The sequence below is a fragment of the Carcharhinus amblyrhynchos genome, chromosome 2 (genome assembly GCF_965287045.1).
Source record: "Carcharhinus amblyrhynchos chromosome 2, sCarAmb.v2.hapA, whole genome shotgun sequence".
Lineage (NCBI taxonomy): Eukaryota > Metazoa > Chordata > Chondrichthyes > Carcharhiniformes > Carcharhinidae > Carcharhinus > Carcharhinus amblyrhynchos.
Window position 1 is genome coordinate 109,620,951 of NC_137325.1, and position 500,229 is coordinate 110,121,179.

The window sequence follows — 500,229 nt, forward strand, 5'->3', positions numbered from 1 at the left end:
ATGTCACTGTATTTAGCCAGAATTCCAAACTGGATATGTTCCCATCATTACAATTGTTGGCTTAGGGAACAAACTACTGTGGTATCTCAGTTGTTCACATTGACAGCCTTGTTGGTAAAATGTATTAGCATAAAATTTAGTTTTTGTACAGCTGCACAGCGCCATGGCGTTTTAAGTTCCTAGTATAATTCTCCTCTTGATTTCTTTTAATAATCCAGGAACGTCAGCTGGTGCAGCAAATAGTCAGAAGAATGTCCAGTAACAGTTTAATAACCCGCCTGGTTTTTCATTGGAAATGATTGATTTTGTGCCACTGGATATATCATTTTTACAAATGGTATCATCCCAGCTATTAAAGATTTTGCTGACTGTAGTTTTGAGGTAGATACATGTGCCTGGGAAGACAGCTATAATGGCTAACTAATGGAAGAGTAGTTATAATGCAACTTTCAACTGCATCACCAATCTTCCACTGACGTGAATGGTAAAAATGTCCTATATAGATCAATATCACATGCAGCAATTATTATATTTGTTGAAGTTGTTTGGTGCTATACTGCTTTGTGTGAAAGATAAGTTCAATATCTACAGAATGAATTTCATCAGGGGCTAGAAGGAACATTAAGGATCACATATCTGGATACTAATGGCATCAAGGGATATGAGGATAGTGGGAAAAAATAGCATAGATGACCAGCCATGATCTTATGGATTGGTGGAACAAGCTTGGATGGCCTCCTCCTGTTCCTATTTCTTATGTTCATTTGTCATATTTGGTTTTGCTTTCCCAATAATTTGCAGATGTCGCAAGTTTCTGTTATTAGAAGATCTTGGTGTTCTGATTTGGAATTTATCCATCAATGATAGGCCAGAGCTAAGAACAGATCTCTCTAAATTTCTTGGCCACAAAGTTACGATGAAGTTGTGGGAGGACTTCTACTCCTTCAGGCATTACAGAAAGGATTTTCTTTGCTCAGGGGTGAAGTGCCTTTGGATGTTTTACTTTTTTTAAATGCAAGTGTTGTTGTTGGGAAGTTGTTATTAAATTCTTACTTTAGTAAGAATTTGGCCAAGATCAAGCAATCAGATCAAGCCCAGGATGGGGTGCAATGCCTTTTCTTGTCAATTTGGATCTTGTTTGTCTCCCTTGTGGGGATCATAGAATCATTGGGCAGCATGATGGGTGGCACGGTGGCACAATGGTTAGCACTGCTGCCTCACAGCGCCAGGGACCTGGGATTGATTCCTGTCTTGGGTCAGTGTCTATGTGGAGTCTGCACAGTCTCCCCGTGTCTGCGTGGGTTTCCTCCGGGTGCTCCGGTTTCCTCCCACAGTCCAAAGATGTGTGGATTAGATGGGTTGGCCATGCTAAATTGTCCATAGTGTCAGGGGAGGTTAGCAGGGTAAATATATGGGGTTAGGGGGTTTGGGCCTGCATGGAATTGTGGTCAGTGTGGACTTGATGGGCCAAATGGCCTCATTCTGCACTGTAGGGATTCTATGAGTTCTATTACAATGCAGAAGGAGGCCTTTCAGCCCATCGGGTCTGTAGGGACCACAATCCCACCAAGGCCCTATTCCCATAACCCCACACATTTACTCTGCTAATCCCACTGACACTAGGGTCAATTTAGCATGGCCAGCACATCTTTAGACCATGAATTGGGTTCAATTGGATTATGAATTTGGTTTTTGGATCAAGCAAGGAATGGATTTGGGTTTGCCCGGTCCACTCAGCATTGGCTTTGCAACTTTAAGGGTGAAGTAAAAAATAAAGAGAAAAGGTCAGGTTTGGTGATTGCCCTCTTCATCACTGCCCATCTCTGTCAGTTCATCTAAGCAGACATTGGGCCCCTCATCTATATAATGCATGGGATCCAACACTGTTTTATGTGGCCACCATAGAGGAACAAAAAGTGGCCCAACTCATTTTTACAGGATTTCCATTCCAATTCTGATGCCTCTGTATTTCTGGCTCTGGGTTGCTGCTGCCCATTCCAAATAAGGGAGGTTAAAATGTTAACTGATGTACACTAAGCACCAAAGTACATCATTAGAACTCACTGATAGCATTCTTTGGTCGCAGTTGAAAAGCAGGTTGCCTCCATCTAAACTAGCGACAGCATTGAAAATGGATCATGCCCACAGGAGATTGAGGAGTTGGCCTCATTTGTATGTTACCGGTTAGCTGCAGGCACCACTGACTATCCCAGATGCAGTTGACTTTGCATCAGATTTAACCTGGTATTGGGTAAAGAGTAGACCACACTGCAGAAATTGTTATATTTTTGTGGACAGCTATTCTTTAAGATGACAGCACAAGAAATAGAAGCAGCAGTTGGCCACCAGGCCCTTCAAGCCTGCCCCACCATTCAATTTAACCATGGCTGACCTAACATGCCGGTCTCAACTCCTTTCCTGTGCCATTTCCCCATAGTCCTCGATTCCTCAATCTATCAAATATTTCTCTACTTCCATTCTGAATACTTCTAATGATCCAGCCTCTGTTATCTTCTGGGAATGAGAATTCCAGAGATTCACCAGCCTCTTCAAGAAGAAATTTCTACACCCCCATTTTTAAATGATCAGTCCTTTACTTTGTAGTGATGTCCCCTTGTTCAAGACACCTCCTCTAGTGAAAACATCTCACCATCCACTCTGTCAAGCCTCTTATATGTTTGAATAAGGTCACAACTCACTCTTCTAAACTCCAAGGAAGACAGACGCAGACTATATGGGCTATGATTCTCCCGCTCTGTTGTGCCAATATTTTAGTGCAGTGGGTTGGGAGATTGTCGCATCGATCGATTTGCAGAGTTTGCGTGAGTGCTTGTGCCCCGCTAGCATTGCCCAGCGCTGGATTTCCGACAGCATCTGCTCTGCGCCAGAAATCGGCAGGGAGGCACTAAGACAGTTAACCTCGTCATTTTAATCTGATTTAAATGAAATTAGCTGGCCCAGGACTCCAGGCCTGCCAGCATCTCCCCCTCCCTCCAGATTGGTTCACTTCAGCGAGGATTACTACAGCTTCCCACTTTCATGGAAATGGCAGCCTGACCCCGCGTGAGTTAAAGGGGGGCAATCTGGGCCCCCCAGAGGGTGAGGTGGTGGGAGACTGCCCCCTGGGCATTGGCAACCTGGCAGTGCCAGCCTGTGTCCCCTGGCACTGCCGAAGGGGCAAAGTGCCAATGCCCAGGGACATCTTAGCTCTGCCCATGAGACTTGGGACAGTGTCAAGGGGGTTGGGCATATGTGGATGGGGCCACGAATGGGGCCTGATGGGATGGGGCCCAGGGGCTGATTGTGGCAGTGGGGTTCACTGCCATTCTGCATAAGGATCGGTGGGGGGAGGAGGGAGGCCAGCAATTGGGGCAAGTTGGGGAGGGATCAGCTGGGGGGCGGTCAGCCTGCTGTGGGGTCGGCAATGGTGGGGGGGTAACTGTTGGGAGGTTGGAATCAGTGGGGGGTGGGCTGGGAGTGGATTTGGGGCTGGGCGCGGGAATGGGCAGAGAACCAGCATGGGACTGGCCAGCAATCAGAAGGCCATTAGTGTAAGGCATTAGTGCCAGTCTCGACACTAACAGGTCAGCACATGCGCAGTAGCCCACTCAGCACACTGATTTCAGCCTCTCCAGTGGGAATAGACCCCACCCCCTGAAATTTAATGATATTCACATTGTTGGCTTCTGCAGTATACAGAGTGTGGAAGAGTCTGAACTCTCACTGAGAAAAACCAACATGAGTTTCTCCAATTCTTTCATGAATTGAACACTTAGAATTATTTTGGGAAAATTCTGCTTATAGTCTTTCTTGGTAGGATAAATCTCTCATCCCAGGACTTAGCCTGGTGAATCTTTGAATTGCCCCAAATGTAACTATATCCTTTTTAAAGTAAGGGGACCAAAACTATATGCAGTGTTTCAGGTGTGGCCTCCCCAACACACTGTACAATTGTGACAAAACCTTCTTATTTTTAAACTTCAACCCCTCTACAATAAAGGCCAAAGTGCCATTTGCCTTCTTAAACACTTGTGGGACATGCTTGCTAGATTTTTGTGATCATGCACTGGAACACCTAGATCCCTCTGTTTTTCACTCACCTGCAGTGACTTTCCATCACCTGACAAAGGCGCAAAGCCCCAAAAACTAGTGGCATTTGCTACCAGATAAACCTGTTGGACTTTAACCTGGTGTTGTGAGACTTCTTACTGCGCTTCCACCTTTCATCATAGCATCGGCAAATTTGGAAATCTCACATTTTGTTCCTTCCTCCATGTCATGGATGTAAATAGTGAAAAATTGCAAGCAAAGAATTGATTCCTGTGGTACTCAACTGGTTACGTCTTTCCACTCATTTATTCCAACTCTGTTTTCAATCCATGCTAACAAACTTACACCAATTCCACAGACTTTCACTTTATGCCCCAGCCTCTTATGCAGCACCTTGTCAAATGCCTTTTGGCAATCTAAATGCATTGTATTTACAGGTTCCCCTCTATCTGTTACATTCTCAAAGAATTTGAGCAAATTTGTCAAACATGATTTACCTTTCCTAAAACCATGTTGACTAGGTTATAGGCTCTAGCATCTTGCCAATAATAGATGTAAAGCTAACTGGCTTATAGTTACCTGCCTTCTGCCTCTCTCCCTTTTTGAACATTGGCTATTTTCCAATCTCCAGGTACCCTCCCAAAATTTAGCAAGTTACAAAACATTTCAACCAATGGGTCACTATCGCAGCAGCCACTTCCATTAATACTCTAGTGTGCAATTCTTCAGGCCCTGGCGACATGTTCACCTTTAGCCTTTTGAGTTTCTCCAATATACTACTCCTTGTGATTGGGATTATTGTAAGTTCTACCATGTTTTTTGAACTCAGCCCATCTGATAAATTAGAGATATTTGCAATGCCTTCCATGGTGATGCAAAATATTTATTTAGCATACCCGCCATTTCTTTGTTTGCTGTTATCAATTCACCCACCTCATTCAGTAACAGTCCCACATTTAGTTTTTAAAAGTTTATTTATTAGAATCACAATTAGGCTTACATTAACATTGCAATGAAGTTACTGTGAAAATCCTCTCAGCGCCACATTCTGGTGCCTATTCGTGTACACTGAGGCTGAATTTAGAATGGCCGTTGCATCTAACCAGCACATATTTTGGACAAGGGAGAAAACTGGAGCACCCAGAAGAAACCCACACAGCCACGGGGAGAAGGTGCAGACTCTGCACCGACAGTGATCCAAGTTGGGAATCGATGCTGGGTCCCCGGTGCTGCAAGACAGCAGTGCGAACCACTGTGCCGCCTCAGCTGCCTGCTTCCTATTTGTATATTCATAGAAACCTTTACTGTTTGTTTTTAATGCTGCATGCAAGTTTTCTCTCAAAATTAATTTCTGCAGCAACCATCCTTGATTCTCAGCTGACCACAAAGTCATGGACCATTAGTTGAATTATATGAAATATGACTATGCTAATATAAAACTATATTCCCTTTGTGAATGCTCTAATATTTCAAAAACACATTAAAATACCATCCAATAGTGCCTTGCAACTGTTGTCCTTAAAATGCATAGAAGGGCAGTTTTGCACTTTACGTGTGTTATTAAATGTTATGAGAAAATGCCAAGATTCAAAGCTTAAAGATGCTTTGTACTCAGGAGAGATAAAATGACTGTATTTTTAAGATAATAAATCTTCCAGACTGCAATCCAGTTCAATAAGCATGTACTTTAGCAGTGAATTAAAGTTTAATAATGCTTGGGTGGGATTGGTGTCACACTTTCCCTTTCATGTGTGGAAACTAGACTTCATTCCCCAAGACTAATGAGATAAAACTATCTTTTCGCTGGTGCAGGTCCCAGCATAAAGTGATTTACATTTCAAAGTAATTGGCACCATGCAAGCACTCTCTTGTGGGGGGAAAATTTGAAGATTGCTGGTCAGGGAATTGCAAATGTCACAATAGTACAACAATAATGGGGGCCTGGCTGGTGGAGGCAAGCTTTTGAATCTAGCTCTGGCATCAGTGGTTAGTAAAAAGTCTGACAACACCAGGTTTTAGTCCAACCGATTTATTTGATAATAGACTCACAAGCTTTCGGGGTTAGTCCCTTCGTCAGGTGAATGGAGAGTTCTGGCCTCAGACAGAGCATATAAAGCACAGACAGTCTAGAGATTACTGATTAGAATGCGAATCCTTACACCTAACCTGCTGTTCAAGACCTGAAGTGGCTGACAATGTGAGTGGAAGGAGCACTGATCACAGGTTAAAGAGATGTGTATTGTCCCCAGACAGTACAGTAAGTGAGGTTTTGCAAACCCAGGCAAGTCACGGGGGTTACAGATAGTGCGACATGAACCCAAGATCCCTGTTGAGACCGTCCTCATGTGTGCGGAACTTGGCTATCAGTCTCTGTTCAGCGACTCTGCGCTGTCGCACACATGAGGACGGTCTCAACAGGGATCTTGGGTTCATGTCGCACTATCTGTAACCCCCGTGACTTGCCTGGGTTTGCAAAACCTCACTTACTGTACTGTCTGGAGACAATACACATCTCTTTAACCTGTGATCAGTGCTCCTTCCACTCACACTGTCAGCCACTTCAGGTCTCGAACAGCAGGTTAGGTGTAAGGATTCGCATTTTAATCAGTAATCTCTAAACTGCCTGTGCTTTATATGCTCTGTCTGAGGCCAGAACTCTCCATTCACCTGACGAAGGGACTAAGCCCGAAAGCTTGTGAGTCTATTATCAAATAAATCGGCTGGACTAAAACCTGGTGTTGTCAGACTTTTTACTGTGTTTACGCCAGTCCAACGCCGGCATACCCACATCATGATCAGTGGTTAGTGCAGAGAAAGATTTAACCTGTGCTTAGTGCTGCCAGAGCTAAGCTAAGGATGATCAACTGAGCTATTGGGTGCAAAAGGTGGGTGAACATGATGTTTCACGAGAATTTTAACAATGCGTTGAAGATGTTTCTATGCTATGTACAGGTAGGTTGCTCAATAGGTGATGAAACAGGTAATGGGAACAAATATAGCAATACTCATTATACTGTACTAGCATGGTGTAAACAAGTAAAGACACTCTGATGAAGTGTTATTGTCATAAGCACAAAGTGAAAAAGGTTTCTTTTATTTGTTTTTAGTAATTTATGGAATGTGAGCATTATTTGCAAGGCCAACATCTGTTGTACATCTGTTATTGCCCTTGGAAGGGTGGTGGTGAGCCATCTACTGGAATTGCTCCAGTCCATGTGGCTGTTAGAAAGCAATTTTCAGTTTTTTACCCAATGACAGTAAAGGAGTAGCAATACAGTTCCTAGTCAGGATGTTTTGATGCAAGCTTGAGGGTGATGGTGTTCCCATGTGTATGCTGCTGTTCTCCTTCTAGACGGAGAAGCGATCGTGAGAGATAGGAACAGAAGTAGGAAATTCGGCTCATCAAGTCTGCTCCACCATTCAGTTAGAACATGACTGATCTGATATGATAATCCTCAAATCCACTTTCCCACCTTATCCTCATAACACTTGATTCCTTTGCTGATTAAAATTCTGTCTAGCGCAGTCTTGAGCATACTCAGTGTCTGAGTCTCTATAGCTCTCTGTGGTTACGTATATGATTTGGAGTTGTGGACCAAGTGTAGTGTGTCAAAATTCGCAGATGACACTAAGATGGGTGGAAGAGCAAAGTGTGAAGAGGACGCTGAAAGTCTGCAAAGGGATATAGATAGTCTAAGTGAGTGGGTGAGGATCTGGCAGATGGAGCACAATGTTGGTAAATGTGAGGTCACCCATTTTGGTAGGAATAACAGCGAAATGGACTATTATTTAAATGGTAAAAAATTGCAACATGCTGCTGTGCAGAGGGACCTGGGTGTCCTTGTGCAGGAATCTCAAGAAGTTGGTTTGCAGTTGCAGCAGGTAATTAAGAAGGCAAATAGAATTTTGTCCTTCATTATTAGAGGGATGGAGTTTAAAAACAGCAAGATTATGTTGCAACTGTATAAGGTGCTGATGAGGCTACACCTGGAGTACTGTGTACATTTTTGGTCTCCTTCCTTGGGAAAGGATATACTGGCACTGAAGGCAATTCACTAGGCTGATTCCAGAGTTGAGAATGTTGACTTATGAGGACAGACTGAGTAGACTGGGGCTATACTCATTGGAATTTAGAAGAATGAGGGGGGATCTTATAGAAACATATAAGATTATGAAGGGAATAGATAAGGTAGAAGCAGGGAAGTTGTTTCCACTGGCGGGTGAAACTAGAATTAGGGAGCATAGCCTCAAAATAAGAGAAAGCAGGTTTAGGACTGAGTTGAGGAGGAACTTCTTCACACAAAGGGTTGTGAATCTGTGAGATTCCCTGCCCAGTGAAGCAGTTGAGGCTACCTCATTGAATGTTTTTAAGGCAAGGATAGATAAATTTTTGAACAGTAAAGGAATTAGGGGTTATGGTGAGCAGGCAGGTAAGTGGAGCTGAGTCCACAAAAAGATCAGCCGTGATCTTATTGAATGGCGGAGCAGGCTCGAAGGGCCAAATGGCCTACTGCTGCTCCTAGCTCTTATGTTCTTACGTTCTTAAAGAATTCCACAGATTCACTACCCTATGAGAGAGGAAGTTCCTCCTCATTTCTTTCTTAAATGGATAACATTTTACTCTGAGATTATACCCTCTAGATCTCCCACAAGGGGAAACAACCTCTCAGCCTCCACCCTGTTAAGCCCCCTGAGAATCTTATTTGCTCAATAAGGTCACCTCTCATTCTTCTAAACTCCAATGGCCAGAGTTTTACTGTTACATCCGCCCTTGTTCAGGGGCAGGCAAGGCTCAGAGAACGGCATCCTCCGTTGGCCTTGGGCTGGAATGTATGAACCTCGGGTGGACGTGCCAGTACAATCCCTCCCAATGTGTACACGCCCAACCTATTCAACCTCTCCTCATGGGAAAAGAATTCTTCCATACCCGGAATCAATCTTCTACACTTGCTCTGAACAGCGTCCAATGCCAGTATATCTTTCCATAGAAAAGGGGACCAAGGCTGTTCACAGTATTCCAAATGTGGTCTGACTCATGCCACATGGAGCTTCAGCAAGACATGTCTAGTTTTATACTCCATTCATTTTGAAATAAAGACCAACATTCCATTTGTCTTCCCCATCAGCTGCTGAACTTGCATGCTAGCTTTTTGTGATTTATGCATGAAAATTCCCATATTCCTCTGTTCAGCAGCATTCTGCAGTCTTTCTCCATTTAAATAAAATCCTGCACCTTTACTCTTCCTACCAAAGTGCATAGTTCACAATTTCCTATATGATGGGGGAAATATTGCCAAAAAATGGCAATGTTGTTTTTGGTGAGGAAACCGGTTTTCTCTCCAGGTCTTATACCATCTTTAAATGGTGCGTTGATCAGAACAGCAGGAAACCTCCTCCCTGCTCCCCACCCATCACAGAACTCTCAGGGGCTCTCTTCCCCCCAATCATTGGCCCTTTCTTCCCCACAGCCACAACCATCACCCCCATCCCCCACGATCATTGGCACCTTTCCCTGCCTCTACCAATCACGGCCCTCCCCCCCTCACATTCGGAGCTGACACAAAAGGGGCATGGTGCCAACTTGGCAGTGCCAACCTGTGCCAAGCAGCAGTGGCAGAGGGTATTTCCAGGCCACTGTCTGGCTGTGTCCCTCTTCCTCAGGTGCTATACTTACCTTTACACAACTGGGCAGACCTTCATGACTGGTTCATGTTTAGATGAACTTGTTATAAATGGTGCCAATGTGGCATCATACCACGCCTGCTGACTATCTGTGAAGGGGAGGATGTTCTGGAGCGAGTGCTCACTAATGATAAGCTAATGTATTAAAATGACCTTCCTATGGTCCCAAAGTGTTTTTCATGCCACTCGGCCTATGAGGGGCCTGGAAGATCAGAATGTGGAAACTCGCTAGTGCAAATCACACTTTTCGGATTTCCATGTTGTCATTGCTGCAGGTGGAGAGTGTGGGCTAAAAGTTACCCCCTTTATGTCATCCACACCACTTGCCTTCCCACCTATTTTTGAGTCATCCGCAAACTTGGCAAAAGTATATTCACCTCCCTTGTCTAAGTCATTAATAATATATTGTAAATTATTTTAATAATAATATATTATAAATTATTGTGGCCCATCCTTGTGGCATTCCACAGATTACCATCCTGAAAATAATTCTCTTTTCCCGACTCTCTGTTTGATTATATTATGTATTTTTACATGTTCTTCTATTATATTCTTTAAAATAGACTCTAACATTTGCCTAATGATAGATGTTAAGCTAACTGGCCAATAGTTGCTTGGTTATTGTCTCTCTCCCTTTTTTGAATAAGGGATTGCATTGACAATTTTTCAATCCTCTGGGAATTTTCCAAAATTTAAGGATTCTTGGAAGATTACTTCCATTGCATCCACTATCACTGTAGATACTTCCATGGATGCAGCCCATCAGATCTTGGGACCTTCTCAGCCTTTCACCCCATTAGTTTCCCTCTTTGTCTCGAGTGATAGTAATTATATTTATTTCCTCCCTGCTTTTGCCCCTTGATTATTTAATAGTTTTGGAATGTTATTGGTATCTTCCAACATGAAGACTGGTGCAAAGTATTTGTTTAACTCCTCTGCCATTTCCTCATTTCCTATTTTTATTTCCCTAATTCATTTTCAGAGTGGCTGATGTTCATTTTGGCCTCCCTCTTCCTTTTTACATATGTACAGAAGCTCTTTCTGACTCTTTTTATATTGTGCATGAGTCGCAAAAACCCAGCTTGCAGGTGCAGCAGGTGGTCAGGAAGGCGAATGGGATGCTGGCCTTCATAGCGAGGGGGATTGAATATAAAAGTAGGGAGGTCTTGCTGCAGCTGTATAGGGCATTGGTGAGGCCGCAGCTGGAGTACTGTGTGCAGTTTTGGGCGCCGCACCTGCGCAAGGATATTTTGGCCCTGGAGGGAGTGCAGAGGAGGTTTACTAGGCTGATACCGGAGTTGAGGGGATTGAGCTATGAGGAGAGGCTGAATAAACTAGGCTTGTACTCGTTAGAGTTTAGAAGAATGAGGGGAGATCTCATTGAGACGTATAAGATGATGAATGGGATGGATAGGATAGAGGTGGAGAGACTCTTCCCGCTCAAAAAAGACAGTAGGACTAGGGGGCACAGCCTCAAGATAAAGGGGAGGCGGTTTAGAACGGAGTTGAGGAGGAACTTCTTCACTCAAAGGGTGGTGAATCTCTGGAATTCTCTGCCCGTTGAAGTGGTGGAGGCTGCCTCGCTAAATATTTTTAAGAAGCGGGTTGATGGGTTCTTGATAAGAGAGGGGATTAAGGGTTATGGGGAGAGGGCGGGAAAGTGGAACTGAGCCACAACAGATCAGCCATGATCTTATTGAATGGCGGGGCAGGCTCGAAGGGCTAGATGGCCTACTCCTGCTCCTATTTCTTATGTTCTTATGTTCTTATGTTCTTTACCCTCATATCTTACCTTTCTCCCTTTTTATTTATTTTTGGTCACCTTTTGTTAGTTTTTAAAACTTTCCCAATCCTTTGGTTTACCACTAATCTTTACCACACTGCATGTTTGTTGTTTCAGTGGATTTACCTCCTTCCTAGAATTGTTCTTCTTCACTGGGGTATATACTTGATGCGAATCATGAACACTTTTCATAAACATCTATCATTGCTGATTGGTTGTCTTTTCTGCTAAACTTCTTTCCCATTACACTCCAGACAACTCTGCCTTCAATCCTTTGTAATTACGCTTATTGAGGTTCAGTCTATGACCCAAGTTTCTCACTCTCAAACTGAATGTTAAATTCTACCATGTTATTTCCACCGTTCCTTAAGGAATCTTGCATGTGGCTCAGGTATTAATCCAATATTATAACCATAGAGCTTCTGTTATTTAATTTCGTGCCAGGTGGCAGGTTTGGAAGCTGCTGTTGAAAGAACCATGATGAGTTTCTGCAGTGCGTCTCATAAATGGTACATGTGGCTGCCACAGTGCGTGAGAGAGTGTAAGTTTAACATAATGAATGAGTTTCTAGTCAATCAATTGATTTGCCTCGAATTGTGTTGAGCTGCTTGTGTGTTATTGGAGCTGCACTCAAGCAGGCAAGTGGGAAGTATTCCATCACACACCTGGATTTTGCCTTGTAGATGATGGATAGGATCATAGAATCCCTACGGTGCAGAAGGAGGCCATTTGGCTCATCGAGTCAACACCAACCACAATTCCACCCAGGCCCTATTCCCGTAACCCCACATATTTACTTTGCTAATTCCCCTGACACTAGGGTCAATTTAGCAAGGCCAATCAACCTAACCTACACATCTTTGGACTGTGGGAGAAAGACAAAGCAGCCGGAGGAAACCCACACAGACACGGGGAGAATGTGTAAACTCCACGCAGACAGTGACCTGAGGTCGGAATTGAACCCAGGTCTCTGGTGCCGTGAGACAGCATGCTAACAACTGTGTCACCATGCTGCATATTTGGGTGTCAGGAAGTGAGTTATGCAGTGCAGAATGTCCAGTCTCTGGCCTCCTCTTGTAGCCATAGTAGTCATATGGCTGGCCTAGTTCAGTTTCTGGTCAATGATGGCTACCAGTAAGAAGATAGTGAGGGATTCAGTGACGGTAATGTTGTGGAATGTAAAGAAAAGTTAGTTAGATTCTCATTGTTGGAGATGCTGTTTGCTTGGAACTTGTTTGGCAAGAGTGTCATTTCCAGTTATTGGTGCAAGCCTGATTTTTTTTTTCTAGTTTTGCTGCATGTGGACACAGGCTGTTTTGTTATTTAAGGAGATGCGAATGGAACTGAATATTGTGCAAGCATCAGTGAACATTCTACACTTCTCACCTTCTGATGAATGCAAGGCTACTGACGAAATAACTGAAGGTGGTTGGAAACCGGGCACTAGGTTAAGGAACTCCTGCACTGATATCCAAGGGCTAAGATAATTAGACTCTAACAGAAGCAACTACCTTCTTTTGTGCTGGGTTTGACTTCACACAGTGGAGACTTCTCCATCTGATTGCCATCAAATACAATATTGCTATGTCAAATGCTCCCTTGATGTCAAGGGAAGTCACTCTCACCTCACCTCAGGAATCCTCTATTAACAATCTTTGGACCAAGGCTTCAATGAGATCTGGAACCATGTGGCCCTGGTGGAAATCAAGCTGAGCATTGGTAAGTGGGTTATTAGTGAGGGAGTGTCATTTGATTCCATTGTTTACAAAACCTCCCATCGTATTTCTGGTAATGCTCACATCCCATGAGTGAATGGAAAGAAATTACCCTGAGGAACTCCTGCAGTCATGGTCTGGTGTTGCAAGGATTTGCTTCCAATGACTATAATTATCTTCCTTTGCACTTGGTCTGATTCAAGCCAGTGGAGCTATTTCCCCCAATTCTCATTGATTTCAATTGTTCTTGGGCTCCTTGCACTCTGTCAAATGCTGCCTTGATGCCAAGGGCAATAGCTCTCAGCTCACCTTGAGAATTCGGCTCTTCCAACATGTTTGAACTGAGGCTACGATGAAGTTTGAAGCTTTGAGTGACTTTGGCGGAATCGAAGTTAGGCATCTGTCAACAAGTTATTGCTGCACCATCAATGACCCCTTCTATCACTTTGCTGATGATTGAGAGTAGGCTGGTTGGATGGTAATGGGCCAGAGTGGATTTGTCCTGCTTTTAGTGCACAGAACTCAACCTGGGCAATTTTCCTCATTGTCAGTTAGATGTCAATCTTGTAGCAGATAAGAATCGGCCACAATACTGTGGGTCTGGAGTCACATATATGCCTGACCAGATAAGGGCAACAGGTTTTCTTCACTAAAGGAGGCAGGTCAGATGCTCTCTAGTGGGGGGGAGGGACGTGGGCCAGATGGCTCTCTAGTTGGGGGGGAGGGAGGTGGGTCACATGGCTCTCTGTGTGGGGGGATGGAGGCATTTCAGATGGCTCTCTGGTGGGAGGGAGAAAGGAGGAGGGTCAGATAACTCTCTGGTTGGGGGGGAAGGAGGTGGGTCAGATGACTCTCTGGTTCCGGGGGGAAGGAGGTGGGTCAGATGGCTGTCTGGTTGGGAGGTGCGGGGGTGTCCACTGCCACTCTGTGTGCGATCAATGGGGGAAAAGGGGGGCAGTGATTGGTCTGGGTAGTGAGGATGTGGGGGATATGGGGGACAGTTATGTTGTGGGGGTATGTCTGTGGGGATTGGGGTGGTGGGGTAGCATTATCTGGCCTAGGAGCGATGTGACAGTGGAGCGTTTTTCAATTTTTTTCTGCACAAATGCAGTTGAAAGTTCCAATCAGACCTGCAGTGTTTCAGATGTGTTAAGCCCCACACACAGGCTTCTGCAGCATGATTCAGAATCGCTTCTTCTTTTTCAGGCAGAATGCATATGGGGGCGCTTGAGCACAGGTCTAAAAGTCAGATCTGAAGCACTCCCTGATTCAGCACTTAGAATCAAAATGGCAAAAGTTAAATTTAAATGCTCTCATACCATGGTGAGATTTGAACTCACAACTCTTGGTCACTTGTCTAGGTCTCTGGATTATTAATTAAGCAAATTAACCACTACGCTTCAATATCCTATTTATGAGATAAAGAACAAAGAACAAAAAAGAATACAGCACAGAGACAGGCCTTCAGCCCTCCAAGCCTGCACCAACCATGCTGCCCTACATGTATTCATTTGCTTTCCAGATTCCTGCAACATCTGATACTTTTATAATCTGATATTTGTATTTACATGCTGCCTTTGATGTAAAAACATTCCAAGCTGGATCACAACATGAATTACTTTCTTCTGAAGTACAGTGATTAACAATAGAATTGGATTGCGACGATCCCTAGTTTGAAAAATATCTGAAGTTAGTGACGGATCCTGTTTATGTGTCTCTATTTGCATTTCTATTCCAGCTAATTTCGGTTTCTGTTTTCCGGACCAGTCTTTAATGTCAACCATTATATATTTGAGAGTGTTCACATTATTCCTGAGACGCAGGTAGAACTCAATCAGCATACTAATTAAAATTAATTCGCATTATCCACCTTCGTTCCTCCTAGGAAGGTGGCAGACTAACACTGCACTCTACTTTGTTTTGGCCTTTAACTGCCTAACTTATTTACTGAACAGTGACAGGCTGAATGCAAAGTAGCATTAACGTGAATATTCTTACATTAGCTTGTAAAACTTAGCTAGCTCCTCATTGTAGGGATGTATTTTGCAAATCCTATACCTATTAATACTGTAATTTTTGTCTGTTGCAGTTCTTTTTCCATTCTTCTTTATGGAAGTTTGTTATGCTAACTTCTTCAAAGGTTCTTCACAGATGGTGTGAGATTTACCTCAAAGCTGCACCCTCAACAGGGCTTCATGCACAGTGGGCAGTTTATCGAAGCACTATGGTATACTGCGTGCGATTTTCTAATCATGCGGTCATGAACAATCATAGAATTATGGAATGAGTGCAGCACAGAACGAGGCCTCTTGGCCCATCATATCTGTGCCAGCTGAGAAACGAGCCACCCAGCCTGATCCCACTTTCCAGGATTTGGCCTGTAGCCACGGACTTGAGGTCCATATCCACCCACCTTTTCAAGAAGTTGAGAGTTTCTGACTCTACTACCCTTTCAGGCAATGAATTCCAGACCCCTAGTACCCACTGGGTGAAAAGATATTTCCTCATCACACGCAGCCACTTTAAATTTATGCCCCCCCATTGCCGACTTCAAGTGACACTCTCTCACTAATAACCTGCTCACTTAATGCTCAGCTTGATTTCCAGTAGGGCCACATGGTTCCAGATCTCATTGAAGCCTTGGTCCAAAGATTGTTAATAAGGGATTCCTAAGGTGAGGTGAGATTGACAGCCCTTGGCATCAAGGCAGCATTTGACATAGCAATATTGCATTCAATAGCAACCAGGTGGAAAGGTTGCCACTGGCTGAAGTCATATCTAACACAAAGGAAGACAGTTGTTTCTGTTAGAGGCTAATCATCTCAGCCCTTGGACATCAGTGCAAGAATTCCTCTCTGTCTTCCCCTTATAAGGCCAATGATCCTGAGATCTGGAAACTGGTATTCCCTACACCAAGATTTCCCTGACTTATTCTGTATTTCTGGCAGTTATAAGGGGGTAGATGAGGGCAATATCCCCCTGCAGCAAACTCTGACAATCCTCTTGTCAAAGTGGGATGCAGGATGAAACTTGGTTGACACTAACAGGGCCCAGGATGATCTACTGGTATGTTCCTGCGGGGGCAAACGGGAATTGCATTCCAAGCTGCTGAAACTCAATTTACCCAGAAACAGGTAACCCAACAGAGTAAAATCCAGCTCCCAGACCTTGTGGGATTTGTTACTGGCATCACTTGTTCAGTTATTTGGTATGATAATCAAATCCATTATAATAATTATTTAATTATTTTGTTTATATCATAGAATCATTGAATCTTACAGTGCAGAAAGAAGCCATTTGGCATATCTAGTCTGCACTGACCACAACCTACCTAACCTGCACATCTTTGGACTGTGGGAGGAAACTAGAGCACCTGGAGGAAACCCACACACGCACGGGGAGATTGTGCAAACTCCACATACACCTAAGCCTTGCTGATGAAGTAAGTAATGTAGAAGTGAATCACTTTATCTGGTACAAAACAGAGACTACTGTTGGTATCCATGCACAGAGACCATGCTGGAATCTCACCATACCCTATATTGGTTAATGAATTCCCAAGTCGCCTACAGTGCCCACTTGAAGCAGATATTTAGGCAATTCAGGGAACTGTTTGTGTAATTGATTCACAACTGGCCGCAACAGTCCTGGTGAGGTCAGTTCTACTGAGCGGACAACAGCCAAATGAATGATCTTTAAGGGCAGTGCTGAAGGCTGTCATTTGAAGCAGGGTCCAGCCAGTTTCCAATGGCAGTCACTCAAGCCTGATCAGAAATGGAAAACTGTGGGATATCAGGCGGAAAAGGAATCAGTGAGTAGCGAGCAGAGTTTGTGACACGTAATCATAGAATTCCTACATTGCAGAAGGAGGCCATTTGGCCCACTGAGCCTGCACTGACAACAATCCTATCCTGACCCTATCCCTGTAACCCCTTGTATTTACTCTACTAATCCCCCTGGCACTAAGGGGCAATTTAACATGGCCAATCAACCTAACCCACACATCACAGAACCATAGAATACTTACGGTGCAGAAAGAGGCCATTCAGCCTATCGAGCCTGCACCAACAACAATTCCTCTCAAGCCCCATACCCATTGCGCCACACATTTACTCTGCTAATCCCTTGTCACCAGGGTCAATCTAGCATGGCCTAACAACCTAACCTACACACCTCTGGACTGTGGGAGGAAACCAGAGCACCCGAAAGAAACCCATGCAGAAATGGGAAGAACATGAAAACTCCACACAGACAGTGAGCAAAGCCGGGAATCAAACCCAGGTCCCTGACGTTGTGAGGGAGCGTTACTAACCAGTGGGCCACCGTGCCACCCAATCTTGGGACTGTGGGAAGAAACCAGAGGAAACCCACACAGACATGGGGATAATGTGCAACCTCCACACAGACAGTCACCCGAGGCAGAAATTGAACCCAGATCAATGCTAACCACTTACCGTAAATGTACAGGAACTATATACCAGAGGGATTATGTACCAGAGGGCTACGAGAGATCAAAGAAGTATAGCTAAACCTGATTTATTGACTTTAGGAAATGAGTGGAAAAATAAATCTGCATTAAGAAATACAACTTTTACTTTGGACCTCTGAAAAAAAATCCCACTAATACATAGATCAAGATGGCCCCTTATTATTTGTGCTGAGAGAAGAAGTTCATGGACGATATCATACATTCTTCATTTGAGAATAAGTACAGTTTTGAATGAAAGCCAAGGACATTATAAATATTCCCTGAATGTTTAGTGTAATATATAATACGATTGATTTTAGCTTGCTGTGAAATATAAATGTGTTTGATGAAGGGGAGAATGGATGTTCTTACATTCCCACAGATATGTTTACATGGCAATGGCAGCAACAATGCACCAACAGCCACACCACCTACGCCACTCCCATCTGTTGCTCCACACAACTGCCAAGTTTTTTAAAAAAAATTCAAAATTGGAAACAAAATGCATTGTGCACACATTTACAGGAGCATTTTCAGAAGTACTTATCTGAGCTTTATTGAAGACTGGAGAGGCAGCCAACCTTGTGAAGCCTCATCTCCCTGTCCACAGTGGAAGAGGGTACAGCTTTTTCATGCCTGGTTAATTCAATGTGAAAAAGAGATAAGATGAGCGGAACCTTTGAACAATTCACTTGGTTTAGACGTTCGGTTTGTGAAACGTGGTTCATTTAATTTCAATGCAAAGCTACTCAGAATCATCCTCTGCTATTCAAAATGTGCATGGCTATGAGGAAATTTAATTTCAGATTTGATATTGCATATTCTTCTCAGCCTAATGTTGTTTTGTCAAGTGAACCAGCACGTAGCTTGGGGCGGATGAGGGGTGGAGCTTGAGAAGTGTAATATACATATTGCTTGGACTACAGATAAAATATTAAAAACCTATTGATACTGGAAAGGCTCTGATGGCATCTGCTATTTGAATGACTATTCATTCACACAGGGCACTTCATGACGGTTTAATGGAATTAGATACCTATGCTGGCTGGAAGCGGCTCAGTGATATACTAAGATGTTCCACTGATTTGTACAGATGTGTTAACAGAGAGACGGATTGGGAGCTCCAGTGATGAGATTGCAAAGTTGTTATTATCTGTTGGTTCAAATATGGATTGCCTACACTGGCTGATGGCAAAACTAAATAAGAATTACTAATATGTTTTAGCAGTGTTCAAAAGTAGTTCTTACTTACAGCTTCATTACTTTCCACTTTCTCGGCTAATTGTTTCATCTGAAAAGCTTACCAGTTCTTGTTCCTTGCTGAATGTCCACTTGGAGATCAGGGAAAGGCTGTACACTGAAGAGCAAATATATATCATTGGGTATTCTAGATATTTGAGTGATGGAAGGCAGTCAAATGTGGGCAAAATTACAAATTCCTACTTCAAATTTCTACATTTTCTTAAAATCAGAAAATACCTACACGCTTAACGAAGGATAAATTGACAAAAGGGAAAATTATGAGTTTAGAAAAGTGATACAACAAGCAAATGAAGCAGGAAAATGGGAAAAATGAATTGAAAATATCAAAGGCTATTAAAAAAAATGAACTATTTTATAGGCACTTGGGGTAAATTTTCCAGTCCCACCCACCACTGAAATCGTGGCAGGCGGGAAGGAAAATCTGGATTTAAAGCTCTGGTAATCTCGGTGGGAATTTCTGCTCTTGGGGTGGATGTGACGAGAAAATCCCACCCATAAGTAATGAAAGGATTGACTTCATTGCAGCATAGCATTTCACAATGTGTAAAACAAGCATTCCTCTCAAACATATCCATCCTTGCCAGGCAGGTTCAGTCAAAATCAGGGGTTTCGGCTTGAAGGATAGTACTTGTATCATTCAATTTTCATTTTAAATTTTAATTGCAGGTGCTTCTAAGCATTGAAGCATGAGACATAATATGTCCTGTTTGTTTGACCTGTATCATAAAAATTCTCACTTTGACACAACAGAATCTTCAGTGTGAATACATGTTATCAATCCAGTATTACTAGGCAGAGTTAATACAGTTCACTGATCAGCTGAGGTTTTCCTTTTCAGGATTGAGGAGGAAAGGGAATACATTTTGGTCAATTGCGGGTTAATGGGGCAATGAGCCCTTTAACCAGCCATAGTCCATGATGAACCATAAACAGCTCTCCCATTTGGAGAGGGATAAGTAGGGCAGCACAGTGACACAGGGGTCAGCACAGCTGCCTCACAGTGCCAGGGAGCTGGATTCGATTCCCAGCTTGGAACACTGCCTGCGTGGTCTTTACTCGTTCTCCTTGTGTCTGTGTGGGTTTCCTCCGGGTGCTCCGGTTTCCTCCCACATTCTCAAAGGCATGTTAGTTAGGTGCATTGACCCAAACAGGTGCTGGAGCGTGGCAACTAGGGGAATTTCACAGTAACTTCATTGCAGTGTTAATGTAAGCCTTATTTGTGATTAATAAATAAATAAACTAAAAACCAAACTGGTTATATGTTCATCAACACCACTCCACATTAAGCATGGCTTGGAATCTCTCCCATTCTTACAGCCTGTCATGGGCATGTTGGAAGGACTAGCAGTCTGGTTATCAATCTGTTTATCTCTGCCGTGAATGCACATTCTGTGACCAACAAGTTCTTGGCCTGAGTTTTTAGATTAAACTTTAATCAGACTGGCTGTCAGCTCTCCAGTCCCTTGAGGCACTGCAGGGAGCCCAGCACCTGGAGAACAAGTAAATGACAGAGATCCCAACGCAGGATGGGTAGGGAACATCCGGGAAGAAACAAGGGGGTGATTGGAAACTTGGGGGATAAACCAAGAGGGAGGGAGATCCAGAGGTCACTGAGCCTTCTGATGGAGTGTTTAAATATTCACTTGAGCTGCCATAACCTCCAGGGCCATGGGCCAACATTATGGGATTAATGTTAAACCTAAGAGATTACCAAAGCCATAGTGATATTCATTCTGACCTGCATTTCATTGCCATACCTCTGAGACCGGTGGCCCAGAGCCAGGGTAAGAGGGGCATGAGGAGTTTGGAGTCACATCCACCTCTTAGTCCCTCTTAGGGAAGCAGGAAGGGCCAAATGGCAGTAGGTGAGCAGCCTCTGGCTCCATCACAGGAACCTCTCCGGATGCTTCTGACAGGGACAGCCTCTCTGCTCCTTCATCCTCTGCCAGTGATAGAGATATCTCTGAGTCAACGTGTATGTTATGCCACCTTTTACACTTATACAAGACAGTCCAATTATGGAACTAACACACACTCTTTCGTGTATGTTAATCACCGGAATGGTGGCACATTCATCCATGTAGATACAAGAACATAACATAAGAACTTAAGAAATAGGAGCATGAGTAGGCCATCTAGCCCTTTGAGCCTGCCCCGCCATTCAATAAGATCATGGCTGATCTGAAGTGGATCAGTTCCACTTTCCCGCTTTCTCCTCATAACCCTTAATTCCCTTGTCTGTCAAAAACCTATCTACCCGTGACTTAAATATATTTAGCGAGGCAGCCTCCACCACTTCAATGGGCAGAGAATTCCAGAGATTCACCACCCTTTGAGTGAAGAAGTTCCTCCTCAACTCCGATCTAAACTGTCCCCCCCACTTATCTTGAGGCTGTGCCCTCGAGTCCTGCTGTCCTTTCTAAGCGGGAAGAATCTCTCTACCTCTACCCTATCCATCCCTTTCATTATCTTATACGTCTCTATAAGATCCCCCCTCATCCTTCTAAACTCCAACGAGTGCAGACCCAGTTTATTTAGTCTCTCTTCATAGTCCAACCCCCTCATCTCTGGTATCAACCTAGTGAACCTCCTCTGCACTCCAAGGCCAAAATATCCTTGCGCAAGTGCGGCGACCAAAACTGCACACAGTATTTCAGCTGCATGTCAGAAGGTCATTGAGGCGTTTGCGGCACTGAATCCATGTTTGCTGGATAATTCCTGAGACGGCTCACTTCCAGTTCAATCTTTGTCCATCGGCTTTGGTCACTTTGGGAGGTCTCTTCTTCCTATCAGCAGGGATTAGGACCATCATTCACCATCTGGAAGAGGGCTTGCAAGGTGCCATTGTCAAACATTAGGGGACAGCATCATGGCACAGTGATTAGCAATGCGGCTTCTCAGCGCCAGGAATCCAGGCTCAATTTTGGTTGTGGATGACTGTGTGGATGACTGTACGTTCTGCAAAGATATTTTCCGGTTGTTCCGGTTTTCTCCTGCACTCCAAAGATCTGCACGTTAGGTGGATTGGCCATGCTAAATTACCCCTTAGCATCCCAAAATTCCTGAGTAGGGGGGATTAGCGAGGTAAATATGTGGGGTTATGGGGACAGCGTCTGGGTAAAATAGCTTGTCTGAGAGTGAGTGCAGACTCAATGGACTGAATGGCCTCCTTTCTCACTGTAGGATTTCTATAACTTCGGGACCATCCCTGATCTTTTACCCTCCCTATACCTTGGTTCCCTCCTCTTGGACATCTGTAAAGAGCCACAGAGAGTTAACGATCTGATGTTCGATATCTCTTGAAACACTTGATATTTCCCAGGGTTATACAAATGTATAACAATGTATACCAATGCTACTTTTTCCCTGGCGAATGTCCCCATTGCTTCCCAGCTATAAAAGCAGCCAAGCACTTTAATAAATGATCACTTATCTTCTCAAACGGTTTAATTAAATTCAAATTCACCAACACAATTTCTGATTCACAAAAAATTTAAGTTGCTTCTGATACAAACCCGTGCCAGAGGTCCCTTTAAGTAAGTGGCAGTGATCTCATTCCAGGTCACAGTGTGCCCTCTATGTGCCTGGACATCTCGCCTTCATTTGTTGATTGGGCACTCAGCTCACCATTGGGGGCCTGATGCCCCTCTTAAAATTCAATCATTTTGATTCGAGAGGATTTCCAGTAGTTCATAATGATTCTGTATTGTGCGCTGTCTGTTCGTGACAGAAACAGATTGTCGTACTCAGAACAATAATGAGAACTCAATTGAAAAGATCACTTTGTGACATTTCATAATCCTGGAGGCTGTGGAAACAAAGTACTCAGGTAAATGGCAAGCACAATGTAAAATATTTAATAGTTTATGCTGAAGCTTCCAGAAATCTCAAAGAAAAGTACTGGATTGCCGGATTGGGATCCAAATGTGCCACCTCCGCACACCCATGCAGGATTGATTTAGACTTGCCAAAATCGCTGTTAATGAGATATTATTGATTTCACAATGGGAAAAATGACTACCCTATTAATGACAATATATAAGATGTGCCAGTTAGGTTGGTTGGCCATGATAAATTGCCCCTTACTGTCAGGGGGGCTAAGAGGGTAAATATATGGAGTTACGGGGATAGGATCTGGGTGGAATTGTTGTCGGTGCAGGCTCGATGGGCCAAATGGCCTCCTTCCGAAATGTAGATTCTATGATTGGCTTCTTAAAGGGTAAATAATTACTCTATTAATGTCAATGGTCAGCCTGTTGCCAGTCTCACAAGGGCCCAAAGTAGATGGCCATGCCATTTGCTTACTTCTTTTGCTTTGTAAATCAGGGTCCCATGCCAAAATATCGATCTGATTACCATTTTAGGATGAAACAGGTTGGAGTGCGGGCCAGGGTCAACTTGTGGACATTAGAGAAGAACAGGCCCTGGGAACAGTAGATTTTCTTGTGGATCCATCAGGAGCTGGGGCATAAAACTAACATAATAAAAACACTCTGCATCATTGTCCTGACCTCCTCAGCAATCATCACCCAGACAATCGTGCCAGCTCCCCACTCTCACCTTGCCTCAATTGGGCTGGTCAGAGTCTGACAGGCTGGATTGGGAAGCTCATTGATTGCACTGAAATGATTTTGAGTCCTCAAAGCTGCTTTGGAATGGATTCTGCTGCTTGACCAGCCCAAGGACATACAATCAACCCCGTAAACCCAGAATTTACACTGCCAAGTGTGAAGGATGAAGGCTGAATGCTTTTTAAAAAATGCTTCTCTCATTTTTAACAAACTCGTTAATTTACTTCAGAGCTCCAAGGGCAGGAACATAAATTTAGGCAGGAATAGACCACTGGTTTATAAGGTGGTCTACTGTATGTCAGCAATTGCTCAACCCTTTTATTATGGCTCAGTCGTTATTATTCCATTCCTAATTTTAAGGTCTACATTTTGGAATGCCATTCTTGAAAGAACTATTCCATTGTTCATAATGCAATGACTTGAGATGATAATTATATTATGTTAAATATTTAACAAAATACAATTTATGTATTTAATATTATTATATTTATAATTTAAATATTTAACATACCATAAGGGATGGCACAGTGATTAGCACTGCTGCTTCACATCTCCAGGGACCTGGGTTCAATTCTGGCCTTGGGCCACTGCCTATGTGAAGTTTGCACTTTCTCCTCTTGTCTGCATGCCACCTCTGGGTGGTCTGGTTTTCTCCCAGAGTCCAAAGATGTGTAGGTTAGATGCACTGGCCATGCTAAATTGCTCCTTAGTCACCTGGGATGTGTAAGTTAGAGGGATTAGCAGGGTAATTATGTGGGGTTATGAGGATAGGGTCAAAGTGGCATTGTTGTCAGTGCAGATTTGATGGGCTGAATGGCCTCCTGCACTGTAGGGTTTCTGTGATTTCATTTACTAGATTGGATTTGATGTGGCATAAGTGATAAAGTGGGTAGCCCTTACTTCATCCATGAGGAACACAGGGTGCACTTCCAGCAGCCTCAGTTTTGAGCTCTGGAATTCCTCCAATAAACGTCTCTTCTCTCTCCTCCTAACAAAGCTGTTGGACACAGTTCATAAAAGCTCATTATATGGCTTGATGTCAAATTTAAAAAGGAAATTAGCAAGAAACTTAAGCAAGGAGTAAGGAGGGCTAAAAGGGGTCATGGAAAGTCATTGGCCAACAGGATTAAGGAAAATCCCAAGGCTTTTTATACATATATGAAGAGCAAGAGGGGAGCCAGGGAGAGGGTTGGCTCACTCAAGGCCAGGGGAGAGATCTATGTGAAAATCTATGGGAGAGGTATTAAATGAATATTTTGTGTCTGTATTAACCAAAGAGATGGACTTGTTGGATGATGAGTCTGGGAAAGGGTGTGTAGATATTTTGAGTCATGTTGAGATCAAAAAGGAGGAGGTATTGGGGTTCTTGAGAAACATTAATGTAGACAAGTCCCAGGGCCTGGTGGGATATACCCCAGAATACTGAGAGAAGCAAGAGAGGAAATTGCTGGGGCCTTGAGAGAAATCTTTGTATCCTCACTGGCTACAGGGGAGGTCATGATGTGGAGATGCTGGTGTTGGACTGGGGTAAACACAGTAAGAAGAATCACAACACCAGGTTAAAGTCCAACAGGTTTATTTGGTAGCAAACGCCACTAGCTTCTGGGGCTCTGCCCCTTCGTCAGGTGAATGGGGAGTTCTGATCAGGGATTGGGTGGAGAAATGGCAGATGGAGTTTAATTCAGACAAATGTGAGGTAATGCATTTGGGAGGGTCTAATACAGACAGGAAATATACAGTAAATAGCAGAACCCTTAAGAGTATTGATAGACAGAGGGATCTGTGTGCACAGGTACACAGGTCACTGAAAGTGGCAACGCCGATGGAGAAGATAGTCAAGAAGCATATGGCATGCTTGCCTTCATCGGCCGGGGTATTGAGTTTAAAAATTGACAAGTCACGTTGCAGCTTTATAGAACCTTACTTAGGCTGCACTTGGAATATAGTGTTCAATTCTGGTCGCCACGCTACCAGAAGGATGTGGAAGCTTTGGAGAGGTTGCAGAAAATATTTACCAGGATGTTGCCTGGTATGGAGGGCACTAGCTATGAGGAGAGATTGGAGAAACTTGGTTTGTTCTCACTGGAACGACAGAGGTTGAGGAGTGTGACCTAATAGAAGTCTACAAGATTATGAAGGGCATGGACAGAGTGGATAGTCAGAAGCTTTTTCTCAGGGTAGAAGAGCCACTTACTAGATGGCATAGGTTTAAGGTGCGAGGGGCAATGTTTAAAGGAGATGTACAAGGCAAGTTTTTTACACAGAGAGTGGTGGGTGCCTGGAACCCGCTGCCAGGGGACGTAGTGGAAGCAGATACAGTAGTGACTTTTAAGGGGTGTCTTGACAAATACATGAATAGGATGGGAATAGAGGGATATGGTCCCCAGAAGGGTAGGGGGATTTAGTTCAGGCAGGCAGCATAGTCGGTGCAGGCTTGGAGGGCCAAAGGGCTTGTTCCTGTGCTGTAATTTTCTTTGTTCTTTGTTCTTTATGTCTGAAAGATCAAAAGGTTGAAAAATATTTGACTGTTACATGCTCTAAATACAAACTATCACTGTCTTTGATGTTCCTATGTTGAAGGGGTAGGGTGGGGATGGTTGGGAGAGGGTGCAGTTGCTCATAGGCCTGCTGAGAAATGACCGCCAATAATGAAAAGAAGGCGAGTGTACGATGCAGCCATGAATCCACAGACCGGTGGCAGAACAGCACGGCATTTCACTCTCTGTCCAAGTGATGTTGAAGTTCAATTACTGCTGGATGAAGCAGCAGCAAGAGATACCCTCTTTATCACTCATGCTACCATACCTAGAGCACGACTCAGACTCAGCCGAGTTACTGCTGACAGTCACTATGTAGATCATTTCAGATTAATATAAATGAATGGGGAATTGAACTGACTTCATTATAAATGAATAACCAAATCTATTGGAGTTTCCTCTATTTGCTGAACTTAGGTGACATGAAGGTGGAAGTAGGCCTGTTTGGAGGGTTGGGCTGCCCATTGAGCAGGAAGGACTCCAGAACATGCTGTAAGACCAAGTAGGTTTGATTCCCCCATCCTAGCATCCTGAACAGAATCTAATCCCTGACCTGGAAACGTTTCTGATCTTGAATGGACAGGAGTAATGGTATGGGTTGGGGATCTGGGGGAACTTGGAAGCATTCCTGCTCCACAATGAGTGCGGTGAAGATACCTGCCTTCTCTGGAGCTGTCCTCATCTAGCTGTCGCTGCAGGCTTTGCTGAATGCTGCCAACTGTAGTGAGAAAATATGAGCCCACGTGACAAGGTTACTCAGTTGCACTGCCATCAGCTTCATGTGTACCAGGTGCTCAGAGCAACAGAAAAGAAGACACAGGAGTAGGCCATTCGGCCCTTCGAGGCTGTTCCGCCATTTATTTTGATCATGGCTGATGATCAAATTCAATATCCTGACCCTGCCTTTCCCCCCCATATCCCTTGGTTGAAGTCAGTCAGGAGCTGAAGCGCTGTCATTATCTCCATATGCAACTGGGCTCAAAGAATCTTGTGGGGAGTTTGAACCATAAAACTATGGAAAAGTTACAGCACAGAAGGAGGACATTCAGCCTATTTTGCCCATGCCAGCCCGAGGACACCCAAGTGCCCTTTGTAATCCTACCTTCCTGTACTTTGCCCACAGCCCTGTAGCTTACAGCACTTAAGATGTAGATCCAGCTATTTTTTAAAAGAGTTTAGGGTCTCCGCCTCCACCATCAACTCAGGCAGCGAATTCCACACAACCACCATCCTTTGCATAAAAACGTTCTTCCTTATGCCCTGTCTACACCTACTGCCACTGGTGGAACAGAGAAGTCCTGAGAGCCATTGGTAGCTCAGTGCGGCTAAGAGTTGGGGCTGGGAAAGCCCAAGAGCAGTGGTAGTCTACTCAGAGCAGTTCGAGAGTTGGGATCACGCTGATGATTAAATTTACAAGGCTGGGTTGCAGCCTTGTGAATCCAGTGGGAATCAGTTTTGGGAGAAGAGATTGAGCAACAGGGAGGTGGGCGGCGGTTGGAGCAGTCTGAGTTGGAGTGGCTACTAAATGAAATAAGGAGATAAATCCTTAAAGGAAGGGAAATCCCTCATGAGGAGGACAGAGTTTTAAAAAATATTATGACTCATATTGGTTACTGATATCTGGATGGTTTGCTGAGAAACTTGTGGAACCTGTCTTTGTTACACCTACTATTTTAACATGCAGTTTGTTGTACGCTTGATCGTTATTACTAACTTATGGTTACCTCCTGTTAGTTCTGTATCTTAGAGTATAAGGTTGATGGTGTTGAATTTGCTTTGTTGATTCTTGTATAGAAAAAATATGCTATTTGTTTTAAACTGTGGAATATTGTGGCTTCATTTTCTTACTAAGTACCTGGGATTTCAAGCTTTGTCTATTTGAACAAAAGCTTATTCTTCATTAACCAAATTGTAAAAAAAATGTGGGTCTGGTGCATTGTAACCCTGTGTGAGAATGATTCATGAAGAATTATATATGCCTGTTTTCCTACATTATAACAATGACTATATTTCAGGAGTACTTCAGTGGATGGATATTGCTTTGAGCAGTCAGATAGTCATGAAAGGTGCCATATAAATACAGGTCTTTTCATCAAACAGTGTGCTAGCAGATAAATAGATGAAGTCTGAATTAATAATATGTAATTATCGTTCCTCCATCAATCTCTCAATAGTCAATATTTGTTGTTAATAAATGAGACAGCCTCATAACTGGAGTACACAATATTGCAGCATTCAAATGAAGATCCATGTCTGTAAATTTGGAATGATACCAACACACTATTCCCATATGTGATTGCCGTGCTGTACAATGAACAGTTTATTAAATCAACATACTGGAGGCTAAAACAATGGCACTTCAATACAACAAATATGCAAATAGATGCTGCTTCTGTGCATCACTGCTACTAATAATGAGGGATTACTATCTGATACCTTGAATATAGTACAGCACATTTACAAAACCCATCTTCAGCTTTACAACCATAATTGTATGTGGTAAAACTGAAATACCTTAGAAAACAAAGAACACTAAGCAGGTATTCTGACTGCAGATAGGAAAGTGTGATTTTGCAACTAATTTAATCCTGGGAATCATTGACAAGTTTGAATTTTATTTTTGCTTATATAGATTAAGCTGTTATCTAAAATTCCCATTTCAATTACGCTTTAAAAGATTGACACCTCCAGTTATTCTGTATTTATACATAAGAACATAAGAACATAAGAAATAGGAGCAGGAGTAGGCCGTCTAGCCCTTCGAGCCTGCCCCGCCATTCAATAAGATCATGGCTGATCTGTCGTGGCTCAGTTCCACATTCCCACCCTCTCCCCATAACCCTTAATCATGTTTTATGTCAACTTAAACTATTTCTCCGTATTGTACATTTGTTATATTTCAACATTGTAAACATTCTTGTCAATTATTATTCATAATAATTGTTATTATTTTTACTCATCGTTACAAAACTATAGTTATAAAATTATAAGGATCTAGAAGGTGAAATAATCCATATGAATTTTTTTGAAGGTTATATTTTGTGCTTTGCCAAGTCTTAAGACAGAAATCTTCCCTTCTCCAACAGAAGAAAGTGCTGGGAATGACATTTCCTTGCAACATTGTGTGTGCATTTTTTTAAAAAATCATTCACGGGATGTGGGCATTAAACAAGAATGGGCTTTGATTGATTGTTAAAATTTTACAATTATATTTATGTTTCCTTTAAGGCTTTTGTCAGTTTCTCTTCCTGTCTTTATTAATACATTATTTGTTATGGATAATTTGAACTGTAGCTGTAAAGTGGTTGTCTACAATCCCCACTGAAGCATAGAATCATAGAAAGCCCACAGTGCAGAAAGAGGCCATTTGTCCTATCGAGTCTGCACTTACCACAATCCCACCCAGGCTCTACCCCCATATCCCCACATATTTATCCATTGAAAACAACACCTCACAATCATCAGCCAACATTTCTCCAAAACCAGCCCCAACAAAATGAAAAGGAAAATGATGGAGCGAGCACAAACTCATACTCCTCTGCAGCTGTCACTCATTTATTTGTGACAGATGATAGTATAGTATTAGCAATGAGCTGAGCAACACTTCCCCCTGCCATACTAAATGAGGCAAGATATCGAAACCTCAAACTGCTGGCTCAAAGTAGGGAGGATCTCCAAGAAGATTGCGCATATTCACAGTACCTTCATTGCAATGTGAATGTAAGCCTACTTGTGAGTAATAAATAACCTTTTACTTTATGTAGACACAGACATCAAGTTTCTACAAAGAATCTTGCAATTGTGTCTTCGCCTATATATGCCGCATTTGTGACCCTACGCCTCCACTCATCTGATGAAGGGGCATTGCTCCAAAGCTCGTGCTATCAAATAAACCTGTTGGACTTTAAACTGGTGTTGTGAGACTTCTTACTAAGCCCACCCCAGTCCAATGCTTGCATCTCCACATTACAGTGAATGAGGGATGGTAAGTGGGACAGGATCATTTATATAGACAATTAAATCAGAGATTTAAAAAATAGGGATTAAAATCTTTGAAGAAGCTGCATCATTTTTCAATATTCTCCTAAGAAGGCAAGTCAGGGCAGTCAAAGCTAAAGTTCCCTGGATGGACAAAGAAAATAAAAGTTAAAATATTATAAGATAATGTTTATGGCAAATGTCAGGTACAGGATGTAATAGAACATCAGCACAATACAGAGAGTGCAAGGGGAAATTGAAAAAGAAGAGCAAAAAGCCAATATATCCAGGTGTGAATGGAGCAGTTCTTGAAGGACATCAAATCGCAAAGATTCCAGGATAATAACCTGCCTGCCCAGGAGACGCCTAGCTTATTCCTATAAGGGCAGAATAGTCTCACATGTTCATGGGCATGTTGGATTTAATCAGGCCATACATCGATGATGGTGTTCCATAGTTTCTGTAGTGTGGAATCCTTAGCCATTTCTTCTTGTAGCTGCTGGAATTTGTATTCTACAGAGTGTACAGATCACTTGACAGACTTGCATTCTCCTGAAAGCAGAACATTGCAGCTCCCTTGAAACTGCCAATTTCGTCAAAACATTCTGAGTTTTGTGATGTGAGGTTGTGAACTCAGGGGATAGGAGTGATTTCTGAGGTTAATTTGCCTTATGATGTCTCAGTAATCCCATTTTGAATTTGAATAGTAATTCAGTTACATCCCAAAATGGAAAATTTTGTGGACCTTCTGGACTTTCCTTTTCCTAATGTACTTGGCATGAATGTTGCTATAGCTGCTTTTGCATGCTTTTCCAAAGCTCTTCCTGTTACAATCGCAACCTTCACTGCTTTTTTCTGATGATATTTTTGTTTGACTCTCCCTTGTTTGCTATTGATCTGGCCCAGAGTCTGGTCACTCACCTTTCTGACTGAGTGAACCCCAGTGCTGACCCTTTCAACACCTTGAACTGATAGGCTGCATGCTGCAATCTCACCACAAGGGATCTGCTTACCAGCTCCTTACTTGAACATATCTCTGTACTGAGTATTCACAGTTTTTCTGTGCAGACACTACACAGTAATTTCAACATTCTTCATTGCTGCAATTCTCTTGCAGTCTGACTGAGCATTGAGGGTCATGTCATGCCAAGTGGCACAATGAAATGTTGGTCACCATGTTATACCTGTACTTAATCTTGCTACCAGGCTGTTTCGCATCTGCTGAGTACCATGTCATGGCGTTGTGATGATATAAGAATCAAATGCTTATAAGGGATTGTGTAAACTCATAGTGGGTTCATTAATTTAGATTAGTTTATACATCAGTATTTATACATCAGTAGAAAGCTTGAAGATAACAGCAGCCAAGTTGTGTGTGTCTGCGCTGCTCAGAAGTAAAAGTGAAACTAAGACTAGATCACATGATATACTTCCTTCCTTTTGGTTTCCTCTCGGTGTTCTGTTTTCTCCCACAGTTTGAAAGAAGTGCTGGTTAGGTGCATTGCCATGCTAAATCCCCCCTCAGTGTGCCCAAACAGGTGCCAGAGTGTGGCAACTAAGGGATTTTCACAGTAAGTTCATTGCAGTGTTAATGCAAGCCTACTTGTGACACTAATAAATAAACTTTTAGACTTTTAGTGATATGCTGTTGTCCCTTAAAGGCATATTACTGGAATGCTGGATACTAGAATTATATTAGGAATGAGGGAATTCTGTGATATGGAAATTCTGGAGGATCAGTGTTTCTTTCACTCACAGTTAAACAAAGGAGATTCGGTGGAAGCATTCAAAGTTTTAAGGATTTTCATGGAGGAAGTAGGGAGAAAAAGCTTGGAAAAAAGTGGACCAGTGACTGGATTTAAAATATTTGTGGAAGAATTAGTGGGGAAATGAAGAAAACCATTTTACAAAGATGGCCATTAAGATCAGCCAATGCATCACTTGAAAGGGTGTTCTGTAAGAACTTTCAAAATGGACATGTACCTGAAGAGGAAGCATTTGCAAAGTGATGGGGAAATTTGGGTTGTGGAACCTAATTGAAGCAACAACTGGTGCTTTATCTGTACAGTGACACCAGCAAATTACAGACATGTTTGGGATGTGCTTCCCAAATATTTTCTAATACGACCCCATTTTAACATTTGAAAATTAATGTGAGCCCAGACACCAATAAAAACAAAGCAACAAAAAAGGAATGTATAATTTAGTATAAAATTAATAAAGTTTTTGTATTGCAGATTAATATATAATACGTCCAATAGGTGTGAAAATCTGTGTTTATAAAGTACTATGTCAAAAATGTTATTATTTTGAATACATCACTTGCCCAATATTTCAGCTGAAGCTTTCCAGCTCATGGCCAGGAAGCAGTGAAAATGCAGATTAAAGGGTTTTGAGGTGGCTGATGTTGGAGCCCAGATCATTCCACACTGCTTTTGGATTGGATTCTGACAAACGTGGTGGAGGACATGTCTACATCAACAATGATGGAGTGTATATGGTTGAGAACTTCAAATTTCCAGGTGTTTAGGTCACCAACAACCTGTCCTGGTCCCTCCAAGCTGATGCTATAGTTAAGAAAGCCCATCAATACCTTCACTTTCTCAGAAGGCTAAGGAAATTCAGCATGTCCACTATGATTCTCGCCAATTTTTATGGGGAACAGGACATTATGTTGAATAGATAAGAAGCTTTGGTGGTGACTCACTGGACCCCAGACAAATCATTGCAACAGGTTATTACATGCATAAAGAAACTTCCAGCTTTATTCCAGTGCCTGAAACAGAACTCCACATTACCCTACTGGTATGAGTCCTACATTCATCCTTGTTAGTTTTTTTCTGACTATTTCAATGTTGGCAAAAACTGTTGATCACTTCTTGACCAATATATTGGGAGCCATTCCACTGCCAACCTTATCTTAACATCATGTTGCTTTTGCTACATGTTTCCTTGATCTCTGTATTTATACATCCCCCACTGCACCACTACTCTCAAGAAGTCTGTAGTTAATTCACAGAAACACCGAATCTTCAAAGCGCAGAAGGATGCCATTTGGCCCATTGAGTCTGTGTTGGGTCTCTGAAAGAGCATTCTACCCAGTCCCACACGGCTGCTCTATCTTTGTAGCTGTGGGCATTCTCTCTTTTCAGATGATAATTGAATTCCCTTTTGATAACCATAATTGCACCTGTCTCCATCACCCTTTCAGGAAGTTTGTTCCGGACTCCAACCAGTCTTTGGGTCAAAAAAATTCCTCATATTACTTTTGCTTCTTTTGCCAATTGTTTTGAATCGGTACCCTCTAGATCTTAATGTTGTCTTGATTGGAACCAATTTACACTCTCCGTACACCTGAAGATCTTGAATACTTCCATCACGACCCCTCTCAGCCTTCTTTTCTCTGAGGAAAACAAACACAATCTCTCCAATCGATTCTCATAGCTACCAGTCTTTATTCCTGGAATCATTCTTGAGATCCTGATCTTAATTATTCATCCGAATCCTGAACCATTTGCTGTTTCTTAACTCCATCAATAGTGTTTCTGCTGCCTGAGAACCTTGATTGACAACCTTGCTTTCTGCTGCTGTAATAATGGGAACGATTTAATGCCATTTCCCACGAGTCTCCAGTCCTAGGGAAGGCTCTCTGCAATACAGTTAAGAGCCTGATTGTTATTAATGTGGCAGACCTTCCCGAAAGGAGGAGATGCTGGGCCCTTGACGTCTTTCTAGCCTGTAGACGAGATCCCTGTCGCCTACATTAAATTCCATCTGATGTCCGTCATCACTATTACTATTTAGTCTTCGTTCCCCATTTTCCTTTGACTTTCCCTGTCATCTTAAATGCTTAGCCCCATTTGTCAGGGTCTGAATTGTATCATTGCACCCTGATTTACATACCATTCTTACCTGGAGTGAAAAATGTATTAAACTAGAGAGTCACTGGGTGGAATTCTCACATGCCACACATTTCACTGGGACTGGATAGAATGCTCTTTCAAAGACCCAACACAGACTCAATGGGCTGAATGGCACCCTTCTGCGCTTTGAAGATTCGGTGAGTTAACTACAGACTTCTTGAGAGTAGTGGTGCAGTGGGGGCCTGCCACTGGCTAGTGGCGAGATGGCCTGGTCCCACCATTGTTAATGGAAGTTACCGGTGAAAGTACCCCTTTACCCCAGGAAACTCTCGATGTGCACGCACCAACGGTGAGACTTGAAGATCCTGCTGCCAAGACCTGGCCAGAAAACGGTAGTCGTTATTAAGGTGGTTAGTGAGCAGCAACAGCAAATGCATCCAGTTGATACATCTTCCTGACAGGCCTCTTTTCAACTGGCATTGTTTAAACTCTCTCTATTGTGTTTCTCTCTTTCTGTTTGTCTCTGTCTCTTTTGTTCAAGTAGCGTCAATGTTGTTCTCCAATTACAAGGTTAAGACAACAGTTATATTTTGCTCAAGCCAGCAGTCCTCTGTATATGTTGATGCATTAGTCTGCTTAATGTTATTTCAATTTAAAGCTATTTATTCTTTCGGCCTGTTTTTCCAATTTGTGTCGCCAATTTCATCTTTAGGTCATTTTACATGTGCCATCAGAATCAGAGTTGAGTATCAACATTGGCCATTGTGTGTTAGAGTTACAGATTAGCATTGGCATTCTGTGTTAGAATTACAGACCTGCACTGGCATTGCATCTTAGAGTTTAATCAACATTGGCCATTGCATGTTAGAGTTGCACTTCAGGTGGAGGCGAGAGTTGGGCAGATATTTGATGGCAGCCATAGCTGCTGCTGGGTGCAATCATCTTGATCACATGGGACTTTTTCTGAGTTAAAATGAGAAAAGCGAAGGCTCTCCAGCTATCACCCTTTGTTCCTTCACCCTCTAAATACTCCCCATGCTCCATCCAAGCCCTCTTTATCACCCACCCATGCCATGGCTCTTCCTGCCCCCAAGTCAAGCTCTGCTCTTCCATGTACACCCTATAGCCCCCCATGTCCTTGATGCTCAGCTATGGCACTTCACTGAGCCACAAAACACTGGCTAGAATCGATGCACCCTCTAGGATATAGGGTGCGTGTGCAAAAGTAATTCATTCTTAATTTTCTCTTATGTTAAAAAAAGCCATTTTGCTACAAGCTAATAAAAGTGTCAACCATCTCAATCCTTTAAGGTATCAATAAAAAAACACAAGCTCTTGAAACCACTTGACTTGTGTAAATATGTATTGTGGAATTAACAGCAGACGTCAGAAAGCCTGAGCTGTCAGTCAAAAAATGGTTTCTCTCGAGCACAGGTGTTCTAGTTCTAATGGTTATCTGGGCTCTCAGCCAAGCTTACATAATATTCAAGTATCAAAATGATGATTGTTTATTTTGACAGGTTTATGAGCTTTTGATGACTCAAAATTTTATTGGCGGGCTTGCGAAGCTCAAAGGAGGCTGAGTAACTGGGTTTGAGTGTTTGAGAAGGTGAGGGCTTAAAGAAGGCTGAGCAGATGTAAAGGGAGCAGGGGTAATAAAGGGATGAAGGTGAAGATATGAAGAACTGGGCTGATTTCTTTGAGACTGGAGGTAAGCCTTTTAATATGGTTGCCTTGGCATTTGCTTACCTCTGTCACCTGATGGCAAAGTGGCAGCAGTTACCTGTCCGCCAACAGCGGGTAGCCAATTCATAGAATCATAGAATCCCTACAGTGCAGAAGAAGGCTATTCAGCCCATAAAGTCTGCACCGACAACAATCCTACCTGGGCCCTATGCCCATAACCCCACAAATTTATCCAGCTAATCCCTCTAACTTGCGCATCCTGGAACATTAATAGGCAACTTAGCATGGCCAATGCACCTAACCTGCACATCTTTGGAGTGTGGGAGGAAACCGGAGCATCCAGAGGAAACCCAAACAGACAGAGGGAGAACATGCAAACTCCACACAGATAGTGACCCAAGGCCAGAATTGAACCTGGGTCCCTGGGGCTGTGAGGTAGCATTGCTAACCACTGCGCCACTGCGCCACCCCAAGGCTCCATATTTCCACAAATATCTATCACTTTCCTGAGTGTAGGTTTCTCCTCTTTCAGTAGAGTTTCTGCTGCTATGGAGTGTAACTAAGACTATTCAGTATTTAATCTGTATGTTGGGAGTTTTGTGGTACGTAATGTCCCTTTAAGGGTGCAAGTCACAGGATCCCTGATGGGGAGCTAGCTCTTCGCAGGGTTAAGCACTCGAGGTCTGACTCTGGGACAGAGCACAATTGTAATAAAATGTTCCTCAGTGTTCAAGTTAAGAACCCATTTTGTTGCTCTTCTGCACCATACCTCAATAAGTACATCCATAATACATTAATTTAATCTATCCAATAATAATTATCTTCTAAATAGGAAAATACTTAGGAAATCAGAAACACAAAGGGATTTAGGAGTCATTGTTTAAGATTCTCTTAAAGTTAACTTGCAGGTTCAGTCGGCAGTTAGTAAGACAGATGCAATGTTAGCATTCATGTCGAGAGGGCTAGAATACAAGAGGAGCAATGTACTTCTGAGGCTGTATAAGACTCTGGTCAGACCCCATTTGGAGTATTGTGAGCAGTTTTGGGCCCCATATCTAAGGAAGGATGTGCTGGCTTTGGAAAAGGTCCAGAGAAGGTTCACAAGAATGATCCCCAGGATGAAGAGTTTGTCATATGAGGAATGGTTGAGGACTCTGGGTCTGTACTCACTAGAAGGAAGAGGGGGGAACTTATTAAAACTTATAGGAATACTGCGATAGGCCTGGATAGCGCGGATGTGGAGAGATATTCCCACTAGTAGGAAAAATTAGAACCAGAGGGCACAACCTCAAGCTAAAGGGACGATCCTTTAAACTGAGATAAGGAGGAATTTCTTCAGCCAGAGAGTAGTGAATTTGTGGGACACTTTGACACAGAAGGTTATGGAAGCCAGATCATTGAGCCTTTAAGACAGAGTTGGATAGGTTCCTGATTAATAAGGGGATCAGGAGTTATGGGGAAAAGGCAGGAAAATGGGGATGAGAAAACTATCAGTCATGATTGAATGGCGAAGCAGACCCGATGGGCCGAGTCCTAATTGTCCTCCTATATCTTATGGTCTTATGGTCTTATGGTAATTATGGGTATTGATCCTTTCTTAATGTCACAAAATGCTTCAAGGATGTTTAAACTGTTGGAACATCCGATTGTAAGCGTTTTGAAGCACATTTTCTGTTGTAACGTATGTTGCATGTAGCAAATGAATTGAGAGAAAAAACCTTCACACAGTGAATTGTTCGGGTCTGGAATGCACTACCTGTAAGTGTGATGGTCGCAGGTTCAATCAAGGCATTTAAGACGGCATTAGATGATTGAATGGAAACAATATGCAGAGGTACAGGGAAAAGGCAGGGGAATGTCACTAAGCCATGATGCTCATTTGGAGAGTCAGTGCAGACACGATGGGCCCAGTGGTCTCCTTCTGCACCGTAACAATTCTGTGATCAGTGGTGTGCTTAAAGAGTGTTATTTGCTATTTTCAAATGATCTGATAGTGCTATTTGAAGCTGTTCCAAAATTGCACTCTTACTCATTGCATTCCTGAGTGGACTGCCAGAGGTCATTTGAAACCATCAAGTGTTTCTTTCATAAAAGATCAAGTGAAGGTACATGAGTCACAGTGTCATTATGTGTGTAAATAGCTTCTCAGTTGAAGTTTGCAGACTGACATCTGCTGCTAGTTCTTTTTCCTTCATTCCCTGTGTCAACCCAACACTTGATGACTGATCTTGAAGCTGACTTACCCACCTGCCATCAGGATAAAGAGGATAGTTAGAAAAGATATTATGGATCATCAGGGTCACTTCCTGCAGAGCTATACCAGATCCTGAGATAGACAAGTTTGGATGGAGAGAGATGGTAGGATAACTTTTCCCATTTTCTTTCTCCCCACTTGGCTAACAACAACAGGATGTGTTTTTTGAGGAATATTTTAATTCCTTTTCATGTTGTGAGATTACAGGACATGCACAGGCTATCTTGTAAGTTTAAAAATCAAAAGAAAGGATAAGTATTTATTGTTGTAATTCCCAAAATATACAGAATCAATCACCTAGTCTGCAAAGGTGTTTACACATATACTCATTCGATTAAATGAGTTCTAAAGGTCTAACACGCATTTAAGTTACTACCAGAGATTACTAACTCTGTCACCTCCCTGTCTGTGAATCATTTTGATGTGGAGATGCTGGTGTTGGACTGGGATAAACACAGTAAGAAGTTTCACAACACCATATTAAAGTCCATTAGCTTTCAGAGCGCTGCTCCTTACCTGACGAAGGAGCAGTGCTTTGAAAGCTAGTGGCTTTTGTTACCAAATAAAGCTGTTGGACTTTAACCTGGTATTGTGAGACTTCTTACTGTCTGAATGATTTTGCCAGAGGTGAGTGCAAAGGGGCAGCAGTTACCTGCCCACCAGCTGCGAATAGCCAATTAGGTGCTATTAAATGGTACTTAAGTAGCAGGAAGAGAAAGTCATGAGATTTTATAAAAATTGCAGGAGGCCCAACTTCTGTCAACACCTTGCCATCTCTTCCAAACAGGTTGCAAAGCAGTAAAATATTTCACAATAAGAGTTAAACATAAGCACCATTAGAAAGAGTGGAAGCTAATAGGGATGATCCTTTGCATTGGACCTGCCTTGGAGGAGTGGACATTCTGGTGCTGCAGCTTAAATATGTAAAGGAAGATACAATAGGTTGTTTTAGACTAACCTAATCTGTTAGGCCATCAGGGCAGAACAAACCACAACAATGAAGAACACTAGTGGTCATTGGGTCCACCTAATCCATCTGGAAGAGGAGCAGTATTGAAAGTAGCAAAGGCAACTAGAGGTAGCAGAATGCCATGGACAGTTGGATGAGGTTTCAGATAAAAGAAGGGCCTTTAACATATGGTTATAGACAAAGGCTCAGATTCATTGAGCTTTTGGTGCCGCAGTGTTGTAGAAAGCTATATCTTTCATACAGGCGTTCACGGACATGCTTCTGATGGAGACCTCAGGCCAATTCATACACTACTTTCAGACCAGATCCAAGCTTTTTGCCCTCAAACTGAATGTGAAATTCTATCATGTTATTAATATTTGTCCCTTGAGGATCTTTTACAATTAGATCATTAATTAACCCTGTCTCATTCCACATTACCATGTCTAAAATAACTTGTTTCCTGGTTAGTTCCAGAACTTATCACTTTAAGAAACATTTTCAAATACACTTGATGAGAACAACTTCAAGGCTATCTTTGCCAATTTGATTTGTCCAATCTATATGAAGATTAAAATAGCCCAAAATTACTGCAATAGTTTTCTTACAAGCCCCCATTATTTCTTGATTCATATTGTTTATTTATAGTGTAGATACTTTTCGGCGGCCTACAAGCTACTCCTACCAATGACTTATTTCCTTTTTTAATTCTTATCTCCATTCAGATTCATTCTACATTTTGATCTTCTGAGCCAAGGTAATTTCTTAGTACTGTACTGATTTGATCTTTATTAACAGAACTACCCTACCTTCTTTTCCTTTCTTACTACCCCTTCAAAAGTTTGTATATCTTTGAATATTTCACTCTCAGCCTTGGTCACTATGCAACCACACCTCTATATTGCTTACCATATCATACCCATTTCTTTCTGTGGTATTAACTACAGACATCGGACTAGATTTTTGTCTCCATTGCTGAGTGATAATTTGACAGAGTATGTTGCCTTTACAAATGTTCCCAATCAGCATTCCTTTGAAACTGCTGGAAGAAAAACTGATGCATTCTGTTAGAGGGGGATTCTCCCTTGGGGTGAAAAGCTCTGGATCAAAGTTCTGATTTGCCTTTGTTGCTAGATAGGGAGTTTGGTCAAGTGACAATGAAGGTATGGCAACATCAGGACAGTGTGTGAATTGGAATTGAATATGTAAGGGTGTTTTGGGAGAGACTCACCCTCCAAGTAACGCTAAAAAAAAGCAAAACTGTTATATAGACTCTTCTTCTTCAGTCAGGGCTGGTGTTTTATACAGCTGTCTATTCATCATTGCAGTTTAGTAGTACTTAATAAACACTGTAGATCTGACAAAAACCTGCCCTGACATTCCCTGCTGCTTCACTCTGATGATTTGCCATTGTAAATGATGCATGTTACATGTTAGAACAATGAATAGCATATATCCCATATTTTTTATGACTCCTTCAGATACATGATGGCTTCAAACATGACAGGTGGGACAAATGGGGATTTTGTTTTATATCAAAGAATTGAGTGGGATTGAGTGGCATAGTGAGTTCAAAAATTATTTGTCTTTCTACCTGTACCACCTATGTTTGAAGAGTGGCCAGATTGTTGAAATAAAAACATGGATTTTTCAGTCAGCTTTACATAATGCTGATGTGAACACATCTATTTTCAACAGGTTAGCACGAGGATTAGAGTAAGAATGATTGGAAAAACCAAGTCAGTTTCCGACAATGTGTATGAGTGTAATAGGGCTAGATGGCCTACTCCTGCTCCTATTTCTTATGTAATACATGGTTACAATTTATACCCAGTTACCTCAACATCCCTGCTGGTAATTGGGGCGAATTATCACCTCTAATACAATGTGAATCAGATAGGTTCTGTAGAAGGTTAGTCTTTCAAGTTTATTCATGAGTTGTGAAGATGAAATCCGCTCTGTTATTTGTAACTTTAATGTCCAACACATCCATAGTTCAGCTAGTAGGGAGATTGACGTCCATAATCTGCTTTCCTGTGCCCGCTCTGTTAAAATGAGTTCCCTGCTCCTATTGGCAGAATCAAAGACAGAATCCATGTTATAGGTCCTGTAACTTTATTTGAACAAGAGCAAAGGTTTTTTTCTCTCTCTTCCCAGCCTGATATTCCTCCTGCAACCACACCATTGAAAATAAACATCTTTTTGCAGGTTGTAAAATAGCTGTCATGTTTCCCTATGCCAAGAGGCTTTGTACTTCAACATAATGTGGGCAGTATGGTGGCACAGTGCTTAGCACTGCTGCCTCACAGTGCCAGGGATCTGGGTTCAATTCCCTAGGTCACTGTCTGTGCAGAGTTTGCACATTCAACCCATGTCTGCGTGGGTTTCCTCTGGGTGTTCCAGTTTCCTCCCACAGTCCAAAGATATGCGGGTTAGGTTGATTTTTTTTAACCAAAGTGATGTTGTATGCTGCATTTATATTACAATACCACAGATGGAGAAGCCCCAACCCTGGGAGAAACAATGTAATATAAATGGGAGCCATGTCAGTACCTCTGGCAGAAATTTCAATATAAGGGCAACGTACAATATTAAATTGTTAAATTATATGAAGGTTACCCTTTATATAACCTAGAACGGTAAATATGTGGGGCTTTGGGGTTAGGGCCTGGGTAGGCTTGTGGTCGGTGCAGACTCGATGGGCTGAACTGCCTCCTTCTGCACTGTAGGGATTCTATGATAATTCTATGATGGTAATCACTTATGTACTTTTGATTGTTTCTGAGACATAGGAGAAGGTGATTTGTGAATCCAAACTTCTTTAGCAGAATTAAAAATCAAAGTGTCCCAAGTAAGGATACTGCATTGTACGTTGCCCTTATATTGAAATTTTTACCAGAGGTACTAACGTGGCCCTCATTTATATTACATTGTTTCTCCCAGCGCTGGGGCTTCTCCATCTGTGGGATTGTAATATAAATGCAGCATACAACATCACTTTGGTTAAAAAATCAATTTCCAGTTTTCAATGACTCGTGACTGGTATCATTTTTGTTATTCAGATGCACTGCACAATCTAGTGAGTCTCTCTCTCCAGAGAGGATCCCACAGTATTACAGTAAAAAGGGATGACAATTATAATATTCATGTTTCAAAAATCTTGCCTTCAGTTTTTATTGAAAGGTCGTTTGTGTTTCTAATTCCAATTCTGGTATTTAGAACTGACATTGGCTGTCTCAACATTTACCTGATAAATTGCAACTCACTTGAAAAATCAATTTGGGACACAGCTGGAAACCATGGCAATGAATGACATATGGCTCTTGTGAACATGACTAGCCCCAGGTAAAATAACCGTGTGTATTCCAGGGAGGCAATGGCAGCTATAGAAAATTCACTTCTAACAAAGTGCTGTTATTTCTCACAGATAGCATTAGAAGGAGTTGTCAGTTCTCACATGGTGCACTAGGTCGCTTTTAATGATATCAGCTTGCAGGAAAGTTCTTGTTCGTCAGCTTTGACAAAGGATCGTCTGGATTTGAAACGTCAGCTCTTTTCTTGCCTCACAGATGCTGCCAGACCTGCTGAGATTTCCCAGCCTTTTCTCTTTTAGTCTCTTGTTCGCCTGTTGGGTGTTGTGATTTTCACGTTGATACCTGTAGTTGAAAGAAATGAAGAGAGCTTGGGCAAATTTGAGGGGGCATGTATCCCCAGCACCCTCTGGACCTGGAGTAGATGTGATGTGGAGATGCTGGCGTTGAACTCGGATAAGCACAGTAAGAAGTCTCACAACAGCAAGTTAAAGTCCAATACGTTTGTTTGGCAGCACAAGCTTTCAGAGTCTTAGGCTCCTTTTTCAGGTGAGTGAGGAGTTGTCTGGACACAACTTCTCATTCACCTGAAGAAGGAGCCTGAGAGGCAGAAAGATTGTGCTGCCAAATAAACCTGTTGGGCTTTAACCTGGAGTAGATCACAGTCTAGGAACAACTTGTGGGAAGTTTTGTATTAAGAGCTTTTAAAATATTGCTTAATTTCTGGAAGGTTACAGAGTATTTTTCATGGATGACCATTTCTTCCATGATCCAGAACTGCACTTTGTACCAGACCAACCCTTGGAGAGATCATACACCCTGTTTTGTGTTTGAAGATGCCAGAGCTTCATTAGCATCCTCTCAGTGAGAAGTTTGATTTTATGATGGCAGTTTACAATGATTGTCTCAGGGCTGAGGTCACCTCACTTTGGAAAGTTAGATAGGACATGTAAAAATGATTGCATTTCAAACCCAAATTTTGTAGCAAACAAACGTACAAACATCTGGTTTTCCCTAGCAATCAAAAAGCAAATTTCCATGCACAATCACGTGTAACTTGAGTTACCCAAGCTCCCCACTGTACACCCACTGTTCTCATGTATTGACAACTGTTTGTTCTACAAGTCAGTCTTTGCACCTGCATTACATATGTAGGGGGAAATTCACTGACATCACCAGATGCTGGTGAGAATCATGATGCCCTGATGAATAGGGCATCGGCCACAAATCGGGATTCCTGGTGGGCGAAATAGCTGTCAGGATTCACCCGACTCACCCCACTGGCCCTGATCGGGTGCCCACCCATAGCAGGCAGCAATCCGATAATTATGCAAACCTATTAATTATAATACGGTTAGCGGGTTTGACAGCCCTAAGCGGGAAGTGAACTGGGCAGGCTTTGGTAATGGTCATCAGAGGTGTGGACCCCAAGCACCAGGGGAATATCACCAACCCTTCAGAAAAGAGGAGTGCCCTTTGCCCCACCACTCAAATCACAGGTCACCGACAATGTCCCCACACCGTAATACAGGCACGTGTGTGATCTGATGCCCCCTTAGTTCTCCATGCCCTCAGATACCCCATTCAGACCCCCTATCCACTCTGGTCCTCTTTGGGCCACTTGCCAACAGTGCACTGCTCCCAGCACCTTGATCTAGTACTTTGGCCCTGATGGAGGAAGGAGAGGTCAAAGAGATAGGCCCAGTGATCATTTTCCCTTCTGCTGCTGCCAGGCTGCAAAGAAAGGGTCCCTCATGGATCCAGGTGGAGGGTGTTGAGTGTATTTGGTTTGGGGGCGTATGTTGGCCTCTCTTTCCTGGGACGGGGTCTTATGGCCTATCTGCCCCTTATAACATAGTAGACATGAATATCACCATATCACCGCAATCTTGCTATTGAGGGATTCGTTTCTGGATCATCTTGTTGAGCCATTTTGCACAGTTCTGTGAAAGTCATGATGGTGCATGAAGCAGCCATGTTTATCTGTCACTTCTTGTTCACTGATACTCTTCTTCTGCAGTCACCATTGTAACAATCACACACCATTTATTTCTGAACGGCTTGATGGAACCAACCTGTTGGATCATGTATCATCAGACTGTTCTGCTCATATCTCACCAGCGACTAGCTATCTTGCTTTTATTTTTCTCACCTACCACTTGAGTGTGAAATGATTCAGTTATTTGTAATTAAAATGCTGCTTTCCACATGCAAGGCGATCTTTCTTTTCCTTTGTATGAGAAGTATTTGCATTCTGCCCTTTGTCTGTGATTGCTTTGCTCTTTCTGCATAGAATGTCTCTCAATGTTATGTATTTCTTAGTCTGTTCTGTCTGTTCTGTCTAAATGATGTTTCAACAGGCTCCAAAATTCTACAAATGTCAATCACTTTCCTGGGTGTAGATTTCTCCTCTTTCAGCAGAGTTTCTCACACTGTGGTGTATGCCTAGGACTATTCAACGTTTAATCAGATCATCATTTAGCTGTCCAAATTCTCATGATTCTGAAAGCTGTGTTACAGCAGTCACACACTGTTCGATAGTCTTGTTTTCATATTGAGCTCTAATGTTGATTACATAGCATTCATAAATAATGTTCACTCAGTATTTAAAACTCATTCAAGGCTTACAAATCTCTACCATCTATTTCCCTTTTTTGTCAGTTGGATTTAGAGTAGTTTACACTTTGGCTGAAAATTTCTTGTCTTGCCCCCAGCGGGAGATATAGAAAATGTCTCAAACAATTGAAAGATTCACTGTGCTCAGGTGGGAAATTTTGGTCTTTGGGTGCACATGGCAGGAAAATCCCGCCCTCTGTAATATCTACCCAGCATTGTTAGAAGTGTGGCTATATTTGTCGGTTTCATGTTATTACATAACTCTGTTGCTAGTTTGTAGTTTTGCCATTGTAAGTGGAAAAACTGCCAATTCTGCCACATATTTCCCTTCTTTTCCACTGAAGCTGGTATTGTAAGGTTTACAAAATTTGCTGTGATTTTACTGGCAAATGTTGCTAATATTTACTTACAGCTTTTGTTTTGTGTTTGCATTTCCCAGTCCTTTTTCAGCAATTGTTTTTCAGATTTAAACACTTCTGTGTGCCTTTCTGAGCTGGGTCTTCTCTGCAACCTTTCCAGCTTCACAGGTCAGTTTTATCTCTACCTCATGACACTATGCTTCATCTTTAAGAGTGCAGAATTTCATTGGTGTCTTCTCAGTGAGGGGTATTTAATGAACTGATTCTAAGAAGTGTACATGACACAGGTCACTTGATGACGGAAAGCCAGATCGGGCACATGTAGAACTAATTGGATTTAAAAGCCAGGCATTGCTCAGCACTAGAAATTAACAATGACAATTTGTGTCTTTAAGCAACCCACTTAACTTTATATAGATGCATGCAGTTTGTTCAGGCAGCTTAGGAGACAGATTCACATTGTAGAGATTAAATTTTTATTGGTTTAAGTCAGCATGAGTCTTTGGCTTAGTGATAGTATTCTCTTCTCTGAGTCTGAGATGGAACAAGGTAGAGGGGTGGCATGGGGTGAGGAAATCATAAAGACAAAAGCAAATTGGTTCAGTGGAAGAAGCACAAACTGAAATAGTTGATTTAGCAAAGTAATCCTAGTTTCCACCACAGGGTAGAACAAAGTAAATTACTGCACCGGAAGAGGTCGTTTAGCTCTCCAAACCCGTGCTGATCATGATGCCCTAACTAAACTGAAAAAAAAATCTTCTGCCCTTACTCAGACCATATACCTCTACTCCATTCTCATTCATGTACCCATCCTTTTGCCCCTTATATGTTGCCTATGTGCCTACTACCACTACCTCCTCTGGCAGTGTGTTCCAGGCATCCACCACTCTCTGCATGAAAAACTTCCCCCGCACCTCTTCCTTGAACCTTCCCCCTTTCATCTTGAACCTGTGCCTCCTTGCAATTGACACTTCCACCCTGGGAAAAAGCCTCTGACTATCCAGCCTAACTATGCTTCTCATAATTTTGTAGATCTCTATCTGGCCTCCCCTCAACCTCTGTCTTTCCAAGAAAATCTACGGGATTGCAGAACAAATTAGAAACAGGGAAGGCAGAATTTTTGGAAGAGAAAGGATGGCCAAAGTCTGGGAAATAATGATATGTAATTTGTAGTGGATTCATGGTCTGGAGGAGGTAGGAATCATGAGAGAGATCTTGCGGCTTCAACAGATTTTTCTACTGTACAATAACATTCCCGTTATCAGCAGTTTCGACACTGGGGTTAGAACTGAAGGATTGGAATGCTACAAGTTCAGATGGAGACAGATTAGCGTGAGCAATTGGAGTGGAAAAACTGAGGCAGCAATCACTGCAACCATTCTCTTGAATGATTGAGAGGCAAGAGTTCAGAGAAGCGGATTCTGGAAAGTAATGACGGTTGGCGTTTGGAGAATTCATGTGTATTGTTTGAAAACTTACGGCATCCAAGCACACACACAACACAAAAGCACTGAGATATGCCAGAGAAAAAAATAATTTCATGAGGTTTTTCATTTGTTATCTTACTGTGTAATGGCTTTTTTTTTGAATGTTAGGTCTTATCTACTTATGCAGTTCATATTATAAATATAAAGAAGGCTGGATAAGCTGGGAAGTAAATTTACAGAATACCACTGATATCTTTAAATAGATTATCTTTATTCACTTTGGAGGAAGTAGTATCATAGAACTATATGTTGCGTAGGTTTTTTAAAATTTTGTCTCTTGCAGACATTGAATTTCATGCTGCTATAGTTATTTCCCAGGTAACCTGACCTCAATCATCAATCTTGGATAGCACAATTGCCTATTGCCTGACCTTTCTGCAACCAACCATGGGGAAGTTACCGTTTTCTCATTATTTTTAATTTTTGGAAAACTGCTAACAAAACTTTCACCTAATTTACACAAACGTGTAAACAGAATTGAAGAAAGGGTTACTGGTATTGGACTTAAGTGGTGCAAGTGACACAGTGGTTAGCACTCTTGCCTCACAGTGCCAGGATCCCAGGTTCAATTCCAGCTGTGTGGAGTTTGCGTGTTCTCCCCGTGTCTGCGTGGGTTTCCTCCACATTCCAAAGATGTGTTGATTAGGTGAATTGGCCATGCTAAATATTACCTCTTGGTATTACTAGGAATATATACATGGGGTTACTGGGATAGGGCCTGGGTGGGATTGTTGCTGGTGGAGGCTCAATGAGCCAAATGGCCTCCTTCGATACTGTAGGATTTCAATGACTCTTTTCACTGCCGAGAATTGCCAGTAGGGGTAAAAGTTCTCACATCACCTGTGCACTGACCTTTTTACTCTTGTTCACAACTGGAGGAAACTGGATTTAAAGGCAACTCAGACCATTGTTCTTTTTGCAAGTTTAAATTCACCACATGAATTTAGAGAGTTACCAGTTGCTATGGGTCCATGGCACAGAAGTGTTCACCATCTTGAAACAAACTGACAGCCTCACCCATAAAGATCATAAGAGCAGAAAAATAAAGAGAAATTATACCTGTGCAACACTAGGTCAAAATTGAGTAAACTGCTTGAGCAGAGTAGAATGAGCTTTACAGTGCAACTCGTTTTGTTATACCAAATCTGGGCATACTGGATATTGGTACCAAAAGCAAGACAAGGAAAAATATTTAAATCACCAGCAATTCTATACTTAAAAGCAAAATAGGGGATAATTACTGATTCAGAGGAAATTAGAGCGCCAGGAGGAAACCCACACAGACACAGGGTAAATATGCAAATTCCACACAATCATCTGAGGACAGAATCGAACCTGGGTTTCTGGTGCAGTGAGGCAGAGGTGCTAACCAATGTGCCATCTTGCATCATTTGATCCACCGAATCCAACAAATCCACCTTTGTTGCTGATAAAATATGAGCATAGAACCATCGAATCCCTACAGTGCAGTAGGAAGCCATTCGGCCCATTGAATCTGCACTGACTCTCTGAAAGAACATCCCGTGCAGGCCCGCCCTACCCTATCCTCATAACCCTGTGCATTCGCCATGGCTAATCCATCTAAACTGCACACCTTTGGAGTGTGGGAGGAAATCGGAGCCCCCGGAGAAAACCCACACACTTGCAGGGAGGATGTGCAAACTCCACATGGATAGTTACCCAAGGTGTGTATCAAACCGGGTCCCTGGCACTGTGAGGCAGGAGTGCTAACCACTGTGCCACCATGCTGCCCAATCATGCCAACATGCCATCTGACTTTTATAGCTCCTCAGGAATCAAACATTATCTTTTAAACACATTTACACCACTGTGGTTTCATATGTCATCTTTAGGATCTCAGAACTCATGAAATAGGACTCATTCAGCCCTTTGTTTAGTAAAATTATGGCTGATTTTCTATTTCACCTCCACCTTCCCATATTAAGATGGCGGTGCGGGCTCGTTGGGCCGAAGGGCCTATTTCCTGTGCTGGGTTGTTCTTTGTTCTTTATTATCTCCATATCCCGAATTCTTTTAAGATGAAAAAATATGTTGATCTCTGACTTGGATATATTCAACAACTGAATTATTTGTGGTGGAGATTACAAAGACTCATAACATTTTGAGTGAAGAGATTTCTCCTCAATCAGAGAAACATAGAAGATAGGAGCAGGAGGAGGCCATTTGGCCTTTCGACCCTACTCTGCTACTCATTAAGATTCTGGCTGATCATCCAACTCAATAGCCTAATCTTGCTTTTTCCCCATAACCTTTGATCCCATTTGCCCTGAGTGCTATATTTAGCTGTCTCTTGAATGCATTCAATGTTTTGGCATGAACTCCTTCCTGTGGTAATGAATTCCAGAGACTCACCACTTTTTGGGTGAAGAAATGCCTCCTCACTTCTGTCATAAATGACCTATCCTGAATTCTCAGACTGTGATCCCCGATTCTGGACTCCCCCACCAACGGGAATATCCTCCCTGCATCTATCCTGTCTAGACCTGTTGGAATTTTTTAAGTCTATGAGATCTGCCCTCATTCATCTGAACTCAAGAGAAAACAATCTCAACTTAGTCAATCTCTCCTCATACATCAGTCCTGCCATCCGTGGAATTAGTCCAGTAAACCTTCGCTGCACTCCTTCAAGAGCAAGAACATCCTTCCTCAGAAAAGGAAACCAAAACTGCACACACTATTCTAGGTGTGGCCTCACCAAGGCCCTGTATAATTGCAACAGCACATCCCTGCTCCTATATTCTAAACCTCTTGCAACAAAGGCCAATCTGCCATTTTCCTTCTTTACCTGCATTCCTTCTGTATTTGCACGCTTACCTTCAGTGACTGGTGCACAAGGACACCTGGGTCCCACTGCACACTCCCCTCTTGCAATTTACAGCCACTCAGGCATAATCTGCCTTCTTGTTTTGGCTTCCAAAGTGAATAACCTCACACTTATCCAAATTATGCTGCACCTGTCATTGATTAACCCACTCACTCAACCTGTCCAGATCATGCTAAAGGACCTCTGTATCCTCGTCACAGTTCACCCACCCACCCAACTTGGGATCATCTGCAAACTTTGAGATGTTACATTTTGTTCCCTCATCCAAATCATTAATATATATTGTGAATAGCTGGGGTCCCAGCCCCGATCCCTGTGGCACTCCATCAGTTACTGTTTGCCAATTTGAAAAGCACCCATTAATTCCTACTCTTTGTTTCCTCTCTGCCAATCAATTTTCTATCCATCTTAATACATTTCCCCCAATCCCATGCCCTTCAACCTTGCATGATAATCTCTTATGTGCGACTTTGTCAAGTGCTTTCTGAAAGTTCAAATATACCTCATCTATTGGTTCCTCCTTGTCAATTCTACTAGTTACATCTTCAAAGAATTCCAACAGATTTGTCAAGCATGATTTCCCTTTCATAAAGGCATGTTGATTCTGTCTGATCCTCTATCCAATCCTAATAGATGACCCCTTATTCTGAGACTGTAACCCCAAGTCTTGGATTCCCAGCCAGGAGATACATCCCACAAGCATCTAACTATCAAGCCCCTTCAGAATGGCTTATGTTTCAATGAGATTATTCTAAACTCTAGAAAATATAGGTCCAGTTTGCTCTATTGCTCCTCATAGATCAATCTTCTTGTTCCAGGACCAAAATTGTGAATGTTGGACACCCTCTAATGCAAGTATATCCTTCCTTTCATCATGTCATCTCACCATAGTCCCAAAGGACCAGAGTCATCTCCTTCTATTTGAGAGAGAGAATTTTCAACAACTCATAGAGTAAGGGGCACCACTCGGTAAGCATGGCATAATTCAAAGAGACAAGGCCACCATGAATTACCACAGCTGGTAGAGGGACTATACCCTGCTATTGGTGTCATTCTGTATAATACTTCAACCAACTAGCCAACTGAGCTAACCAACCCTCATCCTTCCTTAGGTAAAGGGGACCAAAACCATACACACTCTAGATGTGATCTCACTATGCCATGTACAATTTTATTAAGACTACAATTGTACTAAGACTATGCTCCAATGCATCTGCTGCTGTTTGTTCTAAAGTTTATTTATTATTGTCACATTAACACTGCAATGAAGTTACTGTGAAAATCCCCTAGTTGTCGCATTCTGGTGCCTGTTCGGGTATACTGAGGGAGAATTTAGCATGGCTAATGCACCTAACCAGCACATCTTTCAGACTGTGGGAGGAAACTGGAGCACCAGAGGAAACCCATGCAGATATGGGGAGAATATGCAAACTCTACACAGACAGTGACATAAGCTGGGAATTGAACTCAGGTCCCTGGTGCAGTAAATACGTTTTCCTGTATTTTGAGGAAAAGTGATTGAACTGAAACATGAACTGTTTCCCTCTATACAGATGCTGTCTGTCCTGCTAAGAATTTCAAGCATTTTCAATTTTTGTCCCTTTCACATTGTTGCCGTGGGACTTGCAGTTATGATCTCAGAAGTTGCATGAAAATCCCTTCTTTCAGGTAGTTGCTTGTAGCTCATTACCATATTGATGTTGAAAAGCTCCAACATTGTAGAACAACTTTGTATTATGTCCTGTCAATTTTAGCTTGTATTTTTTTAGCCTTCATTGTCCACTGTTGATCTCTGCTCACTCTCTGTGTTATCACTAGACTATATGACAGGTATCTGTCCACATGGCCTTACTCTCAGCATGTTTAGTCAGCTCTTGTGAATCGTACTTAGGGCATTTATCCAGCTTGGTGGAAGGAGCCTCACAGGTGGGGTAGTGTCAGGGGAGGGGAAGGGGTTCAACAGCAAGGGGAGTGGTAGATTTCTTAATGTGTGCACCATTTCCCCCTTTCCAACATTGGGTCACTCAATTGGACACTGATTGCCGATGAATGAAATCAATCCCCGCCATCATAAGGAACTTGCAAGCACACTATATTGGTTTGCTTGTTGCCCTTCCCAGCTGTAGTGAGATAAGGTCTTAAATGAGTACTGACTACCTTCCCATCATCGACTTACTCAGGATGGAGGCAGGAAGTCAGTGGGTTCCCAACAACCCTAGTTAAACGCCCCTCTTCCACCAAACTCTCCACAGGGAAGTATTAAAGTCTGCCCTATCTGTAATAACAACAGCTTGCTTTTGTATAGAGTCTTTACTAAAAACATCCCGAGGTGCTTCACAGGAACATTATCAAGCATAATTTGCCACTCAGCCACATACAGAGATATTAGGGGAAATGACCAAAAGTTTGGTCAAAGGGATAACTTTGAAGCAGAAGAGAGAGGAAGAGAAACAGAGAGGATTGCAGAGAGAATTCCAGGGCAGCTGAAGGTACAGCCCCCAATACTGCAGTAATTAAAATTCTCAAAAGGGCAGAATTAGAGGTATGCAGCTATCTTTGAGAGTTGTGGGGCCAGAAGAGACTGCAGAGAAAGAGGGGGAGGTGAAAACAAGGATAAGAATTCTAAAATCTAAAGTGATTAGTTTTCTTTTCTAAACTCCTCGCAATATTTGGAATTTAGATTCAAGTAGAATGATTTTTCCTAGTAACACTGAGATGAAGTGCTGATTGAACATTATTCTATAATTAGAAACTGCCAAAATAAATCATGAATTTAAATCAAAGATTATTTAGTAACCCAGAAATTCACTGCTTGGAAGATTGCTTATGTTTGTTTCTTTCTGAACCTAGTATAATTTAGTGTTATAGTTATTTGTTTCTTGAAGTACCAACAAGTGAATCATTGTACTCCAACAAGATTGAATAGTTCAGATCTGCAATCATTTGTACTTTATTCTCATTCAGTCCAATTTAGGAAAACTAAGTGTGACAGCACTTCGTATAAAAATCTTTGATTATAATACTGTGCAGTATGTCAAAGCTGAAAGGGACACTGGTCAGCCTAAATAATACACTCCAGGCAATCAGAATGGTAATGATTAGATTGATAAAAAACATAGCTGGCTCTCTGGCCATCTGTTGTGGTGAACATGTACTTGAAGCACAAGTCAGACTAAAAGCCAAGTCCCTAAGGTGGCTGCACAGATATTGGATGCATTGGATGTGACCTTCCAAAATTCCCTAGGTGCTGAAAGAGTTCCAGTGGATTGAAAAATTGCAAATGCTACACCACTTTCAAGAAAAACAGGGAACTGCAGGCCAGTTAAGCTGACATCAAGTTCAGATAATGCTGGAAACCATAATGATGGAAACCATGAAAGGGATGGATAGGCTAGAGGTAAAGAGATTCTTCCCGCTTAGAAAGGATAGCAGGACTAGAAGGCACAGCCTCAAGATAAGGGGGGGGTGCAGTTTAGAATGGAGTTGAGGAGGAACTTCTTCACTCAAAGGGTGGTGAATCTCTGGAATTCCCTGCCCGTTGAAGTGGTGGAGGCTGCCTCGCTAAATATATTTAAGTCACTGGTAGATAGGTTTTTGACAGACAAGGGAATTAAGGGTTATGGGGAGAAAGAAGGAAAGTGGAACTGATCCACTTCAGATCAGCCATGATCTTATTGAATGGTGGGGCAGGCTCAAAGGGCTAGATGGCCTACTCCTGCTCCTATTTCTTACGTTCTTATGATCTCAGAAATGAGATGTTCGCCAGCTCTGACAAAGGGTCATCCAGAAACAAAACATTGGCTCTTTTCTCTCGCCATGGATGCTGTCAAACTTGCTGAGATTTTCCAGCATTTTGTGCTCTTGTTTCAGATTCCAGCAGTATTTTACTCTTATCTGCAAAGGTTACCACTTGCTGAATGTGCAGTTACAGAGCGACCATGCTCAGTACATCATGCTGGTAAATGCCTGTTATTCTGGCAGCAGTGATAATACTTTCATTCTGTGGCACTCTTTCAGTCATCAGGGCAAATCAGAGGTTGATTTCTGGACAACAAGTATTATCCATTTTACAGCTGGCCCATGACTCCAATTCGCATTTTTTTAGCATCATACAATGAGAGCTATGCCACATTGCTGGAGCCTGTGCCCCGATTGTAGTGTCTGCTGCATCCTCTCGCTTGTTAGAAATGAAAAAAACAAATAATAACAATTTTGCCTGGTATTTAAACAGGAAAGGAATAAGTAAAATGAGCATTGGTTCTCCAGAGGATGATAGTGGGGAGTTAATGATAGTTAATAAAGAAACGACAGGTGAAATGAACAAATATTTTGCTTTTGTCTTCCTTATAGAGGATACAAAATACATTCCATAGCTGTAAATCAAGAGGTGGAGGGAGAGAAGAACCTGGTGAAGTTATAATCACTAGGGAATCCTCTCTGATCAAAGTGGATCTGCGGGCTAAAGAGTCTCTGGGTCTTGGTGGACTTCATCCCAAAGATCTTAAAGCAGGTGGCTAATGAAATAGTCAATGCATTGGTGTTAATTTTCCAAAATTGCTAGGTTCTAGAAATGTTCCATCAGACTGGAAAGTAGCAAATATGGCCCCTCTATTCAAGGGCACTTTCACCCTCTAACCACACTCCACCTCTTCCTCCACCAATGAAGAAAAGTTGGCATGGAGCTGAATTGACCCACTCCAAACCATCCCACCACACAGCCATAATGTGCAGTGAGTGTGCTACTTGGTGCAGAGTGGGACTTGTACCGCTCGCTGGGGAAGAAGTCCTGCCTTAGGGAGAATCCAACCAATCGAATTGGCCAGCAGCAATGCTGGCAGTGGAAGAGTGCATTAGTGGGTGCTGCTGGGACTGGAGCAAGCTCAAGAGACCCTTGAATCCTGGTAAGTCCTGGATATTGGGCAGTGGGCGGTTTAGGCCATTTAAGGATGGTGGGGGAGAAAGTGGTAAATTTCAGAGAGCCAGCAGGTAGGAATTAAAAGGGGATCCCTCGAATATAATACTCACCTTCCTTCCCACGCTTTCAAAAAGCATTAAAAAAATGCCCTGCCCAATGCCAACTGATTGCCCACGCCAACCCAATTATGGAATGGGCAGTGTATGATTCAGATCAACTGGCTTGCTAACAAGCTTAATTATCTGAATGTGGTGGTCAGGTAGTTGATCTCAGCACCTACTTATCCACCTATCCTCTTTATTATGAGGGTGAGCTGAATGGTGGGAGTGAAGGTGGTGGGGTGGATATCCTCCTTAATTTACATAGCCTCCCTGCTGAAAACATGCCTGGGAGATGCACATGAAATGTAACCCTGAGCTGCAGCGATCGTGGACGCACTGGGTTATCATTTTCCAAAATGCCAAGATCCTAGAATTCTCGGCAGATTGGAAATTAGCAAATTAAATGCCATCAAAACAGGAAACTCGTGGCACATTTTAAATGACATCACTAGTCAGGAAAATGCTGGAATCTATGATTTAAAAGGTCTTAACGTAATGCACTTCGAAAAACATGGTCTCACCAAAACAAAGTCAACACGGTTTTGCAAAAGGAAAATTCTGTTCACAAATTTATTAGTTTTTTTGAGGATGTAGCTGATGGGATAGATAAAGGCGAACCAGTGGATGTACTATGCTGGGATTTCCAAAAGGTGTTCAATAAGGTGCCACGTAGAAGGTTAATAGACAAATAAGAGCTAAAGCAGTTAGAGCAATATGTTAGCATGTTAGTGGGTTAGTTATTAGACCGGATGCAAATGATGGGGATAAATGAGGCATTTTCAATATGGCTGCTGTAACAAGTGAGTGCCACAAGGATCAGTGCTGGGGTCTCAGCTATTACAATTGGTTATGAATGACTTAGACAACAAGGCCTAGATTAATCTATCTAAGTTTGTTGATGACATAAAGCTATGTGGACAGGAAAGAGATGTAGACAGGTTCAGTGAGTGGACAACAAGTTAATGGATGATGTATAATGGAGAGGGATCCTCCTACTTCACCTGAAGCTTGGGTTCTTTGGTCCTGCTGCAGTGAACAGGGATTTGCCTGGATTCCAAATTCTCCATTCTTGCTGGCAAAGGTGACACGACATGAATGGCTAGAGAATTCCATCCAATATGCAGAAGTAGTAAATTCACTTTGTTTTTTTTTAAAGCACTACTTCCCATTAACTGCATCCCTATGCCATCGGGAAACTTGTGGTGGGGATATGCCGTCATGATCCCGCCAGAGTGAACGGCCATGTGAGAAATTTGATGAGATTATGAGAAGTGAGATGAGAAATTTCTTTGCTAAATGATGGATCTTTGAAAACCTGTTTCCCGGAATGTTGTGGATGCTCTGTTGTTGAGTATAGTTAAGGTTGGGGTTGACAGATTTTTGATCTTTTGGTGTCTGAAAGAACATGAGAAGTGTGAAAGAAAGTAGAGTTAACCATGATGGTATTGAATGGTGGAACATGCCCCAGGGATCGTACGGACTGTTCCTTCTCGTGTTTCCTATATCCTTATGTTATGAATAGAAGAAAACAATTCTGAAATGCTTGCAATATTTTGAAGTGGTTTTCTGATGATCATGGTGATTGAGCCTGTGAAGTTTATGCCAATCTTTCTTGCAGTAATAAATTCAAGACTGCAGCATAGCTATCAACAGATATTATTGTTGTTCAGTTCACCTCCTTCAACTATGAGTTTTTCTCCTGCACTTTTCAGATCTTGAATATGTCTTTCTCTATTGAGGAGACAAATCACGAGGCTGAAATTGTTGTTAATGATATGCTTAATGTCTCATATGATATTCCTCTCTTCACTATTTTAATCGAGGTGCTGAACTGTCTCAAATAAATATTTTAAAAAGCAGGTACATTTATTGCATGTGAACGTGTTAAGTACTCACCCAATATCAGATGTGGGCCTCAGCAATTCTCTTCCTGCATCAGAAAATTGTGGAAAACGTTCCCAATCTACATGTGAGGAAATAACCTCGACTGTCTCTCTCTGCAGTACTGAGAGAGTGCTGTATTGTCAGGGGTGCTGCCTTTTTGACTGGACTTCCTATCAAGTGGATGTAATAAATGGAAGAAGAGCAGGGAAATTTCCTTGATATTCTGGGCAACATTTATCCCTCATCCAGCAATTAAACCAACATCAGTTTAACTGGACATTTATCTCAATGATGTTTATAAGATCTTTATCTATGTTTCTTCACAACAATTCAAGATTACTTAAGTGGCTGCGAAACCATTTGGAAATTAATAGGTGAAGAGAGGAACTTTTACAATTCCAGCTCTCTTTTTTATTACTATTACCAACAGTAGTTGCTGGCTTAAGTTTTATTAAGTTACAATGGGCAGTGGTAGTTGGAAGCTTGTTTAAGAAATTAGAATATATTTTGACCTCATCTTTCACCTTCGGTGTTTTAGAATGAAAATCATCTCACTGAGAGAAGCATCAAACCTTTTCCTGTAATAACTGCTGAAGATGATAAATTTTGCTCGAAAGTAAAGTTTATTTATTAGTCACAAATAGGTTTTACATTAACACTGCAATGTAGCTACTGTGAAAATCCCTTTGTTGTCACACTCTGGTGCCTGTTTGAGTACACTGAGGGACTTTCGGACTATGGGAGGAAACTGGAGCACCTAGAGGAAACCCATGCAGACACGGGGAGAACGTGCAAATTCCGCACAGACAGTGACTCAAGCTGGAAATCAAACCCAGGTCCCTGGCACTTTGAGGCAGCAATGCTAACCACTGTGCCAGTGTACCGCCCCTTGCTCTGACTGTAAATGAAATAATGAAAATCAGAAGATCCAAAGTGGATGGTGTGAACAGGATAGGAACAGGATCTTATCAATGCCACTGACCTATCTAAGAATGGATAAAATGAGGAAGTGTGTTAATATTAAGAGAACAGGGATTTATTTTGAGAGACAGATATCTACCATCTGTGTCTCAGTGTTTTATTTTGTGAACTGCATGTAGTTCATAAGGCAGTGATGCAGGAAACTTGACAATCAAGATGCCCTGGAGACGTAGGATCGATCACGTTTCTATGTGACAGTCAATTGTATAACAGCCCAACAATCAATCTTTGGAGCAAGTCTCACTGTGAGAAAGATCAGTGGGGCGAAATGGCAAATCATTCTTCAGAATAAGAGAGTAGCTTGGCCAAGTTTTCAGTTCCTATTTATTTAGTGAAATTCATGGTGCTGAAGCATAAACCTTATTTTTGTTATGCCTACACAACAATATTGCCATAGATGGTGGTGGTTACCAGGGGAACACCAGTCCTGATATTTACTGGGGTGAGATTTCCAAGAGGTAGTTTGGAAGGGGATGAGGGTACTTAGATTTTCTGATTAGAAAATTATGATTTCCTCAACCACCATAGAATTTTAATTCCATGGTGTGAGGGTCAGAGAGGGAGATGTGGGCATTCGAAATTTTAATTTTGACAGGGGCTATGTACACACCCTTTGAATTATAGAATCCCTACAGTACAGTAGAGGCCTTTCAGCCCATCAAGCCTGCAGTGACAATAGACCCTATCCCTTTAACCCCACATATTTACCCTACTAATCACCCAAGTATTAAGGGGCAATTTAACATGACCAGTCCACTAACCTGCACATCGTTAGACTGTGCGAGGAAACTGGAGCACCCAGAGGAAACCCATGCAGACTGTTGGGAGAATATGCAAACTCCATATGATCTCCTGAGGCTGGAATTGAACTTAGTTTCCTGGCACTGTGAGGCCGCAGTGCTAAGCACTGTGCCACCATGCCACCCTGCCTGATATTGCTTAGGTGTAGGGTTTTGTGTCATATTAGTGACCCACCCTTGAGGGATACTTCATTATTATTTAAATTAGGAAACAACAGTAGGAGAGAGGGAACTGCTGGTTTGGAGAGGGAAGTGCCTTTTTACAGCATTACTTGGAGGCCTAGAGGAGTGGAACTACACTCCCAGTCATTCTGTGAATTCTGTGGCCTTTCCTCTGCCAGTTGTAGCCTTTCTCCCCACTTTGTTGTGATTGGCACCACCCGTCCCTCATCAAACCTCATTTGCCAACTCCTAATTGATAGAGGCCTCTGCCGTGCCCCCCCACTGCTCCCCCCCAGCACTACCCTCCCCATGTTGCTCCCCCCCCCCCCCCACTTACTTTCCAGTTCCACCAGTCTGACCAGCTCCTGGGGGGAAAATGGAAAACAATATCACCAAGAGGTCCTGCTTTTTACCTCGAGCTGGGCTGCCTGCCTCCCTTGCCTTGCTGTGTTTTCATATGCAAGTGCTCTCCCTTGTGGCCTTTTCTCATCCCCATCACTCTAACTTGACATTCTCTTTGGTTTTAATGTCAAGGAGCAAGTGTGAACTGACAGAGTAAATACGCAAGGATAATCTACAAATTGCAACTGAAGGATGAAAATAATGCTGGATGTCACCAACATTCTGATGATGTCTCGAAGATGAAGCCGGGGCAGAAGAAGAAATGATTTTCCTGAGAGAATAGAACCTCACAACATAAAATTAACCATAAAAGATTGAATGAGTATCTTTGGCGACAACGTTTACTATAAAGGTTGAAGAGCATTCACGCATTCAGATCACTGGAAAACCCATAGGATTTGCAGTCTATTCATCGTACAAGTTTTGGGAAAAAAACAATAGATTGTGGGCAATTAATTCAGGCATAACCAAGGCATGGAAATAGAAATGACTTATGACTGCAGAGTTATAAAGTTTGGGATTACTATAGAAGCAGTTCAAACATAAAATGATCAATTTTAAAGATGATAAGGGAATTCTGTGTACTTTCATTTCTGTGTAAAGCCCTAGACAGCATTTAGTGACAACTCATTTTAAAAAGTTCATCTCTACTCAATTTTTCCTGAAGAATTTTAAAGAATGGCATAGTTGATGCCATAATCTACCTTTTTTTTGTTTGATGGCTGGTAGACATTTCCAAAGTTCTCACTGCATTTAAGATAATTTACTCCCAAGATTTCAAGAAAGGAAATGGAGGTAGCCCAGGAAATTATCGACCGGTCAGTCTAACCTCAGTGGTTGGTAAGTTGATGGAAAAGATCCTGAGAGACAGGATTTGTGAACGTTTAGAGAAATATAGTATAATCAAAAGTAGTCAGCATGGCTTTGTTAAAGGCAAATCGTGTCTTGCGAGCCTGGTTGAGTTTATTGAAAATGTGACTAAACACATTGACCCAGGAAGACTGGTGGATGAGGCTTATATGGACTTCAGTAAGGCATTTGATAAGGTCCCCCATGCAAGGCTTATTGAGAAAGTGAGGAAGCATGGGATCCAAGGGGACATTGCTTTGTGGATCCAGAACTGGCTTGCCCGCAGAAGGCAGAGAGTGGTTGTACATGGGTCTTTTTCTGCATGGAGGTCAGTCACCAGTGGAGTGCCCCAGGGGTCTGTTCTGGGACCCTTGCTGTTTCTGATTTTTATAAATGACCTGGATGAGGAAGTGGAGGGATGGGTTGGTAAGATGATACGAAGGTCAGAGGCATTGTGGATAGTTTGGAGGGATGTCAGAAGTTGCAGCGAGACATAGATAGGATGCAAGACTGGGCGGAGAAGTGGCAGATGGACTTCAACCCGGATAAATGTGTAGTGGTACATTTTGGCAGGTCAAATGGGATGAAGGAATATAATATTCAGGGTAAGACTCTTAGCAGTGTAGAAGATCAGAAGGATCTCGGGGTCCGGGTTCATAGGGCTCTCAAATCGGCTTCACAGGTAGAGGATGTGGTTAAGAAGGCATATGGTGTACTGGCCTTCATCAATCAAGGAATTGAGTTTAGGAGTCAGGAGATAATGCTGCAGCTGTATAAGACCCTGATCAGGCCCCACTTGGAGTACTGTGCTCAGTTCTGGTCGCCTCATTACAGAAAGGATATGGAAGCCATCGAAAGGGTGCAGAGGAGATTTACAAGGATGTTACCTGGATTGGGTGACATGCCTTATGAGGATAGGTTGAGAGAGCTCGACCTTTTCTCCTCAGAGAGATGAAGGATGAGAGGGGACCCGATAGAGGTGTATAAGATGATGAGAGGTATTGATCAGATGGACTCTCAGAGGCTTTTCCCCAGGGCTGAAATGGCTGCCACAAGAGGACACAGGTTTAAGGTGCTGGGGAGTAGGTACAGAGGAGATGTCAGGGGTAAGTTTTTCACTCAGAGGGTGGTGGGTGAGTGGAATCGGCTGCTGTCGGTGGTGGTGGAGGCAAATTCGATAGGATCTTTTAAGAGACTTCTGGATGAGTACATGGGGCTTAATAAGATTGAGGGGTATCGGTAAGCTAGTAGGTAGAGATGAGATCGGCGCAACTTGTGGGCTGAAGGGCCTGTTTGTGCTGTAGTTTTTCTATCATTCTATGATTCTCTAAGATTTCCACAAAACTGGAATAAAAAAGACATTGGAATTTGAAACTACAGTCTGTGAAAAGCCTTGTATCTAATACAGTGTGAGTTAGGTGTCAGAACATTCTTAACTTGAAACCGGCTCAAGTTAATAGGATGTGATGTTTCTTCATTTCAAAGTTGTCAATATTAACAAATTAAGAGCAGTCATAATCTATTTCTCCAATTTGTCACTGGATATGTGCCAAATACATTTGGAGCTAATAACGTGCAAACAGCAAAGTTGGTTTGAGTGTGCCCATTTAATTGTATATTAATTGAATATTGTATATTCAAGGTAAAAGCAGGACCTCTAGTAATATTGTTTTCCAGTGGCCCTCCCCACCCACCCACCTTCAGGAGCTGGTCAAACTGGTGGAACTGGAAAGTAGATGGTGGTGGTGGGGGAGGGCTGGGGGGGAGGGGGGGGTGGATTTGGTTGGGGGGGAGGTGGGGGGGGGAGGGAATGGCATGGCATGGGGAGAGGTGGCAGTGGGAGAGGGCACAGGCAGAGGCCCCTATCAATGAGGAGTTGGGAAATTAGGTTTGATGAGGGGGTGGGTGGTGCAATCACAACAAAGTGGGGAGAAGGGCTACAACTGGCAGAGGAAAGGCCACAGACTTCACAGAATGACTGGGAGTGTAGTTCCACTCCTCTAGGCCTCCAAGTAATGCTATAAAAAGGCACTTCCCTCTCCCAACCAGCAGTTCCCTCCTCCCCTACTGTTGTTTCCCAATTTAAATGATAATGAGGTATCCCTCAAGGGTGGGTCACAAAACATGACACAAAACCCTACACCTAAGCAATATCAGTCAGAAATATAGGAGAGAATTAATTTGAGACCGATACGTTACATTATGATTTGATGTAACTCTACCATCTTTGATTTTGTTATGACAGATTTTTAATTGCTAGGCAAGTCTTAATTTCATTCACATATCTGAAATCATTAAATGTCTTTTATGGATTGTGATACAAGAGGTAACAGCTTTTTTAATTGACTGCACAACAGTAATTTCTAGAATTTGGATTAAAATTTTTGGAAACAATTTTTGTTTTAGTCAGTATGGCAAATAAATGCAGTTGTTTCAATGAAGTACCCAAAGCTATTGCTTAGAGAAGGAGGTATTGTGTCAAATAAATTGCAATGCTTTGTAGTGTTTTAACATAAGCTAGGTTCCACTATTTGGTGATTAATTGTCATTAAATCAATTATTTTGTTGTGGCACCGGGGAAGGTAAGTGTTTGTCTCTAAATTGTAATAGATCAACTTAATTGTTTTGCAGGCTGTTAAAAAAATTAATTACAGGCAGCTACAGGTGGAACACTGTGTTAAAATGGATTAGAACACTGTCCTTTCACCTCTGGGACTTCAGCAGAGACAGGTGAGATGAAACAGCTCCTTTGCCATAGCTACTAATGTTCTTTATTACCCAACTGCAGCCAGGCAGACAGGATTGAAGGCTGTTAGTTATGTGTGCTGATATACTGAGCTCCCCCATCATTGAGGATGGGGCTATCTCTTGAGCATTCTCCTCTGAATAGCTGTTTCATTGTCCACTATCATTCACAACTGAATGTGACAGCGCTGTAGATCTTAGACCTGACCTATTGATTGTGGAGTCTCTTAACTTGGTCTATCGCTACTTCCAATGTTTGGCATGCAAGTATCCCTACGTTATTGATAAATAAGGTGACTCAATAGACCAACTGGTCTCTTTCAGTCCAGCTTTTCATTTTGTTTTATGTATACGTGTGCTGCCCATCAGAAATAGGTAACTAGCTACTTTTGTAGCTTTTGGGTGTTTTAACTATGAATTTGACACGCCAGCAGATTGGAATCCAGAAAGGTTGCATTCCCCAGAAAACACATTCCGATTGTGACAGGTAGATGGGAATAAAGGAGGCACAAGCTGGGTTTCCTCCGGGTGCTCCGGTTTCCTCCCACATCCCCCAAAGATGTGCTTTTAGGCTGATTGATTGGGTACTAAAATTGTCCCTAAATTGGACCTCCCTGATCCTCACACGTTAGGCGTAGACTAAAATCATGAATAGGTCACTGAGATAGTAGGACGGCGGCGCGGGCTCGTTGGGCCGAAGGGCCTGTTTCCCGTGCTGTGTTGTTCTTTGTTCTTTGTTCTTTGTATATCTTAGGCTAGTGGCAATTCACAAAACATTTGTGGTCAAATTAGCATCCTTCTAGCAACAATATTTCATTAAAATGTCTGTCACGAAGAGTGAGTCGGAAGCACCTCTACTGGTCAAACTGGCTGTGTCCTAAAGATGATGTGGAGATGCCGGCGTTGGACTGGAGTAAACACAGTAAGAAGTCTCACAGCACCAGGTTAAAGTCCAACAGGTTTATTTGTAATAAACGCCACTAGCTTTCGGAACTGGCTGTTCCTTCATCAGGTGGGTGACAAAGGAACAGCCAGTTCTGAAAGCTACTGGTGTTTGCTACAAATAAACCTGTTGGACTTTAACCTGGTGTTGTGAGAGTTCTTACTGTGTCCTAACTGACATAACTGCTAACTTGGGTCTACAGTAAGTGGCGGCAAAACCAATAAGAGTGAAAAACTGATTTGACCTTATCTTCACAGATCTATTACAGTTGTACCTGTCCATGACAGTCTTGTTACGAGTGGCCACTGCATGGTCATCGTGGAGACAAATTTCTGCCCTCACATTGAGGACACCCTCCACCTTGTTGTATAGCACTACCACCATGCTAAATGCGATAGATCTCAAATAGTTCTTGCAACTCAAAACTGGGAATCTATGAGGTACTGTGAGCCATTTACAGCAACAGAACTGCATTCAATCACAATCTGTAACCTCATGGCCTGGCATGTCCTTACCATTATCACTGAGCTGGGGTTCAATGCTGGTTCAATGAAGAGTTTAGGAGGGCATGCCAGTAGCAGCACCAGGCATAACTAAAAGTGAGGTGTCAAGTTAGTGAAGTTACAACACAAGGCTACTTGCAAGCCAAACATTGGAGATATCATGCGATAGACCAAGTTAAACAAGGCCACAAACAATTGATCAGATCTAAGCTCTGCAATCCTGCCACATTCAGTTGTGAATGATGGTGGACAATGAAACAACCATTCAAAGGAAGAGGCTGTGGATTCGGAGTCACATATAAGCCAGATCAGGTAAGGAAGGCAGATTTCCCTCTCTAAAAGACATTTGAACAAGAGAGGCTTTTCCGACAATTGACAGCAGTCATCAGTAGATTTTTAATTCTAGATATTTTTTACTGAATTCATCTTCCACCATTTGCCGTGGTGGGATTTGAACCCAGGTCCCCTGAACATTAGCTGAGTTTCTGGATTAATAGTCGAGTGATAAATCTACTAGCCATCGCCTCCCCTGAATGTGGCGTTGATTCAGGTATCCTCTCACATGCTTGCAGAAGATCCAAAGGCAGCATTTAATGAGGATTGTGTGTAGCCTTGCTAATATTTATCCCTTCATCAAAATTACCAGAACTAATGACCTGGCCATTGCCTCATTGCTGTCTGTGGGAGCTTAGTGTCATAGAGGTTTACAGCATGGAAACTGGTCCTTTGGCCCAACTTGTCCATGCTGCCCTTTTTTCAAAAATCCCAAAACTAATCCCGATTGTACCCATGTAACTACCTAAATGCTTTTTAAAAGATAAAATTATGCCCGTCTCTACTACTACCTCTGGCAGCTTGTTCCAGACACTCACCACCCTCTGTGTGAAAAAATTGCCCCTCTGGACACTTTTGTATGTCTCCCCTCGCACCTTAAACCCAGGCCCTCAAGTTTTAGACTCCCCTACCTTTGGGAAAAGGTATTGACCATCTACCTTGTCTATGCTCCTCATTATTTTATAGACCTCTATAATAAGAACATAAGAACATAAGAAATAGGAGCAGGAGTAGGCCATCTAGCCCCTCGAGCCTGCCCCACCATTCAATAAGATCATGGCTGATCTGTCGTGGCTCAGTTCCACTTTCCCGCCCTCTCCCCATAACCCTTAATCTCCTTGCCTATGAAAAACCTATCAACCTGCATCTTAAATATATTTAGCGAGGCAGCCTCCACCACTTCAACAGGCAGAGAATTCCAGAGATTCACCATCCTTTGAGTGAAGAAGTTCCTCCTCAACTCTGTTCTAAACTGCCCCCCTTTATCTTGAGGCTGTGCCCTCTAGTCCTACTGTCCTTTCTGAGCGGGAAGAGCCTCTCCACCTCAGGTCACCCCTCAGCCTCCTATGGTCCAGAGAAAAAAGTCCCAGTCTATCCAGCCTCTTCTTATAACTTAATCTATCAAGTCCCGGTGGTATCCTAGTAAATCTTATCTGCGCTCTTTCTAGTTTAATAATATCCTTTCTATAATAGGGTGACCAGAATTGCACACCGTATTCCAAGTGTGGCTTTACTAATGTCTTGTACAACTTTAATAAGACATAAGAACATAAGAACTTAAGAAATAGGAGCAGGAGTAGGCCATCTAGCCCTTCGAGCCTGCCCCGCCATTCAATAAGATCATGGCTGATCTGTTGTGGCTCAGTTCCACTTTCCCACCCTCTCCCCATAACCCTTAATCCCCTCTCTTATCAAGAACCCATCAACCCGCTTCTTAAAAATATTTAGCGAGGCAGCCTCCACCACTTCAACGGGCAGAGAATTCCAGGGATTCACCACCCTTTGAGTGAAGAAGTTCCTCCTCAACTCCGTTCTAAACCACCTCCCCTTTATCTTGAGGCTGTGCCCCCTAGTCCTACTGTCTTTTTTGAGCGGGAAGAGTCTCTCCACCTCTATCCTATCCATCCCATTCATCATCTTATACGTCTCAATGAGATCTCCCCTCATTCTTCTAAACTCTAACATGCCAACTCCTGTATTCAATGTTTTGACCGATGAAACCAAGCATGTCAAATGACTTCTTCACCATTCTATCCACCTGTGACTAGCATGTGTGTCACTAAATGAACCATCCACAGATGTGCCCCTTGAACTGACCAATCAAAACTGTTTATTATTACAAATTCTACAAGATAAAGGCATCTTCATTCATGCAGTGTCCCTCATGTAGTATCATCTGCAAGATCTGGCTACTGATGGATACTACCTCCTTTTTCTCTTTCATGGTGGACAGGACACAATTATCCTGAAAAATGGACAACCACTGCTGGTCAGAAATCGTGACATCTCTGGGCCACTTCAACAGAACCAGTCTGGTCAATGCCTTTCCCTCAGTCTCTTTGATGCAGTATTACATTTTAAAATGTCTGTGCTGTAAACTTACAGCCACCTGAAACCAACTTTAGTCCTCTGATGTGAAAAGCAGAGGTTTTTTTTACTCTGTCTTTTAGCATTGACATTCATCACCTGGATGGACAAAGGACTTTAGTCCTTCAGAAATATATTTGCGCTGACATCAAAGTTAATCTAGGTAGTTTAGACAAGGCCATAAAAGCATACAACTGCTTTTCATCTTTCATTAAGGAGTCCAAAGTACATTTCTGAATTTATATATTGGTTCTTCAGCGTCTGAAAGGGCTATTACTTTTGCACTTATTTCTGAATGACATTTCAAATCATAGGATAGTAAAACAGCAAGACCGAGATAAAGGCAAAATACTGCGGATGCTGGAATCTGAAACAAAAACAGAAAGTGGTGGAAAATCTCAGCTAGTCTGTGGAAAGGGAATTAGAGCCAATGTTTCGAGTCACGATGACCCTTTGTCAGAGCTCAAGGTTAGAATTTAACCCAGGTCTCTGGCGCTGTGAGGCAGCAATGCTACAACAGTAAAATCAAGTTCTGTGAAAGTTGATATTCCTCTTTACTCTAATGTTCCCCATCCATATACACCTCAATGTTAAAATTTCCCTGAATGGCCAGCCTGATCCTTTTCCAGCCAATCGGTGAATGAAATAAAAGGCTTCTTTTAAAATGGAGTTTTAAATGGCATTGCTTGGTATGGAGGGCATTAGGTATGAGGAGAAGTTGGAGAAACTTGGTTTGTTCTTACTAGAATGGCGCAGGTTGAGGGGCAATCTGATTGTAGTCAACAAGATTATGAGGGCATGGACAGAGTGGACAGTCAGAAGCTTTTTCTCGGGTGGAAGAGTCAATTGCTAGGGGGCATAGGTTTAAGGTGTGAGGTGTGAAGGAGATCATAGAATTCCTGCAGTACAGAAAGAGGCCATTTGGCCCACTGAGTCTGCACTGACCACAATCCCACTCAGGCCCTATCCCCATATCTCTGCATATTTTACCTACTAATCCCTCTAACCTATGCATCTCAGGACACTAAGAGGCAATTTTAGCCTGGCCAATCAACCTAACCTGCACATCTTTGGACTGTGGGAGGAAACCGGATCACCCGGAGAAAACCCACGCAGACACGAGGAGAATGTGCAAACTCCACACAGACCGTGACCCAAGCCAGGAATCGAACCAAGGTTCCTGGAGCTATGAAGCAGCAGTGCTAACCACTACCATGCCACCCCAAATGTATGATGTACGAGGCAAGTATTTTACACAGAGGGTCGTGGGTGCCTGGAACTCACTGCCAGGGGAGTTAGTGGAAGCAGATATGATAGTGATTTTTAAGGGGCATCTGGACAAATATATGAATAGGATGGGAACAGAGGGATATGGTCCCTGGAAGGATATAGTTGGTGCAGGCTTGGAGGGCCAAAGGACCTGTTCCTGTGCAGTAATTTTTGCTCTTATAACCTTTTTATTTCAATATATGGTGGTCATGATTATATTCATTTCTGCAACTGCCGGATATAAAACATTAGTGGAGTTTCCCTGTGCATTGCCAAGTAGAATGGATATGTGAAGAATAACCCAGGCTCACAATTGACATGCAACTGTCAAGCTGATAAAATCTATTTGTGGTGTACTCAGAATTGCTGTGTAAATATTTATGTTGCGTATGCAGATGTTTCAAGAACATAAGTGCAAGGAAACTGTTTCAATGAAGATTATAGGGTTGCAATGATGCTGTGTAGGCTGAGCAAAAGCTACATTAATCGTTCTAATATTTACAGGGTTTTGTAGAGGACAGCAGATTGGGGTCAGACACATCGGAAAACCTGTAAATACAGAAATCCTGTCGAATTTAATGAAAATACGTCATTTTCTCAGTTTGCAATCTGAGAGATTGAACAATTGTCTGCAGGAAAGCCTGCACTGATTGCTTGTAGTCGAAGAACAGAGAGGTAGGAGTGTTGGTGATGACCAAAGAAGGAAGACTGGGTGGGGGGAGATCACGTTTGGATGGCAGATTTGTGGCCCCAACTATTTTCCACCCATTAGAAAAAAGCTTGGGTGTGAAGCTAATTGATCAAATAACCTGATAACATTGTCTCTAATTTCATGCTAGAAGATTCTGGAGCTAAGAAATGCTCAGTATGTCTGGAATGAAATGGTGGCACTGTGATTAGCAGTGCTGCCTCACAGCGCCAGGGACCTGGGTTCAATTCCAGTCTTGGGTGGAGTCTGCACATTCTCTCCACGTCTACGTGGGATTCCTCTGGGTGCTCTGGATTCCTTCTACAGTCGAAATATGTGCAGATTAGATGGATTGGCCATGCTAAATTGCCTCTTAGTGCCCAAAGGTGCGTAGCTTGGGGGGGATTAGCAGGGTCAATGTGTGGGGTTACTGGGATAGAGTGTGCAAGATGCTCTTTCAGACAGTCAGTGTAGACTCGATGGGCTGAATGGCCTCCTTCTGCACTGTGGGGATTGTATGATTCTAAAATGGTAGCACGTTGGAGAGAGGAAAAGCCACATCTTAAAAATGTTAGACTTTTTTGTGACAACATTGATGGTTTCTTGAATTGATCACATACTGTAGTTATATAAAGATTCTGAATCTATTTTGTGAACGCATTGAAAATAGCCTTCAAAAATTACTTTCTTATGTTTCAAAGGACATGCTGCTTATTTGTTTCAGGGCAAATGTAATATCACATCCATTTGTATTTGTTGGAAACAATTTTTCCAACTTAATTTTTCTTTCCGAATGGTCAATGGACCGACCGTTGCCTTGGTTACTAATGCACCCTGCTGTCTGATTTTATACAAATGTACAAACGTTTTTCCAGACCATTTACAAATCTCTCACTATGACAAATTTTAATAATGTTATGTGTGTATGACTGCAATCTTTCAAGGAAACCTGAGCACATGTCGCTGGATGGATGCTTTTATTGTATTCATTCCTGGGACATAGGAGCACTGCTGGCAAACTCATCATTTATTATCTGTAATTAATTGTCTTTGGGAAAGTGAGCTGCCACCTTGAACCACTGCAGACCACATTGTGCAGGTGCCCCCACAATATTCATACGGAGGCTGCTCCAGGATATTGACCCAGTGACAATGAAGGAGTGGCAACCTTGTTCCATATCTGGATTGTGAGTGGCTTGGAGGGGGAGTTTGCAGATAATGGTGGTCCCATGAGTCTGTGGCCTTTAAGTCATAAGTCTGGAATGTGAGATCAAAGAAGCTTTGGCAAGTTGCTGCGGTATATCAATATGATTGTGCACATTGCTTTCACTGTGGAGGGAATGGATGTTTAAATTGGTGCAAGGCTTGTCAATTAAGCGGGCTGCTTTGCCTGGAATGTATTGCATTTCTTGAATGTTGTTGGAGCTGAACTCATCCAGCAATGTGGAGAGCATTCCAAAGCACTTGTGCCTTGTAGATGTTGGATGGGCAGCGGGGAGTCAGGAGGAGGGTTACTCACCATATTTCCAGCTTCTGTACCAACTATATTTATGAGGCTATGCTAGTTTGTTTTCTAGTCAGTAGAAACTTCAGGCTGTTTGATGGTGGTGGATTTAGCAATGCTATTGAATTCAAGAGAGAAATGGTTCAGTTCCCTCCTATTGGAGAATGGGCATTTGCCTGATGTGAATGTTCTTTGCCACTTATCAACCGAGTCTGAAAGCTGAGCAAATCTCACTGCATGCAAGCAAGCATTGCTTCAGTAGCTAAGGGATCACAAATGTTACCAGATGCTGTGTAATCATCAGTGAACCATCCCCTCTTCTGGGCTTATGAGGGAGGGAAGATCATTGATGAAGCAGCCGTAGATGATTGGGCCGAGGACACTACCTTGAGGAACTCCTGCAGTGACTTCCTGGGACTGAGATGATTGACTTACCACAACCACAACCATCTTCCTTTGTGCTGGATATAACATCCAATCAATGGAGACAATGATTCCCATTGACTCCAGCTTTGCTGGGGCTCCTTGATGCCACACATGATGGAATGCTGCCTTGACGACATGCCCAGTTACTCTCACCTCACCTCCTGAATTCAGCTTCTGTCCACAATCAAGATTGTAACGACAGAAGTTTCATGATTGAATGTCAATCAGTGAGGTGGTATTTGGTCAGATTGGATTTATCCTGCTTTTCTGGATGAAACTTACCTGGGCAACTGGGGCGATTGATCCTTTAAGGACAAGACAGGAGAGTGAGGGTCCCCTGGCTTGCGGGATCAATGGGGACTTAGAGTAACTATGGAAATCATAGAAACCATAGAAGATGACAGCTAAGAAACAGGCCTTTTGGCCCTTCTTGTCTGTGTTGAACCATTTTTTGCCTAGTCCCACTGACCTGCACTTGGACCATATCCCTCCATACCCTTCTCATCCATGAACCCGTCCAAGCTTTTCTTAAATGTTAAAAGTGACCCTGCATTTACCAGTTTATCTGGCAGCCTATTCCACACTCCCACCACTCTCTGCGTGAAGAATGCCTCCCTAATATTCCCTTTAAAATTTTCTCCTTTGACCCTTAACCAATGCCTTCTGGTTTTTTTCTCCTCTAGCCTCAGTGGATAAAGCCTGCTTGCATTCATTCTATCTATATCGATCAAAATCTTATACACCTCTATCAAGTCTCCCCTAATTCTTCTACGCTCCAGAGAATAAAGTCCTAACCTATTCAATCTCTCTGTGTAACTCAGTTTCTCAAGTCCCGACAACAGCCTTGTGAGCCTTCTCTGCACTCTTTCAACCTTATTTACATCCTTCCTGTAACTAGGTGGCCAAAACTGCACACAATACTCTAAATTCGGCCTCACATTGCCTTATACAACCTTACCACAACACTCCAACTTTTATACTTGATACCCCGAGTAGGGAATCACCTCAGGAAATGGAGTTCTCTTAGGCTGGAGACATGTAGGAAACTAGATGTAGCCGTAAGGCTGCTGCCTTCTTATTGATAAATCCTTCTTGTATTCACAGATGAAATGTGTGAAAGTACATCATTATAGCAACATTCTGCTTCTGAAGTAAATGCCAGTACGCAAACAGAAATGCAGCTAGTTCCAGAGAATGCGTTCAGCGCTGGAATCGAGAGTTGATGGCAGCCCTAGATGTTGGTATACCCAGTGCATTCACCTGTTTCTTGATATCACATAGAGTGACTCAGTTTGCTGAAGACTGATATCTGTGACAGTGGGGGCCCCAGGAAGAGGTCAAGATGGGTTATCCTCTTAGTACTTCTGGCTGAAGATACTATATGTAGTATGAGTGGAAGAGAGGCCAAGTAACAGCAGTTGATGTTAACAAAGGACCAACTTTGACGATCTGTCTCTGGCAGGTATCTATTCTCAAACACTTTTTGCAGCACAGCAATCTGAAGTGTTCAGAGGGAAGTTGAAAACATTTTTTGTACATGTAAGCAATTGCTCAGGGCACAGAAAAATACTAATCTCAAGTGGCATAATTATGACCTAGATCTTTTCTGACCCAATGATACTTCTTATTTACAGCCCTTTCTTCTGAAGCAGGAATGGATCAACAACGTGAATGTTCCTTGCTATTTACCAGTCAAACCTAAATGCTGAGCAAATCTCACTGCACCGTCTTGATGTCAAGTTCAGCCACTGTCATAAATCATAGAATCCCTATAGTGTAGAAGGAAGCCAATCGACCTTGTACCCAGCACAATCCCAGCCACGGCCTATCCTGGTATCCCCATGTGTTAGTCCCCCTAACACTAAGAGGCAGTTTACCATGGCCAATCAACCTAACCCTCACATCTTCAGAGAGTAACTATCAATGAAAGGACCGTACGTGTCGGAGAGTTAGGGGGAAGAAGAGAACAGGCCCTCTTTTCATGACCATATGTGCTACATTCAAGTAAATCTTTCAAGCCTTCTAATGAACGAGTGTGGGTCAGTGAATGGTTGAGTGAATTAGTCAATGGGTGAATGAAAAGATGAATGGGTGAAAGGGTGAGTGAATGGCTGAAATGGGCAGATGGGGAGTGGGTGGGTAATCCGCTGAAGGGATAGTCAGGCCTAGTCAGGGGTTTTAGTCAGGTTTGGTTGGGGCTTGTTGTGTGGACAAGAGGATAGTCATGTCTGATAGAGAGTGTCGTTAGGTGTTAGTTGGGTCTAGCTGGCGTGGTGATCAGGGGAGGTAGTTGGGTTCAAGAGGAGTAGTTGAATGTAGTTAGAAGGGTAGTAAGGTAGTTGATGAAGTCAATGGGTGGTCAGGGGTTGGTCGGGGTTAGTCAGGGGGTTGGCAGGGGGAGCTAACCAGGTGGTCGGGGATGCGGTGAGCAGATGTGGGGTAATGTATGATTGGGTGGGTCAGGTGTGGTGCTCAATTCAATAAGACTGGCTAATGATTGGAGTTAGACCAGGTATTAAACTGTAACATATCCAGGTTAAGTGTGCTGGTAAGTCCAGCACATCTGGTGCAAGCCTCTGCCCCGAATTCAGGGTCAAAGATATTCACAGAGACAACATGGTTTTGTGAAGGGAAGGTTGTGTCTCACAAACCTGCTTGAGTTCTTTGAGGAAGAGACAAGAAAAATTGACTAGTGGATGTTGTATACATGGATTTTACTAAAGCCTTCAATATCGTTCCTTATGGCAGGCTTATACAGAAGATAAAGTCATATGGGATCTGAGGTGAATGGGTAAGATGAATACAAACCTGGCATGGGCATAGAAAGCAGAGCGTAACAGCAGAAGGATAGTTTTCTAACTGGGGATCTGTGACAAGTATTCCACAAGGATCAGTGGTGGGGCCTCTGTTGTTTGTAATATATATAAATGATTTGGAGGAAAATGTAGGTGGACTGATTGGTAAATTTACAGATGAAACAAAAATTGGGGGAGTAGCGAGTAGTGAAGAGGATTGTCAGAGGCTACAACAGGATATAAAGCGGCTGGCGACCTGGGCCGAAAGATAGGAGATCAAAGTTAACCCGGGCAAATGTGAGGTTACGCGATTTGGAAGTCCACTGCAGAAGAAAAGTATACAGTAAATGGTAGAGCCCTTAGAAATATGAGCATACAGAGGGGTCTAGGCATGCAGATCCACAGTTCCCTGAAGGTGGCAACTCAGGTGGACACATGGTGGTCAAGAAGGGATATGGCATGCTGGCCTTCATTGGTCAGGGTGTTGAGTATAGCAATTGGAAAGTCATGTTGCAGCTACATAAGACTTTGGATAGGCCACATTTGGAGTATTGTGTACAATTCAGGTCACCACACTACCAGAAGGATGTTGATTCATTGGAAAGGGTACAGAAGAGATTTACCAGGATGTTGCCTGGTTGGCAGGATATGGACTATGATGAAAGGTTGAACAAACTTGGATTGTTTTCATTGGAGCATCGGAGTATGGGGGGGGGGAATCCGATAGAGGTTTACAAGATTATGACAGGCTTGCTTAGAACGGGTAGTCAGATTGTTTTCCAGGGTCGATGGGTCAATTACTTGGGGGCATAGTTTAAAGTGAGAGGGGGAAAGTTTAAAAGAGATGTAAGGGGCAAGTTTTTCACACAGAGCATGGTGAATGCCTGGATTGCACTGCTGGAGGAGGTGGTGGAAGCAGATTCTATAATAGCGTTCAAGAGGCGTTTGGATAGGTACATGAATAGGCAGGGAACAGAGGGATATGGACCACATGGAGGCACAAAATTAGATTCAATTAGATTATTAGATTAGAGAGGCATTTGTATTGGCACAGACTTGGTGGGCCGAAGGGCCTTTTCCTGTACTTTTCTTTGATCGTAAAATCACGTTGATTTATTCATCACTGTGTTATCTTCCATCTGTATTAAACTTCTGAAGAAGGTCCTCAATATGAAACGTTAACTCTGTTTCTCTCTCCATGGTGCTGCCAGCCGTGTTGAGTATTTTCGGTTTTTAGTTCCGATTTGCTTTATCCACAGGGGCATGCTGTGGCGTAATGGTATTGTTACTGGATGACTAATCCAGACCCAGGGTAATTCTTCGGGGATCTAATTTTGAATCCCACGTGGCAAATGGTGAAATCTGAAGTCGTAAAATCCCAGCCTTGGTCTGGCCTGTGTGTGTCTCCAGTAGTATAGGTGATACTTAGTAAATTGCCTCATAGATAAGGAATAAATGTTGGCCCAGCCAGCAATGCCCACATCCCATGAACAAATGGAAAGAAAAATACTTTGCTTTTGGTTCGGTCTAACTTTTGCTACTTGTTGACTTTACTCAGATCCAGACATTTGGCTGGTTCCATCGATAAATCAGTTGCTGTGCTGGTGTGATGTTGCTGAGATTGATATTACGGTAGAGTGGGGAAGATTGCCTCGATTTGCAATTTGAAACCGTGTTGTTATGCTGCACGCAGAGGAAATGTTCTCACTTTGTTTCACAGCAATACAAAAGCATCCAACTCAAAATGCACTTGCCATTGAATTTTTTGTGACTGATATTGAGCTTGAACTAGACAAGTGTGTCATTTCCACAGTTCCCTACCTCTTCACATTCCTAATCTCAACAAGCACAAAGCTGGCCCTGAACCTGTTTAATTGGCTTTGATTTTATGGCCAGTGGTGAAGAAGCAGTGCCACCATTCATCACGCTGATAGCTGCTCACAGACATTTGAGCAGCAACTTGTGGGGGGTCGAATTGAACTGCGGCAAAAAATGTGAAATGGGCCCGTAGCAAATCAGCAGCCCATTATTCACTGTGTCTGTTTTCCATTGACTTGGAAAATAATGCTGCGATTATGCATTTCAAACCAAGTTAAAGCAACAGTGAAACTAGAAAGTAAGTCACCAAGAAACAGTTTGAAATCTTGTTCTGCGAACTTGAATGCACAATGGATGGGGCATGGTCAGTCGCTGAGTTACCAGGGGTGGTATTTTGAGCCTGTGTTAGCTGTCAGTGTAAATGGTGACACAGGCCTAAAGGCCCACGAGAGTTGGAAAACAACATTTTCATAAGTGAGATCCTGTTCCCCAATTTGCCACGCTTCTCGCCCATGATATAACAAGATCCCCACCCGGGAAGGTGGGAACCTTCATTTAAAAAATGTATAATATCATTAGTGATCTGCCCTGTCGGCATTTTGACTTTCACTAAATATTTAGCCAGTGACAGTGTTTGCGACAACTCTATAAAATAATGAACCTGGCCTCATCGCCTCTGAAGAGGATGTCAGAAGTGAACTTGCAGCTCATCTCAACCCAAATGGGAATCCAATGGCGAGGGGACACCAGAGAGGACGTGGTGGATAACAGCTAAGCCATTCTCTGGGCTGGTGTGAGGGTGCTCCTGGTAGCTAAACCAGGTCAACTGGCACCATGATCGCCACACTCCACTAACTAAAAGAGAGGAATTGTGAGTATCGAGGAGTGCTGACAATGCCCTGATCCATTGTCCTGTAAAGACAGGGCGACACAGCCAGTCTACCCTGGCTGCCCGAAGATGATCATTCACCTGAGGATCATAGAATCTCTACAGGGCAGAAGGAGACAATTTGGCCCATCGAGCCTGCACTGACGATAATCCCATCCAGGTTCTATCCCTGTAACCCCACACATGCTAATCCCCCTGACACTAAGAAAAAATTTATCATGGCCAAAGAACTTAGCACACACATCTTTGGAGTGTGGGAGGAAACTGGAGCACCCAGAGGAAACCCACGCAGACATGGGGAAAATATGCAAACTCCACACAGACAGTGACCTGAGGCCGGAATTGAACCCAGGTCCCTGGTGTTGTGAGGCACGAGTGCTAACTACTGTGCGACCATGCTGCCCACCTTCTTCCTACACTTGATCCCCACCTTCTTATACAGCGAGATGACACTCGCTAGCTCTGTCACTACGTCCTGTGCTGGGTTGGTAATGTTGCTGGTAGGTCATCTACCCATGGGAGATTCGAGGATGTGACACCTCTGCTCCATCCCCTCAGCATCTTGCTCAGGGCTCCCTCAGAGAAACGTGGGACTACCTTCCTGGCCGCCATCCCCCACTGATTGGACTTGGAACAAGTGCTGGGAAGGTGTTTAAATTGTTGGATACAGTAATACCAGACAAGCAAATCAGAGGCAGGGCACAATGAAACTCGCAAAAAAAAATTTAAGCGGCTGAAGATACGATGATTTATCTCACTGATGGCACCGACGGGATTCTCTTTCGTTTTCTCACTGAAACCAATATTTTGTGCTGCTGGTGTAGATCAACTTCACCTCTATGGCATTTTAGGTCACTACCATCTCTGTACTGAAAATCCAAGCTTGGAAAATGTGAGGAGAACAATAAACAGTGTGTCTCTTCAATCAATCATTTTGAGAAATCCTCACGGAGACACGGAGCTGCTACCTTTAACCCAACTCGGTGGCACAGTGCTGTCTCTGCACTGATTCTCCAAAAGAGCACATTATCCATGCCCCCTTCCCTGCACCCCCCACCCCCTCCCCTTCCACTCTATCCCCATAAACTCCTGCATTTACCATGGCTAATCCACCTAACCTATACATCTTGGGATATTAAGGCACAAAATCAATCCACCTAACCTGCACATCTTTGGACCGTGGGAAGAAACCAAAGCACCCGGAGGAAACCCACTCAGACATGGGGAAAACATGCAAACACCACACAGACTGTCGCCCAAGGCTGGAGTGGAATCCTTGTATGTGTGTGTAGGTTTCCCCCAGGTGTTCCCGTTTCCTCTCACAGCTCTTGGGAGGCTGTATGTTTGTCCAAATCTTTAAAGGAAGCTGCATGTCTTTACCTTAGCAGAGTTTTTTATCTTTGACCTATTTTGGATGGGTTTTCCTGAAACCTTTCTGACATGTTTGAGATATCCTCCTCCAGCAAGATTTTTCTCCCCTGACTAGGTGAAAGGCAAAGTCACCATAGTCCCAGATGACCATAGGCTTCTCTCCTCTTGGAGGGGACAATTTAACCTGAGGATCAGCAACAGCTCAGGCAAAGGGCAAGATTGAGAAGTCAGGGCCTTCATGAATAATCTTAGGCGACATGCGAATTGAACCAGAGCTGTTGGTATTGCTCTGCATCACAGACCAGCCATCCAGCCAACTGAGCTAACCAACTCCCCTGACCAGCACCTTACTCAACTCAACCAACATCTCCTTCCCTGTGTGCTGTCTCAGTCCCAACAGTCAATTTTGCAGGCCCTAATGAGAACTTCATTCTCCTGCCCATGATCTTCCCCACTATGTTGGTAGAGTGTTATTATCATGGACTCTGATAATGGCAGAGGTCCAGGCTAATGCTCTAAAGACATGAATTCAAATCCATCGTGGCAGCTTCATTTCAATTCAGTTAAGAAATCTGGAATGCAAAGCAAAGTAAGTAATAGTGGTGACAATGACAGCTATCATAGATTGTCATTAGTGAACCAGATGAGTATTTCTTTAATGTCCTTTAGGGTTAGAAAATTGCCATTCTCACCTGCTCTAGACAGTTAGCACGGCTGCCCCACAGTGCCAGTGACCCAGGCTCCACTCCAGCATTGGGCGACAGTCTGTGTGGTGTTTGCATGTTTTCCCCATGACTGAGTGGGTTTCCTCCGGGTGCTTTGGTTTCTTCCCACAGTCCAAAGATGTGCAGGTTAGGTGGATTGATCATATGCCTTAGTATCCCAAGATGTATAGGTTAGGTGGATTAGCCATGGTAAATGCAGGAGTTTATGGGGATAGAGTGGAAGGGGACAGGGTGGGGGGAAGAGGGCATGGATAAGGTGCTCTTTTGAAGAATCAATGCAGACTCAATGAGCCAAAAAGCCTCCTTTGGCACTATTGGGATTCCATGGTTCTATGTGACTTCAGATCCACACCATTGTGGTTGAACTGTCCTCTACATGGTGCAACAGACATTCAGTTCAAACGCAATTTGGAAGGGACAACAAATGCAGGCCAAGCCAGCAATGCCCAAATCCCACGGAAGGATAAAGAGAAAAAATACAGTAAGAAAATGTATTGCTCTCCTCTGGGAATTATCTTACTCAATGCTATCAAAATTCCTCAAAGAAGTTATTACAAGTTCTCAACCGCTTTCTTTTCAGCTGAGGTCTTGCAAAATTGTAAAGGCCGGAAATTTCCTAGGAAAACTTGGCATTGTGTTTCCTGATGTTTAGGGAGCAGTTAGAAGATTTCCTCATTGTCCCACAACTAGAATTCCAGAAGAACTGATATCGAGCCTGTAGAATGTTGTGGGTCCCTCAAATCACTGATGCCAAGGACTTCCAGCCAAGGTAGTTTATTGTAAAAATTAACAGCTACATTCAGAACTCGTAACCTGCCTGAGGTCCCGGGGATAACTGATTCCCATGCTCCCACTACGTGACTTTCCCTGTAGCCACATCATCCCATTCTCACTTGGCCACTCAGTCCACATCTTCCCCATTTAATTGGGATACCTAGTGGCATGAAATGTAACAGTTGCACCTTGGAAAACTATGCTCAGACCATTGTGTGATACATAATGGAGCAAACTGACAATGTATAACTATTGCAGCACAGTGGCTCAGTGGTAAGCAATACTGCCTCACAGCTCTGGAGACCCGGATGTAATTCCAGCCTCGGGTCACTGTCTATGTGGAGCCTGCACATTCTCCCCGTGTCTATGTGGGTTTCCTTCGGGTGCTCCAGTTTCCTCCCACAGTCCAAAGATGTGCAGGTTAGGTGGATTGGCCATGATAAATTAACCCTTGTCTTTGGGGAATTAGCAGGGTAAATTTGTGGCGTTATGGGGATAGGGCCTGGGGTGGGATTGTGTTCGGTGCAGGCTCGATGGGTTGAGTAGCCTCCTCCTGCACTGTAGGGATTCTATCTACAGATATATTTATATATATAAATATATAATGAAACTGAGAATAGGCTGTGTTGACTGGTGCCTGGCATCTCCTTCTCCCACTACCTCCGCATTACCTCCCTCGCAACCCAACACCCCCACCCCCTTTGCTGTTGCAAAGGAAATTAAACTTCAAGAGTCAGTTAAAAGCTAAGTGGTAAGAAAGTCGTGAAACCTTGCGTTGGGTTTGCTCAGGCACCCTGAGTGTGAGATTACACCAGTAAGTGGTGGTGTGACCTTTTAGTGACCTGTGTCTCCACTGGTAACAAAATGGGACATTTGGTCCATGTGGTTGTCAGGTGTAGCAGTAGTTGCGCTGGAAAGGAGGCACTGTACTGATGGTGGAAAACTTGGGATGCGTACATTAGAGGGATTAGCAGAGCAAATATTTGGGATTGTTGGGATAGGGGTAGGGATTGTGGTCGGAGCAGACTCGATGGCCTCCTTATGCGCTGTAGGGTTTCTATGATTTCTATGGTGCTTGCCAAATACGACAAGTAAAACAGTAATCACCAAACTTGAGAAACATTGCGCCACACACAGCATTCCACGGAAGCTCAGGAGAGATAATGTTTTCCAACTTGCTTCTGCTGAATTTTGTAATTTTGAATGCACACAGGATTTCAAACACAGAATGAGCAGTCCCCCACATCCAGAGTCAAACAGCTTGCTGGGGCAGGCGGTACATTCAGCCAAGCACTTACTTGAGAAATGTGCACGGGACCACGTGGATACTGTGCTGTGCTCCTCAGCTTGCGAAACCTACCACAACAGGGTAGAATCGTAGAATCCCTACAGCGCAAGAAGAGGCCATCTGGCCCATCGAGTCTGCACCGACCACAATCCCACCCAGACCCTTCCCCCCCATAGCCCTATATATTTATCTACTAATCCCTCTAACCTATGCATCTGAGGACGCTAAGGGGCAATTTTTAACATGGCCAATCAATCTAACCCATACATCTTTGGATTGTGGGAGGAAACTGGAGCACCCGGAGGAAATGCACACAGATACAAGGAGAATGTGTAAGCTCCACACAGACAGTGACCCAAGCCAGGAATCGAACTGAGGTCTCTGGAACAGTGAGGCAGCAGTGCTAACCACTGTACGACCGTGCTGCCCCAGTGGAGTTACTAGATGCGACTTGAGTGTATTGCATGGTGCGCATCTGGAGACTTTCTTGTCCATGTCTACATACATGGAGGGTCAGGATACCTTACCCCTGTATCAGGCTGCTTCCAACTCAGGAGTGCCCTTGTTGCAGTTGTGTGTAGTACCTTTGGGTAGGTGTAAGGATAATGAATGACTTGCCATGCAGTATTAGTCCATCTAGTGCGGTCAGTTCATCTCTGATAGCGAAAGATGTGTGGATCTTATGGGAACGCTTCCTTGAGGAATCTAGCCAGTCCTTCATGATGACATCATGCAAGTTCCTGCATGTGATATCTTCCTGTAAGGCCTGCTTGAATTCCTGAATTTGTTGAGAGAGCAAGACCTCTCTTGTCATAATATCTATGTCTTCTTCCATAATCTGCCTGGTCAGTGGTGAGTAAGAAGGTTCTGGAGAGGGCATCAACCAAGTACAGCTCCTTACCATGTTTGTCGATGATGTTGAGATTGTAGTGTTGCAATGTTAGCATCACTTGCTGCAGTTGTGCAGTATGGAGAGGCTCCTAACTAGAAGATAGTTATGAATGGCTGGTGATCTGTTTCAACCATTGCATGATGACTGATAAATTTCTGACTGATAAAAATTAGAGCAAGAAATTCCTTTTCAACCTCAGATGGCCACGTGGTCTATGCAGCACATTTTCTGTTAACTCCAGTCCATTAGGCATAAGTGGAACCTACATCCTCTCTAGTTCCAGGTCTTTCAGGCCCATTTTCTTTTCTAACTCGAGAGATAATTGTGCATCAGGTAAACTGACACATACTGAGAAGGTGATGGGTAGGTGGCTTTGTCGGGTCTTATGATCTTTTCATGTTCCTAACACTCTTGGGTTCTCTTAGATACTCGGAAACTCCATCAAACAAGACTTTTTTTTCAATTCTGTTTTCTTTTCTTTTGTGAAATAGGATTTGCTTTTTCACATATGTAATGAAAGATAATAACCTGATATTTAATATTTGCACAATATTGTCCTGGTAACAGTACATTACGACTTTGGAATTTACCTTTCTGGGTAGTAATATATAAGCCACGAGGAACATAACGGATGTATGGTTACGTTAGTTATTTTTCAAATCTCCTACAATACAGCAGGGTTGTTGAAGGATAAAACAATTGTCTATAATAATAATAATTTTAAACCATCTTTCACACATGTCCAGAGATGATAGAATCAAAACTCCATTACCTTTCTCTGAATAATGAATGAATTAAGGTATTTGGAAAAATCAGTTATCTGCAAAATCCACTTTATTGTTCTTCATGGTATATAGATGTTCATAATTTTCTGCTCAACAATCCCAAAACCCAAGCTCTATGTCATCATTTTTATTGTTTGTGTAATAACAGAAAATCTGTGATAGGTTGTGCCATAAGTGTTTCTAAAATATTTCTATTTGGAGGTGCTATGTTCTGGAAATGAAGTGGTATTTGGGAGGGTATACATTTGATTTATTTTATATTGGACTCGTGTGAACCTTGTTTTCAGTTGGAACTTGGTGGCTGGTCCAATCACTCTGATAATGTATTGAATTGGACCTGGAGATGGAGGTGGTGCTAAGTGATGGAGGGAAAGGGGCACGGTATAGAGAAGGAGGTGCTGGCTCACAGCCTTATACATGGCAGGGGACACACGCCTGGATTTCAGCAGGTGTTATGATGAAGTCTTCAATAGTAACATCCACAAACAGGCTGCAAATGTTGAAAGCAGTTTGCTGATTCTGGTTGCCTTAACTCTGGGTGGATCGATGTGACAGTGCAGAAGCCTCATAAGAAGTATGTTAGAGAATGTCTCTGTTACATTTCGGGTTTTATTCTCTACCACATCCAGTTTCAGGTGTCACTCTGCTTTATGTACAATTTCCTGCTCAAAGGACAGCCATTGAACTTTGTCAAAGACCTTTACTAATGACATTCCAATTGCCTGCTCAATAGTCTGCCAGCCTTAACTCTTATACCAGTATGGAATTGTCTCATTTCTGCTTCAATCACCTTCTCCTTCAGCATGGCACAGTAGCATAGTGGTTAGCATTGCTGCCTCACAGCGCCAGGGACCTGAGTTTGGTTCCTGGCTTGGGTCACTGTCTGTGTGGCATTTGCATGCTTTCCCTGTATCTGTGTGGCTTTCCTCTGGGTGCTCCAGTTTCCTCCCACAATCTGAAAGACAGACTGGTTAGGTGGATTGGCCATGCCAAATTGCTCCTGAGTGCCCAAGATGTGTAGGTTAGGGGGATTTGTGGGGTTATTATGTGGGGTTACAGGAAAGGGCCTGGGTGAGATGTTCTGCCGGAGAGTCGGTGCAGACACGATGGGCTGAATGGCCTCCTTTTGCATTATTGTGATCAAATGATTCCAGACACAATGCAGGCAACTGGAGAATCCATACCTTTCTCCACTGTTACAGATGATGGTTAAACCTCCTCTAGCTGCCGGTATACTACAGGAAAATCCCCCAAAGTCTCAGAAGATAAATAAACAGCAAAATGGCATTGAGGTACAGGCAACAAGAAGGGTAACCCCTAGTCTCTGCTGAGTGAGCAACCCTGAACTGCGGCAGCAGCATTGCATTTAATGTTAGTGAAATTGACCGTAATTGCTTTCACTGTAACCCCAGGTTATACTGTATTTTAATCTCAATTGAGGGTGGAGTTGGCTTCTATGCCATTTACGTTTCTGAAGGGTAATTCTTCCCCTTCCCCATTCTCTGTTTATCCCACCTCCTTCCAATGCCACCAATGCTGGACAATGACAGATGGGCACCTGAAATGCTTTAATGCTACCAATGGTTTAGGAACAGCTCAACATTAAAGTCAGTGCCTTCCGAAACAAAGAGAATTGTTAAGGCGCAAGGCATCACCACAAGGAACCCTTGAATCACAGCAGTGATTTATTGAAGGGAACATAAACTCAATTTTAAGTTTATTTATTAGTGTCACAAGTATACTAACACTGCAATGGAGTTATGTGAAAATCCGCTCGTCACCACATTCCGGCGCCTGTTTGGGTACACTGAGGGATAATTTAGCACGGTCGATGCACTTAACCAGCACAGCTTTTGGACTGTGAGAGGAAACTGGAGCTTGTTTTACTACAAGAATAAAACAAGGCCGGAGGAAACCCAAGCAGACATGGAGAGAAAGTGCAGACTCATCACAGACAGTGACCCAAGCCAGAATCGAACCCGTGTCCCTGGCGCTGTGAGGTAGCAGTGATAACCATTGTGCCACCATGACACCCTGACTATATACAAACAATCTCAATGAAGATACAAGTCTAGTTCCACCGACTCCTGATCTCATACTAAAGGTTCCCTCCAACCAGGTCCCGCGTCCTAACACCTGATAGATGCTAATAAAAGCAAATTACTGTGGATGCTGGGATCTGAAACCAAAAGAGAAAATGCTGGAAAATCTCAGCAGATGTGGCAGCATCTGTAAGGAGAGAAAAGAACTCACGTTTTGGGTCCAGATGACCCTTTTGTCAAAGCTTTGACGAAGGGTCATCTGGACTCGAAACATCAGCTCTTTTCTCTCCTTACAGATGCTGCCAGATCCGCTGAGATTTTCCAGCATTTTCTCACCTGATAGATGCTGGTTCGCACACTTCCTCCTAATAGGCCCCAGGAGATTCTTGTGACCCACTAATCCTGCTTTTCACCAGTAGGAGAGTCTTGGACAAGTGGACAGAGCCACAAGATAAAGGGCCAGGCATTCAAAATTGAGGCTTAGAAATTTCTTCTCACAATGGATAATGAATATCTGGGATTTTCTGCCCCAGAAGCTGTTGGAGGCAGGATTATCAGAAATATTCAAAGTGGAAATAGATAAATATTTGGTAGCTGGAAGAACATAGGGCTATGGGGGAGTGGCGCAGGAAAGGAGTTGGGCCTGGCACAGATCATATTGAATGGCAGGCAGGCTTGAAGGGCCTGGAGGTGTATTCCTGCTTCAATTACTTGTGTTCTTGTGATTACAAGAGCCTAATAAGGGCCACAACACTACAGAATAAATTTGGAAAACAGGGAATTCTCAGCCTAGCATTGTAATTTTTGAATTTTGGCAGTAATGGAATTTCATTCCACTGTTGTAAAATTGAAAATGCTGATTACTATATTGCAGCAATAAAGTTAAATGTGTGCAGAATAATTGGCCTGTTGCAGTGAATAAATGAGGAAGTAATGGTATTTACCACAGACGCACTGTTTGTTTTCACTTTGACTCAAAACTAAGTAATCTAAACCTCAATCATTTCCCGTGATAGATGGTACCACCCCATTATATGTAATTTATCTTTCTCCGTGGTAATAAATCCTGTGTAGACTGAACATGGTTCCCTGCATCTAATCAAAAAAACTCAGATCAGTGACTCAAGTCAAAGTTGTAGAGATGTTTGCCAGAATTCTACCGCCCCGCCTGCCACAGGAATCAAATTGGGCAAGGGGCGGACAACACAAAGCTCCATTGACCTTGTGCGGGATTTTACTGACTCATAGAGTCGTGAAATCCCTACAGTGCAGAAAGAGGCCAATCGGCTCATCGAGCCTGCACTGACAGCAATTTCACCTTTCCCTATCCCTGCGTCCCCACGTATTTATCCTGATACTAAGGGGCAATTGAGCATTGACCAATCAACCTAACCCACACACCTTTGGACTGTGGGCAGAAACTGGAGCACCTGAGGGAAAACCAAACGGACAAGGAGAGAACATGCAAACTCCACACAAACAGTGACCCGAGGCCAGAATCAAACCGGGTCCCTGGCACTGTGAGGCAACAGTGCTAACCACTGTGCCACCATGCCACCTTCTCAGGTCGAGCGAGGCCATAAAATCCCACCTGTTGTTTTTAATCATACAAATTCTGATTCAGTATTCAACATTATTTCCTTTGTATTTAGCTATTAATTTAATGCTGCTCAAATTTCTGTGTTCTTTGCAAATCAATAAATCAATGTGAACCATAATGTAAACTTTGTTCATCTTCTTGTGGCTCCAGCAAGCAGCAAACTGTTTAGATTATGATTAATAACTCTTATCAAAGGAAAATTACACAATGAATAACCAGATTTCCAAGTTAAATTTAAAGCAAGTTATGCTGATGAAGCCTGGGTGCATTTTCTGAAATACTGAAGAAAAGAGCATTGTCTTTCAGGACAGTTTCTGTCTTTATTGATGTCCATTAACAATAGCACAAGGGGCAGGGAGCTCAGCGAGGTGGTTTCTTACTGAACCATGCTCTAAATTGTTTGACCATTATTTGTCAGGGATATTTGGAGCTTATATCACAGCTCCACATCACAAACCTCAGAAATGGAAATAAAAGCAAAATACTGCAAATGCTGGCAATCTGAAATAAAAACAGATAGTGGCGGCATGGTGGCACAGTGGTTATAAGGTTTATAAGTTTATTTATGAGTATCACGGGTAGGTTTACATTAAAATGCAATGAAGTTACTGTGAAAATCCCCTCGTCGCCGACTCCGGCACCTGTTTGGGTACACTGAGGGAGAATTTAGCATGACCAATGCAGCTAACCAACACACCTTTCAGACTGTGGGAGGAAACTGGAGCACCCGGAGAAAACTCACGCAGACATGGGGAAAATGTGCACACTCTGCACAGGGAGTGACCCAAGACCGGGAATCGAACCGCACTGCAAGGCAGCAGTGCTAACCATTGTTCCATCATTCTGCCTCACAAAGCCAGGGACCAGGGTTTGATTCGGGCCTTGAATGACTGTGTGGAGTTTTCATGTGCACCCTGTGCTTGCATGAGTTTCCTCTGGGTATTCTGGTTTCCTCCCAAAGCCCAAAACTATGTAGGCTAGGTGGATTGGCCATGGTAAATGCACAGTGTTATGGGGATAAGGCACATGGGAGGGCCTGGGTGGGATTCTTTTTCAGAAAGTTGGTGCAGACTTGATAAGCTGGATGGCCTCTTTCTTCACTGTAAACATTCAATGGGATTCTGAGTGCTGGAAAATTTCAGCAGGTCTGACAGTATCCATGGAAAGAGAAACAGAGCTAACATTAATTGAGGTGTTAATGTTAATTGAGGTATTCTGAAGAAAAATTATATTGGATTCAAAACAAAATGTTTCTTCCTCTGCAGTTGATGTCATATCTGCTGCCTTTTTCAAGCATTTTCTGTTTTTATTTCAAACCTCTGAAATTCCTCTGGAAGACAATAAAAACCAGGGACCTGAGTTCGATTCCTGGTTCAGGTCACTGTCTGTGTGGAGTTTGCACATTCTCCTTGTGTCTGCGTGGGTTTCCTCCGGGTGCTCTGGTTTCCTCCCACAGTCCAAAGATGTGCAGGTTAGGTTGATTTGGCCATGCTAAAATTTCCCCTTAGTGTCCTGAGATGCGTAGGTTAGAGGGATTAGCGGGTAAAATATGTAAGGATATGGGGGTAGGGCCTGGGTGGGATTGTGGTCAATGCAGACTCGATGGGTCAAAGGCCCTCTTTCTGCACCGTAGGGTTCTATGAAAATATAAAAATATGCAAATCTTCCTATTTAGTAAAAATTTTGAGACTTTCCATCTGTGTCACATTTACTTAACAGTCGGTGTGCTGCATCTTTTCTTCATGCCTGGCTGTCACAGATCATATTTCATTTTCAATCCTCCAGAGGTTAGATGGGTAATGAGGCATAATGACACCAGCCCTCCCATCATTAACTTTCTCCTTGATTCCTGTATCAGTCTGGTCATGCTTAGTTAGTAGCACTCTGATTTTGTTTCAGAAGATTGTGGGTTCAGTTTATTTAGCAGTGTCACAAGTAGACTCACATCAACACTGCAATGAAGTTACTGTGAACATCCCCAAGTCGCCACGCTCCCGTCGCCTGTTCGGATACACTGAGGGAGAATTTAGCATGGCCAATGCACCTAACCAGCACGTCTTTCGGACTGTGGGAGGAAACCGGAGTATCCAGAGGAAACCCACACAGACACAGGGAGAATGTACAGGCTCTGCACAGACAGTGATCCGAGTCAGGAATTGAACCTGTATCCACGGCACTGTGCGACAGCTTGCAAACAACTGAGCCACCGTGCCGTCCGGTTCACACCCACTCTGGAACATGAAGTGAAGGTTAACTTTCCAGTGCGCTGCCGGGAGAACACTGCGCTGCATGAGATACCATCTTTTGTTTGAGAAGTTAAACTGAGGTGCAGTCTGCTGGGAGTCTTTTATAGACCTCCAAAAAGTTCTAGAGAGGTTGAGGAAAGGATTGCGGAGACGATCCTGGTTAGGAGTGAAAGTAATAGGGTAATTGTTATGGGGGACTTTAACTTTACTAATATTGATTGGAATTGCTATAGCTCTAGCTCGTTAGAGGGGTCAGTTTTTGTTCAAAGTGTGCAGGAAGGTTTTTTGACTCAGTATGTAGATAGGCCAACTAGAGGTGAGGCTATATTGGATTTGGTGCTGGGTAATGAGCCAGACCAGGTGCTAGACTTGGAAGTTGGTGTGCATTTTGGTGATAGTGACCACAATTCGGTTACGTTCACCTTAGTGATGGAAAGGGATAGGCATGAACCTCAGGTCAGTAGTTTTAGCTGGGGGAAGGGTAATTATGAGGCTATTAGGAGAGAATTAGGAAGCATAGGTTGGACTAGGAGATTACAGGGACTGGGAATGTCCGAAATGTGGAATTTTTTCAAGGAACAGCTACTGCGGGTCTGCAATAGGTATGTCCCTGTCAGGTAAGGAGGATTTGGTAGGGCTAGGGAACCGTGGTGTACTAAAAAAGTTGATTCGTTGGTTAGGAAGAAAAAGGAGGCTTATGATCGGATGAGGCTTGAGGGCTCAGGTAGTGCATTAGAAAGCTTTAGATTGGCTAGGAGGGAGTTGAAGAGGGAGTTAAGAAGGGCTAAAAGAGGACATGAGATGACTTTGGCTGATAGGATTAAGGAGAATCCTAAGGTGTTCTATAGGTATGTCAAGAACAGAAGGTTGGTTAGGGCAAGATTAGGGCCAGTTATAGACAGTAGAGGGAAGTTGTGTGTGGAACCGAAAGAGATTGGAGAGGCATTGAACCAATATTTCTCTTCGGTGTTCACACAGGGGGACATGAATGTAGCTGTGGAGGACACTGGGGTGCAGGGGTGTAAAATAGAAAGTATTGCAGTTGAAACCAGGGATGTGCTGGATATTCTGGAGGGCTTGAAAATAGATAAGTCCCCTGGTCCGGATGGGATTTACCCTAGGATTCTCTGGGAGGCTAGAGAGGTGATTGCAGAGCCTCTGGCTCTGATCTTCAGGTCATCGTTGGTCTCTGGTATAGTACCGGAAGATTGGAGGACAGCGAATGTTGTCCCATTGTTTAAGAAGGGGAACAGAGACTTCCCCGGGAATTATAGACCGGTGAGTCTTACTTCTGTTGTGGGCAAGGTTTTAGAAAGAATTATTAGGGATAGGATTTATAGTTATTTGGAGAGTAATGAATTGATTAGAGACAGTCAGCATGGTTTTGTAGCAGGTAGGTCGTGCCTTACTAACCTTATTGAGTTCTTTGAGAAAGTGACCAAAGAGGTGGATTGGGGTAAGGCAGTTGACGTGGTATATATGGATTTTAGTAAGGCGTTTGATAAGGTTCACCATGGTGGGCTTCTGCAGAAAATGCAGATGTATGGGATTGGGGGTAACCTAGGTACTTGGATCAGGAATTGGCTGGCAGATAGGAGACAGAGGGTGGTGGTTGATGGTGAATATTCGTTATGGAGTTCGGTTACGAGCGGTGTGCCTCAGGGATCTGTTTTGGGGCCACTGCTGTTTGTAATTTTTATTAATGATCTGGATGAGGGTATAGTTGGGTGGATTAGTAAGTTTGCTGATGACACCAAAGTCGGTGGTGTGGTAGATTGTGAGGAAGGGTGTCATAGTTTGCAGGGTGACTTAGACAGGTTGCAGAGCTGGGCCGCGAGGTGGCGGATGGAGTTTAATGCGGAGAAGTGTGAGGTAATTCATTTCGGTAGGAGTAACAGATGTGTTCAGTATAGGGCTAACGGGAGGACTTTGAATAGCGTGGAGGAGCAGAGGGATCTAGGAGTATGTGTACATAGATCCCTGAAAGTGGGGAATCAGGTAGATAAGATAGTTAAGAAGGCATACGGTGTCTTGGCGTTTATTGGTAGGGGGATTGAATTTAGGAGTCGCAGCGTCATGTTGCAACTGTACACAACTCTGGTGCAGCCGCACTTGGAGTACTGTGTGCAGTTCTGGTCCCCACATTACAGGAAGGACGTGGAGGCTTTGGAGAGGGTGCAGAGGAGGTTTACCAGGATGTTGCCTGGTATGGAGGGGAGGTCATATGAGGAGAGACTGAGGGATTTGGGGTTGTTTTCGCTGGAAAGAAGGAGGCTAACAGGGGATCTTATTGAAACATATAAGATGATTAGAGGTTTAGATAGGGTGGATAGTGATAGCCTTTTTCCTCGGATGGAGAATGCTAGCATGAGGGGGCATGGCTTTAAATTAAGGGGTGGTAGTTATAGGACGGATGTCAGGGGGAGGTTCTTTACCCAGAGGGTGGTGAGGGATTGGAATGCCCTGCCTGCTGCGGTTGTAAATGCGCCTAGTTTGGGGGCGTTTAAGAGAGTTGTGGATAGGTTTATGGATGAAAAGGGATTGGTTTAGATTAGTGGGTCAGTGTTTTTTTTTAAAAAAACTGGTCGGCGCAACATCGTGGGCCGAAGGGCCTGTTCTGCGCTGTAATGTTCTATGTTCTATGTTCTATGTTCTCAAGTGGATGCGAAAGATCCAAAGGCACTGTTCCATACAAGCATTCTCTCTGGCGTCCTGACCAATATTTATCCCTCCATCTATAAACTGAAACAGATTATCTGATTATTATCTATCACGCTGCAGCTTGTGGGATACTTGGTTGAAGAACACTTTGGGACATCATGAGGTTGCCATTTACTAAATAACCGCAAGTCTTTTTCTCCTTGCATTTCTGGTAATTGTGACAAAGTTGAAATGTTGGTCCTAAAATTTTAAAAGGAACTGTTACAGATCGTAAAACCATGGCCACTCATATATCAGAGCAGAAGATTACGTTGAGCAACCACTTTATCCTCCTATAAAACATATATCATACATTCATATTTAATGGATTAGCATCTTTAGTTCTGTAATATACTGAGAATGCAATATTATGAGTGATTCAAGATGCCAGCAAATTGAAATGTTTGGAATGAGATCAGAACCTTAGTATCCAACAAGCCCTGGTTTCAAATTTGTTTTTGAAAGGAAATTCAGATGACTCTGGGAATTATCTCTCAGATTTCATAAAATGAATCAAAAATAGTAATGTCAGTCCTTCAGCTCAATGCAACATATATTTATGCATAATTATAAGAGATAAGTAATGTGCCACTATTTGGTAGCAGAAACAATTAAAATGGTCTCAAAGCATGGCATGATATTCAGGGACTTGTTTTATCCATTGCTAATGCAGACCCTAACTACAAATATAAATCAGGCTCACAGAGATTAAGAGGAATGTGCAGGTCATAAAATCTCCTGCTGAGAATTTAGCCTTTTCACTTCATATTTATGTTATTGCTCTTGCTTCCATTGCCCTTGTACTGACATGTAATGGTTTATAGATACTTGCCTCTAGCGCAACATTTTTAGAAATAAAAAGCAGTATTTGTTTTCTATTGCCTAAACTGCTTCCCTGACTTCCAGTACTGGAAGGCCAGAAACTTTCTCGAGTTAAAATGTTGAGAAAACTAGAGCCACATGTCTGTGCAGAGTCTGTACATTCTCCCTGTGCCTGCATGGGTCTACTCCAGGTGCTCCGGTTTCCTCCCACAGTCTGAAAGATGTGCTGGTTGGGTGCATTGGCCATGCTAAAGTCTCCCTCAGGGATTTTCACAGTAACTTGATTGCAGTGTTAATGTAAGCCTTTCTTGTGACTAATAAATAAACCTTAAATCTTTTAAATTTTATACCTGGTCCCCTCTACAAATGCCGGCCTTTAGTCAATGGCTCCATTCCTCTGCCTGCAAGCTTGATACGCTGTTCACAACTTCAGTGTTACATTTGATCCTGAGATGAATGTCAATGGACCTGCACCATCACTAACATTGTTTTTCTCCACCTTTGCAACCTTACCTGTCTTCACCTATCATCTCCTGCTGAAACTGTCAACATGTCTTTGTTACTTTTGGACTTGACTATTCCAATACAGTCTTGTCTGGTATTCCCCATTCTCCCCTCTCTAAACCTGATATCATCCTAAATTCTGCTGTGCAAACTTGTATCAAGACTCAATGTATGTACTGCTTTTCACACATGTCATGAGCCACAGTAGATGTTAACTGTGAGGGCATCTCAACCTGGGTTTGCTGTGGTGTATAGTTTTGTTTTGGAATGACGAAAGGATTCGCATAAACACCCCCCAGTGAGAATAACCAGCCCAGTCATCGTGTAACAATTCATAGAATCATAGAATCCCTGAAGTGCAGAAGGAGGCCACTCAGCCCATTGAGTTTGCACTGACTCTCTGACAGGGTATCTTATCCAGGACTTATTCCTATAACCCCATATATTTTCCCTGCTAATACCCCTAACTATACATTTTGGGACATTTAGGTGCAATTTAACATGGCCAATCCACCTAACCTGCACAACTTTTGACCTAAATTACTAAAGACTATTTATTAAGCTAAAGAAAAGATAAACACATACGACTATAATACTCTAAGATAATTAAATATATGAACTATTAAACATACAGAGTTTATATAGAAATTATTCCTTGTTCCAAATATATTGATACCTGTGATCTCTGAACGCTTTAAGATTTTCCTGTTTCTAAACAATATCCAAACAAAATCCATGTATGAATCAATTCCAGCATATAGTTACCGCGAACGATCAAGACTGAGAAACTTCTTTTCTTTGTCCAGTGAAGATATTTAAACAACCTTTGTGAACATTCCTGCACTAGCCTGGCTCTAAGATATCTTAGATATTAGAATGACCTCTCAGACTCTGAGCTGTATTACTGGCCTTTCCAGCTCTTTTACAATATCCTCTTGGATGTTAGATGTTAAACTAACCTCTTGCCTGTGAGATGCTCAGCTGGCCTGCCTGCTTCTGCTGGTCCTGGCAATTATATCCTGGTCCTCTGTGATTTTCCTCTCTGTTATGTTTAGTCTCCACCTTTCACATTCAATGACTCTGGAAATTAACATCTGTGTACCCACACTGATATCTAAGTCGTCTAGGTAAGCTGTTTCCTGATGTTAGCTATTTACACCTGATTCACTCTGCCAACCTAAATACTGGGAAAGGTTGCATCTCAACTCATTTGAATAATAGCTATTTGTGTTGCTATGCAGGTCTTTGCCTGTTGTTGGGCAGATCCATAACACACAATCAAATATCCCAGTACTAAGACTGTAATCAGACAAAACTATGTTCACACATTGTAGCCAAAGGTGCTGTTGGGACCATTTAACTCATGAAATTCCATAGGATTCAAAGCCAGTCAGGGGTCCTACTGGATACCAGTGGGTTAGTTTAGCAGCCATTAAGTAGGAAGACTTAGAGGAACAAACTTGCAGAGAATTTGCAGGGAGGTGCAAAAACTATAGCAGTGATAATGGGAATTTTAATTATCCCAATATAAACAGGGATAGTAGTGGTGTAAAGGAAAGAGGGACAAGAATTCAAAAATGTTTTCCGATCAATGTGTTCCCAGCCCAATGAGGAAAGACAATTTGCTATATCTAATTCTGGGGAATGAGACTGACTAAGTGAACGTCTAACAACAGTGATGGAAATATCCTGATGGTTCAGTTTAGTTTTGCAAAAGGGTAAGGAGAGGTCTAGAGAGAAAAAAAAATTGTAGAAGGGCCCCTTTTCATAGGAAAGATCTGGCCCAACTCAATTTAAATCAAAGATTCCTTGACAAAATTGTAATGGAATGATGGATTGTCTTTAAAGAGGTAATGGTTTGAGTACAGTCAAGGTACTTTCCTCGTAAAGGGAAAGACAGGGCAAACAAAGCCAGAATGCCCTGGAAGATGAAAGGGGTAGAAAATAAAATGAAGCAGAAAAGGTTGTGTGTGACGGATGTAAGGTTGATAATACAAGTGAGAATTAGGTTGGAAATAGAAAGTTCAGAAGAGAAGTTCAAAACGTTGTAAGGCAGGCAGAGAGAGAATGAGAATGTACTGGTAATGAGCATAAAAGGAAACCCAGAAGTCTTCTATAGGAATATAGATATTAAAAGGGTGCTGAAATGTAGGATGGGGCTGATTAGGGATCAAAAAAGTATCCAAGCATGGAGACAAAGAGCCTATCTGAGGTACTAAATAAATATTTTGCATCTGTCTTTACCATGAGAAGAGATGCTGCCAAAGATACAGTGAAAGGGAGGTAGTTGAGATACTGGATGGCCTGTTCATTGATAAAGATGAAGTATTAGAGAGGCTGGCCATACTTAAAGTTTATAAGTCACCAGAACCAGATGAGGTTCTTCCAAGGATACTGAGGTTAGAAACTATGGCGGTATTGAGCATAATCTTCCAAACACCTTTAGATGCAAGAGTGATGCCAGAGGACTGGAGAATTGCAAATGGGATAAGCCCAACAACTAGACTTCAAAAAGTACTTCACTGCCTCTGAAATACTTTTGGAGATCCTGAGATTGTAAAAGACACTGTAGAAATGCAAGTTCTTTCTTTTATGGACATCTTAAAGGAACATCTGAGGAAATCATGGTGGCCAAGCTGGATCTGCCAATGAATGGCAAGAATTGGTTTTGTGCCAGTTACACTCAAGTTGACAACTCTCTGACTTAGTGATGGAAAGGGATAGGTATATACCGAAGGGCAGAAGTTATAGCTGGGGGAAAAGTAATTATGAGGCGATTAGGCGAGATTTCGAATACATAGGCTGGAGTAGGAAACTGCAGGGGCTGGGAACAACTGAAATGTGGAGCTTGTTCAAGGAGCAGCTACTGCAAGTCCTTGATAAATATGTACCTGTCAGGCAGGGAGGAAGTGGTCGAGCGAGGGAACTGTGGTGTACTAAGGAAGTTGAATCTCTGGTGAAGAGGAAGAAGGAGGCTTATGTAAAGCTGAGACGTGAAGGCTCAGTTAGGGCACTGGAGAGTTATAAATTAGCCAGGAAGGAACTAAAGAGAGGGTTAAGAAGAGCTAGAAGAGGACATGAGAAGACTTTGGCAGGTAGGATCAAGGAGAATCCTAAAGCTTTCTGTAGGTATGTCAGGAATAAAAGATTAATTAGGGCAAGATTAGGGCCAGTCAGGGACAGTAGTGGGAAGTTGTGCGTGGAACCTGAAGAGATAGGAGAGGCACTAAATGTGTATTTTTCATCAGTATTCACGCAGGAAAAAGTCAATATAGTTGAGGAGAATACTGAGATACAGGCTTTTAGACTAAACGGGAATGAGGTACATAAGGCGGAGGTGTTAGCAATTCTTGAGAGTATGAAAATAGATAAGTCCCCTGGGCCGGATGGGATTTACCCTAGGATTCTCTGGGAGGCTAGGGAGGAGATTGCAGAGCTTTTGGCTTTGATCTTCATGTCGTCATTGGCTTCAGGTATAGTGCCAGAAGACTGGAGGATAGCAAATGTTGTCCCCTTGTTCAAGAAGGGGAGTAGAGAGCATCCCGGGAATTATAGACCGGTGAGCCTTACTTCTGTTGTGGGCAAAGTTTTGGAAAGAATTATAAGAGATAGGATTTATAATCATCTAGAGAGAAATAATTTGATTAGGGATGGTCAACACGGTTTTGTGACAGGTAGGCCATGCCTCACAAACCTTATCGAGTTCTTTGAGAAGGTGACCAAAGAGGTGGATAAGGTTGACGTGGTGAATATGGATTTTAGCAAAGTATTTGATAAGGTTCCCCATGGTAGGCTACTGCAGAAAATACGGGTGCTTGGGATTGAGGGTGATTTAGCAGTTTGGATCAGGAATTGGCTAGCTGATAGAAGACAGAGGCTGGTGGTTGATGGGAAATATTCAACCTGGAGTTCAGTAACAAGTGGTGTACTGCAGGGACCTGTTTTGGGGCCACTGCTGTTTGTCATTTTTATAAATGACCTAGATGAGGGTGTAGAAGGATGGGTTAGTAAATTTGCGGATGACACTAAAGTCGGAGGAGTTGTAGACAGTGAGGACGGAGGTTACAGTTTGCAGAGGGACATAGATAAGCTGCAGAGCTGGGTTGAGAGGTGGCAAATGGAGTTTAATGTGGAAATGTGTAAGATGATTCACTTTGGAAAGAGAAACAGGATTATAGAATATAGGGCTAATGGAAGGACTCTTGGTAGTGTCGACGAGCAAAGAGATCTTGGTGTACATGTGCACAGATCCCTGAAAGTTGGCACCCAGGTTGATAAGGTTGTTAAGAAGGCATACGGTGTGTTGCTTTTATTGGTAGCGGGATTGAATTTTGGAGCTGTGAGATCATGTTGCAACTGTACAAAACTCTGGTGCGGCCGCACTTGGAGTATTGCGTACAGTTCTGGTCACTTCATTATAAGAAAGATGTGAAGGTATTGGAAAGGGTGCAGAGGAGGTTTACCAGGATGTTGCCTGGTATGGTGGGAACGTCTTATGAAGAAAGGCTGAGGGACTTGAGGTTGTTTTCGTTAGAGAGAAGAAGGTTAAGAGGTGACCTAATGGAGGCATACAAGATGATCAGAGGGTTAGATAGGATAGACAGTGAGAGCCTTTTTCCTCGGATGGTGATGGCTAACACGAGGGGACATAGCTTTAAATTGAGGGGTGATAACTATAGGACGGATGTCAGAGGTGTTTTCTTTACTCAGAGGGTAGTAAGGGCATGGAATGCCCTGCCTGCAGCAGTTGTGGACTTGCCAACTTTAAGGGCATTCAAATGGTCAGTGGATAGGCATATGGATAACATTGGAATAGTTTAGGTTAGAGGGTCATTTGATTGGTTCCATTGGTCGGCGCGACATCGAGGGCAGAAGGGCCTGTACTGCGCTGTAATGTTCTATGTTCTATAGTCTTGCCACAAAATTGAGGCACATGGAATAAAAGGGGCAGCGAGAGAAGCATGGATACAGGGTTAACTGAGTGACTGTAAACAGATACTGGTGGTGAACATTGGTGGAAGCGATGGGAACTAGAGATCACTGACTTAGGGCAAAGAGAACGTAACCAAGGGTGACATGAAGGAAAAACATTTTGGAGAGAATTGTTAGGGTATGGAAAGCACTGGCTGAAAGTATGGCGGAGGCAGATTCAACAATGGCTTTCAAAAGGGAATTTTGCAAGCTTATAGGGAAATCACTGAGGGGTGGGGGGTGGGAAAGGGATGCTAGGACTTGTCGAGTGGCTCTTGTAGAGAGTTGACATGGGCACAATGGGCTGAATAGTTTCCTTCTGTGTTGTAACCATTCTATGAATCTTTGGCGTCTTTGGGTAAAACACATTCAGCCACAGCTCTGTACCAGTCACTGGCTGATTTCTGGTTTATAAAAGTGATGTCTTTTAACCGCCTCTCAGAATTTGCAAATAAAGAGGCCCTCCCCCCTCCCTCATTGGTTCCTGGATTCATGGCCGAATAAAGAGGCCTCTCAGAACTTGCAAATTTCAATTAAAAAATGCCTCATTGGAGGGGAAGAGTCCTTTTTTTCCAAAGAAACATGTGTTTTGATCCAGCAGAGGTGGCAGAGGAGGATTCTGGGGGAAGTCGACTCTGTCATCTTGACTGTACTGTGGTAGTCGAAGAACTAGTGTCAAGGAGCTGTTAAGCCTAATGCACTACATTGATGTTTTCCTATCTTCTAACCCACAAAATGGATATTGTGAGGAGAATAAGCAAAGTAAAAGCAAGGTAAGATTCTTGCTCTTATGTCATTCTTAAGAGTATAAAGTGAGAGATGGCAGTTAGGGCAGTGATATGCTCAGTGATCAAGGAGCTTTCTAGCTTCCCTGATGACAATGTCTGCAGGAAGTATGGCCAACTGCAGCTCCTCACAGACCATGTGGTTTGGTTGGAGCAGTGGCTGGACATGCTGGGGCACACAGGGGACAGAAAGTTTGATAGACACTAGCTTCAGGGAGGTGGTCATACCACAAGTGCAGAGAAGTAGATAGGTGATCACCAGGAAAGGCAGGCAGGTAAGGCAAGAGTCTCCTGTGGCTATTCCCCTCTCAAACAGATATATTATCTTGGATACTGCCTCTCAGAGGAAAATTTCAGCAGTATCCAGGCCTGTGGCACCACAACTGGTTCCCCTGTAGAGCAGAGTTGTGTTAAGTCCAAGTGAGTGATATTAGTAGGATAGTCAAGGACACAGACAGGTGTTTCTGTGGCTGTGAACAAGTCTCTAGGATAGTGTGTTTCCTTCCTAGTGCCAGAGTCCTGGATGTCTCTGAGTGGGTACAGGGCATCCTGAAACAGGAGAGCAAACAAACTGATGTCATTGTCCACATTGGCACTAATGACAAAAGAAGGAAGAGGTCTTGCGAAGACAATTCAGGGAGATAAGTAGGGAGCTAAACAGCAGGACTTCTGAGTAGTAATCTCAGGATTACTCCCTGTGCCATGTGCTAGTGAAGCTTGGAGCAAGGTGATAATGCAGTTCTACATGTTGCTAAAGAGCTGGTGTAGGATGGAAGGCTTCAGATATATGGATCATTAGGATGTCTTCTGTGGAAGGTGGGTCCTGTACAAGATTGTTGCACCTGAACTGAAGAGGCATCAATATCCTGGGCTGGAGGTTTGCTAGTGCTGCTCCGAAGGGTTTAACTTAGTGTGGCAGGACAATGGGAACCGGAATAGCAGGCCAGTAAGTGTAGGGTCTGGGGAAAAAGTGAGACTAAGATAAACATAGCGCAGAGTAAGAACAGACAGAGGGAAGCTGCAGATCTTGGTGGGGCTGGAGGCCTGGAGTGCATTTGCTTCAGTGCAACAAGTATAACCAGTAAAACAGATGAACTGAGTGCCTGGATTATTGCATGGAATTATGGAGATATGATTAAAGGAGGGACAAGACTGACAACATAACATTCGGGGTTATTGCTGTTTTAGATGGGACAGAAGGGGAAACAAAAGGGCTTAGGAGAGTTACATTGCTGATTAGGGAGCACATCACAGCTGTATTGAGGGAGGACATGTTGGAGGAACCTTGTAGTGAGGCATTAGGGGTGGAGCCCAGGAATAGGGAAGATGAAATCATGATATTAAAAGTTAAAATTAAAGTTTATTTAGTCACAAGTAGGCTTCCATTAACATTGCAATGTAGCTACTGTGAAAATCCCCTTGTCGTTACACTCCTGTGCCTGTTTGGGTGCACTGAGAGAGAAGTTAGTATGGCTAATGCACCTAACCAGCACGACTTTCAATTGTGGGAGGATACTGGAGCAACCCGAGGAAACTCATGCAGATACAAAAAGAACATACAAATGCCACACAAACAGTGACCCAGCCAGGAATCGAACCCAGGTCCTTGACACTGTGAGGCAGCAGGGCTAATCACTGTTCCACCGTGCTGCCTCTCGATAGTATACTCTCACTCCATTGGGAATGTACTATCGACATCCCAACAGCCCACAGGAGACAAAGGAGCTGTTGTGTAGTCAGATGTTGAAAAGGTTTGAAAAAAGCAGGTTAGTTCTGATGGGTGACTTTATCTTCCCCCATGTTTAGTGGGACTCCTTAGAGCCAGGGACTCAGATGGAGAGCAATTTGTTTGATATGTCCAGGAGGGCTTTTTGATTCGTTATGTTGATAATCCAACAAGGGAGTGGTTGGGGGGCACATTAGACCTGGTGTTGGGGAGTGAGCCAGGCCAGGTGATCAATGTTTCAGTGGGGGAGCATGTTCCATTAGATTTTGGGTCGTCATGGATAAGGGCAGGTTAGGCTCTTGGGTGAGGGTACTTAATTTGGTGGGGGCCAAATACATCTGCACTAGACAGGAACTGAGGAATGTGGATTAGGAATGGCTATTTGAGGGGAAAATCCATATCTGACATGTGGGAGATTTTTAAAAGCCAGTTAATTGAAGTGAAGGACAGGCATGTTCCCCAAAAATGAAGGATAGAAATGGCAGGATTTGGGAACCATGGATGACAAGGGAAATTGTAAGCTCATTCAAAAGGAAAATGGAAGCATGCGATAGGTCTAGGCATCTAAAATCTGATGAAACCTGTGAGAAATATAGTGAAAGTAGGAAGGAACTTAAGTGTGGACTTAGGAGGGGTAAAAGGGCATGAAATGTTTTTAGCAAACAGGATGAAGGAGAATCCCAAAACTTTTTATGCATACGTTAGGAGCAAGAGGGTAACAAGAGAAGGAGTCGGCCCACTCAAGGTCAATGGAGGGAAGTTAAGCGTGGAACCACAGGAAGCAGGTGAGATCCTTAATGAGTACTTTGCATCAGTAATGATGAAAGAGAAGGACATGACGGATATTGAGGTCAGGGATAGGTATATGAACACTCTAGAGAATGTCAAGAACCTAGAAAATTACAGCACAGAAACAGGATCTTCGGTCCTCCAAGTCTGCACTGACCATGCTGTCCAACTTAACTAAAATCCCCTGCCCTTCTGGAGACCATATCCCCCTCTTCCCATCCTTTTCATGTACTTGTCCAGATCCCCTTAAAGTCACTACTGTATCCGCTTCCACTAACTCACCTGCCAACGTGTTCCAGACACCCACCACATAAAATCTGCTTCGCACAACTCATTTAGACCTTGCCCTTCACACCTAAACCTATGCCCCCCAACTAATTGACTCTTCCACCCTGGGAAATAGCTTCTGACAATCCAATCTGTCCACGTGCCTCAATCTTGCAGACTTCTATCAGGTCGCCCCTCAACCTCTGTCGTTCCAAAGCAAACAACGCAAGTTTCTCCAGCCTCTCCTTATAGCTAATACCCTCCAATACCAGGCAGCATCCTGGTAAATCTTTTCAGTACCCTCTCTAAAGCCTCCATATCCTCCTGGTAATGTGGCAACCAGAATTGAACACTATATTCCAAGTGCAGCCAATGCAAAATTACAAGAGGCATAGATAGCATGGATAGTTACAAGCTTTTGGAAGTGTCAATTGCAAACAGGCACAAGTTTAAGGTGTGAGGGGGAAAGCTTAAGGGAGATCCACGGGGGAAGTTTTTCATGCAGAGTGGTGGGTGCCTGGAATGTGCTGCCAGAGGAGGTGGTGGAAGCAGGCACATTAGCAACATTTGGTAGACGGGCGCCGCAACAGCTCGGTGACTAGCACTGCTAGCTGTGCAGATACGTGGATTTGGACCTGTGTCTGTGGGAGTTTGCACATTCTCCCTGTGGATGCGTGGGTTTCCTCCGGGCGCTCCGGTTTCCTCCCACACCCCAAAGATGTGCTCTTAGGCTGATTGGTTTTACCAAATTGACACTATTCTCCCCTGAATCTGGCTAAGTCAGGGGTTCTATTTGTAGATACGCAGGGTAGAATAGGTGGAGGGTGATGCGGCGGCGCGGGCTTGTTGGGCCGAAGGGCCTGTTTCCCGTGCTGGGTTGTTCTTTGTTCTTTGTTGTTCTATTTAAGAGGCATCTGGATGGGTACATGAATAGGGAGGGGATAGGGGGACTGAGTAAGGGCAGAAGGTTTTTTTTAATTTAGTTAAGGCATTATAATCAGCATGGGCTTGGAGGGCTGAAGGGCCTGTTCTTGTGCTGAATTTTTCTTTGTTCCTTGACAAGATAGTGTTTTATAACTCAGCCGTGGGAGGTTACAAATAGACTTTAGCTGCAGTGAGGTCTCTCCTAGAAAATGATTTTAAGTGGGAAAATGGTCTGCCCAGCACTGTGATGGAATAACTCAATGCACTGATGGATTCAATGAATTCGCATCTGATAAATACATATTGGTTGTAACAACTTTTTGATTAGCTAAAAAAGGCTCCATGTGTTAGAATTCTTTGACAAGGAAACGTTGTTCCCATCAGAATCCAGCAGTATTGCTGTTGGTTTGATAAGATGTATCAAATTCAGGAACTCTGAGGATTACAAGGCTTTGGACAAAATGCTGTCCTGAAACTGATGATATTCTTTATCAAAAGAGTTGAATCCCATACCTACTTCTCATTCTGAATTTGAGCAGATGCCAGTCGCAGGAATAATTCAGATTTAGCCTCTGCTTTTAACAAGTATTACTGAAATTTACTCAAATTTAGACTGAATCAAATGCGTCATTACCTTAGCTGCTGGATTTAATCAATGATCGTCCAAAGAGAAGATTAATGATTGGATTTCCATTACCAAATAATCAGCAATTTTTCTACAACAAGAGTGAAAGTCATTCATCCCTGCTGTTAGCCCTACTACAATCATAACTTTTGCTCTCTTAAGTCAGAGTTATAAGCTTAAGTGTAACTGGCGCAAAACCAATTCTTGTCATTTGCTGGTAGATCCAGCTTGATGACATCAAGCTTACCTGGCCTTGTTTTCTCCAAATAAAGCTGTTTTCTATTCCAGGATCCAGAAGGGCATTTCCATTGCTGGAATTTTCTACTTCGGGGACCAGGTTCCCTGGCGGGCAGGTTCCATGATGTGTCTCCCATTGGTCAGAATGGCCATAATTTGCACCCAATTTCACATACAGAATCCAATTAATTCTGCATAGGAGACTATCTCTTTGAATCACATGGTGGGTTGGGAACTGATTTGTCTGCTGTACCTTTACCCAATGGGATTTGAAGATGTAGGGTCCATACATATATGCCACCTGAGCACGCATATTCACTCTCTCCAGCCCAGCTATCTTCAGGAGATGCCTTAAAATGGCTGCACACAGGACATAGGCTACACTGAGAATTAGCCATGACACCCTTGAGGCTTTGGTAAGAGGAGTACACTTAGATATCGTCTATCCCAGGTATGTTCCAGCAAGTCCACCAACCTCACCTCACCAACCAAGGTGGCACTTGCAAGGGAGGTCAGCTTGTTGTCCACCCATCCAAGAAATTTCATCCAATGCAGAAAGATGATGAATGATCCTATTCACTCTGCAGGACTTCTTGTACTCTTTGTCAGAGCAGGGGCCATACCAAGCTGTGATACTCCTGGAAAGGATGCTTTCTAGGGCACACCTGCAAACATTGATGAGCATCTTAGCCCACATGCTAAATTTACTTGGCCACCTGAGAAAGTAGAGGTGTTGGTGGGCTTTCCTAACTATAGTGTCAACGTGCAGGGACAAGGACAGGTTGTTGGTGATCTGGATACCTAGAACGTTGAAGATCTTGACCATTGCCTCTTCATCACCGTTGATGCAGAGAGAATAAGTGATATGAGGTAGTTTTTTCCAGAGTGAGTGATTGGGGCTTGGAATACACTGCTAAGTTTGGCAGAGGCAGATTCAACGAACCATTCAAAAGGAAATTAAACTATTATATGAAAAGGAGCAATACAAAGACAAGGTGGATGAATGGCAATGGGTGAGTTGCCCATTCGGAGAGCCAATGCAGACACAATGGGTCAATTGGTGTCCTCTGTGTTGTGACAATTCTGTGACCCTTTGTTAAATTAATATTTTGCTTCTATGAATGAAGATTCTGCCAAGGTGAAGTATTTCACACGTTTGAAAGGTTTAAAATTTGATAAAGAGCAAGGAGGCCATCTTACCATTTGCCTCATTGGTTGATGGGCAGAGCGAGCCAGGAAGATCATGAGAGAGCTGAAAAACTGGGTTCACACCCGATTTCTCGCCTCTCGCAATCTTACTAGTGCCAGATATCAGGCGAGATCAGTGATGCACCTGAAAATTATTTTTTTTTAAGATGGTGCCGGAGCGAGGTGACGTGTAAGCTGTGTCCAGCATACTTTCTAATTCTGTTGCTCTCGTTCTATGCTTCTAAAACTTCATTCTAACTCTTTTAAACTCTCTAACATTGATCTAGTTCAATCTCTTACTGATTTGGCAATCCTAAGGACCCTGGAGACACCCGACCTGAAATTGATTTGGGGGAGCTGACCACATGGGACTGGCAGACAGTGCTGCAGTCCCATGGCTGGAGATTTCCCTATACTGGCTCCCATGCACAGGAAAATGCCCCAGAAGCCAAGGCCTTCTCTCTGCAGACCTGCATAGACCAGGAAAATGCCACCAAAGCCAGGACCTCCACTCTGTTTGGTATGGCTCCTGCTCTGCTCAAGACCGTGAGAAACTACAAAAAGTGGTGAATGCAGCTCAGTCAGTCATGCAAACCAGCCTCCCGTCCATTGACTCTGTCTGCACTTTGTGCTGCCTTGGAAAAGCAGCCAGAAAAACTAAACACACCCCAGACGTTGTCTCCTCCACCTTCTTCCTCCGGGAAAAAGATACAAAAGTCTGAGGTCATGTAATAACTGACTCAAGAACAGCTTCTTCCCTGCTGTCGTCAGACTTTTGAACAGACATACCTTGCATTAAGCTGATCTTTCTCTGCACCCTAGCTATGACTGTGACATTACATTCTGGACTCTCTTGCTTCCTTCTCTATGAATGGTATGCTTTGTCTGTATCATGCACAAGAAACAATACTTTTCATTGTATGTTAATACATGTGATGATGATGAATCAAATCAAACTAAATTACTAAAAATATTGAGTGAATTCAGGATGGAATTGTCCAGACTCACTTGCCTTTGCTGCCTTGTTGGTGAAGGCCCTCACTGACAAGGATCACGTGTGTTCCCATCAATGGGGACCCTGCACAATCTGCAACCGACAATTGGCTGGTCTATGCAGGGGAGGAGCAGTGGGCCATCAGTCCATGCGGGGAGGGAACATCAGCTGCGGATGGCAGCAATAGCAGAGGACAGGAAGCCAGCAGTAACTGGGGGCAGGTAAATGACAGATCTGCATATGTGCAATTGCATCCTCTGCTGCAAAGTGCTGGTTTTCGGTAAGCTTAGGCCTCACCCCCCTCCCCCTGTTGATGGAAAATCCAAACTTCCTTCAGCACAACCAGTGTACCAAGACCAAGTGTTGATAAACGGGATTAAGTGACATGTCAGGTATTTCTCGTATGCTTGTGCACACACGATAGACCAAAGGGCCTCTTATGCACCATATAATTCTGTGATTATTCTATGATACTTGGCTTCAATGTCTAAGAGTTGGGAAAGAAGGTGTGCTGAAGGAAGTAAATCTACATTCTATCCACATATCATTATCCAATGCCTTTTTATAAGGAAGCTGCTGTAAAGAGTGCATGGGTTTTGGAATAAATTAACTATGACACCCTTTGCAAATGGCTTGCCAGCCCTCACTGTCCAGGTTCAGTCATTGACAAATGATCAACTCCATGGGATAGTTGGAGGGTTGTAACCTTAGAACACAAGAATTTTGAAGGAGGTTGGTGAGGAAAGCCCTCAATAATACTTGACACATGTTGACCAGTATTTGCATTACATCATCCCATTCATTAATCTGATGTCAAACTTAAACTAAAATGTTCTCTTATGATTGGTTGAACCAGTTGGGTACTTTTTAATTTTACATTGGCTAGGTTGATTTTATAATAGATCTTAAGCTGGAGTTACCTGTTATTTGAGTGGGGGAGGGTGGCTCTCTTTGGTGAAGGGTTGGTGGTGCTCCCTGGTTAATGGCGGGGGCAGCTCCATTTTAGTTTGTAGGCGAGGGGTGCTTGTCTCCAAGCCCAGAGATCAGGAACACCCCGATCTCTGAACAGGCCGGTGAGTTCCGGGATTGATTTCATTTGCATCTTTCAACTAGGTGAATTCCACCTGACGGACACTCAGCATGAAAGACTCTTGCTTTCCCTTTCAGCATAGGCTCTTAACCTCCAAACGGGAGAATTCAGCCCCTTGTGTTTTTCCATTTTGTAAAGATACGTTTCTAAAAAATGCCTTTTTAAGTATGATGAGAGGAAAAAGTTAATATTAGTAGGCTTGTGTGGAGCATAAATGCTGACTGCTTGGGCCAAATGGTGTGTTTTTTTTTAATCATCCCAGATTTTTTTTTCCTGGTGTGATCCCATTTTAGTCCCTCAGACTCTCAGGGTGAAAATCTGGGGCAGTGGGCAGTAAGGAGGGGTGGTATGAGAGCTGCTGAGCAGGGTGAGGGGATGATGGTGAAGGGGAAGATGGTGACATGATGGTAATGTCACTGGACTATTCATCCTGAGGCCTAGGCTAATGCTCTTGGGATATGGGTTCCAAGTCCAACTGAGGCAATTGGTTGAATTTGAATTCACTTAATAAATATGGAATTGAAAGCTGGTGGCCATGACAACTATCATCTATTGCCAAAAAAACCCATCTGGTTCACTAATATCTTTTTGGGAAGGCAAATCTGCCATCACTAACTGGTCTGGCCGACATTGATCAACTCAGCCAAAGGCTTTGACATTTAATCAATGCAGGGATTTATTCTATCAAGCATGCTCAGAACCCATACGGTTAGCACTTAACACCGGACCAATCTTTGACAGGAGCGGGTTTAAAACAGCCGTGGGGTGGCCATGTTGGTGATCAACTGACAGAAATTAGTGGCTGTGTATCAGTAAGGACAATGTGTTGTGTTTGGCTGTAAGCTGCACAAAGGAGAATGGATTAAGGTGAGGAAACACACTGCTGATTGAAACACATTTTACCCTTTGCTTTTATCATGGACATGGGTGAGAGTTGATAGATCCCCTTTTTAAATGGAATGGAAGCAAAGCAATGCTGATACATAGTCCACATTGTCAGATGCTGGGACTGCTACACAGCATAACATCACTGGAGATGATGGATGGGGCTTTCCAGCTGCGCTTGCTCCAATACTGGAAAATCCAGCCCAAGATCAATAGACATTTGCATGGTCTGTGCCCCACCTGCTACGATTCCTGTGGCAGGAGGGACAGGAAAATACCGCTCCTCCCCCCAATAACTTGCTCAATGCAGAAGCTGAGGGAGGAAAGCAGTGAAGGTATCTTACTGAAAAAATGTTCATTAAATTTGGTAGGGAAGTACAAAGAAGAACAATACAGCACAGGAACAGGCTCTTTGGCTCACCAAGTCTGTGTTGATACACATTCTAACCCCCTGTTTGCCTCCCATTTATGTGTCTATCAAGATACACCTTGAATTTAGGGAATGATGATTTTGAATTGGCTCAAATATATATAATTGGTTCCCCTATAGGGGAGGTAATGGCCTAGTGGTATTGTTGCTAGACTATTAATGTAGAAACTCAGCTAATGTCTGGGGACCTGGGTTCGAATCCTGCAATGGCAGAGGGTGCAATTTGAATTCGATTTAAAAAAAAATTAAAAATCCATGACCATGAAACCATTGCCGATTGTTGGAAAAACCCATCTGGTTCACTAATGTCCTCTAGGGAAAGAAATCTGTCGTCCTTACCTTGTCTGGCCTACACGTGACTCCAGAGCCACAGCAATGTGGTTGACTCTCAACTGCCCTCCAAGGGCAACTTGGGATGGGAAGTAAATGCTGGCTAGCCAGCATGTCCCACGAATGAATATATTAAAAAAAAACAGTTGCCTTGTTGTTGGTGAGGGCTGTGTGCACTACTATTACTGTCCATTAGCTGAATGGGAGATTAATTTGTATTCTGATAAACATAAGAAATAGGAGCAGGAGTAGGCCATCTAGCCCTTTGAGTCTGCCCCGCCATTCAATAAGATCATGGCTGGTCTGAAGTGGCTCAGTTCCACTTTCCCGCTTTCTCCCCATAACCCTTAATTCCCTTGCCTACCAAAAACCTATCTACCCGCATCTTAAACATATTTAGCGAGGTAGCCTCCACCACTTCAACGGGCAAAGAATTCCAGAGATCTGATAACAAAAGTATCCTACCTCTGCTCTGCCATCTGGCCTTTGTGCCAATATCTGGAACAAGGTTCTGATGAGGATTGGGTGGCGCTGCTGGGTTCTGCACATTGCTAAGCAGGTTTTGATGAGTGGATGTTGCGGTAAAGGTTTGTTTCACTGCTACTTGTAGTTGGGAGTGTGATGTTTCAGTGATAATTGGCTGGGATTAAATTTGTCATGTTGTTTGCTGATCTGAAAATGTACACATTGCTGGGTAGATGTCAGTGTCAGATGTGCTAGAATAGCTTGGCTGGAATAATAACTTTCTGATACCCAGGTTGTCTGTGCTATAGTCAGATATTGTCAGGCCTTAGCCTTTGCTCTGTCCTTTGTGCTCAGCCTTTTCTTAGTGTCATGTGAAACAAATCGAGCAGACTGGGATTTGCCATCGCAGACGATTGGATCATCGGCTTGGCACTTTTTCCCTGAAGACAAAAATTAGCAAATGCATTTCCTGGCCTTGTCTGACCTGAGATAAGGCACACACAGGCTAGTGATGGCAGAATCTGTGATGTTGTCTGAGAGGTGTGCATTGCGAACATCAGTGTTGTTTCAATACTTGTCCCAAACTGGACACAGAATGATCATATTCCTTTGACAGGGAATGACTGAGTATTCTCCTGATTCAATGTCCAATCCTTCAATGGCCTCACCCTCCCAGACTCTCTACCCTCCCCCAGCCCAAGATACTGTACTGCTCCAATTCTGGTATTTAGCACAAGCCCTCCTTTATGCCACTGTTCGCTGTACCTTCAAATCCCAGGGTCTTAAGCTCTGGAAATATGTCCCTAAATTATTTGCCTCTCACCTGTTCTGTAAAATGCATAGGGTTTGCATGTCTTCCCTGTGTCTGCGTGGGCTTCCTGTGAGGTCTCCAGTTTCCTCCCATTGTCTAAAGATGTGTAGGTTAGGTTGATTGGCCATATTAAATTAATCATAGTGTCAGGGGGATTAGAGAGGTAAAAATGTGGAGTTACAGGGGTAAGGCCTGGGTAGGATTGTTGTCATGCAGGCTTGATGGGCCAAATGGCTTCCTTCTGCACTGTAGGGATTTTATGACTCTATTCTATGGTGTTATTGCTGTTATTAAGCCAGAGATGACTTGTTGGGACACTCTGATACAATCCATTCTTTTCCCTACCTGGTACTTTTCCAAACTAAAGTTTTAAATTCCAGGATGTCCGTTCCTCAAGAGCAATTGGAAATCTACTTTCCTTGATATGGGCCACACAAAAATATTCACTCAACGTCTCAGGAAATTGTAAGTCCAATCAGGAGCAAGAGAGGCATTTTTTTCTTTCTGCTGGACTCTAACCATTTGTCTAATCTAAACAAGAATCAGCACAGACATTTTCCTGATGGAATTACTCAATGGCCTGTATTTATTTGTTTGAAAGTTGCATCTTCAATTGAGCTTTAGATCTCAGTATCTGGAAAATTCATTACGGTAGATGTGGAATGTCAGAAGAAAAATACACGGTGAAAGCAGTAATGGAGAAAACAAATAAGGTGATTTTCTAAATTTATAACAAGGGCTCATACTGTTGGGCCCAATTCTCATTTCCCAGTTCGGATACCACCAGACATTATTTAGGAAGATAAAAAGCAGACTGGACACAGCAACAGCAGAATAAGGATTTGATGGAATAAATCAGTTGAAATCAAGCAGTTCTAAAGCCTTATACAAAATCAGTTTCCCAGTTAATAGAATCAAACATCTACTCTTCTCAATCAGTCCATTTTCCAAACCAACCAGTCTTAGAATTCGCTACACAGTTTAAAAAGTTAAAGTTTATTTATTTGTCCCAAGTAAGTTTACACTCGCACTGCAATGAAGTCACTGTGAAAATCCTCTAGTCACCACACTCCAGCACCTGATCAGGTACACCAAGGGAGAATTTAACATGGCCGAAACACTTAAGCAGCAAATCTTTGGAGTGTGGGAGGAAACCAGAGCAGCCAAAGGAAACCCACGTAGACATGAGGAGAATGAGCAAACTCCACACAGCGACCCAAGTCGGGAATCAAGCCCACGTCCCTGGCACTGAGATAGCAGTGCTAACCACACTAAGTACAAGTAAACACAGTTGCCTGTGCTGATATTAGCCATTTTCTGCTGGGAAGGAGACCAGAACAGAATTGCTCAAAATCAGAGCACAGAAAGGAGAGAATATTCCAAATCTCCATTTCTACAGCCTGTCGATCAAGATTTACGGGGACATTTCATAAGACGTCCTCCCTCCACAACATTCAGGACTTGATAGCAGACCAACAGCTCAGTAACCATTCCATTATATTTCAGGCTTGTCAAAACCTTTTCAAAAGTTAGTTTTATTAGTCACAAGTAAGGTTTAAATCAACACTGCAAAGAAGTTACTGTGAAATTCTCCTTGTCACTATACTCCGGTGCCTGTTTGGGTCAATGCACCTAACCAGCATGTCTTTCAGACTGTGGGAGGAAACTGGAGCATCTAGAGGAAACCCATGCAGACATGAGGAGAATGTGCAAACTCCACACAGATGGTGACCCAAGCTAGGAATTGAACCCTGGTGCTATGAGGCAGCAGTACTAACTACTGTGCCACCGTTCATCCCAATTTGTCTGAATGTAGAATTAACCTGACATCAACTTCCTTTCTCATGATTTTAATGGGGCTGTTAATATTCATGTTAAAATAAGTGACAGTGGAACTCCACTTGTTAAGTATTCAAATACTAATATTCCCTCAGCCCACTGTTAAGGCATTTGTTTATTACAAATTGAACATTTGATGTGCATCTGAGGATTTAGAGGGCAATTGGAGAGGAAATAAGAGTTTCTGACAATCTCTCAAGCAAGGATGGCATGGTGGCACAGTGTTTAGCACTCCTGCCCTACATCGCTAGGGACCCAGGTTCAATTCTGACCTTGGGTGACTGTGGAATTTGCACGTTCTCCCTGTATCTATGTGGGTTTCCTCCAACAGTCCAGAGATGTGCAGATTAGGTTGATTGGCCATGCTAAATTGTCCCTTAGCTTTCCAAATGTATGGATTAGCCATGGGAAATGTATGGGGATAGGGTGGAGAAAGGGCCGAGGGAAGGTCAGAGTTGGTGCAGACTTTGTACTATATGGATTTTATGAACCAGAGATATGCAAATTGTGCTACAGTAGTGGGTGGTTGCCAGTGTAACCTCTCTGCTCAAAAAGGGATAAACCAGCGAGTATTTATTTCCTTTATTCTTTGGATACCCCAAAGCATTTCGCAACTGAGATTATCTGTAAAATCGTCTGACTCTGTCTGGCCTCTGCTCATTTGCTGCCAAAACCCTCTAGACTTGAAGATTCCAATGCACTCCTGGCCAATCTCCCATATTCTCCCCTCATGTTAGTACAATTGAGGTTTATAAGGAAATTCTCTCAAATTCCCACACCACCAGCCCACTGGTGATCGACTTGGGTTCCTCCATCCTCTCCTGTATTGTGACAAGTGTGCATGTCATATCTATTAGTACTGGGCTAAATTGCTGATGCACATCTAGCATTCTCCTCCTCAAGAGTAGCCCTCAAAGCTCCACGTCAGTCTCCAGCTGAATAGAGTGTGGAGAGGACTGCAACCGTTGACATGGACTGTCAACCACTCTCCCTACCACTAATATCTTCTTGTGCTCACTTTGTGAAAGAACACGTGTAATGTTGAAGTGCGAGTTGGTGCACGGCTGTATATCTTGTGATGGTGTAGCCTCAGAAAAATAAGGTCCTCTAACGAACTGTCCTCATGTAGGTCTGTCGACAATTGCTGTATGTGTGAAGGCTCTGGAAGACAAAAGAGTGGGACAAGAATTAGTCATATATATGTATGAGAGGGAGTGTGCCACAGACACCTACAGTCACTCTTTGGTGTAATCAGTGCAGTATTCGGGATCAAGATATTCCTTTTGTTATTGTTCTGTCCAAGTTTTGGATGGTGGCTATTTCATTAATGGCCAAGATCTGCTTGTCTTCAGACAATCGGAGCTAGAAGTACAACCTAAGATGTCCACCAGGACCCCAACTAAGTCCTGACATGCTGATCTCTGTGGAAACGGCCCAGGAAGTTTGAACATCCAACAGGCAATTCCCCATTCCCTGGGACCCACTGCAAAGTCTCCAACTCTGAGAGCTGAAGTTCACTATTGTTCGCTGCTTTGCGGAAGATCTGAGTCAATGCTTCACACCTCCTCCATGTTAGGCATGGGATATTAATTATTCAGTCCTGATCCAGTTACAAAGTTTGCCCAGTGTCTATTTTTCCTGCAACTATTAGCTTCAGCGAGTAAAGTGAGACTAAAACAAAATCATGGGCTTGCTGGAAATCTGAAATAAAAACAAATAAAAAGCAGGAAATACTCAGCAGGTCAGGCAACATCTGGAGAGAAACAAAGGAAATGTTTTAAGTCAATGACCTTTTATCAGACCTGAAAGAAAGGTAGAAATCACAGAATTTTTATGATGTAGAAAGAGACCAATGAGCTCATCATGTCTGCACCAGCTAAATATTTATACATTGGGGGGTGGGTGGGGTTACAGGAAGAACAAAAGTTCTGTGATAGTGCGGAGGGCAGGGAAAATTAAATACCAAAAAAATTCATGATGCAACAGTCAAGGAGGGTTGTAATGGGTATAGTAAAGAAACAAAAAGTTATGTCTCGCTGAGGCACAAATGGCTACATAACAAAAAGAGAGAGAAAAACACGTAGAGAACAATGAAGGCAGAGGGGCAGCATGGTGGCACAGTAGTTAACACTGCTGCCTCAGTGCCAGGGACCTGGGTTTGATTCCCAGCTTGGGTCACTGTCTTTGTGGAGTTTGCATGTTCTCCCCGTGTCTGCGTGGGTTTCTTCTGGGTGCTCTGGTTTTCTCCCTCATTCTGAAAGATGTGCTGGTTAGGTGGATTGACCCGAACAGGCGCCAGACTGTAGCAACCAGGGGAATTTCACAAAACTTCATTGCAATGTTAATGTAAGCCTCACTTGTGACTAATAAATAAACTAACTTTTTTAACTTTAAGGTTATGATCTAAAGCTGTTGAGTTCAACGTTGAGGTCAGAAAGTTGTAAAGTGCTGAGTTGAAAAGTAGGTTTGCTGTTCTTTGAGATTGCTTTTAGCCTTGCTGGAACACAGTAGCAGACCATGGATAGGAAGGTCTGCATGGGAACAAGGTGGAGAATTAGAATGACAAGCAACTTGAAGCTCAGGGTCACCTTTGCAGACTGAAGAGAGGTGTTCTCCCAGCCTACATTTGGTCTGCCCAATGTAGAGGAGACCACAGGCTGAACTTTGAATACAGTGTATTAAACTGAAAGATCTACAAGTAAATTGCTGGTTCAGTTGGAAGGGTTGTTTGAGGCCTTGGACAGTGAGAATGGGGAAGATGAAAGGATAAGCATTATATCTCCTGCACTTACTGCAGAAAAGTGAAGGGATATTACAGCTGTTACTACCCAAAAGTCAAGAACATGAGCGCTAAATAATACCATCTTAAATCATCAGTTATGTTAAAAATAATAGAGGTAAAATGAGCTCAGTTACTGAAAGTCCAATTCAAACTCTTTAAATCTCATTTTCTTTGACCACGATTAGACTTAAATCCCAAATAAAACTCATCAGATAATTATCAAACGTTGGAAGATCAATTACTTGTTCCGAGTAGTGCTTCAAAGATTTGTGTAAGGGCAGAGGTTTCGTGGACTCCCTTTTACACCTACCAAGATTTTCCCTTCAAATCTCTACCAACTGTTGTAAGCTTCCCATTCAATACAGGAATCACTAACCTCAAGTCAGAACTCTTTTTGGTTCCAATATTCTTTAACTCTGGGTTTTAAATCTTTAACTTCCTCTCTCATAACACATCTCTTGGCTGAAACAAATTTTCAGAATCCTTCAGTTAACAAGAGATTTCACTTATTTCTTTCAAACATGCATAATTTCAATTTGGTTCTGCAAAACAGAGATATTTATTTCACCAGTAGCCATCTTGTTCTCAAACCTAAAACTTAAACTGCTTGAACGTAGAACAACATTTATTAACTGAAGTTGACATTTTCCCCTCTATTCTTCATCTCCCAGGCAAACTGGTCACATGATCACTTATTGGAAGCCAGGTGTTTACCCAGAAATCATATCCTGGAGATACCTTAATCCCAATACAAAACACAGGCTTTTCCTCCTGAAAACATAAGGAACTTGTGCTTCCCAAATAGGTTTTGAACTGTAGTGATTTATGGGAAAACAACGGTCAGTTTATACACAGCGAGAACTCAAATACAGCAATGAAACCAGATGAGCTGCTGCTAGGATTGATGTTGACTAGGACATTGGGGGAACTCTCCTATTTTTCTTCAAGTTGTGCTGGGAAAGTGATGCAAGTTCTACACAGAAAACAGAACCATTAACTTCCACAAACAATTAGACAGATTAATGTTAACAATAAACCAGATGCTGGTCTTAAACTTTATTGAAATGAAACTGTGTATTCCATTTTCATTACAGTGGATTTCATTGGTCTTGAAGCATGAGAATATGGTGGAAATGATTTATTGTTGCAAAGTAGCATACTCTGCATTAAGATTAATGATGGTGGTTATAAAATATTTTGCTATGGATCATAAAATATGTATAACTAAAATATATATGATGGAACTCTCCCAATGAAAGAAGTAATGCTCACACGCATCTAAAGTACAATACAGTTTTAACTGGATCCAGAAAGTGCTCGTGAGTGAGCATTTTCAGAAGATGATAAGACCAGAGAACAGTCCTGCAAGAATGTATCTGTCAGCTGATGATACTGAGCTATAAGGGAACAGAAGATATTACCTGTATCAAAGCAACAAAACAGTAGGAATTCCTTAATAAAGACTTCTAAAAATTGATTTTCACATGATTCCATTATTACTATCTCTTAGTAAGAAGTCTCTCAATGCCAAGTTAAAGTCCAACGGGTTTATTTAGAATCACAAGTTTTAGGAGCACTGCTCCTTCATCAGGTGAGTGGAAAGGTAAGTTCACAAACATGGAATATATAGACAAAGACAAAATTGCAAGATAATTGCAGATCAGGATGTGAAGAATGAGTCTTTTCAGGTACACTCAGTGCAAGTGGAGAGAAGGGTAATCACAGGTTAGAGGTGTGAATTGTCTCAAGCAGGACAGTTAGTAGGGTTTTGCAAGCTCAGACCAAATGATGAGGGTTAGATGTAGTGTGATTATGAACCCAAGATCCTGGTTGAGGCCATCCTCATACATATGGAACTTGGATATCAAGGATAGCCTGAGACAATTCATACCTCTTTAACCTGTGATTATCCCTCTCTCTATTTATATTATCTGTATTTGTAAAGACTTGATTACCTGTAAAGACTCGCTTTCCAACCATTCTTCACATCCCGATCCGCAATTGCCTTTGCCTATATATGCCGTGTTTGTGAATCTACTTCTACACTCACCTGATGAAGGAGCAATGCTCTGAAAGCTTGTGATTCCAAATAAACCTGTTGGACTTTAATCTGGTGCTGCGACACTTCTTATTGTGTTCACCTCAATCCAACATTTCCATATCATTACCTCTTAGGCATTCATTATTTTTAAGAATGTGTTGAACATCCTAAAACTCAGTGTTGCTATTCAAACCATGATCAATTCATTGCTGTAAAGCTTTTTTGAGTGTTTTGTAAGGTAGGCTAAGATGTTATTATAAATGAGTTCTTTCTTTACGAAGGCTGCTTGTTCCATGAAAGAAAGAGACATGTAAGCATTTCTTCTGGAAAGAAGAAAGAATGCTCCTGCATTTATTTAGCACTTTCATGTCCACAGCATGTCCCAAAATGTTCCAGAGTCAATGATGGTCGTTTGAAGTGCAGTCACTATCCATGTAAGCGTTTGCAGCAGCCAATATTCACACTGCCAAGTTCCTGAAGTTGCACAATAAATGGCCAATTAATGTGTTTTAATGATGTTGGTTGAGGCTTGAATATTGACCTGGACATCAAGGGAATGCTTTTGTTCTTCTTTAAATGGTACCGCAGGATTTCTACCTCTGCTTCAGCAGATAGGTACTGACTGGTAAATCAAACATCTAGCAAATTTCATTTGAAATTTCACTCTGCTTGCTTCCTTTTTTTTTGCTGATTCCTCAATACTCCAGTCAATTCCTCTGTCTGATGTTAAACAAAATTGAACCTGTGTTTAGCTTAGAATTATTCCATTGATTCCCCCACCATGGATCAGATGTGTTCAGTGTGTGGAAGCAATATCTGACACTGGTCCTCCACTCTGAAATGGTTTGATGGATCAGTTGACATGTCTGAACAGTGTGGGGATGATTTTGGCGCAGCATGGTGGGAGAATCTTGCATCCAGGCATGCGTTCCTGCCGTGTGCGCATCTCCTAGCACTGGATTTCCGACACCATCTATCCATGCTAGAATCCGGTGGGAATAACCAGTTTAGTAATTCACATCTATTTTTAATGTAATTTTAACATGATTAGTGGGCCCAGTACTGAATTCTCTGGGCCCGTTAACCTCTCCCCTCCCACCGGAGTGTTCACAGTAGATCCCCACTTTCTGGGAACTATTGGGATGACCCTGTTGGAGTGAAGGGAAGGCAATCAGGGAGTTCCCCAGGAGATTGGGAGGCTGTCAGTTCAGGGCCACCACACATGTGCAGTGGCCCACTTGTCTCAGTCTCTCCAGCATTAATAGGCCCTACTCCCTCAAATTTAATATTCACACTGATGGCCTCTGCATTTCTCAGTGTAGAAGATTTCTAGTGTGAAATCCCACTGGGGAAAAAAGTGTGAAGTACTCCAGTTTTCCTGCAAATTTGACACTTTGAATTTTTCTGGAAGAATCACCCCTCCTCCTCCTCCCAACATCCCATGCTTAGTATCCAAATTGCCTTTCATTTATATCTCCAAAGTTATACCAGTACAATGGAATAAACGGCTGTGATCTCCAGAGGAAAGACTGCAGACTGGCGCACCATCTGTTGAAATGTCTAGTAATTAAAAAGTGTGGGATTTTTTTTCTTTAGTGATCAGGTTATGATCCCCCCCCATAGAGACCAATAGGTTTTAAAGAGATATTTTATTTCCATGATGGACTGAAAAGCTCAGGCAAGATTTTATGTTTTAAGACTTTTATTAATAAACAAACTAAAAGCAACATTCTCTAAGCACCATTCAGTCAGTAACTTCTATTCTAAGTTATAGAACTGACCGCCCCCCCCCCCATTTAACTTTTCAAATCCCCCCTCCGCTGTTATATTTTATGTTCTTTCCCACTTCATTCTCCAGGAAATTGACCAAAGCTCTTCCCAGCTCCTGACAGCTTACTTCCTTCTCCATTTTCAAGCCAGATAACATCTAATTCATGAAGTGACTTTAACAGTGAGGGTTATCCCAGTGTATGACCCCTCCTGCCAAAGTTAGGCAAATCATTTCCAGCCTTGTTTAAATCCTTGCAAATGTGATCTCTTCAATCTAAATGTGAGCTCCCACCTGCATTCTGCATGGTAAACAATAGAGACTGAATGCCTCTGTCTCTTTGATCTTTCTTCCCTCAGAATCTTGCACTCTAGGATAGAGGTGGAGAGACTCTTCCTGCTCAAAAAAGACAGTAGGACTAGGGGGCACAGCCTCAAGATAAAGGGGGGGGCGGTTTAGAACGGAGTTGAGGAGGAACTTCTTCACTCAAAGGGTGGTGAATCTCTGGAATTCTCTGCCCATTGAAGTGGTGAAGGCTGCCTCACTAAATATTTTTAAGACGCGGGTTGATGGGTTTTTGATAAGAGAGGGGATTAAGGGTTATGGGGAGAGGGCGGGAAAGTGGAACAGATCAGCCATGATCTTATTGAATGGCGGGGCAGGCTTGAAGGGCTAGATGGCCTACTCCTGCTCCTAGTTCTTGCGTTCTTGGATATCTTGAGAAACCTATAAGCCAATGTTACAATGGTTTGCTCTGAAACCTTACCCTTTCAAAGTCCAACTCCTTGGCAATGTGAATCAAATGAAAGAACATAAGAACATAAGAAATAGGAGCAGGAGTAGGCCATCTAGCCCTTCGAGCCTGCCCCGCCATTCAATAAGATCATGGCTGATCTGTTGTGGCTCAGTTCCACTTTCCCGCCCTCTCCCCATAACCCTTAATCCCCTCTCTTATCAAGAACCCATCAACCCGCTTCTTAAAAATATTTAGCGAGGCAGCCTCCACCACTTCAACGGGCAGAGAATTCCAGAGATTCACCACCCTTTGAGTGAAGAAGTTCCTCCTCAACTCCGTTCTAAACCGCCTCCCCTTTATCTTGAGGCTGTGCCCCCTAGTCCTACTGTCTTTTTTGAGCGGGAAGAGTCTCTCCACCTCTATCCTATCCATCCCATTCATCATCTTATATGTCTCAATGAGATCTCCCCTCATTCTTCTAAACTCTAACGAGTACAAGCCTAGTTTATTCAGCCTCTCCTCATAGCTCAATCCCCTCAACTCCGGTATCAGCCTAGTAAACCTCCTCTGCACTCCCTCCAGGGCCAAAATATCCTTGCGCAGGTGCGGCGCCCAAAACTGCACACAGTACTCCAGCTGCGGCCTCACCAATGCCCTATACAGCTGCAGCAAGACCTCCCTACTTTTATATTCAATCCCCCTCGCTAGGAAGGCCAGCATCCCATTCGCCTTCCTGACCACCTGCTGCACCTGCAAGCTGGGTTTTTGCGACTCATGCACAAGGACCCCGAGGTCCCTCTGCACCGTCGCCTGCTGCAGTTTTTCGCCACGTAAGTAATAGTCCTTCCTACCATTCTTCCTACCAAAGTGGACCACCTCACACTTGCCAACATTAAATTCCATTTGCCATTTCCTGGCCCATTCGCCCAGCCTATCTAGATCCTTCTGCAGACTTTCCACACCCTCCGCACAATTTGCCTTTCCCTCAATCTTGGTGTCATCAGCAAATTTCGACACCCTGCACTCGGTTCCCTCCTCCAGATCATCTATATAAATGGTAAATAGCTGAGGCCCCAGCACCGACCCCTGGGGCACCCCACTAGTCACCAACCGCCAATCCGAATAGCACCCATTGACCCCCACTCTCTGCCTCCTATTTGACAACCAATCCTCTATCCACGCTAACACCCTACCCCCAACTCCATGTCCCCTGACCTTCTGCAAGTTAAAGTTTGTTTATTTATTTATTTATTTATTAGTCAGAAGTAGGCTTACATTCATACTACAATGAAGTTACTGTGAAAATCCCCTCGTTGCCATACTCTGGCCCTGTTCAGGCACGCTGAGGGAGCATTTAGCATGGCCAGTGCGCCTAACCAGCATATCTTTGGACTGTGGAAGAAAACTGGAGCATTCAGACACGGTGAAAATGTGTAAGTTCCACACAGACAGTGACTCAAGCCAGGAATTGAACCCAGCCCCTGGCACAGAGAGGCAGCAGTGCTAACCACTGTGCCATCATATGTGCCTTCTATTCAGGCAGGAATGCTAATTAGCTATCTTCTAGATCCTCAGCTTTATTATTGGAATCTTGGAATTAAATAAATGGTTTAACATGTAACTGCTTACAAATTGTGATATGCCTAATGGGACTTGGAGACTAACGGCGTATCCACCATCAGTAGATGTTCTGGTTTGAACATATTAGACCTTCTTCACAGTCAGACAGCCTGAAGCCCCCATAAAGTTTAATGACCAATCTACCCAAATTTATTGAGGCAAAATTCCGAACATGTCACATGATCCCATTCATTCCACAACTTTATTTTAAATTAAACATTCAATCCCAAGGCATAATCAATTTAGAAACTTTGTATTTGGAACAATCAAGAAATCAATATTGGAATTTTTTTCCAAATGTAGAGCTAGAACACAAGAACATAAGATAGAGGAACATAAATAGACCATACAATTTGTCGACCCTGCACTATCATTCAACATGACCGTCGTTTGGTTTCAACTCTGCTTATCTGTCCCCTGCTCCCCATATCCCCCAATTCCTCGTTGGACCAAAGGTCAATTTCAGCCTGAATTATATTCAATGATGGAGCATCCACAAGCCTGTGGTGTAGGGAACTCCAAAGATTCAAAATGTTTTGAATGCAGACATTTTTCCTCATCTCACTCCGAAATGATCAGTCCCTTCCCCTAAGATTGTAGCCCATCATTCTAGATTCCCCAGCTGGGGAAACAGCCTCTCGGAGTCTGCCCTGTCAAGCCCTATCAGTATCTTGTATGTTTCCGTAAGATTACCTCTCCTCATTTTTTTTGAAACTTGAGAGAATATCGGCCTAATATACCCAACTTCTCATCACAAGACAACCCTGTCATCCTATAGGGACCAACTTAGTAAACATTTGCTGTACTGCCTCTAATGTAACCATATCCTCCCTTGATATGAAAAGCAAATTACACATAATATCCTGGCTATGGTCTCGCCAAAGCCCTGTGAGCAATACTTGCATTTTAATCCCTTCGCAAAAAAGGCCAACATACTATTTGCCTTTCTAATTGCTGGCTGTACCTGCATGCTAACTTTCTATTTTCCTTATGAGTACACCCAAGTCCCTCAAAACATCATTATTTACAAATTTCAAGCTATTGAAAATATTCTATTTTCTGTTCTGATAACCAAAGTAAATAACCCTACACTTTCCCAAATTATAAGCCATCCATCACCTTGTTGCTACTCACTTAACCTGTCCAAATCTCTTTGCAGCCACTTTGTCTTCTGCACAGCTTGCGTTCCCACCTAACTTTTTATAATCTGAGAACTTAGATGCATTATTCTCTATATATTTGGTTTATATGTAGTAAGTCCTCATTTTATGTCAGTTGGCTTTGACATCAGCTCATTTAATAGAGCTAGTTCTGGGAAAAATGGTTGGGCAATAGTTCCCCCTGCGTGAGGTAGACTTGCATCAGAAATGAACCTGCACAAACTGCAGGTTCACAACAGGCCCATGCAAATTTAAGACAGTCCCATTAATCCTGTAAACCCTGTGGGATCAGTGCTGCAAATTGTCAGCTGGTACGATCCTGACATAACAATCAGAATAGCATCTAGCTTTTTCAAGACTAGTCATTCTAAGGCTGATCAGTCACCAGTTGCAGAAACTGCCAGATTTCCCATTGACTTCAATGGGTATAAATGTCAGGTGGGTTCAGTAATGGCCAATTCCACAACTGCGGAGTAATCTTGAGTTAGTGCCTATTTTGCACCATGACCCTATTTTGTGTCCAACGAGGGGCATACACGCGATGGGTCATACTTGGGCTGCTCTTGGTTGTTTGAGATTGGCCTAGTGCTTCAGGTCGTTAGTGTGTGGCTAAACTGGACCAGATGCTGGGCAACACGACAGCTCAGTGACTATCACTGTTTGCTGTGCAGACACGTGGATTTGGGCCAGTGTCTGTGGGAGTTTGCACATTCTCCCTGTGCTTGCGTGGGTTTCCTCCCACACCCCAGAGATGTGCTGTTAGGCTGATTGGCAGTAATAAATTGTCCCTAAATTAGTTTCCCTCAACGTGGATGGCCATGAAACATTAGACAAGGGTCATGGGTGGAGGAGGGGACCGGTGGTGTTAAGATGGTGGCGCAGGCTCGTTGGGCCGAAGGGCCTGTTTCCCAGGCTGATTTTGGTTTTTTTTGTTATCAACTGGGGTGGCACGGTGGCACAGTGGTTAGCACTACCGCTTCACAGTGCCAGGGGCCCAGGTTCGATTCCCAGCTTGGGTCACAGTCTGTGTGGAGTTTCTTCATTCTCCCTGTGTCTGCGCAGGTTTCCTCTGGGTGCTCTGGTTTCCTCCCACAGATGTGCGGGTTAGGTGGATTGGTCATGCTAAATTGCCCCTTAGTGTCAGGAGGACCAGCTAGGTTAAATGCATGAGGGTATAGGGATGGGGCCTGGGTGGGATTGTGGTCGGTACGGACCCAATGAGCCGAATGGCCTCTTTCTGCACTGTAGGATTCTGAGTCTAACTCAGTTACTCAATACACATTTCTAGTAATTCCATCAGTAACCAGATATGAAACTCAAGTGAGATAGATAACTTCTGGCTGAATTGCTTTTGCCCATTTTACACCATCAATCAAAATAAAAAATATCCTATTACTACCACTATGTTTAAGATTGGTTGCTTGTTAGGTGTTCCAAGAAAATCCTAGGCATGGATGGCCCTGTGTACCTTACCTGAGATCACCAAACCTTCACTACAAGCCTTCCGTCTGAACATTTCATATGTTATCTCCCTGTGTTTTTTGGGAAATACGTCTGTCTCTATCAGACAGAGCAGCTTAATAAACTTCTGATTGTAATTAAGTAAAAGGTCTGTCAGAAAGATTTGTCTGTCAGAAAGCAGGTTAGCTGTAAAGATTTGCATTCTAATCAGTATTCTGTAAACTGTGTGTGACTGTATATGCCCTTCTCTGATCAGAACCTTTCATACAGCTGACAAAGGAACACCATTTCCGAAAGCTTGTGGGATTACTATCAAATAAACTGGTTGGACTCTAACCTGGTGTTGTGAGACTTCTTACTGTGTTCACCCCAGTCCAATGACAGCATCTCTATATCACAGAAAGATTTGAAGCCATGGCAAGTGCAAAATTGAGACATAACGAGTAATTATTTGAGATAACATTTCTTGTTAAAGTGCAGGGTTTTTAGAGTTTTTGTGCAGCATATTGTACAACAAAGCAAGGATAATACATGAGAACGGCCATCTAGCCCTTCGAGCCTGTCCCGCTATTCAATAAGATCATGGCTGATCTGTCGTGGCTCAGTTCCACATTCCCGCCCTCTCCCCATAACCCTTAATCCCCTTGCTTATCAAAAACCCATCAACCTGCGTCTTAAAAATATTTAGCAAGGTAGCCTCCACCACTTCAACGGGTGGAGAATTCCAGAGGTTCACCACCCTTTGAGTGAAGAAGTTCCTCCTCAACTCCATTCTAAACCACCTCCCCTTTATCTTGAGGCTGTGCCCCCTAGTCCTACTATCCTTTCTGAGCGGGAAGAGCCTCTCCACCTCTATCCTATCCATCCCATTCATCTTATACGTCTCAATGAGATCTCCCCTCATTCTTCTAAACTCTAACGAGTACAAGCCTAGTTTATTCAGCCTCTCCTCATAGCTCAACCTCCTCAACTCCGGCATCAGCCTAGTAAACCTCCTCTGCACTCCCTCCAAGGCCAAAATATCCTTGTGTAAGTGCAGCGACCAAAACTGCACACAGTACTCCAGCTGCGGCCTCACCAATGCCCTATACAGCTGCAGCAAGACCTTCCTACTTTTATATTCAATCCCCCTCGCTATGAAGGCCAGCATCCCATTAGCCTTCCTGACCACCTGCTGCACCTGCAAGCTGGGTTTTTGCGACTCATGCACAAGGACCCCGAGGTCCCTCTGCACCGTCGCCTGCTGCAGTTTTTCGCCACGTAAGTAATAGTCCTTCCTACCATTATCCCTACCAAAGTGGACCACCTTGCACTTGCCAACATTAAATTCCATTTGCCATTTCCTGGCCCATTCGCCCAGCCTATCTAGATCCTTCTGCAGACTCTCCACACCCTCCACGCAATTTGCCGTTCCACCAATCTTGGTGTCATCAGCAAATTTCGACACCATACACTCGGTTCCCTCCTCCAGATCATCTATATAAATGGTAAATAGCTGAGGCCCCAGCACCGACCCCTGGGGCACTCCACTAGTCACCAACCGCCAATCCGAATAGTACCCATTAACCCCCACTCTCTGCCTCCTATTTGACAACCAATCCTCTATCCATGCTAACATCCTACCCCCAACTCCATGTCCCTCGACCTTCTGCAATAACCTCTTGTGAGGTACCTTGTCAAATTTATGTGGCTGATGAGATAATGTATAGTCTTTGTTCCCAGCAGAAGCTTGTAACAGACACACTTTGCTAAACTCAAGTTGTAGATTTCATATCTGTTGGGGTCCCGGTGTTAGGCCCCCAGACAGGAAGCCCAAGGTATCACCTAACTAGACCTCAACGTTTCTACTTTGGCAAAAATGTGAGGACAGGATATTTCTTTTCAGGAATGATTCCACTGACAAAAGAGGGATCTTTTATATTGAATCAAACTTTATTTAATAAATACAACTCTAACAAACGAATCAGCTTAACCACTAACAGTTCAACAATATTTATAAATGAAAGGGAACAACTTTATTTTCCAGCTTATGACTGTTCTATTTTCAACTAAGCTCCATTCATGGATAAATCAAATCCACTTTTCAATAAATTCAGCGAGCAAATACAAGCATACTTGCTTTGAGAGAGAGATAGAGGACCAGGAGCTGACAACATCTGACCAACTTCAGCTGCAACTCATTACTTTCTGCAAAAGCATTTTCTTTCTGCGACAGACCCAACTTTGCATATTCACTCATATCACATTCTTCCATCGCAACCTGCAACATTTTGGCGGGTTGGGCAGGGAGATGTGCTTGTCGGCCATTTCGCGGGTTCCCCATCAGCTTTGGTGCAGGCAGATTGATGGGTGATCAGTAGAAGGGGCAGGCAGTTAGCACAGGAATCCCCTGTGGTGGTTGTCCCCCTCTCTAACAAGTATACCGTTTTGAATACTGCTGGGGGGCTGGCCTATCAGGGAATAACAGCAGCAGCAGCCAAAGCAGTGGCACCATGGCTGGCTGTTGTTAAGCAGGGAGGGACAAAAAGCACCAAAGCAATAGTTATAGGGGACTGTATAGTCAGGGTGCAGATAGACACTTCCGTCGACGTGAATGAGACTCCAGGATGGTATGTTGCCTCCGTGGTGCCAGGATCCAGGATGTCTCTGAACAAGCAGAAAGCATTCTGAAGGGAAAGGGTGAACAGCCAGAGGTCGTGGTACATGTTGGTACTAACAACGTAGATAGGAAGAGTGATGAGATCCTGCAGCAGCAGTTTAGGGAGTTAGGAAGAAAGTTAAAAAGCAGGACCTCCAGGGTTGTAATCTCAGGATTACTCCCTGTGCCACGTGCCAGTGAGGCTAGAAATAGGAAGATAGTGCAGCTCAACGTGTAGCTAAACAGCTGGTGTGGGAGGGAGGGTTTCAGATATCTGGACCATTGGGATCTCTTCCAGGGCGGGTGGGACCCGTACAAGAAGGACAAGTTACATCTAAACTGGAAAGGCATAAATATTCTGGCGGGGAGGTTTTCTCATGTCACACAAGAGGATTTAAACTAGTTTGGCAGGGAGGTGGGAACCAAAGCAAAGGTGAATTATGCGAAGAGGAACCAGAGAATAGGACCAATAAGACTCAAAGAATAGGCAGGGTGTGGTTGCTAATCAAAGAGGATCTGGTGGACTGAAGTGCATTTGTCTCAATGTGAGAAGTGTAACAGGGAAGGCAGATTAACTTAGAGCTTGGAATTATGATGTTGCTATTACAGAGACTTGGTTAAGGGGAGGGCAGGATCAGCAGATTGACGTTCCAGGTTACAGACGTTTCAGGTGGGATAGAGGTAGATAGATGTAAAAGGGATAGGGGAGTTGTGCTACTTGTTAAGGAGAATATCGCCACTGTACTGCAGGAGGATACCTCAGAGCTCATACAGTGAACAATATGGATAGAGCTTAGGAATAAGAAGAGTGTAGTCACAATTTTGAGGATTTACTATAGGCTGCCCAACAGCCAGAGGGAGATAGAAGAACAGATATGTAGGCAGATTCTGAAAAGGTGTAAAAATAACAGGATTTTTAACTTCCCCTATTGATTGGAACTCAGTGCTCGGGGCATGGATGGGACAGAGTTTGTAAGAAGCATCCAGTAGGGCTTGTTGAAACAGCATGTAGATAGTCCAATTAGGGAAGGGGACATATTGCACCTGATATTGGGGAATGAGCCCGGCCAGGTGGTCAATGTTTCAGTAGGGGAGCAGTTCGGGAGCAGTGATCATAATTCAATTTAAGGTACTGATGGAGGAAGACAAGTGTAGTCCTCAAGTTAAAGTGCTAAATTGGGGGGAAGGCTAATTACAACAACATTAGACAGGAACTGAATATCTGGACCATTGGGATCTCTTCCAGGGCGGGTGGGACCTGTACAAGAAGGACAAGTTGCATCTAAACTGGAAAGGCATAAATATTCTGTCTGGGAGGTTTTCTAATGTCACATAAGAGGATTTAAAGTAGTTTGGCAGGGAGGTGGGAATGAAAGCAAAGGTGAATTATCTGAAGAGGAACCAGAGAGTAGGGCCAACAAGACTCCGCAGTACTGGGCAGCTACCTTCTCTCAATAATACAATAGGAGCAGTTTATTTTTGTACACTTCAGGCAATGGATAGTCCAGACATTAGCCATTTAACACATCGTTATAGTTGAGTAGGATCAATAGTTTAACACATCGTTACAGCCAGACATATACAGACATTGGCATTTAACGTTGTATTGTTCCATAGAATGGATACATTTCCTCTATCAGTGACTATCAATGACTTAGTTTTGGTCTATGCATACAGTAATTGGTTTTCCTGCATTTATGTATTCCCGTTCCCATTTTATGGCTAATCTCTTTATTGACCGAGGTCTGTCCTTATCTTAAAAGTGCCTCAAGCTTTCTACTGACTTCCTGCAGTATCTGATTCCTGCATGTTTAAGTTTAAATAACTGTCTGTCCTGCATGTTTTTAGTTTCAATTAGCTGTCTGCGCTAAAAGTCAGTGCTTGCTTAATGTCTCTCTCCCGGGTAACTTTTTTATGTGCAAGGTAGCCATCTTTGTGATTTATTTTTTTCCCACTACAGTCCAGATTTTTGGTCCAGATTATTATTATTTTTAATAATCCCTAGACCAACAGCTGTATCTTCACATGTAGAGATCAATTTTCTTCTTTCCTTCTTCATTTTCCTGATATCTTCAGGGATCTTCATCATGGGTTCTTCCTCAATGGATACACTGGCTCCTGGCACAATTCTCATTATCATAACCTTGTAGCAGACAATTAGGCAACAGATAATTACAATTGAAATGAGTATGACCAATCCATGTAATAAATAAAATTCCAAGGACCCCTTCACTAACCATTCTAACCAGTCATTTCCTTTTTTGAGGTTCCTGTCTGAAGCTATCAAGTTGTTCTCTGATGTTATTGATGACTTGTATCATGTTATAAGACTCATCTGTGACAAGGGTTATGCATTTATTGCCTATAATTGTACACACTCCCCCTTATTGTGCTAACTGGCCCACTGCCTATCAAACAAAGAACAACCCAGCACGGGAAACAGGCCCTTCGGCCCAACGAGCCCGCGCCGCCGCATCCTCCTACACCTACCCTGCCCTGCGTGTATGCGAGTGGAACCCCCAACTTAGCCAGATTCAGGGGAGAATAGTGTCAATTTGGTAAAACCAATCAGCCTAAGAGCACACCTTTGGGGTGTGGGAGGAAACCGGAGCGCCCAGAGGAAACGCACGCAACCACAGGGAGAATGCGCAAACTCCCACAGACACAGGCCCAAATCCATGTATCTGCACAGCTAGCAGTGCTAGTCACCGAGCTGTTGTGGCGCCCGTCTATCGGTCCAGGATCAAGCACACACACCGACACGAAGTACTAGGCCACTCCCGGAACCTCCAAGAGCAGCCCACGCACGACCCACCGTGTGCATGCCCCTTGTTTGACAATGAGGTGGACCTCCACCTGCGGAATAAAAAGACAAAAACGTTAACATATAAGTCTGCATTTCCAGTGTCTCCCGAGGCTCTGACCCTATTTAATACCCCCTACTATAACCCTCCACCCTTGTTTCACTCATGTGTCTATCTAAGTAAACCTTAAACAAGTCCAACGTGCCTGCCTCCACCACCCTACTCGGTAGTGCATTCCATACCCTCATGACTCTCTGCGTGAAGAACCTTCCTCTCGCATCCAAATTATACTTCTCCCCCCTCACCCTTAGACCATGACCTCTCGTAATTGTACCCAGTCTAGGGAGCAGCCTCTCACTATTGACTCTATCTATTCCCTTCAGTATCTTATATACCTCTATCATGTCTCCCCTCAATCTCCGTCTTTCCAAGGAGAAAAGCCCCAGTTTCTCCAACCTTTCATCGTAACTCAGTCCTTCCATGCCAGGCAACATCCTGGTAAACCTCCTCTGCACCCTCTCCAGGGTCTCCACGTCCTTCCGGTAGTAAGGTGACCAGAACTGGACGCAGTACTCCAAATGCGGTCTAACCAACGTTCTGTACAACTGAAGCATTAGACGGCAGCTCCTGTACTCTATACCCCTTCCTATAAAGGCTAGCATTCCATAAGCTTTCCTCACAACCTTCTCCACTTGTGCCGCAACCTTCATAGACTTGTGAACCTGCACTCCCAGGTCCCTCTGTATTTCTATACTCCTAATCGGTCTACCTTTTATCTTGTAGCTCCTCTCTACATTGTTCCTTCCAAAATGCATCACCTCGCATTTGTCAGGATTAAATTCCATCTGCCACCTTTCTGCCCAATGTACCAACCTATCTATATCCTGCTGTATCACCTGACATTCCACCTCAGTATCCGCCAATCCTGCCATCTTGGTGTCATCCGCAAACTTGCTGATCACACCACGTACGCTCTCTTCCAAGTCGTTTATGTATACTACAAAGAGGAGAGGTCCCAGTACTGAGCCCTGCGGCACACCACTGGTCACTGGCCTCCAGCCAGTGTTGTGCATATAATCTCAGTTCAGCCATTTCTTGGTTAACAGCCTCCAGTGCTTTTGAAGTGTTGTTTCCCAGGACTGTTAATCCACAAACAATATGATTCCTATTCTTTGCACGAATCAGTCCTGCTGCCCCTCCCAGAGAACTAAGGAACGCGTATCCCAGTGAGGATCCCATTGTGCCCGGGGCTTCCCAGTCAGCGCAGGATTCTTTGCCGATAGTCTGAGTTACTATTCTTCTCCATATATGCCCCTTCTGAGGGCATGGAATTGTCAATGGTCCTATTGTTCCTACTGCAAAATGACTTGGGAGGTTTGATGTTTCTGTCGTGTAAGTACCATTGAAGAGGAACACACATCCCTTCTTAGCCCGGCAACATTTAGTGTCTTGATTATGAGTTTGTTCATGTTGCCAATTGTTCGGTTTACTTGACTTTCTGTTTGACCCCTCCACCTGGTAAATATCAAATGGGTGTGCCCATTTGGCTGAGCTTACGTGAATTCCATTGCGCTGTCCACAAATGAGCTGTCTTCTCACGGTTATATTCAGACATTTCTGTTCATCACAAGTGCAAGTAATCTGTCCCTTATTAACCCAACAATGTTGATGGACACACTGTGTCTGCGCTCAGGAATCATTTTTGGGGACCAAGGCATAGATACATCCCCATCCCTGCCTTGTAAAACAAAGTGGATAGCTTGCAGTATCCGAATAAGCTTTTCCTCACACCTGTTAGAACCCGCTGCACATAAGGTCTATGGGATTTGCAAGTTCCACACATCTCTCCTGTATACTTCCTTCATATTTGCCAATTTATTCCTTACCAGGTGTATCTGATGTATCTACAGAATATAAGTCATGAGGGGTCCACTCAGCGGTGGCTACAAATAGGACTTCTATTGATTGTGCTAACGGGTAACATATACTTCAGTTCCCATGTAAATGTACGTGAGCCTTGTAAAATAGATTATCCTCCAATCCTGTCAAATTTACAGTCGCAACAATGCAAAGTAGTCCAGTTACATACGCGATTACATACATAGTCACAATGATCAAATATCAAACCTAACACTATAATTTATATAATCTCCAAAAGTTATATTATTTATTGACCCGCATGCACCAGTTGTTCTTGCAGTTTTTGCCTGTGTTGAGGAAAGTAGTTCTGTTAGTTCACTTGTTCACTCATTCATTCATTCATTCATGCATTTCTTTGTGTAATTTCAGCTGGGTCCAATGTTTCTATACACCTTTCCCTCTTCTGTCTAGACAGGCACAGATGTCCCCACTAATTATAACTTCATATGGTCCATTCCATTTTGGGGCAAATCCTGGTTTTTCAGGTAATGTTTTTAGGGCGTGACTTCCTGCCGTTAGGACGTCAGAGAGCATTTCAAGCTCTCTCTGTGTGTCTCTTTGTTCCTGATTGTCTTTTATCAATTTGTGCATCCCTTTTTAGTTGGGTGCTTAGTTCCAAAACATATCTCCTGATTTTATCTTTTAGTGGACCTACATCAGTCCCAACTGTTATGATGCTTTCTGGTAATTGCATCGCCCGTCCTGTCATTAGTTCATAAGGGGTTAATCAGGTTGTCTGGTTTGTGGTAGCTCTTAATCTCATAGTGGGCAATACCTCTGTCCACATTTTTCCCAATGTTTGTATGACTTTAGCTAATACATTCTTAAGTGTTCTATTCATGCACTCCACCATTCCAGAACTCTGTGGGTGGTAAGGGATGTGACATTTTTGTTTTATCTCCATTAATTGGCATACTGTTTTTCCCACTTTTCCAGTGAAGTGCCTCCCTTGGTCTGAATTGATTTTTCGGAGTACTCCCCATCTTGGGATTATCTCTTCTGCCAATATCCTAGCCATCGTGGTAGCAGTACAATTTGTAGTAGGGAATGCTTCTACCCACCTGGTGAACTTGTCTGTAATAACCAGACAATAAGTTTTGTCATGGGATTGTGGTAGTGGCCCTGTGAAATCTATTTGCAGATATTCCCATGGTCCCTTTGGTCTTGGCTGGTGTCCCATTTTAATTTTTATGGGTCTATCAGGGTTGTGTTGTGTGCACATCACACGTTGGTGACAGTGTTGGGCTATATCTCTTCCCATTCCTTTCCACCACCATTCCTTTCCTATATTAGCTATCATGGCCTCTCTACCCACATGTGAAAGCCCATGGTGTAGTTCCAATAGGGTGTTTTGTATGCACTCTGGCCCTATTACCTTATCTTCCCTTCTCCAAGTGTTATTAGTCCCTTTGATTCCTCCCTGTGCTTCCCATCTCTCCTTTCCTCTTTTGAGATATTCTCATGTAAATCCTGAATATCTATTTCGTCTCCTGTCTGTTCTATCGCTGCTACTGGCATGTCACCAATTGTCTCCTGTCCTAAGACTAACTGTGCCACCCTATCTGTGGCTTGGTTCCCTTTGAAATTTAACCTGTCCGGGTTATCCCTTCCTGGTTCTTTCTGGTGCGCTTTAATTTTGATTACTGCAGCTTCTCTAGGTTTCTTGCTAGCACTCAACAATGCCTCAATTCTTTGCTGGTGCGTAATAGAGGTTCCTCCCGTGGTTATGAACCCTCTTCTTCCTCATGCTGTCATGTAGTCACGTATGACTCCGAATGCATAGCAACTATCTGTATAGATGTTCACCGTTTTACCTTCAGATAACTCTCGTGCCTGTGTGAGTGCCACTAGTTCTGCCATTTGCGCAGATAGATCTCCATCAATCCTTCCTGATCTTACTGTCTCTAATTTGTCATTCAGTACTGCCCACCCTGTCGGGGGTGGTCCTTCCACATTTCTGCGTGACCCATCTACAAAAAAGGTCTCCTCAGCTGTTATTAAGAGTATATCCTTTATCCTACACTCTCCTCTATATCCTCACAATTGTGTGGCTCTCCTATGTCTAAAATCCTTTCTGCTGGGTTATTCCCTGTATCCCTGATTATTATCATGGACTTGCTTGGAGGTAGGAGAACAGCTTCCCATTTAGACCTTCTCATGTTTGAGACTGACCTTAGTTTTCCCGTTTTCAACATTTCCATCAAGGTGTGTTTGGTGTGAAGGATTATCTTCCCTATCATGATTACTAGCTCGTAAACCTTTACAGCCCAGGCAATCCAAGGCAGCTATGCACTTTGGCAGTCCAGCGACTACCAGCCCTTCTGCAGTAGAATAATATTCTATGGATGTCTTTCTGTCACCATGGTCTTGTGTTACCACTGCAGAACAGAATCTTCCCTCATTGCTACAATTGATATGGAAGTTCTTATTAGAATCTGGTAATCCTAGTTCAGGGGCTGATATCAGTTCTGTTTTTAGTTTGTTATAAGCCTCTTCCTGCTCACGTCTCCATTCTACGGGATCTAAAGCTGGCTTTCCCCCTTTGACTAGTCTTTGTATGGGTTCTGCTAGTTTTGCGAACTCTGGGATGACATTCTGGCTATAGTTGAATAATCCTGGCGCCTTTCTGACCCCTTTTACAATGACGGTGTGCGGCATTTGTTGCATTGCCTTCTTTCAGCCAGTTGGCATTTCTTTGTGTCCTTGGGATATAAGGTGTCCAGGGTACAGGACCTGTGTTTTCCTGATTTGTGCCTTTTTGGGGCTCACCTTTAACCCTGCAGTTTTTAATGCATTTAGTACTAAATATAAAGGTTCTTGATGTCTTGACTTGGACTCCAAAGCTATTAGGATGTTGCCTACATATTGTAGGACCGTACTATCCTCTGGCAGTTCTACCCCATTCAAGATGTCACTCATTACGTGATGGAATATAGCGGGGCTATTGTGGAATCCCTGTGGTAAACGAGTCCAAGTGTACTGTTTGTCTCCCACTGCAAACGCAAATTTGTCTTGAGATTCGGGATCTAATGGTAAGGACCAGAATCTGTTGGCTATGTCCAATACTGTGAATATTTTGTGTCCCAATGACAGTCCATTCAGGATTATCAAAGGGCTTGCTACAAGGGGGTGCAACTTGGACGGTGTAATCTGGTGCGAGAACTCCCACCTACCTGATGAAGGAACAGCCAGTTCCGAAAGCTAATGGTGTTTGCTTCAAATAAACCTGTTGGACTTTAACCTGGTGTTGTGAGACTTCTTACTGTGTGGGGTTGCCAGCTCCCACAAGCGGGGATGCTGGCCCAAGTGAGGGATTGGAGTGGTGCTGAGTCTATGCAGCCAATGGGAATAATCCATCATTCTATGCTCTTTCCAAACCCCACTGTGCAGATAGATCTCGGTTTGCTCGATCTGGAGCTGGCCATGTTGGTGGCAGCAGCGGCGGAGGGGGAGGTGGTGATGTCTCAGGAGATGGCAGACGTGGAGAGACCACTGCAGGAGCAGCCACCAGCAGAACCTCAAAGAACCAGGAGGTGGGTGAGCAGGCTCCCCAGAGGGTGTTCAGAAGGCGGAGGGTGCTGAGGCCAAGGAGGCACAGGCCCCTCAATTCCTTCGAGGCCCTCTCGGAGGGGATGTGCTATCACTGGCTGCACCTATCCAAGACCACGGTGCAACATGTTTGTGAGGTGCTTTCACATCTGGCACCTCAGAAGAGGAATGGCCGCCCGCTTCCCGTGAACATGAAGGTGATGGCAGCCTTTAATTTCTATGCCTCCAGCTGAGTTGTTAATCAGTTGAGGAAGGCATCAACTGCTATGCAATACAAGTACAAAGAAACACTTTTGACATGTGAGTAATTAATGGACCTGTGGCAGCATTTACGTATCAATCCTTATACGGAAGCAAATTATCTTTCATCAATAAACAGACAGTTTATCGGGAATTTATGAAGAGATTTGCTCACCAGTTTGCATGCTGCGCCTCTTTCATAATGGTTTATACGAGCAGGAAAATATGGGCCGAGAATTCAGCCAACCAAATCAATCTAGTTTTATATCTCCATCAACAAATGTTTCTGGAGAATTTAATAGCTTCGTTGCCATTGCAGGTTGAGCTTTCTAGAAGTGCTTGCACTCAATCAAGCAACTTGCTAGCTTGTATTTAATTTACCTTCAGGGCAAACTTGTCGTGTTCTTAATAACTTGGTGGATGCCATGAGAAGTGATGGAGTTATTCTTTTGCTGATGACACCACAGTCCATACCTGCTGAATACTCCATTGAATCAGCAACTTGCACCGAATTGCTGAAAACAAATATACCGAGAATCATCGAGAGTGGGCAGGTTAATTTTCATTTAACAGTCGTTTTAATAAGGCAGTGTGACTGCCCTATTGCTCTGTTCTCATCTCTTTCATTAAAGTTTCAAGGGCACTTCAATCACAGTCTGCTAGATTTTTCCTTTATTGAAATGATGTTAAGCAAAGCTGACAATGAACGTAACTGGAGAAGCCAATAAGAGAGTGTGAGTCCATGGGAAATTATGCCCTATATTCTATAGATGACATTATTACCCTGTTATAAATGGTTACAATGGGCACTATAGCTGTTTAAATTGGAAGTGAGGCATTAGTGACAGATCCTGCAGATTTCTTAGCTCATTGCCTGGATGTTATATAATAGCAGGTTTGATATTACCCTTCCTCTTGGATTTTCCTTAATCATTTGGGTCCTGCAATAGTGCTGTATTACTCACACTTTTATTTTCCTTGATACCAAAAAAAATCCCTGGTGTGTCCTGAATGCAGTACAGTAAGAAAATTGGTAATCGCTTTAAATGGTTTGCAGAATTTGTAATTCTTGAAAGGATTGTTTAGAAAAGGAATTTTAAAAGTTTGCATCAATCATAAAAAAAAATACTCTGTGATCTGTTGACCATTTACTTGGAAACAGTACTAGCAGGAAGGAAGTTAAGAAGGAAACCCGTGTATCTGGCAGACACAAAGAAGAGTTGTAGACATAAAGGAGAGCTACAAACAGAAGAGCTGGAGGGTGAATAGATGTAGGCGCAACAAGAAAACGGAGACAGGAGAGGAACACTCTGAACTCTTGTGAGGAAGATCTTCTCAGGAAGAAGTCAGTTTTTCTAGTTGTCAGAAAAAGGGACAAGATCCTAAGGGAACTCTGCAAGTTAACTAAAAAGGTTGAAAATCTGGACAGCCATACGAACAGCTGAGTAGTTCTAAAGAGCTGGGTATTTTCTCAGACTGACCCAAACTGTGAAATGGGATGTTACTGATTGGTCAATTGAAAAGGAATTGTGGAAAGCAACACCAGGATGATCATGATTTGGGGAAGAGAGGATTGGTAGAAGTTTGCCCTGTGGATGATAATCATACCTTTGAAACTCAGAAGTGAAAGCTGTTGTCAGACAGGATCCTGACCTATGCTGCTTGAATAAAGAACAGCATGCTGTGGAACTGTGTAGCTACGTAATGTCATACATACTGAAGGGAAATGTTCATCATTGCATTGCACTTGTCTCTGTTGCATCGACAATTTAAAGTGTAACTTACTTGTATGTTTGAAGTGCCTGTTAATTCATGTTTAATTTGTGCTGGTTCCAATTCACGTTAAAGTAAAAGTTACATGAAGTGAAATGTTCATTTGAGGTTTGGTTATTTTAGTTTACAGTTCCCCCATAGGGATTGTAACATTGGTAATTGAAGTCCCCAACAGCATTTATTTGATCTCACGCTTACTTGAATGTGAAAGCTGGCGTCTGATGTCTCTTCCTCATCTGGTGGCCTGTAATGAAACCTAATGTTTTTATTTCATCTGCCTGCAAGTTAAAAGGGTCAGGGGGTGGGAAATGATCCTGGCGGAAGGACAGTGATCAGGGTTTTTTTGTTATGGGGAGATCAAAAATAATTCTGAGATTAGCTTACCTGTCTTTAAATAGAACATAGAACATAGAACATTACAGCGCAGAACAGGCCCTTTGGCCCACGATGTTGCGCCGACCAGTTACAAAAACAATGACCCACTAGCCTATACCAATCCCTTTTCGTCCATAAACCTATCCAGAGATCTCTTAAACGCCCCCAAACTAGACGCATTTACAACTGCAGCAGGCAGGGCATTCCAATCCCTCACCACCCTCTGGGTAAAGAACCTACCCCTGACATCCGTCCTGTAGCTACCCCCCCTTAATTTAAAGCCATGCCCCCTCGTGCTAGCTTTCTCCATCCGAGGAAAAAGGCTATCACTATCCACCCTATCTAAACCTCTAATCATCTTATATGTTTCAATAAGATCCCCTCTTAGCCGCCTTCTTTCCAACGAAAACAACCCTAAATCCCTCAGTCTCTCCTCCTAGGACCTCCCCACCATACCAGGCAACATCCTAGTAAACCTCCTCTGCACCCTCTCCAACGCCTCCACATCCTTCTTGTAATGCGGGGACCAGAACTGCACACAGTACTCCAAGTGCGGCCGCACTAGAGTAGTGTACAGTTGCAACATGACGCTGCGACTCCTAAATTCAATCCCCCTACCAATAAACGCCAAGACACCGTACGCCTTCTTAACAGCCTTATCTACTTGATTCCCAACTTTCAGGGATCTATGTACACATACACCTAGATCCCTCTGTTCATCCACACTATTCAAAGTCCTCCCGTTAGCCCTATACTCGACACATCTGTTGCTCCTATCAAAGTGAATTACCTCACACTTCTCCGCATTAAATTCCATCCGCCACCTCTCGGCCCAGCTCTGCAACCTGTCTAAGTCTCCCTGCAGACTATGACACCCTTCCTCACAATCTACCACACCTCCAACTTTGGTGTCATCAGCAAATTTACTAATCCACCCAACTATACCCTCATCCAGATCATTAATAAAAATTACAAACAACAGTGGCCCCAAAACAGATCCCTGAGGCACACCACTCGTAACTGAACTCCATGATGAATATTTACCATCAACCACCACCCTCTGTCTCCTATCTGATAGCCAATTCCTGATCCAACTTCCTAGATTACCCACAATCCCATACATCTGCATTTTCTGCAGAAGCCTACCATGGTGAACCTTATCGAACGCCTTACTAAAATCCATATATACCACGTCAACTGCCTTGCCCCCATCCACCTCTTTGGTCACCTTCTCAAAAAACTCAATAAGGTTAGTAAGGCACGACCTACCCGCTACAAAACCATGCTGACTATTTCTAATCAATTCATTACACTCCAAATAACTATAAATCCTATCCCTAATAATTTTTTCTAAAACCTTGCCCACAACAGAAGTAAGACTCACCGGTCTATAATTCCCGGCAAAGTCTCTGTTCCCCTTCTTAAACAATGGGACAACATTCGCTATCCTCCAATCCTCCGGGACTACACCAGAGACAAATGACGACCTGAAGATCAGAGCCAGAGGCTCTGCAATCACCTCTCTAGCCTCCCAGAGAATCCTAGGGTAGATCCCATCCGGACCAGGGGACTTATCTATTTTCAGCCCCTCAAGAATTTCCAGCACATCCCCCTTATCAACCGTAATACTGTCTATTTTACACCCCTGCAACCCAATGTCCTCCTCAGCTATATTCATGTCCCCCTGCGTGAACACCGAAGAGAAATATTGGTTCAATACTTCTCCAATCTCCTCCGGTTCCACACACAACTTCCCCCTGCTGTCTGTAACTGGCCCTAATCTTGCCCTGACCAACCTTCTGTTCTTGACATACCTATAGAACGCCTTAGGATTCTCCTTAATCCTATCAGCCAAAGTCTTCTCATGTCCTCTTTTAGCCCTCCTCAACTCACTCTTCAACTCCCTCCTAGCCAATCTAAAGCATTCTAGTGCACTATCTGAGCCCTCCAATCTCATCCGAACATAAGCCTCCTTTTTCTTTTTAACCATCGACTCAACTCTTTTAGTGCACCACGGTTCCCTAGATCTACCAAATCCTCCATGCCTGACAGGGACATACCTATCAAGGACTCGCAGTAGCTGCTCCTTGAAAAAACTCCACATTTCGGACGTTCCCAGTCCCTGTAATCTCCTAGTCCAATCTATGCTTCCTAATTCACTCCTAATAGCCTCATAATTGCCCTTACCCCAGCTAAAACTACTGACCCGAGGTTCATGCCTATCCCTTCCCATCACTAAGGTGAACGTAACCGAATTGTGGTCACTATCACCAAAATGCACACCAACTTCCAAGTCTAGCACCTGGTCTGTCTCATTTCCCAGCACCAAATCCAATATAGCCTCACCTCTAGTTGGCCTATCTACATACTGAGTCAAAAAACCTTCCTGCACGCTTTGTACAAACACTGACCCCTCTAGCGAGCTAGAACTATAGCAATTCCAATCAATATTCGTAAAGTTAAATGGTCTGCATATGTTGCTTTAAGCATCATTGCTTGTGAGTGAGCCAATGCCCACAACGTGTAAGCCAAAGATGAGCAAGTAGAAATGATAGCACTGTACTCATTAGTACCTGAAAATTGCAGCACAATCCTACTTATGGAACAGGAAACTGATTTGTATGCTCTAATGATGCACCTCCCGTTACAACCTGCCCTTGTTTCCCCCCCCCCCCCCCCCCATGCCAACACTACAGTTAAGAAAACCTACCAATGCCTCTTCTTTCTCAGACAACTAAGAAAATTTGGCATGTCAGCTACGGTTCTCACCAACTTTTACAGATGCACTATAGAAAGCGTTCTTTCTGGTTGTATCACAGCTTGGTAAGGCTCCTGCTCTGCCCGAGACCACAAGGAACTACAAAAGGTCATGAATGTAACCCAATCCATCACGCAAATCAGCCTCCCATCCATTGGCTCTGTCTACACTTCCACTGTCTTGGCAAAGTCCATCTTGATGAGAAGTTCTTGAAATGGTGGCTCAATCATCCATTCAATTTAATTTGATTTGATTTATTGTTGTCACATGTGTTAGCATACAGTGAAAAGTATTGTTTCTTGCATGCTATACAGACAAAGCATACCATTCATGTACCCTGGACATTCTCTCTTCCATGACCTTCCATCGGGAAAAAGATACAAAAGTCTGGGGTCATACACCAACCGACTCAACAAGCAGCTTCTTCCCTGCTGTCATCAGACTTTTGAATGGACTTATCTTGTATTAAGTTGATCTTTCGCTACACCCTATTTTTGACTGTAACACTACATTCTGCACTCTCTCATTTCCTTCTCTGTGAATGGTATGCTGTATCTGTATAATGCGCAAGAAACAATACTTTTCACTGTATGCTAACGCATGTGACAATAAATCAAATCAAATTGAGTAGATGCTTGGGCCACCATTTCAAGAACTTTATCAAGATGGTCATAGTCTGGACATTAGAGGGAATGAGGGCGTCAATTCTGTTTTCCACACTTCCTTGCAGTACATCCCATTCCCATTGAAATGAAGAATGAGATCGGCAGGTTGTGACTAGTGCAGTACTGCAGCGATTGGTGCTTTGGCCCCAACTATTCACAATCTATCTCAACAATTTAGATGTATGGACCTAATGTAATACTTAAACGTTTGCTGATGATGTGAAAATCGGTGGGAATGAAAGTTATGAAGAGGATGCTCAGAGGCTTCAGGAAGATTTAGATAGATTAAGTGAATGGGCAAACACATAGTGGGCAAACACATAGCAGATGAATATGTTGTGGAAAAATGTGAAATTATCCACTTTGCTAGGATAAACAGAAATGCAGAATATTTCTTAAACAGAGAGCGGGAAGTGTTGATGTCCAAATAAACCTGGGTGTTCTTTTCACAAGCCACTGAAAGCTAACTTGCAACAAGCAATTAGGAATGCAAATTATATGTTAGCCGTTATTGCAAGAGGCCTTGAGTGCAGAGGTAAGGATATCTTGCTGCAGTTCTATAGAAGTTTGGTAAGACCACATCTGAAGTATTGTATATAGTTTTGTTCTTGCCTAAGGAAGGGTATACTGGTCATAGAGGGAGTGCAGCAAAGGTTCACCAGACTAATCCCTAGAATGGTAAGGTTTTCCAGTGAGGAAGATTGAAACTGGGAGTGTATTCTTTCAAGTTTCTTGATATCAAGACAAACACAGAAAGCTGGCCTTAATGCAGAAGGTTAGTCATGATGTAGTTAATTGGTAAAGCAGGCTTGATTGGCCAAATGGCATATCCCTGCTTCTATGTTCCTACCTTCATGGTCTTCACAGCCTTCACTTTTATTCTCAACACTCGTGGCGTTTTCATATATTTTGGCAACTTCTTGATATGTTCTTGAATGCTACCATTTCTTTGTACAGCCATAGCAAAGCAGAATAGGCCCTCTTGTTAGTTATTATCTCGGCTCAGATGATCAATCATTACCACATATAAACACATGTAGCTCTTGTCTACCAGCGTAACATTGAATGAGTTTAGGAAGATGCATCTGATTTCATGGTTTAGAGGCGGAGACACAGACATCCAAACCTGCCGTGCTCAAAAATCTGTTGGGAACTAAGTCTACGAGTGTACTGTTCATTGTTGAAACGACCTGGAGTGTAGTGACAGTGGACTGGTGCTGGTCTAGAGCTTGATACAGATGAAAATGAATTCTTGCTCATCTAAATTACTGACCCTAATTTATTTGTACTTGACTGCCTGTGCATCTGATACATCTGTCACAGGAATTTGAGTCTTACATTGAGACTGAGCCAAAGTTGCATTGTGTATTTGAGGAAGGAATCAGGAGCACCATACTGCAGGTTTGAATGGTCATAATGCAGTGAACAACACATCAGCTCTTCAAGACAAGACTCATTACTGGCTCACATCAGGCTCAGTTATATTAGGTTTTTCAAAGAGCACTATAAAATGACTCTTCAGAAACTGATCAAACCAACATCAGTTGCTGCCAAAAGAAAAAAACTTTCCAGTTGTTGACCTGAAGTATTTGTCAAAAACTTTCACAGCCGGTGCGGTGGAGACCAGACGATGTGCAAAGACAATGTTTTCCAGGTTTGATGATCAGATGTGAGCAAATGTCTAAAGTTGATTGAATAAATCCCCAGTGGCCCCCCAAGATTCATCGACAGGGGCACAAAATGATAGGCAGGAGGGCCAGAATGACTTAGAGGGACAGAAGGGGGCTGGCAAGGTGATAGTGGTAGGGGATGGGAGGGTCCAAGGCATTGATAGGAGGTTCTGTGGGCAGAGGCGTGACTCCAGGATGGTGGTCTGCCTCCCTGGAGCAGGGGTAAAGGACGTAACAGACAGGGTAGAGGGAATTTTGAAAGGGGAGGGGACCCAGGCAGAGGTCATAGTACACGTAGGGGAGGGGGACATAGGAAGGAGGAGTAGGGTAGAGGTCCGTAGGCAATTTAGGGAGTTGGGGTCCAAACTAAAGAGCAGGACCTCCAGGGTGGCATTCTCTGGGTTGCTGCCCAGTACCAGCAGGGCAAAGAATAACGAGATCATGCAGCTGAATGCATGGTTGAGGGATTGGTGTAGGGTTGAGGGCTTTACCTTTGTGGACCACTGGGAGGTATTTGAGAGAAGGGCAACTGTACAGGAGGGGTGGGGAAAATGTGAATGGGAGGGGGACTAGTGTCTTAGCAGGGAGGTTAGCTGGGGTGTTTATGAAGGGTTTAAACTAATAGGGAGGGGGGGTGGGGATGTGGTTGGGAGAGAGTCGGGTGAAAGGAAAATTATCAGGGAGAAGGAGGTTCCGAGGGACACTCGTGGGTTGAACTGTGTATGTTTCAATGCTAGGAGTGTGGCAGGGAAAACGGATGAGCTTAGGGCCTTGATGTTTGTGAGGCAGTTAGATGTGGTGGCTGTAACAGAGACATGGTTACGGGAAGGGCAGGACTGGCAGCTGAATGTTCCTGGGTACAAGTGTTTTAGGTGTGACAGAGGAGGGTTGAAGAGAGGTGGAGGGGTGGCACTGTTAGTAAAGGAAAGCATCACAGTAGTGCAGAGGGAGGACGACATGGAAGAGACAGGGATTGAGTCACTGTGGGTGGAGTTGAGGAATAAAAAGGGAGAGATTACATTGCTAGGGGTGTACTATAGGCCACCCAACAGCCCGAGGTCAGTGGAGGAAGGCATTTGCAGGGGTATTTTGGACGGGTGCAGGAAGAATAGAGTGGTTGTAGTGGGTGACTTTAATCTTCCTGGAGTGGATTGGAGGGGGCCTAGAGCTGGGGGTATGGAGGGAGAGGAGTTTGTGAAATGTGTTTTGGAAGGGTCTCTAGAGCAGTATGTAACTAGTCCGACTAGGGGAGGGGCTATACTCGATTTAGTGTTGGGTAATGAGCCGGGGCAGGTGGTCGGGGTAGAGGTAGGCGAACATGTGGTCACTATTAGCCACAAGTCCGTCTACTTTAGGATAAAAATGGAAAGAGATGAGTGCCGGCCGAACGGGAGTGTGCTGAACTGGGGAAAGGCGAGCTATAGCCGGATTAGGAGGGAGCTGCAGGACACTGATTGGGAGGGACTGTTAGCTGGAAAGTCCACAGTTGGCAAGTGGGAGGCTTTTAAGGGCAAAATGAAAATGTTGCAGGGGAGGTATGTTCCGGTTAAGCGGAAGGATGGGAAAGGTAGGATTAGAGAGCCGTGGATTACAGGGGGTATCGAAGACTTGGTGCGGAAGAAGAGGGAGGCGTATGTTAGGTCGAAACGACTGGGTACTGAGAGTGCGCTGGAGGAATATAGAGACAGTAGGAGGGAGCTAAAAAGGGGAGTTAGAAGGGCGAAGAGAGGGCATGAAATGGCTTTGGCTGGTAGGATTAAGGAAAATCCAAAGGCATTTTATTCCTATATTAGGAGCAAGAGAGTAATTAGAGGGAAAATTGGTCCTCTTAGGGACAAAAGTGGGGAGTCATTTATTGAGTCAGAGGGAATGGGGGAGCTCCTGAATGAATACTTTGCGTCGGTATTCACGAAGGAGAGGGGTTCGGAATCGTGCGGTCTCTTGGAGGGAGCTGAGGATCAGTGGCAGGAAATATCTATTACGAGGGAGGAAGTGCTAAGGCTTTTAGGTAGCGTAAGGACAGATAAAGCTCCGGGGCCTGATGGTATTTATCCCAGGCTGCTTAGGGAGGTGAAAGATGAAATTGCTGGGCCTCTGGCGCAAATCTTTGTCTCTTCTTTGGACACAGGTGAGGTCCCAGAAGACTGGAGGGTAGCTAGGTGGATTGAGAACTGGCTGGGCAATAGGAGACAGAGGGTAGTTGTTGAGGGGACCTTTTCGGGCTGGAGGCCAGTGACCAGTGGTGTGCCGCAAGGCTCAGTACTGGGACCTTTCCTCTTTGTAGTATACATAAATGACTTGGAAGAGAGCGTACGTGGTGTGATCAGCAAGTTTGCGGATGACACCAAGATAGCAGGATTGGCGGATACTGAGGTGGAATGTCAGGTGATACAACAGGATATAGATAGGTTGGTACATTGGGCAGATAGGTGGCAGATGGAATTTAATCCCAAATGCGACAAATGTGAGGTGATGCATTTTGGAAGGAATAATGCAGAGAGGAGCTACGTGATAAAAGGTAGACTGATTAGGAGTACAGAAATACAGAGGGACCTGGGAGTGCAGGTTCACAAGTCTATGAAGGTTGCGTCACAAGTGGAGAAGGTTGTGAGGAAAGCTTATGGAATGTTAGCCTTTATAGGAAGGGGTATAGAGTATAGGAGCTGCCGTCTAATGCTTCAGTTGTACAGAACGTTGGTTAGATCACATTTGGAGTACTACGTCCAGTTCTAGTCACCTTACTACCGGAAGGACGTGGAGACCCTGGAGAGGGTGCAGAGGAGGTTTACCAGGATGTTGCCTGGCATGGAGGGGCTGGGGTACGAGGAAAGGTTGGAGAAACTGGGACTTTTCTCCTTGGAAAGATGGAGATTGAGGGGGGACATGATAGAGGTATATAAGATACTGAAGGGAATAGATAGAGTCAATAGTGAGAGACTGCTCCCTAGATTGGGTACAATTACGAGAGGTCATGATCTAAGGGTGAGGGGGGAGAAGTATAATTTGGATGTGAGAGGAAGGTTCTTCACGCAGAGAGTTGTGGGGGTATGGAACACGCTACCGAGTAGGGTGGTGGAGGCAGGAACGTTGGACTCGTTTAAGGTTCACTTAGACAGACACATGAGCGTAACGAGGATGGAGGGTTATAGTAGGGGCTATTAAATAAGGTCAGAGCCTCGGGAGACACCGGAAATGCAGACTTGTGTGTTAACGTTTTTGTCTTTTATTCCGCAGGTGGAGGTCCACCTTGTTGTCAAACAAGGGGCATGCACACGGTGGGTCGTGCGTGGGCTGCTCTTGGAGGTTCCGGGAGTGGCCTAGTACTTTTTGTCGGTGTGTGTGCTTGATCCTGGACCGGTAGACGGGCGCCGCAACAGCTCAGTGACTAGCACTGCTAGCTGTGCAGATACATGGATTTGGGCCTGTGTCTGTGGGAGTTTGCGCATTCTCCCTGTGGTTGCGTGGGTTTCCTCCGGGTGCTCCGGTTTCCTCCCACACCCCAAAGATGTGCTCTTAGGCTGATTGGTTTACCAAATTGACACTATTCTCCCCTGAATCTGGCTAAGTTAGGGGTTCCATTCGTAGACACGCAGGGCAGGGTAGGTGTAGGAGGATGCGGCGGCGCGGGCTCATTGGGCCGAAGGGCCTGTTTCCCGTGCTGGGTTGTTCTTTGTTCTTTGTTCTTTGAATTAGATGATTGAAGTAGGGTTTTTTTTTAAAGGAATAATCAAAGGACAGAATCATAGAATTCAGAAGAGGCCTTTGGCCCATCAAGTCTGCAGCGACACACAAGAAATGCTTGAACTCCCACCTAACCCCATCTGCTAGCACATGGCCCATAATGTTGAATGTTATGATGTGTCACATGCTCATCCAGAAACCTTTTTAAAGGATGTGAGGCAGCCCACCTCTACCAATCTCCCAGCCATTGCATTCCAGATCATCACCACCCTCTGATACAACTCACAACTCACATCACACACCGCCCCCCCCCCCCCCTCCCCCGCCAAACCTCCTGCCACTCACCTTGAACCTATGCCCCTTCATAACTGGCCCTTCAACTAAGGGGAACAGCTGCTCCTTACCCACTCTGTCTATGTCCCTCGTAACCTTAAACACCTTAATCAGGTCGCCTCCATGTCTTCTCTGCTCCAAAATAAAAGATAATTTGGCTCAAACAAGTTGTCAGATAAAATTACTTTGTTACAAAACAAAAATCTATCTTTGTGTTGAGCACAGAGGTCAGGAGCTCCCATCAAACCCTGGACTTCCTGTGCATGTACAGGTTGGGATGGGCTATAAATGTGTAATTCAGCGGATCTGCATTTGTAGATTCCTAGGGTTCGAGACAGGTCCAGTGTGCTTGCGCATAAAGGGAGGAGAAAAGGAAAATGGTGTAAAAATGCAGGTCAGGTGACTGGAAAAGGAGAGCCATGAAAGGCTAGTCTCCCAGGGTGGGGATAGAGTGAGGTCCTTAAAGGTAGGGGATTGAGACAGGGGACAGAAACAGGTCACAGTTAAGTTAAGGAAAAAGAAAGGAGCAGAGAAATCGGCTTTAAACTGGAAGAAGACTGCAGTAAGTAGGTAAAGAAGGCATCTGAGGTTTGGTGTCTCTGTGCTGCAGGCTGTTTAGGCAAACGTAATCCTTAGGAGCAGTAGCCTTGTGCTCAGCATAGCCAAAGGCCTGAAATTATGCCTGTAATTTGCTGCTTGAGCCCATACTTGGGAACCCAGGCAAACAGAAGCTCAGGAGCCGAGATTGAAATACTGCAAGATCTGCCATCCTTGAGGCTGTCCAATCTGAGATGACATTTGGAGAGAATCCCAAGGTGAGACCTTTGAAACTAATGACTGAATCCTTTGTGAGAACGTCGGTGTTTCAGTGAGATTGGTTGACTTAGTGATTCTGATGTTTAGGTGAGTAGTTGAGAAATCCATGGAATCTGCTTTGGTCACATTCGGCATTTATTGTGCTGTGTGGTATGAACGACCACAGTTCACCTGATAATTCAGATGTACCTCATATTAATTCTAAACTTAACGTATCAGGCACTGTAAGTTGCTTTATCATTTTAACCTTGTTTAATGAAGTTCATTTTTCAAAACGCATGGAATTGTATGGCTTTTTTCTGTCTTGAATCTCAAACTTTGTCTACTTTAAATAAAAATATTTTTGGTCTCTAACCAGATCTTGTTATATAGTCACCTTTTGATCTTTGTTCCTCAAGAACCACGAGGTAAGCTTGGTAGTAAGATCACTGGGAGCTCTTTATTGTAGGTGTGCACTGTTCCGCAATCAGATCTAAGACTACACAACCGGATCTCCCACACGGAGGAGCTAGCGACCAGAAGGTAGGGGGATTGGAGGGACAGCAATGTAGGGTCATGGTTCCGGCCAGCATTCAGGAAGCCAGCAGTGCAAGACTATTTTGCAAGTGTTTATCTCAGTGCTGACAGATCAGTGCATGCACAGTGGCCTGCTTAGCGCTATGCTGCTGGCTTCTCCTACGAGAATAAGCCCCATCCCTGATTTCTAACATGATTCGCGCTAGGGCACTCTGTGATGCACAGAGATTCATTTTGAGAATTCCGCTGAAAAAACAGCAGGATTTACTCTAGTTTTAATGCAAATTTGGCACTTAGAATTTTTGGGGGGAGTTTTTTTTGAAAGAAATCTGTCTAATTTACCTCACTGACACTTTTTTCTCTCTGATCTGCCTTATAGTCAGAAAACTATGGCCTCTCCTACTGTCTAGAGTAGGCTGGGATTGTGGAGAGCTGGATTTCTGAAGGGGGACATGGGGCAGAGACCATGACCCCAGGCCCAACAACCATTAAATTTCATCATGGCTTCCCAGACTGCTGGTGGAAGCAGGCTGTATTTTCCGCCCATGGAGAAGGCTACCATCTGACATAAAACCCAGCCCTCTATTTTTCTTCCTGTATTTAATTCGACATTGAATTCACTCAATTTAATTCCCCCTGCTTCTTATGTCTTTCTGTGTTTATTTCCTAATCCTCAAACATCTAACTAACAGTATATAACATTTGTGGGGAGGTGATGACTTCATGGTGTTATCCACAGACTTTAATCCAGAATAAAAATATCAGGACTAAGAATGACCATGAAACCATTGCCAATTGTCAGAAAAATTTAACTGGTTCACTAATGTCCTTTAGGGAAGACAATCTGCTGTCCTTATCTGGTCTGGCCTACATGAGACTCCAGAGCCACAACATTGTGGTTGACTCTCAACTGCCCTCCAAGAACAACTAGGGATTGCACACTAAACAGACAAAGCATACCGTTCATAGAGAAGGAAACAAGACAGTTTATATCATAGCTAGGGTGTAGAGAAAAATCAACTTAAGGTCTCACTGCAGTAGAGAAGAAGCTGATCTTGAGTTGGTTGGTACATGACCTCGGACTTTTGTACCTTTTTCCCAACGAAAGAAAATGGAACAGAAAATGTCCGGGGTGCGTGGGGTCCTTAATTATGCTGGCCAGCCAACGACAACCATGTCCAAAGAGTTAATTTTTTAAAACATTAACGTTCTGGCGCAAATTCTGACCCATTATTTCTGCAAATTGGTTTGGATTTATTGCTCTTTATGTGAAAGCTGCACTGTCCTCTGCTTCTGACATTCTGGACAAGAGGAAGCAATTTGGCATGGTCCATATTATATCGTCCTTTTAGAATCATAAAAACACCAATCATATCTTCACTCCACCTCTTTTCCAGTGTGAACTTACCCAATTTACATAATTACTCATCATATTCCAAGCCCCTCTTTAATCATTCTGCTTGCTCTTTCCTGTAGCCATTCAATAGCAGTAATATCCTATTGGTGATTAGAACTGTACACAGCATTCCAAGTGTGGTCCAATTTGGAATGACTACAATGATTTATGAGGTGTTATAAGGAATTATATCATAATTCATCCCTCAAAATTGACCTACTAATAATCTCAACAGTTGACATTTTTCTGGCAGCAAGGCAGACATTGATTCAAAAGATTGTAAGAGTGTAAATTTGTTCTAATCATAGCAATTACATCAACTTAAAGTGGCACCAGGAAATTCAATGTTGCCATGTTTATTTTTAAGACATCAGAAAGATGCCAATGTTTCCAATGTGGCAGAATGTACACATTCATTATGAGCCTGAATTATGTTTCTTGCCATGTTGGCATTGGCAAAGGAATAGGCATCTAGGTCACAGGCTTAAAAGACAGTCATGGGCTCTTTGTGCAATTAACGGGTACCTTTAGTGTGAGGACAAGTGTACAAAATAAGATTGGCCTGAATGCAAAAGGGGCTGGGTCACATGTTTACCCAGTTCAAATCCGTGCAGGACAAACTTGGACTCAATGGAAGGGAGATGAGCAGTACTAAAGAAGGCCCTATAAACATTCCCCAATAGAAGACACAGCTTTTGACAAGATAGGAAAGATTTGATTTTTGATTTGATCTGATATGATTTATTATTGTTACATGTATTAACATACAGTGAAAAGTATTTGTTTCTTGAGCACTATACAGACAAAGCATACCATTCGTAGAGAAGGAAATGAGACAGTTACAGTCATAGCTAGAGCATAGAGAAAAATCAAATTAATGCAATGTAGGTCCATTCAAAGATCTGACAGCAATAGGGAAGAAGCTGTTCTTGAATTGGTTGGTACGTGACCTCAGACTTTTGTACCTTTTTCCCAACAGAAGAAGACAGAAGAGAGAATGTCTGGGGTGCGAAAGTGGGGTCCTTAATTATGCTGACTGTTTTGCCGAGGCAGCGGGAAATATAGACAAAATCAATGGATGGGAGGCTGGATTGCATGATGGATTGGGCTACATTCATGACTTTTTGTAGTTCCTTGCGGTCTTGGGCAGAGCAGGAGCCATAACAATCAGAAAGAATGTTTTCTATGGTGCATCTGTAAAAGTTGGTGAGAGTTGTAGCTGACATGCCAAATTTCCTTAGTGTTTTGAGAAAGTAGAGGTGTTCTTAATACACTGTCAACATGGGGAGAACAGGACAGATTGTCAGTGAGCTAGATGCCTAAAAACTTGAAGCTTTCGACCCTTTCTACTTCATCCTTGTTGACGTAGACAGGGGCGTGTTCTCCTTTGTGCTTCCTGAGTCAATGACTTTCATTTTGTTGACATTGAGGGAGAGATTATTGTTCACCAGATTCTCTATCTCATTCCTGTACTCTGTCTCATCATTGTTTGAGATCTGACCCATTACAATGGTGTCAGCAAACTTGAAAATCAAACTGGAGGGGAATTTGGCCGCATAATCATTGGTGTGGAAGGAGTATAGTATGGGGCTGAGGACATAGCCTTGTAGGGCACCGGTGTTGAGGATGATTGTGGAGGAGGTGTTATTGCCATCCTTACTGATTGTGGCCTGTGAGTTAGGAAGTTCAGGATCCAATTGCAGGCCACAGAGTTTGGAGATGAGGTTTGTGCGAATAATGGTGTTGAAGGCTGAGCTATAGTCAATAAACAGGAATCTTACATTGGTGTCCTTGTTATCTAGGTGTTCCAGAGTTGAGTGCAGGGCCAGGGAGATGGCATCTGCCGTGGGCCTGTTGTGGTAGTAGGCAAACTGTAATGGATCCAGGTAATCCAGGAGGCTGGAATTGATTCATATCATGACGGCATGGTAGCACAGTGGTTGACACTTCTGCTTCACAGCTCCAGGGACTTGGGTTTGATTCCCAGTTTGGTCAGTCTGCGTGGAATTTGCACATTCTCCTCGTGATTGCGTGGGTTTCTTCTGGGTACTTCGGTTTCCTCCCACAGTCCAAAGATGTGAGGGTTAGGTTGATTGGCCATGCTAAATTGTCCCTTAGTGTCCTGAGATGCGTAGATTAGAGGGATTAGTGGGTAAATGTGTAGGGATATGGGGGTAGGACCTGGGTGGGATTGTGGTCGGTGCAGACTTGATGGGCCAGATGGCCTCTTTCTTCACTGTAGAGTTTTAAGATGACTAGCCTTTTGAAGCACTTCATACTGATGGATATCAGAGTCACCAGATGATAGTCATTAAGGCACACTTTGGTACTGGAATGATGGTTGTCTTCTTGAAGCAGACTGGGGCCTCAGATTGTTGTAAAGAGAGGGAGAAGCTGTCTGCAAATATGCACAATGTAGGTCCATTCAAAGATCTGACAGCAGTAGGGAAGAAGTTGTTCTTGAATTAGTTGGTACGCGACTTCAGACATTTGTACCTTTTCCCAACAGAAGAAGACGGAAGAGAGAATGTCCGGGGTGCGTGGGGTCCTTAATTATCCTGATTGTTTTGCCGAGGCAGCGGGAAATATAGACAGAGTCAATGGATGGGAGGCTGGATTGCATGATGGATTGGGCTACGTTTTATGACTTTATGTAGTTCCTTGCGGTCTTGGGCAGAGCAGGAGCCATAACAAGTTGTGATACAACCAGAAAGAATGTTTTCTGTGGTGCATCTGTAAAAGTTGGTGAGAGTTGTAGTTGACATGCCAAATTTCCTTAGCCTTTTGAGAAAGTAGAGATGTTGGTGGGCTTTCTTAACTATAGTGTCGACATGGGGAGACCAGGACAGATTGTCAGTGATCTGGGCACCAATATGCCAGTTGATCCACACAGGATCTGAGTGCTCAAACAGGTACCCCATCTGGGCCAATGGCTTTCTGTGGGTTGACCTTCGAGAAAGTGCTTTGACATCTGCAATGGTGATCCCAGATATAGGTTCATCCAGGGCTCTCGCTGGCCTTTTGCTCAAAATGGGCGGACAATGCATTGAGCTCATTAGGGAGGGATGTGTTGGAGCTGGAGATTTTACATGCCCTCATCTTGCAGCCTGTTATGTCTTGCAGATCTTACCATAGTTGGCAGAGGTCGGTGTGGTTAGCCTGGGATTCCAGCTTGGTCTTTTGGCATCTTTGATGGATCTCCTCAGGTCATATCTGGCTTCCTTGTATATGTCAGTGTCGCCTGACTTGAACGTCTCAGACCTGGACTTCAGCAAGCAGTGCATGTCTGTGTTCATCCGTGGTTTCTAGTTGGGGAACACACGGATTCACTTCTTTGGCACACAGTCTTCTAAACACTTACTAATGAAGTCAGTTACTGTAGTGGTGTACTCATTCAGGCTGGTCGCAGAGTTTTTAAATACTGACCAGCCCGCTGATTCCAAGCAGCCCCATAGGAGATCATCTGATTCCTCAGACCAACATTGCACGACTTTCTTTAATGGGTTGTCCCATTCCTGCTTGTGAGCAGGACCACAGCCTTGTGGTCTGATTTGCCAAAGTGTGGGCGGGCGATACAGCAGTTAGACATTTTTGATATTTGTGTAGCAGTGGTCTAAGATACTTGGGCCTCCGGTGGAACAGGAGACATGTTGCTGGTAACTTGGTAGAACGCTTTTGAGCTTGGCCTGATTGAAGCTCCAGGCCACGATGAACAAGGCCTCAGGGTCTTTTGTCTCAAGGCTATTCATAGTGGCATATATTTCATCCAGCATGATCTTCACGCCCACTTGGAGTGGGATGTAAACTGCCATCAGGATAACGGAGGCGAACTCCCGCGGAAGGTAGTCGGGCAGCATTTTAGCATTAGATATTCTAGGTCCGGGGAGCAGAAAGTTGCCAGTGTTGCTACGACTAGGTATCACGAGGTGTTGATTAGGAAGCATACCCTACTCCTAACCTTGCCGGAGGCCACTTTAAGGTCCATTCAGTGACTTAAGAAGTCCTCTGGTTGTAGGGCACTGACCAGTGAAGCAGGAGTGAGCCACATCTCCGTGAAACAGAGCATACTGCTGTCCCTCAGTTTGTATTGGAAAGTGAGCCTGGCTCTAAGTTCATCAAACTTGTTTTCCAGAGACATTTGCAAGGAGTAAGCTGGGGAGTCAGGCCTTGGACCGCGTTGTTTCACTCTCACCTGCAGGCCTGCACATTTTTCCACGCTTCCTGGAGTGTCTGCTTCTTTTTGAGCCTGGGAGACAGTGAGAGTGGTTTGTGGTGTTAAGGGCATGGTTGTGTCCAATGAGGTTCATCACTCTGGTTGGTGTTTGGATGAAGGATTTGTTGCCTTGCTTGCAGTTCCTGCGTCCTATTGCCATACCTAGACCCGAAAGACCACCCACCCCCCCATGCCATACCCAGTCACCAACTTACAGGAAGAGGCTGACCTTCCTACCACAAACTTGCTCTAGCATTGTCTCCATGTTTGAATTTAACTCTCTCACTGACCTTTTGGAACTCCTTTTCCCCTCAGACATCTTCTGGGAGCTCAACAACTTGTCTTTGTTAAGTCCTAAAAAAACATTAACACAAGAAACTCTTTACTTTACATGTCTCTTTTCCTAACTATCAGCATGTTCCCCATTTGAGGTGAAGTTTAAAAGTAGTTGCTTTGTAATGGTGGACAGAAGTAAATCATTGTTGACAGGGTTATCTGGATGGAGTTTGTTAAGCAATTTACAAAATAACCTAAAATTAGAAGGAAACTTGTTTTCTTAATAGTATGGAATCATTTATGCTCTCACTCTGTTCCTCCCTCTGTTCAACTTTTTCTGTCTTGTCCACTGTGTGTCTCTCTCCTCCATCCTGTGGCATTGCTCCAGCATTGTTCCTTCATTCAAAATAAAGTGGAATCAAACATACTCTGGAAAGATAGATTACAATAAACTTATATTACTATCTCACAACTTCTCCCTTAACATACTAACTTAATTAATATTGAGCTACACCTGATTTTTAACTTTTAAAATAAATATGGTACTGTTGCACCACACATCTATCCCCAGGTGCTCTGGTTCATACAGTCTGTGATTTCATCTAATGCCTTTTGTGAGCAGACAACTCTAACTGGAGAAAGAAAAAGGACAAAAACTAACACGATGCAAACTTTGAATGCAAACGTTGCACTTCAGAAGAATCACCTAGAGGATAAAGATAACACTGTCGGACCACTTTCAACAGATACGCTGTTCGTACTCTTGATCCTTTACACAGCAGGTTAGTACATCCTGTTGATATTTTAAACAGTTGTGATCTGTTCCTCTAAAAGTATTTTTCTAATGATTTTACATTCATGTCTTACTTTCTGTGGCATGAGTTGGCTGCTTAGGTAGGCAACAAAGAACTTGCTATTTGAAAAAAAAAATTACAACATTTCAATTTCCGACCAATGAATTATTTATGAAGTGCAGTCAATATTCTAATGTAGGAACATGCCACAGCTAATTCCTGCACAGAAAGATGGCAATAATAACAACGAGATGAATGACCAATTGAATGGATTTGTCATGTTGGTTGAGAGGTAACTGTTGGCCTAGACACTAGGAGAATTCCAGAGTAGATGGAAGAGGTGGAAAATGGAGATAGAGAATGAAAAATGGCAGAAGTGATGTAAGTATGAAGCAATAGGAGACATAATGAGAGAAATAAAAGCAATACAAAGATATAACGCGAGTACAAACAGCTAAATGGATGTGAATTGACAGATTAAGGTACATATGAAAAACATGCACAGCTGAGCAATGTCCAATGGCTGAGGAGCTTAGATAAGTGTTAAACCAGTCAGCACAAGACTTCTGGGAGAATAGATTTTAGGCTTTGCGGTATAAAAATACAATATTTAATTTAGAGGTTGAAACACTCAAGTGTAGTTCAATATCAATAAATAATGGATTGTGCACACAGTGTCACCAAAGTGTGGGTAAACCAAATGATTAACAAACATGACTTTTGATCTTGCCTTTTCTATTTGGTCTTTGCAAAGGGAAAAAAGAAAGACTTGTTTTGATACAGCACTTTCCATGTCTGCACTTTTCAGCTAATTAAATATTTTTAGTGCACTCAATTTTGTAATAAAGGAAATATGGCAGTCAATTTATGCAAGAGACCTTGCAAACAACAGTGACATAAATGACCAATTAAGCTGTTCTGCTAGTCCTCAAATATTGCTACGAGTTGTTTTATGTTCAACAGAGAAGGCAAAATAGTTGTTTAACTATCCAATCATCCAGAGAGGTGGCAGGGATTGGCCGACAGCTCTCCAGCCCACTCAGTAAGAGCACTGTTAGGTAGTGCATTGCATGACTGAGGTTTAGTGAGGGGGCTGTGTCAAGGTAACTAGTGGGAGTGGGAGCAGGAGCGGTCTCTGATTGCAAATGGGGGCATTTTTGGTATTGGGAGATAGGTCAGGTCAGTAGGGATGGGGAGAGTTCCAGAGGTCTCTGATCTGTGAGGGAAAGGTGCGCCAGTCAGAAAACTACTTCCAATGGAGGTCCCACCTTTCCCACCAAGCTCGAGGATAAGAACTCTCTCTGTTTCTCACCCTCAGTCATTGAGTACCCACCAGACTGAAAGGCTTAAGGCAGGCTTCCCATCTGAGGTGCTTCCTGCAACCCATCCCAGCTCAAAATTTGCTGGGGAAATCATAAAAATCAGGCTCATGTCTGACAGTGCTACACTCCCTCAGTACCTAGATCTCTCCTAGAAACATGGAAACTAGAAGCAGGAATAGGCCATTCAGCCCTTTGAGCCTTCTCAGTCATTCATTTTGATCATAGCTAATCATTGTATTCGATATCCTGATCCCCCCCCCCCCCCCACACACACACAAAATATCCCTTCATCCCTTTGGACCTTAGAGTTATACCTAATTTCTTCTTGAAATCAGACTACATTCTGTGGTAGTGAATTCCATACATTCACCACTTTTATTAATGCCATCCTCACACTGGCCCCTAGCACTTCACCTTAGGCATGACAATGCAGTACCTCTTCCAGCCATTGTAGTACTGTTTCTGGATAGGCTTGAGAGTTGTCAGGTCCAGGATTGTGGCTTAACCCATGACCTTCTGAATTAGTGGTGACAACGTTACCAATGACTGGATGTTGACAACTAATCTAAAACAACTGTTGATTCCTAGGGCAAATAATGGCTGTGGATGCAGATAATAAGTGCAAAGAAAGGTGTAGCATCCTTGGTATATCAAACAAATTCTTTCTGAAAAATGAACAAGAAAGAGTAATGAATATACGCAGAAAACTGAATTTCCAACTGTGATCTGCTTAACATGGAATGTATTTGTCTTGTATGATAGATCACTCATTTTTTTTGTTACATATTCAAATATTAAGAGCTAAACATTTTCCGGCATTTCTCTGAATAACTTCAGTATCAACAGCCTGGCACAGGGAAAAAAAACCCTCAAGAGGGATCTCTTCATTGACATCTATGTCAATTTATTGGACATCAACATCTGTCATCTTGTGGTACAAAGTGCATTTTACTAAAATACTTTAATTAGAAGATAGCAATAATACAAGGCAAGCTTTCAGAAAATAAATTATATATTTGCTTGAAGCTCTTAAGTGTTCATGATTAGACTAATTAAACACACCTGACCATGATTTGCACAATGTTAAAAATTCTTCATTATTTTTTCTTAATTATGGAGTATGGAATTTATAAGTAATTAAGGTGAAAGATGTAATTAATCACCTGATAATTGGAATTAACACACGTTGTAAATGCCCTTGATGTGCAGTGCAAGGACATTGTAGAATATTTACACTTGGTAAGAATCAATAAATTATAAATAGGGAACAATTAGTTACTTCAGTTGTAGAATTTTGCAAACTCAACCAATGAATTACAAGTTAAAAACAACGTTTTATTAATGTCATGATCATAGGGTGATTATGGTAGTGAACTCCAGTATAAGAATCAAAGCGGTATGGTCTGTACTTCAGGGGTTAGATTGTATGTCAGATTGCACATATAAGACAGGATTGTAACAAGGCTGATGCCTTGAAGTTGTGTGTTCATGTTCTCAAAATGTGTTAGTTTGTGTAAAGAAAGGGGATGCATAAATTTTGCTTTCAATCATTTTAGTTTTCTTCTCGAACTGAATGTAACATTTATCCAATCTATCCATCCATACTGTTCCTTCAGTACAATCTATTTAGAGAATACAGGGCAACAATTTCCATTAAATCCATAGAATCCCTACTGTATAGAAGGAGGCCATTCAGCCCATCGAGTCTGTACCGACTCTTCAAAACAGCATCTTACCCAGGCCCACTCCCCCCCACCCCCCAGCCCTATTACTGTAATTGTTCTTCCTATCCCCATAATCCCATATATTTACCATGGCTTATCCTAACCTAACACATCTTGGGAATGTAAGGGATAATTTAGCATGGCCAATCCAGCTAACCTGCACATGTTTGGACTGTGGGAGGAAACTTGGAACATGTGGAGGAAACCCATGCAGACAAGGAGAATTTGCAAACTCCACACAGTCACTCAAGACTGAATTGAACCCGATCCCTGGCACTGAGGCAGCAGTGACACCGTGTTGCTTACTGAAATTCCTTCAACAGTACCTCCTGACAACTCTGCACTAAAAAGGGACAATGTTATTGTACAGCATTAGTTCTGGATTCTCCTCCAAAATGCACAATATCTTGACTTTGAGATGTATTGCTATCTCTTCATCATGAGTAGAACAATATTCTGAGATTCTCTGTCTGGTACCAGGTTGATACCAACACATCCTGGAAAAAGTCTTCTCAATTCAAATGTAACTCAACAAATTCCAGCTCTGAATAGAAATGCTAATTCATGCCTTGAGAAAGACTGTGGCACTCGAGTAAAACCTTTAATAAAGCATTAAAAGGCAGAAAAGACATTTCAATTGATAATTTTAACTATGCTATTGAGACAAATTGAATGTGTTGAGTTTTTAAAAATATGCAGAAAAGCCAATTTTGGACATTATGATATTTCCGTTGGTAAGGAGACAACTCAAAGGATTTTGAACGGTAGGTTGGTATCTGGCCTCTTCTACCTATTGTTCAATTCTAACATTGCTTATTCCACAGGTTTTCCAGGTTGCTGTGTTTCTGTATTTTTTCTCTTTAATCCCTTTTCCCTTTTGAAGGAAGGTGACATAATGTGCTGTGACGAAAAAGCAACCACCAAGCTGAATTTAGAATGGGTTAGTGTGGAAAATGTTGTCTTCTGTCAGTTACTTTCTATCCTCTCATTCAATCACTTCTGGGTCATTTCAATCATAGCCTCTGTCATTTCAATCAACTGTTTTATCTTTCCCTTATCTTGTCCCTCACTTCACCCATAACTCATTGAATCTACAGTGCAGAAGGAGGCCAGATGACCCATTGAGTCTGCACTGACCACAATTCCACCCAGTCCCTAGCCCCATACATTTACTTTGCTAGCCCCCCTAACTAAGGGGCAATTTATCATGGCCAATCTACCTAACACACACACCTTTGGATAATGGGAAGAAACCAAAACTCCCAGAGGAAATCCACCCAACAATGTGCAAACTCCACACAGACAGTTGTGTAAAGAAAGAGGATGCAAGGAATCAAACCCAGGTCCCTGGCACTGTGAGGCAGCAGTGTTAACCACTTGCCACTAGGCCACCCCATGCTCTCCACGCATACACCCCTCCCACATGCTGACCCAAGATTTGGTCTTGTTGGTGAGAAGTTCCTTCACTAACAACTGTTTATCACATCCCCTGTTTATCAGTTCCTCTCATTAGTTCTGTTTACTTTCAAAACCCGACTTGAAGCAAAATTGGATTAGTATCAGAGAAAACAACTTATCTGTCTTACTACCTATTTTTGTCTTGCTCTCTATCCCTCGGGTCCTAGAATTCAGAATCTCTCTCTCGTGTGTATAAACAGTTATTGATCCTTTTGCAAAGACAACTGATTTGGAGATAATTAGTTGCCTTCAGGGTCCAATTTCTTTTGAACATTGAAGTAATATTGTAAGATTAACAACTTTGTGTATTTTTACAAACCCTCCATTATTGTAGCGACCCATCTCAAAGCGTTTCCAGAAATGCAATGAGAAATAGAAACTGGGTTAAAGACAGAAATGTTAGAAGAGAGACAAATAGTTTTTTCAGAAGGTGTTTGATAAGGTGCCGCACAAAAGGTTGTTACAGAAGGTTAGGGGGCATGGAGTTGGGGGTAGGGTGTTAGTGTGGATAGGGGATTGGCTGTCGAATAGGAGGCAGAGAGTGGGGGTCAATGGGTGCTATTCGGATTGGCGGTGGTGACTAGTGGAGTGCCCCAGGGATCGGTGCTGGGGCCTCAGCTATTTACCATTTATATAGATGATCTGGAGGAGGGAACCGAGTGTATGGTGTCGAAATTTGCTGATGACACCAAGATTGGTGGAACGGCAAGTTGTGCGGAGGGTGTGGAAAGTCTGCAGAAGGATCTAGATAGGCTGGGCGAATGGGCGAGGAACTGGCAAATGGAATTTAATGTTGGCAAGTCTGAGGTTATCCACTTTGGTAGGAATAATGGTAGGAAGGACTACTACTTACAGGGTGAAAAGCTGCAGCATGCTATGGTGCAGAGGGACCTGGGGGTCCTTGTGCATGAGTCGCAAAAACCCAGTCTGCAGGTGCAGCAGGTGGTCAGGAAGGCAAATGGGATGCTGGCCTTCATAGCGAGGGGGATTGAATGTAAAAGTAGGGAGGTCTTGCTGCAACTGTACAGGGCACTGGTGAGGCTGCAGCTGGAGTACTGTGTGCAGTTTTGGTCGCCGCACTTACGCAAGGATATTTTGGCCTTGGAGGGAGCGCAGAGGAGGTTTACTAGGCTGATACCGGAGTTGAAGGGGTTGAGCTATGAGGAGAGGCTGAATAGACTGGGCTTGTACTCGTTAGAGTTTAGAAGGATGAGGGAAGATCTCATTGAGACATATAAGATGATGAAAGGGATGGATAGGGTAGAGGTGGAGAGGTTCTTCCCGCTCAAAGGACAGCAGGACTAGAGGGCACAGCCTCAAGATAAGGGGGGGGGGGTGCAGTTTAGAACGGAGTTGAGGAGGAGCTTCTTCACTCAAAGGGTGGTGAATCTCTGGAATTCTCTGCCCGTTGAAGTGGTGGAGGCTGCCTCGCTAAATATATTTAAGACGCGGGTAGATAGGTTTTTGGTAGGCAAGGGGATTAAGGGTTATGGGGAGAGGGCGGGAAAGTGGAACTGAGCCACTTCAGATCAGCCATGATCTTATTGAATGGCGGGGCAGGCTCGAAGGGGTAGATGGCCTACTCCTGCTCCTATTTCTTATGTTCTTATGTTTAATTCAGCTGGTGGGTTTTAATGAAGGAAGGGTGGCGGAGAAGCAAAGGGGTTTAGGAAGGGAATTACATGGTGTGTTTTGCAGGATTGCAAATCATTGGGAAAAGGGGGATTTGGGGAATTGAATGAGTCCAGAATCAGAGGAGCAAAAATTCTGAGAAATGATGGGGATGGATTTTGGGGGAAAGGTTAACAGGATTGGTTGTAAAGCCATAAGAGATAACAGAGATAAAAAAAGGTGAGGCCATGAAATCATTTAAATGCCAGAGTGCAAATGTTAAGTTTGAAGTACCGGGGAATCAGGAGCCCATGTTGAACAGCAAGGGTAAGTGTGATAATGACTGGGTCTTGGCACAAGATAAAGGATAAGCAACAATATTTAGGATGAGCTAAAGTGTATGAAGTATGGAAGATGGAGGGCTGGATAACATTGAACAGATAGTGAGCATTGGAACAGTTGAACTTGGGCTTAGAAAAACATGGAAGAGGTTTTCAGCAGTAAATTGATAGGTGGAGAAGGGTGGGGGGAAGAACAAATCAATAAATAATGCATCCTCTTGCAAGCTGTAACTCCAGTTTTGCTCATCCTCTCCACTGTTTTGAACTATAATTTCTCTTTATCCTTCACTCAGTTCAATACAGGGGCATAAAACACAAACAGAAACCTGTTATGTCAGAACACCTTCTCTTTTAAATGCAAACACATGTACAAGCCCAGAGTCACTTGGCTTAAAAAAAATAAGTACTACCTTAATGATATAATGCCTCGAACATAGCACAAACATCCAAAAATCAACAGGAGACAGGAGAAAAAGATAACTAGATCAAAGAGGTAAACTTTAAAAGAAAAGAAAGATAGGGGGTGGAGAGGTTTAACAATGTTATTGCTAGGCTTAAGGGCTTTGGAAGCTGATGGCAGGACCACCAGCACTGGAGAATATATGATCAGCGATGTGCAAGATGCCAGAGTTGGAGGAACGCAGACATCTCAAAAGCTTCCAGGGTTCCAGTGGTGGCTGAGATTGGGGGGAATGAGGCTGTGGAGGGATCCGTAAATGCATCTTTTATCTCACTTTTAGGGTGATGGATGAAAAGGATTTGGCATGAGTTGTGTGGAGATAAAAATGATCACAAGCTCATGTAGGGTGGAAGATGGGAGACCCGCTGAGAGAACATTGAAAGAGTCACAGTAGATGGTGAAATTTGAATTCAATAAAAAAATCTGGAATTAAAAGTCTCACAATGAACATGGAACCATTGTCGATGATCATAAAAATCCAACTTGTTCACTCATGTCCTTTCAGGAAGGAAATCTGCCATCCTTACCTGTTCCAGCCTACATGGGACTCCAGATCTTAAATGTCCTCTGAATTGGCTTGGCAAGCCACTTAGTTCTATACAAAGACAACAAACACCAAACAGACCACCCAGCATTGACTTAGGCACTGAAAATAGCAATGGCAGCTCTGCCTACCCTGCAAAGCCCTTCTTACTAACATCTGGAGGGTTGTGGGAGAGCTGTCTCAGACGACTCAAGCAACAGCCTGACATAGTTATGCTCACAGAACCATACTTACAGATAATGTCCCAGCCTCCACCATCACCATCCCTGTGTTTGTCCTGTCTCACCTGCAGGATAGACCCAGTAGAAGTGGCAGTACAGTGGTATACAGTCGAGAGAGAGAGAGTGCCCCTGCTAGTCCTCAACATTGACTCAGGACCCCATGAAGTTTCATGACCTCAGGTCAAACTTGGGCAAGGAAGCCTCCTGCTGAGTACCATATACAATTCCCCCTCAACTGATGAATCAATATTCCTCAATATGTGGTGCTACTGCCATGCTAAATGGGGTAGACTTTGAACAGATCTAACAACTCAAGACTGGGCATCCATGAGGTGCTGTGAGCCAGTAGCAGCAGCAAATTGTAACTTCGTGGCCCGGCATATCTCCCAGTCGGCTATTACCACCAAACCAGGGGATCAACCTTAGTTCAATGTAAAGCGCAGGAAAGCATGCGAGGAGAAACACCAGGCATACCTAAAAATTAGGTGTCAACTTGATGAAGCTACAACACGGGACTACTTGTATCCCAAACAACATAAGCAGCATGTGATAGATGGAGCTAAGCAATTTCAAAACAAATAGATCAGGTACAAGTTCTGCAGTCCTGTCACATCCAGTCATGAATGGTGGAGATAAATAAATAACTCACTGGAAGAGGGGACTCCACAAATATCCCCATCCTCAATGATGGAGGAGCGCAGCACATCAGTGCAACAGATCAGGCATTTGCAACAATCTTCAGTCAAAAGTGCCAATTTGGATAATCCATCTTGGCCTCTTCAAGAGGTCCACAGCATCCCAGATATCAGTCAATTTGTTTCACTCCACAGCATATCAATATTCACCTGAAGGACTGGATGCTGCAAAAGCTATGGACTCTCACAATATTCCAGCAATAATACTGAAAACTTGTGCTCCAGAACTTGCTATTCCCCTAGCCAAGCTCTTCCAGTACAGCTCCAACACTGGCATCTCTCTGGCAATGGGGAAAACTGCACGGGTATGTCCTAAACACAAGAAACAAAACAAATCTAACCTGGCCAATTACCGCCCCATCAAGCTACTCTGGATCATTAATAAATTAATGTCAGGGGGTCATCAACAGTGCAATCAAACTCACAGATACTCAGTTTGGATTCTGCCAGCATCATTCAGCTCCTGTCCTAATTACAGCCTTGGTTCAAACATGGACAAGTGAGCTGAATGCCAGAGGTGAGTTGAGACTGACTGCCTTTGACATCAAGGCAGCTTTTGACTGAATATGGCATCAAGGAGTCCTAGCAAAACTGGAGTCAATGGGAATCGTGCGGAAAACTCTCCATTGGTTTGAATCATACCTGGTACAAAGGAAGATGGTTGTAGTGGTTGGAATTTAATTGCCTTCATTCCACAAAATCACTGTAGGAATTCCTCGGGGTAGTGTTGTGGGCCCAATCAGCTTAACCTCCTTCATCAATAATCTTACTGCCATCAGAAGGTCAGAAGTAGGAAGTTTGCTGATGTTTGCACAATGTTCAGCATCATTCATGACCTCCCAGATCCAGAAGCAGTCCATTTCTAAATGCAAGAAGATCTGGCCAGTATCCAACTTGGGCTGACATGTGACAAGTAATATTTGCCCCACACACGTGTCAGGCAATGACCTTCTCCCATATGTGAGGATTTTACCATTGGCCCTTGGCATTCAATTGCATTACTATCATTGAATCCCCTGCTATCAACATCCTGGTGGGGTTACCACTGATCAGAAACTGAACTGACCTAGCCACGTAAATACTGTGGCTATAAGAGCAGGTCAGAGGCTCGGCATTCTGCAGTGAATAACTCATCTCGCAACTTCCCAAAACCTGTCGACCATCTGGAAGGCACAAATTAGGAGTGTGTTGGAATATTCTCCATTTGCCTGGAGGAGCGCAGCTCCAACAACACTCATGAAGATTGACACTACCCTGGACAATGCAGACCACTTTATTGGCGCCTCATCCTCATCCAGAGGCAGGATGTCTGCCCTGAAGAAAGAGACGTGAAGCCCCGCCTCAGAAAGCTGCTGGCCAATCAGATGGTTGGCAGCTCTGACGATGGGCAACCTTCAAAAGAGGTTAATGCTGAAGCTGGGTACCAAGGTAAGTGAGGGGTGGGGGGGGCGGGCTAATTTCACTAGTGTCAGGCTGACCCAGTCATGTCCCAGTGAGGATAAGGGGGGTGGAGTGCAGGGTACTTGCTTTGCAAGTGATATTCCAAACCTCAACCATGTCTGTATCAGTTGCTATCCCTTTGGACGATGCAAAATACTTGCTTGGTAAGTCATCCCACTCCTTCCTTTAACCAAATATTTCCATTTCAATGTATCCTCTTATTTCCTTTACTGTGGGCTTTGGCACCTCATTTGGTTTTTTGTTGGCTAACTGCTTTCATCCAGTTTCATTCTTCTGTCTCCAGACAGGTAGATTAGAAGATCTTGCTGTCTTCAATGTTTCATTGGAGGAACTAGTTCTGTCAGCATTATTATTCTGAACAACACAAGTGTTTTAATTATCATCCAGACATAGTTCACTAAATTCAACCTCAGAGCTGATACTAGGATTGAAATCCGTGTTGAAGCAGATTTGATTCTGATGTTGGGCAGTGGGGCCATCGAGATGGCCAGTGTTTCAAACTGTGAAATGTGAGTGGCCTTTTCCAGTAGTGCACCAGGAGCAGTTACTGTTAATGAATAAATGGGACACACAGTTGAACTTTTTAAGGGTGGCAACACCTGAACAATTGTATTTGTAGACATGATGAGCTCCTGAAATGTGAATGATTATGAAATCCAGTGCCATGGCAATGCTATAATTGGAGTGACTCATTTAACAATAACTGAATAGATAACGCTTCCTAGTTAAATATTTCTTGAGTCAGATATTGTGAAGTCAGTTGAAGTTTATAATCCGTCCAGGAACAGTGGGATACTGCGCAGTGAGCGTTCTACGTGGTGCCCGTATATTATGCTTATACCAGGCTCTTTGTTTTTATTGTTAGAAGTTGTAGCTGTTTAATGGGAAAAGCGTTTCTAGAAATAAGCAGAGAGGATTACTAACGTTTCATTGAATGACCAATGAACAGAGCCTGGAAAACAATATTGACACTACCTCCTGTGATTTTCTGTGTGGTGGGATTATGTACTGGAACTAAATCACAATGGCCTAGAGGATCTTGTGTGCCGCCTGACAATTGTAACTTTACACACCAATCCAGACACAATAATGATGAAGAATGTAAGTACAGAGTACTGCATTTTCAGTTTGAAATATGTGGATGCAAATCTTTTAATTTCTCTTAAATTCTACTCTTATAAGGATATTGAACGCGTCTTTTCTATCCTTGAAAGGTATTTTAAAAAACAAACTCAGAAGTTGTTTCATTGAAAAGTTGATTATGTCACTAGGAGAAGACATTTCCCGAACTGTTACATTTGTGCTAATACGCCAGTTTGTCAGTCGGATGTTTACAGAGTTCTGTGGGCTTCAAGATTTTATTGTTGCATTTGTTCGCGCAGTGGGTGCTGGTGGCAAGGCCAGCAATTTTATTTCTGATTAATAATTGACAGTGTTAGTGTGCCTACTTCTTCAACCACTGAAGTGCATATGGTGTAGGCACACTCGCAGTGCAGATAGGGAGGGAGTTCCAGGCTTTTGATTCAGAGACAGCGAAGAAACAGCAATACAGTCAGGGCCATGTGTAACTTGGAGGAGAACTTGCAGGTGCTGTTGTTTCAATGTATCTGCTGCTTTTGTCCTTCCAGGTGTTAGAGATTGTGGGCTTGCAAAGTGCCATTAAAGAAGTATTGCTGAGTTGCTGCAATGCATCTTAAAGATGGTACACACTAGAGTCACAGTGTGCTGATTGGGGAGGGAGTGAATGTAAAACATAGTAGATGGGGGTATTGAGCTTCTGGAGCGTTGTTGGATCTGCACATGTTCAGGTTAGCAGAGAGTATTCTATCACACTCCTTACGTTCATTGTAGATGCTGGAAAGGCTTTGAATGTCAGGAGGTGAGTCACACGCTGCAGAATTCCCAGCTTCCAGCCTACTCTTGAAGTCTCAGCATTGATATGGCTGGTCCAATTATACTATGTGTAGGTTCTGTATTGCTGGAGATGGCCATTGCCTGGCAATTGTATGGTGTGAATTTTACTCGTCACTTATCACCAGCCTGAATATTTTCCAATTCATGCTTCATGCAGCTATGGACTATTTTAGTATCTAAGCAATTGTGAATGGTACCAATCATAAATGAACGTCCCCACTTCTGACATTATGATGAAAGGAAGGTAATTGATAAAAAGTTGTAGATACTTACGGGACAGCACTACTCTGAAGAATTTCTGCAGTAATATCTTGAGACTGAGATAATGACTTCCAAGAACCATAGCCATCTTCTTTTGCTTTGATTTGACTTATTATTGTCACATGTATTACTATACAGTGAAAAGTATTGCTTCTTGCATGTTATACAGACAAAGCATACTGTTCATAGAGAAGGAAATGAGACAGTGCAGAATATAGTGTTAGTCATAGCTGGGGGGTAAAGAAAGATCAACGTAATGCAAGGTAGGTCCATTCAAAAGTCTGATGACAGCAGGGAAGAAGATGTTCTTGAGTCGGTTGGTACGTGACCTCAGTCTTTTGTATTTTTTTCCCATCGGAAGAATGAGAAGAGAGAATGTCTGCATTGTGTGGAGTCCTTAATTATGCTGGCTGCTTTACCGAGGCAATGGGAAGTGTAGACAGTGTCAATGGATAGGAGACTGATTTGCGTGATGTATTGGATCTTACCCTGTGGTTGACTCTTAACTCCTCTCTGAAATGGTCTAGTAAGCCATTCAGCTCAAGGTCAATTGGAGATGGGAACTTCCCAAGAAAGAATAAAGGAAAGAAAATAGTTCAAGCAATGGGTATACCACAAAAAAGTACATTTTGTTCATTGCTGATAAAAACCTGAAAAGGTTTCTGTTCAACTGGGAAATTGCCACTCATCCCTTGGAGAACTATTGTTACATCGAAAGGTTCTGCTGTAATGCAAATAAATTTGAGTGATATGACTCAAAGCTCATAAAAGTAAGGCACTCAGACCGATTAAGTACACAACTGGTGGCACTGAACACAATAAGGTATCTAATGAAGGTATAAATGAATTCATAACAATCACTCAGTTTGCTGTGGATCAGGCATTAACGAGACAACAGATGCTTTATTTTGTTGCACATGTAACCACACAGACTTATGCACTCAAGCTTCAACAGAAGAATCAGAAGTTTTAGTTACGTGATTGCTTCTGTACAGCTACATGCACAATACCATTGTGTTTTTTTTTAAGCATTTCCTCTCACTCACTTTTTTTTATCCTGTGGGGAATAATGGGAGGAAGTAGAGGAAGGATTCCTGAGCTAATTTTCAGACCACTGATCCGTTATGAATGCCCCTTTCATGGGTAACAAATCTTGGCATTGGACTTGAATCTGGAGTTTTTGAGCCAGAGGTAGGAGCACTACCACTGCACCACAAGGCCTCCTGTATGCCATAGCATGACTCAATGGAAAAGGATGTTTCTCTATACATGTCAAAATAACATTCAATTAAAAATCTGTGCATGCTACTCATGATGCCTTTACTCTCAAGTCTCACGCGAGCTGCAATTCCTGCAGGAGGGAAAGAGATTAGAAATTTCTGGAAAGATATTTGTTACAGGGTTTTCATGACTGATTATACTTCTGTGTAATTCACATAGATCAGGAAACCCAATCGCAAAGAACATAGAACATTACAGTGCAGAACAGGCCCTTCAGCCCACGATGTTGCGCCGACCAGTTACAAAACAATGACCCACTAACCTAAACCAATCCCTTTTCGTCCATCTCACCCCCAACGTCATTATCTATCACATCTTACAGCTTCTCTGCTCTTTGGCCATTCACACCCTTTATTCTCTCTGTGGACAGCTTTAGCAGTCTTTTCCCCTGGTTTCTATGGCTATGAATCATCTTTCATTCCATCACCCTGCAGTATAAATATCTCTCACTTTTTATGCCTTTTAGCTTTGACAAAGGGTCATCCAGACTTGAAACGTCAGCTCTTTTCTCTCCCTTACAGTTGCTGCCAGACCTGCTGAGATCTTCCAGCATTTTCTCTTTCGGTTTCAGATTCCAGCATCTGTAATAATTTGCTTTTTTTAGTCCATGTCTTTATAAGTTTCAGTTTATCCAATCTCTCAAGATTGATTCTAACAATTTACCTAGCACTAAAGTAAGACTAACTGGCCTACAATTGTTTAACATTTCCTCCATATACTTGTTAAACAACAGAGCCACATTTACTTTCCTCCAGTCCTCCGACACCTCACCTACAACTAGTGAAGTTTGGAAAATAATCCCCAGAGCATTTGTTCTTTCCTCTCTGACCTCCTTAAACCGCTTAGGAAACAATTGTAGTATAACTGTAATATACAATGCACCAAAAACAGAAATTATCCTGTAAAATATCACTGTGAACAAAGGCTTCATTTTGTTCGGGGAGAGGTGGTGGTACAGTGGTATTGTCACTGGATTGATAATCCAGACACCAGGGTAACACTCTGGGATCCCCAGTTCAAATCCCACTGTGGTGAAATTTGAATTCAATAAAAATCTGGAATTAAAAGTCGAAGGATAGCCAAGACCCATCAGGTTCACTAATCCTTTAGGAAAGGAAATCTGCCATGTTTACATGGTCTGGCCTACCAGACATGTGATTCCAAACTCACAGCAATATTGACTCTTAACTCCCTCTGAAATGGCACAAGCCACTCAGTTCAAGGGCAATTAGGGAAAGGCAATAAATGCTGGTCCAGCCAGAAATGCCCTTATCCTGTGAACAAAAAAAATTATGACAAAGGGACCTGATGAAGTGTATCCCAGAACGTTGTGGGAGGATCTGGAGGAAATTGCAGGCGCCCTAGCAGAGATATTTGAATCATTGACAGCCAAAGGTGAGGTGCCTAAAGATTGGAGGGTGGCAAAAGTTGTGCCTTTGTTTAAAAAGGGCTGCAGGGAAAAGCCTGGTGAGCCTCATCTATAGTAGGTAAGTTGTTAGAAGGTATTTTGAGGGACAGGAACTACAGGCATTTAGAGACACAAGGACTGATTAAGGACAGTCAGCATGGCTTTGTGAGTGGAAAATCATGTCTCATAAATTTGATTAAGTTTTTTGAAGGGATAACCAAGAAGGTAGATGAGTGTAGTACAGTCGACATGGATCACATGGGCTTTAGCAGGGTCTTTGACAAGGTACTGAATTGTAGATTGCTACATAAGGTTAAATCTCATGGGATACAGGGTGAAGTAGCCAATTGAATCCAAATATGGCTTGATGACAGAAGATGGTTGTAAAGAGTTGTTTTTTAAACTGGAGGCCTGCGACCAGCGGTGTGCCTTGATGATTGGTGCTGGGTCCACTGTTATTTGTCATTCATACTAATTATTTGGATAAGAATTTAGGAGGCATGTTTAGTAATTATTTGTCATTTATATTAATTATTTGGATAAGAATTTAGGAGGCATGGTTAGTAATTTTGACGCCAAGATTAGTGGCATAGTGGACAGTGAAAAAGGTTTTCTAGCATTGCAATAGCATTTTGATCAATTGGGCCAGTGGGCTGCCAAATTGCAGATGGAGTTTAATTTAGACAAATGCGAGGTGATGCATTTTGGTAGATCGAACCAGAACAGGGCTTACTCAGTTAATGGTAAGGCATGGGGAGAGTTATAGAATTAAGAGATCTAGGGGTACATGTTCATAGCTCCTTGAAAGTGGAGTCACAGGTGGACAGAGTGGTGAAGAAAACATTTGGCATTCTTGGTTCCATTGGTCAGAACGTTGAATACAGAAGTTGGGCCGTCTTGTTGAAGTTGTACAAGATATTGGTAAGGTCACGCTTGGAATACTGCGTACAGTTCTGGTCATGCTATTATAGAAAGGATATTATTCAACTAGAAAGAGTGCAAAAAAGATCTTCTAGGATGCGACTGGGACTTGATGGTTTGAGTTATAAGAAGAGGCTGGATAGACTGGGACTTTTTTCCCTGGAACATAGAAGGCTTAAGGGTGATCTTATAGAGGACTATAAAGTAAGGAGGGGCACAGATAAGTTAAATAGTCAGCATCTTTTGTGAAAGGTAGAGGAGTGTAAAACTAGAAGGCATGTGGTGAGAGGGGAGAGATACAAAAGGGTCCAGAGAGGCAATTTTTTCACAGAGGGCGGTGAGTGTCTGGAATAAGCTGCCAGAGCTGGCATTGAGGCAGGTATTTTTTGTCTTTTAAAAAGCATTTAGACAGTTACATGGGTAAGATTGGTATAGAGGGATATGGGCCAAATGCAGGCAATTGGGAATGGCTTTGTGGTATACATTGGGTGGCATGGACAATTTGAGCCAAAGGACTTGTGCCCATGCTGTAAACCTCTATGACTCTTGAAAAAGCAACACAAGTACAGGAAGACAAGAGTTACACAACACAGCAGCCAGGACATGAGCCCTGAAGATTTCCATTACAGAAGTTACCTTCATAGGTTGAGTATGTTTGGTGTTGTACACACACTTTGCTCTGACATTTCTGTGTGCATGTTACCATTTCTAATGCTTTTCTAGTTGGGTACCTTTTTGACAAGTCCATTAGGAGGAACAATTTAATCTTATATTGGATGTGCATTGTAAAATTTGTGCAATAATAATTTTGCAACAGGGCAATCAGGAAGGAGGCCTGCCACCTCCTCATGGCAATCTGAGATGAGAACTAAATATTAGCTTGTCAGTGTTGCTGAGATCCCAAATAAATTGCATACTCCTAAGTGATTTTTTTAATGAAGTGATTAGGTATGGTGTAAAAACAGAAAATGCTACAAATACTCAGTAGGATCTGGTAGCAACTGTGGAGAAAGAAACAGAGCCAATATTTTAAGACAATGACCTTTGATCAGCTCTCTGTGGATTAAGGTCTCTCATCGCCTAAATCAACATAGATTTTAAAAGCACTTGGTGGTTGACCCCCCCCACAATATCCAGGGTACTTTTCAGCATGTTATTCATGAAGACTATGTTCATGGTTGTGAAAATATAGAATCACAGAATGGTTTGAGCACAGAAGGAGACCATTCAGCCTGTCATGTCTGGGTTGGCTCTCTGAAGAAGCAGAAGAATGCCACTCTTCAGTCCTCTCTTTGTAGCCCCACACAACATTCCTTTTCAAAGATTGGCCATGCTAAATTCTCCTTCAGTGTACTCGAACAGGCGCCAGAGTGTGGCGACTAAGGGATTTTCACAATAACTTCATTGCAGTGTTAATGTAAGCCTACTTGTCATAGAAATCATAGAAACCCTACAACGCAGAAAGAGGCCATTTGGCCTATCGAGTCTGCACCAACCACAGTCCTACCCAGGCCCTACCCCCCATACATTTACCCGCTAATCCCTCTAACCTACGCATCTCAGGATACTAAGGGTAATTTTAGAATGGCCAATCCACCTAACCCACACATCTTTGGACTGGACCTTTGTGACACTGACAAAAAACCTTAAACTTAAAAATTAATATAAATCAGGAAGAGCAAAATTCTCAACACTGACCCCTGAGGAATTCCATTACAAACCTTTCTCTAGTCTGAAAACCATCCATTTACCATTACTCTTTCATTCAGCCAGTTTTGTACCTAGGTCATGACTCACCTTTTATTCCATGAATTAATTTTTTGTTCATAAGTCCGTGCTGCAGCTTTTATCAAATGCCTACCGTCTTTCATTTGAAATTTATAGCATCCCAAGGTCTGAATCAAGAATCATGTGGCAGGGCCAGCATCTCCATGCTGGCTGACACTCTGGTGATGAGCATTCTGGCAGTGTATAAAAGAAGAAAATTGAACTTTGTGAACAAATGGATACTCTTATCCATCTGCTGAAGCATGTTAATTGTTGTCAGCAAATTAAATGTGCTTAATGTTGATACGGTATGGGAACTTCACAGTAAAAACCAGATCCTTGGCTGCATCCTCCAATTTTAATTCCTTCCATCTCCTCCAAGATTGCCTTGCTAACAATCGCCTATTACAGACTCATTGAAAGGGTTAAAGCTGTGCCCTGTGGGACACCACCATCAGACTGCTGCTGCTTGAATCTTCAGACAACCATCTGCTCCCACAAGAACTGTGTAAATTGATTTGTGTTCACTGGCAATGTAAGCCTGCAGCAATAATTTCACTGACATTGTGGACGCCTTGCTAGCAACACATGTTTAATGTTACTGCCTACATTTGTGTTGCCGTTTCTGGATATACGCGTAGCTATTTAGACATATATCAGTAGCAATTTCCTATCACGTCCATATGTGCCATCGGAACCTCAGGGCGGAATTGGGCAATACAGCTCCTCAAATCTATTCTGCTATCCAGTTATATCATTGCTGATTTGTACCTCAACTCCACTTATCTGCTTTCATTGCAGATCTCATTTTAATCCCTTACCTAACAGTAACCCATTACTCAGAGTCTTCAGCCAACTTCCAGTGGAGAGAGTTTCACATTTTCATTAACCTTATCTGAAAAAGTGCTCTCTAACTTCACCCTAATTTTAATATTTTGCCTTTTTTCCTGAATACACCCACCAGAGGAAATAGATCCTCTGTATCGACTCAATGGAATCCCTTACTCAATGGGGAAAAAGAAGCCAAGCTTATGCAACTTGTCTTTATAATTTAATCTTTTAATAACCATTCCAAGGCCAATATGTCTTTCCTGAGGTTTGATGCCCAAGCCCCACCTCAGTATCCAGATGAGGCCTGGCTGAGACATTGCATGGCAAAGCCAACACTTTCTTGTTCTGGTACCTCACATTAGTCATCTTTTGAAAATTCAACATTTCATTTTACATGGAAAATCCTTAAAGTGCCTTTGAAAAACTACTCAACAAGTATAATTTTACCTGCTGCTTCCTGCCATCCACATATAACCTATTCAAATACATTTGAAAACCTCATAATGCTGCTGATACGTTGGCCTTTATCACGCGGGTACAGGATTATGAAATTGATGCTTCCTCTTTCAGTTTCCTCTGGCTGGACTACAAATAAGTCACATTGTTCTTCATTTCTGCTAATGCCTCACGTATTACATATGAACATGTGAATTAGGAACATGAGTATGCCCTTTCAGCACACTCAATCCTGCTCTGCCCTTTAATGGAATCATGGCTGATCAGATTGTGCCCTCTACTTCCCTACCTAACCCTTATGATCTTGATTCTCTTGTCAGGCAAGAACTTATCTAATTCAGCTTTGAAAATATTCAATGAGCTTGCCTCCACTGTTCTCGGGAAAGAAAATTCTACAGACTAACTGTCTTAGAGAAGACAAAATCCTCATCTCAGCCTTAAATGGGAAGCTACTAAACTGTGTCCCCTAGTTCTAGTCTCCCGCAAGTAAAAACACCCTTTCAACATCCATTCTGTGAAGTCTCCAGGATCTGTGTTTCAATAAGATCACCTCTCATTCTTCTAAACTCCAATGGATACAGGCCCAGCCTGTCCATTGATACTTATCCAAGATAACTCCTAAGATCCTTCATCCCAATTGAGTGAACCTTCCCTGAACTGTTTCTGACGCAATAATGTCGTTCCTTAGATAAGGAGACTAGAAATAAGAAGATAGTACAGCTCAACATGTGGCTAAACAGCTGGTGTAGGAAGGAGGGTTTCAGATACCTCGACCATTGGGATCTCTTCTGGACCAGGTGAGACCCGTACAAGAAGGACGGGTTGCATCTAAGCTGGAAGGGCATAAATATTCTGGCTGGGAGGTTTGCTCATGTCGGGAGGATTTAAACTAGTTTGGCAGGGGGGTGGGGATCAAAGCAAGGATGAATTAACTGAAGGGGAACCAGAGAATAGGGCCAGTAAGACTCAGAGAAAAAGTAGGCAGGATGTGGTTGCTGGTCAAAGAGGGCCTGGTGGACTGAAGTACATTTGTTTCAATGCAAGAAGTGAAACAGCTTAGAGCTTGGATTAGTACCTGGAACTATGATGTTGTTACTATTATGTAGAGTTGCTGGCATTGGACTAAGATAGGCACAGTAAGTAGTCTCACAACACCAGGTTTTATTTGGTGGCATGAGCCTTCGGAGCATTGTCCATTCATCAGGTGAGTGATTCATGAAGAGGGCAATGCTCTGAAAGCTCGTGCCACCAAATAAACCTGTCAGACTTTAACCTGGTGTTGTGAGGTCACTTGTTGCTATTACAGAGACTTGGAAGGAGAGGACTGGTAGCTTTATCATCCAGGATACAAATGTTTCAGGTGGGATGGAGGGGTGGGGGAGTTGAACTACTGGTTAGGGAAAATATCACAGCTGTTCTGCAGAAGGACACCTTGGAGGGCTATTACAGAGAGGCAATATGGATAGGGCTCAGAAATAGGAAGGATGTAGTCATAACGTTGGGGGTGTGCTACAGGTTGCCCAACAGCCAAAGGGAGATAGAGGTACAGGTATGTAGGCAGATTTCGGCAAGGTGTAACAGGGATTGTTGTGGTGGGCGATTTTAACTTCCCCTATATTGACTGGGACTCATTTAGTGCTAGGGGCATCCAAGAGGGCTCTACCATCACCAACAATCTGTCACTTGATGCCGAAAGCAACACACCATTGCAAAAGCTGAAGCTGTTACGTCCAAGCTGAATAAGAGAATATGTAATGACAGCAACCTGACTGAGAACAGCAAATTGCAGTGAGGTGAGACTGAACAACATACGCTAGGCAAGAGAAAAGTTGAACATTTTCCACTTTCACTGTCTCAGATGTATCCCCAGCATCTCTTGGCAGAACAAGACCACCAACTCAGAGGTGTTGGATTGTGATAATTCCATTTGTATATATTCATTGCTGGGCCATCATTAAATGGACAACAGCCACATATCCAAAGACCTTCAGTCATTGGTTCATAACCTGCTCAGCATCCACACCTTTGCAAAAGGACAATGTAAATGAGATATGAAGTTACGGATATTGACAGTCGCTGACAGTCATGAGGTTGACTCTTTGGAAGGGCATTGGAAACAACTAACAGAAGCAAAAAGCTCAGCTGCCTATCCTATCCTTGCTATGGCTGAAAAGAGGCCTCAAAGAAAACAAAGGCCAGGAAATCATGCACTTCCTTATCTGTTGTCTTCCTCTGCAGCACATGCAGCTGAGACTACCACGCTGGAATGGGATTACTGAGCTATACCAGATGATGCTTGACAAAGAGTTGACTAACACTGCGCAAACCATCGAGATGGAAGGCTGCCACCAGTGTATTTCTCATATATTTCGAATTCAGAAACAACTTGCGGTGCATTTCTGTGCATCAATAATAAACACTTTATACCTCTCAGTAAATGATGGCACAGGAATCCAAACAATGGGTTTAAGTGCCATCAAATTCACTCAAAGAAGTATGTGTGCGTGCTGAATTATCTTATTATGTCTTAAATTTACTCAGATTGGTCTGGTATTATTTATAATCCACATCTATTTTCTTTTTTGAAAATGCTGCGCCAATTGATGTCTTCTGATTATTTAATTTTGCAGTTTCTGTTCTTGTTCACTGTTACAGGACTTAAGACCTTAGTAAATAGAAGAGTTTGGATGGAAAAATTTGAAGTTAAATTTTATGATGATTTTCACACAATCGGCTTACTATTACTGCGCAGGTTATCTTGGGTGGCACAGGGGTGCTTCCTCACAGCGCCAGGGACCTGAGCTCAATTCCTGGCTTGGGTCTGTGTGGCGTTTGCACATTCTTCCTATGTCTGCACGGGTTTCCTCCAGGTGGTTCGGTTTCCTCCCATAGTCCAAAGATGTGCAGATTAAGTGGATTGGCCATGCTAAATTGCCCCTTATTGTCAGGGGGACTCATTAAGGTAAATATATGGGGTTATGGGGATAGGGCTTGGGTGGAATTGTGATCAGTGCAGACTCGATGGGCCGAATGGCTTCCTTCTGCACTGTAGGAGTCTATGATTCTATCTTTTGTGGTAAATTGTAGAATAACTAATTATTGAATTTCTATAATGCATAACACGTGTTACAAATCAATAGACCAAAGAGATGTCATAAAAATGCAGCCACAAAACTCAAGTGATTAAAAGTTTGAGATATATAACACGGGGAGTTCAGGAGTTGCCATTTTCCCAGTCTTTGGAGGAATCTGGTGTGGGAACTTTAGCTGGGACCTCGTAAACTCTGGAGAGATCATTGACAGAAGATCTGGCTATCCAGCCACTGTCCACAAGCCAGGATTTGCACAAAATGAATTTTCAAGGTTGATGAGTGTAAAATGTGCGCAACTGATGTATATTTCAGGAGAATGTTTTCATGTGAATGACTCTCGCATCTTGTTTGATCTTATCAGGTCATGAATATTTTGGGAATTTGTTCTGCTCTCTGTGTGGATGGGAAAGGGGTTGATGTCATCAACTCTCTCCAGTTCCTTTAAGTTATTGCAAGCCACAATATTCCAATTTTGTCAGCATTATGGCTGTGAGGAACATTCGAGATCACAATTTCAATGTGATCTTCAGCAATTAAATGATTTCTAAACATCAGTGGAATAGGTATACCAACATTTACACTTTCCTCTCTTGTGCAGCAAGTAGTATGGAACAGAACATTGTGTTTGTATTGATGTGGGTAATATATAGAATCAAGAATCATAGAATCCCTACAGTGCTGAAGGAGGACAATCAGCCCATCAAGTCTGCACTGACCCTTACCCGGGCCCTATCCCCATAACCCCACATATTTATCCCATTAACCTGTACATGTTTAGAACTAAGGGGCAATTTAGCATGGACCAACCAACCTAATCAGCACGTCTTTGGACTGTGGGAGGAAATTGGAGTACCCAAAGGAAAACTATGCATACATGGGGAGAATGTACAAATTCCACAAGGTCACCCAAGGCCGGAATTAGTTCCTGGCACTGTGAGACAGCAGCACTAGCCATTGTGCCACCGTGCCAGCGATTTCCTTGGGAGAACTGATTGTCTGCCATAACTTTGTGGGATTTACACATATTGTTTACACATATTGTTTGCTATAGTGAGCAGAGTGAAGGTTGCACAGAGTAAAGGTAAGCGATTACCTTTGTAAAGATTTTCAAGGGCTTTGTAACGGTTTTTCTGCTTTAAAAATTAGACAGGAAGTGGGCCGCGGGGCTTTGTGGGAAGGGATTTTTTTTACCACGCAAAGTTTAAAAGGAGAATTGCTGTAGATAGCGGGCAGCGGAGTGAGAGAGAAGCAGAGTGAGCAGTAAGGGCTTTGGATAACAGGGTTTGAGAGAAAAGGGCGAGGTAGGTTTAAATTCTTAACTGTGTTTAGAAATCACTAAGAGACTGTGATGGAGGGGCATGTGATGTGCTGTTTCTGTATGATGTGGGAGCTGGTGGACCCCAAGGTCCTTCCCAGTGACCATGCCTGCAGTAGGTGCTGGATGCTTGAAGAGCTCCAGCTCAAAGTAGATGAGCTGAACTCTAAGCTTCGGACACAGAGGCTCATCAGGGAGAGGGAGTGTAACCTGGATAATGGGTTATAAGAGAGATTCACATCCCCTAGTCTGGCTAACTCTGAGGGTCAGGAACAAGAGGGTGCTGCTGAGGGGAGGAAGGAGGGGGGAGGAAGGGTGAGAGGAAGGAGTGGGGAGGAAGGGGGGGTTGGGGAGGAAGGAGGGGGGGGACCCAAAGGCCTCAGCCTCTCAATCTGCACAACAGGTTTGAGGTTCTTGCTCCCAGTGTGGACAAGAGTGAGGGCTGTAAGGTTGACAAACAAACTGCCCATGGTACAGTGGTGCAGACACAGGACAAAGAGGAAGAAATAAAGAGGAATGTAGTGGTAATTGGGGATAAGTGTAGTTAGAGGTATAGACACTGTCTTTTGTCACAATGATAAAGAATACAGAAGGGTGTGTTGTTGCCTGGTGCTCGGGTCAAGGATGTCTCATCTGGGCTGCAGAGGAACCTGGAGTGGGAGGGTGAGAATCTGGCTGTTGTGGTACATGTGGGTGCCAATGACATAGGCAAAATGGGAACTAAGGATTTGCAGAGAGAGAGAGTTTGAAAAGCTGGGAACGGAATTAAAAAGCAGAACCGACAAGGTGGTTATCTCTGGATTACTACCTGAACCGCATGCTGATGGGCGTAGGGTAGATAGGATTAAAGAGATGAATGGGTGGCTCAGGGATTGGTGTGGGAGGAATGGGTTTGAATTTATGGGGCATTGGCACCAGTATTGGGGCAGGTGGGACCTGTTCAGATGGGATGGTGTTGGTCTGAACCGTGCTGGGACCAGAGCCCTGGCGAATCGTATAACTAGGACTGTAGATAGGGCTTTAAACTAATTGGGGGGGGGGGCGGTGCAGGGGTAGGAGGGTACGGGCACAGGAAAATGTTGAGGATGTCCCAATAATAAAGGGAGTAGGGGGCATGAGAAAGGTTGGTAGCGTTCCTTCAAATGGGGTACAGATTAAAGGCTGGGATAAAGACACTTCATCTGAATGCACGAAGCATTCGGAACAAAGTGAATGAGCTGGTGGCGCAGATCAGCACAAATGGATATGGTCTAGTAGCCATTACGGAAACGTGGTTGCAGGGTGACAGGGACTGGGAGCTGAATGTCCAGGGGTATCAAGTGTTTAGGAAGGACAGACGGGAGGAAAAAGGGGAGGGCGTAGCTCTGCTGATTAAGGATAATATCAGGGCGGTAGTCAGGGAAGATATAGGGTCCAAAGAGCAGAAGGTGGAATTGTTGTGGGTGGAGATAAGGAACAGTAAGGGGAGGAAGACATTGGTGGGTGTGGTCTATAGGCCCCCAAATAATGACCTGGAGGTGGGGTGGGCTATAAACACGCAAATAAATGATGCGTGCAGAAATGGATCGGCGATAATTATGTGGGATTTCAATCTGCATATTGATTGGTTGACCCAAGTCGGACGCAGTGGGCTTGAGGAAGAGTTCTTGGAATGCTGCCGGGATAGTTTCCTTGAACAGTGTGTGACGGAACCGACGAGGGAGTGAGCTATCTTAGATCTGGTGTTATGTGACGAGGCAGGTAGAATTAGGGATCTTGTTGTTAGGGATCCTCATGGGACGAGCGATCATTGTATGGTTGAGTTTTTGATGCAGATGGAGGATGAGAAAGTAGGATCCCGGATCTGTGTCCTTTGAACAGAGGGGAGTACGCTAGGATGAAAGAGGAATTGGCAATTGTAGATTGGGGGGGGCAGATTGGTCGGTAGGATGGCTGAGGAACAGTGGAGAATCTTTGTGGAGGATTTTTAAGGAGATCTTTTTCGGTGCTCAGCAGAAATATATTCCAATGGTAAAGAAGGAATGTAGGAGAAGGGATAATCAGCCATGGTTATCAAAGGAAATAAAGGAGAGTATTAAATTAAAAGCTGATGCTTTTAGAGTGGCTAAAAGTAGTGGGTGATTAGAAGATTGGGAGAGGTTTAAAAATCAACAAAGAATGACTAAGAAGTTGATAAAGAAAGGAAGGGTAGACTATGAAGCTAAACTAGCACTAAATATAAAAAAAGGACAGTAAGAGTTTTTACAAATATATAAAGAAGAGGAGGCTGGCTAGAGTGAATGTTGGACCCTTAGAGGATGAGAGGGGGGATTTAGTGGTGGGAGATGAGGAAATGGCTGAGGCCGTAAATAAGTTTTTTGCCTTGGTGTTCACCAAGGACACGCGAATAGTTTGCTGGATATTAAAGATAGAAGGATGGTAGGAGTTGAGGGCCTGAATGCGATTACTGTCACTAGAGAGGTAGTGCTCGATAGACTAGCGGGACTGATGGTGGACAAGTCCCCAGGACCGGATGGAATGCATCCCAGGGTTCTGAAGGAAATGGCAGAGGTGATAGTAGATGCCTTAGTGATTATTTACCAAACTTCGCTGGATTCCGGGGAAGTGCCAGAAGATTGGAAAACGGCTAATGTTACACCGCTGTTTAAAAAAGGTAGCAGGCAAAAGGCAGGGAATTATAGGCCAGTTAATTTAACGTCTGTAGTTGGAAAAATGCTTGAATCCATCATTAAAGAAGAAATAGCGAGGCACCTAGGAAAGAATGGTTTGATAGAGCAGAAACAGCACGGATTCGTTAAGGGGAAGTCGTGTTTGACAAATTTATTGGATTTCTACGAGGAAGTGACTAGTGCGGTAGACAGAGGAGAACCAGTGGATGTGGTGTTTCTTGATTTTCAAAAGGCGTTTGATAAGGTGCCACAAAAAAGGTTGCTTCAGAAGGTTAGGGTGCACGGAGTTGGGGGTAAGGTGTTAGCATGGATAGAAGATTGGTTGTCTAATAGGAAGCAGAGAGTTGGTATCAATGGGTGCTATTCTGATTGGCGGTTGGTGACTAGTGGAGTGCCGCAGGGATCGGTGTTGGGGCCTCAGCTATTTACCATTTATATAGATGATCTGGAGGAGGGAGCTGAGTGTAGGGTGATGAAATTTGCTGATGACACAATGATGAGTGGAAAAGCAAATTGTGTGGAGGGTGCGGAAAGTCTGCAGAGGGATCTGGATAGGCTGAGCGAGTGGACGAGGACCTAGCAGATGGAGTACAATGTTAGCAAGTGTGAGGTTATCCACTTTGGCAGGAATAATAGTAGGAGGGATTACTATTTAAAGGGCGAAAAGCTGCAGCAGGCTACGGTGCAGAGGGACTTGAGGGTCTTTGTGCATGAGTCGCAAAAACCCAGTCTGCAGGTGCAGCAAGTGATCAAGAAGGCGAATGGGATGCTGGCCTTCATAGTGAGGGGGGTAGAATATAAAAGCAGGGAGGTCTTGCTGCAACTGTACAGGGCACTGGTGAGGGTGCAGCTGGAGTACTGTGTGCAGTTTTGGTCGCCGCACTTGCGCAAGGATATTTTGGCCTTGGAGGGAGTGCAGAGGAGGTTCACTAGGCTGACACCGGAGATGAGAGGGTTAGACTATGAAGAGAGATTAAATAGATTGGGTCTGTACTCATTGGAGTTTAGAGGGATGAGGGGGGATCTTACAGAAATGTATAAGATAATGAAAGGGATGGATAGGGTAGAGTTAGAGAGATTCTTCCCGCTCAGAAAGGATAGCAGGACTAGAGGGCACAGCCTCAAGATGAGGGGGGAGGCTGCAGTTTAGATCAGAGTTGAGGAGGAACTTCTTCACTCAAAGGGTGGTGAATCTCTGGAATTGTCTGCCCGTTGAAGTGGTGGAGGCTGCCTCGCTAAATATATTTAAGTCACGGGTAGATAGGTTTTTGACAGACAAGGGAATTAAGGGTAATGGGGAGAAAGTTGGAAAATGGAACTGAGCCACTTCAGATCAGCCATGATCTTATTGAATGGCGGGGCAGGCTCGAAGGGCTGGATGGCCTACTCCTGCTCCTATTTCTTATGTTCTTATGTTCTTGCACCAACCTGCCACCTAAGTTACAGCTACAAAGAGCTAAACTGTAGACATTACCAGTATTCAGACTCTGAAGATATGTGTCATCAATATCAATTATAGTCACTGCTGGTATGTCATCAATATCAGGCATAATTACTATGCATTATCAATGTCAGTAAGAGGCACTGAAGGTAGCTTATTAATATAGATGCTGAAGATAGATTAACAATGCCAGTTATAGGCTTTACATGTAGGTTATCAATTCTAGTTATAAACGTTGCGATGAATGACCAAATTCAATCCCAATTATAATCATGGTGTCATCAGAATCAGTTATAGTCACTGAAGGTGTTTATCAATAATATCATTTATTAGCATGATACATGGAAATATACAGTGTGTTTCTTCATAGCAGCATTACTAAGTTACAGGAAAAATAAGTGATTGAAAATCTGTTAATAATGAACGAATATGATTTGTAATTTAAATAAATGTGTTGCTGCATAATCATCAACATTTTGCATTTTTTGAAAAGGCTCATCATGTGAAAGATGTGATTTTGAGGCTGGCTTCTGTAACTGGTCTAATGATCAGGAGTCACGGACTAGATGGACCAGGATGAATAGTGCCAGCGACATTGGGCCAACGAGTGACCACATGGGAAATCGATCAGGTATGGAATTCTGAAAATTTGCTACTAACTTGATTTCAACTTGTGCTTAAATCTAGTTGAGGTGGAAAAATAATTCCGTGGATAGATTAACAAAGTTGATAAGAATATGCCTGTTATTCGTGTTGAGTGTCTGCAGGATCACAGTAAAAAGGCTTGTATTCTTTTTCTAACTATTGTACATTTATAAGTTCTGCTTGTGAGGACTTTATGCCTCAAATTTATGCCTGTTTACTTCACCATTCTCAGCATATGGTTTTTGTTGAAGTTTAAATTGAAATGTTTGGTTTGCAGTTTATTTTAGAAACTAGTTGTAGGAATAGTGCCATGTAAATCACTGAAACATACTTTTGAGGTTTGTGGGGTATTTGACTGAAAAGTAACAACAGAAAATGGAGTTTATCTGTTGAACTGAATTCTGGGAAGAAAGATCGCTTAAAAGTTATGGCTAATTGAAATTATCACTTAAGCTTTAGGCCATAGATTTTCCCAGCTACTGTGGCCATTAATTTCCCTAAACTAAAGGATTTTGCACTGATTGGAGCCATAAAACGTTTAGGTTAATTGAATTAGAACGACCTATGTTTCAGCAATAGATATCTCTCTCTATTAAAAGAAGCCATTATTTCAAACTCAAGCCTCTAAGGTATAGCCTAATGAAACATAAAGATGTTGGCCTAAAAATGTGATGGGGCAGCACGGTAGCACAGTGGTTAGCACTGCTGCTTCACAGTTCCAGGGACCTGGGTTCGATTCCCAGCTTGGGTCACTGTCTGTGTGGAGTTTGCACATTCTCCTCGTGTCTGCGTGGGTTTCCTCCGGGTGCTCCAGTTTCCTCCCACAGTCCAAAGATGTGATGGTTAGGTTGATTGGCCATGCTAAAATTGCCCCTTAGTGTCCTGAGATGCGTAGGTTAGAGGGATTAGTGGGTAAATGTGTAGGGATATGAGGGTAGGACCTGGGTGGGATTGTGGTCAGTGCAGACACGATGGGCTAGGTGGCCTCTTTCTGCACTGTAGGGTTTCTGTGTATCACATCTTTTTCCCAGGCATGGGATGGGCAGCTAAGCATCAAATATGTCCATCTACATTTCCTGGTATATGCCCATCAAAGCCCTTGATGGCCACATTTGAACCATGTACAGCAAAGCTCCCAGAAGGAAAAATGGTCAAAACTGGGAATTTAAGAATACTGGCCCAAACTCTCCTGGAAGTTGCCATCATCCTCTCCTCCTGTCCTAGTTCCTGAACGCTGGCTCCAGGTGATTGATGGGTGATGACCCTTCCTCTAGTCTGGCCTCTAAATTGCGCATGGTGTTGATTTAAAGCTTGTGCTCCTGGGAATGGAGATTAAGTTAAGGTTTATCATCAGGAAGGCTGGTTTCTTCCTCCTGCAGGGGCAGAGATACCTCCGCATCTTCAGTACCTGAAATAAAAGAGAGGACATGAATTAGAGTTAGTGCATAGGAAGCAAAGGCAAAGATGAGTGACTGGTAGAGAAAATTGTCATACAGTTCTGGGTGAGATAGAAGTATGAAGGAGAAAAGAGGACAAGGTGAAATGTTATCAGTTGCCATGGCCACAACTTTCTTCCTTCCTTCCAGGTTGGTGAGTGTAAGCAAGTCAGCTCAGTTTCTTCTGATGGCAGCCTCCTTTCTGTGTGTGAACATCTCCTGCAAAAGAGAAGGGAGTGTACTAATAACATAATTGTGAGGTTTTTAGCCATGTGTGAGATGTGAAGTGTAGAGAAGTGAGGGTTGCAGTAGGTAGGAGTGTGTGAATCTGAGATGAAAGACAGGGGGTGAAAAATGGTGCAGTGATCCTGAGAGAATAAAGGAGAAGGAGTGAAGTACAGTGCAGTGATCCTGAGAGAGTGAAAGAAAGCAGTGGAGGAAAGTGTTAATTGGTGATGCCGTAGGTGATGGGGCTGTGAGGAGAGAGCAAGGGAACAGTATTCTTGACGACAAAATAAAATTGTGACCATGAATCTTACTTAGTGCATAACCTGTCATTTGGCTTCCTCCTTGATAATTCAACAAAGAAGAATTATTTCATTCACTCAGCAGATTGTAACTGAAGGTGAGTAAATAAAATTCATCTTGATCCAAACTGGATAAAATTTATGACACATTGGCATTTATAACGAGTTGGCATCATTCATCCCCAGACCTATGCTGGGAGTTAAAGTTTAAAGTTTATTTATTAGTGTCACAAGTAGCCTTACATTAATACTGCAATGAAGTTACTGTGAAAATCCTCTAGTCAGCTCACTTGACAGATCTTTGGTGCTGAGGTAAACGATGGAATTAGGAATATATCTGCTCCCTCAGCCTCTATTTGTCAGAATACTGAAATCCAACTTCCTTGCAACATCGAGGTGTGAACTTTCATTTCAAAGAATAAAAATAGAAAGTAAATTGGATCCAGATAGGAATCTGGGCATTCTTTACCCTGCAGGCATTTTGTTTAGAAACCAGTAGAAGTTGATGTTAGTGAAAGGGATAAAACTGCAGTTCATTCAACACTCAAAATCAGATTTATAAGAAGGATTAGACTGACTTGTGTGGATATTACTGAGAAAAATGCATGAAAAGAGTACAGGGCACCGAAGGAAAATCAAAGTCCACGGTTATGATTGATAGTGCACTTTGTTTGCCGAGCTTGCCAATAACAGATTTCTTCATTGCTGATACTTACACTCAGGGGACATTGCCTAACTGCTGAACTTACCTAATAATTCATATAAAGCATGCGCATGTTGGAAGCAGTGCAGCAATTGCTCAATTTCTGGGAAAGCCAAAGGGATTTTTGTGACAGAGTGGCCAGTACTGCAGTTTAGGGAGGTGATGGCCTAGTGATCTTATCTCTAGACTATTAATCCAGAGACTCAGCTAATGTTCTGAGGGTTTGAATCCTGCCATGGCAGATGGTGGAATTTAAACTTAGTTCCAAAAAAAAATCTGGAATTAAGAATCTACTGATGATCATAAGATGTAGGAGTAGAATTAGGCCATTTAGCCCATCGAGTCTACTCTGCCATTCAATCAATCACGGCTGATTTGATTTTCATCCCCATTCTTCTGCCTTCTCCCAATAACCCTTGATCCCCTTATTGATCAAGAACCTATCTATCACTCTCTTAAAGACAGTCAGTGACCTGGCCTCTGTGACATTGAGTTCCACAGATTCACCACTGTCCAGCTGAAGAAATTCCTCCTCATCTCAATTTTAAAAGAGCGTCCCTTCACTCTGCGGTTGTGCCCTTGAGTTCTAGTCTGTCCCATTATTGAAAACATCATCTCCACATCCGCTCTATCTTGGCCTCTCAGAGGCCAACAATTGTTGATGGTCAGAAAAACCCATCTGGTTCACTAATGTCCTTTAGGGAAGGAAATCTGCTGTCCTTAACTGATCTGGCACGCATGTAACTTCAGCACCACAGCATTGTGGTTGACTCTCAACTGTCCTCGGGCAACTAGGGAGGAGTAGTGAATGCTGGCCTGCCAGCAACACCCATATCCCATGAATGAATAAAGAAACAGTTATCCGTTAGTGAAGCACCTTGCAATGTTTTCCTATGTTTAAAGGGGCTATATACAGGGAAGTTGCTGTTCAGTTACAAATATTTAGCAATATTTCCTATTAAATGTCTCAAATTATTAACACAAAATTCCAAAAGGAAGCAAGAGTTAAAAGGTATAGATGAACATAGCAGCAAGTCACGAAAGGGCAGAGATTCCAAGAGTTGAACAGAATCTATAGTATTTGTCAGACCATGTTCAGAAAAAAAATCATCAAAAGTTGCCATATGGCTTGCAGTGTTCACATCACCCCATCGCGCAGATCATTAGCAAGTAATTTGGAGTTACGTACGCTAATAGTTGGCATAAACCCAATGGCTGCAATGCAGTAAAGGATTTCTTACATTGTAGAATTCAAACTGCAAGTGGTCAGGTATGCCAAAGGATATGGAAATGAACCAGCTGAAACACGTATTGGCCCTCCAAGAACATGATATGGGAATGAGAGCTACGAGAGGAAGAGGAGTGAAAATACAATCGAGCAAGCATCCTTTGAAAGGCGATGCTGTAAAATGGTTACAGCTACAAGGAGAGGTGAAATATTGAATAATAGATCACAGACAAAATGTAGGCTGCGATTTTCAAAAAAGTGCTGAATTGGTGGGAGAAATGTTTTAAATCCCAACTGTTCCGTCAGTTCAGCTTCTCACCTGAATCTCCGCACTCTGTGCACTGAAGAGCTTCCAGTCAGGAATCTCATTAAAAACCCAAGGGGGAAGGATCTATTCGTATTGGAGTTTGACAGTTCTGGAAATCTGCACATGTGCATTGGCCCCAAACTGTCAACCTCCTGTTTGCTGGCCAGCCTGGGACCATTGCAGTGCTGCCCCTCCAACCACCGTGCCCCTCCAACGACCGCACCCCTCCCCCCTCCATGACACGATTGTGGCCCCCACAGCAATTCCCCGGCCAGGTCCAACTCCACCCTCAGCCCGCCCTCCCGTCCCATCCCGGAGCCTCCCGATATCCAGCCGCCCCCTGCAGTGGCGATCTCCCCCCCAGCAGGGGCACTTTGCCCCATGGGCAGTGCTGGGGGCACAGGCTGGCCCAGGGGATACCACCCCTCGCTGCTCGACCTCCTCAGGTGCCCAGATTGCCTCCCACACTCCCCGCTTCATTCCAGCGGAGTCTCCTGCTAGTTCCCCAAATGTGGGGAGCTAGTCTAAACCCTGTTGGAATGAAATACTCCTGGTGGGATGGGAGATTCAATCGGGACCTGAAAGGTCTCGATAACAAACAAATATGCATATTTAAAATGCACGCAGAAAAGATTTAAATGATTTACCTGCCTTCCCGCTGGTTTGCAGTGTGAATTGACCAGTGACTGTTCACCAGCTCTGGGAGATGCGCATGCGCAAATCCCTGTTCAAAGCCACACATGCACATCTCTCACCACGATCCGACAGAAAAGTTGCAGGTTGCAATGAAGACTTGCAGCCGTAATTTCTGAATCTACAAAATGATTGCACATAAAGCAAGAAGGCTAGCAGTAACAAGTGGCATTATTGACTTTGATGGGACAACAGCTTAGTGTTGCAGATTGATTAAAAGGCATGGGTTATGGGATGTTACATAAGAACATAAGAAATAGGAGCAGGAGTAGGCCATCTAGCCCTTCGAGCCTGCCCCGCCATTCAATAAGATCATGGCTGATCTGAAGTGGATCAGCTCCACTTTCCCGCTTTCTCCCCATAACCCTTAATCCCCTTGCCTACCAAAAACCTATCTACTCATGTCTTAAATATATTTAGCGAGGTAGCCTCCACCACTTCAACGGGCAGAGAATTCCAGAGATTTGCCACCCTTTGAGTGAAGAATTTCCTCCTCAACTCTGTTCTAAACTGCACCCCCCTTATCTTGAGGCTGTGCCCTCTAGCCCTGCTGTCCTTTCTGAGCAGGAAGAATCTCTCTACCTCTACCCTATCCATCCCTTTCATTATCTTATACGTCTCTATAAGATCCCCCCCTCATCCTTCTAAACTCCAACGAGTACAGACCCAGTCTATTTAGTCTCTCATCATAGTCCAACCCCCTCATCTCCGGTATCAGCCTAGTAAACCTCCTCTGCACTCCCTCCAAGGCCAAAATATCCTTGCGTAAGTACGGCGACCAAAACTGCACACAGTACTCCAGCTGCGGCCTCACCAGTGCCCTGTACAGTTGCAGCAAGACCTCCCTGCTTTTATATTCTATCCCCTGTTATATTCTATGTTTTCTAGAACAAGGATAGCACAGCAGATGCTGGCTTAGTATGAAGCTAAGGTAATTGAATTTCAAAGATTAATGATTATTGCAAAGGAAGGGAGCATGTTTTGAACTTGGACAAATAGATGGTATGGACAACATGTCCCTAACTTAAGATGTTCCACTGAATATGGACAGAAAACATACGGTCACGAAAAGACAAGATACAAAGTAGTTTTAGCGTGCTGTTTTCATGGCATAAAAACTGTACCAATCTTTAACAGAAAAGTGGGTTAAAAATTCCGCATGGAATTCATGTTCATGTTTAACCTACGACTTGAGTGAAGGAAGAAATGCTGCAATTGTGACAGGAGAAAATGTAGCTGAAACATCTGTGTGGCCTTCAAAAGAAATCCAACTCTATTGATGTTTGACCTGATCTGGCCATACGTAACTGAAGCCACGAAAGGAAGAGTTGTGTCACTGAAAGTGCCATTAGCTGTGATTCCTGATGGTATTAGATGTCCGTTGACATTTTGATAAATGAACCATTTTTCAAAATTCATTTGTGAGGAGTGAGCTGAATGGATGGAGACTCCAAGTTACAACGCAATACCAACAGGGTGAATGAAGCAGCCTGTCCTCTCATGGGTGTACGAGTCGGTGAGAAATTTGTGGTAATTATTGAAACGTGAGACAATTTCAAATGTGCTCAAGAGATGCAGTGTCTGCAATGACTGAGATGGTAGTTATTTCAGAGATGGTGAAAATGAACTGTCCAAATCCTTGTCCCCTTTCCCACCTGCCCGTTATCGGTAAGCTTTTGAAAGACAGATGTTAATACTTCATAACCCCTGAGAGTTTGGACAATTTAAAAAAAAACAATAGCCTAATGTTATTAGCTCACTCGCACAGTCACACACAAAACAACGAAGGAAAGTACAGCTGAAAATACAGCTTGCTCTTGTGCAAGCTATAAACAAAACAATAGCCCATAATTCATGTGACTGGCTTGTTCTGGAGAACACAGGCCTGGTGAAGAAAGTATAGTTTGTCTTGAGGAATTGTTCAAAAGGATGCAACAGCCAAAGTTTGTATGTCAAAGTCATTATGGGATTTTCTTTAAGAAGTTAACTTTCTGTTGGCCACTACATTAGTTACTTGTAGCCTCATTGCCAGGAAGTCAGTTTGTTGCATTGGTGGACTTGAAACGGAACAGGTTTAGAGATCTTACAGTGTTACACTCTCTATTTCGTAAAGCATAGACGTCACCACTCTGTCTGCTGCTGCTGTATGTTTCTGTAGACAACACAGAATAAAGGGGAGATTAACATAGCTGTCCTACCATCCTTCTCACATTTCCCTTAACAAATATGGTGTTGGTCTTCTGTTGATTAGCTACAACCTGGCTTATTGTTTGAAGACACTCATTCTGGGTGGGGTGATGGTGGCAGGCATTGTGGATATTGAGATTATTACTGTCTTCGTTATTTTGGCCAACTCCTGCGCAATTTGTATATTTTTATATTTCAGGAAGATCAATTCAGGAAATGTCTGAAAGGTGATTTCAGAATATTGCTAGTTGTTGGCAACTCTTTGTCTTGCAAGGACAAAGAGACACATTATAGACTACGTGACGGTTGTTGAATTCAGAGCTCAGATAAAGTTGACTTTTGGCAGCCACATTTTGCAGCACATATTATCCAAGTTAAAAGATGCCAGACTGAATATTTTACAAGTTACACGACGACATGTTGTTACTGAGCTTACAATAATATTTGAAGAAGGTGATAGTTCACAAAACAACAGTGATGGTGATTGTGACAACAGTGATGAGAAATTTTGGAGCACCTATGAATAAGAATTCATGATGTACTTCATGTTGTAGTTGTGCTGTGATGGTTAATATTAACTGTGTAAGCTTTATGTTGTTTGTTAATTTTGTTCTGTGATGACAATTGTTAATATTAAATACTTACATACGTCAATATTTTCTTTCCTGGATTTCTTTGTTTTAAAATCTTAAGCTTGATATGGGCCAACATCTCTCATAGTCCAGCAGTTATGGTATACAAAAGGAAGAGAGCAGCTAAAATAACTGCTGGTTACTTAGAGGCAGAGACAGAAGATATTACTAAATGGGAATGCAGAAACGACAATGATATTGAACTAACTGGTGTGATTCTCCAGTCCTGCCAGCAGTGTACCCCCGCCCATGAGTTTCATGGAAGCGTGGTGTGACATCAATGGGAAATCGCAATGACAGTGTCAGGACCAGAGGATCCCGCAAATAGTGATCAGTATGTCGCCTTCCACCACTGGGAAACATGCAGCTGAAAGGCCAGAAAATCTTGCCCACGGTGTCTGACTTGACAGTAGAAGACACAAAGTACAGAGCAGTAGTAGAGGATAACCAAAGGGCGAAGAAAAATGAGGACCTTGAAGTAATTAATATTAGCAGAGATAAAGTATTACAGAAATTAGAGATAAGGAGAGGAGGCTGATAAGTGAAGCTGAGACAGTTCAATCATGATCATATTGAATGGCAGGCTTGAAGAGCTGCGTGGCTGTTTGCTCTTAAGTTCTTACGAATTATGGAACCCTTTATAATGGATACTGAGCGATCAGAGGAACATTATACGTATCAGAAGGACCTTGGGGTCCGGGTCCATAGGACTCTTAAATCGGCCTCATAGGTTGAGAATGTGGTTAAGAAGGTGTACGGTGTACTGGCCTTCATCAATCGAGGAATTGAGTTTAAGAATCGGGAGATAATGCTGCAGCTTTATAAGACCCTAATCAGACCCCACTTGGAGTACTGAGCTCAGTTCTGGTCGCCTCATTACAAGAAAGATGTGGAAGCCATTGAGAGGGTGCAGAGGAGATTTACAAGGATGTTACCTGGATTGGGTGGCATGCATTATGAGGATAGGATGAGGGAACTCGGTCTTTTCTCCCTGGAGAGACGAAGGATGAGAGGTGACCTGATAGAGGTTTATAAGATGTTGAGAGATATAGGTCGAGTGAATTCTCAGAGGCTATTTCTCAGGGCTGAAATGATCGCTATGAGAGGACACAGGTTTAAGGTGCTGGGGAGTAGGTACAGAAGAAATGTCAGGGGTAAGTTTTTCACTCAGAGGGTGGTGGGTGAGTGGAATCGGCTGCCGTCGGTGGTGGTGGAGGAGAATTCGTTAGGGTCTTTTAAGAGACTTTTGGATGAGTACATGGGACTTAATAGGATTGAGGGTTATAGGTAAGCCTACTAGGTAGGGATACGATCAGCGCAACTTGTGGACTGAAAGGTCTGTTTGTGCTGTAGTTTTTCTATGTTCTAAATTCTATTATTATGACTTTTAGTCCTCTTCACTATATACAATGTTGTTCTTGAAGCCTCAGCTGATGGTTGTGCACTTGTCTGTTTCAGAGCTAATTTTGGGAATGAGAATATTTAACTGGTAGGAGCTGATTGCTTTTAAAGTAAAACATAATGGGCACGTTCTACTGAAAACAATTCTAAGTGCCGAACGAGTGAGAAATTGGAAGAGAATCACGCCAGTTTTTGCAGTGAGTTGCAAGTCACAATCTTTTGGCAAAAAAAAGTGCCAGGGTGGGATTACCACCGGCGGGTGGTGGGGAGGACGGGGTCTAAGCTGCTAGCGAAGCTGAGGCCTTGGGGCAACAGTACACTGGGAGAGGTCCTGCCACATGGGCATCGTGATAACTCCACCCCCCCCCGCCCCACCAACATCACCCGTACCGATTTCCCCCTTCTGCTGATCACCCCCATCAGCAGAGCAGCACCCCCTGTGTCGGTCTACATCCCCCACCCATCCCATGGACATCGGGACCCTCCCCCATCTGTCAATCACCCCTTCCTGCAGAGTTTCTGGTTGCCCCACGGGCACAGTCCGGCCATGCCCCCGATCACCTGGGGGCTTCAATGGCTTTCGATCCCCCGGCGAGGCCATCTCCACCAATGGAGATCAACTGTGATACTCACCGGTGTGAAGCTCGACCAGCGAGGAGGTACAGGCAAGTGAACCTGGACAATATGTCTGGAACTCACTAATACAAATATCTAAAAGGATGCGGAGATGATTTTGCAAGCAGAACAGGGCCGGTGTAACCTGGGGAGGTGAGAAGCAGTACGTTTCTCACTTCCTTCTTCACATCACCTCATCTCACCAAAAGACAGGTGGGATGAGGTTGTAAGATTGTACCCTGGTTAGATCCATCTTAACCTGTCATACAAAACTGCAGCCTATTCCACATTCAGCACAGTTTTCCTTTCCATTGAAGTATGTGAAATAAAAATTTGTGTGGAGAGCTTTGCTGCTGCTGTGCTTCTGCTAAAGAAGGATTTCACCTCAACCATTCTCACTGCTTATCTATTAATTCTGTTTGCTCTCCATTCATCAGAGGTGTTGGTCTAGTGAGAGGCATTGATCCACTATCCCCCCTGGATTAGAGAGGATATATCTCAGCTTTCTCATGCTTCAGTGTGTCAATGCATCTTTTCATTACTTTATTTTTGCAATCTGCTGGTCCAAATTGAAGGTGGGCTTTTCTATATGGTACTGAATCCAGGTGCTCCTTCAGGCCTGTTGATTGCTTCGAGTTGGCCTGCTGAGCAGGGTTAGGACAAGAACACAACCTTGTTGGGCACCATTGGTGGCTACAAATGTTGATGACCCCTGGTCTTGGTCAAGGACTTGAAACAAGTTGGTAACTGACCAAGCAGAAATCTTGGATTGCTGTGCCAGCTATTTGAACCATATTTTCAATTGCCCCTCGGCAGTGTCTAGTGATGTGTAAGATCATAAGAACACTTGACCTTTAGGCCCTCGAATGTATTCTGCCATTCAACAAAATCGGAACAGATCTGTGAACCTTCAATTCCATATATGGAGTGGATAGTCAGAAGCTTTTTCCCAGAATGGAAGAGTCAATTATTAGGGGGCATAGATTTAAGTTGCAAGTGGCAACGTTTCTAGGAGATGTACGAGGCAAGTTTTTTACACAGAGGGTGGTGGGTGCCTGGAACTAGTTGCCAGGGGAGGTAGATACGATAGTGATTTTTAAGGAGAGTCTTGACGAATACATGAATAGGATGGGAATGTTGACTGGGGGAGCGCGTTGGAGGGAGGGTCTGCTGAGGAGCAGTGGAGGATCTTTAAGGAGATCTTTCTTGGTGCTCAGCAGAAATTTATTCCGATGGTCAAAAAGGACCGTAGGAGGAGAGGTAATAAGCCGTGGATAACGAAGGAGGTGAAGGAAAGTGTTAAATTAAAAGCGGAGGAATTTAGAGTAGCTAAGAGTAGTGGGCGAGAAGAGGATTGGGAGAGGTTTAAATGTCAACAAAGATTGACAAAGAAGTTGATAAAGGAGGGTAGGAGAAACTATGAAGCTGGGCTAGCGCTTAATATAAAAAAGGATAACAAGAGTTTTTATAAATTTATAAAAAGGAAGAGGCTGGCTAGGGTGAATGTTGGTCCTTTAGAGGATGAGAAAGGGGACCTAGTGGTAGGGGATGGGGATATGGCTAAGGTATTGAATAACTTTTTTGTTTCTGTCTTCACGGAGGAGGACGTGAATAATTTGCCGGGTGTTAGCGATGGAAAGGTGGTAGGACTGGAGGGTCTTAATGACATTACTGTTACTAGAGAGGCGGTGCTCGACAGACTGGAGGGGCTGATTGTGGACAAGTCCCCAGGACCGGATGGAATGCATCCGAGGGTTCTGAAAGAAATGGCGGAGGTGATAGTGGATGCCTTGGTGGTTATTTTCCAAACGTCGCTGGATTCCGGGGAAGTGCTGGAAGATTGGAAAACGGCTAATGTTACGCCGTTGTTTAAGAAAGGTGCCAGGCAAAAGGCGGGGAATTATAGGCCGGTTAGTTTAACGTCTGTGGTAGGTAAAATGTTAGAATCCGTCATTAAGGAGGAAATTGCGAGGCATCATGAAGGGAATTGCTTGATAGAGCAGACGCAGCACGGTTTCATTAAAGGGAAGTCGTGTCTGACAAATTTACTGGAGTTCTATGAGGATGTGTCTAGGGCGGTGGATAGAGGAGAGCCGGTGGATGTGGTCTTTCTGGATTTTCAGAAGGCGTTTGACAAAGTACCTCACAAGAGGTTATTGCAGAAGGTCGGGGGACATGGAGTTGGGGGTAGGGTGTTAGCGTGGATAGAGGATTGGTTGTCAAATAGGAGGCAGAGAGTGGGGATCAACGGGTGCTATTCGGATTGGCGGATGGTGACTAGTGGAGTGCCCCAGGGGTCGGTGCTGGGGCCTTAGCTTGTTACCATTTATATAGATGATCTGGAGGAGGGAACCGAGTGTAGGGTGTCAAAATTTGCTGATGACACCAAGATTGGGGGAACGGCAAATTGCGCGGAGGGTGTGGAGAGTCTGCAGAAGGATCTAGATAGGCTGGGCAAATGGGCCAGGAAATGGCAAATGGAATTTAATGTTGGCAAGTGTGAGGTGGTCCACTTTGGTAGGAAGAATGGTAGGAAGGACTATTACTTACGGGGCGAAAAACTGCAGCAGGCGACGGTGCAGAGGGACCTCGGGGTCCTTGTGCATGAGTCGCAAAAACCCAGCTTGCAGGTGCAGCAGGTGGTCAGGAAGGCGAATGGGATGCTGGCCTTCATAGCGAGGGGGATTGAATATAAAAGTAGGGAGGTCTTGCTGCAGCTGTATAGGGCATTGGTGAGGCCGCAGCTGGAGTACTGTGTGCAGTTTTGGGCACCGCACCTGCGCAAAGATATCTTGGCCTTGGAGGGAGTGCAGATGAGGTTTACTAGGCTGATACCGGAGCTGAGGGCGTTGAGCTATGAGGAGAGGCTGAATAAACTGGGCTTGTACTCGTTAGAGTTTAGAAGAATGAGGGGAGATCTCATTGAGACGTATAAGATGATGAATGGGATGGATAGGATAGAGGTGGAGAGACTCTTCCTGCTCAAAAAAGACAGTAGGACTAGGGGGCACAGCCTCAAGATAAAGGGGGGGACGGTTTAGAACGGAGTTGAGGAGGAACTTCTTCACTCAAAGGGTGGTGAATCTCTGGAATTCTCTGCCCATTGAAGTGGTGGAGGCTACCTCACTGAATATTTTTAAGACGCGGGTTGATGGGTTTTTGATAAGAGAGGGGATTAAGGGTTATGGGGAGAGGGCGGGAAAGTGGAACTGAGCCACGACAGATCAGCCATGATCTTATTGAATCATGGGGCAGGCTCGAAGGGCTAGATGGCCTACTCCTGCTCCTACTTCTTATGTTCTTATGAATAGAGGGATATGGTCCCTGAAAAGGTAGGGGGTTTTAGTTCAGACAGGCAGCATAGTTGATGTAGGCTTGGATGGCCATATGGCCTGTTCCTGTGCTGTAATTTTCTTTTTGCTTTGATCTTCATATCTGCCTTTGCCCAATTTTCCTTAAATCATAAAAGAAGCATCAAAATATATATGGTACAGATGATGGTTAGTTGGGTCATCATGTCTGTACTGCAAATACCTTAGGTTAAAAAATCCATCAGTCTCATTTTTATAATTAATCATTGATCAGCATCAATTGCAGTTTATGGAAGAGAGTTCTGGGCTTTCAGCACCCTTTGTTTTGGGAGTGCTTCCTACATTCGTTTCCCAAAGGCCTAGCTTCTGACTGTCCTAGGCTCCCCAGTGGGCAGAAACCATCTCTCTCTATCTGTCATATCGATTGTCCTTGATAGCTTGAAAAGTTTGGTTAAATCACCACTGAACCTTCAAAATTCCTGGTTTAAATCGGCATAACAATTTGGGTGCCCAAGCAGATTTGTTACATTGTGCATCAATTAGATGTTTGTAAGATGGTCCAGATAATAATGGAAAAATGATTAATACATCAAATCAAATTCCTGCCTCCATTATCTTAACAATTTTGGATGATGATGCTTCTGTCAAAATAACGTAAATAGGACTTGGGCACTCACACAATGATATCATCTATTGTACTTCTCCATCTTGAGTCTCTTCTTCTTCCTTGTTGGCATATATTTCAGGAAATCATTCTATATATATTACACATACCAATGATTTTTGCAGCCAGTATATAGTCTGCACGATGTGGCAGTTCAACACATTGGATACACTTTCTTTGATTTTGCTGAGTTGGCAGGGAGCAATGCATATTGTAGGAGAAGACTATTTGTTTGATCGTAACTATTAGCATTCAGTTTTGTGGAAGTGTGCAAGAGTCTCGGGTGATTAGTCGCCTAGAAGAGAAAATGCTAGAAATCTGGACAGTTCAGGCTGCGTCTGTAGAGAGAGCAGGTTAATGATTTGAATGTGCGAATTATTCGCCAGAGAAAAGGTCACAAATAAATAGCAACTAAAAAGGAACAGGACGCAAATGTAATCGAAAAAGCTTATGGGGGAAATTAATTCAAATGGGCTCTAAAAAGTTCTTAAATGGAAAACAGGAGGTGGGAAATGATAGAAATGATAAGAATGAGGAAACAAAAGAGGCATAACGAGAGAAGTAGTAGATGTATATAAGATGGAGTGAGTGACTAGGTAAAAGGATGGTAATAGACAGATGTAAAGGAAGCATTGAAAAACTTGCAGAGGAGAGTAGTCTTTATTGACCCAGAAGGCTTGTAGAAGAATAATTCGAGTCAGCACCATGGACACTGGGTGAAATAGACACTGGGTGTGTGGTATACAATATAATTTTCTTTTAGGGCTTAAAATGCTTAAATATAGTTCAATAACAATAAATAATGGATTGTCTACGCAATGTCACCATACTGAGAGTAAACTAAATGATTAACAGACATGAGCTTTGATCTTGCTTTTTCTATTTGGGCTTGGCAAGGAAAAAAAATGGCTTGTATTTATCCAACTCTCACAGTGTAACACTCCCTTAGCACTGCACTGTTGGTTGAGATTATTTGTTCAATGCCAACTGTTCTGAAGGAATAGGAATTAGATGTGTAGGAAAATAATGCAATATTTATTTTAGAGGTTGGTTAAAAGACTCAAGAGCAATTGAATTACAATAAATAATGGATTGGGCACACAATGTTGCCAAATCGAGAATAAGCTAAGTAATTAATGGACTCGACCTTTGATTTTACTTCCAGAATGGATTTAGTAGGAAAGTATATTTACATGTTTCTTGCTTTAGTCTCGCTTGGCTAGTTGCCCACTTTGTCTTTATTTTGCCATATTGCCTTTCCAAAAGTGCCAAAAGCAGCTTGGAAGATGAAATATTTGTCAGCAACTGCTAAATTCTGACTGTGGTATGATTTGGGTCAGAAATGATCTTCAGCAATAAGGCATTAGAAAACAAAATTACAGCTTAGGTGAAGATTTGACTGCTAGCTGACTTCATGAATAAATTGCGATGAGAATAACTATTATTCTATAAGCTAGTTGTCACCATGGAGACAGTGTATAGTGATGTAATAAAAAATGTAATCTAAATTTATCAATTGGTTGCATGCAGGAGACAGCACACAGTTATTAGTTCTGAAGGGATTGTAAACAAGGGAAAGAAAAAGATGGCAATTAGAGACAACAAACAGACTGTGTTATCAGAAATTCACAAATGTGATTTTCGTCACTGAAAATAAGATTCCCCACGTAACCCAGAAATTTGCTAAAGATTTTTATAGAGTGTAGATAGCAATCCTCAAGTTATAATGTTGCTGTTGCCAAAGTTCTGTGTTTCTGCTGGAAAGAGTGGGTGGTGCCCAGGATCTGTATAACGCAAAGATTATGATTTTGTACAAGAACAAGGGCAATTGCAACAACTGTTGGGACATTTCACTATTGACGATTGCAAGAAATGCCCATATTGCCCTTTCAGACTACAGATCCTAGTTGATTACATCTAAGCCAAATCCCAGTGTGAACTTATACATGAATGTATAACTTAGGAACAGTGTAGGCCATTTGGTCCACCAAGCTTATTCCACCATTAACATGGTCATAGCTGACCCGATTATGGGTTTAATTCAACGTTCCCGTTACTCCAATAACCTTTTGATTCACTTGTTAGTCAAGAATCTGTGGAAAGGTGGAGGGTGTGGAAAGTCTGCAGAGGGATCTGGATAGGCTGAGCGAGTGGGCGAGGACTTGGCAGATGGAGTACAATGTTAGCAAGTGTGAGGTTAACCACTTTGGCAGAAATAATAGTAGGAGGGATTATTATTTATAAGGCGAAAAGCTGCAGCATGCTATGGTGCAGAGGGACCTAGGGGTCCTTGTGCACGAGTTGCAAAAACCCAGTCTGCAGGTGCAGCAGATGATCAAGAAGGCGAATGGAATGCTAGCCTTTATAGCGAGGGGGATAGAATATAAAAGTAGGGACGTCTTGCTGCAACTGTGCAGGGTACTGGTGAGGCCGCAGCTGGAGTACTGTGTGCAGTTTTGGTCGCTGCACTTGCGCAAGGATATATTGGCCTTGGAGGGAGTGCAGAGGAGGTTCACTAGGCTGATACCAGAGATGAGGGGGTTGGACTATGAAGAGGGACTAAGTAGACTGGGTCTGTACTCGGAGCTTAGAAGGATGAGGGGGATCTTATAGAGACGTATAAGATAATGAAGGGGATGGATAGGGTAGAGGTAGAGAGATCCTTCCCGCTTAGAAAGGATAGCAGGACTAGAGGGCACAGCCTCAAGATAAGCGGGGGGGGGGGGGGGGCAGTTTAGATCAGAGTTGAGGAGGAACTTCTTCACTCAAAGGGTGGTGAATCTCTGGAATTCTCTGCCCGTTGAAGTAGTGGAGGCTACCTCACTAAATATATTTAAGTCACGGGTAGATAGGTTTTTGATAGACAAGGGAATTAAGGGTTATGGGGAGAAAGCGGGAAAGTGGAACTGATCCACTTCAGATCAGCCATGATCTTATTGAATGGTGGGGCAGGCTCGAAGGGCTAGATGGCCTACTCCTGCTCCTATTTCTTATGTTCTTAATGTATCTATGGCTTAAAAACAGTAATTGATCTGCCTTCAATGCTTTCTGGAAAAGAGAGTTCCCAAGGTCCACAACCCCAAAGATAAAATAATTTCTCCCCATCTCCTTAAATGTGAGACCCCTTGTTTTTAAACTGTGAACCCTCGTTCTAGTCTCTCTCACAAGGGGAAACATCCTTTCAACATTTGTCTTGTCAAGCCTCCTCAGGTTCACATATATTTCATTAAGATCACCATTTAAACTTCTGAACTCGAAACGAAATCAAAGAAAGTCGTGCAATGTCGGTCTGAGGAATCAGGTGATCTCCTACGGGGCTGCTTGGAGTCAGCGGACTGGTCAGTATTTAAAAACTCTGCGACAAATACTGAACGAGTACGCTACTATAATAACTGACTTCATTTGTAAGTGTGTAGGACACTGTGTGCCAAAGAAGCAAATCCATGTGTTCCCCAACCAGAAATCATGGATGAACAGGGATATCCACTGTCTACTGAAATCCAGGTCTGAGATGTTCAAGTCAAGTGACCCAGGCACATATAAGAAAGCCAGATATGACCTAAGAAGATCCATCAAAGATGCCAAAAGACAGTACTGGATGAAGTTAGAGTGCCAGGCTATCCACACGCACCCCCACCAACTATGCCAAGGTCTGCAAGACATAATAGGTATGTAAAATCGTCGGCTCCAATGCACCCCTTCTTGATGAGCTCAATGCATTCTATGCTGTTTTGAGCAAGAGGTCAGCAAAAGCATGCCCTCCACCCAGGAAGCCCTGGATGAACCTGTGCCTAGGGTCACCATTGCAGATGTCAGAACAGCTTTCTCAACCCATGGAAAGCGACTGGCTCGGACGAGGTACCCAGATGAGTACTCAGATCCTGCATGGATCAGCTGGCGGGGGTATTCACAGACACCTTCAATTTCCCTTGACAACAATCTGAGGTCCCTACCTGCTTCAAGAAGACGATCATCATCCCAGTGCTGAAGAAAAGCCAAGCAGTGTGCCTTAATGAGTACCAGCCAGTGGCTCTGGCATCCATCATTGTGAAGTGCTTCGAAAAGCTAGTCATGGCACAACTCAATTCCAGCCTCCCGGACTATCTGGATCCTCTACGGTTTTCCTACTACTGCAACAGGTCCACGGCAGATGCCATCTCCCTAGCCCTGGAGCACCTCAATAACAAGGAAACCTATGTCAGAGTCCTATTTATTGACCACAGTTCAGCCTTCAACACCATTATTCCCATGAAACTTGTCTCCAAACTCCATGACCTGGACCTTGGCACCTCCCTCCACAACTGGATCCTGAACTTCCTAGTTCACGGACCTCCTCCATGATCATCATCAACACTGGTGCCCCACAAGGCTGTGTTCTCAGCCCCATACTATACTCCTTATACACTTATGACTGTGTGGCCAAATTCTCCTCCAATTCGATTTTCAAGCTTGCTGATGATAACATAGTGGGTCAGATCTCAAACAATGATGAGACAGAGTACAGGAATGAGATAGAGAATCTGGTGAACTGGTAAAGCAACAATAATCTCTCCCTCAATGTCAACAAAACGAAGGAGATTGTCATCGACTTCAGGAAGCGTGAAAGAGAAAATGCCCCTACAGCAACAAAGTAGAAAGGGTCGAGAGCTTCAAGCTTTTAAGTGTCCAGATCACCAACAACCTGTCCTGGTCCCCCCATGCTGACACTATATTTAAGAAAGCCCACCAATACCTCTATTTTCTCAGAAGACTAAGGAAATTTGGCATGTCAGTTACAATTCTCACTAACTTTTACACATTGTGCTATGGAGTGCATTCTTTTTCAATTTTGATTTGATTTATTATTGTCACAAGTATTAACATACAGTGAAAAGTATTGTTTCTTGCGTTGCTATTCAGACAAAACCTACCGTTCATATAGAAGGAAATGAGAAAGTGCAGAACGTAGTGTTACATAGTTGGGTTGTAGAGAAAGATCAACTTACTGCAAGGTAAGTCCATTCAAAAGTCTGACAGCAAAGAACAATACAGCACAAGAACAGGCCCTTCGGTTCTCCAAGCCTGCACTACTCATGAGCCCAACTAGACCATTCGTTTGTATCCCTCTATTTCCAGTCTGTTCATGTGGCTATCTAGATAAGTCTTAAACGATTCCAGTGTGTCTGCCTCAACCACCTTGCTTGACAGCGCATTCCAGACCCCACCACCCTCTGTGTAAAATATGTTCCCCTGATACCTGTTCGAACTTTGCCCCCCTCACCTTGAACTTGTGACCCCTTGTGTTCGTCACCTCCGACCTGGGAAAAAGTTGCCCACTGTTCACCCTATCTATGCCCTTCATAATTTTATACACCTCTATTAGGTCACCCCTCATCCTCCTTCTTCTTTCTGGGGAGAACAACTCCAGTTGACCCAATCTCTCCTCATAGCTAAGACCCTCCATACCAGGCAACATCCTGGTAAACCTTTCCTGTACTCTCTCCAAAGCCTCCATGTCCTTCTGATAGTGTGGCGACCAGAACTGGATGCGGTATTCCAAATGTGGCCTAACCAATGTTCTATATAGCTGCAACATCATATGCTAACGTTTATACTCTATGCCCCATAGAATAAAGGCTAGCATGCCATATGTCTTCTTTACCACCCTCTCCACCTGTGCTGCCACCTTTTAAGGATCTGTGGACTTGCACACCCAGGTCCTTCTGTGTGTCTATACTCCTGATGGTTCTGTCATTTATTGTATAGCTCCCCACTACATTAGATCTACCGAAATGCATCACTTCACATTTATCTGGATTAAATTCCATCTGCCATTTCTCCGCACAATTTTCCAGCCTATCTAACTAGCAGCAGGGAAGAAGCCGTTCTTGAGATGATTGGTACGTGACCTCAGACTTTTGTATCTTCTTCCCGATGAAGGAAGGTGGAAGAGAGAATGTCCGGGGTGTGTGAGGTCCTTAATTATGCTGGCTGCTTTGCCGAGGCAAAGGGAAGTGTAGGCAGAATCAATGAATGGGAGGCTGGCTTGCATGATTTCTGTTTGAATCACAGCTTGGTATGGCTCCCGCTCTGCCCAGGACCACAAGGAATTACAAAAGGTCGTGAATGTAGTCTAATCCATCTGTCCCTCAAGTGTGCTAATCCCATCAATATAAAGTCATTACTAAGATAATGACATTTCTGAATATCTTGGCTGTTCTCATTGAATGGATGATGATCGTACGTCCAAAGACACTCTGTACAGTGGGTCATGACCTGCTGGATGTCCATACCTTTGTTCCAAGAACATCTACAGGTGGATACAAAGATGGGGAACATTGACACTGACAACTGTGGGTGAGCCACCAATGACTGGAGCCCCTGGAAGCTCGCTGTCTGGATGGCCACTGGAAGAGATGAGAAGTTCATCTGGCTGAGCAGTGGACTCAAGAGAAAACGGAAGCCAAAAAATCCTGCACCTTCTCAACATAGGTTCTTCTGCAGCAAATATGGCAGAGGTTACTATGCCAGAGCAGGACTCCTGTGCCATTCCAAGCAATATGTAACACAACATTTATTACCAAGGTGCAAACCAAAGGTTTAGAATCTGTGCTGAAAAATTAACAACTTTTATGGCTCTAACAGAAATAGGGTTGTTTGCTGTGGTGCGCCTATCCACTGCCTTACAGTTATAGATGACCCCACTTAAAAGAGGCACGCATATAAAATATAATTAAATGTATATTAGACAAATGCTGTAAACTACAAAAAATGTTTTTTTGGGTCAGTTGCGTAATGTTAAATCCTCGCATAAATCTAGCACTAAAATTACTTCAGGCAAAGCTTTGGATCATTGCTTCTCATTATTTAGTCCAAATGGAAGCAGGAACGAGTACTGTAATCCTACCATCAATATAGAATGTGCCTTTTGTGTTCTTGATGTAAGAGAAATAATCTCACTATATCAATGTCAAGTGGAGATGAATTGATTTTCCTTTGGGGATGATGCTGACGAGCACATGCATTTTTATCTATGTCCTCTTTTGAATAAAAAGTGACATATTTTTGAGATAAGGTAAAAGAAAAGTATTGGGCTAGATTCCTGTGATGTTACAAACAGTTAATGAAATGCCCAAAGGGGAGGAGACAGAGAAATGAGATTAACATGTTGGTAAAGCCGAACAGAGAGGAAGAGAGTCCTTGGGGGAACTACAAGGGCTCACTTGAGGGAAGAAAGAGAAAGGAATCCCACTATGGGTGGGATGGGGAGAAAAAGGGAGACGCTGTTTTAGAGGAGGTTCAGAAAGAGAGGGAAAGGCACCATGTCATGGTGTGGATGGAGAGATAGGAATTGTTGAACGGAGAATATTCTGCAGAAGGAGAAGCAGAGGGTCCCAATTAGAAATATAGAAAATGGAGGCAGGAGTAAGCCACTTGGCCCTTCAAGCTCTGCTATACAATATGATCATGGTTGATTCTCTATCTCAACATCGCACTCCTGCATTCTCCCCATACCCCTGATACATTTAGAGTCTAGGGGCGGGGTTTTTGGGCTGCGGTTGCCCCAAGACTGGAAAATCGCGCCCAAGGTAAATGGACCTTTTGCATGGTCCTGTCCCGCCCAATACAATCCCCATGGCGGGTGGGATGGGAAAATTCCACCCCTGGACTCTATTTCCTCCTTAAATATATTCAGTAACTTAGCCTCCACAGCCTTCTGTGGTAAAGAATTCCATAAGTTCACAACCATGTCAGTGAAGGCATTTCTCCTCATCTCAGCCCTAATTGGCCTCTCCTGTACACTGATACTATGACCCCTCATTCTAAAGATCCCAGCCAGGGGAAAGAATATCTCTGCATCCAGTCTGTCTAGCCTTGTCAGAATTTTACACATTTCAGCTAGATCTCCTCTCATTCTTCTAAATTCCAATGTTTACAGCCCCGGTCAACCAAATTTCTCCTCATTTGACAATCCTGCCATCCCATGTATCAGTCTGGTGAACCATCGCTTCACTTCTTCTATGACAAGTATATCCTTTCTTAGAAGAGAAAACCAAAATTGTACACAACATTTCAGATCTGGTCTCACCAAGGCCCTGTACAGCTGTAGTAAGGCATACTGGTTCCTGTGCTCAAGTCCTTTTGCAATGAAGGTCAACGTTCCATATGCCTCCCTAACTGCTTGCTGTACTTACATTTTATTTCCACATACTGGTATACTAGGACACCAAGATCCCTATGTATGTCAACATTTCCCAATCTTTCACCATTTAAATATTACTCTGCCATTCTTTGTCTCCATCTGAGCTGGATAACTTCACATTGTACTGCATCTGCCATGTATTTGCCCACTCCCTCAACTAGTCTAAATTACCTTGAAGCCTCTTAACATCCTCCTCTCCACTTTCATTCCCACTGTGTTTCATGTTGTCAGCAACCTTAAAAATGTTACATTTAGTTCCCTCCTCCAAATCATTGATAAATATTGTGAATAGTTGGGGCACAAGCAAGACCCTACTGGTCACCATCAGTCACTTTGAAAAATACCTATTTATCCCTACATTCTATTTTCTGTTTGTTAACTAATTCTCAATCCATGCCAATATATTACCCCCAATCCCATGCACTTTGATTTTGCATACTAACCTTTTATGCTGCCTGAAGCTTTCTGAAAATCTAAGTACACCACATATACAGCTGGTTCACCCTTATCTATTCTACTAGTTACATCCTTTAAAAACCTACTCAAGTAGGTTTGTCAAACATGATTTCCCTTTCATAAATCCTTGTTGACTTTGTCTAATTCTATTGATGATTTCTAAGCATCTTTTTATCACATGCTTTACAATAGCCGAGCAATTTCCCTACTACTGATATTAGGCTAACCACTCTGTAATTCCCTGTTTTCTGCATTCCTCCTTTTTTTAAATAGTGAGGTTTACACTCTCTGTTATTAAGTGGTTGCACAGTTGCTTTTACAGTCAGTCAAATGCTTTGACAATGATGTCACTCGGGTGTTTCACAGGCTCCTGCCTTAGTTTCATTTTCTCTTCTGTACAGAGAACATCTTTTTCAATAAACCTGTTGTGTGTTACTTTGAATGTGAAAACCATATCTTTTTCCTTCCTATTAAACCCACAAACCTGAACAGAGTTATACATTAACCCCTTCAATTTGCAGGGACTGTTCCAGAATCTGCAGAATTTTAAAAGGTAATAACCAACACATCCACTATTTCAATGGCCATCTCCTGTAATTCACAGGGATGTAGATTATCAAACCTTGGGAACTTATTAGCTTTCAATCCCATTATTTTTTTCAGCATTAGTTTTCCAGTAATATAAATTTCATTGAATCCCCCCTTCTCAGTAGACTCTTGATTCCTCAGAAATTCTGGACAGTTATTTGTATCTTTCTCCATGAAGATAGAATTAAAATAATTGTTTAATTGCTCTGCCAACTCATTGTTCTCTATTATCAATTCTCTTGTTTTGGACTATAAGGGACTATTTGTCTTCACTGATCTTTTTATTTTTATATACTTGTAGAATTTTTGCAGTCTGCTTTTATGTTGCTTGCAAGTTTATTCTCATACTCTATTTTTCCCTTTTCATTAATCTTTTTGTCACAAGTTGTTGCATTTTGATGCAACTTTGTTGGCAACTTTATTTTGTTTTGCTTCCAATCCTATCATTAATTATTTTTAAGCCATATCTAGAACACATCTTGTTGTATTTTTGCTCCAGGAAGGAAAATGTGACTGTTGCAATGCATACATTAATTCATTAAATATTAGCCATTGCCTATTCACCACCATGCCTTTTAATGAAGCTTCACAATCTATCTTAGCCAACTCATACCTCCTCCCTTTTTAGTTGCCTTTGTTTAGATCTCAGACTCTATTTTCAGATCAAACTTCTTCCCTTTCAATCCTAATGAAAGATTAGGACTCTGCACAACGAGATTATTAATTAGCCCCTTCTAATTGCATTATACCACATCTAGCATAGCATGATCCCTAGTTGGTTCCTCGAAATACTGGTCTAAAAAAAAGTCTCGTACACTCTCCAGCAATTCATCCGCCAGAGTATTGTTGCTAATTTTTTTTTGCCAATCCATATGCAGGTTAAAGTCACCTGTGATTACTATAGCAGCCTTATTTCGTGCATCTCTAATTTCCTGCTTAATGTCACCTTCTTTCTTATCGCTATTGTGTGGAGGCCGATAGAGAACTCCCATTAATGCTTTCTACCGCTTGCTTCTTTTTAGCTCCAGCCAAACTGATTCTACATCTAGATTTGCTGAGCCAATATCCTCTCTCACTGTTGCACTGATTTCATCCTTAATTAATAACATCACCCCAGCTCACTTTCCTTTTGCCTGCCCTTTCTAAATATTGAGTACTCTTGGATATTCAGTTCCCAGTTTTAGCCACATTGCAGCCTTGTCTCTGCAATTATTGTACCTGTGTATTTTGCTTTGCGCTGTTAACTCATTTACCTTGTTACAGATATAGGGAGGCAATTGCCTAGTGGTGTTATTACTAGACTATTAATCCAGAAACTCAGCTGATGTTCTGGGGACCTGGGTTTGAATCCCACTATGGCAGATGGTGGAATTTGAATTCAATAAAAAATATCTGGAATTTAGAATCTACTGATGTCCATAAAACTATTGTCAATTGTTGTAAAATCCCATCTGGCTCACTAATGTCCTTCAGGGAAGAAAGTCTGCCATGATTACATGGCCTACATGTGAGTCCAGAGCCACAGCAATGTGATTGACTGTCAAGTGCCCTCCAAGAGCAATTAGGGATGGGCAATAAATACAGGTCAGCCAGTGACACCCATGTCTCAGGAATGAATAAAAAAAAGCTCCAAGCATTCAGATACAATGCCACTAGATTTATCTTTTTAACATTTACACGTTATTTTGCATTATGGCACTATTTGCTGTTAGTCTTTATTTCCTCTGCCTTCCACTTTTGCTTTCTATTTTTCGATCTTTTGTTCCTCTCTTGGTTTCTCCCTCTTGTGTCTTCCTGCTCCAGTTTCCATCCTCAATTAATTGGATTATGGGGAACACAAAAAGACAAGAAATCGACACAGGGTACGCTATATAAGGCCTGTCGAGCTTGTTCTGCCATTGAATACGACCATGGCTGATCTTGGACTTCAACTCTAGAATAAAGAAAAGAACAAAGAAAATTACAGCACAGGAACAGGCCTTTTGGTCCTTCAAGCCTGCACCGACCATGCTGCCCATTTGAACTAAAACCCCCTACCCTTCAAAGAACGGTACTTTCTACTTTCCCCACATTCCCCCTATCCCTTGATTCCCCAAGAGACCAAAAATCTGCCTGTTCCAGCCTTAAGTATATTCAATAAAAGGGCAAAATGATATTGAAGAACCTTGTTCTTGGCTGAGATGGGCTGTTGGCTCTCCTCGGAGTATGTGGGATGGTTGTTGTCAGAGCTCAGCAGTCTCATTTTCGAAAACAGTGTGTCCTCCAACTCACTGTGAAACACGGGAAGAACGACCATTATTAGAATTTACTAATAGGCTAAAGTAGCAATGAAAAATCTCTTTTTGTTTTACAGCTTATTATCTATCTGTGTTACCTGAAGATGATCCAGGTCATTTTGCAACTCTACAAAGTGTTGTTTTCCTTCCACCAAAAGAGAGTTGCCAGGTAGGATTAATTCCAAAACAAATTAGAGGGAAGCATCCAAAATATAAAATCAATTATTCAAGTAATAACATGCACTCAATTTAATTTTCTCTTCAAAATTATTGGAAATTAAATGAATGTTGTCATTTTTATGATCGAATGTTGCCTTTTTCATGACAGATGAGGTTTTATTATCATTTTGGTCGAGTGAGTGGAATACTAAAAGTTGGCTTGCGCCAGCCAGGTCATGGAGTTTTCATAGAGATTTGGAAGCAGACAGTTATACAGAAAAGCCAATGGATTCAAGAAGTTATCACAATAAACAGCAGAAGCAAATTTCAGGTCAGTTCCTCCATTCACATTTTGAAAAGCTTTCTGATAGGTCCACTTGTACAGGAGTCTGAGGGATTTGGGTGCCGGGACATGTGCTTTTCTCTCAATGCTGGATTTGATATCCAGATGCAGGAAACAGGTTGAAGAGATTCATCTGTTGTGGCATTTAAATCAGTTTTCCATTCCAGCATGCCCTCCCCATTGACCTTGCAACCTCGTGTCCTGAGGAACTTCAAAGCTGGGATGGGAGAGGTTTTGGAATACTGGAATAAGAATTAAGTAGTGATTATAGTGGAGGATCAGGAACAAATGTCATTCAATGAGAACATTAGCAAGTGGAGCCTTTGGGGCATAGATTTGGATAAGCTCTAATTGAGGTAGTGTAGGGCATAGCAGACCGGTCAGAAAAACCTCAGTTGTCAAGTTTGGAAGTGACTAAGGCACGGATAAAGGTTTCAGCAGCAGAGAGGCTAAGATTGAGGTGGAGTTGCAGGGGGAAATAGGTTGTTTGTATAGTGAAGAAGATACAGGATCAAATGCTTGTCTCATGTTCGAGAAAGATGCTGAAGGTGGAAACAGTTTGGTTCATCTTGAGATTGTGGGTGGGTTTCAAGAACGGATACAATGGTAAAAATATGGAGTTTGTGGAAGTAGTTAGAGACAATGATATTGTTTCTTCCCGCCATTTAGCTGAAATAAATTGTGACTTAACCAAACTCGATGTTGAGACCCGCATTTTGATAGCATGGTTGAACATAGGTAGAGGAGTGGGCCATTCAGCCTCTTATCCCTGTTCTGCTATTCAATTGGATCATAGCTGGTCTGTATTTCAGCTCCACTTAATCAGCCCTTGACACACAACGCTTTATCAAACAAAAATAGACTGTCCTCTTGAAAGGTTCCATTATCTTACCATCCTTCCACTTTTGGGGATAAGATTTCAGATTTCAAGTCCCCTTTATAAGAAAAATGCATTCTGATTTCACTTTTAAATAAGCTTGCCCTCATTATATGCTCTGGTTTCTCACTAGAGAAAGTAGATTCTCATTCTCATGCGTGGTTATTGACCTTCACCATGTTATCTTTGCCACGGAAAGAGTGACCAACTGCATGGAGCATCAAAAGTAGCACCTGAAAGAGTGCACAGATATTCATCAATGCTTGCATGCTATGAATACTACCTTTAGTAGAAAGAATGTTACCTTAACCTTAAACAGTCATTGCCCCAAGTGCTCTCCAGTGCATTGCTAGAAGGGACTTGCAACTGGGTTGTGGAAGGGGACTTGAAGCTGACAAAAAAGTGGTATCTTGTCTGATGAAGCATCGATATTCACCATCAACCTCCCTCAGTTAGTACTCTCCATGTTGCCTGTGTCCCAGTGGTCCAGTCTGCCCCTGCACTGATGCAGACAGAGCAGTCTTTGCAGTGCAGTCATGAGTTTCAAAAACCAGGGTCCGAAACATCTCAGTTGTCGAATAGAATAGGGACGTGAGCAACCTGTCTACTCTTCTGCTGGAGCCTGAGGGATTCATAGTATTTGAATTTTTCATTATGTCTATGGATTCAGAACCGACTACAGACTTCATTTATCCTGCATTTATTTAATACAAAATAATTCACAATGCCTATGGCTCTGACATGTTGAAGACAACAGTCTAAGGTTTGGCTCCATTTTGAAATTGTGTCATAAGAGTATCAGTGGAGGTGGGAGACAGTGTGAGAATCAGGTTGTACCCTTATCTCTTGATCTCATAGAATCCCTACAGTGTAGAAGGAGGCTACTCAGCCCATCAAGCCTGCACCGACAACAATTCCTCTCAGGCCCTATCTCCATAACCTCACGTATTTACCCTGCTAAATCCCCCTTACACTAAGAGTCAATTTAGCATGGCCAATCAACCTAACCATCTTTGAACTATTGGAGGAAACGTACGCAGACATGGGGGCAAATGTGCAAACCCCGCACAGTCACCGGAGACCGGAATTGAACCCTGGTCCCTAGTCCCATCCCATGAAAGAATGCATTTTTAACAAAGGGGTCAGGACTTGTGCACAGACTTCTTGGGCTCCTGGCTCTGTGGCAATTATGTGCCTGTACATGCTGCCATTATATTTTTTAAAACTTAGCATCCTCCATGTTGCTTGCTCCTACTGGTAGTGTCCCTAATGCCTGCAATCACTCCTTCCTTACTCAACAAAGCCTCCTTCACATAATGGGTGACCAAAAGTCACCCACTTAGAGGCATAAAAGTTTACAGCATGGAAACAGGCCCTTTGGCCGAACTTGTTCATGCCGCTCAGTTTTTACCACTAAGCTAGTCCCATTTGCCCCCTTGGCCCATATCCCTCTAAACCAATCTTCCCCGTTTAACAGTCTAAATGCTTTTTAAAAGAGAAACTACTACTACCTCAGGCACTCGTTCCAGTCACTCATCATCCTTTGTGTGAAAAAATTGCCTCTCCGGACTCTTTTGTAACTCTCCCCTCTCACCTTAAATCTTTGCCCTCTAGTTTAAGACTCCCTTAACTTTGGGAAAAGATGTTGACTATCTATCTTGTCTATACACCTTGTTATTTCATAGACTGCTAAAAGATCACCCCTAAGTCTACTACACTCCAGAGAAAAAAAGCCCTAGTCTATCCAACCTCTCGTTATAACTCAAGCCATCAAGTCCCAGTAGTATCTTAATAAATCTTTTCTGCACTCTTTCTAATTTAATAATATCCACGTTGCTAACATCTGACAATGTGACCCCATTGCACCTCACATGTTATGAGAGATATCCAGTGCAACAGTAAATAATGAAACTTAGTGACCTTACAGTTTCTCAGGCAGTATTTCTGGGACAGGGTTGTGTAGTGGTATGGTCACTGGACTAACAATCCAGAGGCCCAGGGTAATCCTATGGGGACCCGGGTTTGAATCCTACCATGGCAGATAGTGAAATTTGAATTCAATTTTGAAAAAATCTGAATTAAAAGTCTAATGATGACCAAGAAGCCATTGTTGTAACAACCCATCTGGTTCACTAATGTCCTTTAAGGAAGGAAATCTGCCATCCTTAGCTGGTCTGGCCTAAATGTGACTTCCAACCCACAGCAATGGGATAGACTGTTAACACTCAGTTTAAGAACAATGAGGAATGGACCATAAAGGCTGCTGGCCCCAGCCAGTGATGCCCATGCCCCTTGAATTAATAAAAAAATTAAGCTGAAGGTGGGCAAAATTTGAACCTATGTACAATGCTAGTTGAAAGTTAATAAAATCAGGCATTTAAAGCTAGCCTCAGTAGTGGATCTGCAGCAATATGATTGACTCTTCATTGCTGTCTGAAATGGCCCAGCAAGCCATTCAATTCAAGGGCAATTAGGGATGGGCAACAAATGCTGACCTTGCCAGCGATGCCCATATTCCATGAAAGAATAAAACATTCTATTACATTTATTAACTGAAGAAAATGGGAGTCGATTACAAATACATTAGGTAACTTCAGCTGCTTTAGTTAAACTCAAGGGAAATGACTTTAGCCAAAAACTGTAACTAATCTGTTGATTTATAATTTATTAATAACCTGCTGCTTTAAGAATCAGAATTCAACTTCAGAATTAGGAGATTTTATTTATTAAACAAATGAAAGATATGAACTCATTCAAATTGACTCTGAAGATGTTGATACAGTTTTAAAACTTTTTTTATTGTGTACATATATGTTTTGTATTTGTAGTATCTCTGATTTTGCAGATTTATCTGTTTCAACTTTGCATTTACTATGTACTTGTATAGGTTATACTTCAGGGTAATATTTTTGCCAATGATAAGACCAGCGAGGTGCTTGCTGTTGACGACATTTCCTTCAGCAATGGGTGTCTCCCAGCACCAGGTAAGTTCATAGCCCTATTGATGATTAAAGTTTTTGAAAAGTTTATTTATTCGTCACAAGTAAGCTGCAATGAAGTTATTGTGACAATCCCCTAGTTGCCACACCCCAGCACCTGTTTGGGTACACTGAGGGAGAATTTTAGCAAGGCCAATGCACCTAACCCTTTGGACAGTGGGACTGAACTGGAGCACCTGGAGGAAGCCCTCGCAGACACAGGGAGAACATGCAAACTTCACACAGGCAGTGATCCACGCCAGGAATCAAACCCGCATCCCTGGCAATGATTACTCAAATGATTACTGAAGTTTAGCATCTAGAGCCATTGCTGGTTTCATTTCAGTTCAAACATTTACATTGCAGTTACTATTTATGTGGAAGTCTTGTGGCACAGTGGTTAGTGCACCTGCCTCTGAGCAGGGAAGTTCTGGATTCAAGTCCCACCACATGTCTAAATGAGGGTGTGTTCAACATGGTCAAACAGGTTGAATGCCAACCTGCAAATCCTTCAAGACATGCCAATCACAGGTGGTAAGAGCAGGAGAGACTCTTGGTCAACTTGATGTGGAGTGGCGTCCCCTCAAACTACAAGCCCCTAGCAACTAGTTCTGGGAAGTACTAACTATAGAAAGTGACAAAGTCTGCCTTAGTGTGCTACTAAGTGTGGGAAGATAATTGAAATGGAGTATTTATGTGGTTAGGCACAAGTATTATATGCCTTAGAGAATAAGCATTAAGCATCATAATGCCAACAGTTTCTGCAAATTGCAGGATATGTTCACTCACCCTACACTCCCATTGCTGAGCTTGATTTGAACAGAACATGGGCCATGGAAAGCAAAGTTTGTGTTGAGCCCAGCTCTCACTGGAGTGAATAATTACTGATCAATAGCAACTTAAAACCTGGCTGCATATCCTTGCGGGCAAGCGGTAATACTGACTGAAAGATTCATGCATCATTAACTCCACTCCCGAAGCTATCAAAAAATGTTTGGTTTTTCTGGTCTCCTCTGTTTCTTACACTTAGGTCATAGATTCCCTGCAGTGCAGAGGGAGGCCATTTGGCCCATCGAGCCTGCAATGACACGATGGTATGTTAATAATGGCATTTTAAAATATTTTCACAGGAGGTGGGCATCATTGGAAAGGAGTTTATTGCCCACTGAAAATTAATAATTTAATGCCCAGCAGTAATTACCCTTGAGAAGGTGGCGGTGAACCACTTTCTTAAATTGCTGTCATCTATTTGTTGTAGGTGCCCCCATAGTTAGATGGGGAGGTAGTTTCAGAATTTTGACCCAGCAATGATTAAGGAATGGCAATATATTTCCAAATCAAGGTGGAGGTATGATTTGGAGAAGAACCTACAGGTTGTCATGTTCCTATCCATTGCCTGTACCTGTCCTTCCACATGGTAGAGGTCATGTATTGGGAATAATGACCGTGGATAATTTGCTCCCTATACTTCAATTCCATTTGAGTTTCAGAGAATCTTGACTAAAATGCATGTCTTCGCATGGGAATACCACCCCCAACAAGTTCACTTCCAAGCCGTACGTCATTCTGATTCAGAGCTGTATTGCTGTTCTGAAATGTCCTAACTATGTTACGGGGTGTGGGTTAAAAAAAGAATGTGCTTTGCGCATGTCGATTCAAATTAACACACAGGTTTTACTGAAGAGCTGTATTCATCTCTGCACAGAATACAAAATAAGAAGCAAGATAGCAGCCTTTGCAAACAGCCTAATAAAATCAGCATCAAACTATGCAACCTGCAACCCTTTTTAATATATAACACATTCCTTCATTGTTGAGTCAAAATCCTGAAGCTCCCTTCCTAACAGTGCTTTTGGCTGTATCTATACCGGATGGACTACAGCAGTTCAAGAAGACAGCTCAGCACCACCTTCTCAAGAGCAATTGAGAAACTGCAATAAATGTTGGCCTTGGAGTGACCCTTATATCGCAGGAACAAATAAGAAATGTCATCTTTTGTACATGGATAGATGGCGCTGGTAAAAATGCACAAATAGCTCTCTTTCACTCTTTTACTGAACGAAAGAGAAACTGGAAAAATTAACTTGAAATTCAGCCTGTGCATATGCAACATTTTCACGGGAGCTGCATAAATAATAAAATTACCACGAGGGGAAAGCGAAAGGAGAAACTAAATGAGTGAAGGGAATGAATAAAACTGAAAGAAAAATGAAATGTTGCTATCCTAAATGGGTATGACTAAAGATAAACTGAAATTCGCCCTTTTTAAGAAGATTTATGCCAACTTGAAGTTTACGTACATGACCACAATCCATCTGACATCTCATCCAACCTCTCGATTCAGTGAGTATTTTTCCCTCTCTGTCCTGTCCTTGGGGATAAAAGTTGATGAATGTCTGGGGTATAGGATTGATTAGACTTGGGCGATTGACTGCTTCTGTGAAGACATTGCATTCATCATCACCTCACAGGTCCAATAAAAAATGGAGGACTAGGAAAAACCTTGAAAGATATTTTCAGATTAAATTCTGTTATAATTAATCATTTCACCAACAAACAGAATTAATCTTCTCGAGGTGCCCCTGTCATTCTTAAAAGCAGTCTGGAAATGTTCAAATTCAAATAAGATCAGCTCCATTTTAGGAAACCTACAACTTTTAAAATTTTACATTTTTTTTTGAAATTTTAAATTTCTGACTTTGCAAGATCCTGATGGCAATGTGAAAGTATCTTTTGTAACAGAAGCAGAGTGGAACAGAGCAGAAATCATAGGGAGGCAGTGAAGCAGTGGCATTGTCACTAGACTTGTGATCCAGGGTACTGTTATGGGAAGCTGGGTTCGAATCCCACCATGGCAGATGGTGATTTTTGAAATCAATAAAAATTGGAGTCAGCATGGTAGTATAGTGGTTAGCATTGCTGCCTGGGACCCAGGTTCAATTCCCAAATTGAGTCGCTGTCTGTGTAGAGTTTGCAAGTTCTCCCCATGACTGTGGGGGTTTGCTCTGGGTGCTCTGGTTTCCTCCCACACTCCAAACGGGTTTAGTTGATTGGCCAGGCTAAATTGACCCAGTGTCAGGGGATTATGGGGTTACGGGAATAGGGCCTGGGTGGGATTGTGGTCGGTGCAGACTCAATGGGCTGAATGGTTTCCTTCTGCACTATAGGGGTTCAATGAAAGTAGGCTGCCTGAAATTGTGTAACTGACTTGTCGGGCATTCAAAATTTCAAAAGGCTATGTGGGGAAAACTATTAGGCAGAGCTTTGAATGTGTGGGGTTTATTTTACCATGTAAATAAAGTTTAAAGTTTCCTTATTAGTGTCATAATGAGGCTCATATTAACACTGCAATGAAGTTCCTATCGAAATCCCCAGGTCACCACACTCAGTTCAGGTACACTGAGGGAGAATTTGGCATGGCCAATGCACCTAACCAGCACGTCTTTTGGACTATGGGAGGAAACCAGAGCAGACATGTGGAGAGCATGCAGACTCCGAACAGGCAGTCACCCAAGATGGGAATTGAACCTGGGTTCCTGACACTGAGGCAGCAGTGCTATCCTATACCATCATACTTTACATATTCACGTGAAGAACCATACATGGTGTGGATCCTTTCTACAGAAAGCAGAGTCCTAAGACAGATGACCAGGAGTAAGCCATACAGCCGGTCTCATTGCATTCAATTAGCTCTAAAGAAGAGTTAGACAGACTCAAAAGTTTAACTCTTGTTTCCCTCTCCACACATGCTGCCAGAACACCTGAGTTTTTCCAATATTTTCTGTTTTTATTTTACATCATGGCTAGTCTGTATCATAACTCCATTTGTCCACCTCAGTTCCATATCCAACACCTTTTCTTAATAAATTCTAGCAATTTTGAAATTTCAGAAAGACCTAGGGCCGCATTCTTTGATCTTGCTTGTCCCACTACAGAGAATGGATCAGCACCATTACAACATCCAAGAGAATACCATAGCTCCTGGCCTAGAAATTAAATAATGTTCCACTAATGATGTTGAAACGTACCAGTTTGGATTCCGGGGAGGAAGAAGGATGAAAGAGGAAATAAATGTATTAAGATTAATGAGTGAGTACATGTTAGAGTTTGGACAGGAAGTATACATTTATTTTGACAATTTTGAGAAAGCATTCAATCGGGTTGACTGGATTAAACTCTCAACAGTGCTGAAAGACATTGCAGCAGACCTGAGAGGTAGACTACTCGTAATAAATCCATACATGGGAAAAATAGTGACACTGGGAGCAGCTAACGGCGAGTTGAAGCCACGTGTAACCGAAGGAATTCAAGAACAGTATTGTTTATCATCAGTATTGTAAACGGTATTGTTTTTCACCAGTCCTCTGCAATGTCCACCCAGCCGTAATGATCAAAGATGTATTTAAAGCACAGAATCTAGAGTTAAAATCTGCATTGGAGAGGGTGGGTGCGAGGGGCAAATGATAACATCACTTAGATTTACAGGTGACCCAACACACTGAGCAAGCACAGACGAAAGAATACAAGAACTAGTGGATAGACTTGGAACAGAAGGCAAGAACTTTGGAATAAAAGTGTGACATCAGCAAAACCAAAGTGATGCATAACTCAAAATCACCATGAGATATTCATATATTCACAGAAGAAAAAGAATTGGAACTGTTTCCCAATTCATATTTTTAGGAAGCACAATGTCTGCCGTTGGATGTTGCAATGATAAAAAGTACAAGATCAAGGCTGCACTTTGAAAGACGAGAAAGTTGCTAACCAGAAAACTGAATAAACAAATCAAAAGTGACTTGTGGAGCTTGATTTAGAGTGTTGTTTTGTATGGATGTGAGACTTGGACCTTACAGGAAAAGGCAGCAACTTACTAAATAGTTTTGAAATGTAGATTTGGAGGAGAATGGAAAGGATCTGCTGGACAGAAAATAGTAACAAATGATGGAGAGCCGAGGAGAATGAATGAACAAAGATGTTTGATTAGGAAAACCCAGAGGGTGCAGCTCATCTTAAGAGGAAATAGACTTGTAAAAGATGTTATGGATGGAAGATTTGAAGGAAAAGGAGAAGGAAGAGAACTTCAATGCTGATTATTGAAAATTGAAGGAAAATATTGGGAAGTGAAAAGACTGACACAGGATGGAGTCATGATGTGGGTATGCTGGCGTTGGACTGGCGTAAACACAGTAAAAAGTCTGACAACACCAGGTTGCAAAACCTCACTTACTGTACTGTCTGGAGACAATACACATCTCTTTAAACTGTGATCAGTGCTCCTTCCACTCACATTATCAGCCACTTCAGGTCTTGAACAGCAGGTTAGGTGTAAGGATTCGCATTTTAATCAGTAATCTCTAAACTGTCTGTGCTTTATATGCTCTGTCTGAGGCCAGAACTCTCCATTCACCTGACGAAGAGGCAGTCCCCTCGAAAGCTTGTGAGTATATTATCAAATAAATAGGTTGGACTAAAACCTGGTGTTGTCAGACTTTTTACAGGATGGAGTGACATGGAGAAGATTATGAACCAAGGGTCTTACCCCAGACACAGCATACGTAGAATCCCTACAGCCCATTGAGAGTGTACCGATTACAGTCCCACCCAGGCCTATTCTCGTAACCCCACACATTTACTCTGCTAATCTGATAATAGCGTCAAGCTGGCATAGCCAATCAACCTAATCTGTGCATCTTTGGACTGAAGATGATGATAAAATTGATGTTTAAGCATTCAGTATGTTGAGCAGGAACTCTATGCTCATTACAAACCAGGAATGCATAGGTTTCTGCAGGTGGAAGGGCATGAAACATGCCTTTCTCAATCGAGACATAGATTACCAAAGTCATTTTGGAGTTGTATAGAACTTTGGTGCGACCACAGCTAGAGTACTATGTGCAGTTCTGGTTGCCACATTATAGAAAGGATGTGATTGTACTGGAGGGGGTGCAGAGGAGATTCACCAGGATGCTGCCTAGGATGGAACATTTAAGTTATGAAGAGAGGTTGGATAGGATTGTGTTGCTCTCGTGGGAGCAGAGAAGATTGAGGGGCAACCTGATAAAGGTGTATAAGATTATAAGGGGCACTGACAGGGTGGTGGGGAGCAGCAATTCCCAGGATCAGCCATGAGGTGCACAGGTTCAAGGTGAGGGGCAGGATGTTGGGGGGATGTGAAGAAAACCATTTTTTACCCACTGGGTGGTGACGGACTGGAATGCGCTACCTGGAAGGGTTGTGGAGGCGAGTTGCCTCATATCCTTTAAGAGTACCTGGATGAGCACTTGGCACACCATAACACTCAATGCTATGGAGCCAAGTGATGGGTAAATGGGATCAGACAGGTCGGTCAGGGGTTTCTCACATCCTGGTGCAAACTTGATGGGCTGAAGGGCCCCTTCTGCACTGTATGATTCTGTGAATGTGTTGCTTGCCAATAAAGTAGGCCGACATGCCCACTCTGCAATATTGCACTGTACTGCTTGCAGCCAGAACTGGGCTGACCATTTTTAAACCGGATCTGCATGTGGCTTCACAAACCATTTATAAAGGAGCTGCTGCAGGTTACATCCAATAAAGGTAAGTATTTGAGAGGAATTGGAATGCTCCACATTTAAGCTGTGTGAGATTTCACCAAGTATCCTTTCAGTATTGTTGCAGCTGCATCCACTCGTTCAGTTCCTTGGACCAGAGACCACCGTTCTGACCACTTCACAACTGCACCCACATTTGAAAGGAACACAGGTTGCAAGAAGAGAAGAAACAATTCAAATTCCAGACTACTGAGTAAGGGAAAGAGGACCAGCAGGCCAACGACAGGGAGAGACTGATCAGAATATAAAACAGCATCGCTGTGGTTTCAAGCAGGCAGAGAGTGGAATGTAGCATCGACAGCAATTCTGATAAGTGAAGCTATGGAACTTGCTACCCACTACTTAATTAAATTAAATCTTGTTCAAAGACAAGGATGACTATTAAATTGTTAGCTGGTTATCAGAAGGGCGGCAATGATGAGTGAGCCAGCTGATCCTGAGTGTCACTGGGCAGAATGTTGCTCGCGACATTTCCTCCAATAGTTTGGATTACGGTGCCATAAATTATGCTATTTTTTTCCACAAGACATATCATTAATTTTTGTGGCTCACAATTAGCATACCCTGGAACTCCACTGCCTTCTGGCCCTCCCCAAAAATCCTTACTGTTCATGATGCCAACCATTTGATAGGGAGGCGATGGGCTAGTGGTATTATCGCCAAACTATTAATACAGAAACTCAGTTAATGGTCTGGGGGCCCGGGTTCAAATCCCACCCCTGCAGGTGGTGGAATTTGAATTCATTAAATAAAAAATTCTGGAATTAAGAATCTACTGATGACTGTGAAGCCACTGTCGATTGTCAGAAAAACCCATCTGGTTCATCAATGTCTTTTAGGAAAGGAAATCTGCCGCCCTTACCTGGTCGGGCCTACATGTGAGTCCAGAGTCACAGCATTGTGATCGACTCTCAACTGCAATGAGGGATGAGCAATGAATGCTGGTCAGCCCAGTGACCCCCACATCCACAAATTAATTAAAAAAACAAATTTCCTGGATCCTTGGCAACGGCCTGACTGCTTACAAATGTTGTCCCCTAACAATGGTGACATTGTCCTTGCTGACCTCAGAAAGCAATCAGCTTGTTGTAGGTGTGGGTTGTACGCATAGGCTGGCAGTCTTGGTGTGCAGACATGCAGTTCTCTTGCATCTCTGAGTCCAATCATGAGTTAACATGGCTGCTGATATATCTACTGATGTTAATGCAGTTTTCTTACACAGCTAGGCCGAAGTCCTTGGAGCAAGTTCTGATAATGTTGTCAGTGCTCACCAATTAATTAAAAAATACTCAGGGCAGTAGACATGGGAAAATATATTTCAATTCATTCTAATTCTTTGTAACTTCGATTTTCTTTCTGACGATGAGATTCTCCCTAAGGAGATTAATTATTTGAACATCATTCTACATCAAAAGTATTATGTAAAATTCTCCCTTCTCCTCATTATATTCCAAATCTCCACACATAGACCATGCATCCGTCAATGAAAATTAATATTTTTTCTCCTCTTTGGGTATCCAGGGAAGATTCAGTTGATTCAGAATTAGAATCAGCCTTTTTAATTTGAATAATACTGAGGGTTAAGTTTAGCAGAGAAATTAAATGCCTGCCCCTAAATGAAAGCTGTGTATTATCTTTACTGGCATTGCAATATGATTTAGTTCTCACAAGAGCAAAAAAAATGCTTTACATGAGAAAAAGGCTATTTTACGCATTGAGTCTTTGCACTACATATCTCATGCACCATCTACCCTAGTGAAGGTCCCACTACACCTCTTTGATCTCTCCAATGGAAGGATTGTACAAGCAATTCTTGATCCCCAAAGTTAAACAAGAAAAACCTATGCTATCCATCATTCTGCCTTAGTTATTTAAGATTCAGAGATGATTACTGACCTCCCCAGACTATAGCTACTGTCCTACCAGAATAAAGGTTTTTACAATTATTATTTAAGAACATAAGAACATAAGAAATAGGAGCAGGAGTAGGCCATCTGGCCCTTCGAGCCTGCCCCGCCATTCAATAAGATCATGGCTGATCTGTCGTGGCTCAGTTCCACTTTCCCGCCCTCTCCCCATAACCCTTAATCCCCTCTCTTATCAAAAACCCATCAACCCGCTTCTTAAAAATATTTAGCGAGGCAGCCTCCACCACTTCAACGGGCAGAGAATTCCAGAGATTCACCACCCTTTGAGTGAAGAAGTTCCTCCTCAACTCCGTTCTGAACTGCCCCCCCTTTATCTCATGGAGTGTGATCTTTGCTGTGAGGCCAGCATTTGTTGCCTATCCCTAATTTTCCTTGATAAGATGGTGGTGACATCCTGACTTTTGATATATACTCCAGGGGGGTTTAAACACGTAAACGTTCAAGAGGACCTCTGCAGACCACCTGTTTTAGATACACCCACAACAATGTTAAGAAGGGTTGTGACCTAGTGACAGTGGAGGAATGGCATGAGAATTCCAAATCAGGATGGAGTGTGGCTTGGAAGAGGACTTGCAGATGGTAGGGTTTTGATGTATCTGCTGCCCTTGTCTTTCTAGGTTGTCTGGAAGTTGTGGGTTTGGAAGATGCTGTTGAAGGAGGCTTGGTTAAATGCTGCAGTACATTGATAGATGGTACACAGTGCTGCCACTGCTCATCAGTGGTGTTTAAGTGTTTAAACCCACCTGGAGTGTACATCAAGAGACAGGATGTCATGGGCAGCAGGTTTTTAATTTTCCAATGTGCACTCCCAGTGTGTGAGGCTTTGCCCAGCAATCAAGATTCAAAAATCAAATCTTAGCTATCATCCTGAACATTAACTGATTTGTCTTTACCTTTGATTCTGTCAGAACTGCTGAGTAGGCCCAGCATTTATTGGTTTTGTTTCTGTCTAATGAATGATGGACTTTGCAAAGCCTCAACTACAGTATGTCGTGTGTGACTCTGCTGGAGTGAAGTGGGGGCCTTGGAAGCACCTTAGGAAGTCAGGGGTAAGGTGGGGGTGCCCCCTCATCACTGCTAGTCTAGCAGCGCCAGCCTGGCCCTCTGGCACTCCCCAAGGGATAAAGTGGAAATATCCAGAGGGCACCTTGGCACTGCCCACTAGGCATTGGGCAGTGCCAAGGGGATGGGACTAGAGGGGGGTGGGCCCAATTAAGGGACTCTGTAATGCAGAGTGTGGGAGGTTTATTTTGAAAATCCCTCTGAAGAACGAACGGGATTTACTTCAGTTTTTTCAAATTTGACACTTAGAATTTTTTTAGAAGAATTCCACCCAACATTCTGCACCCATTTCTTTTCCTTTTCCCCCTCTTCTGCATGGAGGTCGGTCACCAGTGGAGTGCCCCAGGGATCCGTTCTAGCACCCTTGCTGTTTGTAATTTTCATAAATGACTTAGATGAGGAAGTGGAGGGATGGGTTGGTAAGTTTGCTGATGACACGAAGGTTGGTGGTGTTGTGGATAGTCTCAAGGGATGTCAGAAGTTGCAGCATGACATAGGTAGGATGCAAGACTGGGCAGAGAAGTGGCAGATGGACTTCAACACAGATAAATGTGTAATGGTCCATTTTGGCAGGTCAAATGGGATGAAGGAGTATAATATCAAGGGTAAGACTCTTAGTAGTGTAGAGGACCTGAAGGACCTTGGGGTCTGCGTCCATAGGACTCTTAAATCAGCCTCACAGGTAGAGGATGTGGTTAAGAAGGCATATGGTGTACTAGCCTTCATCAATCAAGGGATTGAGTTTAGGAGTCGGGAGATAACGGCCGCAGCTTTATAAGACCATGGTCAGACCCCACTTGGAGTACTGTGCTCAGTTCTGGTCACCTCATTACAGAAGGGATGCGGAAGCTATTGCAAGGGTGCAGAGGAGATTTACAAGGATGTTGCCTGAATTGGGTGACATGTCTTATGAGGATAGGTTGAGGGAGCTCGTTCTTTTCTCCTTGGAGAGACAAAGGATGAGAGGTGACCTGATAGAGGTGTATAAGATGTTGAGAGGTATAGATTGGGTGGATTCTCAGAGGCTTTTTCCCAGGGCTGAAATAGTTGCTACGAGAGGACACAGGTTTAAGGTGCTGGGGAGTAGGTACAGAGGAGATATCAGGGGTAAGTTTTTCACTCAGAGGGTGGTGAGTGAGTGGAATTGGCTGCCATTGGTGGTGGTGGAGGCAAATTCGATAGGGTCTTTTAAAAGACTTCTTAATGAGTACATGGGACTTAATAGGATTGAGGGTTATAGGTAAGCCTAGTAGGTAGGGATATGATCGGCACAACTTGTGGGCCAAAGGGCCCGTTTGTGCTGTAATTTATCTATGTTCTATGTACTTCATGAGTGGTATGTGTTGCTCGTGTAGCGTGCAAGAAACAATAGTTTTCACTGTATCCCAGTACATGTGACAATAAATCAAATCAATCAACCAATCAAAGATCTGTGTTATGCATCAAAAGGAATATGTTCAAGCCTTGCATTTTTTTTGAATTACTCAGGAACTTGGGGAGCCTATCGTTCTTCTTTATTTTTGCCTTGACCAACCAAGTTGACTTACCAACCAATCAGCACCCTTTTTTTAATGTGGTATTAATGCTTGTGATTGTTTGATATTTGGCATGCTTGTGTTTGTGCTGATGAGTGCGAGTTGTAAAGCTTCGGCAATGAGTGTCTCTGCTCAGTGATATTCAAAGTTTTTAGTTCCTTAGCATGATCAGAAACTGTCTCAGTAAAGAACAGAATCTACTCTAGCTTTGACAGTCAGCATCCAGTTTGCTGGCATCCATTGATCACTTTTTACAGTCAGACTGAGCAGCTTAGTTACAGTTGGCCTGTTGGTCCCTGATAGGCATCATGTTTGAACCAAAATAAATAACAAAGTGCAGTGAAGCAAAAACATCTTTTTTCATTACCCTGTCACCATGACGCCATTTGTCGCAATCCTATTATTGCACAAATATATACTTTTCTTAAAAATCAAAGCAAAATACAGATAGTGGAGAATCCATGCTGTTAACAAAATAGTTTTCCAGTGCATCTTAATAATTGTGTACTGTCAAGTATTTTTCTGAGGTGTGGGATTGCGAAGTATAGCATGAACAATAAAGTGATCCATGCTTCAGCAAATGAATGTAATTGTTTTTAAGCTGTTGGAGGGTAAAATTCCAATCAGTAACCCAGGCTGAGAGATGAGGGAACTAAATTGTATCAAAGGCTATGTAGTGAAGAAAACTTCCGACAGTTGAAACTATCACTTTGGAACTATAAGAAAGAACTAGTGATCTCGCTCACATCAAATGATAATTATTCTCCTTTGAAAAGTCTGGCAGCCAAGGGTAGAAATTGTTCCTGAACTCTACACTTCCTAAGTTTTCACAGGCAGTACCTGCACCTCCAGATCCAATGATGGTGCATCACAGTTAATGCCCACCATTTGAATACAATTAAACATTCAATTACTATAAACTCGACTGTGGTGCCTTCTTGTGTTTTTCTGCAGATCCGTACCTATCACACTCCACACTATGGGTGTAATGTTACAGCCCCAGTTATATGTGCGAACAGTTATACGTGCCAAAAGTTCTCTGACTTTGGCAGGAAGTAAAATCCAGCCGGTGCAAAATTCTACTCATTGTCCCTCTAAGATTTCATTCAGTACTGCTTTTTTTTTTGTTCTCCATGTGACTGCACTAGGCTCGGTGCAGAACTCTAAGGAGGACAAGTGATTGGAGCACACTACCCCGAGAGTGGGTGCCTAAAATGCCAGTGACTCTCGAACTCCCACAGCCAGTTAACAGTGACTTGAGCACAGGCTGACAGTGGGCAGGGGAATTTCCATCCACCCTTGGAAGGAAGTCTGGCCAGTGAGGTCAATCAGATTGGCTGACAACTGCTCAGCCCTGCCAGAAAAGGGAAGCAGGGGTAGGGGGAGGTGGAAGGGACAAAAATAATTCAAAATGGAGGACTGAGTAATCGAGGTAACTGCGGGAGTCATTGAGCTTTCAAGATTGATCGACAAGCTATGACCAGAAATGGAGAGAGAGAAGTCAAGGGGAGTGTTGGAGATGAACCATGTGAAAGGGAGAGAGCAATGGAAATTATAGAATCCTACAGTGCAGAAAGAAGCCATTCAGCTCATCGAGTCTGCACCAACCACAATCCCACCCAGGCCCTATCCCCATATCCTTACATATTTACCCACTAATCCCTCTAACCTATGCATCCTAGGGCACTAAGGGGTAATTTAGCATGGCCAATCAACCTAGCCCGCACATCTTTGGACAGTGGGAGGAAACCAGAGCATTGGGAGGAAACCCACGCAGACACAGGGAGAACATGCAAGCTCCACACAAACAGTGAGCCGAGCTGGGATTTGAACCCAGGCCCGCCACTGGCTGGCAGCGGGATCTTCTAGTCCCACCATTGGCATCAGGGTTGCCATTAATGCAGCCCTTGCTGCCAGGAAACCCATGGCAAAGGTGCACCATAGGTGGGATCAGAGGATTCCCCCTGGTGTGAATGGCCGGAAAATCCTGGCCAGTGGAGTCAATGGCCTCCTTCTGTGCTGTGTTACTCTATGATTCAATTAAATTGAAGTTACAGAAATTGAAGGTGCAAAACCAGACCTATGATTTTGTGTCAGGCAAAGATAAAAATCAAACAAAAAAAATTGAAAGCTAGCTAACGAGTTAACCAAAGATCAAGGCTTTGCCAGTTAGTGAAATGGCTAAGCTCTTGACTGGAGTTTCTCATAATGACTTGTTGAATTTTAATTGACTCTTCTATTTTTGTTCCTAATTTAGTTTCAACTTGTGATTTTGAATCTGATCTATGTGGATGGCACTCTGAAGAACGTCAAAATGCTGTTTCGTGGCTGCATGTTCAAGCTAATCGTATTTCTGCGAGTGGCACAGCTCCGCTGAAAGATCACAGCACAGATTCTTCATTAGGTAACTCCAGAATTTTTAATAAGCTGCAATTTATACGTAGAAAAATAGAAGATAGGAGCAGGAGGAGGCCATTTGGCCTTCGAGCCTGCTCCACCAAAGATCATGGCTGATCATCCGACTCAATAGCCTAATCCTGCTTTTTCCCCATAACGTTCGCCTCAAGTGCTATATCTAGTCGCCTCTTGAATACATTCAATGTTTGTCATCAACTAATCCCTGTGGTAATGAATTCCATAGGCTCACTGCTCTTTGGGTGAAGAAATGTCTCCTCACCTCCGTCCTAAATGGTCTACCCTGAATCCTCAGACTGTGACCCCTGGTTCTGGACTCACCCTGGAGTATCCTCCCTGCATCTATCCTGTCTAGTTCCATTAGAATTTTATAAGTCTCTGAGATCCTCTCATTCGTTTGAACTCCAGCAAAACAATCCTAACCTAGTCAATCTCACCTCACTTATCTGTCCTGCCAACTCTGGTTGCTATAGTGAATGGGATTCTCCAGTATGGTAAACCTTCACTGCACTCCCTCGAGAGCAAGAATATCCTTCCTCAGAAAAGAAGACCAAAACTGCACACAATACTCTAGACATGGCCTCACCAAGGCCCTGTAAAATTGCAAGGTACTTAGCATCTTAAATAGGACTGCAAATATATAACTATTACAAACTTAGATATTGAGATCCTCTGACATATTGGTCAGTACATTCTTGATGCAAAGTGGCAGTGAGAGGACGAGGGGAATAAAAACTAAGGATGACAGTCAGACCTTCCCGTAATGATTGACGTTATGTCGATTGTTAACTTTAAACCTCCGAATGATGGCGTTTTGTTAAACAAAGGGAGGCATATGGAATTAAGCACAGATGAGACATGACCTTATGGAATGGTGGATCAGTGTCGAGGTACTAAATGGTCGACTGCTGTTCCTTTGTTCCAACGCTTCAGTAAAACACTCCAAGAAGAATCAGCCTGCAGTATGTCAGGAAAAGATGAAGAGTGGCATTTTCAATTCCACGCGGGGATGAGGTCAGGCATGCTTTGAAAATTGTGTTCCTGGATGCTGTATCAAGCTTCTGATGCCTCCAGAGCATGCAGAAATTTTCAAAGTGAGGGTGGGGTGGGGGAAGCCGACAAGCTCCAATTAACGGCCTGTTCATCTCTTTGAAGAGCCTATTGGAGAAGAATAGGAGAAAATACTCAAATCTGAGAACAGAAAGAGCGAATGGTCTGGGATACATTCCTACTCAGCTGGCTGGAGTGTGTATTGTTGTGAGTTTAAATCTTTGGGGGAAAATAAGGGGAATTTCTTTAGGCTCTCTACTCTCCTGCCTGCTCCAGCATCCTGCAAGCTGAAGACAAGTCCAACTCTGTCTTCCATCTGCCTTTGAAGTTTGCTTCTAGTCGATGTTTCCAAGCATCATGTTTGCCTTTGGCCCAACGAGGAGTTATAGTACTAAGTTTGGATTGACATTTCCAAGTCTGGATTGATGATGCACGCTACAGATTTAATCAGAAACACAAAGGGTATTTATTAACATAGAAAAACTGTACAGAGGCCAACAGCAACCAGCACCCCCATCCCCCACCCCCTCCACCAACTGCCCGGGAGGCAGCATACCATCTACCCTCATTCCTGCATGTCTCCTACATGCATTCAAGCTGCCTTCTCCCCTGGGATGATTACCCACTCTGAGTCCTAATTGCTCCCTCAAGCTAGGTAACCCATTTTTCTGTGTTGTCCTTAAAGGTACAATCACCATACTGCCCCCCTCCACCCACCGCTGCCACCACCACCACTTCTCCCACCCCGAAACTCTTCTTTACAATCTTCAGTAGCTATCTTACTTAGTCCTAAATTTTTAAATAAACAGTATGTAGTTGGACAATTATAAATCGAGTCTTTGTGGGCTTTTCTGTTTCCGATAGAAAGGTGTAATTCTGTAGTCTGAGAGGATCAACATTAAGAGGAACTGCAATAACAGGCACCTCTCCTGGCACAGGCAGTTCATCACTAATTGCTTCCACTGAGACATCAATTCTGTTGATAACAGGTTGATCAGGTACTTTGGTACTTATGGGTTTGAAAACATTGCCTGATAGCAACACAAACTGCTGGAGCATCTGTCTAATCTTCAAGTGATCCATATGTTTATGAATGATCCATCCCACTTGGAACGACAGGAGTCCAGTCTCAAAGACAATAAGTCCGAGGATTAAACTTGATCCACAAATGAAGTTTCATATTACACACTCAATATGAGTTTTTTATTGTTGCAGTGGTGATGGCTCATTGATAAGCTATCACCACTATAGTGGGACCGGAGAATGCCATTCACTATAAGAGGACTGGAGAATCCCATTCACTGTTATGGGATCGAAGAATCCCATTCACTATAGCGGGACCAGAGAATCCCATTCACTGTCGTGGGACTGGAGAATCCCATTTACTATGGTAGGACTGGAGAATGCCATTCACTATGGTAGGACTGGAGAATGCCATTCACTATATTGGGACCGGAGAATCCCAGCCATTAGAGCAGGACTGGAGAATCCCAGCCGCTATAGCAGGACTGGAGAATCCCAGCCATGGGTGAGGTCAGAGAATTCCACTTGTAATCTTTGTTTTTTTTTCTGTCTGAATTGCTGCTTCTGTGGTCAATGCCACTGTTTTTACCTTTTTGGTTAATTCTCATTGTCAAGCTTCCTTCTTCAAGTTCTTATTCTCCTGTTTCAAATCTTCACTATACCTGCTCTTATTTCCTTGTTGATTTTTCATGGAGCTCATGCTCCATTGTCTCATTAAATTCTCCTTCATCATAAGTTCATCTTGAAAATTCTTTGGAACTTTTTTTCAAGTTTGCTCTCAGTCATTTCATCTTGTTGGGGGGTAGGGTATCTTAGCAAAAAAATGTCAGAGTGTTCCAGCATGAAAAATGTTGTGCAAAAATCTCCAGCCTCCCGGCTGCGTATTTGCCACAGCGGGAGGTGTGCGTTGTTTGCGAGTGGAAATCTCATCCTGCTACTATCAATGGGATTTTCTATTGATGTCACCCCATGCCAGCAGGAAACCCATGGGCGGGGATGCGCTGCAAGTGGGACAGGAGAATCTACAATCTGTCCCAGAAAGTAGCTGGGTATCTTTCACGCCATCATGTAGAGGGATGGGGCTTCAACACACCGGCAAAATATGACCTCCGTCTGCTCACACCATCTCGGAAGTTGCAGGCCCCACATCCCCGTCCCATAGTCAAAGTCGACATTCACCCCCGCCAGCTCCCTCCGATTGGAACTGGCATTTCTCCCCCCCACCTGCCCCAATCTCTACATGTCCACAATATGCCTTCAGCCTGTCTTCTGCCCGAGTGAGTTGCTCCATCCCCAGGGTGATTATCAAGCTAGGTGACCCTCTGCTGCTGTGTTATCCTCACTGGGACAATCACCACAAAATCTAGCCCTAGATTTCTAACAAAAATGAGCAACTCTAATTTATCATCAAATTTTGCATGAAAGTTTTATTATTTGATTACACACATTCAACAAGATATGATAAATATGTGTTACTCTGGGCCAGTAAAAGCTTCTGGGAGAATTTAATCCTGCTAATTTACACAAGATCTTGTGCTTTCAGTGTGTGAACAAAAAAATACTGGTAAATCTCTTCCTCATCTGTGGCTGGGAAATAAATGCAAAACAGTAACAAGTCCATTGTGAACTGGAATAAACCACCTATTAAACCTCTGCATATGTTTACAGTAATTATAGACTTTTAGTAATCTCCTTGAGCTGACAAGAAAAGAAATAGAAAGATCAATTAATTAAAGACCAATTAGTCTAAAGTCAATTAAAAGGAAATTCTAAGGGTGGGATTTTCTGGCCCCGCCCACCACTGCAACCATCCAATACTGTCAAACGTAGTTGAGGCCAAAACATTGTCTGATTTCAAGAAGAAATTAGATATAGGGGTTAAAGGGATCAATGGATATGGGGATGTAGGGGGAATCAGGATATTGAACTCATGATCAGCCATGATCAAAATGAATGGCAGAGCAGACTCGAAGGGCTGAGTGGCCTAACCTTGCTTCAAGTTTCTATATTTCTATGAAAGTCAATAGACTTTGGCTGCGCCACTGTATCCATGGAAATGAATGCCACCAGCACGGGTCTGGGAAATCCCAGCCTAAGAATCGGCGATTTCAGTTAAGACTATTTACAAATGTATGGATTTACCCAGGGCAACGGGTAGTTGTTTAAGGTAAATTGTGTTTGAAAAGTGTAATGTATATCATAAATACTTTTAAGAAGTGACAATCTGGACAGATAAAGGAATGAAATAGATATTTATTGATTTTCTGAAGACATTTGATGGATGTTTCATGAAGGCATGCCCTTAACCCTTCATATCTACAACCGAGAGAGCAGAATCCAACAAATAAACCATTTCAGACAAAAATGGTATCAATATTCTTGATAGCTTTTTCGAAGAAGCGTTCCACCATTTCCAGCAAAATGAATCAGAGCAGTCAGCCGCTGGGAATGATGCGTTAGCTTGAATCCTGATTTTTCTGACTTGTGAAAATCATTAATTATTCATTTGCAGGCCTTCTACTGACAATATGTGTTGCTGACACAGAAGTACAGATGCTGAGAGTCTTTTTCCCCTGGCTGGAGATCCAGGATGATCAGGCCATAATTCCAGTATATGAGGTTAGCCATTTAGGACTGAAATGAAGATAAATGTCCTCATTCAGAAGGTTTGGAATTATCTATCCAGAGGACTATGGGTGCTCAATCATTGTGTGTATTCAATTAATCAGCAGATTATTGGACAGGACGGGAGTTGAGGGACATGAGGGTAGGATAGGAGACTGGAATTGTTATGAGAGTTTATCAATTGCCTTATTGAATGGAAGGGAAAGGTTGAGGATCCTTGTTCCTAGATGTTATATTCTTTTACAAAAATCTGCTTCATTTTCATTGACAGGCCATTATGTTTGGGTGGAAGCCAATAATATCACCTTCTCCCAGATTGCACTCTTCAATAGCTCTGTGCAGCACAACTCGGGGCAAACCTGCCACTTTGAATTCTTCTACCAAATCAGTGGCAGGAATGGACTCTCAGTATTATTACAAACCCAGGAGGTGAGTCAAAACAATGCTTGTTTTAGCTAGTCAGTAGAAATGAATATTGAGGAAACTTGAGGAATAGGAGGCTCAATTACAAATCTTTCTGATTATTATTAATTCACTTCCTTTTCACCTTCCTGCAGTCTTCCTTTGTTGCATTGATTTCTGGATGCATATTGGGCTATATGCACTTTTTTTTTAAATTGGAGATTAAACTCACTTTCTTTCTTCAGTTTGAAAGACCCACTATTTAATGGGTATGATTTCACCTGGAAATTTCACACAACTCTATATCGATAGATAAGCAGTCCTGACCGATTTTATGCGTGTCATAATGATTCTTTAACATCTCTGAAGAAAGGGGTGAGCCAGTTATCAGTAAAAAAAACAGGTACATAATTATGGTACAATGGCACAAATAGAAATTTATACAAAGGCATTAACCAGTGCATTGAATAATTCCTGTAACATATCCACACACCAGCTGGGTCAAATGTAATTGTCCTTTTCCACATCACTGCTGAATTACTGCTAACTCTAGTGTTAATTTCTGTTTTTGGTTAATCTTAAAACTGATTAGCAAGCAACCAGAGGAAAGAAAACAAGGATTAACAGTATGTTTAATAATATGCCATTACCTCAATGCTATTATCAAATATTATCACGCTGTAACCTCCAGGGAGAAACAGTTCTGTGGAAAGAACAGACACCAACTGAAAACCAATGGATCAGAGGAGAAGTGCGACTGCCAACTTGCTTGAGTCAATTTCAGGTAAAATTGATCTAATTTGTTCACAGGAACGTTTTCATAGCATTAAGAGTTTGATGTTGCTTTTTAGTAACGTGCATTTAGTGCGTTCTGCTATGCGCTAACAGATGCTCATCCATTCTCCACTCTAACTCATATCTGTTGCATTGACATGAAACTTAAACCAAGTAAAAGCCCAATGGGCTGAATTTGACTTGAGATGTATAGCTCAACTCACCCCAGAAGAAAAGCCAGTCGTGACTTTGGAATAAAAGGGGCAACAGCAACATTGATGCAAAGTTGGCCGAATAATAGGAAGCAGAGAGTAAAAGTCAATGGATATGTTTCATGCTGGAAGAAGGTTTATGGTCATGTTCCCCAGAGGTTGGTATTGGGGTCCTTGTTTTAATGATCTAGATCTTTATGTACAGGAAACAGTTTAAAAACTTGTGGATGACACAAAACTGGCAAACATTATAAACTGTGAAGAGGACAGTGTAGAACCTGAAAAGGACATAGGTTGGTGAAGTGGGCAGATAGCTGGCAGATGAGGTGTAAGGAGTTTCATTTTTGCAGGAAGAAGAGGAGAGACAATAAAAAGTAGGGTTAAGACCCGACTAGCTAAGAGTGGGACATCTGCACCGCTAAGACAGGATGCCCCATCCTCAAGTGAAGCCAACCAATCTAATTCAACAATATCACTTGCTTTGTGTAGAAGGAATCTGTTGAAGCCAATTTCAATGGAGTAAGACTGGATCTGGGCCAGTTAAATGTTGCCAGAAGAACCAATAGACAATCAATGGGCTACCTTCAATGAAGAACTGGTTCACACAGTTAAATTATATTACCAGGAAAGGGAAAGAAATCTAGAGCTCACCGAATGGGGAACTAGGCATAGATTAAGTGAAGAAGACAACGTCTGCATAATACTGATGTCAGGTAGATAATACACTGATAATTAGACTGATGATAGGAAGTTCGCAGGAGAAGTGAAAGAGCAAATAAGAGAAGCAAAGACAGAATATGAGAAAAGGCTGGCAGCTAACATAAAAAAAACAGAAGATCCTGCCACCAGCCAGTGGCAGCCACTTCCTCTGCCTGGAAACACAGAGGGGCAATTCTCACATCCCACTCTGCTGACTTTTTTAGTCCAGTGGGCTATGAGATTTAAGCATGATCTGCACTAAGTGCCTGGGCCCAAGTACATCTCCCAGCAACATATTTCTGGTGTTGTCAGTTCCACGCTGATTTCTAGTGTAATATATGCATCCCTTCATTTAAATATAATTTAAATGGCATTAGCAAGCCTGGGACTGAAGTCTCCAGACCCGCTACCTCTGCCCCTCCATCTAGAGTAATTCACACCAGCAGGGATTACTATAGCTCTCCACTTGTGGTAGACTAGTGGCCCAACTCCGCTGGAGTGAAGGGGGGGCAATTGGGGACCCACAGAGGGTCAGGCGATGGGGGTGAGTGCCCCCTGGGCATTGGCACCTTTGTAGTGCCAGCCTGGGCTCCTGGCACTGCCCAAGGAGCAAAGTGCCAGTGCCCACAGGACCTTGACACTGCCCATTGGGTGTGGAGAAGTGCCAAGGGAGTGGGGCCCAATGTGGACAGGGCCTCTGGGGAGCGATCGATGGGCATGAGTGGTCCTGCTGCCAGTCTGTGGTCAGGATTAGTGGGAGAGGGAGGGAGGCCAGTGGTAGGGGCTGGCCATTGGGGTTGGGTGGGGCCAGGACTGATGGTGGTGAGGGTATGGGAGATCAGAGTTGCTGGGGGGATTGGGGTGTCAAGGTTGGCCTGGGCATTTTTGGGGGGCCAGCGATTGGGCCGGTGGGGGGGAGTGGAGGAGCAGCGATGCGGGAGCCACAGGCCTAACCAACGACTGAGCTGGCCAGCAGTACGGGGCCACTGCGCATGCGCTGATCTCCGCACTGACAGATCAGCGCATGCACAGTGGCCTTCTCAGTGCTATGCTGCCAGCCTCTCCAACAGGAATAGGACCTGTCCATTGATTTCTAACAGGATTCATGCTACTGTAGGCAACAGTGCACAAAATGTGGGAGATTCTTTCCTGAACTTTTCCGCTGAAAAGACCAGTATGATTTATTCCAGTTTTCACACAAATTCAACACACGGAATATTTTTGGGAGAATCACTCCCAAGGCGAAGGCATGCAGGAAATCCTGCCCAAGAGCCTTGAAAGTAAGGAGTTGAAATCCCTTGTGAGAAAGACAGAAGTTTTAATGATACATTGTGACTCAGTGATCACTGATGCCTGGATGGTTTGTTGAGTCTTCCAGAGGGTCTGTCTTGGGCATACCTACCATATACAGAATAAGGTGGGATGGCCAGCCAGTTTATTTCTTAATTCATATTTCCCTCATGTTAAGGTGTAAAATTGATATTGTAGATTGTTTTATTTTGCCCAAATTTGTATATTTGTTTGTTTCAAAACCATGGAGTCTTGTAGCTTTATTTTCTTAGTACGAACCTGGGATTTCAGGCTTCATTTACTTGTTAAAGGAAACATTACTACTCCATAAGCAGCTTGGAACAGCTTGAAAACCATGCAATAATTTTGTTAGGAGAGAAAAGAGCTGACATTTCGAGTTCAGATGATCCTTTGTCAAAGCTTTTTGAAACGTCAGCTCTTTTCTCTCCTTACAGATGCTGTCAGATCCGTGGAGATTTTCCAGCATTTTCTCTTTTGGTTTTAGATTCTAGCATTCGCGGTAATTTGCTTTTATGCAATAATTTTGACCCAACTGACCCACAGGAAACGGATGGGATCAGCTCAGCTACCCATTTTATACTATTACAATTAAAGGGGAGGAGATGGTCTTTTGGTATCATCCAGAAACTCAGCTAATGTTCTGGGGATCCGGGTTCAAATCCCACCACAGCAGATAGTGGAATTTGAATTCAATGAAAAATATCTGGAACTAAGAATCTACTGATGACCATGAAACCATTGTCGATTGTTGTAAAACCCATCTGGTTCACTAATGTCCTTTAGGGAAGGAAATCTGCCTCCCTGGTCTGGTCTATATGAGACTCCAGAGCCATAGCAATGAGATTGACTCTCAATTGCCCTCGAGCAATTAAGGATGGGCAATAAATGCTGGCCCAGCAGCGACACCCATGTCCATGAATGAATAAGAAAAAAGTTAGGGGCTATTGACGTCTAAAGAGAAATTAGAACACTTTAGGGGAAACTTGCGAGAATTTGTCAAGATGTAAGTTTTGACGAGAAGACTGAAGTAAAAGTCTCCACCTGCATTGGTCTGTTTTCTCTCCAGATCTTGAAACCTTGAAAGCAAGTAAAAAGAGCGGGTGGGGCTTGAGCTGTCACTCTGGCGAGGCAGGGTCACGTAGAGCCAGGAACCGGCTCCACGGAGATTGGGGTGCCATTTTTAAAGGGCACCCTGATCACAAATAAAAATAAACTCTTCCCTCCCCACCCGTCCCCAACATGATCACAAATAATAATTAACCATCTCCCCACCACAGATTTATCTGGGGCCATCGTCTACATTACCCCCTAGTCATCACCAGTATCCCCATCCCCCTCCATTCCCCCCTCCCTCGCTATAATCACTCCCAGCAGCTTACATCCCGCACAGCCAGGCAGTGCCAACTTGGCACTGCCTTGCCTCATCCCTCTCCCCCCAGAGAATGTACTTACCTTTGCGCCCCTCAAACAGGTTTACATTTGGGTAAAGCTGTCAGTAAGCTGGCTGACGTGACATCAGGTTGGTGAGGTATGAAAATTTAATAAGGGGGAGATGATTTGGCAAGGACAGGTGGATAGTTACATTTAAATTTATGGAAATGCGTTAAAATCAGGATGTGATCTTGGTGATGCCGCAGGCAAGAAGCGGGAGAAACCGGAGATCGTGACCACTTCGGCGAAATCTGTAATTTCTGGTTTTCGCCGGATTTTGAGACCCTCCGCTGATCTCATACACAGAGAGTCTGGGCTCAAGGTTCCACCTTTATCTTTACAAGTATGATCTTCCTAGAACTAACAATTACCTCTAAAATATTAAGGTGAACCATGAACTAGATGTCCGCAACATCCGTTTAGTTTTACTTTCCATTGATTTCCAGCATGATGACATCTCTGCTGACAGCTCTGACAGCTTTCATAACAGCTCACAGTGCAGTCACGGAAACTCAATTCGCTGCCACTTAGCTCTGAGGGTTGGAGTTGACAGGGACATAGAGTGTCACGTCACTCATGTACTCTGTGCTCCCACAGACTTCCTGCAATGCTGAGGTGCGTTATTGTGATTCCATGGGAGAGGCAACCCGTATTCTCTCTAAGGATGAAATTTGTTCACTGTTCCCATTTGGCAAATGCCCTTGTTGGTGCGACATAGCCAAATGACCAGGCTACTGTGGTCCAAGCTGAGCTGTTGCAGTTTGCAGCCAGGCTCTGAAGACCAGAGCTGCTTGAGCCTGCCTACCATGGCGATCTGAAGTGTACTCAATTAAAGTCCATCATCCTTCAACTATCCAAATTACAGCCACTGGGAAAACACTTGGTGGGAGCACTGCGACAAGCAAAAATGTGCACAAGGGTGATTCAGAATTATTTATTTTAATTAGAATCGCAGAAAATACAGAGCTGTTGGATAAAAATATGTTTTCCGCATCAGATGTTGTTAATATTTGTTGTGAAATAAGGATAAGATCCATGAGGATAGACTGAAGGAAGCTAACTGGATGATGGTCTCCTGGAAATCTTTAGGTTTGAAAGCAGATGGAGGTGAATGTGTCTGTTATTTTTGAGAAGCATTGGAAAAAGTTGTGTAAAGCAGAGCTGTTGGAAAGCATACACAAGCATCTGTGTATTCTGGCATTCATCCAACTTGTTAAATGTATGTGGAGCAGCTTCTGCAATATTAATCAAAAGGATTACAACGTGATTCAGCGATATTAACTCTTGGAGGAGCTGGTTAAAATCTGTAAAAGAGGTAAAGCCTCTGCAATATCATTATAGGGGCTAATATACTCTTGAGTGTGGATTGAAATATGCTGTGAAAAGAATCAGGGATTATTTAGCATTGAGGTGGTGGTATAGTGGTATTGTCTACTGGACTAGTCATCCAGAGAATAGGGCTAATGCTCTGTGGATACGGTTCAAATTCTACCATGGCAGATGATGGAATTTTAATCCAGTAAAATCTGGAATTTAAATTGTACTGATGACCATGAAGCCATTGGTGATTGTTGTAACACCCCATTTTGTTCACCAATGCCCTTTAGGGAAGGAAATCTGTCACCCTTCCCTAGCCTGGCCTACATGTGACTCCAAGTCCACAGCAATGTGATTGACTCTTAAATGCCCTCAAAAGGGATGGGTAATGCATGCTCCCCTAGCCAATTTGTTCAAATGCCATGAATAAATAAAAAAGAAAATTATTTGAAGAGAAAGCTAGGAAACAAGCTTAGGTTGCTTCTTCATTCCACACTATCGCCACCATTTCTATCCAATCCAAATTCACATTCTGATCTCATTGAAGACAAAGCGGGATAATATTTATATTATAATATCTGTTCTTGGGACGTGGTCGATGCTGGTCAAGCCATATTTATTGTCCATTTGCAATTGATGGGACAAAGTTGTAATGGGTCTTCTTGGTGGACCATTGCAGTCCTTGTACTGGTGACAATCCCACCATCATGTTAGTTAGGAAATTTAAAGATTTCTACCCAGCGAGAATGAAGAAGCCCACATCAAGGTCTGGTCAATACGTCACTTAAAGATAATATACTGATACCCTTGTCATTTGAGGTAGAGGTTGAGGGCTGAGAGGTGCATGTATAATACATTTCAGAAGATAAGACCAGAAGAATACAAATTTAGAAGATGTACCTGAAAAAGGCCTTGTGAAAACTAATGCCTTTAGGGGCGGCATGGTGACACAGTGGTTTGCAGTGCTGCCTCACAGTGCCAGGGACCCAGGTTCAATTCCCAGCTTGAGTCACTGTCTATGTGGACTTTGCACGTTCTCCCTGTGTCTGTGTGGGTTTCCTCTGGTTGCTCCAGTTTCCTCCCACACTCCAAAAATGTGCAGGTTGGTTGATTGGCCATGCTAAATTGCCCCTTATTGTCAGGGGGACTAGGCAGGGTAAATGCATGGGGTACGGAGATAGGGCCTGGGTGGGATTGTGATCGGTGCAGACTCAAGGAACCAAATGACCTTTTTCTGCATTGTAGGGGTTCTATGATTCTAGTGAGGAATATTAGGATCCAGATATTTGGTTTGATTTATTATTGTCACATGTATTAGTATACAGAGAAAAGTATTATTTATTGCATGGTTGACAGACACAGCATACCATAAATAGAGAAGAAAAAGAAAGGGTACAGAATGTAGTGTTGCAGTCACAGCTAGGGCGTTGAGAAAGATCAATTTCATGTGAGGTAGGTCCATTCAAAAGTCTGATGGCAGCAGGGAAGAAGCTGTTCTTGAGTCAGTTGGTACATGATCTCAGACTTTTGTATCTTTTTCCTGATGGAAGAAGGTGGAAAAAAGTATGTCCAGGGTGCGTTGAGTCCTGAATTTTGCTGGCTGCTTTTCCGAGGCAGTGATAAGTGTAGACAGAGTCAATGGATGAGAGGCTGTTTTGAGTGATGGCCTAATTTTCAGGCATCCGGCCATACATCTATTACAGTTACAGTGGGAGTGCACTGGAAGGTTCAACTCCTCAGGCACTATAGTTGGGTGGGAATTTGTAGTCAACACTGAATCAACAGTGCTTACTGCTGACCTCAAAGAAAGCTACCCATAAAGACCTGACGATCTCTGTGATGTGAACCTTCCCCCTTCTGTCTCTGGTGCCAAGTCAAGGGGATCACTCAAGTGTGTAGCAGTGATGTCAGCAAGTACAGTAAACAACCTATTACATTGAACTATTATAACCAAGAAATAAAAACCACTGAATCCCTTCATTTTTTATTTGCAATTTTTAATGATAGCAAAATAAATGTTTGGGGCATATGCATTAGATTGAGTAGGAAGACAAATTATCATAAACGTTAAAAAGATTTGTTATTTGAAAATATGGAGAATTTATTATTAACATTCAGTAAATATAACATGAATCGTTTAGAACCAATGAGGATATTTAAGCAGTAATTATGAAGTTAGTGTGCGGGTAAAATTGCAGCTGCACTTCATTGAACAAGATACAACTGTTCGAAGAATTTTTACAGTAAGACTAAGATTATATTTCAGTGCAAACCATTGGCATGTTTTACTCAGTTTCTGATTGCTATCCCCATATTTCTGCAGGTTACATTCGTTGGTTCTGTTCAAAGCAAAGCAGGATTCTTGGCCCTGGACAGTTTGCAATTCAATGACTGCGAAGTGACGTTCCCACGAGAATCTTGCCCGTCTTCAACATTCACTTGTGGAACAGGTCATTGCATTCCAATGAATTCAATTTGCAACTTCCAGGCTGATTGCTGTGATGGTGCAGATGAAGATGAAGCAGTCTGCTGTAGGTCACTTTTCTTTCCTGGTCAGATGTTACATTTTTACCTTTCACTGGTTTTAACATCAAATATGTTTGAACTTCTATCAGGATTTTTAGAATATAGAAAAATCTTAAAATGATTACATTTCATTAGTGAGGCACGGTGGCACAGTGGTTGGCACTGCTGCCTCACAGTGATTCGAGTTCAATTCCGGCCTTGGGTCACTGCCTGTGTGGAGTTTGCACATTCTCTCCATGTCTGTGCAGGTTTCCTTCGGGTGCTGTGGTTTCCTCCCACAGACCAAAAATGTGCAGTTTAAGTGGATTGGCCATTCTAAATTGCCTCTTAGTGTCCCAAGGTATATAGTTTAGATGGGTTAGCCATAGTAAATGTGCAGGATTACAGGGGTAGGAAGGGGGATAGGGCCTATGTGGGATTATTTGATTTGAATTGTTTTCTTATTATTGTCACATGTATTGGTATACAGTGAAAAGTATTGTTTCTTGTGTGCTGTACAGCCAAAGCATACTGTACATAGAGAAGGAAAAGAGAGAGTGCTGAATGTATTACAGTCAAGTTAGGGTGTAGAGAAAGATCAACTTAATGCAAGGAAGGTCCATTCAAAAGTCTGATGGCAGCAGGGAAGAAGCTGTGCTTGAATCAGATGGTACATGTCTCAAACTTTTGTATCTTTTTTCCAATGCAAACGGTGGAAGAGAATATATCTGGCATGCATGGGGTCCTGGATTATGCTGGCTGCTTTGCCGAGGCAGCGGGAAGTGTAGACAGCGTCAACGGATGGGAGGCTGATTTGAGCAGTGGGGTTGTGGGGATACAGCCTGAGGTCAGATTGTTGTTGGTGCAGACTTGATGGGCCAAATGATCTCCTTCTACGCTGTAAGACTTCAATGGTTTCTATTGCCAAGATGTCACCATCTCATTGTTCCTCCCTGCAAGACTTCAAAGACCCATCTCTCCACATCCGTTTTAGACTCACCAGTTTCTCCTGACCAAGCCTCCCTGTTTAAAATCCCAGACTTACCTGAATCTGGATACCGTGGCTGTCTTCAACATGTACCTACTTGCAGTCCCAGTAGTGCCCACAATCAGATCTTGCACTGCTGGGGCTGCTAGAGCCGTCAGCCAATCAGGTTAGCCAGAAGCTTTTGAGGGCAGGATGTTCCTCCCATTGACGGGCAGAATTCCCACTCTCTGCTTGTTTAACCTGCTGGAAATGCTATTGTTGCAGAGCAGGTTTTTATAAAATTGGTGGCCTGGCGCCTGATTTTGCAGTGGTGCCCAGGAGTGGGTTTCAACCAACGCAAGCCCTGTGAAATTCATCCCATGGTTCTATCTCCCTTTCCAAATTGTTCCCTAACTTTGTTCAGTCAGTTCTGATTTGGACCATAAAATTCCTTTGCCCTTCTCATGGCTTCCTTAACCATCAGGAAAAGCAGCGGGTGGTCAGAAGGTAAATCACTGCTTCAGCTTACACTGTAACTGAACTCTCTGTAACGGATACACACATATCACAAAAATGTCAAGGATTCCTAATGTGGCCAAATGGGGTTGGCTTAGATGGGCATTTTGTTCAGCATGAACTAGTTTGTGCCAAAGGGCCTGTCTCTGTGCTATAAATTCTATGATTCTATGATCTGTATAAAGATGTATGCATAGCTAGATATACTGACAGTGGTACTCCTCATCAATTCCAGTGTTCGGTAAGTGCACCTATCACCAAATAAATCCATATCCCAGTTAATGCAATAGAGACATTTCACTGTCCTGCTGCCAATGTTGACTACTTCCATGATAATAAGATTGATGTATTCCTAAGATTTTCACTGCTTTTAGCATTTCCTGGCTTGATACTCGTTTTACTATCGGTCATACTTTTCATTACCCTTTTTTACTGTAAAATTAATTTTGGCTGCCTTTGAAAGCCATTATTGAAGTTTGGACTTGCTGTAACTCAACCTTATCCAAAATATTTGGGCTTGGCCCTCATAGTTTTGTACAGAATGGTGACCCCTCATTGAACATCACTCCTACTGTCCAAGCATAAGTAGTGTGCACAACTTCCAAGAACACATCAATTCCATTTAAGCAAGCCAAATGATAGAGTAGCCCATTTCCCCGCTACACCCCCACCCCCACTGTGAAGACCCACATTTGCCTCTCGCGTCATGGCCCCACCCCATCATAGGCTCGCCTCCTTTGGGCTCCGTCCTTTCAGGCCCCACTTCCCTTAGGACAGGGTGCCCGGTGGGCAATGCCAGGTTGGCACTGTCATGGTGCCAAGCTGACACTGCCAGGCTGGCACTGCCCAAAGGGCACTACCCGATCCTGACCCCAACTACCAAGAGGCCTCAATGGCCTCTGTTTCCACTGGCAAGTCCGTCACATTTGGTCCCCGTTGGCAGGGACCATAATGATCCTTTCTGGTGAGGACCCTGACCAGTGAGCAGGTAAGGACAAGTGAGCCTGGAGAATAGCACCAGGGACATCCTAATTATATTTACATGATGTCCTGACCTTTCGCCGGCAAATCAGTGCCAGTAGCATTGCGAGAGGTGAAAATCCAGGCCGAAACCCAATTTTTCACCTCTTGCCTGATCTTACTGGCTCACAAAGTCAATCAACTGGAAGGATGAGCCGGTAAGACTGCTGCCTCCCCCGCCGCCACCGCCCCCCAACACCACCCTGCTCCCCCCCCCCAAAAAAAAATGTGTGTTCTCTGAAATGTCTCCATTGGTTTCGAGAGACAAGCCACAAAAACCGTAAGAAACTGCATAAATGCCACTTTGAACATTTCCCTTTTGTTCCTCTGCAACTAATGTTGCAGTGATAAATCATAAGAACTCTGCCCAGGGACACTACCCTCCACTCCGCCTTCCTTTCAACATCGTAACCTTTAACTATTCATGAAAAATCTTGGATTCTGAAGTGTTATATCAGACAATTAAGGGACATTGAAATTTAAATGCAGTTATTACGTTTTACATTTCTTACTTGGCTGGATTTAAATTTCAACCAAAGGTTAACTTGAGTACGGAACAGAATGTGGCTCACATTATGCAATTGATTACATGGGTGTAATTCAGTCCAACCGTTCTAACCTGGTTAGAACCCTGACACTAAATCAGTGCCTGAAACACATTGCCAATTGTTACTTCATTATATTACAGCCCTTACTTTATTCATCATTAGATAATGCCTGCTTGTTTTAAACTTTGTACTGCGGAGCCTGGAACCACCAGTGCAATATTGGTTAATCAATAACAATGTGGCATCATTTCACTGCTCATACACTATTACAGGGCCTTTAATTTAGCAAAAGCTTTGCCAAAAAATAAATTCTGTCCCAGGACAGTCAATAGAGCATACAGAATCTGAGGCTTTATGGATAAGACGTAGAGTGCAAGAACAAGGAGGAGACATTGAACTTGCGTAAGATACCAGTTTGGCCTCAGCTGGATTTTTGTGTCCAGTCCTAGGTGTCACACTTTAGCAAGGATGTGAAGGTCTCAGTGTTACAATCCCAGCTGACGTCAATACTGGACAAGTCAAATCCCAGACTGAAACCTGACTTGATAAATCCGAACATTAATTTAGAAACTGTGGAGGTCGCTTACTGAACACACTTACAAGAGTCTGCCAGTGCCATGAGCGCAAACAACAACGTAGGTGTACGATATTGCAAGGGTCAGAAAATGAGAATCTTGCAGGCAAGATCTCATTTTCTGATTCTCCCCGCCCCTGCACCGGGGATGTAATGAAGCTCCCATCCAGAAAAGTCAGCAACTTCATTTAAAGAAATTATAATCTAATTAAAGGGCATCCTCCAGTAGGATTTCCTGCCTCACCAATGTGACATCATGACAGCGAGATTTGCATGTGTTTAAAAACAGGAACGAGGCAGAAGAAAGCCAGCAGGGGTGCACAGGCAAGTATAGCCCCAGGAGAAGAGGGACATGACCAGCCAGTACCCGACACTGCCACCCAGCATACCAGCCTGGCACCATGGCACTGCCCCGATACCTTAGTACAATATATTGGCATCTTGTTACTGTCCTTGGCACTGTGCCCCAACACCCTGGTAGTGCCAGGGCAGTGCCAAGGGGGCCTCTTCAGAACTCCCTTGGAGGTGTTCTTGCATACAAACAGAGCTTCTAGATTTCATGGCACCAAGCTCAAAATAAACTCCAAGTGAAACTAGAACCATGGTCAACCTTTATTAACACACAAATACAAATATAAATTAAACTTATCCATAAGCTTAAGTTTATTTATTAGTGTCACAAGTGGCTTACATTAACACTTCAATGAAGTTACTGTGAAAAATCTCCTAGTCACCACGTTCTGGTGCCTGTTTGGATACACCAAGGGAGAACTTAACATGGCCAATGCACCTATCTTTTGGAGGAAACCGGAGCATCCGGAGGAAACCCACACAGACACGGAGTGAACATGAAGACTCCACACAGACAGTGATTCAAGCTAGGAATCACATCCAGGCCTCTGGCGCTGTGAGGCAGCAGTGCTAAACACTGTGCCAACAGGCCACCTTAACACTGTTCCTAACATTGATTTGATTTATTATTGTCACATGTATTAACATACAGTGAAAAGTATTGTTTCTTGCATGCTATACAGACAAAGCATACCATTCATAGAGAAGGAAATGAGAGTGTGCAGAATGTAGTGTTACAGTCATAGCTAGGGTGTAGAGAAACTTAACGCCTATCCAAAAATCTGATGGCAGCAGGAAAGAAGCTGTTCTTGAATCGGTTGGTACATGGCTTCAGACTTTTGTATCTTTTTCCAGACGGAAGAAGGTGGAAGAGAAAATGTCTGGGGTGCATGGGGTCCTTAATTATGCTGGCTGCTTTGCTCAGGCAGGGGGAAGTGTAGACAGAATCAATGGATGGGAGGCTGGTTTGTGTGATGGATTGGAGAGAGAGCAGAAAAGTTCCAAAAAATGGTTCCAGGGATGAAGAATGAGGAGCTTCAGTTATGAAGATTGATTGGAGAGGCTGGGACTGTTTGTCTTGGAAAAGAGCAGGCTGAGAGTGGATTTCAAAATTATGAGTGGTCTGGATAGAGCAGATAGGAAGAAATTGATTCAACATAATTAGCAAACAAAGGAAAAGTGACATGAGGGAAAGTTGTTCACACGGCTAGTGTTTAATGTCTGGAATGCACAGCCTAAGAGTGCAGTGGAGGCAGGTTCAATCAAAGCATTCAAAAGAGATTAAGACTGTTATCTGAAAGGGCAGAATGTGCATGGTTACGAGGAGAAAGCAGGAGAATGGCTCGAGGCAAATTGTCCACTCAAAGGCTCAGTGCAGACACAATGGGTTGAATGGCTACCTTTTGCACTGTCACATTTCTGTGATACAGTCAGCAGTATTGGTAAGAACAGTAATTGAAATTGAATAATCTTGTCCATGAATTAGGGATGGGCGATAAAAGCCAGCAATGCCCCAAATCCTGTGAAATATTAATAAAAAAATGCAACGGCTGCTCTTCACTTTTATTTTCCAAGCCACTCATTTTTGCAGTGCAGTAGAAAAGTGGAGATAATGATTTCCTTGATGCGATGCTGAAAATTTCTTTCGAAATGTCTTAACAATGGTCCATTTGCCTATTTTCTTTTTGTCTTTCAGTAAATTATACTTTGTGTAGCTTTGAGTCCAGTTTCTGTGGGTGGAAGCAGCTGACATCAGACAGTTCTGTGTGGATGAGAGGACAAGGGCAAACATCCCCAGGATTAGGATTACCCATGACAGACCACACAACTAACACCAGCCAAGGTGAGTGAGTACTCAATGCTATAACTTTGTGAGTCATGTGTAATAGAAAACTGAGTGGCCCAGAGGCTTGATGGTCCAAAAAAGAGGGGGGAGGACTTCCCACCCCCTCCACAACTTACTTTGCAGCAGCAGAGATGGCCCACCATTGGCAAGCAGTTAGATCTACCAGTCCTGCCGCTGTAAATGTGTTTTCCCATTATTTGCACTCTCTGTAGGGAACCTGTGGTGGAGGATCATCGGCAGCAGAACCAGAGTAAGTTTTTGATCTGCCAGGAAACCACAGTTAAATTGTATCCACATTTTGATAGTTATGGTGACCGGTCTATTGTGAAATCATCATAGAAACGTCATGGAATCCTATTGTAGAGCATTTTAAAACACATAGTTAGCCAATTGTGAGAAGAAAAGCTGTGGGACTTGCCAGAAGACTGGAAGATAACTTACTTAATTCCTGTATTTAAGGAAGACATAACACATCCAGAAACTATTGATCAGTCAGCTTAACACTGGTTGTCGAAACATTAATAGAATCTCGACTGAAGGAGAGAGAATAGAAGTACACCTGGAAACAAGAAACATGAGCATGAATTTCAAAAGGGAAAGTCTTGCTTGACCCAATTTATTGGGCGGAACTTTCAGCCCGTGTTTGCTCTTTGTGGGAATGGCAGGGGAGGCTGAAGTTTTAAGCTTATTTATTTATTAGTCACAAGTAGATTTCCATTAGCACTGCAAGAAGTTATTGTGAAAATCCCCTAGTCACCAGACTCCGGCGCCTATTCAGATACATTGAGGGAGAATTTAGCATAGCTAATGCATCTAACCAGTACATCTCTCGGACTGTGGGAGGAAACTGGAGTACCCGGATCCAGCGAAACCCTGAAATTTTGCTGGCAAAGTTGCAATTTCCGATTTTCACCACCCCGACCAGTGACATAATCAGTTCATGCCCATAATTTAGCAAGGCCAATCCACCTAACTTGGACTGTGGGAGGAAACTGGAGCAGCCTGAGGAAACCCACACAGACATGGGGAAAACATGCTGCCTCCACACAGACTGTGACCCAAACTGGGAATCGAACCTGGGTCCAAGGTGCTGCGAGGCAGCAGTGCTATCCACTGTGCTACCGTGCTGTCCCGACTCTTCTTCAGAATTGAAGAGAAAAAGCAATGCAACCCCAGAGGTCATTGTCATTTCAATTCACCACCTTTCGTTGATACTCTTGTTTCTGTCCTCATCCTGCTGAGAAACCCAATTCAAGCTGGAGGAGCAGCGCCTCATCTTTTGATTCAACACTCCACATTTCTGGACTCAACATTGAGTTCACCAACTTTAGACCATAAACTCTGTCCCCATTTTGATTTCGCTCCCCCCACTCCAAGTGCCAGTTTTTATCTTGCTCTTATGTTTTTGCTTTCACACAGAGCTGACCTTTATTCTGCAATTAACACCTACCCCAAATCAATGCTTTCTTTCTTTGTTACTATCACTCCCTTTAATTTTTGTGCTGTGATATCTTTGTCATTTAACCTCCCTCACCCTCTCACTTATCCTTGACCTTCTCTTTTGTTCAACCTGACTCACCCTCTCTTTTTTCCACAGCAAAAACCCATGGCATTACAGTTTCAGAGGAGAGTCACATTGGATTTGAAATGTTAACTTTGTTACTCTGGCCACAATTTTTCCCAAAGTTTTCTGCTTTTATTTCCAATTTCCAACATCTGCAGTACTTTCAGTATTTGACTTTTATTCTCAATATGCGTTCACATTAGTAGGGGGGGGGGATAGGGAGTAGGGGGTGGTGGGGGGAGTGTGGCATTTTGACAGAGGCAAGTGAAATAGGTTGAGTAGTTAAGCAATTGCCTTTCCACCCAATCCTGGGTGGACCCCCATAATATGGAGGGATGGTATGCTTTCCACTCAGCTACTCACTCTGTGGCCTGTCGAGACCCTTGATTGCCCTATTAAGTGACAACTCAGGGCACCAACCTACACCCACTGCGGGACAGTAGAAGGCTTTGGTTTCTTCACTAAAGTTGGTGAAAGGCTGAAAAGAAATACCTCTTTAAGAGGTTTGTGGGAGATCAGTGCACATCAAGATCGTACTACCACTTTTTGCCTTCTGCCTAGTCTTGAAAACCCACAGACCCAACCCCCCACCACTCGCCTCACCATCCCACCCCCCCTCATTCGTGTGCCTGATCCTTCTCCTCTCAAAAAAACCCTGGACTGACTTCCTCATGGTCCTCACTGCAGTCTGAGCAATGCCCATTCTGCTCAGCACAGCTACTGGGATCAAAAGAGCTCCTGGTCAATCGGGTTGTTTGTCAGCTCTTGAGGGCTGGACTTCCTTCCGCTAAGATTTGCAACTGAGGAAGTGAGCACTACACCCCCCCCAACCCCTGAAATATTCATGTCGTAAATTCTGTTCCCAATGTTTATTCTGAGAATCTGATTATCTTTAATTTTCTAACTATTGCTGGATTGACACCATTGTGTGGGATCTTCCAACCCTCCCCATCCCTGTGCATGTTTTGCGGCAGCAGAGGTGGCCAGCTATTGTCCCATGGCTGTCAATGAGGTTCATCTCGCACCCTCTGGGAAAACTGCAACAGGGGGAGTCGCCATTGGCGAGAACGGTTGGAATATACGCACATTGCTTTCAATTGCTCTTCCAAACCCTGTCCCCCAAACGACTGACCCTATCCCCCTCCCTGACAAAAGTCTGGGGTTAAACCAGTCTGTTCTTGGTGCCACATTTGACCCCAAGTTGACATCATGCTTGCACAGTCCTTAAGAGTGCCTGTTGTAACATTGCTTGATTTTAACCCGTCTTAGCTGATCTTATGCTAAAACCCTCATTATGCCTTTGCTACCTCTAGACTGGATTATTCCAACACATCCTTGGCTAGTGTCCTATATTCTGCCTTCTGGAAACTTGAGGTCATCTGTCTGCTTCTTGCTCATAAGGAATCCCGTTCCCCTGTCACTCCCATGCACGCTCATCCACATTGGCTTCTGATTGAATACTATCTTGATTTAAAAATTCTCATTCTCATTTTCAAGTCCCTCCATGGCCTCGTTTGTCTCTATCTCTGTGAGCACCTCCAGCTCCACAGCCCTCCAACATACCTACACTCCCCTAATGCTGACATGTTGTGTACTCCTGATTTTAATGGCCCCACCATTGGTGGTTGTGTTTTCAAGCAGACTAGGTTCAAGGCTCTTGAATATCTCCTTACAACTCTTCGCTCCTCTACCTCATTCTCCTCCTTTGAGACCACACTTTAAACTCACCTCTTTGGTCACCTCTCCTCATATTTCTTCATGTGGCTCGGAGTCATACTGAAAAGATCCTTGGGCATTTTGTTATCTTAAAGGAGCTATTTAAATATAAGCTGTTATTTTAACATTTGACTAAAGGGCGAGTGTGGCTATATTAAAATCTGTGCAACTGCGCTGACCTTTGGAAATACAGCTGACTAGACGCTGACAGATGTCCTATTTATTTTATCTGCTGTGGAAGCCAGTTTAAAGCAAACTGCTTGAACACTGACTCTTCTTTCTTGGTCTCAGCAACTTAAAACTGGCAAAAATTTCAGCTGATAACACTAAAAAGTTGAAAAGCCGCAATTGCTCTCTCAACACACTGCTTGGAAGAGAGTATTTTTCGATCAGAAAAACATCTTTGTAGCTATATTTTACAGCGACTGAATAAGTCAAGGTTCAACTTTATTGCGCAGAATTCTGAGATTTTTATCCATAATTCTATCAATTTAAAATTATAACCTGTCTGAATAAGTTCAGTTCCTTCACTATTATGTGGCAGCTTCCAGATTTCTGCCAATGTTTTGGGAATTATATCCTGCAATTCTATTTTTTTTTATATTCAAACTGGTCTTGGGTGTCTTCAGTGTTTCTGGCTGGTTTAATGGGCTGACGTTTTCCTGATTCCCAGTCCTGTTATTCGAAGGAAATATCGGTGGGGATCATGCATGTGCTGTCACTGGAATCCAGAGCATGATTTTTCAGGAGGCTACCAATTTAAGGTGCCTGGTCTCTTTTTAATTGGTCTCCTGGACTACCTACTCTCCATTCACCTGACGAAGGGGCTAACCCGAAAGCTTGCGAGTATATTATCAAATAAATAGGTTGGACTAAAACCTGGTGTTGTCAGACTTTTTACTACCTACCGCAGGCAGAGGTGGGCTAGATTATGGAGTGGAGGTGGGTTGAGGGGAGATCGGTAGCCATCATGCCAGCAATCCGGCCACAGTGAATGTTGCTGAAGGAGGGACCAAGGCAACAGACTGGCACACCAGCCGACAGTGGACACCCTCTGGTCCCACCTTCACATCCCATCAAAACCTTAGCTGAAGGTGTAAGTTGATGAAGGTCTAAGTACTGTTCGGGGTAAGCATAATGGAAGGTTTACTGAGCAGCAACAATGGATTAACTGCTTGTCAAGCTAGTCACCTCGATTTCCTTTGGAATACTGATGGGAAAGCAGCACAATCTTCCATTTCCCTCTCATTCAACAACTCTTAACACAGATATGCAGGCACCTTAATGTAATCCCTGGAGCAATACTGAGAAAGCCCCAGCTACTCCATTTCAGCCCAATCTTTTCCTTTGTAAGGGCCTAGTTCTCAAACAAAAAGAAACATATAAAAACAGAAAAAGCTGGAAAAACTCAATGGCCAGAATTTTACCAGCCCGCCCGCCATGGAAATCAGAGTGGGCGAGGGGCGGACCATGGGACGATCCATTGACCTCAGGCGGGCTTTTACAATTTTGGGGTGAGCGAGGACATAAAATCCCACCCAGCAGGTCAGGCAGCATCTGAGGAGGGAGAAACCGAGTTAACGTTTCGAGTTATATGACTCTTCTTCTGTTTTTATAAGAAAAATGCTTAATTTATTTATTTTGTTTAACCTTTAGTTGTAAGAACATAAGAAACAGGAGCAGGAGTAGGCCATCTAGCTCTTCGAGCCTGCTGCTCCACTCAATAAGATGGAGACTCAATTGACAACCAATTCTCCAATTCTCATTTGCAATAGTGTCTCTAGCAACTGAAACTATACAGAAATGCAATTCATTTAAAAACTCATAGCAAAATACAAATTAGCAGGGAAAGAGAAGTGACAGTTTATCTTGTATAAGTGTCAGTCAACAGAGTCAACCCTTCAGCGAAAGGCATCCACAGTAATACAGCTCAGCTGTAGTTGTACCATATTCTAGCTATTGGCAGCTGCAAATTGAAATTCCTTACAACCAAAGACTTGGCTCACTCTTGAAGTGACCAATTTGATCACGTTACATGACCTCAGATTGTAAGAAGAGACAGTAAAATGTAACAAACTTTTCAAATAGGCATAAAAGCAAATTACTGCTGGAATCTGAAGCCAAAAGAGAAAATGCTGGAAAATCTCAGCAGGGCAGGTAGCATCTGTAAGGAGAGAAAAGAGCTGACATTTTAAGTCCAGATGACCCTTTGTCAAAGCTCAAAACGGCAATTCTTTTCCCTCCTTACAGATGCAGCCTGGTCTGCTGAGATTTTCCAGCATTTCCTCTTTTGAAATTGGCAAGGTTATTCCCCAGCAAGCTTTAATAAATTAACAAAAGCCAATGGAATTGACACCTCATGTGCAAGCAGAGCCAGTTAGTCAGGAGTACAGGTCAGTCAACACAAAAACAGAAAATGCTGGAAAAGGTCAGCAGGTCTGATAGCATCTGTGGGGAGAGAATAGAGCCAACATTTTGAGTCTAGATGAGCTTTTGTCAGAGCTGAACAAAGGGTCATCTAGACTCAAAATGTTGGCTCTATTCTTTTTTTATTCCACCTTAAAGTTACAAAGCCAATGCTCAGGCCTGCTGACATTTTCCAGCATTTTCTGTTTTTGTCTCTAATTCCAGTATTCGCAGTATTTTACTTTTATGTACAGGTCAGAGTGATGGATTTTTTAAAAAAAACTTTTTTGTTCCATCCTTAAAGTTACAAAACCAATGCTTAGAATGGATCAGGCAAACCCAAATCCATTCCTTGCTTGCTCCAAAACAGCAAATTCAAATTCCAATTGAATCTAATTCATGGTCCCCACAAGAGAGGCAAGCAAGATCCAAGCTGAGAAGATAAGGCATCGTGAGAAAGAGGTGAAAAGGGGCAGCAGTCACAATTCTAATTGCAGAGTGAAAGAGGACATCTCACTTAACACGAGAGGTTTTGGAAGCCATCTCATAAATGAGGTGACTGGAATCACAAACAGGTAGGATGGATATTGGCCGAAACACTACAGGTTATAAAGCCCAAAGATGTGCTGGTTAAGTTGATTGACCATGCTAAATTGCCCCTTAGTGTGCCCTGGAATGTGTAGGCTAAAGGGATTAATGGGGTACATCTGTGGGGTTGTGGGGCTAGGTCCTGGGACAGGATTGTTGTCAGTGCAGATAGTAAAATCCTACCCGAGCGAGGCCGTAACATCCCATCTGATAGGCTGAGTAAAGCAGGACTTACTGCAACACACAAAACCAAATCCAGACTTAACCTTCGCTTCTATAATGTCAATGTGGGAATTAAAATTCAAAGCATAATCCAACCAGATTCTAGATATTTGTTAGTGGAAACTTATCAAGTGTTAAAATTTTGTGGTCACAAGTAAAGTAAGACTTTTTTCCATTGCACCGCATAAATTTGGTTTCAGTTGAATTCAGCAGAAGATGAAGACTAAAACAAATCTATCGTGCATTTCAAAGTTAGGTTGCAAATTGTACAAAACAGAAGCAATGGATGAACTTACAAAATATAAGATTGTGCCATCTGCATACATATGTTGTAGGGGGAGGGGGTGTGGGAAGTTCGGGCCTGCTAGACTCTGGCAGAAATCCCGACAGTCCAGTGATTTGGGCATCATGGCTAAAATGGGAATCGCATTGGGGTTCAGACTCGTCACCATTCTCCTGGTCCCTCTGCCGTCTCCGATCAGGTTGTCACCTGGACGTATTGAAATGTCAGTACTGGGTTTGAGGCCTTATGCTCCGGCCTCTCACTATGCTGCTGCTCCTCAGTGGGGTGTCCACCGGGTGGGAATTGGTGCATATCCTGACAAACATGGACGTGGCTTGTTTCTCGATTCCTTCACGGTTGGATGCATCACAAGTGCTTTCCGAACATTGCGGTTAGAAAAGAAGATGTGAAACTTCCGGCTAATGAGTAATCGAACCAGCCTGTCAATCAAAGGCTAGTTAAAGGTAATGGAGCATGAAATTGAATGAACACACAGCTTTTTGAGGCTTTTGAGCTTTGCAGGAAGATACTGCCAAGGAGAGGAGGGTGTGGGAATGAGAGGGGATGGTACCTAAGGGGACCCTTGTCGGGGGAGGGGAGTTGAGACGTCTAACGGTGGGGGTTGAGGCGGGAGGGGGTCAGCCTTGTCTCTGCATCGTATTGGTGGGGAGGAAGGAGTGATGGGGGTGACCTGTTCTTTCAGTGACGGGGGGGAGGATGCCCCTGTGTGCTAAAGGACTGGCTGTATTCCCCTTGACATCAGGGGTCATCCTGTCCATTACGAGGGGGTAAGGGTGGCAGGGGAAGGGGGCCTGTCTATCAGCGTAGAGATCGGGGCACCTTTTAAAAAGGACACTCCAATCTCTGTAGAGCCAGGCTGGTCAGCGCGTTTTGTGGCATGTATAAATTTAAATGGTTAATGTGGATGAATCCCGCCTGACAGGCACTGCTAAAGCCTACGGGAAGCAGTCCAGTGTTCCTGCCGGTGGGACAAATTATGGTAATGATGGGAGAATCATGCCCACAATCTTTGGAATCTTCTGTCAATTTAAGTGTTCTCCTGCCTAGTTTCATAATGTTACAATGATACCATTGCAACCGCAGCAGCATTATTTGGCACCACAGTGTCAGGCTCTCACTCACTAATGTGAATTTCACTGATATTCCACCCTGCATAGTTGATAATCCTTGACGAAGGAAGACGGGATAGCTTCCTGATGGATCCAGGCTAGAAATTTAACTTAAAGCTTAAATTTATTTGTTATTGTCACAGGTAGGTTTACATTAACACTGCAATGAAGTTACTGTGAAAATCCCCTAGCTGCCACACACTGGCGTCTGTTCGGATACACTGAAGGGAGGATTTAGCATTGCCAATGCACCTAACTAGCACTGCTTTAAGACAATTGGAGGAAACCCGAGCATCCGGAGGAAACCCATGCAGCCATGGGGAGAAAGGCAATTTCCGCACAGTGACCCAGGCCAGGAATCAGACCCGGGAGTCTGGCACTTTGGGGCAACAGTGCTGGCCACTGTGCCACCATGCCACTCCGTAAGGTTCTGATAGCTCCCCCCATCACCTCAATTAAACACCCTGGGCAGTAAGACAAGAATCCAGACCAGAAATAGAAAATGCTGGAAAGTCTCAGCCAGTGTTACAGCATATGCGGGGAGAGAATAGAGCCAATGCTTCGAATTTAGATGACACTTCATCAGAGTTGTCAGAGAGAAGTGGCAGTGAGTTGAAGACTAAAATTAAAGCAAAATACTGCGGATGCTGGAATCTCAAACTAAAACAGAAAGTGCTGGAAAATCTCAGCAGGTCCGACAGCATCTGTGGGGAAAGAATAGAGCCAACCTTTCAAGTCTAGTTGATCCTTCGCCAAAATCTAGGCCCTCGTGCTAAATATAGTTTGACTATTTATGCACCACTGCATCAAACTGCATAAAATTATGCATCAAATTTGTATGCATAACTCATTGAAAATTTGCATGGTCAATCTATGGTACAGTACTTGGAAATCTCTTGGAATTTTAAGAACATTCAAGCCATTCAGCCCCTTAAGCCAGTTCCAAAATTCCACTAGATCATGGCTGGCCATTTATCTGGGTATAATTTCCGCGACTATCCCATAACTAAATGTCTTTGATATCTAAAAATCTACTGATCTTTATTTTGAACATACTCAATGACTGAGCTTCCACAGTCCTCTGAGGGAGAAAATTCCAAAGATTTACCACCCTTTGAGTAAAGAAATTCCCCCTCATCTCAATCCTACATGATCTACCCCTTATTTTGGGTCTGTGTCCCACGGTTCTAGATTACCCCAGCCAAGGGGAATATCCTTCCTGCGTCTATCCTGTTGAAGCCTCCAAGAGTTACATATGTTTCAATGAGATCACCTCTCATTCTTCCAAATACCTGAATAAACAAGCCAGTCTCCTCCAATCTTTCGTGATAGGAGAATCCCACCATCCCAAGGATTAGTGTGGTGAAATGCTGGCAATTCCTCAGTGGGACAAATATCTTGGAAAGGAGACTGTACACAATAATCTAGGTGCATTCTCATCAAGTTTCTATGCAATGGCAGCATGATATCTTTACACCTGTACTCAAATCCCCTTGAAATCAAGACTAAAATGGCATTTGCCTTTCTAATTGTTTGTTGTACCTGCACGTTAGCTTTCAGTGACTGGTGAACAAGAACACACAGGTCCTTTTGGACATCAACACTTTCCGATCTCGCACCATATGAAGAAATACTGTGCTTTTCTGTTTTTCCTTCCAGTATGGATAACTTCACACTTTTCCATATTATATCCATCTACCATGTTCTTACCCACTTACTTAGTCCATCTGAATTCTCTTGAATCCACTTTGCGTCCTCCTCACATTCCAACCCCAGGTTTGTGTCATCAGTAAACTTGGAAATATTAAGTTTGCTCCCTGCATCCATAGCATTGATATGGGGCGGGGGGGCGACGACGATTCTCCCAGCTTGCTGTTCTGCTCTAATCGTGCAACGGGCTGGGAGATATCAGTGGGGGCCTTCACAGAAATCAATGCTCAGCTGATTTAAATATTTAAATTCAAATTTCAATTTCATTAGCAGACCTAGGCATGAAGTCTCCAGGCCCGCTTGTGTCTCTTCCCCCACCCCTCGCCAGGAGTGGTCACAACAGTTCCCCACTAATGGGGAACAGGCGGCCTGACCCTGTTGGAGTGAACAGAGGCCCTGGAGACCATCCCTCACCCCCAAGAGGTCAGGGTTAAGGGGGGTGGGAGTTTAAAACTGGCCTGACAGTACCAGCCTGGTCCCCAAGGGGCACCTTAGCACTGCCCACTGGGCATCGGGCAGTGCCAAGGGGGTGTGACAAGAGAGAGCAGGGCCTAGTGGGGGCAGCGTCTGTTGGGGTGTGATTGGTGGGGGAACATCGCGGCTTGTCCTGAGAGGTTTGGAAAGTCAGAGATGGCGGGGGGGGGGTCGTGGGTCTGGCCAGTGATCAAGCTGGCCAGGAAGTCGACAGTATGGGATCACTGCAGATTTGCCGATCTTGGTGCTGACAGGTCAGTGCATGCGCAGTGGCCCGCTCAGCACTATGCTGCTGGCCTCTCCAGCCAAAATAGGCCCTGCCCCCTGATTTTAGGGTGAATCTTGCTAGGGCACTCTGCATTGCTCAGAGTGTGGGAGATTCATTCTGAAAATCGCACTTAAAAAAAAAAGTAGGAGTTACTCTAATTTTCACACGAATTCGGCACTTTGAATACTTTTGAGAAAATCGCCCCTATAGATTGTGAACAGCTGGGATCCAAGCACTGATCTTTGTAGTACCCAGCTAGTCACAGTCTGCTAAACTGAGAATAACCCATGTATTACTATTCTCCTTTTTCTGTGCATTAACCAATCCTCAGTCTACACCACCCCCCCAATCCCATGTATTCTCATTTTGTTTACTAAGCTCTGGTGGTGGGATCTTACCAAAAGCTTTCTGAAAGTCCAAATACGCTACATCCACTGGTTCTCCCTTGTCTATACCGCCCATCACATCCTCATAAAGCTCCTGTAGGTTTGTCAGACGTGATTTCCCTTTCATAAATCCATGTTTGACTCATAAAAGGGAAACCTTATTGTTCTCGACAATGAATGATCATGTTAATTCATTAAATATTAAGTCATCAGAATTCATCGGGCAGTATTTCAAACTGGGGATGAGCAAACATGTTATTTTTATATTTATGCTCTGAGTTGGATGGTTTTTAAACAAAGCATTTGAATAACTGTGTTTTTGTTTTCCTACATGGTAGGAGCGTTCATCTATATCAAAGCAACCTCGGAACATAAAGCAAAGAATACAATTCAACTTGGCAGTCCTGTTTTAAAGAATCAATTAGCCAAAGGTCCCCCATGTCAGGTAATTATGTATCAGTCATTTCTAGAATGCAATTTGTTTAAATATGAAGTCTGACGAGGAGAAAATAAAACAAATTACACAGGCAATTAGGGTGCAAACAAGACACCCAAACAGAATAATTAACAAGCCAGCAAACAGCAACAAGTAGAATTTTGAAGAGCTTGTTGGCTCGATCTGGCCCTCACAGATTGTACAGCAGATGGTAGTGGGGATCTATCTGTCATATCCCCTGCCATCACCCTGTTTTCCAGTGCCACAGGTCTTGTTCCCAGCCCCTGTTTATGTTGGATTATGGAGTTGAATTCTCGTGGGACTTCTCTTGTGCAGCTGCCACAATATTGGCAGAAGTTCACCCATTAGCTTTTTTTATGACAAGTTATGAGGCAGAACTGACAGATCCCTGAGGAACTTTGCCATCTATTTCCACTCAGAGAAATATGTGTTTTGTGGGATGAGGATGTGTCCGCCATGGGATTGATCATGAAATGAAATTAGTCATATCAAAAAACCTGTTGCACAAATTCAGTATCCTTCCAGCACACTGTGGCTAATTTCAATTTGAAGTGGCTTAATGGTCTTCAGCCCCTGATTGCCATCCGTGCGAAGGTTAGCAGGGGCTCAAGATCCAGAAGTCGCAGATCTGGTAAAGGGAGAAATGCTGATGAAGTTGGGCAGGCAGTTCATTAATTCAATTTAAATGCATGCAAATGCATTTAAATCGCGGTTGCGCCTATTTCGGGCGCGTATCGAATCGCGGCCATTTTTGGGCCTTGATAAAGTGGGCATCTGAGCAGATACGGGCACAGGTTGTGTTAATGGCCTCAGGCTCGACTTTACCACGTTTTCACGCCCACAATGCGAAAATCAGGTCCGATGAGTCCTAATTGATGGTTAAATCAGGGAACCTCATGCTCCCTATTTAAAGCAGGTGTGTCAGACTCCCAGCCTGCATTCAGCAGGGAGCAACTGGAGGGCTGGCTGTGTACAGATGTATGCGTTAATAAAGTAACTTGGTGACGGGACTTTTCACCTCCGTGGAGTTATTACACATAGGGTTTCTGTGCAGCCACAGCTTAACATGTCCTAAATCATGGTTTATTTGACCTTGTCCATAACCTTTCTCCAAGCATTTGACTAGCACGTGGCACTCTACAATCAAGGGAAGTAAGCTTTATTCCTTGTAACTAATGTCTCAAGAGCAGTAGAAGTGCATGTGAGCACAGTAATCTTAGTAATACTGAAAAATGAGGCCGTGTAATCTGATAAGTACAGCATATGAAATGCTTCCATTCTTAAATTCCACCTTAATAGCAGGATAGTTTTGTATAACATTGACTGTAAGAGTTCTAGAATTTTTCACTATTGAAGTTTTTAAGAACTCTCAAACATGAAAAACCTTGTTAACTAACATGCTGCGCTTCATTTGAAATTGATGAAACATAAAATTGACAAAATAAGTATGTTGCATGACATTCTTTTACTAATTTTTCTGCAGCTAGTTTCAAATTATACCTTTGGAAATAATTTTCAATCAAAACTTGCAATTGTTTTTTCTCTTGGTTTTGCCGTTGTCCAAGTCCAATTTCACAGTGAGTTGTGCATGTTCAGTGATCTATGTTAATTCTCTCCGGGTCAATCTCATACTGTAGTAATGATGTAAAATAGATGTAAATAATGCCCACAAAAAATTTCTTGTATACAGAAGAAAATCCAAATGAAATGATTGTCTGTATCTTTCATATCTAATTGGAAGAAAGGTTGCTCTTTGTACAGGATAAAATTAGGTCTAGCAAGTTTAGGTTGACAAGGTATGCCAAAATGCTGATATCAAATTAAAATTGCCATATTATCACGTATCTGCTGAAATATATTCTAAAGGCAAAATACTGCTGATGCTGAAATCTGAAACAAAAACAGAAAATGCCAGAAAATCTCAGCAGGTCTGACAGTATCTGTGGAGAAAGACTAGAGCCAATGTTTTGAGCCTGGATGACCCTTTGCCAGATCTGACAAGAGTAGCAAAAACATGAGTAGAAGTGGGTGGCATGATGGCACAGTAGTTAGCACTGCTGCCTCATAATACCAGGGACCAGGGTGCGATTCCCAGCTTTGGACACTGTGCGAAGTATGCACATTCTCCCTGTGGGTTTCCTCTGGGTGCTCCAGTTTCCTCCCACATTCCAAAGATGTGCAGGTTAGGTGGATTGACCATGCTAAATTGCCGCTTAGTTTCAAAGGGACTAGCCAGGATAAATGCGTGGAGTTATGGGGATAGGGTCTGGATGGGATTGTGGTTGGTGCAGACTCGATGGGCTGAATGGCTCCTTCTGCGCCGTAGGAATTCTATGATTCTATGAAAAGAAACAAAATGAAGGGGAACAAAATAGAGGCAGAGATTATGACCTGAAATTTTTGAACTCAATGGCTAGGACTTTATGTTCCACTGAGATGGGTTCTCCCATGGAAGATGTAGCAAAATGTCAATGGGATTTTCCACGGGTTCCACCCCACACTGCCAGGAAATCTACGGCAGGGGTGCGCTGTCAATGGACTGTCAGGTCTATTGACCTGAATGGCCGGAGAATTCCGGCCCGGGGGTAGTTAGCTTGGGTACACAAGTAAAGACAATTCTTTGTAACAAGAGGTCCCAATGTATTGTTAATTGTGGAACAAATTACTTCAAAAATTCGGAAGAACGTGTGTAACGTGGATTCAGAATTTTACAATGCTCCAGTACACTGTGGATTTAACTTCTGTTTTCATTTAGTTATTTATTCTAAGCATCCTCTTTAATTTTGAACCAGATAAGGTTCTGGTACCAGATGACAGAAGGAGCTAATATGTCAGTATATATAAGGAACATTGCTGGAGGGGATCTGAAAAGAGCTGCCGATATTACAACACCAACCAGCAAAGTGTGGACAAAATTAGAGATTCCTATGGTATCCAATGGAGCAGAGACTGTGACAACATTCCAGGTGAGGAGGCCACAGTAGTGAGAAATGAACAGATAGCAATAACTGAAATGTACCGTTAATTATAACTGCTGCTGTATTCAGAATCTGACCTACATTTTATTTATACCTCCCAGATTTTTTTCCTTTTGCTCTTCCTCACCCCTTTCCCTTTTCAATGGCATAAGATTTATTGATTATTGTTATATGTAGGCTTACATCAACATTGCAATGAAGTTACTGTGAAAATCCCCTAGTTGCCACACTCTGGGTACACTATGAGAGAATTTAGCATGGCCAACGCACCTAACCAGCACGTCTTTCAGACTGTGGGAGGAAACCCACGCAGACACAGGGAGAACATGCAGACTTCACACAGGCAATGATCTAAACCAGGAATCGAACCCAGGTCCCTGGCACTGTGAGGCAGCAATGCTAACTACTGTGCCACCATGCCACCCTTAAATACATCCCAATTCTACTTTCCATTCTGAAGAAGAATCATTCAACTCACAGCATCTGTTTCACTCTCCCCTCAGATGCTCAGTATTTCCAGCACTTTGTTTCTTATTTCAGATTTCCGGCATCTGCGGTATTATTGTTTTTATTATAAGGATTTGATTAAATGAAGTGCCCGACATACTGCTACTTAAATTGTCATTGCTGCATAAAGAAAAATGGAAATGGATGACTCGTTGGTCAAGGTCCCTTGCTGGCATTTCTTACTGCATTCCTAACCTCAGTTTATCATTCTGAAATCCACACAAAGAATGGCAGGGGCAGAGTGGAAATCAGAATGAAATATCTCAGCGTCATGCTATAATATCTGCTCTTGTCATTGTTCCAGAGAAGAATGGCAGAAACCCTGGCAACAGCTCACTTACTCACCCTTTAATCTAGGGTGGCACTTTGGCACAGTGGTTAGCACTGCTATCTCACAGCTCCACGGGGCCTGGTTCACTTCCCAGCTTGGGTTACTGTCTGTGTGGAGTTTGCACATTCTCCCCGTGTCTGCGTGGTTTTCCTCCAGGTGCTCCGGTTTCCTCCCACACTCCAAAGATGTGCAGGTTAGGTGCATTGGCCATGCTAAATTGCCGCTTAGTGTCCCGGGTGTGTAGGTTAGAGGCATTAGCAGGGTAAATATGTGGGGTTATGGGGATAGAGCCTAGGTGGAATCGTTGTCGGTGCAGACTCGATGGGCTGAGTGGCCTTCTTCTACAATGTAGGCATTCTATGATCTGTAATCGGCATGTGATCTGAAAGGCTGGGGAACAGGAAGAAAAGCAAAGGCAGTCCTCATATCAAACTAAAGAGAAGGATAGTAATTGAAGAACTAATGGACAAAATAATTAAGTAAGCTGGATGCAGAATGACCACATGACCTCTCGCAAACTTGGTTAAAGTGAAGGGCTGGGCAGACACCTTGAAGCTGACTGTCAGCTGATCTTCTCAGCCACTGTTGGTTTATTTGCCAAAGGTGACAGAGAATAAAGGAAAAGTGTAAAGAATGGAATAACTGCCACCTTACCAAGAAGTAGCTGGACATGTTTAGAGAAGTGCAGTATTAATGCAATTCTCTGTGTAAGGAGCAGTATTGTAATAGAGTAACACTGTCGTTTATAGTACTTGATAGTAGGGGATTTCACAAAACTTCATTGAGGTGTTAATGTAAACCTTATTTGTAATTAATAAATAAACTCTTTCTTTGGTAAGAAATAAAGATTTGACCAATTGTTTCTCATATGCTTTTGTGACAGATTATCCTACAAGGCAGTGTCTGGACAGCACCAAGTGCATTTTTTGCTCTTGATGACGTTAGTTTAACTCCAGGATGTGCTGTATCTGACACTATGGTTCCCAATTCCATCAGGGAACACAAAGGCAAGTATTTAAAGATAACTCATTTTTACATATTTAATTATCAAGCGGCAAACAATATTGAAAGTTGTTTAGCAATGATGACAAGTGTTATTGTTATGTAATTCCTGTATAGCCAGGAATTATAATGCAAACATAGAAAAATAGAAGCAGGAAGAAGCCATTTGGTCCTTCGAGTGTGCTTTGCCATTCATTACGATTATGGCTGATCATCAAATTCAATAATCCTGATTTTTCCCAAGTGCTACATCTAGCCGTCTCTTGAATACATTCAATGTTTTGGCATCAACTACTTCCTGTGGTAATGAATTCCACAGGCTCACCAGCCTTCGGATGAAAAAATGTCTCCTCACCTCCATCCTAAACAATCTACCCTGAGTCCTCAGATATGTGACCCCTGGTTCTGGAGTATCCCAAGGGGCCACATTTTACTGCTGCACTGAACTGTAGTCAGAGGTTTAGAAGTGATCTCACATGGTATTATTCCTCTTCCAGTAAACATTATATATGAAGGCCATCCTTACAAGTGTCCTTTACCATCGATTGATTTTGCACAACCTCCAATTCTTCTGATTCCTATAGAAGACATTACTGATGTTTATATTGATAGGTTTTCAGACCATTTTCAAGGCAGTTCCTCATGAGGATTTGCAGCGGTGTGGTCTGAAGTTCAAGTATCTTCATCATTGAATTTCAGAATTGATGGCTTTACCAATTTACCTCAGGTGTGTGTCTGTGTTGAGTTTGCACATTCTCCCTGTAACTGTGTGGGTTTCCTCCAGGTGCTCCAGTTTCCTCCCACTGTCCAAAGATGTGCAGGTTAAGTTGTTTGGCCATGGTAACTTGCCCTTATTGTCAAGGTAAATAAGTGGGGTTAGGGAATGTTTCCTGGGTGGAATTGTTGTTGGTGCAGGCTTGGTGGGCCAATAGCTTCTTATGCACTGTAGATATTCTATGATTCTATTCTACTGTGAGGATTTATCTCATTCCGTGTCTATGCTGCAGCTACTGGATCTGAAGCCATTGCAGGAACAGTAACTACCTCCATGTTACATTCATGATCTTTTTAAGCTTCTAAATCGCTTGTCTTTTCAATTCAACCCTGGGACTAAGCAGTCACAACTGAAATTATTTCAGCTTCTCAGTTTCTTTACAAGGGCTATGATCTGCCCCTCGGTGAGAATACTGAATTGATTCCTGGAGCGCCCTGTGTGCATTCTCCAATTTCTGTCTGAGACCATGTTTTCCTTCTGACACTGTTTCAATAATTGCTTTATCTCCTGCCACTCATGCATAACATTTCCTGCTTGTGAACTTATTGTGGGCTGAAGCTGTGACACCACTGATGATTGCGCTGTGTTCCTTTTTAAGTTCTGCATCTGCTTTTATAACTTTCCAGTCTGCTCTTCCACCCCTCAACTTCCTGTACAATAAAGATCTGTTATTATAATCTACCTTTGAGCCTGTCTGCTCTACTCTTTCCTGAGTCCACCCATTCCTGAATTAACTCTATCACTTCCCCTAAAGGTACTCTACTCCCTTACTTAGTCATTCTATATTTCAATCCTGGGCTCCTTCCGAATCCACTCTGCAAATTCTTCTAACTCTATTCCTCTATGACAGGTGGCACCGTGGCACAATGGCTAGCACTGCTGCCTCACAGCACCAGGGACCCAGGTTCAATTCTGGCCTCGGGTTGCTGACTGTGTAGAGTTTGCACCTTTTCACCATTTCTGCGTGGGTTTCCTCCGGATGCTTCGGTTTCCCCCCACAGTCCAAAGATGTGCAGGTGAAGTGGATTGGCCATGATAAATTGCCCACTAGTATTAGCGGGATGAGCATAGGATTATGGGGATAGGGCCTGGGTGGGATTGTGGTCAGTGCAGACTTGATGGGCTGAATGTCCTCCTTCTGCGCTGCATTCTATGATTCTACCTGTAAAAGAAGATATCTGCTATCACTGTTCCCATTATAACCACTATAGCTGCTGTTATACATGTAGACATCTCGCAGGTGGAGGAGGTGGTCAAGAAGGCGTATGGTGTACTGGCCTTCATTAATCGAGGGATTGAGTTTAGGAGTCGGGAGGTAATGCTGGAACTTTATAAGACCCTTGTCAGGCCTCATTTGGAGTATTGTGCGCAGTTCTGGTCGCCTCACTATAGGAAAGATGTAGAAGCTATTGAAAGGGTGCAGAGGAGATTTACAAGGATGTTGCCTGGACTGGGAGGCATGCCTTATGAAGTTAGGTTGAGGGAGCTGGGACTCTTTTCCCTGGAGAGACGAAGGTTGAGAGGCGACCTGATAGAAGTTTACAAAATGTTGAGAGGAATAGATAGGGTGGACTCTCAGAGGCTATTTCCCCGGTTTGAAATGGTCGCTACGAGAGGACACAGATTTAAGGTGCGGGGAGGGAGGTTCAGAAGTGATGTTAGGGGTAAGTTTTTCACTCAGAGGGTGGTGAGTGAATGGAATCGGCTGCCGTCAGTGGTGGTGGAGGCGAACTCGCTGGGGTCTTTTAAAAGACTTCTGGATGAGTATATGGGGTTTAATGAGATTGAGGGTTATAGATAGGTCTGTAGGTTGGTAGGTGATGTGGTCGGCGCAACTTGTGGGCCGAAGGGCCTGTTTGTGCTGTAGTGTTCTATATACATCTTAGACAAGTCTAGCTCTATGTGAGACCCAAATATCTAAGCAAAATTGCTCAAACTCTTGCTACTCTCGTCTGGACCCTTCGGGAAGATTGATGATTAGGCAGCCAACTCAAGGTGTGAAAACTCAGAGAAAGCTATCTTTTTTTTATTCCTCAAATTGCCGTTGGTAAAAGGCCATTCCTTTTCCCCCAATCCTGTTGTAGTCACCACAAACCATCGGGATTTGGACTCCCAACTAAACCCCAGAGTATGAAAGTTCCTCCTGAGGAACAGCTTTATTAACAAAAAGATGTACAATTAACTTAAAATGCAAATGAGCAAGCTTTATTGGACAACAAAGAGTAATAATGAACTTTCCACTAGTTGAAGGCACAACACATCAATGCAATGCATATCAGTCTGCCTTTTCATGGTTCCTGGAGTTTCTGGTTCTTTGAACCTGGTCTCTTAACTCACAATATCCTTCAAGATTATACTTAAGAATTTAGTCAACTTAATTCCAACATAAATACAAATCCCTTGCAGCTTCAAAACTTAAATTCTAGTGGCTGCTTTCCCCGCTCTGAATTTCTTTCGCTCTGGTGGAGATAGTTTCATAAGTTTCAATACAATACAATTTGGTAACTTCAACCTTATTAATAATGAAATATGCCAATGAGGTGAAGTGTAGCCGCCTTCAGTTATTTAAATCACTCTACGTGATATCAAGAATTGGCTGAAGGCTCAGGGTTTTGCCAAGGCTATGGGCCCTAACGACATCCTGGCAATAGTACTGAAGATTTACGCTCCAGAAATGGCCATAGCCCTTGCCAAGCTATTACAATATAGAAACAATACTGGTGTCTACCAGTGATGTAAAGTAATGAAAAAGGTCATTAATAATACTATCAAATGGCACTTAAACAAAAGTAATCTGCTCATTGATGCTCAGTTTGGGTTCCACCAGGATTATTCAGTTTCTGACCTCATTACAGTCTCAGTCCAAACATGGTCAAAAGGGCTGAATGCCAGAGGTGAGGTGAGAGTGACTACTCTTGGCATCAAGGCAGCATTTGACTAAATATGGCATCAAAGAGCACTAGCAAAACTGAAGTCAAGAGTAATCAGGTGGAAAACTTTCCATTAGTTGGAATCATACCTAGCATAAAGGGAGATGGTTGTGGTTGTTGAAGGCTAGTTATCATAATTCCAGAACTTCACTGCCCAAGTTCCGCAGGGTGGTATCCTTGGCTCAGCAATCTTCAGCTGCTTCATCAATGATCTTCCTTCTATCATAAGGTCAAAAATTGAGATGTGAATTGATGACCGTACAACATTCAGCACCATTTACAATTCCTCACATACTGAACCAGTCTGTGTCTATATGCAGCAGGGCCTGGACAACATTCAGACTTGGACTGAGGGGTAGTAAGTGAAATTTGTGCCACACAAGAGATATGCAATGACCATCCCCAATAGAGAAATCTAATGATTATTGGCAGTCAGTGGCCTTAGTGTTAGCCAATCCCACACTAACATTTTTGGAGTTACTATTGAACTGGATCAATTGTTAAATTGGTGGCTGTTAGAGCAAATAGGAGGTTGGGAATTCTGCGGCAAGAAACTCGTCTCAAACTCCTCAAGTCCTGTGAACTGTCAATAAGGCATGAATCAGGAGTGTGATGGTACACTTTCCATTTGCTTGGGTAAGTGCAACTCCAACATCACTCAAGAAGCTCAACGTGGAATAGCTTGTTTCATCCATCACATTATCCATTCACTCCCTCCATTACTGACACACAGTAGGAACAGTGTGTACATTCACAAGATGCACTTCAGATACTCATCTCGGCTCCTTCACCAGGAACGTGTAAACCTGTGATCTGACAGCTAGAAGGACAAGGATGGCAGACATATGATAACATCACCACCTGCAAGTTCTCCTCCCAGCAAATCACCATCCTGAATTGGAACTAAATCATTGTTACTGACTAAAAATACTGAAACTCACTTCCTGACAGTATTGTGGCTATACTTGCATGACATGAACAGCAGTGACGTAAGAAGGCCGCTAACCACCACCTTCTGAAAGGCAATTAGATCTGGGCAACAAGTGATGGCCTTTTCAGTGAAGCCCAAATTTCATGGAAGAAATTTTAAAAAAGAGTTGATTAAATGAAAGAAGAGAAGACTGAGAGAAGATCTGATAATGGTTCTCAAAATCATGAATGTTCCGGGCAGGGCATATAGGGACAAACCTATTCTTCCCATTCGAAGAATAGTCAAGGAACAGATAGTGATTGAAGGTGACTGGCAAAAAAATCAAAGGCAGCTTGAGGAGAAACATTTTTAACCGCACGCAGTGAGTGGTTATGATCTGGAGTGCACTGCCTGAGAGTGTTGTGGGCGTCAATTCAATTCAATTAGCATTCAAAAGGGAAATGGATAATCTAAAAGGAAAAAAAGAGCAGGGCTTTGGGGAAAGGGTGGGGAGAGTAGGGCTAACTGAGTTTACTCTTGCAGCGAGCTGGCTATGTATCTTTTTCAGTTGCTGGCAGTGACAACTGTCCCATTAAGACAGTTGGGACTTAACTGTCCCCAGTTAAGTGGACAAACTTAGAGCTCCCCATTAAGAGCTGCATTGGATAGGATAACCTGGCAAAGGATTTTTTAAGGGATTGATGGTGGATAAGCAGTAACAGACATTTAAAGAACACATGGATAAACTTCAACAACTGTACACCCCTGTCTGGCATAAGAGTAAAACTGGGAAGGTGGTTTAACCATGGCTAACAAGGGAAATCAAGGGCCAAAAAGGAGGCATATCAATTGGCCAGGAAAAGCAGCACACCTGAGGACTGGGAGAAGTTTAAAATCCAGCAGAGGACAACAAAAGGTTTAATTCAGAAAGACTAAATAGGATATGAGAGTAAACTTGCAGGAAACATAAAAACTGACAGCAAAAGCTTTTATAGATACGTGAAGAGAAAAAAGACAAATGTCTTACAGTTAGAATCAGGTGAATTCATAATGGGCAACAAAGAGATGGCAGACTAACTGAACAAATATTTTGAATCTGTCTTCGCTAAGGAGGATACAAATAATCTTCCAGAAATACTAGGAAACGGAGGATCTAGCATGAAGCAGCTGAAGGAAATCCTTATTAATCAGGAAATTGTATTGGGGAAATTGCTGGGATTAAAACCTGATAAGCCCCTGCAACCTGATGCTCTGCATCCCAGAATACATAATGAAGTGGCCCTAGAAATAGTGGACACATTGGTGATCATTTTCCAGCATTCTATAGACTGTGAAAGAGTTCCAGTGGATTGGAGGGTAGCTAATGTAACTCTACCTTTTAAGAGAAAGAGGCAAAGGAGAAACAGGCAATTATAGACCAGTCAGTGACATTGGTGGTGGAGAAAATGCTGGACTCAAGTATTAAGGACATAAGTGAGCATTTGGAAAGTGGTAACAGAATTTGTCCAAGTCAGCATTGGTTCACTAAAGGGAGATTGTACTTAAAATCTGATCGAATTATTTGCAATGTGACAAATAGAGTGGACAAAAGTGAACCAGTGGGCTTCCCCTCCACTGAGGCAGAGTGGTAGTGGACTGCCCGCCACCCCATACACACACCTCAAGCCAAAAGCCATGGGACGCTTAGCACTTACCATCTCATTAAATGGAACGCTTGAATTGAACTTTTGTCAAGCATGTCTGTTTTGCACTGATTCTGGATGGACAAACAGTGGTAAAGGGGGAAGTGCCAGTAAGGTTGGGTGTGCAGCCTATTAAGTCAATGTAAATGTGTGCAAATGGCCCAATTGTAGCAATTTTCAGGCCTTGGTAAAGGGGAAACAGGGTGCTGAGGCAGGTGTGGATCATGCTACTCATCTCACATCTGACTTTATCAAGTTTGTGTCCAAAAATGGGCACATCCTGATGGTAAAATCAAGCGTGTAGAAACTAGAAGCAAGAGTAGGCCATTTGAGACAACGCGACCATCCATTTTGATCATGGCTGATCATCAAATTTAATATCCGATCCCCCTTCCTCTCGTATTCCTTGATCTCTTTAGCCCCTGGAGCTATATGTAATTTCTTCTTGAAATCAGACAAAGTTTTACATAAATATTATGTAACAGATCCCTGTGGAACCCCATTACTCACTGATAAGAGGCTGCAGGGTGACTTGGACAGGCTGACTTAGTGGGCAAAGGCTTGGCAAATGCAATATAATGTGGATAAATGTGAGGTTATCCACTTTGATGGCAAACAGAGGAAGACAGATTATTATCTGATTGGTGGCAGTTCAGGAAAAAGGGAAGTGCAATGTGAGCTGGTGTCATGATGGAACAGTCACTGAAGGTTGGCACACAGGTACAGCAGGCAGTGAGGAAAGCTAATGGCATACTGGCATTGATAGCAAGAGGATTTGCCTATGGGAGTGTGGATGTCTTGCTGCAGTTAAATAGGGCCTTGGTGAGGCTGCACCTTGAGTATTGTGTGCAGTTTTGGTCTCCTAATGTGAGGAAGGACATTCTTGCTACTGAACATTCACCCAGACTGATTCCTGGAATGACAGGACTGACATATGAAGAGGGATTGGATCGTCTGAGTTTGTACTCACTGGAATTTAGAATGAGAGGGAATAAAATCCTGACGTTAGGGAGGTCCACAACTAGGGAGTAAACCATTCAGGGCTGAGATAGGGGAGAACATCTTCTCTCAGAGTTGTGAACCTATGGAATTCTCTACCACAGAAAGCTGTTGGGGCCAATTTATCAAATATGTTCAAGTGGGGAGCTGGACACGGCTTTGTGGCTAAAGGGATCAAGGGGTATGGAGAGAAAGCGGGAATGGGATACTGATCATATGGAATGGTGGTGCAGGCTCCAAGGGCCGAATGGCCTACTCCTGCTGTTATTTCCTGTGTTTCTGTGCTTTTAATTGATACCAGAAAAGCCCAATTAAATGCTCCCGTGAACAGGCATGCAGCGATGGAGCAGCGCCAGCAAGCTGGCTGTGCACCTGATCCATAACAATGAGCTGCCAGCACTAATTTCACGTGGACTATGTGCCACATGAACAGACATATGCAATACCCACCCCAATCCCTACACACTTAGTTTCAGATGCAGTCAATGTTTCATCTAAATGTGGTGATAAATCACATGTCTGGAAATTAAATCCCCGCTTATTATATATTCAAAGATAAATTACACCAAAAGTTTTAAAATGTAATAACTAACATGCTAATCACAAGAAACTTGGGTGATTAACATATTTTCCTTTCATGACTTCTAATCTCATCATCCCTGGATTTTGGAACAAAATGTTTATTTCCTGCTCCAATGTTAATGGTCCTTTTTGATTTGATTTGATTTATTATTGTCACATATATTGTTGTCCAGTGAAAAGTATTGTTTCTTGTGCACTATAAAGACAAAGCATACCATTCATAGAGTGCTTGGGGAGAAGGGAAAGAGACGGTGCAGAATATGGTGTTACAGTCATAGCTAGGGTGTAGAGAAAGATCAACTTAATATAAGGTAGGTCCATTCAAAAGTCTAATGGCAGCAGGGAAGAAGCTGTTCTTGAGTTGGTTGGTACATGATCTCAGACTTTTGTATCTTTTTCTCGACAGAAGATGGTTATTGTACTCTGGTCTTTAAATTGAAATTCCCACTCGGGAACCATTGTGAACAGAAATTAAAAGCACAGTATAAATGGGATTTGTATTATCTGAATGTAGATTAGGACAGTGGTAGTGTAGAGTGGAGAGGGGCAAAAATTCCAAATTGTGTTCAGGAACATTTTCCGCAACAGTATGTTTTAAGTTTATTCATTAGTGTCACAAGTAGGCTTACATTAATGCTGCAATGAAGTTTCTATGAAAATCCCCTAGTGGTCATACTCCGGCCCTGTTCAGATACACTGAGGGAGAATTTGGCATGGCCAATGCACGTCATTCAGACTGTGGGAGGAAACTGGAGCACCCGGAGGAAACCCATGCAGACACGGGAGAACGTGCAAACTCCCCACAGTCACCCAAGCCAGGAATTGAACCCAGGTCCCTGGCGCCGTGAGGCAGGAGTGCTAACTATTGCACCACAGTGCCACGTTTAGTATAGATGATTCATAGTGGATTTGAAACATTAATTCTGTTCCTCTCAACACAGATGCTGCCAGACCCGCTGAGTTTATCCAACATAAGACCGTAAGAAATAGGAGCAGAATTAGGCCATTCAGCCCATCGCGCCTGCTCCGCCATTCAACCATGGCTGATTTGATTCACATCCCATTGCTCCTGCTTTCTCCCCATAACCCCATAACGCCTTATTGATCAAGAGTCTATCTATCCCTGTCTTAAAGACACTCAATGACCTGGTCTCACAGCCCTCTGTGGCAGTGGTACAGTGCCACATAACAGACTTGTAAGAAAAGTTCTAGCTCATGGAATAAAACAACAGTGGCAATGTAGACACAAAATTAGCTGAAAAAGAGGAAGCAGAAAGTAACAGTCAATGTATATATTTCAGGCCGGAGGAACATATGTAGTGGAGCTCCCTAGGTGTCAGTAGTGGGATCTTTGCTTTTCCTGATATATATTAATGATCTAAATCTTGGTGTGCAGGGGACAATTTCAAAGTTTGTAAATGGCACAGAGTTTGGAAGTATTTTAAACTGTGAAGAGAACAGTATAGAACTTCAAATGGCTTGAGACAAGTTGATGGAGTGGACGGATATGTGGCAGATGAAGTTCAAAGCAGAGAAAGTACGAGATGCTGCAATTTGATAGGAAGAAAAGGGAGAGACAATATAAAACATAAGAAATAGGAGCAGGAGTAGGCCAGCTAGCCCTTCAAGCCTGCCCTGCCATTCAATAAGATCATGGCTGATCTGTCGTGGCTCAGTTCCACTTTCCCGCCCTCTCCCCATAACCCTTAATCCCCTTGCCTATCAAAAACCCATCAACCTGCGTCTTAAAAATATTTAGCGAGGTAGCCTCCACCACCTCAACGGGCAGAGAATTCCAGAGATTCACCACCCTTTGAGTGAAGAAGTTCCTCCTCAACTCCGTTCTAAACCGCCTCCCCTTTATCTTGAGGCTGTGCCCCCTAGTCCTACTATCCTTTCTGAGCGGGAAGAGTCTCTCCACCTCTATCCTATCCATCCCATTCATCATCTTACATGTCACAATGAGATCTCCCCTCATTCTTCTAAACTCTAACGAGTACAAGCCTAGATTATTCAGCCTCTCCTCATAGCTCAACCCCCTCAACTCCGGCATCAGCCTAGTAAACCTCCTCTGCACTCCCTCCAAGGCCAAAATATCCTTGCGTAAGTGCGGCGCCCAAAACTGCACACAGTACTCCAGCTGCGGCCTCACCCGTGCCCTATACAGCTGCAGCAAGACCTCCCTACTTTTATATTCAATCCCCCTCGCTATGAAGGCCAGCATCCCATTTGCCTTCCTGACCACCTGCTGCACCTGCAAGCTGGGTTTTTGCGACTCATGCACAAGGACCCCGAGGTCCCTCTGCACCGTCGCCTGCTGCAGTTTTTCACCACGTAAGTAATAGTCCTTCCTACCATTATTCCTACCAAAGTGGACCACCTCACACTTGCCAACATATAAGGGGTAAAATTGTTAAAGAGGGTGCAGAGCAGTACAACCTGAGTGTACGTGTGCATAAATCATTGAAGGTGACAGGAAGGTGGAGTGAGCAGTTAATAAAGCATGTAATATCCTAGGCTTTATTAATAGGGTACAAGAGCAAGAAGATTATGCTGAACTTATCTAAACACTAGTTAGACCTCAGCTGGAATATTGTGCACAGTTCTGGATACCACATTACAGGACAGAAATGAAAACATTGGAGAGAGTGCAGAAGAGGTTTACAAGAATGGTTCCAGGGATGAGAAACTTCAATTATGAGGATAAATTGGACCAGTTGGGACTGTTCTCCATGGAGAAAAGAAGGCTAAAAGGCGATTTGATAGGCGATGTTCAAAATCATGAGAAGGCTGGACAGAGTAGATAGGGGGAAATTGTTTCCACTCATAAAAGGTTCAAGAATGAGAGGGCACAGATTTAAAGTGATTTACAGAAGAAGCAAATGTAATGGTAGAAGAAGCTTTCTCATACATTGAGTGGTTGGGGTGTGGAATGCGCTGCCTGTGAGTGTGGTGGAGGCAGGTTCAATTTAAGAGGGCACTAGATGATTACTTGAATAGAAGCAATGTACAGGGGAATGACATTAAGTCATGATGCTCATTTGTTGAGCCGGTGCAGACACAAAGAGACAAGTGGCTTCCTCTGCACTGTAACAATTCTGTGATTCTGTGAACTTCAAAAAAACACCTTTCTTAATTAAATATGTAATGTTTGGAAAGGATTGGAAATGTTGTCAACTGTGATCAGAATTAACTTGAATTTCAAAAGGACATTGGCACGTTGGTCAATTGAGTAGACAACTGACAGATGAGGTTCAATGCAGAGAAGTGTGAGTAATTCATTTAGGAAGGAAGAATTTAGAGAGACAATACAAAATAAAGGGAGAAATGCTAAAGGAGATGCAGGAATAGAGGGACCTTGGGTGTATGTGTGTAAGTCATTGAAGATGACAGTGCATGTTGTGAAAGCAGTTAATAAGGAATGTGGTATCTTAGGCTTAATTAATAGAGACATCGAGTGCAAAAGTAAAGAGATCATGTCATGTGAACTTGTACACAACACTAGTTAGGCCTCATCTGGAGCACTGCATCCAGTTCTGGGTACCATACAGGATGTGAAGGCATTGGAGAGAACACAAAGGAGATTCACAAGAATGATTTCAGGGAAAAAGAACTGAAGCTATAAGGATAGATTAGCACGTTGGGACTATTTTTCTTGGAGACAAGAAGACCAAATTAAGATTTCATAGAGGTATTCAACATCCAGAGGGTTATGAACAGGGTAAATAGGAGAAATTGTTTCCACTCAAGAGAACATCAAGAATCAGGGTGCACAAATTCTAAATAATTGGCAAAAGGAGTAGAAGTGATGTAAGAAAATATTTTTTCTTCCACACTGTGGTTGAAGTCTAGAATAAGCTTCCTGAGAGGATGGTGGAGGCAGGTTCGATCAAGACATTCAAAATGGTATTGGATTGCTAACTGAAAAGAAAGAATGTGCAAGGCTATGGGGATAATGCAGAGGAATTGGTCTGGGTAGAATCTCCTTTCAGAGAACCAATGCAGACTCAATGGGCCAAATAGCCTCCTTTTGCAAGGTTCTATGATTCTGTGATGTGTAATAGTGGCTGTGGTCTACAATAGTTCTCCTCCTTGCATGTGAGAGTAAGCAAACGTGACAAGGTTCAGGAAAGGAAAAGGTATAACTTGAAGAGCCCCTGCTGTTTCTCGCTGAGGCAATTTAGCTTTGGGAGAACGTGTTGAACCCATCTGTTACAGTTTTCCCTTTGAATTTAATGATTCTGCTGGGGGTGTTTTTTTGTTGAAGAAGACCTTACCAGAACGAGAAACCTCACATCATTTTCACGAGAATTCCTGAACTGTTTGCGTGTTGCAGATTCCACATGTACCTTTGAAGAGGATAGCTGCGGTTGGTTTGAGAGTGCACAAATGTCTAATGACAACTTCGATTGGATCAGGAGCTCAAGCAGCGCTTTACCTTCAAGTATCAAGAGCCGGGCCCCTGTTCAAGATCACACCACCAATTCATCAAATGGTAGGAATCTATTGTGTGAGACATTTGCACTTTTGAGCTTATTGGCTTTGCATCACATCCATCAATTCAGCGCTTAGACCACCCAGTTGGAAAACATTCAGTCACTTCTCAACAATCTTAATTACTACTTTAGCTTTTTTTCCTTTCTATTACAATTGAACGGTTGTAAATCAAATTCCAGGTGTTCCCAACTAATTTTCCATTAACAATCCGGTGAAAGGGTAAAACCTAAGATTGTTGCACTTGTTTTCCTGCCATCCTCTTTGCCCTGCCTTTTGTGAGGCTGGTGGTAGCTGGCTTCAAGAGTTTGGTTTGGAGTAAAGATCAGAAACAAAAACATTTTCCAAGTCTTCACAAATGGCTGAAGCAACTTGTTTATAAAGCCAAAGGCCCTGGGGGAGATTTTACCGTTGCGCCTTACTGGCTGATGGACGGGGTGAGATTGTGAGAGAACAGAAAAATCAGATTCGTGCCCAATTTATCACTTCTCACAATCTTATCAGCCCAGGATATCCAGCACATTCAGCCTCGTTCCAATTTTTTCTGTGGGGCTGAATAAATTATTTGAATGCAAGTTCAATATCACTTAAATGTGATTAGCGAGCCCAGGACAGAATTGTCCAGGCTCAGTCACCAGGTGGTCTTGCAGGGTTAGTTCCCTCCAGTGAGGGTCATGTTTGGTCCCCCATCAATGGGTTCTACCTTGCTGGTAGAACCAGAGTCCTGGCCACCCAGGAGATTGGGGGCAAGGGCGTTGTCCCTTGGGATATGCCAATCTGGCAACCTGGTACTGCTGGGTACTAGGCGGTGCCAACTGGGTGGAGCCTGATTGGGTGGGGCTAGACTGGGAGCAGGCTGATTAGTGGGGGGAGGGGAGACGGCTGTGCATTCTGCATAGTGATCAGTGGAGAGGGATAGGGAAACTGCTGTGCACTCTGCATGACAATTAGTTGGTGGGGGGGGGGAGTTGTTGGCAAATGGACCGGTCAGGGGGAACGGTTCGTTCTTCGTCTGACTGGAAGTGGAGCGAGGAGGAAAGTGGGGATTGGTTTGGCCGGGGGAGGGAAGTCGGGGTGGGGTAATCGGCCCAGCTGAGACAGAGAGGCGAGGCGGTTGGTCCAGATGGGGGGCAGTAGTTATGGGGGAGTGGGGGGTTGCTAGGTTTAGGCTACAAAATTGTGTGACAAGTCTCTGCTGCTCTCAGAGCAGAGATCTGCACATGCACAATTGCGCCCTCTGATCATATCAACTGGCTTTTGGCCCTACCAACTCCCCCTGCCGGCAAGAAATGGATTTCAGGATTTTCTTTATGCACAGTTAAGATTCAACATTCTGACTCACTGAAAAAATGGATCTGAAACTCTCCCATTTTCATGCTGGTTCTGGACTGAGAATTTTTTTTATAAGATCAACCTCCCCATTGCCATATGCTTTTTAAATAGTTTTCTCAACTAGCCCTGCTACCTTCCAAGATTTGGCTGGGCACACCCACAGATTTCCCCTCCTCTTTCTGCACTTCCTTTAAAAATATCCAAGTATCTTCTTTTTGATTCATTAAAACTGATTGCGTTCCAGTGGAGTGCCTTGGGATGCTTTGTTACATTAAAGGTGCTACATAAATGCAAGTTGCTGTGATATTGCATAGTAATTTCAATTGTTTATTCAAGTATATATTTGGAATTACTTGCCTTTTATTTCAGGACACTTCATGTTTGTTCTGAACAACAAGAACAGTGTTTGTCAGATTGCAGAGCTGGCCAGTCCTCAATTCAGAGAGTCAGGAACAGGATGTACCATGTCCTTCTGGTAGGAAATAATTTCAAGTTTAATTCAAATTTCAAATTCATGCATTTGACAGAATGGAGATGATTCTTTTGAACTCTCTACTACACTTAAAATTATTTTTAAAAGTTGTTACTTATGATGAAGCCCTTCACACTTCAAGCTTTTATTTGATATAGGTGATTAACAGATATTAGGAATGGAAAACTTGAAGGATAAATGTTTCCCCCAGCTTTAATTGAAACGTGTATCCTATTCTTTACTGAAACAAAATTTAAGTTATAATTACATGATAATTAGTATAATTTTTCAAGCTGTTTCCACCCAGCCAGCTTTTTACTGGTTTAAATCATAATCATAGAATTGTAGGGTGACATGGTGGCACAGTGGTTCACAACTCCCAGGACCCAGGTTCAATTCCCGATTGGAGTTTGCACGTTCTCCCCGTGTCTGCGTGTGTTTCCTCCAGGTGCTCCAGTTTCCTCCCACAGTCCAAAAGTGTGCTGGTTACGTTGATTGGCCATTCTAAATTGCACATTAGTGTCTCAGGATGCATAGGTGAGAGGGATTAATGGGGTAAATATGTGGGGTTATGGGGATAGGCCTGGGTGGGATTGTTGCCAGTGCAGACTCGATAGGCTGAATAGCTCTTTCTGCACTGTAGGGATTCTATGATATGGGCCATTCAGCCCATCGAGTCTGCACCAACTGTAATGCCGTACTTTAGCCAATGCTAAGTGATTTTTTTTTGACTTTTTAATGTCTGGACCAAACTATCTGCCATTTTTTATCTGCAACAGGTATTATAATTACGGACAGGCTGTAGGGGCAGCAAAAATGTACCTGGAAGTCGATGGTGTGCAGGGTCGTACTGTGTTGTGGCGGACTTACAATACTCAGTACAACCAATGGATGCAGGGCTTTGTGCAGCTCGGACGTCTCTCACGACCCTTCCACCTTACATTGGTGAAAGTCAGCCTGGGCATTTATGATGGTGTGGCAGCATTGGATGACATTGCGTTTGTCAACTGCTCCCTCCCGCCTGCTGTAGACGACTGCCAAGGAACAAACTGGTTTTGGTGTGAAAAAAGCAGGGCTTGCATTGACCAGTTACACGTATGTGACCTTGTAGATGACTGTGGCGATGGTTCTGATGAAAGCAACTGTGGTAAGTGGAACTTGAGAATTCTGCAAAAGGCTAGCCATTCAAGAAGTTTGTGTTTAACTTGAAAAGAATACTTGCATAAATTATTTTATCCATATATCAACGTTCAGATTTATCATTCTTCAGCTTATTTGCTTTTTTCCTCTCATGATCATTAACTTTAGCTAAAATGCAACTTGTCCAAAGTTCTCTACTTCGGGCAACAGTGTGGCTAATGGTTTGGAAATTAGTTCAGAGCTGCTGTGATATAACATACAGGCTGTTGAATTTTCCCACCAATTTCTGCAGGGCCTTGTTTAGGGTAGAGTCTTCAACCTCAAACCAGCAAGCCCCTTTACATTGGCCCTTACCTCAGTCCCCCCACAAAAAAATCACCTATGTCAGAATGAGGAAAGAGGGCTTCCACACTAGGCGTTTGCTTAGCCCAACCTGGAGGCTGTGCATATACACCATTCCCTCTACCCTCCCCACCCCAACCACCACTCTTCACAAGGGGGTTGACCGACTCCAACTACAAGCTTCTGATTTTGGAGCCGCTGGGATCCTCTGAAGCACTGAGGATCTGTCTCAAATTTTTTTCCCTACACTATTTCACTTAAGCTCAACCCTAATCAACTCTGGCATCCACTAGATTTTTTTTTAGATTGGGGATCCTCCCTTCACATTTTCTGATGGGAGCAAAGGAAATGAAAAAACAGAGAGATATATAATGGCTGACTGAACCGATGTCTTCTGTTTTCCACCATCACTTTAAATCTACATCACACATTTACGTATTGAAGAATTGAAAAATATCTGTCATTCACTCAGCAAATTGAAGAAGTTGGGTGAAGTTTATGTTAGAGTGCTTGACATATAATTTGTACAAGGAACAAATAAGTGAACTCCAGAAGTTGTTTGTTCCCGTTTGACACAAGAATGGTAAGGGAATTTTGACCAACCATGGCTTACATGGGAAATTAGACATAGTATCAGGTTCAAGGAAGAAGCATACAAATTGGCAACAAAAGGCAAAAGGCCTGAGGATTGGGAGCAGTTTAAAATCCAGCAAACGATGACCAAGGCATTGATTAAGAAGTGAAAAATAGAGTATGAAAATAAGCTGGTGGGGAACAAAAAAACTGACTAAAAATTTCTATAGATATGTAGAGAGAGAAAGATCGACAAAAATGAATATAGGCCCCTTACAGTCAGTAACAGGAGAATTCATAACAGGGGATAAAGAAATGGCTGAGGAATTCAATTTGTACTTTGCTTCAATCTTCACAAAGGAAGACATGAATAATGTACTAGAAGTGCTGAGAGAAACATGTTTTAGTGAGGAGCTGAAGGAAATCAGCATCAGTAGAGAAATGGTTTTGGGGAAATTGATGGGATTGAAGGTGGATAAATCCCCAGGTCCTGATAACTGTCATTCCAGAAGTGGTCCTGGAAATAGTAGATCCATTGGTGGTTATTTTTCAAAACTCTTTGAACTCTAGAATAATTCCTACAGATTGGAGCATAACTAATGTAAGCCCGCTATCCAAAAAGGAAGGTAGAAAGAAAACAGAGAACTATAGACCAGTGAGCCTAACGTCTGCATGGGGGAAGTTGTGAGAGTCTATTCTCAAGGATTTCATAACTCGGCATTTGAAAGACAGTGGTATAATCAGTCAAAGTCAGCATGGATTTATAAAAGGGAAATCATGCTTGATGAATCTATTGGAATTCTTTGAGGATATAACTGGTATAACTGAACCTGTTAGAACTAAGGAGAACCAGTAGATATTGTTTACTTAGGCTTTAGAAGACTTTCAACAAGGTCTGCATGATAGACTACTTTGTAAAGTTAAAGCTCATGGGGTTGCAGGTATTGTCTTGAAATAGATAGAAAGCTGGTTAGCAGATAGGAGCAAAGAGTTGGCATAAATAAGTCTTTCTTTGATTTGCCATCAGTGACTAGTGGGATTTTGCAGAGATCTGTGCTCGGACTCCAATTGTTCACATTATATATTAGCGATTTGGAACAGGAAATTGAATGTATTATCTCCAAATTTGCAGATGATATTAAGTTGGGTAGAAGAGTGAGCTGTGAGGAGGATGCAGAGATGCTTCAGTGTGATTTAGACAAGCTGAATGCATGGCCATCTGCAGGTGCAGTATAATGTGGATAAATGTTATGTTACTCACTTTGATAGCAGTAATAGGAAGACAGATTATTACCTGAATGGGTAATTTGAGAGGCAGATTCTCGGTGAGACTTTGGAGTCCTCACGCATCAGTCATTGAAAATATGCTTGCAGGTTCTGCAGGCAGTAAAGAAGGCAAATGGTATGTTGACCTTCACAGCAAGAGGATTTGACTGGGGATAGGGAAGGTTTGCTACACTTGTGTTGGGTGTAGTGAGGCCATACCTGGGATATTGTGCGCAGTTTTGGCGTCCTTATCTGAGGAAGAATGCCCTTGCTATAGAGGAAGTACAGCGAAGGTTTACCAGACTGAGTCCTGGGTGGCAGGTCTGTCGCATGAGGAGAGATTAAGTCGGTTAGGATTATATTCACTGGAGTTTGGAAGAGTGAGAGGGGATCTCATAGGAACTTCTAAAATTCTAACAGTTTTTGACAGGGTAGATTCAGAAAAAGTGTTCACAATTATGAGGAGTCCAGAACTAGGGGTCACAGTTTGAGGATAAGGGGTAAACCTTTTAGAACTGAGGTGAGGAGAAACTTTTTCACCCAGAGAGTGGTGAATCTGTGGAATACTCTACCACAGAATGCAGTTGAGGCCAAAACATTGACTGGTTTCAAGAAAAAATTAGATACAGCTCTTGGAGCTAAAAGGATCAAGAGAAGGGGGGGAGGGAGGTGGAATCAGGACATTGAATTTGATAATCAGCCATGATCAAAATGAATGGGGGAGCCAGCTGAAATGGCCAAATGGCCTACTCCTGCTTCTAGTTTCTATGTGTTTTTCAGTGAGCTAATGTTGTAGATGATTTTGCCCACAACTCTTATCTTGGTTGGTACTAGTTTGTTTCCAAATCAATGCCTGACTACCCATTTCAGTAACTGATCACTTTTTGTCCTTGTTTTTGACAGCTCCTGGCCTGCTCTGTAATTTTGAAAATGGGTCATGTAACTGGCAACAAGCTAAAGGAGATGATTTTGACTGGACGAGAAATAAGGGACAAACTTCAACAGTCAACACAGGGCCATCCAAAGACCACACCTTGGGGACAGCAGAAGGCTACTACCTTTACATCGAAGCATCTGACCAACAATTTGGAAGTACAGCAGTTCTCCTTAGTCCAATCATGGATGCCACAGTCAATCGCACCAAAAACACATGCATCTTCCGTTTCCATTATCACATGTTTGGAAAACAGATTTTCAGACTGGCAGTTTACAAGAGGACATTCCGCAATATAAAGGGGGAGCAACTTTGGGTGAAATACGGTGAGCGTGGTGACATGTGGATAAGAGAGACTCTATTCATCAATAGTTCTCAACCTTTCCAGGTAAGCATAATTAAATAAAACAGAATCTTCTGGAATTCTTTCTCTAAACTTCTCTGTCTCACTACCTCTTTTTCTTCCTTTTAAGATGCTCCTTAAACTGAACCTGTTTGACCAAACATTTAGCCATCTGTTCTAATATCTTCGTAGTTCAGCATCAAGTTTTATTCTGTGATGCGCCTGTGAAGCACCTTTGAACACTTTGCTACATTGAAGGTGTTCAGGAACAGAGCAGAAACACCAAGGTATATTATGCAGTTAGCCTGGACCCTAACTTTTACATTTGATTTTGGCAATAAGGTGAGCATAAGGTGTTTCACTCCAGGTATGATTTAAGTGACCCACTAGGAAGCTTTAATCTAAACAAAGTTTATTTAAGAACACAATTAGAATACAACTAAAAAAAAGTTATCTTTTACCAATTAAAATACCTAAACAAAGTATAATTCACAGCAGCTAGTTATCTTTATTGTTCCAATGTAACAATATTCCGACAGAGATGTGAATCCCTTTTTTAGAATCATTTAGCACAGAAACCAAATAGCCTACGTAGATATTAGATTTCTAGCCTTTTGACACTTCTGGAGAGTGATCCAGATACACACTTGTCTTCTAATTCTCATGCATCAACTTCCAAACAAAGCTCCACCTTCAGACAATAGAATTTCAGGGAAAGAGATTTATTTTCTAGCAGGTTCCAGTCTCCAGACCTCAGAGAGAGCAAAAGACACATAGAAAGCAATCCCTCTCTAAAAATTTCAAAAATAGACTGTCTTGAGTTCTCTGTGAAAGCCTAGCTGTACCCAGTCAATCAGGCTTATATGCCAATCAACCTAAACAAGCCCCACTCAGCAAAACCCAGGGGAACAGTAAAATCAACAGAATTTTGCATTAGTTAAGATTAGAATAAATATGGTAGCAATTAAGATCAATGATGCTCTTGGAGTAACAATAGCTTGCTTCTGGATTCAGACAGAATGGCTCTGAGTGCATAGAACAGATCCAGCACAAGAAACATGACAAAAACTATTCTTTAAAGGCACAGTATTGTCATAAAAGTGCTATATAGAACAGTCGCTAGATGAAGGTAAATTGGTTTATTGAAAAATCATCATGGTGACAGGTACCAAATTGCATTGGAGATACAAATAAAATTAGTAATCATAATTCATAATATAGCCATAGACAATCATTTAAAATAAAAATAAAAATAAAGGGCTGAATAAAAGGATTGCACAATTATGAATATTTATAATAGGTTGCAAAATGCCGGTCTCTGTAATTTACAGAATAAAAGTGAAAAGTGTTCTGCATTCTGAATTTTGCATGAGGGTCCATCAATTATATGTTGTCAGGTTCAGTTCTTTAACTTCTCAATCATTTACATATTATTTATGAGTTTTGTAACGTAAGGGATTGAGCTGTCTCATAGTCTGTTTGTAGGTGGAAAATGTATATTTCATACAATACTCTTTCAAAGCCCTTTGAATAATATCATTATTTCAGTACAAAAGCATGCATCAAAAATTGTATTAAAATTTTTAATACAATAAGTGAAAAGCTCTTGTATGCATGTGGCACCACTAGCATTTTCTCCTTTTTGATTTTTAGTTGATTTCTATGCATGATGCGTCTACCCTGTCCTATGATGTTTGTTAGGTTCCAACAACTTGTACATTGGCTAGTTTGAGACAAATCACAGCTGGGTGACTGTTCCTCATACAATGTGGGCTTTTGATCCCTATTTGCCCATGATGGCATGGTTTCCAAAGTCTACAGAGAAAATCCTGCCCTCCTATTCATAGTAGCACAATCAGACAAGATTAGACATTGAGCCAAAAGAGGTGGCAGAAAGACAGTTAAGCAAAAGCTTGGTCAAAGAAGTGGGTTTTAAGAGATGTTTTAAGGGGGAGGAGAGAGGTTTGGAGAGACAATCACTTCCAAAGAGGGAGCACAGGGTCTAAATGGCTACCAACATGGCCGCTACAGTTGAAATAATGGAGGTGAGGCCACACAATCAGCCAGGGTTTGAGCTAATGTGTTATTCTCGGAGGCCTGTAGAGCTGGAGGAGGTTACAGAGATTGGAAGTGGTGAACAAATGGAGGAAATGGAATAGAAGGATAATCATTTTTAAATGTTGACGTTGCTGGACTGACAGCCAACTTAAGTCTGAGTACAGAGATAACGAATGAACAGGAATTGTTGGGAGATTTGGGCAAGCTTAAACTTAGGGAGTGCAGAAGATGGAATGCTTTATAATAGTCAAACCTGGAGGTAATGAGAGCATGGATTAGGGTGTCAGCAGCAGATGGTGGTAGGGGTTAGGGGGAGAGCAGAGTGATGCTATGGAGGTGGAAGCAGACAGTCTTGATAGAATCCTACAGTGCAGAAGGAGGCCATTCAGCCCATCGAGTCTGCGCCAACCACAACCCCACCAAGGCCCTATCTCCATAACACCATGCATTTACCCTAGCTAGTACAAAGTGGCAATTTAGCATGGCCAATCCACCTAACCCGCACAGCTTTGGTCGATGATTGAGATTCAACTCTATATGGTTTAAATTTTCACAGCTATTGAGAATTGACATGGAAAAGACAAACTACATTCATAAATTGATTTTTCTGCAACATCTTGTTTTGTGCAGATATATTAGACAGAATTCTCCAACTGTTCACGCCAGCGGGATTCTCTGGTCCTGCTGGCAATGCTCAACTGCCCATGAGTTTCCTGGTGGCATGAGGTGGCTTTAGTGGGAAATCCCTTTGCCAGCGGCAGAACCAAAGAACCCCACTACCAGCGAATGGGGCACTGATTCCCTCCACTGAGAAACATGTGCATAAGAGGCCGGAAAATCTTGCCTGTTGATATTGGTTCATTAATATGATTGAGCCTGAGCCTGGTACTTGTTTTCAGATGCAAGAAGCACGCAGCTTGAGTTATACTTTATTTTATCAGTTCCTGTGTTGGAGGCAACACTAGCAAGGTCATACTTAATATCCATTCCCTTAGTCCTCCCAAGAGCATTAAAAGTCAATCACTAGATTTTTCTGCAACATCTTGTTTTCAATTTCATTCCATTTCAAAGTCTAAGGGGTATATTTTGACCCCGTATTCTCTGAGCATCTATTTTCTGGAGCGGTGTCAAAGTGTCTTTTGATTTGAAAAGTACAATTCACACCAGCATAATCGAGTGGTGTGATATTCAAATTCTTTCACCAGCGGAATTGTGTAGATCACACTGAGGAAGGTTTAGAAGCTGATTGTAGTAAATTTGTATCTCATTATTAAGCACTCTCACAGGATTTTCATCCCTCATAGAATATTCATAGGGCACCGGAATGGTGTCACGCTGGCATGATTTACAACAGCTCCATCTAAGTGCGAACCTGGTGCCCTTACCTCCCAGTGCAACTACAGAGGTGGGCACTCAGGAAGACAGCACCCTACAGGATGCTCAAGCCTCTGAGGGCACTGGAGACAGTGCAGCAGGTGCAAGTAGGTGTATGTTGGGGCCAAGAGGTGGGGCTTACCACTGCGGCCCCGGGAGGAAGGTGGCTTGCAGGTGCGGGTGACAAATGTGATGCTTCTTCCATAGTGAGATCCAAGAAGCCTCCCTCAGAGCTGCTTCCGGTTGTGGGTCAACGTTCTTGGCTAGTGTTTAGAGATGGAGACTAAGATAAAATAATCAGATTTAGTAATTTTATGAAATAACAATATCGGCTAACAGAGGATTGAAGACTGTTTTGACAATATGTATGGAGAGGGTGTGTGAAACATGAAGTGTAAGAAATGGTAAAAAGGCCACCAAAGAAGATAATCCTGCGTACTGTGGAAGAATTAAAAGGGTCTCTCAATTTTACATTGGTGGGGATTTCTAAAGTAGCAGAGCTGAAAGTACAGCTATGAAAACTGCTTGGAGAAGTATGGGAGTCTAAGGGTGGCATGGTGGCACAATGGTTAGCATTGCTGCCTCACAGCACTAGGGACCTGGCTTGGGACATTCTCTGTACTGAGTTTGCACATTTTCCCCCGTGAGTTTTCTCCAGGTGCTCCAGTTTCCTCCACAGTCCAAAGATGTGCAGGTTAGATGCATTGGCCATGCTAAATTGTGTCCCGGGATATGTAGATTAGAGGGATTAGCAGGTTTAGTATGTAGGGTTACAGGGATAGGGCCTCAGTGGGGCTGTTGTCGGTGTAGACTCAATGGGCTGAATGGCCTCCTTCTGCACTGTGGGGATTCTACAAAGAGATAGATTGAAGAGATGGATAAGAAACTTCTTGCCTTGGAGCATTGAGTGGAAAAGTTGAAGCTGTGTACAAGGGTGGAAGATCTCATCATTAGTGCGTTAGAAACAAGACATCAGATGTATGCAAGAGCAACAAGATGAACAAGATGGCCCTGATGTATTGGTGGGTGAATTGAGCACTCCGGAGGACAGGTTCCATTTATCAATGATAAAGAGATAAACATGGAGAGGAATGATATTTCTGCATACCACAGTCTTCCATGGAAAGAAAAGAAATGGAAAGCCAGCCATCATAGTAACAATGATGAGCCATAAGCAAAAGATGAAGTTTACTGAAGAATAGCCTCTATAATGTAGGGGACTCAGGAGGAAGTCAGGATAGATCATTTACACCAGCGGTCTCCAAACTCTGATCTGGATGTGGCTCACGGGCCATAGTTTGGAGACCCCTGATTTATACCATATCTCTGATTGAAGATAATTGCAAACACTTCATCGTTTCCTTTGGAACGCACACCCTGGGATTCAGCATCATTGAGGATGGTGATGTTCATGGAGTCTCCTCCTCTTACCCGTTGGTTAATTGTCTGCCACCATTCATAATTACAGCAGGACAGTAGACCTACACTGGTGTCAACTCTCTCAGTTCAAGTTGTCCATTCTAATGTTACTTGTGTAACATTACACAATGAAGAGTAATGTTACTCTTCAGAGATGATTTCAATGACCAGAAATCAAGAGCCCTGTGAAACAGTCTTGTTGATATCGTAGCCTGCTTCTCCAATAGCAGATCACTGACAATTATCCAGTTTTATTTAAATTCAGTTATTACAGCTGGGATTGAAAGCTGGTCTCAGTAATGATAATCAAGAAATGATCACCAATTATCATAAAAACCCACCTAGTTAACTACTTTCCTCTGGGGGAGGAAAACTTGTTCTGTGGGACTTCAGACCCACAGAATCATAGAATTCCTACAGTGCAGAAGGAGGCCATTTGGTCCATTGAGTCTGCACCAACTCTGCGGCAGATCAGCTTACCCAGGCCCGATCCTCATAACCCTGCAAATCACCCTAACCTACACACCTTGTGATATTAAGGGACAATTTAGCATGGCCAAGTCACCTAACTGCACATCTTTGAAGTGTGGGAGGAAAGTGGAGCACCTGGAGGAAACCCACGCAGACATAGGAAGAATGTGCAAACTCCAAACAGACAGTCACCCAAGGCTGGATGCAAACCTGGGTTCCTGGTACTGTGAGGCAGCAGCGCTAACCATCGTGTCACTGTGCAGCAGCGATGCGGTTGGCTCATAACTACCCTCTGAAATGTCCTAGCAAGCCTCTCTGTTCAAGGGCAATTAGGCAACAAATAGTGGCCTTGCCAAAGACACCCACAACCCTTAAAAGAATAAATTTTGCAGTGTAGTCACAAAACACAATTACAAAAAGAAGGCATTTTATGATGTACTCATGGGGTTAATATGTGCAGATGTTTGAAATGTTCAACATGTTTCAAATGTGAGCATATTGCAAAGGCCCTTTGAAATGCATAATTGCAGTGGGATTGTAGCATGAGGCTTTTCAAATTTCACATTTTAATGAGGAGAATATGTTATGTTAAGAACATTCAATCATATTACTGGCATTGCTTCCATATCACTTGGTTTGCATTACCATTGTTCCTGAGTAGGTACAGAGCACGTAGGTGAGATCTTGTGCTCAGATTGAGATAATAGGTAAAGGCTGAGACTGGCTAACAGTTTTGATCATGGTTGAAGTTAAAAGCAGTGATGTTATTAGACTTGCTGTATATGTTGTCCATTACAAATCACTCAAGAAAAGTTCAAAAATATACCTCACATTGCAATAACAGTACAAATCACTACTTTTACAGTGAGTAATCCTACCTCGTTTTGACAGCAGTTAGAAAATCAATTACAAAGCAGTTTCTGTTCATTGGGGAAACAAACTCAGCTTTAATGTTTCTTTTGAAATGAGTCGTGCTGCTGCTGACGAGATTTATTTGAAATTGCCTTTGTCCCAGTAATAATAAATTGTACCTTAATGTCTTATTATTTCAGTGCGATCCATGAATATTTTATGGTTGCTCGTAATCTTAGGTTCAAAGGAAAAAATACACCAAAGGTGAAGAGCGCCCAAACTAACAACAAGCTAAAAAATAAAGTAAATTCTAGTCAATATATTCAAATCTAAATGGGTCTTTAATTTGCAAACCTGTCCATGTTAGGAATATGACATTAAAATACATCTTACACTGCAAGTATCGTCGTACTTCGGGGTAGACCATTTAGGACGCAGGTCTTCATCCAAAGAGTGGTGAGCCTGTGGAATTCGTTACCACAGGAAGTAGTTGATGCCAAAACATTGAATGCATTCAAGAGGCAGCTGGGTATTACACTTGGGGGGACGAATGAGATCAAAGGTTATGAGGAGAAAACAGGGTTAGGCTATTGAGTTGGATGATCAACCATGACAGTAGTAAATGGCGGAGCAGGCTCGAAAGGCCAAGTGGCCTCCTCCCACTCCTATCTTCTATGTTTCTATGTACTTCAGTTTACCAGTAATTTGTTGTATTGTGCAGTTGGCAGGCAATTGGTCAGGTGAGTATCTTTTGACCTCTGTGGGAGCTTATCATATGCTAATCTACCTGCATTGCTTGTCCTCCGTACAACAATAATAGAAGTCGTTCATTGATCGTGAAACGCTTTGGACATCCTGACGACATGCTAAGTGCTATATAAATGTAAATCCTTCTGACCTAAACACTGTCAACATTCCCCGGGCACATACATTTTCAGATCAATTTTATTTTACGTTGCCTCAATCTATCCTCACATAAACAAAATTGGGTTCTGTGGCGTCAAAGTACCACCTGAAACAAAGAAAAGAAAATTGCTTCATTCATTAATAGTTTTGGTATCTGCAGCTTCTTCTGTGATTAATTGCTTAAACTCAGCCTAATCTTTATCATTATCAATTACTTTCTGACTATTTCTAATGCTGTCCTGTAATGACAGTGAAATTTTAACAAAAAAAAAGGCTGAGGGAAGAATTTTCCCATCCCCCTGCCATGGGAATTGTAGCAAGTAGGACACTCAGGTGGGATCTTCCGGTCTTGGGGTGAACTTGTCCGGAAAATCCCACCCAGAGTGCTGTTTCCAGAGAGAAAACCAAGGTGTTTCTCTCCAGAGAAATTGGTCAGTTTTCTCTCCAGATCTCACAACACACTGCCAAAAAATGAGGGGGAAGGGATGGGTTAACGTACCCCCAAAACCCAGATGCTCTGAGATCAGGGCGCCATCTTTAAAGGGTGCCGTGAGCAGTACCTGAGTAAACCTACCCCAACACACCATGGAAGTCTCAGGTGCCCCCCTCCTCACCCCCGATTGGATTCTGAACTCCTTTACCCCTGCCCCGATCATCAGCCACTTTTCCCCCCTCCCCCGTTCTTCAGCCCATCCACCCACCTTCCACAATCATTTGCACCTCCCCCCCAACAACTGGCTCTAAAACCACCTATCAAAACCAAAATAAATGCTGGTTGATATGAATGTACTGTGGCGTAGTACTCCACTCAGTCAGCACTGTGACGTAACCAAGTAACACAGGAAAAAGCTGAAAGAAGAACTAACTCATGAAAACAGCTTAGTTCTGATGCAAAATCATAAAGATTTACTGTTCTAGTTAAATGTTTTTATAGTTGCTGTTGCTTGTTTGCCTTGAGTGTGACGGAGGTCAAAATCCTCCATGAACAAAGAATACTTACAGTCTCAGTGAAAAATCTATGATTCTGAGAAACAAGATATGCTATAAGACCATCAGACATAGAAGCAGAATTAGGCCCGTCAGCCGATCGAGTCTTCTCCACCATTCAATGAGATCACGGCTGACCTGAAATAATAATCTTCAACTCCACTTTCCTGCCTATCTCCATAACTCTTGCTTCCTTTACTGATTAAAAATAAGAACGTAAGAAATAGGAGCAGGAGTAGGCCATCTAGCCCTTCGAGCCTGCCCCAGCATTCAACAAGATTGTGGCTGATCTGAAGTGGCTCAGTTCCACTTTCCCGCTTTCTCCCCATAACCCTTAATCCCCTTCCCTACCAAAAACCTATCTACCCACATCTTAAATATATTTAGCAAGGTAGCCTCCACCACTTCAACGATTCCAAAGATTCACCGCCCTTTGAGTGAAGAAGTTCCTCCTCAACTCTGTTCTAAAGGCAGCCTTATCTTGAGGCTGTGCCCTCTAGCCCTGCTGTCCTTTCTGAGCGGGAAGAACCTCTCCACCTCTACCCTATCCATCCCTTTCATCATCTTATACGTCTCAATAAGATCCCCCCTCATCCTTCTAAACTCCAACGAGTACAAGCCCTGTTTATTCAGCCTCTCCTCATAGCTCAACCCCCTCAACTCCGGTATCAGCCTAGTGAACCTCCTCTGCACTCCCTCCAAGGCCAAAATATCCTTGCTGTCTATCTCAGCCTTGAATATACCTAATGACCCTGCCTCCAGCCTCCACAGCCCTCTGCTGTAAAGAATTCCATAGATTCAGTGCCCTCCGAGTGAAGAAATTCCTTCTCAGCTCTATCTTAAATGGGCGAACCCTTATTCTGAGATTATGCCCTCTGCTTTGAGGCTCTCCCACAAGGGGAAACATCCTCTCAGCATCTGCCCTGCCAAGCTCCTGAGAATCCTCTATGTCTCACAGGCGCCTCTCATTCTTCTAAACTCCAGTGAGAACAGACCCAACCTACTCCAGCTCCCCTCATAAGAAAATCCCTCCATATCCAAATCAACCTAGTGAACCTTCTCTGGACTGCTTCCAATACCAATATATCTTTCCTTAGATAAGGAGACCAAAACTGTTCAGTGTTCCAGGCGTGGTCTAACCTGTGGTTTATGTAGATTTAGCAAAACTTTCCTATTTTTATACTCCATTCTCTTTGAAATAAAGGCCAACATTCCATTTACCTTCATCGTTACCTGATGAACTTGCATGCTAACTTTTGGTGACTTATGCACAAGGATCTCCAAATCCTTCTGAGCTGCAGCTTTCTGCAGTCTTTCTCCATTTAAATAATATGCCTTATATTTGGGTCTGGATTTCTTTGAAGGAATATGAATTGAATAATTGTTTGACTTAACACTACTTCTGAGTACAAGTATTTTTCTTTAGCTCACATTTAAGGTTGAGATAGATGGATTTTTTTCGTCTTGTGGAATTAAGGGACATGAGGAGTGGGCGGGAAAATGAGTTGACACCCAAGATCAGCCATGATTGTATTGAGCGGCAGAGCAGGCGCAATAGGGAGTGTGCTTCTACTTCTTATGTACTTGTGTCCTTTCAAGATAAGATTTGCTGAAATACCGGTGGGAATTTTACCATCCTGCCTGCCATGCGAGTCGGAGAGGGGGAGGGGCAGAACATGAAAAGTTCATTGACCTTGGTGAGATTTTAGTTTTGGGATGAGTGAGGCTGTAAGATCCCGCCCACTGTTTCTGTGGTGTGATATGTTTGCTTCCTTCACATGTATCTGGAATGCAAAGTCGAAGAACTGCACTTAATGGATCAGTAAAGTAGTTCACATTGGTATAATTTTGGTTAAGGTGCCTGTGAAGGAGGTAACAATAGGGAAAAACCAGCTTGACTTCATTCTCACCAACCTACCTGTTGCAGATGAATCTGTCCGTGACAGTGTTGTGGGAGTGACCACAGCAAAGTCCTTGCAGTTGCAAGGTCACATCTTCACATTGAAGATACTTTCCATCATGTTGGTAGTACCACCATTTTAAATGGTCAGCCTTCTCATGGACAATTGGGAATGGACAATAACTGGTAGCCAGCAATGTCCACATCCTGTGAAAGAACATAAAAAAGCCTTCGCTGCCCTTTGAGCTCAGTGCGGCTTAATGTAGTTACTTATTTCAGATGGTGTTGGAAGTCTGCACAAAAACCATATTCACATTCAGATTGTAAATAGTAGGAAAAGGATTAAACAAATTACTGTAGATGCTGGAATCTGAAACAAAAACAAAAAATGCTGGAAAATCTCAACAGGTCTGACAGCATCTGTGGGGAAAGGACTGAGCTGATGCTTCAAGTCTGGATGACTCTTTGTCCAAGAGTCATCTAGACTCAAAATGTTAGTTCTGTTTTCTGTCCACAGAATAGAGAAAGGATCTTTCATCTCCATTGTGCGACGAGAGCATCAGGACAGTGCCCGAGTGCATTGTGGGAGTGCCACTGTAAAGGGAGAAATTCTGATAGATTGGTAAAGATTTTTAAACCATTAGACATTAAGACATTGACAGAACTACCAGCATTAAGTTCAGTGACTTTAAAACAGACTTATAAGCTAACAAGAAAGCAGTTTACACACAGATGAGCTGCAATAACAGGTTTAAACTAGTGATTATGATTTAAAAACACATATGCTGATATTTTAAATGTGTTCATGCATTTTTAAGAATCATTGTTCACTTTAGCCAAGGGCAGATTACTGCAAAGCATCATGGTAAACGGCATTCAGACATAGCCATATTCGAAGAGAATATTAAAACCTTGAAAGTATGTAAATTTTATCAGCAGACTTTCATGGGTAAGAACACTCAGAGCACTCGCTCAAACTCCGTGAATAGGATTTATTTCACTGTCCGGATTAGATGGATACACGCCCAGATGTGGACTTATGTGTTAATCTGGTTGGGCAGTGACCTCCAGGGAAAATTATGGGAATGTTAACTTTGAATTTTGTGGCTAGCGTCCGGTTACTAAAGGACACAGGATGTTGAGTCAGCCAAATGGGGAAGATATGCCTAGATTTTATAGACAAATGAAATAGGATTATGCCAGGGATAAGATGCTATTGGCGAAAGATTCTGACAGATATTATTATTGATTTCTGTATATTGAAGGTGATTATTTTAAAGCTAAGGGAAAGGCGGGAGTAATTGATAAGAAAATGCACAATTGATCTATCTTGAACTGTATACGTCAGAACTTATTGGAGATATTTGACTTCTCTGGAGGGGCCTGCGGCTCTTCAATTGTTTCTCCTAGCAGCCACTAGTCAAAATAAAAGTTACGGCTTTAAACTGAGACGCTGGCTTTGTGAGTCTTGTATTGTCTGCAATACCCAGCCACCTTGAAAACCCCACTAACAGCCACATTCTCTTCACACCCAGTTCTCTGCAAGCAGCCAGCAGTCCTTCAGCACTGTTTCCACCATCTGAGTCTCACAAGTCTCACCATCTGACTGCCACAGTTCTGTGCCATCTATTGCACTATGGCCTACACAGCTCTCTCATTAAACTGAAGGTTAATACAGTGTGAAGTTTTCATGTTGCTAGATCCTTTCAAGGCACCACATGGAGTCTGATGCTTCTTGCATCTTAATGCTTCCAATCCATTATGAACATTGCCTGTAGATATCCACTTTTACCACTAAACTCAATTTTAAGGTTAATATGAAAGCAAAATGCTGCAGATAGTGAAAGCCAAAAATAAAAACAGGAAGTGTTGGAAATACTGAACGGATGAGGCAGCACCTGTGGAAAGAGAAACAGAGTTAACCTTTCAGATGGAAAGAGTTTGAGCACCTGAGGAGTAATAATCTGCAGGGATGTGGGGAAAGGTAGGGAAGTAGGACTAGCTGAGTTACTCTTGCAGTGAGCCGACGTGAAGACAATAGGCTGAATGACCTCCTCTTGTACTGTGAACATTCTGTGATTTGATGATTCTAAGGAAATATTTAACTTTGTAAGGTAGAAAGTAAGGATTCTTACTTCCGTAACCTATCAATATAAAAATAAGCATCAACCACGCATTCAATATCAATGTCTTATCATTACCTATACAAAGCAGATGTTCAAAACTAATTGTTTCAATTCTATGCCAAATTAAACTTCTTGTGAACTTTAGACATTGCAGTCCTCTTGTGAGGTTAATGAGAAGCCATAGTTATAGGACTAGAAATTCTAATAATGCACGTTGAAAGGGCAGCATTATAATTAAGTCAATAGTAACGACGTGTAGAGGACAATGGATCGCCTGTGCAAGACCAGTAAAAGGTTATCACCTATTTCCATTGTGATTACATTTTGTAAAAGTTTTTCCTCCTTCTACTTGTATCTGTTAATTGCAGTAATTAAAATGTGTGGCATCAGTTAACAATGACCTTAACAAAGAGTGCTTCAAATTATATAATCACATAGGGAAAAGATGAATTGAATTGTAGTCATAAGTAAGGCTTACATTAACAACTGCAATGAAATTACTGTGAAATTCCCCTAGCTGCCATACTTCGGCACCTGTTTGGGTAAATGCAGCTAACTAGCACATCTTTCAAACTGTGGGAGGAAACCAAAGCACCCAGAGGAAACCCACGCAGACAAGAGAAGAATGTACAAACTCCACACAGACAGTGACCCAAACCAGGAATCAAACCCAGATCCCTGGAGCTATGAAGTAGCAGTGCTGACCATTGTGCTACCATGCCGCCCATTAATCACGTTTCTTAATTATGCTGGCTGCTTTGCCGAGGCAGTGGGAATGTAGACAGAGTCAATGGATGGGAGGCTGGTTTGTGTGATGGATTGGGCTGCATTCACAATCTTTTGTAGCTTCTTGTGGTCTTGGGCAGAGCAGGAGCCATATTAAGCTGTGATACAACCAGAAAGAATGCTTTCTATGGTGCATCTTAAAAATTGGTGTGCTGGATATAGATTATTATGAGGATGATGTTTCAGTTTGTGTGCTTCATTACAGATATTAATAGAAGGTACTGTGGGAGATAACTTAGGAGGAGACATTGGAATTGATGACCTATCCTTCATGGATTGTTCTCTGTATGATGGTGAGTATATTATTTATTGTTCAATTATAGAATCATTTCGCTGGCTTTGATTAGCATTGAGGATTTGACCTCCTTTAAGTGTCCTTTACACTGATACTCTAACGACGGAAAGCGATGTTCAAAAACGTGTAACTGCAGCATGGCTAAAGGGAGCAAGCAATATGCCTTTGCTCACTGTATGGCTCAAGCTCAAGGAATTTATACCCTCAGCAGAGACGATTAGTAAAAAGATTCCATTGAATGCCTCATAAACCTGCAGCAGGTGTTAAACATGGACCTTGCACAATATTTGGAAATGTAGAATAGTTTGAAAATAATATATATCAATAAAAGAACCATAATCAGATCAAACAACAATTTGCATTTATACGGCAACTTTACAGAAATGTAATCAGACAAGAATTGACACGCAGCAGTAGAAAGGGATATTAAAACAAATAAAGTTTGGTCAAAGGGGCAAGTTTTAAGGAGAGTCTGAAAGGGGGAGGCAGAGAGGTTTAGGGAGGAATTCCAGAGCTTACTGCATGGTCAATGGGCGAAAGTCAAGGGTGGAGGGATCTCCCAGAGTCCAGTATTTGTGGAGTGCAGGCATCTTAGAGGTTTGTGGGGCTGACAGAAGTTACAGAGATCGACAAAGTGAGGCCATGGAGATAATTGATGAGGATTTCAAAATAGGAGATGCGTGGACTGGGAGTCAAGTAGATTAATGAGCGCGGGGCTGACAAGTGAACAGGTTTGGAGCGTTATATACAGAAAAGCCAAAAACATAGGGGAAAAAGTAATATAATTAATAGCAATATAATTTCATCAAAAGTATTTTAAAATATATTCATTTTGTACAAGTCATACTGTGTGCTAAAAATGAGCAGCTGATTATTGTTGGGTAAAACTTCAGTGATTATCTTCTATTGCTACCCTTCTGTGTGGGTGCTATGATAGATCAATGACATAATGACATTGAACACACTGGTAAACACAGCCCTGTCATTACCATTGCTTCCAGCATATAATACTGTAATATAATAATCTCATTGTAATGTATACTGTAAAATTCACAAAGTATTCCTTCACTTTTTTTAAGATTACTTCTTTAACATTGCTGCAACTTCTGGCTTTCCCAGCCATGTTTTCCCATTTAAAAAGAATGAACGTGGGATCTCACTCTTAGAACTCTTCAGATTTGCTGCCTCTGAGGAGGTACAGAATAACAGTCCAGAAATAAAAATAAAATACTGCGGATATTGGAATCTGAAACAAAAGCAGAAAATGCTAGAAAAACTCAGCAAGTCTGATGGCATCTGTGGAGAGAGAACAGAGACAACTTCCTATGTTTGGACTCCAGACTCTACTCTCTCCCTGCAGGTGCTGTCAGACCTGCTGAGATTTTCTGGCATTTTCTGTAACAGTCCAGAAATAATCTTCTTGTATCCTTCTCCAACTTTCCCAGTAGGGAACTTGCACTCCCCACTCCCAGGTAGAGTGTCCCTTGGCTGGCAAAGCAGCCTTTGTGGTTTTAAAACCTCCGAGAAAAATTTTGGAAGAAAGTTCCTTCACTCCAATCCTGCACTCCTCCTGACCTGGCAGAAGAGGTAACACCTTGAATGAGGAGGTGTGTTTTTTCTACAACATTGACCCAGTGACAGAGAAATAAGCTTGCTGTGAGGATTCGCCGCTTGTTACGGTGTAATGGTGTTCAGAAGTTATGTGCCATCATATTTCTTTGTGGTGGAGTTACTTCAAAACGTACCACAGGATCACAGAATACTACAGTGCAGCAAAGGCCCATTGAGTCTGCACCGATGTACGGAAGGTCCTGACCTGCCTACCTAATCCCTCTTGCCAGCACTTGGCCCATAGCTTTGAATGTTTTGCGTGCCAAGTACTCATCCAGGTACTTTTTAAAGGATGTGAGGCATCCCGCCCCCACCACCCTCCCAGGCAGTGCATTCCAGATCGCCACCACCCTCTGGGTGAAAAAGCTTTTCCTCAAATCTCTCTTAAACTTAATCTCATTTTTAACTTGCGTCCCCTCATAACTGGCCCTTCAACTCAAGGGAATAGCTTCTCCTTATCCACCCTGTCCATGCCCCTCATAATCTTGAACACCTCAATCAGGTCACCCTTCAGCCTTCTCTGCTCCAGAGAAAACAACACAAGTCTACCCAATCTCTCTTTATAGCTTAAACTTATCTCCACTTGATGGTTCATATTGTCTTGCTTAGTTATCAATTGTCCCTCATTAATTTATTGGTACCTTATGCTCTATTGTAACCATAAAGTTATAGATTCAATCTGTACATTCGGGACTGGTTTTCCCTCTCTTTGTGGTGGTGGGAATCAGCTTACAAAACAGCAAACTTTGTTTCTTTTCTACAGCACAATTTGCCCATTCCTTGCCATCGCCATGTCATTTTTGTTTGGCCTTTTCATGGGTCGGGACAGCCTTATGGAAATGCTTGCACTCCCTTGCTGATTTTGGAATCATAATAAACGGTCAAGGAAAATTATTTTTTCAAACCCATGCCATTAACCGCTCCAGATGTGTGGTTTCCAAAAAAAAACACCTCCTCATTCGAAGTGTTATCACTTCTGCCAGGTTAGGAAGAGTGTGGGATTGGAGTGAAGCAACTTTCTTCCAGCAAGCGCTACTGTTAGGTGACCTGCAAACTACTCCCTTGATGGCTAGGCGGGTGTTGTGTTACAGCTGTAGTATGTGGGAACTCATGGATGCCAGTGTGATTGAAGGCAAGTGTCTGAGGCTCGAGTGACTTCAGCTTTGAATTAATGAGCTGGAGTCTGAGATTTGGACACAGAAATGCATGAAGTTACCTGGATACTTTGTTTCAGAAGGCAGCATCCCTGTGACTGCTCTCCCTCCTCTGGGATGAACTGTGCACTGTGTGCAAATTTCTGCCTCTGACACCTTGTCCTGCTTGTGCTGTGCTCTTCACTCAGTCTGTATCTCCTCTCTTAAATCCACTCCAGTATTCATCTCTGGATTGGTGCATTCTGGCTCAGAAGGTGGTGATGGTTCCTCCCTCAGTTGGACATAGGGTGTTTCGATGCTGAGTCATGCTCAGCTGTGTGATTGGTCCTTGTGCCTGAAGTTAGTTTTGCATTGCTGCAAAAAGAGGAGATTTAGAAAAGTGACCAAAATTTTTGCGTTGCTTATCAGAACAAGCTTAGCAATGTATGGAGTGAAGGAGCTAAATTGCCCCTTAGTGTCAGGGGGACTAGCTAGGGTAAATGCATGGGGTTGTGGCGATAAGGCAGATGAGATTGTGGTCAATACAGACTCGATGGACAAATGGTCTCCTTCTGCTGTATGGTTTCTAAGATCCTAGGTATGTAATCCCACATTAACCATACTGAAAAGAAACAATCCAATGCCATGATAAATTATAGAGAACAAATGCTTCATTGTTCTCACACACAGTCATTGTTATACCTGTCAGCTTTTGTACAGCTTTCACCTTCTGACATTGGTATAGCACTCTTGCATTGAAAATAAATAATGAATTCCCAATAAAGACATATCAGCAGTTTGTTGAAGAAGAACTTTAACCGGATCACCTTTTTGGCTCTGTGTATACAATACCCTCTTCATCTGAAATTACTCAAAATCAGTGGCTGTCAGAAAGTTTAAAAGCATCATTTATTCCAGAATTCGAGTTCTGAGATGTGGAAATGAGAGATATTGGGAAGGGAGAGTAGTTAACAGATATCCAGTGTACATCCAGGATAACCATGATGTGGAGCTGCTGGTGTTGGACAAGGATGGCCACAGTATGAAGCCTGACAACACCAGGTTAAAGTCTAGCAGGTTTATTTGGAATCATGAACTTTCAGGCTACTGCAAATAAACCTATTGGACTTTAACCTGAGGTTGTGAGATTTCTTATTGCATTTCAGGATAGCAGTGATATTCAGAGAGAGTGGGGGAATCTTTTCTCTTAAAACAGATTTCATGCAGATCCATTTCAGAACTAGGATAACTCAAACTATTGGATGTTCTCCAGGTGATTTACCAGCAGCAGTTCCAACAACACCATCCGGACCATCAGGACCTCCGACTCTCCCACCCAATAACTGCACGGCCGATCAATTTATTTGCCAAACAAACGGGCAATGTGTTGACATCAGCAAGAAGTGTGACTTTAGAGATGACTGTTCAGACAAGACAGATGAACTATCCTGTGGTAAGGATCCAGGTTTCTTTTCTAGATATATCTAAATCATCTATTCAATGGTTAATTTGGGAGAATTCAACAATAAAATGTAATCCTCAAAAAATACATTTGAAATGGAAAATTTGTAAAAATACAGATAACAACAGATATTTTGAGACAGGAATCAGATGATGTACATTTTGTTTTCATTTTTGTTCATGAGATGTAGGCGTCACTGCTAGGCCAGCATTTATCACCCATTCCTAATTGTCCTTGAGAAAATGATGATGAGCTGCTGCCTTGAACCACTGCAGTACATGTGATGTAGGTACACAACAATGCTGGACCGCCATCATTTTCATCCAACAAAGTGAAAGAGTGGTGATATAGGGTATGTGTGCCTTGGAAGGCAATATCCAGGAGGTGGAGGTGTCTGCTGCCCATGTTCTTCTGGATGGTAGAGGTTAAATGTGTGAAAGGATCCTTGGTAAATTACTATAGTAGATGGTAAGCACTTTTGCCTTTGGGTGCCGATGGTGGAGGGAATGAATATTTTAAGATGGTGGATGAGGTGCTGATCATGTGGGCTGCTTTGTTTTGAATGGTGTAGTGCTTCTTGAGTGTTGCTGAGATGTTCTTTTTCAGGCAAGTGGAGAACATTCCATCATATGCCTGACTTATGTCTTGTAGATGGCAGAAATGCTTTGGGGGATCAGGAGGTGAGTTACACTCCACAGAATTCCCAGCATCTGGCCTGTTCTTGTAGCCACTGTGCTGATGTAGCTGGTTCTGTTAAGTTTCTGACCAACATCCCTCGGGATGTTGATGGTGAGGGATTCAGTGATGGAAATAGGGCAAGCTGTAACTCGCGGAGTGCCACAAGGATCATTCTTGGGCCTCGACAGTTTACAAACAATATCACTGACATGAATGAAGGTGCCTATGTACAATAACTAGATAAATCTTGGTAGGAAAGTAAGTTGTCAAGAGAACATTAGGAATATACAAAATGATTTAGACAGGTTAACTGATGGGCGGAAAATGTTATGGGAATCTGTCTAGTTAGGCAGGAAGAATAAAAAGTTCTGTTATTTAAATAGAGAGCGAATGCTGAACTCTATATTACAGAGGGATCTGGGTTGGTACACGAATCACAAAAGCTTAGTCAGCAGTTGATTAGGAATGCAAATGGGATGTTACCATTCAGTGCAAAGGGAATCAAGTATAAAAGTAGGGCAGTGTTACCACAGTGGCGTAGGGCCTTAGTAAGACTTCATCTCAAGTACTGTCAACAGCTTTGGTCTCCTCACTTAAGAAATGATATAATTCCATTGGAAGCAATTCAGAGAATGTTCAGTCAGCTTACCCCGAAATGCAAGGGTTATCTTCTGAGGAAACTTTTTCGCACAACAACTGGTTCAGTATGGAATGCACTGCCTAGAGATGTGGTTTGAGACAAGTTCAATCGAAGCATTCAAGAGGGCATTAGATGATTACCTGAATAACAACAATGTGTAGGGGTACAGGGAAAAGGCAGGGGAATGGCACCAAGTCCTGATGCTTGTTTGGAGAGCAGGTACGGACCCAATTGGTCAAATGGCCTCCTTCTCTCCCTACAATTCTGTGATTCTGTGGGGTTGGGCTTATACCTATTTGAATTTAGAAGAATGAGAGGTTATTGAAGCATACAACTGCTGGAGGAAATTGACTGGATGTTCCCCCTTGTAGGAGAATCTAGAAATAAGGGACACAATTTTAAAAATTGAGATCTCCAATTTAAGACAATGATGACAAGATATTTTTCTCTTGGACAGCCATTAGTCTGTGGAATTCTCTTCCTCAGAAAGCAGTGGACACTGGATCATGATTCAAGACTGAATTAGGGCAGATTTTTTTTTGACAAGGGAGTCAAAAATTATCGGAGACAGGCAGGAAGGTGGAGTTTGAGGCCACAATCAAATCAGCCATGATCTTATTGACTGACAGGCTTGAGGGGCTGAACAGTCTATTCCTCTCCCAAGTTTTTGTGTTTGTGTTTTTTTTTTGACTTGTAAGGGGAGATGTTAAGGTTCTTTCCTATTAGAAATGTTCAGTGCCTGACACTTGTGTGACATGAATGTTACTCACCATATATCAGCCCAAGCCCAAACATTATCCATAGCAACTCATTCATTTGCTCTGTGATGAATTTTGTTTGATCCTCCTGTATAATTCCTGAAGATTCGCTAGCTCGTTTTTGTTATGAAAATTTGAATGCAAACATACAAAATATGAAAACATATTTTCATACCGCTTTTTATAATTTTCTCTTGGTTTCCTTTAGTCTCCCTCTGATTTTATTAATTTTGCTCTATATCTTTTTATATCCCTAAATTAATTTTCCTTTCCCCACCATTGTTTAAACATATTTGACATGTTTTTCCTCCTTTGTTCTTCCATTTATTATTTTTCTCCTTAAACTCTGATTTGGGTTTTGGGTTGGGAATCCAACATGGGGGCCAAATGGAGGTCCTGACTTGAAACTGTCAGGAGCATTCCCTCATTTTCCCTGAATTTTTTAAAACTTCATTTGTGGGACACGGCATCGCTAGCTGACCACCATTTATTGGCCATCCTTAGTTGTCCGAGGGCAGTTGAGAGTCACCCACATTGCTGAGGCTCTGGAGTCACATTTAGGTCAGACCAGGTAAGGATAGCAGATTTCCTTCCCTAAAGGACATTAGTGAATCGGATAGATTTTTCCGACAATCAACAATGGTTTCATGGTCATCAGCAAATTCTTAATTGCAGATTTTTGTTATTGAATTCAAATTCCACCAACTGCCATGGCGGGATTCGAGCTTGGGTCCCCAGAATATTAGGTGAGTTTGTGGGTTAATAACCTAGCGATAATAACACAAGGTCATCTCCTCCCTGGTTGGTTAATTAGTGGTAGAAGGCGTACTCATTGACCTATTAAGGGTGGGCTCTTTAAGCTGGGACCAATGGAAGATCCGCTTGTATGAAATTAAGTTTTAGATAACAGGAAAAGCGGGCGCTTTCACACTGATGCAACCTCTCAGCATTTTTAAAGCTTTTAAATTTAAAACTGGCCATTGCTGCTAGCCCACTATTATGGAGGAGGAACGTCTCCAGAGAACTGTTGTGATGGCAGTTGTGGTCAGATAGGTGGGGTGGACTTGGCTGTCATCCTGGAGCATTGGGCCTTCAGGAGGCCACCTCCAGGCATCTGCCTGACTGGAAAATTCCAGTCAGCCTCAAATAATTAATCTTAATTGGTCATCAACTTACCTTAATTGGCAACCCACTGCTGTGGTGGATAGCCCTTCCCACGCCAATCTTAAATGATAGGACTGGCAAACCGGCACACCAGCCAGCGGCGCAACTTACGTACCCAACCAATTTACGCTAAATGAAGAAATTGTCTGACCTTGAAGGCAAAGCAGGCTCAAGGGGCCAAATGGCCGACTCCTGCTCCTAATTCACATGCTCATAGAATCATAGAAACCCCACAGTACAGAAACAGGCCATTCAGTCCATCGGGTCTTCTCCGACCACAATCCCACCCCCATATCCCTACATATTTACCCACTAATCCCTCTAACCTATGCACATCACCATGGGGAATTTTTTTAGCATAGCCAATCAACCTAACCCACACATCTTTGGGAGGAAACCCACGCAGACACGAGGTGAATGTGCACAAACAGTGACCCAAGTCGGGAATCGAACCCAGGTCCCTGGAACTGTGAAGCAGCAGTGCCGCCCATGAGACTGACTCCATTCTCATCCCATATCAGAGTGAAAGTTTTGTAACAAGGGACTCATTTTTTAGGAATCCCAGGAAAATGCTTATAGGCTCACATCCAATATCTAAAGCTTGCACTCTGTGTGCTGACCAGGCCCAATAGACATTCTGATGAGGGTTATACTGTAGTTCCGAGTCCATAAGTCAAAGCCAACGTGCCAATAGTGTTCCTGAATTTCTGCTTAATGTTGGTACAGATTTTTATAGGGGAGGGGTGTCAGTGGCATTGTGTTAATGTCCTTGGGCTAATAATCCAGAGGCCTTAGGCCAATACCCAAGGGAATGTGTGTTCAAATTCCACCACAATAATTGGTGGAATTTATACTCAATTCATAAAGTTTGATCTTCTGGAAAGGAACTCTGCCATTCCAATCTGGTCTATGTGGGACTCCAGACCCAAGATAACATGTTGACTCTTAAGTGCCCTCTGAAATGGCCTAGCAAGCCACTCAACTCAAGGGTGATTAGGGACGGGCAATAAATGCTGGTCCTGTGTGCGATGTCCCCATCACATGAAAAGAAAAAGGTAAAAAAAACGACTGAGTTTAAAAACTTCACAGATGGGTGTCAATCTATAATTTACAGGAAAGTGAAACCATAATAGCAGAAGGCTGGTCCTCAAGTTAGTTTCACACCGTTTGTGCTGAAGTGAATCACACTGAGATTGTTCCATAATTCTACTGGTAACGAGATTTATTCCAAAATCTACATTCGGATCCCTGCAGAAATATTTTTGCAAGTGGCAATAGTAATGAGCCAGAAGCGACAATGGTAAAATTCTCACATTTTTCTCTCAACAGTTGCTAAGATCTGTGCTTTTGGTAATGGGATCCTTTGCGGTTGGAAGCAGCAGATAGATTCGTCAGCGACTGAAAATATTTTTCAGTGGTTCACCGGACAAGGTTCAGATATACATCTAGGAGAAGCGGGTAACAGACCATCCACAGATCACACAACGTATGAATTATATTTTGTTTTGGTTTGAAATGGATATGAATCCTCTGGAATTCTCTGCCTGTTGAAGTGGTGGAGGCTGCCTCGCTAAATATTTTTAAGACGCGGGTTGATGGGTTTTTGATAAGAGAGGGGATTAAGGGTTATGGGGAGAGGGCGGGAATGTGGAACTGAGACACGGCAGATCAGCCATGATCTTATTGAATGGAGGGGCAGGCTCGAAGGGCTAGGTGGCCTACTCCTGCTCCTATTTCTTATGTTCTTAATTTGATAGTGTTATTTTAATCAGTGCACAAAGTAAAGATCAAAGTCAGGAGATCAGAAAGGTTATAAAGAACAGGAGAGAATACAAGGATTAAGTTGCAATATATACAGTATATAGAAGTCTGCCTCAGGCTGCTTTGCAGAAAAACTGAAGAAGAACCCAGATAGGAGCTGGAGAATATTAGGGTTAATAGATTTCAGTGACTCTGATTAACTGAAATTTCCAAAGCAGAATGGAGAGGCCTGGAAAAAGCAGTTGAAAAATCATAGTGATTCTCCCAAAAAAATTCTAAGTGTTGAATTCACATAAAAATGGGTAAATTACAGTTTTTTTCAGTGGGAATTTCAAATTGAATCTCCCACACTGTGCACCACAGAGTGCACAAGTGTGAATCATGCTGAAAGCATAGCGTTGAACGGGCTACTGCACACGCACTGATCTGTTAATGCTGAGATCGGCGCATGTGCAATGGCCCCTATCTGCAGGCCTCCTGATCACTGGCCAGCCCCATGACACCCACATTGCTGGCCATGCGATCCCCCCACAGTCCAATCACTGCCCCACCCCCCTCCTCCTCATTCAAGCATGACCAGACCCCGCAAGTGGTGAGCTAACCTAAACCCGGCTAGCGAGATGGGAGAGGTTAGCTTGCCCGGAGATTTAGTCCCAGGCCCACTAATCATATTTAAACTATAATAAAATGAGTTTTTAAATAAATGATGCAGCTCCACACCAATTTCTGGCACAGAAATGACGGCTTCGGAAATCCAGCTGCTGGGGACCTTTTCTCATTTTTAACTTTAGCCAGAACTATACAAAAGAAGAAAGATATTTACAAATATAACCCTGAATCATAAAGTTTATTTATTCATCACAAGTAAGGCTTACATTAACTCTGCAATGAATTTACCGTGAAATCTCCCTTGTCGCCAAATTCCGGCGCCTGTTCGAGTCAATGCATCTAACCAGCACATCTTTCAGACCGAGGGAGGAAACTAGAGCACCCGAAGGAAACACATGCAGACACGGGGAGAACATGCAACCTCCACACAGACAGTGACCTAAGCCGGGATTCGAACCTGGGTCCCTAGCGCTGTGAAGCAGCAATGTTAACCACTGTGCCGCCATGTCGCTCCAATAGCTATTATATTATATAATGTTGAATATTTACAAATATAATGCAAATAAATGATGCAGATTTTTTTATTCACTTGTGAGACATGAACGTGGTTGGTTGGTCAGCTTTTATTGTCCATCCCTGGTTGCTCTTGAGAAGGTGGTGGTGAGCTGCCTCGTTGAATCGCTGCAGTCCACATTCTGTGGGTTGACCCACAATGCCGTTAGGGAGGGAATTCCAGGACTATGACACAGCGACTGTGAAGGAACGGTGATATATTTCCAAGTCAGGATGGTGAGTCGCTTGGAGGGAAACTTGCAAGTAGTGGAGCCCCTGGCAGTGTATCTGTTACCCTTATCCTTCCAAATGGAAGTGGTCATGAGTTTGGAAGGTGCTGTCTCAGGATTTTTGATGAATTGTTACAGTGCATCTTGTAGATAGTACACACTGCTGCTACTGAGTGTCAGTAATGGAGGGAGTGGATGTTTGTGGATGTGGTGCCAATCAAGTGGGCTACATTTTCCTGGATGGTGTCAAGCTTCTTGAGTGTTGTTGGAGCTACACATATCTGAGCACCAGTGCCATAACTCTGGCTCACCTTTAGTAAATCACAAAAATGATCCTACCATTCTGGCAGGGGCTAAGTGCAAAAGATCCACTGTGGCATAGGCAGGTCTTGATGTTGAGATGGAAAATTAGAATCTGTGTCAGTAAACCACTCTCAATGCATTAAACAAAGCAAAGATTTCTAGATTTGGAGATAGCTATATTGTATGGAATGAAAGTTTTGCTGCTATTCATAAGTTCATACGATATAGAATCAGAATTAGGCCATTTGGCCCATCGAGTCTGTTCTGCCATGCAATCATGGCTGATAGGCTCCTCATCCCCTTTTTCCTGCCTTCTCCCCATAACCTTTCAACCCATTACCAATTAAATATCTGCCTAACTCTTCCTTAAATTCACTCACTGTCCCAGCATCTACCACACTTTGGGGTTGTAAATTCCACAGATTCACAACCCTTTGGGAGACATAGTTTCTCCTCCACTCTGTTTTAAATTTGCTACCCCTTATCCTCAAGACAATGACCTCTCATCCTAGAATGCCCCACCAGTGGAAGCATCCTCTCCACGCCTAATTTATCCGTACCTTTTATCATCTTGAGTACCTCAGCTTGATCTCCCTCATTCTTCTGAATTCCAGAGAGTATAGACTGTTCAATCTCTCTTCCTACAACAAACTCCTCATCTCTGGAATCAACCTAGTGGACCTCCTCTGAACTGCCTTCAATGCCACTACATCTTTTCTCAAATATGGGAACCAAAATTGTGCACAGTACTTCAGGTGCGGCCTTATCAATGTCTTGTATAGTTGCAACAATACTTCCTTACCTTTATATTCTATTCCTTTATCTATAAATTCCATTTGCTTTTTTTATTACCTGCTGTACGTGCATCCATTGAATGAAACAACACTTATTCTCATCCCAAACTTGATGGGGTCAATTTCAACTGCTCAGCACCCCTTTCTCACTTGTAAAGCACTGGTGTTTCTTGTTCATCAGTTAAGGGAAAAACGACAACACAATTATTTACAGGTCAAGATTTTGCAGAGGCTGGCAGCTTCGTGACTGCAGTCTGCTCCCAAGATGGTTCTGGAACAAATTTTGTTTCTTGCCAGGTGCATATCCAAACTGGTCCTTGATTGGTTTCCCAGGTCATGTGATCCTTAAAGGGACAATCACCACACTAGCAATTGGAAATCAGAGATGTGGACAGCTTGGCTGCCCTGGTGTAACTGTACAGGGAGCCTGTCATATCCACATGAAACTAGTGGAAAGCTGCTTACATTTGAAACTTGATTGCAGACTCCCAGCTTGCATGTTTCTAGTTCAAATGAAAAGCAGCATATTTCTGCCCATTTACCCAGATGGTGAGCAGTCTAACTAACAATCCATCAAAAGGCTTTTGGAACCCACTCAGAAACAGCCCATCCAGCAAATCTGTTTGTAATTTGTTCTTTGAAGGACCGGGAAAAGCAAGAATGCTCTACCTGAACCACCAAAAATAAATCCAATGATGGGTGGAACAGTGGCACAGCGGTTAGCACTGCCGCCTCACAGTTCCAGGGACCCGGGTCCAATTTCAGCCTCGGGTCACTATCTGTGCAAGTTTGCACTTTCTCCACGTGTTTGTGTGGGTTTTCTCCAGGTGCTCCAGTTTCCTCCCACGGGTTAGGTTGATTGGCCATGGCAATTTGCTGCTTAGCAGGGTAAATACATGGGGTTACAGGGATAGGGCCTGGGTGGAATTATTGTTGGTGCAAGCTCAATTGGCTAAATGGCCTCCTTCTGTCAAGGAGGGATTCTGTGATTTGATGGTTGTCTGTCCACTCAAAGAATTTCCTCTCTTTGCCCTGGTGTGTGTTATACCTTTCAAGGTGAATACAAACAAAGTTGAAGGACAGGCAGAGTGGTTGCACATAAGGAGTTCCAATGGGGACCTGTTGTTGTTTCAGCTTACACGTGCTAATCGACCGTGCAAGGAGAACTCAGTCACATTATACCGTATCATTTCCCGTAAAGGCATACATATTGGCATAACCATAACGTTAACTGGTTATTCTTAATGTACTGACAAATACATGACCATGACATGCCCTGCCCCACACTGACCTGTTGGCTGCTTCAGTGCATGAGACAAATAATTTTTCAGAACAAACAGACATTCTGCCACCTACCAGACACCCATGGCTTCCCAGTGGCATATAACTGAGGACCAAAGTGAATTAGGTGTCTCTCTAGCACACGGAGAACTGAAGATCGGAGCAGCTGTTTCACTGATGTTGAGCCCATTTTGGGAGCAGCTTTAAATTCATCTTGATATTTGACTGACTGCTGGATAATATAACTACAGCATTGAAATTAATGGTAATGGCACAAAGAAATAGTTAGATGTGATCTGATAATTCCTTTGGCTAGTGCCACTGAGGAACAGAATACAAAACATTTCTAGAAGGGAGGGAATGGTGCAGGTGATTGTGTGAGGTTAGCAGGGGAAACCATTCAGAAGAAAATTGGGACAGACATAAAGGTAGAATTTCTGATTGTAAGATGAAGGAAAGACTCAAGAGAGGTAAGGAGACCAGGTCTGAGGTTCTGAGAAGGAGTATGTTGGGAGTGGAGTTGCATTAGAAGATAATAATACCTTAGGGTGAAAATACCAATCACCATCACCCTGGCTCCCAGCCATCAACCGAAATCTGATAAGTAAAAGATAGCTCGGTTCAGAAGGAACAGCCATTTTCCAAATCATCTAATAGCCTGTTGCAATAAGATAAGGAGTGGGTTTACTGTAGAGGCACACTCAGCAAAGGCCCTGATGCTATCACAATACCGGAAAATGTACAAAAAATCCATTTCCCAATTATTTGACTCGAGTCTAGAGCTTCTCAATTTGAAATGATTTTTTTTCAAGTCAGTAATTGCTTCGTAGCTTCTTTTTGTCTGCTGGAGCTATTCCAGTAGCTGGAAGTCCTTCATGAATATAAATGCGAGTAAACTTATCGTGATCAGCACATTGACGAGTCATTTCAGGTTGTGTACTTCCTGCGTTTCTCTAATTGAAGGACTCTGTTGCTGTTTTCTGAGTCTCAGGATGAACTGACTTGCCAGTCTGCGAGTAGCATTTAAAAGGGCTACACCCGTGAGATCACAAGGTGGGCCCTCCATAATAACACTTACTTTAGAAGAATATCATTATAAATCGTATTCCAATTTTTACTTGTGGCAAAATAACATTCATGATTTATCATGATAGTGGTATGTTGAAGCTGTGTCAGCTCCTTAAGCTTCCCAAATATCACAGGGAAATCCAATAGATGAATTATTCTCCTGGTTGATCAGCAGGATGTTCAGTTTGCTAAGAGTGTGCACTCTGCAACTGTGGAAGCTAAGCAGAATTAGGAATCTGAACGACCACTTATTCAGGCTTTTGCCTGATATCAGAGGAGAAGTTCACCTATCTTTCAGCTCCTGAAAGATAACTAGTCTGTGACTAATGGTGTTCCGCAAGGCTCTGTACTGGGACCTCTGCTATTTGTGATATATATAAATGATTTGGAAGAAGGTGTAACTGGTGTGGTCAGTAAGTTTGCAGATGACACAAAGATGGCTAGACTTGCAGATGGCAGTCAACATTGTCAGAGAATACAGCAGGATATAGATAGGCTGGAAAACTGGGCAGAGAAACGGCAGATGGAACTTAATCCAGATAAATGCGAAGTGATGCATTTTGGTAGAACTAATGTAGGGGGGAGCTATACAATAAATGGCAGAACCATCAAGAGTATAGACACACAGAGGGACCTGGGTGTGCAAGTCCACAGATCCTTAAAGGTGGTATCACAGGTGGAGAAGGTGGTGAAGAAGGCATATGGCATGCTTGCCTTTATAGGACAGGGTATAGAGTATTAAAAATTGGCGTCTGATGTTACAGCTGTATAGAACGTTGGTTAGGCCACATTTGGAATACTGCATCCAGTTCTGGTCGCCACACTACCAGAAGGACGTGGAGGCTTTAGAGGCAGTACAGAAAAGGTTTACCAGGATGTTGCCTGGTATGGAGGGTCTTAGCCATGAGGAGAGATTGGGTAAACTGCGGTTGTTCTCCCCGAAAGACGGAGAATGAGGGGAGACCTAATAGAGGTGTATAAAATTTATGATGGGTATAGATAGGGTGAACAGTGGGAAGATTTTTCCCAGGTCGGAGGTGATAATCACGAGGGGTCACAGGTTCAAGGCGAAGGAGGCGAGGTTTAACTCCGATATCAGAGGGACGTATTTTACACAGAGGATGGTGGGGGCCTGGAATGCACTGCCAAGCAGGGTGGTGGAAGTGGACACGTTGGGATCATTTAAGACTTATCTGGATAGTCACATGAACAGACTGGGAATGGAGGGATACAATCGAATGGTCTAGTTGGACCAATGAGTGGCGCAGGCTTGGAGGGCTGAAAGGCCTGTTTCCTATGCTGTATTGTTCTTTGTTCCCGGCGAACAATCTATCTGGCACCTGCTTTTTGCATTTATGTGTTACAAAGAACAGTACGGCGGTGGTTAGCACTGCTGCCTCACATGCCAGGGACCTGGGTTTGATTCCCAGCTTGGGCCACAGTCTGTGCGGAGTCTGCATGTTCTCCCCGTGTCTGTGTGAGTTTCCTCTGGGTGCTCTGGTTTCCTCCCACAGTCCAAAAGATGTGCAGGTTAGTTGCATTGGCCTTGCTAAATTCTCCCTCAGTGTACTGGAACAGGCGCCAGAGCATGGCGACTAGGGGAATTTCACAGTAACTTCATTGCAGTATTAATGTAAGCCTACTTGTGACTAATAAATTAACTTTAACTTTTAATTTAAGAACAGGCCCTTCAGCCCATCAACCTGCACTGATACGCACAACTTTGTAAACTAAAGATCTTTTGCCTCTGTGAGGTCGATATTATCCCTCTATTCCCTGTTGATTCATGTATCTGTCAACATGCCTCTTAAATGTTGCTACTGTATCTGCTTCTAACACTTCCTCTGGCAATACATTCCAGGCATTTATCACCCTCTCTGTAAAAAAAACTTGCCTCTCACATCTCCTTTAAACTTTCCTCCTTTTATCCTTCTTCCCGCCTAGTAATTGATATTTATGGGAAAAAGACTCTGACTACCTGTTAATGATTGCAAATTGTTTAAGTTTATGGTAACAGCTATGAAGGAACAGGAAGCAAAGATTTGAGGTGATGGTGATCTTCACAGCCACTAGTAACACTCAGTTGGCTGGTTTGTGATCCAGAGCAGTGCCAACAATGCGGGTTCAAGCCTCGCTGATTCCCTCTGATTCACACACCCTGCCGTGACCCCAGGCCTTCTGTGATCCAGGTGGCATACTTAAAGGGGACTCCTGTACAGAGCACGTCCTTTCTAAGGGATTGAAAGCTACAGAAAAGGGAGGAAGCATGCTGCACCCAGATTTAATGACTCCTGTCTAGAGCACGTGCTGATGCAGTGGAGGCATGCTGCAAAGTCCTCTACTCCCGCAGTGGGGGAGGAACCACATCAAAGGTCATCATTTCAACATGGGAGATAGTGAAGTGGTGGTGAATGCCAATGCAATATGAAGAGGGCAATTATCCAGGAAGAAGAATGATCCCTTTTGTTCCACTAGGGTAATTCACTCTTCTCATCACTCTCAACTCACCTACTCATCACATATCCACAAAGATCTCACTCACTGCCTGCTCAAGGGACCTTACTACTCACTCTCACTGACCTCCATCCCATCTGCAGATCATGTCCTCATTCCACCCCTGGGACCACCCACACATGATGTAGAGATGCTGGCGTTGGACTGGGGTAAACACAGTAAGAAGTCTCACAACACCAGGTATAAGTCCAATCAGTTTATTTGATAGTAATCCCCCAAGCTTTCGGAAACAGTGTTCCTTCATCAGGTGTGTGGAAGGAACTTGGTGTTGTGAGACTTCTTACTGTGACCACCCACACATCCAGGCATCCTTCTCATCTGGCCTGTCAGGCATCCTGCTTACATATTCTCCACGTGTCATCATATAGATCACTTTGGCTCACTCCGAGTCAGTGCAATTAACTTGGAGAGTTATGGTTCAAAGCCTGAATAATTATCTTGCTGGAGGTTCTAAGCACCTTGCTCAGTGACTGTTCCATGCTCACTTCTTGCGAGAGGATCATCTAACTTGTACAGTTGCCCAATTTTTCTGCAACCCCCTAAAAGCCAGATTATTTTGTTGTCTGTGCTTGAGGGGTTAATAATTCAGGAGCAATCAGTGGCACTATCAGGAATTTGTATTGCTTGAGTGGGCATAATTACTTCAGAAGGCAGACTGCAAGCATGTCAATGGAGCTGATGCTGAATAGTCTCAGCTGTTAAAAAAATACTGAAGCTTTTCCAAATGTGTGGCCAATTACTCCCACATCATTCCCCTCCCCCAACGCCGCCACCTCCTCCCCCCACCACCATGCCAAACCAGCCCATCGAATGAAGTTTCCTTCATTCCATGCTGCCTTGCTCCCCGCTGAATCCCCCGGCGCCGTCCCCACCCCCTACCGCCGTCCCCACCCCCTACCACCTTCCCCTTCACTAAAGCCCTTGTTCTGAGACTCTCCTTGGTGCTGCCTTATTGTCCCCAGGACGTCCCTATACTGAAGCCCTTGCTCCGGCACTGCACTAAAAGCCGGCTGGAAAGATGCCACTTTGGACACTTGGTTATGACCACCCCGCTCCTGAATATGAGGTGCCATTTCCATGAATTTATTTGAGGGATTCTCATGAGTGCTGTGCTAAATTGTGTGCACTCAACTCCAAGATCCCCTTGATGTTCAGCTCACCAGGTGCATATCTTTAAAGGCAATTGCAAATTGAAGTCATGCAATGTGGGATTTAAATTTGATTAACTTTGAGGTTGGGGATGAGCCTGGTATGCGAGAACCCTAATAAGATGCAACTTATTAAAATTAAATTCCTGACACTCAACAGTAGCCTGTCATTGTCTAGGAAGGAGATTATTTATAATCTATATTAATGACATGATGAAGAGACTGATTAGATTGCAGCCAAATTTATTGATGGCAAGAGGATAGGGAGAAAAGCAAGTTGTGAGGGGAACACAAACGCTGGAATTCTACTGCCTCAGCTGCCACGGAACCGGAGCAGGCAGAGAAATGTCCAGTGCGCTCGAGTGGGATTTTTCGGTCTCACTCGAGCGAGGCTGTAAAATCCTGCCCGAGGTGTCTGCAAAAGGACTGAGGTAGATTAAGTGAGTGGACACAAAAAAAAACCTAGTATTATTTAATTGAGAGAGAGTGCAGAATCTGGATGTCCTTGTATGTGGAACACAAAAAATGTTGAAGCATGCTGAAGGCAAGCAGAATGTTATTGGTCACCTTACTTCAGGAGAGGCATACTTGCAATGGAAGCAACTCAGAGAAGGTTCACTAGACTAATTCCTGCGATTAGGCATTATTGGGATAAAATGTCAATGCAATTATTTCAATCTGGATTAACTAATAAGAATTGCATTCTATCTTAATTTGCTGATGCAATCGTTTCTTCTGTTGATGACATCAAGGCAGGTAAATGTGTGAGAGGCAAGATGTCATGGGTAGAATCTTCCTGTCCCACCTGCCATGGGAATTGTAACCGGCAGTTATGGACCATGCAAAGATCCATTGAACTTGGGCAGGATTTTCCGGCCTTGGAACAAGCACAGCTGGAAAATCCTGCCCCATGTCTTAATGTGGAAAACATCCATCTCAGTGTCAGCTGTACCTAGTATAACAGTAAGAAGTCTTACAACACCAGGTTAAAGTGTGTCGATATGCGCGATCTTCTTAGAGATCCTCTCTACTTGGAGAGGATCTCCAAGAAGGTCATGCGTATCGACGCACTTTAACCTGGTGTTGTGAGACTTCTTACTGTGCCTACCCCAGTCCAACACCAGCATCTCCACATCACTGGTATTATAGGCAGAGGAGCAAGGTAACCATGAGCAAAATGTGTCCAGATACGAGGATTGTGCACTGCAACAAAATAGGTGATGCAGTGTTAATGCACTAGCTATAAAAATAAATGACTCATAATATTCCACCTACTCTCTTTTCAGAAAAAGAACAAAGTTGTGGCCTAATAGAGTCCGAAAAGTAAACTTTACCAGAGCATGAACTGTCACAAAGCTATAGCGTAGATACTGACCCTTGCTGAGATTCTGATAATGGGGTGTTTGCAAAAATTCTGATGATCTTGGGATAGCAATAATAAGTGTGGGGTACATAGAATGGTTACAGCACAGAAGAACCACAGCACATTCAACCTGTTATATCCATGCTGGCTCTCTGCAAGCAGGCTGAATGGTAAACATCAGTGCTCATTGCCTGCTGTTCCTCAATTTGAGGATTTGGGCACACGGGGCAGTGGGATCCAGAGTGCAGAATTTTATTCCTTTTCTTTTCCTCTCTGCAGCCACTTTACCTCATCATTATGACATAGAATCCCAATGGAAAAGACCCATTCAGCACATCAAGTATGCACTGATTCTCTGACAGAGTATCTTTCTTTCCCAGGCCGATCCACCATCCTATCCGTACAACCCCACGCATTTACTTGACTAATTCCCCTCACCCATGCAACTTGGGACACTAAGGGGCAACTTAGTATGGCCAATTCAGTGAGCCTGCCCATCTTTGGACTGAGGGAGGAAACTGGAGCACCCGGAGGAAATCCATGCAGACACGAGGACAACATGCAGACTCCACACAGGCAAGGCAGAAATTGAACCTGGGATCCTGGCGCTGTGAGGCAGCAGTGCCACCACGCTGCCCAATAAATTTTAACTACAGGTGATGCAGCTTGATGGAGAGATTGTCACAATTCTGAGCAATTAGTAAACAAGCTCCTCCCAGTCATTAATCTTAATGGTCCGTCACTTCAAGGAGAGCTTAAGAGTGTCTTTGAAACATTTTCTCTGTCCTGCCCTGGAGTGTTAGCCATTTGAGAGTTGAGAAAACAGAACCTGGTGGGAGAGACAGTGTTTGACATCCAGGCAAAGCAACCAGACTACTGAAATTTAATTTTGTGGGAGTTTGTCTGAAGATTTGTGGAGCTGGCTTCAGAAGGACACTAGCATTTGTTTGGTGGTCCTCCCATTGAACCTAGAGGATGCAGCAGAGGCATTGCAGATGGAATTTTGCTTGCTTCCTAGTGTGTCATGAATGCATTGTCCAATTCCCACTGCAGTACAGGAGTGTGTGGCGATCACTGCTCTGTACACCAGGACTTCTGTTGTCTTGTGGAGGTTTTGTTGTCAAATACTCATTCCCATGGTTTGCAGAAGGCTGAATTAACAAAGAACAAAGAAGAACAAAGAACAACCCAGCACGGGAAACAGGCCCTTCGGCCCAACGAGCCCGCGCCGCCGCATCGCCCTGCACCTATTCTACCCTGCATGTCTACGAATGGGACCCTACTCAGTCAGATTCAGGGAAGAAATAGTGTCAATTTGGTGGAAACCGATTAGCCTAAGAGCACATCTTTGGGGTGTGGGAGGAAACCGGAGCGCCCGGAGGAAACCCACGCAACCACAGGGAGAATGCGCAAACTCCCACAGACACAGGCCCAAATCCATGTATCTGCACAGCTAGCAGTGCTAGTCACTGAGCTGTTGCGGCGCCCGTCTATCGGTCCAGGATCAAGCCCACACACCGACATGAAGTACTAGGCCACTCCTGGACTTCCAAGAGCAGCCCACGCACGACCCGCCGTGTGCATGCCCCTCGCTTGACACGAGGTGGACCTCCACCTGTGGAATAAAGACAAAAAATATTAATCATACAGCCTGCCCTTCCGGTGTCTCCCGAGGTTTAACCCTATTTAATAGCCCCTACCATATCCCTCCATTCTCGTTTCACTCATGTGCCTATCTAACTGCATCTTAAACGAGTCCAACGTTCCTGCCTCCACCACCCTACTCGGTAGCGCATTCCAGACCCCCACAACTCTCTGCGTAAAGAACCTTCCTCTTACCTCCAAATTATACCTCCCCCCCTCACCCTTAAGTGATGACCTCTCGTGTTCGTACCCAGTCTAGGGAGCAGTCTCTCACTATTAACTCTATCTATTCCCTTCAGTATCTTATATACCTCTATCATGTCCCCTCTCAATCTCCGTCTTTCCAAGGAGAATAGCCCCAGTCTCTTCAATCTCTCCTCGTAACCCAGTCCCCCCATGCCAGGCAACATCCTGGTAAACCTCCTCTGCACCCTTTCCAGAGACTCCACGTCCTTCCGGTAATAAGGTGACCAGAACTGGACACAGTACTCCAAATGCGGTCTAACCAACGTTCTGTATAACTGAAGCATTAGACGGCAGCTTTTATACTCTAAGCCCCTTCCTATAAAGGCTAACATCCCATAAGCCTTCCTAACAACGTTCTCCACTTGTGACGCAACCTTCATGGATTTGTGAACCTGCACTCCCAGGTCCCTCTGTACGTCTATACTCCTAATCGGCCTACCTTTTATCACATAGCTCCTCTCTGCATTATTCCTTCCAAAATGCATCACCTCGCATTTGTCAGGATTAAATGCCATCTGCCACCTATCTGCCCACTGCACCAACCTATCTATATCCTGTTGTATCACCTGACAATCCAGTTCCGTACCCGCCAACCCTGCCATCTTGGTGTCATCAGCAAACTTGCTGATCACACCACCTACGCCCTCTTCTAAGTCATTTATGTAGACTACAAAGAGGAGAGGTCCCAGTACCGAGCCCTGCGGCACACCACTGGTCACTGGCCTCCAGCCCGACAAGGTACCCTCCACAACTACCCTCTGTCTCCTATTTCCCAACCAGTTCTCAATCCACCTAGCTACCTGGCCTCGTATCCCATGCGCCTTAACCTTTTCTACCAGCCTACCGTGAGGGACTTTGTCAAACGCCTTACTGAAATCCATATAGATGACATCAACGGCTCTCCCATCGTCAACCGTTTTTGTCACCTCCTCAAAGAATTCCACCAGATTCGTAAGGCAAGACCTCCCTCTAACAAAGCCATGTTGCGTATCCCTAATCAGATCGCAACGCTCCAAATGCTCATACATCCTACCCCTAAGTATTTTTTCCATTAACTTCCCTACCACCGACGTCAAACTCACCGGCCTATAATTCCCAGGGTTATCCCTACTACCTTTTTTGAACAACGGGACCACATTTGCTACCCTCCAGTCTTCTGGGACCTCACCTGTGTCCAAAGAAGAGACAAAGATTTGCGCCAGAGGCCCAGCAATTTCATCTTTCGCCTCCCTAAGCAGCCTGGGATAAATACCATCAGGCCCTGGAGCTTTATCCGTCCTTACGCTACCTAAAAGCCCTAGCACTTCCTCTCTCGTAATAACTATATCCTGCAACTGAACCTCCGCTCCCTCCAAGAGACCGAGTTGGTGTTGGATTTCCTTGTCAATGGTGGCCTTTTGAAAGAGGCAGCTGCTGAGGTGGATAATAAAGTCTGGGGGTTATCAAGCAGCCTTGCTTTACCCCAGTCTGCATTTTGAAGCTGCTTGTTTCAAAATAGCTGATCCAATCCTCAGAACAATGCCTTGATCAATCAAGGTTAAGCTGTTTAACTTTCAAATAACGCTTGGCCATTATCTATCAGTTACCATCAACAGGTGCATTCTCCAGAGCAATGCCTCTGCCAGTCAGAGACCACTTGCCAAGCAATGATCATTCTCTTCACATACAGTATAAATTGTCACTTTCACCTTATACTGATATTCTTGTTATGTGCCATAATGAAAGCAAGACAAAAAGCTTCAACCTGTCTCTTTTTTAGCAATCCTCAAGTTCAGTACCGCTAAACAAACAATAATCTTCCACTTTAGTTAGTTGCAGCCATGCAATCATGAAGCAATTGCAGGATTATGATGAAGTTCCTTGGACAGCCAAATCTTTGGAGCACAATTCACAGCACCTTGTCATTCACTTGTCAAGTACTTTAATCAGGTCAATGATTGCAGTGAAGATTTCCTAGCCATGTTCTTGCCATTTTTCTTGGATTTGTCGGGTGACAAAAACCATGTGAGAAGTTTCCTCTGGAAGGTCTAAATTCCTGCACAAACGACATTTGGCTAGCCTGTCAATTTTTCTGTCCTGCTGCAATGATTCCCACTATGGGTAGTAGCAGAAATTCCCAGCCTGTGTCCTTAGGAGGATTTCTTCAGCCAGAGAAAGTATGTGATTCAGCAGAATGTATGGCAGGATTTTCCCTGTCATGGATAAGAGGGAAATACCTCAGTGGTTTCCACAACATAATTTATCGTCATCCTGAAAGGTAGTTGACATTTTGACAAAGCTTTTCATCTCACACTCATCAGATCAATCACAAGAATACTAATATTAAGGGGAACAGCTACTTTATCCTGCACGAGAAGAAAGTGCTGATTGGTTGACAAGTCCAGTTCATTGACAATGCTTTGAACAACCAGAACAAGCTGTCTGGTTATGATTATGAGGGGGTAGAGAGGAGGAGACTGTTGTAATTAGTCATAGGATCAAGAACCAGAGGGCACAGATTTAAGGTATTAAGAAGAAGTAAAAGTTAGATAAGAAAAAATCTTTTTCACACAGTAAGTGGTTATGGTCTGGAATACATTAGCTGAGAGTGTGGTGGGGCAGATTCAGTTGAAGCATTTAAGGGGAAATTGCGTGATTATACGAAAAGAATGTCCCATCCTGCCCATCACTGGACTTTTAGTGGGCAGCTTGTGGACAACTTAAAGCCCCACTGACAGTCAGGCAGGATTTTCCGGCTTTTAGACCAGCGCAGCTGTAGAATTCTGCCTTATGGGTAGAGTTAAGGAAAGAAGGCAGGAAAATGGCATTAGATGAAATGCTTATTCTGAGACACAATGGATTGAATAGCTGCCATCTACACTGTAACAATTCTGTGGTTCTGAATGATACATCACTTTGATCTTTGACCAAATAATGACATAATCCAGGATGCAATGCTTTGATCTCGGATGCTATCATGTGGTTTTGAATTTGTCCTTTTGCTGAAAGAGGACGTTTATTCTAATGAGGCTATGCTGAGCACACTTTAATCAGCACCAGGATGCCATTTGTATTGGCTTTGCCAACCCTGTTTCACCCAATGGTTCCTCTCCAGATATGAGAGACATGCTCAACGTTAGAGACACCCAAAAGGATGTTGTTTTCCTCTTTTGCTGTGGCAGTGAGGACTTCATCAATATCATAGTAGAACTTTTTCTTTTCATCAGTCAAAGGATAGGACTAAGTGCTGATGGTGGCTTCAACATCTGACTGAGCTGTCAGTGAAATGTCATGAGCCTTTCATTTATATAACTGGGGAGGGAGCTAGAAATGGTGCTCTAAAAATAGGCAATCAGTCTTTCTGCTGGCTGGGGAATGAACTATACCCTTTGGAATCACCATTTTTTCTGGCCAAAGATAGAAAATTTTAGGTTTTCCAAACTTGAAATATTAGAACACTCTAGGATAATCTCAAGAGAGTATGCCCAGAAAGACGAGCTGCAGTTCTACCCAAGATCGTATCCTGGATGGACAAAACAACTCCACAGACATGAGGATCATTGTCAGTGTTACCTTTCCAGTAGAAGGGTATCCCCCTACTTTTTATTTAGGCTATCCGTCATCAGGAAGGCAGATCTCACTGAGGCCAGTGATATCAAATTGATAGCTTATATGATGCAACAGCAACTTTTCTTTCTGGGCATACTCTCTTGAAATTATCCAAGAGTGTTCTAACATTCCAAGTTAGAAAATCTAAAATTTTCTTCAATTGACCAGAAAAATTGGTGATCCCACGGGGTATGGTTCATTCCCCAGCCAGCAGAAAGGCTGACTGCCTATTTTTTGGGCACCATTTCTAGCTCCCTCCCCATCTGGGATGAAGAGAAAATAACCTGGAGATGACAACTCAGTTGCAGATGCTGCTTCCCAAAGATATTACTGTGTCAACACACATGCCAATCAACCTTCATGCGTCTACCTGTATATAGATTCTTGACATCGATGTGACAAATCCTCACTCCCGTCATGTGGGAGATGAACCTGTGAATTTTTTTTTCAAATTAATTTTCACAATGCACACATCACATGCCATAGTTGTGTTTAAAAGCCAATAGCTTCTCAGTACAGCTCAATTTCTGTACCATCCTCATTTTAAAAAATGGTCCACTAAGGTCTGTATCCTTGGGTGAGTCAAAAGGAGTGCCAGCTGACCCGTCAGCAATCAGCTCCATACTTGTGTTGAGGTCAATAGCATTTAGAATCCCTACAGTGCAAACGGAGGCCATTCAGCCTTTAAGACTGCACCAACAACAATCCCACCCATTCTCTATCGCCATAGTCCCACCTATTTACTCTGCTAATCCCCCTGACGCTAATGGTCAATTTGACATGGCTAATTATAGAATCCCTACAGTGCAGAAGGAGGCCACTCAGCCCATCAAATCTGCACCAACAGCACTCCCACCCATGCTCTATCCTCATAACCCCATATATTTACCTTGCTAATCCCCCTGACAATAAGGGGCAATTGAGAAGGGGCAATTGAGAACGGCCAATCACCCTGACCTGCCCATCTTTGGATTGTGGGAGGAAACCGGAGCATCCGGAGGAAAACCACGAAGGCACGGGGACAACATACAAATTCCACACGGTCACCCGAGGCAGTATTTAACCCGGATCCTTGGAGCTGTGAAGTAGCAGTGCTAACCACCATGCCACTATTCCGAACCTGAGCCATGGACAGTTTTCATGCATTCTGTTTGATTTTTCCTGTGCCAGGGTCATCAGGAAATCATCAGACAATCTTCCACAATTAAGTGGGCAAAAGCATTTAAGCAGAAGTAAAATCTTGAAAGTAGCCAATTGTTGACTGCAGTAACCAACTAATCGAGTTGTCTTCAGTTGGTTGCTTGCAGGAATGTCCTCCAGGTCTGCTATATCTCAGCTGCTCTTTGTTCCATTTGCTGGAGAAGCTTCTGATCCCAGTCATACTGTCTTTAATTTGATTTGATTTGATTTATTATTGTCACATGTATTAACATACAGTGCAAAGTATTGTTTCTTGCGCACTATACAGACAAAGCTTACCGTTCATAGAGAAGGAAACGAGAGAGTGCAAAATGTAGTGTTACAGTCATAGCTAGGGGTAGAGAAAGATCAACTTAATGCAAGTCCATTCAAAAGTCTGACAGCAGCAGTGAAGAAGTTGTTCTTGAGTCGTTGGTATGTGACCTCAGACTTTTATATCTTTTTCCTGACGGAAGAAGGTGGAAGAGAGAGTATCCAGGGTGCATGGGGTCCTTAATTTTGCTGGCTGCTTTGCCAAGGCAGCGGGAAGTGTAGACAGAGTCAGTGGATGGGAAGCTGGTTTGCATGATGGAATGGGCTACATTCACCATCTTTTGTAGTCCCTTGTGGCCTTGGGCAGAGCAGGAGCCATACCAAGCTGTGATACAACCAGAAATAATGCTTTCTGTAAAAGTTGTTGAGAGCTGTAGCTGACATGCCAAATTTCCTTAGTCTTCTGAGAAAATAGAGGCATTGGTGGACTTTCTTAACTATAGTGTCAGCCAGGAGACCAGGACAGGTTGTTGGTGATCTGAACCCCTAAAAATTTGAAACACTTGACCCTTTCTACTTCGTCCCTGTTGATGCAGTCAAGCACACAATTTTGCTAACTTCCCCTGCCATCCCAAACACTGACCTCTCCAAGCCCACTTGTTGAATAAGAGCACTGATTCATATGGTCAATGGTATCTGTTCTTCACTAAAGAATGGGGGAAGGGTGTGCATAGAGGTGTTGTTAGCTTTTGTTGCAAATACTCTTGCTTTTTTTTGGGCAGTCGCTTAAGGTGGAAGATGATTTATTTCCACTTGGCTTCGGTTGGTTCTGAAAGGGTGAAATCCAATGCCTGATCTGCAGACTCAGCCACATGCAGTGCTTGAAGGACTGGGTAGATGTAAATTACAGAGCACGTATCACCACAGGGATGGGCATTCATCCTTATTCTGCTTTGTAAAGCTCTGCTACATCTGATTGCCTCAGAATGAAAGCATGATGAGCACCCCTGGGAAGCATTGGGTTCAAATGCATTATTTTCTGACAAGAAAAGCACAGCATTTACATTGATGGGTTCTGGTATGCCAGGGGGATTAATGATGGGCAGTGAATGGTTACAATGATATTGCCAATGTGCTTTGTACCTTGGTCAAGTCAATCTTTTAGTGCAACAGTTGCCATGTGCGCTGGTTTTGATCATTGCTAAAATGTGTGTTGGTGTAATATGAAACAAAATGGTTCAGAGCAAACACAGAAAAATCCCTCTAATTGTACCATTCTGTGACATCTGTAATGACACTTTTATATAGTTTTCCACTGAACAGCATCAGAGAATCCACAATGCCAATGTGATTATGTACAAGTCTTATTAGCCTTTCGGAAGATTTTAGCAAAGCAGTCATTTTTCTGAAAGCTTCTCACTAACATTTGATGAGACATTTTTGAAAGGGACTGTACCCTGTCAAATGCATTAAAGAAATGTCAATATCATCTCTAATCACCAGGCAGGCCTCACCTTGCCTCACTCATGCCTACATTTTCATTAACTCAACAAAGTCCCAAACTATTTTGGAGCAGTGTGATATTACCTGCAATGTTATGATCTGCTTTTCAGTTCATCTGGAACCTAGTTTATATATAAAATATAACGTAAACATGTTGTTTTTCAGTTAAAGGTCAGAAGTTATTAATTGAACCATTGTGTAATTTAAAAAAAAGCAGCTTTTGTATTTTTATGCCAGGAACATTGATTAATTTATATGCCGCATTAAAAATACATTTACCACATAGACTAAACAGTGGTGGATTGCAGAATTCGAGCACACCAGCTTTAAATATTTAACTTACACTTACAGGGGCACAGAACAAGGTTGGTACCTTTACGCTGACAGTTCAAACGGAGAATTTGGTAGCTCAGCTGACATCATCACTCCAGTAATATCCCTTTCTGGTCCAAAATGTAAGCTGGGCTTTTGGTATCACATGAGTGGAGTTACCATTGGCTCATTGCAGGTATTTATTACTGTATTTCTTACTGTAACAAGTCATTATTTCTTTCAATTCTTATATCCAGATTGCAACAGCGCTGTTCCAACATTGAATTCCTGTGCATAGAACCAAAATTAGATTTGTATTTAAATTTGTTCGAGCTTACATTTATACAAAAGAGCCAAAAGGCTGTGATTTATTTCATGCATGTTATGGATCAATGTTCAAAGTTTTGGAAGAATCATCTATCTTCAATTTCTTGGTATAGAGACATTAAATTGCAGGGGGGGAGATGGGGAAGAAAGAAGTTGTTGATTCCTGTTACACAGAAATCCTCAAAAATTGTACTATATCACCATTGCTGCAATTCTCTTTCCTTCCAGGTCTTCTGTAAATTCGGTAATTCCACACAGTTGCTGTGGTCGCAAAGTGGTAACCAAGGTAACCATTGGAGACGAGGAGAAGTATTTATTGGAGTTCAGTCTCATTTTCAGGTTTGCTGTGATGATTTTCCTTTCATTAACAATATAATCTACAATAAGAGATTGATGCCATTTTTCAATGGGCTGCTTGGCTGGGCAGCTGTAGGTAGTGAAATGGTTCAAACGTTTACAGAGGATGTTCAATGAATGTTTTACTCAATAGGAAATAATGTAGACTATGATTTCAAGTTGTGAGGCTGTGCCACATCATCTGGAAACCTTACAGTTGGCAGGTGGAAAGAGGGAACCTCACATCAAGAAAACAAAATTGCAAATGTCACACCCATGTTCAAAAACGGGTGTCAGATCAGTCAATTTAACTTCAGCAGGGGAAACTTCAGAAATGATATTCAGGGGAGGCAACAGTTGTTGGACACATGTAGATCTGGAGAAGGCCAACACAGGTTAAGGGCAAATTGTGCATAACAGATCTGACTGACGTTTTCGATAACAGAGAGGACTGGTAAAGGTAATGCTGTTGATACGGTGTACATGGACATTCTCTGATAAATTGCCACATATCAAACTTGTCCGCAAAGTTAAAGTCCATGGATTAAAAGTGTAATAAGTCGAGGGTGACTCGATGAGCCTTCAGAAAAAAAATTGGCTTTATTGCGAAATCAATAACTATATTTACAAATTTAGTCTGACAGAATAACTATGCAATTGTACGCTACTCTTCCCTGGTTCTGATCCTTCCCAAGTCAGGATATGAGCCCTTGCACTCAATTGACTCAGCTTCCTGCCTCAACAATCCGGCCCTCAGGGAATGCCTCTTCAAGGGGCCACACTATCACAAAAAGAGACATCAATGCAAAGTTGGCTGATTGTCAAGAAACAGAAAGTAGTGGTGAACTTCTGCTTTTTGGCCTGGAAGATTGGAGTCCCTCAGGCATTAGGGTCACTGCTCTTTTTGAACTACCTTAATCTCCAAGACTGGGAAACACAGGGCTCAATTATAAAATTTGCAGATGTCACAAAACCTGAAAGTATTGTGAACTGTGAGATTGACAGTGATATACTTTAACAGAACAGGCTGGTGTAATGGATAGATATATACTAAATGAAATTTAATGCAGAGAAGTGTGAAGTGATATATTTTGGTGAGAAGAACGAGGGAGTTTAAAAATAAAGGATACAACATCCTCATTAAAGGGTGCAGGAGCAGATGGATCTGAAGTCAAATGTGTTCAGATCATTTTAGGTGAGGTGAGGTCAAGAAAGTGGTGAAAGCAACCGACAGGATCCTGGACTTTATAAATAATGGCATAGAGTACAAAAGCAAAGTGAATCTTTATAAAACACTGGTTCAGCCTCAACTAGAGAACTGACTCCAATTCTGAGCACCGGATTTTAGGAAGGATGTGAAGACTTTGTACAGAAAATAAAGATACAAATTGGTTCAGGGAATAACATACTTCAGTTACGTGGACAGATTGAAGTAGTTGTTGTTGTTGTCCTCTTTAGAGAGGAGATTTGATAGAGATGTTCAAGATCATAAAGGGTCTCAACAGAGGATAACGGGAAACTGTTCCTGTGGGCAGAAAGGTCAAGAACCAGAGGACGCGAATTTATGCTGATTGGAAAAAAACATGGAGGTGACGTGAGGATTTTATTTTTGAATGTGGCAAGTGGTTAGGATCTAGGTTCGCTCTCTGAGAGTGAGTCATATAATCCTTACAGTGCAAAAGGGGGCCATTCAGCCCATCAAGCCTGCACCGACAACAATCCCATCCAGGATCTATTCCCATAACCCCATGTATTTACACTGCTATCCTGCTGACACTGAGGGGCACCTTAGCATGGCCAATCAACCCAGCCCGCACATCTTTGAACTGTGGGAGGAAACCAGAGCACCCCAGGGAAACCCACGCCAACACAGAGAGAACACGCAATCTTCACACAGTAACCCAAAGCCAGAATGGAACCCAGGTCCCTGGCATTGTGAGGCAGAAGTGCTCATCACTGTACCACTGTGGTGGAGACATGTTCAATGATGGCCTTCAAAAGAAAATTGGATAATTATCTGAAGAGAAAAGATTGACAGAGCTATGGGAAAGAGGCAGTTGTGTTAGTTGGTGAGTATCTTTGCAGAGAGCTGGCACAGATATGATGGATTGAATGTTTTCATGATTGCGTAGAACTGTTGTCATCTTGTTTTCGTTTGGGAAATCCCACTAGAATCCACATAAGGCATATTCATTTAGCTACAATATTGTTCCAGTTAACTACCAAAGACCAAAGCACCAGGAAATCATAAAGTATTTATTTAGTTTTCACTTTGTTTGCCAAATTAGAAACACAGATGTACTTTGCAGGACGTAATGAAGTGACTGACTCTGATTAAAACTACAGTTGTTAAAATATTCAAATGTGCAATCTGTTCAAAAGGAGTATGTTCACCAGATGCACTGAGTTGAAACCAAATAATACAATTAAGAAATGCACACAGAAAATGCTAGAATAACTGAGCAGGTCTGAGCTGCTTCTGTGGATATAAAAAATGAGAATGTTTCAAGTCAATGACCTTTCATCAAAACTCAATAAAATTAAAAAGTCTGAATAAAAATGGGCAGTTAATGGAGTCATAGAACTTTACAGCATGGAAACAGGCCCTTCGGCCCAACTTGTCCATGCTGCACTTTTTTTTAACCACTAAACTAATCCCAATTGCCTGCCTTTGGCCCATATCCCTCTATACCCATCTTACCCATTTAACTGTCTAAACAGTTTTTAAAAGACAAAATTGTACCTGCCTCTACGACTACCCTTGGAAGCTTGTTCCAGACAGTCACCATGCTCTGTGTAAAAATATTGCCCATCTGGACACTTTTGTATCTCTCCCCTCTCACCTTAAACCTATCCCCTCGAGTTTTAGACTCCATTACCTTTGGGAAAAGATGTTGATTATCTAGCTGATCTGTGCCCCTCATTATTTTATAGGCCTCTATATGATCATCTCTAAGTCTCCTGTGCCCCAGGGAAAAAAGCCCCAATCAATCCAGCCTCTCCTTATAACTCAAACCATCAAGTCCCGGTATCGTTATAGTAAATCTTTTCTGTTTTGAGGTATCTTAAATTGTACTCGTGTAGCCAAATGATTAAGTTTCAGTTAGAATTAAAGAATGGCACAGCACAGGAGGAGACAATTCAGCCCATTGAATCCATGCTAGCTCCTTCAAAATCCCACACCATGTCTAGCCTCCAGGAAAATGACTGACGATGGGATGTTGTCAGCAATCCAGCATGCCAACACAAAACTACACAATACCTTTTTTCGGCCCCATATCACGGTGAAAATCCTGTCCTCAGTGGGAATACAACTATGAAGTTGGTCGAGTAGTTGATTTCCTCCTCTGTAATCTAGGAGCAGTGAAGCTATTATATCAGCCTATAACTTTGATTGTTGAAATCAGTATTATCCCATCATTTGTTGTAAGGCCTGACCAATCTATGGCTCAGTAATGTACTGGTTTAACCTATTGTATTAATAGCTAGGAACAAAATTATTTTTATGAAATGGCAAAATAGCTATATAAAAGCTGAATTGCCATTTAATGTAATCAGCTCTGTTCCATAGCATACAAAAATGAATTTTTTAGACACATAAGTCAGAACTTTACTCCCCACAGGAGCAGACTAGTAGAAGACAAGGTGTAAAATCAGGTGGCATGGTAGGGAATGCTGTGCCCATTGCACATCTACCTCCACTGAAACTTTATTAGTCACTTAAGGGCCCTGTCTTACTGCATTTTACCAGTGGTGAGGGGTGACCAACCCTGGAGTCACGTGTAGGCCAGACCAGGTAAGGTTGTAGATATCCTTCTCTAAAGGGCAATAGTGAATTTGATGAGTTTTTACAGCAATCGACAATGATTACATGATCATTATTAGAATTTAAATTCCAGATTTAAATTTCACCATCCACCATGGGGGGATCTGAACCCAGGTCTCTGAAGGATTATTCTTGGTCTCTGGATTATTAGTCCAGTGACAATACCTCTATGCCATTGCCTCCCCTATTATTGAAGTTATTGAACATGGCAGGGTAGGTTGAAAAAGTAGTTAATAAGTCACATAGTGTCCTATAATTAGTAGGGGCATCGAGTACAAGAGTAGGGAGGTCATGTTGAATTTGTATAAGACATTAGTTAGACTTTACCTGGAGTACAGTGTTCATTTCTAGGCACCATACTTGAGGAAGGATGTGAAAGCATTTGAAAGAATACAGATGATTCTAGGGATAAAGAACAGTATCTATGAGGATGGATTGGAGAGGTTGGGACTGTTTCCTTGAAGAAAAAGAGGCTGAGAGGAGACGAAATGTATTCAAGATCCTGAGGGGTATGGATAGGGTAAATAGTAAGAAACTGTTCCCACTCAAAAGAACAAAAGGGCACAGAGCCAAAATATTGGAGAAAAGGAGTGAAAGTGATAGGAAGAAAAAGATTTTCACCCAGAATGTGGCTGGAGTGTGGAACAAATTTATAGAGGCAGATTTGACTGAGGTATTTAATAGGGAATTGGATTACGACCTGAAAAGAAAAAATGTGTAAGATTATAGGGATAAGTCAAGGGAGTGGGTCCAATTAGAATGTTCTTTCAGAGAGCCAGTACAGACTTGGTGGTCTGAATAGTCTCCTTCTGCACTAGAAGATGATGTGGTTCTGTTACATAGGCATCTTAAATGTCATCATGAAGAATAATAATAGTATGTCGATAATAATAACTGACTGCTCACTTAATCTTTACAGATTTTCCTCAGAGCCAAGCGAGGTGTGAGCTACATGGGCGATATTACAGTGGATGACATTTCCCTTGAAAATTGTGCTTCTCTTCTGATCCCAGACAGACAGTGCAGCCCTGAAGAGTATTCATGTGCTAACAAGTATTGTATCCCTAAAGACCAGCTCTGTGACTTCAACAATGACTGTGCTGATCATTCTGATGAGCATCCAGTCATCTGCAGTAAGTAATTAACAAGCTTGGGAGAACCATGTAGATTTAATCTTCAGTCAGTTATAAAAAGATAAATTCACTGGATTTCCAGATGCTATTCCTTTGATGACTACATGATTTATTGCTTTGTTTTATGTCTTTTCACAGAAGGAAAATACACTCTGCCAAATTACGTCACTCTGTTCACAAAGCCCATTGGCCCGACAACAAAACCAATAGTGCAGTGATCAATGTGCATGTGTTTACCTGGCTTGCACCTTCAGCCGTAGTTATGTTGGTTTTGTTCCTTGTTCAGCTCCTGTGTGTATAACTAAGCCAGCTTTTGATTCATATTCAGTTCACATCAGTTCAATCTGTCTAATCCAAATCTATTGTATCCAGAGTCCAATAGTAACAAATGCTAACATAGTTGTTTATATCACTCGGAGAAGCAAACATTTGACACAAGTCCAAGTTCTTCTGGCCAGCTTGAACTTCAATTTCTTATACTTTTGGGTATTTCTACTGGGGTCCATATAAAGCTGAGGCTGATTGAAGCAAGCAAACAAGCAAACTGCAATGCTAAAATTAAACCCAATGTTCTGGGCTATTTTAGTTGAGATTTACATTTGAGTTCACCTTGACTGAACTTCTTGATGGCATGGGGTATTTTGGATTGGGACATGGATTTGACACTGTCTACACTTCCCATTGCCTCAGAAAAGCAGTCAGCGTTATTTAAGAACCCTTTGCATCCCAGACCTTCCACCTTCTTCCATTGGAAAAAAAACTACAAAGCCTGAGGACATATGCACCAACTGACTCAAGAACAGTTTCTTCCCTGCTGCCATCAGATCTTTGAATGGTCATACCTTGCATTAAGTTGTTCTTTCTCAACAGCCTAACTATGATTGTAACACCACATTTTGCACTCTCTTCTTTCCTTCTCTACGTACGTTATTCTTTGTATGGCAACCAAGAAACAATACTTTTCACTATATACCAATACATGTGACAATAATAAATCAAATGGAAGATATGACCTGTAGTAAGCACTTAAGTTTGAGCACCATGTGGGGACTGTGACATAGGCATTTCATTTTACTTTCACAGCTGAAGGAGCTTAACTGCAAACCAAAATCCTTAAGATCTAGAAATTTGTGTGTGAAACCCATTCGAATGTGATGATTGTGAGTGTCTAGGTTACTGGATTCTGTTAAATATAACACTGATTGGGAAATCTATTTTAACATTAAATTTGGGTAGTTTCAAATCAAGATAGTGAGATTTTCCAGCCCACCCCATTGCTCATCCCAAAGCTGGAAAATCCTGCCCAAGGTCAATGGCCCTTTGCATGGTTCACATCCCTATATTTCCTGTGGCCGGCGGGATGGGAAAATCGCCCCCCACCCCCCCCCCCCAAAAAAAACTAATGTTGAACCTTATTATTAGCACTGTAAACATCACCAGAACTGCTTCACAGCTGATGAAGTGTTCCCTGTTGTAATGTAGGAAACATAGCAATTAGTCCACAGTAAGCGCCCACAAATAGCACTGGGATAATGATCAGTAGTGACCAGTGGTTTTATGGTCATGTTGGTTGGAGTATGAACATTGACCAAGGCACCAGGAAAAACTCCTCACTTCTTCTTTGAAGTTTTACCTTTTACATCCACCCAAGCAGCTGAAGCCTCAATTTAACATCTAAAGGCAAATGATGAATTAACAGGTGAAGAGGGACTCAGTAGAGCACATATCTCTAACCTGCTTTGTTAATTAAACATTATTAAAATTATATAATTCTTCCTTGAGGCTTTTTCCTACCCAGTTTATGTTTTGTAACTACAAAAATGAAAAAAACATAATTTATTCTGAGCTTCCATCAAACTGAGACAGCTTCAGGCAAATCCATCTCCAACTACCTGCTCTGAAAACTCTGCTCACATTATGACGCCTGTGACAAATTCCAACGCAGTAGCTGAGACACCCCACAATGTTCTAAAACAGTCAACAACATTTGAAATAAAACACCTCATAACATTCTTAAAAAAAGTCAATTTATCTGTTCTTCTAATGTTAATGGATAGATTCCGTGATCTGGATTTGTATCTTTGCCACAAATTGAAAAGTTCTTTCTGAGGCCATACCCTATCCTTGTACCATGTTTCACTGAAATCCATCCATTAATTTTAGAAACATATAGTGACAGATAAACAGACCAACAAAGAGAGGCAAAAACATTAGGCTGGATTTCATGCAGCTTCACCAGATATACATTCATCAGAAGGGCATGTAAGGTATGTTAGGTGTGTAGCCCATTGTCTTTCCACCCACTCCTGACCCTGATCACTGTAATACATTTTTATTTAAATTAATTCATAGGATGTGGGCATTGCTGATTAGGCCTTCATTTACTACCCATCCCCAATTGCTTATGAACTGAGGGTACTGTGTATCTGCATTCACATGTAGACCAGATGAGGTAAGAACAGCAGATCTTCTCCCCAAAAAGACATTAGTGAACTAAATAGGATTTTATGTCAATCTTCATGGTTTTTTTGCCGCTTCATGATCAGCATTAGACTTTTAATTCCAGATTTTTATTGTATTCAAATTTCACCTTTTGCTATGGTAGGATTCGAACCTGGGTCCCTAGAGCATTACCCTGGATTATTGCCTTTGCTCTGAGGGTTGGACGTTCTCTGAACGAGGGGCAAAAGTCCAACCCTCAGCTTACGTCCAACTACAGTGTATTATTGCTATAGAGCAACCTTTTTTAAAGTTAGTCAGTTTGTAACTGATTTTTCTTGTGTGGAGACAAGCAGTATATCCCCAACACTCCCTTAAAGTTTATCCCTTTACCTCTTCCCAACTTCAGTGGTGGAGGTAATTACCCAATATTTGTAATAAGCAAATCATGATTACTACAATTATCTCAGGTTTTGGATGATGTCTAAATGTGGTTCACTTTGTTCAGAAGAGTTTTTTTCTCCTCCATCCCTCTGAGTCGATCAATGCAACTAACAGCCAAGCTTTGGAGAGATCTCAGAAGGTCTTTTCAAAACATCAATGAACTAGATGGGCGACATGCCAAAGTATTCATTGGGAGAATACCACTAATTTTGTTGCTGCATAATCAATGAATGATCTGCTTATAGAATAAAAAGAAAGGAAGACTTGCATTTATATACTCTCTCTCATGACCTCAGCATGTCCCAAAGTGCTTAGTGTCAAATGAACTGAAAATCCACAGGATCAACATCCTAAAGTTAGTGCCAGGATTTGCCTACTGGGAATGTTTGCCATTGATGTCTTTGGATTTACGGAGCCAGATTTTAAGTCTGTTGTGAGCTCGAGTGAATCAAAATTCCACCCATTGTGTTCAAGTCTGGGTCGCTCATTAGTATTTAAATGATGTGCACTTGCAAACATTTAAAAGGAAAGTGGCAGGGAGGGGGAGGGGAGTGGGGAGGAGATGCAACGATAGCAACTGCCCTTCATCCTGCCAGCTTCAATGGCACAGATGATGGAAAAGGAGTGTGACAAAATACCCTGAAAATAAGCCAGGATCCAAATGCCTCTGGCTGTCAAGAAAGGGCTTAGCCTCCCCCTTTCCAGTGGATGCCCAGGTATTAAAATGCTAATGAGAAAATTTTCCCTGTCCAGGACATCCGGAGAAGTCACTGGTGGACAAATCATGGCATTTGTGCCAGAATGTTGACTTGTGAATTCTTAGCCTCCTGAAGATTGCCTCTGACCTGTACTACTATAAAATAATATGTAAATGGAATTGTACGAACACCACCTTGTAAAGTTTATCTATTAGTCGCGAGTACAGCTTACATTAACTCTGCAATAAAATTACTGTGAAATTCCCCAAGTCGCCACCTGTTCAGGTCAATGAACATAACCAGCATGTCTTTCAGAATATGGGAGGAAACGAGAGCACCTGGAGGAAACCCACGCAGACACGGGGAGAACATGCAAACTCCAAGTAGATAGTGACCCAAGCCAGGAATTGAACTCAGGTCCCTGGTATTGTAAAGCAGCAGTGCTAACCACTGTGTAACCGTGCCGCCCCATTGTGCTACCGTGCCGCCCCACTGTGCTACCGTGCTGCTACGGTATCTTGTAAATTCAGACGGCAAAATTATTACAAAGAATGTAATGAATTTTTTTTCATTTACAGGTACAGTTTTGGGGCACTGTGATTTTGAATTTGATCTGTGCTCCTGGAGACAATGGAGAAATGATAACTTTGACTGGACCCTTAAACTGGGAAGTACGCCGACATGGAGTACAAGTCCAGTCACCGATCACACGCTAAGAAATCCAGCTGGTCATTACATTTATATCGAAAGCCCCTTCCCAAATCTACCTGGACATGTAGCAAGGATTTCTGGTCCATCCATTAGTAAGAGAAGCAAAGATTGTAAGGTACTAAAGAATTTATTGACTGACATTCTTCAGAATCACTCTTATGTAAAGAAGCTAGCCTTTTAAGCCATATTGTAACATAAGGCAATGCACATTTAGAAAATTCAACATTTTGCTGTTAATTTTGTTCTTATTCTGATATTTGATGTACAGTAAGTGTTAAAATATTTGTGGAGTATATTCATGTTAACATGAAACAGTTTATAGAGATAATACTTCTAATGATTTTCCACACAATCCCACCACCCCCGCCTCCTGCCACCACACTCCGTCCCCCTGAGAATAAATATCCATTGACGCTGGGAGGCAAACTCAAGTATTTCAGTTGTGAGACATGCACTAGCTTTGTATCTACTGGGCTGCCTATGAAAACAAATCCTGAGTTGTAGACAGCAATGAAGACATCAATCCAACGACTGCCACAAATAAAGAAGCTTAGGAGCTCGTACGGAGCTATTATACATCAATCAGAAGCTTGCTTTTAAATAGACTCACATGTTGGGCATGAAAATCACATTACACTAAGGTTCCAGCTGTGACATTGTAAGATGCAGCTCCAGAAATCCGTTAATAGATACGGCCTGTGTCCAGTCATCATGTGTGGTTTGGTGTTTATGACGGCAGAAAAATAATTTATTTTCATGAGTTGTAGATTGATTTTGACTTGCTGCCTACAAGAAGGAGGAAAATAAGATTGCTACATGCAGAGATGAAAAGGTGATACAAAATAAATGAAGGAACAGGCACTGCTGCAATAACTCACATGTATTAAAGTGGGAGACATCCCTACACAATTCACAGAAACATAATCGGCCTTAAGTTGACGCCAATCTGAGAAGGGACTCTGAGGAGTATAAGGGTGCTTGGCATTCCCGAGGTTAATGTGGTACTGGAGAACAGTAACGCCTACAGAGTGATGTAAAGTGTCAGATGACAAGGGACCTGAGTCAGCCTCAGAATATGCAGAGACCTGTGTCAAAGTTATGCAAATAGGGCCTTGATGGGATCGTGATCGGTGCAGACTCAATGGGCTGAATGGCATCCTTCTGCACTGTAGGGATTCTATGATTCTATGAAAGTGAGCACACAGTTAGTTCATAGTTGAGCTGCAGCTTTAATATAAGTCCAGATATGACTTAGGGAAATCCATCAAAAGATGCCAAAAAACAGTACTGGACCAAGCTAGCGTCCCAGGCTTGCCGCATAGGCTCCATCCGATTATGGCAAAGTCTGCTAGACATAGAAGGCTACAAGATGAAGGCATGTAGAATCACTGGCATCAATGAGCTCAACACATTCTATGCCTGTTTTGAGCAAGAAGTCAGCAAGGGCACATCCTCCACCCCAGAAATCTCGGCCAAACCCATATCTGAGGCCACCATCGCAGATGCCAGATCAGCCTTCTCGAAAGTCAACCCATGGAAAGCGACTGGCCCATTATTGTCATTGGGGTACCCAGACGAGCACTTAGATCCTGTGCAGATCAGCTAGCGGGGGTATTCGCAGACATCTTTAACCCCTCTTTAAACCAATCTGAGGTCCTTACCTTCTTCGAGAAGAGGACAGTCATCCTTGTACCAGAGAAAAGCCAGGCAGCATGCCTTAATGACTATCATCTGGTGGCTCTGACATCCATCGTTATGAAGTGCTTTGAAAGGTTAGTCATGATACCAATCAATTCTGGTACCCCAGATTGCCTGGATCCACTACAGTTCATCTAATGCCGCAATAATTCCACAGCAGATACCACCTCTCTGGCCCTACACTCAACCCTGGAATAGCTAGACAACAAAGATACTTATGTCAGACTCCTATTTATAAATTACAGCTCTGGCTTCAACTCCATTATTCCTACAAAATCCATCTCCAAACTCCATGGTGTGCCGTTTGGCTCCTCCCTCTGTGAATGGATCCTAGAACTCTGAACCCATAGACTGCAATCAGTAAGGATAGACAATAACACCTCCTCCACCATCATCCTCAACACTGGTACCCCACAAGGCTGTGTCCTCAGCCCCTCACTATAGTCCTTATACATCTATGATTCTGAGGCCAAATTCCCCTCGAACTTGATTTTCAAGTTTGCTGATGACACTATCACAGTGGGTCAGATCTCAAACAATGATGAGACAGAGTACAGGAAAAAGATAGTGAATCTGGTGAACTGGTGCAGCGACAATGATCCCTCCCTCAATGTCAAGGAGAGAGTCATCGAGTTCAGGAAGCATAGTGGAAGACATGCCTCTGCCTACATCAGTGGGGACAAAATGGAAATGGTCGAGAGCTTCAAGTTTCTAGGTGTCCAGATCGCCATACCGATGCTATAGTTAAAAAAGTCCAACAATGCCTCTACTTTCTCAGGAGGCTAAGGAAATTTGGCATGTCCATTAATACTCTCACTAACTTTTCCAGATGCACCGTAGAGAGCACTATTTCTGTTTATATCACAGCTTGGTATGGCTCCTGCTCTGTCCAAGACTGCAAGAAACTACAAAGGGTTGTGAATGAAGCCCAGTCCATCACTCAAACCAGCCTCCCATCCATTGACACTGTCTACACTTCCCACTGCTTCAGAAAAGCAGCCAGCATAATCAAGGGCCCCACGCACCCTGGACATACCCGCTTCTACCTTCTTCTGTCAGGAGCAAGTCTGAAATCAGATACCAACCGACTCAAAACAGCTTCTTCCCTACTGCCACCAGACTGGGTGGCACGGTAGCACAGTGATTAGCACTGCTGCTTCTCAGCTCCAGGGTTCTGGGTTTGATTCCCGGCTCAGGTCACTGTCTGTGTGGAGTTTGCATATTCTCCTCGTGTCTGCGTAGGGGTGCTCCGGTTTCCTCCCACAGTCCAAAGATGTGCGGGTTAGGTTGATTGGCCATGCTAAAAATTGTCCCTTAGTATCCAGGGATGGGTAGGTTAGCGGGATTAGTGGGTATAATATGTAGGGATATGGGGGTAGGGCCTGGGTGGGATTATGTTCAGTGCAGACTTGATGGGCCGAAGGGCCTCTTTCTGCACTGTAGGGTTTCTATGATCTTTTGAATAGACCTACTTCGCATTAAGTTGATCTTTCTCTACCACCTACGTGACTGTAACACGACATTCTGCATTCTCTCCTTTCCTTCCCTATGTACAGTATACTTTGTCTGTATAGCGTGCAAGAAACAAAACTTTTCACTGTATACTAATACACGGGAATCAAATCAAATCATATGTGCATAGTTACCTGTTATTAATGAACAGCACTTCCCAAACTCGGAACCTCTTTGTGAGGCAGATCCTGGTGGTATCTCATGGATGAACCCAGAAATGAAGAAGCTGGTGGAAAACCCAGAATCTGAAGATCTATAGTAACAGCTATAAACATGTCTGGTAAAGATTTAGGTGGAGGTGTAGTATAAAGGCATTTGTCATTACAAGAATGAGCAAAAAAATTCAATTCTCAGGCTGAACTAGCTGAACTGAATATCTTCAGACTATTAATCAGCCAATGAAGTACATTTTGTTTATCACAGTGGCCAGTGTAGGTTCGGAAATAACAAGACATATGACAGTCAAACACTAGAAAAAAAAACAAGAATTGGAGATGGGGTGTTTTTTCTGCTCCCGTTTTCAGTGGATGAGAAAGAACGTGGAGCATCAAATCCCATGGGAGACCTAACATAGAGGGATTTTCCCAATCGATTGTCCCGACCCCCTGCCAACTTTGGACATCTGCATTTCAATTTGTGTAGATTTAAATATCATTACCAGGTCTTTGTGGCTCATAGACTCCCCATCTGCAACCCGTGTAGATTGCCCATTCATACATTAGAGGTCCTCCTTGATGTGCTTCTTGTGAGCAGAACCTGCTGGCAGTGCACAGGTGAGTACAGCTCTGGGGTAGAGGGTCAAACAAAGAACAAAGAAAAGTACAGCCCAGGAACAGGCCCTTCAGCCGTCCAAGCCTGTGCCTAACTAAAAAAAAACTTCTGTCCTTACTTGGTCCATATCTCTCTTGTTCCCTCCTTGTTCATGTACCCATCCTAATGCCTCTTAAATTTTGGTAAGGTGCCTGCTTGCAGTACCACCTCTGGCAGCGCGTTCCAGGTACCCACCACTCACCGCATGAAAAACTTCCCCTGCACATCTCCCTTAAATATTCCCCCTCTCACCTTGCCCTGACAGTACGTTGGCACTGCCCCACAGCACTGATCTCAAGTACTGACCCTGGCACTAATCTCAATCAGAGCCCACCCTGCTAGTCTGATGTAGCATGACCCGTTCCTTCATATTTTTGAAATTTGTGGCCAAAAACATTGGACAGGAAGCCTCTTTGGGGCTGGTAACAACCACCAACCTCCCCATCACACCCCAGGAGTCACTTCTTAATTATGTAAACATACACTGAAAACATTCTTCAGGGTCCAAGTCTTCAATTAAAACATCCACTGCAAAAAAATCAATCCTTTTGAGGTCAGATCTGCAATCACTGTAAGGGCCCACCAAAACCCAACATCAAACATGGGAAGGTGTATTGAAAAAATGGTTACTGCAGCAACATCTTAAACAACAATGGATAATAAGTCAACCCTACGAGATCAGTTTGGGCTAATACAAGGACCAGAACAGGTGCAGAGCTGGGGGCTTTGGCAAACAAGCTTTTCAAGATATATGACAGAATCCAAATTAGACGAGAAGGCAGAGGCTGAAGAAGTGAATGCACTTGCGTACTCAGTAGGTCCGATAGCCAATGACATAACTGACACCTGAAATCCTTCCATACCTACTTTAAGTAGTAATCAAATTTTAGAGAGAGCAAAGTTCAATAACCGAGTCCATCAGCTCAGAGAATCGATTGATCCTTTCATAAACTAATTACACAGATCGGAGGACGGTTGTGACAACTGCAATCTTCAGACAGAGTTCACATGAGATTAAATAGTAGTCAGAGTGGCTGATTTTGTCTTTCCAGACATACTACAGGCTAAAGAAGACCTGATTTTAGAAAAAAAATCCTAATAATCAGACAGGCTGACATTTGCCAACAATTGATGGAACAAAGGAAGTGGGAGGTGCACAAATAGTCAGGAAAACCCTGTGATTTTGTTCACTTATGGTCTACCCCGCCAGCATGTATGTGGAGATGGCTCCATGTGACCAAAGCTCTCCATATCATTTCTCCTGACTGTCGAAATTTGACCTCTCAGAATGTTCTCATTATCTTGTAGAAGTCTTTGTGAAACAAGGTCTGCTTTTTATTTCTCTGAAGACTTCATGGAACGTATGTTATGAATACTAGAGGAAGTTATTTTTGGGACTGAAGAAATGCTGTCCTTGATGAGAACTACTCTCATCCTGTGTAATGAAGAGAAAGAGGAAATAGAAGAGATAAAAGCAAATGACTGAGGATGCTGGAATCTGAAACAAAAACAGAAAATACTGGAAAATCTCAGCAGGAATGACAGCATCTGTGGGGTGAGAACAGAGCCAATGGTTTGAATCTGGAAGGTTCGAAGCGTTAACTCTGTTCTCTCTCCAAGATGCTGTCAGGAAATAGAAGAAGCTAGGTTGGAGGAACTTTAAAGTGAAAAGATGTTTGCTTCCAACATGTTTATTGTGGGGTTTGAGGAACTAGAATGTCTGCCAGTAAGTGCTTCAGAAAGCTGTACACAGCGGTCATTGGGAAGTTACACTAACTGCTGACTAAAGACTGTCAGCTACTTCAGCCAGAAGAACAGTCCCAATCAATTAACATTACCATTTCCTTGCAACTATGCTTTCTAAGGCAGCATCACCATCGTCACATTAGTCACTATTTTATAAAGAAATCCCACTTCATTACTAACTCAAGTATCTGAGGATCAGTGTACAGTGATTAAAAAATACAGTAGTGATCCAGGTCAGTAATGAGAACAGCAACTCTGAACATTTTGATCAGTTACTAAACCTGCCTGTCCCCTCAATTTGCCCCATCAGTTGCAGGCTGTGGGACTTCAAGAGATGCTGAATTTTCCAACCTCTAATCAAGATCTAACTCCCTCATTTCAAGGCCTTGGTGTGTCAACAATCTTGTCATCTTAAAGGGAAAGACTCCCCATAGGATATTTGGGCCAGGCTACCATCAGCCAGCTCAGACCCGCTTTGCTGTAATACAAAATCTAGATCTATGGAACTTCCCCTGAGCTGCTCCCAAATTGGCAAAGAGGTGTCATTCTGATCCCATTGAGTATGAATGGAAAACCAGCAATATACTTCCATTAAATGTCATTTAGCTCCAAATGGGCGAGTTGTTGAACAGGGAAGGGGAAAAAACATGAGTTACACTCATTCATTCTCACAAGTAAACTAGGATTTTCACCCCGCCCCCCACCTCCCCCAACCCACAGCAGTTTCCCAGTGTAGGAGGGAGGCGGTTTGCCATTGGCCGCCCATGGGATCTTCCGGTCCCACTGAGGTCAATGGCCATATGTGTTGCTCACCGGCCAGTAATCCACGGCAGGTGTTCATCTTCAGCGAGAGCGGAAGATCCCATGGGCAGGAATGGCTGCAAAATCCTGGCCAGGATGTTATTTCCAAGTGACCATTCCCACTCAGAGTGTGGAATCCATTCATTTTTAAATGCATATTTAGTGCCATTTCTCAGACAATTTCAGAGCCCTGCTTTGTGAACAGTCATCACCTGAATAAATTGGAACAACATACTTAAAATGTGGTGTTTAGTATTTGCTAAACGATTGCTGCACAGTGGACAATTGATTGATTATATCCCCAATGATTGACCAATGTACCAGCATGACAGAAGCAGACATTTGTTAATGCATCAAATGAATAAAATGTGTAATATCTTCAGTTCAACCCTAGCAGCAATCTTTTCCTGAAATGCTACGTATGTTTAGGTTTGCAATCAAACAGCTTCCACCCCTTTCCAATGGAATGGAGATAGAGTGCACAAGGTCTTCAAATACATATTCAGTACGAGACTTACAATTGTTCTGGATCATGCATCTGTTTATAGCATTGTGAACTTGCCGTCAAAGGTGCATTGTGAACGTGTTGTCAACAGTGCATGGCAGAGATAACAAATGACAGCATTAACAGCATTTAATGTGCTTCTCTGAAAGTATTGTGGCTTTTGACCTTGATATTTAATGGCTTTACTTAGCAGCAAGTAGGAAAAACTTCTGGCATCTTTGAATTCGGTGGTGTAGAAGGACTGAGTTGCAGTAACTGGCGACCAGGGACTAACAGTAATGGAGGTTTGTAGATAACACTGAGCAACTCTTACATGTTGTGTGTCAGTCCACGTTCTGGACAGAGCTCCCCCATTCCCGACACGTGACCCTTTTTGTACGTGTGTCATCCCAATGTCAATGTCAAAAGCAGAGAGTGCAAGTATTTCGATTGTAACCTCTTTTTGCTTCATAAGGACGCCACTTGTGTTGGTTTCAAATCACAATGGAGATGGTGACCCCAGTGCGCCTAGAGAACATTGACTGTGTGGATGAAAGCAGACCCTATCTTGATACATTTCGCAAGCTGAGAAGTGCAGCATAGATATCTGTGTGGTCCCAGGCACATTTCTCTAATCAATGCTTGGCTGAATGCACCATCCAATTGTGAAGTCATGAAATTTTGAACAAGCAAAGACTCAAGCAAGGAGTTCCTTCTCAATCTGGCTATAACAAGTCTGTGTCAGTCAGGGCCCTTGAAACAAAGGCTATTGTTCTGCCATTCTGAATGTAGATTGTGCCAAGTCCATGCTGGGAAGAGTCTACTGATAAGAATACAGGTTCTCAAGCATTGAGGTATTGTAGCACTGGAGGGGCTGAGGGGCCTGTTTGAGCTAGTTAAACACAACAGTATGCTGTTCCTGCCAACATCATTGGATATCTTGATGGATGGGCTGACAAAGGAGTCAAGTGACCTCACTGTGGCAAGGAAAGAACTTGGAAAGATAATTTGTCATACCAAGGAAGCAATATACAGCATGTTTGTCCATGGGGAACGGATCTCTGTTATATAGCCATTGTCTTGTTTGGATCTGGCTTCACACCATCGGCTGTAAGTGACTCACTTTAAGGAACTGGTTGACCCTGAATTTGCATTTCACAGGGTTGAGTTTTAACTGGATGGTCCTAATTCTGTCGAGGACTAGACAAAGATAGGCGTCATGTTCTTGCATTGTATGACCCCTGACCAGGATGTTAGCGATAATGATTTCACAGGGTTGTCCTGCAAAGAGTTGCTCCATGGAGAGTTGGAAGACCTCACTGCTAGTGGAGATCCCATAGAGCATGCAAGGAAAATTATATCTGCCTACTGGAGACATGAATGTGGTTAGTTTCAAGGAGTCCACATAGAACAGGATCTACCAGAATCTGCACCTTCCATCCAGAATGGTGAAAACCTTAGCATTTGGACCGTCTGCTATCACCTCTTCCATTGACTTCATAGGGTGATGTGGTCTGAGCACTGCATTGTTTCAGTGACTGGATCAATATAAATCCTATCCGTGCCATCTCTCTTTATTGAAACCACGATTGTGTGGCCTGGTCTATGGAGGCTATGAATCCAGTTTATCAATTACGTTCTGCTTCATTGCAAGGGGTACTCTTCTCAGAGTACAGATGCATGGATGCTACCAAGTCATCGAGCCCCATATGATATATTACAGGTAACTCCCCAACGACATCGCAGTTGAATGGGTCTTTGTACTCTATCGTTTCTGACACAGTTACATTCCTGTTGCTGCGGAGTGTGTATGTTTTGACCAAGGATGCTTAGTCCCAGTATGATTCTTCCCGAAGGCCCAAAAGCAGCTTTATGCTTTGGTCAACGACTTGACACTAGAAGCTGCCCTGCGTGCAGTGGCAAGTAGCCACACTTTCTGTGCGGATAGTTTGTGCACCATATGCCATGAGGTCCACCTGAGTGTTATGATTTGGTACAGCACATGAGTCGATCTCCCACAACAACCACAGGGAAAGGATGTTGCACTTTGCTCCAGTGTCAGTTTTTGTTTTTGGTTTTGCGTGGTGCAGGCACTGTTTAGTAAAAATCTCGCCCTTCTCCGTAATGGTTTAGACACTCTCACATTAGTGTTTTTGGAGGTTCAGTGCCTTGGTTATTCTGTTTGAGCTCCATTCATTTATCCTGTTCCTGCTCCAAGTTTTAGAGCAGTAATCGGCTGTGATGTGACTGGTGTCATTGGACAGGCTGTTGTGGTTTTGATCTGCTGGATTCCACAGAACAGTTCCATTTTGTCACACATGTTGCAGCATTTATCAAACAGCAGACATATAGTTCTGTTCTGTGAGTGATGGCTACTGCAGCTGGGACAGGGCCCTGTACTGTGACTCTTTGCTGCTTCTTTCAGACTGCTCATTCCACGTTGCTGAAGGCAGATTCCAACATGAAATCTTTCTCACAAAGAAGCTGCTTGTGGATGATATCACTATAGACCTCAAACAATGTGATCTAGCACAAGCTCATTGGTGAATGCATCGGATGCACTTTTCTTTGCCAGGATTTTTAGAATAACGCCGTAGGACTGAATAGATTCATTTCATTTTTTGTTGGTAGTATTGAACGTGTACCTATTGTGAGATTTTGTGTAAGACTTCATTTTAAGATATTTCTGTCTGTGCAACTAACTCTGCTAAGGTGACCAATTATAGCTGGCTTGGCTACATGTGGAATCAGAAAGCATGGTGGGTTAGCTAGAAATTGACTGCATTCCTGAAGGGTACCCAATGTAGGCAAGCAACAGCATAACAGCAGCTGCAAGGATTGTTTTTCTAAATGGGGACACCATGTGAAAGCATCTCAATAAGGGTTGAAATATAGTTTGGATTTTAGAGTGTTTCAGTTTAGTGTGTTCAAGTTCAGTACCAGGCCTGGCTGAGAAGCCAGTCTCCAAATTCACTTTTCTTTTCTTCTGTCATATTAAATTTTTAAGTTCATAGAATCATAGAACCCTATAGTGCAGAAAGAGGCCCTTCGGCCCATCGAGTCTGCACCGAACACAATCCAACCAGGCCCTACCCCCATATCCCTACATATTATACCACTAATCCCTCTGTTCAAAAGTCCTGTTCAATAAAAAGAAAACCTTTTTAAAACTCGGACCAAGTGTTGTCCCCCCATCTCTTCAAATGAATGAATGGACTGAACAGCTATTCAATATAATGTTCTTCAATGGCATGTATATGTGCTAGCAGTATCATGAGGTCTTCCTTTTTTCCCTTTGTCTGAAAAACAAAAGATTCAAATTTCTCAACCACCTCGAGGCCACTAAATTTAAGGGAGCCAACACCTATGCTTCTTTGATTTGTCTGACAGGCCAGCAGCACAGTAGATACACCATTCCTCTTCAAATTTTGTCCAGTTGCCTGCAATGTTTTCATCAAATATAAGCGGGTCAGTGCGGCAAAGTCCCCGTGCCATTCTGCCAACTCCTGGCACTATGAAGAAGCATTGGGTTGCAATAACTGATGGCCAGGAACTAACAACAGGTTGGTGCTCATTAACAGTAACTGAGCAGCTCTTGCAAGCTATGTATTTGCCTCTGTTCTTAGGGGACTCCAGCACTCCTGACTCTTGACCTATTGCATTATCTCAGTGTCCACGTAACCACTTGCTCCATTCGTGGAGTCCCAAAAAGTTTTAAATCCAGTGGTCTAATACCTGCTTTACCTTTAGTGGGGAACGGGTGCAAGTTGAAGGAAGGCAGATTGTGGGTGGAAATTTCCACTCCCCCAGTGCGTGTTTCATAGCAGCAGAGGCAGCCCATCATTAGCCAGTGGCTGAATCTTCTGGTCCCTCCACTGTCAGTGAGGTTTTCCACTGAATGCACCCCTGACTGATGGGAAACCCGTGAAGGGGGTACGCCATCAGCGGGACCAGAAGATCCCGCTAGCATGAATGGCTAGAAGATTCTGGTCCATAGGTGTAAACCTTAGGGTGGAGATTTAATAAGACTTGGCTCCTTCCCACATGTTTTCTGAATCAGTTATCCCTGTAGTTGATGATGATTACAAAGATAATTACAGATGAGGGATATAATCAAAGACTAAATGCAAGAAATCTAGAATGGAGAGCAAGGAAATCATTTTACTTTACGTTGCAACTGCATTGTCAGAGTTCATAATTGAAGCAGAGATGATGTCAACATTTCAGGTAGGTGGTGGAAGGAAAAGGGAATAACAAAAATTGGAAAAGGGTCTACACAAGACTACTGATTAAGCGAAGCATCAACATTAACACAAATTAGGTGGGCTAAATGGCCTGTTTCTGCAGTAATTTCTAATAGTATCGTGGCAAACATACAGAACAACAGTAACAATCAGATTGTCATTATTCAACTGGAACAAAATATCTCTGCATAATGTAACAATTTTAAGGTTTGTAAGATTCTGGGACGTGGAGCTATATCCTTAAACTTAAGATAAATGAAAGGTGTTATGTGAAGTCTGCTAGTCAGTAATCCTGGGTTGGCTAATTGTTAGAGATCAAAGGTGAAAGACAATTGGGCTCTCAAGGATAACTAATCTGCATTTTATCTAGATACAAGGCTAATGTGTTTCATGTTGCCATGAGGAAGCCCTTTCTTGAGATCAGGTTACAGGCTTCCCTACGAGTCAATGAATCTCAGGCAGACACATCTGCTCTGGGATTCTCCCGCTGTGCTCACCTGCAAACCGGAGAATCCTGCCCGACTTCACTCTCCCTCACCCCCACCTGCTAGAATTCAACTGGTGGGTGGTGTAGGAGAATTCAGACCATGGTCAGCAGACCATAGCCCAGATACACAAAGAGATGTTCTCTAATTGAGGAGAAGTATTCTACAACCTCCAAAGGACTCTGGAGGATTTATTCTGTTGCGCCCGGAGGAAAAGAATCATTGCAACAGTCTTTGGTGCTGGTTGTAGATTTCAGAGACTCTGCAAAAACTAAGGAAATCAACTGGACATGGTCACTTGGAGGTACAACTTGATGAAATGAGGACCCCATTGTAAGCCTGGAGCACCAGTGAACTGTTTACAATAAAGGACTGTAATTCTGTGTCGAGTGCGATGTGTGATACACATCAAAGGGGGACATTCCTTTCTGTGGTTCAAGTAAGGGTGGGATTTTCCAGTTGTGTGTGTCCAAGGCCGGAAGTTCCCACCCAAGCTCAACAAACCTTTAAATATGTTTTTTAAAATTTGTTAATCATCAGTAGGCTTACACCAACATTGCAATGAAGTTACTGTGAAAATCCTCTAGTCGCCACACTCTGGCGCCTGTTCGGGTACATTGAGGGAGAATTTAGCATGGCCAATGCACCTAACCAGCATGTCTTTCGGACTGTGAGAGGAAACAGGAACACCTGGAGGAAACCCACGCAGATACAGGGAGAACATGCAAACTCCACACAGACAGTGACCCAAGCCGGGAATCAAACCCAGGTCCCTAGTGCTGTGAGGCAGTAGTGCTAACCACTCTGCCACCACACCGTCTCATAAATGATCCACTGATTTTTCTGTCTCGCCTGCTACAATTCCTGTGGCAGGCGGGATGGGAAATTTTCAATCTATAAGTTGCCTACAACAGGAAAATACTCAACAGTGGTTGGAATTTTTTGGTCTCGTCCAGCACGGGACTCGAAATTGCCACTCAAGGTCAACGTCTTTATGGCTGGTCTGACACATTTTCCATCCCACCCACCATGAGTAGAACCAGAAAGTCCCAACATCATTTCTTTTTGGTTATTGATTCTATTGGTTACAGAAAAGATTTTTATTGGTTAAAGATTTTAAAATGTACAAATCTTGTTGTATCATTCTTTCAGCTCATAACTGGAAATTCAGTAACTTTTTAAAAGTTATTAGCTTCCAGGGAGATTGTGACAAGCCTGCAGACTACCAGCAGGATTTTTAATTCATAGGTCGAGATAGGGAAGCTAGGATTTGCTAACGTATAAACAAACACAGTTGAGAAAGCTGTTAATAGACTACATCCATTTGTTGGTAGATGCATTTGCATACAGGGGGAAAAGAATAATGCTATAACATGCGGTCAGACTATGGATGGAGTATTGCATTTAATTCTGAGAACTACACGTTAGGAAGTAAGTCAAGGTTTTAAAAAGTTTACAGAAGTGATTTACAAAAATTGTACCAATTATATAGGACTTGTTATTTTTGATTTGATTTATTATTGTCATATTAGTATACAGTGAAAATTATTGTTTCTTGCGTACTATATAGACAAAACATACTGTTTGTAGATATGTAGACTACAATCATTTGTAATTCCTTGGGGTCTTGGGCAGAGCAGAGCCATTCCAAGCTGTGATAAAACCAGAAAAAATACTTTCTATGGTGCATCTGCTAAAATTGATGAGAGTCGTAGTAGACATACCAAATTTTCCTTAGTCTTCTGAGAAAGTAGAGGCATTGGTGGGCTTTCTTAACTTATAGCGTCAGCATGGGGGGACCGGAACAAGTTGTTGGTGATCTGGACACCTAAAAATTTGAAGCTCTCAACCATTTTTCATTGATGTAGACAGAGGCATGTTCTCTGCTATGCTTCCTGAGGTCGATGACTACCTCCTTCATTATGTGGCAAGACTGCAAAAGATGAGATTGTTCTCCTCAGAGCAGAGGAATTTAAGGGAAGAACTGATGGAGTAAATGAGAAGAATTGTTTCCATTGGCATAAGCATTGGTAACCAGAGGACACAAGTTTTTTAGAACCAGGCGTGACATGAGGAAAAATGTAGTGATGCAGTTAGATGCTGTGATCTGGATCACACTGCCTCAAACTTTCAAAAAAGGATTTGGATGAAAAAATATACAGGGCTGTGGGGGGAAAGCAGGAGGGGAGCTGATTGGATAGCTCTTTCAAAGACGAACAAATAACTAAGTAAGCCTTCCTCTTTGCTGTCACATTCTGTAAGTCTGTGATTATCTTTTGAAACACTAAAAAGGCAATGCTACTCTGAAATAAAAAGCATTTGTGCGAGTCTGTGACAAGATTGTGTCCATATAAGGTGGAATCTTGTCAAGGCATTCTGTTTGCCAGCTTCAGAGCTCACAAGACGCCCACACCTTCTCAGTTCAGCAGGCCCCTGAAACATGCACAAACCAGGCAATGGTGAGGTTGGTAGCAGGCCTTCTCTGAATCCAAGAATACAGGGATGGAATTCTGTTGATAGTCTGCTGGGCAATCAAAGGGTCATGTCAGAGAGTGACAGCTCTTGTGCTCAGAAGTGCCACTGTGGAGGCGATGGCTGCTGTTGGAATGATAGATACCAACGTCCCTGAATCCCAGAATGACCCAGGCTACAGGTCAGTAATGTCAGGCAGGTGGGGTTTTAGGTTAGCAGGTGAAGGTCATGGGAAAAGAGGTATGAAAGGTCAGTAGCATGGGAGGTGGTAGGAGGGGGAGCTCTCAGTGGTCCGTTCCTCTTGTCAATGCTGAGTCCCTCAATAAGGCAACTAACCACATTATTTTCACTGCCTTGCATGCCACAGCTCCATCTGCAGCTCTGCTAATGCTGGTGTGGCACTATACTGTTAGGACGAGGACCTTGTGGTCTCCAAAGCTTTTTTAGCACAATCAGCTGATTATTATATAGGAAATTATGGCTCGGGATGATATTCTCCAGGCTCGCTAATGTCTCCCCTCCCCCTGCTAGGGGTCATTCCCACCAGCAGGGTTTATGACTGTTCCTCTGTAACTCGTGCGGACAGGGGCTATTGAGGCCCCCTGGGATGTCAGAGGCAAGGGGAAAGGTGGACCTTGGGCAGTACCAGCCTGGCACCCTGGCAATGCCCACCAAACACCTTGGCACTGCCCACCAGGAACTGGGCAGTGTCACTACCACTCTGCAAGCAGGATCGGGTGGGAGGGGTTGGTGTTGGGGCTGGCCACCAGAGTTGGGGGTACCATGGTTGGCCATGGCAAGTGGGGTGTTTCGACTGGCCATAATGGGGCATGATCAGGGCTAGCCAGGCTGGGGAGGGGGAGTGGTGCTGTGGGGGTGGAGACAAACATCGAGACTAGCCCGGGGAGGTCCAGTAGGCCAGCAATCGGGGGGGTGGTGTCTGGAATGCTGGCAATCGAGGGTTGCGGAGCAGGCCAGTGATCGGAGGCCAGCGATGGGAGCCAGTATGCATGTGCTGATCTCCACATTGACAGACCAGTGCATGCACAGTGGCCCACTTTACGTTGACGGTCTCTGGGACAGGAATATGCCCCGCCCCCTGCTTTCCGGAGTCACTCTGCATTGCACAGAGTGTCAGAGCTTCATTCTGGTAATGCCCAAAAACCAGATGGGTTTGTTGACGAGAGTGGAAAATCTTGCAAGGGACCCAAATCATGTTTCATGTCACTAGGGAGTCTCATCGCAATTGTCCCAACACCTCATGCAAGTTCCCAGATGGCAGTGGCCTATGATGGGACATGGCGTCTCCACTGCAGACTGGCCTAGACAGGCCTTACCACCTGCCTGCATGCTTCAGCAGCCACAGGCCACTCTGCAGATTGACCCCTCCTGCCACCCGCCCACCCCCACAGTGATGGCCTGTCTACAAAAGCCACTTTTAAGTTTAAATTTTACAGAATTTGACGTGAGGGCACCTCCATTTTAAAGCACCATCTCCTGCACTTGTCTTTTTTTGCAAATAGGGAGCTCTCTGATGAACCATCCAGTTTCAAGGTCTATGCTCGAACCATGCAACCTCCTAGGGCAAGCCGCAAAGAGTGACTGTTTCCCCACAAAGGACAGATTTCTGACGCCCATTTCAGCCTGGAAGAGGAAGCCTGCCAGGGAAATGCTGTGTCTTTTTTCTGCAGATTGATTTGGAATTTAGACTCCACCTTCTACATCACCTTTCTGTACACAGGCTGTTACAGGTGGTTTTACATTTCTGGACCAGAATTGCAGTGTGTAACTTGCGCTGCTGTTAAACATATTGTTTTAGAGATGTGGATAAATAATAAAATATTTATAATGTCCATCCCTGCTGAAATGTACCATTAATCTGAACCATTATTCAAAACCTTGTGCATATAATGCCATTCCTTCCTCTTGCAGATTATTTTCTATTACCATATGGCTGGAGATATCGTTGGGTCATTAAAAGTGTACCAAGTGACATTGTCGGGTTACCACATGTTACTTTTCAACTTAACTGGAGACCAAGGCCATTACTGGCAGCGGGCGAATATCACTCTCGGTGCTGACGAGGACTTTGAAGTAATGGTGGAAGGATGGGTCGAGAAAGGGTCAAGAGGTGTCATAGCACTTGATGACTTTACCTTCACCCAGGAATGCATCAGTTCCTCTCATACAGAACCGACTCCACTTCCTCCAACAGGTACACAATGACTACTTGAACTGTGTTATCATATTTCCATCTTACTAGGGCAAGTCACTAGGTGACTTCAGAACATTTGGTTCTTATTAAAATTGTACTGTAGGATCAATGGACCATGCCGTGTTTTCAACGCAAACAATTAGATTTCAAAAGGGACTGGATTTTCACTACTGAAGTGGCCAACTCAAGTCAGGAATTAAACCCACCTTGATTTACAGGTACCTATTAGACCCAGTTTCCCTTGTGAGGAAGTAGGGGTGAGATGCAGTCATGCCTGTCCACCCTAGCAGATCACAGGGAGCCACAACAAGAAATTTCTTATTATTTTCCTCTGAGGTAGGCCTAAAAACGGGCATATTTGGGGATCCAGAAAAATAAATTAGAATAACTTTTACATAAAGTTTACTCAAGTTTTCCATTCAATTTGTACTCAAGTCATTTTCAGAGCCAGGCAAACCTACATATTTTATGTGTTGTGTGCTTTGAATTTTTTATTCATTCATGGAACATGGGCATTGCTGGCTGGCCAGCATTTATTGCCCATCACTAGTTGCCCTTGTTCAGAGGGCAGTTGAGAGTCAACCACATTGCTGTGGATCTGGAGTCACATGTAGGCCAGACCAAATAAGAATGGCAGATTTCCTTCCCTAAAGGACATTAGTGAACCAGATGGGTTTTTCTGACAATCGACAATGGTTTCGCCAGTATGTTCTTAATTCCAGATTTCTTTTATTGAATTCAAATTCCACCATCTGCTGGGACAGGATTTGAACCTGGATCCCCAGAACATTAGCTGAGTTTCTGGATAAATTGTCTAGTGATGATACCATTGGACTATTCCCTGTCCAAGTTGCTCATTGGGTGGAATTTTATACCAGTGGGATTTTACAGTGCTGCCAAAGTTAATGGTCTTTGAGCTGTGCGCTGCATTTTACAGCACTGTCCCAGCAATGATGGGGCTATAAATTCTGCCCATTGTCTCCCACCTTTGTCATTCTCCAGCACAGTCTGGTCATCTTCCTCAATAAAAAGTCTGACAACACCAGGTTTTAGTCCAACCGATTTATTTGATAATATACTCACAAGCTTTCGGGGTTAGTCCCTTCGTCAGGTGAATGGAGAGTTCTGGCCTCAGACAGAGCATATAAAGCACAGACAGTTTAGAGATTACTGATTAGAATGCGAATCCTTACACCTAACCTGCTGTTCAAGACCTGAAGTGGCTGATAATGTGAGTGGAAGGAGCACTGATCACAGGTTAAAGAGATGTGTATTGTCTCCAGACAGTACAGTAAGTGAGGTTTTGCAAACCCAGGCAAGTCACGGGGGTTACAGATAGTGCGACATGAACCCAAGATCCCTGTTGAGACCGTCCTCATGTGTGCGGAACTTGGCTATCAGTCTCTGTTCAGCGACTCTGCGCTGTCGTGTGTCGTGAAGGCCGCCTTGGAGAATGCTTACCCGAAGGTCAGAGGCTGAATGCCCGTGACCACTGAAGTGTTCGCCAACAGGAAGGGAACAGTCTTGCCTGGTGATTGTCGAGCGATGTTCATTCATCCGTTGTCGTAGCGTCTGCATGGTCTCCCCAATGTACCATGCTTCGGGACATCCTTTGTCTACCTGATACGTTGCAAGAAAGGATGTCCCGAAGCATGGTACATTGGGGAGACCATGCAGACGCTACGACAACGGATGAATGAACATCGCTCGACAATCACCAGGCAAGACTGTTCCCTTCCTGTTGGCGAACACTTCAGTGGTCACGGGCATTCAGCCTCTGACCTTCGGGTAAGCATTCTCCAAGGCGGCCTTCACGACACATGACAGCGCAGAGTCGCTGAACAGAGACTGATAGCCAAGTTCCGCACACATGAGGACGGTCTCAACAGGGATCTTGGGTTCATGTCGCACTATCTGTAACCCCCGTGACTTGCCTGGGTTTGCAAAACCTCACTTACTGTACTGTCTGGAGACAATACACATCTCTTTAACCTGTAATCAGTGCTCCTTCCACTCACACTGTCGGCCACTTCAAGACTTGAACAGCAGGTTAGGTGTAAGGATTCGCATTCTAATCAGTAATCTCTAAACTGTCTGTGCTTTATATGCTCTGTCTGAGGCCAGAACTCTCCATTCACCTGACGAAGGGACTAACCCCGAAAGCTTGTGAGTCTATTATCAAATAAATCGGTTGGACTAAAACCTGGTGTTGTCAGACTTTTTACTGTGTTTACGCCAGTCCAACGCCGGCATACCCACAACGTCTTCCTCAAGACAGAGAGCCATAGGTTTGACCATTTCTGATGCAACTAGCCTGGTCATCCATCACATTTGGCTGAACTGTGTTATGTATTTTTCTGTCTTGTTCTCTTCACCCAGAATGTTTAATACCCTACGATGTCTATGACTTACTTGTTGGGATTATGGTGGATCAACCTAAAAACCCTCACAGAAATTCATCCCCCATGTATAAATAACTTAAAAATAACTTAGTTATGCTGTAATTTAAGCATATTCACATTACAAAGTCCAAATATTAAAAGTAAAACAAATGAAGTTTAACATCTATCAGTTGTTTTCTGATAGTTAACCAAACAGCAGTGCATGGCAATGTATGCAAAATAGTGTGGCTTTTGACATTTATATCCTTCATACAAAGTTAATATTTTTCGACATACTCCAAAGATGTGTGGGTTCGGTGGATTGGTCATGCTAAATTAACACTAGTGTCACAGGGATTAGCCGGGTAAATATGAGAGGTTATGAATATAGGGCCTGAGTGAGATTGTAGTCAGTACATACTAGATGGGCTGAATGGCCTTATTCAGTACTGTTAGGATTCTATGATTCTATGACTCCAGTGCATCCACACAAAATCAGAATGTAATTCACTCTCATTAATAACAATTCCATTTACACCGGTTATTGCTTTTTCCACATTATGAGGGAAGTTGTTACCTCAAAATACAGGCAGCAAAGTAACACAGTGGTTAGCACTGCTAGCTTACAGTGCAGCAACCTGTGTTCAATTCCAGCTTTAGGTGACTGTGTGGAGTTTGCACCTTCTCCCACATGGGTTTTCTCCAGTTTCCTCCCACTGTTCAAAAATGTGTAGGTTAGGTGGATTAGCCATGGCAAATTGTTCCTTAGTATTCCAAGATGTATAGGTTAGGGGGATTAGCAGGATAATAAATGCGTGAGATTGCAGGGATTGAGCCTGAGTAGGGTGCTCTGTTAAAGAGTTCCTGCAGACCCGATGGATCAAATGGCCACTTTCTGTGCTATGAGGATTCAATAACTAAGGTCAATGGTAAAATAGTGGGAAGTTGGTCCTGTTTTTGATGTCCACCTGGCGCACTCAAACACCTTGAAAACTATAATAAACTAAATACTAACATTCAAAATGAATGAAAATCAGTCACAGGCTGAGAGGAGTTAGCTTCTTAGAAGATCTTTTCAGTATTCATCCAAAGAACAAGATTTCATTCAGCTGAAATAGAGGCATTGGTATTAAAAATTGTTTTACTGTTGTTAAGGTTCAGCTGAAAAGAACACATTTCATTGTGCCTTTATCTATTAATGAATCGTGTCTCATTCTTTGTCAAAAGGAACAAATTTCTAAAGAGTGAATAAGTATTGATGTGAGGAGAATATTGAAGGAGACATTTTTCAGGTTTTAGAAAATGTATAACCCCAAAACAGAGTGGCACGATGGCACAGTGGTTAGCACTGCTACCTCACAGTGCCAGGGCCCCAGGTTTGATTCCCAGCTTGGGTCACTGTCTGTGTGGAGTTTGCACGTTTTCTCTGTGTCTGTGTGGATTTCCACTGGGTGCTCCGGTTTCCTTCCACAATCCAAAAGATGTGCTGGCAAGATGAATTGGCCATACTAAATTTTCCCTCAGTGTACCTGAACAGGTGCCAGAATATGGCAACTAGGAGATTTTTCACAGTAACTTCACTGAAGTGTTAATTTAAGCCTACTTGTGACTAATAAATAAACTTTAATTTTAAAGTGAAGTAAAGCAGCAACAGTAAAAGCCCCTATCGAATCAAAAAATAGTATCATAGTATCACAGCACAGAAGATGCCATTTTGCGACCGTGAAAAGCCAGATTAAAATTGGCATTCATGTAAGATCATGGTCAGATCTGATAAGCTTTTATGAATATGCTATTAGAAGCCTGTTTCTGACAGTAGTAGTCAGTCTAGACAGTGAAACACACTGAGAGTCACAGCATTTGAGCTCAATAAAGGCGGGAGGTCTTTGAGTTACCATAGCCAATGTAGGGATCGAACCTGCGCTGTTGGCATCATTCTGCCTCACACTAGCCAACTGGGCTAGCCAACCCCCACATTCAATACAAGCATGTCAATATTAAGTAATCTTTGTGAATAAATGAACAACATAGTGTTGCTCATCTTTAGAGATGCGGAATATCCCAGCTACGATACATGTAGTTGATTTCAGTTAGGGTGCTAGGAGGGACACTGTGATTAGCCTTTGTGTTCCAAAGCTGGAAATGATTTAAAATTAAGGACCCCACACAATGTTGATACCTGCTAGAATTTGTTGGCAATAGGTGAGAACTGAATTGGCTGCAGCTGGTTTCATTCCTTCGTCAAAGAGCCTGACAATGCTGACTACAGAAAAAAAAAATCACTAACATTGGTGAGGTACTAGCGATGGATATTAAACCTTCAACTCATCCAAACCCATTGTTGTGGTAGTGCAGGAGAGGGTTCTGCCACTTTATGGTGTTGCTTAGGAGGGCAGTTAGGTTACATTGGAAATTTGTGAGTGGCCAGTAGAATTTTCTGTACTTACTATCCCTTTAATTTCTGGAAAAGTAAAAATTCTGAGTGAAGGTTGTTTGATATAAATAGGTTATTGTAGCATTTCAGAACTATTGTTAAAAACAATTGTGTAGCAGTTCAGAAATTTACATTTTTTTTAAGCTGGAGTAAGTTTTCACTTAGGTAAGATGTTACTGAGATAAGAAACCGTAACGATAGCACTGATTAAATGAGAATTTTAGAGTTTCCCTTCTGTTGATCACATTCAATGGCATAAAGAGCCCTGAGGCAATAATGAATGTGTTAATGGAAGTAGGCACTAATGAAATCTAAGCAATCCAACATCCATTGACTGCAAGTGACACTTCAGTGATTCCTTCATAACCTGTTTAAACTTATTCATGGGAATTCCTTGTTCTTTACAGGACGCTGCCCACAAGGTTACTTGGAATGCCAGAATGGAAACTGTTACCTACCGGAACAGAGATGTGATTTTGTAAATGACTGCAGCGATAATACAGATGAGAAAGAATGTGGAACATCCTGCACCTTTGAAAGTGGGCAATGCGGTTGGAAAAATTCCCTGGCAGATAACTTTGATTGGATCTTGGGGCAGGGTTCATTTCAGAGTTTCCGGCCGACAAAAGATCAGAGCCTAGGAAATGAGAATGGTAATTAAGTACCTTCTAATATGAGTTTTTTTGTGCAGACTTAGCTCTGTCAGAGAGAGAGAAAAGTGTCTGTTGAGCATGGGGAGGTGGGGTGGGTGCTCCAAAAGGCAAGGCAAGGAGGGAGGTCTTTATGAACTACCATTGCCAATACAGGGATCGAACCTCACTGCTGGCATCATTCTGCATCACACTGTAGCCATCTAGCCAACTGAGCTAGCCAACCCCCACATTCAATACAAGCATGTAAATATTAAGTAATATTTGTGAATAAATTTACAACATGATGTAGCCTTATCTTTAGAGATGCGGATATATGTAGTTGATTTCAGTTAGGGGCTAGGAGGGACACTGTGATTAGCCTCTGTATTCCAAATAAACCTTCTAATATACTACGAAGGAAGACGAGAACTCTTTGAACTTGTAGTTACTGATTATGTTTGGCAAGTGTTTTACAGTTGTTTACCAGATGTGATGGCACAATTTATAGAATCCCTACAGCCCATCAACTCTTGACTTTCCAAAAAGCTTCTTACCCTGGCCCACCCCTCCATTTTAGTATTTTCCAACCTTTAGTTTGTAAATTGAATTTGTGTCTTTATATATCCTGTTTGTGAACAGAACTCCCATTCACCTGATGCAGGGACAGCACTCCGAAAGCTAGTGGCTTGTGCTACCAAATAAACCTATTGGACTTTAACCTGCTGTTGTGAGACTTCTTACTCAGCTGACACAAGAACAGGCTTCAATAAGCCAGTCACTGGCTGTTTCAGCAAGCTCCATGTTACTCAGCGTCAAGCAACTGCTGCTGAAGCTCTTCACCTCCAAGTGTTAGAGCTACATATCATTGGGGTGTCCTGTGTGTTCATGATCTGGTCAAAAGCACCATAACAATTGGTTGAACTCTTCTCAGTACTCTAATAGCAGACCCTTGGCGATTCCTAATCCTGAGCTGTACCAATTAATCTATGTGTAAACACTGAGCATTTGGAGAGATGGTGTTTTCTAGACAAACAGAGGGCAGAGAGGAACTTGTTTTGAAGATTCTTAAATGTGAGAATCTTTTCTGCACGGATAGACATGCTCCTAACCAAAGCAAAAAATCAAATCATGCAGATTAAAGGTTTCCGTACCAACTGTATGATTTTTAACCTATTAAAGAATCTCCCTCTGCAGCCATCATCCACCTGCTTCAAGCCCTATGACAAGAAGAGATTGTGTGCTGAATGTAAAGATAACTGATTAGTGTGCTAGCTGTTAGCCAACACTGCACTTGCTAGCACAGAATAGGAGCAGGCTTTTACAGGCAGCTGGTGAATGCACTAAGATGGTCAACATTAGATTTCAAATCGTGAGCTAGGATCTACCTCCTTTTTCTCAATTCATATCTCTTAACAGCTGGCTAGATGCAACATGATAGCAGAAGGCTTCATTGAAGGTTTTGACAACATGTCTGAATAACTGACCATTCAGCATACATGCAGCCAAATATGGTTATGCTTTCCATGTTTCCACTTTTTCTTAGTCCTTGTGCCAGGTGATCAATGGGGACAAGTGGTGAACTGGCACTCAAGCCTCCATAGTGTATCTGTGCTTATAAATGAGCTGAGATGGCTGTCCTGTATTTAGGTCACTTTCTTTGTGGAAGTGCCTGCTTTCTTTGCTGATTTTAACAATTCCCAAGTCAAAAGCACTGCACTATCTTTTCTTTCAGGCATGATGTGGAGATGCCAGTGTTGCACTGGGGTGGGCACAGTAAGAAAACTCACAACACCAGGTTAAAGTCCAGCAGGTTTATTTGGAATCACAAGCTTTCGGAGCACTGCCCCTTCATCAGGTGAGTTCCGATGAAGGGGCAGCGCTCTGAAAACTCATGATTCCAGATAAACCTGTTGGCCTTTAACCTGATGTGTGAGCTTTCTTTCAGACTGTGAGGAAGGTCTTTGTTTGATTCTCCATCCATTTTGTAAATTGGTTGCTGATTATAAGATTAGCAGCTGTGGCTGCAAAGGATTGATTACTTAGCAGTAATTTATTTAATTTAAATAAAATGTCTTTATGAGGTTAATGATCTCTGCACTATTGCCCAAATCATGTGAAAATTGGCCACGAGACAGGTAGATCAGGGCCAGAAACATTGGCTGGAACCCCTGGTCCTGCTGACAGCACACCCCTGCTGTGCATTTTCCCACGGCGTGGAGTGGAATTAATGGGAAATCCCATTGACAGTGGCAGGATCAGGAGTTCCCTCCACTGGTAAATGGTCCACTGCCTCCCGCCACAAGAAACATACAGCAGGGAGGCCAGAGGATCCTGCCCCAAGAGAGGCTAAAAGCCTGGTGTGGTGCTCTAGCAGTGCAAAGGGCTGGGAGGCATCAGCAGAGACCATTTAGCGGGCTCCCCACATGCCTCCAGCTCCAAGATTTTCTTAAATTTAAATTTCTGTCCTATTAGTGGGCCCAAGATTGATGTCTCCCTGGGCTTGCTAGTGCCACCCCCCCACCAGGAGTGGTTCCTTCCGGTGTGGTTTACAAGAGCTGGTTGCCTGACCCTGTTGGAGGGAACAGACGTCATTGAGCATCCCCCCCCCAGGATGTCAGGGGTAATGACAGGATTCACATTGGACAGTGCCTGCCTGGCCCCTTGGCACTGCCCAAGGGGCAAAATGACAATGCCCAAGAAGCAGCTTGGCACTGCCTACCAGGAATCAGGAAGTGCCAAGGGGTTGAGGCCATAATGGGTGTGGCCTATTGGGGCAGGGCCAATTGGGGGAGTGATCAGTGGGGCTGGGGAGGTCCTGCTGCCACTCAGCCAGACAACCTCTGGGAGAGGGCGAGAAGGAAGTGATCAGGGCTGGCCATTTGGGTGGGGGATGGTCAGGGCTGGGGTCAGGACTGCAGGGGGCAGGGGTGCAAGACTGCCGGGGCAGGGGTCGGGGGAAATTGGGGCTGATCCGAAGAAGTTTGGAGGCCAGCAATCAGGGTGAAAGGATCAGAAAGCCAGTGATGGGGAGTTGCAGGGCTAGCCAGCAGCACCGACAGATCAGCACATGCACATGGCCTGCTTAGCGCTGTGCTGCTGGCCTCTCCAGCAGAAACAGGTCCCACTCATTGATTTTCAGTATGAATAAAAGGTCGTGAATGTAGCCCAATCCATCATGCAAACCAGCCTCCCATCCATTGACTCTGTCTACACTTCCCGCTGCCTCGGCAAAGCAGTCAGCCTAATTAAGGACTCCACACACCCTGGACATTCTCTCTTCCATCTTCTTCTATCAGGAAAAAGACACAAAAATCTGAGGTCATGTACCAACCGACTCAAGAACAGCTTCTTCCCTGCTGCTGTCAGATTTTTGAATGGACTTCCCTTGCATTAAGTTGATCTTTCTCTACACCTTAGCTATGACACTACATTCTGCACTATCTTGTTTCCTTCTCTATGAACAGTATGTTTTGTCTGTATAGCGTGCCAGAAACAATACTTTTCACTGGATGTTAATACATGTGACAATAACAAATCAAATCAAAATCTCGCTTGGGAACTCTGCAGTGCTCAGAGTGGGAGAGATTCATTTTGAAAATCATGCTAAAAAATCAGCAACAGTTACTCCAGTTTTCACACAAATTCAGCATTTAAAATGTTTTTGGGAGAATCGCCCCCACACAATTAAGTATGAGTAAATTAAAGCATGTGGAATCGGGGGACATGTAACATTATAAATAGTTAGCTAACTGGAAGGCAGAAAACAGAGAGGAGGAGTAAAAGGTACTTATTCGGAGTGGCAATAAGCGTAAAGCAGTGTACCATAATGATGAGTGCTGGGCTCCTAAGTTACATCAACGATTTAGACTTTGCAAATTTATAAAATTGCAGATGACGTCAAATTGGGAAGGGACAGTCAATACTGACTGAGAAGACTGGTAACAAGTATAATGTGCATTAATAAACTTGCAGAATTGGCAAATGTGTTTCAACACAGGTAGTGTGATATATTACAGTTTGGCAAGAAAAGTAAGGGAGTCACGTATTGCTTGGAAAATAAGGATCTAAATGGGGTCCAGGAACACAGAGTCATAAATCACTAAAAGTAACACAGCAGACTAATAAGGCCATTGAGAAAGCAAACCATTTATCAAAAAGCTAAAGCATTAAAGTCTATTTCTAAAGTAATAGAATTAAAATTGTGCAGTAGAAGTGCAGCACATATTTATCAGAATGATGCCTGGACTCTAAGGGTTAAATTGCAAGACAAGGATTTCCCTGGAATTTATGAGGTTAAGAGGTGATTTGATTTAAGTTTTCTAGATATTGTGAAGAACAGAAAGGGCAGTGAGTGTAAAACTTTCTATTAGTTGTGGAGTTTAGAAGTAGAGAACATAAGCTAAAAAAAAAACCAGAACTTGCAGGTTTGAAATCAGAAAACATTTGTTCACATAAAGGATGGTCAAAGTTTGAAATGCCTTTCGTATGAATGACAGTTGTTGCAAGATCAATTGTTAATTTTAAAATAGAGGAATCCTGTTGTTAAAGGATATGAGGCAAAGACGGGTATGAGTTGGGTTGCAGATCAGCCATGATTACCTTGATTGGCTGAACAGAGATGAGGTGCTAAGTGGCCTCCTCCCATTCCTGTGCAGTAGTGGGAATGTGGAATTCACTATATTGAGAAGCAGATAAGATGCATTTAAGGGGAAGCTTGATAAGTATGTGAAGGAAATGACAAAGAGGGAAAAAGAAAATGGTTCAGCCCAGTGGTCTGTTTGTGTGTTGTATGTTTCATATAATTCTATGTAATTATGACAAACAGCCTATTTCCATTGATCTGTGAAGGAGTTGTAATGCACTAAAAATGGAGCAATGTCAGTAACACCTTTATAATAATAGAAGTATCATTCAGACATAAAACTTACAAATTGCAATATTGGATCTTGGCATTATAAATCATTTTACTATATTTGAATTCAGGGGAGTCCTCTGTATATAAAGGAAGGATAATGTTTCTTTTGACTTTCTACTATGCCTCTGGTAATTTATGCAGATGAATTATTTTCTCTAAATTTGATTCTATATTCTGGACTATAAGTTTGCCTTTATCCCTAGCTCAATCAGTTTGCTTCAGAATTCCTACCTCTGGAATTGACTGTTTCAATACTCACTTTGATCTGTCTTTCATTCTGCATTCTTTGCCAAATTCAATCCATTCAAATCCATGTTGCCCAAACCATATCCTGCACCAAGTGCTGTCTACCCGTTATACCGCACTGAACTATATTACATCATGGTCCCTCATTATCTCAAACATTAAATGCCCATTCTAATACTGAAATCATGATATTCACCCACCCCCTGGAGCTATAACCTTCTCCAGCCCCAGAACCTGATCCATCATGAATTGGGAAGATTTAAGCTAGAATGGTAGAGGGATAGGATAGGATAAGCAGGGTGACAAGTGAAAAAGAAACAGAGACAGTAATAAAATAGAGAACACTAAATTGTAAAAATGGTAGACAGGGTAATCAAGGGCAAGAAGCAAATAGGGCCACAGTACAAAGGAAAGTTAAGATGATTAAAAATGGCAAGAAGGCAAGCCGGAAGGCTTTATATCTTAGTGCGCAAAGCATTCAGAATAAGGTAGATGAACTGATGGAGCATATCAAGTAAATGGATTTGAGTAGATGTGTGCAGTTAGGATTCTAGAAGGTGTTCGACAAGGTACCTCAGCAAAGGTTAAGTCATAAGATAAGAGCCTATGGTATTAGAGGTAGAAAATTGGCTAATAGGCAGGAAACAATGAGTGTGGATAAGAGATCCTTTTTCAGGTTGGCAAGCTGTAACCAATTGGGTTCCATAGGGATCAGTGCTGGGACCTCAACTATTTACAATATATATTAATGACATGGAGGAAGGGAGTGAATGTACTGTAGCCAAATTTGCAAATAGCACAAAAAAAGGTGGCAAGGCAAGTTGCGAGAGGGATACAAACAGTTTGCAAAGAGATATTGATAGGTTAAGTACGTGGATAAAAAGTTGGCAAATGGAGTACAATGTGGGAAAATGTGAAGTTATTCATCTTGGAAGGTAGAACTAAAAAAAAGTGTATTAATTAACTGGAGAAAAACTGCAGAAAGCTGCAACACAAAGGAATGTGTGGGCTCTTACGCACAAAACACAGAAAGCTAACACACAGATGCAGCAGGTAATCAGGAAGGCTAATGGAATTTTGGCCTTTCATTTAGAGGGGGGGGCTGGAGTACAAGAGCAGGGAAGTCTTGCTACAACTGTATAATGTATTGGTGAGACCACATCTGGAGTACTGTGAGCAGTTTTAGTCCCCTTGTTTAAGGAAAGATATAATTTCATTTGAGGCAGTTCAGAGAAGGTTCACTAGATGATCCCCAGTGTGGAGGGATTACCTTATGAGCAAAAGTTAACAGGTTGGGACTCACTGAAACTTAGAAGGTTGAGAGGTGATCTCATTGAAACACATAGGATTCTTATGGGACTTGACAGAGTAAATGTTGAGAGGATGTTTCCCCTCATGGAAGATTCCAGGACCAGGGGGCTTAGTCTCAGATAAAGGGGCACCAATGTAATCAATCATAGAATCATAGAACCCTACAGTGCAGAAGGATGCCATTCAGCCCATCGAGTCTGCACCAACTACAATCCCACCCAGGGCCTACCCCCATATCCCTACATATTTTACCCACAAATCCCTCTAACCTATGCATCTCAGGACACTAATAGGCAATTTAGCATGGTCAATCAACCTAACCCACACATCTTTGGACTGTGGGAGGAAACCGGAGCACCCGGAGGAAACCCATGCAGACACAAGGAGAATGTGCAAACGCCACACAGACAGTGACCCAAGCTGAGAATCAAACCCAGGTCTCTAGAGCTGTGAAACAGCAGTGCTAACCACTGTGCTACCATGCCGCCCAGACCAAGATGAGGAAGAATTTTTCTCACAGAGGGTTGTGAGTCTTTGGAACTTCTTGCCACAGAGAGCTGTGGGGGCAGAGTCCTTGTGTATATTTAAGACTGAGGTACATTTCTAATCAGTAAGGGAATCGAGGGTTACAAGGAAAGGGCAGTAAAGAGTGGGTTGGATTAGATGGACTGGCCATGCTAAATTGCCCCTTAGTGTCAGGGAGACTAGGGGGATAGGACCTGAGTGGGATTGTCGTTGGTGCAGACTTGATGGGCCAAATGGCCTCCCTCTGCACTGTAGGATTCTGTGTGATTCTGTTTGATCCTATGTGAAAATAGACACGAAGAATGTTATTGAATCAGCCAGGATCATATTGAATGGTGGAGCAGGCTCAAGGGTCCAAATGGTCTACTCCTGTTCCTATTTCTAATAGTCTTATGGTCCATTCCTCCAACCACTTGAGCCTTTTCCATGCTCCCTGATTCTCACATTGGTGACAATATCTTCATTTGCCAAGGCTTCATGCTCCAGAATTCCCTTCTTAATGTTGCCTACCTTTCTATCTCCCTATCCACATTAGGACCCTTAAAACCCACCTCTTTGATGAAAGTATTGGTTATCCTTCTTTAAATCATTTCTTTTTCTCTTACCTTCTGTCATGCATCATTGCTGTTGTTGTAAAGTCTGAATGCAGAAGTGATAGGTGTACGCTTGGCAAATCTAACATTTGTCTTGTTTAAGCAATAGAAACCTTTATACTACAGTACTATTGACTCTTCCTGTTCTGCAGGCATGCTGTTTAAGTATGGCAGCTCCATTTCTCACCAATTTCAGACTTCAACACTACTCATTTTGTCTGCAGGTGAACTTCCTGTCAGACCCAGGTGGAAGTCTCATCCATAAGTGTTAGTCTGAGTCATATTTCACCAATTGGACCCTGCTGACATTTACCCACATCCCTAAAATGGAGTCTATTGGACTTTAAGGGGCCATTGACAAGGTTCACAGACAGAAAGTACTAATCAAACTAAAATCAGTGGGGGTATCTAATGGTAATCATTGCAGGTGTATGAAAAATATTCTTGAACATCAAAAATATCTGATGGCATTCAGGAGGAAAGCTAGCCCAGAATTAGTTTGTTAACAGAGGTTCAAGAATTTTAATGGAGAAAATGATACATGTAAATTGATGTCAGTCCAAAGATATGTAGGCTAGGTTTATTGGCCGTGCTAAATTTCCCTTTAGTATCAGGGGACTAGCTAGGGTAAATGGGGATCGGGACTGGGTGGGATTGTGGTCAGTGCAGACTCGATGGGTTGAATGGCCTCCTTCTGCACTGTAGGATTTTTATGATGAAGAAGGCTTTGAGCTAATGCGCTTAAATCTTTCATCCATTAATCCTCAGGTTTCATTCTTTGCCGAAAAATTATGAAGGAAACTTACCTTTGCCTTAACTACATCCGGGCACATGAACATACAAATTAGGAGAAAAGTTGGCCATTCAACCCCACAAACCTGCTGCATCATTTGATAAGATCATGGCAGATCTAATTATGGCCTCAATTCCATTTTCTCATCTATCCCCGATACCCTTTAACTCCCTTATTAGCCATTTGTTGACTCTGCCTTCACCACTCTTTACTTTCTGCACAAAACATTACAGATTCCTCAGCTTCTGGTCACACAATGTTAATTGATTTAGTTGCAACAACAAGCTACTGCCAAACTGCACCATATCAACAGTGTAGTGGCAACTAGGGTTAGATAATGTATTGAATGTAAGAACATTGCTGCTTTACCCAACTTCCAACAAAGAAACATACACCGAAGCCATAAAACAATATGATTTCTGAGTTCTTTCCTCCTAGACGCCATAAAACAATATGATTTCTGAGTTCCTTCCTCCTAGTTTGAATTTGACACTAAATGAATAGTTGCTATTTTGTGAAGGTACAGAATGGTCTATTAAGTGAAATGCAAAAACATTGAAGGCCATCTGAAAAGCATCTGGTAGTTCCTGTTTAATAACTACATAAATTAACAACCCCGAACAATTTTTATTGTGATTACAACAGCATGAAAGTAATCGCATCTCTTTCATTAATGAAGGAGTAGAACTGCAAACAATTTGTAGCTATGTGCCGCAGTAGCACTGAACGCAAAGGCAAGAGTCAAGCTCCATAAAATGAGGGATATGGACAGAGTGGATAAGGAGTAGCTGCTCCCTTTAGTTGAAGGGTCAGTCACGAGGGGGCATAGGTTCAAGGTGAGGGGCAGAAGGTTTAGGGGGAATGTGAGGAAAGATTTCTTTACCCAGAGAGTGGTGACAATCTGGAATGCTCTGCCTGGGAGGGGGGTAGAGGCAGGTTGCTCACACCCTTTAAAAAGTATCTGGATGAGCACTTGGCACATCATAATATTCGTGGCTATGGGCCAAGTGCTGGCAGATGGGATTAGGTGGAAGTTCAGGTGTTTCTAATGCATTTGTGTGGGTTGGATGGGCTGAAGAGCCTCCTCTGTGCTGTATGATTCTATGAAAAACACAACTCAATCAATGCTCAGGATGAAATAATGAAGATGACCTCCTGCAAAGTTTAACACTGGACGGCAATATGTCAGTGAAGGATAGATGTGTCAACTATTAAACTACTATTGTGTAATAATTATTTTTGACGTAACTAAGCAGTACTCTTTTAAACTTGTATTTTGTGGTTTGTTAAAGTTAAACCACCTACTGATTTACCTGATTGTATGCTAGAATTCCCAATGTATGATCACATTGGGGCAGCACTCCCTGCCAGGACATGCTTTTGTAACATTTGTCAGAATGGACAAGATGTGTGGCCATTGTTTGGCTACTTGCCTGGCATCGCTTCAGTGGAACGTGCCAGCAAATTCTTTGCCAGCCTTTCTGCCAGCTTCCCATTATCCAATGTAACTGTGGGATTTTCCTGCAGGCATGACAGGAAGTCGACAATGGCTCCATTCAAATGTGGGTGGGCATTTTATAATCATATGCAAATGATGAGAATAAATTTGCCAATACATTTTCTGTCATTGAAACTATGGTGACACTGGTTGCTATGTGAGGCTGTGTGTTCCAGGTTTGTTATGGTGATTGAAAGGATTTTTAAATTACTGGATTATGTGGTCAGACCGCGAAGGCATTGGCCTAGGTTTTTGTCTCAGGTTCAGGAAACGTGGTTCGGGGCACTTTCCAATTCTGCCAACCCAAACCTGTCACGTCCTCCCATACCAGCCACATTTTTGACTCCCAGAGATTTGTGTGGGCAAGGTTTGCCAACTCCTTCAGCAGCGTCAGAGAGTGGATACGGAAGCAGGTTGGTTAGAAGAACCACCTCGCTTCTCAGGGACATCCACCCAGCTCTCCACATAATTCTCATGCCGTCTAACTCTCAGCCCAACTGCACGCTCACTCCCTACATCCCTTAATTTCCCGAGAGGCCAAAAATCTGCCATTTTAGCCTTCAGTATTCATGTCGTACTGTGGCACACGGCTGAGCCTCTTGGATAAACTATTCTGTAGGTTCACAACCCATTTCATGAAGGAATTTCATATCTCTAAATGTGTTACCCTAACACAAGACTGTATCTTGTGTTCTAGATTTTTCCAGCTCAGAGAACAACATCTTAGTGTTTACATTGATGAGCCCCTTCAGAATCTCATATTTTTCAGTGACATTACCTTTCATTCTGCTAAACTCCCACTATACTCTTTGGGCCCTATTTTACTATTTTGATTCCAAGTTCTGGGCGGATTTGAAATTGGGAGTGTTTCAGATCTGACTTTTCGACCTGTTCTCAGGCACCCCTGTATGTAACTCTGCCTAAAAAAATGTCAGCGATTCCGAATCACCCTGCAGAAGCCTGTGAGCGGGGCTTAACACGCCCAAAATCCTGCGGCTCCAATCGGTGCCTCTAACCGTGCACACGCAGGAAAAAAAAGATAAGATGTGCGGTTTTGTTGATCAGCCTTGCTAAATTGAGCCTAACGTCAGGGGGATCAGCAGCATAAATACTTGAGGTTATGGCAATAGGGCCTGGGTGAGGTTGTGGTCGGTGCAGACTCTTAGGTTGTTGGTTCCCACATGGATCACAACAACTGGATCCTCCCCCTCCAACCCCAAATTCATCTCCAGCTGCAACGTTGCCTTAAGCGTGTTGCCAGGCAGAGAGTAAAGCTTTCAGAACTCCCAGTTGTAGCTGCAGACAACAGTATCTGTCCACCTCACCATGTTGCCCCTGTGATTACCACATTCTTTTTGTCCCCCTCACTTGGATGTCGTCCTGTACCATTCTGCCATGGTCAGTTTTCCTATTCACCATGCAGTTCTTGTTCTCATCGACACAAGTACCTGACGCCTGCCAATTGAAGTCTAGGGCTCAGGTTCCTCCATCGCAACATCCTGAATTCCCACCTGCCTGACCAATTTAAGGGTGTGATTGCCTCCTGAAATAAAATGATCAGGTAATTCTCCTGCCCCCTGACCATCGAGTTACCACTGCCATTTAACACTCAGTTGAGCATTGAGTAACATTGGGTGGGAAGTCATAGGTATAGGTAGCGAGGCGACAGATTTAAAACTGAGATGAGGAGGAACTACTTCTCGCAGAGGGTGGTGAATTTGTGCAACTCAGTGCCCTGTAGCACGGTGGAGTCTGAATCATTAAATAGTTTGAAGAAGGAGATAGAGATATTTCTGAAAAAGAAATGGGTTAAAGGGATATAGGGAACAGGTAGGGAGGCGGATTTGAGACCAGGGAGAGATCAGCCATGATCTGATTGAATGGCGGAGCAGGCTTGAAGGTCTGAATTTGCTGACTTCTGCTCCTAATTCCGATGTCCCATCCGCCCTTGGAAGGAAATCCTGCCTGTGAGAGCTGTTGGCCAATCAGATTGCAATGTTCCCTACCCCACTAACACCTCCTCATGCACCACCCCAGACCCCACCCTCCCCCACCCCCCAATTTAAGTCAATGTTTAGTTATTTGTTTAATTAGTTTACTAGTTACTATTTTGCAAAGTGATGTAATAGCAAATGTCAACAAAAAAAAGACACTCGCTAGCTCCTGGAGTTAAACAAATTAAAAGTTGCACATGCTTTTCCCTCTGCACCAAATTCCCACTTGGACCAAACTCTCAACTTTGTATCCCCAATCATTCCTTTACTTATGCAGGGAATTTATAACTCACACAGCTACAATTGCTATATCAGCTTCCTGTGACAGTAATTAACATTTATTCAGGTAAGCACGTTCGGCTGATTGGCAGGCAACCACCAGTTAGTTTCTGTGTTAAATTATTCAGTGTTATGAGGGTACAATTAAAGTTAATTTTCTTTTTTTTCTCCATTAAAAGTTCATTTCTCTTGCTTTCCTGACTGAAATCAATCAACCTCTGTTAAATGATTCCTGTTCTTATGTGCACAATAGTAATTTCTGAAGAACACTTACAAATATAGCAGAAGCCATTGCTATGCACTAGCAGCTAGTGAATCCCCATCGATGGAGAGAGAGAGAAAAATAATTCAGCATTTCAATCAATTATTAAAGTGAAATTGGATCACTGTCTCTGTGGAGGTCGCACCTTCTGTCTTTGTCTGCTGGGTTTCCTCCGGTTTTCTCCCACTTCCAAAGATGTGCTGTTTAGGTGGATTGGCCATGCTAAATTGCCCCTTAATGCCCAAAGATGTATAAATTAGGGAGATTAGTGAGGTAAATATGTGGGGTTATGGGGATAGGGCATGAATAAAATGCTCTGTTGGTGCAGACTTGATGGGCTGAATGGTCTCCTTCTGCACAGTAGGGATTCTATGGAAAGAATTATTCTAGTAAGACTGGAAATGTGACAAAAAAATTATCATTTGAAAAGCCACACAGATTTAAATGCTTGTACACTCTGGATAAACCCCATGAAGTTTATGAAGCAGGTTTATTGATACTATTACTCAATGTATTCCAACAGTACAGGGCATTGACATGCACTGACTTCTTCATTTTGGTTGAAAGCTAGGCTGGGTCAGTTAAATAGTCAAATTAGTTTTTTCTTTCCTTTCACAATATTCATTTGTGCTTTTTAATGTATGATGCAGATGCTCTGTTACGGCAAATTAATGTTGGATTCCCTGCAATTCAATGTTACACCAATTGTTGTTAGATATCACAGTGATGTTACTGGAAGACAATAGAATTATAATATTTTGCTTTCACTGATCAGAGTATCTTGACATTCTCAAACCAATACATCCTTTGCAGGTCATTTTATGTACCTTGAAGCTCGTCCTGGAAGTTTGAAAGGTGACAAGGCACATTTGAGAAGTTCAACATGGAAGGAATCCGGTGGTAAATGCACTCTGTCATTCTGGTACTATATGTCACAAAAAGCTACAGGACTTATAAGAGTTTTTATTAAGGTAAGAGCATGACAATCGCAACATACAGTGAAGGTAGAGATAAGAATTTAACAATTGCAATTTTTCATGATTGTGATTTAATCCAACATTGCAATCCCAGAAGTGCTATTGCAAAGGTCTCTCAGTTCTACAGTCCACTTGTGCTATGTCAGTGTTTAGAAATTCAATGGAGCCTCTTCTATTTTAAGGCATAAAGCAGATGCCCTAAATTTCCAGTATAGAGGATGGACTCATTATGTCCTGGAAATGCCCCGTCCTCCATACTGATAAAGTCAAAAAAAGAGGAATCCAGAGTTCACACATGAAGCAGGTATTAGACACTTTTCATCTGCATATAGACGCCTTACACAAGCTTAAGGCCCTTTTGTGAGATTGATTATCGTAAACACTACCAACTCCAGAGATCAAATAATCCACTCCAGGTCACACGAGGAAGATGAGATTTGAAAATGTTTACACCAAATGTGTACAACAATATACATCCCAGTTCCACATTAAAACAGGGATTGCTGACAACCACCACTCACCACTATACCCCCAACCCTCACAACACCATCCTGCCACCCTGCTTGCTTCTGTCCTACTCCCCAGTACCATCTCACTCTTTGTCTCGATCATTGCCCCACGTCCTTTCCATATCACTGCCACACTTCTGCTCAGTCACTGCCTCACTCCATCTTAGAGACTTTCACTCCCTCTCTGTCACTCCTTCTCAGTCACCACCTCACTCCCTCTGTCACCACCTTACTCCCTCTTAGTCTCTATCTCAATTAATCTCAGTCTTTACCTCACTCAATCTTAGTCACTACCTCACTCTCTCTCAGTCACTCCTTCTCAGTCACCACCTCACTCCCTCTGTCACCACCTTACTCCCTCTTAGTCTCTATCTCAATTAATCTCAGTCTTTACCTCACTCAATCTTAGTCACTACCTCACTCTCTCTCAGTCACTACCTCACTCCCTCTGTCACTACCTCACTCTCTCTCAGTCACTACCTCACTCTCTCTCAGTCACTACCTCACTCTCTCTCAGTCACTACCTCACTCACTCTCTCTCAGTCCCTATCTCACTCACTCTCTCTCAGTCCCTATCTCACTCAATCTCAGTCTCTACCTCACTCAGTCTCAGTTTCCACCTTACTTAATCTCAGTCACCCCTTCATTCCCTCTCAATCAGCCCCTTACTCCGTCTCAGTCTCTACCTCACTCAATCTCAGCATCTACTTCACCTAATCTCAGTCTCTACCTCAATTTCAGTCTTTACCTCACTTAATCTCAATCTCTATCTCACTTAATCTCAGTCTCGACCTCATTCAATCTCAGTCATCCCTCACTCCTTCTCAGTCCCTCCCTCATTCGATCTCAGTGTCTACCTCACTTCTTCTCAGTCACTGCCTCACGCCCTCTCAGTCGCTCCTTCTCAGTCACCACTTCACTTCCTCTTTGTCGCCCCCTCACTCCCTCTGTCACTACCTCACTCAATCGCAATCACTGCTGTCCCAATCATTGTCCCCTCAATCACTGATCTTGTAATCACTGGTTTCGTAATCACTGGTCTTGGAATCAGTCTCCTGCATCTATTTGCTATTAAGCATCTTGCATTTCACTTTGTGTTACCATCCAACAGATGTGTGTTAAAACTGAGCAAATGTTTGATCTGCTTTGTTCCTGATAGGGATGATGTGTGATTGTGGTCATGATTTTTTCATTTGATGTGAATCCAATCTCTAACTTCAAATAGTAGTTTCCATTTTTGTGTTTGCTTGACAAAGCATACTTTTGTTTTACCTTGTGGCTTTGTGGTTTCTTCTGTTTTTGCCCTGACATTTTAGTCAGAGAGCAGTGATTGCTTAAGAATGGTTAACAGCCTGCAAACGTGACAATCAGTCATAAGTTCTGTTGGTGCATTTTTGGTCAAAGAGTGTGGGATGGGTTTGCCATGTGAAAGATAGGATATGAATGGGTTTTCCCCTCGCACATACTAGCTCTTTGAATGTCCCTGCTGAATCATTCAGTGTCACCATTCGATTGTAGGTTGTATTGCAATGTCAGATGGTAATGAAGCCATGGCTACAGGAACTCCATGCACTGACTGGAAACAAACCATGGTCCATTGTTTTGTAGTGAGTCTCCAACAAGCCCCATTTTGTTATCACCTTGTCTAAAATATCAATAAATAAAGTGGTGGTTATGGAAATTGTTGTAGTGATTTCCAATCATTCACTATGTGGATCATGAACAGGAAACAAAGAACATTGATATTTTTGACTTGATTTATTACTGTCACATGTATTAACATATAGTTAAAAGTATTGCTTCTTGCGAGCTATACAGACAAAGCATACCATTCATAGAAAAGGAAAGGCGAGGGTGCAAACTATAGTGTTGCAGTCATCGCTAGGCTGTAGAGAAAGAACAACTTAATATGAGGTAGATCCATTCAAAAGTCTGATGGCGGCAGGGAAGAAGCTGTTCTTGAGCCGGTTGGTATGCAACCTCAGACTTCTGTCAACACTGGTTCCATACGGTTGGCCATCCCGGGTCAATGACAGGTCAGGAGTCTTCAGGGTCGTGAAGATCGCCAAATCTCTAAGAGATTGAATTCCTTGTTCTTATCAAACAAGTATCTACTTGGAGTTGTTGCCATGATTTTGTTGGCCATGGGCTCATTTGTAGAGGTACAAGACATGATTTAATCAATTTTTCTCTGACTGTACAAGCTATGCAGTTTCCAATGAATGTTAGTCTTCAATGACCTAATGCTGACCACCAGATTGCTTCACACAATCATTGTTTCATACTTAGATGTTCTAATATGGGCAAGATGCAATGTGTTGTTTTAGCCCTTTCCAAGGTAACTACTCACATTCCACATGTGTTATGGGTGTCATCAAACACTGTGAGTTCATTGTGGACTGTTGTATGGCACCAGTTCTTCTTGTATTTCATTAGACCACTAGGTTTTTAGGTGCTGGCTTATTTCTGTGGTACTCTGTCACCAATTGTGCATCAGTTCCTCTTGTGTTACAAAGTCTGTGATTACATGTGAAATCACTGAGATCATGCAGCTATCAATGTCACAAGTTGCATCAGTATCACTAATGCTCTCTGCGATAGTAGTGAGACTAAGAATGTCAGCTACTCAGTCGTCTGAACCTGTGACACACTCGACCTTGAAGTTATACTAATAAAGATGATCTGTCTATCTATAGATGCATAGAGATCAATGACCAGATTCTGATGGAGCTAACAATGTAGTCAGCATTTAGTGGTCATTGTAGGCAGAGAGCTTGCTACCTTAGAGATACATGTGTCAAAGTTCACAAGCATACATGCAAGCTAATGCTTCTCACTCTCTAAGAGATATTTGCAAGCAATTTTCGACAATGGGTGTGATGTGTAAGCAATTCATCATTTGCTTCATCCGATGTACTGGGAGAGCACAGCTTCGAACATCTGTTGTGGCATGTATTTTCACATGGGAGTTGGAATTTGCAGTGATCGACGGAGATTCTATCTTCACCTTTCATGTGAGAAAGGCTGTTTGCTGTGAGGTTGTCCATTCCTATAATACATCTATGCACAGTAGCTTTTAAAAAGACTGAAATCGCTGTGTACTTAGCAATGAATTTGCGATAGAAGTTTGTGGCACCAAGGCACAATGTCAACACATTGCATGGGTCAGAATTGCATGGGTGGCTTTGACATTGTCATGTGTGGGTTCTACTCCAGCTGTTGTCACTTTTTAACCCTCAATAGCCAATCTCAGGTGCTGTGAATGTGCATTTATTCTTAAGGCTCAAATTGTGTTTTGCAAATTGAGTGAGCAGCACTGATAACCTCTGATCATTTTCTGCGTTGTCCCTTTCATGGACAATTATGTTTTTGACATTGAGTTCCCCTCGACATATAACAAGACTGAAGAAATGATTTACTGGAATGCAGTAGGTTCTCAACTTGGCTCAATGGTCAGTCTGCAGTACTGAAACTCACCTTCGTAAGTAGCAAAAGCTGTAAGATATCTGCTTTGTTCCACTAGTGGTATCAGAAAATAGCTCTGTCACATATCAAGCATTGTAAAGACTGTGGAGTCATGAAATGATGCTGATAATTCCTGGATTTTGGAAGATGGATATTTGTCTGGAATGATTTCTTTGTTGACCGCCTTACTAAAAGCATACTCCATTTAATGAAATCTTCTGTATATTTTTGCTGTCAATCATTAACTGTTAATTATTGTTGTGAAGTATTGTTTACTCTGATCACAAAATGTTGCTTTATTAGGTGAAATGTAGTGAAAGTGGAGATGAAGAGTGCAGTTCATCTGTACAGTCCTACACAATATCATCTAGGAAGCCTAAGCATCACAGTACGATTATAATAAACTCTTTCAAGTTATTAGCTGCGAAATGCAGTTTTTTAAGTAATTCTCAGAAAATGGGCATCAATGGAAAAGTTGCCATTGATTCGACATATTGTTTAACCTGTAATTCATGTTTACAATGCTTTGGTACAAATGTGTGGCTTGCTGCATCGTTTTATCAGGCTGCTAGGATCAACTGTCCTTCTCTTGGACCGGACACACAGAATAGACCAGATGAAGAATGGAGAATAGGTTTTCTTCTCTTCCAGATAGTAGTGAACCAGCTAGAATTTTTTTCCCGGAAATCCATCTTGTCTCATGGTGAGAAGCGGGTAGAGCAGTGACACCATTACCATCTGGCTTCATTTAAATCCCATCAGTGGGCTGTGGGCACCAAACAGACACATTCTGGATTTCTGCCTCTCACAATTGGGAAGGTCAGGATCTGGCTCTTGTGTGGTGCCTATTCTGATAGGTTGGGTCAGAAGATGGGGACAGAAATCTTTAGGAGGGCCTTGAATGTGCTGACAGTGGACTGGGGCCCCAGGGTGATTACCCCTGCCTCTTTCAGGCCAAGGAACATATAAACTGGACATTTCCTGGGTCTATCTTTTGAGCAGTGGCTAGCAATACTTTTAAAGGTACCTGGCTAGGCCACCTAACATGTAGACAGAGTATGGAAATAATTCTTCATATTTGCACCTGTATTTGATATTCAGTGTCTTACAACTAATGGAGGAAATCTAATCTTAAGTATTTACATATTCATGGAAACTCTATCTGTTAAGTAGCTGAATTGTATTATCACCCCAGCCAGTATAGACCATAGTACATCACCTGCAAGTTCCTCCCCAAGCCAGTCACTGTCCTGAGTTGAAAATATATCACCGTTCCTTTGCAGTCGTTGGCTCAAAATTCTGGAATTCCCTCCCTAATGGCATTGTGGGTCAACCCACAGCACATGGACAGCAATGACTCAAGAAGGTGGCTCACCATCTCCTTCTCAAGGGCAATTAGAGATGGGCAATAAATGCTGGCTAACCAGTGATGCCCATGTCTTATGAATGAATAAAACAAATGTTTGGCAAGTGCTGACATGAAATTAAAAGTCCTAATGGTGAGAAAATACGAACAATGAGCTGAATTTCTCCTTCAATTCTGACATTTCTCAATATAGATTTGAAAATCTGAAAGTTATTTTGATTTGACTTAGGCTCAGGATTCAATTATACAGAATGATCTTTCTATAAACTTGTTTTGATAGCACTGACATAAAAAATCTTTAAAGTCTACCCAACGCCATGTTTAATTTTAACCTAATTCTAATTTAAAGAATCATTTACAACTTGCCAATGAGGTACCTCTAGTGGAAAAACTGAACCCTACCGATGCTAAGTAAGGTTCCTCCCTTGGTGCAGTCTAAATAGTTTGGCCCATTTTGAGACTATTTCTAATTACCGTGGGTTTTTACTGCAGTAGCTACAAACTAGAACCTGATCGATGTATTGTTGCCTCCAAAGCTTGTTTAATCACATCATGAATAACACTCCATGGTTTCAATTATTATATTTATTGATTTGGAACCAGAAAAATGTCTTTGTCTTTCATAGCCGAAACAAATTTCAGCACATGCCAATCTTAGATCCAGAGAACTCTTGTTAACAGTAGAGGGTATTTCTGCACTTAGCCCTAATCCGCAAGACACATTAATTGTTTTCACAAAGATACTAGTTCATGGGCCGAAATTCTCCCATTTCTCCCACTACAGGAATTGTAGCGGACAAGAAACCAAATTTGGTGGACCATTCAAAGGTCCATTGAGCTCGGGCAGGAATTTCTGGTCTTGGTGACACGTGCGGCCGGAGAATCCAGCCCAAAATTTCACCCATCCTGAGGTAAATCTGACTCTCGAGGCCGCTTCAGTGCTAACACCCCAAATTGCAATCTGGATAATCAACACATTATGGAACTGAATATGGTCAGAACTTTCCAGCTGTTCATGCCTGTGGGATCTTCTGGTCCTGCTAATGGCACATCCCTATGTGGGTTTCCCATGGGGTAGAGTCATTGGGAAATCCCATTGACAGTGGGGAGGGGGAGGCGGGCAGAAAATCTCACCGCTAGCCAACAGCGCACTACCTCCCACAACACGAAACACACCATGGGGAAGCCAATTTGCTGTTGTCGTATTCGGAACAAATATGTAATACTGATAGGTTGAAATCTGAGTTTTATAGAAAACATCTGGATAATTTTAGGGTGCAATTATGTATTGGTTCATGGACGCTGGAGGGTTATGGATAATAATTTTCAATTTGTTCTACCACACTGAATAATCAGTCATCTCTTTTTCTGAATTTTTTTGAGCATTTTGGAAATGAGTTATATTTTATATTTTGTCAAAGCAAATTGTATTCATATGAATTTAAAGAAATCAGAGACAAAATATGGTTAAAGTCCAAATGGACTCTGCCAACATTTGATCAATACCTCATATTGAAACTTCCAATTTTATCCACTGACAATGTATTAAAGTTAAAATCACATTTATTATGTTTCTAGAGCAGTATTGTAAGGTTTTTAAATTGGAGGGGTGGGGGGGATGTTCTCACTTTCCTCTCAAGTCCAGACCCCATATTAAGTATCGATGACTCAAAACAAACATTGAATACAATTTCCACATGAGGTGGTAAATCTTTATTAACCCACTAAATAATAATGTATACTTACAACCCCAGTTACTTAGTAAGAGCCACGGGGAGGAGTTCATTCCCAAGTGGTCAATCCGCTAAACAAATTCTTCCACTTGACATTTTTTTTATTGCAGAAATATACTTTAGTCATAAAGTATCTGGAAAAACATTGCAAACATTTCATAGTGGCCAACAGTCTCTTCCCCAGCACAGTCACCTTGAGGTCAAAGTGTGAGTGGGGTGAGATTCAAGATGTGAATGAAGGATCTGACAGAGAGGGCCTTTCTCACCACCAGCCAGGCTAGGCTTTGGTGCTTGTTTAAAAGTTCTGCTGATGAGGCATTGTGCCAAATTACTTTTGACAGTCTGCTTAGGGAGCCATCTGACAGGATCTACCATCTACTTTTCCCATAGCACTTCCAGGACATTCTGCACAGACCACTGCCTGATAGACTTGTAGTCAAAGGCGTTTCGTTGCATTAATTTTTCCATGGGGACAGGTGGTACAGCACAGTCCAATTATGTGAAGCGTTCCACAGCAGTGTGGCCAGGCCCATCCTTCGCAAGTCAGTGGATAGATAAAACCTCAGCACACTTCCCTGTTTGCAATAAAATTGGGCTTGCTTTCTACTCCTTTCTGACTCTGATCCCTTGACACATGAGGTAGTACCTCATGTCGGGTCATCCGATTGGGTTTCAGTGCTTTATCAATCCCACCATAGCTATTCAAGACCACCTGCATGGACCTGTGATCATTTTCTCCTCTCAGCCAGGGGGTTTCTCCAGGTGCATACCAGCAATGTATGTTATAGCTGCAGCTTGATAATAAGAACATAAGAACATAAGAAATAGGAGCAGGAGTAGGCCATCTAGCCCTTCGAGCCTGCCCCGCCATTCAATAAGATCATGGCTGATCTGTCGCTGCTCAGTTCCACTTTCCCGCCCTCTCCCCATAACCCTTAATCCCCTCTCTTATCAAAAACCCATCAACCCGCGTCTTAAAAATATTTAGCGAGGCAGCCTCCACCACTTCAACGGGCAGAGAATTCCAGAGATTCACCACCCTTTGAGTGAAGAAGTTCCTCCTCAACTCCGTTCTAAACCGCCCCCCCCTTTATCTTGAGGCTGTGCCCCCTAGTCCTATTGTCTTTTTTGAGCGGGAACAGTCTTTCCACCTCTATCCTATCCATCCCATTCATCATCTTATACGTCTCAATGAGATCTCCTCTCATTCTTCTAAACTCTAACGAGTACAAGCCCAGTTTATTCAGCCTCTCCTCATAGCTCAACCCCCTCAACTCCGGTATCAGCCTAGTAACCTCCTCTGCACTCCCTCCAAGGCCAAAATATCTTTGCGCAGGTGCGGCGCCCAAAACTGCACACAGTACTCCAGTTGCGGCCACACCAATGCCCTATACAGCTGCAGCAAGACCTCCCTACTTTTATATTCAATCCCCCTCGCTATGAAGGCCAGCATCCCATTCGCCTTCCTGACCACCTGCTGCACCTGCAAGCTGGGTTTTTGCGACTCATGCACAAGGACCCCGAGGTCCCTCTGCACCGTCGCCTGCTGCAGTTTTTCGCCCCGTAAGTAATAGTCCTTCCTACCATTCTTCCTACCAAAGTGGACCACCTCACACTTGCCAACATTAAATTCCATTTGCCATTTCCTGGCCCATTCGCCCAGCCTATCTAGATCCTTCTGCAGACTCTCCACACCCTCCGCACAATTTGCCGTTCCCCCAATCTTGGTGTCATCAGCAAATTTCGACACTCTACACTCGGTTCCCTCCTCCAGATCATCTATATAAATGGTAAAAAGCTGAGGCCCCAGCACCGACCCCTGGGGCACTCCACTAGTCACCATCCGCCAATCCGAATAGCACCCGTTGACCCCCACTCTCTGCCTCCTATTTGACAACCAATCCTCTATCCACGCTAACACCCTACCCCCAACTCCATGTCCCTCGACCTTCTGCAATAACCTCTTGTGAGGCACTTTGTCAAACGCCTTCTGAAAATCTAGAAAGACCACATCCACCGGCTCTCCTCTATCCACCGCCCTAGACACATCCTCATAGAACTCCAGTAAATTTGTCAGACACGACTTCCCTTTAATGAAACCGTGCTGCGTCTGCTCTATCAAGCAATTCCCTTCAAGATGCCTCGCAATTTCCTCCTTAATGACAGATTCTAACATTTTACCTACCACAGACGTTAAACTAACCGGCCTATAATTCCCTGCCTTTTGCCTGGCACCCTTCTTAAACAACGGCGTAACATTAGCCGTTTTCCAATCATCCGGCACTTCCCCGGAATCCAGCGACGTTTGGAAAATAACCACCAAGGCATCCACTATCACCTCCGCCATTTCTTTCAGAACCCTCGGATGCATTCCATCCGGTCCTGGGGACTTGTCCACAATCAGCCCCTCCAGTCTGTCGAGCACCGCCTTTCTAGTAACAGTAATGTCATTAAGACCCTCCAGTCCTACCACCTTTCCATCGCTAACACCCAGCAAATTATTCACGTCCTCCTCCGTGAAGACAGAAACAAAAAAGTTATTCAATACCTTAGCCATATCCCCATCCCCTACCACTAGGTCCCCTTTCTCATCCTCTAAAGGACCAACATTCACCCTAGCCAGCCTCTTCCTTTTTATATATTTATAAAAACTCTTGCTATCCTTTTTTATATTAAGCGCTAGCCCAGCTTCATAGTTTCTCCTACCCTTCCTTATCAACTTCTTTGTCAATCTTTGTTGACATTTAAACCTCTCCCAATCCTCTTCTCGCCCACTACTCTTAGCTACTCTAAATTCCTCCGCTTTTAGTTTAACACTTTCCTTCACCTCCTTCGTTATCCACGGCTTATTACCTCTCCTCCTACTATCCTTTTTGACCATCGGAATAAATTTCCGTTCAGCACCAAGAAAGATCTCCTTAAAGATCCTCCACTGCTCCTCAACAGACCCTCCCTCCAACGCGCTCTCCCAGTCCACATTCGCCAATTCTTCTCTCATCCTACCGTATTCCCCTCTATTCAAACAAAGGACGCGTGCCCGGGAACCCACTTTCTCCTCCTCCATCTGCACCAGAAACTCCACCATACAATGATCACTCTCCCCAAGAGGATCCTTCACCACAAGGTCCCTAATTCTACCCGCTTCATTACATAGCACCAGATCCAAGATAGCTCGCTCCCTCGTCGGCTCCAACACACACTGTTCGAGGAAACTATCCCGGCAGCGTTCCAAGAACTCTTCCTCGAGCCCCCCACGTCCAACATGGGTTGACCAATCAATATGCAGATTGAAATCCCCCATAACTACGGCCTTCCCATTCCTGCACGCCGCACTTATTTGCACGTTAACAGCCCGCCCCATCTCCAGATCATTATTCGGGGGCCTATAGACGACACCCACCAGCGTCTTCCTCCCTTTGCTGTTCCTAATCTCCACGCACAACGATTCCACCCTCTGCTCCTTGGCTCCAATATCATCCCTTGCTACCACCGTGATGCTATCCTTAATCAGCAGAGCTACGCCCCCCGCCTTTTCCCTCCTGCCTATCCTTCCTAAACACTTGATAGCCCTGTACATTCAGCTCCCAGTCCCTGTCACCCTGCAGCCACGTCTCTGTAATGGCCACCAGATCGTATCCATTTGTGTCGATCTGCGCCATCAGCTCATCCACTTTATTCCGAATGCTTCGTGCATTCAGATAAAGTGCCTTCATCCCAGCCTTCACCTGGACCCTATTTGCCGCAACGCCACCAACTATACTCACGCCCCCTACTCCCTCTATTATTGGGACATCCTCGGCCTCTTCCCTTACATGTACACTCTCCTTAACTTTAGACCTCGTAAGGTCACTTACCCTCGCACCCTCCCCCCCCCTAATTAGTTTAAAGCCCTGTCTACAGTCCTCTTTACTCGATTCACCAGCACTCTGGTCCCAGCACGGTTCAGACCAACCCCATCCTGCCCGAACAGGTCCCACCTACCCCAATACTGGTGCCAATGCCCCATAAATTCAAACCCATTCCTCCCACACCAATACCTGAGCCACCCATTCACTTTCTTAATCCTGTCAACCCTACGCCCATCTGCACACGGTTCAGGCAGTAGCCCAGAGATAACCATCTTGTCGGTTCTACTTTTTAATTCCATTCCCAGCTTTTCATACTCCCTCCCCAGATCCTCAGTCTGCATTTTGCTTACGTCATTGGCACCCACATGAACCACAACGACCGGGTTCTCACCCTCCCACTCCAGGTTCCTCTGCAGCCCAGCTGCGACATCCCGGACCCGAGCACCAGGCAGACAACACACCCTTCTGTGCACTTTGTCATTGTGACAAAGGACAATGTCAATACCCTTCACCCCACTATCCCCAATCACTACTACGTTCCTTTTCCTTTTCTCTTTGCCTATGTCCTGCTGCAGCACTGTACCGTGTGCAGCTTGCTCACCAACCTCACCTGCCTCGTTCTCGTCCAGCCTGGAAGCAAGAACCTCAAACCTGTTATGCAGATTAAGAGGCTGAGGCCTCCGCTCCTCACCCCCCTTCCCCCTCCCAGCAGCCCCCACTTGTCCCTGACCCTTAGAGTTAGCCAGTCTAGGGGGGGTGGATGTCACTTGCACCCCATTGACAATGGCACCCTCTCTCCCCCTGATGAGCCTCAGTGTCTGTAGCTCAGAGGCCAGCTCATTTACCCTGAGCTGGAGCTCCTCTAGCAACCTGCACTTATTGCAGACATGGTCACTGGGAAGGACCCTAGGGTCCACCAGTTCCCACATCATACAGAAACCACACATCACATGCCCCTCCATTATTCACTGTAGTAGTTTTGAAAAAATTTTTTTGTTTTTTTTTGTTTTTCAAACGAACTCACCTGGCCTTTTTTCCTTCCAGCCGTTTTGATATTAAGCCCTAGTAGCTCACTCTGCTTCCCACTCACTCCGCTGCCCGCTCAGACGCTGCCCGCTGTCTACACCAGGCCTCCTTTTAAACCTGGCGCTGATAAAGCAGGAAGAAAGCTATTTCCAGGTATGCTGAAAGGCCTTTGTCTAGGAAAGTTGCTGCAAACTAAGTGTCTTTTAAAGTGTATTTATTAGTGTCACAAGTAGGCTTATATTATCACTGCAATGGAGTTACAGGAAAATCGCCAAGTCACCAAACTCCAGCCTGTTCAGGTACACTGAGGAAGAATTTAAGTGCAGTGGTACCTAATGGCAGTTAGGTTCCACTACACCTAACCAGCATGTCTTTCAGACTGGGAGGAAACCAGAGCACATGGAGGAAACTTACGCAGACACAGGGAGAATGTGCAGACTCTGCACAGACAGTGACTCAAGCTGGAAATCGAATCTGTGTCCCTGATGCTGTGAGGCAGCAGTCCTAATCACTGTGCCACTGTGCCACCCCATGTGAGTAAGCCTAGAAATTTGACTACCCATTTACATTGATGGGCAAGTGACCAGGTTTACTATACATGGACCTGCTCATGTGAATGCAGAGATCATTGTGAAATTGGTCCTGGAGCTCATTATAAGAGGTCAGGCATGTGGCCAGTATTACTCACGCTGCTTAATGGTGATGTGCCTGCTTTACTGGAGGAGGTAGGAAATTGTGTATTCCTGAAACGACTTAAGAACAGCCAGCACTTCTGAAAGGGATGCGTACTGCGGTTGTGCTCAGGAGGCAATACTTTCAACAAGGGAAATGGCATGAAGATCTGTAGGTCAATGTGGTATGGGAGGAAGGCAGGGTCAGGGCATTGAATTTGATGATCTGCCATGATTATAATGAATGGTAACAGAATAGGCTCAAAAGGATGAATGGCCTCAAAGAAAAGAACAAAGAACAAAGAAAATTACAGCACAGGAACAGGCTGTTTGGCCCTCCAACCCCACACCGACCATGCTGCCCAACTAAAACCCCTACCCTTCCGGGGGCCATATCACTCCATTCCCATCCTATTCATGTATTTGTCAAGACACTCCTTAAAAGTCACTATCATATCTGCTTCCACTACCTCCCTTGACAGCTGGTTCTAAGCACCCAACACCCTCTGTGTAAAAAAAACTTGCTTGTACATCTCATTTAAACTTTGCCCCTCGCACCTTCAACCTAGCTTCTAACTGTCCACTCTGTCCATGCCTCTCATAATCTTGTAGACTTCTATCAGGTCACCCCTCAACCTCCGTCGTTCCAGTGAGAACAAACCAAGTTTCTCCAACATCTCCTCATAGCTAATGCCTTCCATACCAAAGAAAATCCTGGTCAGTCTTTTCTGTAACCTCTCCAAAGCTTCCACATTCTTCTGGTAGTGTAGTGTTTGGATACAGTGAGGGAGAATTTAGAATAGCCAATGCACCTAACAGGCACATCTCTCAGACTGTTGGAGGAAACCTGAAGAAACCCCCATAGACAAAGGGAGAAGATGCAGACTCTCCATAGACAGTGACCCAAGCCGGGAATCAAACCTGGGTCCCTGGTACTGTGAAGCAGCAGTGCTAACCACTATGCGACTGGCGCCTATGGGTGCATTTTGTCTGGGCCACCACTTCAACGACATATCCGTACTGTCTCTGTGTCTGTGTTGTTGTTCAGTTAAGCTAAACTTAGTCACAGAATCCTTACCATTTGGCCTCCTTCTTTATTTTTGGAAAAGCCTAATATGAACCCCAGCGATGATGTTTTCAGTCAGAATTCTTCGTCCATCATCCCAGTGTCTTCCAACAATAACCCAGTGAGCTCCATACCCTGGTCCACACCAGCAACTTGTTACATTTCAATGACAAACAGAAATATGTGTAATATCAAAAATGCCTTACAACGTAGCAGAGATCCAAAGGATATCAAAAATGCGGACATTATCCCATGGAAAACGATCAGAAAAATACTGCTAAGATTATAGAATATCACAGTGGTTAGTGCTGCTGTCGCACCGCGCCAGGGACCCAGGTTCAATTCTGGCCTTAGGTCACTATCTGTGCAGAGTCTGCATGTTATCTCTGTGTCTGTGTGGGTTTCCTCCAGGTGCTCCAGTTTCTTCCCACAGTCCAAAAGGCATGATGGTTAGGGGCATTGGCTATATTAAAATTCTCCCTCAGTGTACCCAAACAGGCACCTGAGTGTGGCAACTCGGGAGATTTCATTGCAGTGTTAAAGTATACCTATTTGTGAGAGTAATAAATAAACTTTAAACTATTTCTCGTTTTGAAGCCAGCAGAGTCATCAAGGGGGAGAATTTTTATCTTCACATCACCCCCCCCCCACCCCCCACCCCCGGGATGGTATGATGGTGATACAGAATATCTGTGTGTTGTAGAAGATGCTCCATTCCATTGATTTTGCTTCCTGGTTTCTGAGCAAAGAAACAATTTCTACACAGTGCAGTGAATATGAATTCTGTTCACATTTTTATAAAAGAAATAACAAGTCTTTAATCTACCTGGAGGAGACAAACAGAAGTTGATGTCAAAACAAGAGAGTGAGATTTATGCAGGCCCTGAACGTGGAACTTAGCAACAGGCACCTTATACGAAATGTGCATTCTTTTCTCATTTCTACAGTTCCTTTGTTCTTCTTTTAATTTTTCATGAACAAAGTGAGACTCGAGTGACCATACGGAAAGCTAAATATAATGGAAGACCACTGTCTGAATCAAATGTAAGACTGTTGTGAGCAGACCATGACTTTTGTAAATTTTTTAAAAATTCATCTGTGGGATATGGGCATTGCTGGCTGGCCTGCATTTATTGTCCATCCTTAATTCCCTTTGTTCAGAGGATAGTTGAGAGTCAACCACATTGCTGTGGCTCTGGAGTCATGTGTAGACCAGACCAAGTAAGGACAGCAAATTTCCTTCCCTAAAGGACATTAGTGAGTCAGATGGATCTTTCCATCATGCTACAATGGTTTCATGGTCGTCAGTAGATTCTTAATTCCAGATATATTTTATTGAATTCAAATTCCACCATCTGCCATGGTGAGATTCAAACCTAGGTTGCTGAATTAATAGTCTAGGCCATTGCCTCCCATTGTACTTAGCATAGTGATTTTTTTGGGGGCTAGTGCCGCCTTTTTGGCTTTGACATTGTCTTCCATGGGTGTAATACTTGTGCATCTATATGGTATTCCGGTTAGGTTACCTCACTAACATAAAAACCATATTTGCACTCAAGACAATTTTAGGGATGGTGAATTACAATGGGTGATTTTTGTCAACATTATTGGCCCCCTTGTCTATGATGCTAAAGAAGCACCAGCATTGGTTTTAAAAGACACCCCCAAAAAATGGAGTGAAGTAATTGCCTCATTCTTTGAACTTGTTAGTACATTTTGACCCAGCTAAGAAATTGATGTTAACCAGTGATGCCTCTCCATATGGCATAGGTGTGGTGTTGTCCTATGAGGTGGACAATAGATCTGAAAGGCCAATAGGATATATCTTGAGAACCCTCTCAAAAGCCAAAAAACATGCTCCTCACAAATTGAGAAAGAAAGATTATCAATAGTTTTTAGTGTCAAAAAATTCCACCAGTATTTGTACAGTTGGCATTTTACCATTATTTCTGATCACAAACTGCTTTTGGGTCTTTTTAAAGAGCATAAGGTTATTCCACCAATTGAATTGGCAAGAATTCAACATTGTGCATTAATATATCGGCCTATGAATATACCTTCAGGCACTGGCCTGGAACATACATAGCAAATGTGGATGCACTTAATCGCCTTCCTTTGCAAGAGAGTGTTCCACAGGAAATTCTTTTCTACCCACAGAGTATCTGAGGGCAATCTTACCTTCTTGTCCTGCTGGTTGATGGGCGAAATAAGCCAGGAAGATTGTGTGAAAGGTGAAAAATTGATTTCTCACCTATTGCTATCTTGCTGGGCCCAGATAGCCAGCAAAATCAGCCTCAAATCAAATTTAAGTATTATTAGTGAGCGCGGGACGCAATCATCTAGGCTCACTTTTCTTAGTGGCCTCGCCAGTGAAGATACTCACCAGTGAGGAACACAATGGTCCCCATCAATGGGGACCCAGAGGTTGGGGGCAGGGGGGTGTTCCTTGAGCAGTGCCAGCCTGGCACACTGGCAGCACCCACAGGGCATGGGCAATGCCAAGGGGGCAGAGCCTGGTGGAGCTGCACCTATTGAGAGAGGGCTGGGCCTGAATGGGGCAGGTCCTAAGGGGAGGAGGTTGGAGGGATGCTGTGCTCTTTGCACCTTGGATTGGATGGGAGAGGTGTGGACACTCAGCACCGTGCAACCAGTGATTGACTGGGGAGGGAGGCAGCAATGGGCTGGGACATGGGGATGGGGGGTGATCAGCCAGTACGTGTTGGGGTGGGAAACAATCAGCCGGCCTATGTGGGGAGGGGGGCTGCAGCAGTTGGGGGCGATCAGTCCGCCTGTGAGGTTGGGTGGGGAGAAGTGGAGGGGGCGATCGGCCACTGTGGCCACAATAGTGTGGGGGGAGGGTGGGTGACAGATCTCTCTATTCTGCGCATCAGCACAGTCAACAAACAGTGGCGAATTCAAATAATGTAAACATCAATTAAGAGTCTCAAATTGATATCAAAGGCAGCATCCCGCATTACTGCAGTTGCACACTGCCCAGATCATTCAGACAAAAAGAGATAGAGCGCACCAACAAAACATGACCTTCATTTATGTGTTGCCATTTTGCCACAACATCAACTACCAATACCAGGCAAAATTATTAGGTGGTGTCAATAGCAATGTACCAAAGGAAGCTGAGGTATCGGACGGAGTAATGACAGAATGATGGCATTCCGCACAGCATGTAAAACGTACATGTCCTGACAATCAAGTCAAGCATGGCAATCAATTTATGTGCCTCAGTTTTCTTCCAGTCGAGCACATGATGGGATTTGCTAACTAAGCTAATTTGCTGCCGAAGGATCACAAAATAATTATAGAAGAGGGAAAGCATTTGGCCATGCATGGAGTCCCCCCAGTGCTGCATCACGTTTTTTATTACGTACAAATAGAATTGCAGAAAATCATAGAAAGTTTGTAGAATGAGCCATACTTGATCTCTGCACGCACAATCAACTTGTCCCACTCCCTGAACCTTTCCCCGTAGCCTTGCATATCTTTTCTCTCTACGTGGTTCTCTCATTCCCTTGTAAAAGGCACAGTCGATCTGCCTCCACTGCACTCAGGCCCAATTGTCACATCTGAATCAGACGTTAGTTGATTCAAGCCTGCAACAGCAGGAAGGTACCACATTGCAATGGACAAGCTGGTCAGGCACAACCAACATTCATTTCTGAAGCTCGCATGTGTAGCAATGTGACTATCTTAAAGGCACTGCATGGTGCAACAGGCAGGCTGCACATAATAAAGAGAAATTCAAGGAGGCATTATGGATGACTTGTTCCATCATTATACTGGTGATTAGGAGTATTGGCAGAAAGTCTGGCCAAAAGAAAAGTCAGGAGGGACCTTGGAGACCAGAATCTCATAATTCCTTCTGGACTATACGACCTCTCCACATGCAAGAATGGGAGTCCTGCTAGCAGAGTTGTTAATGAACCATGATCTCGGAATGAGGTTGAGTGTCATGTTTTCAAATTTACCAAGAGGGATATAAAGACGAGCCAAAGCAATCAGAGAATAAACCATGATTCACGTAAGTCAACATGGTCATTTTCAAAGGATGCGGCTGTGTACCTGAGCAATTTTGGAAATAGGTCAAGTTGGCTTCCTGGAATCATAGGCTGGAATTCTTTCAGCCCACCCGCCACTGGAATTTTAGTGGGCAGGCTGCGGAGACTGTGACATGCCTTTGGCTGCCGGGTGGGAATTTCCAGCTTTTAGACCAGTGCGGCCAGAGGATTCCGCCCATTGTATCCAAAACTCTACCCTGTCTTATCAAGTAGAAGCAAGGATCATCTGAAACATGTAGACCGCTTGAGAGAGAGAATTCTCCCAGCAGCCAGAAGGAGCTATATTGTCACCTGGGAATGTTGTCGACTATCCAAGCTGTGAAATATATGGCGGTCCAGTGGCAGGCACAACCGACATCTCCATGGAAACAGCCTATGCTGAAGAGGCACCTGTCATTGTGCTTTCGGCTGACAGCAATCCTGTAGAAGTACCCCAGAGAGAAGAGTTACACCGCTACACAATGATTCAGAAACTCCCTGAAAGACTTAATTTACAGTTGACTAAATCCATGTATTAAATGTTTAATTATCTTGGACAGAGTAAATTGAATATTGACATTTGTATGAAAGGACTTAGAGGGGGAGTTGGTTTTGCCTCAACTGCTGAACAAGAATTATTACAAGTATTCTACATTATTATCTAGCCTCAATATAAAATGTGAGCAGGATGAATGCAGACCATGTTCCTGTACATGCAATAAAGGAATCTGATGGGCTGCATGAGTAACAGTGTAATTTAGGACCCTTTGTAATTTTAATGAATGGTGTAGACTCAAGCTGAAAGGATTGTAGTGCAGATGCATCATGCGGTGAACAACAAAATAAGCACATTTTCAATCCCCTGAATGACATTGAGCCAAATCCCAAGTACCGAGGCACTAAAAACCCATTTTACTCAGTGTTAGAGGTCAGCAAAAGTGGCCAACTCACACAGCACAATAAATTATAGAACTGGCTCTTCCCCCTGCTATGAAACCTTGAAACAAGTTGTGAATTTTACCAACGACACTTAGAAACAGGGGGCAACATTGTCAAGCACGTGATACAGAATTCACTTTGAATCATAGAACAATTACAGTACAGAAGGAGATCATTCGGCCAACTGCATCTCTCCTGGCTCTCAGAAGGATCAATTATCAATAGTGCAGCTCCCTATAGCTCTGCAATTTTTCCTGTTCAGATAAAAATCCCATTCCTTTTTGAAAGCATCAAATGATATTGACTTCACCACACTCTCAGACCATGCATTTCAGAACTTAACCTCTCACTGTGTGGTAAAGGTTTTCCCAACGTTGCCACAGCTTCTTTTGTCAATTGTCTTAAATCTGTGTCCTCTGATTCTCGAACCTTCCGCCAGTGGGAACAGTTTCTTCCTGTCTTCTCTGTCCAGACCCCTCATATTTTGAATATCTCGTGTCAACTCTCCTCCCAACTTCTACAATTTGTCTCCGTAACTGAAGTGCCTCATCCCTAGAACCATCCTGGTCAATCTTTTCTGCACACTCTCTCCACATCTGCCTATTATCCTTTCTAAAGTTAGTGCCGCCCAGCATTAGATGCAATTCTCTAGCTGAGGCCGAACCAGTGTTTTATAGGCTTAATATAACTTCCTTGATATTATTTAATACGCAGTCCTGCCCTCCTTCAAGCTAGGCCTCTGTCATCAGCACAACATGAAATGTCCATCTGGCTTTCTGCTTCTATTACTCACCAATCCTATTTACCACACTCTGCATATTCATACATGCACTGTTAACCTCATTTAGACTTTATTACTTCCCCTCTGAAGCTAAACCTGCACAATGAACATGACAGAAATACATTTCTTAAAGGCACATTATCATCACAAGTGTTAGAAGAATTGGAGGTGATATCATTTAAACAGAAAATATTCTTACAGGATTCACTCAACAGGGTAGATGCAGGAAGGATGGTTCTCCCAGCTGGGTGTTTCTAGAACCATGGAGCACAGTCAAACTTTCCATCCCCTTGCTAATCAACCTCTGCCTTAAAGATATTCAAAAACACTCAACCACCTTATGAGGAAAAGAATTCTAAAGTCTCGCAACACTCTGATAGAAAATAAAATCCTCATCTTTGATATAAGTGAATGATCTCTTGGGAGCGATCTTACCAGTTCGTCATGCCAGTTGATCAACTTGTCAAGCCAGTAAGCTTAGACCAGAGGCAAAGAATTGGGCTCATACCCTGTTTCTTGTCTCTTGCAATGTTACTGGCATCAATCTATCAGCGAAATCAGCCTCATACATGGGAAAGGGATTGGGAAAGTGGCGGTCAGCTGGAGAGGGCTTGGCAGATCGGAGGTATCCATCGGCCGGGGCAGCGATTAGGGAGTAGCAGAGGGATCGGGGCATTGGTTGGCCGGGTTGGCAATCGGGAGTGTGGAGTGGGACAATGTCTGGGGCAGTGGGGGGGGTGGGGAGAAATGTTCTCTTTGAGCTCACCCAAAAGAAGGGTGCAATTATTTTCCATTTTCACATCCATTCGGCACTTGGAATTATTTTGGTAAGATCGCTCCCTTACTTTTAAACAGTGACTCCTAATTCTAGGTTCTCCCACAAGAGGGAACGTCAGTCAGAATTCTCCCGTCCCACCCGCCATGGGAATTGTAGCAGGTGGGGACGGACCACGCAAAATTCCATTGACCTCGGACGGGATTCTCCAGTTTTGAGGCAAGCATGGTCGGAGAATCCCGCCCATCATCTCCACGTCCACCCTGTCATTGACTCTTCAGGATCTTGTAGGGTTCAATCAAGTCGCCTCTTTCCTAAACCCTAGCAGATATAAATCTAGCCGGTCCAACCTTTCGTCATAAGATCATTTCAGGTATTAATCTGGTAAACCTTTTCTGAACTGCTTCTAATGCATTTACATCTTTCCTTAAATATGGAGATCAGTGCTGTATGCAATATTTCCAATTTGGTCTCATCAATGCCTCAAAGCACAACCTGCCTATTTTGTACTCCGTTCCCCTTGCAAAAAACGTAAGCATTCTATTAGCTTTCCAATTACTTGCTGCACCTGTATACTGGTCTTCTGTGATTCATACACCAGGACACCCAAATCCCTCTGCATCTCAGAGCTCTGCAATCTCTCACTGTTTAAATAATAATCTTCTCTTTTATTTGTCCTGCCAAAATAGACAAGCTCACATTTTCCCACTTCATACTCCATTTGCCAGCTATGTCATGGCAGATGGGGATAGTGCAGCAAGACAACCCAGAGGTGGAAGATCAGCCACGTTCAAGTTGAATGGCTTGAAGAGCCACATAGGCTGTTCCTGCTCCTATATTTCTATGTCCCTGAATAGCTGCAGGTATCTGTAGCTGAGGGGGGTGGATGTGAGGTTGGCAGCATTGCTAGCTGTTTAAGGGTGGAGTGCCTAGATGTTAGGTGTATCCGAGTCCTGACTTAAGGATGCTGCTAGGTGAGTGATGGGGTATGGTGCATTGAGCAGCTTGAGAAGCTGATGCTGTGGCAGTGGGCAGTAATTGTCATGTGAAGATGCATTCACTGATGCTGGCCACCCACTAACCATCATTAAACTTCCTATAGTACAGCTGCCAGGTGCTCAGATCCAGGCTTGGGGAGATGATATTTGTAGCCACTTATTTATACATCCTTTGGAGGGTTGTGTTTGAGGATCTATAAACCCCGTCATCTCCATAGACCATAGTATCTCACCTCATGCCCCACATCACTAATGTCCTGCAGCACCTCCATTACTCTGGATCCTTTGGTCTGCTCTGGTGTCCCCTTTCCAAACGTTTGCCCTGTAGGGATCTTATGTGAAGACTCCCTTTAAGAAATCACGACAGAAGAATTTCTAGCCCATCCTGTTTGTTGTGAATAGGACATAACTGGGCAATCTTCCACATAGTTGATAGTTGTAGCGATACTGAATAGCATTGTATGCAAGTTTTCAGTCTCCCAGCTGGCAATCCTGCCAGGGCCATGGCCTTTACTGTATCCAATGTTTCTTAATGTTCTCTGGAGTGAACTAAATTGATAGGATTCTGGTATCAATGATGTTGCCTTGGGAATAAGCTGAATATGATCATGTATTTGTCACTTTGGTTGAAGGCACCTGCAACAACTTCACTCAACTCAACCATAGCTGAAAATAGGAATGTTAATAGAGATTGGTGCAATTAGTTGTCGAGTTTGTCTACCACCATTTTAAATGGGCATGGTAGGACTTTTCTTTTGGGATCACTATCTACGGCATGCTACTTTTGCTTTCAGTCTGTAGGTGGCCCCCCGCGGTAGTTTTGCTAGGTTTATGGCCCATTCTGAGGCAATGTTGTCCAATATACTCACCACTTATCACAAGTGGCTAATTAGTAATCCAGATGTGGTGGACTAAATGTCCATTGAGACACTAGCACAGGTATTTCAAGCCCTTACAAATGTGAAAGTTCTGCACTGAGACAAATTGTAAAATGCCATAAATAGATAAAGGTGAATGTGATTGAAGCTGAAAGCCAATATTTATTACATAGCTGAATACATTCAATATTTCAAATGCTGCTGTACCATTTATAATAAAACAAAATGCTTCAGTTTTTAAAGTGATCGTCACGCAGACTCTGCCATGTCTAGTGTATATTTCTTTTGATTTTGAAGATAATATATAGTTATTGTCATCCACTGTGCTCCACTGGGATAAAAAAAATCATCTTTCTTTCCAGAAAGCGGTGGTATACAGTACATTAGAGCTGGCATCTCTCTGATATTGTTTTATGATTATATGAGTGACATAAGACCCAGGGGCAGAAGTAGGCCATTTGGCCCATCGAGTCTGCTCCATCATTCAGTGAGATCATGACTGATCTGATATGATCCACTTTCTTGTCTTTTCCCCTCAGAATTAAAAATCTGTATGTCTCAGCCTTGAACTTACTTAGTGACCCAACCTCCGCAGCCCTCTGAGGTAAAGAATTCCACAAATTCACTACCTCTGAGAAAATAAATTCCTCCTCAACCCTGCCTTAAATGGGTGACTCCCTACGCTAAGATTATGCCCTCTGGTCTTAGACTCTCCTACAAAGGGAAACAGCCTCTCAGCATCCACCCTGTCAAGCCCCCTGAAAACTCTATATGTCTCAATAAAGCCACCTTGCATTCTCCTAAACTCAGGCCCAACTTACTGAACCCCTCATAAGAAACACCTCCCCATACCCAGGATCAACCTGGTGAGCCTTCTCTGGACTGTCTCAATGCATCCAATGCCAGTACTTGGTTTAAGCAGTGATTGTAGGTTTATTATTCAAAAGAGTAAGGCACAGAGTTGAGCCTGACTCTACCCTCTGACTTCCTACAAAATCTGCATTCATTTTGACACCTGATACAAACGGGATTTGGAGCCTTGGCTATTTCTCCTCTCTGTAACTCAGGTACACTGATGCCAATTGGAGATTACTTACTACTGCCCGACCTGAGGTTATTTCCAAAGACCCAGCATACACTTACCTCTTAAATCACTTCTTAATGCAAAAGACAATAAGACAATATGAACTGATTCTGAGTGGTCCATGTGGAACAGACACATGAAAGATTATTGCAGAGAATAAAAGCTCTCAGTATACAGGTAACATATTGGCATGAATTGAGGATTGGCTAACTAACAGTGTACAGTTAGCGTATATGGGTCTACTTTGGTTGGCAGAATGTGAAAAGTGATGCATCACAAGGGTCAGTGCAGGAGTGTTAACTTTTTACAATTTATATTAATGACTTGGATGAAGGGACTAAGGTATGGTTGCTAACTTTGCTGATGACACAAAGATAGGTAGGAAATTAAATTGTGAAGAGGATGCAAGGAGGCTACAAAGGCATTTAAATAGGTAAATGGGGGGACAAAACTCTGGCCAATGGAGTATAATGTGGGCAAATGTGAAATTGTCCATCTTGGCAGGAAGACTAAAAAAGAAGCTTATTATCTAAATAATAGTGCTCCAAGTTACAGAGAGAGCTGGGTGCCCCAGTGCATGAATGACAGAAGGCTGATAGACAGGTACAGCAAGTACTTAGGAAAGCTAATAAAATGCTATGTTTATTGTGACGGGAATTGAATATAGAAGTAGGGAGGTTATGCTTTAGTTGTACCTGACATTGGTGAGACCATTTTTGGTGTATTATTTCTTCCTAATTAAAGAAATATGTAATTATGTGAGAAGAAGTCTGGAGAAGGTTAACTATATTAATACTAGGAATGTTGCGGTTATCTTATGAGGAAATATATCAAAGGTTGGGGTAAACATTCTGTCCTGCGCACCACAGAAATCATCGTGGGTGGGATGGAAAATTTGATGGACCATTTTTCCCTTGTGTGGGAATTCCCAGTCTTGGGACATGCATTATTGGAAAATCCCATCCGATAGGTTTGTATCCACCATAGTTTAGAAGAGTAAGAGGTGACTTGACCCAAACCTTTAAGATCTTGAGGGGCATTGACAAGGTGGATGTGGAGAAGATGGTTCCTCTTGTCAGAGAATCTAGAACGAGGGATCACTGTTTAAAAATAAGTGGTTACTTATTTAAGACAGAGTTGAGGAGAAACGTTTTTCTCTCAGAGAGTGTTAAATCTTTGGATCAGTCTTCCTCAAAAGGCTGTGAAAGCCGAGTCTTTGAATATTATTAAGGCAGAGATAGATTCTTGATAAGCAAATGGGCTAAAGGCTATCAGAAGTAGCAGGAATATAGGATTGAGGTTCCAATCAGATCAGCCATTATCTTATCGGATGGCGAAGCAGGCTCCAGGGGCCAATTGCTCTTTCTATTGAACATTTCCTTGTCGATTTAGCTATTGATGTTGTTCAGTGAGCTGGGAAAAGGAATCTCACTTTGGGACAGAGGGCATTTTGAGATTTCAGTGGGAAGATGATTAATTATTATTAATTAAATTAAGCAGCTTTCTGAATACTGCATGCAACTTTATTTTGATTCATTGATTGGACATGGATGTCAAGGCCAGCATTTATTGCCCATACCTAATTGTTCTCGAGAAGGTGCAATGGGGGGACAGCACGCTGCTGTTAGGAACTAATTGGTAACTAATTATGAGAGCATACAATGACAAGCATTAGAAGGGCTGTTGCAAGATGAAAATGCCTTGTGTTGTAATTCAGACTGAAGAAGTGAACATTGTGGAGAGCTTTAGAAGTTCCCTTACAGGCTTGGTAAAGCCTCACATTATCAAATCACTGTGCTCCTATTGGTGAATGTGGCCAGATGCGGAATGATTTGGGTGAATTTCCGACAGGTCTGATTTTCGTTGTTGCAGCATGATGGATTGCTGACAGGAGAAAAGAGAGGCCTCTGAGGACAAACAGTTTGCCGGGAGGCTTCGCGATTATTTTCGGCACTCCGGTGGTCCCACATTATTTGATATTCTGTAGGCATTTCAAATAAGGAGCAGCAGTGCAGCATTTTCCCTATTGCCCATAAGAAAGAAGCTTTTTTAAAAAATATTCAGATTAAGCCATTTGAAAATTGCCTGCAGTATTTAATCACTTCACAACTCATCAGTTATGGGTTAAAGATCTTACTCTGGTCATCACACATCTCAGGTCACGTGTTAAATTGCAACAGTGATAAATCATGTGCAGAAGCTGAGGTGTAGACGAGGATCCAATGACTCTAATACAACCTACATTTTATAATGTTTCCCTTTATTCCTTTTGTCGCTGAATTTCAGAGGTATTCTTTGACAAGCTGTCATCTAGCAACTGCACTGATGCTATAATTGACTGTTGCAGATTTTCTCTACAGATTTACTAAGGGGATTATGCAAAGTTCCAAGACTGACCTTTTTTCTCCCCCTTCGCAGACTAATACAGAGTTAATGGGAGCCTAGGTAAACTGGGTCAGCGGCTGCTTTGCTTTCACATCAGTCTTTTTTTTATACAGAGCTGCTTGACTTAAATATAAAATCCACCGAGAAATCTGGAAAGTTGAACTGCCTTTTTCAAATATCTATTCACTTGAATTAATCCTATAAAACAATTGACTGTCCCTGATTCCCTGTAACAAATGAAGATTGCTTAACAAAAAAGTATGAAATCTAAAATACCAGAGCGTAGATCATGCTTCCTTCTGAGGTTAGAGATATATTGTCAACTCATTCCTTTGTACTATAAATAGTACTCCCAGAGCTCATGTGAGATTCCCTCTGCAATTCATATTTATTGTTGGAGGTGTGAATATAAATTGGACAATTAAAGCAGATATCCATTTATAGCATTGGCCCACAGCGGCTCGTTAAATGTATAGATTGAAACGTTTACCTTTGATTTAGTATTTCAGCTGTTTCCACAAATTTGATCAGATAGTAAGCAAACCTACTGCTAAACTGCAGATCCTGACTCTGCCTCCAGCAGACTAATGTCAATGTGCAGCTTCAACTTGCTTCCCCCGACGTGACAAAAACCTAACACCATTCTCCTCTGCTCTACTTTCCAGGCCATCTTGCTTATCTCAGTCCCAGCTCTCCCACCTGCTGGGAATTTGGGTTCTAAAAACGCTGCTGTGCTTTTCAAATGTAATTCATAGAATTCAGGACATCATAATCTGAGATGAAATGCTTTGGTACTCAAGGTTTCAACAATTTGCTTGCAAAGTTATAAGAAGCATATTAGAATGTTTGTGCACACCATTAACTTCACAACTGATGTTATTTCTTCAATCGGTTCTCTCCTCGTTCACATCAGCACCAACTCATCCTCTTTCTGGGGATTTATACATCTTTGCTTTGCATGCTTGACTTGTGTATTAAGTGAGATTTTTGAGGTTACAATGTTGTGCGTCCTTTGCTTGTATCTGCTGTTGCTGCGACATACCATTGTTGGTGTTGAACATTTCTTCTTCTACTAAAAGCAGAATACTGTGGATGCTGGAATCTGAAACCAAAACTGAAAAAGCTGAAAAACCCTAGCATGTCTGACATCATCTGTGAAGGGAAAATAGATCCAATGTTTCGAGTCAGGGTGACCTTTCGTCAGAGCTAAGAGCAAAGGGAAAAAAATGAGTTTCTTTGCTCTGACGCAAGGTCATCTAGACTCAAAACATAAGCTCTATTCTCCCTCTACAGTTGCTGTGAAACCTGCTGAGATTTTCCAACTTTTTCTGTTTCTGTTTCTTCTTCTGGTGTCGTTTAGTTATCGTTGGGAAATAGCAAAAGTCAGCCTGGTCAGTCACGGGATTGTTCTTTCCTGCGAGCTGTGCAGCCACAGGTATGTAGTAAAACATCATTTATCATGCAGTGCAACATGTGAAACACAGACATTTGCTGCTCAAGGTTACAGAAGTTCAGTCAGAATGTTATGAAATTATGGTGGATGTTTAGCCAAATTACTAAAATATAACTAGAATACAGAATAAGTAATGCTAATAATGCCAACAACACTCAAGAAGCTTGACACCATCCAGGACAAAGCAGCCCACTTGATTGGCACCACATCCACAAACATCCACTCCCTCCACCATCGACGCTCAGTAGCAGCAGTGTGTACTGTCTACAAGATGCACTGTAGCAATTCACCAAAGATCCTTAGACACCACCTTCCAAACCCATAACCACTTCCATCTAGAAGGACAAGGGCAGCAGACACATGGGAACACCACCACCTGCAAGTTTCCCTCCAAGTCACTCACCATCCTGATTTGGAAATATGTCACCATTCCTTTGCAATCGCTGGGTCAAAATCCTGGAATTCCTTCCCCAAACAGCGGTGTGGGTCAACCCACAGAACATAGACTGCAGCGCCTCAAGAAGGCGGCTCACCATATCTTCTCAAGGGCAATTAGAGATGGGCAATAAATGCTGGCCAGCCAGCAATGCCCATGTCCCACAAATGAATTTAAAAAAAAGCAGGGCTAGAGAACAGTGGTGTTGTGGCAATGTCACTGAACTTGAAAATCAGAGGCCCCGGCTAATGTGCTATGGACATGGATTTAAATCACATTACAGCAGCTGGTGGAACTTAACTTTATGGGACCTCAAAGCCCCAGGGGCCTGGGTTCAATTCCAGCCTTGGGCGACTGGGTGGAGTTGGGACATTCTCCCCATATCTACATGGGTTTCCTCAAGGTACTCCGGTTACTCCCACAAGTCCAAAGATGTGCCGGTTAGGTTGATTGGCCATGCAAAAATTGCCCCTTAATGGCAGGGGATGGAGTCTGGATGGGTCTGGGTGGGATGCTTCGGAGTAGAGTCGGGAGTATACTTGATGGACCAAATGGCCTGCTTTTGCACTGTAGGGATTCTATGTTCTCAAAATAAGCTATCAGAGTTTCTGCTTTTAATGTAAGATCCAAGTGCAAATTGCACCCACATTTATAACATATATTAAAAAGCGATTTGTTTTAATCTCATGTTTGAGCTCAAATGTATTGCACAGCATTGACTAGAGCACCTGATGTGAACCAAGCAACATATAAAAAAGTAAAATTTATTTATTAGTCACAAGTAAGCTTACTTACACTGAAATGAAATGACAGTAAAATGTAACTTTTTAATTTAAAAATTTGCTCTAAAATATATTGCCTCGTAATTTTATCAGTGGGAATGTGGTGCAATTTGATTAATGCAGCTGAGAAGTATCTGGTCACAAATCTTCAGCATTTTTAATCACAGCGTCAGTCCATCAACTGTGAGTGATTTTAGATTACTGAGAATAATTGTGAACAAGTCTAAACAGCGATTTACTGGCTGCGTTGGGGTACAATTTTGGAGCTAAGGGTTTTGCCCAAATCAAGGAAGTTAGAACAGACCATTATCGGTCTCTGAATGTCCTGTGCTGTTATTAGATTCAGAGCCATTTTTGTGTTATTCCATTATTCAAAAAGTGATTTGTCTTGAGACAATAATCTGAACAATTACTGTGACATTAGCAGATGAATGTTTTAGTTATTTGAATTACAATTCTTTATCTGTTGTCTTAATGAAGGTGTTTAATAAAGCTGTTTTAAGATAAATGAGTTAATGTTTGCATTAAATTAGCAATCAGGGATATCAGGCATACCAATAAAAGTGATTTCCAGGTTCACTATGTAGAATGGTGCAGCAAGAAACAAGAGTCAAGTGAAATGAAACAAAGTAGAAAAGTGAAGAAGACATTAAAAGGCTACAAAGGGACATAGATTGTTTAAGTGAGTGGGCAAAGGTCTGGCAAATGGAGTAGAATGTAAGCAAATTTTGGTAGGAAAAATCATAAAGGAGCATATTATCTAAATGGTGAACTATTACGGAGCTCTGAGATGCACAGGGGTCTAAGTGTCCCAGTACATGAATCGTAAAAGGTTAGTGTATAGGTACAGCAAGTAATTAGCTTGCTAATAGAATGTTATAGTTTGTTGTGGGAGGAATTCAATACAAATGTCAGGAGGTTACACTTCAGTCATTCAGGGCACTGGTGAAACCACATCTGGAGTACAGTGTACCTTCTTGGTCTCTTTATTTATGGAAGGATGTAAATGTGTTGGAAGCAGTTCAGTGAAGATTTATCAGGCCAATACCTGGTATGGGCTGGTTATTTTATGAGGAAAGTTTGGACAGGTTAGGCTCGTTTCTCCTAGAATTTAGAAAAATAATAAGGTAACTTAATTGAAACATGCACAATCCTGAGGGGTCTCCTCAAGGTGGTTGTGAAAAGGATGTTTCCTCTTTGCGATAGTACCTAGAACCAGAAGTCACAGTATAAAAATAAGGAATCACTCATTTAAAACAGAGGTAAAGATAATTTTTTTTTTGCCAGGCTGTCATGAGTCTTTAGAATTGTTCCTGCTCAAAAGGCCGTGGAAGCAGAGCCTTTGAATATTATTAAAGTAGAGATGGATTCTTGATAAGCAATGGGTTAAAGGTTATCGAGTATAGGCAGGAATATGGGGTTGAGGTTACAATCAGATCAGCCATGATCTTATTGAATGGCGGAGCAGGTTTGAGAGGCTGAGGGGCTTACTCCTGCTCCTAATTCATACAAAGGTGTAATATTTTGTTCAACATGTTTACTTCTGAGCAGTTTTGTGGGGACTTTTTAAAGTCCATTCCAAATGCTGGAAAATGTACTAAGCGAAATGTTCAAAATCATAATGTTCTGGTCACCCTATTATAGAAAGGATATTGTTAAACTAGAAAGAGTGCAGAAAAGATTTACTAGGATGGTTTGAGTTATAAGGAGAGGTTGATAGATTGGGACTTTTTTCTCTGGCGCATAGAAGGCTGAGGGATAATTTTATAGAGGTCTATAAAATAATGAGAGGCATAGAGCAGCTAGATAGTCAATATCTTTTCCCAAAGGTAGGGGAGTCTAAAACTAGAGGGCATAGGTTTAAGGTGAAAGCGGAAAGATACAAAAGGGTCCAGAAGGGCAATTTTTTTCACACAGAGGGTGGTGAGTATCTGGAACAAGTTGCCAGATGTGGTAGTAGATGCAAGTACAATTTTGTCTTTTCAAAAACAATGAGACAGTTACATGGGTACAGAGGGGTATGAGACAAACGTGGGCAATTGAGACTAGCTTAGGGGTTTAAAGAAAGAGGGGCGGCATGGACAAGTTAGGCTGAAGGACCTGTTTCCATGCTGTACACCTCTATGACTCTATAATTTTCTAAGATTGTGGCATTTACCCATCCCATGCCGGAAAAAAAACATATATTTTTGTCTCAGCCCCTCTGGAGAATATCTTTGAATTATGATGTTAACCTTTCAACTTTCATCATATTTTTGGCTTGTATTCTTTGCACTTTAGAATCTTTTCTCATCTATCATACTCGAGGTATGCAGCTGAATATTTAATCATGCTTCTGCCATTTCCACTTTGTAAATAAACCCAGCCGTGGTATACAAACATGGGCAGAGTTTAGCTGAAGCTTTGTCTGGTGTAACAAGGATTAAAAGGAAAAGTGAATGAAAAATAGGTTCTCTGACAGCTCCTGACAGTTTTTCCCTGACACATTCTGTTGGCTGCTAATTCACCTTATCAATATGCTCAATTTGAGATAATTTTGGGCCAGTTCTAACAAGCATTTACATTTCCTTGAACCAAAGAATTATAGAATCCCTACAATGCAGAAGGGCCATCAAGTCTGCACTGACAACACAGGCTGTATCCCCATAACCCCACGTCATAACCCTGCTAATCTCCCGATACTAAGGAGCAATTTTTCAGCATGGCCAATCCACCTAATCCACAAATCTTTGGACTGTGGGAAGAAACTGGAGCACTTGGAGGAAACTCAGGCTGATGCTGGGAAAATATGCAAATTCCACACAGACAGTTACCCAAGGCCGAAATTAAACCCATGCCCCTGGTGCTGTGACGCAGCAGTGCTAACCATGTGTCATTATGCCACCCCTATGCATGCTGTTGTTCTCGGAATATTCACCAATAGCCACCATCCACCCATTGACAGCGGTGGGACCAGAATAATCAGAAGAAGTCATATCAGTTTACTCTGTTTCTCTCTCTCTCTCCATTAATTAAGTACATTGTGGTTTTATTAATGGATGAGTCCATTGGTTTCATGTTCTGTTTAAGCACCTCTGCAATGCTTCAATTTGTAACCTAGCAGTATCCTTTTTTATAGTTGAGCTAAATAGCTGGTTGTCATCACACCCTCTTGCAACTAATTCTAATTGCTCGGGAAACCTGGAAGCCAAAAGTAAACAAAAGTAGAATGTTAAAAGGCCAGTGACAAGCACACTTCCAAAACTAAGATAAGGCTCTGACGAAGGGTCACCCTGGCTCGAAGTGTTGGCTTTATTCTCTCTCCACAGATGCTGTCAGACTTGCTGAGTTTCTGTTTACGCTTCTGAAACTTTCTGATTCATTGCACATTGCCAGGCACCCTCACTGCCAATAAATTCAAAAGTTCCAGTCCTGCCCAAAGAACACTTTGTATTTTTCTAACAGTCTTACCAACAATATATACCCTGACAACCATTATTATGTCTGCCAGAGTCCATTTAAGCAAGCACAATTTGCTTTTCAGTAAATGTTCCCAAACAAGAATTCTACAAGTGATTGCTAAAGTTCCCAAAGTGGAAACTTTGCCTAGGGAAATCTTTGGAGCTGTTATCGTCTTCCAGTGTTACTTCACCAGAAGTCATCCATTTACTGTACATGTTTAAAATGGATTTCCACTGCACTGCAAGGAATCTCTCTGATTGGCCCAGTGGCAGCACTGCTGTCTCAAAGCATCCAGGACCTAGGTTCGATTCCCGGCTTGGGTCACTATCTCTGCGGAATTTGCACGTTCGCCTTGTGTCTGCATGGGTTTCCTCTGGGTGATCCGGTTTCTTCCCACATGCCGAAAGTTGTGCTGGTTAGTTGTATTGGCCATGCTAAACTCTCTCTCAGTGTACCCAAACAGGCACTGGAGTGTGGTGACTAGGGAATTTTCACAGTAATCCCATTACAGTGTATATGTAAGCCTTGTTTGTGACACTAATAAATAAACTTTAACAATATCAGCTTCCATCATCCAGCCGTGCAACTTGGGAAGCTTCTTCTGACATTCGGACCCAAATTGACATCAACTTCTGGCCCACCAGAAACATGAAACATTGGGCTTTGTGTCTGTTGTGTGTCCCTGCATTGCTGCTCAAAGCAAAAGTTATAGCTGTGGTTATTGTTACCTCAGCTACTGCTGCAATTACTGTATAAATCTGCTGATGTCACATTGACCTGCTATCTTTTTTTGTATTCCTATGGGCCACAGGTCAGGAGAGGCTCACTCCCAGATAAATTGAATGCTGAGACCAGAACATTAATCTTTTAGTCACAAGCAATCAGAAAGACAGTGCAGTTTGGAATTTCATTATTTGGAGGCAAATTGAAACTGAATCTTTACTTAAAAGACTGTTGATGGCTCATAGCGGGGGCAATTTCCTTTCAAGTTTATAGGTCAGTAATCAGAAACTGCTCAATCTGTGTGCCATTCAGCATGGTGCCATACTTGTGCTATTTGAAGAAGGAGGGGGATGATGAAGGAAGATAAATTATTGATGCAAGAGAAGAGAGGCAACACTGAAGGCGGAGTTCCCAAGTTATGGGCAACATAGTTGCACAGTGGGTAACATTGCTGCCTCACAGCTCCAGGGATCCACATTCAATCCTGGCCTCAGGTCACTGTCTGTGTGGAGTTTGTACATTCTCCCTGTGTCTGTGTGGGTTTCCTCCAGGTTCTCCGGTTTCCTCCCACAGTCCAAAGATGTGCTGGTTAGGTGGATTGGCCATGCTAAATTGTCCAATCGTGTCAGGGGGGTTAGTAGGGTAAATACATGGGATTATGAGAATAGGGCCTGGTGGAATTGTTGTCGGTGCAGGCTCAGTGGGCCAAATGGTCTCCTTCTGCACTGTAAGGATGCTACAAAGTCCATCGCTTTCCATGAAACAGTACATACCAGTCTTGATGGGCTTTTTTTGTTCCTGTCAGAGGAACAGTGCATCTGCAGACTGAGGGCTACCAAGGAGGTGATAACAGAACAAGCCTCAGTGCAACTCTGGTACCATTCCCTTGAGAATGGGAAGAAATAATACTGAAGAATTGTGCTCTAAAAATAGCTGCAGTCCTAACCAAGCTATTCCAGAACAGCAACAACACTGACATATACCCATCAATGTGGAAAATTAGCCAGGTATATCCCGGTTTCCATCAGGGCCACTCAGCTCCTGAACTCATTATAACCTTGATTGAAACATGGACAACAGAGCTGAACTCAAGGGATGAGGTTAGAGTAACCGCCCCTGTCATCAAAGCAGCATTTGAGTGTGGCATCCATTACCTAACAAAATCGGTGGGAATTGGGTGTAATCTCTAGTTGAATCATACCTAGTACAAAGGAAGATGGTTGTGGCTATAGGAGGTCAATCATCTCATCCTGAGGGGTTCCTCAGGGCAGCGTCCTAGGCCCAAACCATCTTCACCTGCTACATCAATGACATTCCTCCCATCATAAAGTCAGAAGTGGGGATGGTCACAAGTCATTGTACAATGTTCAGCAACATTCACATAGAAACATAGAAAATAGGAGCAGGAGGAGGCCATTCAACCCTTCGAGCATGTTCCGCCATTCATTACGATCATGGCTGATCATCCAACTCACTACCCTAATCCCGCCTGCCCCCTATATACTTTGATTTGTCTCCCCCTAAGTGGCATATCTAATGCTACTTGAAAACATAGTGTTTTGGCCTCAACTGCTTTTTGTGATAGTGAATTCCACAGGGCTGACCACTCTCTAGGTGAAGAGATTTCTCCTCATTTCTGTCCTAAATAGTCTACCCTGAATCCTCAGACTGTGACTCCTTATTCTGGACACCCCTATCATCAGCATCTACTCTGTCAAGTCCTGTTGGAAACTTAGAGTTTTTTTATGAGAGTTCCTCATTCTTCTGAACTCCAGCGAATACGATCCTAACCGAATCAGTCTCTCTTCATACCAGTCCTACCGTCCCAGGAATTAGTCTGGTGAACTTTCTCTGCACTCCCTCGAGAACAAGAACATCCTTTCTCAGAAAAGGACACCAAAACGGCACAGAATACTCCAGGTGTGGACTCACCAAGGCCCTGTATAATTGTATCACGACATCTCTGGTCCTGTACTCGAATCTTCTTGCTATGAAGGCCACATGCATGCTTCATTGGCTGGTGTACAAGGATACCCAGGTCTCATTGCACAAGATTCCTTAGATTTGAAGCAGCCCATGTCTAAATGCAACAAGACTTGGACAATACGCAGGCTTGGGCTGACAGGTGGCAAGTAATATTCGCGCCACCAGCTAATTTTTTTGTAATTTATTAGCCCATGAAACCCCTGGTGTAAATAAACAAACTCTTCAAATCATTGTAAACAAAAGCAAAACAATTCTGCTGTTCGATTGCAGACAAAAGATCATAAAACTGTCAAAGTAAACAAACCAACTTCAGTACAGCTGTTTCAACAGATGTCGAGATTGAATAGGTAAAAGCAACGGGGAAAAATTAAAACATTTGCACATTATTTTCGTACGAGCATATATTTTCAATGGCATGAAATATTCTCTTCCTTTTTATCCATTAGATCAACACTTAAAAGATCTCTCACTTAAAAGCTTACCAGTTAGCAGCAATAGCAACTGGTTCATGCATTGTTTAAGGGTTTGTTATATCTTCCAACACAGCACGTTCATGATTCCTCTTAATCAACATAGATACAACTCATGCTACAGTATTGCGCAATGAACTGTTCTATATATTCCCTAAAACCAAACCCATTTCTTTCACATTGTGAGTTTGTGTTAAGTTGAGTGACTATCAAATTGGCATGGTATAGCACCTGATTTGATTTGATTTGATTTATTATTGTCACATGTATTAGCATACAGTGAAAATTATTGTTTCATGTGCTGTACAGAATATACTGTTCATAGAGAAGGAAATGGGAGAGTGCAGAATGTAGTGTTACAGTCATAGGGTATAGCGAAGGATCATTGCAAGTGTTTTGGAGTATTCTGTGCAGTTTTGGTGTCCTTTTCTGAGAAAGGATGTTCTTGTTCTCGAGGGAGTGCAGAGAAAGTTCACCAGACTAATTCCTGGGACAGTAGGACTAATATGAAGAGAGATTGATTTGGTTAGGATCGTATTCGCTGGAGTTCAGAAGAATGAGGAGCTCTCATAAAAAAAACTCTAAGCTTCCAACAGGACTTGACAGGGTAGATGCTGATGATAGGGGTGTCCAGAATAAGGAGTCACAGTCTGAGGATTCAGGGTAGACTATTTAGAACAGAAATGAGGAGAAATCTCTTCACCTAGAGAGTGGTCAGCCCTGTGGAATTCACTATCACAAAAAGCAGTTGAGGCCAAAACACTGGACCTAATGCAAGTTAGGTCCATTCAAAAGTCTGGCAGCAGGGAAGAAGCTCTTCTCTGGTACGTGACCTCAGATTTTTGTATCTTTTTCCCGACAGAAGAAGGTGGAAGTGAATATGTCCAGTGCGTGTGTGGAGACCTTAATTACACTGGCTGCTTTGCCGAGGTAGCGGGAAGTGTAGACAGAGTCAATGGATGGGAGGCTGGTTTGCATGATGGATTGGGTTACATTCATGACTTTTTGTAGTTTATTGCGGTCTTGGCCAGAGCTGGAATCACACCAGCTGTGATACAACCAGAAAGAATGCTCTCTATGCTTCCACCTTGCATAATGCCAAGGCTTTGGGAATTGTTTATTGCATTATTAACATGATGCTTTCTCATTTATTCTATTGCAGACAGATAAAGGTCTCACTGAAGTATGGAACAAAACTGGGAACCAGGGTGATAGATGGAACAAGGGAGTGGTCCATTTGAGAAGGATGCGTAACTTTGAAGTCATTTTTGAAGGAATCCAGATCAAAAATTTTGGAGGTGGAGCAGCTATTGATGACATTCAGTTCAAAAACTGTGCTCCAGGTCTGTAGCAGAATGATATACAAACAATAACTTTTTAATCCCAGTTATGATATAGACTAAGAGCCTAATCATTGAGTAGCCCATGGTATTATCTCACTGAAAATCATTGCTTCAGATAGAAAACCCTGCAAACTCTCAGATAGTTCTCTACGGTTGCATGTTGTGAGTTGTATATAAGAAATACAAATATGTATATAATAATTCCAGTATCCCAGACGGGAGTTTGAGGTGTAAGTCAGCTGCACCGGACCTATTTCAATTCTGATTCACCAGGGCTTAAAAGGTTCAGTGATGAGAACAGGTTGCGTAAACTTTACTTGTAAAGTGTGCTTTAATAGAAGTTTAGAAAATAATGAAGGGGTCTCAGAGGTAGATACAGAGAAACTATCTGTTGTAATGGAGAGTACAGAATAAGGGGACATGACCTTAAACATAGAGCTAAGTCAACTAAGATTAGTAGAAACTAGAAACTTGCACCACCAAAAGGATGTGGATGCTGGATCAATTCAAAATTTCGAGACTGATATTATTAGGTTTTTGTTACTAATGACACCATAGGATTTGGATCCACAGTAATTAAGTTGAGTGGAGATACAAATCAGTCATGATCCAACTGAATGACGGAATAGGTTGGATGGTGTACCCCTGTTCCTAAGACCTTTTCTATATATTTTAGTTGACTTGCCTGTTGAACCCGAAAGTGGTGCTTGTATTCTACTGGCAGTAATTACAAGGCTTCAAAGCTGCTTATTTTTCAATTAAGCTGTTTAAGTTAAACTCATAGAAAATTATTAACAGAGCTAAGAGGATATAGTGGAGGATTGCTTTACAGCATGAACTCGGTGAGTGGGATGGTCTCTTTCTGTCCCATAGTAATGCTACGGGCTGGATAAAATATTGGCCTTTAATTAGAGTCCCTGCAGTAGAGAAGGAGGTCACTCAGCCTATTGAGTCTGCACTGACTACAATCCCACCCAGGCCTTATTCCCATAACCACACATATTTACCTTGCTAAGCCCCCTGACACTAGGGTCAGTTTAACATGGCCAATCAACCTAACCTGCACATCTTTGGGTGGTGATCTGAATGGCATCGTTGGTGGAGGTAAATGCTAAGTGAAGAGTGTGACAAGGGTGGAAGGCATTGCCAGAGCCAGAAAAGCAAGCTCCGGTGAGGCAGATGAGAGAAAGGGGGTTGGAGGTTGGGGTGATGGGTGGGTGCAGCGGGGGGGAGGTGGAAGAGGGGGCAGGGGGTGGTGGGAGGGGTGGGGGTAGTGGACAGAACAAGGGGTAGGGAAAACCCAGGGATGGGAAATCCTTGAGGTGTATGGTCCAGTGGGAACAGTGTGCTTGTAAAGAAGAAACTCTCATCCTTCTTGCCCAGCTGCCAGTCTGAGCAAATGAATTCTGTAGGGCTGCACACTTAACATGGGGCCTCTCCCACTGCAGATTATTTGCAATGCAGGCAGGTGGGTTGCCTTAAGTGACCATTAATTGGCCCCTCGATTGGCCCCCAGCTTCCTACTACCAGTAAAATTGCAACGGGTTGGATAAATAGTCAACAAGAATGATGCCCAAGGCATGGTGCTGAATTTTGCACACCGTGACCTGCCAACCCAGGCCCGAGGACTCTGTAAAATCCAGCCTTGTGTCTCTTTGATTTGAAATGATGGTTTATATATCTTCAACCTTTGAAACACCAACCAAAACTGAAGCAAATGGTAAATCCTCAGATGTGAAATTGGTTTTTAGATTTTGTGCAAGGGTAGTGTGATCAAATCAGCAGATCTTTGACACATCAGCTGATTTGCTGATCTATTGAAATATGACATTGAACTTTGAAATGATTCATGCTATTGGGGTCCCTTGTACCGCAAGATTGTCTTTAGTATTTCCATGTGATGAAATGCTCAGTCTTTTTAAGCCAGGGGCAAAGATGTCAGAATCCACAAGCTTGGGGGCCAGCAGCTGACTTCTTTAAAGTTTATTTATTCGTATCACTAGTAGACTTGTATTAACACAAGTCACTGTGAAACCCCCTATCGCCACACTTTGGCCCCTTTTCCGGAGAATTTAGCATGGCCAATGCACCTAACCAGCATGTCTTTTGGACTGTCAGAGGAAACTGGAACACCTGAAGGAAACCCACGCAGACCCGGGCAGAATGTGCAGACTCTGCACAGATACTGATCCAAAGGCAGGAATCGAACCTGGCTCCCTGGTGCCAGGAGGCAACAGTGCTAACCATTGTGTTACCCCACTGCGATATCAGATTCCAATTTTTCCTTTCACTCCTCTGGTTCGATAATTGTAATGATGTGGATGTGCCGGCGTTGGACTGGGGTAAACACAGTAAAAAGTCTGACAACACCAGGTTTTAGTCCAACCGACTTATTTGATAGTAAGCTCGAAAGCTTGTGAGTTTACTATCAAATAAATCGGTTGGACTAAAACCTGGTGTTGTCAGACTTTTTACTGTCGATAATTGTAATGAATAATGAAGTCCCACATATACAGACATTACAAGTAAGGATGATAGAGAACATATAGCTTATCTTGACTGTACTGGCGAGGTTGATAACTTTTTTACTGCATTACAAAAGATCTTCAGGTTGGGGGAGTGGGACTCACTGCCGCAGCCACTTCTCTCCACAAATTTTACTTCACGTCCTTGATCTTTTTCTAGCTCAAATGTCTCTCCTGCTCCAAATATTCATTCGGAGGACATACAAGTCTGATTCCTTGAATCTGCAGATTGCTTCATTATGTGGCTGCCATTTTTGTCTACCTTTAAGTTCTGTCATAGTGTGCTTAAGCAACGGTGGGTTTTACATCCTAGTGTTGCACTAGATCTCCACAAGTCCTTCAGGTATTGAACTGCCTGCATGTCTCTGGCTACCTAAATTGCCTGACTTCGCAATAGTGCAAGTACTACAAATCCTGCTTCACCTCGTCAATAAGGTCTTCAGAACTTCGGCACAACAATGTTTTTTAATATAACTTTGCTATATTAAAAAATGCCCCAGTGTGCTTCACAGCGAGACAACAAGAATAAAAATGGACACTGAGGTTAAAAAAGAAGATATATTAGGAGGGATAAGCAAAGCTTTGATCAAAGGGGGAGAGGTCTTAAAACAGGAGAAGGAGGTGGAAAAGCTATTAGGTAGCAAATTTCAAAGTGCAAGGCCCAGGTGATTGAAGACCAATGATGGGGCAAAGGTTGGGGGGCATGAAAATGTCAGCTAATTTTGAGTCAGTTAATTTTGTATTCATGTCTTTAGTTATTCACTTACAGTCAATGCTAAATGACAGGGTACCTCTTCATCGCTATAATTGCAATTTGGTGAAGCTGATTGTGGGTTTTTATGGAACTGAACTGATTTTCATGCTGTTATGCACAGTAAGAGGCTTTTACACTGATGTATTTATTAAAGAAATCAATTTAAATGGGCGGAAGATCAGGAAAGGCTTGGCGAGGGGTTTCCAGAGTTTTGGCCTTTGACAGCTGAAGATACAAGTCTTTGACAAGGTACCGCATGGCAGGTTGTTGCATAAGATTAAAACTCATGGGATCCAGGATGAGGTAGCCAAATGGATACAAAATTGGCTTGATGGCAGAATAAGAAGTCTCACAACACTAGGTTAAATCCAACAGGTTTATTTGATAGCAAATAGTGTGGCTTTTGCTACCAAATAAATCTGTTGGAGTCGCTTTTGCTACCAAGTAAATCTGTTGGAGTGGCTTTTGCTACCAAGTAAACCTGTTGGATTTTAACCTGGTGTTGTGAGATTTCTTACTGTGTTTATCCCAGTCCAACGCCAGCATGTCCACATCTTGATGACAGAAGACAGAGGGTGGTTGTAGAGGGTTGTTTTTCAAACTGGAGTGATCAGCGATGTGCGTCAGGGATTGGTGTTGGGTCCACTGTTATTTGTCATTTATATCAATGATTTGGATGAGAATTTAGGAGACATGGTTAGTAAGTTTGCAGAGGACATCAAGATCGGTGGCACAGTGGACAGTGAAGAAAATTATCTCAGATTGCAACGAGATCTTGATCAATTGGGCCAGTGGGTTGATGAATGACAGGTGGAGTTTAATTTAGATAAATGCGAGATGATACATTTTGGTAGATCGAACCAGGGCAGGACTTACTCAGTTAATGGTAGGGTGTTGGGGGAGTTACAGAACAAAGAGAACTATGGGTACATGTTCATAGCTCCTTGAAAGTGGAGTCACAGGTGGACAGAGTGGTGAAGAAGGCATTCGGCATGCTTGGTTTCATTGGTCAGAACATTGAATATAGGAAATGGGATGTCTTGTTGAAGTTGTACAAGACATTGGTAAGGCCACACTTGAAATACTGTGTACGTTTCTGGCCATCGTTTTATAGAAAGGATATTATTAAACTAAAATAGTGCAGAAAAGATTTACTAGGATGCTACCAGGACTTGGATGTTTGAGTTATAAAGAAAGGCTGGGTAGACTGGGACTTCTTTTCTCTGGAGCGTAGAAGGTTTAGGGGTGATCTAATGGAGGTCTATGAAATAATGAGGAGCACAGATCAGCTAGATAGTCAATACCTTTTCCCAAAGATAGGGGAATCTAAGACTAGAGGGCATAGGTTTAAGGTGAGAGTGGAGAGATACAAAAGAATCCAGAGGGACAATTTCTTTTCACACAGAGGGTGGTGAGTGTCTGGAAAAAGCTGTCAGAGGTAGTAGTAGAGGCGGGTACAATATTGCCTTTTAAAATGAATTTAGACAGTTACATGGGTAAGATAGGTACAGAGGGATAAGGGCCAAGTGCAGTCAATTGGGACTAGCTTCAGTGTTAAAGAAAAAGGGGCGGCATGGACAAGTTAGGCTGAAGGGCCTGTTTCCATGCTGTAGATCGCTATGGCTCTGTGACATGATGGAGTGATTAAAGTAGGCAATACTCAAGACGGTAGAATTGGTGGGGCATAGATATTTCAGAGAGTTTGGGTTGAAAGGGATTACAGAAGCAAAGCGGGACTGGGCCTTGTAGCAATCTGAAAACAAGATGAGATTCAAAGGGCTGGATGGCCCCTTTGTGCACCGTAGGGAAGTTCAAAGGTAAAATTAAAAAGAAAATAAAAGAGACAAAGGGAGAGTATGAGAAGAAACATCCAGTTAATAGAAAAAGGAAATGTCTTTTATAAACATATAAGTAGTAAAAGAAGAGAAGTGGTTTTCCCAGTTAGCTCAGATGGTTGGATGTAGTCCTTAGAAACACTAAGAGCCTGGGTTCAATCTCATAGCAGTTGAGGTAATTCTTGGAGCTTGTCTTTTCTGATTATTACATGGAAAGATTGCTAGAGATAGAGATGTGTGGGGTGTGACATTAACAACCTTCAGACACCAAGGACATTACATGAAAAAAGAGAGAAGGGAGGAGGTGAGGCTCATGAGAGTACAATTAGGAATCTTGTGGTTCTAGAGAACCTTGCATGAAATCAACCTCTCCTTCACCTCACAGCGTGTCACTTTTTTTTTAAAAGCACCATTATTTGGTCTTTGGGAGATTTTGGATGATCTCTACTCCTGCAGCTGTTAGCTTTAAAGAAAGTAGACTTGCATTTGCGTAGCAACGTCTCAAGTCTTTCCCTATTCTGCTCACCACGAGAATTGTAGCAGGTTGGGAGAGAACCATGCAAAGGCCCATTAAACTCCGCAGGATTTTCCAGTTTTATGGTAAATGCAGCCAGAAAACCCCAACCTCAGAGCCAGTCTTGTATAAAAGTTTTCACTGGGATTTTATACGGTGGTGCTGGGGAGACTGCAGCTATGTAACTTGGGCAAGAGGGAGTGTGTTGCCAGTTCTGTGAGCAACTGCACAACATGTGGCCTTAGAGTTTAAAGCAGCTCTCCAGCTGTGCACAGGAACACACAACATTTCCTGCTGCAAAGCAAATAACAAGAAAAATGTTATGTGAAATATACTAACCATTTGCACTTAAAGTTAATTTATTAGTCACAAGTAAGGCTTACATTAACGTTGCAATGAAGTTACTGTGAAATTCCCCTTGTTGCTATACCCTGGCGCCTGTTTGGATCAATGCACCTAACCAGCACATCTTTCAGACTGTGGGAGGAAACCAGAGCACCCAAAGGAAATCCATGCAGACATCGGGAGAATGCACAAACTCCGCACAGACAGTGACCCAAGCAGGGAATTGAACCCAGGTCCCTGGCGCTGTGAGGCAGAACACTGTGCCACTATGCTGCTACAATAATACATCCTCTCATATTTGGATTGATGAATTCAAAATTTTCTATTACTTACAGTGGGAATCCCAAAATGGGATCAACTCAGCTGATTTCCCACCCCATCAACATAACCCTGAAGGAAATTAATTCCCTTATATCTCTCCAGATTCAGTAACCTTGAACTTAAGACAAAACATGGTTAAAATGAGGGTGGTTCGGACTTGGTAATAAACTTGGTGAATCTCGATTTGATTGTGTGTTCATTTGCAATATTTCAGATGAGAGTTTATCAGGCTATTGCCCTGCTGCCACAGATTACGTCTGTCAAAATGCCAAATGTGTTGAGTCAGAGCTGGTCTGTGACTACAAATCAGACTGTGCAGATGAATCAGATGAACTTGATTGCTGTAAGTAGACTTTACACTCAAACAATTAATTTTATTTCCAGTTAATTTTCAATATAATCTAATAGTTGGTCAAGCGAGAAAACACGATGCATAGACATAAATTACTTTTTGACACGGATGACTGATGACCTCCCCAGTTCGGTCTTCATTACATCTTCCCATTACGTGAACCATAACATCAAAACTCTCCTAAATAAACCAACCACACTTGGAAGAAAAGCCATCTATGCAATAAATTGTGACCACTGTCTTGCGTGTGAAGTTTGCATTAGTGGCTATAAATTTTCAATTTTGATTTTCAGGCTATCTTTCACCCTCATACGCTCCATTGACTTGACATGTGAACATGGGCTTATGACATTGATGTGAAAAATATGTAAAGGCAGTTCCAATTTTCACACACTAGGGTCAATTATATATTCAGATATTATTGATGGCAGCTTCTAACTTTAATGAAACCATCTCTCACGTAGTTAAATTATTTAAATAGGAGAATTTTGACTGTTTCTATTAAAAAAGGTTTCTTCTTTGGTTTTATCTGTAACTATATGTTATAATTCAATATGTTCCTCTGCCAAGTTACAGCCTTGATGCAAAAGAACATACTATTTCATTCTTTCACTGATTTATCTTGTAATATCTCATTGATGATTGATCTGATTGAATGCATGCGTACATTTATTAGAAATAACAATCACATCAAGAGGAGAGGTCTAATAGCTAGTTGTAAGATTTCTCTGTGCTGTTTGCTTGTCCTTGTTTATAACATTGTGCCAAGAATGGTTGGCTATTTTGCCCTTTAGTTTTATTTTTGTTTTTTCACAAATCATTGACACATAAAATATGGCTAATCATTACTTCCCTGTCTCTGAACCCGTCAACCCGGAACCAGGAAAATTCTACCGCATACTTGAAGATACTTGAGGCTCAGGCTGAGACAGCTGAGACAGCAAATATTGAAAAATTGCATAGATGGCAGCACACCCAGAAAGAACCATTAATTTGCAACCACAGCCTCATGATTTATTTTGCTTCCAACTACGCGTTAACAACAGGCTGTCACAGTCCATTATAATTATACACTTATTGTAGTTTACATTGTCGCAAGCTATAGATATTACGAAAACCATGTTACACTGACATACTTGTTGAAACAATTTAATGTCAAGGGAACTGAAGTTAACAATGTAAGTTGCCCTGACCTCCATCCAGATTTTTGAATAAAAAAGGAAAGTTTAGGTTTACATTAATACTGTGATGAAGTTACTGTGAAAATCACCCGTAAATAACACCCAAAACATTTTTGTTATAAGAACATAAGATATAGGAGCAGGAGTAGGCCATCTAGCCCTTTGAGCCTGCCCCGCCATTCAATAAGATCATGGCTGATCTGAAGTGGATCAGTTCCACTTTCCTGCCTGCTCCCCATAACCCTTAATTCCCTTATCTATCAGAAATCTATCCACCCGTGACTCAAACATATTCAACGAGGTAGCCTCCACCACTTCAATGGGCAGAGAATTCCAGAGATTCACCACCCTCTGAGAGAAGAAGTTCCTCCTCAACTCTAAACTGTCCCCTCCCCCCCTTATTTTGAGGCTGTGCCCTCTAGTCCTGGTTTCCTTTCTAAGTGGAAAGAGTCTCTCCACCTCTACCCTATCTAGCCCCTTCATTATCTTGTAAGTCTCTATAACATCCCCCCTCAGCCTTCTAAACTCCAGTGAGTACAGGCCCAGTCTATTTAATCTCTCCTCATAAGCTAACCCCCTCATCTCCGGTATCAGCCTGGTGAACCTTCTCTGTACTCCCTCCTTTCCTGTACTCCCTCCCTATCTGTGTTTGCTAATTAAGATGTCCTTATTACACCCATGTTCCACATTTTCTACTCCAATTTAGATTTGATTATATTTTTCACTTTAAAATCCATCTTCATTTTGCTCATTCATGAGACATGAACATCACTGGCAAGGCCAGTGTTTCTTAATTGATTATTGCTAATCTCCCTGATGCTCCATCAACTGGTAAAATAGTTTGATGTTATTTAAAGTTACTGCATGTGACCTATTCCATACTATGCCCACCCCAGTCAAATGCCGGTATCTCCACATCATGGCCATTACATATTAATGAGTGGTGTGGAGAAGCAGGGTATCTGGCCACATCTTACTTGCCTTTTCTTTGTGCTGATATTGCCTGTCCAAAGAGATTTGGTTGATTTGGCTTCCTTCAAGTTCTGCATTTACCACAAATAATTATGAGCTGCATGTCTTCAACTCTTACAAAATAAGAATCTGCTTGGTGAATCTCCTGTAATTTATCCAGAGATTGACGGAAACCCGATTTGTGCATGTACCTAGGCCTTGCCAATCTCCCGCTATGGGAAGAATCCCTCCAAGGAAATTTGCAATGATACATTATACCGAAAGCTGGTAGCTGGAGTGCTGTAGTAATGGTTGCTTCTTGTACACAAGGAACTGGCGTGGCATCAAATCCTCAATATAATTTATTGTAATGAGTTTTTGTTTTTGTTTCTTCAGCACGGTTTCTTAATATTCCGGGAGCCTGCAACTTTGATGGTCCAATTGAAAGCTCTTGGTTCACTAACTGTAACTTAATGCAACAGAATGATGATGATTTTGACTGGATCATCGGAAACAAAAGCTTCACTGCAGGAACTGATCCAGTAACTGATCACACACCCGGTAAGTACATACCATCACAAGGCAACAGCTCAGATCAAACTGCACTTTGTAGCTTGCACTATTACTCGAACCATTTATTTCCATGTCACCCATTTCCACCCCTGATCTCAGTTCTTCTACGAGTGAGACCCTTACCCATGCCGTTGTTCCTCTACAAGCTTGTAAGATCGCCCCCTCTCTCTTTACGCACCTGCTTATTTATTTTTCCATTTCTACATGCTGGTGCTCATTTCCCTGCCAATCCCCTTTTACACTTGTGAATGTATTCATGCCATGAGTTAAAGTTTAAAGGTTTTGTTTATTAGTCACAAGTAAGGTTTACATTAACACTGCAATGAAGTTACTGTGAAATTCCTCGAGTCGCCACAGTCCAGTACTGTTTGGGTCAACGCAGCTAACCAGCACATCTTTCAGAATGTGGTAGGAAATCGGAGTACTCGGGGCAAATCCATCAGACACAGGGAGAACGTGCAAACTCCACACAGTGACCCAAGCCAGGAATCAAACCCGGGTCTCTGGTGCTGTAAAGCAGCAGTGTTAACCATTGTGCTACCATATTGCCATGCAGTTGGCAGTGCTAACCACTGTGCTACCTAGTTCTAGCCCTGTTGAAGTGCAACCTGTCCTATTTGGATAGATGCCTCTGAAGACGTCCCCCCCCCGCCCCCGCACAACATTTCAAGCCATTGAGCCTATCTCCGTATTTCTATTCTTGCTGATACACTGCACTGGGGTAATGCTGAGGTTATGACATCCAAGATCCTATTTTTTGGACACGTACCAACCAGTTCAAGAACAGCTTCTCCCCTGTTGATGACAGTAGGGAAGAAGCTATTCTTGAGCCGGTTGGTACATGTCCTCAGACTTTTATATCTTTTTCCTGACAGATGAAGGTGGAAGAGAGTATGCCTGAGGCGTGTGAGGTCCTTGATTATGCTGGCTGCTTTTCCGAACAGCAGAAAGCGTTGACAGTGTCAGTGGATTGGAGGCTGGTTTGTGTGATGGACTAGGCTTCATGCATGACCCTTTGTAGTTTTTTGCAGCCTTGAACAGAGCAGGAACCATACCAAACTGTGGTACAACCATAAATAATGCTTTCTATGGTGCAGCTGTAAAAATTGGTAAGAGTCGTGGTGGACTTTCCAAATTTCCTGAGAAAGTAGAGATGTCGGTGGGCTCTGTTAACTATAGTGTCAACATGAGGGGACCAGGACAGGTTGGTGATCCGAACACCTAGAAATTTGAAGCTCTCGACCATGTCTACTTCATTCCCATTGATGTAGACAGGCGCATCCACTATGCTTCCTGAAGTCGATGACCATTTCTTTTGTTTTGTTAACATTGAGAGAGTGAATATTGCTGTCGCACCAGTTCACCAGATTCTCTCTCTCTCTCCTGTACTCCGTCTCATCATTGTTTGAGATCTGACCCACTACGGTGGTGTCATTAGCAAACTTGAAAATTGAGTTGGATGGGAATTTGGCCACTAAGTCATAGGTGTACAAGGAGTATAGTAGCAGGCTGAGAACATAGCCTTGTGGGGCACCGATGTTAAGGATAATCATGGAGGCGGTGTTATTGCCTATTCTTGCTGATTGTGGTCTGTGGGTTAGGAACTGTAGGATACAATCGCAGAGGAAGGAGCTGAGCCTTATGTCACGGAGTTTGGAGATCAGTATTGTCAAAATAATGGTGTTGAAGTTTGAGCTGTAGTCGGTAAATAGGAGTTTGACATAGGTGTCTATGTTGTTGATATATGACATGTATATCAACATAGACACCTATGTTGTTGATATACATAGGTGTATATCTCTGTATATCAACTATCCCACTCCTGTCCCATGCAGAATATTCTACCTCCTCTTCATTATGTCCTTTATGTGGCAGCAGGCAGGCTACACACTATGTGGGATTCACAATGACTGTTACAGAATTGTTTGTCTGTCCCTCACACCATAGGATCTCCTGGACTGATTGCAATTCTACACTTAACTACTGGGTTATATTATTTCTTTCCCTTTGATGTTATCCACCTTGTGGAGGTGAATTCCAACAGGTCAATTGCTTTATCTTTCCACTTCACCCCTTCTATAGCCCCATTGTTTTCTCCAGTCGCATTTGTATTTGTCTTTCCATTGAGAGGCTCATTTGCATCTCATCAGTTCCCCAGACATCTGCCTCGAATCAACCCCCTGTTTTATGTTCTGTGATCCATTGTTTCATTTTGTTTTCAATCTTAATTTCCTCCAATTCTTAACAGCAGTCATGACGTTTCCATTTCTATCATGATTATTTGAAGGACTGAGAAGGCTAAACAATGATGCACAAAATCACAAAAGCAAGAATATCGTATTCAACCCTTGCTCAATAACCCATTTGTTGAACTCACGTGTTTCTCTCACAAGTAAATTGAAGTAACAATGTAAATAGAGCAGACCATTGGATAGCTAAAGACATTTTCTAATACCTGGAGCACTCTGCTGCTGCTAGGCAATAGCTTGGAGCAAGTTGACAGCATAATTGTTGGATGTTGCATGCTGCACAATATGACTATTGAAAGGCATAGCTTTACTTGGCGAAGAACAGGCAGACCCTAGCAAGACAATGATAAGTAACATGAACTCCTGCAAATTGGGGCCACTAGAGCTAAAAACCAGGAGAGTACAAACATTAAACTTAGGTTCTTGATTAATAAAGGGATCAAGGGCTATGAGGAAAAGGCAGGAGGATGGGGATGAGAAAAATATCAACCATGACGGAATGGTGGAGCAAGCTTGATGGGCCTAATTCGGCTCCTACGTCTTATGGTCTGATAGGTTTAGCAGCAGAGTGATTGAGGCTCAAGTACTAAATTTTCACATTAATTTTTTATTGTAATTTAACTTCATTTTACATCATTTTACTCCATTTTATCAGTGCACAAGTTTTTGCAGTGGAATGGGAACAGCCAGAGGGTATGGTTTATGTTGAAACCACTGGGAAGAAATAGAATTGATATTCTGCAAAGGGATTTTCAGCAATTACGTGACTGATTTAGAAGTTGCACTGTGAGTATAGTAATCCCAGGATGCCCCAAAGAACAAGATGAAGCTGTTAATAAACCTCAGAGCTTCACAATTTTTTGTGATGAAGTTTTGAGTACTTCCGTGCTATTTACAGCTGACTATTGTACACAATTATACATGATTGTAGTGTCTTTTTTTTGATATTTCCAGGGAGGAATCCGATTTTCTTTCTTAACACTGATGTAATTGCTCAAGCTCCTTGTACCTTACAACATGGCATGCCTAGCTAATCCCCCAAGCAGCAACAGGCTCACAGACAGGATCCCATTAATATTCAAGGGTATGGGCCAAGTGCTGGTGGATGGGGTCATGTAGGAGTTCTGATGCTTCTCGCATGTCAGTGCAAACTCAATGGGCGAAAGGGCCTCTTCTGCATTGTATGATTCTATGATACACAGTAACTTCATTGCAGTGTTAATGTAAGCCTACTTGTGAAACTAATAAATACACTTAAAAAAAATTGTGATCTCGCTGAAGATCATGGTCAAGCATTTGATACAGTAGGCCAGATGGAATGCCTCAGAGGTGATGTTATTTACTGTGAAGATGCTATTAGTTGACACAAAACTGGGGCAATGATATTAATTTGTCACCAAGAAAAACTGATCCCAAAGAAGAGATTGAGGTGAAACGTCTTTACTCAGAGCCCAGTCAGAAAGTGAACTTTGGCACCACAGTGAGAAATTGAGGCAAATAACCTCAATGCCTTTATGAGAAAGCTAGGTAACTACATGAGGGAGGAAGGAATAATGAATGCAGATGAATTGGAATGATTTAGGGTGGCAGGAATCTCGTGTGAGACATAAACATCAACATTAACCAATTGGGCTAAATGGGCTTCTTCTGTGCTATGGACAAAATACCACAATCATCAAGCTTCAAATGTAACTCCAGAGACATAGAAAGCAACAAATCTGCAATGGAGCACAGGTTAATTGGAAGGCAATGGCCAGCCAATGCATCCAAGCAACCTTCTGCACAGAACATTAAATAGGGAAAAAAAAATTCAGGCAAAATGTTTAGGCACAAAAATTATTTTGTTTCATATTGTGCAAATGAAATTCCTCCAACATTTGGCAAAGAAAACACAGTGGCTTACTTTCCTTCCACATTCCAAACACGCCTGCTCTGTGTTCCACAAGACAGGGAAAATTCATTAATCTGTACAATTTTCATTAATGTGGGAATTCATATGTCAAATCCTGCCTTTCCTGCTGAAGTGGATAATTATTCTTTTCAGTGAGCTCCCTGGCTCACAATGGTGGGCATAGATTAATGTTTTCATGAGAGGGTGATGTGAGTGATGTCTTTTTACTATTGATATTCTCATGAAGGAGACATACTCTGTAATATTTGCACGCAAGCAAACAGAACAACATAAATATGTGTTGTTGGTGATGTGCCAGTTGTTGTTTGCCAGCTCCACTGCTGCTGAGAAATTCGGTCCTACATAATGCTATTTGTTTCTTTTGAAGGGGCTGGAGGAATGTTTCTGTACATTAATTCCGCAGTTCAGCGTGAAGGTGACATTGCAAGAATAGCCACCATCCATCCATTTCCAGCAAGTGTTGGAGTCTGTCGCCTGCGATTCTGGTACTATATTCATGGTTCCAAAGAAATGGGGACTCTAAAAGTAAGGGAAACGCTGAAAGAAATACAGTTGTTGATTAAATATTAATATCCTGAAATTCCAGTAGGGTGCAATGAATTTGCACATTGTTCTTTCAAAATCATGACTCAATTACCAGTTGCCTTAGATAAACCTATAAGATTTCAATCTGCGTTATCTCTCACCCTCCTACTTCTGTTATTTGTCGTCACTTTTAGCTGGGACATCACCAATCAGTTCTCAGTGGTCAGAATCCATAGCACAGAGCTCCTGATATTTTGATACAATCTGGTTTTCTGGTGACAGGTTCTGATGAAAGGTCATGACCTGGAACGTTAATGCCATTTCTCTCTCCCCAGATGCTGCCTGACCTCCTGAGTATTTCCAGCAGTGTCTGCTTTTATTTCAGATTTTCAGCATTTTCTTTGTCTAACTTGGATAAAGCATTGCAACACATTCTCGTGATACTTACCTACGAGTGAATACTTTTGTGAAAGACTATTCTAGGGAATGGAATGGAAAACAAGTAAAATTATTTATGAATGTTATTTCAACCTTTCCTACATTGTAGGTGATATTAATGTCATCAACTCAGTTTTCACACAAGAACACAAGAATTAGGGGCAGGAATAGGGAGTTGATTGTCTCTTTAAGGGCCAGTTCCCAGACTAAAAGTCACATGACCTGGGCAGCCAATAAGGGAGCAGGGTCACAATTATCTTGGCAAGTAGGTGTTCATGTACCAGAATCTTCATGGGAGCTGACTGCAGCCATAATGCTGTAAGCCTCTGTATAGTCTTGACCTACAAATAAACATATTGTTGCTTTCCCCTAACTGGGGAACAAGGATTATTACACGGGCGATGAGGGTAAAAGCAAGACTGAAACTGTGAATACAATTTCAGTTGAAGTTGAGAGAAAGAAGAGTAATTCCACAAATGCTCCTATTTGGACAAATAGATCCTTTTGATAATTCCGTGGAAGACTGGAGACAATACTTAGAGCATTTGGGCAATTACTTTCAGGCTAACAGAATAGAGGAGGAGGGAAGAGAAAGGCAATCTTCTAGGATTACTATTTGATTCACAGTTTCACAATCCCAAGCACACTCACGCCAAATCATTCGGTGACATCATAGAATTGATAAAATAACATTTCCATCCAAAACCATTGGTCATATTGTAGAGATTTACGTTTAGTTCAAGAGGCAAGAGTCCTGGGGAAACTATTGTGATTTATATCACCACATTGAAGCAGATCTCAGAGCCCAGAGCCTGATGGGGTATACCTCAGATCACTGAGAAAGGCAAGGGAGGAAATTGCTGGAGCCTTGAGAGAGATCTTTGTATCCTCACTGGCTAAAGGGGAGGTCTTAGAGGATTGGAGAATAGACAATGTTGTTCCTTCATTTAAGAAGGCTGGCAAGAATAATCCAGGTTATTACAGGTCGTGAGCTTTACGCCAGCAGTAGGGAAATTATTGGAGAGGATTCTTCAGGACAGGATTTATCCTTACTTGGAAATAAGTGGATGTATTAGTGAGAGGCAACATGGTTTTGTGAAGGGGAGGTCATGTTTCACTAACTTGATTGAGTTTTTTGAGGAAGTGACGAAGATGATTGATGAGGGTAGGGCAGTGGACGTTATCTACATGGACTTCAGTAAGGCCTTTGACAAGGTCCCTCATGGTAGGCTGGTGCAGAAAGTGAAGTCGTATGGGATCAGAGGTGAGCCTGCAAGGTGGATTCAGAATTGGCTCGGTCAAAGAAAACAGAGGGTAGTAGTAAAAGGGTGCATTTCTGAATGGAGGGCTGTGACAATTGGCATTCCTCAGGGATCAGTGCTGGGACCTTTGCTGTTTGTAATATATGTAAATGATTTGGAGGAAAATGTAACTGGTTTGATTAGCAAGTTTGTGGATGACACAAAAGTTGGTGGATTTGCAAATAGCATTGAGGACCATCAACAGATGCAGCAGAACATAGATCATAAGAACGTAAGAACATAAGAAATAAGAGCAGGAGTAGGCCATCTGGCCCCTCGAGCCTGCCCCGCCATTCAATAAGATCACGGCTGATCTGATAGTGGTTCAGTTCCACTTACCCGCCCGCTCCCCATAACCCTCAATTCCCTTATTGGTCAAAAATCTATCTGTGACTTAAACGCATTTAACGAGGTAGCCTCTATTGCTTAAATGGGCAGAGAATTCCAAAGATTCACCACCCTCTGGGAAAAGAAATTCCTCCTCAACTCTGTTGTAAATTGACTCCCCCGTATTTTGAGGCTTTGCCCCCAAGTTCTTATTTCCATTCTAAGTGGAAATAACCTCACTGCTTCTACCCTGTCTAGAACCTTCATTATCTTATATGTCTCTATAAGATCTCCCCTCAATCTTCTAAACTCCAATGAGTACAGGCCCAGTCTATTCAATCTCTCCTCATAAGCTAACCCCCTCATCGCCAGAATCAACCTGGTGAGCCTTCACTGCACCACCTCCAAAGCTAATTTATCCTTTCTTAAATAAGGGGACGAAAATGGCACATAGTACTCTAGGTGCGGCCGCACTAGTACCTTGTTCAATTGCAGCAAGACCTCCCAGCTTTTATACTCCAATCCTCTCGTGATAAATGCCAACATTCCATTTGCCTTCTTGATCACCTGCTGCACCTGCAAACTGAGGTTTTGTGATTCATGCACAAGGACCCCCAGGTCCCTCTGCACAGTAGCATGCTGTAATTTTTCACCGTTTAAATAATAGTCCATTTTACTATTATTCTTTCCAAAGTGGATACGTCACACTTATCAACGTTATACTTCATCTGCCAATCATTGCCCATTCACTTAGCCTATCCAAATCTCTCTGCAGACTTTCCATGTTGACCTCCACACTATTTACTTTCCCACTGATCTTTGTGTCATCCGTTTAGTTGGAGACTTGGATGGAGAGATGGCAGATGGAGTTTAACCCAGACAAATGTGAGATAATGCATTTTGGAAGGTCTAACAAAGATATACAGTAAATGGCAGAACCCTTAAGAATATTGATAGGCAAAGGGATCTGGATGTACAGGTACACAGGTCACTGAAAGTGGCTACGCAGGTGGAGAAGGTAGTCAAGAAGGCATATGGCATGCTTCCCTTCATCAGCCGGGGCACTGAGTTTATAAATTGGCAAGTTATGTTCAGCTTTATAGAACCTTAGTTCGGCCACACTTGGAATATAGTGTTCAATTCTGGTCGCCACACTACCAGAAGGATGTGGAGGCTTTGGAGAGAGTGCAGGAAAGATTCACCAAGATGTTGCCTGGTATGGAGGGCATTAGCTATAAGGAGAGGTTGGAGAAACTTGGTTTATCCTTACTGGAACGAAGAAGGTTGAGGGGCAACCTGACAGCAGTCTACAAGATTGTGAGGGGCATGGACAGAGTGGATAGTCAGAAGCTTTTTCCCAGGGTGGAAGAGTCAATTACTAGGTTTAAGGTGTGAGGGGCAAGGTTTAAAGGAGATGTACAAAGCAAACCTTTTACAAAGCGGGTGGTGGGTGCCTGGAACCCACTGCAGAGGGACGTAGTGGAAGCAGATACGATAGTGGCTTTTAAGGGGCGTCTTGACAGATACATGAATAGGATGAGAATGGAGGGATATGGTCCCTGGAAGGGTAAGGGATTTTAGTCGGGCAGCATGGTTGGTGCAGGCTTGGAGGGCCAAAGGGCCTGTTCCTGTGCTGTAATTTTCTCTGTTCTTAGCTCTTTTATTTGAGGCCATTCATCCCTTAATCATGGCTGATCATCAAATTCAATACCCTGACCCCGCCTTCCTCCCATATCACATTGACCTACAGATCTTCATGCCATTTCCCTTGTTCCAAGTGTTGCCTCCTGAGCACAGCCACAGTACGCATCCCTTTCAGAAGTGCTGGCTGTTCTTAAGTCATGTCAGAAATGCACAATTTCCTACCTCCTCCAGTAAAGCAGGCACATCACCATTAAGCAGCGTGAGTAATACTGGCTGCGTGCCTGACCTCTTATAATGAGCTCCAGGGCTAATTTCACAATGATCTCTGCACTCACATGAGCAGGTCCATGTACAGTAAACCTGGTCACTTGCCCATCAATGTAAATGGGTAATCAAATTTCTAGGCTCACCCACGAGGGGTGCACAGTGGCACAATGATTAGGACTGCTGCCTCACACAGTGCCAGGGACCCAGATTCAATTCCCGGCTTGGGTCACTGTCTGTGCAGAGTCTGCACATTCTGCCTGTGGCTGTGTGAGTTTCCTCCACGTGCTCCCACAGGGTGAATTAGATGCATTGGGCATGCTAAGTTCTCCCTCAGTGTACCCAAACAGGCGTCGGAGTGCAGCGATGAGGGGATTTGCACAGTAACTTCATTGCAGTGTTAATGTAAGCCTACTTGTGACTAATAAATAAACTATACTGCATTACCAGCATGAGGAAAGCATCATTACCCTAAGTGCCTTTGATTATAAACAATGAGAAATTACGTATCAAAGCTTTTCATAGGTGTCAGAGTGAGAACCGTGGAAAGATTTCCAAGTTTGTGCCTGCTTCTGATGTGAAACAAAAAGATCCAGGCATTAATTTTGATTATCCAGTATGTGCTGGTTGCATGGGAGGACTCTGAGAAAGCTTATCCTCTGTTCCAAAGTGATATTAATAAAATTTTATTTCAAAACCTGTATAGATTTCGGCTGCCTGTTAGAATCCTTTTGTTATAGTCATAACACAGTTTACATATAGCTCAAACAAAATGAAGTAGCTTAACTTTTAGCTGCTGAACAACACTTGGAATGATCTCACTTAGAATTATCTCATTTCTGTGCTGATTAGCAGCACAGAAGTGAGATAAACTGTGCTTAAAGCAGTGACCCAAAAATGAAAAATGAGAAGATCCTTTATGTTCTCTGTAAGCACAGTAATGTTTCGGAAATATTTCTCTCTTCCAGGTGTACAGTGTCAGTGAGCATGGAATGCCCCTTTTGATGTGGTCAGTGACTGGGAGCAAGGAGGCCAGCTGGATATATGCCAACGTGATTGTTTCCAACAACTATCCATTTAAAGTTGTGTTTGGAGCTGAAGTGGGTGGCGATGGCCTCACAGATATTGCAATTGATGACATTTCTTTTACCCTGGAATGTGTTACTGGAGGTACTGTACCATGAAACTCAACTTTTCAGTGTACATTAATGACTGTCAGCAGTAATACGAGGAATTTGATGTCCATGAGGCACTCATCCCCTTAACCATCTTTTCTCCTTTTCTCATGAGGCAGCCAAATTGTCTTCATTCTAATCTTCAATTAGACTCTATTATGTGGACGAGTTTTCAGATTAATCTTCAGGCTGTCAGCAGATGCAAAGATTCCTGTCTCCCTGCACCAGCTGGTTTAGGAAATACAGGGCGTGCGTGATCTTACTGACTCGCCGTGCCAACTATTCAGCATGTGAACTGGGAAGATGGCGTGTGATGCTATCTTTCCTGCTGCTCTTTACCAGTGAGAAAAGCTTAGGGCATAAAGCCTATGTACATAGGACTGCCTATGTTTATATACAATTCCTGGATTCAACATGGCTGCTTCTGCCCTCCCAGGTGCTTTCGCCCTCACTGCTGAGAATCATTACTGTTCCATAGTAGTGAGGAGTAAGTGCCATGGACATGCTGAGGGGAAATTGGAGGCCATTGAAACCCTCGGATGATCAGGGGCATGGTCTGGCTGTGCCCACTTGGCACCCTGGCAATGCCCAGTTAGACAGCAAAAGTGCCGGAGTAGTGCCTAGAGAGTGTAGCAAAATTGGGGGTGGAGCCTGAATGGGGCTGGGAGTGTGGGTGGGGCTACGACATGGGCCATACAAAACGTTGGAGAGGTCGGGGTTATGTGGTGGGGTGGCCATGCAAGGTGGGGTCTGCTAGTGGGGGAGTTCCACAAGGGGGAAGCAATGCAAGGGTGATCTCATGGGGAGAGGAGGGGGCATTGCAGAACAAAGATGGGTCACTGAGGGAGCCGTAACGATGGGGACCCACCAGGGGACTCATTGGGTGGGTCCTGATGCTCCAGTGCCTACAGCCCATGTTGGTGGAGTGGGCATGAGAGGACAGCTCTTGGTTCACTGTCAGATCAGGTTGCCTTGCACAATGGAGCCCAGGCACCCTGAAGCCAGCTTCACTGGCATAATTAGTCTCCATCCCACCCCCTCCGACCCTCCACCACTCTGGCATAAAGATTCCAGTGAAAATATTGACTGAGTGCCAGAAGATTGCAGTGCCAAGCTCGCCCTAAAGACCAGCACAGAGGACTCCCATTTTCACACTGTTGTGATACTTAGAAACATTTTGGGAAATTCACCTCTACAATCTCCAGCCAACAATTTCAATCATCGAAAGGAATTCCATACTGCAGGAATGAAGGTACTTGAAATTTCTTGGCTTTCATTTTAATACTTCCAGGTCAACAATGGTAATGTAAAAGTGTAAAAAAAAATATTTTCTTCCTGTCATTTTTCTCCCACAATTCTTCTCAAGGAGCCAGTGATTTATATCTGGGTCTGTCTCCACAATCGCTGCATGCTATCTTACTCAAATAGCCCTTTGATGCTTGTCAAATGATCTCTTCTATGAATGTAGGTTGCATGTCCAATTTGCGAAATAGTCAGCAACTATGACAACTTGCCAGTCTTCAAGATTATGTGCAGGCGGGTTTTACATCAATCCTGTTTTTTTTGTAACAAAAAAAGGCTTATTTATTATTTTGAGGTTTGCAAAAGCTGTTGAATGTGCTGTTGGCAGTGGGTCTGGACCTCGCACAATCAGGCATTGTCCAGATCCAGGTTCTGTTGTGGTCAATGTGATAAGCAGCTTTCGACATTTACGCAAGATACCTGTTGCTTACGAACTCACAGAGTTTCTGCTGTGTTTTCCCCCAAAATAATTAACCCTCACTTTCCTACCGGTGTCCTTCAAAGATCCTTCACTGCACTTCTTCCTGAGCTCTCAGTGTGAAATAGCACAGGAAAATCCAGTTGGCACTATGTCAGTAGTCATTTCTATGATGTTTTTGTCCCATACAAGTGACATTTCTGAAAGCAGTGGGAGTGGTCGCTGTAACAAAGGAGACAGCTGGCACTGTTGATGGTCTGTGAAGGTTAGTCACAGATTCAGATTGAGTCCTTATCTTCTACAGCTCACTAATGAGCTACATACCTGCCCACCAATGCCTTATTCTCAGTAAGGGAGCAATGAACAGAGCATATTCACAACTATGACAGGGAAATTCATAACTTGTGGAGCAAACAGATTGAGTATGTACACAATCACTACATGAAACTGAATCAAATTATTCACCTGTTTATTGCTTGAAATCCATCATCCTTTCACTATGGAGAAAATAAAATGCTAGTCCAAAAAGAATATCCAAAACCTGTGATGTCCCACAAGTGTCTGAAAGGTCCCTGGAGCAAAAGGGCTGATGATAATGAGGTGGGAGTTGTCATGGTCTCTTACTGTCTGCTGCCAACATGTATGCTGAGGGTCTCAAAGTAGACCACGAGGGACCTGTCTCTATGCTAAGCAAAATATTGAGAATGACAAGGCTCTGGTTGAACACAGTTGTATGAAGCTTATAACTGGCAACAATTATATACAGCTCTGCATTGGCCTTGATCTAGCCTGGGTCTTAACAGTTACAGAGGCTGATTACTTGACCATACTCCTGATTCATAGGATATACATGAAGTTTACTGAAAAAGAGTCACAGACAGATGTGACCATCTGCAGAAGCGATCGCAATGAATGTCTAACATGGAGGCCTAACCTTTTATCCTCCAGCCTTAATCATAGAGATGGCACGATGCAGTTTCTTAAAGGCGCATGTCACTGTCTGCATTGGCATGCATACAATATCACAACAGGAGTGTGGGGTAGGGATGGCAAGTTGGTGAGGCAGTCTTGAAATTGAGAATGGTCGACTATTCCATGAATGCCTTCCTGCACTTCAGTCACAATTTGACTGATGAGGCTTAGCATTCTCAAAATAGTGGTGGTTCGAATTGGGGTCCATCTCTTATGTTTAATAGTAATAGTTGTAAGCAATGACCTCCAATGCTTCATGTGTCCTGAAAACAAACTTTCTTCCTCCTTCCCCAACATCGCTGTATTATACCCACTGGTAGATATGAATAAAGGGATAAAATAAAGGGTAAAATTAATAAAGGGTAATAAATTTATAAATGGGTCCTCCACATTTATAAGTTGTTAAAAGTGGTATCACTTTCCCCTGTTTTTGAATAGCTCCCATAATTCCTCCTGTAATTGGACCGCTAACTGGACCAGTTGCTGCAAAGGGTGATTCTGCCATTGGGCACAACCTGCATTGGAGAATTCTGTGGGAGCAATAGTTGGGAAATTAGGGACCCAACTAAAATTCCCTATGGACGGTGCTTAGAGCAGTACGGTTCTTTCATGGAAATAGAGTTCATAGGAAACCAAGATTAATTATGAGAATGATGCTTTGACAGATAAGTTGTCGGCTGAAACAGATTTTGCACAAACCAAATTCTATACATTTTCTGATTAACATAAATGTATTAATAATGTTAACATACGTGTGTCTGCACTGGTGAAGGGTATGGGTGAGCTCTGTGTCACTGCCTGTGGGATGAGCTGGTGCTGGATCCTTGCTTGGGCATATGCCACCCACATCTGTGGTGTCACAGGCACAGCCATGTCCTGGGTGGAACTCTCCTGAAAGAAGTGAACGTCTTGAGGTTGGGCACTCTTCCCCTGGTCTATAATCTCTCTGTCTTGTTGTGTGTGAGCTGGTCCTCTATAAAGACAGAAGGAGAGAATGTGAGCAGGATACATGCCAAGGCAGAGGACAAAGATGCCCGGCGTGTGTGTGTGTGTGTGTGTGTGTGTGTGTGTGTGTGTGTGTGTGTGTGTGTGTGTGTGTGTGTGTGTGTGTGTGTGTGTGTGTGTGTGGTGAGTGGAGCCATGGACAGGATGAGGATGTGAGCTCGAGAGGACATGAGTCTAATGGTGATGCAAAGATGTTTGTGAGAATGAGCGGTGATGTCTCATGAGATGACAATGTGTGTTGGACTGGTGAGTCCGTGAAGTAAGAGTAATGAAATAATGGAATTAACCTGTGGCACAAATGAGATCATTCATTCTCTTTGTCTTCTGGGTGGTGGACCTCCTTTGTGCAGTGAGTTAGCACTCACTGCCATTATCAAGGCCTTCCAAACTGGAATGGTGAGGTTGGTGGACCTACAACTGGTGCTTGGGTAGAAGACATTATGGTGGACTTTAACCATGTTTGATAGGTGGTCCAGGGAGGCAACGTTAATTTTGGGGACAGCAGTCTTTTTTGGTTTAGAGGCCACCTCCTTGCTGTACATTAGTCCTGCTGTGTGTAACTGTGCTTGAGATATGGCAGTCAGGGCGAGGCAGTGGTGAGGTCACGGCGTGACTGATGAATTGGAGCTGCCCATCACCTTTGCCATGGCTGAATCTTTAATGAACTCTGTAGTGGCTGATACATTGTGAAACCTGCCATTGTGGTTGGCAGGAAACCTGCCTCAACTGCCCGGGTGAGATTTTCCCCACCCTCCCCACTGTGGCAAGTTTTGCAATGGGGGAGACAGCCAACCATTGGGCGATAGTGGGATCTTCCAGTCCCGCCACTTTCAATGGGCTTTCCTGTTATTTGCGCCCTCTGCCACCTGTGAACCATTAGAAAAGCTGGAAGATCCTGCCAGTGGCAACAGGTGGAAAATTTTGGCCTTGGTTTGCAAATTGGAAAATTCGGCCTAATGTGCAAATCTCTTCTGAAGATTTTTGAAGGTTCGTTATAGCAGTGCAGTATTTACATTATAGATTACTGCTTAGTTTAAATAATTTCTGCACAGTCTGAGAGTACAAGCATATGCCGCTTCACAACTTTGAAGATTTCTAAACTAACCTATACCCAGGTTCTATCCACTCCCTTCTCCAACAAAAAGATATAGGTATTCAGATTTGATCTATGGTAAGGCTTATCATATCTGCTATTGGACAATTAGATTCTACACAAAGAGAATGGAAAGAGAGTGATCAATTTTTACACTACAGAAGAAGGACGTTCAGTCCCCCATTTCTGCATTAAGGAAGGTAGTCTGGGATAAGGTACAATTGATTCATTGACCCACATTCCTTTCAATCGCATCTTCCAACTGAGAGTGCGAGAGCAGTGAATGGACCAAAAAACAAGTTTCTTAAAGCCAGCTTTCAGCAAATATTAACCTGGATTTTTTTTAACTTGCCTCTGTCTCCAAAATGGACAACAGGCTCCACAATGAAGAAGAAATACACAGGTAGGCAGAGGGATTCAAGCAGGCTTTAGGGTGAATAAAAAAACCCCTCAAATTTCCAGATTACTCTGGCACCACAAGCTGCTGAGTATTGAAACAGGAGGGGAGGGTAACTAAACGTATGGGGCTACAGTGATAATGTGGGAGGGAAGGCTTCAGATTCTTGGAACATTTAGACCAGTTCTTTTTATTTATAGAATCCCTTCAGTCCAGAAGGAGGCTATTCACTTCTGCACTGACAACAATCCCACCCAGGCCCTATCACATGTAGATCAGCCATGATCTTATTGAATGGCGGGGCAGGCTCGAAGGGCTAGATGGCCTACTCCTGCTCCTATTTCTTATGTTATGTTCTTATTTACCCTGCTAATCCCTCAAAACACTAAGGGGCAATTCAGCATGGCGAATTAACCTAACCCATGCATCCTTGGACTGTGGGATCAAACACACGCAGACACGGGGAAAACATGCAAACTCCACGTAGACAAGGCCAGAATCGAACCAAGTTCCCTGGCACTATGAAGCAGCAGTGTTAACCACTGTGCCATCATGCCGCCTTGTTCTGGGGGAGGTGCTACCTAAACAACCAGTCAGGTTGTACCTCAACAGGGCTCTGGTCAATATTCTTACAGGGCAGTTTCTCAATGATTTTGAGAGGGTTTTAACTACTGGTCACAAAAAAGCATTGGCCAGACGGATTAAGGAAAATCCCAAGGCTTTTTATACATATATAACGAGCAAGAGGATAGCCGGAGAGAGGGTTGGCCCACTCAAGGACAGGGAAGGGAATCTATATGTGGAGCTAGAGGAAATGGATGAGGCATTAAATGAGTACTTTGCGTCAGTATTCACCAAAGAGAAGCACTTGGTGGGTGATGTGTCTGAGAAAAGGTGTGTAGATAGTTTGAGTCATGTTGAGATCAAAAAGAAGGAGGTATTGTGGTTCTTGAGAAACATTAAGGTAGATAAGTCCCTAGGCTTAATGGGGTATACCCCAGAATGCAGAGAAAGTCAAGGGAGGAAATTGCTGGGGCCTTGAGAGAAATCTTTGTATCCTCACTGGCTACAGGAGAAGCACAGTAAGAAGCCTCACAACACCAGGTTAAAGTCCAACAGGTTTATTTGGTAACACAAGCTACAAGCTTTCAGAGCACTGCTCCTTTATCAGGTGAATGGGAGTTCTGTTCACAAACAGGGCACATAAAGACTCAATTTATAGAATAATGTTGGGATGCGAGTCTTTACAGGTAATTAAGACTTATAGGTACAGACAATGTGAATGGAGAGAGCATTAAGCTAAAGAGATGTGTATTGTCTCCAGCCAGGACAGTTAGTGAGATTTTGCAAGCCCAGGCAAGACGTGGGGCTTACTGATAGTGTGACATGAACCCAAGATCATGGTTCAAGATCCTGGTCCAGAGGAGGCCCCAGAGGATTGGAGAATAGCCAATATTGTTTCTTTGTTTAAGGTAGCAAGAATAATCCAGGTTATTACAGGCCAGTGAGCCTTACATCAGTGGTAGGAAAATTATTAGAGATAATTCTTTGAGACAGGATTTATTCCCACTTGGAAATAAGTGGATGTATTAGTGAAAGGCAACATGGTTTTGTGAAAAGGAGGTCGTGTCTCACTAACTTGATTGAGTTTTTCGAGGAAGTGACAAAGATGATTGATGAGGATAGGCCAGTGAATGTCATCTACATGGACTTCAGTGAGGCCTTTGACAAGGTCCATTAGGCTAGTTCAGAAGGTAAAGTCACATGGGATCAGAGGTATGCTGGCAAGATAGATATAAAACTAGCTCAGTCATAGAAGACAAAGGATAGCAATGGAAGGGTGCATTTCTGAATGGAGGGCTGTGACAAGTAGCATTCCTCGGGCATCAGTGCTGGGACTTTCGCTGTTTGTAATATATATATAAATGATTTGGAGGAAAATGTAACTGGTTTGATTAATAAGTTTGCGGATGACACAAACGTTGGTGGATTTGCAGATAGCAATGAGACCATCAGAGGATACAGCAGGATATAGATCAGTTGGAGACTTGGGTGGAGAGATGGAAGATGGAGTGTAATCTGGATAAATGTGAGGTGATGCATTTTGGAAGGTCTAATACAGATAGGAAATATACAGTAAATGGCAGAACCCTTAAGAGCATTGATAGGCAGAGGGATCTAGGTGTACTGAAAGGGGCAGTGCGATAGAGAAAATAGTCAAGAAGGCATACGTCATGCTTGCCTTCATTGGCCAGGGCATTGATTTTAAAAATAGGCAAGTCATGTTGCAGCTTTCTCGAGCCTTAGTTAGGCCACCCTTGAAATGTAGTTTTCAATTCTGGTTACCACACTACCTGAAGGATGTGGAGGATTTGAGAGGGTACAGAAAATATTTACCAGGATGTTGCCTGGTATGGAAGGCATTAGCTATGAGGAGAGGTTGGAGAAACTTAGTTTGTTCTCATTGGAATGACAGAGGTTGAGGGGTGACCTGCTAGAAGTCTACAAGATTATGAGTGGCATGGACAGAGTGGGTAGTCAGAAGCTTTTTCCCAGGTTGGAAGAGTCAATTACTAGGGGGCACAAGTTTAATGTGTGAGGGGCAAGGTTTAACGGAGATGTACAAAGCAGATTTTTTACACAGAGGGTGGTAGGTGCCGGGGAGGTAGTGAAAGCAGATACAGTAGTGACTTTTAAGGAGCATCTTGACAAATACATGAATAGGGTGGGAATGGAGGGATAAGGTCCCCAGAAGGGTAGGAGGTTTTAGTTCAGTCAGGTGCAGACTTGGAGGGCTGAAGGACCTGTTCCTGTGCTGTAATTTTCTTTGTTCTTTCTTTGTACTTTTGCAGTGGGATGGGAGCCCAGATGCAGCATAAGGGAGAAAGACAAAGTGAGGAGAATAAAATATGTAATTGGAGGAGAACCAATTCAATGGTTGAGTAAAGACCTATCTCAGTGAAATTAGAATCAAAGAACAGTTCTGATGTAGGGTCATATTGGAGATGAAATATTAAATCTGTTTTTCTCTCCAGAGGGGCTAAGCATGTCTGGCACTTCCTGTTTTGATTTCAGATTTTTAATATCTGCGGTATTTTGCTTTATTTGATTGGAGTCAAAGATTGTGGTGGAATAGCCTTTAAAGAGGAGATAGCTCGGGACAGTTGAGGTACATTCCCATGAGGGGGCAAGGTGTAGGACAACCAAAGCCAGAGCTCTCTGGATGACAAAGGAGGTAGAGTGAAATGAAGCAGTAAAAGGATGCTTATGACAGATGTCACTTTCGCAATAAAAGTGTAGGGGTTCAAATGGCTCCATTGGCGTCAAAGCCTTCTACCTCAAGGACCTGATCTTGTGGAAGAATTGGGATAGGATTATTTGCCCCAACAAAGCAATCGTTTGTATTTTCTAAAGATTTGATATGACCTTCATAAACAATTTCTAAACCTTTGTTATTTTAGGGGAGTTCTGATTTAAGTACTACTTAATGACTTAAATTTGGGTTTTAGCTAAAAAAAAACTCCTTATACAGTCAACGATCTAAGACATGTATTTAAACATAAATGTAAGCATGGGATAATTTCTCAAATTAGAAACATGTTGGGTGGCAAGTGTAGAACTAACCACCTATTGGGACATTTTGAAATGCTTACTTGTTCGATGATGACTTCGATAAACAAATCCTAAACTCAATGAATTAGTCTGAAGGTCTGAACTCACTCTCGTAAATGCAAAGGAACCAGCTCAGAATATTATTAGTCTCCAGATAGTCTTTTAAACAAGTTTCAACTAGATTGTAATATCTCAGGTATTATAAGGATCTGAGAATCCTTCTGGTATGTTTTCTCTATGAATGTTATGATTTGTCTGTATATTGCGCAGCAAACAATACTTTTCACTGTCTCCGAATATATGTGACAATAACAATCAAATCAAATCAAATCATGATGTGGAGTTGCCGGCATTGGACTGGGATAGGCACAGTAAGTAGTCTCACAATACCAGGTCCAACAGGTTTATTTGGTACAACAAGCTTCCAGAGCACTGCCCCTTGATCAGATGAGTGAAGATTTCAGTTCACAAATGGCATATATAGACAGAAACTCAATTACAAGATAATAGTTGGAATGCGAGTCTTTACAGGTAATCAAGTCTTAAAGGTACAGACAATGCGAGTGGAGAAAGGGCTACGCACAGGTTAAAGAGATATGTACTGTCTCCAGCCAGGACCGTTAGTGAGATTTTGCAAGCCCAAGCAAGTCATGGGGGTTACAGATAGCGTGATATGAACCCAAGATCCCGGTTGAGGCCATCCTCATGCGCGGGATTTGGCTATCAGTTTCTGCTCAGCGATTCTGCATTGTCGTGTGTCATGAAGGCCGATTTGGAGAACGCTTACCCGACGATCAGAGGCTGAATGCCCTTGACTGCTGAAGTGTTCCCCAACAGGAAGGGAACACTCCTGTCTGGTGATTGTTGAGCAGTGTCTGTTCATCCGTTGTCGTAGTGTCTGCTTGGTCTTGCCAATGTACCATGCCTCAGGATATCCTTTCCTGCAGTGTATCAGGTAGACAATGTTGGCCGAATCACAAGACTATGTATCAGTATCTGGTGGATGGTGTTCTCACATGAGATGATGGCATTTGTGACGATGATCTGGCACATCTTGCAGAGGCTGCTGTGGCAGGGTTGTGTGGTGTCGAGGTCACTGTTCTCCTGAAGGCTGGATAGTTTGCTGCGGACAATGGTCTGTTTGAGGGTGTGTGGTTGTTTGAAGGCAAGTTGTGGAGATATTGGGATGGCCTTGGCGAGATGTTTGCCTTCATCGATGACATGTAGAAGGCTCCAGAGAAGATATCATAGCTTCTCCTCCCTGAGGAAGTACTGGACGACAAGGTGTACTCTGTCCGCCGTGTCCCGTGCTTGTCTTCTGAGGAGGTCGGTGCAGTTTTTCACTGTGGCGCATTGGAACTTGATTGATGAGTTGAGCGCCATATCCTGTTCTTACAAGGGCATCTTTCAGCATCGGTAAGTGTCTATTGCGATCTTCCTCACCTGAGCACAGCCTGTGTATATGGAGGGCTTGTTTGTAGGGGATGGCTTCTATAATGCGTTCAGGGTGGAAGCTGGAGAAGTTGCCAAATCAAATCAAACCAATATTGCACCTCTCCACTAAGAGTGTACAAAGATGGGGCTGACATGTTACAATATACATTCTAAATTATGTAGGAACTTATTAAGGAACAAAACACGCAATTCACAGTTTGAGATAGTCAATGCAACATTAATCGTTTACAGAAAAGATAGAAAATACAATTTTACTTTGAGCACAGAACCCAATTTTTAAATCCAAATATAGTTCTAGCAAAATATTTAAGTAGGATATCCATCAATTATGAAAATAACATTTATCTTAAATCTCCAAATAGAAGATTATGGAACCTACAGCTCCTAGTTAATAGAAGAATTATCATCACCAAATCCCATTAGTTACGCCTTTGCTGAGAGACACTGAAGTGAATCACGCAGGTATAAAAGTCCAATGTCTGCTTCCAGTATTTATAACGCTTCTCAGTTTGTAGACTTAATTCTTACATACAGGAATTGTACCTCAACTATAAGTGAGTCCACCCCCTTTTAATTTCAAAATAAGATTGTATTACTATTAATTTCCAGGCAAGATCTGGTCCTCTTTGATTTCTAAGAAAACCAGTATAGAGCATGCTGCTGGGCTCATGATGGTCACATTGTCAGGTGATGGATTATATTAATACCATGGGACTTACAATGCAGAGGTACAGGATTGCTCGGAGACAAGGGTTAAAATCCTACTGTGGCAACTAGTAGAATTAATATATGTGGATTTAAAAGCTAATCTCAGTCATGGTAACCATGAAATTATTGTTGATTGTAGTATCATAGAATCTCTACAGTGCAGAAGGAGGCCATTCTGCCCATCCAGTCTGCACCAACCACAATCCCACCCATGCCCAATTCCCGTAACCCCTCATATTTACCCTGCTAGTCCCCCTGACACTAGGGTTAATTTAGCTAACCTAACCTACACATCTCTGGAGTATAGGAAGAAACTGGAGCACCCGGAGGAAGCTCACAAAGACACAAGGAGAATGTGCAAACTTCACACAGACAGTGACCCGAGGTCTGAATTGAACCCAGGTCCCTGGTGCTGTGAAGCAGCAGTGCCAAACACTGTGCTACCATCCTGCCCAAAATTCTATGTGATTGACTAATGTCCTTTTGGGTAAGGAAATCTGCCATTCTTATCTGATGTGAATCAGAACTTCTGCAATTCTACATTGCTCTCTGAAATAGCATAGCAGGCCATTCAGTTGGACCAAACTGCTAAAGTCAGAAAGAAATGAAACTTGAGAGATCACGCAGCAGAAATGATAACTGCATACAGAGCCCTATCACTCTACAAAGTTCACCTCATTAACATCTGGGGGCTTACGTCAAAATTGAGATAGCTGTCTTGCAGGGCAGGCAAGCAACAGCCTGACATATCATAGTCATGGAGATATACCTTGCAGATAGTATCCCAGACACCACCATCACCATTTCTGGATATGTCCTGTCCCTCGATTGGGCAAACCCACTGAAGGGAGCAGCACAGTTGGATACCATTGGGAGGAAGTTACTCTGCACATCCTCAACATCAACTCTGGATCCCATGAAGTCTCATGGCATCAGGTCAAACAAGGGCAAGAAAAACTCCTACTAATTATCACTTAACACATCTCATCAGTTGTTGAGTCAGTACTTCTCCGTGTTAAACAAAAATTAAAAGAAGCAGAGAGGGTGGCGACTTTATTTCCCATCACCAAGAATTGCTCCATAATATCTCTACTGATGAAGAAGTACAAACCTGCTTCAGGTGATGAGGGAATCAACAAGAGGAAAAAACTTTTTTGATCTCATCCTCACAAAGCTAACTGGCACAAATGCTTCTGTCCACACCAGTACTGATAGGAATGACCATTTCGCAGTCTTTGAGAAAACAAAATCTCATTTTTTTTTAACTAAAGATACCCTCCATTGTGTGGCACCACCATCATGCCAAATGGGCTACATTTACAAAGGATTCACCAGCTCAAAATAAGGGCACAGAATGTACTGTGGGAGAGGGGACTTCAATATCCATCACTAAGAGCGACAGGGTAGATCCATTACTAACTGAGCTGATTGAATCCTGAATGACATATCCACTGGGACTGTGGCAGGTGGTGAAGCAACCATGGTCACCATGCCCATGAAGAACTGCTGAACTTGAATTGGCCCTTCCTAGACGGTGAGGTGGAAGAATCATTTGCAGTACTGGGTGATTTCTCAGTGATTGAGGTCCAAGAGAATAATTAATCTTTCTCATTGATAGATGAACCTTTTGAAGTTTTTCTTGTCACTTTAGAAGAATTAGTTGTGCTTTTAGTAGCTGAGCAGCATTCAGATCTTAGTTCCATGAATCTACCGATGTATTGCCTACTTTACATTCTATCATCAATGAGGAATTTTCCACACAGAATGCTTGCCTGAGTTAGAGTCCATCGAGGATCAGATTGCTCAAGACCTGGTACCCGTACTTCAGTTCCAACCAAAAGACAGAGCTAGTGGTCAGCACAGAAGTTGTGGGAGAATCCTTAGCCTTTCTGAAGCTGAAGAAATCTGTATATCAGCCTTCTTCTAGAGCTGATTGGCCACAGGAAATTTCTCCCATTACAGAATATGGATTGCTGTCTCCATGTTCTCAGCAATTTTTCCCATTGCCTGTCATGGAACAACCTCACACAGGGAGAAGTGTGGCTCTCTTACCACTGCCAAGACAAAGAAGACAGCCTTTCTGAAAACTTGGAAAATCATCTCTTTTTCTTTCCCTGACAGTCTTACAGGGTATTGTTCTTTTTTCCTTTGTCACCTTTGTCAAATCTTCAATGCCCTTTCAGTCTTTGATGCAGCAGTTGATGATGCAACTCTGATGTCCTTGCCAAGAGTTGAAGATCATTTCTCTTCATAAATTTCTTCCTGGAGTCTTTTGAAGGAACAGCAAGTTCTGTAGAGCGTCCTGAATTCTTCTCTTCTCGTCCCATAGGGTCCAGAGGTCCATTCTCTTCACTTTTCTCTTTTGGGTCAATTATTCATTGAGAAGTATTTGTTGGCATTGCAGTTCAGTCATTCTGCAATCTACACTCAATTTCCCAGCAATATTGCTGAAGTGTTGTTCTATTCTGCAGATGATGATGTCCTTCCAGCAGAGTTGTTAATGAACTTTCATCTCAGAACAAGACTGGACCTCATATTTCCAAATTTGCCTGGGAGGGTAGAAGCCAGCCTAAGCAGTCAGAAGACAAACCATGGTTCATAGAATCCTTACAGTACAAAAAGATGCCATTCAGCCCATTGAGTCTGCACTCACTGCAGTCCCACACAGGCCCTATCCCTATTATCCTACTTATTTACCCTACTAACCTCCTGAAACCAAGGATCAATTTAGCATGGCCAATCAACCTAACCCTCACATCTTTGGACTGTAGGAGGAAACTTGAGCACCCATAGGAAACTCACGCAGACGCAGGGAGAATGTGCAAACTCCAAGCAGGTAGTGACCCAAGTCGGGAATCGACCCTATGTCCCTGGCACTGTGAGGCAGCAATGCTAACCAGTGTGCCACTGTGCCACCCATATTCATGTAGGTCAACACGGTTGTTTTCAGTGGATATAGTTGTGTATGTGAGGAATTTTGGACGTGGGTTGAGTTGAGTCCCTGGAGGGCGGTTTATCCAAATATGGACTCCTGTCTTATCGAGTGTGTGTAGAAGGAAGGATCGTTGAGAAACACATAGACCATTTGAAAGAGCAAGAGTTGTGTCAGCAACCAGTATCGCTATCAGGAGCTATATTGGCACCTGGGAATGTTGTTGACTATCCAAGCATTGCAGTACCTGGACTTCTTGTGACAGGCAGAAACAACATCTCCATGGAAATCGATCGAACTGAATTGCCTGCGCCTGAAGAGGCACCTGTCATTGTGGTTTTCGGCTGACAGACATCCTTTGGAAGTGCCCCCAACGGGGGAATAACACCGCTCCACAAGGATCCAGAATCCCCTGAAAGACTTAATTTATAATTGGTGAAATTCTTGTGCTGAATGTTTAATTATCTTAGACTGTGTAAATTGAGTATTGACATTTGTATTAAAGGTTCAGAGGGGAAGGGATGTTATGATTGTCCCTTTAAGGAACCATCAGCAGAGAAAGTGTCACATGACCTTGGGAACTTTTCAAAGAACAGGGTGGCGATCACTTTGGTGAGCTCAGGTTTCCGTTCTAGAACCTTTATAGGAGCTGACTGGTAGCTATGAGGCAACAAGCCTCTGTGTTACAGTTGTATGTAAATAAACATTACAGTTTTAGTTTTTTTATTGGTATCATACAGAACAGAAGGAGGCCATTTGGCCCATTAAGTCTGCACTGACTCTCTGATAGAGCATCTTACCTAGGCCCCATCCCCGTAACTCCACATATTTTCCCCGCTCATCCCCCAAACCTGCAAATCGCTGAACACTAAGGGGCAATTTAGCATGGTCAATCCACCTAACTTGCATATCTTTGGACTGTGGGAGGAACCTGGAGCAACTGAAGGAAACCCACATAGACAGAGGGAGAATGTGCAAGCTCCATACTGACAGTTGCCCATAGCCAGAGTCGAACCCGGAGCCCTGGCGCTGTGAGGGAGCAGTGCTAACTGCTGTGCCACTGTGCTGCTGTTATTTGTCTAACTGGTGAACAGGAACTATTACAATTGGCTTTGCCAATAATGCCTTCTTCACATCCATGAACAACTTAAAAAAAGACTAATGCAGCATTTGTTTTGTTGCCAATGTCAGCCCCCATTTCAATGGCAGGATGACAGTGGAAGCAAAGCTGTGCCTTTACCTTCAGATGATACATGGTTTAAAAAGTTAGACATGGGTGTAAGGGGAATATCACATACAGATAGAAAGATGGTTAGAGGGAAGAAAGAAAAGTGTAGGATAAATTATATTGTTCAGGTTGTGCCTGGATTTTATTTCTTACATATCTGGACATAGACAGAGAGCTACCAGAAGGACGTGTTTTGGAGAGAGTGCAAAGAACATAAGAACATAAGAACATAAGAAATAGAAATAAGAAAGACTCTTCCCGCTCAAAAAAGACAATAGGACTAGGGGGCACAGCCTCAAGATAAAAGGGGGGCGGTTTAGAACGGAGTTGAGGAGGAACTTCTTCACTCAAAGGGTGGTGAATAAATAAATAAATAAATAAATAAATAAGAAGGTTCACCAGGATGTTGTCTGGTCTCAAGGGTATCGGCTATGAAGAGAGGTTGAGTAAACTCGGATTGTTCTCACTGAAAAGACAGAGGCTGAGGGGAAACCTGATAAAGGTCTACAAAATTATGAGAGGCATAGACGTGGTGGATAGTCAGAGGGTTTTTCCAAGGATAAGAACGTAAGAACATAAGAAATAGGAGCAGGAGTAGGCCATCTAGCCCTTCGAGCCTGCCCCGCCATTCAATAAGATCATGGCTGATCTGTCGTGGCTCAATTCCACATTCCCGCCCTCTCCCCATAACCCTTAATCCCCTCTCTTATCAAAAACCCATCAACCCGCTTCTTAAAAATATTTAGCGAGGCAGCCTCCACCACTTCAACGGGCAGAGAATTCCAGAGATTCACCACCCTTTGAGTGAAGAAGTTCCTCCTCAACTTCATTCTAAACCGCCCCCCCTTTATCTTGAGGCTATGCCCCCTAGTCCTACTGTCCTTTCTGAGCGGGAAGAGTCTCTCCACCTCTATCCTATCCATCCCATTCATCATCTTGTATGTCTCAATGAGATCTCCCCTCATTCTTCTAAACTCTAATGAGTACAAGCCTAGTTTATTCAGCCTCTCCTCATAGCTCAACCCCCTCAACTCCGGCATCAGCCTAGTAAACCTCCTCTGCACTCCCTCCAAGGCCAAAATATCCTTGCGTAAGTGCGGCAACCAAAACTGCACACAGTCCTCCAGCTGCGGCCTCACCAGTGCCCTATACAGCTGTAGCAAGACCTCCCTACTTTTATATTCAATCCGCCTCGCTATGAAGGCCAGAATCCCATTCGCCTTCCTGACCACCTGCTGCACCTGCAGGCTGGGTTTTTGCGACTCATGCACAAGGACCCCGAGGTCCCTCTGCACCGTCGCATGCTGCAGTTTTTCGCCATGTAAGTAATAGCCCTTCCTACCATTATTCCTACCAAAGTGGACCACCTCGCACTTGCCAACATTAAATTCCATTTGCCAGTTCCTGGCCCATTCGCCCAGCCTATCTAGATCCTTACAAGACGGCGCAGGTTAAAAGTGAGAAGGGGAAAGTTTAAGGGAGATGTGTAAGAGAAGTTTTTCATGCAGAGGGTGATGGGTGCTTGGAAGGAGGTGGTGCCACAGGAGGTGGTGGAAGCAGGCACATTAGCAACATTTATGAGGCATCTGGATGGATACGTGAATAGGAAGGGATATGGACCGAGTAAGAGCAGAAGGTTTTATTTAGATTAGTTAGGGCATCATGATTGGCACAGACATGAAGGGCTGAAGGGTCTGTTCCTGTGATGTACTTTGTTCTATTGTACTTTTTTTGGTTCTATTTGTCATTGATATCAAACTTGGGGTACAGAATGCTGTGAGAAAGCGTGCCAGAGAACATAAACAGATAGGGCAGATTCAGAGAAAAATTAAGAATATTTATAGAAAATGGAGTATATACCCTGAATAATAGGACCCATATCACAGCAGAAAATATGAGAGATGTAACATAGCCCAGTGAGAATGCGGAAGGAAAAAGAATAAAAAAAGCCGAAGGGTTCTTGAATCCACAAAGAGGATAGTATCTCTTTAAAACAAAAAAGCAAGACTGAGTTTGTGCACCATGTTGGTAAGGTTAGATTGGAATGCGGCACGCATTTCTGCACTCCTCATTACAGGGAAAATATGAAAATGATGGAGAGGATGCAACAAAGATTCACTAGAATGATGCTATTAGGAAAATATTGAGAATTATAGATTCTTTCAACAGAACAAGGAAATGAAGAAGTGTTCTCATAGAGATTCGGAAAATGTTAAAAAATATTGAGCAGGTAAACAGTGAAAGATTGTTTTTGCTGGTGGCGGAATTAATAACTGGGAGACATAAATCCGGATTATCACTCAAAGAAAGAGGCAAATGTTAGAAAGATTTCTTTTTGCAGTGTATTGCTGGAACATGGAATGTTTTAACACAAAACGGATTTGAAGGAGACTTGATTTTGTTCCTGGAGAAAAGTTGGGGGAGGATATCATGAGTGCAACTTGCAGCCATTTCTAGTGAAGTAGGGTGACCCAGGTGAGTTGCAAGCAGCAAAATGCCATTAAATGGAGGCTTTGGGCTGTGGAAACAGGTGGCCTAAAATAACCTGCAGCACCTGAGAAGTGAAAGGATGGATGTTAATTTTATGTGATAGTGTGAAATGAATGCTGGCAAATCCATTTTACATTGCTCCTGATTTTCATTTATTTTTGACGATCAGGTACGGTAATCTGGAACAGGGCCCTTGTATCAGTGGGGTAAGGATATGTTCTTGGGTTGTCCTACAACATCCTATTCACATTATTTTTGTCCCTTTTACTAGTCTGCTTGCTGCCCATGGACACTTTCGTCTTCCAGGGCCACCATAAGTTCTCTTTGTACAGCAAAGCTCCCCAGGGTGGAACAGGTAGCCATGATCCTTCAGACAACATACAGAGTGGAAGCACTGCACCAGGCCCAGGAGCCATGGAGCCAGCTGTAACAGTTCTGACTTTTTTCTGTAAGAGTCCAGACTGCAGCCATCTTGGACCTGGACGTCCAGCATTTCCTCTGGTTTACAAAAATCCAAGTGCGAACAAGGACTTCAAGCATCTCCCATCCTGTCTGTACTCTGTTCTCTGAGTGGCGTTGGCTCTGGCAAAATGAGCATGATACCCACTTTCAGGATTTCAGGGAGATCTGCTCCCCTGATTTTCTCTCTCAGTAAGTGCCCATGTTGGCACAGACATCCAAGACTGCTCCAAGTCCAAGTGGTTTGACGCAGTCAGAGCTGCTTGATGCAGCCCATCACTGTACTGTCAACTGGCCTATGTAGAATGTCAATAGCTTTTCCCCTCCCATCCCTGAGCCTCTGAGATGCTGACACAAAGAGATATTAGGATAGGGTCACAGCCACAGCTGACAATAGGTGTTTGTCCAGGGATGGGTTGTGCTTATTCATAATCATTTTAACAATTTTTCAAATCAAGACAGTGACACAGTGAAACAGTGAGGTAAACTGATTTTGTTCTGATGCTCTGGGGCAGAGGAACTCTTCAGGAGAATCTCTCCTCAATAATTTTCAGTGTTCTAGCTGTGGCAGCTCACCCCACCCTTCCCCTGCATCCTTCCTTTCCTACACTTCTTGTTTCGGTAACTGCCCTTCTCCCCACCGTATTGACCCACTAACATGCGTTTCTTCCACCCCTCCACTACTAACCAGCCCCCACCCCCCACCTTGTCAGGAACAGTTCCTCTGCAACTCTGCTGGCATTCCACATGATTTTTCACCCCTGTTCCACCAGTTGTAATGATATTTCTGCTGGCTTCAGGACGGAGTCTGATTTGAAATGGAATCTTTGGGATTAAAACGGCTCAAGTCTCTTGTCAATGTTGTTGTGTGAACTTGTTGTCCATTCTACCCATGGTGTACTTGCACCCCAAACTAAAATTAAGCATCCAGTTTTACAGAACAGCACTAAGCAAGAAACTTAGCAGTACCTCCTTAAGGGAGCCAAGACTTAATGGTATTATCGCTAGGCTATTAATCCAGAAACTCAGCTAATGCTTTGGGGACCAGAGTTCAAATCTTGCCACAGCAGATGATGAATTTGAATTCAATAAAACATATCTATATATAATTAAGAATCTAATTATGACAATCAAACTATTGTCAATTGTTACAAAAACCCATCTGGTTCACTAATGTCCTTTAGGGAAGGAAATCTGCCATTCTTACCTGGTCTGGCCTACATGTGACTCCAGAGTCACAGCAATGTGGTTGACTCTCACCTGTCTTTGGACAACTAGGGGTGGACAATAAATGTTGGCTAGCCAGCAACACTCATGTCTTATAAATGAATTTCAAAAACCCTACACATGGAAACTCCTCCAAAATGGAGTTCTTAGGTGCAGAAACTCCTGTTTATATGTTGAAATAATTTAAAGGTCAAATGAATGTGTAACCATAGACTCTGTGAAATAATTCTCAATTGGTTAATCCGTACATGAACTTTGTGAGTTTTTGCTATTAATTAGTAAGAGGAATGTTATGAGCACATAAGCGTCTGCATGGATTAGCTAAAAGCAGCTTTTGAGTATTAGGCTGCAGTTCCAATCAATTTTTCTTGACTCTTTGCCATTTTATTTCCGCTGTTCAGGGTTGTCTTGGTTGATCCCAGAGCAACCTCCAATGTAAACAGCAGAGCACTAATAAGGCACTGTAAACTTTGCAACCAAGGAAAAATACAAAGTCAGTCCCTTTGTAAGAATTTGATCAGACATGGATGTTCCCTTGTGCCCCTTCAAAATGGATTTTGAAGGCAAACGGCACAATGCTAACATAGAAGGCAGGATATTGCATTAAACATTCAGTTGCATATTTTTGCATAAGTTCTGCAGTTTTAATAAAGATTTGGCATGAAATGTAATTCAGTTTTTTCCAACATGTAAGATATACCAGGGCAAAATTCATGGATTGAGCAAAACCTTGTCAAAGACCTTTTCTCTCAACTTTGCACTTTTGACTACACTCATTACTCACCATGCTATTGATTGGAAAATCTTTCCTCAGCTATAACGTAGGCACTGTCACCATTATGAGAAATATGCAGTGGAAAGAAGAAATGGCTAAGACATAATACGTTCTCCAACCTTCTCTAACCTTAAGGTCCTAATTTGCATTTGAAAAGGCACTTACACCCTGAAACAACCAGGTGCTTCAGACACTTTGAAACGCTGGCCATCCTATTGGACTGAAGGAGCGGTAGTCTCCCAATCTTGGCTTGTCACTATTCCATTAATGCCAAGGGAAGGCGGTGGTATTGTCACTGGACTAGCAACCCAGACATCCAGGATAATGCTCTGGGGACCTGGGTTTGAGTTGCACCACAGTGGATGGAGCAATTTGATTCAATGAAATGTTTATTGATTAAACCACTGTTGTAAAAACCAATCTAGTTCAATAATGTACATTAGGGAAGGAAATCTGCCACCTGAGGGGATTTTCACAGTAACTTCACTGCAGTGTGAATGTAAGCCTACTTGTGACCAATAAACAAACTTTAACTATCTTACTTAGTCTGGCCTACATGTGACTCCAGAGCCAATGTAATTCACTCTAAAGTGACTCATTTCATTCAGTTCTCAAGATCCTTATCATGACCCCCATGACAAGATATGGCCCCAATGGTCCCCTATAGACCCAAAGGTCCCTCTAGCCCTCATTGCACCCACACCAAGGTATACCCCCAAACTCTATGGCCCCGTAAGACTCCCCATAAGGCTACATCCCCAGAGTCTGGGACATCTGCTGTGGGCTATAGGGGAATTGCTTTGGGAGGAGGAGGATCCCTTTCTCATAGTCCGCATACCAATGGACATAGTACCAATGACATAGGTAGGAATAGGAAAGCAGTCCTGCATAAAGAGTATGAGCATCTAGGAGCTAAATAATCTGAGCTATGAGAAAATTTCAGTCGGGGATTAAGATCAGTGAGTTAAATGCGTGTCTCAAAGATCGGTGTGGGACGATTGGGTTTTGATTCATGGGGCACTAGCACCAGTATTCGGAAAGTTGGGAGATGTTTCAACCAGGAAATGGGTTCCCTTAGCCAAACATCATTATGCATTTGTGGTTGCGAGCCCAGACATTCGTAAGCATACTGAAATACCAGGAAAACCATTGCTTGATTGACAACTCTTGCTCTCTGATCTATGCTGTCAATGTCACAATGTTACTTCACACAGGATAAAGAAGTTTCAAGTCCTGGCAGTTTCCTTTTAATAATTTAAAGGGTCTGGTTGATTGACAATTTTATTTGGCTACATTACAAAAGAGCTTATTTTAAGAATGTGGAAAGTTATCAATGATGACTATTCTGTTACCCTACTATCACTATAGCATTATTTTTCTATATGTTTATAGCGGATGAATGGACATGGAAGTGTCACATTTTGGCATTGGGAAAATGAAGAGTCATAGGAATTGTTTGGGAGTGCATGCAATGGCAAGGGGTCATGACAGACCATAGGGAATGAGTGGGTGGCTTGAGGTGGCATGGATGAGGCATGGGGATCATATGGGTGTGTGAAGGGTGAAGGCTAGAGGGCCTTCCTGTTTTTATTACAACTGGGACAAAGCCCCAAATTACTGAGATGGACCTTTAAAACAGACTGCCTCCACACCACACAAGACCTGTGGGTGCCTCCAAACATTTTTCCAGGTTGGTTCATCTGACCGCAGCCCGCACCCATTGCCCCACAAAGAAAATGCCGCCCTTATGGGTGCCTTTTCCTGAGGTGGGTGTGCCGTGCACGGTATTTCCCTTACTCTCACTACCTGCCTCAAGGGTAAAAGCCCAGCCCACGGTTTCTGATTGATGACCTTTCATCAGAACAGTTTCTCTTTCCTCTCACAGGACCTCTTCCGCCTCGGCCAGTGACCTGTTCCCCAGATGCATTTCAGTGTCTGAATGGGAAGGAGTGCATTCATCTGCCATGGAGATGTGATGGTGAAGAGGACTGCACAGATGGAAGCGACGAATCAAACTGCTCAATTATGGTTCCAGGCACCCTGCCTCCTCAGGGTCAGTGTGGAGATAAAGAATTCCAATGCATGGATGAAGAATGTATTCCATCGTTGCTCCAATGTGATGGAGTTCCAGACTGTTCTTCCAACGAAGATGAATTTGGCTGTTGTAAGTTCCAATTATTTGTCCCCAAGTATGTAGTTTATACTCAACATGCAAATGTTGCTACTAAATTTCTGCTTTCTTTCAATTATATTAACAGCAACCTAGCAATGAAAACATTGGGCAAGATTTTCTAGTCACGCTCGCCCCAAGACTGGAAAATCCTTCCCGGGGTCAGCGAACCTTTTGCATGGTTCGTGTCCAACCCGCTACAATTCCCATGGCAGGCAGGGCGGGAAAATTCCATCCATTGTGTCTCAGAAATTTACTGAGTACAAGGAATGATCCTGCGTTTGAATGGGTGGGTACAGCTCAAGGTGCACCCGTTATTAAATGAGACAGGAAAGCTGTGGATGGTCTTCGCAGAAAGTTAGCTGCAGTCTGAATTCGTAGGAAGAACTTTGGTAGGAAGAATGGTAGGAAGGACTATTACTTACGTGGCGAAAAACTGCAGCAGGCGACGGTGCAGAGGGACCTCGGGGTCCTTTTGCATGAGTCGCAAAAACCCAGCTTGCAGGTGCAGCAGGTGGTCAGGAAGGCAAATGGGATGCTGGCCTTCATAGCGAGGGGGATTGAATATAAAAGTAGGGAGGTCTTGCTGCAGCTGTATAGGGCATTGGTGAGGCCGCAGCTGGAGTACTGTGTGCAGTTTTGGGCGCCGCACCTGCGCAAGGATATTTTGGCCCTGGAGGGAGTGCAGAGGAGGTTTACTAGGCTGATACCGGAGTTGAGGGGGTTGAGCTATGAGGAGAGGCTGAATAAACTAGGCTTGTACTCGTTAGAGTTTAGAAGAATGAGGGGAGATCTCATTGAGACGTATAAGATGATGAATGGGATGGATAGGATAGAGGTGGAGAGACTCTTCCCGCTCAAAAAAGACAGTAGGACTAGGGGGCACAGCCTCAAGATAAAGGGGAGGCGGTTTAGAACGGAGTTGAGGAGGAACTTCTTCACTCAAAGGGTGGTGAATCTCTGGAATTCTCTGCCCGTTGAAGTGGTGGAGGCTGCCTCGCTAAATATTTTTAAGAAGCGGGTTGATGGGTTCTTGATAAGAGAGGGGATTAAGGGTTATGGGGAGAGGGCGGGAAAGTGGAACTGAGCCACAACAGATCAGCCATGATCTTATTGAATGGCGGGGCAGGCTCGAAGGGCTAGATGGCCTACTCCTGCTCCTATTTCTTATGTTCTTATGTTCTTATGTAGTCCTGTGGTTCTCAGGCCATGAAAGGGGAAGGGGATGTAATCAGGAGTTGTTCGGAGGAGACAAATTTTGTTCTTAGGTCATCTTGCACTGATATCCCTTTCATTTTTATCTGAAGAGTTCTTCGATCCCAGGGGAAGAGGAGTGGGAAATGAGGCCAAATCCAGGATGGATTTGTCCCTTCCATTTCTCTGGGACTTCCTTCGGAGGACTGGGTGGGATGCAGTGATGGATTGCCCTATCTACAACATATATATTCCTTAGAAATTAGAGGAAGGACCGAATGCCATGTGAGAAGGCAAATTGGACAAACATTTGAAAAGAACCGTTGGGCCTTTGGGGCTGAGGACTGACTGATGCAGCTTTATAGAGCAGACTAAGAACATTAACAGCAAGAATCACTACTGTGAGTCTGACAGACATAGGACACCAGCAGTATTTCCGTTGCCATTCCTAAGCCTGGGTTGATTTGGAGCGCTGCACTCATGATATACCAGGGAGATGTTAATGGCCAGAATTCTAAAATACAAACTTGTTGTGATATTTCAAACAGACCAGTGATTTTGTGCCCTGCTTGCCTGTGGGTGCACAGGGGAATGGCAAAGTAAAGCTTCTATAACATCCTTGCATGGCAGAGTGCCACATCAGCTGCTACAGAAATAGTCTTTGTAACACAAAGGTCTCTGATAACTATGCTGAGATTATGAATTTGAGGTTGATGGTCTGTGTCATCAGTTCAATGAGGCAGATGATCAATACCACAGTTTCTCATCAGAAAGGAAATTTACTCTCACAATCGCTATCCTGAAAGTATCCTGGTCTACTCACTGTCAAATGTCTCGAGTTCCATTAGTGTAGTCAACCAACTGCTTGGTATTGTTACCAAGCAACCGGGTTGATCTGCTGTGGTCACGATAGAGAGGATGCAAGTTTGCAGCCATGAGTTGCAGTCATCTCCATTTCAAATTGTAGTTCTCATGCACCTGTTAGCTTCTCAAGCTATGCTTTTGCTTTATCTTGTCACTTTGCAATTTTTCATCTGCTTTTGTTCCAATATTCTCATTGGATGGTGGTGATGGCTTAAGAATGGTCAATGACATGTGAAAGACGTAATCTATCAAACATTTGGTTGGTGTCTTTCCTGTCATAGAATGTAGGATGGGTCAGTGTTTGCAAAGTAGGATATGAATCCGACATATTAGCCTTATACTATTCTTGATCACCCTGTTGAATTATTCGATACCACCATTCCATTGTGGGTTGTATTGCAATGTCAAATGATGGTAGATTCTGTAGCTATAGGAACTCAGTGCACTGACTGGAAACAAACCATCGTCTATTGTAACAGTCTCTGGCCCTTTGCAATGAAGCCATGACGCCGTATTTGTGAAACCTATCGCTCCACTCACTTGATGAAGGAGTAGCACTCCAAAAACTCGTGATTCCAGATAAACCTGTTGAAATTTAACCTGTTGCTGTGAGACTTCTTTCTTTGCAATGAAGACCACAAACAATGTGAAAAAACTTTGATTCATATATTTTCCAAAAATATGAACTTTAATTGTCGCCATGGTTTTGTTTTCCATGGGATTGCTTATAGAGGTGTAGGAAATGGTTTAACTGATTTTTCACTGTGCGTACAATCTACGTAGTTTCTGATTAACTCTTCTGTATGGACGTTACAGGATCATTGTTTCACCTAAACAACACCCGGACATCCTTCATGGGAAAGATGCAGAACACTTTGCCATAGGATAACTGAGATGCACATGCAATATAGATAACACAGAACAATACAAGCTAATTATGCACTGTGTAGTGCAAATGATTGTTCCTCTACTTTGCAAGCTCACTCAGTATTTAGGTACTGGCTTACACTACGCCATCCAAAGATAGATTCATTATGCTCTGCTACTTCCAGATGGTATCATTCATAGTTTATTTCCTAGATAAGCAGACGGCAACACTCCTATTGAAAGTACGCAAAATCGCAATTTATGAAGAAAATGAAAGACATCATCGAAACACAGATAAACTCCAAAAGATTCGCCCATTGTGGCACATCTGCAGATAGATCCAAATTACTTAACATCACACAATATCAAAAAAGCAATGGTAAATATCTAAACATGATTCTTCAGAAAAAACTGAAACAAGAGATATTTCAAAGCAATAGCCCGATGTGCCTCTTTGATCCTGCTGTTCCCTACAACTTAAACTTACACGATCCGACAGATTGAAGTGAATTTTACTTCTCTGCCCCTGTTTTATTGCCCAGTTCCAAGGAAACATTTTGCGGAGGTCTCACTCGAGGAGTTCTTTGGCTGACAAACCATGGAGCGATGTGAGGGAGAATGGGATTAATGAAGCTAGTTTCAAGGAAGGGGGTTATGGAATCGTAGCTTGAGTTCCCAGCAGCAGAATTATTGATAGGCCCAAGGAACACTGAGAGCAGACTGGAGGCTGAGATATTACAAACCTGGTCACGGGTGTGCCAAGTATGTGAAACCGGGAATAGAGTAACATTCAAAAAATCATTATAAGCAGTAATTAAAAGGCATCAAGCAAGATCAAAAACACAGTCTCAATCAAACACGAGAGGAACGTGTTGCCAAGGTAGCATGAAAATGAATAAGTTCTGACTGAGTCCTGCATATTACTTGGAGGTCAGTTGGAGCAACAGAATAAGACAGCATAAATTGAAAGAAACAAATGTTAAATTTAAAAGAGATTTTAAATGGAAGTTCTTTATTCAAAGAGAACTAACTATTTGAAATAATCTACCAGGTAATACAGAAACAAATGTTGGAGCATTCAAGATGCAGATGATTGTGGGATGGACGAATTGCAATACTCATACAACCTTCTTTTGCCTACAACACGGGAGCACGGTGGCACAGTGGTAAGCACTGCTGCCTCACAGCGCCAGGGACCCGGGTTCAATTCCAGCCTCGGGTCATTGCCTGTGTGGAGTTTGCACATTCTCCCCATGCCTGCAATGGTTTCCTCCCACTATCTAAAGATGTGTAAGTTAGGTGGATCAGCCACGGTAAATTACCCCTTAGCGTCAGAGGGATTAGCAGGGTAAACATATGGGGTTATAGGGATAGCGCCTGGGTGGGATTGTTGTTGGTGCAAGCTTGATGGGCCGAATGGCCTGTTCTGCACTGTAGGAATTCTGTGATTCTATGAACTAACTACGAGAGAGAGAATAAAGAAATGATCCAATATCATTTAACAACAAAGGTATAGGATAAGGGCCAATCAACAGTGGTCATTTGCTCCTAAAAAAAAGACAAAGATTAAGAGGACTGGAGCTACGTACGCTTGGAAATGTGTAACAGATAATGTCAGATAAGAATGAGGCAAGATATATTTTCATTTACGATGTACCAAGCACCAACATTTTTTTACCTGTGTCTTCACATTCACGGTGTTATTTTCCCTTTGGGGAAGGAGTGGAAGACTTTCCGAACTGATTATCAACCCGCTGAGCTACATTGAAAGCTCCCTCTGTGGCCAACAAATCCTCATGTTGGACACGGTGGGATTGTTTTCAGAGCTTCTGGCCCAGTGGTAGACATGCTCCCACTGCACCACAAGTTCTCCTGTCTGGCACCAGCAGTTAAACATCAGTGTGTAATAAAACTGGCACTGATTGCCAGCCAGCTGCATTTTAATGCAAGTTTCCAGCAATCAATTTTAACTCTTATGTCTACAGTCATTCTGCATTTTAAAAAAATGCAAATAAAACCAGATATAACATCAATCTACAACAAGAGTTCATTTTTTTTTATCAGTTTGCTGAGAACAATGTGGACATGAACAGATTCATAGTTTTGCAAGGCTCTCCAAAATCCATTCCATTATCTACAGCAAGAGTGAGTTCCCGACTCATTTCAGCTGTCTATGCACATTTTTGCAGCTAAAAGAAGATCCGTTATCGAAAGGTTATGGCTACAGAAGCCATAAAGTGAATTTGATACGAGAAACTCAGAGTGGCAGACAATACAACTTTGCATATGTTTGTACCAATGAAATAGGATTAGATGGAGGTTAGTAAGAAGATTAACCTCTCCTTCAATTCCACGTCTGCACATTTTCATGAACAAACAAAAATGTTACACTGAATAATCAGTGCAGCAACAATGCACATTTGCATGATTGAATTATAAAAAGAGGCCACAATTTTTCTTTGTATTAATAACTGTATTATGCTTAACATTCTTGAAATGAATGAAATGATCCATCCAGTAGTGAAACACCTCCACTGACACAATTATTTTTGTTGCTTTGTATTTGGTCTTGTTGCGATAGGATGGTGTGTGTCGATAGCATGTTACCCTTCCATAATGGACATCACAATCTGTTTCATTATTGTACAACACTTAGCTTTTCTTTGCAGGACTGGTGTCAGAAATTGCAGACATCTTACACATGGGACTTTAAATACCTGAGTAACATTCCTCTTCTTCTTGCATGTAGCAGGCAGGCAACTAACTCAAAGAAAAATACAGTGGCTCAGTGGTTAGCACTGCTGCCTCATTGCAGAAGGGACACGGATTCGATTCCTGGCTTGGGTCACTGTCTGTGTGGACTTTGCACGTTCTCCCTGTGAATGTGTGGGTTTCCTCCAGATATTCTGGTTTCCTCCCACAGTCCGAAAGATACGCTAGTTAGGTGCATTGGCCATGGTAAATTCTCCCTCAGTATACCCAAACAGGCACCGGAGTATGGCAACTAGGTGATTTTCACAGTAACTTCATTGCAGTGTTAATGTAAGCCTACTTGTGGTACTAATAAGAAACAAAAGAACAGTACAGCACAGGAACTTGTCCTTCAACCCAGCAAGCCTACATTGATACATGACGCCTTTCTAAAGGAAAGACCGTTTGCTTCTATGTGGTCTGCGCCCCTCCCTTCATGTATCTATCAAGATGCCCCTTAAACGTTGCTATTGTATCTGCTTCTACCACCTCCTCTGGCAGCGCATTACAGGCATTTACCACCCTCTGAGTAAAAAACTTGCCTCTCACATCTCCTTTAAACTTCCCCCTTTTATCTAAACCTTTGTCCCCTAGTGATTGACATTTCTACCCTGTCATAGAATCCAACAGTGCAGAAACAGGCCATTTGGCCCGTCAAGTCAGCACTGGCCACAATCCCACCCAGGCCCCACCCCCATATCTACTTGCTAATCCTTCTAACCTACGCATCTCGGGACATTAAGGGGCAATTTTAGCATGGCCAATCAGCCTAACCTGCACATTTTTAGACTGTGGGAGGAAACTGGAGCACCCGCAGGAAACCCACACAGACATAAGGAGAATGTGCAAACTCCACACAGACAGTAACCCAAGCTGGAGGAATCGAACCCAGGTCCTTGGAGCTGTGAAGCAGCAGTGCTAACCACTGTGCTACCGCGCCACCCTGTCAGTTTTTAATGCTACAATATGTCTCTGAATCATAAAATTAGTCACTGTATATTTAGAGTGCATGCTCATTATTCAAAACTCATCTTTGTTCAAATTTATTTTCAAAATTTGCGATGGCATTTGAGTAATCTATATATTGTATCACAATATTTGAGCATCAGGGAATATTCATGATGATTGTTACTATATGAAGAAATTATGTGTGTGGTCTGGTGCAAAGCATCTCCATGTATGAGTATGGACCAAGAACAGGATGATAATGTTGGCTGCTCAAATTTGGGTCTCACGTTTAGTGAGGCTTAATGCCTTCAGCAGAACTTTACAACTTCCGTATAAATATGTAAAAGGAATAGGTTTGAAAGACCAAATGGAAACGTTACATTCCATATTTCCTCATGATATCAATAGAAAATATTGCCCTACTTTGGTACAGTAAAATTAAGGCTGATTATCTTCCCTAGCTGCAGTGCACTGTTTCAATGGTTCTTTGCTCTGTGGGTCCAGTAAAAAGTGTATCCCAGTAACAAAGCGATGTGATGGTGTCATTGACTGTGGAGATTTCAAGTCCGATGAATCTAGCTGCTCAGGTAGGAAAACAAATGGGAAACAATGTAATTACAAAGTTGTTTCTTTTTTTAATGTCTAATGTAATATCACCTCAGTTTATTAATGCCATTTGCTCTCTTGTAGAATGTCCAAATGCCTATTGTAAAAATGGAGGAACCTGCGTCGTTAACAACAGGATTGCATTGTGCAGGTAGGCGTTTGTGTAACTGTTATAGGACACTTTATGATCAAAAATTTGAAAATTCATGCTTCACCTCTCTTCCAGTCACTTATGCAGATTGTCAGAATAGAGCAAATTGTGGAATGTTGTGAAGCCATCTGTCCTCCTCATTACAAATCCAAATGTTTGTGCTTTGTGTTCTTATGTTGCTGTATTGTTGCAGATGCCATTTGCGAAACGAGCATCATTCTGACTATTATGCAAGCAGGATGCATTAGCTTCACTGACAATTCTGCACCATTGTCGGTTCAGGGGGAGGAGGGACTTGGGGAACGTATACATTAAAATCTGCTAATCATTATCTGAATGCAGATGACAATTTTAATGTCAGTGTGATATCTTAAATAATTGGTGAGCACCAGGTTTAGTAACTAACAAACTATTTATTGTAACGAATAAACTATGCACAGAATGCAAACATATGTGCTACCAACTATTTTGACTCCAGTTTCTGACTGAGAAAACTCCATTCAGCCCCAGAATTTGCGCAATTTGCCCTAATAATCAATTGGGTCACATAACCCTCTGAAACCCCACCACTAAAAAGGGTTCACTATTAGATCCCTTCCCCACTGAGTCCCTTATTATCATTTCCAAACAAAAGTTAAATGATTTATCATAAAAACAACGTAAATAAGTTCTTTAACACAGTTCATCATAAGATCAGCCTGTCAGAGGACTCTCTTCCCCTGGGAGTGACATAGTTCGGCAGGAAGTTTCTCTACAGCAGTGATGGCTTCAGTTTGACTTTTAAGGATTTGACTTTCAACTTGTAAAGGTGCATCTGTGCTTTTACTTCTCCAGTTCCTGCAGGAACAATACTCGGCCCTTCCACTGGTTGACTTGCTTCTAAGCTTTCATGCACAACATTACTGGCAGGTATAATCAGGGAAGACTGCCTCATCGATTTTCTTCTGTGACTCCCTTCTTCTCAAGTGAGCTAAATGCTTTTTCAGGATTTTATCTTAAACTTTAATCTCATTTAATACCAGGCCATTCTGGCCAGGACAACACCTGGGACCCAATTCAAACCAGTTCCAATCTTTTTGACACATATTAGATCATCCACTTTGAACTTCCTCTCAATCCTAGTTGATTCTTCTTTTGGACACTTTGCTCCCACTCCCCCTGCCAAATTGGCAAACACTAGGTCCAATCTGGTCCTCATATGCATACCGCTCAGCAACTTGACAGGAGTTACTCCAATGGTCACGTGTGGCATTGTCCTGCAGTTAATGAGAAAATGTGTAAATATTGTTGCTGGATACTGGCAGTTGCTTTATTATGGATGCCTTAAAGGTTTGTACAGCCCTCCAGACAAGTCCATTCAATGAGAGGTGATAAGGAGCGGTATGTATATGTTTGATGCAATTTGACGACATGAAATTTGGAATTCCTCACTGGTAAATGCTGCTCCATTGTTTGAAACCAACACCTTTGACAACCCATGGGTGGCAAAACTTTGTCTTAACTTTTCCACCATTGCAAAATAAGTTGCGCACTTCATTTCATAAATATCCAACCATTTTGAATGTGTGTCCACAACAAGTAGCAACATTGAACCCATTAATGGGCCTATAAAATCCACATGAAATCTAACCCATGACTGACATGGCCATTCCTACAGGTGCAATGGGACTGCAGATGGTAATGTTTGTTGCACCTGGTGATTGCCACGCAACTTAACCATGCTCCCTATATCTGCATCTATCCCAGGCCACCAAAGGTAGTTGCGAGCCAACATTTGGACACTCTTGGGTGGGCGTTCTGTAATTCCTCAAGTAGCAACTCCCTACCAGGCATGGGGATGACCACCCTTCTTCCCCAAAGAAGGATGCCATCCTTTTCTTTTGTTCATTCTTAGGACATGGGTGTTGCTGGCTGGCCAGCATTTATTGCCCATCCCTAATTGCCCTTCAGAGAGTGGTGGTAAGCTACCTTCTTGCTGTGGTTTGATCCACAATGCCTTTGGGGAGGGAATTCCAGGATTTTGACTCAGCGACTGCGAAGGAATGGCGATATATTTCCAAGTCACGATGGTGAGTGACTTGGAGAAGAACTTGCTGTTCCATATACCTTCATAGCTCTGTTCATCCTTCCTTTTTTGAAAGGGTTTTAGCTGTTTAAACAGTCTACCATAATGATAGCCATAAAGAATCATGTGTTTTATTTTGGATAATATTGGATCTCTTTGAGTCCAGTATTTGACCTGCTGTGCCAACGCAGGTAATATTTCAAGAAAATCAAAGGCTAAGATAATTTCTCATGACACGGTTGGGGGTGGGGTACTTTCTGGCAATGGGAGATGGCGCCAAGCAGCTGTGTTTGATATATGTGTCCCAGGTCAGTGTTGGAAACACAGTAAGAAGTTTCATAACACCAGGCTAAAGTCCAACAGGTTTATTTGGTAGCACAAGCTTTTGGAGTGTCCCTCCTTCTTCAGGTGAATGAGGAGTTGTGTTCACAAACAGGGCATATATAGACACAAACTTAATTTACAAGATAATGGTTGGAATGCGAGTCTTTACAGGTAATCAAGTCTTAAAGGTACAGACAATGTGAGTGAGAGAGGGTTAAGCACAGGTTAAAGAGATGTGTATTGTCTCCAGCCAGGACAGTTAGTGAGATTTTGCAAGCCCAGGCAAGTCGTGGGGGTCACAGATAGTGTGACATGAACCCAAGATCCCAGTTGAAGCTGTCCTCATGTCTGCGGAATCCTCAGTTTCCGCTCAGCGATTCTGCGCTGTCGTGTGTCGTGAAGGCTGCCTTGGAGAATGCTTATCCGAAGATCAGAGGCTGAATGCCCTTGACTGCTAAAATGTTCCCTGATAGGAAGAGAACATTCCTGCCTGGTGATTGTCGAGCAGTCTTCATTCATCCGCTGTCATAGCATCTGCATGGTCTCCCCTGTGTACCTTGCCTCGGGATATCCTTTCCTGCAGCGTACCAGGTAGACAACATTGGCCGAGTTGCAACAGTATGTACCGTGTACCTGGTGAATGGTGTTCTCACATGAGATGATGGCATCCATGTTGATGATCTAGCGCGTCTTGCAGAGGCTGCTGTGGTAGGGTTGTGTGGTGTTATAGTCACTGTTCTCCTGAAGGCTGGGTAGTTTGCTGCGGACAATGGTCTGTTTGAGGTTGTGCAGTTGTTTGAAGACAAGAAGTGCAGGTGTGCAGATGGCTTCGGCAAGATGTTCGCCTTCACGGATGACATGTTGAATGCTCCAGAGAAGATGTTGTAACTTCTCCGCTCTGGGGAAGTATTGGACGATGAAGGGTACTCTGTCCGCCGTGTCCCGTGTTTGTCTTCTGAGGAGGTCAGTGCGATTTTTTGCTGTGACACGTCGGAACTGTTGATTGATGAGTTGAGCGCCATATCCTCTTCATATGAGGGTGTCTTTCAGCATCTGTAGGTGTCTGTTGCATCCTCCTCATCTGAGCGTATCCTGTGTACACAGAGAGCTTGTCCGTAGGAGATAATGAAAGGGATGGATAGGGTAGAGGTAGAGAGATTCTTCCCGCTCAGAAAGGACAGCAGGACTAGAGAGCACAGCCTCAAGATAAGGGGGGGGGGCACAGTTTAGAACAGAGTTGAGGAGGAACTTCTTCACTCAAAGGGTGGTGAATCTCTGGAATTCTCTGCACGTTGAAGTGGTGGAGGCTGCCTTGCTAAATATATTTAAGACACGGGTAGATAGGTTTTTGGTAGACAAGGGAATTAAGGGTTATGGGGAGAAAGCGGGAAAGTGGAACTGAACCACTTCAGATCAGCCATGATCTTTTTGAATGGCGGAGCAGGCTCGAAGGGCTAGATGGCCTACTCCTGCTCCTATTTCTTATGTTCTTATGTAGGAGATGGCTTCTTAGAGTGTTTAGGGTGGAAACTGGAGAAGTGGAGCGTCGTGAAATTATCCATGGGCTTGTGGTACAGTGAGGTGCTGAGGTGACTGTCCTTGATGGAGTTGCGTATGTCTAAGAATGCAACTGATTCCGTACCAACCTCCTCAGAAGACAAACACGGGACATGGTGGACAGAGTACACTTCATTGTCCAGTACTTCCCTGGAGCGGAGAAGCTACAACATCTTCTCCGGAGCCTTCAACATGTCATTGATGAAGACGAACATCTCACCAAGGCCATCCCCACACCCCCACTTCTTGCTTTCAAACACCGCACAACCTCAAACAGACCATTCTCCGCAGCAAACTACCCGCCTTCAGGAGAACAGTGACCACGACACTGCACAACCCTGCCACAGCAACCTCTGCAAGACATGCTGGATCATCGACATGGATGCCATCATCTCACATGAGAACACCTTCCACCAGGTACACGGTACATATTCTTGTGACTCGGCCAATGTTGTCTACCTGATACTCTGGCAAGAAAGGATGTCCCGGGGCATGGTGCATTGGGAAGACCATGCAGACGCTATGACAACGGATGAACGAACACCACTCGACAGGTGTTCTCTTCCTGTTGGGGAACACTTCAGCGGTCATGGGCATTCAGCCTCTGATCTTCGGATAAGCGTTCTCCAAAGTGGCCTTCATGACACATGACAATGTAGAATTGCTGAGCAGAAACTGATAGCCATGTTCCACGCACATGAGGACGGCTTCAACCAGGATCTTGGGTTCATGTCACACTATTTGTAACCCCCACGACCTACCTGGGCTTGCAAAATCTCACTAAGTGTCCTGGCTGGAGACAATACACATCTCTTTAACCTGTGCTTAACCCTCTCTCCACTCACATTGTCTGTTCTTTTAAGACTTGATTACCTGTAAAGACTCGCATTCCAACTATTATTTTGTGAATTGAGTTTGTGTCTATATATGCCCTGTTGTGAACACAACTCCTCACTCACCTGAAGATGGATGGACACTCTGAAAGCTTGTGCTACCAAATAAACCTGTTGGACTTTAGCCTGGTGTTGTGAAACTTCTTACTGTGTTTACCCCAGTCCAATGCCGACACCTCCAGATTAGTGTTGGAAGGCCAACAATAAAGCTCAATATTGTATTTTGGCCAACAAAGTCAACCTTCCTGGTGTGAATTTGGCAAAAGCTGGATAATGAAATGTTCCATGATGCAACCTTCATGGCAACACTACCACCTGCATCCACCTGCCAACTAATCAGCACCCTCTTCTCATGCAGTTTAAATTATTGTTCGCCAGTTACTGTTGGTGATTTCTCGTGAGCTATCCTGATGAGTGCAAGGTGCAAAATTTTGATAGCATGTCTCTCTTTTCAGAAAGAATTAAAGTGAAAGACAAAGAATGAGAGCGAACACAAAAAAGAATTTGCAGGTGTTCGATAAAAATAAACACCACTAGAAGAAAATTAATGAACAATTTATTTTATCTGTGAGCAATGACACTGGAGATCTACTTGCAGATATATTATAGATTATATTTTATGTAGAAAGTAGAAACCCACTTACCTTGTGACATATTGAATTATTGTTGTAAGATTTATATTTGATGCTGTTGCCACGGATTTGTGGAAAAATAGTCCCTCAGAGTTTTTGCAATTTATCAGGCTAGGTTTCTCCTGCAGTCTGCTGTGCTATCAATGACATGTCTACAAAAACGCGCCTGGAGATATTAAAATGAGACACTAATATTCATTCAGTAATGCTGATCTCTCCTTTCCAAAGTCAAACAAATTGATTTCTAGAATGGGATATGTTGAATTTCCTTTAGCCCCTTTTTTGCCTTCTTTTTCACTACATTCCAGATGGAAAATTTGTCATTTTTGCCAGATTTGTTGGTTGCTGGACCTCCTGCACTGCAAGTAAGCCAGTCACATGAGTTGAACTGAGTTTTCCCCAGGCCTTTGGTGTTGTTGCAGATGGACATTTGAGTTCTTACATCATTTGCAGGACCATACTGTATACTTTGGATATAAATTCATGCATGCAAGATCTACCTAGTTGTACCAAGTCCTGCATGCCCCGTCATCTGAACCTTAAAGGGACCATTGAATGATGTTTAAAATGGTTTTAACATTTTTTTAAAGGGAGATGATGGCATAATGGTAATGTAGGTAATCAAGAGACCCAGACTAATGCCCTGGGGACTTGGGTTCAAATCCCCCATGGCAGCTGGTAGAATTTGAAATCAGTTAATAAATCTGGAATTGACAGCTATCTCAGCACTTACCTCCTCACTAACCTTCACTGATGGAGTGCCCAAATCAGACTTATATGAACCATGTCTGTTTTGTGCTGATTCCGGATGGGCAAACACGGTGATAAAGGGGGAAGTGCTGGTAAAGTTGGGCATGCAGCCCATTAAGTCAACTTAAATGCCTTCAAATTTATTCAAATGGCTGTTGTGCACGTTTTGAGTGCAGTCCCAATCATGGCCATTTTCGGGCCTTGGTAAAGGGGGAGCGAGCACGGATTGTACTTCTTGCCTCACTCCCGACTTTACCAAGTTTTCACGCCCAAAAACGGGCGCAACTCAATGGTACGGTAGAGCCCTGAGTCTCTTAACTCCAAGGTGAGCAAGGGTGGGAACTAAATATTCAGTGTTTAGGAAGAACAGATGGAAAGGAAAAGCTGGTGGAGTTTGGAGTTACATTGTTGATTAAAAATGATATAGATATGATATTGAGAAAAGATATTAGGATAGATGACGTGGAATCTGTTTGGGTCGAGTTAAAAGACAAGCAGCAAAAAACATTGGCATGGGTATTATACAGACCACCAACTGTTTTGAGAAGCGTTAGATAGGAAATCAGAGATGCATATGTTAAAGGAACATCCGTGATTATGGCCGACTTTAATCTGCATATAGATTATGAGAGTGAAATTAGTCACAATACAATAGAGGAGAAATTTCTGGCATGAATACGGATGCTTTCTGGAGCAATACACTGAGGAACCAACAAGGGAGTAGGTCGCCTTGAATTGTGTATTGTGCAATGAGAAAGGATTTGTTGGCAATCTAGTTGTGAGAGAACCCTTGGGGACGAATGATCATAACATGGTAGAATTCTTTGTCAAGCTGTATAATGATGTAGTTAGTTCTGAGACCAGGGGCGTGAATCTCAATAAAGGAACTATGATGGTCTGAGGCATGAATTGGCCTTGATGGACTGGGTAACATTACTGAAAGGAAAGACAGTGGACAGGCAATTAAAGAATGATTATGTGAACTCCAGAAGTTGTTTGTTCCTGTTTGATGCAAGAGTGCTATGGGCATTATAGTCAAACCATTGGCTTACAAGGGAAATTAGAGATAGTATCCGATTCAAGAAAGAAGCATACAAATCGGCAAGATAAAGCAATAGGCCTGAGGATTGAGAGCAGATTAAAATTCAGCAAAGGGGGACTAATGGATTGATTAAGAAGGGAAAAGTAGAGTATGAAAGAAAGATGGCTGGGAACATAAAAACTGACTAAAAATTTAAACTAAAAAATTCTACAGATATGTAAAGGGAAAAAGATTGACAAAAGTGAAACAGGAGAATTCATAATGAGGTGTAAAGAAATGGTTGAGGAATTCAAATTGTACTTTGCTTCAATCTTCACAAAGGAAGACATGAATAATGCACCAGAAGTGCTGAGAGAAGCATGTTTTAGTGAGGAGCTGAAGGAAATCAGCATTAGTAGGGAAATGGTTTTGGAGAAATTAATGGATTGAAGATGGATAAATCTCTAGGCCCTAATAACCTTCATCCCAGATTAAGGAAGTGGCCCTGGAAATTGTAGATCCACATTCGTGGTTATAGTGGTTATTTTCCAAAATTCTTTGGACTCTGGAATAGCTCCTACAGATTGGAACGTAACTAATGTAAGACCACTATTCAAAAAGGGAGGTGGAGAGAAAACAGGGAACTATAGACCAGTGAGCCAAATGTCGGTACTAGGAAAGTTGCTAGAGTCCATAATCAAGGATTTCATAACTCAACATTTGGAAGGCAGTGGTGTAATCAGACAATATCAGCATGGATTTACAAAAGGGAAACCGTGCATGATGAATCTATTGGAATTTTTTGAAGATGTAACTAATAGAGTTGACCAAAGAGAACCAGTGGATGTGGTTTATTTCGACTTTTCAGAAGGGTTTCGACAAGATCTCACACAACAGACTACTATGTAAAGTTAAAGCACATGGGATTGAAGATAATGTCTTGAGATAGATAGAAAGCTGTAGCAGATAGGAAGCAAAGAGTATCCACTTTGGCAGCAATAATAGGAAGACAGATTATTACTTGAATGGGTATAAATTGAGAGAGGTGGATACTCAAGGAGTCCTTGTGCATCAGTTGATGAAAGTAAACACGTGGGTACAATTGGCTGCAAAGAGGCCAAATGGTATGCTGGTGTTCACAGCAAGTGGATGTGAGTATAGAGATAGGGATGTTTTGCTGCAACTGTATAGGACGTTGGTGAGGCCACATCTGAAATATTGTGTGCAGTTTTGGTGGCCTTATCTGAGGAAGGATGTCCTTGCTGTAGAGGGAGTACAGCGAAGGCTTACCAGGCTGATTCCTGGGATGGTAGGTCTGTCATATGAGGAGACGCTAAGTCGGTTAGGATTATATTCATTGGAGTTTAGAAGAGTGAGAGGGGATCTCATAGAAACTTCTAAAATTCTAACTGGGTTAGACAGGGTGGATTCAGAAAGAATGTTCCCAATGGTGGGGGAGTCCAGAACTAGGGGTGATAGTTTGAGGATAAGGGGTAAACCTTTTAGAACTGAGGTGAGGAGAAATTTCTTCACTCAAAGAGTGGTGAATGTGTGGAATTCACTACCACCAAATGTAGTTGAGGCCAAAATATTGTCTGATTTCAAGAAGAAATTAGATATAGCTCTTCAGGCTAAAGGGATCAAGGGATATGGTGGGAAGCGGGGTGATCAGGATATTGAATTCAATGATCAATCATAATTAAAATGAATGATGGAGCAGGCTTGAAGGGCTGAATGGCCTCCTCCTGCTTCTAGTTTCTCTGTTTCTATGGCGGAGGTCCCAGTATTGCAAAGCAATAATCCTGTTAGATCACTGCAGGGGGCGGTGACAGCTGAATGCGGAAATTCTGCTGGCCTAAACGCCATTTTGGGAATTTTTCCTTGATTCTCTGCCTCCCCCTTGCCCACTGAAAATGGGGGTGGAAATTCTCCGTCGAGTTAACGTTTCAAGTTTGGTATGTCTTTGAAACTCATCAAAACTTCAGAAGCTCAACTTTAACTTTTGTCTCACTGTTACATAACACAGGAGGTCACTTGCTAAGCTAAAATGGACAAAATTGGAAACTGGGGCAAACAGATAAATGTTATGGTGCAGATAGATTAGACAGAAGTGTCATGATTTAATGCTGTATTAATAGCCATGTATATTTACTGTTTACACATCCTTCCTGCTATATGGTGCTCCCCCCATGACATCAGCAGTAATAGGGACAAGCAGCTCATTCCCTACTCTGAATGCTCAAATACTGTTGGTCTTGGCCTGTGACCATGTTTCCTCAAAGTCTGAAGAGTCTTCATTCAATTTCCTTGAGACACTGAAGAGTGATGAAAGATGTGACTTAGAACTGACACAGTAAAATGTTAAGATATCATTGTGCACGGATCATCTGTCAGTGAGTATGGACACTAAGTCAACGGGAGTGAGTGTTGTATGCCACATGGCTCTGTGATATTTAATTCTGTCACTAGATAACTGGGAGATCCTCATCCCCCTGCCTCTGATAGCCAGGCATACTGACATCTGCCTTATATCCAGCTACTTCTCCTTGGCAGCTGTCAGCTTACAGATGAGAGCTCCAGCTCACTGCCTCTCCTTGGTGTTCTTGTCCTGCAAAATAGAAAAGGAAAGACTGACAAATGTAAGGAATAGGAAGTGTTGAAATAATGCATGGACAACATTTATGGAGGATTACTGAGGGATTTGCCAGAATTTTACCGCCTTGCCCACCCTAGGCTTGTGAGATCCCAATTCTGGGGCGTGCAATGTGGTAAAATTCCGGCCAATTGTGTTTAAATGAGCGAGTGTGTCAATGATGGATATTCAGATGGGGGTGTGACAAGGTGCCTATGCAGAGAGGGATGGGTGTATCAGAAAGGTAAGCTGGTATGATGAGCGTTGTGCAGGACAAGGCTTGGGGACGCAGAGTAAGTAGATTCAGGCTGTGACACACATCAGAATATACTTAAATGTATCATGCCACTCATCTTTCCTGATATGATTAAATCATCAAACTCCATCTGACACTGTATCCAGCTGTATGGCACCATAAGCCTGCCATAGAGCTCCTTAATGACTGGCTCACTGAGGCAGGCTTTTCCCTCCTTTAGTCAAGAACAGAATCTTCCTTCCAGCCCTCAGTGTTATATCCTGAGAGGCATCATTGGAGCGCAGTGTTGATTTGCATTTAATTTCCATTGCTCCAGGTTCTGACTGGCTCTGTCAAAAGGCCTCGACAATTCTTCACATCTCAACTTCCTGGGTCTATTTTAATAGTTGAGCTGAAATAGATTGATGTGGGACCTCAGCATGCCCACTCAGTCCAGCTGTTCTGGTAATCTGGACGTCAGATTCAGATACAGTCTCTGGGTTAAAAAGTCATTGACAAGCATCTGGACTTTGTGGGGGTTCTCCACACATTATCAAACTCCTCTGCTGTAAGCAGGGCAGAAAGTTCAAACCCATATTGTGAGATAACAGGAAAGGCATTCCCCCAAGACAGTTAGAAAATATCTCTTTTTTAAATGAACAATTTATAAATAGAGCATCATTTTAAATATTGTATTTTGAGTTTCCAGTTCATTCCTATGATTTTTTTTTCTGCCTGTTTTCTAGGTGCTTGAGTCAGTGGGGAGGAAATCGATGCCACATTCAGGTCAACTCAACAGGACCTCTGAGCCCTGCTCCAGCATCAAAGGAAGATGGAAATGGTAAAAGGACATGTACCACTGTTTAAATAATTGCCTTCTGCAGCATCCTGACATTGCTAATTTTTTTTTCCTTTTTTTCTACCTAGTGGCCATGTGGGCAGGACTGGGAGTCGGTTTGAGTTTAGTGGTGTTCAGCCTGATCAGTGTTTTGGTCATTCTCTTGAAAAAGAAAACAAGCACGTATGTAAAATATATGTACCATCTGTAATTTTCCTGTTTCACATTGAGGAGAATGTTGGTCTTCTGCACAAAAACCTCAGGAAAGGCTTAAAAAAAAAGTGGCACAGTGGTTAGCACTGCTGCATCACAGCACCAGGGACCCAAGTTTGATTCCCAGCTTGGGTCACTGTCGGTCTGGAGTCTGCACGTTCTCCCTGTGCCTGCGTGGGTCCTGACAAGTTGCATTCAACTGTCTGCATTTCCATAGTTTTCAATCATCCTGGAATATAAAGTTACTACAGAAAAGGCCCAGTTTGCTTGAGGTGTAATACGTTTGTTGGCAACCAGCAAAATCAGAATGTTTCAGAGTCACTGTACTATCAAAGTGATTAACCAGGGAACTAAATACCCATTTACATAAGCAAGAAGGAGGATGAGGATTATCATAGCAATAACATGATCAAATAGACATGGTACTAACAGAAAAAGTAAATTTACAAATGAAAAATATTTCCAACAATAGTTTCTACAAAAGTATTTCCTAGTGCCCCACAACCAGAGGGCTTCTCAATCCATCAAATATACAGTGACCTCAGGCAAGGCTAGGGGAGCTTGGGTCTGCTTGCTAATGAACACATCATGGTGCCTAAACATAGCAACACTAGCAACTTTCTGCTCCCCAGAACTAGAATACCTGACTCTAAAATGCCACCCCTACTACCTTCCACGGGAGTTCACCTCCATTATCCTAATGGCAGTTTACATCCCAACCCATGCGGACATGAAGATTGTGCTGGACGAAATACAGAGTCCGACAAATAACCTTGAGTCGAAACATCTTGAGGCCTTGTTCATCATGGCCGGGGACTTCAATCAGGCCAAGCTCAAGTTACCGCCAACACATCTCCTGTTCCACCAGAGGCCCACATTTCCTAGATCACTTCTACACAAATATCAAGCATACCTACCACTCTACAGCCCACCCACATGTCTAATGTTTTATGGCCATCCAGATTGAGGGAAACTGATGTAGGGACAATTTATTCCTGCCAATCAGCCTAACAGCACATCTTTGGGGTGTGGGAGGAAACTGGAGCACCCGGAGAAAACCCACGCAAGCATGGGGAGAATGCGCAAACTCCTACAGACACCGGCCCAAATCCATGTGTCTGCACAGCAATCAGCGATAGTCACTGAGCTGTCGTCTTGCCCAGTATCTGGTCCAATTTAGGCACACACTAACGACATGAAGCACTAGGCAAATCTCGAACAACCAAGAGCAGCCCCATTACGACCCATCGCGTGCATGCCCCTCGTTGGACACAAGGCGGACCGACTTAAAACCTGTGAATGAAAAGGGAAGAAAAAACATTATTATTGTACCATATCCATTTACCTTACCAGGGACGCCCCAATGCTAATGACCCTTATTTAAAACAATCTCCTATATCCACCCATCTCCAACCCAGTCATGTGCCTGTCTAAGTTACTCTTAAATGACTCTAGCGTGTTTGCCTCCACCACCTTACTTGGCAGAGCATTCCATACCCCCACTACCCTCTGTGTGAAAAACCTCCCTCTAATATCTGTGTTGTACCTCTCCCCCCTCACCTTAGGTCCATGGCCCCTTGTCCTACGTGTCTCTATCATAGGAAATAGCTTACCTCTGTTTACTCTATCTATACCCTTCATAATCTTATATACCTCTATTAGATCCCCCCTCAGTCAGCGTCTTTCAAGGAAAAAGAGCCCCAATTTCTTCAATCTTTCCTCATACCCCAGTCCTTCCATACCAGGCAACATCCTGGTAAACCTCCTCTGCACTCTCTCCAGAGTCTCTACGTCCTTCCGGTAGTAAGGCGACCAGAACTGGACGCAATACTCTAAATGCGGCCTAACCAACGTTCTGTACAACTGCAACATTAGACTCCAGCTCTTATATTCTATACCCCTTCCTATAAAGGCTAACATACCATAGGCTTTCTTCACCACCATCAAGGTGCCCATCAAGGAAAGTCGTGCAATGTTGGCCTGAGGAATTGGATGATCTCCTACAGGGCTCTTGGAGTCAGTGGATTGGTCAGTATTTAAAAACTCTGCGACCAGCCTGAACGAGTACACCACTACATTAGTAAGTGTTTAGAAGACTGTGTGCCAAAGAAGCAAATCCATGTGTTCCCCAACTGGAAACTATGATGAACAGGGATATCCACTGCTTGCTGAAGTCCAGGTCTAAGGAGTTCAAGTCAGGCGACATTGACCTATACAAGAAAATCAAATACAATCTGAGTAAATTCATCAAAGATGCCAAAAGACAGGACCGGACCAAGCTAGAATCCCAGGTTGCCCCACCGATCTCTCCCAACTATGGCAAGGTTTGCAAGACATAATAGGCTACAAGATGAAGGCATGTAAAATCGCCAGCTCCAACGCACCCCTCCCTGATAAGCTCAATGCATGCTATGCCCATTTTGAGCAAGGGGTCAGGGACAGCGTGCCCTCCACTCTGGAAGCCCTGGATGAACCTGTATCTGGGGTGACCATTGCAGATGTCAGAGCAGCTTTGTCAAAGGTCAACCCACAAAAAGCAACTGGCCCAGATGGAATACCAGGATGAACACTCAAATCATATGCGGATCAGCTGGCAGGAATATTCACAGACATCTTCAACCTCTCTTTACAACAATCTGAGGTCTCCATCTACTCCAAGCAGATGACCATCATCCCAGTACCAAAGAAAAGCCAAGCAGCGTGCCTTAATGACTGTTGACCAGTGGCTCAGACATCCATCATTATCAAGTGCTTTGAAAGGCTAGTCATGGCACAAATCAATTCCAGCCTCCCGGATTAGCTGGATCCACTACAGTTTGCCTTTCGTCACAACAGGTCCATAGCAGACGCCATTTCCCTGGCCCTGCACTCAACCCTGAACCACCTAGATAACAAGGACACCAATGTCAGACTCTTATTTATTGACTACAGCTCAGCCTTCAACACCATTATTCCCACAAAACTCATCTCCAAACTCCATGGCCTGGGCCACGGCACCTCCCTCTGCAACTGGATCCTGAACTTCCTAACTCACAGACACAATCCGTGAGGATAGGCAACGACATCTCCTCCACGATCATCCTCAACACCGGTACCCCACAAGGCTGTGTCCTCAGCCCCCTACTATACTCCTTATACACCTATGAATGTATGGCCAAATTCCCCTCTAATTCAATCTCCAAGTTTGCTGACAACACCAATCTCAAACAATGATGAGACAGAGTACAGGAATGAGATAGAGAATCTGATGAACTGGTGTGGTAACAATAATCTCTCCCTCAATGTCAACAAGATGAAGGAGATTGTCATCGACTTCAGGAAGCGAAAAAGAGAACATGCCCCTGTCCAAATCAATGGGGATGAAGTAGTAAGGGTCGAGAGCTCCATGTTTTTAGGTGCCCAGATCACTAACACACTGTCCTGATCCCCCCAAGCTGACACTATAGTTAAGAAAGCCCACCAAAGCCTCTACTTGCTCAGAAGACTAAGGAAATTTGGCATGTCATTTACGACTCTCACCAACTTTTACAAATGCACCTAGGAAACATTCTTTCTGGTTGTATCACAGCTTGGTATGGCTCCTGCTCTGCCCAAGGCTGCAAGGAAATACAAAAGGTCATGAATGTAGCCCAATCCATCATGCAAAGCAGCCTCCCATTCATTGACTCTGTCTACACTTGCCGCTGTCTCGGCAAAGCAGTCAGCATAATTAAGACCCTATGCACCCCAGACATTCTCTCTTCTATCTTCTTCCATCGGAAAAAAGATACAAAAGTCTGAGGTCATGTACCAACCGACTCAAGAACAACTTCTTCCCTGCTACCATCAGACTTTTGAATGGACTTATTTTGCATTAATTTGATTTTTCTCTACACCCTAGCTATGACCGTAACACTGAATTCTGCACTCTCTCGTTTCCTTCTCTATGAATGGTATGCTTTGTCTGTATAGCACGCAAGAAACAATACTTTTCACTGTATGTTAATACATGTGATAATAATAAATCAAATCAAATCAAAATCACCAAAAGGGAAACATGAAGAAGGAATAAGGAGAGTGGAGGAGAAAAATGCATGGCAGAGAAAAATCAGATAAAGGAACAAAGGGAAAGCTTGAACAAAAAAGTGCATAGAGTAGATTTAAATATGAACAAATGAAAATAAAATTCTTGTGCCTCAATGCTCAGATTCTGGCAATTAAACCAAGGGAATTGGAAGCAGTTTTGTCAAGAAGATGTAAGTGTCAATAACCCCTACAGAAACAAGCCTGCAAACTGGACAGAAGTGGAAAATAAATATATCAGAAACAAAACTTTTAGGAGGGCAAATATAATATGCTGAAGGAGGGAATGTATGTTACAGAAAAAATTGATACATGCACGAATTTCAAGTCAATATGATTAAGGAACAAAGATTAAAGAAAAGGATTGTTACATTAATGGGATTGTACTACTAATTACAGCAGAGAAATCAAAGATTAAATCTATTGATAGTTCAATGAAACAAGTTATTGTTCAAGAGGATCTTAATTACTGACATATTGATTGAGATAAAGAGAAAGGGGAATGATATTTCCACCACATGTAGGGTTCCTTCTTTCTGGTCATATCCAATACTGACAAGGGAAGAGAATTTGCTATATGTAATTAGGGTAATTGAATGGATCAGATACAGTTGACAAAGTAAATGCTGATGAGCACTTTGGGTGCAGTGGCCGTAGTATGATTAGGTTTAAGATCCAAATAGGAAGGAGAAAAGCTGGTTCTAAAGCATATTTCAGAAAGATGAGAAGAGAACCAATGTGCTGAGCTGGAAAGAGAAATTGTTACACAGGATTTAAATCATCAGTGGGATTTTTTTTTGAAAATAGATTATGATGTTACGTTAAAACTAGAGTAAAAGGTTTCGAGAATCATAGAATCATTCGGTGCAGAAGAGGCATTTTGGCCCATCGAGTCTGCACCAATATGTGCGAACCATCTAACCTATCTATGTAGTCCCATTTACCAGCACTTGGCCCATAGCCTTGACTGTTACGATGTGCCAAGTGCTCATCCATGGAATGGCTGTGATAGATATGGTTCTTAAGAATGCCTCTGACACGGTATCAGATAGAGATTATGGAGAAGATTAAAGCTATTGGAAGAAACATAGAAGCATAGAAAATAGAAGCAGGAGTAGGCCATTTGGCCCCTCGAGCCTGCTCCATCATTCATTTTGATTAAGGCTGCTCATCAAATTCAATATCCTGATCCTGCCTTTCCTCCATGTCCCTTGATCCCTTTAGCCCCAAGAGCTGTAATTTCTTCCTGAAATGTTTTGGCCTCAACTACTTTCTGTGATAGTGAGTTTCACAGAGCATTAGCAAATTTCATGAAAAATTTATTAGCAGGGAGAAACAGCAGAAAAAAGTTCAAGTAGCGTGATTCCCAAGCAGGTCTACATAGGTTATTATGTAGATCCCCGGGGGCACACAATGCCAAAGGCTGTAACACTTGTACAACTTGTGCGGATTCCCTCAAGGATATCAGTGAAGAAAAACACAAAGACCATACAGGCAGTGGCTCACTGCACTGTCTGATCCCAGGGGGCCTACACAGTTTGCTGCAGCACGTCTTCAAGAGAGATCTGCAGTGCAGCAACCGAAGAGGAGATTGGACTCCTCCGGGAGGCCACTGCCCTCAACTTGACACATATGCCCAAGCCGTCAGGAGGCGCATCAACACCAGATTTATCATCCGCACTCACAAGCCAGCCCCAAACATCACCCAAGCACAATGTAATGCCATCCGTGCTCTCAAGGTCAGCCGCAACATTGTCATCAAACCAGTAGACAAAGGAGGGGCCATCATCATACTGAACAGAACGGATTACTGCAAAGAAGTGTACCAACAACTGAACAATGAGAAACACTACAGACAGTTATCCTCAGATCCGACCAAAGAACATACCCATCAACTCAACAGACTGATCAAGACCTTTGATCCGGACCTTCAGAACACCCTCCGTGCTCTCATCCCACGTACTCCCTGCATTAGAGATCTCTATTGCCTCCCGAAGATACTCAAAGCAAGCACACCTGGCCATCCCATCATATTGGGCAATAGGACCCTGTGCAAGAACCTCCCCGGCTACATTGAGGGCATCCTGAAACCCATTGTACAAAGAACCCCCAGCTTTTATCGTGACACTACGGACTTAGTACAGAAACTCAGCACACATGGAACAGTTGAACCAGGAGCACTCCTCATCACAATGGATGTATTGGCACTCTACACCAGCATCCCCCACGATGATGGCATTGCTGCAACTGCCTCAGTACTCAACGCCAACAACTGCCAGTCTCCAGATGCAATTTTACAACTCATCTGCTTCATCTTGGACCGGAATGTCTTCACCTTCAACAATCAGTTTTTCAACCAGACACATGGAACAGCCATGGGGACCAAATTCGCACCTCAATATGTCAACATCTTCATGCACAGGTTCAAACAAGACCTCTTCACCGCACAGGACCTTCAACCGATGCTATATACTAGATACATCGACGACATTTTCTTCCTTTGGACTCATGGTGGACGATCATTGAAACAACTATATGATGACATCGACAAGTTCCATCCCATCATCAGATTCACCATGGACCTAACTCTCCGGAATCAGTTGCATTCTTGGACACACGCATCTCCATTAAGAACAGTCATCTCAGCTCTTCACTGTACTTGCAAGCCCACGGATAACCTTATGATGCTCCACTTCTCCAGCTTCCACCCTAAACATGTTAAAGAAGCCATCCCCTACAGACAAGCCTTCCGTATACATAGGATCTGCTCAGATGAGGAGGATCGCAACAGACACCTCCAGATGCTGAAAGATGCCCTCATAAAAACAGGACATGGCGCTCAACTCATCAATCGACAGTTCCGGCACACCACAGCAAAAAACTGCACCAACCTCCTCAGTAGACAAACACGGGACACGGTGGACAGAGTACTCTTTGTCGTCCAGTACTTCCCCGGAGTGGAGAAGCTACAACATCTTCTCCAGAGCCTTCAACATGTAATTGATGAAGGTCGCCAAGGTCACCTCTACACCCCCACTTGTTGTCTTCAATTAACTGCACAACAGCAAACAGATCATTGTCCATAGCAAACTACCCAGCCTTCAGGTGAACAGTGACCATGACATCACCGCAACCTCTGCAAGATGTGCCGGATCATCAACATGGATGAAATCATCACACGTGAGAACATCATTCACCAGGTACACCGTACATACTCTTGCAACTCGGCTAACATTGTCTACCTGATAAGAGGCATGTACATTGGGGAGACCATGCAGACGCTACGACAACGGATGAATGAACATCGCTCGACAATCACCAGGCAAGACTGTTCTCTTCCTGTTGGCGAACACTTCAGCCGTCATGGCATTCGGCCTCTGATCTTCAGATAAGCATTCTCCAAGGCGGCCTTCATGACACATGACAACGCAGAGTCACTGAGCAGAGACTGATAGCCATGTTCCGCAGACATGAGGACGGCCTTAACCGGGATCTTGGGTTCATGTCACACTATCTGTAACCCCCACAACTTGCCTGGGCTTGCAAAATCTCACTAACTGTCCTGTCTGGAGACAACGCACATCTCTTTAACCTGTGCTTAATGCTCTCTCCACTCACATTGTCTGTAAGCGCTGATTACCTGTAAAGACTCGCATTCCAACCATCATTTTGTGAATTGAGTTTGTGTCTTTATATGCCCTGTTTGTGAATAGAACTCCCACTTACCTGACGAAGAAGCAGCATTCTGAAAGCTAGTGGTTTTTGCTACCAAGTAAACCTGTTGGACTTTAACCTGGTGTTGTGAGACTTCTTACTGCACATCTTTAAAGCCAGGGACTGGCAGTTGAAGGCAGTTCCTCAAAGTGGTTGGAAATTTGTTCATAGTATCCCATAGGATTCTGTTCTGGAATTGGTTCTGTTTACTGTGTGCAATGATTTGCTATAGGAACTGTATCCAAAATAACAAATGATGCAAAACTATCAAGCGTAGTGAATAATTCTGTGAACCAAGGGAAAATATAAGAGGATATTGCTCAGATGACGCTATGGGCAAAATAATGGCAGATGGAATTCAATGTCAGTAAGTATGAGGTGGTACATTGTGGTTCAGCAAACTAAAAGTAATAATTATATTTGGGGAAAGTGGGGTGATTTGAAGGAACAGAGCAGTTTACAATTTCAGAACTACAAAACATCTTAAAAGTAATACCTCAAGCAGGTAATGTCATAAAGCTAATGACATTAATTGTAAGATGTGTAAAATAGGTTTTGACTGTGAATGGTTCAATTTTGACTCTTTGCTATTTGAGAGTTAGTAATGATTGACTTCATTAAATCAAGTTTTTATCATTGCTAAAAATAGAGGGAAGGGAACCAAAAGTGAAATCCAGGAATGATTGATTGGTTAGTATGTGCTTGCAGCTCTTGCTTCACATTACCAACATCAGCAGGGTTCAAAAGAGCAGAGAGCAGTTTCACGGAACTACCAGTGCTTGATTTATTACTTTGCATTCCAGCACACAAGCTCAACATCAACTTGGCCACTAAAAGCAATCTGAATATTAACTTTGGCTTCAAAGGTTTTGCTTCTTTCTGAAGCTATTAAAGCAATAATGTGCCAAGTGTGCTTTAGAACTGAGCTTTGAGGACATGCTAGGCAACTGGAAAGATGATCACTAATGAAGCCTTTTGATCGATTGTTTTCTCCTAACTTCCAATGCCCTTCATTGTTACCCAGTATAACTCCAAAATATTGAAAGAGCTAACTAGCAACCTCTGTGTTTATTATCAATATTTGATTCTTATAGATCAAGAGGATGGTAATTTTAATTTGCAACTCATGCTGTGTGAGCTGACCTCAGATGGGCAGTACAAGAGTGCCACAGTTGACCAGCTGAAAGTCCTTGCGTTAGGGAGTGGAAAATTCATCATTGGTCCCACTCATTAGCACTGTACAGGGACAGTCCTTTTGTATCGTTGCTACAGAGGGAGTATGGTGAAGATTTTCCGGGCTGATTCCTGGGATGCCAGGTCTGTAATATGAGGAGAGAGTAAGTCAGTTAGAATTATATTCACTAGAGTTTAGAAGAGTGAGAGTGGATCTCGTAGAAACATGTAAAATTCTAACTGGGTTAGACGGGGTAGATTCAGAAAGAATGTTCCCAATAGTTGGGGGAATCCAGAACTAGGGGTCATAGTTTGAGGATAAGGGATAAACCTTCTGGAACTGAGGTGAGGAGAAATTTCTTCACCCAGAGGGTGATGTATCTATGGAATACACTACCACAGAAAGTAAATGAGACCAAAATGTTGTGTGATTTCAGGAAGGAATTAAACATAGCTCTTGAGGCTAAAGGGACCAAGGCTTATAGGGGGGGAAGGTGGGATCAGTATATTGAATTTGATAATCAGCCATGATCAAAATGAATGGCGGAGTAGGCTCAAAGGGCCAAATGGCCTACTCCTGCTTTTGGTATCTTTATGTCCTAAAGATGGATTGTCTTGATCACTGGAGAAAAAAAATGCAGTCCAACTGTTTGTAATCTTTATCAGGATGCTGTCACAATCATCTAATGGGATAATGACTTGACAAAAAATAAACTGATAATTTTATGTTCGGCAAAGAGAGAGAAAGAATTGTCTTGCTGAGCAATTTGCGATCAAGACCTCCATGTACCATTTCCAGGAGCTCAGGCTGCTAGGATTTCAATTTGAGAAAGGCATTAGGCAGAATCTTACAAGAATTTGGCAGAGTGCCAGTCTGGTGAGAAAGCTGTCATGGAGCTCTCTAATTCCAAAGGCCAGTTTTCTCCCCAGATCTTATCACTTTAACTTCCAAAAAAATGAGTGGATATGGTTTTTGCCGTCAGTCTGGTGGGACCAGGAACCGGCTCCACTGAGGTTGGGCCCCAATCACATAAACAAATATTGTTCTCCCCCATCCCCCATCATTTCACCAGGGAGCTATCAGTGGTCTTCCTTTCCCCCTCACGATCATCACTGGTATATCTGCATCCCCCCCTCCCATCATCGTTGGCACCTCCCCTACCCCCCCCCCTCCCCCCCGACCCTGGCCCTGCCCCCCGCTCTGATCCCATTGTTTTATGTGTCTGCATTCCATTCCCCACCACAAATAGACGAACCCTCACATGTGAGGCTAACATGAGGCTGCCCGGAGCCAAATTGTGCCAGGGAGCACTGCCAGGACACTGCCTTGCCATGTCCCTCTCTACTGGGGGCTAAACAGACCTTTCTGCCCCTGAAGGCATACCCACAGAAGTTTCACATCTGGGTGAACCTGTTGTAAACCTCACCGATGTGACGTCGGCGAGTTATGATACTCTTATGAGGGGTGTTTAACGAGTTTAAAATTTATTAAAATTTATTGCAATGGGGAGTATTATGTCAGTGGTGAGAAGCAACCAAAGTCTGATATCACAAGCTCACTGGCAAATTCATGATTTCCCAGTTTTGTTGGACCTTGAGCTCTCGCTGCTGATCTTGTGGATGGAGGGTGTGGGCTCAAGATCCTGCCTAGTGTGAATCAACACAGAGCAATGCCCATTAAGCTTCATATTCCCTGAGTAAAGATATTTCTCCTGACTTCATGATTGGATTTATTTATTCGCAGTTATTGTATATTTACACCTGGAAACATTGGACGGGATTCTCCCACCCCAGCAACATGTATTGCAGTGGTAAAGACAACCCATCATTGGTCAGCAGCAGGATTTTCCAGTCCTGCCACTGTCAATGATATTTCCTGTCATTTGCACCTCCTGCTGCCAGGGAACCCACATCACAGGGACACTGTCGGCAGGACCGGAAGGTCCCACCGACAAGAACGGACAGAAAATCCCAACCTTTCTCTCCACATCCGTTTTGTCCACCTATTCACAGTTTTGAAGACTTCTACTAACACCTCTAGGTTTTCTCTTTTCTAAAGAAACAGCCCCATCTTTCGCAAAAGCTGTAATCTCTCAGTCCATGGTGCCATCTTTGTAAATCCATTTTGCACTTTTTCTGTCATGTTTCTGTAATTCCTTTTTATGGTGTGGATCTATTTAAATATGGCTTGACCTGTGTGAAATTTAAATTTAACGTAATTTCATTGCGCTTGAGTTTAGTAGCCCGAGAAATAAATTCCAGTGCTTTGCTGGTATTTGTAGTTACTTTGCTGATCTGTGATGCTGCTTTTGATAATTTGTTCCTTTGTGTTTCTAGATTGCTTTTGCTCTTTTACCCCAAACAGTTTCTTATTTTCAATGTTGGTGATGTTTTTGTTTTTCCTCCTCAGGAGTGTCATTTATACATGGTAACATTTATTTGCTATTTAGCTGCTCATTATTGCAGATTTCCTTCCCTAAGGGACATCAGTGAACCAGATGGGTTTTTCCGATAATCAATAATGGTTTCATGGCCATCAGTAGATTCTTAATTCCAGATTTTTTTTATAAGTTCATAAGATATAGGAGCAGAATAAGGCCATTTGGCCCATCGAGTCCATTCCACCATTCAATCATGGCCGATGTGCTCCTCACCCCCATTTTCCTACCTTCTCCCCATAACCCTTCAACCCATTTCCAATTAAAAATCTGTCTAACTCCTCCTTAAATTTACTCACTGTCCCAGCATCCAACGCACTTTGCAGTACCGAATTCCATGGATTCACAATAAAAGCAAATTATTGCACATGCTGGAATCTGAAACAAAAGAGAAAATGCTGGAAAATCTCAGCAGGTTTGGTAGCATCTGTACGAAGAGAAAAGAGCCGATGTTTCAAAATGTCAGCTCTTTTCTCTCCTTACAAATGCTACCAAACCTGCTGAGATTTTCTGGTGTTTTCTCTTTTGGCCACAGATTCACAACCCTTTGGGGTGAAGTAGTTTCTTATCAACTCTGTTTTAAATTTGTTACTCCTTATCCTTTTTTATTGTATTCAAATTCCACCATCTGCCATGGCAGGATTCGACCCCATGTCCCTAAACAGTAGCTGGGTGTCTGGATTAATAGTCTAGCGATAATATCACTCAGCCACCACCTCCCCTTTGTCTTCTTGTGTTATGTTGCCATTTTCCTCACAGTGTAAGCTCTCCCCCTCACTTTGGTACGATCTGCAAATTTTGATATTGAGTTATTCCAAATCATTATAGTGAAGCTGTTGGAAGGTATTTTGAGAGACAGGATCTACAGGCATTTAGAGACACCAGGACTGATTAGGACAGTCAGCATGGCTTTATGAGTGGAAGATCATGTCTCACAAATTTGATTGCATTTTTTGAAGGGGTAACCAAGAAGGTAGATGAGGGAAATTACAGTTGATGTTGTCTACATGGACTTTAGCAAGGCCTTTGACAAGGTGCCACATGGTAGGTTTTTACATAAGGTTAAATCTCACGGGATCCAGGCTGAGGTAGCCAAATTGATACAATTGATGACAGAAGCCAAAGGGTGGTTGTAGAGAGTTGTTTTTCAAACTGGACTCCTGTGACTAGTGGTATGCCTCAGGGATCAGTGCTGGGCCCACTGTTATTTGTCATTTACATTAATGATTCGATGAGAATATAGGAGACACGGTTAGTAAATTTGCAGATGACACCAAGATTGGTGACATGGTGGACAGTGAAGAAAGTTATCTCAGACTGCAACGGGATTTTGATCAATTGGGCTGATAGATGGCAGGTGGAGTTTAGTTTAGATAAATGCGAGGTGATGTACTTTGGTAGATTGAAACAAGACAGAACTTATTCAGTTAATGGTAGGGCGTTGGGGAGAGTTATAGAAAAAAGAGATGTAGGGCTACAGGATCACAGGCAAACAGGAATGTGCCGGCCCTGAACCCCTACCAACTTACACTTGGTTATGTGCATGGTTAATGATCAAATATTTGACCATCTGATTCTATAACGTCTTTTTAATCACTGATCACATTTCAAATTGGATACTCACCTCATTGCATATTAAAATCTTTTACAGCCCTGCACAACAAGTCCACCACGTTGTGAGGTGAGGTCTCTTCTCATCTCAGATCCATAAGATTATACAATGGGATGGTATGGTGGCCTATGGTTAGCGCTGCTGCCTCACAGCACCAGGGATCTGGGTTCAATTCCAGCCTTGAGTGACTGTCTGGAATTTGCACATTCTCCCTGTGTCTGTGTGGGTTTCCTCCGAATGCTCTGGTTTTCCCCCATAGTCCAAAGATGTGCAGGTTAGGTTGATTGCCCATAGTAAATTGCCCCTTACTCGACCGGATGTGTAGACTTGGGGGTGGTGGGAGTGGTGGGACTGGTGGTTAGGGGGTTAGTTGGTTAAATATATGGTGTTACAGAGATGAAGTCTGAGCAGAGAGTCGGTGCAAACTCGCCAACTCTGCTGGAGAGATGGTGTAGACTTGATGGGCCGAATGGCCTGCTTCCTCACTGTAGCGATTCTTTCCTATGATTCTAACTCCATGAGGACAGAAGCTGGTTCTTGAAACCATGGACAGCAGCGTCAGTGGGATAAATGATCCTCGTTGTATAGCATGTCTAGACTTCTGGCATGCCAGATGTGGTTCACTGGATAGCACTTTCACCTCTGGGTCAATGGTTCAATTCCCACTCCAGAGCTTGAGCACAAAAATCAAGGCTGACACAATAGTATAGTACTGAAGGAATACTGTGTTGCCTTTCTAGTGAGATGTTAAACAAAGCTCCACCTGCCTGCTTGGGTGAATGTTAAGGATCATATCGCAGCACTTTGCAGAAGAGCTGTGAAGTTATCCCTGGTCTCTTTACCAGCATTTATCAATAAGCATAAAAAGCAGGTGAATTACTTTTTATTAGAGTTTGCTGTGTGTAAATTGGTTGCAGTATTTTCTATAGCCCTTCACAGGTACCTTGTTGGTTGTAAAGTGCTTTGAAACATCCAATGGTCATGAAATGGGCAATATAAATATAATGTTTTTTATCTGTGATCAAGCAGTGTACGGCTGAATCTTAAGAAGCGTAGCATGTTGACCGTCTAATTTTCATGGCAAAACAACCAAATTTAAATGTAAGGGACACATGCAGAATACCAATTCAGTCTCCCATTTATACAGGATGCGTTCGGCTCATGATCCAATCCATTATAACACATCATAACTTTGGTTTTATGAGCTTTATGACATGCACTCAGGGAATAAAAGGGGACACCTCATTAATAATAAAAATAAAGTTGCTGAATTAGAACTCCAGCCAAAGCTGCTGTGGTTGTCATTACTTCTGTGACTGAACATCAACATTAGTTCAGTATTTTATCAACTAAAGCCTGGTGTTATATTAAAAATGTAAGTATTGCGCTACTTCTCATTAACTGCAGTCTGTTTCCTAACAAGGACCCTCAAGGTTTATAGATTCTCCTGGGAGCATTCGAGCTGCAGAAATTGAGAACTGTTCTTGTTGCTGAGTACAGCAATATGCTTTTGACTTGTTAATGGTTCATAAAAAATCAAAGAACACTTGTCTGCATTTTACTAATGCTATTTTCACCTGTTCCCTTCCCAGAAATACAACAAATTGTCAGCATGATAAGTGCGCACAAATTATTTTGCAAAATGCATGTTTGGGATGATTTTATGAGCCTGCATTGCTGATTAAGGTAATCTTAGGCAGCAAGCACCTGAATTTCCAAGTATGTAGTGCCAGCAGCACCAGTAGAAATATCTGCCTGTCTCTATTTTATGTTTCATAACAAATATTTTCAAATTTCATCATTTTGAAAATTTGGAAGGCATGTTTTTGAAAACATTTGAACGTTAATTATTGAATTATTGTTCTCTTTTGAGGTGAGCAATTATTAGCCCAAAATGGGACATTTCTGCCCCTTGTTGACACCCAGAACCCTTATCAAGGAGATCAGTGATAGGACTGGGAAATCATCGCAGAAGAAAAACATGTTTGTTTAATCACCACTTCAAGTGTCGCTACGCAGACTTATGCGGATTCCCCCATGGCAGGCAGCACCATGGGCTGCTACCTTCATGGCCAACGTTCCTCATTTATATCATTGAAGAATGGCACACGGGTTGTGCATAGAGCAGTCTGCAGCCAAAGAGGAATTGACATAGCAAGCAGACTGCCACTTGAAATGGGTCTATATGAGTAAATTGTTCTCCCAGTGCTCCTTCATGTGCCCCCAAAAAGCACTCTCTTTTGGACTGATAATGAATTTATCCATTTCCCACACCAGGCCATCTTATGGCCTGCCTGGTTGCCAATTTTATGCTAGTACATCAATAAAACATGGACATGCAACAGCCCTGATCACTAGCAAGTGTGTCAAGTGCCCAAAGAAGCAGAGTAGGGAACCTTTGCCCTATCAACCTGGGTTGAATTAAAACCCAGATGACAGAGATGAAGTATTAATGCACTCTATTATGGCATGGTGGCAGAGTGGTTAGCACTGCTGCCTCACAGTGCCAGGGACCCGGGTTTGATTCCCAGCTTGGGTCACTGTCTGTGGGGAGTTTGCACGTTCTCCCCGTTTCTGGGTGGATTTCCTCCAGGTGCTCTGATTTCCCCCCACAGTCTGAAAGACATGCTAGTTAGATGCATTGACCCAAACAGGTGCCAGAGTGTGTTGACTAGGGGAACTTCATTGCAGTGTTAATGTAAGCCTTACTTGTGACTAAATAAACTTTACTTTCTCTTCATTGTTGCCCTGGAGACATGACATCTGTTAAAACACACAAACACACACTGATAAAACTACCCTTTCAAAAGTCCTGATTAATAAATCTATTTATTTGTGGAATGAAAGATTTACAAACTCCTGGTGGTACTTTTGTCGTAGTGATTTTTTTTCCACAATGGTATTTAATGTGACATGATTTAACTTGTCACATATTCTGTTTACAAGCAAACAGAATGAAATGTGACAGACATTCTTGTTCCTGAATTTGACCTGTGTAGCTGCTAAATAAAGGGGGCTCTGCTTGCTTTGAGATGCATATGCCCAGGAGCCAGTCTGACCTTTGTTGCCCAGTTGTGACAATTTCATGCCGCAGGCAATAATGGTACATAATACAAAGCCCAACACATAGCTGAAACTATAGATCCCTGCTGCAATGTGAAGTGATACATTGTTATGACATCCCAGTGCTATGCAACTAAATGAATACTTTTAACTACAGATCAGTAGAAGACAGTTATGGGAAGGTGTTCTATACTCAGAAAGCATTTGTATTTGAAATGTAATCCTAATATTGAAGAGTTTCATTTGCAACTGTTTGGATTAATTTTTTTAATTACAGGAGACCTTCATCAGCAACCAAATGTGATTCAATATCCAACATTCTGAATGGTGATCAAAGGAAAAATTTGAATGCGGAGGTAGGAATCATTTATTTACCTTGTATTTATTTGACAAAACTCATTAAAGCAGCAGGATAATATGTTAGAGAAAAACAATGGTGCACTTTGACTATTGGAACACTGATTCCCCAACTCTTCTCCAACGTAACTCCATGTTAAAACTTGAAAATTAATGTGACCCCAGACACCAACAAAAACAAACTAGAAATAAAGGTCCGTTGTAACATTCAGTATACAATTATTAAGTTACATGTAATATAGATCAATATATAAATATGAAAATCTGAATATTGAAATTCTTTGTAAATAGGATATTTTAATGTACTCAGGCTTCAGGTAAGGTGTTCATATTCTCTGGTTGCAGAAGACTCAGTGAAAGCCCTTCTGCCCCACCCACCCCCCATCCCAACAGCACACAGTCTAATCAGTCTCTCTATCCCTCTACACAAACATACAATGTAATCAGCCACTCTCCCCACCTCTCTCTCTCTCATACACATACATACACTCTCTAATCAGTTCCTCTACCTCTCTACATGGACATACAATGTAATCAGCCCCTCTCCCCAACTCTTTCTCTCACACAAACTGTAATCAGCCACTCTCCCAAGCTTTTATTCTCTCTCTCACACACACACACACACACACACACTGTAATCAGTCCCTCTCCCCACCTCTCTCTCTCTCTCTCTCATACACACATAAACATACTCTCTCGAATCAGTCCCTCTTACTCCTCCAGACATACAATGTAATAAGCACTCTCCCCACCTCTCTCTCCCACACACACACACTGTAATCAGGCCCTCTCTCAACTTCTGTCTCTCTCTCTCGCTAACACACACACACATTCTCTCTCTCTGTTTAATCAGCCCCTCTCTCTCTCACGCACACACTGTAATCAGCCCCACCCACATATCCAAATCAGCCAGATTTGGTGGAGAGGTAGAGTAAGAAGTCTCACAACACCAGGTTAAAGTCCAACAAGTTTATTCGTTAGTAAACCCACAAGCTTTCGGGGTTTGCTCTTTCGTCGGGTGAGTGGAGAGTTCTGGTCTCCTTTTACAGCAGCTCTGGAAGCACCAGCCTCAGCCCAAACCTGTCATGTGCAGTTGATCCACCAACCCTATATTCCCCTTGTGACTACCAGCTATTTATTAACAATTTAATTATTTCCTTACATACTTTTAATTAAAAGGATGTTTAATTAAAACTTGTTCTTTTAAAGTTCACTTCCCCAGACTCCACTGGAATAAGTTGTTGCTGTGGAACACTGTCATTGATGCTTTCCTCTTTCTAACTGGATCATGTAATAATTAGAAAGGTTACTCCCTCACTGATCTTCCACAACCCTTTCACCCACTAATACCAGCCATGTATTCACCAATCTAATTTTCAGATCAATTGGTTTCTTAATCCACTTTCATATCTCTTAGCACATACCAGGTTCTGTTATGGGCCAAGAAACAGGAACTCCTGAAATTAGTGAGTCCTCGTGCGCATATTTTGACATGACCTTCTCTGAAAGAAGAAGAAAAAGAAATCCCAGGGACTAGCTCGCCAATGTAGAAATCAGATCTGATAGAAAAATTCACTAGAAGAAGGGTGAAGTGTGGGGCAGGAGAAAATCAATTATTCACTCATTAAATTTGTAGTTCATAGTTTTAGCATCAGGATCCCCTTGCTGACCTCAAAGAGAGATAGAGAGATAGAGGCACACTGAGAAATTAAGCGACACAAGGGCAAAGGCAAGGCCTGGGCTTCAATGCAGTGTGCAGACTCTAATGTGTGGGTCTAATCAAAAAGGAAAAAAAGAGGCATTCATAAGGCCCAGGCAGCTAAAAACAGATGAGGCGCTGGAGAAATACAGGGAAAGTAGAAAAGAACTCAAACAGGGAGTTAGAAGGGCAAAAAAAGGTCACAAAATGTCCTTGGCAGACAGGATTATGGAGAATCCCAAGGCATTTTATACATACGTTAGGAACAAGAGGGTTGTCAGAGAGAGAGTCAGACTTCTCAAGAACAAAGGAGGGGAAATATGCTTAGAATCCAAGGAAGTAGGTGAGATCCTAAATGAATACTTTGTATCAGTATTCACAAAGGAGAGGGACGCGTTGATTGACAGTGTCTCAGAGGGATATGTTGACCTGTTAGAACAAATCACAATTACAAGGGAAGAAGTGTTAGGTGTTTAGGAAGCATTAAGGTAGACAGATCCCCAGGGCCAGATGGCATCTGTCCTAGATTACTGAGAGAGACAAGAGATGGAATTGTTGGGCCTCTAACAGAAATCTTTCTTTCTTCATTGGTGTTAGGGAGGGAATTCAGGATTTTGACCCAGCGACTATGAAGGAATAGCAATTAATTTCCAAGTCAGGATGGTGAGTGGCTTGGAGGGGAACTTGCAAGTGGTGATGTTCCCATCTGCTGCCCTTGTCCTTCTAGATGGAGGCGATTGTGGGTTTGGAAGGTGCTGTCTGAGGATCTTTAGTGAATTGCTGCAGTGCATCTTGTCACTAGTACACACTGCTGCTACAGAGCATCGGTGGTGGAGGGATTGAATATTTGTAGATATGGTGCCAATCAAGTGGGCTCCTTTGTCCTGGATGGTGTCAAGCTTCTTGAGTGTTGTTGGAGCTGCATCCATCCAGGAAAGTGGGAAATATTCCATCACATTCCTGACTTGTGCCTTGTAGATAGTGAACAGGCTTTGGGGAAACAGGAGGTGAGTTACTTGCTGCAGTATTCCTAGCCTCTGTCCTGTTCTTGTAGCCAATGTGTTTATACGGTGATACCTGTTGAGTTTCTGGCCAATGGTAATCCCAGGGATGTTGACAGTGGGAGATTCAGTGATGGTTACACTATTGAATGTCAAGTGGTTAATGGTGGAAATGTGCTGACATGGCAAACCCATCTTCTGGCTACATAGACTAATGAGCCATTTAAGGGTCATTATTTCTGAGTGCAGAGGGAATTAGAGGTGGTTTAGGGATTCTCCCTCACTTACGTGGGTCTCCCATGCCTCTTGAAGGCCATGCAGCAAACCCTATCAGGATTGCCAAACACCTCCCAAATGTCCTTCCTTCCAAGGAAATGAGTGCCCAATTGAGATGTTATAACAGATTCCAATGTTATCATTGGTTATATTGTAATACGAGGGATCCAGCATCGGGATGAACAGGGAGAAGCAACCCCACAACCGATGGATCAGATCAGTGTTCTGCAGACCTGCCACATCCATTCGTGAATAGTGGCGGGCAACTAAACAACTTAACTGGAGGAGGAGGTGCCACAGGTCCCAATCCTCATGAATTGGAGAGCTCAGCACACCCATGCAAAAAACAAGACTGAAGCATTTGGAATCATCTTCAGCCAAGGTGCCGGGTGAAGGATCCATCGCATCACAGATACCAGTCTTCAGTCAAATGGTAACAAGAATGGCTGAAGGCATTGAATACTGCAAAAACACCTGACAATAGTATTGAAGACATGTGCTCCAGAATAGCCAGTGTTGTGCTTGCTTTTGCCCTAGCTAAGCTGTATCAGTGCAGTTACAATACTGGTTTTGAGGATACGCAGCCATTTGGAAAATTGCCAAGGTGAAGAGCGGGACAAATCAATTCTGGCTAATCAGCCCCCTCTTGATCATCAGCAAGTGATAAATTGTGTCATCAATGATGCTACCAAACAACACTTACAAAACAATAACCCGCTCACTGACTTTCAGTTTAGGATCTGCCAGGGCCTGACCTCATCACAGCCTTGGTCCAAACATGGACAAAAGAGCAGAACTCTAGAGGCATAGTGAGAGTGACTGCCCCTAACATCAAGGCAGCATTTGATTGAATGAGGCATCAAGGTGCAATATCAAAGCTGAAGTCAATGGGAATTGGAGGAAATCCCTGCACTGGTGGGGTCACACTTAGCAGAAAACAAGGCTGTTGTGGTCATTAGATATCAATTATCCCAGGATATTGCTGCAGGAGTTTCTCAGGGTAATGTCCTAGGCTTGGCCATCTTCAGCTGCTTCATCAGTAACCTTACTTCCATCATAAGGTCAGAAGAGGGAGGTTCGCGGATGATTCTGTGCAATGCTGAGTACCTTTTGCAACTCTTAGGTTACTGAAGCAGTCTCTGTCCCTGTGCAGAAAGACCTGAGAAGTTAAGAAAGTCCTCTGTGTGCTATTATAAAGTCATTAGTATGTGTACAGGTGAGATTCCCGTTCAATAAAACTGATAACCCCTTTATTTTCAATGGGCTGTCGGCTTTGTTAAAATGTCAAATGTTGGTATGTCTTTCCTTGGTGTGATGTTATCATCGACTGTGTAAGGGAATTAAATGAGTGTCAGCAGATAGATAATTAACCCAGTGACTATCATTTCAGCTGTGTATATTGATTCCGCTTCACTATGTTGGCTTCGTACTTCATCAAGGCAATACTCCTGCTCATTATGCAAACTAAACTCAATATTAAAGCACGCAATGTTTCCAACCATGAATTTTGTTAAATAAATCATAATTCTTTGCAAAGATTTGAATTAATAAGAAAGACTTTTGTGGTGATTATAGGCCGACTGTATTGGGTTTAATATTTGCCTTCGTCTCTGGGTGTAGATATGCATTTGAGGTTCAACAATGGGCCCTTATTGTCAACCTGTCCTATCACTTTTGAATGATTTATGTACATATACACCTAGGTCCCTCTGCTCCTGCATTCCCTTTAGATTAGTGCTCTTTATTTTATACCCTCATAAAACAAAGTGCCCTTGACTCCAGCTTCTAATCACTATCCAGTAACCGCTGCTGGAATATGAAGAGGTACGGAGGGCAGTGTGAGAGTTTGCTATGGTGCCATCCATGCTCAATAAATAGGTAGCAATCACAGTCTAGGCTTTCATATAGAAAGTATTCACCAAGGGCCATTGCTGCCTGTAGAAATGCAACTGAAGTACCTTGGGGAGAAGAAGGGAGAAAATTGAAAGAAAAAGTGGGGTCCCTGAAGATAAAACATGCTCTTTAAATATGATTGGCATGTATCAGGCAAAGAAAAGAAATCTATTCATCCTTACATTTAATCTAAATACAAAGGACACAAAAAACCTTAATTATGACCAACAGGGTACATGGAAAAAAAAACGAACAAAAAGTCTTCGTTGAGACTTGTTAAGTTTACAAGACAAATGTTTCTTTCTGTAAGAACGGTATCCCTGGATTTGTCCAGTTTTACTCAATAAGCTCATGATTAGACAAGTTGTTCTGTGGTGTTTGTTTTCCTGACAGTTCTCAGTGTGAAACCATGTAATGTAACTGACTGTTTGCCAAAGCTGCACCATTCTACTGTGCTTTCTGTTCCAGTTTGCAGTGAAGGACCTTTTGACTCGTCCAGCTATCAGTGTTTACCCCTGGCACACTTCATATAAGGTAAGGTCAGATACAGCCAGCTTTTGATAAGAATGGTTTTGCGAAGTTAGGATAAGAACATAAGAACATAAGAAATAGGAGCAGGAGTAGGCCATCTGGCCCTTCGAGCCTGCCCCGCCATTCAATAAGATCATGGCTGATCTGTCGTGGCTCAGTTCCACTTTCCCGCCCTCTCCCCATAACCCTTAATCCCCTCTCTTATCAAAAACCCATCAACCCGCTTCTTAAAAATATTTAGCGAGGCAGCCTCCACCACTTCAACGGGCAGAGAATTCCAGAGATTCACCACCCTTTGAGTGAAGAAGTTCCTCCTCAACTCCGTTCTGAACCGCCCCCCCTTTATCTTGAGGCTGTGCCCCCTAGTCCTACTGTCTTTTTTGAGCGGGAAGAGTCTTTCCACCTCTATCCTATCCATCCCATTCATCATCTTATACGTCTCAATGAGATCTCCCCTCATTCTTCTAAACTCTAACGAGTACAAGCCTAGTTTATTCAGCCTCTCCTCATAGCTCAACCCCCTCAACTCCGGTATCAGCCTAGTAAACCTCCTCTGCACTCCCTCCAAGGCCAAAATATCCTTGCGCAGGTGCGGCGCCCAAAACTGCACACAGTACTCCAGCTGCGGCCTCACCAATGCCCTATACAGCTGCAGCAAGACCTCCCTACTTTTATATTCAATCCCCCTCGCTATGAAGGCCAGCATCCCATTCGCCTTCCTGACCACCTGCTGCACTGTTTCATAATTTGCCTCATTACTACACTGTGGCACAATATTAATGATGAATAATTGTGTTGAATAAGCTGTTCTGAAAGGCATAAAAAAGAAGGGACATGGAGAGGCTGCACAAAATAAAGTACTACTCTAAAGTGGATGCAGAAGCAGAGGCGTATATGTGCATAAGTCATTAAAGGTGACAGGACAGATTGAGAAAGCAGTTAAAAGCATACTGTAATTGAATACAAGAACAAGGAGGTTATGTTGAACTTGTATAAGGTGCTAGTTAGACTTGAGCTGGAATTTTACATATAGCTCTGGGCATCACGTTTTAGGTAGGATGTGAAGGCATTGGAGAGAGTGCAGAAGAGGTTTGAGAGAATGGATCCAGGGATAAGGAACTTCAGTTATGAAGCAAGATTGGAGATCTTTAATTTGGAGAAGAGATGGCTGAAAGGATATTTGATGGAGGTATTCAAAATCACGAGGGGCCTGGACAGAGAAGATGGGGAGAAATTGTCCCTCCCATGAAAGAATTGAGAATGAAAGCACACAGTCTTAAAGTAAATGCAAAAGAAGCAAAAATGATATGAGAAAAAATATCTTGTTCACACAGTGAGTGGTTAGGGTCTGGAATACACTGCCTGAGAGTATGGTGGAGACAGGATCAATCAAAGCATTCAGGAAGGAATTCAATGATTACTTGGAAAGAAGCAATCTGCTAGGTTACAGGGTGAAGGCAGGACAACGACATTGGATGACTTGCTGATTTGAAGAGGCAATGTAGACACAATGAGCCTCTTCCTGCGCCATGATTCTGTGAAATTGGCAAGAGGATATTTCCAAATGTTACCACAATTGCCAGATAGCTCATCTTTAATATTGAAATAAAAGTGGTTCCAATACCGATTTCCTAAAATTTTTCCAAAATTCAAGAAACGTAGGGCTGAATGTTTGGTTCAAGTTGTGAGCCTGATGTCAGACCGATTTCTGGGTCAAGAACCCATATGTGAGCATAAAGGAACATTGGATGCAGTCTTCCTGGAGGAGATCAATTAAGAAGCTGTCTTCAATAAAATTGTGAGGAGGGGAAAACACAGCACTGTTTTGGCCATTTGCCCAGCTCCACAACCCTCCTGCCTCTACATTGGAAAATATGAAATTAGAAAAAACACTTCCCAAATTCTGGCGCTCTGAAAACCTACTATTTACTCCCATATCTGCTTTCTGTCTGGAAGCCAGCTAGCAATCCATTCTACCACTTGGCCCCGGACTCCACGTTCTCTAACCTTATTCATAATATATGGACACTTCATCAAAAGCCTTTTGAAAATCCAGATTAACCAATCCACTGCATTACCATTGTCATCTCCCTGTTACCTCTTCATAAAATTCGTTAAGGTTAGTCAAGCAAAATTTTCCTTTGCTAATTATTCACTATTATATTTTTCATTTCATAGAATCATAGAACCCTACAGTGTAGGAAGAGGCCCTTCGGCCCATCAAGTCTGCACCAAACACAATCCCACCCAGCCCCTACCCCCATATCCCAACATATTATACCCACCAATCACTCTAACCTACGCATCCCTGGACACTAAGGGGCAGTTTCTTAGCATGACCAATCAACCTAACCCATACATCTTTGGACTGTGGGAGGAAACCGGAGTACCCTGAGGAAACCCACTCAGACATGAGGAGAATGTGCAAACTCCACACAGACAGTGACCCAAGCCAGGAATCAAACCCAGGACCCTGGAGCTATGAAGCAACGGTGCTAACCACTGTGCTACCATGTCGCCCATTTCTAGATGTTCTTCTATTCGCTCCTTTTGTAAGGATTTCATTATTTTTCTTCCACTGACATTAAGCTCTCTGGTCTATAATTGCCAGGATATGTTCCATTTTTCTCCTTCAATATAGAAATTACATTAGCTAAGGGCAGATACTTCCCAAAATTTCACAGAGCGCTGGAGGAGGCAAGAAAAGCTGTGTGAAACTCATTGGTTTCGCAGCTACCTATTCTCACCAGATCAAATAGCACTTGTGCAATTGTAAAGTGCTGGCAAGGATTACACAGCCAGCTTGGGGAGTGTGGGGGAGACGGGGGGAGGCGGTGGTGCCTTAACAAACTGGGAAGAGAGAATGGGGTGTTCTTTTTAAAGGGCTCCTCATTATCTCAAAGACAGACATTGGGATACCTCCTCCTCTGCTGGCTTTGGGGCACCCCCTCCCCTCATCATCTCCACTTCCACACCCTGCATGCATAAAGCCCCCATCATCCATCAAACCCCTCTAACTACCCTGGCACAATGGGGCAATACAAAGTGCTCATCCTGTCGGGAGGCAGTGCCAGGACACTTCCCTGCCATGTTCCTCACCTATGCTCACCTCCGCAAAGGTGAGTCATCACAAATATTTTTCACTTCCAGAAATCCCAGGAGGGATTCTTGCCAGCGTGACACCATGTCAGCGGGGCAAGGGAGCATCTCTCGATCCCAGAAGCAATGGCGTTAAGCCATGTAATGACATTTAAATGAATTATATTTATGGAAATCAGTTTAACACCCTTTCCAAACCCACAGCAATGTGGATGGCGCTTGTACCCACCCAGTCCTGTCAACGCTGCAAAGTTCTCCTTACTATCATCTGGGACTTGTGTCCAAATTGAGAGACCTGTCTCATAGACAAGTCAAGCAACAGTTTTTGTGAACCTTTTTAAGTTTTGTAAGCTTTTGGCAAACTTCTCTATTTAAAATTATTTAAGTAAGGACGTAGTGTTTGTGCATATCAATGCAGCTGGAGCTCTGACTCTAATTATCTTTTAAGTTTAACACATTGTAGGCGTCCCTACATTGGTTCAGACTAGAAGATAATGCAAGAAAATTGTTTCGAAGTAATAAGTTTGGCATTTCTTGTTCATTTTTACAGGCGTTTTCCAATGTATCAGATGTACCCACTTCCTTTTCCAACCCTCTGTATGATGATAAAGGAGGGAACGGAGAAACATCAGTAGAAAGAATTTCTGGAATTTTGCAAATGTAATCAAAAGAATTCTGGAAACATTTAAAAACTATATACTTGCTATTAAATTGTGAATCTCTGAGCTAAGTTAACCAATTTATTATGGTGCTCAAAACTGTTTTTATGATTCTTACTACAATAAAAAAATGCCTTTCTGACAACAGCCATAAGAATGCTTATTCCAAATAAGTATGTTCAAGCTTTTTTCGTGAACCTTTTTAAGTTTTGTAAGCTTTTGGCAAACTTCTGTGTTTAAAATCATTAAGTAAGGACGTTGTGTTTGTGCACATCAATGCAGTTGGAGCTGTGACTATTTAATTACCTTGAATTTAAAGGTTTCCCTTGTTGATCATAAATTGAATTGATGTCATGTTTAATGTGAGCAAAGAGGACCATGTGTTGCAGTACATATGGAAGGCATCATTAAGATAGAGACTGGAGTAAAATAAAACTGTCAAACGGCACCGTGTTGAAAAAATATATCATCAAATGCATTCGCACTGAAGCTGATTGGGTAGCAATTTTACCAAATCAGCATATTTGTCTATTTGCTGTGATGTGTCAGGTCACAGTGTTGCTTAATGTGTCCCATTGGGCGATCAACATCTCCTTGGCGCCAACTGCATGGGTATCTTGTCCTTTTCAAAACTCATTGTCAAGTCACAGACTCCCAGTTCACCCATTTTACCTTTTATTTTCAATCCTTCTGGCCATTTTGTGACCTGCTCATCATTATCATAACACATCCTACCCGTGCACACAGAATTTTATTGAGTGCCTGCCTCTTCTCCATTTTCCAATTTCCCTGCTTGTTTCAGCCTGGTTCAGATTCTCAACCCAACTCACTCAACAGGAACAGAACCTGCAATATTAACTCTAGGGCAGAATTTTCCCATAGCTGGGGGACAGGGGGTGCAGGGGGAGTGGGGGGGTCAGGGGAGTGTGGATGGGGTGGGCTGGGTCAGGGGTGCAGACCATGCAAAGGTGCGTTGACCTCAGCGGCATTTGGGGCGAGCGCGGCTGGAAGATTCTGACTCAGGTGGCAAAATGCTCTCATCGTGGAACAGGCGGAAGCATTGTGAATAAAGTTAAGTCAATGTCTTTTGATGCCAATAGAGGCCTGAAGTGATCTTAACTGGGCAGCCAGCAGTCCAGCATGGTGGCAAATCCTGTCAGGAAAACAAATCAGGGATGGTTTCAGGAGCTGAGAGATGTAACAGCAAAAGCAAACTACTACAGATGCTGGAAATCTGAAATAAAAACAGGAAATGCTAGAAATGATCAGCAAATCAGGCTGTGGAGGATTTGAATAGCTCTGTTTCTCTCCCCCACAGATGTGTGAGACCTGCTGACGTGACTGGGAGCTACATTTAAAGGGACATTCAATACAGGCATCCAGGTCATTATGATTCTTGTCATTCTGACTGGTGGATACCCAAGGCAGTTATGAGCTTCCATCTACTTTGTTTCTAATTTTGTCCCAGTGTTACTTATCCTCGTTAAGCACTCACCGCTTAGCGAAGAGAGTACAACAGTCATGTTAAGATTGAGATCATCTGTTCAGCAACTCCTACGGTGCTGTTCCCTTCACCTTGTTCACTAAGCTTTTCATACTGTCCTCCATTGCCCTAGACCTAAATCGGCATCTTTCTCTTCTTTCCGATCAATCTGCCCACATTCCCTCTCGGAGCTCACCTTGTCCAAAATATTGCCTATTCTCTTGACCTGACTTCCACTGACTGTCCAACCATTCAACTTCCTTCTTTGTCCCCTATGCGATACTGACATTGAAAACAGTACTCCTCTCCTCAGGCACTGTTGCCTTTCCATTCACCATTCCCTTCTCCAAAGAAAGCTATCTTTGAAGGCAAAAAATTGACATGAAGGCGAGGGAGAAGCAGAAGCAGGAGAGACACAATATCCTGAAACTAGAGAGGCCATTGAGTAGCTAACGAAATAGCCTCCTCAAGCTCTTTACCTGGAAAGGCAGGAAGAAGCCCTCTGCATTAATGATCCTTATTCTCCCTTCACCACTCCCTGCACTCCGCAATAAAGAAAACTGAAACCACTCAACCAACTTCTGCATCAGTAACATCCTAGCAATGTGCTGTAATAAAATAAACTACAGACCAAAGTGCCAAATGTGATATAAGGACACTGATTTTGATTTTGAATACAATATTGGAGTACATTCTTTTCTCATCCAAATAATCAAGCCATGCTGCTTTTCCTAACAGAATGTTTACTCACTCTGCTATTCCATTGGCTTCAGTAGTGGTGGTGGAAGTTTGTTGTTACTCATGTCAGAACCCTTGAATTGCATCTGATTAACAATATCTGGGAGCTCCTGTCTGCGGGCTTGCCTGTGCACTGCTGATCACAGACAAGAGGTGAGGAGCAGGACGGTGCAGGATACCATATTCTCAACACAGGGTCCACAGTCAGAAGTTCATCTTAGAACAACAGTGTCTCAGGAGGCACTGGTGTGAGGGAGTAGCAGGCAGCAGACAATCAGATGGAAGAAGATCTGCTGCCAATTGGGCCAGCTGGCCATGGCTTGCCAGTGGATGACAAAGTCACCACCTGGGTTTTTACCAGGACTATGCTAGAGTGTCTCACCAATTTTTACGGATGCACCATAGAAAGCATTCTTTCTGGTTGTATCACAACTTGGTATCACTCCTGTTCTGACCAAGACCGCAAGAAATTACAAAAGATTATGAATGTAGCCCAATCCATTACGCAAACTAGCCTCCCATCCATTGACTCTGTCTACACTTTCCGCTGCCTTGGAAAAGCAGCCAGAATAATTAAGAACCCCACACACCCTGGACATACTGTCTTCCATTGTCTACCTTCAGGAAAAAGATACAAAAGTCTGAGAGCACATACCAACCTGACTCAAGAACAACTTCTTTCCTTCTGCCATCAGACTTTTGAATAGACCTACCTCCTATTAAGTTGATCTTTCTCTACACCTTAGCTATGGCTATAACACTACCTTCTGTACCCTCTCCTTTCCTTCTTCCCTATGTCCTCTATTAATGGTATGCTTGTCTGTATAGCATGCAAAAAACAATACTTTTCACTATCTCAATATATATGACAATAATAAATCAAATCAAAACTAATTATGACAACTTTGTCTATGATAAATCCACCTGATTCGGTTGAGTCTCTTGCTGGCTTTCCACAGGTGTAGTTCATCATGAATACACATAGACAGCAATGAGGGTAGACCCAGAACTCCCAGGAATATTCGCCAACCAAGAGGATTTCCACACCATTGCTTTGCAACAACATAAAAATCTTAATACACTTGAGTAAAGGTTCCTAGATAGCTGCCATGATACTTTCATTGTGCAACAGTCCAACCTTGTTGATTTCTTCGCAGATTTATAGAGTGAATGCTCAGAGACAAGGGATACCTATTTAAAACATGTCGATAATACCTCTCAGAACTTGCAGAATAATGCACAAGGGCACTACCATCAACATCATCTCACAAGCCATCAGTATGCTGAAGATGACTTTCAGGTCTAGAGGCACATGCCAGTTCAGTCACCAGAATAATTGTGGTGTGTTGCACAACATTGCACGACAAAACATGTTTTGGACCTATAGCAGCACCATGTTCCAGAGAGCAGATCACCTTCAGTGGAATCTAAGGAGGAGGAAGAAGATAAGGATGAGGAGGAGGAATGCAATAGGGGCACTGCACCACCAGTGCTGCATATTGCTGCACAGAATACCAGGGGTGCCACAAACATCGTGAGATGGGCGGCACAGTAGCACAGTGGTTAGCACTGCTGCTTCACAGCTCCAGGGTCCTGCGTTCGATTCCCGGCTCGGGTCACTGTCTGTGTGGAGTTTGCACATTCTCCTCATGCCTGCGTGGGGTTGCTCCGGTTTCCTCCCACAGTCCAAAGATGTGCGGGTTAGGTTGATTGGCCATACTAAAAATGCCCCTTAGTGTCCTGGGTTGTGTAGGTTAGAGGGATTAGCAGGTAAATGTGTAGGGATTTGGGGAGGTAGGGCCTGGGTGGGATTGTGGTCAGTGCAGACTCGATCAGCGGAAGGGCCTGTTTCTGCACTGTAGGGCTCTATGTTCTATGATCTACTTATTTAAGTTCCACCAGTGATCCCTTCTGATACCCATATCCAGCAGCTACATTTCATCTTACACCCAATCAAGCATTCTTTTGACATATGAACCTATTGGTCATTGTCATAGAACAGAATTATAGAATTCCTGCAGTGCAGAAGGAGACCATTCAGCCCATCAATAGCTGTGCTATTAGGCTGATTGGTGTAATAAATTGTCCTCAGTTTTCCCTCAATATGGAATGCCATAAGCATAGATAAGGGTCATGGGTGGAGGGAGGACTCGTAATGTTAAAATGGCGGCGTGGGCTCGTTGGACCGAAGGGCCTGTTTCCCGGGCTGTTTTGTTCTTTGTTGTTTTTTGAAACTGGAACACCCAGAGGAAACCCATGTAGACATGGGGAGAACATGCAAACTCCAACAGACGGTGACCCAAGCCCAGAATTAAACCCAGGTCCCTGGCGCTCTGAGGCAACAGTGCTAACCACTTGTCAGTTCAAGTCTTCCTGTTCTCCTCAAACAACATGCAAACCCATTTGCTAATCAGCAATCAAAATTAAGCAACTGGAACAGAAACTTAATGATATAATGTCAAATGCATCTGTGTAAGTCAATGTGTGCAACTATAAATCTAACTTTCCCTAATGCTGCCTCATAGTTCAACACTTATGGTTTCATCAGAGCTAGAGGCAGGCTGTTCATGTATCTACTGATTAGTGCCCTGAGCAACATCCTCTGGGTTTTAGAGCCTAGGAGGCCTCTGCTAAAGAGCGTTCCACCTGCACCCATGCAGGGACGGACTTAGCCAACCAGATATGATGTAGCAAGTCAGCCTACTGCTTGAGAGATGCCAATGTAGGTGAAATAGAACCACTAGGCCACATGGACTCATGTAATTCCTGCATTTAATGTTCTGCTCTATCCATACATATAGACACCATCATGGTGCCATGCAGGAAGCAACTCCACCAAACGTTCCACAATTCTGGACATTGTATTTGGAATGCTTATCAGTACTTTACACATTTCCTGATGCTGGTCAATGATTATCCACTTCTTTGCTAGTCCTGGACAGAGTGTTTCCTGAGTTTCAAGAGGCCTGTGTTCTCTGACACAAACTCCACTGCTACCCCTGATCCCCCACCACCATCTATTCTTAATCTTTTATGAAATTAGATTTGGGAGGTGAAAAATCCAACTATCTCAGTCCCATTAAAGTGTAAGTAGATGAGTTGAGTGATGGTGCACTCTTCGAATAATTGGGTTCCTCTGAGGAATTGTCCTCCACAATCTCCATCAGCTCCAATTGGATGTGTGAAAGTCCTGTGGAGTATTTTAAAAACTGAATGAGTATTGGCAAGTTAAGGAGTTGCAACTTCTTGTTACGAACCTGATTATATTTCACTCACTGTTGATATCAATATAATTGGGCACTGTATGACATGTTGTGACAGAATAAAAATTAAATTTGTGCATGAAACTGCAATAAATCAGAAACATTTTAATGTAAGAACTGTTCAGTGTTTAGTTCTCTTGTAGAACAATTGCAAACAGTTAAAGTGCTATAAAAAAGGTTGAGGGTTATGGTCTGGATCGACAGTTTGTGAAGATCAAAAATTTCCAGATAAAATATTGTATTCACCTGTGATGGATGCCATCTCTGAACTGTCACAGCTCTTACCACAGCATCTATTTCAAAGTAGCGCAGTTAGCACTACTATCTCATAGCGCCAGGGACCCTGATTTGATTCCCGGTTTGGGTCACTGTTTGTGCAGAATCTGCACATTCTCCCCTGTGGGTTTCCTCCCACAGTCCGAAAGACACGCGAGTTAGGTGTATTGGCCATGCTAAGTTCTCCTTCAGTGTATCCAAAGAGGCACTGGAGTATGGTGACTAGGGGATTGTCACAGTAATTTCATTGCAATGTTAATGTAAACCTACTTGTGACAGTAGTATATAAACTTAAAACTCTTAAAATAATGTGGTGTCATCATTGGGTTTTCCGGCTTTCTCTGGGCATTTAATCATCTAGCCTTTGCTAACTATAAACTTATGCAGCGTCTCACATTGCTCCAGAAACACAAGTAAACAATGTTAACCCTATAATGGCTGTGTCTAACAGGAAATAATTGGATAAACAAACTAATAAAGGCATCAATGCTTAACTTCTCTCATTAAACTCCTTCCACTCACCAAACATTTTTCATATAGAAAAAGCTCTGTTCACTTTTATTTTCTTTGGTAGTAGAAATGCATTTGCCTTGACTGTAAACATGTTAAATGACCCTTTTCTCTATGTCAATTTGCTTGAGTGTGAGGGTGGCAAGAAATGCTGGATCTAGTGCAGAGAGAAAAATAGAATAGCACTTTCTTTAATGCCAATGCAAATGCCAAATTGCAGAATAATTTGGCATAAAATCATGTAAAATTGAACCTGTGCCCAGTTCTTTCTTTTGTTTTGTTTGCCTGCCAACTCCAGAACAAATCACGTTTGGATCTACAAATGGTTTTATCATGGGACAGCTCTTCATCCTCATGGCATTTAAATGTATGTGTGTTGCCCTGAGAGATAGACCTTGGGCTATCAAGTGGGAGGAATGACTAAAGAACTTGCCAAAAAAAGATAAATGACATTTTTCTCAATTCTAATTATGAACTTCAAAAATATTATAGCACACACTCAAACTATTGACTTTAACTCCCTCTCTCTGATGTGGAAAGCAGCAATGCTCTGAATTTACCAGCTTTTCTTGTGGCTTCTAACATTTTTTTTGTCCACAAACCTCCAATAATACTCCATCACCAACATGCATTAGCAGTAATGGTTTCAAAGCAGCCTCAGTAAGATTTGTTCTTTTAAAGATCTTGAATGTGGAACTGGGTGAACGATAATTTAAATTAAAAACAATCACTCAAGTGGCTTATGCAAAATAACAAGAAACTATAACATCAATATTACATTTTGCAAGCCACCCACATGGAACTGCTGTATTTATTTGGTTCCCCAGCTTAAGTATTAGTTAGAGATAGGTGAAGACAGCAGCTGAATTTATTATCAGAACTTATGCAGTCCTGACAAAGAACCAGCACAGCTATCTTTTTGCTCATTATCGTTGATTTTGTCTAACACTCAAACTTGTCATTATTCCAGCTGTCTACCCGAATTGGCATCTGGTTCAATAAGATTCTACTCCTGATGTCTCCTTGCCAGGCACATTTGGAAACTGGGTTTAAACTCAACTTTATGGGACAAACATCTCCTTTAACTGTCAACAGTGCAAAATAACTAAATTTGAGTGGTCTCTGACCAGTTGTGGTAGAAGTACATATTCACCAAGGAAGCCTGTAACATGAGCTGCCTGGAGTTGCTCACATCTTGCCAATAAATTATCAGTTGTGTTCAAAGATACTAGAAGGGTGCTTCGTGAAATAATTTATAGTCATGCTGGTGCAGCAGAAGTGTTCTTCTTCAGCTGGATAGAAGCGTCTTATCGAGATGTGGAAGGTTAAGCTTCACTCTGCAATCAGACAATGATGTTCCTGCCCTTGGAATGGTGTAGGTTGATATTGGATGCATGAATTGTCAGCTGTCATTGATAACCCAAAATGTATTTGGGAGTGGGGTGGAGGAGGTTGGCCATGTGTTGTGGGCAGAGAGAGAGAAGATACCATTTGACTGTTTGCTTGTATCAAACCCCTAATCAGATCCTTACATGTGAAAAATAGTTTGGTGTCACTGTAACTCAATTGATTAAAGAGGTAGCAGAAAATTTGTACAGGTTCGTAATTGAAAAAAAGTTATGTTGGAGACATATAACATAGGACACAGCACTTAATGCTTTAAGAGTGGTGTAGAAAACACACTGGAGTATCCCACACAATTATCAATCTCATTAATGCAACAAGCATCTGGTTGAAGATAACATAATGAATTTCCTATCTGCTTATTATACATTACTGACAAAAGAAATGTTATTTTCTCTCCAATATTCACAGGTAATCTGTCTGGACACAATGGCTTGCATATGCAAACTGGTCCATAGTGGCTATGTACGTGTCTCATGCACCATCAATGAACACATATGTTAATTATTTATATAGCTGGGCTCAATCTCTAGATGAGGATGTCCATTTCTGTAAAGAGTCATTCTTTAATTTGAACATTACACCAGGACATTAGAGGATTTCATTTAGTTAGTTGAGGCTAGGTGCAACAAAGCAGATTGTGTGGTTTGGACTATAATTAAATTCAATTAAATATCACAATCAAAATATTTATCCCTTCATGCATGAAACAACAGTGCATGTTTCCTGTCAACAGTTGATTTAATAACTAAGCCAAATAGAGAAAAATGAATTGAAGTTGGAAATGGTTAAGATGCAGAAGCTAGTTTATCGGAATTCATTGTTGCTTTAAGTTGCCTTTTAATTTACAAAAATAGGGCTCTAAGTGTTGAAAATCCTGTAAACTTGTTTGTTGAATGCTGGAATATTCCTTGATATTGATGTGGTTGGCAGAGTCTCATTCACAGACTGCTGAATCATTGCTCACATTGGAACAAAACAAGTCTGCATTTAGTTCCTGTCGAGGGCAATTATCTGTTAAAACCATTGTAAACTCTTCTACATAAATAATTCTGCTCCTGACTTCTTGCAGTTCCACCAGCATATTTGACAATTTAGTAATCCCATTTTGTAAGTTTAATTGAATCCCAGCCCTTTTCTGGTGTAATATTATTCCTTGTGTTTGACCCACTATCAACGTTCCAACAAATCTGCCCATATTAATATGTACCTTCAGCAATGATGAATTCATATCAGCAGAACCATTCTTCTTACAATGTCCACTTTTTTTCCCACTACAATGGCTATTTACTTTTACTTCTGTAACATTGCCAGCTTCTGTCCAATTACTAATGAAATGTATTCTGTCCACAACTCCAGGCCTGTTTCAATACTTCATGTTGGCCTCCCTTCTCCCATTCTCCTTAAACTCCAACTTGAATTCAGTAAAATCTGCCATATACTCCCACTCCTGCAGTATATCATATTCACTTTGATCCATATTTGCTCCCCTGTCCCCTAAAATATAAAATTTTAAATCCTGTTCTTTGGATTTAATCTTTGCAACTTCCCCTAAGGTGATATTGCCCCCAATATTTTGGTCCTCTGCCTTAGGCCTTGTGCACATGCCTCTTTCCTTCATCTTTCGGATGACAAATGAACCACTTCCTTTATGGCATGGCATTTATTCTCCTCACTGCTCTCTGTGAAGTTACTTGAGGTGCTCCTTCTATTAAAGAGACAGTATAAATACAATTTGTTGTAACATTAAGGTATGCATAAATCACAAGTCTTTAATTCCAACAGAGACAGCTGCAATTTGGCAAGAGGTTTTATGATCACTATTTATTGGAAATGCCCGACTGCACCCTTGTGCCTTTGTATTATTTTTTACATGGTTTAGGATTACCATTAAATTGTTCTCGTTGTTATATGCAGCCGTATCATAATTTTTTTTTTTGCATGCGTTTACAATCGCGCTGCATGCGGTGACCACAGCAATCCTTTCTCCCATGTCACTGCGACTCCACCAACCCCATTTCTCTTTCAGCTTGGAGGCTTGCTTTGTTGAAATGAAGATCGAAGAATTTGGTGAGTACTTAATATGTGAGACCGATGATGCAGTAGAATGTTCAGTAGATTTAGAAAATAGGTCTCAGCAGATAATTGAAAAAAGAGCAATATTTAAAAACAACTGAACAATCAAAATGTTATCTATCCTGGGTGACTGAGTTGAAATATAAAACATAGAACAGGGTCATTCTGTCCATCCCATGTGATATCTTTGAAAGCCTCAATTATTCTTACTCTGCTGATGTTATTTTCCACATTATTGCAACTTTTATCCTTCAAATATTTATCCAATTCCCTCTTGGAAGTTGCAATTAAATCTGTTTCCAACAATTGCCCAGGTAACAAAAGACTACTCATCTCTCCCCCCCCCCCGGGCTTTTTGCCAATTACATTAGTGTAAGTTTACAATGGTCGGTGAAATTGCTAAAAAGGAACTTATCTTTGGAAAACTATGGAGGTGATTTTGAGCCACATTCACCGTGATCGTAAACGGAAATGGGAGCACAAAAGCCCACGAGAGTCAGGAAATGAAGTTCTTACCGGCAAAATCGCATTTCCCCATTGCCCCTACCAATTGCCAAGGATGTAATAACGTTCCCATCCAGAAAGGGTGGGAATCTCATTCAAACACCTTTTAATGTATTTTAATATTATTAACGATCTTCTCTGCCACTTGATCCCATCATGGAATTGAAACTTTGCCCTGTGGATAAGGTTTACAATAGCTTTCTGAAGCTGGGAAGCAATCAAGTGAACCTGCTGGTTGCCAAGGTGAGTATGGGCCCGATTTTACCATCAAGTTGTGCCTGCTTTCAGGTGTGAAAACTGGGTAAATTCGGGCGTGAGGTGAATAGCGTGATCCACGTCTGCCTTCGCACTGGTTCCCCCTTTACCAAGGCCCAAAAATGGTCCCGATCGGGACCACGCCCGAAACGGGCCAACAACAATTTAAAAACATGTGCATGCTTTTCAATTGACTTAATGGGCTGCACATCCAACCTCACTGGCACTCCCCGTTTTACACCACGTTTGCCCACCCAGAATCGGTGTGAAACAGACATGCTCTACAAAAGTCTGCTTTGGGTGCTCCAGTTAGTGCCGAGCATCCAACAGCTCACTGCTTGAGATTGATGGTTCCAACAGCTCTCTGCTTGAAATCGGTGGTTCCAACGGCTCTCTGCTTGAGATCAGTTTGTGGGGGAAGGAAGGTGGGTCTACAGCCACTCTGCCTGAGATCAGTGAGGGGGAAGGGGAGGTCTTCTGTCTTCTGCCACTCTGCCTGTGATCATTGAGGGGGAAGGAGAGGGGCTTGCGATTGGTCTGGGTGGCAGGGATTTGGGAGGTGGAATAAGGAGGTCAGTAATGTTAAGGGGATGGGACAATGTCTATGGGGGCCAGGGGAGGTATTATCTGGCCTAGGAGTGATGTGGCAGGGGAGCCACATTTTATCATTGTTTTTTGTTTCCGCATTGGAGGCTCTGATCGGAGTGCAGGGTTTCGGGCGTGTTAAGTTCTGCCCACAGGCTTGTGCAGCATGATTCAGAATTGCTGGCATCTTTTCAGGCAGAGTGCATATGGGGTGCCTGAGAAGCAGTCTCAGTTTCAAGCCCGCCCAGCACTTAGAATCAAAATAGGACCCATAGAATCCCTACAGTGCAGAAGGAGGCTGTTCGGCCAATCAAGTCTGCTCCAACCCTTTGACAGAGTATCTCACCCAGACCCACCCTATCCCCATAACCTCACAAATTTACCCCACTAATCTCCTAACCTACACATCTTGGAACACTAAGAAGCAATTCTGCACAGCCAATCCCCTAACGTGCACATCTTTGGAGTGTGGGAGGAAACCGGAGCACCAGGAGGAAACCCACGCAGACATGGGGAGAACATACAAACTCTACTCAGACAGTGACCCAAGACTGGAATTGAATCTGAGTCTCTGGTGCTATGAGGCAGCAGCACTAGCCGCTGTCCTGCCATGCCACCTCAGTGAGAGGAGGACATGCCTAGGCAGTGCCCTGCCCCTGGCACAGGCTGGCGCTGTGCTAGAGGAAAGGGGCAGGTCCTCTGGAGGTCTACTGGTGGGGGGGGTTCACATTATGTGTGGTGGGGGAGGAGTGGAAAGAGCAGAGGCCTTTGAAGAGGGGAACTTGGCAGTGATGGGGGGGGTGGTGGGGGATAGTATCTGGTCCCCCTTTGATAAGTGATCCTGAGCTGTGAACATTTTCTTCAGGTTTTTATTTTCATTGCCTTTGACTGTACTATTTTTACGTTCCTTTCTCTTTTACTTTTAGCCCCATCCTCTATTTTCTGGTCTTCCTACCAATTTGATCTTGCGTTTAAATGTATGTCCATAGCACAGTGTTTGTAATCAAACTCTGTCATCAAATCCTCCAACAGGCAGATAGACAACCATACATGGGGATCACCTTAAAAACAACCTTCAATAGGGTTCCACATTCAGCAGCTAACATCTCAAGGAAAGAGGATTTTTGCATTTCTGTGTAGCAGTCTTTGGTATTGCAACAGAAATGTCAGAGTTACAGCTTATCAAACATTTGTTCGTTCAATTTTGGAGTGTGTAAATCTTGTGCTAGATCCTTACATGAGGATATATGTAAATGCATCTAAGGTGATATAAAGACATGCTGCATACTTCTGCAGAAATTAGTTTGGGGAATCCACCAGTGCACCATCCTTTATCAAAGATTTAGAACAGGAATCTCCATAATAAAGGATGTAGGAAAAAACGATTGGCCATGTTGTATAAAATATGGAATGGACTGATAGGAATTGAATCTGGTGCACTTACAAAACATGAGGTAGCCATCCACGCAAACTACAAACCCCATCCATTTGTTTCCAAGACAGTGTAACAACAATCGTTCTTCCCATGAACAATCTCACAATGGAACAAGCTGCCAAAGGAAACAGTCACAGCCCCATCGTTTGAAATCTTCAAACCCTATCTTCAGATTATTTCCATTTAAAAGTTGCATTGTCAAGAATATCATTTTAGCAGGTCATGACTGGTTTAGGCAGTGCTACCCATAGACAAACTGATTCATCTTTAATGAAGTTTACAACACAAGAGAAATCTGACAAGGCTTGAGTAAATCAATATTTATAGTGCTCCCTACAGTCATTGGCTGGAATTTTACTGCCCCCCCCCCCCCACCCCCCCCCCACAGGAATTGGAGCGGGCGAGGGGCGGGCCATGGAAAGGTCCTTTGACTTCAGGTGTGATTTTACTTTTGGGATGAGTGAGGCTGTAAAATCTTGCTCTTTGACTTGTACAGCACAGAAAGGGGACCTTTAGCAGATAATGCCTACGCTGGTCATTAAGCACCTATCTATTCTTATCCTGTCTTCCAGCGCTTGGTCTATGCTATGGCATTTCAATGCTCATCTAAATGCTTCTTAAATGTTGTGAGGGTTCCCGCCTCTACCATTCTTTCAGGTAGTGAGTTCCAGATTCCTACCACCCATTGGGTGAAAAATGTTTTCTCTAATCTGCTCCAAATCTCCTGCCCCTTGCCTTAAATCTATGCCCCCTGGGAATCGACCCCACTACTGAGCAGAAAAGTTCCTTCCTGTCTATCCTAGCTAAGTAGAAAGGAACTTTTCCCCTTATTAAAGGGGTCATAAAGCCTAAAAGTCCTGGAGCAATTGAATGTTAACTCAATCGCACTATCATTCTGATAAATCACATTACTAAGATTCTTCTTTGATTACCGATGAATGTGGTCAAAAACAGGACAAAATCAAAAATTTCAGCTCTTCATTGTGATTTTGTAAAAGATAGAGGAATGAGAAATGCTACCTTTAAGGTATGTGTGCTATTAGGAAGAGCCATAGAGATGATAAAAGATGCACTTGTGTGTTATATTGAATATATAGTAAGCCATTTGATAAAATGAACCTGTTAGAATCTCTTGACCTTGATGACAAAGATCTCAGACTGATAAGAAATCTTTCTTGGGAAGCAACTACAGCCATAAAAGTTGAGAACGATCTAAGTGATTTTGTGAAGATTAAAAGAGGGGTCAGACAAGCATGTGTTCTCTCCCCTAATTTGCTCAATTTGTATGGTGAAAGTATTCTCAGAGAGGTTGAAGGCAGTCCTGGATTATTAATTTGTGGTTACACCTTTAATAATATAAGATACACCAATGACACCATTCCTATTGCCAACTCTGAAGAGAAACTACACAGAGTGAGTGAAAGTGCAGAGAAAAGGCTGTGCATAAATTGTGACAAAATAAAATGTCTAGTCATGCCTCAAAAAATGAAGTCATAACAAAATGTAAGATCACGGTGAAGAATGGAAATGTCATACAGGAAGATGAATTTTGTTACCTGAGAATTATACTAACATTGGACAGAAAAATGTGACCAAGAAATAAAACAAAGAATTGGAACAGCCAAAAATGTATTTCAGACAATTAAAGCGATTATGATCAACTCAAAAAACTAAACTGAAAATCCTGGAATGCCACATTGCACCAACTTTGATACATGGTAGTGAGTGTTGGTTGAGTCAGTGAAGCAACGCAAAAAAGAATTGATGGTACAGAGTTGTGGTTATTGAAGTAAATAATGAAGATATTTTGGACAAGTCACATTGCCAATGAAGACTTGCTGGCAAAGAGATCCATACAAATATTGGTGGAATAGGGATATTAGTCTGTGATGCTGACACAACTAAAGCAGAAGCTGTTTTGTATATGTGCAGAAGGCTGATTTTATGAAATCAGCGGCCTGGTGCAGAGAGCCACTTATTAAGAGTGCGTACTGAGAATTTGGTCATGACTCCACAAGATGTCCAGCATTCATTTTAATTGATGGATAACTGTGAGAGTGAGTGCCTAGATTGGCATTATATGTTTTTGATGAATACCAATTCTTTTTGTGGTGGCCAACACACAAAGGTTCTACTTGTAATGATATATTGCAATATTTTGAGTCAAAATTGATCACCCATTACATTCACCAAGATTAGACAGAGCACACTTACTGTAACTTAAGTTACAGTACTTATTCCATTAACACTTTCCTTGATTTTCCATGGGGAATGCTCTGTGTTCATTATTTTTTTCACCGTAAAGCATATGAAGGACTTTCATTGTTCCAAATTGCTTTCAGTGGATTAACACAGGCAAATGCTTAACTCTCAGACACAGAAGCTTAATTCACGTAGAAAGGTCTAAATATAATTTAACTGGAGCTGGATGACTTGTAACAAATCTACTGGTCCCATTGATTGTTCCTGCAATCTTTTGGGGAAGTGGTGTTTGTCAGAATGGAAGTGACACTCTTGGAGAATGTAATGGTTTGAAGTGGGGCGGGGCGGGAGGTAGGGGCATTATGTGTTCCGATTATATTTGAAGTTGTTACATTTCAGATTCTTAAATTAATTCACAAATTAACTCACAAAACAATTTGAAACCTTATACACTGCAGTTAACTTAGTTCAAAATACTATGTGTTAAATATAATAGTGATGTGATCAATATATCTACTTGAGCAGAACTTACTCATGACTTTTCTCGCTCAAAAGTCATCCAGTTAAACATTTTTATGCAGTGTTACCACACAAGTGGCTATGACGTTTGCTGCTTATATCCAATTGACCTGTACCTTTTTGTTCCTAATTACTGATGGAGGAAGAAAGGATGATTCTCCTGTTTCCAGCTACAAGATTTTAAACATGTTATTTATGTCAGGTGGAGAATTACCATTCTTAAGTTATCATAGAATCCTACAGTGCAGAAAGAGGCCCTTCGGCCCATCAAGTCTGCACCGAACACAATCCCACCTAGGCCCTACCCCCATATCCCTACATATTGTACCCACTAATCACTCTAACCTACGCATCCCTGGACACTAAGGGGCAATTTCTTAGCAACCTAACCCGCACATCTTTGGACTGTGGGAGAAAACCCACACAGACACGAGGAGAATGTGCAAACTCCACACAGGTAGTGACCCGAGCCAGGAATCAAACCCAGGACTCTGGAGCTGTGAAGCAGTA

At 42.9% G+C, this 500,229-nt stretch overlaps 1 protein-coding gene across 1 annotated transcript; it reads left to right on the forward strand.

The window, feature by feature from the left end:
* Positions 1-162,269: 162,269 nt before the first annotated feature.
* Positions 162,270-484,595, forward strand: malrd1 (MAM and LDL receptor class A domain containing 1). The gene is made up of 40 exons (XM_080211010.1): positions 162,270-162,540; positions 179,289-179,426; positions 204,724-204,815; positions 204,975-205,136; positions 208,913-209,009; positions 222,379-222,525; positions 227,506-227,663; positions 228,328-228,420; positions 235,704-235,911; positions 241,558-241,704; positions 252,793-252,899; positions 255,704-255,877; positions 257,611-257,734; positions 269,944-270,102; positions 271,803-271,908; positions 272,685-273,052; positions 276,130-276,548; positions 289,588-289,675; positions 293,695-293,874; positions 298,453-298,609; positions 317,531-317,687; positions 318,047-318,157; positions 322,900-323,113; positions 327,273-327,520; positions 343,590-343,872; positions 349,095-349,340; positions 362,549-362,706; positions 398,742-398,922; positions 405,431-405,559; positions 408,097-408,261; positions 412,802-412,959; positions 417,902-418,103; positions 440,067-440,345; positions 447,437-447,562; positions 447,666-447,732; positions 458,588-458,682; positions 458,769-458,862; positions 475,232-475,310; positions 480,649-480,714; positions 484,361-484,595. The coding sequence occupies exons 1-40, from the start codon at positions 162,381-162,383 to the stop codon at positions 484,472-484,474; spliced, it is 6,456 nt and encodes a 2,151-aa protein (XP_080067136.1). The 5' UTR covers positions 162,270-162,380; the 3' UTR covers positions 484,475-484,595.
* The last annotated feature ends 15,634 nt before the right edge of the window (positions 484,596-500,229 follow it).

What these genes read in the sequence shown, in the direction of transcription:
- malrd1 (XM_080211010.1), top strand. Translation starts at nt 162,381, where the DNA reads ATGAACAGAGCCTGGAAAACAATATTGACACTACCTCCTGTGATTTTC. An exon ending in GACAGATGAACTATCCTGTG is followed by an intron (nt 293,875 to 298,452) that starts GTAAGGATCCAG and finishes TTCTCTCAACAG; the next exon opens with TTGCTAAGATCTGTGCTTTT. An exon ending in GTTCAAAAACTGTGCTCCAG is followed by an intron (nt 398,923 to 405,430) that starts GTCTGTAGCAGA and finishes GCAATATTTCAG; the next exon opens with ATGAGAGTTTATCAGGCTAT.